Below are 576,716 nucleotides of genomic sequence, written 5' to 3' on the forward strand. Positions count from 1 at the left end.
TTTAAATCTGCCTTGCCTACTAAAGTATGAGCCCCTTGAAAGTACAAACCATATTCTGTTTCTCTTTCTATTCTCTATTACTGAGTATAGTATTCTTTTAAAAATTTTTTATCCATTTATTTTTGGCTGTGCTGGGTCTTCTTTGCTGCGTGGGCTTTTCTCTAGTTGCGGTGACTAGGGGCTGCTCTCTAGTTGTGGTGAGCAGGCTTCTCACTTCAGCGACTTCTCTTGTTGCGGAGCACAGGCTCTAGGCCACGTGGGCTTCAGTAGTTGCAGCTCCCAGGTTCTAGAGCACAGGCTCAATGCTCTGGTGCACAGGCTTAGTTACTGAGTGGCACATGGGATCTTCCTGGATCAGAGATCAAACCCATGCCTCCTATGTTGGCAGGCAGATTCTTTAACCCTGAGCCACCAGGGAAGCCCCCTGAGTATGGTATTCTCACTCAATAGTTGAATTTTGAATAAATGAAAATTAACTCACTGTCCATCCAGAGTAACAATTCAAACTTGAGTCATACCTTCTTCATGCATTAAGAAAAGCACAGTCTAGGGACTTCCCTGGCGGTTTAGTGGTTAGGACTCCATGATCATCAGGGGACATGGGTTCAATCCCTGGTCAGGGAACTAAGATCCCACATGCTATGCTGTGCCCCCAAAAGATAAAAAAAAAAAAAAAAGAGTACAGTCTTGTGGGACTCATGAGGTTCACCTGGAAGTCTTCTCAGCCTCTCCTCCCTCTTCATTCATACAACTGGTAGTGATGGAAGAGATGTAGTTCAGAAAGACTTACCAGATGATTATAATACACACATTTCCTATCTTCCAGAGTGAAAAAGAAGCGTGCATTCAAAAGTTGCACATTTCCTAGCCATTCCTGCAGTGGGCTCTAGCCTGTGGAGTTTGCAGCCTGCTGAAGAACACTCAAGACATGTGAGGCAGCACAATTGGTTGGGGTGGAGTGGAGACAGATTTTTTTCCTACTGCACAAGCCTGCATGGGAGCAGAGGAAGAAAAAAATAAAACGCCCTTCTTTGAATGCCTGCTCTCCTTCCTTGAAGGCAAGGAAACCATACACACCTAAACTGAAGTCTCATGCACCAGGAATAAGCACATTTTTAAGGACTCCTTGTTGATGCAACTGACAGACACACAGAGAAGAAAAAGGGGAGTAGACAACTATTTGATATTTATATATCAAAATAAATCAGCCACCTACCTTTCAAGCATCAAGTTAATATGAAACTGTTCACAAAGCAGTCTTGCCAAAAGGAGAAAATATCAAATATTTGGAAATATTCAACCCAAAATGAAACTGCACGAAGTAGAAACATTTGGACAGAGTGATGGTTGGAAACAAAGGGACATCCATGAGCTTCGTGGAGGTTTGAGATCTTCAGCTCAAAGACCTTCTCCTCGGAGGGCTTTCCCTGATCACCTGAACTAAAGCAGCCTGCTGGTTCTCAATCAGTGTATCTCATCGTGTGGCTCTGTTTTACTTTTTCCACAGCATACATCATCTGAAATTATCTTGTTTTTGTATTTGTTTTCTGTAGCGTGTCCTTAAGTGCAGGCATCCTGTCTTATTTTCCACTGTGTCCCAGCTCCTTGGCAGCAGTAAGTGCTCAGTAAATACTTATTGACTAAGTGACAGGGCAAATATTATGCATGGCTCACTGGAGATAGTTTGTCAAAACATTTTTCAAGATGGAAAAGTGTCAGAAAAAAATATTCACTCTGTTCAGGATTTGCCTCAAAAGAATGATTGGAGAATTGCCATAGTGTAGTTGTGAACAGCACAGAACCATCAGAATACCTGAATGTATCTCCTGTAGAACCTGGAGAAGCACCTACTAAGGATCTATCAAGTGAAAATTTTAGGATTTAGTTCAAGTTTGTGCTCATAGCATTAAGAACACATTATTTATTTTGAAACACTCAGGCAGTGGGGCCCAGAATGTAGCAGAAGAATGAGAGATGAGATTCCTTTTAAAATAAACGCCATGCTTAAAGAATGCCTATACTTACTAAGCTCAAAAAATATTTTCTTCTGTCTTCCATGAAAACATAAATCTATTCAAAGTCTTTAAAATGAAGGATGGCACATAATTTGTTCTCTTTGGTTGCTTTATACAACAGCACAGAGGGTGGAATCAAAGATGGTAGCTCTGATTCAAACTCTGCCACTCACTTGCTTGAGCAGATCACTTAATATCTGTTCACAATTAAAAAGACAGTAACGCCCATCAATATTCTTGCCCTTCCCAGAGTGGCTGTTACACTCCAGGCATGTAACCTGTCAGAAAGTGCTGAGTTTTAGTGCTAAATATTAAGGGTTATAAGGATAGTAGTTATTTTTTTACATTGATGATAAAAGGATGTGAAAACCTAAATAAAGAGATAAACTGAGGCAAGCTCAAATTACTAGAAATTGTATTGTGTTCACTGGTCAGGAGATGAGTCTCAGCCTTCTGTAAATCAGGCTTTTGGGTCTTAAGTTCAGTTTTTCTGAGGGCGAATGCATGAGAGTCTTCATTTCATATCCTCCAGTTCCATTTTAGATCAAGATCCTTTTACAGATGTGATATTATGACTTTGGTGGAGAATGTAATTCTATTTCAGTGGTTATAGCAAAACACTCAACTGCCAGAACTTGCAGTACTGCTTGTCTTCAAGAGCAAAGGAAGTGGTAAATGCAAGAAATGGTGACAGAATAGAAGCTGAAGTTATGGAGTCACTGCTGTGCTCAGGGGGTCAGATCTCAGCAGTGTGTTTATCAGAAATTTAGCAACTGGGAATAGATACCTAGAAATCTAATTATAAGATCTCTTATCTACAGTAAGAGAGCTAAATTGGAAAATCATCTCTTGATCCCTCCTACTTATTTCCATTAACATTCAAATAGTTAATCTTTTCCTACTCCACTCATTCTCTTCCAGCCTATCAAGGCTCCCTTCTCACACTAAAAAAAGCCTATTTTCCCTCATGAAAACTTACTTCATGAGCCATCAGCCTTCATGGTTTATAAGAAAATAGGCTAAAATGTTATTATCTTTGGATCGTAAGATTATGAGTAACATTTTCTTATTTTATTTTTCTGTACTACCAAATTTTCCGTAATGAGCATTTATTCTTTTCATGCTAAGAAGAAAAACAAGGAAGCAGATTAATTTAGGCAACATTACTCAAAGAGTATTTTATTTTAGATAATGCTAATCCTAGGAGATATCCTACTTTGGAGAAGGCAATGGCAACCCACTCCAGTACTGTTGCCTGGAAAATCCCATGGACGGAGGAGCCTGGTGGGCTGCAGTTCATGGGGTCGCAAAGAATCGGACACGACTGAGCGACTTCACTTCTACTTTTCACCTTCATGCATTGGAGAAGGAAATGGCAACCCACTCCAGTGTTCTTGCCTGGAGAATCCCAGGAACGGGGGAGCCTGGTGGGCTGCCGTCTGTGGGGTCGCACAGAGTTGGACACGACTGAAGCGACTTAGCAGCAGCAGCAGGAGATATCCTACAGACCAAATTATTTATTTATTTACTTGGTTGATCTGGGCCTTTGTTGCTGCTTTCTCTAGTTGTGGTGAGCAGGGGCTACTCTGTAGTTGAGGTGCTCGGGCTCCTCACTGCGGTGGCTTCTCCTGTGGAGCACTGGCTATAGGCATATAAGCTTCAGTAGTTGCAGCACGGGGGCTCAGTAGTTGTGGCTCCCAGGCTCTAGAGCACAGGCTCAATAGTTGTAGTGCATGGGCTTAGTTATTTCTGTGTGGGATATTCCTGGACCAGGGATCAAACCTGTGTCCCCTGCTTTGGCAGGCAGACACTTTACCACTAGACCACCAGGGAAGTCCCCCAGATCAAATACTTTTGGGAAATACTAGATACTGTCTCCTTTTGGGAGAGTCCCAAACACAGTATATCAAATATTTGTCAGATTCTGTAATAGAGAAACCTACTTTGCTTAATCCAGCATTTCCCCATGTTTTCCAATAAGTCATGTTTTTCATGCAAAATCAATAAACATTTTGTGAAGTTAGTGACCCGCAAAATATCTTTCTGGGAAACATAGGTGACTGGGAAAGACTTTCTTTTTCTGAGCAAGAGAAAAACATGGCTTTCTCACCCAGTATCCATGGATCATTTGAGGATTTCACAGGGGAGCTTCAGGCAGGAACCACCAGCCCTGGAAACTATATGCACCACATTGAGCATGTGGACATATTTTTGCTTTCTTCTGGGAGAAAGGGTGAATAATACTCATTATATTCTCAGGCATTCAATCCTGAAAAGATAAAGGCCCATAGACATAAAGTAAAATCAGTTTCTCAACATCTGTCACTTTTTTAAAAAATTTATTTATCTATTTTTTACTTTACAATATTACATTAGTTTTGCCATACATTGACATGAATCCGCCATGGGTGTACATGTGTTCCCCTTCCAGAACCCTTGTCCCACCTCCCTCCCCATCCCATCCCTCTGGGTCATCCCGGTGCACCAGCCCCGAGCGCCCTAACATCTGTCACTTTTGCTGGTCACATTTTGCCATCACAACAAAGCAGAAAGATCAAGAAATTTGTTGCCATATTTAGCAAAACAAAACAAATAGGGTGTCCAGATAAATTTTAGTAATTTCAGATAAAAAGTGGACAGTTTTTTTTAAATATAAGAATGCAAAAAAAAAAAAAATGCAGTATCTGGGACATCCTAATGCTAAAATTATTTGTTGTTTATCTGAAATTAAAATTAAGCTGAGCATCCTGTATTTTAGCTCACGGCCTCAGTTGAATAAAAATTTACTAACTCTGGGGTAAGGAACAGACTATGAGAAATGCCTTTCTACTCAGTGTAGTCTATGGACCATTAACATCACCTGGAAGTTTACTAGGAATGCAGACTCTCAGGTTCCACCAGCAGATTTGCTGAGTCAGAATCAGGGTCAGACTTGTATCAAGAGTGTTCACTTGTTAAAGTTTGAGAAGTCATAATGTAAAGAATTCCTGACTTGATGGTTTTCAACTTTGGTTGCACATTGGAATCACCTGGAAGCTTTGAAAAATATGCCTGCCAGGACTCATTCCAAAAGCATCAATTTACTTGATCTGAGGTTCAATCCATGTATTAATATTTTTTATTAAAGTACAGTTGATTTACAACATTACATTAGTTTCTGTGTGCATGCATGCTAAGTTGCTTCACTCGTGTCTAACTCTATGTGACCCTATGGACTATAGCCTGCCAGGCTTCTCTGTCCATGGGATTCTCCAGGCAAGAATACTGGAGTGGGTTACCACTCCCTTCTCCAGGAGATCTTCCCAACCCAGGGAATGAACACACATCTCTTATGTCTCCTGCATTGGCAGGCGGGTTCTTTACCACTAGCGCCACCTGGGAAGCAGCCAAGTGATTAAGTTACATATATGTGTGTGTGTATGCTCAGTCACTTTAGTTGTGTCCGATTCTTTGTGACCATGTGGACTGTAGCCTACCAGGCTTTCTGTCCGTGGGGTTCTCCAGGCAAGAATACTGGAGTAGGTTGCCATGCCCGCCTCTAGGGGATATATATATATATAGTCTTTTTTTTAATATTCTTTTCCATTATGGTTTATGATAGGATATTGAATATACTCCCCTGTGCTATACAGTAGGACCTTGTTGTTTATTTTATTTGTAGTAGTTTGTATCTGCTAATCCCAAACTCCTAATTTATCCTTCCTCCACCCCCTTTTTTCTTTGGTTACCATAAATTTGTTTACTACAGACATTCATATTTTTTAACATCCCCTTACCTCCACCCCAAATGATTCTAATGTGTAGCTGCAGTTTAAATGACCAAAATATATTTCTCATATGTACATTTGATCTTCATCCATGGTTCCTAGCTCATAGCTCCCCAAACTCCTGGAATTTCCTGACCAAAAGGAGCAGTAGGAGCATCTTCTGTTATATTGATCAGCCTCTTGGCCTCAGTTCCTGAAACTGCTTCAGAGCCATGAAGGTGGTTTGAGTTTATTTGTAATAAACCCCTTTCCAACACAATTGGGTTTATGTTAGTGAGGTGACATTTAGAAGTTATCTCAGGATGGGGGCTGGTTGCCAGGAGAACCAACCTCGTGATTAGAGTATTGGAAATCCCTCCTCTGATCTTATTGACCTTCAGGGAAGGGAGAGGGACTGGAGGTTGAATCCATCTTCAATGGCCAAAGATTTAATTAATCAATCATGCCTATGTAATAAAGGTTCTATAAAAATCCAAAAAGAGAGGGTTCAGCAAACTCCTGGATAGGTGAACATGCAGAGATGTGAGGAGAGTGGGCATTACTCACACAGCATGAGCTTTGAGCCCCTCTCACATCCTTGGCCCTGTGCATCCCTTCTGTCTGACTAAGTTACATCCTTTTAAAATAAACTGGTAATATGGTAAGTAAAGGTCTTCCCTGGTGGCTCAGTGATAAAGAATCCACCTGCCAATGCAGGTCCAATCCCTGGGTTGGGAAGATCCCCTGGAGAAGAGAATGGGTACCCATTCCAGTATTCTTGTCCTGGGAAATCCCATGGACAGAGGAGCCTGGTGGACTACAGTCCATGGGGTTGCAAAAGAGTGGGACACAACTTAGTGACTAAGTGACAACAGCATGGTAAGTAAAATGTCTCTGAGTTTTGTGAGCTGCTATAGAAAATTAATTGAACGTGAGAAGGAGGTTGTGGGACTTTATATACAGTCAGTCAGAAATTCGGGTAATAGCCCCACCGTCTGGCGTTGGGAGTAGGGGTACATACAGTCTTGTAGGATGGAGTCCTTAATCCGTGGGATCTGGCGTTATCTCCAGGTAGTTAGAGTAAGCATTGCGTTGAACTGTAGGACACACCTTTCTGGTGTCAAAGAATTGCTCATGGGCATGGGGAGCCTCTCCACCACCTCACCGAACATTGAGTGTGGAAACTTAGTAGTCAAGTTGGCACCTTTACATAAAGCTAGGGGCCCTAACCAAGGTGAGGACTTTATCAGAACCACTTGTGGAGAGTTTCCCACCATTTCTGTGCCCAACCCAGGTCAACTGAACCAAAATCTCCAGGTGTGACTGTGATGTTAGAAAGCAACACTGCCATACTCTCTCTCACAGTTGAGAAACATTAATGTTGAGGGCACCCTAAAATGGAGTTATAAGGCTGCTCTCTGGCCTCCAGGATCCTGAGGGAAGATGGTCCATTCACAGGAGCTCAGCATTCAACTTGGGTTAGGTTTGGTTTTCCTTCTGTTTTCCTGGCACCCATAGAACCACAGGTGGGAGGACGCAAAAGACAAGGCAGGATGGCCTTGCCCACTAGAAGGAACGTTATGAGAGTTCTAATTTCTACGAAGAATTGCTGTGTTCGACTTTTCATGACTCCATGGACTGTAGCCCAGCAGGCTCCTCTGTCCATGGAATTCTCCAGGCAAGAATACTGAAGTGGATAACTGTTCCCTTCTCCTGGGGATCTTAGTACCTGAGGATGAAGGTGTTCACTGTCTGCTGCCAGATGAAGTCATTCGTTTTGACTCTGGGGATGTAAAATGGCATCCTACAAGCCTATTCAAAATACTAAGTGAATTATGAAAATAGTTATAGCAGAAGTGGGGAATGATTTAAATAATTCTGAGTTACATTATCCAGGGCAGGCAGTGATTTGTTCGCCTGCAGATAATGTAAAACACAGCTGCAGAGAATGACATAAAGTGATTGCCGGGCTTGGGATCTCTGGGCTCACAAATAGGCTAGGCAGGAACTATTAAATCTTAGCCTTCTCTCTCTCTCCAGCAGCATGTGGTAATTGAGTGCAAAGCTTGATAAGAGGGAGGCAGAATTTTAGTCAAAAAAAAGAAATCTCTAAATCTTATTAAATCTTATGCATTTCACCCAAGGTTGAGCCTGCAAGATATCTTTTTTTTTTTGGCTTTGTTGCAAGGCTTGTGGGATCTTAATTGCTGGGCAGGAACTGAACCCTGGCCCTTGGCACTGAGAACTTGTATCCTAACCCCTGGGCCACCAGGGAAATCCTGTCTTTGTCCTTTAGATGATTATTTTACAACTTCTTTTGGAAGAAATTTAATATGAATTAACATTTATCTCAGCCTTGGATTTGTTTTCCTACTGGTTAAAAAAAATAAATGCTTGATTTTTCTCGAAGAGGATGAGAACTGGGTGTAAATTCAGTACGAGCTGAGAAGTTATCTTTGATAAAATCCAACAGGTCTATTTCATGGGCAAATGATCACTTCAGTGGCTCAGCTGGTAAAGAATCTTCTTGTCTGGAGAATTCTATGGCCAGAGAAGCCTGGTGGGCTACAGTCCATGGGGTCACAAAGAGTTGGACATGACTAGGTGACTACCACTTTCACATGGCCTGGGAAGCTTAATGGTAGCCTGGAGCTAAATGGCAAGTTCATCTGGTTGCTAACATTGACACAAGGCAGCCTTTGGGCATCCAGTTCAAAAGAGGCAAGCTGGTCTTTTATTCTTTTTTAGAAGGTCCAGAGAGGATTTCCCTCAAGGCTGAAATGTTGGAGAATTTTATTCAGGTAAAATTCACTGCAGTTCATTCTCTCTGCATTCTGCTAAACCCTCCAGTTTTAACATGCGTAGGAATCATCTGGGGATCTTCTTAAAATGCAATTTTAAAAAATTTTTTATTTATTTTATTGGAGTGTAATTGCTTTACAATGTTGTGTTAGTTTCTTCTGTATAAAAAAGTGAATCGGCTATATGTTTACAAATATCCCCTCCCTCTTGAGCCTCACTCCTGAAATGCAGTTTCTGATTGAGTAAATCTGATGTGTGGCCTGAGAAGGTAGAGGTCTAACAAGCTCCCAGCTGAGGCCTGCAGGCCACACTGTGAGTAGCATGACCATAGAAATTTTGTTTTAAGCCATGTGTATTAGGGTTTTCCAGAGACAAAAGCAACAAGGTTGAGATGTATATACATAGGCAGTCATACCAGGTTTTATTACACTTTGCTTTATTGTGCTTCACAGATGATGGTGTGTTTTTTTTTTTCCCATACAAATTGAAGGTTTGTGGCAACCCTGCATTGAGCAAGTCTATTGGCACCATTTTTCCTACAGGATTAGCTTACTTCATATCTCTGTCACATTCTGATATTTCTCACAAGATGTTAAGCTCTCCACTGGCAAAAAGATGAAAACTCATTGAAGGCTCAGTGATGGTTAGCATTTTTTAGCAATAAGATTTTTAAATTTGGTATGTATGTTTTCTTAGACACAATGCTATTGCACACTTACTAGACTACAGTATAGTGTAAACACAGCTTTTATATGCACTGGGAAACCGGAAAATCTGTGTGACTCACTTTCCTGTGATATTCACTTCATTGCAGTGGTCTGGAACTGAAACCACAGTATCCCTGAGGTATGCATGTGTATTGAGAGAGAGGTATTTATTTTAAGGAATTGGCTCATGCGACTGTGGGGGTTGGCAAGTCCAAAGTCTGTAGGACAGACACACTGGAAATTCGGGCAGGAATTCATGCTGCAGTCTTGAGGCAAAATTTCTTCTCCAGAAAACCTCAGTTTTTGCTTTTAAGACCTTTCATCTGGTTGCCTGAGGCCCACCCACATTATTGAAAGTAATCTACTTAAGGTCACCTGAGTATAGATGTTAATCACATCTACAAAATACCTTCATAGCCACACCTAGATTAGTATTTGATTTAAAAATAGCTATAGCCTAGCCAAGTTGTCCCATAAAACTGATCATCATACTTTGGCACCCTTTAAAGGACAGTTTCAACTGCCCTTTAAATTTTATCTATAAAATTAAATTTTATAGATATAGATTTAGATTTTGTAGATATAGATATAGGTTTATTTGCTTTTATCTATAAGCAAAACAGATAGAAGCAGAACTGCTCTGGTTCATTTAGTAATGGGCACCCTAGAGGCTGGCCTCTCGTTCCTCAGACTCCTATCCCTTTCCAGATCCTGCCTCCTCCTTCTCCAATGGCGCTTTAAGAAACATAGTTTCTGAACCATTGCCATATATTTCTTCATCTGTAAAATGAAGATAGTGCTTGGTTTGGGATTAAATTAGGACACCTGAGTAAACCCATTTAGTGCAATGTCTGGCATGTTTGTAGGAATTTTATACATGTTAGCAACTTCTAAGTATTATTATCAATCAGAACAATTGAAAAATAACCTTTCTTGCCAAGAAAGAACTTGAAATATTTTGATATAAGGCTTGGTGTTTGACAGTGAAGTATTTCTGTCTCTCTCCTTTTGCTGCTTACCTGATGGCCAAGTGTACCAGCTCCTTTATCCTCAGCCCCAGCTGAGCTTCCAAATGGAAGATGTCTCTGTGGGCCCAGCACTGGGACAAGCTATCAGAACTGCAGTGAGAAGGTCAAAAGTTACTGCTTAGATCCCTTTACTACTTCTTGACCAAGAAAATGGCTTCCCCAGCTGGCTCAGCAGTAAAGAATCTGCCTGCAATGCAGAAGACGCAGGAGAGGTAAGTTCAATCCCTGGCTTGGGAGATTCCTTGGAAGAGGGCATGGCAACCCACTCCAGTACTCTTGCCTGAAGAATCCCATGGACAGAGGAGCTTGGCAAGCTACAGTCCGTGGAGTCGCAGAGTCAGACAGGACTGAAGCAACTGAACACATATGCATGATCAAGAACCTAACTGGTTTGTCTTAGCTGGTGGCTGGAGAAAGTAAACCCTACATCTTAACTTCAGGGGCAAAGAAATAGAGTGGCTGCAACTTTGCAATTTCCTGTTATGTGAAAAACACAGTTCTCTTCAGTAGTTTCCTTAGAAATTAAAATTTGAAAAGCAAAAGAAGTTAATTTCTGGAAGGGTCATTTTGTCTAGAAATAATGGAGAAGAGAATACAAATGTGCTTAAGAAACAAAAAAAAGGCTGAAGCTTATAAGAGGCCTGGAGCACCATGAATTTAAAAAGCGATGTGGAACAACAGAGAATTTTCCTTCTCAAAACTGGGCTAATAAAGTTACGAGATTGTATTTTAACTGTATATTTTATAAAATCATCCAAGAACTTGGAAACAAAGTTATATATTTTCTGTTTGTTTCAGTAACAAGTGAAGACAATGTATTTTCTTTGATTTCTTTGGTATTAATGATGCATGGGGTACAAGAGCCTCCAGCTCACTGCACCACAGCTCCATTAACTCTTACTGTAAGAAAAGCAGTGAAAAAAAAACCAAAACAGAACTCCTCAACTCTGCTAGTAAGGTAGCAAATATAACTTGTAGACATGCTAGGAATAGTTCCTTTGGGTATGATATTACTAGCTTCCTGATGAGAGCTATAGCTTACATGAAGTGCCTTAAAGTTTCTATCAATGTAACAGACATTTCTTATCTGTATTTAATATTAACTGTTGCTCTAGTTAAAGCCAAAACATTTTTTTAAAAAGCTGTATGGAGGCAGGGTGGAGTGAGTAGTTATACCAATGCTTTAGTTTTAGACAGATTTGGGTTCAAGCTCAAGTTCTAATTAGTTACTGTGTGGCTTTGGGCAAGTTTATGAACCCCCCTAAGCTTTATTTTCCTTGTACATAAAATGTAGTAATACTTTATATGATTGTTTTGAGGATTAAAGAAAGTGAAGTGTGTAAGCACTCAATAAATGTACAACATAACCCTCTGGGTTAAGGAGAAAAGAGACAAGGCCAGGCCAGGTCCTCTCTGGGATCATCAGGCCATGGTCCCCTTGCTGCTGCTGCTGCTAAGTCGCTTCAGTCGTGTCCGACTCTGTGCGACCCCATAGACGGCAGCCCACCAGGCTCCGCCATCCCTGGGATTCTCCAGGCAAGAATACTGGAGTGGGTTGCCATTTCCTTCTCCAGTGCATGAAAGGGAAAAGTGAAAGTGAAGTCGCTCAGTCGTGTCCGACTCTTAGCGACCCCATGGACTGTATCTTACCAGCCTCCTCCATCCATGGGATTTTCCAGGCAAGAGTACTGGAGTAGGGTGCCATTGCCTTCTCCGCATGGTCCCCTTAGGACACCACAAAAAAGTTCTACGAGATTAAGTGAATCACATGGGATCCTGTTTAAATCATTCTAGGGGCCTATTGGGATGAATCCTCCTATACCTGTAATAGCATGGGCAAGGTCTTTTTTGTAAGTCACAGTACTCTGTAAAATAGAGTTACATCATCTACCTCATAGGGATTTTTCCTTAAATTTTTAAAAAAATTTAGATTTAGAGAAAAGTTTCAAAGTCAGTATGTAGTTTTCCCTTAGACCTCTAGTTAATTTTGCTCCATCATTTATATCTTACATTATCACAGAACGTCTTTCAAAATAAGCAAGTGGATGTTGCCATGTTGTGCTAAGTCGATTCAGTCGTGTCCTACTTTGGATTGTAGCCCACTGAATACTGGAGTGGGTTACCATGCCCTCCTCCAGGGGATCTTCCCAACCTAGGGACTGGACCCTTATCTCTTAGGTCTCCTGCATTAGCAGGCGGGTTCTTTACAACTAGTGCCACCTGGGAAGAAGTAGATGTTGATACTTTACTATTAAGCTCCGGGTTTTGTTTTGATTTCCCCTATTTTTCCACTGATGTCCTCTTCACATTCCAGGATCCAATCCAGGAAGCCACATTGCATTTTGTTGTCTTGTCCCCAGCCTCCTCTGATCTGTGATAGTTTCTCAATCTTCCCTTAGTTTCCATGACCTTGATGGTCTTGAGGAGTATGGTATCCTGAAGAATGTCCCTCAGTCCAGGTTTTTCTGATGTTTCTCTCAGGACTGGACTGGGATTACCTCATAGTGTCTTTGTGGGGATTTACTGAGAAAATCTGTAAAGCACTTAGGATCCTGTTTGGCAGGTATTTGTCATTAACACTGTGCATTTTTAAATGCACAGAGTTGAGGTCAAGAAAGGAGACTCTACAGCCTAGAGCCTGGGTCTAGGTCCTGCTGCTTCTGTTGCTGTCTGGATAAGTGACCCTGGGCACATATTTAACCTCTCAGTTTTCCTCATCTACACGTAAGGATGATAGCACTGTCCTCATAGGCTTGTTGTGAGGACTGAATTGATATACATGTGAGTTTATAAAGTGCTTATTACATTCTGGTCACTTTGTTGTTATTCAGTAACTAAACTGGGTCTGACTCTTTGCAACCCCATGGACTGCAGCATGCCAGGCTTCCCTGTCCTTCATTATCTCCCTGAGTTTGCTCAAACTCATGTCCATTGAGTTGGTGATGCCATACAGCCATTTCATCCTCTGTTAACCACTTCTCCTCCTGCCCTCAGTCTTTCCCAGCATTAGGGTCTTTTCCAGTGAGTTGGCCCTTTACATCACGTGGCCAAAGTATTAGGGCTTCAGGATCGGTCCTTCCAATGAATATTCAGGATTGATTTCCTTTAGGATGGACTGGTTTGATCTCCTTGCTGTCCAAGGGACTCTCAAGGGTCTTCTCCAACACCACAGTTCAAAAGCATCATTTCTTTGGCACTCAGCCTTCCTTATGGTCCAACTCTCACATCTGGACATGACTATTGTAAAGACCATAGCTTTGACTATATGGCCCTTTGTTGGCAAAGTGATGTCTCTGCTTTTTAATACACTGTCTAGATTTGTCATAGCTTTTCTTCAAAGCAGCAAGTGTCTTTTAATTTCATGGCCTCAGCAATTGTCCACAGTGATTTTGGAGCCCAAGAAAATAAAATCTGCCACTGTTTCCACTTTTTCCCCATTTATTCGCCATGAAGTGATGGGATCCTATACCATGATCTTAGTTTTTTGAATGTTGAGTTTTAAGCCAACGTTTTCACTCTCCTCTTTCACCTTCATCAAAAGGCTGTTTAGTTTCTCTTTGCTTTCTGCCATTAGGATGGTATCATCTGCATATCTGAGGTTGTTGATATTGCTCCCTTTACTTTTTACTCTTAGTCACAGTAATAATGTGAGGCCCTCTCTCTCTAATTCTTCTTCAGGGTAATTCTGAATCTTCATCTCATCATTATATACAGTGGCTAAGCTTTGTGAATATTCAGTCCTGAATATTCATTGGAAGGACTGATGTTGAAGCTGAGACTCCAATACTTTGGCCACCTGATGCGAAGAGCTGACTCATTGGAAAAGACCCTGATGCTGGGAAAGATTGAAGGTGGGAGGAGAAGGGGACCACAGAGGATGAGATGGTTGGATGGCATCACTGACTCAATGGACATGAGTTTGGGTAAACTCCGGGAGTTGGTGATGGACAGGGAGGCCTGGCATGCTGCAGTCCATGGGATCGCAAAGAGTTAGACATGACTGAGAGACTGAACTAAATTGAAGCTTTGTGAAACATCATGTGCCCTGAGGGTGTGATGCTAAAATCTCAGCTTCTTTGTACACCAGTGGGAATTGAATCTCAGAGACAGAAGTTTGAGTGGAGTGGAAAAGGATAGTTTATTACTTTGCCAGGCAAAGGCAGACGTAGCATGCCCTGCCTCAAAAAAAAATGTGTCCCCACTTGGAGAAGATAGCAAGAAGTTTTATAGTGATGGTTCAAGGAGGGTGTGACCAGCTCATGGACTTTCTTCTGATCTGTTGATGGTAAGGTAAGTAGGAGTCAGCATCATCAATCTTCAGGTTCCAACACTTCTGGAGTCTGCATGCTTGTGCACAGCATACAGTCATGAACTTCTACCACCCAGTGGGTATTTCAGTATCTGCAAGGCACCTCAAAGATATTGTTGTATGTATCAATTGATGGGGAATCAGGACCTTGCCCCAAGGCTGCACTATTATTTCTCTTGTTTGTTTTTCCCCCGGTCTTGCATCCCCTCCCTTCTCTAATTACCAATGGCTTAAATCTGCCCATTGGCACTCAGAGAAGGTCATGGAGGCTGAATGAAGACTACTTCCTATAATGAAAAGAATTGAGGACACAGAAAGTCTTTGTGCCCAGGAGCCCCACAGGGTCCTGCTCGGTACCAGGTATATGACCCCAAGTGTCAGTGTGAGGGAACACAGGTCCTTGGGCACTTGCAGAATCACAAGAAACATCTTTCAATAGCAGTCTTTGTTACCAAGCCCAAGCTTGCTCTGCTCACCATATGATAAGCCAATAAATCCGAGATCCAAGAGAAGAGGTCTTGAGGCAAGGAACATGACTTTATTGAGAGAGCTGGCAGATGGAGAAGATGGCAGACTAATGTCTCAAAGTAATTATCATTTTTTTTAAAATGCAGACTATTTTAAAAGTCTTTATTGAATTTGTTACAGTATTGCTTCCATTTTATGTTTGTTTGTTTTTTCCTTTGTCGAGAGGCATGTGGGATCTTAACACCTAGCCCAGGCATCGAGCCCACACCCCCTGCATTGAAAGAGGGTCTTACTCACTGGACCACCTGGGAAGTCCCTCAAAATAACCATCTTGTCTTGATGCCCGGTTCTTTTATGGATCAGAGATGGGAGAAGTGAGGAGACAAAGTAAAAAGACCATTTAATTCTTGCAAATATCTCCTAGAATGGGAAGACTCAGTCAGGGAGATGTGTTAGTTTCACTTCCTTACACTCATTTCATGGGTGGTGTGAAGTGGAGTATCTACCTGTCATATCAATAAACAAAGATGCCACAGCTATCTTCGATTCCAACCCCCCGAATGTGAATTTCTGAACCACACCAGGGGTAAGCAGCAGATAAAGGGTACCATCTCCTTCACAAAGAACTCAGTGTCACAGCCCTTCACAGGAGGGCAGGACCAAGCTATCTCCCTGTGAGCCAAACAAAGGCACCCAGTCAGGCAGAGGGAGGCGGGCAGAGCTCCCTGAGTTAAGCCAGTATGTATACCTATAATAACAAGAGCAGACAAAATAAGAATTAAAGTCACAGAAGCAGATCCACTATGAAGTCAAAATTAACCTTCCCAGTTACATCACACTCCCCGCTGAATTGTTTCCCTGTCAGTCCTATTCATGGGTAAGACCAGATGAATAGGTTGGAGACTTTGTCTTTCAGGGAGGGTCCTGAATCAGGCAAACAACAGGAGCCTGGAGGGGACAGCGGTGAGGAGCAGGGCCTTCTGTTGCAGGACAGGGAGACTGGGCTCCACGAGGTTACCACACGTCCTCTGATATCATTAAGGTCAGACTTCACAGAGGGTTCCCTTATTCCACACACACAGAGGATGACTCAGTTACTCCACAGGGTGCTTTAGCTAATCCTAGAACAACCTTCTAAAATTAAGCAATTAAAGATTTCACCAGAATGAAGTGTCTGAGTGCATGATTTAACAAAGTGGATCAAATGGGATGTTAAAAGAAAAAGAAAGTAGGGGGAAAGAGTGACACAATAAGCCTGGGAAGAAAAAGAAAATTGAAACCAATCACCCTCTTCCCACTTCCTGCTGTCTCATTCTTGTGGTGCCTTTTTGTCTAGTCTTATTTGTCTTACTTACATGATAATCCCCTTGGGCAAGATGGGTGTCACCTCAGTTTCAGTGCAGCTCTAACACTGAGTGATTCCTTGGATGTTAAAAATAGCGATAACAATTGCATCACACTGGGTTACATCAGAAGGCATCTTCTTTACTTCTTAATACTTTATCTAAGATTTTGATCTCAGATATCTCAGTAGGTGAGTGAGTGATAGGTATTTTTTTATTTAACAAATACCGAGAGCATACCAGGGGCCAATCACTGTTCTAGACACTTGGGATGTCTCTAGTACAAAACAGACCAAGATACATGCTCTGACATGCTTACTTCTTAGAGGGGAGAGACAGAGCATTCATAAGCAAAAAAAGTATAGTTTATGGTTGCCTGCATTCGTATTAGGTTGCTTCAGTTGCATCTAACTCTTTGCGACCCCATGGACTGCAGCCCGCCAAACTCCTCTGTCCATGGGATTCTCCAAGCAAGAATACTGGAATGGGTTGCCATGCCCTCCTCCAGGATATCTTCCGAGCTAGGGATTCAACCTCCTGTTCTTATGTCTTCTGCATTGGAAGGTGGGTTCTTTACCACTAGTGCCACCTATGCTTAGAATGTGATAAGTGTGATGGAAAAAAGAACAAGAGGGGAATTGGGACTTGTGGCTTGGAGGGGTGCGTTCTCAATTCTCCTTATTTGCCAATGAATTTGAATTGGGCTGAATTTGGGGAAAAACACTCCGCCCTTTTCTCAAGCTCTGCTGTAAGTTTTGTCTAGCTGTCTCTAACCCTTTTCTGTGTACTCCCTTTCCTTTTTTTTTTTAATGGAAAGAATCTTAAATGCAGTTAAGCACTCTTCTCTGGAGCCCAAGTTCTGCTCAGTGGCATCCTTCTCTCTTTGGAACCTTCGGCAAATTAACTTCTCTCTGTTTTGACTTCCCTATCTTTAAAATGTATCTGCCTCACAGAGTTGTGGAGGGGGTTTAATGTGTTACTAAAAGCTGTTTAGAATAGTGGCTGGCATGGAATAAGCACTCAGATGTTGGCTTAAAAAAGTGTCTGTGTGTTGTGTGGTGGGGGAGGGTCATGAGTAGCAAAGTCTTGGCTGTTTGGAAAATGATGGGCAGCATGAAGTCTATGAAGATCTATTTCTATCCCTAAACACCTGTAAACCCAGCTACATGGAACTCCCTTCATCAGGAACCCAAGATATGAACTTGATCTCTTCTGCCTTGTGCATTCAGCAACTTTATTAAGACTCTTAATATCACATTCAAGGTCAGAGGCTGCTTCAAAAATGAGTAAGAATGGCTCCTCTCATATCTCTTGGTTAATTTCCAAGAAACACTCTTCTTTCCAGATAGTTTTTTTGTATTTTGTTTTTACAAATTTTCAAATTATTCTTTCATTTTATATTAATTTTAATCACACCAAAAATTGGACTTTTGCTTTGTTGTGTAGCTGCCTGAAACACTCATCACTTTGGTCTTTTTTTAGGCCATCCTATTCTGATGTTGTTTGGCCTGTACTTTGTTACTATTAACAACCACATCCCATACCTTCCTTTCATAAAACAAGTAGCAAAAACAAAATATTGAAGAGGGATGCAACAGGCCAAACCGTTTAAGGTCAGAGAAAACACACTTTCACCTATTGTTGAGGGTCTCTACAAATCTAGTTTCCTCTAAAGCAGAGAATGCAAAAGCTTTGAAAGCAAAACTCGAAGGGATGGCTGGAGGATTCGTGCAAATACTATCAAACAAACTCAATATTTCTAGGCAATTTCCCGGGGTAACTTATTTCCTGAGTGCTGATTCTCAAGGACTCTCCCATAGTAAATTATTAAGCTTAGTGAAAGGTCTAAGATCAAGATAAAAGAAAAAGAATGTTATTTAAAGTGGAAGGTCAAACACATATAATGCATTTCCCATGATATGGATATCTATCTTTTATCATGATGACAAGAACAAGGAGTTGGACACACAAAATGTAGCCCCTAGTACTCACACAGGTGCTACCTTAACCTTGTCTCAAGAGCAAGAAGTGCTCTTTGTCAGCTCCAAGTTTTCAGAGCAGGTTGTATAGCATTTGGTCAGTCTTGCTTAAAGATTTCACTGAGCTTGTACCCCATTTTCCAATAATTGATTCCTACCTGGGTTTCTAACATGGGATGCTGGGTCCTCCCACGCCCTCCCAGAGGCTGGTGTCCTGACAGTCTTGGTGGAGGCACTGGGACTGAGGCTGCCTAGATCTTCCCACAATGCAGACTCTATCACTCTTCTGTCCACCTGTCAGGACTTCTTCCTATCCTGGACCTCTCCAAGCAACACTCTGCCATCTTAAACCACCTCCTGCCACCTAAATCTCCAGATAACATGCTCCGCACTCTGTACCTCCTTTATTGCACATGTGTCTCAACTCCTCCTTCTCTGACTGATTCCACCACCACCAAGTGTCCATCCTGAGCCGAGAACTTTTTATATGTATAAAAAGTTCAATTCTGATCCTGAACATTAGGACATCTTTCTCATGAGGCTGTCATGAGGATTAAATGAATATATGCCTTGGGATGAGACCTTGGATGAAATCTGAACCATGAGGACTTACCTGTGGAGGAGGGATGGTGACATTCCAGATAAAGGGGACAGCTAGATAAAGACCAGACACTAGTGTCCACACTGCCTGGAGGCCCCTGGGTGCCCCACTGGGCCAAGGAAAATGTCTATCACTTGGACAGGAGGGTCTCTTCAGAAGGATCCCAGCTCAAGATGATGCTTACCCATGTTTCATCTCACCTCTTTCCGAGCCAAACCTAGACATTTTGATTAGACTGTAAGGTGCTAATTAAAATCACTAAGTGAACCATTTTCCATTTACTCTTAATTTTCAAGCACCACTATAATGATGCATATTATTAAGTGTGTCAGATTAGCTTGGCTCTGAATTTTAATTTATTTGACACTGAACTCCATTTACGTAAGTTCTTCTTTCCAGTGGGTTATTCACATAACAAGGTGATATTTTGCAAAGTTGTGAGCATTGGTTAAACATCATGAGTCCTATATTCAATTACCCATATCTTATCTATTTACAAGCTTAAGTAATTCTTTATGTAATAAAAAATCCCATAAAATGCAGTGACACTTTTAAAATTCATATTTAATCTATATGCTTGATATCTGCCTTTTTCCTCAGGAGGATCCTAAATGATTTACTTTCATCTTGTTTCTTTCTTTTGCGTATGTTTTTATTTATTTGTTTTAGCCATACCATGCAGTATGTGGGATCTTAGTTCCCTGACCAGAGATTGAACCTGTACTCCCTGCTTTGGAAGCTCGGACTCTTAACCACTGGACTGCCAGGGAAATTCTGCATATGTTGTAGAGTTCTAATAAAGGGAGGAGGAATGTTTGGCAGGAGAAAGTTGATGGTATTTAACTCACACATCTAGTAGCATTTTCACCCATTATAACTAACAGGATTAGTAATCAAAAGATGGATTTGCCTTTTTTCAGTGTGCCTCTTTACCTTTTCTCTCTGCCTTAACCCCTAGTGTATATTTATGTTGCTGCAGGATAAAAACACAACTTCTGACTAATTCACAGAAGGGGTCCAGATGCTCTTGTCAACAATAAACAGCATGGAACCCCTTGATAAAGATGATATTATCATTTCTTAGGATGAATGAATTATATCAACTTTGGAATATGTGGAGTTGTTATGCTTTTGAGAATGTGATTGGGTTTGTGTAAACCATGTTCTTGTGGGACATCAGAAGTTCAAAGAGGAACAATAAATCGGGGAAAATAAGTATACGTCATACTGACAGATTAGTACCCTTAGTATATAAAGAACTGTTTTTGAGATTTATTTATCCAGTTGGTCAGTCTTCATGCATTCATTAATTCAACAAAAATCTTTAAGTACTTTATGTGTTGAATTATGACCTTCCCCAAATTTATATGTTGAAATGCTAAGTCTCAGTACCTCAGAATGAAAAATTTGTTTTAAGATAAGTCTTAGAGAAGTAATCAAGTTAAGTGAAGTCATTAAGGTGCCCCTAACCCAATATGACTGGTGTCCTTATAAATGGGGGAAATTTGTGCACGGAGATACATGTAGAGGGAAGACAATGTGAAGAGACACAGTGGGGAAACGGCCATGAGAAGCCAAGAGAGAACCTGGAACAGATTCCTCCCACACGGCCCTTAGAAGGAATCAATTCTAAGACACCTTGTTCTTGGAATTCTGGCCTACAGAACTGTGAGAAAATCATTTCCTGTTGTTTAAACCATTCAGTCTGTGGTCTTTTGTTAAGACAGCCCTTGTAAACTAATATAAGCACTCACTGTGTGCCAGATACTGTCTTAGTGCCGGGAATAAGGTAGTGAAAAAAACCAACAGGGTCTGTCTTTCAAGCATGAGAAGCAGTCACCAAGAACACAAAGAGATACTATAACATGTCAAATCAAGATCTGTGTTGTGAGGATTATAAAGCAAGCTAAAGAGAGAGTGTGTGGAATGTGTTATTTAGATTGGAGGGAGGCAGCTCAAAGAAAATTTCTCTAGGGAAGTGATATCTGAGCAGATCTTGTAATAGGTGGCTCAGTGGCAAAGAATCAGCCTGCAATGCAGGAGACGCAGGTTCGATCCCTGGGTTAAGAAGATCCCCTGGAGAAGGGAATGACAACCCACTCCAGTATTCTTGCCTGGAGAATCCCATGAAGAGAGAACCTGGCAGGCTACAGTCCATAGGGTCGCAAAGAGTCAGACACAGTCAGACACGGCTGAGCAAGTAACACTTTCACACTTTCATTGGGTTGTGCAGTGCCATTACCCCCCCACCCTATTACCAGGCAATGGTTGCCACAAGACCACTGATGATTGCTCAGCCATTGGCCAGCGCCACAGTGGCCACCACCCCCTCCTCCACCAAATGAGCAACTGTCAGTGAACAACCGTTAGAGGTCCTGCTCAGCCATTGGCCAGTGCTTCAGTGGGCCCCTCCCCCAAGCAAGCAACTGTCAAGGAGAGACTGTTACTGGGCACATTCAACCAGCAGTGGGGGAGTGGTGGTCCTCAGGTGGAGAGTGAGGTAAGAGGTGGATCCTGGCCTTCTCCCCAGGGCCCTAAAGCTCACCTGGCCTTGGGCCAGCAGCTGAACTGTGGGGGCAGGGACAGGTACAAGCTGGGGGCTGTATGCAGTAGGGCTCCAGAGCTCTTGCCAAGGCTGCCCACTGGCCTGACCCAGGCTATGAGGTTGTGGTGAACCTCTCCCCCCTCCCTGTCTCAGCAACCTAATGGCAGTGGCTGTCTGTATAGGACACAGCGGGACCTAGTCCCTGCCATGTGGGCAGCCTGAGGAGCCTGAGGGCCAGCTGGGTTGGGCACCTGGATTCCTCAGTGAGATGGCCGTGCAGGGTCTGGGGCCCTGGCCATGAGGAAGCTGCCAGTTGAGATTTGCCTCCTCTTAGCCAAGACCTGGACCTCAGAGTGGGAAGCCCATGCCTGGGGACCTTGCCCTTTCTTGTCAGAGCAGAGAAGAACAAGGGATTGGTGGAAATTCACAGGAACATTGTTTACCTGACCATGACCTGACTCCAGAATAAAGGATCTGATACCAAGAAGTGTGCAACAACTAACCATACCCCTCCCTCACCTTTCCTAGAAAAGGGCTTTGCTGAAGGTTTTTGGAGGGGTGTTTTTGTTTTTAACAACTGATTATCAGTTTATTAGGTTGATTTAAGCATCTGCAATAAAGACTTCAAGCTTGACTCCTGGCTCAGTGCTGATGGAAGTGATTTGCTTAACGATCTCAGAGGGATTGTGCAGGTCAATGAGTTGCTTGAGGACCCTCATCTCGAAATGATTCCAAGTCTTAGATCCCTCATCACAAGGAGTTTTCCTTGCAGTTATTCTCAGAGTTTTGGTAGACATCCAAACCGGTCCTTTCACTTTGAGACTCTTTTCCTTGGCACCTCTGATCAGGTCAGCACATGCCTTCTCCAAAAACATAGGTTGTGGCTGGGGAGGGTGATTCTAATCTGGTGAATTGCCATCTCTGGCTTCATGAGATTCTTGCCTATCAAGCCATGACTGTGGGGCGTCTTCCAATCAACTGGTTCCTCAGTGAGAATGAACAGCGGTGAGTCAGGAGCAGGAGTGGTCTCCACTGCAGTGGTGACCATGTTTTCCTCAAAGGGGTGGGGGAGGTTGGGTTTTTTTAGGGACTGAGGCACCTATCTCCACACATAGTCTTTCTCTATTCCAGACTCTGATGATTTGGTATTGTTTGGCCTCACTGTACATTGGGCACACAGACTTGCGTTTCTGCAACAATCTGATAAAGTGAGGGTGAAAACTATGTGGTTATCTGAGGAAGGAGGGTTCCTGGCAGAGGGAACAGCAAGTGAAAGGCCCTGAAGCAGACATGTGTTTGACCTTTTTGCTCTTCCTTTAGCTGTGTTGGGAGCATAGCAAGAGAGGAGGGGTGACAGACAATAGGATCAGAGAAGAAGGTCAGACCACAGAAGGAGGTCAACAGTGTCAGATGCTAAAGAACCAAGCCTTGAAGGGCTTTAGGTTTTATTCCATGTAATACAGCCATCAGAACTTGTTAAGCAGAAGAATAATACAATCTGATTACTTTTTAAAGGCTTATTCTGGCTGCTGTGTGAAGAAAAGATTGTTAGAGACTCAAGAATGGAAGCATGAGATAATAGTAAGAGGCTGTTGCAATAATTCAACAGAGAAGTCCTCATGGCAAGGACCAAGTTGGCAGCAGGAAAGAGGATAAGGATGGGTAAATCTTCAATCTATTTCATGGTTAGACTCTACATGATTTGCTGGTAGGTTGAATATGATTTGTTAAAGAGTCAAGAATGATTTCAAAGTCTGGAGCCTGAAAAACTATGTGAATCATGATGTAGTTTATTGAGATGGAGAGCACTAAGAAAGAACAACTTTGGTAAAGAAAACTAGGAGTTCTGTTCTGGATATGTTGACTTGGAGGGGTCTATAGAACATGCAATGGGCTTAACTGGTGGCTCAGTGGTAAAGAATCTGCCTGCAATTCAGGAGACGCGGTTTGATGCATAAGTTAGGAAGATCCCCTGGAGGAGGAAATGACAAACCCCACTCCAGTATTTGTGCCTGAAAATCCCATGGACAGAGGAGCCTGGCAGGCTACAGTTCCTGGGGTCGCAAAGAGTTGGACACGACTGAGCAACTGAGCATGCATATATGCATAGAATATGACCAGAGGAGTTTATGGGAGAGGTCTGAGCTAGAGATATAAACTGGTGAGTCTTTAGAATAAAAAATGATAGTTAAAGCCAAGATCCTGGCACCGAGAGAGCAACTGTAGAGAAGAAAAAGGTCTGAGGCCAGAGGCCTGAGGCTTTACACTATAGAGGAATGAAAGGAGGGTATCCAGCAACTGAACCCAAGAATGAGGGCCACCAAGAGCAGAGGAGCAAGTTGTCTTGGAAGCCAAGGGAGACAAGAAGGAGGGAGTGGTAAACCCTGTCAATGGCTGCTCATGGGTTGAGTTAGATAAGAACTGAGACCTGCTCCTTGGTTTGGTCACCGGAGACTGTTGGTGACCTCAAGGAAAATATTTCTGATAAACTGGGAAGATGACTGCCTCATTGGTGTGGGTTCCAGAGAGAATGGGTGGTGAAGAAGGGGAGAGAGAGTTATTTCATCATTCTTTCAAGGAATTTTTCTACAGAGCAAAATGAAGCAGCAGCCAGAAGAGGTGGGCTCTAGGAAGTTTTTTGTTGTCTGTTGCTTTAAGCTGGGAGATATTATGTCTATGTCATAGGCTTCAGATTTTATGGTGAAGGAAATTATCTAATAAAAAGGTGGAAATTGATGTTGTAGGAAACAGGATTCCTTTTTTTTCTTTTCGTTTATTCATTGTGCTGGGTCTTCATTGCTGCACATGGGCTTTTCTCTAGTTGGGGCGAGCAGAGGCTATTCTTCATTGAGGTGCATGGCCTTCTCATTTCAGTGGCTTCTCTTGCTGCCAAGCACAGGCTCCAGGGTGCACAGGCTTCAGCAGTTGCAGCATGTGGGCTCAGTAGATTCAGCTGTGGGCCCTAGAGCACAGAACCAGTAGTTCTGGTGAAGGGACTTTAGTCGCTCTGCCACATGTGGGATCTTCCTAGATCAGGGATTGAACTGGTGTCCCCTGCATTGGCAGGTGGATTTCCATCCACTGTACCACTATGGAGGTCCCCAGGAAATAGGATTCTTGCAGAACTGCTGAGGGGGGTGGAATCCATGCTTGATTGAGAGGTTGATCTCAGCCTGGCATCCTGGTCCTTCACATTCAGGATGATTCACCTAGTATTGTAGAAGGAAAGGCAGACCTACAGGAAGAGATGCAGAAAGGTGGGGAGATGAATGCTTGAATTCCTCAGTGAAGTAGAAAGTAAGGTCATGAACTGAGGATGAAGAGAGAGGTGGGCATTGGAGACAGAGGAGAAGGTGTGAAATAATCCTCTTAGAAAGGGGGTGAGGGGGTGAGTGGAGGGAATAGGAGTGTCCATAGACTTGCCAGATGGGCTCACTTGAAGTCTAATATCCTAAATTTAAAGTGAGACTAGTTGACATGGTATATGGTTTCACCTGTGTCTGGCTGCTTGAGTGCAGGCATGAGTAGGGAGCGAGTTAGATTTAACCAGTGTTATGGTCTGAATTGTGTCCCCCACAAGTTTATATGTTTAAAGCCGTTACCCCCAGTGTAACTGTACTTGGAGAAAGGACCTGTGAGGAGGTAATACGTGTTAAACAAGGTCATAAATGTGGGCTTTAATCCCATAGAACTGGTGTCCTCATTAGAGGAGAAAGAGACAGAAAAGGCTCTTAAATTCCAGGTGTGCACAGAAGAAAGGCCATGTGAGGACACAGAGAGAAGGCAGCTGTCTGCAACCCAGGAAGAGAGCTCTCACAGAAAACTAACCCTGACAGCACTTTGTTCATTGCCTCTGGTCACCAGAACTGTGAGGAAAATGTAATTTCTGTTGCTCAAGCCCCCCAGTCTGTGGAATATGGTTGTGGCAGCCTGAGCAAACTACTGCAACCAGAGATGGAGCTTTCTCAGGCAAATGTGACAGAAGATGGAACAAGAAATGATTACAGAAGTGGACTGAATGAAGAAATAGCTGTAGGATGCTAGGCCTAGTGTATGGAACTTGGCAATTCCTCCATGAGGGTAGCTGCTGCCAGCTACCTTCTCAGTACCTGCCTTCTTTCTCTTCCCACTGTGACAGGTATTGCTCTAGGGAAATGCCATGCAAGTGGTAAGTTGCTCACCCTCAGTGGGCTCACAGTCAAGTGAAGGGGAGAGACACAGGTAGTGTCAGTACAACATGACCAAGATTGTCATAAGACATTGACAGCGTCTTGGTCCAGAGGAGGTGTCACAGAAGCGCTGTTTGAGCTGGGCGCTGAAGCTGAGCAAGAGTTTACCAGGAGAGTTTCTAGGCTGAGAGGACAGGAGGCTCTGAGGAGGGCAGGACACTTGAGAGAGAGCAAAGCATTTATCATGGCCTCAGTGCAGGAGGTAGGATGTTCCTCCCTGTGGAGGTGGGGAGGGTGTGAGGAGGTGAGCTGTAGCCAGGATGTGAAAGGCCTGGAGTTGGTTACATGATAACCAGAGGATTGATGTCATAGATTATTCTTAAAAGAAAAGATAAAACTCTGTTAGCATTGTGGAAAATAAATTAGAATGGAAAAGAACTTAGCAGGCAGTTAAAATACCGATTTGGTGCTTAGGAGAAAGTGCAAGGCTGGAAAAATCCATTTTATTATCTCATATAGTAACGGAAGCCGTGGATGTGACTGAGAATGAGATGGCTATCACTTCCCGAGTGTTCATCACATGCCACGCACTACACTTTACATGGATTGTCTCATTTAAAGTTGACATCAGGGAGTTCCCTGATGGTTCAGTGGTTAAGACTCAGCACTTTCACTGTTGTGGGCCTGGATTTAATTCCTGGTCGGGGAACTAAGATCCTGCAAACCATCTGGTATGAACAACAACTTCAACAAAAACAAGCTGAAAGCAAATTTATTTAGAAGATATTATTGTTATTGTTTTTTCAAATGAATAATCTGAGTTTACAGAGATTAAATGATTTCCCCAAATTCACATCATTGGTAAGTAGATTTTAACTCAAGTGGTCTGACCCCAGCGTCCCCTGCTCTCTGTCTTTTGCCTTGGAGATATCTATGTTTAAGGGGTAAGCAAAAGTTGAGTCTGGGCAGAAAATACTTTTTATTTATTTATTTTATTAAAAAAATTTATTGGAGTATAGTTGATTTACAATATTGTGTTAGTTTCAGGTGTTCAACATTGTGAATCAGTTATACATATATGTATACCCACTCTTTTTAGATTCTTTTTCCATATAGGTCATTACAGAGTATTTGAGTTCCTTGTGCTATAGGGTAAGTCCTTATTCTCTATTTTATACATAGTAGTGTGTATATGTCAATCCCAATCTTCCAATTTATCCCTCTCCTCCCTCTTCCCCGCCTAGTGACCTTAAGTTTGTTTTCTACATCTGTGACTCTAAGGAAATAGTTTTTTTAAAGATTTGGCAGAGAATCAAGAAAGTAGATTATTGGCATCAAAGGCTCAAAAGCATTCAAAGGGAGGTCAGGAAGATGTGCTCTAAATAGAAGTCCAGATCACACAAGACCATGGTTGCACTTCCTGAGGGCAGACTAGGTAAAAGCAAGGCCAGAGGCTGGCTGAAAATGCTGAGGAACAAGTGAGGCAGTGGTTTGATGTAAAAGTCATGCAGCAGGTCAGCTGGCACCTGATGAAAGAGAGGGGTGCTGGCCACCTAGACAAGTACAGAGATGACGCCACCTTGACCAGCTTATCTCCATTTCACAGTCTGGCAGGCTCAGAAACAGAGTTTTCCAGCACAAGGCTCCAAGTCCATGAGAGCTTATGTTTGAAAACTGGAATGATGATTGATTAATTGGTGCTGAGTAATAAACTACTGAGAAATCCAGATGTTCATAGTTTGCTGATGAGAGCACTATAGATTACTGGCAAAGCCTAACATTATAATCAAAATGTTACCAGGAAGCATGAACTCAGAGCAAGATAAGGTGACTGGTGTCCTCAGTCTATATCTTGTGCACCCATATTCACCAGGGATATACCAGGTGCTCATGCTTACCAGTTATAGTTCTGTCTCCTTTGAGTGGAGTCACACTGACAGATTTTATTTCTCTGGATTTTTTTCTTAGAGAAACCATCCCATTCCTATTACTTCAGTGTTTCCCAATCATTCTCATACAATTTTTATAATATTTGACATACCCATGTGCCACCAATGTGTACCATCATTAATTTCTAAAAATTAATTTACTTAAAATTAAGAATAAAAGTTTATTTTAAAAGAAAATGTTATGAGCATAAATACAAACCCAGTATCCTTTGCTGCAAAGAGGAGGCAACTGTAAATCTAAAGGCATAGCTTTGAAAAAAAATCAATGATCTGTTATTCCCCCAATTCTTGAATACTAGCAGTGATAAGCTTACTACTCCCTGGAAAGCACTTTTCTCAAGCAACATAATGCAATTACTACATGTATGCTTTCTCAGCAACATTCTCAATTATTTGAATGGCTCCACACTGTCCCATGGGCAGGGGCAGATCTACTGTGAAACTATTTATAATAAGGTTTGAACTTCAAGATTCATTATTTTTACCTGTTCCTCCCAAGGCCTTATACGTTTGTACCTGATTTTGTGTTCTTTTTACAAGGAGAACCCCACCACTACATCTTGTGAAGGTTTATGCTCCAATCCTGTATTCTCTCCTACTAATGGATCATTCTAAAGGTGGCCAAATTCACCTTATTTCATACTGAAGGTGTAAGCTTTTTTCAGGTTCAGTGATGTCCTGCAGTTTATCCCTATACCAACTTTGTAGGGAAGAGATATTTGATGAGTCACTTGAAGGTAGGCAAGAGTGAAGGGAAGGGTGATGTTTAGACTAGAAAAACGTGAAAGTGTTTATGAAGAGAATGGGTGGAGGGAGACTAAGGTAGTCTAAAAAAGGAGGAAATTGATGGAAAGGGGATTTAGCACATAAGAGAGGGCTTGGCCTTTGAAAGAAGGACCCCTTTCCCTGTAACAGAAAGAGACAAGAAGAGATGCATCTTAGGTAGATCAACAAAGAGGCTCTGACTTTGTTTCTCTTTGGATTCTGAGAGCATATCCCATGTCAAGAGTGAGGGATGTAGAAATTATGTGGGAGGTTTGAGAAGCCTGTGTTTGAAATTTTCACCATGGAGCCTGCAAGAGGGAATTCACCAGAGGCAAGAGAAAGCCTTGTAGAGTGGCTTGGATAGGCCAGTTCATAGGGACGCTGGGCAGTGCAGTAGTAGGATACTTACCCACATGATTCTGAGGCTCTCACGGTCTGATTCTGTCATGAGTCATCAAGGAAGGAGAGAAAGGATGCCAAAGAGGCAAAGGAAATGGAGTCGCTAATAAACATGTCACAGAAGGGATTAACCAGAGAGTGGGTTGCTTACAGATCAGAATGTGGAACCCAGGTCTTGATGAAATCAAAGAGCGTGTTTAGAGGGAAGCAGTGGAGACCGCGGTCTAAGCAGAATTTCTGAATAGCTTGAGGAGGTGCAAATATGAGTGATGACAAGGCCCAGGGTGCCAAAAAAGAGAGACCTAGAGGGATAAGGTGAAGGGAACAAAGAGATTGAGGAAGCAAGAGATCAAGGCTAGACATCATTGAGGATGATGGAGAGAATGAAGACAGAACTCTCTCCATCAGGGGGCCTGACATAGGAGGAATAGAGGAATGCCTAGGCTTTCTGGAGATGGGAAGAACAGGATGGAGAGAAGGGGAATAACACGTCCATGTTCTCATCTCCAAAACCTGTAAACCTATTACCTTGAATAGCAAAAAGGATTTTGCAGATGTGGTTAAGTCAAGGATTCTGTGGGAGATCATCCTGGATTATCCAGATAGGATCAACATAATCACAAGGATTCCTTAGAAGAGAGAAGGGAGGCTGGAAGTGAGGGGGAGGGATGGGAAGCAGAAGAGTTGTGATGACAGTGCAAGCATAGGTCTGAGTGATGCAATCACCAGCTTTGAAGATGGAGGAACGCAAGAAATGCAAGCAGCTGATAGAAGATGGAAAAGGCAAGGGAATAGGTGCTGCCCTGGAGCCTCCAGAGGGAATGCAGACCAGCGGGCAACTTGACTCCAGTCCCATGAAACCCATTTTGGACTCTGTCCTCCAGAATGCTAAGACAATAAATGTGTGATGTTTTATGCTACTTACAGCATAAAACATACAGCATAAAAACATACAGTTTGTTACAGCACTTATAGGAAACAAATAGAGATGGGAAGCTGGTTGATATGAATATTTTCAAAGGGAAGGCTTTTGAAAAAATATGGAAGAACCACATTCTGTGGGCAGAAGCCTAAAGCCAGGAGAGACACTACCTCTGGCCATCAGATAGAGCCTGTGTGCACAGATGAGCTGTCTCTACTTGCAAGGGCTGCAAAGGACCTAAGAGTCCTCCAGGGAAATCCAAATTTTCAGTTGAAGCCAGGAAGGAGAGGAGGTAGTAAGCAAAAAGGTTAAGAGTGTAGAGGATTATTTTAATTTTGAGCAATAGATCAAGACTTTCAAAGTGTACAATGTAAACAGAGATCAGGTCTTGGGAGAAGACTGAACTGAATAGGAATAAAAATACTTAACATGATCTGTGGCCTCCATGGGTAGTGTGCTGTGTACATACCATGAGCCATTGCTGAGAATCATAGGGAAGAGGGAGGCAGAGGCCAGAGATGGAACTCTGTTCAGCAGTTTTAATGAAAAGCTTTTTGGCTCCCGCTTCTACTTAGCTGGCTAGCTTTGATGCCTCTGCTGGTCTTAGTCAAATTCCAAAATTAAACATTTGCTTTTTAAAGGACTAAGACCAACTTTGTGTGGATCATGTTATGTGTCATGTCAACTCATTAATACCTGTCATAAACAAGTCAAAATAAGCTCATTTTTTTTCACAAGCTGTAATAAAATTTTGTTTCTGATTTTGAGAGACTCTTGCCCATATTAGGCTTTAAGTGCTCATTGGATTTAATTGAATTAAAATAAGTCATAAAGTGAGAGCTGAATCAGAGAATCATGAAGAAGTTATATGGAAGGGATCTTTTATGCAAATGTCAGATTTATGACCTCCAACCCTTTAGCTTTATTATTAGTTGGCCTCTAACACATGTGTGTCAAGGCCATCATTTTGTACCTCTAGTCAAAGAACTAGAACTAAAGCAGGTTTAGTTTCTTTCTGCTAGGCCTACCTTCTGAATCCTGGCCTTTAGATATTACCATGTCCATCAGGAGGGGAGGCAGGAAGGGCGACCAAAGGAAAGGACAGAGGAAAGTGAGCATTTCTCTAGAGGAACTGCAGAAGAGCTGGCTTTGGCCACCCACCCTCTGGTCCTCACCAGGATGGGGCATCCCTCCCAAGCAAATTGTGACTCCATTTATGGTAAAATTCTCTTCTACCACACAAGCTGCGAAGATAAGAAAGAGAATCCAAGAGAGGCAACAATAAAAAGAAATAGAAATCCAGGAGACCAGCTATTGGTAAGGCAGAGTTGTTTTGTTTTTCCACATTCTTTTCCATTATGGTTTTTCGTAAGATACTGAATACAGTTCCCTGTGCTATACAATTTTTATATATATACTGTATATACAAAAACCTTGTTTATGTATATATAGTAATTTGTGTCTACTAATTCTGAACTCCTAATTTATCCGTAAGTTTGCTTTCCATCTGTGAGTCTGTTTCTGTTTGGTAAATAAGTTCATTTATATCATATTTTAGATTTCACATATAAGTGATTTCATTTAATATCTGTCTTTGTCTGACTTACTTCACTTAGTATGATAATCTCTAGGTCCATCCATATTGCTGGCGAACATTGAGTTTATCCCTACAAACCAGCAAATACCATTCCCTTTCAAACTGCATGCTCTTAAACTAGAAGTTATTGATATCTCTGTGTGTTGTGTGTATGTTCATCTGTTTGTTTCTTCTTGTGTACAAAGCTAGTTACTTCTTTAATTAAGCGCTCTTCACTTTTATTAGAGCTGTTAGCATATTCAAGAACATTTGCTGTTTTTGGTTTCCCAGTGGACCAAGGCATGCATTTTCAGGAATCAGCTGGTTTTGTTAATATGACAGTTTGTATCAGGTGCAGAAGGATAATTTACTGCCTTTCAAATATCTATTTCTTCTCCTCCAAATGGGTGCACCTGCATTGGAACCCAGAGTGTCTGCACTCAAATGATCACTGAAGACTGATCTCAGCTAGCTAATAGTCTCCAAAGCCAGACACAGAATCAGCTGTCTTGGAATTGCTTGTCTGTGCATCATGAGGAACTGTGCAGGGAGACATGGATGAGAATCTGCCACATCTATAGATGTGCTACAGAAATGTGCTATAGAAATAGACGGGCTAGAGAAACAGAACTGGGACACACAGAATCACTGCAGTGTGTCTGCTGGGTCACCACAATGCTCAGTCACATAGTAACAGTTATCCTCAGTGCAGGGAAACACAGGACTTATTCTGAATTATCTACTTCTCCTTTCATAACTACTAAGCTGAGTGTTGTCAGGGCTGGTCCTTATCTTTCTGGAGACCAGAATATACAACAAGGCCAATCTGATGAGCACGGAATCTGCATAGTTACACGGAATCCTGCACTTAGAAGGACCCCATGCTTGGTTTAATGCTGTGTTGCTGCTGCTTTGAAATTTTTAACAACTTTTAAATAAGGAGCTCAGCATTTTTATTTTGCACTGGGCTTTGCAAATTAGGTAGCCTATCATGATCTCCTATACAGTTTCTTTGGTTGAAAAACTTCTAATTTCAGGATTACTTCTCTAATAATCCACCCTCTATTGTGTACTTTTATTTATGAGTCTCTATACAGATTTCAGGCTGCAAGTTTCCTAAGGGCCTGGACTTTCTTATATCTTCTTCTCTAGGGCTTAAAAGAGTGCCTGACATAAGTAGTCAGACAGTGTTTGTTGAATGACTGAGTGTTTGAGAAAGGCTTCAAGGATATTCCCATAGCCCAAGGTAACAAAGCAGATTATTGGGATAGTGTCACATTTGGTAACAAGTTCACCATAAAAGGGGTCATTAAATCTGCACACTCCTTCTCTACCTCCTCCTCAACTACTATTCACTGAGTGATAAGCAGCTTTAATGCTTGATCACCCACACTGATTCTTTTTTCATCAGATTTCCTAATTCCGTAAGCTGAGCAGAGAACCTTGTATTGACCCAAGCAACTATGCTAATGGGCCAACCTGAGTTGCTGTTGTCAAGGTTCAGGGAGACAGTTTTGACGCAGAGTGTGGGCACACCTTCACCCTGGCCAACTGAGCTGGAGGGTCTTAGAGAAATAAATGTAAGAGCAAACATTGTGACTTCATGGTTATATAAAGAGAGGTCATCCTGCCCATGCTTGGCAGTTGGACCATGGATGCGAGCACCAGTAGCCCCTTAAGAGCTACATCTTATGTTGTGGGTCTTTGTGGAAGTACTTCCCTTGGAACGTTTATGGTGACTAGTCCAATAATTTGTATTGCATTTTAAATAAATTAAAGGAGAACAGTTTAAAGCTAACACCTCTGTCTTTTGACCACAAATAGGATTCATTTCCAATGATTACCTGGAACACTATGTTGAATAGTATTCTAAGAAAAGAGTCTGGGGTCAATTAATAATGCCTGTATGGGCACTTATGCTTGCATCTATTGAGAGTCTACACAGTATTGAATACATGGTAAATGCTCCATGCGTATTTGCTGACTGAGTGGATAGATCGATGAAGATTTGCCATTGAAAGAGTGGTTCAGAACATGCCACCCCAAATATGTCCCTTTGGCATATTGATTACTATTTTGAACTGAAGGCACTTGGGAAATAGTAGATGCAAGAAGGGCTCCTTGACCTCCCCCTTTCTATCTAAAAGCAAGCCATAAAATTTCCCATGAGAAAGATGTCCTCTGTGTACCAGGAAGAGAAGAACATTCTTATCACCAGAGATTGGGAGTCAGTGCCTAAGAGGCCCTGTACAAACAAAGCTACTAAAATAACCCCTATCTTCCATTGGTTTTCCCATATATTTCCTAGTTACTGTCTCACAATTTACTGCCTCCCAGCTCAAGCCCCTTTGTCTTGTCAAATTCCCAACATTTATAGTTCTTCATGTAAAATTGGTATATAAGCTTTCTGGCCTAACAGATTTTTGGCCTTCTTCGGGTCTTTATTTTTATTCTGAAAATGCCCATGTATATGTAAAAATATTAAATATAATTTGCACTAATCTGTCTCATGTTGGTTTAATTCTTAGACCCCACTACAAAACCTAAGAGGATAGAAGGATTTTTTTTCCCCTTTACACCATCAGAGCTTCAAGTCTGTCCCTGGAACTAACTAGGTAATTTGAACAAGTTCTTCAGCCTGAGCTTCAATTTCTGTAGCTGTGAAAAGACTTGAAATATCTTCTAGTCCTGTTTTTCTGCAATATTCTGTAACCATGTCAGTCTCTCTAAAATGAAGACAGCTTGTGTGAAACAATATCCAATTCCATATGCTTAAGTCTTCATTTCTTGAAAACCTTGCTGTGGTGGCCTGTTTTAATTTCTTTTTCTTTCTTTTTAGTGTTTTTTGGAAATGTTTGTTGTAGACAATTTCAGATAAATGTGTGTATATATATGTTTGTGTGTGTGTGTATGTATATATACACATACACACAAGTAAAAAGAAAATAATAATTAACTTTCATGTACCCGTCTTTCAACTTCAACAATTATCTGCTCATGGACAAGTTTCATTTTTAAAAAATATCAACTTGTTTATTTTAATCGGAGGCTAATTACTTTACAATATTGTGGTGGATATTGCCATACTTTGACATGAATCAGCCATGAGTGTACGTGTGTCCCCACTTCCCGAACCCCCCTCCCACCTCCCTCCCCATCCCATCCCTCTGGGTTGCCCCAGTGCACCGGCTTTGAGGGCCCTGTTTCAGGCATCAAACTTGGACTAGTCATCTCTTTCGCATATGGTAATATACATGTTTCAAAGCTATTCTCTCAAATCATCCCACCCTTGCCTTCTCTCACAGAGTCCCAAAGTCTGTTCTTTATATCTGTGTCTCTTTTGCTGTCTTGCATATAGGGTCATCATTACCATCTTTATAAATTCCACATATATGCGTTAATATACTGTATGGGTGTTTTTCTTTCTGACTTACTTCACTCCGTATAATAGGCTCCAGTTTCATCCACCTCATTAGAACTGACTCAAATGCGTTCTTTTTAATGGCTGAGTAATATTGTACAGTGTATATGTACCACAACTTTCTTATCCGTTCATCTGCCGACGGACATCTAGGTTGCTTCCATGTCCTAACTATTGTAAACAGTGTTTCAGTGAACATTGGGGTATGCGTGTCTCTTTCAATTCTGGCTTCCTTGGTGTGTATGCCCAGCAGTGGGATTGCTGGGTTGTATGGCAGTTCTATTTCTAGTTTTTTGAGGAATCTCCACACTCTTCTCCATAGTGGCTGTACTAGTTTGCATGCCCACCAACAGTGTAAGAGGGTTCCCTTTTCTCCATACCCTTTCCAGCATTTATTGTTTGTAGATTTTTTGATAGCAGCCATTCTGACCAGCATGAGATGGTGCCTCATTGTGGTTTTGATTTGCATTTCTCTGATAATGAGTGATGCTGAGCATTTTTTCATGTGTTTGTTAGCCATCTGACGTTTCATTTTTACTTCCACCGCATCTCTCCCCCACAAACTGGATTGTTTAAAAGCAAACTCCAGATAGCAGATCATTTACTACATTCACATTTCAGTATAATTCTTCAAAAGATAGAGATTCCTTTTAAAAACATAATCACAATTTTTTTCTCTCTTAATTTCCATTGCAGCAAAATATATAGTATATTTGTCATAGAATTGCCAGTATACATTTCTTACATCTTGAAGTGACTTCGGTGACTTTGGACTGAAACTCACAACCTTGTTTCTTTAATGTTTTATAAATCTAAGAGACATACGTCCTCTCCAGAGATTTGTGACTCTTTGTGGTAAAAATTGGAAACAGAGACATTTGCTTTTGACCAAGTCTTCTATGGAGGGGGCTAAACCAAGAATATAATTATTCACTTGCTATGTTTTTCTCTTCCCTCTTCCCAGCACCTCCACTCAACTTACACCCTAACAATATGCTCCCTCCTAACTTCAAAAGACTTCCCAGGGAACTTTGGATGGTGACCCACAGAGTCAGACAACCAGAGAGAGTGAATGGGGGGGTTGAGATATAATAGATGTGCTATTATTTTGTTTGTTAATTTGAATCATTTAGGACTCAGGGAGTTGCAGGGATTATCTTATGGAGCTGGTACTTGTGCATTGGAGGAATTGTCTAGCTTAATTTATGGGAAGCAAGAGACATCAGGAAATCTTATTGACCACATAGGCATTCACATGCAGAACTGACAACTTCCCACAAGAGTCGGTTTCCCGAACTTTGAGAATCTCCTTTAACCTACTTTGATTTCTGAACAGCTTCATTACAGATTCATTCTTTGGAGTTAGGGTCTTATCCCCTAATAAAAATAAAATGCTCATGGGAGAGATAACATGTTGAATGACTGTCAGCCATCATTTTTTAAAGTTTGTTTTTATTTCAAGAGCAATATGCTTTTGTTGTTAAAAACAAAATCTAAACAGTACAGATAATGCTTAGCATCCGTTGACCGGGACCACGGCGTTGCACAAATTCACACCGACTTTTTCACACAAGTTATGCGGTGTTGACCCAAGACCCTTTCGCATAACAGGAAGTTAGCGCACAATGTTTCAAATTGCTAAATCAAGATATATATTTTATAGATATAAAAGTACCTTTTAGGAGAACTTAAAGCAGAAGTTTTTCAAAGTGGTTTCCAAGGTGTGGAACCAAGAGAAAAGAGTATTAAGAAGGAAGAAAGCTATTTTTATGTCTTCTGTAATCAGTTCTCCATGATTGATATATGGGTTAGTTTTATATTGAAAAACAACAAACAGCATGTGTGTTACAAAACCCAGGCAAGTAGTACTGCCCATTCAACTCAATATTGTTGCCGTTGTACTTTTCTTCTTGAGATCTGTGGTCAAGGCACCCATAACCCTCAGGAGATGATCTCAGAGCTTCAGGTAGAAATGAATTCTCCTCCTCATCTCCTCCTTTGTACTTACCTTTTATACTCACACTTTCCTCTTCCACTGTCTGTCTTTTATTCCCATCTCCTGCTTTAGGCTCCTCTCCTCTCTCTTACTCTTTCTTTCCCTTGCTTCACCCAGCTGGGAGCCTCTTCTGGATTCAGGAAGGCTCTATTAGTTTTGGCTTTAATCTGCTCTGTATCAACACTCCTCTCTCCACTCTTTGTTTTATAGAACTATTTTGAAGACTCTCTTGTTCTCTCTATTGTGGATTTGTACACTTTTTTTTTTATCCCTTTGCTGCATTTTAATGGTACTTTAGGTGAGAAAGAAGATAAATACTTGTGCTCAGTCCACTATCTTGAACCCTGATGTTCATATATTGCAGTAAACTGGATGATTTGGTTTTCCAAAAGGCACAATCTGAGGGAGGATTTTGAATGTGGTAGAGAGAAAGGAATAACTAAATGCAAATAGCATTTTCTGAATTGTCTTCATTTTTCTATGCATAGGACACTATGGACCACTCCCTTTTTTGAAACTCTCTCCTCCCTTAACATTTGAGATCCCATCCTTTTTGCTTTCTTCTCAACCTAAAAACTTTCACCAGCTGCTTTTTCTTTACTTGCTTCTTTAAAAATTCATCCTCTTTCTTCTCTTCTCCCTTTCTTGTTATGATACCCACCAGCCAAATACTCTCTAAATCTTGACCTCTAATGTCAGCATCTTCCCTGATCTCCAGGCCTTCACTTCAGGCTGTCAACAGAACATCTTCATCTGAATGCTCCATAGGCATTCAAGACTCTATGTGCTAAAAACTGGGTTAATTATTTTTCCATCACATCTTCTCTTCTGTGTGCTTGTCTTAGTTAACAAAACTACCATCCATTGAGTCCCTGAAGCTAGAAATTTTGAATCTGTGGCAGACACCGGCCACAAACTTATATCCCATTTTTCCATATCCTGCTAAACTATGATTCCCAGGTTCAATGTTATGAGTTATGGCTGATGGAATGTGGAAGGAAGTGATGTGCAAGCTCCAGGCTTGGCGCATACAGAGTTTTCCTTGAGCTATTCTACTGTCTCCTCTGCTTCTTTACTGGCTAGAGGTTGTCAGGGCTGGCTAGAGGTTTCCTTGTCACGGAAATGGCAATATCTCATTCTCCTAGACTTGAGAAGGAAAGTCACAGCTTCTGGATGGACTGTTACTGAGAATGCAGTATGATGGACAATTTTGTGTGTTGATTTCACTAGGCTATGGTGCCTAGTTGCTTAGTCAAATATTAGTCTATACATTACTATGAAGGTATTTTTTTTTTAGATATAATTAACATTTAATAATCAGTAGACTTTAAGTAAAGCAGATTACCCTCTATAATGTGGATGGGCCTCATTTGATCAGCCAAAAGCCTGAAAGCAAAGACCGGTGTATTATAGAAGAAATTCTGCCTCAAGACTGTAGCATGGAAACCCTGTCTTTGTTTCCAGCTTGTTAGTCTACCCTACAGATTTTGGACTTGTCAGCCCCCACAACTTCAAGAACCAATTCTTTAAAATAAATCTCTCTCAAACTCCATATTTTCCTGTGTATCTATCTAGCTATTGCTCCCATTGGTTTCATTTCTCTAGTGAACACTGACTAGTATGCTAAAGATGGAACCATTCTCTTCCCATATGATCCTTTTAACATCCCTATCACTTTGTTAGTCTGTAACTGGATTTAAGCTGTGTCTGTAAACATGCCAGATACTTCCCAAGGGAGAGATAAGCCACAAAGCTTTTTAAAGAAGTGAATCATAATGGCCCCTTCTCTGTTCCATATCCTGAGGAAAGGACTCCAAAAATATGTGCATCTAGTAATTTGGAATATCTTCTCAAAACCATTCCATTTCTCAACCTCTCTGTCATCCCATATGTGTGCAAGAACCCCAAATGAGGACTGATCTGGAGAATGGCAGGGATGCTAACATAACTTGCAGCAATTCACTTTTATCTTGACAAGGGCCTAAGGTAAGGTACATGGCCTTTCCTGAGAAGAAGTTGAAGGAAGGAAAGAAAGAATAGGAAGGAAAGAAAAACAATGAAAGTGTTGCCTCAGGCATTGGTTAGGCTTCAGGGGGAGTGGATGTGGGAATTCACCTGAATCAATATCTAATCCTGAGATTAAGATACCATGCAGGACCCGGGCATAGCTAGAAACTGAGAGATTCCCTAAGCTCTTGACCAAGGGGAATTTCTTCCCTTTCCCTGTCCAACTTGTTGCCACAGCATGTGTGGAATCAGCTATAGTCTAGAAAGCATCTCCTTGGGGCTTCAAGATTAGTCCTAGGTCTGCATATCTTCTTCTGTTATTCCCCATTCAAAAACTTACTTGTTCTTATAGCTTTAGTGATCACCTCTCTGCTACTAACTTCCAGCTCCACTCTCCAACTCTAGTCCCCTGCTCCAGCTCCCTCTAGGACATCCAGTGTTGGTCAATTCCAAACTGGATCCTTTCTATGGTCCTAGCTTGGCTCACTCCAAATGGATGCAACCTGCCAGCTGTTGGACCTACTTTCAAAGATTTATGCAAATCACCTCTGTGTCCTGCCTTCAGACCACTGCTGTCTACTCTACTTTCACTGACCCCTTTTCTGCTCCACTCTTTCATATCCTCCTTTGCTCCTGCCTCTTCTTACTTTTTAATTGCAACTCAAATTTTAGATATACATCCCATGGGTTAAATTATAGTACCTGCCCTCCTGGCCCCATCACCACAGCCTCCATAAAAGACATTCTCATCTTTCTCCCTGGACCAACTCTCTAGTTGGGGTTGTTTCTTACCCAGCCTCCCCGCAAAAGTAAGAAGTTCAGATATACTTATAGGTCTTACCCTTTCATTTCCAATGTCAGAATCAAGGTCATCAGCTCTCTGCAATACTCCTTGCCTTCCCAGTTCTCGCTTCTAACTGCCAAGGCTTGAAGCTTTAAAGAATTTTAAAATCAGCCTTTTCTTTTATGCTCTAATTTCATTTAGCCTCAAACCCCAATGCTTCTGCATTTCTACTTCATTTCTCTAAATCAGGGCCTTATCCTACTCACACAGCAGTTTCTACTCAGTCTCCCAACCTCAGTTCTTCTTCCATCCATCTATCCATCCTGCATATCACAACCATATTAATCTTCCTTAAATAGCTCTGACATCCTGTTATCCACTTACTCTAAAGACTTGCAGGGCTCATTGTTTCCTATAGCATTATGTCTCTACCTGATACCCTGTTACAGAGGAGGGATGATGCTGAGCTGGGATATAGTTAGAACTCCACCATTTATTAATATTAGCCCTAGAAGTTAGGTAAGTTAGTTAGCTTCCTTGAACCCTAGTTTTCTTATCTGTACCACAGTGATAATGTAAGAGGACTTTAAAAAAAACTATAAGCTCCCACATAACACTGAGGTATAATTGGGGTATTAACATACTCTTTTTGTCTAGGGCTATAACATTCCCCATAGAGTGGTCCCCAGGCAGCTAGAAGATTTCCCCTAAATTCTGGTCTTGAAATTCCCAAGGGAGAGGCTCCCAGGACATATCTGGAGTGCATTGGAGTGCTTCCAGATACTGAGTTTACTCTGTGTTAATAATGGGGCTATAATCTGAGGAAAGGTATCTTTGGGATCAGAGATAGGATTTTTGTGATCCTCACGTTCAAAGATGGTCATTAAAGCCATTGCAAAGTGCCCAGAGTGAGTGAGGAGTTGAGAAGGGGACAGAGGGCAGAGCCTAGGGCAACATCAGCCCAGTCTAATCATTTATTAGATTTCCTAGAGGCTAGATCAGTGCCTACTGTGTAGTAGGTACTTGATAAACATTTTAAAAATTCTTGTTATTTATTTCACATTATTTTATAACAAGCATAATATTCTTATCAGTAAGTAAACAGTATTTTACTAATATTATCACATATTCATTTAATGTTGAAATTCAGAAAAGTAGTTTTGATAATTCATGGGAATCAAAAGTTTTGCTTTAGATATATTAAACTTTAGATGTTCATTGGAATCCTAAAAATATATGTTGTCAACTCAGGAGGTGATCTTATGAATTTAGACTTGGAGAAATTTGAGTAAGAGATGTGAACTTTGGAGTCAACACCTATAATTCAGAAAATAGTATTCAAAATTATGATTTATGGATGAGATTCCAAAGGCAGAGTATTCAGGGCCTGGGCCTGGAGGCATGCCAACAGGAAAACATTTTTAAATTGCAGACTGTTAAATAGTATGCATGTATTTCATTCATTCATTGAACCATTCACTCAATAGGTATTTATTAAATACCTAGAAAGGATTAGGTTGTGTGCTGAATATTGAGAGTGCACTGATGATTAAAATAAACACTGCCCTGAGAACTTAGAATTGCCGGGGTGGGAGGTTAGAAATAGACCTTAATCAAATAATCCCAACCTTACAATCACCAACATGAGAATGTATAAACTAATTGAGAGTGTCAGGGAATGTGTTTCTAAAAAAGTGATATTTACGCTAAGATCTAAAGATTGGTCGAGTCATGGGATGCTCTATAAATTCTTATCAGTGGTGATAGCTAGCTGCTATCACTGACCCTGAGATGAGACTCTGACATGTAATTTCTGGGAAAGAGGAAGCAAAGCCTTTACTAGATGCCGGATGCTAGGCAAACTTGCCCTTTTCTGTGAGTGAAGCCTAGGGGGTATTTCAAATCACTCTGTGGAGCTTGTTCTTCACTGGGTACATAAAATCACCTTACTTAAGAAGGGTAGTAAAATTAAAAACACGAGTTTGAAAATTACTTGGAAAAATATTGCAAGGCACAGACAAAGTTTAAGCCCTGTTTGCACAATTGAAAAGTTGTCCTCCTCAGTCACATATTTCGGCAGGTCTTTGCGATAATTGCAGTGCAGACTCCTGTGCTTAGAACCTGCCTAACCCAGCAGGTGGCTCCATCCTGTCTGGGGAGAATAGACACACGTTTGGCATCAGGCAAGAGACTTCAGCCTGGAGCTCATACCTCCCCTTTATATAAAACCCAGCACTGGGTTTTTATAGCCTACAATGTTATTAATTCTCTTTTCCACTTGAAGTACACAAAGCTAAGTAGGTTAAGGATTAAAGAGAGTACGTGAGAAAAGCAATTTTTCTTGTTTCACTTTTGTAATTTTAAAAGAAAATAAGGCTTAGGAAGATGGGATGGAATTTCCCAGTAGAAACCACAGGATCAGGTTGCAATGTAATTGTCAGTGGTAAACAATGAGCCTTGGTAGGAGCTCACCGAGTTCAGTCATTAAAAGGCTGCATCTGGCAGTTGCTAGAACTTTCCAAGACTTTCTATGGTCATGAGGTTATGCCCTCTAAGTATCTTTTCCCTCTCCTCCTTTTACACCTTGCATAAGAATGTTCTAATCATAAAGTAGTACATGTAAGGATTAAAAAGTGAATTATGGAAGCAAATATGATGCATGTGTGGAAAGCAGATCATGTAGCTTATATTTATCAGCTATATTTTCATTTGGCTTTTTCTTTTTTAATTTGTATTTTCCTCTCATCTGTCTTTGAGCACATCACAGACCTTTTGGGAAGCTGTCTGTTCATTAATCTTTCATGCTGTTTCTTAGGGCAATTTTGTATTTGGTATTTTTACATTTTATAAATGTTGAGCGGGACTGTTGTGTAAAATATTAATGATTTCATATAATACAGAGCTGAGCTGTGATGTCTTCTAAATAAATGCCTGGGTCACACAGCTAGATTGCTAAAGTCTTTAAATAGTTTGAAAGAGCACTTTTCTTAATATTTGAGGTTATTATTCTATTTTTTTAACTTTCATTTCCTATTCTTTTAATCAATAGATTATTCATTTTATTTAGCAAAGAAATTTCATCCTCCAGTCCTTTTGTGTTTCAAGTCTGTGGAATCTCTATCAAGTTGTAATCTGCACAGTTCTGAAAACTGGGCTGGACTCACAGAGGGCCTGCCTCGTTCTTGAACTCCACGATTTATAAACCTCATCCCAGGCACTGTTTTTCTTTAGTCAGTAGGCTTTTTTTTTTCTGTGTGTTCCCCCAAATCTCATAGGGACAGTTAAGGATGCAAAAGTACAGCACCTCAGGGTTTAGAATACATCATCCCCAAACCAAAACGCTTTTGCTTTATGACTGTCCGTGTTCTGAAAACAGCATGTTTTCAAAAGGCATGAGGCTGAAGCAAGGGAATAACAGAAGACACGAGGTAAAGTAGGAAAGAAGATAACATTGGCCATGATCAGAGAAGAAAGGAACAGGAAAACGGCCATTGAGACTAAAATTAGACAGGAGATTCCATAGTCTCTTATTTTTAGAGCTTTCCTAGTTTGATTCTTTTCCTAATATTTGCTGAATTTAGTATAAAGATGTTTAGCATTCACAGGGTCAGCCTGGATGCTGACTGTTTGGATGGAGCAGGTACATTCCACATAGAGTTAGCCTCCTTTTAGGAGCTGGACATGTCCATGACTTCTGTGGACAAGTAACAAAAATATAGTCAAACCAGCTTCACCAAAAATGGGAAATTCACTTGAACAGATACTAAGGTATCTCCCATTACCAAAGGCATGAAGTCTGCTGAGGGTCCAAAGAGATGGAACTAGAAATCTTGGACCAGGGCAGCTATTCTCTATTGGGATCCATGTGGATTTTTTCTGGTTTCTCAGCTTTATTCCTCTCACTCTTTCCATAGATTAGCTTCTCTGCTTCTTTGTGCACTGGGCCCTTCTCTTTGTCTGTTCTCTCAATTCCAGGGTCCCTGGTAAACTGATCATACTGTAATACTCAAACTAAAAATGCTAGGGATAGAAAAACTTTTAGGCTCACGCCAACCAATAAATGGGCTTCCCTGGTGGCTCAGTGGTAAAGAATCTGCCTGCCAAGTAGGAGATGCAGGTTTAATTCCTGGATGGGGAAGATCCCCTGGAGACAGAAATGGCAACCCACTCCAGTACTCTTGCCTGGAGAATCCCATGGACAGAGAAGCCTCATGGGCTACAATCCATGAGGTTGCAGAGAGTTGGACATGACTTAGCAACTAAACAACAACAACCAATGAATGGCCTCCCTCTGGATTAGGTGTACCCTCTTACCCAGTCAGTTGAAGTCAGCGGAAGAAGCAGGGTCACATTACATAAATTCAACTTTACCCATGTGGAATCCTTCTCAGAGAAGGAGGATTTGGTGAGAATATCCAAAAGCTTTCTGTTACATTCTCATGCCTTAATTTTCACTTACTATTCCATCTAGTTAAAGCTATGGTTTTTCCAGTAGTCATGTATGGATGGGAGAGTTGGACTAAAAAGAAAGCTGAGCACTGGAGAATTGATGCTTTTGAACTGTGGTGTTGGAGAAGACTCTTGAGAGTCCCTTGGACTGCAAGGAGATCCAACTAGTCCATCCTAAAGGAAATCAGTCCTGAACATTTATTGGAAGGACTGATGCTGAAGCTGAAACAACACAATTTGGCCACCTGATGCAAAGAACTGACTCATTAGAAAAGGCCCTGATGCTGGGAAAGATTGAAGGTGGGAGGAGAAGGGGATGACAGAGGATGAGATGATTGGATGGCATCACTGACTCAATGGACATGAGTTTGAGTAAGCTCCGGGAGTTGGTGATGAACAGGGAGGCCTGGCATGCTGCAGTCCATGCGATCGCAAAGAGTCGGACACCACTGAGTGACTGAACTGAACTAAACTGATTTCAGCTCTGAGGAAAACCCTAGAGGGGAGAGAGGAAGTGAGAAAGTCCTGGCTTGTCCACTGACATTCTGACACAAAGTATCCAGACACTGACAAATATTTATTGAACAAAATAGAAAGGTGGCAATGTAGCACAGGAAAGGAAAAATAGAAAGATGGTAAGCATGCATCATAGTATTTAATTTCATAGTCACTTTCTTGCAATGAAATTTTAAAATTATTCTCATCTGGAAATGACTCCAATATGATGGTATACCCATACACAAATCTATACATAACATCAGGAGACTTCAGGGAAATGTATGTTAAAGCCACCTTGACTATGAGTTCGCACCTTTTCATGGAGAAAATGAAAAGGATTGACAATTCTCAGTGAGGGTGAGAGTGTGGAGAAAATAGGAACTCTCATATGTTACTGGTGGGAGTGTAGAATGGTACAACTTTGAGAAACTGTTTGGTTACATATAAACCTATGGTATGATTCAGGAATTTCATCCTTAGGTTTATACTCAAGAGGAATGTCTGAAGGACATGTGCAAGAATGTTTATAAAACCTTTCTTTTTCTTTTTTTAAAAATTTTTTTAGGGATCTCTAACTTCATGCGAAGAACAGTTTGGAGAGATTCTGACAGAACATGTCAGCATAATATCTGCAAATTCCACTCGTCTGTCCTATAATATAAATTTTTTTTTCTTAATTAAAAAAATTTAAGGGTGCTACACTGCTTGCAGGATCTTGGTTTCCCAATCAGAGGTCAAACCTGGGCCACCACATTGAAAGCACTGAGTCCTAACTACTGGACCACCAGGGAATTCCCTAGAAGCTTTCTTCACCTCCTCTTCTTCTCCCTCCCTGCTTCCTCTCCCTCCTCCTCCCCTGCCCCCTCAACTCCACCTGGGCTGCAATGTTGATGGCTGTCACCCTTGAGACATCATAGATGACATCAACAGTGGCATAGTGCAATGCCCTGTTAGTTAAGAACTAAGAGAAATAATTTACCAAAGGGTTATTTGACCACCAAAGGGAAATAATTGAATAAAGGGTTATTTGACAACTAATGAAAAAAAATTTCATTTCCCCCCTCCCCATCCTCCTCCTCCCTCTCCCCTCTTCCTCCTACTTCCCTCCGCCTTTCTTCCTCTCCTCCTCTTCCTTCCCACCCCTGCTCCTGCTCCTCTTCTTTCTCATTCCTCTTCCTCCTCCTCTTCTTCTTCCCCTCCTTTTCCCCTCCTCCTTCTTCTACCATTGTTCTGTATATGAAAACTGTCATTACAAAATCATTGTCACGTGAGGAATATAGTACATTTTTTATTGCTGCCGTAACAGTACCATAAACTTGGTGGCTTGAACAATACAAAATTTATTATTTTACAGCTTTGGATGTCCAAAATCCAAAATCAGTTGTCACACTTAAAACCAGAGTGTTTGCAGTAGGCTGTAGGGATGAGTCAGCTTCCTTGCTTCTTGCAGTTTCTAGCTGCCATTTGCCTTCTTTGGCTCATGGGAACAACTTCTTCCATCTTCAAAGCCAGCAGTGTAGCATCTGACTTTTTTCCATCACCACATCTCTTTCTCTGATTAAACCCAGGAAAGTGTCTCTGATTTTTAGGGATTCCTGTGATTCGATCGAGTCCACGTGGATAATTCTGTGTAATCTTTCCCATCTCAAGGTGTGTACACTTAATCACACCTGCAAAGACTCTTCTGCCATTTAAGGAAACATATTTATACATTCCAGGGATTGGATGTGAATATCTTTGGGGACTATTTTCTGTCTCCCACAAATAGACAATCAAAAATATTAGAGTGTGTCAGGCAATTGGTTATTCAGGCAATTATTAATTATTCTAGATTTTGTAATGTTTGTTACTTATCCTTATAATATTTGTAGTTTATTGTGATTTACCTTCTCATTATTTCTCACAAATACATACTCTCTTTGGTAACTAATTATATATTTGAAATTTTATATTTTTTTCTATTAAATATCCCCTTAATGTATAAGCCTCAGACCCCACATGAGCTGACTAATGGCACCTCTATTGGCCCATTGACTCAGTTGAGAACTTGATGAAATTTCTCCCACTGTAAGCTGGAGAGAGTCTACTGTTGGCTAGGGCAGATAACCTGTGGGGTCATGGGCCAGCAAGGGAGCCTGGGAAGTGGAGAAATGTCTCACACAGTGACTCTCCTTCTGTCTGTGACCCTGGAGAGTCATCCATAAAAGTTTTATTCTAATAACCCCAAACCATAAACAACTGAGCTGCTCAACCATAGTACAATGGCTAAATAAACTGCAAATTTTATACAATGGAATACCATACAGTGATAAAAAAAAGAAATGAATTACTGCTACACGCATGCATCATGGATAAAGCCCATGGTTATGGTACAGATGAACCTATTTCCAGGGCAGGAATAGAGATGTAGACATAGAGAATGGACATGTGGACACAGAGTGGGAAGGAGAGGGTGGGCTGAATTGGGAGATTAGGGTTGAGATATATACACTACCATGTGTAAAACGGATAGCTAGTAGGAATCTGCTGTATAGCACAGGGAGCTCAGCTCGGTGCTCTGTGATGACCTAGATGGGTGGAATGTGATGGTGGAAGGGAAGTCCAAGAGCAAGGGCATATATGTGTACATAGAGCTGATTCACTTCATTGTACAGCAGAAACTAACACGACATTGTAAAGCAATTATACACCAATTTAAAAAAAGAAGCGTAAGACAAGAGTACATTCTGTAAGTACATACTGCATGATTCTATTTACATGAAGTTTGAGAATTGATATAGATGTCAGATTAATAGTAACTTTTGAGAGATTGTTGACTTATAAGGTCTCAATCGAATCTACCTGCAGTGCAGAAGACCCTGGTTTGATTCCTGGGTTGGGAAGATCCACTGGAAAAGGGATAGGCTACCCACTCCGGTATACTTGGGCTTCCCTTGTGGCTCAGCTGATAAAGAATTCGCCTGCAATGTGGGAGACCTGGGTTCGATCCCTGGGTTGGGAAGATCCCCTGGAGAAGGGAAAGGTTACCCACTCCAGTATTCTGGCCTAGAGAATTCCATGGACTGTATAGTCCATGGGGTCACAAAGAGTCAGACAAGACTGAGAAACTTTACTTTCTTTCACTGACTTATAAGGAGCATGAGGGAATATCATGGGGTGACAGAGATATCCTATATCTTGATCTGAGTGTATATGTCTGTAAAAATTAATCAGACTGAACACTTAAAAAATTTTTTTACCCATAGGTAACTTACACTATGGTGGAGGTTATTATCTTCATTACCTCCACCAGAGTTTGGCTTCAAGTCAAACAACAGGGAGGAAACACAGCCACGCCCATCAACAGAAAGTTGGATTAAAGATTTACTGAACACCCCACCCATCAGAACAAGACCCAATTTCCCCCTCAGTCAGTCTTTCCCATCAGGAAGCTTCCATAAGCCTCCTATCCTTCTCCATCAGAGGGCAGACAGAATGAAAACCACAATCACAGAAAACTAACCAATCTGATCACATGGACCACAGCCTTGTCTAACTCAGTGAAATTATGAGCCATGCCATGTAGGGCCACCCAGAACAGACAGGTCATGGTGGAGAGTTCTGACAAAATGTGGTCCACTGGAGAAGGCAATGGCCAACCACTTCAGGATTCTTGCCTTGAGATTCCCATGAACAGTATGAAAAGGCAAAAAGATAGGACACTGAAACATGAACTCCCCGGCTCGGTAGGTGCCCAGTATACTACTGGAGATCAGTGGAGTACTAACTCCAGAAAGAATGAAGAGATGGAGCCAAAGCAAAAACAACACCCAGTTGTGGATGTGACTGGTGATGGAAGTAAAGTCCAACGCTGTAAAGAGCAATATTGCATAGGAACATGGAATGTTAGGTCCATGAATCAAGGCAAATTGGAAGTGGTCAAACAGGAGATGGCAAGAATGAACATCAGCATTTTAGGAATCAGTGAACGAAAATGGACTGAAATGGGTGAATTTAACTCAGATGACCATTATATCTACTACTATGGGCAAGAATCCCTTAGAAGAAATGGAGTAGCCATCATAGTTAACAAAAGAGTCCGAAATCCAGTACTTGGATACAATCTCAAAAATAACAGAATGATCTCTGTTCATTTCCAAGGCAAACCATGCAATATCACAGTAATCCAAGTCTATGCCCCAGCCAGTAATGCTGAAGAAGCTGAAGTTGAAAGGTTCTATGAAGACCTACCAGACCTTCTAGAACTAACACTCAAAAAAGATGTCCTTTTCATCATAGGGGACTGGAATGCAAAAGTAGGAAGTCAAGAAATAACTGGAGTAACAGGCAAATGTGTCCTTGAAGTACAGAATGAAGCAAGGCAAAGGCTGATAGAGTTTTGCCAAGAGAATGCACTGGTCATAGCAAACACCCACTTCCAACAACACAAGAGAAGACTCTACACATGGACATCACCAGATGGTCAACACTGACATCAGATTGATTATATCCTTTGCAGTCAAAGATGAAGAAGGTCTATACAGTCAGCAAAAACAAGACCAGGAGCTGACTGTGACTCAGATCATGAACTCCTTATTGCCACATTCAGACTTAAATTGAAGAAAGTAGGGAAAACCACTAGACCATTCAGGAGGACCTAAATCAAATCCCTTACGATTATACAGTGGAAGTGACAAACAGATTCAAAGAATTAGATCTGATAGACAGAGTGCCTGATGAACTATGCACGGAGGTTTGTGACATTGTACAGGCAGCAGTGATCAAGACCATCCCCAAGGAAAAGGAATGCAAAAAAGGCAAAATAGTTGTCTGAGGAGGCCTTACAAATAGCTATGAAAAGAAGAGAAGTGAAAGGCAAAGGAGAAAAGGAAAGATATACTCATTTGAATTCAGAGTTCCAAAGAATAGCAAGGAGGGATAAGAAAGCCTTCCTCGGTGATCAATGCAAAGAAATAGATGAAAACAATAAAATGGGAAAGACTAGAGATCTCTTCAAGAATATTAGAGATACTAAGAGAACTTTTCATGCAAAGATGGGCACAATAAAGGACAGAAATGATATGGACCTAACAGAAGCAGAAGATATTAAGAAGAGGTGACAAGAATACACAGAACTATACAAAAAAGATCTTCATGACTCAGATAATCACAGAGGTGTGATCACTCACCTAGAGCCAGACATCCTGGGATGTGAAGTCAAGTGAGCCTTAGGAAGCATCACTATGAACAAAGCTAGTGAAGATGATGGAATTCCAGTTGAGCCATTTCCTAAAAGATGATGCTGTGAAAGTGCTGCACTCAATATGCCAGCCAATTTGGAAAACTCAGCAGTGGCCACAGGACTGGAAAAGGTCAGTTTTCATTCCAATCCCAAAGAAAGGCAATGCTCAAACTACCTCACAATTGCACTCATCTCACACGGTAGCAAAATAATGCTCAAAATCCTCCAAGCCATGCTTCAGCAATACGTGAATCATGAACTTCCAGGTGTTCAAGCTGGTTTTAGAAAAGGCAGAGGAACCAGAGATCAAATTGCCAACATCCATTGGATCATTGAAAAAGCAAGAGAGTTCCAGAAAGACATCTACTTTATTAACTATGCCAAAGCCTTTGACTATGTGGATCATAACAAACTGTGGAAAATTCTTCAAGAGATGAGAATACCAGACCACTTTACCTGCCTTCTGTGAAATCTGTTTGCAGGTCAAGAAGCAACAGTTAGAACTGGACATAGAACAACAGACTGGTTCCAAATAGGAAAAGGAGTACGTCAAGGCTGTATATTGTCACCATGCTTATTTAACTTATATGCAGAGTGAAAGTGAAGTTGCTCAGTCATGTCCGACTCTTTGCTACCCTGTGGACTGTAGCCCACCAGGCTCCTCTGTCCACGGGATTTTCCAGGCAAGAATACTAGAGTGGGTTGCCATTTCCTTCTCCAGGGGATCTTTCCAACCCAGGGGGGTTGAACCCAGGTCTCCCGCATTGCAGGCAGATGCTTTAATCTCTGAGCCACCAGGGAAGCATGCTGGACTGGATGAAGCACAAGATGGAATCAAGATTGCTGGGTGAAATATTAGTAACCTCAGATATGCAGATGATACCACCCTTATGGCAGAAAGTGAAGAACTAAAGAGCCTGTTGATGAAAGTGAAAGAGGAGAATGAAAAAGTTGGCTTAAAACTCAACATTCAGAAACTAAGATCATGGCATCTGGTCCCACCACTTCATGGAGAACAGATGGGGATGCAGTGGAAACAGTGGCTGACTTTATTTTGGGGGGCTCCAAAATCACTGTAGATGGTGACTGCAGTCATGAAATTAAAAGATGCTTGCTCCTTGGAAGAAAAGCCATGACCAACCTAGAGAGCATACTAAAAAGCAGAGACATTACTTTGCCAACGAATGTCTGTCTAGTCAAAGCTATGCTTTTTCCAGTAGTCATGTATGAATGGGAGAGAGTTGGACTATAAAGAAAGCTGAGCACCGGAGAATTGATGCTTTTGAACTGTGGTGTTGGAGAAGACTCTTGAGAGTCCCTTGGACTGCAAGGAGATCCAACCAGTCCATCCTGAAGGAAATCAGTCCTGAACATTCATTGAAAGGATTGATGTTGAAGCTGAAACTCCAATACTTTGGCCACCTGATGTGAAGAACTGACTCATTGGAAAAGACTCTGATGCTGGGAAAGATTGAAGGCAGGAGGAGAAGGGGATGACAGAGGATGAGATGGTTGGATGGCATCACCAACTCAATGGACATGAGTTTGAGTAAACTCTGGGAGTTGGTGATGGACAGAGAGGCCTGGCATGCTGCGGTTCATGGGGTCGCAAAGAGGTGTACACGACTTTGTGATTGAGCTGTACTGAACTTACACTTAAAATTCTTTAAATTTCCATTTTGTTCTGTTCATACAGAAAGACCTTACTTGGTAGCATTTCTCCAGGGACATAGAGAATGTTTATGAGAGCTCTTTTGGTCCCTTGTGGTGCTCAAACTTACTAATCTGATGCCACAACTCTCTTCTAAACATTTTGGCTTGATGAAATAAATGAACAAATAATAGTAGGACTATCCTTTGAGTGTCGTCTGAAGGGGTGGTCTGGACAGGGAGTAGTATTTTGGTGTTTGGCAACATGGCACATAGAAGGTGGGGACACAGAGGTACAGCACTTTGGCCCACATTCCACTCCATGCCTCGCAGACAACTCATGGACAGAAAAACAGATTTCCATTGGCACGTTAGTTAGCTCAGAACCTGTCTCGACTAGAAACACTGGCAGCTCTACATTTCTCCTCCTTTGGTTTTTGGCAGGAGAATGCTTTGTGCAAGGAGATATCAAGGAGTCCTGGAAGCAGCAGGGCTCTTCTTCATCTTCAGTGTTTTTCCCTAAGGAGCTAAGTTTTTAGCATCCTTTGTGGTGCAATAGCTAAGTGCACCCAGAGGTACATAATCTCCACTCACATTCCATCTCTGCCTCCTCTGCACCATGTCATGTCCTGGACAGGCACTTGTTTTGAGTTTCCAGGCCCTAGCAAGATTTAGCCTTTCTTCGTGAATCTTGGAGTGGGCCCTTTTAATTAATCTCCAGAGCATCTGGATCCTGTTTCTCAACACAGGTTAAGTAACTAAGCTTCTTGAGCCCCTCTATCTAAGCTCCATGAGAATGAGAGAGTGAACTACTTTCTGAGGGATTTGTCTCAACTCAGTAATATCTTCCTTATGTGAGTTGACAAAGTACTGGGTTCCATTCCCAGGAGTGGATGTCACCACAGAGTGGGGGGTTATTTTAATTTCTGAAGTGGAATTGAGCAGAAGCTAGTGTGAAATCTCTTTGGGAGGAGCTGGAAGGTTTTCTCCTCTCTGTTTCCGATGGCCCTATGTTTTCAACTCCCTGCATCCCTCCCTGGCTTCTTGCTCATTTTCTCTGTGTTCTTTCTCTGGGACACCCTTCCTACTTTTGAGCTGAACTTTGCTGATTCTCTCCCATCAATTATATCTCCTAACACCCTTCCCTGTGGCCTCACTTTTCTCATGGGACAGCTAGACCGGACCACCCCACACTCTACACACTTCTTTTATTTCTCCTTCTCTCCCCTGCCTCATTTTCAGTTTGACTAAACAAAGTACAGAGAATTTTGAGGGCCATTTACATTGACATCTTCATTTATTGACACCTCAATTTTGTTAGAATAGAAGCACAGCAATCTGTTTTTCATTTTAACCAAAATGTACCAGCAAGATGGGTTATACCTTCCTTTTTTGCATGTCTTCCAGTTAGCTTAAGGAGTCTCAGGTGTACAACAAAGCGATTCAGATATATACACATATTTCAGATTATTTTCCATTATGGGTTGTTACAAGATACTGAATACAGTTCTTTGGGCTATATAGTAGTAAATTCTTGTTGCTTATCTATTTTATACACAATTTTTTGCATCTGTTAATCCCATACCACTAATATATCCCTTCCCCCTCTCTTTCCCCTTTGGTAACCATAAATTTATTTTCAATGTCTGTGAGTCTGTTTCTGTTTCATATATAGATTCATTTGTATCACTTTTTTGACATAGCATACAAGTGATGTCATATATTTGTCTTTCTCTATCTGACTTACTTCACTAAATACAATATTGTCTAGATCCATCCATGTGGCTGAACATGGCAATATTTTGTTCTTTTTCTATGGCTGAGTTATTCTGTTCTTTCTCTATATATGTGCCACAACTTCTTAAGCTAGTTGTCTGTTGATGGACACTTTGCTTGGCTTGTGTAAATAGTGCTGCTATGAATACTGAAGTGCATGTATCTTTTTTGAATTAAAGTTTTTTTGTCTTTTCCAGATATATGTCCTGGAGTAGGATTACTGGATCACATGGTATTTCCATTTTTAGTTTTTTAAGGAACCTGCATACTGTTGTCCATAGTGGCATTCTCACCAACAGTTTAGAAGGGTTCCCTTTTCTCCACACTCTAAGGAGTGTTTTTATGTTAGTTCTTTATCACTGGAAAATTTCCATGTCTTTCACTTTTCTTTTAATTTAGAAATTTTAAGTAAATACAAAAGTATTGTGAACTCCCATGGATCTATCACCCAACTTTAACAATTATCTACAACTTGTCATTCTTGCTTTATCCACCACACACATTTTCCTTTTCTGCAGTGTTTTAAAGCAAATCCCAAATACCATTTGATTTCCTTGTCCATGGACTTCCCTGGTGGCTCAGATGGTAAAAGCGTCTGCCTACAGCACGGGAGATCCGGGTTCGATCCCTGGGTTGGGAAGATCCCCTGGAGAAGGAAATAGCAGCCCACTCCAGTATTCTTGCCTGGAAAATCCCATGGACAGAGGAGCCTGGCACCATGGGGTCACAAAGAATCCGACACAACTGAGCGACTTCACTTTCACTTTCCTTGTCCGTATTTCAATATATTCACTGAACTATAACATTCACAAAGAAATCCAAAGGTAAACGGTATAAGACCACCATTAAAAATGTTCATAAAATTGTCCATTTTTATTGGTAAATTTGTTTGGAAGGGTAAAGAGCCAATTTATTTATATGCTAACAAACTTCCATTGTGTTTCATATTCTTGTAGCGCCTCAGAGATAGGAATTCATGATAAAAGGCATCTATTTTTCTACTAGCATTTATTCTTAGTGTTTCCCAGGTATATCCACTTACCACATGTTCTTACCCTTCTTAAGACCTATGGACAGGAACAAAAAAATGACACTTCAAATAATAAGTGAGATGGAAGATGGCCATCACACATTGTACTCTGTGGTTTACAACCAGTAGGACAACTTATTTAGAAGTCTAAAATATCTTCGTTTTTGAAACGTCAAGCTCACCCAGTGCCAAATGGTTATTTGATGTTACAGCATTCAAACAAACCAGAGACAATGGAAGGCACCATGCCTCGGTAGGTCAGAACCAAAGAATAAGGATGGTAGCTTTTCTGCAGGGTATATTTTCATTTTTCAACTCTTTGTGCTTCCTTTTCCACTTGAGGTGAGCTGTTTATTAATCAATCCTGGGGTCCCCGAATGAAACCCTTGTTAGCTTAGATTCTTCTGAGTTTTATGAAGGGAGCCAGAGAGGTCTCAATGGTTTCTACTGGAAAACAATGTTTTTCTCTGTGTGAATTCTTTCCTCTTGGAATGCATTTGTTAGCTGGAATCTGGGAGCTGGGCCCTGGCTTGCCTCCTTACAGCTCTTCCTCTGAGGGCAGGGCTAATAGAGAATGACTGATCTTCATAAGAGGTCTGGGGCCAATGGCTGAGGGTTGTGGGTTCAACTTACAGTATGTGACAGTGGCAGGTCCCAATATGCCTGTATGGGAAGGGTTTCAAAGACAATCATCTGAGGGTTTGTTTCAAAATTGTGTTTGTCTAGTACTTTATGTAAAATGTGGGAAACATCAACTGTTCATATCAGAAACTGGGGGCACCGATAGATTTCTGGGGGGAGCGGGGAGCTTGAAGGCTCTGCCACTGCATCTTGCCTGTCTGTGAATGGAACCCCATCATCTCTTCTCTCCACCTGGTTTCTATAGCAAACTTTCTTACAGTTGTTTCTCTCCCAGAAGTCTTAGATGAGCTTTCCTTATGAATAAAGCCATAGAGAGGCATGACCATTATTACCATTATTATTAATTTACATATACACTGCTTATTTTCAATAATTTGAGGCAGCCCAGAATCTCCCCATCTCCTCAGCTAATGCTCTTAGCATTGACTTGTAATCTGTGTGCATAGATGTCATCGATAGAACTAATTCAGGGTCACTCATCACCCACAAGATGTATTTTCTTTGATTTAGCGATATTTGAAGCAATCAGAAGGGTCTACCTTATTTTCCATTTTTCTTTCTATATTTTCCACCAGGAAGATCATCACCTAAAAACAGAGTTTTTAACTTGAGAATGGGCATCAGGAGGGTCTGTGGATGTCCTGAAATTGTAGGTAGAGTTTATTGAGTAAGGAGTTTTTTGGGAGACGCACACTTTTATCGTTAAATTCTCAAACAATTCCATGCCACCAAAAGGTTAGGTTTCACTCTTTATTAAAGGTTCCTAGGTGGAATTTAGGAAAAACTCAGAAATTCTGCCTTCACTACCTTCAATACAGGTCTCCACTATTTAGTCAGCATTGTCCTATTACCCTGGACAAACTGAAAAGTGAGTCATCTGTGTTTGGACCCAGCTTTTCTGTTTGGTTGTTAGAGCGACAGGAATCCTAAAAGACCCCCCTTGTTAATGTTGTCAGAAAAGCCACGTATCAGCTGTGAAAAGCTGAATTTGATTCACTCCCAAGGGCTTGTCAAAATTTCTTGGTGAGCCCAATTTCAGAAGCACTACACATGAATTCAATGACAGAATGTCTAACCGATGTAGGTGAACTGCAAAAGGTTGGTTTATTTCGTCCCTTTTATAATCCATGGATATCAAACATGTTGTATTTTTAGCAACATGTTCATGTGAACTCATTCCAGATGTCATTATGCATAAATGTTGAATTTTCTTTTACCAAATACAGACATAGTGAGTATGCCAGCAATGTCCCTGACCTACTTGGGCAGAAGAATAGCGTTTTAAAAATTATCCATGATAATATTCACCTTCATAGATATAAGTAGTAGAGAAGTAAGTATCATTAGAGATGACAGCCTTTTAATGATAGAAAAGGCTTTTCATCTGAAAAGCTGAAATACAGAAATATGCTACCAGTGCTATTATCAAATTATATAATTTATCTTTAGAGTAGGTATTGTAAAACCTAGGCTTTCAGATTTCCAATTCTGCCTTGATGTGGTTTTATTTTTTTAATTTTCTGCTTTGTATTTCTTGAGTTTTTGTTGTTATTGAACTCTAAATATAAAAAGGGCACTTGATCACCATCTTTCTGAACATCTTTTCAAAAAGTAACTTTAGCACTCACAATCAAAAACCTCCAAAACCTTGGGAAACTGCTGTTTACAAACTTCAGTGGGTTGTAAATTTATAGTGTTGCAACATGGATTTATTTTTTTAATTAAATAGAATACAAAAAATCAGAGAGCATCATACATAGTAAGTATTATTTTATGAGAATTTTAAGTTATGTATGTGTTTGTGCTTTGGTGGAGGTATGTTGGTAAATGTTTAACTGCTAGCTCTCTAGTTCATAAATCTGTTATAAACTACTGATATGCATCACTTCCAATTTACAACTAATAATAAATATACGTACTCTTTATTGTGAATTTCATATAGCCAATTGATTTTAACAGAATGCTTTCACTGAATTTTGCCTAACTTCTCTATCTGCAGTCAACCTATGGTTGTGATTCAACTCTAATTAGACAAAATCAACTATGAATAAATGCTTGATTTCTATCTGATTCAGCAAGGAAGTCATTAACATTACTGATGAATGAGTGTCTTCTGCAATGAATGTTAATTGATATTTTCATTTACACTAATAAGATGAAAGTGAACTAGGAAAGTATATCAGAACTTCACTAGTTCATTAGTCATGTGAGTAAATCTTTATTAAATCAGATCATAATTTTCACATACTTGTAAAATATTTCCTCAATTGTTTGGTGCTATTCACAGTGTAACAGCTGCAGACACTTTAAAATTTAATCTGCCTAATATTTTCTCCATCACTTTCATAAGTAGACTATTAACAATACAATAAATCAATCCCTGATTTATAATGTTGCCAGTTCCATGGTGTAAATATTCCCACCATGGTTGTCTCAAGCCACCACAGTGACAGCACAAGATGCAGAATTGGAAAAAAATTACTTAGCACAACATTATATGGTATTTCTATCACACATGTGCTGGAGACATAACCTCATGGATGGAGAGAATAGTTAAGTAGTACAATAGTTAGGAAGTGGTGAGTTTTTAGTATTTATTACCTTTGCTTTTAATAGAATCTATTTAACTACATATTTATTTCACTTAATTTTTAATAATGATTGTTTAATAACCAGCTTACAATATTTATGACAATTAGCTCTCATAAACCTACATAAACTGGTTCCAGCATACCACTGGCAAATGTAGTTAAAAACAAGTCCGACAAACACCACTCTAAAAATCTATTGCTGGTGCTACCACATATACTCTCTGTGGCCAGGTGGTTTGGCAATGAACTTCATAGAGTTATCTATGTATTAGAACAGAACTGTAAATCTGACCATTTCCCTCATCTTCCTGCATATTCTGTGGTGTTTGATTCCTTTACACCTAAATTCAGATGTTTCTCTTTGATTTGCTTTTAGTTTAGGAGAATTTTATCCAGACATTCCAGCTCAGACTCTTTATTTAAGGCTTGTTTCCACAATGATTTTTTTTTTTTTTTAAGCAAACCCAAGCAGTTGGAAAGCCCAGTGATCCTGGTTATTTATTTATTTATTTATGGCCACATACCTTGTGGGATTTTAGTTTCCTGACCAAGGATTGAATCCAGGCCTTCAGGCAGTGAAATCTCAGAGTCCTAACCACTTGACTATCTGGGAATTCCCCACAAAGCCAGTGGTGCACTGGGACAACCCAGAGGGATGGGATGGGGAGGGAGGTGGGAATGGGGTTCAGGATGGGGTGGGGGGCACATGTACACCTGTGGCTGATTCATGTCAATGTATGGCAAAAACCACCACAGTATTGTAAAGTAATTAGTCTCCAATTAAAATAAATTAATTATAAAAACGATTTTAAATCTAGAGATGAACAACTAGAATTCCTGAAGTCTGACCTGAAAGGGGCCCTTGGGTGTACATGGCAATCCTATTTCCCCTCCTTTTCTCTGAGATGACTATTTACCACTTTCTCCTCTTGTCTCAACCATCTTCCCCTCTCCTCACAAGCCAGAGGTACCAGAGGTTACCATAGTTAATATTTTGATATAGCCTTCCAGCTTTTTCTGTATGGATATATAGACTTTTAAATGAGCTCATAATGTACAAGGATTGTGCCTGTTAAAAAATAATGTATAATCTGTAATTTCTTTACTAAATAATAATAGCTAATATTTATTGAATATTTGCTCTACATCTACTACTACCCTGTGTGAGTGTGTAAGTTATGGAATATCAATTTGAAATGAATGGATTTTGGCTCACCTAACCTACAGTCCGGGCTTCCCTGTGGCTCAGCTGGCAAAGAACCTGCCTACAATGCAGGAGACCCCAGTTTGATTTTTGGGTCGGGAAGATAACCTGGAGAACGGATAGGCTACCCATTCCAGTATTCTTGGGCTTCCCTTGTGGCTCAGCTGCTACAGAATCTGCCTGGAATGCGGGAGACCTGGGTTCAATCCTTGGGTTGGGAAGATCCCCTACAGAAGGGAAAGGCTACCCACTCCAGTATTCTGGCATGGATAATTCCATGGACTACAGTTCATGGGGTCACAAAGAGTCGGACCCGATTGAATGAGTTTCACAACCTACAGTTCAGATAGTTTATGATGTCATGGAGGCACCAGGTCCTCTGCTTTTAGATACTTGACACAAAGCTGGCTTCATTATTTGAGTGGTTTTCCCCTTGCTCATGGTTGCAGCAGCAGACTACTATGCTTCTTTGTTCACATCCAACGATGGTCAGAGAGATTGACTATGTATGGCTTCTTTCTAGAAGATTAAAAGAAAGTTATTCTCATGTCTTATAAGCACAAATTGGCTGAGGTCTGTCTGTTCTTGGATAACCATTGATGTGCGGGATGGGAATGCCAAGATCAGCTCAAACCTGCAGCAAGAGGAGAGTGGGTGTGGAGGAGTTGCCATAGGCCCTTTCCATGGCATGTGTACGTGCCAAGTCGTTTCAGTCATGTCTGACTCTTTGCAACCCAATGGACTGTAGCCCACCAGGCTTCTCTGCCCATGGGATTCTCCAGGCTAGAATACTGGAGTGGGTTGTCATGCCCTTCTCCAGGGGATCTTCCTGACCCAGGGATCGAACCCAGGTCTCTTATTTCTCCTGCACTGGCAGTCAGGTTCTTTACTATTAGCCCCATCTGGGAAGCCCCTTTTGCTGGCACTTGGGATAATTTCTAATTGTACCCTGTCACCCACTTTTCTTACTTAACAGTGTATCTTATGAACTTTTTAAAATTTTTCTTCTAAATTGTGGTTTGTAATAATTGCATTATTTGCTTATTCAATATAATTGGCATCTGACCTCTCACTGTCTCATGGAATCTTACAGCGGCATGACATAGTGTGTACTAAAAAATAAATAATTTTTAAAGAGTAATAGTAGCTAATATCTTACAAGCATTTATTACTTGTCAAGAATTATGCCAACAACACTGAGCGCATTATTGTCAGTAACCTCCTTACTTCCCAATCCTGGCTTCAATCCTCAATTCCCATGAACACTTCAACTCACCCCAGGCTAGCTCCAGCCCCACCATTCCACAGTTCAGTGTTTGATAAAGTCAGGCTCCATATTGCTAAATCCAGTGGTCACTGCCTTGTCCCCACTCTCCTCCCTCTTTCAGTAGAGTTCAGCAATCTACTCTTTCCTGAAAAGCTGAACTCTTTTATCTTTCAAGATTCCACACACTTGTGATTTTTCTCCTGTTCACTGTCCACAATGGCTCAGCTTTATCTCTAAATGTTGTTGTAACCCAGAGCTTGGTCCTAGGCCCTTTTCTCTGTCTATCTATGGTCTCTCCCTAGGTGACTCTCCCATCTTTTTGCTGATGCTTCCCAAATTTATATCTCCAGGTAGGACATTTTTCCTCACCTTCAGATTGTCTAACAGACCACCATGTCCACATGTCTGCTGGGACACCTAGCAGGCATCTCAAAGTATTATGACCAAGGTAGAATTTTGGATTTCTCCCCCTCACTCTCCCAGTTCTTTCTTCCCCATTCTTCCTAATCTCAGTAAATGACAGCCCAAATGATCACTCAAAGTCCTCTTAGGAGTGAAAATCTCATCAGCTGTTTGAACAGAGAATTATTAAATAGGTAAAAAATTGTTAACTAGAAAGTAGGCATAAAGTTGCTAACTGAAAGGATAAAAAGAGGACCCTAAGATAGGGTGGAGACATCAATGCAGAAACATCTGTGGCTCTAAGGACTGAAAACAGAGAAGAGACTAGAATCATTAACATCTAGAAATGTAGAGGAGGGATTCCCTGTAGAACCAAAACTCTGACCTCTGAGTAGGGGCTTCTGCTTGGCTGGTGCTGCTATCTCTCCAAGGAAGATACAGAGAAGTTAGCTCTGCAAAGGTTGGAAAATCTGTGACCTGGATTCAACTGCTGCTGCTGTAAGGAAGAGCAAGTGCCAGTGGAAGAAGCTTTGTTAGGATGATGCGCTCAAAAACAGGAAGCAGAGGGGAGGAGCAAGTCCCTCCTTCCTCAGCCTTGCTTCAGTAGTTGCAGCACACAGGCTGAAGTAGTTGTGGCATACAGGCTTTTAGTTGCCTGCAGCATGTGGAATCTTCCCAGACCAAAGATCAAACCCATGCTTTGGCAGGTGAATTCTTATCCACTGTGCCACCAGGGAAGTCCTCGATGATCTTCTTAAAACACAAGTTTTCTAGTAGCTTCCTGTGGCATGTAGAATAAACCCAAATGCCTCCCCACAGTCTAGATTGCCTCTCTCACTTGGTCTTCTATCACTCTAGTCACACTGGCCTTCTTTCTTCTTTGAACCTGCCAAGCTGCATCCAGCCTCAGGCATTAATCTCACTCTTCCCTCTGCCTGAACCCTTCCCCCTGCCCTCATCCTCTTCACAGAACTGGCTCCTTATCATTCACACCTCAGTTCCAGTATCCCTTTCTCAGAGAGGTGCATGCGACCCCGTGGACTGTAGCCTGCTAGGTTCCTCTGTCCATGGGATTTCCTAGGCAAGAATATTGGGGTGGGTTGCCACTCCTACTCCAAGGGGTCTTCCCAACCCAGGAATCAAACTTTGATCTTCTGTGTCTCCTGCATTAGCAGACAGATTCTTTATCACTGTACCACCTGAGGACTCTTCCTCTAAAGTAATGCCCTTTTGGGGCAATTACAGTGATTTTGTTCATTTATTTTTTACTGTGGACCATTTTCCTCCCTGGAATGAAAGCCTGAGAGGACAGGGACATTGCTCGATTTATCCCTCGGTCCCTTAGCAGCTAGGACAAACGCCTGGCAAGTAGAAGAAACTTAATTAATGTTTGTTCAGTTATGAATTTCATTTAGTTCTCAGAACAATGTTTCGCCATTATACAGATGACAAAATAAGGATAAAAAGAGGGTAACTAAAACTGTCCAATGGCAGGACCAAAACAAATTTTTTAAAACCTATGTAAGTCTAACTACAACCTAAACTCTTAACTTTTAGATTACATTTTAATATTTAATTCGTACATATAAAACCTAGATTATATGCTTCTTCAAAAGAACTATAGTTTAGATAAAATTTTCTCTTTATCTCCTAAGAAAAATACCCATTAACTTTTCATGGTCATCTGCTGTACTGTGAAACAAGATTTTTCATTGTAACTTCTGAAAGCCTTGAAGGGAACTGACAGCTAGCTTTTTTTAATGAGCGAGGTGGATTATCTTCAGAAGATAAAATTTTTCTTAATGCTGTTGTCCATGAGTAGGTTTTAGGAAAAAATACCATAGGTGATATGTCTTTCTTTTTGAAAAGGAAAACCAAGTGTTGGATTCCAATTAGTAAATGGAACAAAGTTGATTTATCCAAGCTTTCATTTCAAATTTTTCTGCTGATCTGAGTTAGGTGCTCAGAGTCTAACTGATTCCCTTTCTCTGTCATTACTCTTTAGGTCACACAATGAAGTAAGAAAAAACCTCAGATCTTGTATCACTTAAAAAATTCAAGTTATTATTCTGGGAGTGTTTTCACAGAGGTAGAATCAGCATTATCTCAAATTTCCCATGAATGTGCCAACCATAATGAAAAGCTGCTGAGAAATATTTCATTTCCATCAGAGAACCACTTTGGGGAAATGGAGCCATGGGTGTTTCCCACTGCCCCTGGCTCTAAAGCCCTTCTAAACAGGTTCATTTTACTTCCTTAGGTATTAGCTAGAATCAGACTGGAAAATCTCTACAAGATGAAATAGCAATGTGTTCCTAAATTATGGGATAATTTTCCTGTGCTTTAAGCATTTAAAGGATTTATATGAATTAGCCATGAGCAAATATTTCCAGCTATGGTCTACCCTCATTACCTTACCTCTTGTTAAGCTGACAGTCCTTGAGATTGCCAAGATTTCCCACCAATAGATATATAATTTGCACAGTTCCTCACTTTCCAGTAATTTCTTCTACCAGAAATTAGCTTAAGAGAGGTGGCAAGCAAGGAAGACTGAGATGCATTTAACGAGACACATGACAAAATAAATTCTGTTTCTGTCAGGAAGAAACTATACTGCATGTTGCACACGTTCTGGTTTCCAAATCCTGTTTAAAAATTTCCTGGCCTTATGCCTAGCAGTGGCAAAAGGTATAAGATGGTAAAACTGTCTTATAATCTTCCTGCAGAACTGTGCTTATCCTGAAGTTCAGTCATGGCTTTGGTCTTTTTTTCATTACAATTTTTTCATTACATGGCCAATTTTTTCATTATAACACGAAAAGCCAATAACTCTGGTATTCTCATACCCTAATGCCAGGATTATAACAGGGTAGGCATTTTTACCTTGTTCTTATGTCTTCCTAGGAAACACTACACTACAGCATTTCACCTTATCAGATTGGCAAAGAATAAAAGTCTGACAGTACTGAGTGATGACAAGGATGTAGAATAATGAGAACATTCATACCTGCTGATGGAAATATAAATTGGTCAATACCTTTGGAAATAAACTTGTCAATATTTAGAATAGTTGAAGATATGTAAGACCTCAGACCTAGCAATACTCCTTCTAGGAATAAACCCTGAACATTAATGTAAGAAATCACTTATAAGAATGTTCATTACAGCCTTATTGATAATTGTAAAAATTGGAAACAGGACAGATTCCCATTGAAAGTAAAATAAATTGTGGTATATTTAACACAATAGAATATAGCAATTAATGAACTTGTTAGTGCTGCATGTTTTAACATGGATGCATCTTTAAAATATAATGTTATAAAAAGCAAGTTGCAAAGTGATGTGTACAGTATGATACTATTTATATTACATATAAAAGCATGCAAAACAATCATCTGTGCTGTTTACAATTATATACACATTGTATAATCATAAGGGATTTGATCTAGGTCCTACCTGAATGGCCTAGTGGTTTCCCTACTTTCTTTAATTTAAGCCTGAACTTTGCAATGAGGAGCTCAGGATCAGAGCCATAGTCAGCTCCAGGTCTTGTTTTTGCTGACTGTATAGAGCTTCTCCATCTTCAGCTGCAAAGAATATAATCAATCTGATTTCAGTATTGACCATCTGGTGATAGTCCATGTGTAGAGTCATCTCTTGGATTATTGAAAAACGGTGTTTGCTATGTCAAGAGCATGTTCTCTTGACAAAACTCTGTTAGCTTTCTCCCTGCTTCATTTTGTACTCCAAGCCCAAACTTGCCTGTTACGCCACGTATCTCTTGACTTGCTACTTTTGCATTGCAATCCTCTATGATGAAAAGGGCATCTTTTTTTGGTGTTAGTTCTAGAAAGTCTTGTAGGTCTTCATGGAACCAGTCAACTTCAGCTTCTTCATCATTAGTGGTTGGGGCATAGACTTGGATTACTGTGATGTTGGAAACAAACTAAGAACATTCTGTCGTCTTTGAGATTGCACCCCAGTACTACATGTAGGACTTTTATTGACTACGAGGGCTACTCCATTTCTTAAACCATCCCAAAGGAAAAGAAATGCAAGAAGGCAAAGTGGGTCTTAGGAGCTTACAAATAGCTGAGGAAAGAAGAGAAGCGAAAGGAGAAAGGGAAAGATATACTCATCTAAATGCAGAGTTCCAGAGAATAGCAAGGAGAGATAAGAAGGCTTTCTTAAATGAACAATTCAAAGAAATAGTGAAAACAATAGAATGGGAAAGACTAGAGATCACTTCAAGAAAACTGGAGATACCAAGGGAACATCTCATGCAAGAATGAGAATGATAAAGGATAGAAATGGTAAGGACCTAACATTAGGTTAGGACCTAACAAGAAATTAAGAAGAGGTGGCAAGAATACACAGAAAAACTATACAAACAAGGTCTGAATGACCCGGATAACCACAATGGTGTCACTCATCTAGAACACGACATCCTGGAGTGTGAAGTTAAGTGGGCTTCAGGAAGCATTACTATGAACAAAGCAAGTGAAGGTGATGGAATTCCAGCTGAGCTATTTCAGATCCTAAAAGATGATGCTGTCAAAGTGCTGCACTCAATATGCCAGCAAATTTGGAAAGTTCAACAGTGGCCACAGGACTGGAAAATGTCAGTTTTCATTCCAATCCCAAAGAAGGGCAATGCCAAAGAATGTTCACACTACTGTGAAATTCATTCATTTCACATGCTAGCAGGAAGGATTATGCCCCAAATCCTTCAAGCTAGGCTTCAGCAGGACACGAACCAAGAACTTCCAGATGTGCAAGCTGGATTGAGAAAAGGCAGAGGAAGTAGAGATTAAATTGCCAACATTCCTTGGATCAAGGAGGAGGCAAGGGAATTCCAAAAAACATCTACTTCTGCTTCACTGACTATGCTAAAGCATTTGACTGTGTGGATCACAACAAACTGTGGAAAATTCTTAAAGAAATCGGAATACCAGACCACCTTACCTGCCTCTTGAAAAACTGGTAGGAGGGTCAAGAATCAACATTTAGAAACTTACATGGAAAAACTGACTGGTTCAAAATTGGGAAAGGAGTACATCAAGGCTCTCTATTGTCACTCTGCTTATTTAACTTATATGCAGTGTATATCATGTGAAATGCCAGGCTGGGTGAATCACAAGCTGGAATCAAAATTGCTGGGAGAAATGTCGACAGTTTCAGATATACAGATGATACCATGCTAATGGCAGAAAGTGAAGGGGAACTAAAAAGCCTCTTGATGAGGGTGAAAGAGGAGAGTGAAAAAATTGGCTTAAAACTCAATAGTCAAAAAACTAAGATCATAGCGTCTGGTCCCATCACTTTATAGCAAATAGAAGGGGAAAAAGTGGAAGCAGTGACAGATTTTATTTTCTTGGGCTCCAAAATCACTGCAGATGGTGACTACAGCCATGAAATTAAAAGACGCTTGCTCCTTGGAAGAAAAGCTATGACAAACCTAGATAGCAGATTAAAAAGCAGAGATAACCCTTTGTCGACAAATGTCCATCTAGTCAAATCTATCGTTTTTCCAGTAGTCATGTATGGATATGAATGTTGGATCATAAAGAAGGCTGAGCACCAAAGAACTGGTGCCTTTGAATTGCGGTGCTGGAGAAGACTCTTGAGAGACCCTTGGACAGCAAGGAGATCAAACCAGTCAGTCCTAAGGGAAATCAACCCTGGATATTCATTGGAAGGACTGATGCTGAAGCTGAAGCTCCAATACTTTGGCCACCTGATGTGAAGAACTGACTCATTGGAAAAGACCTTGATGCTGAGAAAAATTGAAGGCAAAAGGAGAAGGGGGTGGCAGAGGATGAGATGATTAGAGAGTACCACCAACTCAATGGACATGAATTTGATCAAACTCCCGGGAGATGGTGGAGGACAGAGGAGCCTGATGTGCTTCAGTCCATGGGGTCTCGAAGAGTCTGACACGACTTAGAGACTGAAAAACAACAACATATAATATAAAGATGTGAATGGATTGGTAAACACCAAATTCAGAGTGTTCAGAGAAATTGGACAGAGAATACAGGAGCTTGAAATAAATCTGTACTTCATTTCCTAAAACCAATATAAGATCTAAAACAAATAAAGCAAATTGTTAAATTTTTACATAGTTGGGCTGTGGCTATATTGACATTCTGTATACTTTCCTATTTTTGCAATGTTAGGGGGGAAAACTACTACTTTTGTAAGTAGTTTATCTTCATTCAGTAAACATAAGTTGAGCATCTTCTATGAGTAAGGCACTATGATAGGTTCTAGGAGTCAAAGAATCTCTCTCCTCCAAGGACTTAGAATCTGGTGGGGAGGCTGATCTGAATCCACCTGCTCTGGTCCCATGGCAATTAATTTGTACTTCTATTACCCTTTTGAGACTTCCCTGGTGGCTCAGCCGGTAAAAGCATCTGTCTGCAATGCGGGAGACCTAGGTTCGATCCCTGGATCAGGAAGATCCCCTGGAGAAGGAAATAGCAACCCATTCCAGTACTCTTGCCTGGAAAATTCCATGGACTGAGGAGCCTGGTAGGCTACAGTCCATGGGGTCGCAAAGAGTCAGACATGACTGAGCGACTTCACTTTCTTTCACTTCACTATCCTTTTATGCTTTATGTGATGGTCTCAGTTTTAACTGCATCTTTCTTTTTATAGTAGAGCTATCCAATAGAACTTTCTGCATTGATCAAAATATTCATATCTCTGCAACCCAATATGGTAGCCACTAGCCACTATGCAGCTTTTAAACACTTGAAACATAGCTAGTGTGACAGAGGAACTGAATTTTCAATTTTAATTAATTTAACTTTAAATAACTACATGTGACTAGCAGCAACCATATTGGACAGCACCATTATAGAGTTTTTGCCCTTTGAGGGCAAGGACTATGTCTTTTTCATCTTTATAGCCTCACCTCAAGTCTTACCTTCATCCCCAGGGCACTGAACTAGATTACAGTGTCTTATATAAGACATTTGATACACATTTGTTGAATCAAATCCTGGAATTGAGTCTTTCTGGTGCCGTTAACTAACTAGCTTGTGCCCCAAAGCTTCCCAGGTGGGGACCCACCTGCCAATGCAGGAGACATAAGAAGTGATGGTTTTATCCCTGGGTTGAGAAGATCCCCTGGAGGAGAGCATGGCAATCCACTCCAGTGTTCTTGCCTGGAGAATCCCATGGACAGAGGAGCCTGGCAGGTTACGTTCTGTAGGGTTGCAAAGAGTAGAACACAATTGAAGCAACTGAGCATGTCCCAAGGAAATTCCCTTAATCTCTGTATATTCATTTATCTGTTTATCAGACATGAACTATACACAGTTCTATTCCAAACTGAGGGGATATAAAAATAAAACATAGCCCCTTTCCTTGAGAAATTCACAATTTTGCCTGGGCATCAGTTCATTCAGAAATAAAATGAGAGAATGAACCCTCAGGTTATTTAAGATCCCTTCCAGATCTAACATTCTATAAAGACATTCACTGAATTGTCCATTAGTGCCTCTGATCACTTTGAGAATATATGCAAATAAGCAATAAATCAGTAAAATGAAGATATCTAAACTTGTTGAGAGCCCTTTGGTCTCATTTGTTTATTAATTTAACAAATATTTACTGAAAAAACACCCTTTATGGGTATTTTGATTGCCTCCTCTTTCCCTTATTGGTGAGAGAGGAATTCTTGCCTTTGGATTATGAGAATGGCCAAACACACAATAACCACAATACCCATACAATACTCACAGATGAGCTCAAGAACAGTTTATTAGTCATATATAGTCACAGCCTGGGCTAAAGGACACCACTAACCAGGTAGGGCCACACAGACGTTTCACTCAGCAACAGAGTGGACAACCAGGTGCTGTGAAGGCAGGTTTCCGTAGTCTTAAGAGGATGAGATGCCCTTCGGTTCCTATGGGAGGATGTGATTGACTCATCTGAATGGGTACCCCCCTACTCAAGGATAAGCAGGAGCTGTGCCTGATGCATTTGATAAGAAGGGTTGACTGGCTGGGGTACTTGAGCCGTGAGAGCAGAATAGGGTGGGGAACTTGTCTTTAGGCCATTTGAGGCCCTCCTGATTTTACCACCCATGTCAATGCAGCCTATGATGTTAAGCTTTAATTTTAGGGCCTACCCCACAATGGGTCAGGCTCTATACTAGGCACCCTCATGTGCAAGATAAGAATAAGTGGGTTCTGCCCTTTTGGGTCCTAAATTTCAGGGGGCATATTGATGGGATTAGTGGACTATAATGGTCTTCCCACCTCTTCACCATAGTCCCAGGACCCAGCAGAATGGAGAATGGCTTCTGTGGCCACTAGAGGGCGTTTCCTGCTTTCTGCAGAGGCCCCTGTTTCCGTGGGGTTTAAATATAACTGTGGGTTTAGCACAGGTTCTTAAGATTGGTACACCTCAGACTCACTTGGGGAAAAAATTTTAAACAGAGATCTACGCCCAAAGATTCTTATTCTGTAGGAACAGGATTGAGCTTAGGCCTCTATCATTTGAACATGTTTCCCGAGGAATTTTTATAGATAAGCAGAGATGAACCACCAAACAATTTTGTGAGATAGCCTACATTCCAATTTTCAGGGGTTCCAGTTTTATTTTTTTTCTATCTTTACTGAGATATAATTGGCTTATAACATTATGTAAGGCATACAATATGTGATTTGATACACTTACAAAATGACTACCACCATTACACCTCTATCATCTCACATAATTATCCTTTCTTTTTTGTGGCGAGAACATTAAAGATGGGGCTTTCCTGGTAGCTCAGCTGGTAAAGAATCCACCTGCAATGCAGAAGACCCTGGGTTCGATTCCTAGTTTGGGAAGATCTGCTGGAAAAGGGATAGTCTACCCACTCCAGTATTCTTGGGCTTCCCTGGTAATTCAGAAAGTAAAGAATCTGCCTGCAATGCAGGAGACCTGTGTTCGATTCCTGGGTTGAGAAGATCCCCTGGAGAAGGAAATGGCAACCCACCCCAGTATGTTGATTTGATACACTTATAAAATGATTACCACTGTTAAACCTCTATCATCTCACATAACTACCATTTCTTTTTTGTGGTGAGAACATTGAAGGTCTACCCCCTTAGTAACTTTCAAGTATATAATACAGAGTTATTCATTAAAATCACCGTGTTACACATTAGATCCCTAGAACTTACTCATCTTATAACTGGAAGTTTGTAACCTTTGACCATCTCCCCATTTCCCTCAACTTACCCCCAGCCTTTGATAGCCAACACTCTATTGTTTTTATGAGTTCAGCTTTTCTACTTTTATTTTTTTATTTAAAAAATATTTTTTGGCCATGCCACATGGGATCTTAGTGTCTCAACCAGGGATCGAGCCCGTGTCCCCTGCATTGGACGTGCAGAATTGTAACCACTGGGCCACCAGGAAAGTCCCAAGCTGGGCTTTTTTAGATTCCGTATATTCCATAATAACATACAGTATTTATCTTATTTCCCAACCCAGGGATTGAACCTGGGTCTCCTGCACTGCAGGCAGATTCTTTACCATCTGAGCCACCAGCTTCGGCTAATAGTATACAATATTTGTCTTATGTCACTTGGCATAATGCCTGCTTAGTGCACATGCTTAAGCATAATGCACTTAGCATAAGGCTGCCTCGAGTCTGGATGCAAAAGCTATGTTGAGATTTGAAGCAAAGTGAAGGTAGAAGACTGACTCTAATGCCATGCTGTCCTTGTCATCTGGGCTCTTAGAGCCTCATGCCTGGAAATTACATCCTTTGGATTCTGGCTCTAGACCAGCCCCTCTGGCCAGTGGAAGCTGTGTGAGTATTGGGTGAGGGGTGGGGGGAACCACAAGAGACAGACGATATTATGCCTTTCTTCTTTATTTTCCTCTACAACCCTCCCCCACTTCTTTCCCTAGCCAGACACAAAATTCTTCTCTTCTCCCTCTCAAAGAAAGAAATGCTCTCGAGCATTTACTTCCACAAGTAGAAGTCAGAAGCCTGCAGACAGTTAAGTTTGAGTAGATTCTAGACGCTAGTGGGGTATCCTGCTACAAATACATGTCATCCTCATTCTGACTCATGCCCATCTCATTTGATTCTGAGAAACAGGATATAAGGAGCCATAACTGGAAAAAAACCCTGATTTTCCATTGCTTTACTGCTGAGTTATTGAATTTTTAATTGTCCTCTTTCTATGAAGGTTTTGTTATGGTTGCTTTGTTTTGTGAGTGAAATGGGCTTCCCATTTCAAAACCTTATGTGAGTCCTTGAGTTATATTTTTACCGTTGCTTGTTTTAAAATCAATGTAATTACTTGATTTTAAATATTCCTTGAAAAAAATAGAAAGGAAGACTCCAGGCATAGGAACCACTGAGTTATATAAGGATTACAGACTTCTTTTCAAAGCAGTTATGCTAAATTATGAAAGATGTACTCCCTGCAAGATAATTCAAGTTCATCTAGAAGAGGCAAGAGTTCCACTTAGGTAAGCAGAGAATTCATCCCTTTTCTCCAGTAACACACACACACACAAACACACACACACACACACACACACACACACACACACACACACACTATTCTACTCATTAGTTGTAAGGAAAAATTTTTTTAAAGCTCCAGGGCTAAATTACAAATGTCCTCTTCCAAGCAATCTGATTAAATAAAGGAAGGTGGTATGTACACCTGGTTCTAGGGGTGGACATCAGAGCTGCTGATCAAGCATACTGGGACCTTACCTGGCCTAAGAACTACTCAACAGCTCTTTTTTTCTTTTTTTAACCCAGCCTAGGAAGCTCATTTCCATAGCTATGCAAATGAGATATTCCTCTGTGCCAGCCTCTGAATTACTCACTTGTATCACTCACACTGCCACACGGGCATAGAACAAGAATTCACTGAATAACAACTTGAATGAGGTTGCCTGTCCCAATGCCCAGGACAGCCAACAGAATGAGAAGTATTCTCCAGAGGTATAGGTGTGTCAGGGTGTGGACTTATAAATTACCCTCTCTTAGAAACTAAACATGTAATTAGAAAATCTGTATCAGATCTGCCTCCTTTGGGTGGTGCAACCAGAAAGAATAATAGCAATAACGTTTATATTAAAATGATAATCTATTATGAATCTCACCTTCTCTTTTCATAATCATCCTCCGCTTACAAAATACATTTCTAGGCTAATTAAACTTCTCAAGAGAGTATGAAAAATGGTAGGCTTTTCTTGTTTTGTAAAAGCAAGTCACAACTGAAACAGCTGATAATAACAGCTACGATTTCATTAAATGCCTTTGGACTACAAGATAGACTTCATGCCAGGTGGTTTACAAACTGTATCTCATTTAATCTCCTAGCAACTTTTGAGGTACCATCCCTGATAGCTCAGTTGGTAAAGAATCCACCCGCAATGCAGGAGATCCCGGTTCAATTCCAGCGTCAGGAATATCCCCTGGAGAAGGGATAGGCTACCCACTCCAGTATTCTTGGGCTTCCTTTGTGGCTCAGCTGGTAAAGAATCCGCTTGCAGTGCGGGAGGCCTCGGTTTGATCCCTGAGTTGGAAAGATCCCTTGGAGAAGGGAAAGGCTACCCACTCCAGTATTCTGGCCTGGAGAATTCCATGGACTATATTGTCCATGAGGTCACATACAGTCCATGGAGTCGCAAAGAGTCGCACACGACTGAGCAACTTTCACTTTCAGTACTGTTTTGGCTTTTATAGGTGGGGAAACCAAGGCTCTGAAAGGCTAAGTAATTTGCTCAAGTCACCCAATAGTAAAGGAGTTTGTGGCACCCACGTAGAGTTGAGTAAGTCATTCACTGCACCCAGCCTGTGATCCACTTGCCAAGTACCCAGCCCAGGCAGTAGAAGACAAAATCCAGCCTGTGATTGACTTGCCAAGCCACACACCCACAGGGCAATACCTACATTCTCTGGGCTAGCTACTGCCCTGAAAATAGACTTAGAATCAAACCCATTAAGCTGATTCCAGATCCCACACACTTCATGCTATACTAGCTTGCCCAGCACATTTTCCTACCTCCAAGGGTCCCATAAAGGTCACAAACATTCTATTCTTGCCCACTGGCTGTGCTTGGGGATGGGCAGAAAGGAAGGACAAGTGAACAGATGCCCCATCACCTTTGGAGTAGCCTGGTTTTCAGATGTGATGGGATGAGAATAGCTGTGAATGCCCTGACGAGAGACATCATTTCAGTGCAATGAACAGATAGATGGGAATTCTCGGGTCGACTCCACCACAGGCTGGCATTTTGATCTTTGGCCAGTCACTTAACCTCAGTGACTCCCGGTTCTCATCTGAAAATGCAGACAGTGATCACAGGTTTTCAGAAGTAAAACCTTTTAAAACAGGCAGAATTTCTCTTTGGTGCTTACAGGCATTTGTAAAGTTTTTTTTCTCCCCCATTTCTTTCTCTGGAGCATTTCCTTCTTTCCTAGTAATGACTTTTCCCAAACTATCTTTATCCAAAAGCAAAGGGAAGGAAGGCTTTGCACAAAGGATTGAATCACTGTTGGGTGAATTTTAGCAGCAGATGAAGGTTTGGGGTTTTCCCAGAGCCTGTAAATCACAAAGGTCAGTGACTCAGGATCAGGCTGTCCTGGGAAAGTGTTGTAAAGTACATTTTAAAAAATCATAAGAGTACATCTACTTAATGGAATATTATGCAGTCATTATGAATGTTCTTTCAGAAAGACTTTGAGGCAACATCTGGGAAAACTCCCAGATATAATGTGATATGTAAAAAGCAGGAGCCCAAAATATATAGATGAGATACAGCTATTTAAAAATTATATACATGTACAGAGGTAGTCTGGAAAGTAATACAGAAAAATAAATAATTGGTTGAAGTGGTGGAGTAATGAACAGTTTTTAAAATTTTAGTGACCATTATTACAACAATGTGAAGTATATTTAGAAATACTAAAAAAGGGAAATTTCATCCTTTTACAAAGATCTGTAGAAAATCAGTCACATAGGTAATTGAATTCTCTGCTGTCAAATTTTCAGGCTGATGATTTGTTTCATTTGGTACAAAATGTTTTTAAGACATGATATTTCTATAAAGCTCTTAAATATTGCTTTGGCTAATATAAACACACTACCAGAAATCCAGTGCTTGGGAATCTTTATGTTGAGATGTTACGCTTGTGCAAGAATTTGCTGAATTCTGCTTAAAGAGCACCTGGTTAAATACTATATAATAATATGATGCCTCTGAGGATGAAGAACAATATAAGCATCTTTACACCTCAGAAGTTTGATGTAGAACAAATCACTGGTATCTGTTTCTCTGAACAGACAGGTGACTTCTTCTGCAGCAACATTCAAATGAATCTAAAATCTCTAATAGTATACTCACCTCCATGCATTGGAGAAGGAAATGGCAACCCACTCCAGTGTTCTTGCCTGGAGAATCCCAGGGACAGGGGAGCCTGGTGGGCTGCCGTCTGTGGGGTCGCACAGAGTTGGACACGACTGAAGTGACTTAGCAGCAGCAGCAGCACCTCCTTTACAGGAATTTCTGGATGAGCACTCACAGGTACCTATTAGAGAACTCTTGTCATTCTCATTTCCCAAATAATGAACATGATTTTTCCTGTAAGTGTAACTTGTGCTCTAACCTAAAGGAAAAACAACTATAGAAGTTTTAGATACTGCAACTAGCTTTTGTATGATTGGTTTCAAAGATTTTTTTCCCCCACGTACGCATCTTGGAGCTTCTGATCTTCTTTGGATCACTTATAACCACCCTCTTGTTTCTCCCCGTTAAAGAGGAAACTTTTGCAGCATAGTCTGCCAAAGTTAGAAGGTACTCATAAGTCACTTGGTTCAACTGGCTCATTTTACAGATGAGGAAACTGTGGCTCAGAACTTAAAATGCATGACTTGCCCAAGGTCATATAAAAAGTGAGAAGCAAAATCAGGATCCTTTCTTTTCTTGGAGCAGTAATCTTACTCCAAGATCTTCCACTTACATTCATGGGGTTTCCCCTTGATTACAAGAACAATATACACTTGCTATATAAAATAGGAAAAACAGAAAAAAACAGGCCTTTAAAGAAGAATATAAATGCTACCCATAATTCCACTACCCAGATATAGTGACGCATTGTATATGTATTTCTGGTTCTTCGAGTCCTACTTCAGATGGACAGGGGTGAGGTAACAAGTGTTCAGGGGTGGGGGACACCAGGCATGGTTGAGCTATGGTCAAGAGTAGGATTGTTATGCTGTATGTTTTGGCTTCCCCCATGCGGCGACGTTGGCATATGGAGCAGCATAGACTATGAGGGGGAATTGCATTGTAGGCATCTGCAGCCGTATCTGTGCTGGGAGAGAATGCCTGAAATGTGACAGCATCCAGTCTGGGATCTGAGCTGTCCCTTTTCTCTTCAACCCATTACACCTAGTAAATAGGCTCCTTTGTTTTTCAGCATTAAAAGCACTCCTTTCTATAGGCTAAAACACATGGGTTGGAAAAGGATTAGTCAGCCTTGGATTCCACTAGCTATTACTGAGACTCTACAAAATTTACTTGCCAATAAATTGTGAACATTTTCCCACATTAGTAAACATCCTTCTACAGATTAAGTTTTAGTACCTCCATAAGAGCTCACAAATACATGAGTCACAATTTATTTAATTATCCTTTATTTGGGCACATAAGTTGTTTTCAAGTTTTTACCATTAAAAACAATATTGGAATGAACATCCTTTACATATTTGGGACATCTGTTTCTTTAGGATAAATTCTTAGAAATAGAATTGCTGGATGAAAGAGATTTGTTACATATTGTCTAATATGTCCATTGTCTAAAGTAATTGTCTAATGTAATATGTAATAATAATATAATAACATAATATGTAGTTGTCTAACGCTCTAGAAAGGTGTTATTTTCTTTTTAACTTTTTATTTTGTATTGGGGTATAGTTGATTAACCATCTTCCCTGTGGCGATTTTGGAGCCCAAGTAAATAAACTTTGTCGCCATTTCTTCCCCTTCTATTTGTAATGAAGTGATGGGATCAGATGCCATGATCTTAGTTTTCTGAATGTTGAGTTTTAAGCCAGCTTTTTCACTCTCCTCAAGAGGCTCTTTAGCTCATCTTCACTTTCTGCCATTTGAGTGGTATCATCTGCATCATTTCAGTTCAGTTCAGTCATTCAGTCATGTCTGACTCTTCGCTATCCCATGGACTGCAGCATGCCAGGCTTCCCTGTCCTTCGCTATCTCCCTGAGTGTGCTCAAACTCATATCCATTGAATCAGTGATGCCATCCAACCATCTCATCCTCTGTCGTTCCCTTCTCCTCCTGCCTTCAATCTTTCCCAGCATCAGGGTCTTTTCCAGTGAGTCAGTTCTTCTCCTCAGGTGGCCAAAGTATTTGAGTTTCAGCCTCAGCCTCAGTCCTTCCAATGAATATTCAGGGTTGATTTCCCATAGGATTGACTGGTTTGATCTCCTTGCAGTCAAGGGACTCTCAAGAGTCTTCTCCAACACCATAGTTCAAAAGCATCAATTCTTCGGCACTCAGCTTTCTTTATGGTTCAACTCTCATATGCATACATGACTACTGGAAAAACAATAGCTTGGACAGATGGACCTTCATTGGCTAATGTCTCTGCTTTTCAATATGCTGTCTATGTTGGTCATAGCTTTTCTTCCAAGTAGCAAGCTTCTTTTAATTTCATGGCTGCAGTCACCATCTGCAGTGATTTTGGAGTCTAAGAAAATAAAGTCTGTCACTGGTTCCATTGTTTCCCTATATATTTGCCATTATTTGCCATGAAGTGATGGGACCAGATGCCATGATCTTAGGTTTGTTTTTTTTTTTTTTTTTGCTTTGGAAAACCTTTATTGCACATCATTGAATTAATTTCTATTTGAATAAACAGCACACAAAACAAAGATTAATGTTGTGAAAATCCCTGAAGCTTCTAATCAGCAGTCTGCAAGGAGTGGAGAGTTTGGTTTTGTGTCTTTTTAAGGCATACATTTCCCATTTATTTTAAAATTTTGAACATAATTATTTTCTAAAATATTTTTGATGTCAGTTATAGAACTTCTCCCCATGAAACTGCTGTTCCTGACCCTGAAATGCTACTCTTTTCTATGAGACTGAATGTGCCCCCGAAGGACCTGGCACATCATGCACTTTTCACAAGGCTGTGCAAGTACTAATAAATCAATCCTTGTGGGATCGAATATGCATCTGGCATGCACTTCAGTTTTCATAGATATATACAATACTCTTTCAACTCTGTCCTTTAAAGGAAAGGAGAAAACCTATACACAAGTACTAAAAAATCTGATCTCCAGAAATCAAAACAGTATCAAATAATAATTGTCCTTCAGAACCGAATACGTGACTGTTAGCTGGTGATTATTTTTTTCCTTTCTCATTCTGTCTTTTGAAAAGTCACTCAATTCAGTTCAGTCACTTAGTCGTGTCTGACTCTTTGCAACTCCATGGACTGCAGCATGCCAGGCCTTCTTGTCCATCACCAACTCCCAGAGTTTACTCAAACTCATGTCCATTAAGTTGGTGATGCCATCTAACCATCTCATCCTCTGTTGTCCCCTTTTCCTCCCACTTTCAATCTTTCTCAGCATCAGGGTCTTTTCCAATGAGCCAGTTCTTCGAATCAGGTGGCCAAAGTATTGGAGTTTCAGCTTCAGGATCAGTGCTTCCAATGAATATTCAGGACTGATTTCCTTTAGGATGGACTGGTTGGATCTCCTTGCAGTCCAAGGGACTCTCAAGAGTCTTCTCCAACACCACAATTCAAAAGCATCAATTCTTTGGCCCTCAGCTTTCTTTATAGTTGTGTCCAACTCTTGCAACCTTATGGACCATAGCCTGCCAGGCTTCTCTGTCCATGGAATTTTCCAGGCAAGAATACTGGAGTAGGTTGCCATTTCCTACTCCAGATCTTAGCTTTTTGAGTGTTGAGTTTTAAGTCATCATTTAAGATGATGAGGATTTTAAACTCATCATCTGCATACCTGACATTATTAATATTTCTCCTGACAATCCTGATTCCAGCTTGTGCTTCATCCAGCCTGGCATTTAGCATAATGTACTCTGCATAAACGTTAAATAAGCAGGGTGACAACACACAGCCTTGTCATACTCCTTTCCCAATTTTGAACCATTTTGTTGTTCCATGTCTGATTCTTACTGTTACTTCTTGTCCTGCATACAGGTTTCTCAGGAGGCAGGTAAGGTGGTCTGGTATTCCCATCTCTTTAAGAATTCTCCACAGTTTGTTGTGATTAACACAGTCAAAAGCTTTAGCATAGTCAATGAAGCAGAAGTAGATGTTTTTCTGGAATTCCCTTGTTCTCTATGATCCAATGGATGTTGGCAATTTGATATCTCTGCCTTTTCTAAATCAAGTTTGTATATCTGCAAGTTCTCTGTTCATGTCCTGCTACAGCCTAACTTGAAGGATTTTGAGCATTACCTTTCTATAATGTAAAGTGAGCACAATTTTACAGTAGTTTGAACATTCTTTGGCATTGCCTTCTTTTGGTATTGGAATGAAAACTGACCTCTTCCAGTCCTGTGGCCACTGCTGAGTTTTCCAAATTTGCTGACATGTTGAGGACAGCACTTTAACAGCATCATCTTTTAGGATCTGAAATAGCTCAGCTGGAATTCCATCTCCTCCACTAGCTTTGTTTGTAGTAATACTTCTTAAGGCCCACTTGACTTCACACTGCAGGATGTAGGTGAGTGACCAAGGTTGCTTTAGGTGATTGACTATACCAATGTATATGAGAAAGCCTTACAAATAGCTGAGAAAACAAGAGAAGTGGAAGGCAAAGGACAAAGGGAAAGATACACCCAACTGAATGCTGAGTTCCAGAAAATAATAAGGAGAGATAAAGAAACCTTCTTAAGTAAACAATAAACAATGCAAAGGCTGCTATATAACATTAAGCACAGTTCCCTGTGCCATACTGTAGGTCCTTGTTTGTTATCCATTTTAAAATTAGCAGTGTGTACATATCCATCCCAAACTCTCTAACTATCCCTTCCCCCCATCCTTCCCCCTGGTAACCATAAGTTCATTCCCTAAGTCTGTGAGTCTCTTCCAAGAATGGTGATTTTAATGTTCAATTCTACCTATCGGAATAGTTGTTCTATTATAGCCCTGTTTCAGGTTCACCATTTAAAATTCACCTCCTTCTTTGTGCCTCAGCTTGGTTACTTTAATCAGGAGGAAACACAGGGCTCAAATAGCAGGAGATGGAAGTTTCAGATGGGAAGAAGCTAGTCAAAGCATTTTTCTGTCCCTTTATTTCCTCAGGACAGAGCTAAATGCATTGCCATTCTCTCGACTTGCTGCCAAGGTGATATTACTTAGACTGTCTGAGGAGCTTAGGACTTCTGATCTCACACAGTTCACTTGGACAAAGAGTGATCTTCTGTGCCCTTTTGTGACCTTGCCTGGGTCATAAATGGTGGACTGAGAAGACATCCAAGCATAGTCCCTTTCTTTTTTTTTTTCCAGGCAGGCTCAGTACTAATTTTATTCAAGACACTCATTATTCTCTAATAAAAGCATTAAATGGCAAGCAAGCAAACTTTCTGAACAAGGTGGGACTTTTCAGGGGAATTTTGAAAGTGACATGTTTTTTCCTTCTCCTATTGTTTCAAATATTTAAATATTTTATCTGCCTCCAGGGGAAAGGATTCACAGATCCCCGTGTAAACTGCTTACTTTCTCTTCTTCTGAAAGACAGGGACTAATGATGGCTAACACTTACATAGCACCTGCTATGTGCTAGCTGTGTAGTAAATGCTTTATGCCTGTTTATTCACTGTATCTTCCTAATAGCTGCTATTGTAGATTATATTCTCATCTTCATCATCTCCCCACTATACAGATGAAGAAACTGAGGTTCAGAGAAGTTAAGTAATTTTTGACTAGTACATGGCAAAGCTGAAGGCATAGCCTGGCTCTGGGGACCATGTCCTAACATGCAACACTCTCACTTTGGCCCTCCTCCTGTGGTCCTGACTGAGATCTCCCATCACAGGCCCTTTATTTTTCAATAACAGCAAATCAGACTTAGTGGCAAGGGTCAACCCCAGTTATTAAGTGGCTTCTGGATTATCTCTGTACATTTGTCCAATTCTTTCCTTCCTAGTCCCTCTTCTCTTTTCTTGTTTATCCAATTTAATCTATTTAAAACACTTGTCTTCTGCCGGACAACTGGATGTGGTTTTAGCTTCTCTTGCCTGTGAAATTAAGGTGGCTCAGAGTGGCCCAATTGCCTTTCCTGACTCTCAGCCCAGTTTTCAGACTGACAATGCTTAGTCTACATTTTAATTGCAATTACCTTCAGTTATGATTGTGACAATGACAAATGAGGCATCCAGAAGAAAATATAGAACTGATATACTAATAAACATATTTCAATACCCATGGAAGGTATTTTCAATACAAGTAGACAAAAAGAGACTTTATCTTGGAAGCTTAAGGGAAGCTGAGGACAGAAAATACATTGTGTAGTTGGCATGCTCATATTGAGGGTCTTTATGAGAATTTCTCGTCCATTTGCTTGCACAGCCTCCAGCGCATAGAATATGTGCTCTCTTTCACAAGTGGGATTATTGCAACACTAAGAGGTGAAGTGATCTGATTCTAATGGGTTTGCAGTGAGGCAGGGCCAGGTGCGTAGCAGTGCTGCAGACTGCCCGTTCAGCTGCTGGTCCACAGACCTGTGCAGTCTAGTTTCTTTGCTTTTGATGTCATCAGATAAAATGAACCAGACCACCTAGACCTGAAGATTAATATCTCCCTGTGGAAACATAAGAAAGGTTAACATCTTCTTTACTGCTGATAACCATGTTGAGATGTGGGTTATAAGTTTAAGAAACATCAGTCAGCTTGAAAATAAAAACCATCCATTTCACCTACATTTATCTGATAGGAGTATCAGGGATATCTGATAGGAGTATCAGGTACCAAAGAAGTAAAAGATGGGTCTCAGTTCAGCCTTTGCTGCAACTTTTTGTAATCCCCCAGGTGCTGGCAGTTTTACACAAGTGCCTGATCTGCCTGGAATTCCCCACAGTTTGTACTCTCTCCTTCTCTCCCCATATAGACATCATAAGATAGATTTATAAGTTGTCATAAGATATATTGATTTATAAATAATATAAACACCATACATATATTATACATATATGTGCACAAACACACACGTATACACATATGCATAAATGCAATCGTATCTTTCTTAAAAATTAATTCACTTTTTATTGAAGGATAATTGCTTTACAGAATTTTGCCATTTTCTGTCAAAGCTCATCAACAATCATGTCTTTTTTAATATACTTCTTCCCTCTTTTTTCTTGGATCACCCCATCTCCCTTCCTCTTTGTCTCACATGAGCCACCCTCTAAATGAAACCATGTTGCTTCATGAATGTATCCTCCTATAGTTTTACCAATGCTCATATAAGCCTATTCAAATAAATGTATAAACACACCTGAGTCTATGCACATACATTTTTATACAGGTGCATGTCTTTTTTTTTTTTTTAACATAAATGGGATGTGCTTTTCTACATCATGCTTTCCTCATCCAGCATTTTTCTGGTGGGACTCCCTTTAAGTCAAGTTGTACAGTTGTAATTGTCTTTTTAATGGCTTCATACTATTCCATGGTATGAGCAGTCCTGTAATTTGCTTGATCATTCCTCTTTTGATGGACATTCACATTGTTTCTAGCTTTGCTACCAAGAAACATAGTATAATAAATATCTTTGAATTATATAATCTTATGCATTTAAAATGTTTTGTTTCCATAGGCTAGATTCCCAAGAATAAGATTATGCATCAAAGTATATAGACATTTTTAGTGGCTGTTACTTGATTACTCTCTAAAAGATCTTTTTTTAGTAACTTTAAAATAAATATTTGTCTAAAATATTGCTAACAATAATGCATTACTTGCATCAAAACATTTTTCTAGATATAAAAGTTTCTTATTAGTTCTGCTCATTATTTCCTACCACTAGCACCACCTGAGAAGCCCCCTTTATAAGGTAATTTTATATAAACACATCTTTATTTTCTATAATGACTTCTTGACTTTCTTGTTTATCTCCCTTTCACCTTATCTGTCTTACTAAGACTTACTCACCTTCCCAGAAGCAGAAGTTCCCTCCTTTGTGTTGACCACCCTTCCTTCCCTCTAGCCCAGGCCCAGGAGATTCTCTCTCTCCTGTGCAGACTTGCTTAGTACCTTGTATTGTACTTGTCTGAGTCTGTCGGCCCCACTGGACAGCAAGTTCCTAGAATGCTGAATCAATGTCCTATTTACCTTTATTAAATGAAGCACCAAACACTGCTTTAATATTGAGCTGCTCAACAGTTGGTGGGCAAATTTAAGTATTTTTGTATAAATTCTTACTTTACACCTAATTTAAATGACTTTACCTGACTTTCTTAAAAACGAGGTAAAAATGAAAGATTGGGTTAACTCAGCATTCCTGAATAAGATGACAACAATGCATATTTGTGATGTTTAATAGTTTATTTTAAAAATATATTTACTTATTTGGCTGTACTGGGTCTTAGTTGTGGCATGTGGGATCTATTTCCCTGATCAAGGATCGAACCTGGGCCCCGTGCATTGGGAGCATGGAGTCTTAGTCCTTGGACCACCAGGGAAGTCTGCTTAATAGATATTTTAGAGGAAAAAAAAAAAGCTTGTATTCATTGCACCATAGACTCTGAATTACAACACAGAAGGAATAAGAGGGAATAAGAACCCATGTATATTTTTATGGACATTAAGTCCTTATCCAAAAATGAAATGCCTGCTTGAGTGTCTCATGCATACTTTTGAGAATATAAAATACTCACAGTTCCTAAATGGCCACCACCCTTAAGGCTACCTGAATACTGTATAGCATTTTTGCTATATTCCTGTCAGAAAGTATCCTTTTCAGGAAAGTTTCCTGTAGAATGTGTGTATAATGCAGAGAGCGGTATGTTATCAGACCTTCTTACTTTCTTGTTTTCATCTTTTGTCTGTCAATTTTGTCAATTAATGATTATTAAGGAAGAAAATTTAAGAATATAAATATTAAAAATTAAAGCCTTGACTTTTCATAATCTCTTTTTTCTTTTTTGATTTTTCATAATTCTTAATCAAGCATATTTTTTTTTCTAACAGAACTAGGCAACTTGAGAAATATTAGAGTAAAAATACAAAGAGGTGACTATCTTGAAGTGTAGTGTTTGTTTAACTTTCTGCAATATTTACTGTTTAGAATGTAACAGTAAACTCAAATTTATTTTAAATTTGTCTTAAATCAGCATGTAGTTCCTGGCAGAATATAGGTGCTCAATAAATATTTATTGGATCAAGGACTGATGAACTGTGGTAACAGATAAGCTCACTGATAATTTTGTTATATTTAGAGTTGTTTTAAAACACACCCAACATTCTTAGCTAATGGCTATTTTTAAAAAGTTAATCCCAAAAATGTACGTTTGGCAGAAACTGTTAATAATATTGCTCAAGGACCTCAACAGGAAATCTATGCTTGGCTTCCTTCCTCTTGGCAATCTAGGGCCAAAAGCAGCTTCTAGTGACATGCTTATTGGCAGTGTTTTTTGAGCATTGGCTCATGTAAATTTTTTGTGGTTTCGGTGCCAAATGTAAACAAACTAAAAAACTAAAACTAAATCTAAAAGCAGACTTGTCCCCAAAATTTGACTTAGGAATACAGGCTTTCCTGTATATGTTATTGGGCAAATGATAAGCATATTGAGGAAGTCTGGTGGGCAGCAGTTCTAAGAAACACAAAATGATTTAAATTTTGTGGCTCTGTTCAAGGCATTTGGAAGTGAAATCAAAGAATAGGATTCACTTATAGAACCTGCTAAATAATGTATCAATTCTTCTGCAATAAATTAAAATGTAAAATATTGCTCAATCTTCATTTTAGCCAACATTCCACTCTCCCAACATTCCACTCTCCAACATCTGGGAAACTGGGCAAGGGAGGAAACAGACTGCTTTTAATTACTCTGCATCAGCCAGAGATTGCTTAAACTTTCAAGGTGTGAGATGGAGCAAGGCAGAATATTAAAAATAGTAAATAGTTTTCACAAACCTTTCACAGATCATTAGCTTGAAAAGTAAATGAAAACAGACATCTCTAATTTCCTTCTTTTGCTCTTGGCATCATTTTCCAAATACTTGACCCTGATGGAAAATTGTTATATTTTGACAACCCCTACCAGGCTTCTGTGAACCCTTTTTGGGTACCAGAGAAAGAAACAGGTCCTACTGGACTATCCCACTACAATGTGGTTGAACCACAAACGTGGTCATGAGCATAGAGAGAAGGAAATCTTACCCTCAGAGGCATCTAACTCAAGTGACTTTTTTTTTCTTTGTTGCGCTCCATGGCATATGGAACTTCCCTGACCAGGGATCGAACCCTCACCCCTGCAATGGAAGTTCAGAGTCTTAACCACTAGACCACCTGAGAAGTCCTCAAGTGACATTTGATACAATTAATTTACAGGCAGTTGGAGAGTAAAGATAAATCAATGGAAGAGACAATTTACTAGAACTCTCTCTTGTCCTTCCAAAGTCTCCTTTCTCCTGACCAGAGGCTAATCTCTATTAAAACAAGACTGCTAAACTAGCCTACCATTCAAAATCTTGTAGTTTTCAGACTATCCTTTTTTTTTTTTTTTTTTTTTTAAGCTAAGACATTCTAAGACTGACTAATGAGTTTTCCCCCAGATTTCCCAGGTCTGAAGAAATTGTATCTCCCTCAGGTTCTCCCTGAGGCTTCTTACCCACATTTGTCTGGAAGAACAGGTGAAAACAGCACAAGAAAGAGTGAACTGGAGCAGTCTGTTTCTCTTGTAGGTGACTATTGTTCCAAATGCCAGAACAGCCTAAACTCCAGAATCCTTTAATCTGTATTTAGCTCCAAGGAGTATGAACTGCCATAATCACCCTCCAGAGACCTAACTTCATATTCACAGGGTCCCCATGTACGTGTTGGAGAAGGAAATGGCAACCCACTCCAGTACTCTTGCCTGGAAAATCCCATGGACGGAGGAGCCTGGTAGGCTACAGTCCATGGGGTCACGAAGAGTTGGACTCGACTGAGCGACTTCACTTTCACTTTTCACTCTCATGCATTGAAGAAGGAAATGGCAACCCACTCCAGTACTCTTGCCTGGAGAATCCCAAGGACAGAGGAGCCTGGTGGGCTGCTACCTATGGGGTCGCATAGGGTCGGACATGACTGAAGCGACTTAGCAGCAGCAGCAGCAGCAGCAGCAGCAGCATGTATGTGTGTGTTAGTCATTTAGTCGTGTCCAGCTCTTTGTGACCCGATTGACTGTAGCCCGCCAGGCTCCTCTGTGCATGAAATTCTCCAGCCAAGAATACTGGAATGGGTTGCCATTCCCTTCTCCAGGGGATATTCCCTACTCAGGGATTGAACCTGGGTCTCCCACATCACAGGCAGATTCTTTACCATCTGAGCCATCAGGAAAGCCACTATACTCCCATGTATAGTCAGAATATATTTATTGAGCATCTGCTTAGTGCCAAGTTCTGGGAATATACCCATGAATAAACATACACATTTTGCCCTCAGAAGTCTCACAGTCTAAGGGAGGAAAGTGGGTACTTACAAAAGCAATTTTGTAAGTGTTAGGTCCCAAAGCATCACATAAGAGGGACCACTCACAAAGAGCACTGTACGTTTGAGCGTAGCCCTCCCTGCCCCCTTTCCCTGTTTATGAGTGGGCAATATGAGTCTCTCTGTCTCTGAACATGGAAGCTGGCAAATAGGAAATGAAGGCCAATTCTCGTTAATGTTTTCCATATATATTTTGCTCCTCAAACACTTCCTTTGCTCCAGTGGTAAACTTTTTTACTTTGGGAAAGTAAACAGAATCCAACGCTACTCAATAAACAAGTGATAGGTACTCTCCATGGTAGAAGGCATTCTCAAACACCTTTCTTACCTGAAGATTTAGACGATCAATAAGCCAGCAGGTTAGTGTCCATTATTTGTTTCCATACCTCATTTAAGACTCCACATTGTATTTAGTTGTATTGAGTAGCTTCAGTTGCATGCAATGTATTCTGGTAAATCCTCTTTTTATTCTGTTACAAATATTTTCTAATTTTCCTTGTTATGGCTTCTTAGATGCACACATCATTTAAAAGTGGACATTTAATTTCCAAATACATAGCATTTTAAAATTATCATTGATATTAATTTCTCATTTTGATATTAATTTCTCATTTAAATGCTTTTTCTCTGTAATCACCCTCTGTGTTTCCTCAATCTTCTAACTTTATTGAGGCTTTCAATGGCTAAGTCAAAATCTCTCTTTGTAAATGTCACATGGCACTTGAAAATATGTGGGTTATTTTCAAATATCTTTTGATATTTATTTCTGACATAATTTCATAGTGATAAGAGAACAGACTGTAGGATTTCAATACCTTTAGACCATGAAATTTTTGTACCTTGTTTTATGTCCCTGGATTTGTTCCAGTGTCTCCTAGTTTATAGTCAAGGGGAAAGTGAATTTGTATGCTACTGTTGTGTGAAAATTGTATAAATCTTAATTATAATGAATCGGTTCTTAGTGCTTTTCAGTCTACTATATCCTTCTACTTTTCAATATACTTGTTCTATTAATTTTTAAGTGTTTGATATTGAAACTCCAACTAAAATCTTAATTCATCTACTTAAAAATAATTGTAATATAGAGTAGAACTATATGTAATTTTGTTCTGTATTTTCTAAGTCTCTTGTAAATATGTTATCATACTTTTATAATTTAAAACATTTAAAAAAAAGAGAAAAACATAAGCCAGCAGGTGAGAACAAGTGTAACATTCTGTTAAGGTCAGACTCAAAAAAACCTTAGTCCTCACGTGTACAGTTATATAGACCAGGCATTTTGAAATTTGGATGCTTCTGACTGTGACCCAAAAAGAAGATCCTAGGAAACCAAATTCCCCAGAGATGAGACTATCCATGTGATTTTTATCTTTGTGACCAATGATTAAATCTTGTTTAGTCTTCTATTGTCTTTCGCATAGCACAGTTTTTAGTTCAGCTTCCCCAGAAGTAGACTCTGAGATGAGGATTCACGTGCAAGTGATGTACTGAGAAAGCATCCGTATAAAGAGGCCATGAGGTGTGTAAGAGAAGCAGGACTGGGAGGGGAGGAATCTAAGCAAAGGTACAATTTCAGGTAAAGTCCTGCCTGACCCTGCAGGAGAGCAGCTCGAGAGTGTAATTTGTGCTTCAGGTTTTGTCCCATCTGGAGGCCAGTAGGTGGTCCTTCATAAGCCGATATCAGTCATCTGTGGGTCACCCAGGCGGACATAAACTCCTAGGCAGATGGCCAGTTTACTGTGTGTGGGGCAAGGCAGTTCTCAAAGTGACGCACAGGCCTTTTAGAAGTAAAGATATGCAGAAACCCAGCTAGAGGTATACAGAACCCATAAAAGGGATCCAAAAGGATCTGAGTAGAGCATTGACAAAGCTGCTACAAGTTGTTACAGTAGATAACAGAATTTATGCAAATAGTTTAAATAGTTCTCCCTCTCCCCCTTCCCTCCCCCCGTCTCTGTTGCTGAGTGTATATATCTGGATCTAATGCCTAGGTAAGTGTGAGCCAGGACCCCACTGTGCACCATGTCATAACTTAGAAGAAGGATCCTTGATCAATATCCTCATGGTGAACTCTCCACATTGACTTCCTGTTTTCTCCACATGTGCTGACCATGTGTTGGGTTGGCCACTCTCTTGTCCCAGCCATGTCTGCTCTGCTGGAGGTGGGATGCTGGTTGACTGGGAATCAGCATGTCTATGGCCAAACCTGCTCATGCTGTTTGTACTTGTTATTGAATTTTGCTGCTTTAATAAATCATCATGAGTCAATGAGATAAGAGGGCGAAATAGGGTTGTTCTTGTTATGAAACTTGAAAGTGTGAGGTTCATGTATTAGAGATGCTAAAAAAAAATGCTTTTCAAACAAGTGTCATTGAAACAACTGTAAAGAGATGGGTAAAAACCCTGAAGGATTTTGTACTGAAACTGACTGTAGGTTTAGCTGGGTTTTTTTTTTTTTGAAAAACAAACAAAAACCAACCATCCAAAGCCACTAAAACTATAACTCCTAAGAACTATACTACGGTTGTGGTAGATGTAATGGAAAGTAAGTGAACCTCAGTTGTTAAGCCTATGGTCAAAGTATTAGCAAACAATTGTATAATTAAATGCTTTATGTTGAAATAATATTTTCAAAAGCTATGTGTCTTATTTTTGTCATGATTCCCACTTTACCTAACTTTATTCAGTTGATCAACCAATCAATATGAAACTCACAGGCAGAAGAAAAAAACCAAACCTTACTTTTGGGAGCTGAGATTTTCCTTTTGTGCTTTGATGCTCACCCCTCTCAAGTTCACCCGTGGCTCACTTAAATATCCCCAGTGATGGAGCGAGCAGCGGAGTGGATAAACGCAGGGAGCACTGGGGAGACCCTTGGCTGTGGGCACCGCCCCAGGTGTTCACCGCTCCCCAGGTCCCACTCTCCATGCTCTTCACGTCCAGCCTGCTCCTCTCACACAGAGGGAGGAGGGCTTCCATGCCCACAGCACATGTTCTGCCAGAAACACAGTTCCCTTACTAGGGACAGACTAGTTCCCTTACTAGGGACTAGCTAGAGCATGGCCAGTTTACCCAGGAGACTTTAGAGTGTGGCTCTACTGTTCCCGAGAGAGGCTGTGGTGCTGGCCCCCCATGTGCCCAGCCCATAATCACCACAGACACTCAGACAGCACGCTGCAGCTGAGAGGCCCACCTGTTCAGCTGGGCTCATTCCAATCTTCCTTCCCTGAAGAGCTAGGCTCAATTTTTGAGCGTGGGGAAATGACTCACTGCAAAAATGTGAAATAGCACTTTCTTCACTCTCCTCAGAGTTCATCCAGAAGATGTCTAACTGGAGCAAGAGACAGACATCTCAGTCCTTGGGTGTCCTCCCCACTCCTGGCATCTGCATCGCCTCCAGCATCCAAGCTGGTCTAGGGTCAGGTCCTTTAAGAATGCCATCCATGTGGAAGTTCAGTGCTATACTGTCAACACCTGATGTTTTTTAAATGCTGGGGTCCAAGAGGACTCTAACTGAGGAGCGAGAGAAAGACTGTTCGAAGGTGCTACACACACTGCCTGCACAGTGACTCATATGTCACAGATATATGCAACAAAGTGGATCATTTGTACCCCAGAACATTCCTTTGGGGAGGAGTCCTAGGTCTGTTTGGAAGATGCCTTTGAGCACTCATGGCTGGGATCAACTGGAGTCACAGTGTCTGAGTAAGTAAATAGTTGCTTTGCTGAACCTGGAAAGATGTTTATAATCTTGTATTTAGATGGGGTAAAGGCCGTGGTGAATCATCTTTGCAGTGTTTTCAGTGCTTAGAGTCTTGGGTTTGGCAGTGCTAGAAAGACTGAGGTTGGGAAGTGCCACCTCAGGGGGTGGCATTGAGGTTGAGGCCTGGCTGGAAAAGTGGAAGGAGAATGTTGCAGACCCTGAGGTGGGGATGGGTCTGGTGTGTGAGAGTACAGACAGCACCAGTGTGGTTGGGCCGAGGAGGGGACTATGTGTGATGAGGGTCGGAGGGAGGACCCTGTGGGGCTGGTTGGCCAGTGCTCAGGCTCTGGGAGAAGCTGCCCTGGACATTTTGCATTCTGTGTCTTTGTGTACCCCCTAACTACATGGACATTTCCTTCATTGTGAGTTTCACGGTCCCAAGATAGAAACCACACGTTGGTTTTCCCAGCATATCTAGCAGTCAGGCCTGTCATGTGACCCTGGGGGCAGTCCCAGTTTCCACCAGTCAGATTTTGGTGATCTAATGAGTATTATGGTAACTATAGTTAACAATATATTATATACATTATAATAATACTATATAAAGGTTGCTAAGAGAGGAGAACTCAAATGCTCTCACCAAAAAAAAAAGAGAAAGAAATGGTAATTATGTGAGGTGATGAAGGTGTTAACTAAGCTTATCGTGGTATCATTTCACAATACAGAAGTGTGTCATATTATATCTTAAGCCTACACAATATTATATGTCAATTATATCTCAATAATGCTTGGGAAAAAATCTGGAAAAGAAGTATGGAGCCTGATATTTGGGCCTTGAATATCCAGATTTCCGGAGAAATATCAATAACCTCAGATACGCAGATGACACCACCCTTATGGCAGAAAGCAAAGAAGAACTAAAGAGCATCTTGATGAAAGTGAAACAGGAAAATGAGAAAGTTGGTTTAAAACTCAACTTTAGATAACTAAGATAACATTCAGATAACTAAGATCATGGCATCTGGTCCCATCACTTCATGGCAAATAGATGGGGAAACAGTGGAAACAGTGACAGATTTTACTTTTTGGGGCTCCAAAATCAATGCAGATGGTGACTGCAGCCATGAAATTAAAAGATGCTTGCTCCTTGGAAGAAAAGCTATGACAAACTTAGACAGCATGTTAAAAAGCAGAGACATTACTTTGCCAACAAAGGTCCATCTAGTCAAGGCTATGATTTTTCCAGTAGTCACGTATGGATGTGAGAGTTGGACTATAAAGAAAGCTGAGTGCCAAAGAATGGATGCTTTTGAACTGTGGCATTGGAGAAGACTCTTGAGAGTCCCTTGGACTGCAAGGAGATCCAACCAGTCCATCCTAAGGAAATCAGTCCTGAATATTCATTAGAAGGACTGATGCTGAAGGTGAAAGTCCCATACTTTGGCCACCTGATGTGAAGAACTGACTCATTAGAAAAGACCCTGATGCTGGGAGAGATTGAAGGTGGGAGGAGAAGGGGACAACAGTGGATAAGGTGGTTGGATGGCATCACTGACTCAATGGACATGAGTTTGAGTAAACTCCGGGAGTTGGTGATGGACAGGGAGGCCTGGCATGCTCCCATGACCCCATGCAGTCCATGGGGTCGCAAAGAGTCGGATATGACTGAGCAACTGAACTCAACTGAGATATCCAGTTGGAATGTTTTAATTTTTTAGATATTGGCTCATCACTGAAAGTTTTTGAGAAAGGAAATGACATGGTTATAATCACATAATCCTAGGACAGGATAGAAATTTGACACATGCAAGGCTTTCTGCAAATATTTGTTGAAAAGAATTGGATATCTTTGTCAATTGCTTACATGTAATTTCCCTACATGTAAAAAATTGAAGGTAGTTCACTAGGTATGCTTTTAAATTAGAATTTGGAAATTATTATCCTGAAGTATTTGAAGGATCTTTTCAGTAAGAAAAACTAACAATTGTTCTGAATCTTAAGATGTCAGATTCTGTCTGAATCTATAGACACCAGAGTAAATGAAAACAGCTAAAATGAAGGAAGATAATTTTGAACCTCGAAAGAATTCAACCATCAAGCAATAAAATAAAAAATTTTAAAAATCAGGTTCTAAGGGTGACTAATGAGAATTAGAACAAAAGTATAGCCTTCCTATAAAAAACTTTACATGACAAATCAAAGATAAAGTCTCATAAAGAGTTCTGCAGCAGAAAAGATCCAGGAAATATTGTGGAAAAGAGGTTCATTTTAGAGCCATATTCCAGCCCTGAATGGACCAGAGCAAAAGATTTTTGGAATTATGTGGCCAGGCAAATTGGAGGCATCTGCAGATCCAGTTTTATCTGCAGGACCTTTTAAAAAGGGAAGGCGAAGGGGAAAGAACAAACAAATATCAAAGATAAAAATTCTGGAGTAATAATGACTTGGGTATAGTTGATGCTCAATAAATGTTAATTGATGAAAATTGGTGCACAGAAATGGTGGCAAACAGAACATTTAAAAGAAACAATAGAAGTGTCCAAAAGAATAATTGATCACTATCCGACTATTGTTTGTGGGAATTTGGTTAAGGAGAGTTTTTTGGTGAAAAATTCTATCAACTAGTCCATGAAACCCACTGTGCCCCCAGACCTCATCACATGTAGCGACTTATAAGCAATTCCATCTTCATGTATTTGTCATGCCTGCACCACAGAATTCTCAAGTCCCAAATGTTTGGACCAACAGTTAGTTCTTGAGCAAGGGAGGTTAGGTCAGGTGCCTATGAAACATGGCCCAGTGAGGTGCTGCATATTGAATGGTGACGCACGTAGCCGATCAGATGCAAGATGCCCACAGAGAAGCTAGGCAGGCCAGACAGTCAGTCCCAGAGTGAGACATGCTGCCTGGGATATCTGGAACTACCACTGTGTCCCAAACAATTAGAAGCCAGTGTTTCCTATTCCTTAAGCCTGTTCTACATTCTAATGTTGACATTCTGAAGGACTAATTGCCTGCTCAGATAGTTCCACAGGCTTCCTTAATTCTATGTGTATTGTTACAATAAGTCCACGTGACCCAAGGCTATCTCAGCAGGCCTCTTCCTTGCAACCTGAAAGGAGCAAATTATCATAGGCTTTAGTTGTAAGTGGGAGAAGGCAATGGCAACCTACTCCAGTACTCTCGCCTGGAGAATCCCACGGACGGAGGAGCCTGGTGGGCTGCAGTCCGTGGGGTCACTAAGAGTCGGACACAGCTGAATGACTTCACTTTCAATTTTCACTTCCATGCATTGGAGAAGGAAATGGCAACCCACTCCAGTGTTCTTGCCTGGAGAATCCCAGGGACGGGGGAGCCTGGTGGGCTGCCGTCTCTGGGGTCGCACAGAGTCGGACACGACTGAAGCGACTTAGCAGCAGCAGCAGCAGCAGTTAGTTGTAAATATGTATTTGTGTGTAACTATTAAATGAAAAAGGAGACACACTCTAATAAACCAACTTTAAAGATTATTATTACTGCTCCTGCAAACCTGCTCTTTGGGTTACCTCTTCCTTACCCTTTGGATAAAATCTAGGACAGGATGTATAACTTTTCTGGTTATTCTGAAGTAATAGAAGTCTTCATTTCCATCAAAAACAGCCTCTGTTTGGTCATTTAATATTACCATACTAGGTCATTGTGCTTAAAGCCAATCAACAAACAAAACCTTCCAAACATCAATCAAAGTTAAAGGCTCTCCACTCCCCCATCTAGGCCTGCAGTAGGTGGGAAGTGTCTGTGGAAAGGTGGCTGATCAGTATCCTTTCTCCTTACCCTCTGACTCCATCCTGTCCATTAGTCAACTCTGTCAGAAGGGAAACAGTGGGTGGGGGCAGGAAAGATTTTACCTGAATGGCACTTGTATGATGTTTTCTTCAGCCTTGAACAGTATTTAAAGCAGATCTCTTGTGAGTTCCTTCATGGGCTCTTCGGAGACCCACCTGACCCCTCATCACAAGAGATCTCTCACCTGTGGCTTCTCACTATGGGTACTTGCAGCTGCCTAGATAGCACTCCTCACTCAGCCTGTGGCCATGGACTGTATATTTTGAGCATCTCTCTGCTAAGCAGTGTCTCCTCGTGGCAGAATCTAAGATAGCAGCTCTCCGGCTCTTCCTCCTGGCCCATTAGGACCCTCTATCCAGGAATACAGTCACTGCTTACACCATAGCCCCTATTCTACTTCCAGGTTTTGCTTGGGTGAGACTATTGCCCTCAATTTTCCTGAGGTGGGGAACAGACCTGGTCTGTTATGCACCGCAAAAATCAGTCTCTCCTTGAAGCCCTCCTCTCTCAACACCTTCCAGTGAGGGGAGTGTGGGGGCTGTGGAATTCACACTTAAATCCTCTTTCTGAAAGAATCTTCTAATCTCCAGATTTCTGGCCACATCAACACTTTTATATCCAATTCCAGTGCAATTTGCAAGTCCTGCATAGCTAGGCTACAGTCTCACTTCAAAATGGAGGAGTGTTTGGTATCCATAATCTTGGGACCTCAGCCAAAAATGAGTCTGGAATAGTTCCATTTTAATATCTTATTGCATTTGTAAAGACCTTTCTGTAATTCAGGAGATTTATGTACTTTTTTTGTCATTGTTTCACTTAAAAAAATATCAATGACAATTGATCTATTAGGAGACTTTTTTTTCTAGCTTTTAATTAACTTATTTTTTACTGAAGGATAATTTCTTTACAGAATTTTGCTGTTTTCTGTCAAATCTCAACATGAATCAGCTATAGGTATACATATATCCCTTCCCTTTTGAACCTCCCTCCCATCTCCCTCCCAAACCCATCCCTCTAGGTTGATACAGAGCCCCTGTTTGAGTTTCCTAAGCCATACAACAAATTCCTGTTGGCTATCTATTTTACATATGGCAATGTAAGTTTCCATGTTACTCTTTCCATACATCTCACCCTCCCCTTCCCTCTCCCCATGTCCATAAGTATATTCTCTATATCTGTTTCTCCACTGTTGCTCTGTAAATAAATTCTTCAGTACCATTTTTCTAGATTCCATATGTATATGTTAGAATACAGTATTTATCTTTCTCTTTCTGACTCACTTCACTCTGTATAATAGGTTCTGGGTTCATTCACCTCATTAGAACTGACTCAAATGCATTCCTTTTTATTCTTTTTTCTTTTAATTAATTTATTTTAATTGGAGGCTAATTACTTTACAATATTGTAGTGGTTTTTGCCTTACCCTGACATGAATCAGCCATGGCTGTTCATGTGTCCCCCATCCTGACGCCCCTCCTGCCTCCCTCCCCATCCCATCCCTCAGGGTCGTCCCAGTGCACCAGCCCTGAGCACCCTGGGAGAATAACTTTTTATGTCTAGAAAGTAAAGTCTAATGTAGAACTAAGTGAGATGGCCCACAAAAAGTCCTTAGCATAGTGATTGACATATAGTAAGTGCCAAATAAACACTAGTGTTTATTATTATTATTAGCTATCCTTTCACTTACATGAAGAGAAAGAAGTGAATTTGAGCATTTCAGTTGGATTTAACACATGAATAAATATTTGAAATCCATTTAGCCCCTTTGATCTCCATGAGGTTGATAAGTATATATGAGGTAAATCACGCTATTAAAAGCTGTCTTTCTCCTCTTTGCCCACCAATGGGGAAAATTCACTGATTAGTCTAAGAGGTATAGGATCATATATAAAAAATACGCATTCTTTAGAGAACACACCACCCATACAACACCTGAATTTGAACTGTTCAACATCTTAGGAAGAATTCATGCTTAAGACCTCTGTACTTAAGAACATGGAGTTTCAAAATCTTTGTTCCAATAATTTCATTTCCTTTCATTTGACTCCTACAATGTTTCTTATGGTTTAAGTAGTTTTTTTTAATTAGTTTGTTTATCTATTTTTTAACTTTACAATACTGTATTTGTTTTGTATTATAACCGATGCATCCTGCCATCACCATAAGAGTGCAAAATAAGAGTATACACTTTTTCTTTTTACTTTAAAAAACTTTTTAGTTGAAGCATAGTTGCTGTACAATATTATGTAAGTTACACATGTACAGTATAGTGGTTCACAATTTTTAAAGCTTATATTCCATTTATAGTTATTATAAAATATTGGCTATATTCCCTGTGTTGTACAATATATCCTCTTTTACTATTCAAATTAATAACTCAAAGCCTCATCTAATACAAGAATGATTTCTTCCCTAGTAGAGTTTTTCTTTATAAGCCAAAAGCTCCAAGGGGTTATTCAATCTAATACCTGTCCTGTTGCCTCACAGAGAATGTGCTTGGTTGTGCACTGGAGTTGCGCCTTTTCTGTGGCTATTACTGAGGTTCCTACAAAAAGAAGTGGTTTAGTATGATGGACATTCTATAATGCATGTAGAAAAGTGTTTAAGAACACATATGATAAAGATCTTTTTAAGAGTACTGAAAAATAAGTAAATACATAGGTAGTTAGGTAAGTAGGTAGATAAAGAAATTATAAAGCCCCACCCCCAAGAAAAAGAGTCAGTCCAGCACTCTGTTCAGAGCCTCTGCTTTGGTGATAGAGGCATAGGTAATACTTTCTTTGAAGGGAGCAGGAAGATGAGTGCAAGATGAAGAAGTGGGCCTAACTTCCATATTATAGCTCTTTAGTTACACAGCTCTTTCAGCTTACACTCACTCTCTGTTATTTTCCCAAGGCCACCAACAGTGACAGAGTGGCTGGGAAAGGAGGGTCTCTAACCTCAGCCACAGGTGGAACTCTCCCATGACAATCAAGCCCTGGGGAAAAACTCAACCACCTGACTAGACTGCCCTCTCCACTGGTTTCTCTTCAGGACTGAGTGCCCGCCTGCTTGATGGCCTTGAAGTGTGACCAGTTTAAACCCTTGGAGCTATAATATTAACATTAAGGAAAGAGAGTTGGTACCCCCTCCCTCTTTGAATCTCTTTGGCCCTTATACCAGTTTGCCTATTTGTTCCCTGTAATATCTGTGTTCCTTACTAATAAGGGCCAAGCAGGTAGAGCTTCCCCAGACAAAGAAGACCTGTGCAAGGCAACTGGATATAGCCCCCGCTAGAAAGACACAATAGTCATTAAAATAGTGCCCATCTGTGTAGCAGTTTCACTTAAAGGGGGTGGGGGGGGGAATTAGTGTTTGCCCACATTGGGTATGTGTGTTAGTTGCTCAGTTGTGTCTTATTCTTTGCGACCCCATGGACTGTAGCCCCCATGGACTGTAGCTACATGGGATCCTCCAGGCAAGAATATTGGAGTGGGTAGCCATTTCCTTTTCCAGGGGATCTTCTTGACCCAGAGACTGACCCTGGGTCTCCTGCATTGCAGGTGGATCCACCAGTGTCCCTGGTGGATTCTGAGCCACCAGGGACAGTAAAGAATCTGCCTGTAATGCGGGAGACTCATGTTCGATCTCTGGGTCAGAAAGATCCCCTAGAGAAGGGCATGGCAACCCACTCTAGTATTCTTGCCTAGAGGATCCCATGGACAGAGGAGCCTGGTGGGCTACAGTCCACGGGGTCTGAAAGAATTGGACACGACTGAGCAACTAACATGCATTGGGTGTCTTGCTACACATGTGATTGAGCTACTTAAAAATTTTAAATGTCCAGTGGTTTATGTCAATACCTGGGAGATCTAAACTCCTAGGTAGACTTGCTACAAGTAACTGGGGTCCAATACCTAAGGCGCTAGCAGGAGAACAAGTCTGGAAAGCCATCCCTGCTGAATGAACTGGAAAAAACTTAAAAACCTACATCATCTTACAGGTTGACACACCTGAAAACAGATCTCAAACAGCACACACAATGATTTGGTGGCAGTTCATAAGCAGCACCTATTATGGCAGCAGTACCTCTGCCATCAGCTGAGAGAAATTTCTGACCAAGATGCCAGACATACTGAGTCACCTACAATCCCCTGCCACCCACACCTCTCACTTCTGGCTGCACAAATATGTACCGGTGGTTTCAAGATGTGATTTAACTAATTTGCCTCTGAGAGATGGCTTGTACCATGTGTAGGAAAAAAAAAATCCATCAACACAAAGTTGGCCATTTAATTCTTCTGCCAGGAACAAAAAGGATTTTGTATGTTTGTTGATCTAGCCTTTACTTTGTAATGAGGGACATGACAGAGAAACTGGCTAAGCCATGCTCTTTGCCTTTCAGATTATTTTTAGTAGGTAATCTTGTCTTAAGTGGATGGAACACGGCAGCAATATAGAGTTTTAAACTTTAAAAGAAATAGAAACACAAGAGAAAGTCTAAAATTTCCATTTGGAGCCTGGCTTCAATGGAGATTTTCCAAAATATCAAAGATGACAAATCTCCAAGGAGTGGGACAAGTTTTGGCTCATCTAATTAAAAATAGCTAGTATTGCTTTTGTGTCTCTCCACATTTTCTACTCTTTTGCATCCTTCACTATTTTCTATGGGTAAAACTTCCAACTCCTCAGCCTGAAATACAAAGACTTTGACAATACAGCTAGAATTTTCCTTCCAGCTTCATGTCTCACTCCCTCCTCCATTCCTAGAATCTATACTCCAATCTCATAGGACCACCCCTCAATCCCTGTACATTGTTGCTGTTGTTGTTCAGTCCCTAAGTTATGTCCGACTCTTTGTGACCTCATGGACTGCGGCATGCCAGGCTCCCTGTCCCTCACCATCTCCTGGAGTTTGCTCAAACTCACGTCCACTGAGTTGGTGATGCCATACACCCATCTCATTCTCTGTTGCCCTCTTCTCCTCCTGCCCTCCATCCTTCCCAGCATCAGGGTCTTTTCCAGTGAGTTGGCTCTTCGCATCAGGTGGCCAAAGTATTGGAGCTTTAGCTTTTAGCATCAGTCCTCTCAATGTATATTCAGGGTTGATTTCCTTTAAGAATGATTGGCTTGATCTCCTTGCTGTCCAAGAAATTCTCACGAGTCTTCTCCAGCACCACAGTTCAAAAGCATCAATTCTTCAGTGTTCCCTGTAAATAACGTGTGCTATAACACAGTCTACACTGTTCACAAGGTGTTTCTTCTATCCAAGAGGCCCTTTCTACCTTCTCTACCTAAAAAAACTTACCTGAAATGTTAGCTTTTATGTCAGGCTTTAAAACTGATTACTCTTTTCTCTATACTCCTCATCCATTTAGCCCTGAATTAAATTATACAATTTTTTTCACATGTATTGTGGTTATTTGTTTGCTCATCTGTCTCCTCCATTAGACTTGAGCCCCTGCAGGGCAAAGACAATATCTGATTCTCTACATTTACCCTGGAACCAGCAGTGCCTGTCACAAAGTATCGACTCAACAAATGTATGTTCATCAGTGTTAGCTATTGAGAATCAACAGCTTGCTGAACAACCCTGTGTCCTGACCCAGAAGCAAAGTACACAACACCATGCTGAGCCTTGTTAGGTTCTAAGACCATGTAGTTACCCAGGAGGATATGAAAATAATCTTACTCAGGTGACACAGACTGAAACAGATACTGATACTCAATCTGCTTTGGTGTTATGACCCAGTTATAGAACCTGGGCTTTGGTCTTGATCTTGGGAACATACTTTTAACTCATCACTATATCTACATTTTACTCTTGTGTGCCCAAGTTTCTGCTTTGATACATGCCATCCTAAGGACTGTGAAAAGTGAGCTTCTTTCCTCACTTAATGCAATGAAAATGGGAAGACATAAACAAGCTAGCTAAAAAACTTCACTATTAATTCCCTATTAAACACAATGTTAGGAGTACCCATACCTTTTTTACCTCTAGTCCTTGATTTAAAGATGAGATTCTTCAGGTGGTTAAACCACTCTAGTCATGGCTCTCTTAGCAATGGGGGATTTTCCTAGAGACACAGGTAAAGCAGAGTGATGTAGGGGGATTGGGATATTTCCAAAGCCTTGCTGCAAATATTTCAACACTCCTCCCATCTAAAAGTAGCATCTAAGTCCCCACTCTTTGAATATGGATGGATATGTGACTACTTTGACAAATAAAGCAACAGAAGTGTTGCTGTGTAACTTCTGAGGCTAGACTGTTAAGGTCATGCAGCTTTCCCTTGTTCACTGGATGACTGCTCTTGGAGCCCTACATCAGTAGGTAAGAATTTTGACTACTCTGAGGCCAAGTGTAGGTGCTCAAATAGACAGCCCAACCTCCCAGTCATCCCTACCAGGTGCCATTTTGTACCCTTTAAACCAATCTTTCTACTACCTAAATATTACCAAGTCACCTCCATCAATGTCATTTAGAACAGAAAAATCACCTATCTGATCCCAGTTCAAATTTATGACCAATATAATCATGATATGCAATAAAATGATTATTATTTCAAGTACTAAGTTTGGGGGTATTTTGCCATGCAACAACAATAGGTAACAATAGCAGAAGTCGACAGTGAAATGCCCTGATTCCTTTTATTGTTTCCCTCAGAGAAGAAACTTAATTTCAATAGCATCATTGAAGTTTCTGATAAACATTTTTTAAAAAGTTTTAACAGATACTTAAAAAGCAAGCAAGTCTGATTTCTAAAATTGAAAGGGGCTATTGCCAGGGGATTTGCACATGTAGTATTTCTCTTTCCTCATAGAGACTTGGAGCCCTTCTCTGGGACTAGATACACAGACTTGTGTGCTTTCTTAAATATAATAGACAATAGTCACAGTGTCTGTTAATTTCATCTGCTTCTCTGGAAAAGGAAAACTCATTCCATGAGTTTGTCAAGAGGTCTCAGATTCCATGAAGGAAAATTTTCTCTGTATCTCCATAACATAAGCCTAATGTATAGTTCTTTCAAGATTTACATAGTACTATAGCAGTGCTTACCCCTTTCTACTTTGCATTTTCATTTATTTCTATAGCAATCAAGGTTTAATTGCAAAGACAGAATGTAGTTTAAGCAGGAAGAAATCTTTTGTAGGATATTAAATGACTTGCCAAATTGTTAGGAGGATGAAAGAAAAAAAATTTAGATTGAACCACATAACAGAGCCAAGCCACTAAATTTGCTGCTGCCTCATCTGTGATCAAAAAACCACTGACTCTTGAATTATATCACCACTGCCATGACTGAGAAGCCACCGTGATCAGGAAGTCACTAGGATGGGGGCTGTCCCAGCCCTAGAACCACACCATTTTGGCTGCAGACTGCACCAGCAGAATAGATGCCATGGACTCCATCTCTGAACACCCAAGACCAACAACTCAATGACCATGGTCACGGAAAAGATGCTACAGATTCTAGTTTACTTGTGCTTTCTTAATTTCCCTCAAGGGCGTATGGGTGCTTGAATCTAGGTCACATCCAGAACCTAGTTGCAACAGAATCTGGGAAATGCCGTTTTTCTTTTGCTTTTATTTAACTTTTCAGGCTTTGTAGTATAAAAGGGCATGCTTGAAAGAAAGTGGGATGAATGTTGAAGGCCAGTCTACATTATCATCATAACATGGATTTCTTCTACTGGACTACCAGCAATTTGCATTTACCTTTATGTTCAATCCCCCAAAGCATCTAGCAATTTCCAGATAGTCAACTGTTTGAGATAAGGAAATGGGAGTTAGTGAGGAAAAAAAGAAGGAAGAATCCTGAAGTCTCACTTGCCTCTTCCAAGTCCCTACCAGGAAATGGAGTCTTCAAGGGCAGGATAACATGACATTAGTCTTAAAACTGCCTCTGTCTTAGATATTCTGCATTTTTCCTGCCTGCACTTCATCCACTTTCCATTTATCTCAGCCTGCTTTGTGCCCTGGAAAGCAGAGCTATAGAGATGGATTTACCCAGGTTCTTGTGACCTCTGACTTCTCATTGGGCTTTGGCAAGAAGACATTGTCAGATTATTTGTCTCCTAGGTTTCCTCTGTACCAGACTGCCGTTCAGCTATAGCTGCTTCCTCTACCTAATGTAACTCAGCAAGTGGACTCATTGCCTGCTGGGAAACAGAAAGACGAAACACCAAGGCAACGGTGTTTTCCGGAGAGAGAAAAAGGCTTTATTGCAGGGCAGCCAAATGAGGAGACAGGAGGCAATAGTCAGATCCGTCTCCCCATCACCTGTTGAGTGAGATATTTATCGTGGAAGAGGGGGATGGGCTGGGAAGTGATTGGTGGAAAGTAATTTGTAAGTTTCAAGAGTTCTCTGCAGAGGTACAGTTGTTCTTCTTGCCTCCTCATAAGTCCCATGTGCAAACTTGGGGAGGGTCCATAGGTTACATGGGTGGATTTTCGACCTGCAGTGGTTGTTCTAGTCCCTCAATGTGCCTGTGTCTGTGCAATGCTCAGTCCATGGGGCTGTCAGCAGTTGTTTCCACATCTGTGGTTTCCCTGGAACTCTGCAAAACAGAGCTGATTGTTCTCAGTGTATCATTTTGCTTCTACTTTATGGGCCTTGAGTGTGTAAGGTCCAGTGTATGGTTTCACTAATGCCAGTACCCAAATCAGAGCACTGGTCAGGGTGGCCCCAATCTGCCAGCCTCAGCTCCCACTGGGGTCTGATAAAGGTCCCATAGTACTAGTGGCTTCCTGCTATACTCATCACAGAGTGCGTCACCATCCTTAATCCTTGTAAGGGTACTGGTTAGTGAATGTGCTGTGTGTCTGATGCCAGGACATAGACTTCAGTGATGGTTAGCATTTTCAGAGTCCATCAGCCTGCACGTTCTCCCACCTCTTCATAGCACCATACTTTCTACATTCCATGCTCTGTCTGATCAGATGTTCTCCTTTGGCTAAAGCTAGGTTGGCTTCCTCAGGACTGGTGCCCATGGTCCATGAGGCAGCTGCGGTTCCGCATAAAGTGTGTCATGATCAAGGGAGTTGGGTCTGAGGGGACAATGACTGCCACTGGCTGGATTTAACTGCTCCATTTTACCTTACCTGTAAAGATGAGACTAGCAACCACCTGTCAGGACTGGTGCAAAGATTAAATAAGGTGGTTTTGCATGTCAAGCAGCTGAGTAAACTGTGGATGGCTTTACAAATATTAGCTATTACCTAAGCATTTCCAAAGCTTGGAGGCTTTCCTTTCATCTTTACTACTACATTTTCCCCTTCTGCTAATTAAGTTTCTTATCAGTGATATTGTAACTAGTACTGCAATCCTGGTGGTCTAAATCTTTGTTCTAGGAAGAGAGGAATGGGGGTGGGGGAAGCAAGGCAGAAGTGGCAGATAAAAAGCCATTTTCACTCCTAAATAGAGAATACTACCCCAGGGGCCCTAAAATTTCTCACTTATTAACTTAGGATGGAGTATTGGCAGAAAAAGTCATTACTAGGGTTTGCGTCTGTGGAAAGTCAGCTGAGACTTCAGCCTTCGGCTGACAAGAATGGTTTACAATATTTGTGACAGGATGAAACCAGAGTCAAGTGTGGCCAATCTGTGATTCCACGGCACTTTGAGCCCCAGTTGTTTCAGATCTCCTCCAGATCTCAGACAGCTTTTAGGATTCTAGAAGAGTGGCCGGGACAGCTGGACAGCCTGGCAAAGTTTTCATAGGTTTGGAATCTGGACTTCCCATTTTACCAGACAAAGAAGCTTTTAAAATATTTAGGGACTCTAATTATAAGCAATAAAGAGAGGTTTCTTAAGGCAAACTTCATATGATTGTAAAAGATTAAAGTTTTTTTAAAAGCATTTACAGGTTTAGGGATAATGATTTAGTTATGTCAAAAAGATTAAAACTGGGTTATACATCCAGGTAAAATTTACCAAAATTTTCCTGAAGACTGTTTGTAAAAAGATGGTCTATACAGTGAACTACTCTTTTTTCTTTCTTTTCATTGTCACTTATTTTTTAAAATTTGTATTTTATATTGAATTATAGTTAATTAGCAATGTTGTGTTAGTTTCAGAAGTACAGCAAAGTGATCATTATACATATACATGTATCTATTCATTTTCAAATTCTTTTCCCATTTAGGTTGTTACTGAGTATTCAGCAGAGTTCCCTGTGCTGTCTAGTAGGTCCTTGTTGGTTATCTGTTTTAAATAGAGCAGTGTGTGATGTCAGTTCCTGAACTATTCTAATGCAATCAAGTATTTGCAAATCTAAGCCCCCAAATTAAGTCATACTGGGCTAAAAATGATCCCATCATTCCATTGTAAGAATTTATGTTCAGTGACTAAACATAAACAGTTTTAAGAGAACAATGAAAGAAGTATCTGCCCCCTGACATAGCTATTCAGGGTACACATAAATCTTCCATGCAGGGAAGATAGTCAAAATGCTTAGTAACTGGTACAGCACAAGCCCCAACCAAGTAGAGCAGATCCCACTATGATCTCCCTTTGACCTAACCAGTACATCCCACCTGAGTACCAGCTCCACCTGCTTCCTATGCACTACTGCTTATCACCTGTCATCGGTCAGCCTGCACCAAAACAGCCCATCTCCAGAGCATTCCACATTTTTCAAAATGAAACCCAAATTTCTTTAGGATAGTTTTATTCTTTGCTGTCTACCTTATGCATTCCACTACCAAAGACAACTTGCAACTTCTTGGCAACTTGCAAGAAGGTGGTCCCCTTAGAAGGGGAGCGCAGTTCCACTTAGGAGATACTGTCTTGCACACCATGTGCACTCACCATGCTGGACTGCAATCATCTCTTTGCATGTCCATCTTCACTGCTACTTCTCTTTAAGAGCAGGCAGCTTGTCTTTTTCTTCTCTGTATCCCCAACACCTGACTTAGTGCCAGGCACACTGCCATGTGCTCAGAAATAGTTTATTGACCTGAACAGAATTAGTAAGAAGAAAAAAAATTGAAACAGTGATCTCTCTAGATCCACTCCGTAGTTAATGCAGTATAAGGAAATGATTATTAATTAAATTATATTTAATGTCTTACAATTATCTATTGTAAATCTACAATATAAAATTATAAAATGAAAAAATCTACAGTCTAAGAATTTTAGTAGTGGTGAGGATGAATTTGGAATCCGTGGACTGAAGCTCCTGAAGTATACCTTTGTGTGTTAGATATAAGCACTAACTTGGAGAAGGGAATGGTAACCCACTCCAGTATTCTTTCCTGGAGAATTCCATGGACAGAGGAGCCTGGTGGACTACAATCCATAGGGTCACAAAGAGTTGACACAACTGAGTGACTAACACTACTATTATAAGCACTGAACAGATTAAACCAGTATAGAGGAAATATCATTTAAACTACTTAGCATGCTCTTTTTAAAAATAATCTGTAAAATAATAATCTTAAAAAAGGAAAATGATCAGTTTAGTGAGTCTCTTTTTTTTTTTAATAATCTGAGATGAAAATTTTCCATAAATGAAGGTTGTAACTATTATTGAAGTTTTAAGCAGAGATGTGAATCATAGGAAACAATTTTCTCTTTATTAGAAAGAGAAATATATAAAGAAAAATAACTCATTGATTTTTTTGTTTGTTTTAATTTACTTTAATCAGAGGATAATTTCTTTACAATGTTGTAGTGGTTTTTGCCATACATTGACATGAATCACCCACAAGTACTCATGTGTCTCCCCATCCTGAACTCCCTCCCAGCTTCCTCCCCACCCCATCCCTCTGCATTGTCCCAGAGCACCAGCTTTGGGTGCCCTGCTTCATGCATCGAGCTTGCACTGGTCATCTATTTTACATATGGTAATATACATGTTTCAATGCTGTTCTCTCAAATCATCCCACCCTTGCCTTCTCCCACACAGTCCAAAAGTCTTTTCTTTACATCTGCGTCTCTTTTGCTGTGTTGCATATAGATTAAAAATATATGTATATTCACTGATGAAACCTAGAAAAATACAAAAGGGGTTAAGAAAAAAATCATCATCATCTACAGACACAAATAGTGGAAACAGTTTGGTTATTTCTTTTTAGTCTTGTTTCAATGTATATTGGCTTCCCTGATAGCTCAGCTGGTAAAGAATCCGCCTGCAGTGAGGGAGACTTGGGTTTGATCCCTGGGTTGGGAAGATCCCCTGGAGAAGGGAAAGGCTACCCACTCCAGTATTCTGGCCTAGAGAATTCCATGGACTGTATAGGTCGCAAAGAGTCGGACACGACTGAGCGACTTTCACTTTCACTTTCAATGCATATACATCTATTTTACGCTAACATTATATATGGTTTCATATCTGACTCTTCTACTTAATATCATGGCTTAAACTTCTTTTAAAATATTAAATGGGAAAACTCCTGTGCTCTTGGTCAGGACCCCTCTGGCCTGGCCAATTTCGTGTTGATGAATGACAAGCTGAGTGTTTCACCCTTGTCTCCAGTGCCTGACCGTGGGTAGAGATTGGCTGGGTTGTCTTACGGTCTCTGGTTTTACATACAACTGGGTTTTATTTGTTATTTCATCTAGTTTTCTTTCAAAACCCCCAAGCAAATCTTAGACTTTGCCTCTGGTAAGAAGAGAACTCAAAGGAGAACAACAAATATGATTAAAAGAACAGGTGACGAAGGAAAGAACTCAAGTTGCTTGTTCTCAATACAGAGAATGATGATGATGACGAGGCTCCCAGTGGAACCTGGGAATTAGGATTAATTTGCCCTTCAGCCTTATCCAAAGTATGTTCTGTGACCCCTCCTGGTCCTCTCCACCAGCCGTCTCCACCTGCTCTGTTCCCTGGGAGACTGACCCAATTTACTGCTCCCCAGGCTCTCTTGCCCTCAAATTATCCAACTGAAGGGGACCTTTATTTCCTGCCAAGACTCTGCTTGATAGAAATATTTAACCCACGTGACCCTCTCCCAAAGCTGGAGTACTTCATTCAGTCTTCAGAAGTAAACTATCATCCTGGTTTCCTTAGCCGGTTCATTTGGGGATAATAAACGTATAAATAACCGATTTCTAGTTCCAGCAAGTGGCTATTTATAATGACTGTGCTGCTGCTGGTGATGGTGATGATGATGGATACAGTAATAATAGCTGTTGTCATGCTCCTAGTCAATGGCCAGGCCAGATCCTCAGAACAAATCAACAAAGTAGCTTTGTTCTCATTTCAGAACTGAGGAAATCAAGTATGTGGACATTTAGGTAACTTTCACTAATATCTAATATTGGGCTTCCCTGGTAGCTCAGCTGGTAAAGAATCTGCCTGCAATGGAGGAGACCCTGGTTCGATTCCTGGGTCGGGAAGATCCACTGGAGAAGGGATAGGCTACCCACTCCAGTATTCTTGGGCTTCCCTCATGGCTCAGCTGGTGAAGAATCCGCCTGCAGTGAGGGAGACCTGGGTTTGATCCCTGGGTTGGGAAGATCCCCTGGAGAAGGGAATGGCTACCCACTCGAGTATTCTGGCCTGGAGAATTTCACAGAGTCAGACACAACTGAGCAACTTTCACTTTCACTTTACTAGTATCACACGAACGAATGCAACACATCCAATGTCTCACCTCCTTCAAATCTGTCTCAAATGATATTTTCTCAGTTAAATATTTCCTGACTAGACAGTGTTTTTTTATGGTTACTTTTTTATAAATTAGAAGATAATTGCTTTACCACATTGTGCTGGTTTCTGCCACACAGCGGCATGAATCAGCCACAGGTACACACACGTCCCCTCCCTCCCGACCCACCCTCCCACCTCCCACCCCATCCCACCCCTCTAGGTTGTCATAGAGCACTGGGTTGAGCTTCCCATGTCACACAGAAAATTCCCACTGGCTGTCTATTTTACGTATGGTAGTGTATATGTTTTCAGGCTACACTCTCAATTCGACCCACTCCCTCCCTCCCACACTGTGTCCACAAGTCTGTTCTCTATGTCTGCATCTCCACTGCTGCCCTGCAAACAGGTTCATCAGTACCATCTTTCTAGAATCCATACTCATGCATTAGCATACAATATTTGTGACTACACAGTTTTTTAAAAATACTACTTTATCGACACAGAATTGATTTACAATGTTGTGTTAGTTTATGGTGTGCAGAAAAGTGATTCAGTTATACATATATACAATAGTTTGCATTTGCTAATCCCAAACTCCCAATCCTTCCCTCCCCTACCTGCCCCCTACTAGTTAGTTTTAACATTTTCTACCCACTCCCCTGCTTTGTCTCCTTAGCACTTTTCACCAGCTAACATACTGTATTTTTTCTCATTTATCTTGTTTAATGTCTATCTCATTCCCCTCAAATACTCTTTGAGGGGAGTAGTCCTTGTTTTATTCATTGCTTTATCCCAACATTTACATACATATTTTTGAATGAGTGAATGATAAAGCTAGAATTTAGAGCCACCTCTCCATGACTTGAAGGTCATTGTTTTTCAACAATACCCTCCTTAGCAAGCCACCATCAAAGCAATACATAACAGCCTCAAAGAGAAAAAAAGGCAACAGCATTATTTTTGAACTAGATGCCACCATTATGCCACCTGCTATGACTGTAACATAAGACAGCTAAGGAAAGAAAACGATGCTCACATATTTGTTTTTAAAAATATGTTTACAATCAAGACACCCATACATATGGTCAGGCCATATGGGCTTTGCCAAAAGTGAAGTCCCATTTGGAATGAATGTTGAGCAATGGATTTGTGTCCTGACAGCAACCACCCACCCACTCAAGGCTCTGCGCAGGTGCCCAATGAGTGAATAGAGGCTTTCTTCAGGGTCTGGGAGCTAGAAGAGGCAGGCATGTAAACAGAACAAGCAAGGCTGACTGTGGGGGACATGGATCTGGAAGGAGCAGACATTTTTTTTTTAATTTACTTTTTTATTGAAGGATAATTGCTTTACAGAATTTTGCTTTTTTTTTTGTCAAACCTCAGCATGAATCAGCCATAGGGACACATATATCTCCTCCCTTTTGAACCTCCCTCCCATCTCTCTCCCCATCCCACCCCTCTAGGTTGATACAGAGCCCCTGTTTGAGTTTCCTGAGCCATACAGCAAATTCCCGTTGGCTATCTATTTTACATATGGTAATGTAAGTTTCCATATTACTCTTTCCATACATCTCACCCTCTCCTCCCCTCTCCCCATGTCCATAAGTCTATTCTTTATGCCTGTTTCTCCATTGCTGACCTGTAAATAAATTCTTCAGTACCATTTTTCTAGATTCCGAATATGTGCATTAGAATCTGATATTTATCTTTCTCTTTCTGACTCACTTCACTCTGTATAATAGATTCTAGGTTCATCCACCTCATCAGAACTGACTCAAATACATTCCTTTTTATGGCTAAGTAATATTCCATTGTGTATATGTACCACAACTACTTTATCCATTCATCTGCCGATGGACATCTAGGTTGCTTCCATGTCCTAGCTATTGCAAATAGTGCTGCAATGAACAATGAGATACATGTGTCTTTTTCAGTTTCGGTCTCCTCATGGTATATGCCTAGGAGTGGGATTGCTGGATCATATAGTGGTGGTTTTATTTCTAGTTTTTAAAGGAATCTCCATACTGTCTTCCATAGTGACTGTATCAATTTACATTCCCACCAACAGTGCAAGAGTGTTCCCTTTTCTCCACACCCTCTCCAGCATTTATTGTTTGTAGACTTTTTGATGATGGTGGAAGGGGCAGACATTCTGGAATTGAACCCTGAATATTGCCTTTCCTCGGCTCTTCATATGACTTATGATTCATTTCTCATGACACTTAGCTTAGGAAAAGGGAAGGAGATAAGAGTTCATAAACAGGCTGATGGTAAAAAATAAGTATAGCAGAAAGCTCATGCTTTCCTACTATATATATATACCAAGCAGATGATCATACCAGGTGATTTGAGCATAGGCAGTGACCTCAGATGTACACAGCTTTACCTGCCCGCTCTATCACTCACTTTGACCTTGTATAAGTTAGTCAGCCTTTCTAAGCCTCAGTTTCCTTGGTTATATCAGTTCCGTTCATTTTAGTTGCTCTGTCGTGTCCAACTCTTTGTGATCCTATAGACTGCAGCATGTCAGACTTCCCTGTCCATCACCAACTCTCGGAGCTTGCTCAAACTCATGTCCATCGAGTCGGTGATGCCATCCAACCATCCCATCTTCTGTCATCCCCTTCTCTTCCCGCCTTCAATCTTTCCCAGCATCAGGGTCTTTCAAATGAGTCAGTTCTTCGTATCAGGTGGCCAAAGTATGGGAGTTTCAGCTTCAGCATCAGTCCTTCTAATGAATATTCAGGACTGATTTCCTTAGGATGAACTGGTTAGATCTTGCAGTCCCAGGGACTCTCAAGAGTCTCCTCCAACACCACAGTTCAAAAGCATCCATTCTTTGGCGCTCAGCTTTCTTGATAGTCCAACTCTCACATCCATACATGACTACTGGAAAAACCATAGCTTTGACTAGATGGACATTACTTTGACTAGACATTACTTTGTTGGCAAAGTTATGTCTCTGCTTTTTAATATGCTGTCTAGGTTTGTCATAGTTTTTCTTCCAAGGAGCAAGCATCTTTTAATTTCATGGCTGCAGTCACTATCTGCAGTGATTTTGGAGCCCAAGAAAATCAAGTCTGTCACTTTTTCCATTGTTTCCCTGTCTATTTGCCATGAAGTGATGGGACCGGATGCCATGAATATTACTTAGCCTTGAATTTCAAAAGGAAAATAAGAGACCATATAATCCTTTCAGCTGGACTCTTAGTGTCCCTAAATTTCCATGTCATTGTGATTTTTTTTAATGAAATAAGAGCCCAAAGAGGGAAATCATGCCTGAATTTCTGCCAAATCTTAAGATTATGGTTCAAAATTTCCCCAAAATACCACTTGAGTGTTAAGCAGTAGTTATATTCATTTGGAATCCTGAAGAATGTTCACTCAGTTCTTTGCTGAAAGGATCCTTCCTTGTTCCAGTTAAGGAGGAGGAGGTTTTGGAAATCCTTAGCCACAAGGTCACGATCTTAGAGGCCTGGGCATGTCACGTGACTCAGATCACCACTTATTACCCTGTGACCCTCCCCCTTATGTCTTCTTCCCCCTTAAACACCTGCCCTTGGTCATCTTTAATCTTTCTATTTCATACCCTGCCTTGCCTCCTTATATATCCAACCTCTGGCTTGAGTTGTGGGTCATTCTCAGCCATTAGAGGATTCACCGGTGGATAAAATGGAGCAGAGGGCAAGGGGAAAGGTCCTTCGTGCCTTTGAGGGTAGAGCAGGGTAGCATCAGAGACCCCATGATAGTCTGACTGCAGGGCCACAAAATAAAGCATCTAAAATCCAGCAAGAACTTTAGCACTATAAACACACACACACACACACACACACACGAGCAAAACCAAAACCTGCTAGTAGTTTGTTGGTGTTTTATTCCGAGTTTCTGTCTCCCTCCCAGTTTGAATTAAATTTTTAAAAGCTCTCTTTTGTTACTTTAGCCTCAGAAGTAGTTGAGTTCTAGGAAAGAAGGCATAAAAGGGTTTGTTTGCTCTGCCACATTAGTAACCTCAGCTAACCTGCAGGTTCACGGTGGTATAGTGCATCCTTGGTGCCAAATAAAATGAGAGGATTTCTGAATAAAAGCATGGGAGAGTCTTTAATTAAATGAGCAAAAAGAAATGATCCCATTTCCAAATGAAATAAGTAAATAAGGGGGTTCTCCCACAGTTTGGCTAAAGGTCTAGTAACCTCCCCAAATCAGTGCTTGTGAAGTTCTTTACTTTTTAGCAAAACAGATCAATGGTCCCACAGCCATCTCCTTGTGTAATTACTATTTTTTCTGCTGAGACTTGCCATCTTTAGGATAATGTGTGTTCACTTACACAGTGCTGCCACTGTTTCTAGAAAAAGCACACTGTGGCCCAGTGATTTTCAAAACCTGCAAAGCTGCGGAAGCCACTCTCCAAATGAAATCTGACCAAACTTCCAGTCTATAAAAGAAATAGAAGTGAATCCACTCTGGCTGAAGAAGGGAGCCCCAGCCTGTCCCCTCAGAGCATCTACAGAAGATTGAGGGTTTGCAGAGCCCTGTTAGAGCCTCTCTGCTCCAGATGGACTCAGAAACCCCACACTGGACATCTCAGTGTCAAGGATGTTGGGATTAGGAAAGATTGTCTTCTGTCACTTGCAACATTTGTATAAAAGAGATTGAAGACCATTATCTCCAGGACAAAACAACTTTAAGAATCCAAGGATTAAAAAGAATCATTCAGCCACACGTTTATTGTTCTTTTGCCTTACTCATGCAGAAGAGTGAATTCTATACCTTTTCCGTGTTATTTTCATGGGTAATTGCTACTGCTGTTGCTTTTATGGCATGAGAGGGAGGTTTCTGCATGTGTTATAGGCAAACGTCCATAAAACTAGTAAATGACCACATGAGAGATTTTTGAAAGAAGCAAATTTTCATTTTCAGTCTACAAAATATTTTACAAAGTATTATTTAGTATCACCTTTTCCTTTAGTTTAAAAAGGCATAGTATTTTTATACAAGAAGAAAAAGAAAGTATTGGTGCCAAGGGCAACTGCAGGATGATAGAAAAAAACAGAAGAAAAATGTTCATAGGAGTTTTATGATATTCCTTTCATGCCCTGAAAAGATTGGTCAAAGCCTGTTATGTTTTCCTATATGTTTTAAATTATAATCAAAAAAGCTTTGTTTTTTCTTAAGATTTCAAAACTTATAAATCTTATTACTGCGTTTACAAATCCAGAAGAGGTCAGTAATCACTTTTCATAGTGTTTATACAACTTAAACCATCTTTTAAGCATTTAAAATTGTATCAGTAATTTAATACATTTAATTTTTGTGCTTTACCTGATTATCAAACAAACATTATCCTATATACATAATTCTTATATGTCTACTAAGTTAAATTTACAAAAATGGGTAAAATTAAGTTCTTATCCAATTATTGCTTATAATCCAAGTAAAATTATACTATCCCTCTGAGGTCTCAATCAATTAAGCCAATTAACTATTTATATATTGGAATCACAATTTTCCAGATACCTAAATATATCAAATTCTTAAATTCTCCAGGTAGTACTTAAATATACTCAGATTGTTCTAAGCTTAAAAGTGTAAATAATTGGAGTTTATTTACTTCATCATTTTTAATATTTAATTATAAGTCTTTCCAGTGAAGAAATATTATGTCCACCCAAACCACAGTGGTGTTGTACCCTAATGTACTGAGGTTTCCTATTGCACCAAGAAAGCTTCTTTCCAGATCACTGTGCTGATCCTTTTTCTTAACCCTAAGGGTCACCTGAAGCCTGAATCCTATTAATATTGCTCATAACATGATTCCATAACTTTCAAAAAGAGCAGGTGTTGTAGAGCCTGTTCCTGAGTTTAAATCATAGCTTTATGTAATTCTTCCCTCAATGACCAGAAATCTGTAACTCCACTAAAATGATAACTATGCATTTCTTTGTTTCTCCTAAGATATAAATGTCATTTACTTTAATTCTGCTTGTCTTAAGGACTATTCTATTGGTCACAAATAAAATTATGCTAATAATAAAACACAAAGTCAAAAAGAAAAGTTTTAGAGGACTGAAAATAGTGAAACAAAAAGCCGTATCAGTGAAACTGTGAAATTAAATACAATTTATGGAGATGCTCCAAACCCAAATAATTTGGGGGACATAATGCAACCACAGATAAAAGAAATGACTGAAGTGCTAGTGAAATGGTCACTAATTAAGGCCACTTAAACTAGGGCATATTATCTAGTGGAACTGTACACATGAAACTAAAGAGTAAGGAAGAAACAATGTTTAATTCTGATGCACCATCTATTACCAGAAGCACAGTTTTGTCAACACTGCTAAATATTTAGTCACATAAATTTATAGCCCTATTACCTGAGCTTGACTAAATCCAAACAGGAAAGTCTTCTAGGCTGTTATTAGAAAATCCAAATCACTATTTAGAGTACAGAACATTCTGTTTTTTCACCACAGACTGAGTTCATTAGAGAGTGCACATTTTAGGTGTTTAATGTACCCTTTCATTTTATTCATCTACTTATTTATGCACATTAGTTACTGTGTGCTGTGCTGTGCTTAGTTGCTCAGTCATGTCCAACTCTTTGCAATCCCTTGGACTGTAGCCTGCCCGGCTCCTCTGTCCATGGAATTCTCCAGGCAAGAATACTGGAGTGGGTTGCCAGGCCCTCCTCCAGGGGATCATCCCAACCCATGGATCAAACCCAGGTCTCCCGCATTGCAGTCGTATTCTTTTACCTTCTGAGCCATCAGGGAAGCCCGCACATTAGTTACTACTTTTACCCAAAACGATCAGGAGCTTACTACAGTTAAGTTTAATTTGCAAACATGTCACAGCATATTCCAGTGTAGGTTGAGGAGGGGTTGGGTTTTCTCCTCCACACTGTCATTAGAAGACCCAAGTTTCTTACATCCAGTGTCCTCTGTTGACTCCTCTGGGTTCTGTCCAGCAGAAAGGGGAAGGAAGAGAACCTGGAGAACTCAGGGGGAAGGTATTATGGGCTACACCCAAAAGTGGGCTTCCTGACTTCTGTCTGCTTCCTATTGGAGAGACCTTAGCCACGTGGTCTCCACTCCCTGAAAGAGCATCTGCTGGACCCCGGAGGGAAATACAAATAGCATAGTGAACAATTAGCCAGTCTCTGCTACATTATATCATCACTAGAGCTTAATATTTAAAGCTGCATTCAGTAGTAGTTAAATCAGACAAAATTATAATCAGAATAAAAATTGATGTGGATGAACCAATACAATATTGTAAAGTTAAAAAATAGAAAATAAACTAATTTAAAAAAAATTGATGTGGATGAAACAAAACTGGTATAATTTTATCATGTATGGTCATACCACAGCAGGAAAAGTACTGATGGTGTTCTCCTATATCACTTTATTTCTTATGTACCACATTTGCACAACTTTCTACAAGTAGAGATTATGCATAATTCTGAGAGAGACATTTGTAGAATAAATACTTTGTTGTTGTTGTTGTTTTAAAGAAGACGTTTATGGTCAACTTTCCAAATATAAAATGCTACCAGATCACAGTGACTACTTGGTGAGAGCTCATCTTGATATTATGATCCACTTTATGAGTATAAGTTAACTAAGAAGGGAGATAGTTTACTACGACTCATGTTTTAGGAATAAACACCCAACTGGGTAAAGTCTAGGTAAGAGACCAAACTTACTCCTGGGTAAGAGAGTAAAGACATAGAGGCTACTGCAAGCGACACTGCAGGTCTGAATCACCATGGGTTCAGTCAGTAACACCTGGTTTTGCTCCCTGATGCACTTCTTACTAGTTCTGAGTCCTCAGACATATTAACTAACCTCTATAAGCTTCAATTTCCTTATCTGTAAAATGAAGGTAAGACAACCTTTCAAAGGGATGTGAGAATTATATATCCATTTCTCTCACTAGAATTTAAGGTCGGAAAAGCTAGAAGCCTCTTACTGTTGTATTCCTGGCACATGCTAAGTTCCCAATACTAGGTAGTTTTAATGATAGTTTAATAATACTTTACTATCGTCATTATCCATACAAATATATTCAGGAGGCAGCTAAAAATTCAAGCTTATAATTCAGGAGTAGTGCACCCCTTAAACCCAGGCAAGAGGGGGTCTGTTGTGGGCCTAGGTTTCAGAGCAGTGCTATTCAAGGGATGGTCCATGGACTAGTTAGTCCACAAACTGTCAGAGTCATATGGGATAAGTACAGAACTTAAGAGGAAGCATTTAGAAACTTCTAAACCCATCTGATATTTCTGCATCATCTCATTAAACAGGCTATAGACCAGTTAGGATGTGTTTGAAATTGAAGAGTGAGTCACATGCAGTATAGACTGCAGACTATCAAGGACAGTAGTACCACTTCTCAGCATATGATATTTCAAAAATTTTTTATTGAAGTATAGTTGTACAATATTGTATAAATTACAGGTGTACAATATAGTGATTCACAATTTTTAAAGACTATATTTATGGTTATTATAAAATATTGGTTATATTCCCCATGTTGTATGGTATATCTTTATAGCTTATTTTATACCTAATAGCTTGTACTTCTTACTCCCCTCCCCCTCCACTCTTCCCTTTCCTTATTGGTAACCAGTAGTTCACTCTTCGTATCAGTGAGTCTACTTCTTTTTTATTATATTTACCAGTTTCAACATATGGTATTTTAAGATTAGTTACCTATAAGCCAAAAGTGAATAAAATATAATTATTTATTTATTTTTACATTAATTGTATTATTATGTTCATTTAAATTAAATCAGCTGTTTTATTTACATGTATATAAATGCATATAATATATATTTATATATAATAAATATATTAAAATATTTTTAAATTAAAAAGCATATTTTGTCCCAATAGCTAAAAGAAAGTAAACTTTAATTATAGTTGCTTCACAGTGTTGTGTTAATTTCTGCTGTAAAGCATTGTGATTCAGTTATACATAAATATACTTTTTTTTTAAGATTCTTTTCCATTATCGTTTATCATAGGCTACTAAATAGTTCCCTATGCTATAAAGTAAGACCTTGTCGTTTTTCTATTCCATATATAACAGCTTATATCTGCTAACCTTAACCTCCCACTCCATCCCTTCTCCAAGCCCCTCCCCCTTGGCAACACAAGTCTGTTCTATATGACCATGACTCTGTTTCTATTTCATATATAGGTTCATTTGTGTCATATTTTAGATTCCACACATAAGTGATATCATATGGTATTTGTCTTTCTCTTTCAGACTTACTTCATTTAGTACCATTGTCTCTAGGTCCATCCATATTATTTTGTTCTTTATTATTGCTGAGTAGTATTCCATTGTATATATGTACCACATCTTCATTATCCATTTGTCTGTTGATGGACATTTAGATTGTTTCCATGTCTTGGCTATTGTGAACAGTGCTGCTGTGAATGTAGGGTTGCATATATCTTTTTGGATTCGAGTTTTGTCTGGATATTTGGCCCAGGAGTAGAATTGCTGGATCATACGGTAATTCTGTTTTTAGTTTTCTGAGGAACCTCCCTATTGTTCTCAGCAGTGGCTGTACCAACTTACGTTCTACCAACAGTATAGGAGGGTTTTCTTTTCTCCACATCCTCTCCAGCATTTGTTATTTGTAGACTTTTTAATGATGGCCATTCTGACTTGTATAGGGTGGTACCTCATTGTAGTTTTAATTTGCATTTCTGTAATAATTAGTGATGCTGAGCATATTTTCATGTGCCTATTGGCCATTTGTATCTCTTTTTTGGAGAAATGTCTTTTTAGGTCTTATGTCCGTTTTTCCATTGGGCTGTATTTCATATGAGCTGTTTGTATATTTTGGAAATTATACCTTGCATTGTTTACAGATATTTTCTCCCATCCTATAAGTAATATTTTTGTTTTTGTTTTTGTCTTTTATGGTTTCCTTTGCTGTGCAAAAGCTTATAAGTTTGATTAGGTCCCATTAGTTTATTTTTGTTTTTATTTCTATTGCCTTGGGAGACAGGCCTAAGAAAACATTGGTACAATTCATGTCAGAGAATGTTTTGCCTATTATCTCCTCTAGGAGTTTTATGGTGTCATGTCTTATGTTTAAGTTTTTAAGCCATTTTGAGTTTACTTTTGTTTATGGTAAGAGGGTGTGTTCTAACTTCATTGACTGACATGCAGCTGTCCAACTTTCCCAGCACCACTTGTTGAAGAACTGGCTTTTCCCCATTGTATATTCTTGCCTCCTTTGTAGAAGATTAACTGATCATAGGTGTGTGGGTTTATTTCTGGTCTCTCTATTCTGTTCCATTGATCCATATGTCTGTCTTTGTGCCAATACCAAGTGTTTTGACTACTGTAGCTTTGTACTATTGTCTGAAGTCTGGGAGGGCTATGCCTCCTGCTTTGTTCTTTTTCCTTAGGATTGCTTTGGCAATTCTGAGTCTTTTATGGTTCCATATAAATTTTAGGATTATTTGTTCTAGTTCTGTGGAAAATGTCATGGGTAATTTGATAAAGATTACATTAAATCTGAGATTGCCTTGGGTAGTATGGCTATTTTAACAATAGTAATTCTATGGAAGTAAACTTTATATCATTTATTTTTTAATGTTAATTTACTGATTAGGAAACAAGTTTTACACGACTTCTTTTTCAGGAAAAGACATATTTCAAAATGTTAGTAGTAGTAAACAAAATGATAACAATAGAAGTGATTCTGAATGAATGAATACCAAAATGATTCATACTGGTTTTACTTAGAAGTATGAGCCCTTATATACTGAGTTCAATTTGCATCCATAACTGATGATGAATTGCTAAAACTCCATTATATTATCCATAGAAATGTATCAACTAATGAAGCAATGAAATCATCAAAACTTGAGTGTCTTTTGCATGTCATATGTAAGCAATAAGTGTAAAGAGAATTATTTGAAAGAGTATTGAATTAAAAAACTGACAAAGGCAGATGTTAACTAGTTCACATATAAGCAGCTTAGCGGGCTTCTTTCATGTTGTATTTCGGGTTGCTAAGACCAGGCATATATACAGCTGCCAAGACATGAATGCAAATCTATCAAAGATGTTGCTTTAGAAATGTTGGGTGATATGGTAGCAAAGGAGGTAGCTCAAATGCCATTTTCCAGTGAAATTATAGTTTAACATATTCAGGAACTGACTAATGATATGGAAGGCTAATTCACAGGAAAAATATGAAACTAGCAAAGTATCTTTCATTGAAAGTAGATGAATGCACAAGTGCTATTAATCTGGCCATCCTTTTAGTATGTGTATGGTTTAAACATGACCATGATAGGAAGAAAAAGTCCTTTTATTTTCTCACTTCATGGCTAATAAACATAACTGTGAACTGTATAAAACTATAAAGGATTACATTGTCCATAAATGTGTCTGGAGTTAGGATTTTGTATAGGATTATTTTCTGATGCCACAGCTGCAATGACTGGAAAGCATTCTGGGTTAGTTACCCTGCTTAAGGAACTGGTGCCAGAATGTAAATCAGCATACTGCTTCCTTCAAAAGTTTTGCTACAAAAGTCAGCCGAACTAAATGGAAAATTTGTGGATCTGAAATCTTTCATAGGAGGATATTTAAATTTCATTATGATTCCAGAGGATAAGTCATTCCAACTGGCTTTAATGAAGGACTGAGGAGGAACTTTGCTCTGTTTTGTATAAAATTTAAAAATGAGAAACCTAAGCCTGCTCAAATTACTCTGAAACATCTTCTTCTGTTCTGTCAAAATAACCCTGTGAGACTAGTTTCCCTACTCTGAGTATTAATAAAACAAAGCACAGAAACAGTTTAATACATACCTTGCTCCCTACAAGTGGTGTGTGATCATCAACCTGACCAAGATTGAAGAGTGAGTAAGCAAGCTCATTTGTCTTATTAAAACCCTTAAATATTGATATTAGTGGCCCTATTTAAAGTGAGCATATGGCACCTAATGGGGGACTCCTATTTCATTCAAAATTTTTATTTATGATGTTGGAATAACCAAGAGTTATAAGGTCAATCATTTGTACACACACTTTAAAGAACAATATGCTCAATTTTTGTAGTTTTTTTCCCTCTTTTATGTTTGTTCTGATATATTTATTGAAAATAATTTTATGTGTAACAATCTAGAAATAAATGAATCTAATAATAAAAAATATATACTTGAATTTTGTATGTATTTTATCTCACTTTTCTAGTAATTCACTTTTAATTGAATGAGAGATTCTTTAAATTCTATAGTACTTTATAATTTTCAAAAGTTTCTCATACATGATTTCGTATAATTCCATAATAACCCTTTTTCTCCTCCTTCCCCACTATGGCCCCTCCCCTCTGCCCTTTCCCCGCTGGTGACTAGCTTGTTCTCTGTACCCCTGAGTCTGCTTCCTTTCTATTTTATTCTCTAGCAACTCATTTTTATTATATTAAAAGAAGTATTGATCTGTAACAGATTGAAAGAGGGAAAAGTGGGGGGAACATCCTTCTCAACAGATTGAGGAAGGCTGCTTTAGAGAGCCAATCTGGATAAGGGATCCATGGCTTAGAATCCTAGCCCCACAGGCCCTGAGCCTGTGTCCAGGACTCACGCAAGCTTCTTTCCTGGAAACACACAGCTGCGGGTGAACAGAGCTACCAGTAGGTTAAGCCCTAGATCCCGAGTGTTTGGGGGGTTCTGGACTGAGCTAGGATGTCAAGCCATTGTATGCACAGTATGACAGGGAAAAGCAGTGGGCAGGCCAGGGGCTAGAGCCGGTTCACTCCGTGCCACCATATTCCAGCGTGAACTCCATAGTGTCCAAATATTCAAAACTTGACAGATTGTGAAGGTATATTTGCCAGAGCAGAATGATAGAATGCACTTATTCAACAGTCGATAGCTTCATCCATAACTTAAAGTTTCAGGCGTTTGGAACACGGGCCTCAATTTTGTTCTCTTGTCAGGGCCCCACAAATGTTAGGGGATGACCAAGCCAGGAGATATGCTAAAGCTGGAGCTCTGAGTTTGGCAGTCAGCATGGAGGGAATATTTGAAGCTGAGGGAGAAGCAGTCACAGGTAAAGAGAGTAAGTCCTACATTCAGACCGCCTGCTTTGAATCCCTTAGCAGCAGCCTACTAGCGATAGAACTATCTATTTGTACATTGATTTTCTCATCTGTAAAATGGAGATATTTAGGTGTTAATACCATCTATTTCACGGGATGATTTCAAGGATCAAGTGAATTTATCCATGTAAAGCACTTAGAACTGGCTTGGTATAGAGTAAGTTCTCAATACCAAAGAAAAGTGAAGTCACTCAGTAGTGTTCAACTCTTTGTGACTCTGTGGACTGTGGCCTATCAGGCTCATCTGTCCATGGGACTTTCCAGGCAAGGGTACTGGATTGGGTTGCATTTCCTTCTCCAGGGGATCTTCCCAACCCAAGGATTGAACCTGGGCCTCCCGCACTGCAGGCAGATGCTTTACCATCTGAGCCACCAGGGACTTCTCAATACCAAGGGTGTCACTAAATTACCTGGGAAAGGAATAGAGAGCAAGAACAGAAGGGCCTCAAGGGAACCTTAGAAATAGAGATAAGAGAGGGTGGAGAGTGTGTCCTAGCACCCACCACAGGGCCTGGCAGGTGGTACTTGCCCAGTAAATGTGGATGGATTTGAAAGGGAGCATGGAACGTGCTGCTGGATGCAGCAGAAAGTTCGAATGGGGGAGTACTGAGCAGAGCCTGTTGGATTCCTAGTCAGGAAATACCTTTAAAAGGATGTTTTAGTTCACAGGAAATCAGACCACAGTAAATCAAAAAATGAAGGAAAGATATTTCTCTTTTTAGTTTAGCTTAGCAACGCTGGTGGAAGCTATGCTTTTAGAAATTAGTGTTAGAGAGTAAAAGAGATAAATAGTAGCTTGAAGGACAGGCAAGGTTGAATGAAAGTTCTTTTCTGTTAAAGGAAATAGGGCAGAATTGTTGCTAAGAAAAAGAAGGCAGTGGAGAGGAAGAGATGATTAAAGGGGCAGGAATCTAGAAGAAAAAGAGAAGAGATGGAATCAAGAGAAAAAGACATAGGGATGAGTCTTAAAAGAATATTCTGCCTGGGGTGAAAGGAAACAAAATCATCAATAAGAATATAGAGAAGTGTTGAGGACAGAAGTTGAAGAAATTCTTGAAGTTTAAAGTGCAGAAAAACTTTAATTTCAAGAAGAGCAAATAAATATAACTCACTAGTAGGAGGATATTCTGTTACCCACTGTGGCAGATATGGTGAGTTTGTGCACTCACTTGAGTGCTTGGTGAGCTGGTCTTCCTACTGCAGAACAGTAGTTGGCAAGCTACATACAGCCCACAGGCCAAATTTAGCCTACTATCCCCCAAATGAACTCAGGTTCGTTCATCCACTGCACAGTAAAGCCAATCTACTGACACCGGATAGTAGCCACTGGCAATTGATTTAACCTCCAGCACTTCTTTTCCCAGAGGTCAAGGAGGTAGGACTAATAGGCCTAACTCTCTAATTACATGATCGGTTCTCCTGGCAACCATCATCCCCTCCTTAGATGTGTTTAAAAAGTAACCTCACTAACATAACAAAAGATACTTTGATAATTCTCATCACTTAGGAAATTCCAAGGGTTTTAGGACCTCTGTGCCAGAAATGAGGATGAAGACCAAATATATATTTTTATTGTAGTTCACAATAGTACAATATCACATATAAGTGGAATTATAGTTTTTTTTTATTCTTTGTGACTTAGAATAAAGTCCTTGAGGTTCATCCACATTGTAGGATTTCTCAGGTGGCTCAGATGGTAGAGAATCTCCCTGCAGTTCAGGAGACTCCAGTATTCTTGCCTGGGAAATCCCATAGCAAATCCTCTGATCTTAAGAACGTGCATCTGATTCAACCTTTATTAATAATAAAGTATTAGAAGTCACAAAAAACAAACCTTTGCACATGAGTAAATACTACCATAGATATGGATATGCAAATATCTGTTCAAGTCCCTGCTTTTAATTCATTTGAGTATATGTCCAAAAGTAGGATTTCTGGATCATATGTTAATGCTATTTTTAACCTTTTGAGAAACTGACATACCATTTTCTGTAGCAGCTACACCATTTTCCTTTCAGTTTATAAAGATTCTAACTTCTCCACATCCTCACCAACACTTACCATTTTCTGTTTTTGTTTTTTGAAATAGCCATCCTAATAGCTATGAGGTGATCTCTCGATTGTGGTTCTGATTTGCATTTCCCCAATGGCTAAGTGATATTGAGCATCTTTTCATATGCTTATGGGCTACTTACACATTTTCTTTGGAGAAATGTCTTTTCACATTCTCTGTCCATTTGTGAATTGGGTTGTTTGTGTTGTGCCTTAGGAATTCTTTATATATTCTGGATATTAATCCCTTGTGAGATATGTGATTTATAAAGTTTTCTAGCATTCTGTGGGTTGCCCTTTTACTCTATTCACAATGTCCTTTTGCATAAAAATTCTCAGTTTTGATGAAGTTCAATCCATCTATTTTTACTTCTGTTGTTGGTGCTTTTGATGTCATATCCAAGAAAATCATTGGCAAATGCAATATATGAAGACTTTCCTTTATGTTTTCTTCTAAGAGCTTTATAGTTTTGGTTCTTATATTTAAAGTTTTTATCCATTTTAAATTAACTTTTGTATATGATGTAAGGTAAGGGGTCCAGCTTCATTTTCTGCATGTTGATATCTTTTTTCCAGTACCATTTGTTGAAAAGTTTATCCTTTCTCCATCAAATGGTCTTGGTACCCTTGTTTAAAATCAGTGAAGGCTTATTTCTGGGCTCTTTATATATTTAAATGACTGAGGAAGAAAATCAAAAAAATAGTATTTTGTGACGTGTAGGTTTTATGAGATTCAAATTGCAGTGTCCATAGAAAAATGTTCTGTTGCAATATATCCTGGCTGACTTGTTTCTGTATCATCTATGGCTGCTTTTGCATTATTGCTGCAGAGTTGAATAGTTGTGACAGAGTCTGCTAAGTCGCTTCAGTCGTGTCTGACTCTGTGCGACCCCATAGACGGCAGCCCACCAGGCTCCGCCATCCCTGGGATTCTCCAGGCAAGAATACTGGAGTGGGTTGCCATTTCCTTCTCCAGTGCATGAAAGGGAAAGTGAAAGTGAAGTCGCTCAGTCGTGTCCGACTCTTAGCGACCCCATGGACTGTAGCCTACCAGGCTCCTCCGTCCATGGGATTTTCCAGGCAAGAGTACTGGAGTGGGGTGCCATTGCCTTCTCCGGTGACAGAGTCTATAGTCCTGCAAATCCTAGGATATTTACCATCTCATCTTTCATTCTTTTTTTCTTTTTTAAGATTTTTTTTGTCGTGGACCATTTTTAAAGTCTTTGTTGAGTTTGTTACAATATTGCTTCTGTGGGGTTTTTTTAAGACTTTTTTGAAGAGGACCATTTTTAAAGTCTTTGGTGAATTTGTTACAATATTGCTTCTGTTTTATGTCTTTGTTTTTTGGCCATGGGGCATGTAGGATCTTAGCTCCCTGAGCAGGGATCAAACCCACAACCCCTGCACTGGGAGGTGAAGTCTTAACCACTGGACTGCCAGGGAAGTCCCCTACTATCAGTCTTAAAAAAAAAAAAAAAAAAAAAGTTGCCAACCTCTTCTATAGATAGAGGAGATGTATTTCTTGGACTTTCACAGCTAGGAGGTAGGCAAGTGACCCAGTTTCCACAAATCAGATTTCTCCACACAGATTTGCATGTGGAAATGACTCACAAGAGGCAGCCACATGTGGGGAGATCAAATTTTCTGGTAAGTAAAGTGGGGCATCCAGTTCTTCCCTTGAGGTTGTTGGAGGGTTCTGACATCTGATTCTTTACATCATGAATGCTGAATACTGGAAGGTAGCTGCAATGGTGTCCCTCTAGAAAGGTTCTATGATATGCTGCAGTATTTTCCTGACTGTGCTTTCCCTAGCTTCTTTTTTCCTGACTGTATAGCATCAAATCCTAGTTCTCTGTCTCCCTTGGTGAATCTGTGAGCTGCCTGTTTGCTCTGCTTAGTCACTCAGTTGTATCTGCCTCTTTGTGACCCCATGGAGTGTAGCCTGCCTGGCTCCTCTCTTCATGGGGATTCTCCAGGCAAGAATGTGGAGAGGGTTGCCATGCCTAATGTTCCTTTAATAAACCTCTTCCTGCTTCAACAGCTAGAGTAACTTCTGTTGTCTGCAACCTAGACGCTGACTAATATATTCAGTAAAGACAATTATATTATACTCAGTAATATTTCGGCAAAAGGTAAGACCAGTGTTTTGTGAGAAACTCTTAACTTTAATCATGTCTTTTCTACCAACTTTTATTGCCCATCACCTTCCAATATCTCTAAAAGTGACTTAATGGAATTTAGATATCATAAAGGTGATACCCTATGGCTCAGGTGGTAAAGAATCTGCCTGCAATGCAGGAGACCAGGTTCGATCCTTGGGTTGGGAAGATCCCCTGGAGAAGGGCATGGCAACCCATTCCAGTTTTCTTGACTAGGGAAATCCCATGGACAGAGGAGCCTGGTAGGCTCCAGTCCATGGGGACACAAAGAGTTGAACGTGACTGAGCAACTCACACACACACACAAGGGTGATACAATAGAGATTATCAAAAGAATAGACACAGAATTTAGACTCAAAAAAGTAAGACTGTGAGTGAGAAACCATAATTGAAAGAGCACATTTAATTGTAGGAACTTCATTCCCCAGACACTTGGATTTCATTGCACCTGAATGAAAAAGATATTTCTGAGAAGAAAGAAAATTAAGTTTCAGTACTTTGTAGAGCAGAAATCCCAATAGTAATTCAAAAGAAAGAAGATAGTTTATCATGGAAGTGATTGTTTAATCGTGGAAGTGAATACATCTTAGAGGTGATAGAGGTGAGCAGATAAGGGAAGAGGGAGTACTCTAGACCTAAAGGTAATATTCAGAATTTTCATCTCAGTTATTCCACTTAGATGCTGAGTAAATCACTGCATTCAAAGCTGCTCTCATTTCTTCCAGCTGATGACTGCACTCTTGAAAAAACAAAGTGCTCAAATTAGGATGCTTGTTTTATTGTTATTTATGCCTACTCTCCTTTTTTTCCCACACAGTCCTGTGGATAAGTAATAGTGACATCACCACAAAAAACAGAACTTCTTACATGAATCCTGCTTCAGGAATGCCCATGATTATCATTGTGTTAGTCATTTAGTCATGTCCGACTCTTTGCGACCCCGTGGACTGTAGCCCTCCAGGCTCCTCTGTTCATGGAATTCTCTAGGCAAGAATACTGGAGTGGGTTACCATTCCGGGATCTTCCCGACCCAGGGATCGAACCTGGGTCTTCTACATTGCAGGCAGATTCTTTACCATCTGAGCCACCAGGGAAGACTTTCAGATCCCTGCTTTTTTCCCTATAAGATATATCTGTTATTAGAGATTTCCACTTTTTTTAAAAAGGTTTATTTATTCATTTACTTTTGGCTGCATTGGGTCTTCGTTGCTGCAAGCAAGCTTTCTCTAGTTGTGACGAGTGAGGACTACTCTCTAGTTGGGGAGTGCAGGGTTCTCATCGCAGTGGCTTCTCTTGTTGGGTAGCACAGGTTCTAGGTACTCAGGCTTCAGTAGTTGCAGCTCCAGGGCTCTAGAGCGTGGGCTCAGTAGTTGTAGTGCATGGGCTTAGTTGCCCCAAGTCTCATGAGATCCTCTTGGAGCAGAGATTTAACCTGTGTCCCCTGCCTTGGCAGGAGGACTCTTAACCACTGGACCACCAGGGAAGCCTGAGATTTCCACTTTTTTTCCCTAATTTGAACGCATTGATCCTACTGAGGCAGTAATACTTCTCTCCCATGTTCACCTCTCCCATAAAAGGAAAAAATTCCACTCTTACTATACATGAGAAAAAATTGAGAAAGAGAGAAATGAACAATGTAATTTGAAATGGAATTAAAGACCATATACACATCCTGAAAGTTAAGATGATTCTTAAAGAAATCTGAACAAAGAAGCAAGGCATAGAAAGCAGGTAAGCTAGTACCATGTGCGAAGTCGATAGGGAAAATAAAAAGTCTCTTCAGATAAAAGCACATTCTGGTAGAGGTAATAAGGGGGGTTGCTCTAGAAGTTCACATCCAGTAGACAATGTCACTTTCATAGGCAAAGAGCAACCTATGCAATCACTTGTGCCACAAACATCTAGTGACAAGCAGCATCAGACACCTGAGAACTAATTATAGCTTGCCCTTCATTTTCAGCCTGCAATTAGACAATTGTGAGTGTAATTATTTGTGTACCATTTTGTAACAACAGATAATTGTGACTAAAGAGCTACCTGCATTGTGAAAGGGAGAAATAATTGGGGCCCTCTTTTAATAAGTTTGTATTTTAAATCTGAGCAAATGTATAATCTGATTAGTGGGAAGACACCCATGATGTTTTTAAAATTACATTTTTATATTTTAACAAGTGCATTTCCTAGCCTATTTGTGGGCCTCACTGCAGCATCATTGGCATAGTACAATCATCATAAAACTATAAAGAAATGCCACATCACAGATGGACCAATCATGAGTGCTATCCAGAACACATGGGCATTCTGTAGCCAACACAGAAAAGTTACAAGTAAAAGATCCAAAAGCTGAATCCAATCATTTGCATCACACTTGAAATATAAAGAAATCGACCGAAGGGCATCCCGCTCAGCACCTGCCACATGGAAGGCACACAGCAAGGATTTCCTAAATTGGAGCTGTTAAAATCCCCTCTCTTTGTGTCTTCATGGCATTCAAAACATGCCTTTACTTTAACACCCAGTGTTTTGTGTGTGTGTGTGTGTGTGTGTTTGTCTATCTTTCCCTACATCTCTGGGTTATTGCAAGAAAATGCTCATGTCTTTTATTTTCCTCAGCCTCAGAAGATGAACTCAAATTAGCTTCAGTCAAACAAAACAGAACAAAATGATCGGCCAACAGAGGTAGGCTCTCAGCAGGGTTTTTTCTTTCCTGCACCTCAGGAGGCAGCCTCCTCCAGTAGAGCAGACTCATTCCCTTTATCGTGGGTGGGTGTCCTTCATGTTGGGGGCAGGATAGGCTGATGGCTCTTCAATACGACTGTCCGAGCCTTGAATCTGCTCCACCACTTAACCTAAAGTAAGTTATTTAACTGCTTTTGAGCCTCAGTTTTCATATTTGTAAAATCAGGGAAATAATACTACTTAGGTTGTTGTAAAGATTAAATAAGATAATATATTGTATTATAATTGATAATATATTGTATGTATAAGGAACTCATCACAGTGTCTGATGCATAAAATGTGCTCAATAAATATAAGCTACATTTAGTGCATTTATTTTAGTGTTTTTTGTTTTTAATGGAAAAGGCAGGGAACAAGGTATTACAATAGACAATTCTAGGCTTATCACATCCTAACTTAGTGGTCCCAAATGAAAAAGGGAACACCAGCATCTATAACAATTTATAACATCTCTATATAATTTATAACATCTATAACAGTACCCCAGCATCTATAACAATTTCTCAGAATACACAATTTGGGGGCAAGGATTCTGAGTGGCTAAGACTTACTGAGCAACTGAGCACACATACACATACATCGAGGGTTTACTATATGCAGGGCACTGTGGTGTTTCCATGCATTATCTCAATTTTCACCACAACTCTATTATGGAAGTGGCATATTTACCCTCATTTTACAGACAAGCAAACCAAAGCTTAGAAAATTTTAGCACAGAAGGACACAGAGGTCGGCAGCCTTTATTTTTTGTTGGTGAAAATTAGATAGTAAATATTTTAGGCTCTGCAGACCAGATGATCTTTGTCACAACCACTCAACTCTTTATTGTAGTGTGTGTTAAAAACCAGAATTCAACTGAGGACATTTTGAAGATCTAATTGGTTTTACTGAACAGTTCACAAGCTGGACAGTGTCACATCTAGCAAGCATTGCAAAGGGCTAGTGAAAGACAGGACAAGGAAGTCATAACCAGAAAAAAGGATTATTTCAGATTAGGTCATTTCCCTTTTAAGAAAAAAGGGCCTTATTAAGTGGCTTACCTCATCTTCCTTTGAAGGATGGAGAGGGCTATATGAAAGATTACCTCATTGGTGCTGACCAGAATATTCCTGGATAAGCAGTTAAGACTACATTTCTAGGACTTCCCTGGTGGTCCAATGGTTAAGAATCCACCTGCCAGGGCAGAGGACTTGGGTTCAACCCCCAGTCCAGGAAGATCCCACATGCTGAGGAGCAAGAAGCCTGTGCACCACAACTACTAAAGCCCGTGTGCCCTAGAGGCCATGCTCCGCAATAAGAGAAGCCACTGCAATGAGAAGCCCACACACCGCAGCAAAGAGTAGCCTCTGCTGGCCACAACCAGAGAAATCCCATGCATAGCAATGAAGACGCAACACAGCCAAAAATAAATAAATCAATAATTTTTTAAAAGCCTACATTTCTAGGGGAGATTGAAGTTTCATGGGTTAAGTATTAAGCCCTGATTTGGTGGCATGGTCTAGCATAAGTGACTCCATATTAGGCCTATGATATTTTTTAAACAATGCCTCTTCAGCTTATCTGAGAGGTGTGATGAAAATTTAAGGCATTAGCACCACTCTCAGCTGCTGCTCTGAAATTCTCACAGTTTGTATTGTTCTTTTGTATAGAGAAGAGAAGAGAAAGTTAGTCACTTAGTCATGTTCGACTCTTTGTGACCCCATGGACTGTAGACCACCGGGGTCCTCTGTCCATGGGATCCTCCAGACAAGAATACTGGAGTGGGTTTCCATTTCTATAAATTATGACATTTTTGCACAGGTCATGGCTTCAGGCTCACAATCTTTAAGTTCGTCGTTCTTTTTCTTTTCTGATGGTTCACTCTTACAGAGATCATTTGCTTGGTGGTTAGTGGCTGTGGACTTGCATTTAAGGCTTTTGAGAAAATACAATATATAGGGGAAATTATAATGATTCTAATAAGCAGTATAATTCACAGTGTCCAGAGACCCAAATTAATCAAAATCAAGTAAATCAAAGAAGAGGCTCATTGAAGGAATCACCTTTTTAAGCCAAGTGGCTTGCTCAGTGATCTTGTATAATTGAGTTTCAACTTTTCCAAAAGTGCAACAGTTGGTGTTGACCACAGCATAGACTCCTTGCTCAGTTAAAAGATAATCAAGGATCATCCTATTGTCGAGAGCAACTTTGGCCACAGAGTCTAAGGGTCTTTGTTGGACAGCCATTGTCTTAGCAATGGAATCTGCAGTAACTTCATGAGTTAAGGAGAAACTTCCGGACATCCCTGGCAGTCTAGTGGCTAAGACTCCATGCTTCCAATGCAGGGGGCATGGATTCCATGCCTGGTCAGGGAATTAAGATTCCACATGCTGTGCAGTGCAACCACAAAAGAAAAGAAAAAAAGGCTATATTAAAAAAAGAAAGGAGAGTCTTCTGATCATGTCCTCATTTGCATTTACTCCTAACCAGAGAAGGTGGCTCTGCCAAAAGAGGAAGACCCTGAGTCATAAGTGCTTCCTGGTGGGTCCTTTCTAACTTGACAATGGAAATTCAGGGGAATCAATCAATGAGGTGTCTTAGTTTGCTTGTGAAAGGCAAAGAGGCACCGTTGGGTAACCTGAGGTGTTGCCTGCCTGTGCGTTAACCACCTAGGCATTCTTGGCCCAAGAAAAATGATAACCAGCACAGACAGAGACGATCCCTGTTGGGGCACAACCATTTCCATTAAGGAGATACTTTTAATGGGTTCATACACAGGGATTGAGGTCTTTTAGTGGGTGGAGCCAAATCTGATTCAGATAATCATGGGAATGTGGGAGTGCAAATATACTAAGATTTACATAAGTAATTGTGTCTAATTGGGTACACACAGGTATGATCAGAGGAAGGAAAAACAAGGCACAATTTCTGGCCGCAAAAGTTGAGCTCAGTAAGAGACTTTTGTTTTCCCTGGTAGCTCAGATGGTAAAGAATCTGCCTGCAGTGCAGGAGACCCAGGTTCAATCCCTGGGTCGGGAAGACCCCCTGGAGAAGGGAATGGCAACCCACTCCACTATTCTTGCCTGGAGAATTCCATGACCAGAGGAGCCTGGTGGGCTACAGTCCATGGAGTCCCAAAGAGTTGAACACGACTGAGCGACTAACACACAAGAGACTTTGTGTGAAAGTGTTGATTGTAGTTTGCATTGACATCAAGAATAGAAGAGAAATTGGTCACAGGGAGGATCAGAGAATCTCAGGCATCATAAATAGATTGAAAACTTTGATAACAAATCCAGTAATCAGAAAGATTACTGCCCCCCACTCTTAACAATGAAACCTGGGAGATAGGATGAGGGTGTTAACTTCCGGGCCAAAACAGAGTGAAGAGAAGAATAAAAAGGAGGAAGGGTTTCATGTTTAAAGTATGAAGCCTCAGTCCAGCATCTTAGGTAGAAGCAGTCTGCTTCAAAATCAGCTACTTCTCTTCCACCTCGATTCGTTCTGAGCTCTCCAGCCTGTGTACAGGACCCGGTGTCAGGTGGAGCCTTTTTTAATCATAAGAGAAACGTGTACCCAAGGCTCAATGCTTGCTAGTTTTGAGGCACTGTCAGTGGTCAGAGCATTTGGTAAGGTTCCTTCTAAAGGGACTAGAGGGTTGTCTCCTTGTGATGTTTCCAGAATACCTAGTCACTGGACTCCAGACTGTGACCAATAGGATCCTTTGAATTGGGATCTGGGAAAGCTCCTTCAGCCTGTTGATGATGAGCTTTAGCATAAGACATACAATAGCTGGTCATACTAGCATGAGACAATAAGGAGTCAGTAGGAAGTTGCATACTAATGGTCTACTGGTGACTATCACAGGTGGAGATATGAGTTTCTGTTTTCCAGAGGGGTACTGCATACAGTCGGAGAAGGCAATGGCACCCCACTCCAGCACTCTTGCCTGGAAAGTCCCATGGACGGAGGAGCCTGGTAGGCTGTAGTCCATTGGGTCGCTAAGAGTCGGACACGACTAAGCAACTTCACTTTCTCACTTTTCCCTTTCATGCACTGGAGAAGGAAATGGCAGCCCACTCCAGTATTCTTGCCTGGAGAATCCTAGGGACGGCAGAGCCTGGTGAGCTGCCGTCCATGGGGTCGCACAGAGTCGGACACGACTGAAGCGACTTAGCAGCAGCAGCAGCACTGCATACAGTTGGCAAGGCCAGAGGTATTACCTTAGGCCAAAGAAGTCCAGTAGCTTTCTTTTGACCTTGCCTGATGATTAATTGTGCTGCTGCTGCTGCTGCTAAGTCGCTTCAATCGTGTCTGACTCTGTGCGACCCCATAGACGGCAGCCCACCAGGCTCCCCCGTCCCTGGGATTCTCCAGGCAAGAGCACTGGAGTGGGTTGCCGTTTCCTTCTCCAATGCATGAAAGGGAAAATTGAAAGTGAAGTCGCTCAGTCGTGTCTGACTCTTAGCGACCCCATGGACTGTAGCCTACCAGGCTCCTCCGTCCATGGGATTTTCCAGGCAAGAGTACTGGAGTGGGGTGCCATTGCCTTCTCCGATTGTGCTAGAGACAGTATAATTCCAAAAAGTTTGCAAGGTTTTCATTAAGGCTCATATGATTTGTCCTGTGAATTGGGTACCTCAGTCACTGGAGGTAGTGGAAGTCTATCCCAGGTGGAAAATACATTTTCTAATAGTTTCTTTGCCACCATGAGGCATCAGCTTTTGCCAGAGGAAGGGTTCAACCCATTTGAAAAACACCCATATAATAACAATATATTGATCAACCATGCTAAGTGGCAACTGAATAAAGTCCAGCCACAGATACTCAAAGGGTCCAGAGTAAGGAGGTCTGAGACCTAAATAGTTTTTTTCAGGATTATGGACCTGACATGCCAGATGTTACTACTTTTGCAATTTTATCAAAGTCTCCCCACCAATGGCTGTTCACAGATCGAGTTATCTCAAATACGCCGTGATGGGCAGTAGAAAGCAAAAGCTGAAAAATGGGATCTACAAGGGGTCAGAAAAAAACAAGTGGCTATCTTGGGTTTGCCATAGTCCTGACAGTCTATTTTATTTACAACCACTGTTCGCCCATCTTAATTTCTCTGATTCAGGAGCAGACTGTTGCCACATTACCAGAACTTCAGGATGGCAAAAGTCCGGCAACAAGGGGTCATTCTGTAGAGGTACAATGGACTTCATCCACAAGAGCCATAATCTTTATAGACTGTTGCTGCTGCCCTCACATGAAAGTCACTAGGACTTTTCCCTTGATAGTCATTTAGGTTCAGGCCTATTAGTATGAGTCAGTTTTGAAGGCAGCAATTTCAGAAGAGAAGAAAATAGCAGTAAGAAGGCCATCTACTTGTGGCCCACTGTGGATTGGGGTCCCAGAGGAGGTAAGAAAACTCTTTTGTTTCCATAACATCCCCAAATCATGGATGACCCCAAAGACATACCAGCTGTCAGTATAAATACTAACAGTGTGTCCTCGGATAGCTGCTGAGGTGCTCTGGTAAGGGCATCTGCTTATTGAGCTGATTCAGTATGTGGGAGGCTTTCTCTTTCAAGTGGTTCATGTTGGATAGTAATAGCATAACCAGCTTGGAAATTTCCATAGTCATTTCTACAGTATGTCCCATCAACAAACAGGATTAACTCAGGATTGGTTAAAGGGGTGTCTTGTAAATCAGAAGGCAGTGTCACAAAAAGGGACATTGTTATTTTCTCACAGTCATGGGGCTCACCTTTGTAGGGTAGAAGAAGTGAAGTAGCAGGATTGAGAATATTGCAACATTTAACACAGTACACATTGCTATATTTACAATGGATAACCAGCAAGGAACTCTGCTCAATGTTCTGTAGCAGCCTGGATGGGAGGGGAGTTTGAGTAAGAATGGATACATATATTCCTATGGGCTAAGTCCCTTTGCTGTTCACCTGAAACTGTCACAGCATTGCTAATCAGCTATATCCAATACAAAATAAAATGTGTGTTTTTTTTTTTTTTTAAGAATGTTGCGACATTTAAGATGGAGATTAGGAAGTGAAAGCAGAAGAATCTCATAGGAGGATAACCTGCTTGCAGAGAAATGTGTCAATTTAGAGTTAAGAGGACTCTGGATTGCAGTGAGGAGGTTGTTAAGTAAACACAATTTCCTAGGGTTAGGTCTGCTGAGGCTTCTACTAACTTCCACTAACAGGAAGGAATGACTGACTCAAGTGCATTCTACAATATGCATGCCTGTGTTTATTACCATGTCTTTGCATGAGCATTTCCAGAGCCTGGTTCTCTCTCATGCACAAATAAGGTGAAATGTTTTGAATCATTAGGTAGCCCTAAGGCAGTGGTTCTTGCAGAGCTTGTTTTAGTCTTATAAAAGCCTGCCTGTGTTTGTCTTCCCAAATAAGGGGTTCAAAGGCTGAAAGTTTAGTTAAGTTCCTAGAGTGGGGAAATTAATAGAGAAAAATTAGGAACCCATGGCCGCAATAACCAACCAAGTTTGTTAATCCATGAAACTCTTGCTTCTTTGTGTGTCTAGGAAATTCTTAAATTAGCTTAATCCTTTTTTGACATAGCTGGATTTCTTCAGTGCTTAGGTTATGACCTACTTAATGAGCAGTATCTAGAGAGAATTACAATTTTTCCTTAGTAACTTTATATACCTTTTCAGCTAGTCTTTTATGGATGCTTCTTTGGTAATTTAGCACAATAAAAGGTCATCTAATATTGTAAAAGGATTGATTTTCAAGGAACTGGAGGGATCTTACATCTTGGGGGAGTAGGGAGAAATAAGAAGGCGCTTTAGTGAATCCCTGAGGCACAAGGTATATTTCTGTCCAGGTATACTACTGATTGTGAACCCCAGTTCCCCTGATGTCGAGTTCCCTTGCTAAGTTACTTTGTTATCATTTTTTAAAATTGAAGTGTAGTTAATTTACAATGTTGTATAAGTTTCAAGTGTACAACAAAATGATTCAGTTACATAGATGTGTATATATATGTGTATATATATATATATCCATATCTATTCTTTTTCAGAATTTTTCCCTCTAGGTTATTACCAAATATTGAGTATAGTTCCCTGTGATATACAGTAGGTCCTTGTTGGTTATTTATTTTGTGTACAGTATGTATATATATTAATCTCAAACTCCTAATTTATCCCTCCCCCTCCCCTTTCCCCTTTGGTAACCATAAGTTTGTTTTCTGTTTCTGTGAGTCTATTTCTGATTTGTATGTAAGTTCACTTGTTTCACTTTTTTTTTAGATTCCACATATAAGTGATATCATATGATATTTGTCTTTGTCTGACTTACTTCACTTAGTGTGATCATCTCTAGGTCCATCCATGTTGCTGCAAATGGCACCATTTCATTCCTTTTTGTGGTACTTTATTCCCTTTCTTGTCTTGCCTTTTTTTCCCTCAGAATTGGGGGACATCAAAGAAAAGGGGGGATTTACACTGAGTAGGATACTTTCTAGGTACAAAAGCCCCTTTCTGTCCCCTACTTCTTGTTTGTAGAAACTGGCTTTAGTCTACTAGGCCTTCCCTGAAATCTAACAAGCAGACTCAAGCAGTTGCTAATTAAGGATATGAGACAAGGCAGAAACAAAAGAAAAGCCATTAAATAAGTAATGATAGCCTAGGCAAGAGTTCAGTGGTTAAACAGAGTCCTACCTAGTTCGCTTAAGGTTCATATATACTAATCAGATACATACCTTTGAGTTGTTCTGTAGAAACTAAGACCATCACCCAGGTGAAGGATAGTGACTCATTGTGACTATAGCACATAGACCCCAGACTGATTGGAACCATAAGGTTGATGATTAAGACTGTTAGCACAGAACAGTCCATGAAAAGTCAGAAGAAAGTCCATGAGCTGTAACCCCTCACCGCAAAAGTTGCCTTAAAAAGCCCTCCCCTGAAAGCCATTGGGGAATTGAGTCTTTTGAGAACGAGCTACCTGTTCTCCTTGCAATAAATGTAATTTCCTTCACTATAATCTGTTGTTAGTAGCTTGGCTTTGTGTCTCATGAGCAAGAGGACCCAAGTTCAGCTTGGTAACAGTTTTTCCAAGTAAAAGAAAATAGATTTTGGTTGTTGAGATCTAGGAATGCTGCAAAAGACTGAACAAAGGTCTACAACAGTGAACCATTTTGAGTCTGGTAGGACTTAGGACAAAAGGGTGTTTTGGTATGAAACAACTGAGAAACTGGGAAAAACTATCTTGTTAATAGTGCTTAAATCCTAGACAAATATCCATCCCCATCCATTAGGTTTCCTAACCGGTGAGATCTGTGTGTTGCAGGGGCTGGTACAAGGAATGATTTGCTTTTTTTTCCCACTCTGAGAGGTTTGTTGGCATATAAGAGTGGGGTTTAAAGTAGAAAGCATAACTTCAATATCAACTAGAATTAGGCAAGGTTTCCCATTACTTTTACTGAGAGCCTGCTGGTAACAGTTTGCAGTTTGCTGGAGAATCTCTTGGAGTCCCATCAACTCTGGGAACAAGTCATATGGGGGCCCTCCCTTGGGAGCAGATATGGAGGCACTAAAGTTGAAGAATTTGCATAGGACCTGGGAGCATAATCCTTTGTCTAGTGTCTCAGTTGATTTCAAATGAGACAAAGGTCCTGAGGCCAGCATTTTGATGGTGGACCCCTACAAGGGTGTAATATAAGAGGCTGAGGTATTATCTTAGCTCTCTAGCCTTGCAGCTGTAATAACCATAAGGCCAACAGCTTGGCAGATTTTTGTTTATGGTCTTGCTCTAAGATCCTTTCAAAATACTTAGCCTTGGGACATACCTGGCGGTCTAGTGGCTAAGACTCTATGCTCCCAGTGCAGGGGGCCTGGGTTCTATCGCTGGTCTGGGATCTAGATCCCACATGCCCCAACTGAAGATCTCATGTACTGCAACTAAGACCTGGCGCAGTCAAATAAATAATTGAATAAAAATAAATAAATATTTTTTAAAGTGCTCAGCTATGATCATGAATTCAGTCAGACTGGTCCCCCCTCCATCCTATTTTCTGCCTTTTTAAAAAATCAATCCACTTATCTCAGGTGATAACCATTTACAAATAGGCAGCTAGAGCCTGTTGGATGACCCTACTTATTAGGGAACCTGGAATGCCTCAGAAAGAGGGCTTCTAAATGAAGATTTTAGGGCTTCTAAAAATCTGCCACAGATCCATCTTTCTTTTGTTTGCATGACTGAATAACAGACCAATCAGTTCAGGCAAGGGAGACTCTAGGAATGGCTTATACAAGGTCAGCTGCTGTTTTGCGAAGTTTTTATGGTCAAGGGTCTTGAATATCATTCTTGGGGTTTGCCATTTGGTTTCCTGTGTTTATGATTTTGGGCTTCAACAGGTCCTGTGAACACACGCACAAGCCGATAAAGTTCTGGCATCCTAGGATTGTAGGCCCCAATAATGAGTCTAAATTCATAAAAAAAACAAAAACAAAAACCTTTTGGGGATCCTCCATAGGCTTAGGAAATTTCTTAACTATGATCCTTAGTTCAGTCTTTGACCAAGGGGAGAAAGATACCTGAGGTGGTTTGTCTGCAACCTCAGGTATATTTTAAACAGTAACTGTTTATAAAAGGATTTTTAGTTTAAAAAGTAACTGTTTAATAAAAGTATTTTTAGTTTAAAAAGTAACTGTTTATTTTAAAGTAATCCGTTTAATTCTGTTTAACAGTCCCATCAGAATGGAAAGGCAGTTCAGACAGAGAGTCATAAAATGTGAGGCAAAGAAGGATAGAGGGGAGCAGTGTCATGTTAGTCCTGTTGTCTTTTATTTTAGGTACCTCTTTTATTTTTAATTTTTTATTAACCTATTTTAACAAGTCTTTATATGAAGCTACTTTGAATCTTGAAGACTTTTGGAAGTTTCTGTATCCTAGTTCAAATAGGTATCCCATTCTGTTTAATTCAGGAAACTGTACTTTCAAATGCACTTCCTAAATGAATGATTTTATCTAATTGGAGCATTCTCCATAATGGCCATTGCAATTCTAGGTTGTTTTAATAATATTTTTCCTATTTTTGTGGATATTTACAGCTTCCAGGATTATAATTCTTGGACATAAAATAAACAGGTGTGCTGGAAGGTAGCATGCTTGGTTCTTTAGAAATTAAAGATCCAATCTCTTTTTAACTGGCCTTTACCTACACAAGACAAACAAATATGTGTACTTTACTGCAGTTTGGCCAAGAAAACTGTTCATGTACCACAAACAGTTCCCAACATGGAACCTAGGACTGGGAGAAAGGATTGAATAAGCAGGCCTCAAATGAAAGTTGCAAACTAATTCCAAATAAATGAGGAATCGCAGCTGCTACCAGCAGTTCTCAGGAATCTGGGAACAGAATCAAGGGCTGGGAATTTCCAATCAAATGGGCAACTGTGGCTTGAACTACCAGGAGCTCTGATTGTGAAAATAGTGATTCTAGAAAAATAGGGAATGGGCTGGAAAGCCAGTTAGATCAGGAGCTTGACACAAAGACAGAAACTTACCCACAACTTTCGAAAATGATGAGAAAGATAATGAATTCAGGTTCACAGGTACCATGCCTGTATTTCTTGTTGTCCCAAATGCCATCAGACTTTCACTTCATAGCCCACTGCTGTCACCAAATCTGTTCTAAAAACAAAACCTTTAAAGTAAGTTTTAAAGATCTGATTGGCTTTGTTAAATATTCATGAATCAGGTAGCATCCCACCTACCAAGTAAAGGAGAGCTCCAAAGGGCTGTGGGAAGGGAAGGAGTTTTAAAGGCAGGACAAGGAAGTCACAAACAGAAAGAAGAATTATTTCAGATTAGGTCCTCTTCCTTTTGGGAAAACAAAGCCTTAGTAGTTGAATTAGCTCATCTTCCTTTAGGGAATAGAGAGGGCTTTCCTGGTGGCTAAGATGGTAAAGAATCTGCCTGCAGTGAGAAAGACCCATGTTCCATTCCTGGATTAGGAAGAACCCCTGGAGAAGGGAATGGCTACCTACTCTAGTATTTTTATTTTATTTATTTGTTTGTTTGTTTTGACTATTGTGGGTCTTTGCTGCTGCTTGGGTTTTTCTCTAGTTGGAGTGAGCAGGGGCTACTCTTCATTGTACTACACAGGCTTCTCTTTGCAGTGGCTTCTCCTGTTGCAGAGCATGGGCTCTCGGGCTCAAGGACTTAGTGTTGCAGTGCATGGGCTCAGTAGCTGCGGTTCCTGGGCTGTACAACACAGGCTCAGTAGTTGTGGCACACAGGCTTAGTTGCTCCCTGGCAAGTTGGATCTTCCCCAATGAGGAATCAAACTTGAGTCTCCTGCATTGGCAGGTAGATTCTTTACCACTGAGCCACCAGGGAAGCCCCCCTACTCCAGTATTCTTGCCTGAGAATTCCATGGACAGAGGAGCCTGGCAGGCTATATACAGTCCATGGGGTCGCAAAGAATCAGATAGGACCAAGTAACTAACACTTTCACTTTCATGAGAAAGATTACCTTATTGGTGCTGACCAGAAGATTCCTGATGGACTGGTTAAGACTACATTTCTGGGGGAAGTTGAAGCTTCACTTAGATTAGTTATTAAGCTCTGGGTTAATGTGTGGCCTAGCATATGTGACTCTATTTTGAGCCTGTGCTTTTTTTTTTAAAACATGAAAGCAGCCATAGACAATATGTAAACAAATGAATAAAGTTGTATTTTAATACAACTTTTTTATGGGCCCCAAAATTTAAATTTTGTATAATTTTCATGTGTCATAAAATACTCTTCTTGTTTGGATTTTCATGTGTCATAAAATATCATTCTTCTTTGAATTCATTAATCATTTAGAAAGGGCTGTATGGAAACGGGCAATTGGTTGGATTTGACCATTAGGCTATTGTTTGCTGATACCTGACTTAGTCACTTTCCTAAGGCCATACAGCTAAAACTGGTGGACCCCAGGCATTAGATCTGTGTGGTGTGACTGTAATCTGCACATTTAATGACATCTGCCTCTCGTTTTGTAAAAATGTACTACTGTTGATGAATTGAGTTAGGAAGATTGAAAGGAAACATTTAGTTGAAATAAGCAAAAAGGACTACTGGATAGCCTTTCAGTGGAGTGCTGGATGGAGTCTCCAAGAATGTGACTGGGCTATTTTATAACTCTGTATGTTGTAGCAAAACAATAGCTATGCAAATAATTCTTGACTAAAGGCAGGCAGCTAAATTCTATCTGGTGGAGGGGCAGTACTACCCTACTGTGAAAAAGTCAGTTCTGTATCCAGTTATAAATTCATTTCAATATTCCTGGTCTATACATATGTCTATCCTTTATCCAAAGGATAAAGTGAGAGTCAGAATTTTACCATTTTGAAATTATCCTCTTAACAGTTTTGAAGGTCTTCATGAGATGCCCAATGGATTCACCCAACAAAGCTGGCTGAAATTTGCCTACTCTCTGTTATTTTTCATCTTAATTGTATTTCTATGAATTTTGTGTTTTGATTTGTTTATGCCCAATAAGTCTTTCCCCATTGGTAAGAGAAATGATTGGGAATTTGATTTATGGTCTATTTGGTAATTTTTGTAAAGGGATTATTGGATTATAGGGATCTACACATATTTGTTCATTCTTTTTATGTTTGTATGTCTAATTGACTATTTTGAGCTAAATCAAAAGTGAGAGCGATTGGAGATGCTACACTGCTGGCTTTGGAGACAGGGTAAATGGCTGCAAGCCAAGGAACACAGGTAGCCTCTAGAGCTTCCAGAATGAATGCAGCCCCTTTATTTCACCTCTTTTCAGCCTTCAGGCCTCCAGAAAATAGTAAATTTGTGTTATTTTAAGCCACTAAGTTTGTGGTAGTTTGTTACAACAGCAATAGGAAACTAATACAGATTCTTTAATAATATGTCCTCCTTTAACCAGGATATAATTGGCAGGAGAAAGAAGAGTTGGGAGGAGCTGTTACAACAAAGAATCCGTTGGAGGACCCTGAGAGTTCGAAATGCAGCGGCTTTTCATTGGCTGAGCTGTGATAATCTCTCATTGACTGAGCTTTTGCCAGGCAAGGAGAAATTATTTTTCCTCCTGCTGTGTTGTGAAACAGTAACTTTCTATTGAAGTTGCAAAGAATATATTTTCCTGTTGGGTCTGCAGTTACGGTCAATTGATAAGACATAAGAGCTCCCCTTTCTGGACTTTCAACTCCATTTTGTTTTGTTTTATTGAAGTTCCAACTCCATTTTAAATGAAGTTTCTGTTCATTAATTTTCACTCTGCCATCTGAAGCTTATCAGTCTCTCCTCTCCTCCTGGCTGACTTTTCCACTTTTTTCTGTTTACACATAGTTTCCTGATTGGACTGCCCACCAAGTTCCTCTTTCTAGTCTAAGGATGACCTCAACACTGGTAGAGAACAGAGATGATGCACACACCTTGAGTGGAAGGAAGTCCTTCCTGAACAAATACTCCAGCTGTGCACATCCCAAAAGACGTCCTCCCCTAACTGGGCTCTTGTGACATAATAAGAAATATATATTCGGTCTTCCTCCCCTGTTTCTGGCACAGAGCTCCTAAAACTCTTGTAATTTCCTAAGTGATAAGAAGTGAAGGACCATCTTTTGTTATAGTATTTAGTTTTTGTCCCCAGTTCCTGAGAAAGCTCTTAGAGCAATAAAGGTGGAAGCATATTTTGTTATTCATAACAAGCCTCTTCCTACCAGAAATAAGTTTATGTTAATGGAGTGATTTTTGAAAATCCGCTACGGATGGGAGATTTTTGCCAGGGAAACTGACTGTGTGATTAGAGGACTGGAACTTTCAGCTCCATCTCCCCACCTCAAGGGAGGGGAGAGGGACTGGAGATTGAGTTAATCACTAATGGCCAATAGTTTAGTCAGTCATGACTACCAAATGAAACCTCCAGAACAATCCCAATCAAACAGGTTTGAAGTGTCCAGGTGGTGAACACATTCACATGCTGGGAAGATGGTATGCCTGAAGAAGGCTTGGAAGCTCTCTGCTCCTTCCTACATGCCTTGCCCTGTGCATCCCTTCTGCTTCGCTGTTCCTGAGTTGTATGTTGTTTTTAGTTTCAGGTGTACAGCAAAGTGATTCAGTTACTTATATATATAAGAATCTTCAGATTCTTTTCCACTATAGTTTATTACAAAATATTGAATATAGCCCCCTGTGCTATACAGTAAGACCTTGTTGTTTATCTGAGTTGTATCTTTTATAATAAAGTGGTAAATGTGTTTCTCTGAGTTCTATAAGCTGTTTTAGCAAATCATTGAATCTGAGGGAAGAGACAGGGAAAACTTCAGTTTGTTGTCAAGTAGGACAGGAGTCGTGGATAACCTGGGAACCTACTGCTTGGGATTGGCAAATAAAGTGGGGACAGTCTTCTGAGACTGAGCCCTTTACCCTATGAATTCTAATGCTAACTTCAGGCAGATAGCTTCAGAATTGAATTGAATTGTAACACATCCAGTTGGTGTCTGCAAAGAAGTCGAGAAGAGTTTGGTGTGGAAAATCCACTGGTTTTGGTCTCATTAGTGTTATGAGTGAGTAGAAAGAGAAATGAAGTTTTTCTTTCAGCTCTTCTTCCCTCCCTCAATTCTACAAAATAGGGCAGTCCTTCAGAACTATCGTTTTCAGTCAGTTCAGTTCAGTTCAGTCGCTCAGTCATGTCAGACTGTTTGTGACCCCATGGAACGCAGTACGCCAGGCCTCCCTGTCCATCACCAACTCCCGGAGTTTACTCAAACTCATGTCCATTGAGTTGGTGATGCCATCCAACCATCTCATCCTCTGTCATCCCCTTCTCCTCCTGCCTTCAATCTTTCCCAGCATCAGGGTCTTTTCAAATGAGTCAGTTCTTCACATCTGGTTGCTGAAGTATTGGAGTTTCAGCTTCAGTATCAGTCCTTCCAATGAATACCCAGGACTGATCTCCTTTAGGATGGACTGGTTGGATCTCCAAGGGACTCTCAAGAGTCTTCTCCAACACCACAGTTTAAAAGCATCAATCCTTCAGCGCTCAGTTTTCTTTATAGTCCAACTCTCACATCCATACATGACTACTGGAAAAACTGTGGCTTTGACTAGACGGACCTTTGTTGGCAAAGTAATGTCTCTGCTTTTTAATATGCTGTCTAGGTTGGTCATAACTTTCCTTCCAAGGAGTAAGCATCTTTTAATTTCATGGCTGCGGTCACCATCTGCAGTGATTTTGGAGCCCCCAAAAATAAAGTCTGTCACTGTTTCCATTGTTTCCCCATCTATTTGCCATGAAGTGATAGGACCAGGTGCCATGATCTTAGTTTTCTGAATGTTGAGCTTTAAGCCAAATTTTTCACTCTCCTCTTTCACTTTCATCAAGAGGCTCTTTAGTTCTTCTTCACTTTCTGCTGTAAGGGTGGTGTCATCTGCATATCTGAGGTTATTGATATTTTTCCCGGCAATCTTGATTCCAGCTTATGTTTCTTCCAGCCCAGCATTTCTCCTGATGTACTCTGCATATAAGTTAAGTAAGCAGGGTGACAATATACAGCCTTGACGTACTCCTTTTCCTATTTGGAACCAGTCTGTTGTTCCATATGAAGTTCTAACTGTTGCTTCCTGACCTGCATACAGGTTTCTCAAGAGACAAGTCAAATGGTCTGGTATTCCCATCTCTTGAAGAATTTTCCACAGTTTATTGTGGTCCACACAGTCAAAGGCTTTGGCATAGTCAATAAAGCAGAAATAGATGTTTTTCTGGAACTCTCTTGCTTTTTTGATGATCCAGCGTATGTTGGCAATTTGATCTCTGGTTCCTCTGCCTTTTCTAAAACCAGCTTGAACATCTGGAAGTTCACGGTTCACAAATTGCTGAAGCCTGGCTTGGAGAATTTTGAGTATTACTTTGCTAGTGTGTAAGATGGGTGCAATTGTGCAGTAGTCTGAGCATTCTTTGGCATTGTCTTTCTTAGGGATTGGAATGAAGACTGACTTTTTCCATTCCTGTGGCCACTGCTGAGTTTTCCAAATTTGCTGGCGTATTGAGTGCAGCACTTTCACAGCATCATCTTTCAGGATTTGAAATAGCTCAACTGGAATTCCATCACCTCCACTAGCTTTGTTTGCAGTGATGCTTCCTAAGGCCCACTTGACTTCACATTCCAGGATGTCTGCCTCTAGGTAAGTGATCACACCATCGTGATTATCTGGGTTGTGAAGATCTTTTTTGTATAGTTCTTCTGTGTACTCTTGCCACCTAAAATGTCATTTTAGATTCACATATAAAACAGAAATACTTCCTTATTATATATTGCTATGTTTTCTGGTCTCCATACAATATAGTTGGGGGGAAGAGCTATTTTTATTTAAAAACAAAAAAGAAAAATTTATGAGACAGCAATCTCAGTTTTGTAAAAAAAAAAAAAGAGGAAAAAAATGTGTGCCTGTGTATGTATGAGAAGACACTGACATTTACGGTGGTCACTACCAGTGATAGGATTACAACTGATTTTAATGGTTCCCTTGCCTTTTCATCATTTTCTAGTTTGTTACAAAAATAATAAAAAGGATACATCATACATAACATCCTCATATTTTTAATTTTTTCACGGTGCCTCAATAATTCACCAAATTGTAAGAAATTATGAATGAGAAGCATGCAAATCAGACTGACTTGTCCAGGGACCAGAAATGCCTCAAATAATCCTGAAAACACTTATCAGAGCTGCACAAACAAAGCTAAAGAACTAAGGATCTAGACCCAAAGCCAGACCATGCAGCTGTATTCCCAGTAGATTCCCATGACACGGAGATGGTACCGAGTAAATGTGCAAGTATTCTGAGTTGGCTCTATCATGCAGAAGTTATCCTTTATCACACTGTGCATGGATTTTGCTCTCGTTTTGCTTTCTAAACCATTTCCCTGCACCTATCTCCCTCTCTCTTGGGGTGAGGTCCAGACAATAGCATGAGAATCCTTAGTTGCCACACGAATGCCTCACTGGAGTGAAGAAAATGAGACTTCATTTGTGAGGAGGAACCCAAGAAGAGCGATCATTCTCTTCTAACAGCTTATAAAGATGTGAATATAATTTTGTTTGTTTTCACTTCTCCTTTCCTCAGGACTCTCTCAACAGTCCTGATAGGAGACTGTGGTAAGCAACACAGTCCCCACTGTATGGGAACAGAATTTACCGCCCTATAATATGTCTCTTTGGTATATTAGTTGTTTTTTGTTCTGTTTTGTTTTGTTTTGTTTTGTTTTACCACAGCAAACACTTTTAATAAGAACACAAAATTTGCACAAGAGGCACATTCTGGGGAATGTAAACGAACTATCACAAGTAGTAATTCTGTTGGCAGAATAAAATAAGGCTCTCTCAGAGTACAAACATACAGGAGGGAATGAGTTAAAATAGGTTTATGATTTATAGTCACATTATACTGTGTTGAACACTGAAAACAAGCATATTATTAAAAAGCCAGCTAAATGGCAATTGAATATATATAACAAATCTTAGTCTACATAGTTCATGTAAAGTTTTAAGTACTTCATTTCAACACAAAAGAAATGAACAAGTGAAGAGATGTATCTCAAAGTATTAATTTATGTCTATGACAAAAATCAAGAGAACTTATATTGAAAAAGCATTACATTACTGATAAAACCACGCAGAAGACAGACCACATAACACAAAACCAATAGTGCTGAGCTGTTTTAAGCTGGTTATTTTCTAAGAAACAGCAGATGGGAAGAGGTCTGAAAACCAAGAAGCAAAAGGAGTTGCTGTTTTGTAGGAAATATTTTCTGTAAGAAAAATCTTCATTTGTAAGTGTGTTTCCCTCTCTGTGCCTTGAAGAGGATGACCAAGTCTCTAGAAACATTTATCAGTGGAGAAGATAAAGACAAATCTGTATCAGAATCACCTTTGTTTATTGTGCTTTTCCTGGTAGCTGCTCATGACTGACTCTCCCTACCTTTAGCCTCTCTTTTGTCTTTAGCTGAGGATGGTATTTAAGGTGAGAGCTTTGGCCAGTTGGGTAAGTTACTCAGTTTTTCTGTGTTTCTGTCGTGTATACACTTCCCATGTGGCTCAGCTGGTAAAGAATCCACCTGCAATGCAGGAGACCTGGGTTCAATCCCTGAATTGGGAAAATTCCCTGGAGAAGGGAAAGGCTACCTACTCCAGTGTTCTGGCCTGGAGAATTCCATGGACTATACAGTTGCAAAGAGCTGGACACAGCTGAGGGACTTTCACTTTGGCTTCCCTGATAACTCAGTTGAAGTCTCAAGTTATTGGGGCTTCCCAGGTGGCACTTGTGGTAAAGAACCCACTTGCCAACACAAGAGACACAAGAGGTTTGATCCCTGGGTCAGGAAGATCCCCTGGATGAGGGCATAGCAATCCACTCCACTATTTTTGCCTAGAGAATCCCATAGACAGAGGAACCCGGCAGGCTACAGTCCATAGGGTCACAAAGAGTTGGACACGATTGAAGCAACTTAGCACACACGCACACATATATGTTATTAAATTTTGTTTCATTTTCTCCTGTTAATTTGTTTTATGTCAGTTTTAGTTCTTAGACCAGAAAAATCTAGAAGAGTAGAGGAATATTTCTTCCTCCCAAGCAGTGCTTCCTCTAGGCTGATAACATGGCTCTCTCTGCCTGACTTCATTTCCCCCAGAGGCCTCCTTGACTCTTCCTTTGATCCTGTCCTGGAGAGAATTTCCTACCAAACCTCTAGACATGCCCCAGTCCTGAGTCCTTAGATATCAGGTGGAACTCCTGCTACATGGTAACTGAAATACAGGCAGAGCAAAAACTATGCTATTTTAAAAATCATATGTCTGTAATTAAGACCTAGGCTCTTTAACCGTACCTGCAAGGAATGTGATTGTAAGACCCATCACTTCTTGAGTCATCCTCTCAGACACTTTATAATGTGTCAATTGTTTTTTAAAAAAAATATTTTGACACTTGTTAAAATGTTAAGGAAGACTTTATGCAAGACTTTTGCAATCGAGGTGTTGTAACAGGGGAGAACTATTCAGCTCACCTCCAAATACAGCCAAGACAGCTGGGAATTTATAGCCCATGAGCTGAGTAAGAAATCAGTGGATGCAGCAATCAGAGCTGAAAAAGAAATAAAAGGAATACAGATAGGAAAAGAAGAAGTAAAACTCTCACTGTTTGCAGATGACATGATCCTCTACATAGAAAACTCTAAAGATTCTACCAGAAAATTACTAGAGCTAATCAATGAATATAGTAAAGTTGCAAGATATAAAATTAACACACAGAAATCCCTTGCATTCCTATACTCCAATAATGAGAAAACAGAAAGAGAAATTAAGGAAACAATACCATTCACCATTGCAACAAAAAGAATAAAATACTTAGGAATATATCTACCTACAGAAACAAAAGACTTATGTATAGAAAACTATAAAATACTGATGAAAGAAATCAAAGAGGACACAAACAGATGGAGAAATATACCTCGTTCATGTATTGGAAGAATTAATATAGTGAAAATGAGTATACTACCCAAAGCAATCTATAGATTCAATGCAATATCTATCAAGCTACCAACGGTATTTTTCATGAACTAGAACAAATAATTTCACAATTGTATGGAAATATAAAAAACCTCGAATAGCCAAAGCAATCTTGAGAAAGAAGAATGGAACTGGAGGAATCAACCTGCCTGACTTCAGGCTCTACTACAAAGCCACAGTCATAAAGACAGTATGGTACTGGCACAAAGATAGAAATATAGGTCAATGGAACAAAATAGAAAGCCTAGAGATAAATCCACGCACCTATGGACACCTTATCTTCGACAAAGGAGGCAAGAATATACAATGGACAAAAGACAATCTCTTTAACAAGTGGTGCTGGGAAAACTGGTCAACCACTTGTAAAAGAATGAAACTAGAACACTTTCTAACACCATACACAAAAATAAACTCAAAATGGATTAAAGATCTAAACATAAGACCAGAAACTATAAAACTCCTAGAGGAAAACATAGGCAAAACACTCTCTGACATAAATCACAGCAGGATCCTCCATGACCCACCTCCCAGAATATTGGAAATAAAAGCAAAAATAAACAAATGGGACCTAATTAAAATTAAAAGCTTTTGCACAACAAAGGGATCTATAAGCAAGGTGAAAAGACAGCCTTCAGAATGGGAGAAAATAATAGCAAACGAAGCAACAGACAAACAATTAATCTCAAAAATATACAAGCAACTCCTGCAGCTGAATTCCAGAAAAATAAATGACCCAATCAAAAAATGGGCCAAAGAACTAAACAGACATTTCTCCAAAGAAAACATACAGATGGCTGATAAACACATGAAAAGATGCTCAACATCACTCATTATTAGAGAAATGCAAATCAAAACCACAATGAGGTACCATTTCATGCCAGTCAGAATGGCTGCTATCCAAAAGTCTACAAGCAATAAATGCTGGAGAGGGTGTGGAGAAAAGGGAACCCTTTTACACTGTTGGTGGGAATGCAAACTAGTACAGCCACTATGGAGAACAGTGTGGAGATTCCTTAAAAACTGGGAATAGAACTGCCATACGACCCAGCAATCCCACTACTGGGCATACACACCAAGGAAACCAGAATTGAAAGAGACACGTGTACCCCAATGTTCATCGCAGCACTGTTTACAATAGCCAGGACATGGAAGCAACCCAGATGTCCATCAGCAGACGAATGGATAAGGAAGCTGTGGTACATATACACAATAGAATATTACTCAGCCATTAAAAAGAATACATTTGAATCAGTTCTATTGAGATGGATGAAACTGGAGCCCATTATACAGAGGGAAGTAAGCCAGAAAGAAAAACACCAATACAGTATACTAATGCATATATATGGAATTTGAAAGATAGTAATGATAACCCTATATGCGAGACAGAATAAGAGACACAGATGCATAGAACAGTCTTATGGACTCTGAGGGAGAAGGTGAGGGTGGGACGGACGTTCTGAGAGAATAGCATTGAAACATGTGTATTGTCATATGTGAAATGGAACACCATTCCAGGTTCCATGCGTGAGACAGATGCCCAGGGCTGGGGCAGTGGGGTGGCCCAAGGGGATGGGATGGGGGGGTGGGAGTGGGGTTCAGGATGGGGGGCACATGTGGACCCATGGCTGGTTCATGTCGGTGTGTGGCAAAAACCACTACAATACTGTAAAGTAATTAGCCCCCAACTAAAATAAATAAATTAATTTTAAAAAAAAAGAAATGAATGGGTAACAGAAGATTATGGTTTAATGTGACAAGGTGAAAGCTAAGTCATGTTTAAAGTTCTATTATTTCAGTTCATAAACTATAAGAAAGTTACTGTTGACTATTCAGATTGCTATTTACAATACCTTTAATTTGTTCATTTCAGAAACATATTAAAATGTCAGCTATTAAAGAATGGTGATTAAAAAAAAAAGAAATCAGTGGATGGAAACTTACTAGGAGGCAACATCAAGGTTAGGAAGATTCTAAATAAACTGACTTAGCAGGATTCTTACTACAACTGAAGTAGGTACGCTAAAGATAGGACATGGGCCAAGGCCAACCCCTCGTTGAAAACAAGGCTCAGAGGAACCTAAGTTTGGTCAAGGAGAGAATCTTTGTCACAATATTTCCTGTTTTAAGATGTGGGTCCTAGAACTGAACGATGTAACACAGACGTGATCTGATCAATGCAGAGTCTAGAGGGTTCTGTCCTTTCTTGGTGTGAATGCTAAATTTCTCCAATTTATAAGGTTGATGTGAGATTGCTGGGTAGTCACAGAGCCCCCTTATATGGTTGGTTCATAATTAACATTGCAGGCAGCTAAAATATCAGGTGTTTACTCACAAGAACTCTCTTTCATCTTTCCATCATCTTACTACTGATGCCAAAAACTAGACCTCTGTGCACTGGTGCTGAATCAAATCTCATAGACAGAGTTTTGGGTGAAGTAGAAAAAAATAGCTTTATTGTTTTGCCAGGCAAAGAGGGACACAGTGGGCTTGTGTCCTTCAAAACTGTGTGTCCCAACCTGGGAGGATTTGGTGAGGAATTTCATAGCAATGGTTCAAGGGTGGAGTTGCTGATAAGATTAGGGTGTGTGCACTCCTTTAATCTGACCTCACATGATCTCCTGATGAACTTTTCTAGTTCCTTAATCTGATCTCTGATAGTCTTCTCTGGAATGAAGAATGCTAGCATCTTCCATTTGTTGAAGGTTTTAGTTCTATAAAGAGTTCAAAGATATTGTTATGGGAATGCCTTGAGTAGAAACCAGGACCCTGCCCCAAGACTACACTATTGTTTCTCGACTGCTGTTCCCTTGTCTCTGCAACTCCTCCCTTCCTTGATCAGCAACTGTTGGTGTCTTCCCTTTGGGACTCAGGGAAGGTCTTGGAAGCAGGAGTCTATCTCCTACAGACAAGAAATGGGAGATAGAAAGGCTTCCCATGCCCAGGAGCCCCAAGGGGTCCTCCTGTTTTTCAGAAGTGGCTCCACTCTGGGCCTAGGAATTTATTTCAATGATTGGATGTTACCATCCTCATTTGCTGTTCTACATTGCTTTGTGCGATATTTCACAAGTGTATGCCATGATAAGGGATGCTGCACAATTTAATGCTGATCTTGTGAACTATCTTGAGCTTACAGTTGGTGCAATATCTGAATAGATGCTGTGCTTCAAGTTTTCAAATGTCCTGTAGCATCCCTGTGAGTTTGCTGCAGCACTTCAGGGCACCTTGAAGCACAGCTTCAGAACCATGGCCTTGGTAGGCACTTCATCCCTTTTATAAATTGGAAAAGGAGTACATCAAGGCTGTATATTGTCACCGTGCTTATTTAACTTATATGCAGAGTACATCATAAGAAACGCTGGGCTGGAGGAAGCACAAGATGGAATCAAGATTGCCGGGAGAAATATCAATAACCTCAGATATGCAGATGATACCACCCTTATGGCAGAAAGTGGAGAAGAACTAAAGAGCCTCTTGATGAAAGTAAGAGAGGAGAGTGAAAAAGTTAGCTTAAAGCTCAGTGTTCAGAAAACTAAGATCATGGCATCTGGTCCCATCACTTCATGGCAAATAGATGAGTAAACAGTGGAAACAGTGTCAGACTTTATTTTTTTGGGCTCCAAAATCACTGCAGATGGTGATTGCAGCAATGAAATTAAAAGACGCTTACTCCTTGGAAGGAAAGTTATGACTAACCTAGACAGCATATTAAAAAGCAGAGACATTACTTTGTCAACAAATGTCTCTAGTCAAGGCTATGCTTTTTCCAGTAGTCATGTATGGATGTGAGAGTTGGACTATAAAGAAAGCTGAGTGCCGAAGAATTGATGCTTTTTAACTGTGGTGTTGGAGAAGACTCTTGAGAGTTTTGGACTTGCAAGGAGATCCAACCAATTCATTCTAAAGGAGATCAATCCTGAGTGTTCATTGGAAGGACTGATGTTGAAGCCGAAACTTCAATGCTTTGGCCACCTGATGGGAAGAGCTGACTCATTTGAAAAGACCCTGATGCTGGGAAAGATTGAGGGCAGGAGGAGAAGGGGACGACAGAGGATGAGATGGTTGGATGGCATCATTGACTCGATGGATATGGGTTTGGGTGGACTCTGGGAGTTGGTGATGGACAGGGAGGCCTGGCATGCTGCGGTTCATGGGGTCGCAAAGAGTCGGACACGACTGAGCGACTGAACTGAACTAAACTGATACTAGTATCTCTCTGGACAAGGAACTGCCATTCCAGTAAACAAAGGATGTTCCCTGCCATTCCAGTTCTACAAGGATCAAGCCATCAGTCACTGCAGCCACCCACCAATGGTGCACCCTCAGGGGCATTCAGGATGGAGAGAAAAAGGAAGCATCTGTGCCTTGGGGATTGGCCCTAAATAGTTAAGATGCATATCTAAGGAATAATTTCAATAAATCCAGAGTTTTTTCATTTTCCCATACAAAGAAAAGTACTTAAAGCATAAGCTTGAGATGACGATTTTTTGTGATTAGCAGTAGTCTTATGTCATTTGCAGTAATATTTTGATGTTCAACTACATGCTTTTTTCCAGCCCAAAGCCCCACTATGTAGCCTGACTCCTCTCTTCTCTCTTCAAAACAGTCCCTCAGATCTACCTGAAAGGCTATACCCCTGGCTAGAGTCCTCAGTAAGTTATAAACTTAACTCCAAACTTTTAAGTTGTGAGGTTTTCTTCAGTCAATATCTCTTCAGTCAAAATTAAAAAAATTTTTTTTGGTTTTGTTATTTGAAGATTTATTGGCCAGAGTCACTCAACTAGTAACTCTGCTGTATGAAGAGCAGAAAAAGATAATATTTGGGACATTAGAAGTCAATGTCAGTGAAACTAATGAAATATGTGAGAAAGATGAACTAAGAAAGTCTTAGAAAATGAGATGAGAAACCATGATCTTACTAAATCATTCAACACATGTAAAAGTATATCACAGAAGACATTCTTTTCTTTTGAATTAGGGCCAGCTTTGGTTATTTGGCTTTGATTGACAGCTGGGATAGTCTGGGATGAAAGGGAGCTGATGAAACTATACTCCCACAGCAAAACATAGGGTTGTTTCATTTTTAATCTTTAAAAACCAAGTGTTAAAAAGAAATAAGAAGTCCAAAATGGGATAATTTGCCCCTTACTACAGCAAATCAGGACTTAATTGCTATCTCAACCCTTCCCAGAAATATGGCCTTTAAAATAGTCCATCTGAAGTTTCCTGATTAACATCAATGAAATGACGTGTGTGATAAAGACCCCTGCCTTTCCCCACACCATAAAAGATGATATCCTGGCCCCAAATGATCTTTCTATTTTTTTTCCGGCTAATGGCTTCCTTGCCCTTACCCCTGCTTCTAGAAAAGTTTTCCATTTTGCACTACTCCTCTGAGGCCCCTTTTGGTGCATAAATGGGCTGCTTTCCTTTCACAAATCACCTCATATAGCCAATTAGATCTTCCAACTTACTTGGGGTTGACTTTGTTTTTTAGTACAAGGAAGAGAGAGAAGGACAAAGAGGGGAAGGGAAGAGGAAATTATTGCTCCCCTCACATAATATTTTTTTAATCACTCATTTTGTAATTCTCTATGTTCCTTTGCTTAGAGGTAATCATGTTTGTACCAAGTGCATTAATATAGGATGTTAAAGAGGCTAAGCCTGGATCAGAGTTTAGGATAAATAGGATAAAAACAGTCTTTGGGCTTACACAGTGCTTCCCTCTGCCCCATTCTGCCCCAGTCTTGGTGAAGTGGTCTTGTCCAGGCCTGTTCAAATCTTTCTTTAGTTCCATTTTAGGCATCTTTGTATCTTACTCTCTGGGTCCATGTGGACCAGAACATGGTGAAGCAAAGCCTCATAGCAGGAAGGCTTTGATTGTGCTTATAGTTGCTCACTGGGCTCACCAGTCTCTCCAGAAATAGGGACTGTTGTTCTTACCCAGGAGGAACTTTAATTATCCGAGTGACTGGGGCCCTCATGAGTGGTTTCTTAACAACTCCATGAGTCATACATTCAAAAAATGGAAAAAGCAGATCCTGAAATCCATGAGTAATAGCACTGCTTCAGAATCAGGGGCACATTTTTGCTTCCAGATTCCTGAACTTAGGTTTCACTATTTTAGAAATCTGAGCTGGTGGTAAATGGAGCAAAAATGAATGTGTTATGCACCCCTTGCTTCATGATCAGCATTTTCACATAGCTCAGCCTTAGAGCAAGGAGCAGTGGTAAGGTTTTGTTCTCATCTCACAAAGCAGCTGCGCTGATACTTAAAGCAGCTGGCTCTAATGTCAGCAATCGACTTGACAACTTGACATTGGTAATTTCACAAGCTAACTTAAACACTCCAGACTGGTTCACAAGCACTGGAAACAAGGGAAGTACTCGGCAGACAGTCCGTGAGAAGAACCAGCCCCTCAGACTCCAGAGGAGAAAGTTTCCCTTGTTATAAACTAAAAGGGAAAAAAGGCAAGGCGTCATATTTTAAATTACTAATTAGCTATTTCATGCTGCAGCCAAAGCACTTATCTGTTGAACCAAATATATCACTGTAATGGTTTTGTTTAATGATGTTTGGAAAGTTGAAAGTCGACAGTATGAAATATTCAACTCATTTGCACCATCATTAAGAAATGAATTAGGGCCATGGCATGTAAGAGTTGGATGTTGTACTGTGACACTAAAAAGAAGCATCTTTGAGCCTTTCCCCAGAGCCCAGGCAGGCATCCAGATTTCAGGAACCCAGGATGGCTAAATAAGTGGGATTATGAAAGGTATGGAAATCCAAACATCTGCCCCAAACTGTCTCCTTTTACTTTAGGAGCTGTCAATTTCCAAAGCCAAACTGAAGAATAAACATTTTTTAAGAGGCACATCGGAGAAGGCAATGGCACCCCACTCCAGTACTCTTGCCTGGAAAATCCCATGGACGGAGGAGCCTGGTAGGCTGCAGTCCATGGGGTCGTAAAGAGTCAGACACAACTGAGCGACTTCACTTTCACTTTTCACTTTCGTGCTTTGGAGAAGGAAATGGCAACCCACTCAAGTGTTCTTGCCTGGAGAATCCCGGGGATGGCGGAGCCCAGTGGGCTGCCATCTATGGGGTCACACAGAGTCGGACACGACTGAAGCGACTTAGCAGCAGCAGCAAGAGGCACATACAAGGAATAGTTTGCCCCTAACCAAGGATGACATTAAATAAGCCCACAAATGAGGTGCTTGGCAGGATCATAACTGCACCATTAGAAAAAGTGGGCAGGCAGTCCTGAGGCCTCAGATGGAGTCTAGTTTAAACAGTTAAGAAAGTTAACTTAAGATCAGGGAAAATGGAAAAACATAGGTTCCCAGGCTTTGAATTCCACCAAAGAAGAGAAACAAGAAAAGAATGTATAATGTAATTATCTAAACCATACAGACCTTAACATTCAGAAAACTCACCATTCAGAAAACTGAGATCATGCACCCAGTCCCATCACTTCATGGCAAATAGATGATGAAACAATGGAAACAGTGAGAGACTTTGTTTTGGGGGGCTTCAAAATCACTGCAGATGGTGATTGCAGCCATGAAATTAAAAGACTCTTGCTGCTTGGAAGAAAAGCTATGACAAACCTAGACAGCATATTGAAAAGCAGAGACATTACTTTGCCAACAAAGGTCTGTCTAGTCAAAGCTATGGTTTTTCCAGTAGTCGTGTATGGATGTGAGAGTTAGACTATAAAGAAAGCTGAGTGCTGAAGAATTGATGCTTTTGAACTGTGGTGTTGGAGAAGACTCTTAAGAGTCCCTTGGACTGCAAGGAGATCCAACCAGTCCATCCTAAAGGAGATCAATCCTGAGTATTCATTGGAAGGACTGATGCTGAAGCTGAAACTCCAATACTTTGGCCACCTGATGCGAAGCACTGACTCATTTGAAAAGACCCTGACGCTGGGAAGGATTGAAGGCGGGGGGAGAAGGGGACGACAGAGGATGAGATGGTTGTATGGCATCACTGACTCAATGGACATGAGTTTGAGTAAGCTCCAAGAGTTGCTGATGGACAGGGAGGCCTGGCATGCTGTAGTCCATGGGGTCACAAAGGGTCGGACACGAATGAGCAACTGAACTGAACTAAACTGAACTGATACAGACCTCTGAGGGTCCGTGGAGGAAGCCAATAATCACAGGCGTTTCCAGGGGCCAAAGGAACAGTGACCCTGAGTGGCTCCCAGGCATAGAATGGGGAAGAAAGGAATAAGTGGAGACCTCAGATTTGGAATCTTGGGTACAGACTCTGTTAACAACACAATGATAGCAACACACAAATTCTTTCCTCCCTTGTGGCCTTTGAACTTGTCCTTCCAGAAGGGCATGCCTCCTGTTTTCACATAGCTGGCTGCTTTTAGTCATACACCCCTCCATAAGCTTTCCCCAACTACTGGTCACTCCACCACATCACTCTGCTTTAATGCCTTCATGGCTTTTACCACCATCTGGATTCATCATATTTGTTATCTGAATATCAGTGGTCTGCTATGGGGGAGGAGGAATGAAAGTCAATACATGTAGCACATAACTTCCAAATAATAAAAAATAAAATCTGTAATATTCTTTATTGTATGTGCCATATAGTCAATTGATTTTCTCAGAATGTCATTGAAGATTGTTGCCAAACTCAACCAAATGAAAGTGGTTGCGTTTCAACTGTGATTTAACAGAGTTGCCTCCTGTTCCCAATAAGAGTATTGTCATTAAACGTGATATCATCTGCTATTAGACTATTTCTCAGCCTCATACAGATTATGTTAATTAAATTAGCACTTCTTTCAGCTTGGGCACTGTTGCTTGTAAGAGTGCTAGTCATGGTTTTAGCTTCTTGTGCAGTTGCAAGGTTTGAAATGTTGTTTATCAATAGGTTTCAAAATTCCTGACAATGTAATGCTCCACTCTCATGGGCCAACACAAGCTCTATGCCTCTCCAGCCAGATGGTAGAAAGTTTTATGAGAGGATGAAGGACACCTGGAACGTGTCACCTGTACCCAGAGCCTTTCCTAATACAAAACATACTAATATCTTCATTTTGGTGCTCTTAAAATCTTTCTCTACCTGATTCTTAATCTTTCTGGGATGGAAAGACTGGGAAAAGTGCTGTCATCCCAACTACAGTTGCCCAGCTACTAAAGATGACAATTACCACACTAATTATTAGAGGATTCTAATGTCCAGAGATTTTGGTCACAGGTGGAACCTGGAGCTACAGATATCTGAAGCAATTCTTTTCACTGACAGACCATCTTTTTATAGGCGTTGTGTCATAGATTTCAAAACGCTGAAAACATTTTGGTCTCCTGACTCACACTGTTTAATTTTGCCTACTCACAGAGGTCTGCAACTTCCACTCAGGCTGGTCATATGATACAATGTGGCATTTCTTTAGCTTTTAGGATATGGCAATGTAATTTGTTTGCTAAGTCACCATAACAGAATACCACAAACTGGATTGTTTAAATAACAGAAATTGATTATCCCAGAGGTCTGAAGGGTAGAAATCTGAAATCAAGGTGTTGTTGGGTTGGTTCCTTCAGAGAGCTGTGAGGGAGAATCTATTCCAGGGCTCTCTCCTAACTTCTAATGGTTGGCTGGCAGTCTTTCACATTCCTTGGCTTGTGGACCCATCACCCTGATCTCTGCATTCAGCTTCACATGGTATTCTCCCCATGCGCCTGTGTCCAAATTTCTCAGTTTTATAAGGACACCAGGCATGTTAAAGAAGGGGCCAAGTACTCCAGCTTGAGCTCATCTTAAATTATATCTGCAATGACCTTATTTCCATGGTCGCAGTCTTAGGTACCAGAGTTAGGACTTCAACATGTGAATTTGTAGAGACGCAGTTCAGCCCAAAATAGTAGATGCTTTTCTTTTTTTGTTGTTTAACTCTAAAGACCTTTAAGCTAGATGGAATTCTAAGACAAGTAAATATATTCTCTATCTATTTAAGAATTTTTAAACTTTATGGGATCTTTCATAGCTTTGGGCTCTTACAACTCTTAGAGATATTTAAAGATAGGTCATCATGCAGCTCTGTTTTGGAGTCAAGAACTCAGGAGATCGTTCTTCTGACAACTCCATTCAAGTCAACAGTGTACAGTGCTGGATAACACGCTGTAAATGTATATTACATCTTTGAAATCCACTCTGAAGTCTCTGCTGTATTACTCCCATAGTCCCTCTAGAAATTCAATAAACAGCTTAGTGATTACTTGCTATAAATCAATTCTAAGTTGAGCATTTCCCCCTACAGTTGAACATTTCTGAAATCAGAATCTGTTTATGATTTTTGGCACACTGTAGTTTAATTAGCAGCATTTTTTTGGCGGGGGGCGTAAAATAATGATATGATCTTAAAGGTAGTGTCTTACTTTCGATGATATACAGTATTGAACATCTACTATTTTCAGGTGCTGCTAAGTACTTAGAATCTAATCAATAGTCATAGAAAGAATAGCCTTCACAATCTCTGAGAAGAGACAAGTAATAATCTTCACTGTAGTAATGTGGGGAGATAGTTTTCTCTGGGGAGATAGTTCTTTTCAGACTCCTGATTCTCACTTACCTACTGCCCTTTTCATCCACGTTGCATTGTGATTATTGGTTTTCTTGACTGTCTTCTCCTCTAGCAACTGGAGGGCAACTGTCCTTATTTACTCATCCTTATATCCTCATTGTCCTGGACTGAGCATGGCCCATAATCAATGCTAAATGATTAAATGGATGGATGTAGCTCTAAGCCTACATTGTGTTAGAAAATCTCACTAAAGAAAACTTAGAATTTATGATTAACTATGAAAACAAATTCAAGTTTATCTGCTTACAGGAATTTCAAGTAGGACTGCCTAGAATGCATATCATTAAATGGCTTTTTTGCTGTGGTGGCCCTTGGTAAAAGCTGGAAAATCGTAGCAAAGTGTAAAGGTTGTTCTTTGGTTTGCAGTTTTCACAGCCAGCCGTCAGCTGGACTGTAATATCATTCAGGAATGTAGGAGTATGGAGTGAGGTCTTCCCTGTATTCCAGGGTCCTATATTTCTCTTCCTTTTTCTCAGGTTCAGACAAAATTGAGCCTAAGTGAGCTTTGACTAGCATTTTGAAGAAGTGAATAGATGGGCAGTAGCTGAACAGAACAAGATTGAGATTTAAGAATGCAAGTACAACATAAGGCATATGTGTTAGTTTTCTACTGCTGCATAACAAATGATTATAAACTTAGCAGTTTAACACAACACATATTTATTATCCCACAGGTTCTGTGGGCCAAGAGCTGGGCATGGCTTAGCTGGGTCCCCTGCTTAGGGTCTTATAAGGCTACAAACAAGGTGTTAGCCCGGCTCAACTGGACAACGATCTGCTTCCAAACTCCTTCAGGTCGTTGATAGACCTAATCTGCTTATGGTTGTATATAACTGAAGTGTCTGTTTACTTGGTGGTTACAGCTAGGGCTGCTCTCAGCTCTAGAGGTACCTGCAGCTCCCTATCACATGCCCTCTTCTTAGGCTTTCTCACAACCTGACACTATACTTCAGAGCCAGCAATGGAGAGAGAATCTGAAATGGAGAGAACCTGAAATCAGCAATGGAGAGAGACTCTCCCTTCATACGAAGGGAGAGCCCAGTTCTCTGTTAAGGACATTTACCTGATTGAGTCAAGTCCATCCATGACAATCTCCCTTTTGATTTACTCAGAATCAACTGATTTGGGACTTTAATTACATCCATAAAATCCCTTCCTCTTTGTCATGTTCTGTTGGCTAAAAGCAAGTCACTAGTCCCACCCAAACTCAAGGGGAGGGGGATTACATAGAGTGTGAACATTAGGGAGAGAATCAGGGGATCCATTTTAGAATTCTATCTATCTCAGCATAGATATCCCCTCACTATAAATAACTTGGAAGTTAACTTCATGGAATTCCAGGGTTGGAAAGGACTTCCACAGACTTTAAGTAGATCAGAAAAAATGAATGCTTATCCCTTTATATATCTTCAAGGAAAGTGAGTTTCTTTATAATCAATCTTTGTGAATAATAAAAGCTAACACTTGTAGGAGGGAAATATGTTTCTTACTAGGTCCAATTCCTTGGTAGAGGCTTTCTAGCTTTCTGAGGTATGGAGTTGGGAAGGTTGTGAAGCTAAGAGTTCAATGGAAAAGAATTCCAGGATCAATTATTGATGTCTGCCCAGCAAAGGCTAGTGGAAACAAACATATGACATAGTTGCCAATGTTGTAATGAGAAAAGAACCAGAAGGGATGAATGGTCTGCTCCACATCCATTTCCACTCTAGCAGGTGACTTGGAGAAATCACGTTACCTCTCAGCTCTTGTTTCTTAATCTGTTTAAAAAAGAAAAGGAGGGGAAAAAAAGTTGCCTCCTAGGGTTTTCTTGATGATTAAATGACATACCTCAGATAAAGTTGTTCTGTAAATATAAACATTAAACAATTGTAATATGTTATTGCCGTCTAACTTCTTGAAAGAAATTATTCCAGTGCATCTTCTGACATAGCCTTTGTTCCCAACACCTTGTTTCTGCTTTCTTTAAATCTCAGGTAGAAAATATATTTCTCAAATTTGCACTTGGTGGACTGACAACTCCCTGGAATAGATGTCTGTCTTATCAAACTGATGAACAGGATGACAACACCATTGTGACTATAGAGTCAACCCTAATGTGTTCTGACTCCTTTGAGTTTGGTATGTTAAGATCAAGGTTCACCTAAACAAACAAACAACTTTATCTTAAAATCATGTGTGAACCCTAGGATTGCTAAAAGCATGGCTGTACAGGTACAATAGAGCAATCTAGGGATTAGAAAAACAAGTTATTTGTAAAGTAAATGCAGTACAACTGCCTTGAACTCTTTTTAAATGTAGGAAGTGTCAATTCAGGAGCTTATAGCTACAGGCTCAGCTTGTGTCCCTGTCTTCAGTAATTGTTTTTTTCTGATGTTAAGCTGAAGATGTGAGTGAGGAAACAGTTATCATCCATCAAATCATTACTACTCAAAAGTGGTCTGTGGACCAGCAGTATTGGCATCACCTGAAAGTTTGTTAGAAATACAGACTCTCAATCTGCAACTCAGACTTGTTGAATCTGAATCTGCATTTGAATGCAATCTCAAGGTCATTCACTTACAGGTTAAAGTTTAAGAGACCTGTACTAAACTTTCCAGAGCAATGTATCTGGGACCATCCCAAACAGCTTAGGGCATCCAGCCTCTTATCAACTGGCCTCTATTCTGCAGAAATTACTGTCATTTTATTATTATTTGTTATTGTTGTGATACTATTTTTAAAAATTATTTATTTTCCAGCTTTATTGACATATTGACTTAACACTGTATAAGTTTAAGAATATAAGTATATGATAGGATATACATATGTATCGCAAAATGATTACCACGATAAGATTAGTTTACACATTCATCACGTCACATACTTACATATTGTGTGCTTGTATGTGGTGAGAACTTTTAAAATCTATTCTCTTAGTTCAAACATACAATATAGTATTGTGAACTATAGTCACCATGCTGTACATGGATCCCCAGAGCTTATTCATCTTATAATGAATGCATTCCTAAGTCAAGATTTATTAATGGGTAACTAGTCTTGTGGGAGCCAGGAACACACCAGCAAAAGTTTTCATCATTGTTTGGGAGTTACCTGGCCCTAACGATCATTAAACAGTTACTATTGTTATTATTGATTATTAACTACAAAGCCCTGGATGATAGAGAAGTGATTTGCTGCAAAGTATATTCCTGGGTAGAGTCAGCAAGAGGACTGGGGAAACTGTAAGAGCCCAAGATTGTGTCATGCTTCCCAAATGGCACTAGCTGTAAAGAATCTGCCTGCCAATGCAGGAGACACAAGAGTCACAGGTTCAATCCATGGGTCGGGAAGATCCCCTGCTGTAGGAAATGGCACCCCACTCCAGAATTCACCTGGAAAATTCCATGGGCAGAAGAACCTGGCAGGCTACAGTTCGTGAGGCCCCAAAGAGTTGGACACGACTAAGCAACTGAGCACACACACACAAGATTGTGTCAGTTATGCTCACAGCCATGCAAAAGGTTATGACTTGCCCAAAAGGCACAGATTTGTGCCAGATATGTGAGGCTCAGGAGCCCTTTCTCTTCTATCAACTACATCCTCAAAAGTAGAATATGTGACCAAATCTCAAATTCTAAAGGAAAAGGGAAGAATATACCACAAGATGATAGGAGAGAAGAAAGAAGAAGAAGGGAAGACAGGAAAGAGAATTCAACGTTGAAGGAAGTATATGAAAGCAGCAGTAGGAAGCTGGGAAGGTGGCTCCTCTGGTCCCAAATACAGCAGTGGCTAGTGAAGACTAAGCACCTTCTGCTGTGTGCTGCCCTTGGTCACTCAGTCATGTCCGACTCTTTGCGACCCCATGGAGTGTACCCTGCCAGGCTCCTCTATCCATGGGGATTCTCCAGGCAAGAATACTGGAGTGGATTGCAATTCCCTCCTCCAGGGGATCTTCCCCACCCAGGGATCGAACCCAGTTCTCCCGCATTGCAGGCAGATTCTTTACTGTCTGAGCCACCAGGGAAGCCTTTGCTCTAGTTAGAGCTTTCTGCACATGTGTGCTAAGTCACTTCAGTCGTATCCAACTCTGCAACCCTGTGGACTGTAGCCTGCCACACTCTTCTGTCCATGAGATTCTCTGGGCAAGAATACTAGAGTGGGTTGCCATTCCCCCCTCCAGGGAATCTTCCTGGACCCAGAGATCCATCCCACATCTCTTATGTCTCCTGCATTGGCAGGCAGGTTCTTTACCACTAGTGTCACCTAAGAAGCCCTACTAAGCACCCTAAGCTCACCCTTATCACCTTTGTGATGTGCAAACTAGCATCACTTTGGTGGCTTACCACAACAAATGATCTTGCCCTCTCCTTTGAGAAGCTCAGATAGAAGTATTTTTGCCTTTTGTGCACAACTTATTTCTTGATGTTGCTTTTAAATTTGTACTACCCAATAATTGTCTCATGTGGGTTCATCTCATCCCCAATAGCAGACTATAAAACAGTGCATGTATTTTGGCTTACCTTTCTGTAAGAAGGTAGTCACTGATGAGAACACATCAAATTTCATGAAAGTTTTCTAAGAAGAAACTTAAAAACATTAGGGTCGGATAGAGAGAGTTAGTTTAAGAGTCAATTCATAGAGTAGAGAGTCCAGACATAAACCTACGTATATATGCTACACTAATTTTTGACAATGGTGTCAAGGATACATAAGGGGGAAAGATAGTTTCTTCAATAAATGGTGCTTGGAAAACTGGACATCCACATGCAAAAGAATAAAACCTGGATGCCTGTCTTATACCACTCACAAAAATTAACTAAAAATGGATCAAAGACTTCAATTTATGACCTGAAACCATAAAACTCTTAGAAGAAAATATAGGGGGAAATATCCTTGACATTGATCTTGGCAATGATTTATTGGATAAGACAACAAAAGCATAGGCAACGAAAAATAAACAAGTGGGACTACATTAAACTAAAGAACTTCTGCACAGCTAAGGAAACAGTCAATAAAGGGAAAAGGCAGCCTACAGAATGGGAGAAAATATTCACAAACCATGTATCTGATCAGGGGTTAATATCAAAATATATGAAGAATTCATACAACTCAATAGCAAAAACCAAATAACAAATTAAAAATAAGCAAAGGACTCGAATAGATATTTTTTCAAAGAAGGCATTCAAATGGCCAAAAGGTATATGAAAAGATGCTCAACATCACTAATCATCAGGAAAATGCATATCAAAATCATAGTGAGATATTACTTCATGCCTGTTATGACAGCTATTATCAAGAAAAGACAAGAAGTAACAAATGTTGGCAAAGATGTGGAGGAAAGGGAATATGTATACAGTGTTGGTAGGAATGTAAAATGGTACAAGCAAGCCATTATGGAAAGTAACATGGCGACTCCTCAAAATATTAAAAGCTGAACTACCATATGATTCAGCAATCTCAATCCTAGGTATTGCTGGATATCCAGCAATTGAACTGGAATCAGTATCTCAAGTTGAAATGAGGTACAAAGGAATTGAAATTAGTATCTTAAACAGATATCTGCATACCCATGTTCATTGTAGTTTTTATTCACAATGGTCAAGATATGGAAAAAACCTAAGTGTCCATCAATGGATGAATGGATAAAGAAGATATAGTGTTACATATACAACGCAATAGTATTCAATCATGAGAAAGAAGGAATTCCCGCCATTTGTGAAAACATGGATGGACATTGAAGGCATTATGGTAAGTGAAATAAGTTAGATACAGAAAGACAAATACAGTATGATTTCATATGAGGAGCCTAAGAAAGCCAAACTCACCAAAACAGAGAGTACAGTGGGGTTAGCAGGGGTTGGTGGGGGCGGTAATTGAGGAGATGTTATTTAAGGGTACAAATTTGCAACTAGGAGATCAGGTTCTGGAGATATAATGCAAAGTGATCTTAGTCAATAATACTGTATTATAAAGTTCAAAGTTGCTAAGAGATTAGATCTTAATTGCTCTCACCACAAAAAAAGGATGGTAATTATGTGATGTAACTGAGGTGTGAGCTAAGGCTACCACAGTAATCATATTGCAATATATATGCATATCAAACCAAGGTTTTGTATGCCTTAAACTTACAGTGTTATATGTCAATTATATCTCAACTTAAAAATTCAAGAATAAAAAAAAAATTCAAGAATAATGAAGAAGTAAGTAAAGTAGATTTTGGAAATATACTGCCAGATATTATAAACTTCTCTTATTGCTCCCAGAGAGGTGAAGGTGTCCTAAAGGGAAGGACCAGTCCTCAGCTACCTTGGGAAGAGGTCGGTCTGAGAGTGGGGACCAGACCTTGGAGGAGGTGCATGCATGGTAGGGGTAGGAGAGCAACACGTGGCCCCCCTCTCAGGTTGTGGAACTACCTGGAGCCCTCCTATTGATAGGGGGTGACTGTTCACTAGTTGGTAACCTGGGAGGGAGGCGGAAGCCGGCAGAGAAAAAGGTCCAGGTTAGATCTTGACTCTGCAGTATCTCTGAATCATTCTCTGTGCCACATGTCCTTTTGACATCCACACAGCCTGTTCTGCACTGGATCAGGGAGGGTCCACACCCACAGTTGGGTCAGAGTGATACAGGGAAATGCTGGGTTCCCTCCCTGAGGTCAGAGAATGGTGCCAGCAAGGAACAAATGTGCTCAGCTGGGCACTCCCTAGGGGTGTTCCTTGGAAGAAGGCACTTAACCAAAGCACTGTCTTAGTTCCCCATTTGTAATAGGAAAAGAAACAGTATCTTCCTCTTGGGGTTGTCATGAGGATTAGAAAACAATATGTGCAGAGTGACTGGAATTTATATATTCATTCAGCGTTTACTCATCTCAGGTAACAGGATCATGCAGTAGGCAAGACAGATCAAGTTCCCACTCTCTTGACTTTACATTCTGGAGAGAAGAGGAGACAGACCATCAGCAGATAAAACACTGTCAGCCAGAGACTGTCAGATGTTGTATTTGCGCCCATCATGTACAGCCAGCACTTCCAGCACCCAGATTTAGCTGATAATAGCTTGCCAAGGCAACTTTCAGTCGCTTCCCTTGCTGTCCACCCTGGTCACCTATATTCCTAACAGATACAGCCATTCGTCATTATGCTTGATTCTCTGAAGCCCCAATTCTGTAACTAGCCCCACTTCTATAACACAGAATTGGGCCTGATGAATTCAGAAGAACTACTGCCATTTGGGTGCACATGATTTATTCAGAAGAAACCCGTCAAGGGTGAGGGAACCTGTATGGAGATGAGAAGAAGCTAAGCAAGAGGGAGCTCAGATCAAAGCTCACCTCGGCCTAATCACTGGGGACTCTGGCATGCAAACTGTATCTTCCACTTGTACTTTGAAGGAAGGGGATGAAACTTTTGTAGCCCTGTCTTTATCCGTCCTTGGCCGCCCCGGCTGAAGTGGCCCCTTAGTCAAGGACGAGTCTGCCGAGAAGGTCACAGGTATAGGCTGCAGCTGTGCCATTCACAGGAGGGAGTCTATGGGCTCACCCCTAGTGAAGGGGCTCTAGGCAAAGCATCCATGCCCTCTATGAATATTCACAAGGGAAAATGTAAGAGAGGATAAGTGCCAGGAGAGAATGAACATTCAGCAACATGAGAGAGACCATGCAGTTACTTTAGCTTGGCTGGCCAGGAAACAAGGGGTATAGACTCAGATTTTGTAGAACCTGAGGCTTACTGTTTGGGAGGTGGGGGTCTTTTAAAGAATATAAAATCATAAATACAAAACTAACACAAATGTAAAGATTTATTCAAAATGAGAAATCAACAAATTACAAATACTGAAAGCTAATAAATACCTCAAACATCACAAAATCCAGAAAAAAACGCAGATGTTTATATTAATGAACTCCCTGACATATTTCTGTAATACCTTTTCCTGCATGTTTTGATGGTACATTTTTAAACTACCTCTCCATTAGATATTTGATAATAAATTATCCGTTAAGAGAATTAAAGACATTTTTATCTTTCATCCCTAACATGGTAGATGAAAAAACATTTTTTTTAAATTAGTGACATTTTGTTAAAGCTTCTTTCGGTTTCAGAACTTGTTATTTGGTAAAATCATGTGACTTTTGAGGATTATTGTCAAGTTTGAGAAAGCCTCTGTTAAGTTTCTTTCATAAATGAGCTATGAACTTTGGGAAGATGTACTGCAGACTGGCTTCTGACTCCACACATTTCAAACTCACTCTCCTCCCGTGCTCCTCATTCTTTGGTTGCTGGGCATCATGGAGCATATTCATAGTGAGATGCCTGTATATGACGAGGATAAGCCGTCACAAGTGAACCCAGGAAATCCTTATTATGCAGAGTACATCTAGCAATAATGTACTTCCACAGGGAAATGACTGCAAATTACTTAAATATCTCCCCTAAACTTAAATGAAATCAATCCCTAAATCAACTTCTGTTTAGCCAGGTCCTGAAAATGCCCATAGCCACTCTGATGCCACCTGACCGGAGGAAGCAAAAAGGGGGGATATTTGGAGTAAAAAGAGAGAGTAACTTTTCGTTTTTACTGATTGTGCTTAAAATATTTTACAGCATTTATAAAAACACATAAGCAAGTGAATAGACTATCAGAGTCCTTCCCAAGACTTAGAAAGGGCCCATGGAAATGAGCCTAGAGTAGGAAATGGCAACCTACTCCAGTATTCTTGCCTGGAGAATCCCATGGAAAGAGGAGCCTGGCAGGCTATAGTCCATGGAGATGCAGAATCAGACACGACTGAGTATGCACTCACGCATGGAAATGAGGGGCTCTGAAATGTAAGCTTCATGTACATCACCTTAAATCTGCCAGTCAGTGAGGGCCTCTGGGAAGAGGTGCCATAGAAGATGAAAACACTTAGTTGACACTCAAAAAGTTATTATTAACTGGAGACTTGGGGTGAATCCACTGTGATATTGCAGGGACCTTTGATGCTATCCTGAGACTCAGATCAAATGACAAAAGGACAGGAACATAACACCTCCCCTGGAAGGCCTCTTTTAAAATAGAAGTGGCCCACATCACAGATCCTCCCTAAAGTACCCCATTTATGGTTTTCAGCCACCCAGCATACAGGCAATGAATGGTAGCTATCTAGGTATCTGTTTACTGTTGGTTGCAATCAGTAAAGATTTAAAATCAGTGCACATTACTATAGATGTTCCTTGGAAGGAAAGCTACGACAAACCTAGATAGCCTATTAAAAAGCAGAGACATCACTTTGCCAACAAAAGTCTGTATAGTCAAAGCTATGGTTTTTCCAGTAGTCATGTATGGTTGTGAGAGTTGGGCCATAAAGAAAGTTAAGTGCCAAAAAACTGATGCTTTCAAATTGTGGTGCTGGAGAAGACTCTTGAGAGTCCCTTCAACTGCAAAGAGATCAAACCAGTCAAACTTAAAGAAAATCAATCCTGAATATTCATTGGAAGTGCTGATGCTGAAGCTGAAGCTCCAATAGTTTGGCCACCTGATGTGAAGAGCTGACTCATTGGAAAAGACCTTAATGCTGGGAAAGATTGAAGGTAAAAGGACAGAGGATGAGATGGTGAGACAGCATCACTGATTCAATGGACATGAATCTGAGCAAACTCCGGGAGATAGTGAAGGACAGGGGAGCCTGTAGTGTGCTGTAGTCCATGGGGTCACAAAGAGTTGGACACAACTGAGCAACGAAACAGTTAACAATAAAATAGATAACTACTGAGAACTGACTGTATAGCACAGGGAACTCTACCCAATTCTCTGTGGTGACCTAATTGAGAAGCAAATCCAAAAAAGCGTGGTTATGTGTATATGTAAAGCTAATTCACTTTTCTGTACAGCAGAAACTAACACAACATTGTAAAGCAACTATACTCAGTAAAATAAAGTCAGTATATTATTTCACTGTGATTTGCATCTTCTCTTCCTTTGCTGGCTCGGGGTCTCTGGAAAGGGTGGTGGGAGCAGAGAGAGTCTCTTGTGCCTTCCAGGTGTTCCTGATTAGGGCATGAGTCTCCCAGCTTTGTGATTATTTGTTTACCTGCCTTCCGAAAATGAGCTGTGTCAGCAGGGGCCCTGTCTTACTTTATGCACCCAGCACACAGCCCAAGACACTTGATTCATGTTATGAGATGAATACATTATTGCCCATCCATGAATGTATAAAGAAGGAAGATCATTTCACCAGTGTCTTTCTTTTATCTCAAATTCCCCAAGAGCAGGTAAGTTAATACTTTGTTCAATCTGTTCAGTCCTGTAACTCTTGACCCTGAGTGACTTCTCATTTACATAAATAATGTTCACTATTGGCTAGAAAGCAATTGCAGAATAAAGGAGAAATAACACACAATATGCAGTTTTCATTCTAGTGACTCTGCACCAAAATATGAAACAGATTCTCTTTCTTATTTTTGAGAAAGACAAGAGAGCTGCTTGTCTAGAATCACTGCTCTCTTTGTCAGTGAATGAAAGGTTCTTGTGTTTGCAAGGGTTTCACATGATGTACTAAAAAAAAAAAGAAAGGAAAAAGGCGTGTAAAGTTTTCCATAGCAAGTGTGCTTACCAAATTTGTGTGAACTACTTAATTGCAGAGAATTCGGAGGGATAAACTGCACTTCTGGGCAGAGTTAACAGAAAGGGTGCAGGATGTTGTGGTGTTTTTCCTCTGGTTTCCTCTTTCCCCTCTAGCTTTCACAGATCCAAAAACAACAAAAGCAGCAGCAGCAGCAGCAATAACAACAACAAAAACCCACAAATTATTTTTTAATTAAATCTGAAAATTTGAAGCTTATTTCCAAGGGACTAACAATATTTTCCATCAAGCTAAATTAATAGCAAGAAAATAAAATTTTTTTCTTGTCCTTAAAGTACCAACAGTGTTTAACAGAAGCAGCTTAAATCCTTCAAAAACTTTCTAGGTTCTCAAATAAACCCTGGATTAGATAAAAGCCTTCTTAACTCCAAAGATTTCAAAGGAATTACACAAATAACTATTTTTATAAAATATTAAAATTGAGATGAATCCTGAAACTAGTAAATGAAGATTAACTCTGGATATTTAGAAAAGATCTATATGCATCAAATATCTATGTGTGTAAAGCAAGACGAGCATTGTTGCTGTTGTTTAGTGGCTCAGTCACGTCTGACTCTTTAGCAACTTCGGACTATAGCTCACCAGGCTTCCCTGTCAATGGGATTTCCCAGGCATGAATACTGGAGTGGGCTGTCATTTCCCTCTCCAAGAAGAGCATTAGTTTCATTAATAAATGAACCGCCAGGGGTGTTAAATGGAATTTTAATAAGTAAAAGTTAATTTATGTTAAAAAATAAATAAGTTAATCCAAGTAGCTTCAGATGACAACCCTCTAAACCAACTACCTTATTTCTAAGGGTAATTATGAATGATACTGAAAGGTTTTGCTTAACTCCACTCAATGATTTTTCTGTGCACTGGTCTACTATGTATGTGAAAATCTGGCACCATCCTCATGATTGGGCTTTTAAAAATAAGTTAGCTTTTATCAATCATTAATACTTTGTTTGAGTTGGCATCTGAGCTAACATCTGATGTGAAGGCAAGAACTCTTGGTAGGAAGGTAGGCTGCAGGGGTCAGGAAAGGTGAACACAAAAAATGGTTTAAGAAAAAAAAGCAATTGTCTCTGTCAGCAGAGACCTCCTTGGGTGGAACATTTAGAATGAAATCTTACCCTGGACTGTGGCCAGCTCACTCAAGTCAATGCCAGCTTCTAAGGCTTTTCAGGAGATGGCAGATAATCTTTTCTTGGCCCATGTTCTCTCCTCTCTCCATGTGGCCCTGGCATAGGGCAGAGGTCAGGCCCAAGGTCTGTGTAGCCAGGCTTACTATTCAGCTGTATGACCTTGGACAAAGTTTTTTTGTCCAAGGTCAAAATTTATTTTTCATTTATGCAGGTCTGCTCCATTAAAATGCAACTTTCATGAGGGTGAGAACTTTCTCTAGTTCGTGACCATAGAAGAGGACCTAGTACATAGTAGGTGCTCAGTTCTTATTTTTTTCACAGCTTAATTGCTCTATGCCTTTATTTTGTGTGTGTGTTAGTTCCTCAGTCGTATCCAATCCTTTGCAGCCCCATGGACTGTAACCCGCCAGGTTCCTCTGTTCGTGGGATTTCCCAGACAAGAATACTGGAGTGGGTAGCCTTTCCCTTCTACAGGGGAGCTTCCTGACTCAGGGATTGAATCCAGGTCTCCTGCATTTCAGGCAGATTCTGTACCATCTGAGCCACCACGGAAGCCCATGCCTTTATTAGCTAATATTAATAAAGCAAAAAGGGGACAAAATTTCAAAAACACTTTATATAGTTTTACAAGACATATGGCAGGGAAAGACATGACTAAGAAGGACCAATAGTATCCTAGGGTCTCAGTGGATACATTCCTGGGGGAGGTGGGCCTCTAATTTCTGGTGGAGGAGGTCTCATTCCTGGATGGAAAATGCCTAATGGTGTCACTCAAGTAGGGGAAAGCCCAGTGGATGGGCCCATGGGTGGTCTTATACCATTAGAGAAGCCATAATGCCATGCAATCCATCCCCAGTTCAAAAGAGTCCATAGTCTTTCATTAAAAACCAGTATCCAAAAATGGGAAATATATCCCATAAGTACTTAGGCTGAGTCTTAATTCAGTACCTTCAGAGTAATTTTAGCCATCACTTCCTCACAATGATACAATCTCTTTACAACCCATACTTATTCATGGGCCTAGGCCCTCTGTGGGCCTAGTTTTCTCACTTTTAAAATGAGGGTAATGGTAGTAAAATATGACACATACACAGGTAATGACCCTTGTCAAAATGTAGGAACAGGGTTTACCCATCCGAGGGACCCTTCCTGTTCAGAGAGAGCGTGGTTTCAGGATGTGCAGCTGCTGACAAAAGGGGGCAAATAAAGTCATTGCAGGTGGGTCCTGTTATGCATTGTTTAATCATGTTTACTTGGAATTCACTCGGCTGTTTCAAGAAAGAGACTTGGTCATACAGATGTCCTTATGCTCTTATTTTTGTTTTCTTGACACTAATATTTAGTGAAATGAAAGTGACTCAAATGAAATGTGATTGAGGAAGGAAGAAGGATGGAAGTGAAACTTGTCAGTTACATTCTGAAGCCCTCATTTTGATTTGACTTCCACATGGGAATCAGAATTCAGTATGTTCAGTTACAAAATAAGTGTATAAACATTGGAATCTTTCCTACAGATGGTTGTGTTCAGCTGGGGAAAAAAATAGTGGAAATATTTTTGCAATAGCAAAACTAAATATTAAACACCAATGAGTAAATTTAAGGAATACAAAGGCCTGCATGAAGAATAAATACTCTGCAACTTTACTCAGAAGCGTAAAGCATACATTTATATGAAGAGACACACTTTATTTATGGATGAGAAGATTCATTATTATAAAGGCATCAATTCCCTAATTCATTTATAAATTTAATGTGAAACTTTCCACAGTATTTTTCCTGGACCTATTCAAAATAATTTTAAACATCAATTTTTTAGACTAAAGTTATAAGAATAACCAATATAATTTTAGCAAGACAGGAGAATATGGTAAAGGAAGGATTTGTCTAATCAGTTGTTTAACAAAACACATTAAAAGGTACAATACTTAAAGTATAGTAAGTAAGACTGCTAGTCATAACCCCCAACATTTATTTTATGGCCTGCTAAGGCTCATGAACTGCAGTGTGAAAAACACTGGTTTACGGATATTTAAAATGGGCAATTTGGTTAAATATAGTATACCCATAATGCATACAGCTATTAAAAATAATGTGATAGAACTATATTTATTGGCATGGAAAGGTGTTGACAACATATTGGTAACTTAAACCTACTAGAATTAATCCACTTTGAAAGAACAACAAAAATACATGCAGAGAAAAAAAAATATGAACAGATAAGTGACTATATGTTAACAAAGGTTATAGCCCATTTGTCTTTAGCTTAAACCTTTTTTCCAATTTTTTGCTATTGTAAATAACAGTATAAATACTAACTTTATAAAAAAAACATGTTTTGAAATTTCAAATGATGCTTTTGGGATAGGTTCCTAGAAATAGAATTACCATAATATACATTTTTAAGGTTATATTGTAAAATTATTTTCACAAAGGGTTGCAGCAATTTTCATTCCTATCAGCAATATGTGAACCAACATGTCCTTTTAATCATATTCATGTTAAGCACCTCATTTTAAAGACTAATAAATACAAAATTCTAAATATATGTATTTGCTATTTAGATACGCTAAATTATTTTCACTGTAGTTTTAATTTGTATTTCTTTTATTTCCAGTGAGGTTAATCACTTTTCCACACATCAGTTATTTGTATTTCCTCTTTTGTGTATTATTGCAAATGCTTTCTGCCATTTCGAGTAAGAATGAACATTCACACCATGATGACTGCTATGACTCAATTCTTTTTTTAATTTTAATTTTATTCAAGTATAGTTGATTATATGTTTGTTAGTGTCAGGTATACAGCAAAGTGATTCAATTATACACATACACATATTCATTGTTTTTTTAATTCTTTCATAAGCTATACAGAATAGTGAGTAGAGTTCCCAGTGCTATTTACTTGTCATTTACTATGACTTGACTCTTTTTGTTTATAGAGAATATATTATTCTATAACCCCATATCAAAACTCAGGGTCTAAAATCTTCTCCCATCTAAAGTCCTACCTCATCATATGAAAAGTTTTATATTATCTAGGGACCTATATGTTCTACAAATTTATTAAAATCATTCATTGCCATAGATATTTTTCATCCACTCTTGACTTGTTGTTGTTGTTCATTCACTAAGTCATGTCCGACTCTTTGTGACCTCGTGGACTGCAGCATGCCAGGCTTCCCTGTCCTTCACTATCTCCCAGAATTTGCTCAAATTCACCTCCATTGAGTTGGTGATGCTATCTGACCATCTCATCTGCCACCCTCTTCTCCTTTTGCCTTCAATCTTTCCCAGCATCAGGGTCTTTTACAATGAGTCAGCTCTTTGCATCAGGTGGCCAAAGTATTGGAGCTTCAGCATCAATCCTTCCAATGAATATTCAGAATTGATTTCCTTTAGGATTGACTGGTTTGATCTCCTTGCAGTTTGATCTTGATACTTCTAACATAATGGCTTTTATTTAGTTAGTTAGTTTTGAACTTTTTTTTGTATTGGGGTATAGCCAATTAACAGCACTGTGATAGTTTCAGGTGGACAGCAAAGGGACTCAGCCACACATATACATGTATCTGTCCTCCCCCAAATCCCTCTCCTATCCAGGCTGCCACATAACATTGAGCAGAGTTCCATGTGCTATACAATAGTTCCCTGTTGGTTATCCATTTTATATATAGCAATGTGTACATGATCATCCCAAACTCCCTAACTGTCCCTTCCCCAGCAACCGTAAGTTTGCTTTCTGAGTCTCTTTCTGTTTTGTAAGTAAGTTCATTTGTATCATTTCCTTTTAGATTACACTTACAAGGGATGTCATATGATATTTCTCCTTCTCTGTCTAACTTACTTCACTCAGTGTGATACTCTCTAGGTCCATCCATGTTGCTGCAAATGTCATTCTTTCACTCTTTTTAAAATTTACATTTCTTTTTTCCCCTCTAAAAGTGCCTCCCAAAGTAATTTTAACTAATATGTTGGGCCATTACTTTACAAATTTTATTTACACAGCATAAAATCCCCCTGTGAACAACATTAAACAAAGTTGTTTAGAAAAAAATTGTGTCCAGTAGACCTAAAAAAGTTAAATAAGCTTATTGAGCTGGAACTAATTCTTGGTCTATTTTTAGCAATCAGTAGAGCTATGGTCAGAGAAGGCGATGGCACCCCACTCCAGTACTCTTGCCTGGAAAATCCCATGGACGGAGGAGCCTGGTAGACTGCAGTCCATGGGGTCGCAAAAAGTCGGACACGACAGAGCGACTTCACTTTCACTTTTCACTTTCATGCATTGGAGAAGGAAATGGCAACCCACTCCAGTGTTCTTGCCTGGAGAATCCCAGGGACAGGGGAGCCTGGTGGGCTACCATCTATGGGGTCGCACAGAGTCAGACACGACTGAAGTGACTTAGCAGCAGCAGCAGAGCTATGGTGGAACTTTCAGGACATACTTGTAGAGCCATAGTAAAGACAGTCATTATTGTATTTTCATGAGTTGGGTATTTCATCACGTAAAAGCATTTTAGATCAGAGTTTTTCAATCTGTGAGTAGGTAATGAAATCAGTTAAGTGGGTTAGACTGACTTTTCTTTTTTCATGAAATGAAATTGAAGGGAAAACAAAGGGAAAAACAAGAAAAGAGTATTGCATGTAATAAAGGTTAGTGTTAACTTCATGTGATGGGCCAGGTTGCTGTGTCAAATGTATCCTATTATGGGCTGTGTCACATAGGTATAAAAGCTCAAGACTATAGATAATAGCCAGTGTTCTTCTCACTAAGAAAAATCCTTAATTACCTATATCCTTACTTCAACAATTACTCTCCATTAACATAGTCCTTCTAAATTGTTTTATTGCTAAAATTTTTATTGGAGTATAGTTGATTTACAATGATATGTTAGTTTCAGGCATACAGCTAAGTGAATCCGTTATACATACACGTAGATATCCCCCCTTTTAAGATTCTTTTCCCATACAGGCCATTACAGAGTGTTAAGAGGAGTTCCCTGTGCTATACAGTTCAGTTCAATCTCTCAGTCGTGTCCGACTCTTTGCAACCCCATGAATCACAGCACACCAGGCCTCCCTGTCCCACCAACTCCCAGAGTTTACCCAAACCCATGTCCATCGAGTCGGTAATGCCATCCAACCATCTCATCCTCTATCGTCCCCTTCTCCTCCTGCCCCCAATCCTTCCCAGCATTAGGGTCTTTTCCAATGAGTCCACTCTTCACACGAGGTGGCCAAAGTATTAGAGTTTCAGCTTCAACATCAGTCCTTCCAATGAACACCCAGGACTGATCTCCTTTGGGATGGACTGGCTGGATCTCCTTGCAGTCCAAGGGACTCTCAAGAGTCTTCTCCAAAACCACAGTTCAAAAGCATCAATTCTTCGGTGCTCAGCTTTCTTCACCGTCCAACTCTCACGTCCATACATGACCCCTGGAAAAACCATAGCCTTGACTAGACAGACCTTTGTTGACAAAGTAATGTCTCTGCTTTTAAATATGCTATCTAGGTTGGTCATAACCTTCCTTCCAAGGAGTAAGCGTCTTTTAATATCATGGCTGCAATCACCATCAGCAGTGATTTTGGAGCCCAAAAAAATAAAGTCTGACACTGTTTCCACTGTTTCCCTATCTGTTTCCCATGAAGTGATGGGACCAGATGCCATGATCTTAGTTTTCTGAACATTGAGCTTTAAGCCAACTTTTTCACTCTCCTCTTTCACTTTCATCAAGAGGCTCTTTAGTTCTTCTTCACTTTCTGCCATAAGGGTGGTGTCATCTGCATATCTGAGGTTATTGATAATTCTCCTGGCAATCTTGATTCCATCTTGTGTTTCTTCCAGCCCAGTGTTTCTCATGATGTGCTCTGTATATAAGTTAAATAAGCAGGGTGACAATATACAGCCTTGATGCACTCCTTTTCCTATTTGGAACCAGTCTGTTGTCCCATGTCCTGTGCTATACAGTAGGTCCGTATTAGTTATCTGTGTTATACACAGTGGTGTGTATAAATGTCTATCCCAATCTTCCAATTTATGCCTCCTTCCCTTACCCCCTGGTAACCATAAGTTTATTTTCTGCAATCTGTAACTCTATTTCTGCTTAGTAACTTAAATTTGTTTTAAAGGGGGTTATTCATTTGCTGTTATCACATGTTAGGCGTTGTTCTAGGCACTGAGGATGTAGTGGTAATACTGAGATCCATACTCTCACAGAGGTCCTATAAAACAGAAGAAAGGTGATGTACAGCATCAGTGGTTCTATAAGTAGCATAACAAGAAGGAGCTTAAAGGGAATGCGAATGACTCAGGTTCAACTTTAGAAAGGATGGTAGCGGAAGGCATTGCTGAGAAGGCAACATCTGAACAGAGTTCAATATTTAATTTTTTAATCTGGCATTTTAAATGTTATTTTAAATCTAAATGGGCATCTTCATAAATAATAGTGGACAATTACTGAGATTAAAATATATATAATCTATTTAATACCCTATTATGATATTTAAATTTTTGTTCATTTATATATTTAGCAATATTTACAAACCGAGAAAAATAAAAACTTCATTCCTGCTCTCAAAAAATGTCCAGTCTACTAGGGTATTTACGCAAAGGAAATAGGCGAAGACATTTGTGACAAGTGACAAGTGCTTTGTGACAAGTCGTGACAAGTGCTTTTGATTTCCCCCAGTACTGGATTAGACATCACCTGCACTGAAAAAAATTACAGAAGGTTAGAGAATGTTTACACATGTGTTTCCATTAAATTTAAGTTAAATCTACCTATAATTCTTTATCTTAGGTTTCCCTCTCTCTGTTTACTAAGAAGGGCAGAGGCATGTTTTTTACTTGGAGGGACTGTTGCTTCATAACCTGGAGACTGTGGAAGTTTATGCTGCAGAACTACATTCTACCTGTTAGGATGTCGTTGCAGAGAATTGTGTTTCTTCACTTGAGGTTGTAAAGTGTTTGTCACAGGAGGTTAAACTAGCTCACCAACCTTGTGATAATTAACCTGTAAGACCTCAAGGATGCCGTTAAAATTAACTCAACCAGGATAAAAGACTGGTTTTTCTGGTAGGAAAACATCTAAGGCTTTTTCCTCCTTGCTCTGATTATGCAAATAAAACTAAATGGGTAAACCTAAAGCAATTAATTTTAAGCACAACTCCAAATCTCATTCTTCCTCCAAAGTCAGCACACAAGGTGTAGTGGAGAAGTCCCTCATTCCAGATCAAAGGAGCTGAATACTGCGACACCTGGGCACTAGAACAGGCAAGTTTCAGGAACTGAAAGTCATTCAGAAGCAAAGCTTCTGGGTGAAGATGGCAGACTGAATAGAGGCCTGTGATTTTCCTCCCCAACCCATACTGAATCTACCGTTGCAAAATGCTCCAGAAATGCCATTTCATAACCACCACCAACAAACTTTTACTTAAAGCATTTAGACAAAAAAAATATGACACTGAAAGATGAAATTCCCAGGTCAGTAGGTACCCAATATGCTACTGGAGAAGAGTGGAGAAATAGCTCCAGAAGAAATGAACAGGCTGAGTCAAAAAGTGGAAACAAAGCCCAGTTGTGGGTGTGTCTGGTGGTGAAAGTAAAGTCCAATGTTGTAAAGAACAATATTGCATAGGAACCTAGAATGTTAGATCCATGAATCAAGGTAAATTGTACGCGGTCAAACAGGAGATGGCAAGAATGAACATCAACATTTGAGGAATCAGTGAACTAATATGGACTGGAATGAGTGAATTTAATTCCCATGACCACTATATCTACTACTGCAGGCAAGAATTCCTTAGAAGAAATGGAGTAGCCCTCATAGTCAACAAAGGAGTCTGAAAAGGAGTACTTGGGTGCAATAACAGAAACAACAGAATGATCTCAGAAACAAACAACAGAATGTTTCCAAGGCAAGCCATTCAATATCCCATTAATCCAAGTCTATGCCCCAACCACTAACGCCAAAGAAGCTGAAGTTGAACAATTCTATGAAGACCTACATGAACTTCTAGAACTAACACCCCAAAAAAGATATCCTTTTCATCATAGGGGACCAGAATGCAAAAGTAGGAGGTCAAGAGATACCTAGAGTAACAGGCAAGTTTGGCCTTGGAGTACAAAATGAAGCAGGGCAAAGGCTAACAGAGTTTTGCCAAGAGAACACACCAGTCAAACACTCTCTTCCAGCAACACAAGAGATGATTCTACACATGGACGTCACCAGATGGTCAATACTGAAATCAGATTGACTATATTCTTTGCAGCCAAAGATGGAGAAGCTCTATACAGTCAGCAAAAACAAGACCAGAAGCTGACTGTGGCTCAGGTCATGAATTCCTTATTGCCAAATTCAGACTTAAATTGAAGAAAGTAGGGAAAAACTGCTAGGCCACTTAGGTATACATGCGTGCGTGCATGCTCAGTCACTTCAGTTGTGTCTGACTCTTTGTAACCCTTTGGAGGTATGACCTAAATCAAATCCCTTACAATTATACAGTGGAAGTGACAAATAGATTCAAGGGATTAAGTCTGACAGACAGAGTGCCTGAAGAACTATGGACAGAGGTTCATAACATTGTACAGGAGGTGGTGATCAAAACAATCCCCAAGAAAAAGAAATGCAAAAAGGCAAGATGGTTGTCTGAGGAAGCCTTACAAATAGCTGAGAAAAGAAGAGAAGAAAAAGGCAAAGGAGAAACAGAAAGATATATGCCTCTGAATGGAGTTTCAAAGAATAACAAAGAGAGATAAGAAAGCCTTCCTGAGTGATCAGTGCAAAGAAATAGAGGAAAACAATAGAACGGGAAAGACTCGAGATCTCTTCAAGAAAATTAGAGATACCAAGGGAACATTTCATGGAAAGATGGGCACAATAAAGGACAGAAACAGTATGGATTAACATAAGCAGAATATATTACGAAGAGGTGGCAAGAATACATAGAAGAACTATAAAAGAAAGATCTTATTGACCCAGATAACCACGATGGTGTGATCACTCATCTAGAGCCAGACATCGTAGAGTGTGAAGTCAAGTGGATCTTAGAAAGCATCACAACGAACAAAGCTAGTGGAGGTGATGGAATTCCAGTTGAGCTATTTCAAATCCTAAAAGATGATGCTGTGAAAGTGCTGCACTCAATATGTCAGCAAATTTGGAAAACTCAGCAGTGGCCACAGGAATGGAAAAGATCAGTCTTCATTCCAATCCCAAAGAATGGCAATGCCAAAAATGTTCAAACTACCACACAATTGCACTCATCTCACACACTAGCAAAGTAATGCTCAAAATCCTCCAAGCCAGGTTTCAACACTATGTGAACCACGAACTTCCAGATGTTCAAGCTGGTTTTAGAAAAGGCAGAGGAACCAGAGATCAAATTGCCAACATCTGTTGGATCATCAAAAGAGCAAGAGAGTTCCAGAAAAACATCTATTTCTGCTTTATTGACTATGCCAAAGCCTTTGACTGTGTGGATCACAATAAACTGTGGAAAATTCTTTAAAGAGATGGGAATACCAGAACACCTGACCTGCCTCCTGAGAAATCTGTATGCAGGTCAGGAAGCAACAGTTAGAACTGGACATGGAACAACAGACTGGTTCCAAATCAGGAAAGGAGTGCATCATGGCTGTATATTGTCACCCTGCTTATTTAACTTATATGCAGAGTATATCATGAGAAACACTGGGCTGGATGAAGCACTAGCTGAACTCAATATTGCCAGGAGAAATATCAATCACCTCAGATATGCAGATGACACCACCCTTATGGCAGAAAGCGAAGAAGTATTAAAGAGCCTCATGATGAAAATGAAAGAGGAGAGTGAAAAAGTTGGCTTAAAACTCAACATTTAGAAAACTAAGATCATGGCATCTGGTCCCATGACTTCATAGCAAATAGATGGGGAAGCAATGGAAACAGTGACAGACTTTATTTTCTTGGGCTCCAAAATCACTGCAGATGGTGACTGCAACCATGAAATTAAAACATGCTTGCTCCTTGGAAGAAAAGCTATGACCAAACTAGACAGCATATTAAAAAGCAGAGACATTACTTTGCCAACAAAAGTCCATCTAGTCAAAGCTATAGTTTTTCCAGTAGTCATGTATGGATGTGAGATTTGGACTATAAAGAAAGTTGAGCACCAAAGATGATGCTTTTGAAATGTGGTGTTGGAGAAGACTCTTGAGAGTCCCTTGGACTGCAAGGAGATCCAACCAGTCCATCCTAAAGGAAATCAGCTCTGAATATTCATTGGAAGGACTGATGCTGAAGCTGAAACTCCACTATTTTGGCCACCTGATGCAAAGAACTGACTCATTTGAAAAGACCTGATGCTGGGAAATATTGAAGGCAGGAGGAGTAGGGGACAACAGAGGATGAGATGGCTGGATGGCATCACTGACTCAATGGACATGAGTTTGAGCAAGCTCCAGGAATTGGTGAAGGACAGGGAAGCCTGGCCTGCTGCAGTCCATGGATCACAAAGAGTGGACACGACTGAGCAACTGAACAGTAACAACAAAATGCTATATATTTTATACACTTGTTTTCTGCTCAATTCTGGGAGCAGAGTTGACATTAGAATGTCAACTCATAGGAAAAAGTACTTTGTCTGTTGTGCTTATTAGCACCCTCAGTTGTGAATAGTAGACTGATTGGAAGTTCAAAAATAAGGCTTTGATCTTCATTCTAGATCTAGGGTGAAATGGCTAGATATTTTGCTCAATCTCCTCTCCCTACCCTCTAACCTCCATATTAGTATTTTCAAATATTTCACTGTGGACTGGTCAGAAATTTCATGAGAAAAGTATTCCTATCTCCTATCATGAGGGTAAAGTTGGGCAAATTATCAGATTCTGGGAGCTGAGTGGAGAGAGAGATCTGGGAGTTTCTCTATTCAGTGTATTTTAAATCAACTTTTTCTCATTGGTTAGTAGATTCATGGGAGAAAATCCATGTCCCAGTTATCTTGGCTCAAGAAATAGAAGTAAAAAACTGATTACGTGTCCTATGCCTTCCCATTCTCTGCCTTCAATGTCTGCCGGTTCCTTTAGCAATCTCTCCTAGGTCCAGTTTATCAAGTTAAGCATGAAGATATGTCTTTCACTTACCTTAAGTCTTTAACAATGCTCTGTGTGAATCTTTGATCTGAGCCTTCCTCACTCATTCTTCCTTGTGTTTCTACTCTCAATGAGCCGCATCTGTTCTTCTTAGTTAGGGCAGGACCTGTTCTATACAGAAGTCTTATTCCTTTACACAAGGCAAGCAGAAGCCTCATACAAGACGGAAGCTGCATATATCTCTAACCAAAGAGAATGAAATGGACAGAAAAGTAAACAGGGAACTAACTAGAAGGCTGGGAGTGCCGTAACAGCATATTTGTATGTTTATGGAAAGTTCACGGAGTTTCTTAATTCTACCACATGTATAGAAAGGTTCCAGCTGAGTTGACATGAGCTTGATGAACTTCACTTCTCTGGGAGGTGATCCTGGCAAGAAAAATGGTCTCAAAATCAAGTCCTTCTTTGCTGAACTCTTCATTAATTCCTCTGGTTCCAAGCTACTGTGCACAGATGAGCTGCAAAGATGAGTCAAGGTCACTATACCAGCATTTACCAGTGGGGACCCTGGAACTCTTAGACTGATGATGCTACCTTCCTTAAACAGTAGCAATATTTTACCTAGTGATGGCTTGACTTGCTTTTTTTAACCTAGCAGCTGAAACACAAATTTGCTGTTGATAATAATGGAGCAATTTTATTCAGTGGGATTCTTTCTGAGGAGAACACTGCACCTATTTTGAGGGAATATGTTGACTAAGGTCTTTCAGGAGTACAAAATAAAAGACTAGCAGCCCATGTGTCCATCAACAGATGAATGAATTGATCAATGAAATGTGGTATGTACATATGATGGAGCCTGTGTACATATGATTCATCCTTAAAAAGGAAGGAAATTCTGACACATGCTACAACATGGATGAAACTTGAGGACATTGTACTAAGCTAACTAAGCTAGTTACACTCCAAAAAAACAAATACTGTGTGATTCCACTTGTATAAGGTATCTAGAGTTGTCAAATTCAGAGAAGAAAGTAGAATAGGGGTTATCGTGGACTGAGGAAGGAGAAAATGGGTTGTTCAATGGGTATAGACTTTCATTTTCACAAAATGAAAAAATCCTGGATATTGGTTATACAACAATGTGAATATATACACTTAACAAGTGAACTGTAAACTTAAAAATGGTTATGGTGGCAAATTTTATGTGAATTTTACCACAACTGAAAATTTTAAAAACCTAATTTAAAAGACCATGAGGGCTTCCCTGGTGGAATCATGGTTAAGAATCTGCCTTGCAATGCGGGGGACACCAGTTAGATCCCTGCTCCTGGAAAATTCCACATATTGTGGAGCAACTAAGCCCATGTGCCACAACTACTGAGCCCACACTTTAGAGTTATGGCAAGCCACAACTACTGAAGTCCACGAGTCCTAGAGCCTGTGCTCCACAAGAGAAGCCATGCAGTGAGAAGCCCACACACAGCAAAGAGTAGCCCCTGCTTGGCACAACTAGAGAAAGCCTGTGCTCAGCATCAAAGACCCAGCGCAGCCAAAATAAAAATAAATAATTTTTTTAGAAAAACAGATGGTGAAACACACTATTTAAAATAACCTAACTTTTTTTTTTTTTTTGCCTCACTGTGTAGCTGTGGGATCTTAGTTCCAGTGACCCCTGCAGTGAAAGGGCAAAGTCTTAACCACTGGACCCCAGGGTGAGTTCCAGAATCTGTGCTTTTTAAATGGTCTCCAAGTATTTATGATGATCAGCCAAGTCTGGTAACCACTAGATGGTAGGAGAAGTATTAAAATATTTGCCTGGGCTAATAAATACTTGAGACTAATATTCTGAAGTGATTTTGAAGTACTTACTAAAAGATTTGCAAGTTTCAATTAGATGACCCTTGTCAGGAGAAACCCTTATACTAGAAAATTGTTTTACAGTTTTATTTTCTTTTACTTAAACATCGCAATTACAAAAACAACTTGATTTCCTTCCTCAGATGTTACAGGTAATCAGTACGCTTAATTGTAAGAACATAATTCTTCTTGCCTATTCTACAATTAGGGAAAGGTAGGTTCAAAATGTCAAGTTCACTTGAACAAATCATACTTAGAAGATCTGAAATAAAAACCTAGGCAAGGCCAGTTTCCTGTGCAGCTGGGCCCCAGGCTTAGAAGAGCACTATGCTGGGGTTAATTCTCTGTTCTTGCCATCTTGAAATTTTTAATAATTTTTTGACAAGGGGTCTCGTATTTTTATTGTGCATTGGGTCCCACAGATTAGTATCTAGTTAATCCAGGACTTGGGTCACTGATTCCAAAATGTGATGCTTAGCTGGGGGAAAGGTCATATGAGTATAGAAGAATTGTCCCTTTTTTTCAAGTTTCAGTATAGCCATTTTATACAAAATTTTCATACTAATTTTGCCATGTAGCATTGCAATGCTAAATACTGAAACTACAATTAATTTAAAGAGAGGCTAGAGCACATTAAAGTTACATCCAAGATTCAAACGGAAATCCTCACAAAGACGGATATAATTTTCTCATAAATATTTACAAGTTTCAAACTGATAGACATTAGTCACTCCATTTATCTTACTGTTTCCTTATGAAAGAGGTCCATCCAGTGTCTCTATCTTATTGAAAATCTGTGAAGCTAATGAAGAAAGAATCCAAGAATGCCAAAACTAAATGTTTCCAAGAATGAATCATTTGTTCATTCATATGTTAAAGAAAATGTGACCTTTTTTTTCTAGTTTTACAAGGCCAACACCTATTGGAAACACAAATTCTTACATTTACTGATTCAGACAAGTCTCAAAAGCCGTAAAAAGGCCATTCGTGTAAATGAACAAAGAATGTATTGATATGTTTATCTGAGACTTATTTCCAGAATCCTTTCCAAATCAGTAGAGTAACGTTTACATTTATATTGGTATGTTTTAGTGAAATTTATAAACCCTGAGGCTAACTGACTTTTGCTTATAGAGATATTAACTGATATCAGGAGAGAAAACCAGGGATATGGCAGAATGAAATGTTAGTGCATTTATATATTAAACCTGATCATCTTTTCTCACCAGAAATCACTATAGAGTCAGCTTTCCCAGAAGGCACTGAGATCTGAAGTCTGTGTTTCATTTCTTTGCTATCCCTTAGGCACTTGCATGGTGTTCACGTATAGAAAATACTCAGTGAAACTTTTCTTCACCCTCTTTCCAATTCTGGCCTCTGGAGGGATGAACTTCCTCCCTTCTTCTACTTTTTCATCTGTTTCTGTCCTGATAGGGTCATGCCTCCATGTAGCCAGCTCTTAATCTCTCTCACACTTCCAGTATAATTTACTTGTTTTTGGTCCCATTCCTTCTGATTCCCAAAATGAAAATAATCTGATTACTAACTCAGGCTTATATTTCAATGAATTCATGTTTTAACAAGGTAGCATGACACTTCTCTTCTCCTTTTATAGTAACAATGATATTTCAAGACAGTGGTTCATGAGTGACTTTGAAAGTTGGAATTTCTGGCTAGGCAATTGAGATTTTGAAATACCCTTGAGTCTCATAATTTATTACATGGCATTCTGTTGACAGGACTGGATTGGCTTTTTCTGAAATATGTTTTATTTGTTTCTTTATTTGATCATCAAACATTGACCAAGGACTTACATAGACTGTGTCGGGACACACTACATGGAACAAAGTGACCAAGTCCCTATTCTCATGGAGCTTATGTTCTAGGCATGTGGGGAGGAAATCTGTAGACAAATAATAAAATATTTGGTAATAATAAGTGCTGTGATAAAAATAAGACATAGAAATGACTATTTAGGGTGTGGGCTGGAAGCTACAGCTGAGTGGTCAAAGAAGGATTCTCTGGAGAGATGATATTGATGTCGAGACCCTAATGAAGGAACCAGACATGGGATGGTCTGGAAAAAGAACATATCTGTACATGGAAATGCTAGTGCAAAGGCCCTAAGATGAGAGACAACTCTGTGTGTTCAAGGTGGTTATGGCTGGAATGTAGGATGATGCAGGGAGATGGAGTGGGAAGAGCTATGCAGGGGCCAGTTCATGTTGGGTCTTAGAGGACAGGAAAAGGCTTCAGGTTTGAATCTGACTGTGACTGGAAGCCACTGGAGCATTTTAAGCAGAGGGATGATATATTCTGCTTATGTTTTAAAACAACGCCTCCGGCATTTGCATTGTGACTATAGTGTCAGAGAGGAGGCACGGAGGACAGTTAGGACAGAGCTGATGGTGGCTTGGGCCAGGATGGCACCAGTGAGGGGTGTCAGTAGCAGAGTCAGCGTGTATCTTGGAGATAGAGTCAGCATAACTTAAGGATGTATTCCACATGGTGAGGAAGAAAGGGAAGAGACAAGTCAAGAATGACTCCCGGGATTTTGGTTTGAATAATTGATTGTACTGTGGTGTCATTATCTGAGGTGGAAAACCTGGGTGGAGGAGGGAGTTTGGTGAAACAGGTTCAGGAGGGAGAAATGAAGAGCTGTTTTTAGAAAGTGTTGAGCTTGCGATGTCTGTTAAACATCCAAGTAGAACTGTCAGGTGAACATTTGGATAGTAAGTCCGGGGCACATAGGAGAAGTCAGGGATAAAATTTTAAATTTGAGAGTCATGACCTATAGATGGAAGGTAAAACCATGGGTCAGGATGAGATTATCTGAGGGAGGGCAAATGAAGAAGATGAGGAATCAAGAATGCCACCACTTAAAAAAAATACAACAAACTAGTGAATATAACAAAAAAGAAGCTGACTCACAGATATAGAGAACAAACTAGTGATTACCAGTAGGGAGAGGGAAGGGGGAGGGGCATTATAGGGTAGGGGTATAAGAAGTACAAACTATTAGGTATAAAATAAACTACAAGGATATACTGTACAACATGGGAAATATAACCAATGTTTTCTGATAACTATAAATGGAGTACAACCTTTTGAAACGTGAATCACTACATTATACACATGTAACATATAATACTGTCCAGCAACTACACACACAGACACACAGAATGCCATCACTTAGAGGATAAGCAGAGAAGTTAGCAAAGGAGCCATTGAGAAGGATAAAGATCTGGACTATGTGTGGCCCAGAAGCCAAGAGAGAGTCATGTTTCATGGAGAGGGAGCGTGGACTCTGCTGGTGCAGATGAGAGGCTGCATAAGATGCAGACAGATGTGTGGTCATTGGAAGGCTTTGGCAACCTTGACAAGGCAGGTTCAGAGCAATGGGAACATAGTGAGGGGAATTGAAGAAATATATGCCATATTTTTCCAGGTTGGGCAATACTGCTAAAGCTGTGCTGGAGCACACGATTGTCTCCCAAAGGTTTTTTATTTTTCTAAACTATGTGACACATAGAAAATACACGGAAAAAAATGTTGTGAAGTTTTTATTGCCACCTACATAGCTCATAAATCTTGAAATGCCATGAAGGAACTCCTAAATAACTAGCATTAATAAATTTATGGGGTAGCTCTCCAAGACATCATGAAGGAATAACTAATAAAAGCAATTGTAAAAAGTCTAACAAAAATAGAAAACCTGACTAGGAATCACTCATGCCTGGTGAATTTCTATGTTGTAATGCTAACAAAGCTACTATAAACATAGAGTATTGACTTCTGTGGTTAAGGCATTTGTAGTATAACAATTCCCACAACTAGCAAAGCATTGGACAGAATTGTGACAGGCTTTTATTACACTTGTCACAGAGTGCTGCTGAAATCATAGAGAAGGGACTGTATTGCTGGGGAAGGAGACACAGAGATGAGTCATAAGTGATCTCTGCTTCAAAAAAGCTAACAAGGACTCTCTCTACCATCTGGCCACCAGCACCACAAAGGCAGAGACTCAGTCTCTCTGGATTACCACTGTAAGCCAACACCCAGATGCAGAAGGCACTTGTCTCAGTCTGTTTGGGCTGCTATAACAAAATGCCGTGGACTGGTTGGCTTGTAAACAACAGAAATTTCTCACAGTTCTGGAGGCTGGGAAGTTCAGGATCATGGCACTGGCAGATTTGGTATTTGGCAAGGGCTTCCTGGTGAATGGGCTTCCCTGGTGGCTCAGATGGTAGAGAATCCACCCGCAATGTAGGAGACCTGGGTTAAATTCCTGGGTTGGGAAGGTCACATGGAGGAGGGCATGGCAACCCACTCCAGTATTCTTGCCTGAAGAATCCCATGAACAGAGGAGACAAGCAGGTAACAGTCCATGGAGTGGCAAAGTCAGACACGACTGAGTGACTTTCACTTTCCTGGTAAATAGACAGCCGTCTTCTTGCCGTGTCCTCCCATGGCTGAAGGGGCTGGGGAGCTCTGTGGGGTCTCTTTCATAAAAGCATCAATACCATCCATAAGGGCTCCATCCTCATGACCTAAGTACCTCCTAAAGACTCCACTGCTTGATTCCACTACCTTGGACATTAGGTTTTGAAGGTATGAATTTTGAAGGGACTGAGACATTTGAACCAGAGCAGTGCCCAAGCTAATACAAGACAGTATTTGTGAATAAATAAACTCAAAGTAGAGAAAGAAAGGTATATCTGGTCCATAGTAGGTGTGCAATGAATATTTATTGAACAGGTACCTTGGGATACACTACAAAATAAATAAGAAAAACAAAGGAATATAGGACTAGAACTGTCTGAAAAAATTCTTGAAAAGACTGTGACTTCTGAAATAGGACTTGAAGGCTAGATTAACAAATAGAATTAGAAGGAAGGATATTCCAGGCATAGAAACAAGAAAGAACTGCTTCTGTAAGATTTTTAACTGCAAAAGGAGATCCTATAAAGAGAAAAGAAAAGAGAAAATATAGACATGTTGGAAAAGGCTCTTTATTACCTGATCGTGTGATGTGTACTGTTTTGAGTTTATTATCTAATGTTGAGTCAGATATTCTGAAGGACAATTTGCATCAATGTCCTGGGCTGGGTCCCACAATAATAACTTGTAGAAAAAGCTGTTTTCTAGGAACAGATACCTACCTTCTTGGCGTGACCATATCTTCTTGAGAAATAGTAGTTTGGGTTAGATCACCTGTAAATTTTGGATGAAGAGATAATCAGCCATTCAACCTCGGGTAACACAGGGAGCAGAGGTCTTTCTTTTGACCCTCCTGTAAGCACAGCACAGGTGTATAAGGTCAGCCACTAGTGGGTTTCTGCCCTACTTGCTCTCATGGGGAAGAAGACAGACCTCAAGACCCCTGCAGGACTCACTGACAAGATGCAGCCTCTGTGGAATCTCGCCTGGTCCATCCTCCTCCCAACAATTTGGAGAAGGTGTGAAAAGATTATAAATAGGACAAACTGCAGAAACATCTCTCTTCCCTCTCTCCAGCCAGTGCTCTACCTCAGAAATGTCCCAGGTGTGTGTTTGGAAGAGAGGAGAGTAGGGGGCAGAGACAGCTTCATGACTGTGAGACCTGCACCAGTGAGACCAAGTGAGACCAGCACTGGGTTTAACACTGTGGTTTCAGTGTCTCAAAATTCTTAATGATTTTTGAACGTGGAACCTCACATCTCCATGTTGCCCTGGGCCCCACAAATTGTGTAGCCCTACCTGGAGATGGGAACTGGCAAGAAGTAGCTTTCAGGGAAAAGCAAGTTCAGGCCTGACTCTCACCTGGACCTTAATCTGGTACACTTTCTGGTCAAGTTCTTTCTTCTCCAAAGTCCTCCCAACATCAGAACAAAGGAGCCTTGGAAGACCCACTGACCTGGGTCTGAGGGATCTGAGGGAAGAACAAGAAAAAGCTCTCTTCAATGGTGACATTTCTTTGAAGGCTAATTTTCCCCTAAAACCAAAACAGTGATATTTGCATTCTGTCCCATAATATATCTGTGGGATACATTTTTTAAAATGGCAAAACCACTACAATGTTGTAAAGTAATTAGCCTCCAATTAAAATAAATAAATTTATATTTAAAAAATAAATTTTAAAAAATCTTTTTTTTTTTCTTAATGTTCTTTTCTTTTTTCTTTTTGGGTGTGCCACATGACATACAGAATCTTAGTTCTCCAACCAGGGATGGAACCCATGCCCCCTGCATTGGAAACACAGAGTTCTGACCACTGGACCACCAAGGAAGTCTGGATACGTTTTTAAAATAATATAGGATTTGCCCCCAGAAATAATCTTTAAGTGAGTGGTGTTGGAGAAGACTCTTGAAAGTCCCTTGAACTGCAAGGAGATCAAACCAGTCCATCCTAAAGGAAATCAGTCCTGAATATTCATTGGAAGGACTGATGCTGAAGCTGAAGCTCCAATACTTTGGCCACCTGATGCGAAGAACTGACTCATTGGAAAAGGTCCTGATGCTGAGAAAGACTTAGGGCAGGAGGAGAAGGGGACAACAGAGGATGAGATGGTTGGATGCCATGACTGACTTGATGGACATGAGTTTGAACAAGCTCTGGGAGTTGGTGATGGACAGGGAAGCCTGGTGTGCTGTAGTCCATGGGTCGCAAAGAGTCTGACATGACTGAGCGACATGTCAAGAAGGTACACTTTCTTGATGATCTGGATGTGAAGTTCTCTGCCCCCGCCCAATCACCTCCAATGCAATGACAATAATCAGGCACACAGGTCTAGGAGAGACAAGATAAAGGTCCAATTAAGTCAGCACCCACTCACAGACTCCAACTTCTTTTCTCTCCTCACATAGTTCTCCCGTGGCCTTCATATGATGTAACTCACTATGTCTTGTTCCTTTTTTCTCCCCTTCTTTCTTTCCCTCTTGTTATAAAAAAAAGTCACATTTGCAACAACACGGATGAATCTAAAGGGTATTATGCCAAGTGAAATAAGTCAAACAGAGAAAGACAAATTTTGCATAATTTCACTTATAGGTTGAACTTTAAAAACCAAAGAAACAAGCAAACAAAACAAAATGAACACAGACTTATAGATACAGAGAACAAATGGTGATTGCTTGGAAGGGAGTGGGGTGGGAAGTGGGCAAAATAGGTGAAAGAGGTTAAGAGATACAAACTTCCAGTTATATAATATTTAAGTCATGCGTTCATGCTAAGTCACTTCAGTTGTGTCCGACTCTGCAACACTATGGACTGCAGCCTTCCAGGCTCCTTTGTCTATAGGATTCTTCAGGCAAGAATACTGGAGTGGGTTGCCATGCCCTCCTCCAGGGATAATATATAAGTCATAGGGAGTTAATATACAGCATAAGGAACATGGTCAATAGTATTGTTATAACTTTGTGTGGGGGCAATTTGTTACTAGACTTATCATGGTGATCATTTCATAATGTATACAAATTTCAGATCATTATTTACTACACCTGAAACTAATATAATATTGTATATCAACTATATTTCAATTTCAAAACACCTCAACATTTGCTAGAACACAGTCCTAACATTACTTTTGACTATACAATATTTCACTCCCGATCTAGGGGCACTCTCACTGCCAGACCAGTTGGCTTCTGAATGGGCCTCCTGGTTTCTGGTGGTACTCCACTCTCCTCGGCACTGCCTGCCTCCCACTCTCCATCCCTCTGCTCTGGACACAAAGTCCACTGGTGGTAAAGGGCAGGAGGGCCAACATTTGGCATACGCGATATGAACTCTGATGGTGATAACAGTTATCAGACTCTGGTTGGATGGCATCACCGACTCAATGGACATGAGTTTGAGCAAACTCCAGGAGAAAGTGAAGGACAGGGGAGCCTGATGTGCTACAATTATCAGACTCTGGTTGGATGGCATCACCGACTCAAAGGACATGAGTTTGAGCAAACTCCAGGAGAAAGTGAAGGACAGGGGAGACTGGTGTGTTGCAAAGAGCTCGACACAACTTAGCGACTGAACAACAACAACTCTGATATTTACCTCTTAGGTTTGCTTACACAATGCCCTCTTCTTAGATGGCTCAAGGGCTTCTAACTGCCTTCATATCTCAGTTTAGATGCCATCTCCTCTGGGTATCCTTCCTGGATATACCCCACCCCTGCCCACTACCAGTTATAAGCCGGTCCTCCCATCCTCCTCTTTCCTCTCCTTGTAGCAATACACATCCCACTATACTTAATAATTATTCCAAACTTGTCTGTATCCCCTGCTGAACTCCAAGCAAGATCAAAGCAGGGACTAGCTTGTCTATTCTCCATTGTATTCCCCAAACTTGGCAGCCTTCTCCTCCTGCCACACACACACAAAACTGTTGAATGTTGTTGAAGGCTAGACACTGTTAAGTGATTTTCATTTATTATCTTGTGACAGTCTTAGAAGGCGAGAACTAGTGTTCCCATTTAACGAGTTGGGAAAGTGAGGCTCAGAGAGATTAAGTTGCCCAAGATCACACAGTTAGAAGTGGTGCCATCGTATTGTCAGTCTTTACAGTCTGTATGTTGAAAGTCCTGTGTCAGCTGGAGTTCAATCAGAGAAGTAGCACCACTAAGAATGATACATAGTGAGGGATTTGTTTTAAGGATTAGACTTGAATGGGCAATTGTTGGACCTTGTTAAATGGTCTCTCTAAGGCTACTGCTTCTGTGTCCGGTGCTGGGGCCTGCAGTCTGCAAGGCAGATAGTCAGGAAGGAAAGATGGACATGAAGTGGGAGAGAGCAAGGACAAACAGGAGCCTGTGGGGACTAGCTGGGACCCGCCCGAACAGACTGGGACCCACACTGGTACCCACCAACTTCACGCCTCCAACCTCCATGTGAGAAAGACTTCCATGAGCTTAAGCAGCTTTGTTAGGGGTAAACACACACCTGGCCCAGGGATCATGGAAGCTGAAGGGGGAGATCTGGGAGGATCTGAAGGAGCTATGGGCCCAGCTTCTCTACATCAACCAGGTGAACCAACAAAGAAGGCTGAGCAGCAACAGCTCTGAGACTCTGCCCTGATCTTCTGAGAATAGAAAAAATAGATGCTTCACTCCCATCTGCCAAATCTTGGCAAAACATCTCTTGCAGCGTAGCAACCGAGAACTATGCAGGGAAAGGAGATCTGAGAAATAGGGTTCCAGCTTAGCTTAATTGTCACAATATAAATTTACTTCACTTCAACTCCATGTTGCTTTACTGTTAGAAGTTAAGAAAGAAGATTTCCATTTCCTGAAAGCCAATATTTATAACATTAATATATTGTACAATATTATGCAGTATGGGCTTCCCAGGTGGCGCCAGTGGTAAAGAACCTGCCTGCCGATGCAGGAGACCTAAGATACACAGGTTCGATCCCTGGGTTGGGAAGATTCCCTGGAGGAGGTCATGGAAACCCACTCCAGTATTCTTGCCTGAAGAATCACATGGACAGAGGAGCCTGGCGGTCCATAGGGTTGCAAAGAGCCAGACACAACTGAAGTAACTTAGCACACACATGAAGTATATTAATGCCCTTAGTAATTATTTTCATGCCGGTTGCTTCCCATGATTCTGAAGCAAGAGTGGGCTTGCCTAGGTCAGCTATCTAATTTCATGCATAGTTTTTCTGGGACCATCCAAACTGTACTTGCAGTAGCTTTTCTGGCTGAGTGGCTCTCCCAAAGCAGTTCTGCATGTTCTGCAGAATGGAATGTGTTCATGCTTGATTTAATCAAAGAGGAACCTGTTCTCATAGCACAGCAATCAGAAATTTGGAATTGTGAAAACCTAGAGGGTTGGAACGGGCACTTATCTATTCTGTGCACTAATTATTCACTTTAGTATATGTGCCTCTATTGCCCTCTGGGGAGCCAGACCGTTCTCTACTCTTTTAGTCCATCTGGTTTAGGAGCAGCTGTCTCCACCTTCACTCCAGAAGTGAGCAGATGAACAAGGCCACTCATCACCCCTCTTCCTTCTTCCCCAGAGAATAATCATTTAAGATCATGAAACAGGTAGTTTCACACTTCCAGGAAAAACTCCAGAAAATAAATGGTTAGCAGTATTTGTCTGATACCCATATTCTAGCTATTACAGATAGATAATGAAACCTCAGTTTTTTAGGGGCACAAATCAAAGGGACGGTCATAAAACTTAAGTTTCCATATTTCTGTTGATTATGGAAAAGTGAAACAGAAATGACGCATCCATAGTCTGAAGATACTCCCCAACAGGAGTTAAATAAAGGCCTAGCCCTGCAAAAGTGCAGAACCCTTAAAGATTTGGGTCCTATTTGTTTGTTTGTTAGATTCTATTTTGGGTCTTGAGAGCTTGCTTTCAGATACTGTGATATTGTGATTTATAATAAGAAGTATGTATTTGGTCTTCATCAAGTTTCTGGCATAGAGCTCCTAAAACGCTTAGAATGTCCTAAGTGTTGAGAACATAAAGATGTCCCTTGTTATGTAAAATTGAGATGACTTTTGCACCTAACTAGGACTTCCCTGGTGGCTCAGACGGTAAAGCATCTGCCTACAATGCGGGAAACCTGGGTTCAATCCCTGGGTTGGGAAGATCTCCTGGAGAAGGAAATGGCAACCCACTCCAGTATTCTTGCCTGGAAAATCCCATGGACGGAGGAGCCTGGTAGGCTCCAGTCCATGGGGTCGCAAAGAGTCAGACGTGACTGAGCGACTTCACTTTCACTTTTGCACCTAAGGATCAGGACTGGTTCCCAGGAGAACCAACCACTTAATTAGAGAGTTGGAACGTTCCATTCTACCCCATGGGTCAGGGAGGGAAAGAGAATCAATTACCAGTGGCCAATGATTTAATCAATTGTGCCGATGTAATGAAGCCTCCATAAAACTGAAGAGGAGGGGGCTCAAAGAGCTTCTGGGTTGGTGGAGATTTGGGATGAGTGCTCATCTGGAGAGCATGAAAACTCAGGGTCCTTCCCACATACTCTGCTCTAGCCATCTCTTCCATTTGGCTGTTCCTGAGCTGTATTCCTTTATAGTAAACTGGTGATCCAGTAAGTAGAATGTTTCTATGAGTTTTGTGAGCCATTCCAGCAAATTAATTGAATCCAAGGAGGGTGTTGTGGAAACCTCCAATCTATAGCCAGTTGGTGAGAAGCTCAAGTGATAACCTAGATCTGTGATTATCTGATGAAGGGTGTTGTGGGCATAGAAGGATGATGGACCAGTCTTGCAGAACTGAACGCTTTCTTCCTGTCGGAGATGCAGGTAAATCTCGTGTTAGTAATGTAACTGAAGTTGAGTGGTAGGGCCTGAGAGCTCCTTCTTCTCGCCTTCCCATTCCATTTTAATGTTTTTCTTTTTATTAAGTTTCAATAATGTCAGAAATGAATTGAATTGTAAGAGACCCAGTTTGTATCCAGAGAATTGCTTGTTGGGAGGGAGGAAACTCACACAGTTCAGTTCAGTTGCTCAGTTGTGTCCGACTCTTTGCGACCCCATGGACTGCAGCTTGCTAGGCCTCCCTTTCCATCGTCAACTCCTGGAGCTTGCTCAAACGCATGTCTATTAAGTCGGTGATGCCATCCAACCATCTCATCCTCTGTCATCCCCTCCTCCTCCTGCCCTCAATCTTTCCCAGCATCAGGGTCTCTTAAAATTAGTTGGCTCTTCTCACCAAGTGGCCAAAGTATTGGAGCTTCAGCTTCAGCATAAGTCCTTCCAATGAACACCCAGGACTGATCTCCTTTAGGATGGACTAGTTTGATCTCCTTGCAGTGCAAGGGACTCTCAAGAGTCTTCTCCAACACCACAGTTCAAAAGCATCAGTTCTTTGGCGCTCAACTTTCTTTATGATCCAACTCTCACATCCATACATGACTACTGGAAAAACCATAGCTTTCACTAGACAGACCTTTGTCGGCAAAGTAATGTCTCTGCTTTTTAATATGCTGTCTAAGTTTGTCTTAGCTCACACTTTTATGTTGAAATTAGGTGTTCAGAACCCTTTTAGATGGGCAACAGCTATCAGAATTATTTGGAGAGTGGGGGTGCTGATAATAGAAAATATGACAATATAAATGTATAAAACATGAAATGATTCATCATCTCAATATTATTTCTAATGGATGTGAACAAATATAATAAAAACTACATGAGTATATAAAATAAAACACATCATTCTCTTTGTTTGAACCTTCCATTTCTCCATCCTTTAGGTTTTGGGTTAAAAAGACACATTTTGAAAAAGACTTCTCTGACCTTTACTCATGCCCACCAGACCTGATTAGAACCTTCCATTAGTCTGTCTCATAATATCCTGTAATTTTCCTTTTGTGATACACATCAAAATGATCACTGAGTATTTGTGGGTCTCTGTGACTTACACAACACGATAGGAACTCTGTTAGTATGAAGGATATGTTTCTCTTTTCCACTATGGTATTCACAGTGCTTAATGTATTATTAGATGTCAATCATTATTTATTGACAGACTGAATGAATCAATAATTAAGCAATCATGAGGAGACAAGAGAATTTGTTTTGGGTGTTGTCTAAATATATTTAAAATTTGATTTCATGGGGATCATTGTTGAATGGACATGATTTGGGATATTTTCAAAGGATCATTGAAAAGTATATAATTACCCCTGGGCTGCGAAGAAATCAAACCAGTCAATCCTAAAAGAAATCAACTCTGAATACATTGGGAGGACTGTTGCTGAAGCTGAGGCTCCATTTCTTTGGCCACCTGATGCAAAGAGCCGACTCATTGGAAAGATTGAAGGCAAAAAAGAGAAGGGGGCAGCAGAGGATGAGATGGTTAGATAACATCACTGACTCAATGGACATGAATTTGAGCAAACTCCAAGAGATCGTGGAGGACAGAGGAGCCTGGCAGGCTGCTGTCCATGGTTCCGCTGAGATGGACATGATTTAGCAACTGAACAACAATAAGACCTACAACACACACAACATTGTGTAACAATATTATTCCAATAACAAATAAAATTAATTTAATAAAAAAAGAAGGAATGAGAATTTAAAAAGTAGATAATTAGATAGACTTACAAGTATCAACTATAATCAAATAGTCTCACCTTTGTCATTCTGATACATATACATTTTTTTCTTTCTTTTTCCACAACCCCTTTTCTTTTCTTAGCAGATATGGAATATTAACAAAATTGGAGAACCCTTTCTCAAATACACAGTTTATTTTTTCTTAATGAGCCAAAAGATAGTTATTGCTCCACATTTAAAACAAAGCAAGAGAAGAAAATGGAATTCAGTGGTTATACTGTTTCCTAAATAGATATGAGTACATTTATCATCTGCTCTTATGGCAAACAGTTTGATAGTGACCAAACATAATCCAGTAACCCAATGAAATGCTGCTAAATGTTACTGCCTTAGCTTTGGAAATTTGCCTTATTTGGCCCAGGAAGCTTTCTCTTAAATCTATCCTATAAATTAAGTACGGCAGGTAAAGTGAGAATTAGTTTTGCACTCAAAGACCATGCCTTGAAGAGAAAAAGTCACTTCTAACAGTTGCTCCGAACAGTTAATTATCATGAGTGATTAAGATTTATTCCACTATTGGGAATATGTTGAACGAAGCTGGACTGTAGAAATAAAGAAGAAGCAGAAGCAATCTCATATCTTTTGCCTCTTTCTGTCTTGCTTATTTTCACTAGGTGGTAACAGCAATGACAACAATAGCTCCAATTTGGGGCTTATAAAGAATTTATAATATGCCATTGCTTGTGCTAAAAAAAAATGCAAAGCTAAGTGATTACCCTGGAGAAGGAGGAAAGGCTCAGTAACTGGGAAGTGGTACAAGAGGGAATTCTGAAGTAACTGAACCATTTTATATCTTGACCTGGATGGTGGTTGCATGAGCATTTAGCTGTGTACTTCCTTGTGTGCTTGTGTACGTGTCTGTAATACTCAATAAAAGTAACATAAAATACATAAATACATACAATTCAACATTTAGAAGACAATCTAGAAAATTTGAATATTGACTGCATATTAATATATTGAAGAACTCTTATTTTAAAAAATTTACAATGTGCCAGATGCTGTTTTTTATAAGTCCTTTACATATCACAACTCATTTAAAATATGCAACCCTATAAAATCTCTACAAACCTATAAGATTGGTACCATGAGTATTGCAAACACGTACACATTTTACATATAAAGAAGTGAAAACACAGGTTAAATAACATGCTCAAGGTCAAACAGTAAGTGAAAGAGTTAGGGTTTAAACTTGGGTGATCTGGCTCATCTCCTTCATTGCAGGCAGATTCTTTACCACTGAGCCACCAGGGAAGCCCTGGCTCCACAGACAGTTTTTAGCAATTTGCTGTATGGCTTATTATGAATTATATAATGAGGCTCTATCCTCCCTAGAGTAACATTTATAAATCAGCAGGCATATACTGAGCACTGCTCTAGATGCTGTGGAGGGCACAACTCACTCTAATTGGGGTATCTCCCTGAACTAAATTAGATACCTACCACATTTGTTTAGATTTTTCCTGACAGTGGTTCTCAATCAGTGTATTAGGATACCCTGGAGTGTCAGGTCTAAGCTTTGATCTGATTAAAATTTCATTTTACTGTCAGTAGGTAGATAAAATGTTGAGCCAAAAAGGTCATGCTATACAGTGTAGAATGTGGTCCAAACCCCTGAAGATAAGATGTAAGAGGCAGAAAGTAATGTCAAGCCAACTTCCAAGAAAGATCACAGGTTTCTTTGAACATGTGAGATTCTTCAGCGGAGAATTTTGATTGTAGAATGTAAGCTACATAAGGGCAGGGATTTGACCTGTCTTATTCACAGTTGTACTCCCTAGGAGATAGCACAGTGCCTGGCACAGGGTAAGCAATAAATAATTGATAAAAGAATGAATGAATGAAAGAGAGGAAGGGAGGGAGAAAGGAAGGAAAGAAGGAAGGAAGAGTGGGACAGAGCAGCAAACAGGTTTACTCTCACAGTGATGCATGCAGCACTGAAGGGGGACCATGGGAGCGTGATAATGGTGGATACCTTTGTAGTCACTGCTCAGTTCAGTTCAGTTCAGTCGCTCAGTCATGTCCGACTCTTTGCAACCTCATGAACAGCAGCACGCCAGGCCTCCCTGTCCATCACCAACTCCCTGAGTCCACCCAAACCCATGTCCATTGAGTCGATGATGTCATCCAGCCATCTCATCCTCCGTCGTCCCCTTCTCCTCCTGCCCTCAATCTTTCCCAGCATCAGGGTCTTTTCCAATGAGTCAGTTCTTCGCATCAGGTGGCCAAAGTATTGGGGTTTCAGCTTCAACGTCAGTCCTTCCAATGAACACCCAGGACTGATCTCCTTTGGGATGGACTGGCTGGATCTCCTTGCAGTCCAAGGGACTCTCAAGACTCTTCTCCAACACCACAGTTCAAAAGCATCAATTCTGCAGCGCTCAGCTTTCTTTATAATCCAACTCTCACAACCATACATGACCACTGGAAAAACTATAGCCTTGACTAGATGGACCTTTGTTGACAAAGTAATGTCTCTGCTTTTTAATCTGCTGTCTAGGTTGGTCATAACTTTCCTTTCAAGGAGTAAGCGTCTTTTAATTTCATGGCTCCAATCGCCATCTGCAGTGATTTTGGAGCCCAGAAAAATCTATCGTTAAACTCTTTCAGGAGCTATGTTGAATTTTTTATGACTTTGCATTTTTCAGCTCTTTCTCTCTGTGTGCTATCAAAACTTCCAGAATTCAGAAGCTTATCATGAACACAGATGTGTACACAAATCCTTTATAAATGTCCCAAAGGAATGCCAACATGTTTACAATTGTACCTCCAAGATAAAAGCACTATTTTGCTTGGATTTCAATAGAAGCTTGCATAGCAAATAGAAAACACAATCACCATCCCTAATGAAAAGCTTATTAAAAGATGTAATGCTCTCAAAAAATAAAGGAGCAAAACCAAAAACAACAACAAAAAATGTACAGCACAGACCACAGAGTTCTTGTTTCAAACAGAGTGCTTGAGTTGAGCTGCGTTCTTTAAACTTCTGGGTCCCACTGTTTAGACATCACTCTGAGGTTGTCTAGGAGAAGGACAGAATCTTGGACCTTACTGGAAACCATCTAGCTTTCCACTGACAACTTTCATGTCAATGACTAAAAATAGCCATGTTTCCATCCTACAACACTGTAAAGTCACTTATTTTTACCAAGAGTTAACAGATCCAATTTTAGCAGACATAGAGATTTGATTTGGGGGAGCTAGTTTGCAGGAGGTAGGTGCAGGGCTGAGGGAGGGAAGTCAGGCTAACAGTAAATACCCAGCCTCTCTCAGCTATATGGAAAGCAGCAGGCAGTGGAGTCATTGAGTGACATTAATATGAGGTATTATATTCTACAGGTGAAATGCCAAGAAGAATAGTCTTTTTTAAAGAACAGTTTGTGGGGGGTTGTTGCGCTGGGTCTTCTTTGCTGTGAGCAGGCTTTCTCTAGTTGCTGGCGAGCAGGGGCAACTCTTCGTTGCAGTACTCAGGCTTCTTGTTGCAGTGGCTTCCCTGTTGCAGAGCACAAGCTCTAGAACTTGAGGGCTTCAGTAGTTGTGGTGCATGTGGAAATCTTCCCAGGCCAGGGATTGAATGCGTGTCCTCTGCATTGGCAGAAAGGATTCTTAACCACTGGACCACCAGAGAAGTCCAAAGACAATTTTTTAAAGAGCAGTTTTAGGTTTACAACAATATCGAGAAGAAGGAGGTACAGAGATTTCCCATACAGTCTCTGCCCCTAAATGTGCATAACCTCTCCAGTATCAGCATCATTCACTAGAATAGTAAATTTTCTATCAAGAATGAACCTACATTGGCACATCATAGACACCCAACATCCATAGTTTACCTAAGGCTTCACTCTTGGTGTTGTATATTCTAGGGGTTTGAACAAATGTATAATGATGTATATCCATCAGTATAATATCATATAGAGTATTTTTACTGCCCTAAAATCCTAGGTTCTCTGTTTATTCATCCTCCACCCCTCCAAACCCTACCCTGGCAACCACTGATTTTTTCACTGTCTCCATAGTTTGGCCTTTTCCAGAATGTCCTATAGTTTGAATCACATACTGTGTGCCCTTTGCAGATTGGCTTCTTTCTCTTAGTGATATGCATTTAAAGTTCATCTATGTCTTCTATGGCTAGATAGCTCATTTCTTTTTAGCACTGAATAATATTCCACTGTCTAAATGCACAATGGTCTATCCATTCACTTACTGAAGGATAGCTTTGTTGCTTCCAAGTTTTGACAGTTATAAATAAAGCTGCTATAAACATCTTTGTGCAGTTTTTTGTGAGGCCATAAGTTTTCAACTCATTTGGGTAAATACCAAGGAGCAAGACTGCTGAGTTGTATGGTAAGAATATATTAAGTTTTGTAAGAAAACACCAAACTGTCTTCTAAAGTGACTGTACCATTTTGCACTCCCACCAGCTATGTATGAGAGTTCACACCCTCATCAGAATTTAGTGTTATCGGTGATCCTGATTTTGCCCACTCTGACAAGTGTGTAATGATATCTCATTATTGTTTTAATTTACATTTCCATGATGACTTATGATGTGGGGCATCTCTTAATATGCTTATTTGTTGTCTACATCCCTTCTCCTGCAAAGCATCTGTTAAGATCTTTGGCACATTTTAAAATCAGGTTTAAAAAATAAAAACTTGACCTATGTTTACTCTGTATTTTTACTCTGTGTGAGAATTTTTTGAACATTTTGAAATTATACTTTTCACATTTTGTCAGAATACAGTTTGGCCAAATACTTAAAATGCATGTCTAAGAATTGATCCTAAAGAAATAAGGATGTGCTCAAAAATTTAGTTCTAAGACCATTTACTGTGTATAAGGGTAAAGTATCAGAACCAAATGTGCAGCATTAAGGGACTAGTTAATGGCTAAATTTATTTTCAGAATTGTTGTTACTGGGTAAGTGGAATTTGCAGATTTTAAATATTTCTTTACCTTGTTCATATTTTCTTGTGACATTTTTGAAAGAAGGAAAAGCAAGATTGAAGGTCACAAAGTCTAGTTTCACTGGTCTTCCCATTCTTGTTGACAGTTATTGTGGTATTTAACACCTGACTATTGTCACTAGTCACCAGGCTTCCCTGGTGGCTTAGTGATAAAGAATACGCCGGGTTTCCATCCCTGGATGGGGAAGATCTCCTGGAGAAGGAAATGACAACCCAGTCCAGTATTCTTCCCCAGGAAATCCCATGGACATAGGAGCCTGATGGGCTACAGTCTATGGGGTTGCAAAAGAGTTGGACACGACCTAGTGACTAAACAACAATAACAAAAAAATAGTCACTATAATCTTCCCTTCTGCTCTAATCCCTGCCACTATCTCAGGGAATTTCAGAGTCCCTCGACAGAATCGTCCACCTGCTCCCCAAGCTTTTCAAATTCCTTAATATCCCATTTCCAATGTCCTTCTTTGCTTCTGTAATTCACTCCAAAAAAATTTTAGATCTTGTCTTCATTGAGAGTTGTTTATCTCGGACATTTCTGTGCTGTTTGCTCTTTCAGGTGAAAATGGCTTCCTTGTTTTTCTGATGAAAAGAAGCAACACATGTGTAACTGCAAATTGTTTCCAGAAAATACAGAAAGATTTTAAAAGAAAAATCAGAACCTTGCAACTCAAAGCTTACCACTCAGCAGTTTGTAATCTTTTAAACTTTTTCCTAGGACTAGTTTTGTTTGTTTGCTTTCCAAAGTGGGAATTGACTATTCATTTACTTTTACAATCTGCTTTTTGCCACTCAATGACTTATCTTTCCAAGCCAATAAATACAGACCCACATCATCATTAATACGACTGAAAATAATTTATTGTAAAGCTTCAAGGAGATCAAACCAGTCCATCCTAAAGGAAATCAGTCCCAACATTGGAAGGACTGATGCTGAAGCTGAAACTCCAATACTTTGGCCACCTCACACGAAGAACTGACTCATTGGAAAAGACCCTGATGCTGGGAAGGACTGAAGGCAGGAGGAGAAGGGGACAACAGAAGATGAGATGGTTGGATGGCATCACTGACTCAATGGACATGAATTTGAGCAAGCTCTGGGAGTTGGTGATGGACAGGGAAGCCTGGCATGCTGCAGTCCATGGGGTCACAAAGAGCTGGATATGACTGAGCGACTGAACTGAACTGAAGGCTATAATATTCTTCATCTAACCTAAGGTGTCTCAATCTCAACACCAGAATTTGGGGCTGGTAAATTCTTTGTTGTGGGAGGCTGTGTTGTCACTGAAGAATGTTTAGCAGCATTCCTGCCCTCTATCCACTAGATGCCAATAGCACTGTCCTTCTCCCCCACACCGAATCAATCAAAAATATTTCACACCTATTCCCAAATGTCACCTGTTGCCAGTATTAACCCCCAATTGAGAACCACTGATAAAATCAACCTGCTATTGTTTGTTTATCTACTTTGTCACAATTGAAAACAGGTGCTTTCACGGAGCTCAATGTTATGCAGCAGCCTGGATGGGAGGGGATTTTGGGGAGAATGGATACATGCATATGTATGGTGAGTCCCTTTGTTGTGGAATTATCACATTGTCAATCGGCTAGAACCCAATACAAAGTAAAAAGTTAAAAAACAGTGGTGCTTATAAATACCCTAACATATAAACTTAGCACTTCTCCAAACTACTTCTATAGCTTAAGTTTTTATCAGGGAAGTGCCTATTTTAAATTTCGATGTCCATTCCCCAGATTTCCTCCCAGAAATATTGTAGCAATTTATAATACCATTAAAATAGCAGAAATGTCATTTTCCCAGATCCTGTCCATTTCTGGGTACTATCAATTTTTTAATCTTTCTTGGTGATAAGCAAAACAAAGTATTACTTTGCCTTTCTAATGTGTAATTCTTTGATTGCTAAGCAGGTTAGTAGCTTTTACTATGTTTATTGACCATTTGTATTACTGCTTTGGTGAACTGCCTATTAATGTCCTTGCCCATTCTTGATTTTGTAAGGGCTATTAATTCTTCCAGTTTGCAATTTTTTTGGTAACCTTTGAGATTTCCTGAATAAAATGTATACATTTTTATGATGTTAAATTGTCTGCCTTATTATGGTTTTACCTATAGTGGTGTCGTGCTTAGAAAGATCACCTCTGAAGTCTTAACTGTAGTGTTTTAGTCTTTTCTGACAACCTTATATACCTCCATATCTTTCACACTCTAACACTAAGCCTTTTTGACCAGTAGACCACTGCAAATAAAATTTGAATGTACATAGGGATCATCTGGAAATCTTATTAAAATGTGTGTTCTGATTCAGTAGGTTTGGAGTGAAACAAAGGATTCTGCATTTCCAGCAAACTCCCAGGTGATGTCAATGTTCCCTGGACCACACTTTGAGTGGCTAGGTTCTGGACCTTCAGCCCTCGAACCCCTATTCTCCCTACCTCCTTTCTCTGATTGGCTTTCTCCTGAATTTGCTTCTCTTCCTACCTACTATGAACCTCAAGCAGAGCAATTTCAACTATACCTCACTCCTTTGTTTATCTGGAATAAGAACCCTGGCAATCTCCATCCCATTATAGACCAAGCCATATCACCTCCAGTCTCCAGCCACATCACCACTAAAAGAAATCACACAACTGCTACTTGCTTCTGTAACAAATGTATGATTTTTAACATCAGATCAGAAATCCTTCACTTTGTTCCTTGACAGTTCCCTTTCCCATTCTTTACAGTAATTTTGCCTAAATTCAATCTCCTCAACCCTACTCCACCTCCTTTCAGGCCTCTGACGAATGAATGACAAAGAACTTCTTAAAGTCATACAGTAGAAATAACAGAAGAGTAACTGCTGCATACTTTTTTTTGAGTCCGCTCAGCAACTCAACAACATCATCATAAGATTTTCCAACTCGTAGAAATTTTGCTTAATTTATGAATTAAACTAGGTTATTTACTTAATAGACATCTCCCAGTTATTTAGGTAAGTACAATTATCATTTCCATCTTACAGACTAGGAAACTAAGGTACAGTGAGTTGACACAACCAATGAGTGTCAGAGAAAGGACGGAAACCCAGATCATGATGCTCTTAAACCGCTTTACTCTGCCTCCTGGGAAGGTTCCTAAATGCTTAGTGTATCTATCACAAAGAGTGACTAGCAATTTTCAACTCTGGAAGGCACATTCCATTCACATTCCTAGGTCTCGGAAATTCTGTTTAATCCGTCTGGGGTAGTGCCCTGGCACTACTGTTTTTAGCCTGTTAAAGGAGAATGTTATCCTAAATCAGTGCTTTTCAAACTTTTTACATTTACTGGACCCTTGGCACAAGGGTTACCCTGTTACCCTGATAGGTAATGTATAACAGGTGTGTGAGGTATTTGCCCTCCCCACACACCCTCTCAGGTTTTGGTCAAGTCCTTGCCGTCCCTAGTGCAAACACAGACCATTCCATCCTTCCAGAAAGAAGCATTTTAGGCCCTGAAACTGGCATGGGCAGTGTTGGTGCAGGGAGCATCGACATTACAGTGATGACTCTAATGCCTTCTTACACGTGATTTCCAGGTTGTCAGTGTTCAATTTATCTTTGATTTAGTCAAACTTCCTTGGTGGCTCAGCTGGTAAAGAATCCGCCCGCAAGGAGGGAGACCTAGGTTCGATCCTTGGGCTGGGAAAAGCCCTTGTAGACTGCAACTGCTACACACGCCAGTTCTCTGGCTTGGAGAATTCCATGGACTATATAGTCCATGCGGTCGCAAAGAGTCGGACAGGACTGAGCGACTTTCTCTTTCTTTCATACACTATAAATATTTGTCGGAAATTTTCCTGGACTCCACAAGATGCATTTAAAACTTTTGAACACACGTTCTGAAACGCCACGCGACTGCAGGGCTGGGGGCGCCTTGGAGCGTCTGAGAGTGCGGCCCTGGCGAGTCGAAGGGCGTTAAGAGCCCGCCCGCAGCTGCGGCCGCCCGGGACTCACCGCGCATCGTGGGGCTCCAGGTGAGCCCCGGGCTTGCCGGGCCGCACCGCCCAACTCGAGAAGCCGTCCCAGTCCTTGCTGCAGCTGTTTGGCGGAGCGCCGGGGACCCCTTCATCGGACGGAGCCGTGGCCGAGGTGAGGATACTTCCAACCTAGGGCGCCGGCAAAAACTAAGACCGCGCAAGGTAACTCGGTAAGCTCTCAGCTACGCCTCGGCACAAGCAGCCGCGCCCTGCAATCCTCGCGCTGCGTGGGCGCCAGCGGACTCAGGTGAGAAGCAGGCAGAGGTGCCCGAGCCGCCCGCCTAGACCCCGCCCCGGAGTGCCTCGCGCGGTGTCTGAGTGGGCCAAAGCGACGTCAGTCAGATGTTGAGGGCGGGACCTGAGCTCGCCCGCCCCCTGGCCCAGCTATAATGTCTCGTCTCGGCAAGCGGCTGCAGCCAGGCGGCGGTGTGCTCCTGGGCAGGGGTGAGGCTTGGGACGCGCGGGGTCAGGCGCGGCTGCTGCGACTGTCGGGCGATGGAGGGCGGTGGGGACGTGGGGAGGGGCTGGGTGGGCTACGGGATGGTGGGCACCTGGGGCTGCCGGTGCTCTGGGTGCGCTAACTCCCGAAGGTGTGGCTTCCAACTTTTACCTCTTTCGGAAGCAGTGAGCTTTAGCGTCAGGAGATCTGATACTAGAGAGCAGAGCGGGAGCTAGTAACATTCACATTTTCCCTCCACCCCACCGCCTTCCTTATCTGCTCAGCTTTATTATTTTTATTCATCTCTAGAACATGGACTGCGCCCGCCTCTGGCTAGGGCTGCTGATGCCTGCGGTAGCTGCCCTGGACTTCAGCTACCACCACCAGCCAGAGATGGAAGCGTTTCTGAAGAATGTTGCCCGAAACTACAGTTCTATCACTCACTTACACAGCATCGGGAAATCTGTACAAGGTAGGGTGCGTCTCCTGTACTTTCCAAAACCCCTAGTCCTCACTTTCATTCATCAAACATACCTTAGCTTCCAGTCCCCTTTCTATGAAGCTACTCAGAGGGACTCCAAGCGAGTCCATCACTGTCTTGCGTGTACGTTGTTTCTTCCTTTGTGTGTTGCGTTGCTTTTTGTCGGGGGAGCACTAAGATCTGAATTTTACTGAATGTCTCCACTGTCATTCGGTGTCATTGAATGCTTTGTGTGAATGGCGTTCTGATTTTGGATTTTGCAGACCGATTTCTTGGAATGAGTATTTTAGCCTTTAGTTTTCTAGATAAACTTTTGCAGAGGAAGTCTGTTTACCCATCTCAAGTTTCCCTTTTTGATGGCTTCTTTAAATATGATTCAGACTGTTAGGATCCTGTCTTCAAGTCTCCTTTAAGTCGAAATAACGCAGTTCTGTTGGTGAGATTTCTATATCATGTATAATTAGCCGTATGGCTTAAAGTTATGTAAAAAAAAAATGACTCTGGTACTGATTAAAAGGCTGTTTAAATTTTTACAATAAAAATTATTCATTGGAATAAGACAATCGCTGAATAATAAGTGTACCGTAGCAGTGACTGGTATTGCTCCTAGTATTTTCATGCTCATCATTTAAATACTTTATTTTAATTTGGGAGCCATATATTGAGTATAAACATATAAATATATATTATATTGATTCTTTTATAGTAGATAGGAAAACTGAATCATAGTGAAATTAGTATTTTGCCCAAGAACACCTAGATCACGAGTGAATTTTATAACCAGGATTGGCACTCAGATCATTCTGCTTCAAGACTTAAATATTTGGGGGACAAGGCAAATAATTTTACCATGTATTATTAATCTTATATTGGTACTTCCCCCAAAACATACCAGTTGACTTAATACTTGAGTTTTGTCAAGTGTCAACTCTTTTTTTTTTTTCCACACCAGAATAATACTTTAACAATCTGCAAATCTTTTGGTTTTAAGTCCTGCAAAATGAGTGGTAAATCAAAGATCTGTGAATGAGTCTCTTGGATCTTAACTCTTTATAAGGTGTGTTTCAACCCCAAGTGAATTTTGGCTCGGTGTTTTTCAGCCAAATTGGGAGTCCCTTAATCACCATATTCTGAAGTAATCATTTCCCAAAAAATTAAGGCCATGGTTTTATTGTAAGCAGTGTTCCATAAGTTTGCTTATATGCAATGCAACAGAAAAATCCTAGGCTTATGTGTAATGGCATCTTTGTTTTTAAACAGCATTGCTAAAGAGTTGGTGCCAGAATTATTCTATATTGCTCTATAATCCAAAATTATAGAGATTGAATGTATGAGAAAGCATATCTTGAATCAGCATACGTATATAGCCTTTTGAAATTGTTTTCCCCTAGGGGTAAAGAAGAGCAACTTTAAAAGATCTAAGAATGCTAATTATATCAATAAAGGAAATACAGAGCACAGCTGACTTGAGTTATTGTTCAGTCATCATTTAAACCACAAGGCAATGTGAATGTTGTTAATTTTTAAGTACTAAATGAGTTAGCTTTTATTTTTTCAAGCACAAAGTGCTTGTACAAGAAAATCAGGGACTCTCTCTCAATGTCAACCAGCTATTTTGATCTACCCTGCATGCTATCAGACTACAGCAATAATGAAAGCCAACAGGCTTAATTCTTTTTACTTACTTGTGTGCACTCTTGTAGTTAAAGGACTGGGGAGTTATCATGTAAAAAATACAATGATGCTAGTTTAGGTCAAAGGTTTGTATTGAGTATGCTCTGAATAATTACTCTGATTAGGAAAAGCCCCAAATCTGCTACTGGGTTCTGAGCAGGAGGTTAAACTGTACATTGGTAACTGGGAGCTGGTTGCCAGGGCATCCTTGTATGGTTGTTGGTACTCTTTTTGCTAGATGGACAGTTTTCCATGGCTGTCTTTCCCTCTGATGTAAGATGCTTGCTTAGCAAACATGATTTACCATATGTGTTATTTATTTTTCTTTTTTTATTATGTACGTGGAGAACCTACCTAGAAGGGAAAGTAATATTCCTACCTTGCCAATTTATTTTTAGCTTTTGTAAATACCTGTCACATGTGTTTTCACTGCTGTGATCATGGATTATAGTCTGCTTTTTTTCTCCCAGTTCCTATTATTTCATTATGTATTTCTATGAATTGAATGGCTTGCTAGTGTGAATTGGTTGCTATATAATATTTTACCCTTGATTATGTTAATTTCTTAGTCATTCATCTCTTTGAGCCATCTATATAGTTTCTAGTGGCCTCTGTTATAAACAGTGATGCTAAAAACAATGCATGTCATAATTAATGGTCTTCTATTATAATTGATTATTTTTCTGGTTTTAAATTTTGAAATGTTTGAAACCTACACAAAAGCTGAGCACACAACATCATTCATGATTAGAGAAATGTAAATCAAAACCACAATGAGGTACCATCTCACACCAATCAGAATGCCGTCATCAAAAAGTCTACAAACAATAAACACTGGAGAGGGTGTGCAGAAAAGGGAAACCTCTTACACTGTTGGTGGGAATGCAAACTGATACAGCCACTATGGAGAACAGTGTGGAGATTCCTTAAACTGAGAATAGAACTGCTATATAACCCAGCAGTCCCACTGCTGGGCATACACTCTGAGGAAACCAGAATTGAAAGAGACACATGTACACCAATGTTCATTGCAGCACTATTTACAATAGCTGGGACATGGAAGCAACCTAGATGTCCATCAGCAGATGAATGGATAAGCAAGCTATGGTACGTATACACAATGGAATATTGCTGCGACTGCTAAGTCACTTCAGTCGTGTCCGACTCTGTGCAACCCCATAGACGGCAGCCCACCAGGCTCCCCCGTCCCTGGGATTCTCCAGGCAAGAACACTGGAGTGGGTTGCCATTTCCTTCTCCAATGCATGAAAGGAAAAGTGAAAGTGAAGTCGCTCAGTCGTGTTCGACTCTTAGCGACCCCATGGACCAGGCTGCTCCGTCCATGGGATTTTCCAGGCAAGAGTACTGGAGTGGGTCGCCATTGCCTTCTCCACAATGGAATATTACTCAACTATAAAAAGGAATACATTTGAGTCAGCTTTAATGTGGTGGATGAAACTGAAGTCTATTATACAGAGTGAAACAGGTCAGAAAGAGAAACACAAATGCTATATATTAATTCATATATTTGGAATTTAGAAAGACGGTAATGACACTCCTACATACAGGGCAGCAAGAGACACAGATGTAAAGAACAGACTTTTGGGCTCTATAGGACAAGGAGAGGGTGGGATGATTTGAGAGAATAGCATTGAAACATGTATATTATCGTATGTAAAACAGATGACCAGTGCAAATTTGATTCGTGAAGCGGGGCACCCAAAGCCAGTGCTCTGGGACAACCCAGAGGGATAGGGGTGGAGAGGGGGTAGAAGTGGGGTTCAGAATGGGGGGACACATGTATACCCATGACTGATTCATGTTGATATATGGCAAAAATCATCATCACAATACTGTAATTATCTTCTGCTAGCTTTTTAATTATTCCTAAGTCCCTTTTTCTAGTGTGTTTGGCACATATTCAGTGATTTTTATATTTGTTTAGTGGCTTGAATATTTGCCAAAGGAAAGTCTTGTGAAGCAAGCAGAAAAGTGTGCCATTTGTGTCCTGCCATCAGATAGCTCCCTTTAAAATACAAATATATTTGTTGTATCAATAGACTCCCCAGCTTTTCTCTTCACATCCCCTCAAATTAGTTCTAGGGCCATTTGAAATAAGATTTCCTACATCTATTCTAAGAATCTTCTCTTTCCTCTTGCTAAGTCTAACCTTTATCTGAATAAGGAAGGTTGCAAAGGTCAAGGGTTAGATAATATGTTATAAAGTGCTTTCCATGTATTGGGTGTTTTAATACATTATTTAAATCTCAACATCTCAAAGTAGGCATTAACGTCGTTTACAGAATGGGTCCAATGAGGTACAGATAAGTCAATTAACTTGCTGAAGATCACACAGCTGACAAGTGTTAGGTCTCAAGCACATCTTTCTCATCAAGGAAGCAGTTCCACACAGATGTGGTTGTATGGAGATTGTGGTAGTTAGTGGAGTCATGTTTTGGGCACACTTGATCTGAAAATAAAGCTTCTGCCAAGATCCAACACAGTAGTTAGTTGCCACTTGTCTATTGAGCAGTTGAAATGTGACGAGACCAAATTAAGATGTGCTAAAAGTGACTCTGAAGATTTAATACCAAAAAGTAAAATAGTCCATTAATATTTTGTATTGATTCCTTGTTAAAATGTAATATTTTAAATATATAGGCAAAATAATACATTTAAAAATTAACTTCACCTGGTTTTAATTCTGTTAACATGGTTGTGGTTTCTAAAACATTTTAAATTACATATGACTTGCACTGTATTTTGGGCTGTACTGATCTGGACAGAAATTTGTTATGAGCAGTTTTTTTTCTGAGTACAAAAGGAACTCAGTTCAGTTCAGTTGCTCAGCTGTGTCCGACTCTTTGTGACCCCGTGAATTGCAGCACGCCAGGCCTCTCTGTCCATCACCAACTCCCGCAGTCTACCCAAACCCATGTCCATCGAGTCGGTGATGCCATCCAACCATCTCATCCTCTGTCGTCCCCTTCTCCTCCTGCCCCCAATCCTTCCCAGCATTAGGGTCTTTTCCAATGAGTCAACTCTTCACATGAGGTGGCCAAAGTATTGGAGTTTCAGCTTCAACATCAGTCCTTCCAATAAACAACCAGGACTCATCTCCTTTAGGATGGACTGGTTGGATCTTCTTGCAGTCCAAGGGACTCTCAAGAGTCTTCTCCAACACCACAGTTCAAAAGCATCAATTCTGCGGTGCTCAGCTTTCTTCACCGTCCAACTCTCACATCCATACATGACCACTGGAAAAACCATAGCTTTGACTAGACGGACCTTTGTTGGCAAAGTAATGTCTCTGCTTTTAAATATGCTATCTAGGTTAGTCATAACCTTCCTTCCAAGGAGTAAGCGTCTTTTAATTTCATGGCTGCAGTCACCATCAGCAGTGATTTTGGAGCCCAAAAAAATAAAGTCTGACACCGTTTCCACTGTTTCCCCATCCATTTCCCATGAAGTGATGGCACCAGATGCTATGATCTTAGTTTTCTGAACATTGAGCTTTAAGCCAACTTCCATTCTCCTCTTTCACTTTCGTCAAGAGGCTCTTTAGTTCTTCTTCACTTTCTGCCATAAGGGTGGTGTCATCTGCATATCTGAGGTTATTGATAATTCTCCCAGCAATCTTGATTCCAGCTTGTGCTTCCTCCAGCCCAGCGTTTCTCATGATGTGCTCTGCATATAAGTTAAATAAGCAGGGTGACAATATACAGCCTTGACGTACTCCTTTTCCTATTTGGAACCAGTCTGTTGTTCCATGTCCAGTTCTAACTGTTGCTTCCTGACCTGCAGACAGGTTTCTCAAGAGACAGGTGAGATGGTCTAGTATTCCCATCTCTTTCAGAATTTTCCACAGTTTATTGTGATTCACACAGTCAAAGGCTTTGGCATAGTCAATAAAGCAGAAATAGATGTTTTTCTGGAACTCTCTTGCTTTTTCAATGATCCAGCAGCTCAAGTTCATTTAGAAAATTGGAAAGATCTAACAGAGCACCAAGAAGAAAATTAAAATCTCACCATCCAAAGGAAACATGTAGTAAACTTGAAAAACTATATGCCCTTTGCGCCTTTCTCCCCTCCCACTGAGCCAAATGTCTTGCTTGCCTGTGCAAACACATTTCTAAAACCTAACTTTTAATGCCTGATTCATGTCCTATCAATGGATGTATTATTGTCTGTTTAACTTAGACCCCACTGATGAACATTTAGTTTGTTTCTAAACTTTTCCTGTAATTAAAAAAAAATGGAGGTTCAAAAGGGAGGGGACATATGTATACCAATGGCTGATTCATGTTGATATATGGCAGAAACCAACACAATATTGTAAAGCAATTATCCTTCAATTAAAAAAATAAATTAAAAAAAAAATTTAATGCCATTCAGAACATCTCTGTAGCTAAGACAACTAAAGTTATCAGAGTGCACACAGGCTTGGTAACCACAAGACCCAAGTTCAAATTCTAGACCCTCTATTTTGTAGCAGTGTGACCCTGGGTGGTTAGAATAATTCCTGGAACGTGGTAAAGTATTACGTAAGCACTGCTGTTCAGGATAAGATCTGCTATTGGGGATACATTTCCACAAAGGAAATTACCAGCACTTGAAGCAGTTTTATGTATTTGATGCATGTAACCAAATTTATTTCCTAAAAAAGTGTATTGATTTGATAATCGCACGAGAAATGTATGCTTAACTCTTCTAAATCTTGTATCAGTGATAAATCAGGGATTAGTGGCTTCAAAGATTTCTGTAATATTTGCCAAAGGGTACAGAGTTTTGGTTTTCAGGATGAGTATGGCCTAGAGATCTACTATACAGTAGAGTGCCTTAGTTAACAATACTGTTTACTTTAACATTTGCTAAGAAGATAGATATGCTAAGTGTTTTGATGATGATGAAAGGTAACTGTAGCATAATTTTTTCATGATTGTTTAAAGTATAAAGGAGAATTTATTTCTCATGCATTTCCCCTACAAACTCGCACTGTCCTATATTCATTCAACAGATATTTTATTGAATTTCTCTGCCAGGAATCTTCATAACATTGCATATGCTCAAAAATTTCCCTAGAATTGGCTTAGATTCCTGCCCCAAAGAGGCATGCACTGTGTTTACGTATACAGATCTCTCATTGTCTACTACCCTTGACTGGGTAGATTTTGGCTAGCAATTTACCCTCAGAAAAGAACATTGTATTTAAGACTTTTGCCACAATATTCAGTTTTCTGTCACTCTGTTCATTTCTCAAGTGTGATCGGACAGCCAATTTGCTTGAGATCCTGCATAAAATGCTTTTTGTGATGTAAATATTGACATATTTACATGGGGTCGCAAAGAGTTGGACACGACTGAGCGACTGAACTGAACTGAACTATTGACATATTGAGGACTAAATACCAAGAAGACCACTAAAATCTAGGAATTTCAGCTGTAATATACTTGTTTGTGATTTACATTGTGGTTACATTGAGTTAGCCTTTCCCCTTCTTTAACTTGAAATGTAAAGTCCTTTTCTGAAGCATCTTAGAAATATCAGCCTTGTTTTATAACCACTCAGTTTCTTAAAGACACTGTTTTTTTTTCTTACAAAGAAATGATTTAGATTTCCACCGTATTTGTAGGATATTTGAAGAGGATGAGATAGACTATCCAAAAAATAACACAGAATTTTACTCTACTTCTTACGTCAAGGAACCATTTTTGTTCCAAATCTCAAATAGATCTAAACACCAATACTCTAGGGCCATTTGAAACTTAAAGGATAGTGACAGCCAACATTAAGTGAATTTTACTCTTTACCTAGCACTTTACATATACACCTCACCTAATCACTCTAGCAAGAGTGTGAAATACCATTCAGTTCAGTTCAGTTCAGTCGCTCAGTCGTGTCCGATTCTTTGTGACCCTATGAATTGCAGCACGCCAGGCCTCCCTGTTCATCACCAACTCCCGGAGTCTACCCAAACCCATGTCCATTGAGTCGGTGATGCCATCCAGACGTCTCATCCTCTGTCGTCCCCTTCTCCTCCTGCCCCCAATCCTCCCCAGCATTAGGGTCTTTTCCAGTGAGTCAACTCTTCGCATGAGGTGGCCAAAGTATTGGAGTTTCAGCTTCAACATCAGTCCTTCCAATGAACACCCAGGACTGATCTCCTTTAGGATGGACTGGTTGGATCTCCTTGCAGTCCAAGGGACTCTCAAGACTCTTCTCCAACACCACAGTTCAAAAGCATCAATTCTTCGGCGTTCAGCTTTTTTCACCATCCAACTCTCACATCCATACGTGACCACTGGAAAAACCATAGCTTTGACTAGACGGACTTTTGTTGGCAAAGTAATGTTACCCTTAAATTCACATGGGAAGAATTGAGATTGAATGAATGAATCATCCATAGTCAGTAAATGACAGAGGAGTGATTGGAACCAAAGTCTGTCTTGTCCAATAGTGAACCCTTAAAAGCACTTTGCTGAAGAGAAAAGTTTCTCCAGTTACCTTTCTCTCTTTTTGTCCCTTTCCCCTCCCCCACACATCCTTGCCTCTCCCCTTGCCCCGATCCCTATGATTCTGAAAAAGTTGACAAGCATACTCTATCATCCAAGAAAAGGCCTGTTTTAAATGGTTTTTTATGTGCTGAGTGATATTCTGTAGAATTCTTTGACCCCTTTTCAGTATTTGCAGTTTCATCCAAAGCAGTGTGAATTCCATATTTTGGTGTAGACTTAATTTTTTTCTTTATACCAAAACTGTTTGATTATGAGGCAAAAGGAGAAGACTGAAGTTTTGGTTTGCACGCTTTTGGGACACCCACCCACCTAAATGCCATCTCCAGAGTTGATAATAGTGTTTCTCATTAAGAGCAGTACCGCCCCCTAGGGGGAATTTTGAAAATTGAGGGGCGGTTTAGGCCGTAACTTTGAAGTCTTTGAATGGGGGACCTTGCATCCTCCTGGTGTTGTTAACAATACACAGAATTGTCATGCATAGTGAAAAATCGTTCCCCATACTTTATAATGTCTTCCATAAGTGAAAGATAAGCTTCCCATCATCTGAGCCTAAAACCAATTCTTTTACGTACAAACACAAAATACTTTCCCTCACAATTTTAATATGTAACAAAATTTCCAGGAATGTAACTATAGGTAAATTGAGGAAAATTTGATTATGTTTTTCTCTGAACTTGATTTTGAGATATTTCACATAAAATCCTGACACCAGTGGGCACACAGCTGTATCAACATTTGTAATAAATGCCTTCACTGTGAGTCTCAAGAATTGATACAAGCATCTTTTTCATTGTGTCTTTTCGTGGATGGTGCCCAAGTTGTTACATGTTGATAACATGTTTTGTTATAAATTGCTTTCTTTTTATTTTTCCTTGATATATAAATCTTTTTGAAATTACATAGGCAAATATTTTCTGTGAATTTTATGCCATCATAGTAAATAAAAGATGAGTTGCAAAATATTGGATGTGAAAAGAGGCATCAACTGATAGAATTTGGAACTGTTGGTCTAAAACCACAGATGCGGAGAGCTGTTAAGGACCCTCTTCAGATTTGTGTAGGCAGCATCCAAAAGGTATTTGGTTTCTGTTCTTAACCAAAAAACTGTGTGTCTGGAGGTAACACCATGGTGACGAATAGAATCTAGAGTTGAGAACGAACTGCTGTTCACCATTTCCTCCCTTTATTTTGTGCATTTAGAGTGTCCCTTTCTCAAGAATACAAAATCAGAAAGTAAGATAAGAATATTAAAGTAAAAAAAAATTTGAAGTATACTTGATTTACAATGTTGTATTTCAGGTGTACAGAGAAGTGATTTAGTTTATATATACATAAAATGTGTGTGTGTGTGTATTTCAGATTCTTTTCCCTTATAGGTTACTTCAAAAAAGTTAAATTTTTAAAGATTATATCAAATACCAACACGCATTTGGGTTAACGGAAAGAGATTAAATCGGAACTTCCTATCTAGTGATTTAAAGCAACTGGTATTCTTTCTAGCTCTGTAGTCATTCAATGCAATATAAGATAGTAGTTTGCTGAGAGGGTAGGAAATCCTTCTTTAAGTTTGTGTGCAAATAAACAGACATTAAATACAACAGACATAAGTTCCACGTTAAAAATGTTTTCTCATGCCTGTTTTGTAAGGACTGCTGCATGTCAGATGGTTAAAAAGTGCATATTTTCTGGTCTGTGACCTTTCACATACGTAATTTTATCAAAAGCTCAACTGGAGGTTTAGTCTCCATGGCATCACAAAAATGCCACCAACTTCAAACAAGTTGGCTTCAAACTGGCTCCTCAGACTTATCCTGAACCTCCCCAGAGCTTCTGAAGATAACAGCCTTCATGGTGGGGTATAAAGGCATTAACAACAGGGTAAACCCTTCAAATATGCAAGCACTGTCACAAAGTCTGGGAGAAGAAAGCAAACCTTCACTCCGTATAAACAAAGAGCTTTCAGTTGGTTGTTTACTCAGTTTTTAAAAATTGCTAGAAATCTCTCTGAAGAAACTAGAACCACACTAAGGAGCACAACCGAAGTCACCGGAACTGACAGTCCTCCCGACACATAACTGAGCACTCCTTCCCAGCAGAGCGCACAGGAATACTGTGACTATAGTCAGGTGAAAACTGAGCTCATTGTCACATTTTCAGAGCAGGAATGGATGTTGGAGACCACTTGATCGTTTATTCAGTTGATTGAGCTTAATTCAAAATGTCATCTCCTCCCGGAAGCATTTTTCTAGACACTTGGGCAGAGTTAGACTCTTCCTGAGCACCTTCCAGCCCCTCTGTCTATACTGCAGCTGGAGGGCAGGGACCAGGCTTTTTTTCACCTGTGTATCATAGTTCCAAATATGTGCTGATTATATGTGACAGGCGCTCTGAGAGTCACAGCTGAAGAGTTTTTCCATGCATTGTAAAGGAAACTTTAATGTAAATACACTTTTATACAGTATAGTATACAATATGCTATGTGTATGTATATAAGATGTTTGTTTTTACATATGCTTTTATATACATTTATGTAGTTACACATACTATGTGTAACTTTATGCAACTTTATGTAGTTACATATGAAGTATGTACCCATAAGTGTCAAGAAAATGAAATTGTTTTCTGGCCATATAAAGCATTTTGCTCAAACTACAGTAAAGTAGTATGATAACTTGGAGTAGTGGTATTGGAGGACTCACAGTGAGTCACTGGCGTATAAGAGGAGGCAATAGGGACGTTACTGTCCTTCAGGCAGTAAAGGGGATAACTGAATTGTTCACTGTCTACCTAAAGGGGTTTTGTTTCCCTCTTCCCGCAGCCCCCTAGACACTAACCAAACGTGTTAAAAAAGTAAATACAAGAGATAGACACCCACAGACCCCTTTCCATTAAGAAGAGTTTAAGTAAATATCCCTGGTTTTATTTGAACAGTGCAAAAATAATTCAAGTGTATTTACAGAATGTAAAAAAAGAGAAAAGGGACCATGTGATGAAGCCCTCTCCACCCCCCCGCCACCACACACACAAATGTTAAGCAGGTACTTGGAATCCCTTAATTTTAAGAGTCTTTTTTTCCCCTTCCAAACTCAGCAATGCTTTCCAGATTTAAGATGTACAGGTTTTGGAAATAAACAGCAGTAGACAGATTGAAGGTTGAAAGCATCTTTATTTTTACTCCTTATTAAGTATTCACTCCCTTGTTCATTGTTGGTAACTCGGTCAAGCCCATCCATTAAAATTCTTTTAAGGGGGCTGTTTACTCCTGTGAAAATGTAGACACCTGGGGATGTGTGGAGAGTATAGATCATTTTAACATGAAGCACTTCCACAGAAGTTTCACAATGGAAATAATGATTTTAATAATTAAATATATTTGTACCTTAGTAATAATACCAAATGGCAACCCACTCCAGTATTCTTGCCTGGAGAATCCCATGGACAGAGGAACCTCGAGGGCTATAGTCTGTGGGGTTGCAAGAGTCGGACACAACTTAGCGACTAAACCACCAAACCACCACCAATAATACCAAATGCATGTGGAGTTAAAGCTGAGATGCAGGCTGCTCAGTTGAGGAACACACTTGCTCTTATTAGAGACTGAATAATCTTGCTGTCCTAGAGATAAGCCTGGCAGGGTTATCATTTGTTACCAGTAAATTCCTTTCTGTTTATGAAAAAAACAGACAAATTTGGAAATACCACATTCTAGCCTTAACAAACATTTAGTTGGGCCTGGTCATCTTCTGAGTTTTAGGAACATGTACTTCTAAATGTACAGAATGGGTCTTCAGATTCTGCAGCACACTCTAGCTCACAGTGTAGGGATGGGCAGAGAGTGAGGAGGTTTTGAGGGTAGAGGATTCTACCGTATTCCAAGAACAGCAACAAGGCCAGTGGCGCTGGAGCACAGTGGGCAGGGGAGAATGGTAGTGGGTGTGGCTGGAGAGGGGTGCAGGGGACAGTTCATAGAGTGCCTGGTACACCAATTCAAAGAAGGAGAGTCAGAATTCTCTTCTGATAATAACAGGAAACTACTGAATGGTTTTAATCAAAATGATGTCATCTGATGTGGGGTTAGAAAAATTGTGATTTTGGCTGCTGTTGATGTTGTTCAGTCGCTAAGTCGCGTCTGACTCTTTGCGACCCCATGAACTAGAGCACGCCTGTCTTTCACTATCTGTGGAGTTTGCTCAGATTCATATCCATTGAGTCAGTGGTGCTGTCTAACCATCTCATCCTCTGCTGCTCTCTGCTCCTTGGCTGATGAGTATAATTAGAAAGGGGAAAGTATAGAAGGAGGGAAAATAATTCAGTTATAATAATCCAGACACCTGTTAATAGTGGTGTTTTGGATGAAGATGCTGTATTAGAAATGGAGAGAAGTGGAGGGATTAGAGATTTGCTTTGGAAATTAACAGTACTTGCTAATGGATTGGAAGAGAGTGGGCAGGGATCAAGGAAAAATAAAAGATCCAGGATGACTTTCAGGTTTCCAGCTTGGGCAGCTGAGTGTCTGAGGTATTATTTACCAAGACAGAAAACACTAGAAAAGGACAAGTTTTGGTTGAAACAAAGAGCTGTGATTTAGACAGTTTTTAGAAATTTGAAATCCTTGAAAGATGTCCAGTGGGAATGTTCAGTAGACGGGTGTACAGGTGGAGTTTGGAGGAAAGTTTTGACTATAGAAATAAACTTGAGAGTCATCAACATGTAGATGGCATTGAAACCTATGTGATTAAAAAACTAATAAAAATCTAACAAGAGTAGAGATAAAAGAGGGCCAGAATAGAGCTATAGGATACTGTAATCTTTTGAGTCTGATAGAGATAGAAGCCAGCAAAGGAGATAGGAAAAAAATCAGCAACAAAGTAGGAAAAAGATGAAAAGCAGTATCATAGACATCTCGAAAGGTCAGCAGTTCAAGAAGTAGGCCGTCTTGGGGTCCCATGACCACCCGCTAGTAAATTGTGAAAGGACCCGTGACTTTACAAAGTCATACTCACAGCCAAGATTAATGAAGCAAAAGACACAGTGCAGGCACAGCAGAATAACGATACATTAGCAAAGACTAGAGAAGTCAGCATGGGCTTACCTCTTCTCAGTGACGGTTGCACAGATGCACGCTTCTCTCCAACCTGAAGTGTGTCTCCACACACAGAAGCCCACTTGAGTCTTGGAGGCCCAGAGTTCTTCACAGGAGCTGGTCACATGACTATCGTGACCAGCCAGGACACATACCCACGCTAGGTACCAGGTACCCATTATGAATATTACTGTTTACTTTAAACAATGCTTTAGGCCTCGTATATACTGACCCTCTGTCTTGCAGGTACAGAATAGCATCATTAATTAGTGAACATTGAAGGAGTTTAGTGCTCAGAGTTTGGTTAAGGGCATTATGATGAGTGTAAGTGTTCTAGAGATAAGGAGGGAGTAAAACAGACCAGCTATGTTAATTCTTTCCTTGCAGAAGTCCTGGCCAACCTTGTCGGACGCGGTTATAAGTGAAGTCTGAGAGCCGTAAAGTTAAGTGATAGATCCCAAAGTTGCGTTAGTTAATCTCTATCTTTGGACAGATTCATTCAATTTATTCAGCAAACATGTACCAAATGCTTAATATAGTTTGTGACATGTGCTGGCATAAAAATATAAAGAAGTCAAATGTGGCCCCTGCCCTGATGGAGCTGATCATCTGAGGCGTGAATGGGAAGGAAGAGACATCCTAATGAATGCAGATGAGATTCACCTTGGGGGAATAGATGGCAGGGGACCTGAAGGATAGAAATGAGTTAAGTGAAAGGGGGAAGTTAAGGCCATAAATAGTGTGTTAAAACGTCTGGTGGTGAAGGGGCATATGGACCTTGTGGAGCAAAAGTTGAATGTGGCTGGAGAGGAGAGCATGAAGGAGCGAGAGGAGGCAAGATGGGCAGATTGTGGAAGACCTAGCCTACCTTGTGAAAGACTTTGTGCTTCACCCAAAGGGAGTTGTCATCATCCTAGGGACTCCTGCCTGATAGGTTTGCTTTCTTAAGCAGAAAATTTCTGATTATTTTACAGTTCATTTTGCATTACAATAAAGATTCTCTTTAAGAAGTAAAGTGGAATGGCCATGTCTGGAATAAGAAAAATAGTGAGAAAATATAAACACACAAGGGCCAGTAAACCAGAGCACCAACAAAGCATAATATTAAATCTACAAAAATAAGAATAGTTCATCAGAACTAATCAGCATAAAGAGTTCTGATTTAAATACCATATTTGGGTCCGATTATTCATTTAAATCTTAAAGATCATTTATTTTTAATCATACAGCTTAACTAGAAGCATTTTAATGATGCATTGTACATAGTGTCTTTTTTGCCCTCACAGAGCACAGATCACACGAAGAGATTTTTTTTTTAATCTGTCATTTTGGAGACAAATTATAGTTAGCCCAGACTTATATACCGAAAGTATTTAATAATAATTAAATCTAGAATTCAGAGAGAAATGTTAGAGTACCTAGGAATAGATACTTAAAATTTTTTTCCCGACTGTATTGAGATATAATTGGTATATAACTTTATGTAAGTTTGAACTGAGTGACATGATGATTTGATACACATGTACTATAAAACAATACCAGAAAAAGATGAGTTAACATCTCCTCCTCACGTTTATACTATTTTGTGGTGGTGGTGGTGAGAATATTTAAGTCGATCACTCATTCAGCAGCTTTCTATAATACAGTATTGTTCACTATAGTCACTGTGTGTGTTAGTCACTGAGCTGTGTCTGACTCTTTTTGCAACCCCATGTGACCGTAACCCACCAGGTTCCTCTGTCCTTGGAATTTTCCAAGCAAGAATACTGGAGTGAGTTGCCATTTCCTACTCCAGGGGATCTTCCTGACCCAGGGATCGAACCCAGATCTCCTGTACTGCAGACGGATTCTTTATTGCTGAGCCATCGGAAAAGCCTGTAGTCATTGTACTGTATGTTAAATTCCCAGAATTTATAACTGGAGGTTTGTTTCCCTTGATCAACACCTCCCCATTTCCCCTGCTTCCCAGCCCCTGTCATGTGCCAGGCATTGTGCTAGACCCTTTACAGATTTTCCTCACTTAAGCTATACAAAAGCTCTAAGTTATTTACATTCCTATCTTAGAGCTGAGAACAAACAGATTTCATAGATGAAGGAACTGATCCAAAATTGTGTCTTGGTAACTGATAGATTTGGGTTAATTATCCAAATGTGTCTTCCGGTAATTCATTTATATACTCTGTCAACAATTGATTTATTGCCCTCCTGTTGTCTATCAGAACCTTGGCAGGAGGCTGCAAAGAACCTGGACCTTTCTCTTTAGGAACTAGGGCCAAGGCCTTACACCTAGTCACCTTAATAGGAAAAGCACCATAACAGGGCTGTAAATGTTGGAAAGGCCTGGTATCCAGGGTGCTTGGGAAAGTCAAGAAAGGTTTATCAGGGAAGCTGATAATTGGACAAAGCTTTGACTATTCCCAGGCAGACAGGTGACAGGGTAGGAATTCTTGGTAAAATGAATGGAGAAAACAGGCTGGAGTAAGGGGCAGGGTGAGATTGTACTGCAAGCAGTATCTGGGGCACTGAATGCTGCCCTTATATACAGTGAAGGATAAAGAACTGACGGTGGTTTCTTGGGTTTTTTTTTTGTTGCTTTTTAAATTAATTTTTATTGGAGTATAGTTGCTTTACAATGTTGTGTTAGTTTCTGCTCTACAGCAAAGTGGATCAGCTCTATGTATACATATATTCCCTCTTTTTTGGATTTGCTTCCCATTTAGGTCACCACAGAGCACTGAGTAGAGTTCCCAGTGCTAATAGGTTGGTACAAAAGTAATTGCAGTTCAGACCATGAATTTTAAATTAGTATAACTAGGTTCAAACACATCTTTATTAATCAAAATAGGAACCATTACAATCAATACATTTTTGCCAATGAGAAATAAGTTTGTTTATTCCTATAGCATAAAAATCCATGCTTTGGGATTCCATAAACTCTTAGAAAGCATTTTCTGCCTCCTGCTGGTTATGATAATGTTTCCCTGCAAAAAGTGGTTGAGATGCTTGAAGAAGTGGTAGTTAGTTGGTGAGGGGTCAGATGAATACGGAAGATGAGGCAAAACTTCATAACCCATTTCATTCAACTTTTGAAGTACTGGTTGTGAGACATGAAGTTGGGCATTGTTGTGGAGAAGAATTGGGCCCTTTCTGTTGCTACAGGCATTGCAGTTTTTGGTGCATCTCATCAATTTGCTAAGCCTACTTCTCAGGTGTAATGGTTTCACCAGAATTCAAAAAGCTATAGGGGATCAGACCAGCAGCAGACCACTAAACAGTGACCATGACATTTTTTGGTGCAAGTTTGGCTTTGGGAAGTGCTTTGGAGCTTCTTCTTGGTCCAACCATTGAGCTGATAATCATTAGTTGTCATATACATTCCACTGTTCTTTACATATCACAATCCATTTGAGAAATGGTTCATTGTTGTGAGGAATAAGAGAAGATGACACTTCAAAATGATGATTTTTTTAATTTGTGGTCAGCTCATGAGGCACCCACTTATCGAGCTTTTTCACCTTTCCAATTTACTTCAAATGCCACACGACCGTAGAATGGTCGATGTTGAGTTCTTCAGTATCTTCTCATATAGTTGGGAGAGGATCGGCTTCGATGATCCTCTCAATTGGTTGTTGTCAACTTCCGGTGACCAGCCACTATGCACCTCATCGTCAAGGCTCTCGTCTCCTTTGCAGACTTCTTGAGCCACCACTGCGCTGTACATTCATTAGCAGTTCCTGGATCAAATGCATTGTTAATGTTGTGAGTTGTCTCCACTGCTCTATGACCCATTTTAACTCAAGTAAAAATAAAAATTGCTCGAATTTGCTTTTTGTCTAACATCATTTCAATAGTCTAAAATAAATATAACATAGAAAGTAATAAGTCCTTAGCAAAAAAAAAAACAGAAAATGAGAAATGTGCATGAAAGTGCTATATAACATAACCACATTACGCTTAAGAATGTATTCCAATATCAAACAGCAAATTGCAACAATGCAAAACTGCAATTACTTTTGCACCAACCTAATATATAGTAGGTGCTCATTGGTTATCTATTTTATGCATAGTAGTGTGTTTATGTCGAATTGATGATTTCTAATATGTGTTAACACCTAAGGTATCTTAGTTTGTGCTCACTGGAAAGTACAAAGTTTTAGGAAGATTGTGTCTTTGTGAGTTTGGTTATGGTTTTTTGGAAACAGATTGTTCAAAGGACAGTGACAAATAGGGAAAATATTTTGACTCACGTAACTCTTCACTAAAATTGCATAGTTTGTAGCCCCCAGGGAACTGTGATTCCACAGAACATTCTGTTCTTTGTCCTTGGGAAAATATGTTTAAAAAGGAATAGAGACTCCCCTGGTGCTTAAGACTTCACCTTCCAATGCATGGGGCTTGCCCTCAGTCTCTAATTGGGGAGCTAAGATCCCACATGCCTTGTGGCCAAAAAACCAAAACATAAAACAGGAGCAATGTTGTAACAAATTCAACAATGACTTCAAAAATGGTCCACATTAAAAAAAAAAAAATCTAAAAAGGAATAAAAAGGGATTTTTGAGTATTAAAGTTGTATACTTTATTGAATGCTTGCTACATACTAGCTACTTTCACATATTATTTTAAATCCTGATGTCAATCTGGGAACTAAGTAGTGTTATCCTTGTTTTTAGGGGCTTCCCAGGTGGTGCTAGTGGTAAAAAACGTGCCTGCTGATGCAGGAGACATAAGAGACATGGGTTTGATCCTTGGGTTGGGAAGATCCTCCGGAGGAGGGCATGGCAACCCACTCCCGTATTCTTGCCTGGAGAATTCCATGGACAGAGGAGCCTGGTGGGCTATACTCCCTGGGGTTGCACCAAGTCCAACATGACTGACACAGCTTAGCATGCACACATCCCTGTTTTACAGATGGGAAATTGGGGCTTGGGGAAAAGTTGCACAAGGCAGTTTAGCTGGTAGGCAGGAGAGCTAGGAACTCAAACCTAGGATCAAAGTTCCAGTTCCTGCAGTTATCAAATGGTCTCTAGAACCAGGAAACTTCTGTCAAGGTGACTTGGCATACTTCGGTGGGTAGAAAGACAGGCAACAGGTTGGTTCCTTAAACCAGAGCAGCTCAACTTAACTTCTTACACTAGATTTTTACATAAGAATCTATTGGAATAAAAGTTCTGTAACCCAAGGACAGGTAACATGAAAGCTACTTCATCGACTATGGAACCTTTGCAAGGATAGACTGAGAAAGTGCCATTAGCAAGGCAAACATGCCAGACTCTGGAGGGTGCCAAGGATTATTAATTCCTGCCGTTTGGAACATTCTCTTCTAGTAGGACATATATATGATGCTTTACAAAGGGGCTTTTCAGGACCTTCTGAAACTGACAAAAACAAGATTGTTAGAAAATACAGTATTTTGTATTACATATATTAAATATATTCTATCAATATCTTGGCTGATCACCTATATGTTGAAGTAGGCAAAAGATCTCCCTCTTGAGCCTCCCCACGCCCACATCATTACTGTATTCTGGGCAGGTGTAGCCTCTCTTGTTGTTGTTGTTCAGCCGCTAAGTCGTGTCCAACTCTGAGACCCCATGAAAAAACTGTTCAATTTTGAGGTGGAAACTCTAGGGAAATAAAGTAAGCTAATGAAACAGAATACTTCCCCAATATGAGAAAGTAATGACCAAGCATTTGATTTTCAAAACATCCTATACTCGTAGGAATCAGTGTGAACTTAGAGGCCATGAGTGACCAATGAGAAGTTTAATAATGTCCTCTCTTACATGCACTCTTTTTATAGCTGCCTTTAAAAATGTTCTCATTTGGCAGTCATTTAAAAAGTAGATGTTTTAATGCTTGCTTCAGCAGCACATATACTTTAAAAAAAAAGATTTTAAAATTAGGTGGTAGAGTGAAATTTGAGTGTTCTGTCAAAGTAATCTTAGTAAGATCTTGGTAAGAAGGGTTGTTGCTATCAGATATTGAACCTGGAGAGCTATCAGAATAGGGTGAAATACTGTATTTATATCCATACCAATAAATACAGATATTTGTAAATAACAATAACAGTTCAGGTAGTGGTTAAGAATATAGACCCTGTAGAGTAGAGATTGCCTGAATTCAAATCCTGGTTATGCTATTCACTAATTGTGATCTAGAATGAGTTTCTTACCTTCTGTGCCTATTTCTTTTTTTTGTAAAATGTAAGTAATAATATCTGCCTCATAGGGTGTTGAGAGGATTAAATAAGTTAATAGACGTTAAGTGCTCAGAATGTGATTTGGTTGTTATTCAGTTACTAGGTCATATCCGACTCTTTGCAACTCCATGGACTGCAGCACACCAGGCTCCTCTCCCCTCTACGGTCTCCTGGAGTTTGCTCAAATTTATGTCCATTGAGTTGGTGGTGCTATCTAATCATCTCATCCTCTGTCTCCCCGTTCTCCTTTTTCCTTTAGTCTTTGCCAGCACTGGGGTCTTTTCCAGTGAGTCAGCTCTTCGCATCAGGTGGTCAAAGTATTAGAGCTTCAGCATCAGTTCTTCCATTGAATATTCAGAATTGATTTCCTTTAGGATTGACTGAATGTGATTGCCACATTATAAATGCTACAGAAGCATATTCTGTTATATAAGTTGGAGTATTCAGCAACTTGGAACCATGGCACTGACACATGTTTTGGTGTTTAAAACACTCAAAGCTACCCTTTATTGAGGGCATCTTTGATGTCAGGCACAAGAAGGCAGTATTTGTGCTTTATCTCATTAAATCGTCACAACACCCTGTAAGGTAAATACCAGTTGACAGCTTTCAAGACTGACTTGTCAGCAGTTTAGTAACTTGCTCAGGGCCCCAAAACAAGTCACTGGCACATTCAGACCCGAGCTTTCAGTCTCTGGAGGTTGGCTCTGGCACACCTATGGGTTTAGGCTGACTTCATTCCTGCCAGCACAACCTTGTGACCTGGGCCATACAAGTGCTGGCGTCTAGGCAAGACCCTCCATTTTACAGAAGAGAGACACAAAACCATAGGATTAAGTGAATTTCCAGAGGTCACCCTCTGATCAGACTGTGAAGTTCAGATTAGGAAACCAGATAAGGCTGTGTCTCTCTATGCAGGGTCCAGTGCTTGTGGTACGTTTGACCAAAAATTTTAGGATAAGCTGTCAGATAGCAGATAACTGATTCCATTGTCTAGCATATGCATGTTCACATAATGGGAGACAGATCATCCTTTGCTTTAACTGGCTTGTATTTATATACTTAACAACTTGAATGAATTTAGAAAGATGCGGAGTTTTTTGTTTTTTTCCCTTCTGCATTTGCTTTGGAAAATCCCTTATCTCTCTCAGTTCGGTTCAGTTGCTCAGTCATGTCCAACTCTTTGCGACCCCATGGGCTGCAGCACGCCAGGCCTCCCTGTCCATCACCAACCCCGGAGCTTGCTCAAACTCATGTCCATCAAGTTGGTGATGCCATCCCACCATTTCATCCTCTGTCGTCCCCTCCTCCTGCCTTCAATCTTTCCCAGAATTAGGGTCTTCTCCAGTGAGTCGGTTCTTCACATCAGATGGCCAAAGTATTGGAGTTTTAGCTTCAGCATCAGTCCTTCCAATGAATATTCAGGACTGATTTCCTTTAGGATTAACTGGTTTGATACCCTTGCAGTCCAAGGGACTCTCAAGAGTCTTCTCCAACACCACAGTTCAAAAGCATCAATTCTTCAACACTCAGTTTTCTTTATGGTCCAACTCTCACATCCATACATGACTACTGGAAAAACCATAGCTTTGACTTGATAGACCTTTGTTGGCAAAGATCCTTATCTTTAAAGAGATAAAGAGTCCTTACCTTTTTAGAGGTTTAAAATCATATTTAACAATGATGTAGTAATATTCAGAAAAGACTCACCCATATTTCTCTTTATCACTGGTACTCACCAGATGAGAGCTTTCTATCCTGTTGTTTGGTCGCTCAGTCATGTCCAACTCTTTGAAACCCCATGGACTGTAGCACACCAGGCTTCCCTGTCCTTCACCATCTCCCAGAACTTGCTCAAACTCATGTCCATCAAGTCAGTGATGCCATCCAACTGTCTTGTCCTCTGTCATCCCTTCTCCTCCTGCCTTCAATCTTTCCCAGCATCAGAGTCTTTTCTAATGAGTCAGCTCTTCGCATCAGGTGGCCAAAGTATCGGAGCTTCAGCTTTAGCATCAGTCATTCCAGTGAATATTCAGGATTGATCTCCTTTAGGATTGACTGGTCTGATCTCTTTATAGTCCAAGGGACTCTCAAGGGTCTTCTCCAGCACCATAGTTCAAAAGCATCACTTCTTTGGCACTCAGCCTTCTTTATGATCCAACTCTCATATCCATACATGGCTACTGGAAAAACCATAGTTTTGACTATACGGACCTTTGTTGGCAAAGTGATGTGTCTACTTTGTAATATACCGCCTATCCTGTAGAGGAACACATGTGCACAAAGAATGTATGAGGTTGTATATTTACAGCATGTATTTATAATAATAAAAAAGATACAGTCATTTAATTAATGCTATTGAACTGTATACTTTAAATGGTTAAAATGACAAATTTTATGTTTTATCACAGTTTTTAAAAATTAATAATGTAATATTCCAAAACCATTGAATTATATACTTTAAGTAGGTGAATTGTGTCGTATGTGAATTATACTTGATAAAGCTGTTCAAGAACAACTATACATTCATCAACAGGGAATTGATTAGGTCATGCTATACCCAGTCAATGGAACATTCCACAAACTTTATAAAAGAATGAGTTAGATTTTTTCTTTTGATGGGAAGATTCCAGAATATATATGAAGAAAAAGATGTCATATCCAAACTTTTTTCTATGCATTTATGTAGAGAGCATCATATGCACATGTCTACAGTTTTGTTTTATGGGTATTGCTTTGTTAATGTTGTTATGCAGCTTGCGTTTTTCACTTATGTGTATGGGGACAGAGGGCGGGCATGGATTGGTACATACCTCATTGTTTTAAACTACTCCATACTATTCGTGGTTTGATTTTACCACAGCTTATTCAGTTACTTCCATGTTGATAAGTATTTAGGTCACTTAACAACTTTCAGTTATCTCAAACAGTTCTGTGATTGATACCCTTTGAATGAGCACATGAGCTCAATAACTTCCTGAGGGTCAGCATTGCTAGGTCAAAAGATATGTGCATTCTTGTACTTGGTAGATGCAGATGCCTTTCAGTAGGATGTCTATTGAGCTTCCCTGGTGGCTCAGTGGTAAAGAATCTGCCTGCCAATGCAGGAGTTGCAGGTAAGATCCCCTGGAGAAGAAAATGGCAACCTAGTCCAGTAGTCTTGCCTGGAAAATCCCATGGACAGTGGAACCTGGTAGACTACAGTCATGGGGTTGCAAAAAGAGTTGGATATGACTTAATGACTAAACAGCAACAAAAATATATATTTACACTTCCAGCACCACACAAATGTGTACATTTCCCCACCTCCTAACCAACACTGAAATTTTTTTCCAATCCAATGGGTAAAATATGTCTCCATTTAAAATTGTGTTCTCATGATTGAAACTTAAAAGGAGCATGTTTTCACATTTTACTTCACATTAAATAAACATCAGCGTATTGCTCTAGATGATGGAGACAGCAGTGAACAAATTCCTGCTCCTATGGAATTTACACTCAAAGTTTATTGACCATTTTTATTTTCTCATGCCTATTGCCTATTTTTCTACTTATGTGTAGGCCTTCTTAGATATTTAGGATAGTCTTTGTTATATGTGTGGCAAATATTTTCACCCATTCTGTGGCTTGTCTTTAAATGTTATTTTCAACATCTTTTACCTTATGGAAGTTTTACATTTTTATGAAGTCATAGTCATCAATCTTTTTCTTTATGCTTTTATGTTTTATGTCTCATTTTAAAAGACCTTCTTTACCCCCAAGGTCATAAATGTATTCTGTACTTTTTCTAGTACTTTGTAGTTTTAGTTTTTACATTTAGCACCTGAATCCATCTGGAATCTATTTTGGTGAATGGAGTGGTGTGTGGATGGATTTCACATCCTACAGTATATATTTTTAAATGTTAAATTTTTAAAAAAATATGCATGATTTTTGTAAGCAGAAAGAGTAATGATGATTTTGAAAACATACTTATAAGTGGACTCTGGAGGAGGAAAGGTAAAGTGATGGGAAAAGAGGGCTGTGGCCTGTGGAGAGGATTTGGGTCATAACGAATCTAGATATGGACAGAAAGAAGAGCGCTTGCTGACCTTGTGTCCTGGGAGCTACAGCAACTCAGGAAATACATGAGTCATCTCAAATAAACACTATGTCAACTTCAGAATACAAGAAGGAGAAAATAAGCCAGAGTGAATCAGAGATTGGATTCTTTGGTGTTTCTAGTAGTAATGTAATAGAATTTATTAATTCATCATCTGGGACAAAAATGGGTTTGGGATAATATCCTATTTAAAAATAATCCAACACTACATGAATGATTCACTTCATTCCCATTAGTTCTGACTACCAGTGGTTAGCAAAAGTGGTATATTAATTAACCCTCTTTTAGATATAAGAAAGCAAAAGTGGCAGAAACAGGGTAACAAATGAACAAAATTCAGGTAGATAGTTATTTAAAGGGGAGGAGGGGTGGAGTGTGATCTAGTCTGGGCTAAGCCACGCAAAGCCACTTTGGTACCCTTCTTCCTTTGGCATTAGATCCATATGATCCTTTAGTGTCTGTGTTACACTGATGAGTTTAAAAATACCAATCCATTTATCAAGCATGTATGTTTATTGCTATGTTCCAGGCTCTGTTTAAGTGCTTTTCAAATATTAGCTCACTTACCCCTCATAACAACCCCATGAGATACAGATATAAGCCTTATTTTACACACGAGAAAACAGGCTCCAGAGCTAAGGAGGGGCCCAGCATCACATAGGAAGTCACAGAATCACAGTCTGGCTCCAGGTACACATAACTGCTCTGTGGCACATCCATACAGGGCTGGTGTGCTGCATTCTGAAGGAAATGATTCTCAATATGGTTTGCATCATAGGATGGGATACTACATAGCCCTGAGAAGGAGTTACATTTACATACAACAATATGAGTAAATCCACAGTTGGATAGTTTCTGGGAGTAGGCACACGCATGCTTCTACATGCTAGCTGAACATCTGTGTGTTCAGTTTATAAAATCCACAGTGAGCTGTACAATGTATAGTTTCCTGTATGTATACTGTATTTTACTGAAGCGTTTTTTTCTTTTTTAATGGTGTATATTATAGTCAGCAGAGGAATTAGGAAAAATGCAAACTCCTGAACTCATATCTAGAGGTTCCCATTCTGGATGGGGCCCACAAGTTTGCAGTTTTAACAAATACCCCCAGATAACACTGCTGCAGGAAGCCCAGAGACCTGCTCATAAGAAACACAGTGATGCTACCAACCTACTCTGCTCTTGACCTACTTAACCCTGGCCAGCAACAAGACTATGCAAGATGAGCAAAAGAATTATTCATGGGACCTCCCTGGTGATCCAGTAATTAACACTCTGTACTTCCACTGCAGGGGCACAGGTTTGATTCCTGGTTGGGGAACTAAAATCTTGCATGCCACAAGGCATTGGCCAAAAAAAAAAAAAATTTTTTTTTTTGAGAATGATTGAACTCACACTATAGGATATAGAGTAGATAGAGATGTATCTTAATGACTTTAGAGTCACAAAAATGCAGAAACACTGTATAAAATGCCTGCAACAAAGTTTCTCTGAATCCTTTTCATGCTGGTATGCTGCTGCTGCTGCTGCTAAGTCGCTTCAGTTGTGTCTGACTCTGTGCGACCCCATAGACGGCAGCCCACCAGGCTCCCCCGTCCCTGGGATTCTCCAGGCAAGAACACCGGAGTGGGTTGCCATTTCCTTCTCCAGTGCATGAACGGGAAAAGTGAAAGTGAAGTTGCTCAGTCGTGTCCAACTCTCGGTGACCCCATGGACTGTAGCCTACCAGGCTCCTCCGTCCATGGGATTTTCCAGGCAAGAGTACTGGAGTGGGGTGCCATTGCCTTCTCCGTTCATGCCCACTTACATGTAGGTTAAGTGGGGAGGGCAGTTTGAAGAGCAATAATCCCTGGCCTTCAAGAGCGCACCTGATTCTGAGGGGTGGTTGGGCACATCTCAAGGTGTTGCCCTGTTAGTAATTCTGTGGCCCAGCTTGCTGGCTTGTTGAGCAATGAGAAACCCTGGCAAATCTTGTTGCCCATCCTTTCTTAAGAATCTGCCTCATCTGTACAGCCCAATTATTTGACTGAGAGTACCGAAGTGAATTAGGTGACAGCTTGAAAAAGGGCCCTGTCTCCAAATGTGTTAAACTCAACTGAAGTAAACAGAGGCACCCTGTCAGAGGGGATGAAGGCCAGCCACCATGTGCAGCAGATGATAAGTGCAGAGCTGTCCCTGTCCTAGGAGATGTGAGATGCACCAGGGCTACACTGACCCGTTGTAGTCAAAAAAGGATTTCTGGAATGGCTCCTTACAACTATTGGGACTTTTCACTAAGATTCTTGTGTCACAGCCCCTGAAAAAGAGGGTGCCTTTCAAGAGACCGGACGTGCATCATACACTTATGTGATTGATCATAGCTTTTGGACATGGCATCTGGCCCACTCTCTCTTGAGAATAGTTTGCCAGTGAGCCACGTGCTATGTGAGCAAGCCGCCTCATATCATTGTGAAATTGGAAGGGCATAATTGTTCATTAAATACAAATAAACTAACAAAGATCGAGATAAGATGTCCTTTAGTGGGTGAGTAAACTTTGGTGGCTGATTAACAGCTGCATTTCCTCATGCTTCTTTAGAAATGGGCATTGCTCAACTCACATTTTAAGGTAGAAGCTGAGCTGAGATGCAAGATAATTATATAGTCTGAAGCAGGAAAGTTGGCTCTGGGAGATTTTCTGACCTTGAGGTGTTCAGTGGCAGCGATCCATGTAATCTTGGGTCTGCTCTGACAGACAGCTCAGGGCCTGAACATACGGTGTTGTTCCCTTGGACATATTGAGCCAAAGCTGCAGCTATAGGTACAAGATGGCATTGTTAAAGCTATGATCTTCAGCTTAAGAAGATGTATGATCAGTCAGTTTTACATGCACAGCCAGAGAAACGGTTGGGAAGCTTAGCGACTTCCAAGATAAAGGATCATTTCTTTGTCTATGTGGACATAGGTCTACTTTGCAGATAACATGGACTTTGCATGGTAAGAAGGGTCTCAAAACCTCTTCTAGACACAAAAGAAAAGTACATTACATTCCCAAAGCTTCATAATTAATGAGTCTAATGCCATTATTGGAGAAGTGACTTATTGAGAATTGCTTTTGTTGGGAGGGGAGGGTGATGTGTGAGATGAAGCTGTAGGTTTATTTTGGGAGTCAGATGCCTCATGGATTCAGGAGTTATATGCCTCAAGTTCTTTATCCCAAGAAAGAGAAACAACTATTGCATCTAAAATGGTAACAGAGGAAGTTCTACTTTATGTTGAAGGAGCAGTGTGAAACAAACATTAATCTTAGAGTAAAAGAAAAAGCCAGTTTGACCCCAAGCCGTCAGCCTTATTCTCTCAACTTTAAAATGAGTGTAGTACTTGCCTTACCTATCTCATGGGGGTTTTGTTGAGGATTAAGTGATAAGATGACATGTGAAAGTATGTGAAACACTTTGGAAATTATGTAAAATATCAGGATTTCAAGCAGATATGGTTTCCTGAAATCTTTGAATTCTTCCTCAGATTCCTTGATTATGATATCATTTAAATATGCTACCCCCTCTGTAATCCTAATAATCAAATTCTCAGTGCAACACTAGAAAAGCCCCAAATCAATAGAAATTCCTACTAAAGCAGCTCACCTTATAATGCCCCTCAGTGAGTGACAGTTGTTGATGGGTCTGCTGAAAGCATCATTGCTGACTCTTGTAAGCTTGAGAAATCCATTGATAATTTCTGAAGGTTGGGTGTTACCAAGATGTGAATGCCAAAGTGATGATTCTTGTGGTTTTGTTTTGAAGTAAATATTTATATTTGTATTGACTTTGCAATGAATTTCACATGCTGCTTTGTTACAGAAGTTAATTAGCAGCAGTTCATGGCTTAAATGATGTAGAACTATAATATTAAATATACTCATATTATTCTTGGCTATATCAAAAATAAACAGAAACAGGGACTTGCCTGGTTGTCTAGTGGTTAAGACTCCATGCTGCCAGTGCAGGGGGCATAGGTTCAATCCTTGGTTGGGGAACTAAGCTCCCACATACCATGCAGCATAGCCAAAAGATAGGAAAAAAATAAAAAAATAAATCTCATACTCACCACTCTTTTGAAAGAGGTTGAGTGATTATCATGTAGCTTCTCTAGTTTGTTGACAACAAATTTATGCTGTGATTTTGTCAAAGGATAAATGAAAGGACCCTTGAAAGCCAGAAACTTTCCAAATTCACATTCACAGGCTCTTTCTCATCCTTGCCTTCTCAGCAGCCAGGGCCTGTCCCTGCCTCCCCTTTGCTTCCTCACTTGTAGTGGTCTTACTGCTCTGTTCTACCCAAAGCCTGAACAGGAGTGGTGACCAAATTCAGGCAGAGAGAAAAGTTCCAGCCATCTACATCTTTTTTTCCCTGATCCAAAGCCCAATCCTGAGGAAGACATGAAACTCACGATTAATGCTGCCCACCATCCAAGCTTCTTATTCTATGTTAATCACTTAACCTTTGCTAAGTTAATGACTTGCTGACCAGAAAACTCAATGATCACATAAATCATGTGATTTAAAAATACTCCTTTAATTTTTTTCTAGTTGTAATAGAAATTTAAAAACGTCCTTTAGTAAACATTCACGTTTGTATCAAGATGATTTTTCTTTCTCAATATATATGGAGATTTAATAAGCTATTGTGGGCTCTTCCCTCGTAGTCCAGTGGCTAAGACTCTGAGCGCACAATGCAGGGGGTCCAAGTTTGACCCCTGGTCAGGGAACTAGATTCCACAAGTCACAACTAAGAGTTTGCATGCTGCAACTAAGACCCAGTGCAGCCAAATTAATTAAAAAAGAAAATAAGCTATTGTGCTTTGGTTTTGGATAGTTTACATAGTAACTTCTTAACCCCCTTTCTAGTATAGTTTTGTGTTTTCATCAGGAAGAGGCAACCTGTGAATTTCTCACCTTGGAGCCTCCATCCCCCACCTATCCCCAACCATGACTTCACCTTTCAGGTGAACAACTCTGACCTCTTCTGACCCTGCATCTCACTTTGCAAACTACAGAAATCAGTGAATCACGCTATGATTTTTTTTTTAACCATTATCTTTTACAAATCCTGTCCCCTCCAGCTTTTATTTTGAAATGTTTCAAGCCTATAGAAAGATTGCAAAAATATTAAATATTCGGTTTTCATTTATATATCCACCAGCTGTTAATATTTTGCTACATTTGCTTTCTCTCTCTCATGAGCTCTATCTATGGGTTTCAGTGAACTATTAGAAATGGTAAATAGCATGCTTACTTACAAACATCTAAGCATACACCATCTAAATATGACTTCTTCCTAACCACAGCACACCATTATTGAATTAAGAAAATAATTACTCAATGAACAATATAGTCCATTTTCACAGTCCTCCAATGGCTCCAAGAATGCCTCTTATAACATTTTTTTCCCTTAGAATCCAATCAAAAATTGCAAACACACTGCCTATAGTGTTCTCTTTAGTCTTGTAATCTGGGGCAGTCCTCCTGCCTTTTGTTGACATCGACCATCTCCCGTTGGACCAGTTTTTTGTCATTGACTGATTCCTAATGAACCAGTTCTTTATCGACAAGCACTGGGGTTGCCCGCCTACAGGGACGAGTTGGCGTCTCTCCACGGCAGGACCAGACTGGGAATCTTAACATGATTTCCAGCCTCCGTCTCCTGGAGACTGTTAAAATGTGAGTGATGGCTTCAATCACTTTGGCAACAGACCACGTAAGGGCACATTGTGAAAGGTGCATTTATGGTTCAGCACGGTTGGCCAAGGCAACCTGCTTCCTCACTCTCCTTGTGGCAGAGCTGCTCCCAGGCTCAGCACCAGCCTCAGGCATTTTGCTCTGGGAGTTCTGAATGAGGTTCAGTTCTGAGCTTAAGTAAGTTCACCTGATGTCTGGTGGTATGAACATTCGTGACAGTTTTCATGCTGTCACCATCGATTTTGAAGGACATGTTTTCTCAAGACAGCCTGTTCATTCTGTGAATCCACACTTCAGTTTTTTAAAAAACCATAGCTGATTTTGGTGTACCTGAACTGACTGATCTGCACATTTTCTGAAAGAGGCATTTTTGGGGCATGATGGTTCTGTCCATATGTTAGGGATGCTGTTTACAGTTGAAATTTTTCTTTAATTGCTCTAATGTTGCGTCATCTCCTAGGGCCTATAGTGGTGGTGGTGGTGTAGTCACTAAGCTGTGTCTGATTCTTTGCAACCCCATGGACTGTAGCCCACCAGGCTCCTCTGCCCATGGGGTCCTCCAGGCAAGAATACTGGAGTAGGTTGCCATTTCCTTCTCCAGGAGATGTTCCCGACTCAGGGATCGAACCCAGGTCTCCTGCATTGCAGGTGGATTCTTTACCAACTGAGCCACCAGGGAAGTCCATAGGGCCTGTAGTATCACCCGTCAATTCAACTCAAGGCCCTCAAACAAACATGTGCTCATCATGTTTCCGGCACTGTTTATAAAGTTTGTGAGGATTAAATGAAATAGAAATCCCATGAGGTTATAGGTACCATCAATCCTGTGACATAAAAACTAAATCCACTCAGCAAGATTAAGCAATTTGCCCAATACCATATGGGTAGTAAGTGGCAAAGCTGGGGGTTTAAACCCTGGCAATTTGATTCTAAAATGTGCACAAGGCATCATTACATAAAGTGCCACTAGAGGGACATTGCATATCTTTCAAGAACTCTCAGATGCTATTTGGAGACATATGTTGTATTGAAATTCTGGTTTAGATGTACTTACTAAATTATTGACCGACCCAACTGTGAAACTTAAATCTCAGAATGATAAAACCAGTGATAAATCTACTTTTGTTAATCCCACAAATGCACCATTGGTCCTATTTTTAGGTCAAGTTTAGACCTTAAAGGAACCTCATTTTGGCAACTTCAGGGCTTCTCCCACTGTCTGAAGTTCAGCATATTTCTGTCTGAACCCTAGCTTCTTTTACTTTCAAATGAAAGCCTTTTAGGTACAAGCTCAACAAATAGGATGACTGAGAGAAAAGGTCTTTGTTCTTCTAAGCAGCTTATGAGAAAACTAGCAAAGGAATTGCCATTATTCCCTGCCACTGAAGGATGAGTTCTTATGGTAGCAATAAATAGGCAGTTAGGATAAGCAGGCCTCCAACAAACTGGGGTTTGAGGGAGGGGGCATGGAGGAAGGGCTCAGATGGATCTGAATTGACCTCATTGTAAAACACAGCTGTGTGACACCTACAGGAATGTATGAGAAGTAAAACCACCAACTGGGAAGAAAGAACCAAAACACTAACACTGAACCAGAATGCCCCTGGAAAACCTTAAAAGAGAACCCACCAATGGACAATAAACATAGTGCTAGCTATGACCGACCTTTTAAAATAGCATTTTTTAAAGATCTCAAGCACTTGTTTGTACTTTAAGATGATATTTAATTTGGCTGTTAAAACTGAACCATTCTTCAAAACGAAGATCTGATTTTGTTTGACCTCTCCCCTAAGGGACCAAAAGCGGAAGTTCGCAGCTTTTTATAGTATGAGGCCTCTAGAGATTTTCACTTTGGGGATTTAAAACAAGTTTCCTGTCTCTCTATGAAAAAAAGACTAGAAGGGAACATAAAAAAATTAGGGCAGCTGTGACATGAGAATTATGGCTAGCTTTTAAAACTTAATTAAAAAAAATTCTCTTAATTTTATAGCTTAAAAATTAAAAATTTTTAGAAGAAGTGCAACAGATTTACCAGCTTCTGATCTGGGAATAGAGTGGGAGGAATAGAGAAGGTAGAGTTGGAAGAGGAATTTCCTGCCATCTTCTTGTTTGGGTTGATGGTTGGTGATTAATGAGACAAGCACTTTGCTTTTCTGGGAATCGTGACTAGTCTTGAAATCAAAAAGAAGAGGAAGAAAGGAAAATGTCTTCCAATTCAGTACATCCTTCAGGTTTTTCCTTTTCTCTTTTCAATTGAAAAAGATAATGTCCCCAAGCAATCAGAAGAATTTCTGATTTAGAAATTGAAACCCCCAAACCTCCCTACTGACCTGTTCAGGAAGCAATAACATGAAACTAACATCTCCATTTCTCAGGTGTTGTTTCACAGCATTAGTGCCACGGGGACAAATAAGTAAGCAAATGAAATCCCATCTCCCCATGATGACGGAAGAGTCTAACCAGAAGCCAGATATTTTGTTTGGATCTCAGCAGTCTCTTGTATGGAAATATCCCCAAGAAGGTCTGAAAACCCTGGGATTGATCTAGAAACTTGGAGCTTTTTCAGAGCCCACCCCAGATAGTTCTTTGTAGACTAGCTGTAAGCCTTTTCTTCAGTCCTGGACCCTGGCTCCAACTGAACTTCTTTATCTGATCATTTTTCCAGCCATCTATTCATTTAGGAAGCATTTAATGGGCCACCTACTACACCTGTGCCAGGCATGACACTAACTACTGCAAGCACAGAGATGTACAATCCCTTGCCTTCAGGAAAACCTGTGGTTTTAATGTTAGGAGAGGGGTTGCAGAAGCATGTGGGAGATGTTCAAAAGGGAGAGCAACTCAGGCTGGTAAAATATAGGATCAAGGAAGAAGGGTAAGAAAGGTGATGGATGGGAGGGGGCTTTTGGTTGAGCCTTGGAAAGGCAAGAGGAAGCTGGCCACTTTGATCAGGTAGATAGAGGACTATCCATGTGGGAGCAAGAGCGTACATTTATAGGCATCAAGGCTGATGGTAGCTCCCATTAGAATCACACATGATTAAATGAAGAGTGCCTGAAACCTAGTGTAAGGAATTGTGATAGGAGGCTAGAGGCAACAAGGCCACAATCCATGAGAAGCCATTTGCCATGCTGAGGGGCTTGGATTGTACTTTGATGTCATGGGAGGAAAAGGGACCAAAACTTGGGGTCCTAGCTAGAATTTAGAACGGCCGGAGGCAAGAGGCGGCCCAGTCCCATGGCTGCTTCCAGGCAGAGCAGGGCACTTGCTCTTTTCACAGTAGCAGAAGGACCTCTAGGTCGCCTGAATTCTTTCTGCACCGCTGAACCCCTTCTTGACAAGTTCCTCCATTCAGGAGCAATGTCAGGAGTTCCGAGCCCACTACACAGTAAATGGCATTAAAGCTCCATGAGGTCATGTGGCTGACTGGGGATTGGAATCATTGCATTTTACCAAGAATGGGTTCACAGCTTTGCATGTACAGAGTCAGACAGACTGGGCATTCATATGGGCTGGCCAGACTTCTCAACTCAATGCAGAAGCCCCAGTGACTGCTGGGCCATTTGCCCTGTTGGGAGAGTGTGTGTGTGAATTTTTTTTGGTCCCAGAAAAGGTCTGAGTAGAGCAGATGAGTTTTGTCCATGTCCTTCCTCCTATTGCTATTCCACCTACCCTCCTTTTTCAGCATAGTCAGCTTAGCAGACAAATCTCTGAAGTAGAGCTGTCTCCAGATTCCACAGCTTTGGGGCAGAGCCACTGAGGCTTACCCATAATCCTTGAATAGAGAGCAGTCTGGGGACAAGCTAGTTTGCAGACCAGTCTGAAATTTGCATACCAAAGGAAGGAGATGATAGCTTTAACTTCTCAAACCATCCTCAAAGGGTCCTTGAAACCTCCTCCTCCCATTTCCAGTTCTCCAGAGGGGAGAAAGAAAAATCTCAACACCAGAAATGGCACATGGCAATTTACAGGCGCAGGTTCACATTTCTTTGATCTTTTCTGCCCCTTAGGTGACTGGAATAGTGCAGCATAGTGGTTAAGAACAGAGCAGGCTCTGAATAGGCTAGCCAGCTCCATCCTTTGTTACTATGGTTCTCAAACTTTATGTATATTTTTAATTGAAGGATAATTGTTTTACAGTGTTGTTGTAGGGCAGAAACCAACACAATACCAATCAGCCATAATTATATGTATATCTCCTCCCTCTCCTCTCCCATCCCACCCCTCTAGGTTGTTATGAACTGCCAGGCTGGGCTCCCTATGTTATATGGCAGCTTCCCATTAGCTGTTTTACACATGATAGTGTATATATGTCAATGCTACTTTCTCAGTTACGTCCTACCCTCTCTGTCCCCCACCGTGTCCACAAGTCCGTTCTCTGCATCTGTGGTTCTCAGACTTCAGCGTGCATGAGGATGCCCTGGGGAGCTCATTAAGACTCACCTGCAGGTGCTCACCCCCAGGGTCTCTGACACAGTACTTAGAAGTGGAGTGTGAGAACGTGCATTTCTAACAAGTTCCCAGAGGATGTGATGGTACTGGTCTTGGGACCACACGTGAGAACCATGGCCTTATGATCTCTCCTAGAATAGTGCCTCCACCTGTGTGAAAGGATAACCTTTGTACCTACTGCTTATGGTTGTCAGGGCTAAATGAATATATATAAAATGCTCTGAACTGTGAGTCATACTCCCGTGCAAACATAGCCATTCTGGAGACTTTGTCCCTGTTTTGTTTGCAGTTGTTTTTGTTGTTTGTCATAAGCCACTTGGCAGGAACTTCCTCTTCCACTTCCAGGCCTGAGGTCACGGAGATTGCGTGTTTAACCCGACCGAAGTTAAGTGCTATTTTTCAGCTCCTCTGGGACATTATTTGATGCCAGGCTTTGTGTATGTGGTACTGGGAATGAGCATAAGTGAGATTGAAGGTTTGGTGTTGGAGCATTGGCTTCTTTTTTAGGGAAGACAGGAGGAACTCGCCAGCTTTACATCAGTCTTGCCAATAGAGCTGTTGGTCCCACTTACGTATGAAGACGCAAATTCATGCATCAAGCAAGGTCCCCCAAGCTTTGACTTAGGTCAAAGGGTAATTGTAAGGACACCAAGAGAAATATGCTAGTCTGGGAAACAACTGATCCATCACCCTGGAGGCTGGTGCCTCATGGGTTGGACTTTGCGTATCACCAGCCTTGTCATCACTGCAGGTCTGCTTCTGGGACCAGGCCACCCACACAGGGGTTCCACTTCTCTCTGGGTATGTGTCCAGAGAGTAGAGACTCACTTGGAGTAGAGAAAGTCTAATGGGGTCGTCATGTCAACACCTAGTATGGACCATCCCTGTAGGATAGCCCTCAGCTCAGGTGTCTTGCTATGGCTCAATGGTCATAGACAGGTAGCAGCCTGGAACTTGTTCCAGGGACAAATTATGGCAGTGTGATGCTGAAAGAACTGCTGGGGAACTGTGCCCCCAGAGTGGGATTGGCCCCAACCTACCTAGTACTTTCAGGAAGAGCCTGGAGTCATCAGAAGAACACAGATACTGGAATCAGACAGATCTGGGTTTGAATCCTGGTTCTGCCACTCATATCAATGAATTGTGGGTATCACCCACCACACAGAGGTGTTGTAAAGATCAAGTATTATAAAGTGTAAAGATCAGGTATTATAAAGCTCAGCACACAGTATCTGAACTTAATAAACAATAAGATTAGTGTTTTATTTTTAAAAACTAGAAAGATGAAAAAGTGAAAACAAAGTCTTGGTTTTATAACTCTATCACTTAGCCCATTTTTACTGACAGTGTGCTGTTTTCAGTTCTTATAGGGACTCATCAATTATTTCATTTAAGGCTTTGTGTGCTTTGGAGCTGTTTCATTCCATGGTATTTTGTTAGTGAATAGTCTGTTTTACATAGTTGTAATTATATAATTTTGTATTCTGCTTTCTTTGCCATGGTAAAATATTTTTCATTAAAAATTCTGTACATAATTTAAGTGGACATGCTGTAATTTACATAAATTACTTATAGTTGGACAACCATGGAGCATTGTTGAATGAATGATACTGCATTTGAGTAATAAAATATCAAACATCCATTTAAAAAGGTGTAGTCAAAGTATATTTGTTAATATAAAAACATGTTCATAATTGTATGTAAAATGAGATGATTTTACCTCCCCAATCTAGCTGGACATTCACTGCCTCAATCTGAGCAGCTTTCAAACTTTAATGGGCCTCAGAATCACCAAAGGAGCCTGTTAAGTGCAGGTTGGGGACCCTCCCCTTAGAATGTGATTTAGGAGATGGGGCTCAAGGATTGGTGCTTTTCCAAGGATCCAGGTGATTCTGATAAGGGAATAACACCCCTTCAATTTCTCCCTGTTGATACTGTACTTCATTTTTCAAGCTTCTCCTCCTACTTTCTCCTTACACTCCTAATGCCTCGAGTGTTCTGTTTCCTTCCCTTGTGGATCTTTGTGAAACCTTTTGAATGTTAACACTTTTCTGGTCCTACAAGCAAATCCAGTTGGGTGCCCAGTTGGGTACCATGTCACATCCCTGGGCTTGGAGTCAAGCCCCGAGAGGGTTCCTGGACGTTCAGTTCAGTTCAGTCACTCAGTCATGTCTGACTCTTTGCGACCCCATGAATTGCAGCATGCCAGGCCTCCCTGTCCATCACCAACTCCCAGAATTTACCCAAACCCATGTCCATCAAGTCGGTGATGCCATCCAACCATCTCATCCTCTGTTGTCCCCTTCTCCTCCTGCCCCCAATCCTTCCCAGCATTAGGGTCTTTTCCAATGAGTCAACTCTTCGCATGAGGTGGCCAAAGTATTGGAGTTTCAGTATGGAATAGATACTGACAATTTTGGAATCCAGGTTTTCTTTACTTTGTAGTGAAGAGAAAATGGCTGAGCATTTCAGAATTCTTGAGCACATCTGGTGCTCAAGAGTTCAAAGTAGGTGCTCAAAGTTCAAAGCAGGAACTTGGAGGGATAAAGGCAGCCTGTCCAACCTTGATAGAAAAAAACAATCTTGTTTAAATTAGCCTCACCTTGGCAATCAAGCTGTGAAAAATCAATAGTTTGTCCTTTGTGCATTTACTCGAGTCTAAACCAGGGACAACCAGTGTTCGTTGGAGAGGCTGGTTAAAAACTTTCAGGAGGCTTAGCTTTCCAAAAGCATTGGGTGAATATCTTCAGGTTTATGGGTTGGTTTTCATCCTCAGGCTTGGTTCACAGAGGGTTTCTCATTTTGCTGTTCACTTAGGAGCCATTCATGCTAAAACTGAGATTGAGTTACTACCAATATTTCTTCATTTAGGTTTTATTGGTTTGATTTCCCTACTTCCTTGAACCAAATTACACACACACACACACACACACACACACACACACACACACACACATTTTGGCTGTGCTGGGTCTTCGTTACTGCATGTGGTTTTCTCTAGTTGCAGTATGTAGGCTTCTCATTGCAGTGGCTTCTCTTGCTGCAGAGCACCAGCTCTAGGGTGGAGTGGCTTTCAGTAATTTTGGCACATGGGTTCTAGGGGGCAGCCTTAGTAGTTGTGGCACCACGTGCTTAGTTGCTCTGCAGCATGTGGAATCTTCCCAGACCAGGGATCAAACCGGTGTTCTCTGCATTGCAAGGCAGATTCTTAACCTCTGGACCACCAGGGAAGCCCTCAAATAATACTGAATACCTATATCAAGTCAGATTTTTCTTGTCTTACCCTATCCTTTATATTACAGGTCAGCTTTGCAAATGCAGAGTTAGAAAACAATTGAGAAACGTTATGTCAAGGTGATGGGCTTCCCTGGTGGTTCGATGGTAAAGAACCCGCCTGCCAATGCAGGAGACATGGGTTTGACCCCTGGGTCAGAAAGATTCCTTAGAGAAGGAAATGGCAACCCACTCCAGTATTCTTGCCTGGGAAATCCCATGGACAGAGAAGCCTGGTGGGCTATAGTCCATGGGGTAGCAAAAGAGTAGGACACGACTTAGCAACTAAACAACAACAATGTCAAGGTGATACTGAATTATTTCCCTGCTTGTGAGGGGACCAGACCATATTCTGTACAAATCTGTGGTTATTCTAGCCTTGAAAGCATTAATAGCTACAGAAAAGAATCCCCCCAAAGGAAACCTGAAGAGCCAAGTTTAATAGAAAAAAGCTCAGAAAAAAGCTCTTATTTGCTTCACGTGAAAAATGGTAACATGCTACATTTGAAGCCCTAGGTGATCTGAGAATTGGTAATATGGGAGAATCAAAGATTCTGGTTAATAAAGTGGTTCTGATGGGAAGCCACCAAATGGATTGTACTGATACTTGTCCACATGGCTAACTTGGAGTCACTCTTCAGAACACTGGTCAGAAGTCAGCTCTAAAACCCTACGTCTGTAAAGTTTTATGTGATCCCACTCCTTGGAAAAGTTTCTTCCTTTGTTCTACAGTCACACCAGTACCTTATACACACTCTGTGATCATATATGTCATAGTCCAGTGTAATGATGCTTGCATGCTGTTCTTCTCTAGATCAGAGACTCACCGGATGTAGAGAGCATGACTATCTGTAGGGTTAAATGCCTGAATATAATAGTACTAAATAAATGGATGTGAATGAATGACCTGAGTAGTCTGCCCTGAACAGGTGGCATCAGTCAGATAAGCTGCCCTTTGGGGATTTTTTTTGACAGTTTCTGCAATTACTAAATTTAAAGCGTTACCCTGTCAAGATGAATTGTCCTACAATTGTTATAATAAATTAAGAATTAATGGTGGAAAAGACAAGTCCAGTATCTGCTTCTCCCTGAGTTCTTTATGGCAAGCGACTATTCCCTCACCTATGGGATCCCCAGATTAAAGGAACTACACTAGAAATTCTGCAGAAACGGGCTCCACATTAGCCCACAGACTGCTGTTAAATTCCTTTCCTGGGCTCTTGAATTCCACAGAAGGTTTAGCTATTACAGATATGTGAACTTTGTATCTAGGTGCTAGATATCAAATATACATTTCTGCAATCTCTAGTTTTAAAGTGGATTAAAAAAAAAAAAGAATGTGATTTTAGAATAGAAAGAAACCTCTTCATTTTGCTGATTAGGACACTAAGCTTCTTGAGCAACAGGCTGTTTTCATTAGTGTTAAGAGCTCTAGAATTGAGTCATCTAGGCCAGAATTCAGGTCTTGGTTCTGGGGCTCAAATCACAGCCTCTTTACTGGCTGTGTGATCATAAGCAGTTTATTTAATATTTTTTGAAGATCAGTGTTTTAATTTTGTAAAGTCTGGTTAAAAATCTATCTCGGACAAGGGATTGCCTGAGTTTATATGAACCAAAGATGCAATGGTAACATCTGCCCAGAGTGAATCTTCAATGATGTTTAGTCTCTGCCCAAATCTCACCATCTCTGGCAGAGTTAGGACTTACAGGTTTTCCTTGAGGCATTGTCAGCATAGTTTGTGGTTCCCAGCTTACACGACAGGACTCAGTGCTCACCAAGGACACTCACTGCTGAGAGGCTTTGTTACATGATCATTTGAATACAACAAGACTCAGGATTTACTGTAAAAACAGTCTCCCTTCTGAGTTACATGTTTTCTTGCTGTCGGTTTTTTCACATTCCTTGCACTGAGAGTTATGGCTCCCTCCCAGTCAACTATCAATTATTATTTCTGTGTTATTTTGTGAATTAGCAAGATCGCTTCTATAAAGCAGCAGGAACTCAGAGCACACTTTTTGGAAAAATAATTTGGGAAAAATAAGATCTATGTAACCTACTAAGTCTTCAATTTTTAAAAGTCACATTCTAGAATAAGAAGTTAAATATTTCTGCCGATTGAGAGGATTTTGGCTGGCAGTAAACTGAAAGCATTCCAGGCACGGAGGTGTTATTTGCATGAACTGAGATGGTCATGAAACATTCATCAGGTGGGAGAAGTAGCATCATTGTTCACTATTCTCATTCTACCAGAGTTCATTCATCATTTCAAAAGGCTACTCATTTTTCTGTACTTTTCTCCCCCGTAAAGGCAGAAACCTGTGGGTTCTCGTCGTGGGACGCTATCCAAAGAAACACAGAATTGGGATTCCGGAATTCAAGTACGTGGCAAATATGCATGGAGATGAGGTATGTATATGGTTTGAACGTATACCTGACATGTCACCAAAGGACCTTCCCTCGGGTCTCTTGCACTCTGTGTAAATGCAGAGGAAGCAGCAGACATTGTAGCAAAGACTCTGGCAGGGTCTTCCTGTAAGGCCTCCTGAGAGGATTGAAGGAGCCATGATCCCAAAACCATCACAGCCGTTTGGTGGTTTACCCAGTGCCCTGTGAAGGTAACCAGAGCTTGTTTTTTGTTTGGGGGCTGGGAGAATGACAGCCATCCAAGTCCCTGAACGCCTCCTGGGTTGGTTTTCCCCACCTCCTGCTCAGCATCGGGGTGACCCAGCAGAAGAGTGATATATTTGAACTAAGAAGGTCCCAACTGGCTATCCAGCCTCCTACTAGCTGGCTTTTTTAATGCTTTTGTCACTTTCTCTTAATCCAAAACTTAGCATTTTTGATGCTTAAGTTTAGACCATCAAGCTTAGGGCTCTGTCATCCCCACCATTCCACAAACCCTTAAATTCCATCATAACGTCTTGCTGTTTTCCAGCTTATCAGAGATCAAGTCTATTTTGTTTCATTTATGTTATTTATCTTATAATTTGCAAAATACCCTTTTACCACTCCTGGCTGCCCAACCATTCTAGCCAGGCATTTGAAGATGTTCCTCAAAATTTCTCACCTTACTTCCTCAGAGTATATTTTTGTGTGTATACTTTTATATATATTTTAGTATATACTTTTGTATATGTATTTTATGTACAATAAAATATATTTTAATATATATTTATACATACTTTTCGATATATATTTTAGTATATACTTCCTCAGCTCTCATATTTTTGAGAATATGACATCTGCAGGATTTTCTGTTTCCCAGGACCTGACACAACTGGGCAAACCAGTGGAAGGGAAAGATAGTCTCCAGTCTTGACAGTAAAGAATATTGACATATGATCTGTGTCACACCTTATCAAACACACTTAACTTTAGGGAATGTCAGAGAAAACGCATAATCCTGTAAGTACGACCTGCTGAGTTGTTACAACACTTCCAGATCTGCAATAGTGTGGCAGCATGCACTGCTCAAATGCTGCGCTTCCTGTTCCGACTCAACCCTCCCCAAACCCAGGCTTTATAGGAACAGGCTCCACCCTGCGTGACACACACACAATTCTGCCTTTCCTGTCCAGACATGCTGCTCAACCCACCCTGACCAGCGAGGGGACTTCTCGTCACTGGAACTCAAATGCAAACGTTTGCCTCTGAGAAAGTGGCTTGTCTTTGAATCTGATTTGTGGGTGGGTGGAAGTTACTTTTTTGAGCATAATAGGCTGTGCTCAAAAAGGCTTGATATTGCTGGGAGTCTGAACAAAGTTGTTTTTAATAAAACGACTATTCATGATAGACAGCAGCCCAGACTTCCTTTCCCTTTTGCTATCTGGTCAATTGATCGGGTCCCATGGAATCCATTTTTAATAGGAGACATGTGGCCCTCAATTGACTCCAGTAGCTTATTTATTAAATTCCTAGCATTTCGAAAGGTTGCAGTCTGCTGCTCAGAAGTTAATCCTCTCAACTGAAACTTCCAAAGAAAAGCAAGAGTCCTTCCTCTCGTTGACCCCTGAATTTGCTTGTACTTTCCCAAATTTCTGACATCTTGCCCTCTAGGTAGTTAATGTATCCCATCAAAGCAGGTCTCACTCATTTACCTTGATTCTTTGACGACTGCCAAGGACTGAGATTATGCAGGGGGAAATGTCAGTGTGTTTTGGGTGTGGAGACCTGAAGTCCTGCCACTCTCTGTATGTCCCAGCTGTTAACAGTGTCTGACAGCTTTGGGGGCCACTGAGAAACTTATTATCCTGAATTTAGATCTTGTGTGTTCCACCCTCCTGGTGCCACCAGGAGCTGGGGAAAGGGATGGCTTAACCCAGGAGCAGAAGGGTCACTTGGATTAGCTGGGTCTAACCAGTTCCAGTATTCTTGCCTGGAGAATCCCAGGGACGGCAGAGCCTGGTGGGCTGCTGTCTGTGGGGTCGCACAGAGTTGGACACAACCGAAGTGACTTAGCAGCAGCAGCGGCAACCAGTTTCCTCATCCTTCTTCTTCTCTTAGACCTTTTGGGATTAAAGAGCATTTTCAAGGTCCACTATTAAAAAGCAGCATATATAACCTTTGTGGGCAGTGGTTCTTAACCTTCTTTGGGTGGATTCCTTGCTGTTCTGGCACTAGCTTTGAATGCTGTCCTCAGGGTGCATGGATCTTCTAGGAGTTTGTGGACCTCAACGCTCAGTCTTACACAATACACTACCCAGTTGTGGATTGTTGCTTCAAAATTGTTTTGCAATTGTTCTTGTAAGTGCTGGAACACTCATTTTCATCTATCTAGCATGTTCCAACTTGACTGAATTGAAGTAAAACTGATAGAGATTTATTTTCTGTTTCCTGAGTTCTTGCCATCTTTTTTTAAAAACTTTTAATTTTATGTTGGAGTATAGGTGATTAATAATGTGTTACTTTCAGGTGTATAGCAAAGTGATTCAGTTATACATGTATCTATTTTTTTCAAACCCTTTTCCCATTTAGGTTGTTACATAGTATTGAGCAGAGTTCCCTGTGCTGTACAATGGGTCCTGTTAGTTATCTCTTTTACATATAGCACTGTGTTTATGTTAATCCCAAACTCCCTAATTATCCTTCCCCACTCTCTACCACATTCCTCCCTGGTAGCCATAAATTCATTCTCTGTGAGTCTGTTTCTGTTTTGTAAATAATTTTATTTGTATCATGTTTTTTAAGATTCCTTTTATAAGCAATATTACACAATATTCCTCTTTCTCAGTCTGACTTACTTCACTCACTGTGACAATCTGTAGGTCCATCCTGGGGTATTGCCATCTTAATGACCAGATGAATTATCAGAGAAACACTCTAGAAGCCCGTGTGCTTACCCAGCCTTTCAGGCTCTTCATTAGGGATTCTCCACACTCTCACAAAAGGAAGCGAAAGCTAAATGAAAGGCTGGATAAGTCAATGGAAACACTTTTGACCACATTTTTTAAAAAAAATTTTAGTCTCTCTAAGGTCTCACGTTCAAAGACTTAATTTTAAATGAAGGGAGGCCTATACATAAAACATGAACGAGTATTTGAGACATTTATATTAAGTTTGAGAAGAATTAATTTTAATAATATGTGGCATAAATTTGCTTTTACAGAGACAAGAAAATATGGTCCAAGAAAACAAAAGGACCTTGTTTAATTCTCTCTGAAATTTTATCAGTTTATCTCACCAGTTTTAAGATTATCTGACTCTTAATCAGTTCTTTATCATACTTCCAAGATTTTTATCTCACCCTATGCAGTTAAGAATTTGTGGTTTGTTTTGGAATATGGAGGCAAACAGAAAATACCTTGGTCACACATTTGTGTCCTTGAAAGAATCATGATTTTGTTTTTGTAAAAAGAACATAGGTTTTCTTTCATTTAAAAGAACTAGAAAAATAAGAGTAAATAAGAACTATTCAGGATACTGTCACTCAGAAATAGCCATCATTATTATTTGCCAGATGCTATTCTACATATCTCTTTATTTCTGTAGTAATAGAATGAGAGGAATCAAAAGGAAATAAATCGTGTCATATGTGTTATCTTTAAGAAGTATGAGAATAACTTTACTTGAACTTAACAGAACTGAAGTGACATGAAAATGATTGGTGAACTTGTTATTTTCTCAATAAGAAATTAATTATCAGAAGATTCTTCTGAAGTCAAAAAATTAGGAAAATCAAAAAATTAGGAAAAAAATGAAATTATAATGATTTTATATTATATATATTTTAAACTTTGGATAACATCCTATGACCCATTGCTATGAAAAGCGAAGAAATTAGCACTTTGAAAACTCATCTCTCCCCTCTTCTCCCCTAGCACCCACCCTTGCTGTTAACTATAAACCTTAACTTTTGCCTTCTAGCCTATACTCACACCACCACAGTTGCTTAATTTAGTTGTATAGTTTAATCACAGCTTCTTACTCTTTGTTTTCATTTGCTTGTGGGTGGATGAATTTCATTGCCAACTCCTGTCTTGAGTTCAAGCATGCTTGAGAATGTATGATTCAGAGAGTTAAGAGGAAATTTACTTTTAGAATCACGTGGGGATTCCAATATGGCTCACTTCATACTTGACCTGGGACTCAGATTGGCCTAAGGTTTTTCCTGGTACATCCCTCTAAGGGCAGCATCCTGCAGTCTCGAACCAGCATTTAGAAATCTCACTTCCTTCTCCCTTTCCTTGACCCTTTTCTCTTCCCCTCCCCTTGCCAGGAAAGCCCCTCTTTAACCAACCTCACAGTCCGGTCCACTTGTTGAGCCTTTCACAACTTAAAATTACCAGCCCCTCTTCCTCTGGTTTTAGGGAAGGCAGTAAGGAGCTTGCAAATGTGCTTGAGCTTCCAAAACACTGAACTGGAAACCCAGTGTGTGACTCACTTGACTTTTTTAGTTATTAGTTTGTAAGGACCTTTTTCAACCTACAATTTGGACTATAAAAACAAAAATCACAGTAGTGGAAGAAGACACATATGAGTGGGGAAACAAAAAATTGAATGAAGTCAGATTGGAATTTATTTCCACTCTAAATTTTATGGCTATGTATAAATATATAATTCACATTTTTAAGTTTTTCTTAGTTCCATTTTCAATTATTCTGTGTCCATTAGGATAACAAATTCATAAGATGTGATCTCTTTGCTTGCCAGCAAGGGGTATAGAGTGCAGCATTGTTTCTTCTTTGTCACAGCCATGAATTGCTACAATGGAGTCATAATCGAAGATTCTTTTGTTGCCTGTGGCCTTCATTAATGCACTGGCAGCACCATCCTTATTTAACCACCTGCTGCACTGATTTCCCATATCCTAACCCCTCAACAACATCTGATCACATGTAAGAGGTAAATATTCCTTACTTAGAAGCAGAATCCTTGAGCTCAGGGTTACAGGGGAAAACTAATGTAGGCTAATCAGATCTTTACAGAATAAGGCCGAAAATGTGAATTCCTTTTTTTTTTTCTAAAAAAAGAAAAGAAAAATAGGAAATCTCTCCCTTATACAGCAGGATTTTTCACAGGCCTTCAGTTTCCCAATCATCGTTGGTACATAAGGTAATTTTAGGTGAATGTGACCATGTTTATTTTCATAGTCATGCTTTTATTTTACTGTATTATTAAAAACATGAAATCTAGCAAAATGATAATTATACAAAGTTTATAATTTTTAATGTAAGTAAAAAGTGAGCCAACTTACAGAAAATGCAAACTAAATAATACTATAGATAATATGCAGATATGGCAAAAAGTTGTGAGGATGATGTGCCAACGAAACATGAGACTGTGGAAATCAGAAGTGCAGAGGTGTGGCAAAAATTGCGCAAGTGTGCAAGAGGGGAATTGGAAAATAGGAGAACTTGGAAATGGGGGAATCTGGAAATCAGAAACCTATTTAAATTATGAGTATTACAAATGTGGATTTTTCTCTGTTAAAATCGACACGTCTGCTGCAGTGGTTCTCCACGCATCACCCACCGAGATGTGCACCACAGCTCTCCCGTGAAGCATGTGTGCTCGTGAAGATGCTTCACTCCTCTGCCTGATTTCTAGCTCCCCCCCTCTCCATCACTCCAGGAAGTATTTAGAAGAAAAGCAAATTGAAAATAGGGAAGTAAGAAATAACCCTTACTCCACTCTAATTCATTTTTTAAAAGTAAATTATTAGATACTTTTTTAAAAAGTTAACTTAAAAAAACAAACTCTTAAAAAGATTTTGCAGCATGCCAGTGATGGATTGCCATGTGCCTGAAGAAACAGTGGTTTGACAATTGGTTTTGGTTTTAAATATCATCTGTAGTGTTTCTTGTTGGGGAATTGGTACCTTGGGGACTGTTTTCCTTGTTTTCCTCAAGTAGCCTCCCCTCTCTTTAACACCTACAGGCTGTAGGGCGGGAACTGCTGCTCCATTTAATTGAATATCTTGTAACCAGAGATGGAAGAGACCCTGAAATCACAAATCTAATCAACAGTACCCGGATACACATCATGCCCTCAATGAACCCAGATGGATTCGAAGCTGTTGTAAAGCCTGACTGTTTTTACAATAAGGGCAGGTAAGAATGGGCTCATCTATTTAAAACATAACAAAACCACAAAAGGCCCCCATCAGATCGGACACCTTGGCCCTGTCAAGAGGAATTAATGAAACACCTCGTAGCCTGTGTCATGTCACTACCATGCTGGAAACTCTTCAGGGCCACCCATGGCTTTGACTGTGAGAAGTGAAATCCTGAATAAGGCTGGTTTACTCCTGCGCCTGCCCACCCTCCACTGCTCCAGCTTTATTGCTTTTTCCACTGCCACCCTGCTGCAGCTGCTTAGATCCCTCTTCACCCCTGAAACTACAGCTACAGGCTTCCTTCTCACCTCTGGCATTCCCACCCCACCTCGGCCCCACCCTCGCGTTTTTCAACAGCATTTCCTCAAAGCCTACTTCCCTAACCTATCGGATATTAGGTCCCCAGTTATACTCACATCACCTGGCCCTTTACCCTCACAGCACAATTTTAATGTCTCATTTCTCCTGTCTACCTGAGGGCAGGAGCCCTGCCCGGAGTGTTCATCACTAGGAAATCCCAGGGCCTAGTATAGAACCTGGCCCCTCGATAAGCAGGTTGATTTATTAAGCCAGCCCAAGAACTAACATAAAGAAGAGTGAGTCTTGTAGTATTTCTGATTTAAAGGTTATTGTATTTTAAATGGCCTCAGGGAGTTTGGAATTTCTCAAATGTCTGATAAACACTGATATTTGTGCAATTAAAATTTTGTTTTTACCAAAGATAAATCACCACTGGATTCCCTTCCACTTTTAAAGTTTTTTTTAGCATATTTAAACATGGCCAAATCTTCCCAGGTGGCTCACTGGTAAAGAATCCATCTGCCAAGCCAGAGACACAAGTTTGATCCCTGTGTCAGGAAGATTCCCTGAACAAGGCAATGGCAAGCCACTCCAATATTCTTGCCTGGGAAATCCCATGGATAGATAAGCCTGGCAGGCTACAATCCATAGGGTCACAGAGTCCGACAGGACTTAGTGACTAAACAACTATGACAAGCATAGCCAATCCACTTTTCAGAAATATATTTGTATAAAATAGCATGTTCCTATTATTTCTGATAACAATTGCTATGGAACAAACTGCCCCCAAATTGAGGAAACAGCCACCTTTTTATTTACTCTCCACTCTGTAAGTTGGGAATTTGGGCAGGGCAGAGCAGGGTCCATCTCTATGCCATGATGACTGGGACCTCAGCGGGGGTCTGTCTGGGACCCTGTGTCTTGAGTTTCAGTTCTGGCTCTCACCTGGGTCCCTCATTCCTTCATGTGGCCCCTTGATGTAGCTAGCATTGGGGTCTCAGGGTTCCAAACGGGAGTGTTCCAAGAGCAAACGCCCCGAAACACAACACTTATCCAACCTCTGCTTACACCTGAATTACTCCTGTCCCACTGGCAAGAACAAGTCACATGGGAAGGAACAACATAGCGCATGAGTACCAACTGCAATTCGTTGGGAGGCTGACAAGGCAACTATCCACCAGCTCTGTATTCATATCTGGAAAAACAGCTGGAGCCCAGAACAACGGTCTACACTCTACAGGAATTTGCTCCCTCATACACCAACAGTAAACCCTTAAAACTTCTTTCTTTTAAAGGGTTAATAGTAACCTCTATGACCTGAATAGAAATTTCCCTGATGCTTTTGAGTTTAATGATGCACCAAGGCAGCCTGAGACCGTGGCAGTCATGAAGTGGCTGAACACAGAGACCTTTGTCCTCTCTGCAAACCTCCATGGTGGTGCCCTGGTGGCCAGTTACCCGTTTGATAATGGTGCTCCAGGTAAGCACACATGGGCCCTGCTCTTGCTTTCTAAATCCAGAGTGAGACTACAAACTTTCCACCTCTGAATGGGGATACATTCTTTCTCTTCCTGCTTAATTTTTCTGGCGGGGGTGGAAAAAGCCTCGTTCTCTTGACTCTGAGCTATCCTTCCTACAATTTATAAACAGTAGATGGGCAAGGTGTCTGAACTGACAACCAAAAATGGGATTACTTGACATTCATCAGTGAAACAGTAAAATTGTAATTTAGATTAGCACACAGGAGACAACCTGACTGAAAAAAAAAAAACTAATCACATGAATAATAATTCCTGACTCTTAACGCTGTGAGATAAGGTATGTACCGAGGAGTTAAAATATTCTAGTGGCTTCATTTAATCCCTACAGTACCTAAGGTAAGTTTACTGATCTCCTAGAATCAACAAGAATGACTAAGAAGGTATTTAACTTTTAAGCTGACTGAGGAGGAGTTTGGACATGTACGTGGTTATTTTGTGTGATATCCCTTCTGATATGTCCATCAAAAACTGGGAAGAAGAGTAGAGAGAAGCATTCAGGGAAGTGGGTAGAGGATCTCTTTAGGAAATTAGAGCCTTTGTGTGGAATTTGATGGTGCAGGGGCTAATATACCGTATACTTCCTCTACATCAACTAAAAGGTCTTGGTCTGTCTTCCATGTACAGCCACTGGAACATTATACTCTCGGAGCTTAACCCCTGATGATGATGTTTTTCAATATCTTGCAAATACCTATGCTTCGAGGAATCCTGACATGAAAAGGAATCCATGTGGAATTAAAACAGGGTTTTCTAATGGAATTATAAATGGATACTCCTGGTATCCATTGAAAGGTGAGTTTCTCTTTGTTCTGCTATTCTAGTTATCTTTGCCTAGAAGTGCCAGCTGGCCTTTGTTGACCCCAGCAGTTGCCAGAAGTTAGTCAGGCACAGTGCAGTCCCTTCAGTCATGTCTCTGTCTGCTAATAGCACAGAGCCGGGGGGGACGACCATTTGAGAGATGCTCAGACATGTTCCCTACTGCCAAAGTTGCCTGAATTCAGACGCTTGTTTAGCATTCACTTTGGAGCCAGGAACTGTGCCAAGAAAGATGAGCAGGACACAGATCTTAAGCCCAAGTTTAACAGAGAAGAGCAACATTTAAGTTAATTGTGATGGCAGTGTCATATGAATAAGAACAGAGGTTTAGAAAAGGTACAGTGTACCACAGGGGTGTAAAGCCAAAACACAGCAGGAAGTAGTGAAGGCCTTGGAGAAATGTAATTCTTATGTCTCATCCAATGGGGGCGGTTGCTACTTGTGTGTTAGTGACTCAGTCATGTCCAACTCTTTGCAACCCCATGGACTGTAGCCCACCAGTCTCCTCTATCCATGGAATTATCCTGGCAAGAATACTGGAGTGGGTTGCCATTTCCTTCTTCAGGGTATCTTCCCGACCCAGGCATCAAACCCGCTTCTCTTATGTCTCCTGTAATGGCAGGCAGGTTCTTTACCATCTGAGCCACCAGGGAAGTAAGGGGTGTTGCTACTTACATCCAGGTAGCTATTGCCATGCAGCAGTAGTGGGCAGTATTGCCAGATCTTCCAGTTTGTGAAGCAAGATGGATGTTTCCATGAAGTCTCCTGATTTTTCAAGCCACTTTGCAGACTAAACGGACAAGCCCTCTAGTCTTACTCCCTTGGAATAGGATGGCCAGGCGAGGGAGGGAGTGAGGAGTTTGCCATGTAGGGAACATGGCAGAGGGGATGTTCTTGTCAGAAGGAAGACTATCAGCAGAATCCAAAGGGTGTCATAGTCCTAGTCTGGAAACTCGAGAGAATAGGAGGGACCGAAGACGGAAGGGTGAGAGGGGAGACAGTGGGCAGCGACCAGGTTTCTACTACCTCAGTGAAAAGTGCCCCCTTTCAGACTGGCCAGCAGATCCGGCCAGCAGCAGGCCGCAGCCTGCATTTCCACACACGGGCCACTTCCTCACTTGTCACCGTAGATGCACAGGCCATCAGGTAATCTTGCACAAGCTGGGACTTTTATATCTGGGCAGGTTTCTGCCAGCTTTCCAGGTAACATAAATAAGCGTAGACCATGACTAGAAGGCAGCAGGGTCAGCCAGATACCACAGTACCCCAAACCTCTCTCCCATGTCCGAGAGATCGCGCCCCTCCTCACCCACCCCTCAGGGGCAGCCTAGTCTCGGGTCACTACTCTGCATCGGGAGGAAGGGAGCTCTCCTGCCCAGAGGCAGCTCTCCCTCCAGTGTGCTCTCTGTGTGACTTCCCAAGACACGTCCAGATGTGTGGGAGATTGACTAGGAACCTAGTTTTGCTGTTGTGCCTTTGTTGGCCAGGCCTGACTGGCCTCATCCAGAGCGGCACGCACTCTCCACAGTTGGCATTCTCTATCCAGCGTGTTTTCCACACCTGTTTTGCCATTTAAGTTCTTTCTACCTGAGACAGTCATCCAGTCAAAGGCTTTTGTTTTGTTTCATTTCTCTCTTCCTTTTTTCCTCTTCTATTTCTTGGTAAAATGAGCTTAGAAATACAAAACTTGTAAGTAAAGGAAAAGGAAGAACAGAGTAATTCTTCCTGGCTAAAACTGGGACCTACATGCATGCGTGCGTGCGTGCCTGCGTGCTAAGTCGCTTCAGTCGTGTCCGACTCTTTGCATCCCTATGGACTGCAGGCGCCTCTGTCCATGGGGTTCTCCAGGCGAGAATACTGGACTGAGTTGCCATTTCCTTCTCCAGGGACCTACATAGGTATTACTTAATAGTTATGTAATATTTTGACCATTTTTTGAACATAAATATTTACTTCATTACTTCCCAAATACTCTGATGGACTTGAGAAAACATATCTCACTAGTCAAATACCAAGTATAACTAATTAAAATCTGGCAGAGACTAATTCATTCAAAGATACCATATTTCATCAAATCTAAGATGCCAGTGATTGTAAAATATGTCCCACCAAGAAAGAAAAAAGTTTCCAGCTGAACTAATAACACAATGATGCTTTTCAGCCGTCAAATTTAAGATGCTTCCCAATTGAGAGATTTTAAAATAGAAGTTTTGCATCTTAGAAAATATAAAATATGAGTATAACCATTTGAAAATAGGGTATTGAGAGGTAAGAACTAGAAAGTGAGCATGGGCAGTGGTAATCTCAGGAGCAGCAGGGGTCTGGGTCTTTCCCTGCTCCCCAAGAGTCCACGTGGCACCCTGTCTTTCATCCACAGACATAGTGCAGTGTGACGGGTGAGAGCACGGAGGGTCTAGGAAGGTGGCATGTGCTCTGGTTTCAGCCATTCACTGGCAAGAATCCCTGGGTACATGACCTACCATTTGTAATTAAGTTTCTCATCTGTAAAATACGTGTGATAATTACTGTGGGGGTTAGAGCTGATAGTGAAGTTCTTCAAATAGTACCTAGCAACAGCGAACACTCAGGAAATATTGGCTGTTACTCCTCCAAATTCATGTACTTCAGTCGCTGAGTCATGTCCGACTCTTTGTGACCCCATGAACTGCAGCACACCAGGCTTCCTTGTCCATCACCAACTCCTGGAGCTTGCTCAAACTCATGTCTATCAAGTCAGTGATGCCATCCAACCACTTCATCTTCTGTCGTCCCCTTCTCCTCCTACCTTCAATCTTGCCCAGCATCAAGGTCTTTTCAAATGAGTCGGTTCTTCGCATCAGGTGGCCAAAGTATTCGAGTTTCAGCTTCAGCATCAGTCCTTCCAATGAATATTCAGGACTGATTTCCTTTAGGATTAACTGGTTTGATCTTGTAGTTCAAGGGACTCTCAAGAGTCTTCTCCAACACCAATTCTTTGGTCCTCAGCTTTCTTTATGGCCCAACTCTCACATCCATACATCACTACTGGAAAAACCATAGCTTTGACTAGACAGACTTTTGTTGGCAAAGTACTGTCTCTGCTTTTTAATATGCAGTCTAGGTTGAGTCATAGCTTTTCTTCCTAGGACCAAGCGTCTTTTAATTTCATGGCTGCAGTCACCATCTGTAGTGATTTTGGAGCCCCCCCAAAATGAAGCCTCTCACTGTTTCCATTGTTTCCCCTTCTATTTGCCATTAAGTGATGCGACCAGATGCCATGATCTTAGTTTTCTGAATGTTGAGTTGAGTTTTAAGCCAACTTCTTCACTCTCCTCTTTCACTTTCATCAAGAGGCTCTTTAGTTCTTCTTCGCTTTCTGCCACAAGGGTGGTGTCATCTGCGTATCCGAGGTTATTGATATTTCTTCCAGCAATCTTGATTCAGCTTGTGCTTCATCCAGCCTGGCATTTCGCATGATGTACTCTGCATGTAAGTTAAATAAGCAGGGTGACAATATACAGCCTTGACGTACTCCTTTCCCAGTTTGGAACCAGTTTGTTGTTCCATGTCCAATTTAACTGTTGCTTCTTGACCTGCATACAGATTTCTCAGGAGGCAGGTCAGGTGGTCTGGTATTCCTATCTCTTTAAGAATTTTCCACAATTTGTTGTGATCCACACAGTCAAAAGCTTTGGCTTAGTCAATGAAGCAAAAGTAGATGTTTTTCTGGAACTCTCTTGCTTTTTCAATGATCCACTGGATGTTGGCAATTTGATCTCTGGTTCCTCTGCCTTTTCTAAATCCAGCTTGAATATCTGAAAGTTCATGATTCATGTACTTGGAGAATTTTGAGCATTACTTTGCTAGCATGTGAGATGAGTGCAATTGTGCAGTCATGAACTCCTTATTGCCAAATTCAGAGTTAAATTGAAGAAAGTAGGGAAAACCACTAGATATTCAGGTATGACCTAAATCAAATCCCTTACGATTATACAGTAAAAGTGACAAATAGATTCAAGGGATTTGATCTGATAGACAGAGTGCCTGAAGAACTATGGACAGAGGTTCATGACATTGTACAGGAGGCAGGGATCAAGACCATCCTCAAGAAAAAGAAATGCAAAAAGGCAAAATGGTTGTCTGACAAGGCCTTACAAATAGCTGAGAAAAGAAGAGAAGCGAAAGGCAAAGGAGAAAAGGAAGGATATACCTATTTGAATGCAGAGTTCCAAAGAATAGCAAGGAGAGATAAGAAAGGCTTCCTCAGCAATCAGTGCAAAGAAATAGAGGAAAACAACAGAATGGGAAAGACTAGAGATCTCTTCAAGAAAATTAGAGATACCAAGGGAACATTTCATGCAAAGATGAGCACATAAAGGACAGAAATGGTTTGGACCTAACAAAAGAGGTGGCAAGAATACACAGAAGAACTATACGAAAAAGATCTTCATGACCCAGATAATCAGATGGTGTGATCACTCACCTAGAGCCAGACATCCTGGAATGCGAAGTCAAGTGGGCCTTAGGAAGCATCACTATGAACAAAGCTAGTGGAGGTGATGGAATTCCAGCTGAGCTCTTTCAAATCCTAAAAGATGATGCTGTGAAAGTGCTGCACTCAATATGCCAGCAAATTTGGAAAACTCAGCAGTGGCCACAGGACTGGAAAAGGTCAGTTTTCATTCCAATCCCAAAGAAAGGCAATGCCAAAGAATGTTCAAACTACCACACAATTGCACTCATCTCACACACTGCTGCTGCTAAGTCGCTTCAGTCGTGTCCAACTCTGTGCGACCCCATAGACAACAGCCCACCAGGCTCCCCTGTCCCTGGGATTCTCCAGGCAAGAACACTGGAGTGGGTTGCCATTTCCTTCTCCAATGCATGAAAATGAAAAGTGAAAGGGAAGTCGCTCAGTCGTGTCCGACTCTTCGCGACCCCATGGACTGCAGCCTACCCGGCTCCTCCATCCATGGGATTTTCCAGGCAAGAGTACTGGAGTGGGGTGCCATTGCCTGCTCCATGCTAGTGTATGCTTATTTTTATAGAATAAATGTGTTTATGAAAGGCTTGTAGAAATATTTTAAAAGAAATCTCACTCTAGTTTCACTCTGTTTAAAATGTAATTTAGGAAAGAAATGTAATATGAAGAATCCTTTTTGTAGTTGTGATTTTTAAAAAGGACCCTTCCCTTACCCCTCACTTAATCTGGATGCATAGCTGAACATCAGTCAGCTCTGATTCAGTTACCCATATGGGAATATTTAGGATTGCTTGGTCATGCCTGGATAATAAAATGTCAAGCTGTAATTGTACATGCCAATATGTCAAATTCATCTTTTCCTGTTTACATGTACTGTCATTGCAACTGTCTGATTCACCTGTCTCCAAGGTATGTGATACTTGACTTCACTCCAACTTCATACTTTTTAAAAAACTTAAACATGTTTGTGTTTAGGTGGAATGCAAGATTACAACTACATCTGGTCCCAGTGTTTTGAAATTACGTTGGAACTGTCATGCTGTAAATATCCTCGCAAGGAGAAGCTTCCAAGCTTCTGGAAGGATAACAAAGATTCGCTGATTGAATATATAAAACAGGTGCACATAGGTTTGTAAGATTTTCTTATTAATTCCTACTAACATAAAATATAGCATCTGGCAAAACCTTTGGGTTGAGAAAATGCAAGCCCCTATTTCTGTTTTCTGGATCCAGCCTCATTTTTAGTACCAGAACTAATGGTTCAGAATTCTCTCTGCATGAGCATCTGCAGCATGTGAAAAATGTAGCACCCATCAGCTCATATAAGAGAAAGCATGATATGTGTTACTTTAATATGGGGTTGTAAAATGCAGAGTACTTCTAATTTTACATGTTGAATGACCTGGAAATCTGGCAAAAGATCAATAAAACAGGCTGTAACTATGTTACATCATCACCCATTTAGAAAGAAACCAAGTTTGCTGGTCCTTTGCCATATAATACCACAGACCCAGAGAACGTTGGACATGCCATTTTACATTTTTTTCTAGAACTGGGGTGATGACCTAGCACCATTAGCTTCAACCCCTCCCACCTCTCAACTGTGCCAAATGACCAGGGACTGGGAGTCTTTGCAGCCTGTTTTTTTGATGCCTGTCTGAACTTTATGACAGATGAGTGGACAGTGTGAGAAGAGCAGTCATTCTCCGACATGTGCAACAGACTCACCAGAAGGGTTTGTTAAACCATGGATTGCCAGGCTCATCCTCAGAGTTTCTGATTTAGTGGGTCTGGAATGATTGACATTTTCCCTGGTGATGCAGACACTGCAGGTCCAGGGACTACTCTTTGAAAACCATTGCATGAGAATAGCACATCGCTTGTGGTGATGGTGGAACCTTGAGCAGGGTGTGGAAGGCTCTTCTGCATTGCCCGTGTTATTTTTCTCCATTCAGAACAGTTGGGGAAAGCAAGGTGTCAAGAATTGGAGTAACAGTTATGCTACCATATGAAGCCAAAGTGGAGAGTGTGTGTGTTGGAGAAGTTTTCATCATAGACCTATTGCATAATTGCAGAATTCCTGGATTTTCTGCGTGCTTCACACCAAAGCTTCCCACTTGCTGCAAAGAGATGGGGTAGTTGAGGGGTACAAGGCTGAGTGCAGGGAGAATTAGAAGCTTCCCTTGGCCACACATCCCGAACATGGATATTCCTTCCCCCTTTCATACTTGACCCCCAGCCTCTTACCACCCCAAAACACAAGTACAGAAAGAATGTATTTTTTAAATATTTATTTTTATTTATTTGGCCGTACCAGGTCTTAGTTGTGGCACACAGGATCTTTAGTTGTGGCATGAGAACTCTTATGTGCAGCGTGTGGAATCTAGTTTCTGACCAGGGACTGAACCCAGGCCCCCTGCACTGGAGCACAGAGTCCTAGCCACTGGACCACCCAGGAAGTTCCCAGAAATATTATTTTTGAATCGGCAGGACTGCATCTAACTGGCTGAGACATTAATGGAGTAGGTTGATGGAGGATATTACAAAATGTAGTATTAACCAGCATCTCAGTGTAACTTTTACCAGCATCTTAATAATTTTTATTGAGGTTAGTATTGGGTCTTTTTCATTATGTTACCAGATTCTGTTCTGGTGTTTCTCCTTTTGACTTTCTTCACGAGGCACATTTCTACTTTTGCTGTAGCTTATACCTATACCAATCTTTTAGTATAAACTCTAAAAATTCCTCCTTCCAAAGAATAAAACTGGGAGTGCAATGGAACACAAAACACACTCTATGAATTTCAGACTAGCTGGGAAGGTTAGGGTACTACTCGGCACTGAGTTAAGGTGGGCTCTGAAATATCATGTCGAAATAATATTGTCAGTGAAGGAGCTTTGTAAACTGTTAAATAACATACAAATTATGGCCTAAGCATTGTTGTTATTAATTTAAAGCATTTACAAGTCCATTTAACTAGATTTTATAAAGAATATTCATCTATCTGCATGTCCCTATAATCAGATGTGCACAGTTCACTTAAACCATATGTATTGATGTATATTAACACATCAATACTGCCCCCTTGTGGTTTAAGACAGGGTTGTTGTTTTTTTCCTCCCTAATTTAATAATGAAACCCTATTCCAAAATACTGATACAAAAATAAATAAATAATAAAATAACAAAAAGTAACCAAAAAAAGTAAAAACAAATAAAAACAAACAAAAACAAAATACTGATAAAGCATGGTTACTGTTACCCGATAGAGAGGTTCTCTCCATATTGGTGCCCAGTGGGCAGCCAAAGAGTATGTTTGTGGATAATGGAAGCAAACATTTCTTTACCATTATTGCTCTGGTTTAAGAAAATTATTGAGGTTTGTCAAGGTGCATCCAGAGAAGGGAATGGCAACCCACTCCAGTACTCTTGCCTTGAAAATCCCATGGATGGAGGAGCCGGGTAGGCTGCAGTCCATGGGGTCGCTAGAAGTCAGACACAACTGAGCGACTTCCCTTTCACTTTTCACTTTCATGCATTGGAGAAGGAAATGGCAACCCACTCCAGTGTTCTTGCCTGGAGAATCCCAGGGACGGGGGAGCCTGGTGGGCTGTTGTCTATGGGGTCGCACCAAGTCGGACACCACTGAAGCGACTTGGCGGCAGCAGCAAGGTGCATCACATTCATTGGTTCAGTTTCACCACTTGCTATGATGCTAAGATCTGAGATTTCCAGGTGGGTCAAAGACTCTGGTAAGTCGTCCTTGTCTGGGAAGGAAAAGCCTCTTGCTCTAATGGAAGGACCTAGTCTAGAGTAGGGGTCCCCAACCTCTCTAGTGCCTGATGATCTGAGGTGGAGCTGATGTAGTAATAATGGAAATAAAGTGCACAGTAAATGTAATGTGCTTGACTCATACCAAAACCATCCCTCCCCCCTTGTCTGTAGAAAAATTGTCTTCTATGAAACCAGCTGTGGTGACAAAAGGGTTGAGGACCACTGGTCTAGAGGGCAGGAGCCTGGGTAAAGCCTAAGCTGTTCTGTTATCTGCCTGTGTGAAACCTTGCAAGTCACTTGCCCTGACTATTTTTAGTCAACTGATAGCTGGGACTAACAGTATATGCCTTGCCTCACCCCAGCTTATTCTAAGGTTCTGATTAGTCATTCTTTCCATTAAATCTCACCTCCAACCTCAGTCTAAACTCAGGCTCTTTGTTGCTGTGTCGTCAAGCTTAAGAGAGTTGATCAGGCTCAGGTTGAGATGAGGGTAAGGCAGACATTAAGGCGAGTTTGAATTCTAGGGACCTGGAATGTCCCAAAGGTTCCCTCTCTGCGGAGAAGTAAAGATGAGCAAGACATGACATTATCTGCTGCTGTCCTCTCCCCTGAACTCCTTAGAGCAGAGCTGAACCCAGAAGTTAAGGGATGGCCCACAGCACCCAGAAACCTAAGCAACCTGGGCCCGAGAGAATCTGTTATCTGCTGAGTGCCAGAAGCCTGAGAGACACAGATAACGCATCTGTCATGGGATCCAAAGTCAGTGACATCTGTGCTCATCAGGTGGGAACATGGGAATGAACAGCCCCCCAAAGACCACCAGCTCAGACTGCGCTCTGGCCAGTTCTTGCCCAGAATGTGCTTTTCATCCACGGAGCTTGATACATCCCCAAGGGATGTACATTTATTTCTCCCCCTCATTTCCAGATGTGGCCACAAAATTTAAGTCTCAAATTTCATTCTCCTTTGCCTATTACATGAATTTTTTTCAAAATTTTGCAGTTTGTTCTCCTGATGTCATAGTGCTGACTGTTATCTGCAAATCTTTGGATCTACTGGTCTTTTTTTTTCCCGTTTTCGATTTTAACATATAGAAATAAATCATCTCTTTTGGTAAAACAATCACTTATAAGTGAGAAGTTTCATGATGCCTGGACAGAGTATTGAAAAGACATATAAGATCCAAAGATAGCTTACATTTGGCTGGTGGTATGCGGTTATCCTCTAATAGGAATTCTGTAGTTAAGCATGGTCTGTGTTTGTTCAGTAACAGAGTGATATTCAGATAGTCCCAACTTGAACTATTGTCTCTAGGTTTGGGTAAGGGGTATACAGAAATGAATCTTTTAATCTTTAGAGGACGCTGAATGAAAGTCAAACTCGAATATAAAGACTTTAGTAACTGACCTGAATCCAAATTACTCTTCGTTTCCCTGTACTTGAGGATAGGCAGACGACAGGTCCCTGGAAATCTTTCTTCAGTTTCACAGATGATAAAGGGGGGCTGTGTGGGTATCTAAGGTCATCCAAAAACACTGTTCATAGGCTGTCAAAAAATTCAGATCTGTTCTGTGAAAGCATAACAACCATTTCCAGCCAAGAAGGAAATGCTAACTTTTTAAAATTTGAAGTATAATTGATTTACAATGTCTTAATTTCTGCTGTACAGCAAAGTGACTCAGTTTTATATATGTATATATAGCATATAGTTTCATGTATTTTTCATATTCCTTTCTGATTAATCACAGGATTTTGAATATAGTTCCCTTTAGGACCTTGTTGTTTATCCATTCTATACAGCTTGCATCTGCTAATCCCAAACCCCCAATACATCCCTCTCTCACCTCCTCCCCCTTGGCAACCACAAGACTGTTCTCTATGTCTGTGGTCTGTATGTATGCACATCTTCTTTATCTATTCATGTGCCAAAGGACATTCATGTCTTGACCTTTGTGAACAGTGCTGTTAACATAGGGCTACATGAATCTTTCTGAATTATAGTTTTGTCTGGATATATGCCTGGGAGTGGGATTGCTGGCTCATATAGCAATACTCTTTTCAGTTTTTTGAAGCATCTGCATACTGTTTCCCATAGAGACTGTACCAACTTACATTCCTACCAACACTGTAGTCAGGTTTCCTTTTCTCCATACCCTCTCCAGCATTTGTTATTTGCAGACTTTTTAATGATGGCCATTCTAACCAGGGTGAAGTGGTATCTAATTGTAGTTTTGATTTGCATTTCTCTAGTAATTAGCGATGTTGAGCATCTTTTTATGCCTGTTGGCCATCTGTATGTCTTCTTTGGAGAATTGTCTAGTTCTACCCATTTTTTAAATCTTTTTGAGTTGTATGAGCTGTTTGTATAGGAGGTTTAGTCACTAAATTGTGTCCAACTCTTGTGACCCCATGGACTGTAGCCTGCCAGGCTCCTCTGTCTATGGGATTCTCCAGGCAAAAATACTGGAGTGGGTTGCCATTTCCTTCTCCAGGGGATCTTCCCAACCCAGGAATTGAACCCAGGTCTCCTGCATTGCAGGCAGAGTTTTTACCAACTGAGCTACAAGGGAAGCCCTGCTGTTTATATATTCTGGAGACTAGTCTCTTGTCAGTTGCATCATTTGTAAATATCTTCTCCCAGTTCATAGATTGTCTTTTCATTTTCTTTATGATTTCCCTTGCTGTGCAAAAGCTTGTAAGTTTGATTAGGTCCCATTTGTTTTTGTTTTTATTTCTATTTCCTTGGGAAACGTAAGAAAACTGCTTTGATTTACATCAGAGAATGTTTTGCCTATGTTCTCTTCTAGGAGTTTTATAGTGTCATGTTTTATATTTAAGTCTTTAAGTCATTTTGAGTTTATTTTTGTGTATGGTGTGTGTTCTAACTTCATTAATTTACATGCAGCTGTCCAGGTTTCCCGACACCACTTGCTAAAGAGACTGTCTTTTCTCCATTGTATATTTCTTTTGTCTCCTTTGTCGAAGATTGACCATAGGTTGGTGCTTTTATTTCTGGGCTCTCAATTCTGTTCCATTGATCTATATGTCTGTTTTTGTGCCAGTACCATGCTGTTTTGATGACTGTTTGCTGATTTTTTTTTAAGTACCATGGAATTTTTTTCTTGGTATCTTCTGCCTTGCATCCTGAATCTTTTTAAACTTTTTTATATTGGAGTATAGCCAATCAACAATGTTGTGATAGTTTCAAACACCCTGAGTCTTATTCTAGCATTATCTTAGATGTTAAAGGAGGGTGTAAAGTCAACTTCAAAGATAGCTTACTTTTGTATGAGTTTTGGGTTGTTTTTTTTTTTTTTTGGATTGGTTTTGAAGAAGATGAAAAATACAAAAGATGCCAACACACATACTGCCAGTACAAGCTATCTTGCGAAAATGCATAGGTTTTCTAAGTGGTAGAAAGACTATAAGCTAGTTCAGAGACCTAAGGAAGGAAGATCTAAGCATAGCTTCTTTCCTCACATATTCTTGCTCTTGAGGAACAAAGCTGAATTAAGATCCCAGCAACTTATGTAGTATATCTATTCAACTTCAAACTTACATAGCTGCGGTCTTTCTATTCCTTTGTATCATTTTTCTTATCCAAATAAGAAAGAGAAGGATTAAGAAATGGATTAATATTTGTTAAGCCTCCTCTTGTATTTGATCTTCATGACAATCCTGGAAGGCATATGCATATTATGCCCATTTTATAGGTGATGGAATTGAGGCTTGGGAATGTTTAGTGACTTGGGACATAATGGAAATCTCTCTTCAAAAAAAGAATGCCACTGAAATTCAATGAATAAATACAGAATCAGGTTACTTAATTATGACTGATGTTTAACAGTTGAGTACTACCTGAAGATCAAAAGGATACATATGACCCTGGAACAACACAGGTATGAACTGCATGAATACATTTATATGTATGGGGTAGGGGACTGGTTTGGTTTTTTCACTAAATATGTACCCTAGTACTACCCAATTTGTGGTTGGTGGACTCTGCCAGTGCTGAGAGAGCCAACCATAAAGCTATATGTGAATTTTCAACTGTGTGGAGGGTCGATGTCCCTAACACTTGCATTGTTCAAAGGTCAGCTCTAGTAGGAATAAGTATAAATGGAACCTATTTTTTTTTTTTAATGCAAAAGAGGAAAAAATCAAAGTGGAGGTTTACATTTGATTACATTGAAAAAAATGAGAAGGAAATATGGAATTCAATAACTTTTATCATTGTGGCCTCTTCTTTCTCATTTATGTCATTAAGATAACATGACTTGTCAACAAAGTAGACAAACTGAGATGGGAAATAGGATTTAAAATGAGAAGAGTCTTAAAATACATATGGCCTTTTATTAACTGTATTCTTGAAATTTTAAGGTGTCAAGAATATAACTTGGTCTAATGTATCATTTAAGGCCTATGTTTCCTTATTGATTCTCTAACTGATCTGTTTGGTGATGAAAGTAGGGTATTAAAGTCCCCTACTATTACTGTCAATTTCTCCTATGGCTGTTGGTATTCTCCTTATATTTTGAGGTGGTCCTATGCTGGGTGCCTATATATTTACAATTGTCATATCTTCTTAGATTGATTCCTTAATCATTGTGTAGTGTCCTTCTTTGTCTTTTACGACAGTCTATTTCCACCATTCTGTCTTCTGGCTTACTCATCCATTCTTCTGCCTGTTACTCCATTGATTCCTTCTAGGGTACTTTTTCATCTGAGTGATTGTGCTTTTTATCTCTTTGTTCTTTAGTTTTTGTTGAACATTTCTTGAGTCTTCTCAATCTATGCCTCCATTCTTTTTCTGAGATCTTGGATTATCTTTTCTATCATTACTCTGAATTCTTTTTCAGGTAGATTGCCTATCTCCCCTTCAATTAGCTTTTGCCCTGGCATTTTATCTTGTTCATTCATCTGGGACATAGTTCTCTGCCATTTTGTCTGACTTTCTGTGATTGCAGCCTCCATTCAACAGGCTGCAGGGTTGTAGTTCTTGCTTCTGCTGTTGGCCTCCTGGTAGATGAGGCTGTTTAAGAGGCTTGTACAGGCTTCCAAGTGTGAGGGACTGATTTTTGCCCATTGGTGGGTGGAGATGGGTTTTGTCCCTCTGATGGGCAGGGCTGTGTCAGGGGGTGTGGTTAGTGGGCAGCTGTGTGCTCAAGAAGACATTAAACAGTCTGTCTGCTGATGGATGATGCTGTATTCCTACCCTTTTGATTATTTGGCCTGAGGCTTCCCAGCATTGGCGCCTACAGGCTTTTGGGTGGGGACAAGTCTTGGTGAGAAAATGGCAGCCTTTCAGAGGGCTCGTGCCAATGAAAACTCCCCAGAACAACCACTGCCAGTGTCCCTGTCCCCGCAGTGAGCCTCAGCCATCACCCCTACCTCCACAGTAGACCCTCCAATACTAGCAGGTAAGTCTGGCCCAGTCGATTATGAGGTCTTTGCTTTTTTCCTGGGTCCTGGTGCATATTAGACCCTGTGCATACCCTCCAATAATGGAATTTTTGTTTCTCCCAGTTTTGTGGAATTCCTGCTATCAAACCCCACTGGCCTTGAAAGCTAGATTCTTTAGGGACTCCTCCTCCGCGTTGCCCGACTCCCAGGCTGGGGAGCCTGATATGGAGCTCAGAACTTTCAATCCTATAGAACTTCTGTGGTATAATTATTTTCCAGCCTATGGGTCACCCACCCAACATGTATGGGATTTGGTTTTATCGCGATAGTACCTCCCACCTACTGTCTCGTTGTGGCTTCTTTTTCTTTGAAGGTAGAGTATCTCTTTTGGTAGATTCCAGGCTTTTTTTGTCAGTGGTATTTCCATAAGAGGTGAGCTCTTGTCCTTCTACTCCACCATCTTGTCTCCTCTCTAATAACAGTGAATTTAAGTGTGCAGTTCTAAAGGTTAGAAGTTCAACACCAGTCTCACTGGGCTGAAGTCCAGGTGTCAGCAGGACTGGTTCCTTCCAGAGACTCTCGAAACATATAGTTTTGAAAATGAGAGGGTGTGCATCCATGAGACCCACAAAGCTATAGCAAACTGAGAAATGGTTCTTAAAGGAATCACACAGACTTACCTGGCTATCCCCCAGGACCTAGTGCTAAGGCAGCTGATGGAAAAGTGCCCAGTCTTTCTGTGAAAGAAGCCTATTTGCCTGTCTGAAAGCTTCAGCCTGAGGGGCAGTCATTTCATTTAACACATATCTAGGCGTCAGCTGAAATACTCTCCAAAGACGGAGGCTGCCATCTTTGCCCTGTCCTTCCACCTCCCTCCAGGATCCCAGTGTCTCCTGGAAAGGAGTTTGTACACTTTGTCTGGTGCACTGTTTTCTACAGTTGCTACCCAGGGGCCACCCCTTCATTTCCTGGTCCTGTTTGACCAGCAGGGCTTGTGTTCATGGATCCCACAGGAATGTAACAAACAGAAAAGGAGTTCTTAACCAACTATACCCAGGACACAGTGGAGAGGCAGCAGTAAAAAAAAAAAAAAAAAAAAATGAGTCTTTTAGTGAAAGAGGACTATTAGTTTATCTTCATAGTTGTGGCCTAAGGAACAGGCTTCTAATTAAATATACATCTAGTGGCTGACTACAATCATCTCCAGATGTCACTGGGCACCACCTTCACTCTCAACTTGTGCCCTACCCCTGGTCACCAACGTCGTCAAGAAAGGAGCTTGTATACCCATCTAGCCCCTTGGCTTTTGTGGCTACTACCCAGAGAACACTTTCTTTGATAGCCTGATTCTCACGAGTTCAAAGAGATGATATCAAACAAAGAAATGGTTCTTAACTGGCTGTCACCCTAGGGCTCAGTGCAAAGGCAATAGACAGAAACACTTATCTCCCAGTCTTCCCCTGAAAGAGATATATTTGTATACTTTCAAAGCTGCTGTCTGAGGGTTTGGCTTCCAGTATACCTGAACCTTTGTGCAAAATATTCCCCTTTGAGACAGTAACAGGTCTTGGCACACTCTCAACTACTGGAGTTATTAAGACTAAAGTAAGCAGCTTGGGTAATCACAAAGATTTGAGACAAAACCCAGAGCTGGGGCAGGGCTGAATAGTAAGCTCATCTCTTACATGAACCCGCTCCTTCAAGACTGGGAGCGATGGTTGTTTTACCTAATGCATATAAACCAACACAGCGTCAGCACAGAGGACTACGTTCCAAATCAAAGAACAAGATAAAACCCCAGAAAAGAACTTAATGAAACAGAGGTAAGTGATGTACATGATAAAGAGTTCAAAATAGTGGTCATAAAGATGCTCACTGAGTTCAGCAGAACTATGCATGAACAAAATAATTTCAACAGAAAGAAAATATAGAAGTCATGGAGCTGAAAAATACAGTAGAGGGGTTCAACAACACACTAGATGAGACAGCAAAAAGGTAAGTAAATCCAAAGACAGGACAATGGAATTCATCCAATCAGAGCAGCGAAAAGAGAAAGAATGAAAAAGAGTGAAGACGGCTTCAAGAACTTATGGGACAACATCAAGCAGACCAACATTTACATTATAGGGGTCCCAGAATGTGGCGAAAGAGAAAACTTACTTGAAGGAAAAAAAGGCTGAAAAGTTCCCTAGTCTGGAACTTCCTAGAAGGAAGCAGACATCCAGATCAAAGAAGCCTGGAGAATTCCAAATAAGATAAACCAAAAGAGACCCACATCAAGACACATTGTAATTAATGTGTCAAAAGTTAAAGACAAATAAGAGGTATCACCTTACCAGTTAGAATGGCTGTTGTCAAAAGACAAGAAGTAACAAGTGTTGGCAAGGATGTGGAGAAAAGAGAACCCTTCTGCACTATTGACAGGAATGTAAATTAGTGCAGCACTATGGAAACAGTATGCAGCTTCTAAGAAAAACTAGAAATAGAACTACTATATGATCCAGTAATTCTACTTAAGGGTATTTATCCAAAAGAAATGGAAGCAACTTTATCAGATGGATAAATAGATACAGAAAATGTGGTATGTTTAAATAAGTCCTGGGGATGTAGTGTACAGCGTGGTAAGTATAGTTAATACTGTATTGTATACTTGAAATTTGCTAAGAAAGTAAAATAAAAGTTATCATTACAAGAAAAAAGTGTAACTATGTTAACTGAGCATATTTTGGTGAATATTTCACAGTACATACATATATTTAGCCATGTTATATACCTAAAGCTAATATATTCTTATTATATCTCAATTTTTTAAAAAAGTTTACCATCCCTTCTCAAATACTCTATTAACTCAAAATAGCTAATAAATATTGGGCTTATTTTTCTTAAACAATTATAAGAATTTTTTTCTTATGCTATAAAATGTGGTATTAACACTTAATTCTTTTTTTGTCTTTCAGGTGTAAAGGGCCAAGTTTTTGATCAAAATGAGACTCCATTATCCAATGTAACTGTAGAAGTCCAAGACAGAAAGCATATCTGCCCCTATAGAACCAACAAATTTGGAGAGTATTACCTCCTCCTCTTGCCTGGATCCTATGTAATAGAGGTAAGTATACAATGCTGCTGCTGCTAAGTCACTTCAGTCGTGTCCGACTCTGTGCGACCCCACAGATGGCAGCCCATCAGGCTCCTCTGTCCCTGGGATTCTCCAGGCAAGAATACTGGAGTGGGTTGCCATTTCCTTCTCTGTATACAATGCTAGTTACTGTTATTAAAATACTGTAGAAAATACTTACTCACCTAGAAAGAATCTAAAATAAGTCTGGAATGTGCAAAAGGAGATACATCAGGACAAAATAAAAAGTCAGTGTCAGATCTGCATCTGTCAGAAGAAGTGGGTAAAGTGGCAATAGTAAAAACAAACTCAAAATCATGTTTTTTCCCCAACTGGAAATTTTTTAAATAGAAGCCAAATCACATTTCTTGTGATAAAAAATGGAACAAACCCTATAACAACAACCAACATACTCAAAGGTCTTCCAAGGTTCATGAAATACCAGTTTAACACCTATTCCATGAACCATAATTTCTACTATTAAAAAACTGATTGGGACACAAGTTCCTTAGAATTCATTACAAATAAAATTTGATCCACAAAGTTTACCAGTATATTAAGTAACACATATTTTTGCAGCCTTCTCATAAGCAGACGATGATGAGTTGTTCAATCAATGCAAGTAAAATTCCAGATTTTAATTCTATTTAGATGAATGTTTCTGAGGCTTTTCTTCTGTAAGGATACATGGCCTAGTTTGAGGCTGAGTGGGAAATGAACTAAATGAATAAGTAGCTGATTTAGTAGGCCAGATTGTGCCTCTTCCTTTTTGATGTGGCTTTATCTAGAAGGGCTTTATCTAGAAGGTCAAGTTATATCTAGTTTGTTTAGTGGGTCTAATGCCAGCCATAGCAGACATTCCATACACAGCTATTCCTGAGAAGGTAGTCATTTATTCTGTAGTAAAAACTGGCTTTGTAGTTACTTTGTCTTTAGGACATAAAAAAAGGCATGATTTTTAGTTCGTAAAATTCTGTAGGATTAAAAACTCCTGCTCCATAGGTTATCCCCAAAGTGCCCAGCACACTTGGAATGAGGTGCTCATCCTTTCCTTGAGTGTCTCTCCTCCTACTGAGGAGCTAAATAGAGCTGGAAAGACCCAACTCACTATGAATCTTTGCCTAAAAAAGGCCCTTTTTTCCCTGTTATTAACTGTGACATTTTCATTATATGAAAAAAAGGGTTTTCCTTGTGGTGAATCTAAATTGTTTTTACGCAGTCCCATAAATAAGCCACATCTTGGATATATGTACACGTATAACAGATTCACTTTGCTGTACACCTGAAACCAAAAACTTGTAAATCAACTATACTCTAATTAAATTTAAAGTTATGAATTGTTGATTTCCAATTAGTTAGACTAACGCAGCACAAATCAGCTTTAGTTACTAACTCTAGGACAAAAGGGAAAGGTAAGACTGTGGAAGCTGAAATGAATAACTAAGTACATGCTAGTTAGTGGTCATGTAAATGTTATTCCCCATTCTTTTCTCCCTCTACTATAGATAATGAAAGCATTTCTCAGTAAATAACAGTCCATAGTTAAGCATTTGTCATTATTTTCCTGATCATTTCCTCCACCAAAAAGAGAAATCTAGCTGAAGATTCAGATTCATGGACAAAACAGGTAAAATCAAAGCTTTTTAAGGAAGCAATAATGTTTTATATATATATATATATATATATATATGCACATAAATATATAAAATCAGTTGCAGGAAAATGGAATAAATTGAGAAAAAATTTCCACTTATAAATAATCTTGATTCTGAATCAGGATAGTAAGTACAGATTGGGACAAAGAGAAACAGTCACCTCTTTTACCTTTGCAATCCATGATAAATGATGGGGACAGAAATCAGTCTGTTGCTTTTGAATTCTGACATCTCCAGATAAAGGAACTGTTTTTATTTCACTTTGTAATTCTCGGCAATGGCCTTAACAACAATACTGCATATCAATAGGATAACTCATTCAACGAGCAGGACTGAAGCTGTTTCTAGCCCGGGGAGGCCTGGCAGGTTGTCACATGTGTTCATAAAGGCTGCATTTTAGTGGTGGATATCAGTGTTTTCAGTGCCGGCACCACAAAACATCTGAAATCACTCAGATAACTGTTTCTTGTTTCCTCTCAGGTTACAGTCCCTGGACATGATCCACATCTCACAGAGGTGACTATTCCTCCCAAATCCCAGAACTTCAGTGCTCTTAAAAAGGATATTTTACTTCCATTCAGAGGGCAACTGGATCATATCTTAGAATCAAATCCTTTATGTCCCAGGATTCCTCTTTACAGTGAACTGCAAGGCCACTCAGCTGCAACAAAACCCAGTCTGTTCTTATTTTTAGTGACTCTTTTTCACATATTGTTCAAATAAAGCAAAATGTGAAACTCAACCCCCATCATCACCTGGATTCAGGGATTAATCATGCCAGGTTACCGAAACTCTTAACTCCCTCTGTGGGACCTTGATTGGATAAACTCCATGATCCTTGTTTTCAAAGCCTGCAATGAGTAATGTATGGTGATAATGAAAGGAATGACTTAGTCTTAATGTGGAAGATACCTGCCCATCAAGTACTGATCACTTACACTTAATCTTGAAGTAGTCTTAGAAATTTATAAGAAGTTAAACTTGAGAAGCTAAAAAAAGTTCCTGCAAGGGAAAAAAAAAAAGAACTAATTTTGTGTACAGCCAGCCATTTGAATATAAGCAATGAAGATGAATATTTATTGATTACCTATTACATACATGGGTTGGGAAGATCCCCTGGAGGAAGAATGGCAATCCACTCCAGTATTCTTGCCTGAAAAATCCCACGGACAGAGGAGCTTGGCGGGGCTACAGTCCAAAGGGTCGCAGAGTCGGACACAGCTGAGTGAGCATACAGCATACTATGAATACATGCAAGACCTTGCCATTGTGCTCTGTGTGAAAAGATAGTGCCATATGCAATTTTCAGTACAGGGAAAAATGATGTAAGACTGGGAATATTAAGTTCTGCCAATGTTCTAAGGAAATGTAAGAGAAAATAGGCAACCATGTCCCAGAAGCCCAAGAAAATACAGACCTGATGGGATGACAAATTTGTCTACAGAGCCCCCAAAATAATAGGTTAAGTACAGGTCCCTGCCTTTCTGAAACCAGATGCCACAGTCCTCGGTTATGCTGATGACCCCCAACTGCCGGACTTCAGACTCAGGTCTGACTGCCCACTGGACACATCTACCTGGATGTGACCCATAGATACCTCAAACTCATCATGTTGAAAAACTGTACATACTTTTCTCCCCAGAGCTGCTTTTCCTCCTGCATTCTCTGTCTCAGTTACTGATAGCACCAAACTAAAAACCTGGAAGTCACCCTTAATATCTCCTCCTGCTCCTTCATCCCCTCGATTCAGTCAGTCACTAAAGATTGTTGTCTGTGTTGATTGATTCTACATTCTCTTCATGGCTACTAACACCACCAGGTTTAGGCCATCATAACTCACCTGCACCGCAGCGACAGCTTTACTGGTCTCTTGCTCCCAGCCTTCTCCTCTTCAAATGCAACCTCCATGTAGCACTAGGGAAAGGGGTATATTTAAAACAATCAGCAATCAACTGCATGTAGTTCCTACACACACAACACGCCGTGTGTGTTCCCTGTGTCCGGCAGTGCCATTCTGACCCACTCCACCTTTAAAACTCAGTTAAGGCTGTCTATTGGGTGCAGAGTTTCTGTTTAAGGTAAGGAAGTTCTGCAAATAGTGATGATGGTTGTACAGCATTGTAAAGTATTTAATACCATTGAATTGTGTACTTAAACTGGTTAAAATGGTAGATTTTATGTATAAGGATAGTAACTATTACATATTAAAATAACGCTTCATAAGGTGCTTTGTGATATACTCTACAAAGTGAAGGTTTCAAGGCATACATGCTATGTAAATTACATCTTTCTTACTTGCTGATGTGAAACTGCAACAGAAATAAAGACTAGTCTGCTAAGAGTAAACAAGTAAAACTTAAAAGATCGATGATTCCCTTTAAAAAAAAAAGAGGAAACCTCAGTTCAGGTTTCAATTCCCTTGGGAAACTTTGCTGACCATTGTCCCATTTCACTCAGTTTCACTGTGCGCCCCCCCCCCCCGATCCGTTGATCTGAGGGCCCTGCCTCTTTGCTCCCCAAATTACACAGGTTACTTCTGTTATGGGACTTACCACACTGCATTATGATCTTCTACTTCCATGGCTGATTTTCTCTGGTAGAGTGTGAGGTCTTTAAGACCAAAGTCTACTTAATTTGGTTGGAAAATTTATTTATTCTCAAATCCTAGCACACGGTGAGAACTGAATAAATGAAGTAAGTGCTCCAGCAAACTGCTATTCTTAAAACATTATATGTACGAGTTAGATTAAGGGGGTCAGGTGGTTATCAAACAGAAAAATATAGCAACTGTGGCAAGCAGATTTCTGAGTGCTGTGTATTCCTTATGGAAAGTGAGTTGCTTTAGTTCTTATTTTAAATTGAAAGTTCTATATGATCTGGAAACAAAAACTATACCGGACTTGGCACATGCTTGAGACCCACAAATGAAAGGGAGATACATGGGCATTTAGGAGCTGTTCCTGTGCCAGGCTGATTCCACATGCACAAAATCATACATGTTAAAGTAAAATTTGTAGACTTCTTTTAAATCTGGTAATAACCTGAATATTTTTATTATTTTTATTTAAATAAGCAGTAATTTGTTATATGCTTGAAAGTATAAATATTGCAGAAAATTATTTTGGTTTATTACATATATTGATTCTATCAAGTTATAAACAATTTTCAATCAGGCATTTAGGCATTCTAACTTTTCTAAGAGGGCAATTTTTGAAGGGACATGAACCAAGATCTGATTTGGTTCATAAGCCTTAATGTAAATTTCTGAAGGAAATAATGTTTTCAAAATCAGAAATTTTATCAAACTTAAAACCATTTAGAAAATTTCCAAATATAAACCAAACCTGAATTTAGTTCAAAGCAGGTTTGAGGTACTTATTTTGTAGCAACAGCTCTGTCTGTGCTTGAAAGTGAAATTTGCCACAAGGATTTAGGACAGCAGAATCCCAGCTACATGCTCCTTTCATCAAGCGACCTGTTCAGAAGGACAGACAACCATGGAATTCTGTCTATAGTCAAACCAGATCCCCCCATTCCCCTGCATAACACCTTTCCTACTGTTCTCCACCCTCTTAGGCTGGTAGGTATGCTCCTCAGGATCTCTAAGTTCAGGTATAACTCCTTTTAAAGAGAAACCAATATGGCAAAGACTTTCAAGATAGAAGAAAAGCTAGCACATGTTAAAAAAAAAAAAAAGTAATTAGAAGGCAGGAGCCCCAAGATCCAGCCCACCCAATGTTCAGCTTCCTTACCTGTAAAATGTTCCGTTTCTTTGCTTGACTGTGCTTCTATGATGATCAGCCACAGTGGTGTCAGATGTCACACTCTGGTGCCAGTTTTGGGTATTGCCCAGGTGGAAGAAGGATAGTTAACACTCGAGAGGCATAAATATTTTAAAGGCTGTATAACTTATCAAAGACCAATAAACAGAATTGGCCTGAAAGCTGAAACACTGTCTAGCTAGAAAGACCATTTATAATATTTAAGAAAACCTTCATGAAGTCACACAGCTTTTTCTCATGTACCTCCTTATTATAATAAATATTAACATGATGAATTTAAATGGTGGGGAGTGTTTTAGAGAAAAGTCTCTACAGATAAGTGTCAGTGTTGATTTTAGTGCTTAATTTGTCACAGACTTGAGCTATTGGTCGCTCAGTCCTGTCTGACTCTTTGCAACCCCATGGACTAGTTCTCGAGGCCGGATTACTGGAGTGGATAGCTTTTTTCCCTTCTCCAGTGATCTTCCCAACCCAGGGATCGAACCACAGTCTCCTGCATTGCAGGCGGATTCTTTAACAACTGAGCTATCAGGGAAGCCCCACTCACAACCTCGGCATTACAAGTACCAGCATTATAAGACCACAAGGAGATCCAACCAGTTAATCCTAAAGGATTTCAGTCCTGAATGTTCACTGGAAGGACTGATGCTGAAGCTGAAACTCCAATACTTTGGCCACCTGATGCGAAGAACTGACTTGTTGGAAAAGACCCTGATGCTGGGAAAGATTGAAGGCGGGAGGAGAAGGGGGTGACAGAGCAGAGCATGAGTTGGTTGGATGGCATCACTGACTGAACTGATGCTGAAGCTTCAATACTTTGGCCACCTGAGGCAAACAGCTGACCAACTGAAAAGACCTGATGCTGGGAAAGACTGAAGGAGGAGAAGGGGACAACAGAGGATGAGATAGTTGGTTGGTATCACTGACTCAATGGACATGAGTTTGAGCAAGCTCCAGTAGTTGGTGATGGACAAGAAAGCCTGGCGTGCTATAGTCCATGGGGTCCCAAGGAATCAGACACGACTGAGTGAACTGAGCTATTGGAGGTATTAGATACATTAGTTTCTTCTCAATATTTCTGAAAATCTAAGGAATCAATGTTTTTGTTTCAGAAGCAACTTTGCATTTGCAGTGTTTCTTAAAATGGTGTGAGAGGTTAGCTCTATCTTTAGAAAATAAAAATATCTGGCACTAGATTAGAAATATCTTTTCCTAGGGAATATAGAAAAATGAACATAGCATATTGTCTCACTGTAACAGGGAAAGTTGCTTATTGAGAAATTTGGTTCTTATTCTACACAGTGATAATACAGTTGATGCCTATTTTATGACTGATTTAGACTGGGTGGAAGGGGAGAAAATTATGGTTCAAGAGAAAAAAGTTCACAGCACCTAAAGTAGAAATTTGGGGAGACAGTCTAACTTCATTACAGACTTTTACATTATATCACTGATAAGCAGACATTGTACTGTATTGATCATAAATTCTTTATCATACTTTAGCATATGAACTACTCCATAGCCTTTTATAGATGTTGCATAAGATGATTTTACGTTTCCTCAGTGACTTTCTTTTGTACTATAATTAAGAAATTAAAACATACAAATTGTCTAAGACTATAAAGTCTTGTTGGGTAGGGGCCATGACTACCTCTGAATTCAGTAAAAATCAGAATATTTCTGATTCTCAATAAAGAATTAATATTCCTATAAACAATGAGTGCTGCTTCTTTCCATTACGTTACTTTGAAAACACATACTTACACCAGTGTACAAAGTCCACATACCAGAAAGAACTGATTGTCATCAAATAAAGCTTGGGAAAGACCAAATCTAATGGCCTTTTATGAGGCAATAATATTGCAATAACTCTTCAAAGCCTAGAGAGCCCTTCCGGAAGAGCTTATATGACATATATTCATCCAAATTAGTTTGTGCATGGGGTGGATAATGGATGAAAAGTATGCCTACTGACACAAAAAATCAAACACACACACAAAAAATCAGACAAAAAACATACCACATACACAAAAATTCTTTAGAAAATTCCCAGTGCACACTAATGTAGTAAAGGGTCTGAGAAATCATGCAGGAAAAAAAAAAGTGGATTCCTCCAACAGACTCAGCCATGGAACCATTTTCTTGAATAACTTAGGCTAGTACCATCTCTTAGAACTGACTTATCTAGATTTCCAAACACATTTTGGGAAATGGTGATATAGGGAAGGGCCTTTTGTCCTAAATAATGTCTTACTGATTTCAAAGTGCTTTTGAAACACAGAAAAAGAAGAATTTGCCTCTTCTAGGAATTGGAAAACTAATAGCCCTAGCCCTCATTCCTTCACTGATGCAACCTCTTAACACTGAATTTCTAGCCATAGGGCAGAGAAGTTGGACGTAAGTGTCTATATGCCCCCTGAAACATGCAAAACAAATAATAGTTTAAATGAGACAAGACTGAGGAGGAACTAATTTATAGGTACCAATTTTTAAAAAGTGACAAGTGTCTCAATTTAAAAATAAATTGGGGACAGTTTTTCTATTTTCAAAAGAGAATTCATTATATAGAAATGCCTTTAGCAGGAGTTTCCTCGTATATCTTACCTAGACTTTGATACTAAAAAAAAAAAAATTCTGGCTGCATCACAACCAGGCTGAGATCATAGTCACCCAACCAGGGACTGAACCCACACTCCCTGCAGTGGAAGTGTAGAGTCTTAAACACCAGACCCCCAGAAGTCCCTAGATTTTGACACTTAAATTTGCAGCTCCTTATAGCATTCATTACTCCTATTACACCTGCCAAAGCAAAATACAATTTTTAAATAAACTAAGTTTTAAAATAATAGACATAGTGGAAAAAAGTAAAAGCAGGTAAACTCTAAAAAGGATTAGTCCAGGGGGCTTCTCTGGAGGCTCAGTGGTGGAGTCTGCCTGCCAATGCATGGCTCGATCCCTGATTCAGGAAGATCCCATATGCTGTGGAGTAACCAAGCCTGTGTGCCACAACTATTGAGCCTGGGCTCTAGAGCCCAGGAGCCGAAACCACTGAAGCCTGCAGGCCCTAGAGCCTGTGCTCCACAACAAGAGAAGCCACCGCAATGAGAAGAAGCCTGAGCACTGTAACTAGAGAGCAGCACCCACTCACTGCAACTGCAGGAAGTCTGAGCACAGCAACGAAGATCCAGCACAGCCAAAAATAAATAAATTAAATTGTTAGTCCATATTTTGGGATGGTAGTATGTTTTCGTTTTTCCTACTTCATTTTTGAAATTTTCCACTTACTACTTTTGTAATGAAAGAAGTGTTACTCACTCAGTCGTGTTCGACTCTTTGCAATCCCGTGGACTGTTGCCCACCAGGCTCCTCTGTCCATGGAATTCTCCAGGCAAGAATACTGGAGTGGATAGCCATTCCTTTCTCCAGGGGATCTTCCCCATCCAGGGACTGAATCCAGGTCTCCCACATTGCAGGCAGATTCTTTACTGTCTGAGCTACCAGGGAAAGAAATACGACTGATTTAAAGAATGGAACCTCAAATTTCAGAACACCAGCTTATACAATTGCTACACATTCTTACATATTCATGGAGATTTCCAGAGCTTATACGAAAATAATAGTTGATTTAACTTGATAACTTTTTTCCTAATTGATCAAGGCAAGGACATGTTCTTCAACATGAAAGCATAGTATTATCATGCACAGTGTTTATCTCATGAAACCCTTAAGGGTGACTAGTGAAGGATTTCAGGACCAAAATGTGTAATAGAATTCGTATTATTTCTTTGCCATCTAGTCCAGCAATGTGTCTTGTGGGAGTATTCTGTACATACTGTTAGGAGTCTACCTGCCATTAGCCATGCCTTCTGAGAATGCCCAATGCGGTGCTTGCACCTGGTGGTTAAAGGAATTAACTACAGAGATTTGGTCTTCTCACATGTCTCTTAGAAAAGAAAAATAAACGATTGTGAGAAAAGGTGAAAAAAGTATTAATACAGAGGGATGCTCTGTTTTTAACTGGGAAAGTTATTCTATTACACGTCTGACACCATATCAACTTTTAAAGATCACTGTTTCATTAGAATGTTTCTCTTGTCATTTAAGTAATAATTTATTGCATGGACAATAACAACTGTATTTTCCTCTTGTAAATTTGAGAAAACTGCACAGCTGATTTCCCTGCCAAGCAATATCCTTTACTGAATGCCTACTGTGCACAGGATGCAGTACATGAGGTCCCTGAGGTTAGAAGACAACTCAAAATGATCCTATAATCTGCCGTGGAGAGAAGATACAAAGCAGCAAGGCAATGAATGTAAATGTGAGTAGAGTACTCAGACAACACAGGTGAAAAAATGGGGGTGAGATGAATTCAAATCTAGCTCAGTGGACTTGTGGTCATAATGGATGCAAGGAGGATATGATTAAAAGAAGTCCTTCCCACTGACCAGACTCCATTCCAGGATTTGTGTATTTATTGTCTCTAATTCTAAGGCCACTAAGCAAGTAAGTACCAGATCTGCTATCTGAATTTAGCCTGTCCCGCCCCCCAGGATGAAAATGAAGTCATGAGAAACTCAGGAGGCAAATGACCTTTGTTGCAGCAAGAAACCTGAGAGAATAGAGTGGTGAAAAGAAAGCTTTCATAGAGAGCTCTACAAGTCTAAAATGTTTGGGCAAACATCTGAGATAATGTCCAACAAGCAGTAAAATTATTGAAGGTTTTTTTTCAATATTTAAATCAGGCAAGCGACATGAAGATATCGGTAAATTATCTATAATTGAATTTTTAAAAAAATGTGGTGAGGTCAAACTAGGCAGATGTTACTGTGATCTTAGAGGAAGGCCTAGTACAGGATGTGGCCTGGGAAGGTGTGAACCAAAACTAAACATAAAAAAATACTGAAACTCAACTGAGAAATAAATGAAATCCACCTAACATGATAGTAAAAAAATCTTCTGAAAAGGTTGAAATTTTGAAATTTGGAATATGAGAGATATTTTGATAAGCTGACCTTAAGTAGTTGGGTAAAAATCTAAATAGCTGTATTCTGAAGGCAGATCTGTAGGACTGAAACCAGGATGAGAGGGCAGCATTGGGAATTCCCTGGTGGTCCAGTGGTTAAGACTCCCTGTTTTCACTGCCATGGACCCCGGTTCCATCCCCGGTGGAGGAACTAAGAACTTGTAGGCCATGCTGAGAGAGAGAGAGAAAGTAATATCTTATCAATTTTTTAAAGCAGGAATTTTTAAAGGAGAGTTTTAGAAGAGAATGCTAAGAATCCAAGGATGTTTTACGATCGCCATGCTCCTAAAAACAATTAATTATGGTGCTCTTATCCAAAATAATAATATTGTAACAATATTTTAATATATAATTTCACATGCATTTCATACTAGTAAACTAACCACACGGGGACTCTCACAATTGCTTGTCACTTCACACTGCCCTTGTTCTATTTTCTGTTTCTCCTTGCTAGTTCCTGTTAATAGTTCATTATACAATTTGCTATATTAAACACTTCTGAGCAACTTCTAAATGTGCTGGTGCTTTCAGATATTTATTTTTTTAAAGCAGTATTTGTAAATGCCAAAAATTCCCTATATTATTGAAAACTGGCTATGTGATAGACTATATGGCCACAAACTTTTAAACCAGTAGTTTTTAAAGAAATTACAAAAATATAATTTTTATAAATACAAATAAGTATTACTAAAAAATAACTTTTTTAGTAAATCAAATAAAAAAATTTAGTAAACTAAATCAAAAAATACAATTCAGAATCCAAATAACCAGAAAATGCAACTATCACCTTTTCACAATACAATGAATATTTGCAGTTACTGTCATGAATCTACAGATCTAACCAGTAGCTTTAAAACATTTATTGAAGTACTCACCTAGAGCCAGACATCCTGGAATGTGAAGTCAAGTGGGCCTTAGGAGGCATCACTATGAACAAAGATAGTGGAGGTGATGGAATTCCAGTTGAGCTATTTCAAAGCCTGAAAGATGATGCTGTGAAAGTGCTGCACTCAATATGCCAGCAAATTTGGAAAACTCAGCAGTGGCCACAGGACTGGAAAAGGTCAGTTTTCATTCCAATCCCAAAGAAAGGCAATGCCAAAGAATGATCAAACTACCATACAATTAATTCATTTCACATGCTAGCAAAGTAATGCTCAAAATCCTTGAAGCTAGGTTTCTACACTACGTGAACCAAGAACTTGCAGATGTACAAGCTGGACTTAGAAAAGGCAGGGCAACCAGATATCAAATTGCCAACATCTGCTGGATCATAGAAAAAGCAAGGGAATTCCCCCCAAAATCTACTTCTGCTTCATTGACTATATGAAAGCCTTTAACTGTGTTCAGTTCAGTTCAGTCGCTCAGTCGTGTCTGACTCTTTGCGACCCCATGAACCACAGCACGCCAGGCCTCCCTGTCCATCACCAACTCCCGGAGTCCACCCAAACCCATGTCCATCGAGCCGGTGATGCCATCCTCTGTCATCCCCTTCTCCTCCTGCCCTCAGTCTTTCCCAGCATCAGGGTCTTTTCAAATGAGTCAGCTCTTCACATCAGGTGGCCAAAGGATTGGAGTTTCAGCTTCAGCATCTGTCCTTCTAATGAATATTCAGGACCGATTTTCTTTAGGATGGACTGGTTGGATCTCCTTGCAGTCCAAGGGACTCTCGAGAGTCTTCTCCAACACCACAGTTCAAAAGCATCAATTCTTCTGTGCTCAGCTTTCTTTATAGTCCAACTCTCACATCCATATATGACCACTGGAAAAACCATAGCCTTGACTAGACGGAACATTGTTGACAAAGTAATGTCTCTGCTTTTCAATATGCTGTTGAGGTTGGCCATAACTTTCCCTCCAAGGAGTAAGCGTCTTTTAATTTCATGGCTGCAGTCACCATCTGCAGTGATTCTGGAGCCCAGAAAAATAGTCTGCCACTGTTTCCATGTCTATTTGCCATGAAGTGATGGGACCGGATGCCATGTTCTTAGTTTTCTGAATGTTGAGCTTTAAGCCAACTTTTTCACTCTCTTCTTTCACTTTCATCAAGAGGCTCTTTAGTTCTTCTTCACTTTCTGCCATAAGGGTGGTGTCACCTGCATATCTGAGGTTATTTATCAATAATTTATCAATAATTTCTCCCGGAAATCTTGACTCCAGCTTGTGCTTCATCCATACCAGGGTTTCTCATGATGTACTCTGCACATAAGTTAAATAAGCCGGGTGACAATATACAGCCTCGACGTACTCCTTTTCCTATTTGGAACCATCCTGTTGTTCCATGTCCAGTTCTAACTGTTGCTTCCTGACCGGCATACAGTTTTCTCAAGAGGCAGGTCAGGTGGTCTGGTATTCCTATCTCTTTCAGAATTTTCCACAGTTTATTGTGATCCATACAAAGGCTTTGGCATAGTCTATAAAGCAGAAATAGATGTTTTTCTGGAACTCTCTTGCTTTTTTGATGATCCAGCGGATGTTGGCAATTTGATCTCTGGTTCCTCTGCCTTTTCTAAAACCAGCTTGAACATCTGGAAGTTCACAGTTCATGTATTGCTGAAGCCTGGCTTGGAGAATTTTAAGTATTACTTTACTAGCTTGTGAGATGAGTGCAATTGTGCCTTAGGAAGCATCACTACGAATAAAGCTAGTGGAGGTGATGGAATTCCAGTTGAGCTATTTCAAATCCTGAAAAATGATGCTGTGAAAGTGCTGCACTCAATATGCCAGCAAATTTGGAAAACTCAGCAGTGGCCACAGGACTGGAAAAGGTCAGTTTTCATTCCTATCCCAAAGAAAGGCAACGCCAAAGAACGCTCAAACTACAACACAACTGCACTCATCTCACACATGGCAAACCAGTCCAGTATTCTTGCTGGAAGAAGCACAAGCTGGAATTAAGATTGCCAGTAGAGATATCAATAACCTGAGATATGCAGATGACACCACCCTTATGGCAGAAAGTGAAGAAGAACTAAAGAGCCTCTTGATGAAAGTGAAAGAGCAGAGTGAAGAAGTTGGCTTAGAGCTCAACATTCAGAAAACTAAGATCATGGCATCCGGTCCCATCATTTCATGGCAAACACATGGGGAAACAGTGGCAGACTTTATTTTGGGGGGCTCCAAAATCACTGCAGATGGTGACTGCAGCCATGAAATTAAGAGACTCTTACTCCTTGGAAGGAAAGTTAAGACCAACCTCAACAGCATATTAAAAAGCAGAGACATTATGCTTTGCCAACAAAGGTCTGTCTAGTCAAGGCTATGGTTTTTCCAGTAGTCATGTATGGATATGAGAGTTGGATGGTGAAGAAAGCTGAGCGCCGAAGAATTGATGCTTTTGAACTGTGGTGTTGGAGAAGACTCTTGAGTCCCTTGGACTGCAAGGAGATCCAACCAGTCCATCCTAAAGATCAGTCCTGAGTGTTCATTGAAAGGACTGATGTTGAAGCTGAAATTCCAATATTTTGGCCACCTGATGTGAAGACTTGACTCATTGGAAAAGACCCTGATGCTGGGAAAGATTGAAGGCAGGAGGAGAAGGGGATGACAGAGGATGAGATGGTTGGATGGCATCACTGACTCAATGGACATGAATTTGGGTAAACTCCTGGAGTTGATGATGGACAGGGAGACCTGGCGTGCTGCAGTCCATGGGGTCGCAAAGACTCGGACATGACTGAGCAACTGAACTGAACTGAACTGATGCTGAAGCTTCAATACATTGGCCACCTGATGCAAAGAGCTGACTAACTGAAAAGACCCTGATCCTGGGAAAAATCGAGGGCAAGAGAAGGGAGTGACAGAGAATAAAATAGTTAGATGGCATCACTGACTCAATGGACACGAGTTTGAGGAAACTCAGGGAGATAGTGATGGACAGAAAAGCCTGGAGTGCTGCATTTCATGGGGTCACAAAGAGTTGGACACAACTTAGTGACTGAAGAACATGGTTTTTCCAGCAGTCATGTATGGATGTGAGAGTTGGACCATAAAGAAGGCTGAGCACCGAAGAACTAATGATTTTAAATCATGGTGCTGGAGAAGACTTTTGAGAGTCCCATGGACAGCAAGGAGATCAAACCAGTCAATCCTAAAGGAAATCAACCCTGAATTAGCAACTTAGCGACTGAACAACAAATTTAAAAATAAAAAATCAGACTTAACAACTGAACAACAAAGCTAAAAACCTAAACTAAGTTATGCCAACAGCTAACCTTGGTTTGCCTTTGGGACCCACAATCTCCTGCTTTAAAGCCAGCTTCAAGACTCACGTCCCAGTGCTTAGACTCACTCAATATCAATAAACTCTTATTAAGCACCTGTATGTGTATCACAGGCAAGAAGACATTCTTGACCTCATGGAATTTAGGTTCACAGACAACACAGAGAAGTCACATGAAATTACAACAGCGCCTTTCATGCTGACAAGTGACAGGGTAGCTAATCCTAGTCCCATCCATGCCCTAGCTATATCCCTTTCAGATTGTTCAGAAGTACCACTTGTTGAGAAACTACTTAAGCCAGCCTGCCATATGGTAACACAAGTAAACAAGATAGGGAGACAACAGCATTTTGTGGCCCTACTAAATTGTGTCATTATTCTCAAGTTGGTCTTATTCCATGCCTTACAAGCTCCCAACTGAGTCATGCTGCCCATATATGTGTACTTCCATAGTGGGCAGGCATGGCCATTCCAAAAGCAGCAGCATATTCACACTAGTGCCTTTGATTACCCAAATAGATGATATTCAAATATAATTTTTAACAAAACTCATTATAATGGAGATGTGGCCAAAATAGACGAGGAAGACCCTGAGCTCACCTCCTCCCACAGGCATGCCAAAATTACAACAGGGAAACTATTGATGAGAAAAATTGGAAGACTAGCAGCAAATATCTTCAACCAAAGATATAGAGAAGGAACTGCAACAAGACACGTAAGAGGGCAGGTGATGCGATATAGCTAAAACTCATACCCCCAGGTGAATGACCCACAAATGGGAGGATAATTAAAGTTGCAGAGGTTCTCCCACAGAGTGAGTGGTCCAAGCCCCACAATGGGCTCCCCAGCCCAGAGAATCCTGCACCAGGATGGGCCCTTAGAACATCTGGCTTTAAAGACCAGCAGGGCTTACTTCTGGGAGAGCCAGAGGACTGTGGGAAATAGAGACCCCACTCTTCAAGATGCACACAAATTCCCATATACTCCAGGACTCAGGCCAGAAGCAGTAATTTGAAAGGAGTCAGATCTACCATCTGATCTTGGAGTCTCCTGGTGAGGCAGGAGGCAATTGCAGCTTGTCCTGGGGACACAGACACTGGCACAACTATCTTTGGGAGCTTGTTCTATCACATGAACACTGGTGCTGGCAAGTGCCATTTTGGAGTCCTCTCTCTAGCTTATTAGCCTCAGGATCCAGCCCCTTCTACCAGTCTGTTGGCCTCAGTATTGGGATGCCTCAGGCCAAGCAACTAACCAGGCAGAGAAACAGTCCCACCAACAACAGGCCTGCTGCCTTATGATCCCCTGAGCCCATAGTCAACCCAGGACCTGGCTATCTCTACCAGAGGGCTCAGACCCTGGTTGGGTCCACCAATGGGCACTACTCACAGAACCAAGCTCAACCATCAGTGAGTAGACCCAGGATCCTATGGGCACCACTCCACCTACCAGCAGGACAGAACACCAACTCTGGGACCCCCAGGACCCTGGGCTAAAGACCTCAGGTCCTGGATCTGCCTCCCAGTGAATCAGCATTAGACCCAAGACACTCTGGGCCTTGGCCTTGCCCACCAGCAAGCAGACACCAGATCTAGGACTACTTCAACCCTGCACCCTACCATATCAAGACCCAGCCCACCTACCAGTAGGCTTGCATCTGCCACAGGACCCCTTGGGCCCAAGCCTGCCCAGCAGCAGTCTAAAACCAGCTCTGGGACTCTCAGTCAGCTGGTCCACAATATGGCCCCACCTACCAGCAGAACACTACCAGCTCTAGGACTTTCAGGGCCTTGCAGCCAGAGACCTGGGAACCCAGTTCTGCCCACCAGTGAGTTGGCATTAACTCCAGCACTGTCTCCCTGCAAGACACCACCAGCCCCAGGAAGCCCCAATCCCACCCACCAACAGGCAGACACCAGCTCCAAGACACCTTGTAACCCTTAGCCAGCTGCCCCAGGATCCAGGCCCATTCATGCACCAGTGAGCCAACACCACAACTCAGACCTGGCAGCCAGCTATGCCAGCAACTGGCCCCACCCACAAGCAAGCCAACATTAGATCTGGGACACACTCACCCCCTTCATTCCCCACAACCCCCCACGCCACTTTGCTCACCCCATTGGTGGACTAGCTGGAGTCCAGGATCCCCCAAAGCTCCACAGCCAGCAGCCTTGTAATCCAGCCCCGCCCACCAGCAAATGAGAGCCTCTGCACAAGGCAAGGCCTGAAAACCAACTGGGCTTGGACCAGCCACGTCCATCAGATGGCCCACAGTAATCAGCCCACCACAACAGAAGAGTTCAGGCACAAATAGGGGGCACCCCTACAGCATACAGCCCTAGTCACCGGGTAACAATCACAATGATGTTCCATACCCGAGACAAAGTGCTATGGGTGAACAGAGCAAAACGTTAGACAGTTTTAACAAAGAATTATAAAATATAAAGAAGAGCCAGAGACGAAGAATATAATAACTGAAATAAAAAATACACTAGAAGGAATCAATAGTAGATTAGATGATAACAGAGGAATGGATCCACAAGCCAGAAGACAGCAGTGGGACTCACTGAAGCTGAAGAGAAAGAGCAAGCAAACAAAAAGAAATGAGGACACCAGTGTTCACAGCAGCACTATTTACAATAGCCAAGGTATGGAAGCAACCCAAGTGTCCATCAACAAATGGACAAATAAGATATGGTGTGTACACACACACACATATACACACAATGGAATACTACTTAGCCATAAAAGAGAATGAAACTCTGCTGTTTGCAACAACATGAATGAACATGAACCGTGTTATGTTTAGTAAAGCCAGTCAGAGAATACCAAATAATGTATGCTATCACTTATATGGGGAGTTTAAAAAATAAAACTTGTGAATATAACAAAAAGAAACATATATAGAAAACAAGCTAGTGTTTACCAGAGGGGTGAGGGGAAAAGGAAGAGGGGAGGGGCAAGAGAGGGGTAGAAGATTAACAGGTACAAACCACAATGTATAAAATAAGTTAGAAGGCTATATACAGAGAATGTAGCCAATATTTTGTAACTATAAATGGGACATAATCTTTGAAAATTGTGAGTCACCCTTCTATACCTGAAACTTACATTGTGCATCAACTATATTTCAATTTTAAAAAAAAGAAAGAAAATGAGTTTAAGAGACCTGAGGGAGAGCATCTATTGGAGCAGCATTCACATTACAAGAGTCTCAGAAGAGAGGAAGGGATAGAGAATCCATCTGAAGACATAATAGCTAAAAGCTTTTCTAAGCTAGGAAACAGACATCCAGGTCCAGGAAGCCAAGAGAGTCTCAAACTCAAAGAGGATCACACCAACACAAAAAATAAAGAATATTAAAGCAGCAAAGCAAAGGCAACTAGTTAAGTACAAGGGAACTCCCATAAGGCTATCAGCTGACTTTTCAGCAGAAATTCTGCAGGCAAAAAGGGAATGGTACAATATACTTAAAGTGATGAAAGGGAAACACACACACACACACACACACACAAACTTGGCAAGGCTTTCACTCAAATTTGATGGGAGAGATCAAACGTTTTACAGACAAGCAAAAGCTAAGAGTCCAGCTCCACCAAACCAGCTTACAAGAAATGTTAAACTTCCTAAGGGGGCAGGTTGGGGGGTCGGGGCACAACTAGAAAAATAAAAATTACAGAAGGAAAAAAAAATCTCACTGGTAAAGGCAAATTTATAAAGCAAGTGAGAAGAGTAAAAGACAAAATTATCAATAGTAAAACTGCCTATATCCACAATAAGTAGTTAGGGGATACAGAAAAAAAGATGTAAAATATGACATCAAAAACAGTAAACATGGGGGGAAACAGTTAGTAAAAATGCCAGAATTGTTAAAATGTATTTGAACCGAAGAGATCAGCAACTTAAAATAATCATAGATAGGTAGGTAGGTAGATAGATAACTTTATGGTAATCAGAAAACCAAAAACCTGTAACAGGTACACAGAAAAAAGAAAGGAATTAAAACATAACATTAAAGAGTCTTCAAATCACAAGGGAAGAGAATTAGGACTAAAAACTATAAAACCCTCAAACAATTAACAAAATGGCATTAAGTACATACCTATTAAAAATCACATTAAATGTAAATGAACTAAATGCTCCAATCAAAAGACACAGAATGGCTGAACAGATACAAAAACAATAGCAATACATATGCTGCCTGAGACTTGTTTCAAATCTGAAGTAACAGAAAGTAAGTAGATGGGAAAATAAGCATTCCATGAAAATGGGGGTAGGGGGGAAATGAGGTAGCAATACTTATATCAGAAAGAATAAGCTTGAAAATAAAGACTCTCACAAGAGACTAAGGACAACACATAATGATAAAGGGATAAACCTAAGAAGGCATTAATAATAATAAATGCATCGAACATAGGGGTACCTAAACACATAAAGCAACTATTAACAGACACAAAGGGAGAAACTGACAGTAATACAATACTAAGGGACTTATACTACACCACAAAACACGTTTCCATAAATTTAACAAAACTGAAATCATATCATCTTTTCTGACTACAATGTTATGAGACCAGAAAATAAATACAAGGGAAAAAAACTGCAAAAAAAAAACCAAAACACAAACATTCCAAAACAATGAACAAAATGGCTATAAGTACATACCAATCAGTAATCACATTAAATGTAAATGTGATGCTAAACAATATGCTACTAAACAATCAATGGATCACTGAAGATATCAACAAAAAAAGGAACTTAAAAATACTTGGAAATGGAAACAGAACAATCCAAAATCTATGGGATGCAGCAAAAGCAGTTCTAAGAGAAAAGTTTATAGTGCTACAAGCCTATCTCAGGAAAGAAAAAAAACCCTCAAATAAACAACCTATTCTTACACCTAAAAGAACTAGAAAAGGAGGAACAAATAAAACCCAAAGTGAGGGACTTCTCTCATGGTCCAGTGGCTAAGACTCTGAGCTCCCAATGCAGGGGACCCAAGTTCAATCCCTGGTCAGGGAACAAGATCTCACATGCTGCAACTAAGACCTGGTGCAGACAAAAAAAAAAAAAAACCAAAGTGAGCAGAAGGAAAGGAATTAAAAGATTAGAGCAGAAATAAAAGAGACAGAGATTTAAAAAACAATAGAGATTAATGAAACTAAGAGCTGGTTCTCTGAAAAGATAAAATTGATTAACCAGACTCAACAACAACAAAAGAGAGCCCAAATCAATAAAATCAGAAATGAAAAGGGGAAAGTTACAATTGACACCACAGAATTACAAAGGATCATAAGAGATTACAACAAATAATTATACACTGATAAATGGACAACCTCAAAGAAATGATCAATTCCTAGAAATGCACAATCTCCTCAGACTGAACTAAGAACAAATAAAAATGTGAACAAACCAGTTACCAGGAATAACACTGAATAAGTAATAAAACAACTTTCAGAAAACAGAGTTCAGGACCAGACTGCTTCACAGGTGAATTCTATCATCCAGAGAAGAGTTAACACCTATCCTTCTCAAACTATTTCAAAAAACTGTAGAGGAAGTAACATTTCCAAACTCATTCTACAAGACCAGTATCATCCTGCTACCAAAACCAAACAATGATAACACTAAAAAAGAAATTTACAGGTCAATATCACTGATGAACACACATGCAAAAATTCTTAACAAAATATTAGCAAACAGAATTCAACAACTCATTAAAAGGATCATACACCAAGATCAAATGTCATTTATCCCAGGGATGGACTAATATCTGCAAATTAATCAAAGGGATACACATTAACAAATTGAAGAACACAAATCATATGATCAACAAATGTAGAAAACTATGACAAAACTCAACATCTATTTATGATAGAAACTCAACAAAGTAGTATAGAGGGAACATACCTCAAAACAATAAAGGCCATCAATGACAAGCCCACAGCTAACATCATTCTCAATGGTGAAAAGGAGCAAGTATCTTCTCTAACATTAGGAAGAAGACAGTGATGCCCACTCCTGCCACTTTCATTCAAGATATTATTGGAAGTCCTAGTCATAGCAATCAGGTAGGAAAAAGAAATAGAATCCAAATTGCAAAAAAGTAAACTGTCACTGCTTACAGATGACATGATACTATACATAGAAAATGCTGGGAATTCCCTAGCGGTCTAGTGGTTAGGACTTGGAGGCCCTGGGTTGGATTCCTGGGCAGGGAACAAAGATCCTGCAAGTTGCATAGCACACCAAAGAAAATTCTCAAGACGCCAACAAAAACTACTATAGCTCAATGAGTTTGGTAAAGCTGCCAGAGACAAAAATCAATATACAAACATTTCTATACACCAACAATAAACCATCAGAAAGAGAAATTAAGAAACAATCCCATTTAAACAGCCATTTAAAACTGCATCAAAAGGAATAAAATATTTAAGACTAATGTAACTAAGGAGATTAAACGCCTGTACTGAGAAACTATAGGATGTTGATAAAAGAAACTGAAGATGATATAGACAAATGGAAAGATATACCACGTTCATGGACTGGAAGGATTTGTTAAAAAGACTATATGCTACTCAAGGAAATCTACAGATCAATTCAATCCTTATTAAAATATTAATGGTATTTTTCACAGAACTACAACTAATTATAAAACTTATATGAGAAAATACACACACATCACACACACACAAAATGGTATTTTTCATCGAAAACACACATACACAGACACCCTCAACAGCCAAAATGGTATTTTTCACTGAGAACACACACGCCCTGAACAGCCAAAACAGTCTTGAGAAAAAAGAAGAAAGCAGGGGACCTCACACTCCCTGGTTCAAACCAGGCTGTAATGCTACAGCCATCAGAACAGGATAGTACTGGCACAAAAACAGACACATAGGTCAATGGAACAGAATATAGAGCCCAGAAATATACCCACACTTATGGTCAATTAATCTATGACAAAGTGGCAAGGATATACAATGAGAAAAACACAAACACTTCAATAAGGGGTGTTGGGGGATTCCCTGGTGGTCTAGTGCTTAAGAATCTGCCTTGAAATGCAAGGGACACCAGTTTAATCCCTGCTCCAGGAAGATCCCACATGCTGCAAGGCAACTAAGTTTATACGCCACCAACTACTGAGGCTTCGAGCCATAGAGCCAGTGCTCAGCAACAAGAGAAGCCCTCGCACTATAACTAGAGAGCAGTCTGCTCTCGCCACAACTAGAGAAAGCCCATGTGCAGCAACCAAGACCCAGCAGAGCCAAAAATAAAATATTCTGAAAAAGCGGTGTTAGGAAATCTGGACAGCAACATGCACAAGAAACTGGCCTACTCTCTCACACCATTCACAAAAATAAATTCAAAACAGATTAAGGAGTGCAATAAAAAACAATCCTATTGAAAAATGGGCAGAGGATCTGAACAGATATTTCTCCAAAGATGACATACAGATGGCCAACAGGCACATGAAAAGATGCTCAACATCACTAATCAGGGAAATGAAAATCAAAATCACAATGAGATCCCACCTCTCACTTATCAGAATGGCTATTATCAAGACAGCAAATAACTGTTGGTGAGGTTGTGGAAAAAAGGGAATCCTTCCTTGTACTCTTGGTGGGCACATAAACTGGTGCGGCCACTACAGAAAACAGTATGGAGCTTCCTCAAAAAAACTAAAGATACAGCTACCATATCATCCAACAACTCCACTCCAGGTATGTACCTCGAAAAACCAAAAGCACTAATTCAAAAATTCACATGCACTTCAATGTTCGCAGCACTATTTACAACAGCAAAGATATGAAAGCAACCCAAGTATTCATCAATGCACAATGAATAAAGATGTCGAGATGTAGCACACACACAGTACAAGACTAGCCATAAAAAAGTAAAAACTCTTGCTATCTGCAACAATATGGATGAACCTAGAGGGTATTATGCAAAGTGAAGTTAAGTCAGAGAAGACAAACACTACATGCTTTCATTATATGTGGAATCTAAAAAATGAACACAACAAATCAGAAAGGGGTGGTTGCCACAGAGAGATCAAAGGAGGAAAGAAATAAGTGAGGGACATTAAGTACAAATGTTTAGTTGCAAAGTAAATGACTCATGGTGTGAAATGTACAGTGTATGATTAACAGGCAGTAACTATGTAACATCTTTATATAGTAACATATCATAATAAGACATTGTGTTCATTTGAAAATGTATAGAATACCACATCACTCTGTTGTATAACAGGAACTAACACAGTATTGTAGGTCTTTATATTTCAAAAAAAAACAAACAGAAAAAGATTTGTGGTTATCAGGTGGGGAGTTGGGGGAGGGGAAATGGATGAAGGCAATAAAAACGTACAAACTTCCAGTTGTAAGTACTAAAGACATAATGTACAATATGATAAATGCAATTAACACTGTTGTATGTTCTACATGAAAGTTAAAGAGAATAAACCCTGAGTTCTCATCACAAGAAAAAAAATTTTGTCATTATAATTTATCTATTTAAAATAATGGCTGTTCACTAAACTTGCTGTAATAATCATTTAATGCTATTAATGTCAAACCATTATGCTGTAACATCTTACGGCAGAGTACTGTCCATTATATCTCAATAAAACTGGAATAAAAAACTCATTATGGGAAAACTGCTTATAAGATCCAATAACCTCATTTTTTAAACAATTCTTAAAGCACCAAGAACACCTTTTATTTGTAAATCAATAAATACATATGATACATCAAAATATTTAGACAATCAAGAGTGCATTAGTAATCCATGTGTATGTTGAATGAAACTATTTGTGGCTAGTTTGAATGTTTTGTAAATAGTATAATTATTGAGTAATACATCCCAAATGTACAGCTGTCCCTCAGTATCCATAGGGGATTGGTTCTAAGATTCCCTCCGATCCCTGGGATACCAAAATCTGAAGATGCTCAAGTCCCTTATATAAAATGCTATGGTTTTGCACATAACCTTTGCAAAAGTTCTCCTTCTCCCACGTACTTTTAAATCTCAAGATTACTTATATTACCTAATATAACACAAATGCTATTTAGCTGAGAGTGTACAACAAATTCAAGTTTTCTTTTTGAAACTTGACGGAATCTTCTTCCTATTTCCAAACCAAGTTAAATTCATGGATGTGGAACTCACAGCTACGGAGAAGACTATACGGTGTTTATAATCTATTTTTTTTCTCCTCAGAGATCAATTCTACTTAGTTCTAGCTTAAGTATTATAAACCCCAAATTAAGCTTTACTCTATTTGAGGAACACTCTTCCACTAAAGTACTGATCCATTCAGCCATTACCTACCTATCTATACATGAGTAAGTTGTATACGGGTGCGTGGGGAGGTTATTTTTTAAAGTTATTAGCATGGTCTGTAACTGGCACACAAACTTGCTATACAAAATTATCCCTCAGTTCTATCCTAAACTCATAGTTCAGTTGATTTTATGATCCTCACTTGAGTATGTACAACTGTCATATATAGGAGAAAAACACTTGGACCTTGTAAATCAAAGTTACTTTCACTATTTTGTTGGAGATTTAATATAAATCAAGATGTTAATCTATACAGTTTGAGAGTTATTTTAGAATTTTATGTTGTCAGTCTTAAAATAATGTATAATTTTTGGACAATTTAGAGAAGTTATGACATTTTCAGCTAGTATAACAAACAAGTCTTCTGTTTATTCTACCCCTTGACCCTATCAAAGAGACTGGAGAATGAGAAATATTTAAGTGCTACTTATGTAGCACCAATATTTATCTAGAAAGAGTACAGTAAGTCCTCTACATACAAACAAGTTCTGTTCTAAGAGCACATTTGTTAAGTCCAATATGTTCCTTAGTTCAACCTAGTTAGCGTAGGTATGCGACTAACAGAATCGGTTCCATGGTTCAGTTGAGTTCAGTTGCTCAGTCGTGTCCGACTCTTTGCATGGTACTACTATATTGTAATAGGTTTATAACATTTTTCACACAAATAATACATAAAAAACACAACAAATAAAATACTTTCTATCTTACAGAAGAGTACCTTAAAAAAATACAGTAGTACATTATAGTGGTACAATTCAGCTGGTACACAGGGACTGGCATCAAGTGAATAGGCAAGAAGAGTTACTGACTGGAGGGAGAAGGGGTGGGAGACGGTCGAGCTGAAGGATGGTCAGCAACAGGAGACAGAAGCAAGCTGCAATTTCATTCATGCCTGACGTTGATGGCACAGGTTCTGGTTCCTTACTAGATTCAATCTGTCTACCCTCTTGGAAAAACGATCCGGGGATGTCTGGGTGGTAGCTGTTTTCTCTCATAAAATGACAAGGTAACGCTGGACTGCGTTCTGAACGGCTGCTGTGACCTTCTTGTTTCATGTACTGTTCTGCATTTAGCTCCTGTGTCTCAAAAACGAACGGTGCCTCCTCAAAGAAAATCCCCGTGCCATTTCCTGTGTTGTGAACCTCTGGTTCTTCAACTACTTTTTCCTCATCAGTCCACTCGCTCAACTGTTTTCACTTTTGTGTCCACTGTTACCACTTGGTGCTTCTTTTTTTTTGTTCTTGGCTATATGAAACTTTGAGTATTTTATTTATTTTCATAGTTTTACAGTATTGGTAAAAATAATGACCATTATAAATAAGTATAAAATGGAAGCTGATGAAAAAATAACCCCAAGTCTTCCTTGACTCCCACCCTCACAACAAAAAACTAGCCAGTATATCGCAGATATTCTTTTCCCACATTCTCTTTAGGCATATATTCACTTTGTAGTGCTGGATGGTTTAGTCGCTAAGTCATGTCTGACTCTTGCGACTTCACGGACTGTAGCCTGTCAGGCTCCTCTGTCCATGGGGTTTTCCAGACAAGATTACTGGAGTGGGTTGCCATTTCCTTCTTCTCACTTGACAGCTACATCACCCCGGCTTTTACACTTGCTTCTGGACATCCTGAGCTTGAAATAGAAAATACTGTACTATTGTAGCCTCCATAGTAGTGTACAGTATAAAAAAGCACCAGCTGCAGAGGATGCACACATGTGATGATGTACAAAGGGCACGTGGACTTAGTGGCTGAGTATGAAATGCTTGTTTGCATCTTTGAAAGTTCGCAACTTAAAGGCTGCAAATCATCATACGTAGGAAAGTTAATGTATTTTAAGCATCTCTGAAAGACTATAGAAACGAAGGATTGGAAGGTTTAAGAGTATCTAAAATTTAAATATTAAATCTTTCACAGAAACTTTTTTTTTACATGAAAGGTACTAAATCCAATCTAAATTACACTGAAAGCCAAATATAAAATAGCAACAGAATAGGCATTTTCCTAAAAGGCATAATCACTACTGGGAGAAATCTACATATAAGGTATTTTCTTGCTTTGATACAGCTAAAAAAATAAAAATAAATTTCATGTCTAAATTTCTAGGCTTATAACATATAATTCTGTTTTTACAGGTAGTTCAACTAGGGGAAATAAGTTAGCACAATCATTTGAATTGGTTGCCTACATACTGGACAGGGCTTATTCCTTTTTTTTAACTTCTTTGCACATGTAAAGCATGCCATAAGATGTCCTGTTTTGCCATGGACGATGCAACCATTTTTAGGTCGACCCTGGCAAATTACACAAGGTTCAATGGCATTAAGGGGAAAACTAGACTCCATACTTTCTTCTTTGTCTTGTGTTTCTTCTCTCTCAAACTCTTTGACATCTTCTTGGCTACTATAAATGATGCTATTAGAAGTCGATGGCTGAGAATAGTCCTCACTTTCTTGGGATAGAGAGGCTTGTGTGATTTTATCATCATTTTCTTCAACACAGGATTCTCTGGAATCATTCACCGTAGATTTCTTACAGTCAGGGACATCAAAGCCCTCTTCTTCTTGCATCAAGTCTCCTAGTTTGGCTTTCTCAGACATATTCCCTTTATCTTTTCCTTTATCTTCAGGAAGCCAATTTTCACGAAGGGCCCAACATCTGTTGCAATGAGGTGGAAGAGGAGGATTCATTTCATTGCATGACGTACACTTCCAATAGTCCTTCAAGGAAACAAGAGAGTTAGCTTCTATAACCCTTCAATAACCAATCCAGCAATGCTAGCAACTTGTTCAATATGGCTAAGGCAAAATGTTTACCATACAACTCAAATTTCAGTATTTCATGTTTTATATAAAACAATAAGTCTTTCCTCAAACATGATCTTGTAAATACCTATTTTTTCCAGCCAAACTATGCTGAAAAATTCTAAAATGAAAAATGTATTCACCATGACCTGTAACATGTACCTATAAAGTTACAGATACGGTTGGTTCATTTAAGTTTGTGTGTATGTGTGCTCAGTCGTGTCTGACTCTGCAAGCCCATGGACTACTGCTCATCAGGCTCCTCTGTCCATGGGATTTACAAGGCAAGAATACTGGAGTGGGTTGCCATTTTCTCTTCCAGGGGGTCTTCCTGACCCAGGGATCAATCTCCCATCTCCTGTACTGGCAGGAGCCACCTGGGAATCCCTAAGAAATGGATATACAGTGTGTGTGCGCTCACTCGTGTCCAACTCACTGTGACCCCATGGACTGTATGTAGGCCACCAGACTCCTCTGTCCAGTTTTCCAGGTAAGAATACTGGAGCAAGTTGCCATTTTCTACTTCAGGGGATCTTACCAACCCAGGGATCAAACCCACATTTCTTGCATCTCCTGCACTGGCAGGCATATTCTTTACCACTGCACCACCTCATTTAGTTTAAGCCAAGTGCTATGCTATGGGATCTTCTCTGTAGAGGCCTGTACCCAACTCTACTCCCTTAAAAGCTCAAATCTGATACCTTGCCCAGAGTTCACCAAATCAATCTAGACAAAACTATTATCCAGTTTGCCATTGACTAAATCTCTTTTAGAAGTTCTATAAAACCAGGGCTCAAATGAGTGTTCCCTAATTTCACCCACAAAGGAAATGCTAAATGTTCTCGGCAATCACCACCAGCTAAACTCTGCCATCCTTGCCACTAGCCAAAATGCATGCCCTTACTTGTCTATACTTTTCTGGATTCTCATCTCTGTTAACTGCTCACTGCTTCATCCTTATTTCAACTTTATTTCCCAAATCTTTCCACCTATGATGCAACTGGGGTAACGAACTCCTCCACATCACAAGCCTCTTCACTGAACTATCCTTATCTCCCTGCCTTAACAGGAGCATTGTTCTTGCTTGAAACACTATCCATGTAAAACTTGCCATAGAAGTCCCGTTTATCTTGCCACGAATAATTATAACTTTTTAAGTTGCCTGACAAATGACATAAGATATTAGCAATAAAGGTTGAGACCAATCATCCTCCCAACATTGGTCTTTCAAGTTGTAAAAGCACAGCTCTACTAAATGATAAAACCAAAGACAAAGATCTTGTAATACGGGAGGAAGGAAATGGCAACCCACTCCAGTATTCTTGCCTAGAAAATCCCATGGATAGAGAAGACTGGGGGGCTACAGTCCATGCGGTCGCAAAGAGTCGGACACGACTGAGCACACACTCAGTGGACGAAAGTGCTTTAAGAGTTCAATAAATTGTAAGACCTATGTCTAAAATATGTAATTCAACCTCACATCAAATGAGTCAATTAGTTACTTGAATTATTTTCTAATACAGTGTAGTATTTTCCTAAAATTTTACAATTTCTCTTTCGCTTTAACTGAATAATTAATAATTGTTTCTATCTCAGAAAAAATGAGACTTCCTACCTAAATATAATACAAGGCAATATTAAAAACAAAAATTAAACAATATTTAATTTAAAAAATACACATTCAATACCTCAGGAACTCTGACGCATAATATAAACGTTTTAAGTCCAAATTTCTTTAATAGAAAATCCTGTATTTTCTAATACAAATTAATATGAAAATATTTATATTTGGTAAGACTGGCAAAATGTGGGTAAATGTTAGAACTGAACGATAAGTACAAAGGAGATTCACTGTACTATTCTCTATGCTATACTCAGAATCTTCCATAATACAGTTCTTTAAAAGTTCAAATTCCAGCACAAAAAAAAACTAAAAAAAATAGCAACAGATTCCAACCCAATAAAAGAACAAAAATACTTCAAAAGTCATTAAAACTTCACAATTTTAACTTTATAAAAATTATCTCATGTCAAGAAGTAGGAGACTAGATATTTTTTTTCTAATCTTGATCTCAATGCTATTTTTTTGATTCCTTGAAAAAAATAAATGTATACTTACAGCTAAGGAAATTTCAGGATCTTCTTCAAATGAATCTGTATCACTCTCGCCTGCCTGATACACAGTAACTCGATATACCTAAAACAAACAAAACAACATTAGCATCGATTCATCACCTTTCTTCTTCAACCAGAAGACCTATCAGTGGTAAGCCCTAAACAAACAATATGTACTACAGTCATCCCTCCGTATCTGTGGGGAGACTGGTTCCAGGACCCTCTGAGGATACTTAAATCTGCAGATACCTAAGTCCCTTGTGTAAGACTCTGCACAGTATTTGCATACAACCTATGCACATCCTCCTCTATAATTCAATCATTTCTAGATTGTTTATAATACTTAATACAATGTAAATATTATGTAAAAAGTTGTAAATGCAACATGAATGCTATGTAAACAGTTGATGGCTCACAGCAAATTCAAGTTTTGCATTTTGAAACTTTCTGGAAATCTTTTTTTTAACTTGAATATTTCCAAGCTGCACTTGGTTGAATCTGCAGATGTGCAACCTGTGGTCCAACTGTGTTATATGTGAGAAATCTGAGACAAAGGTCACATGGAATGAGTGAATATAAAGGGAGAGAAATAGAGGACAATAAAATCCTCACCCACTATGGTAAAAAGTCAACACAGAGGATGTTTAAAATGAATAAAGTAAAAAATTCAATACAAGCAGTTTTGTTTTATAAACATGCAGGTATTAAATAACAGTGAAATAGCTAGAAATGTTCAAGCTGGTCATTTCTAGGAAACAGTTCTGGTGGTAGTATGCAACTTTAATTGTATGCTTTATTTTTATAAAAAGTAAATTAACAGTGAAAAAAAGAGAACTGAATTAATTTTAAAACGAGCAAACTATTATAATGCTCATTAAGGCCTACTGACTTCTCGACACTGTATTTTTAAAAATATAAATAAGACAACAAGGAATTATAAAGCCTCAAGTCCACAAACCAATGTTCTAGTTTGAATAAACCAAGAGTCAAAAATTGTGATGTGAAATCTGATAACATTATTTCAATCTCAGTTAATGAATATGGAACGTATATAAGAATTTTAGAATATAATCAGAGAAAAGAAAAAAACTACCTCATCATCTTCATCTGAGAGTTCTTGTCCTTCTTCACTAAGGCTATAATCTTCTGAATCAAGAGACTCAACTTCAAATTCTACACTGAATTGATCTGAAACTGAATCCTGATCCAACCAATCACCTGAATGTTCACTTACACCAGCATCCAGATCCTAAAATCAGGGGCAAAACAAGATGACTTAATGGACATTACCTGTAACAGCTTCTTAACTCACCCTCTGTGCACCTAATTTCCCCTCAGTCCCATTCTACACACGGACACTAGGTTAAGCTTCTGAGTTACGACTAGATAAATATTTTCTCTGTTCAAAACTCCATTTAAGAAAAAGGCCAAATTCCCTTGGCATTCAAGGTACATACAGTAACATCTATATTAACATTTTCATATTTTCTCCAACTAAACATCCTGCCTCCCCTTCACTAAATATGAAAAATTAGCCAGATTCAGATTGTTTTCTAAACCAAACTTCAACTTCCACACAATTCCTCCTTAACTGGAGTAACTTGAGTTTTCAAATCCTGGTCATTCTTTTTTGCCAAAGGCTTTGTCAATACTGTAACCAAAAAATACACTCCCACCTTTAATATCTGTGCTACTCATATATTAGTATATTTTCACACAAATTATACAAAACATAATTTTAATGCATGTTTCTTATCTGAATTACACATACTTTAAGAGTTAAGACAATTTCTAATCATCTTTATATCTTCATGCTAGTAGTTATAACACATACAATAATTATGATTTATATTTAATGAACTTTGAGAATTTCTTTGGAAGAGTTTTCATATATAATTTTTAAAATTTATTTAAAAAATTTTGTATCTGCTCATGTGATTCCTATTTTAAAACTCTGATTAACAGTATAAGAAACTAAGACCTTCAGTCCTGTAATATTTGCCATCAGTGGCTAAAGGTAAGAACATACATAAAGCAGAAGGCTAGAAACAGAAAAGTACTTTGGTCTAGTAGTCAGGATACATACATTCTTATTTTAGATTTGTCACTAAGTACCTTTAAGCTTAGACACATTCAGTTTGTAAAGGCCACAATGATTTCATCCATGAAACATGAGTTTGGATTAAATGATCACTAATATTTCATCATTTATAAAAACAAGGTATATTATTTTATAACCACTAAGGTCAAAAGACTAAAATATTTTAAATCATGATGTTAGGAAAACAGTGGTAAAAGTAACATTCGAATTGCAGTTCCAATTTCTACAAAAAAGGGGGGGGTGCTCTATTAACAATCACACTAAAATCGTAAGTAAAATCAGAATACAGTAACTATCCATCCTTTCACAGAAAAAGGTGGCCCAAGCCTACCTAGGAGGTCTATGAAGAAAGCAAAATTTAAGGTAGTTTTCAAAAGTTTCACCTGACGATCAAAAAAGAAAAACCTAGAAACTTTTAAACACTGTATTTAAAAAGCATCAGACAGCCTTGATCTGGAAAAATATTAACATCTGTTTTTCTGAATTTCGATTGTGACAATTATTAGTTATGCGATCTAAAGTTATTTGAAACCCCCAAGTCTTAGTATTCCCATCTATAAATGGAGTTTGAGGCTGCTGAGGTGACAAAATATGGTAATTGCCTAGTACACAGCCTAGAATATAGCCTTAGTTCCAATATATTGAACCCAAAGGAAAGAAAAGATGAGAGGCAAAGGCACTTTTCTTTAGCTCCCTTCACAAACTGATGAATGACAACACCAGACAACCACCTCATGTGAGATAAACTAAAATGAAGAGGGAAAGAAAAAAAAAAATCAACCCAACCAAAAGCTTTCACAACTCGGGACTTTACCTGAAAAACAACACAACTTTATTTTAATAAAGAGGATTTTTAGAAGAGAGCATAGAATAGGTCTAACAAAAAAAAAATACCCTCTACACTGCTTTGGTTACAAGGCAGTATTCCAGGTAGAATGAACAAGAACTTTTAATATCACTTAGCTAGAATTCTGAAACAACTTTAACAAAGACTGTAAGTTTAAATGGGACATAGTTATTGTATTAAAACCATCTGTAAAGAATAAAATTATCCAAACACGAAGTTCTTGACACATCAAGTATGATTTAAATGAGTCAAGTGAAGTCGCTCAGTCATGTCCGACTCTTTGCGACCCCATGGACTATAGCCTACCAGGCTCCTTGGTCCATGGGACTTTCCAGGCATGAATACTGGAGCAGGTTGCCATTTCCTTCTCCAGGGGATCTTTCTGACCCAGGGATCGAACACGGTCTCCTGCATTGTAGGCAGACGCTTTACCGTCTGAGCTATCAGGGTGGATTCAATTTTTAAAATCACACATATTTGCTCTCAAGAACCTATTTTTTCCCTCACAGCATTTATTGACTGTTTAAATTATTTGTTTGATTGCTGATGACCTATCTCCAACCTTGACTACCACTGTATTATTACTGCCAAAAGGAACCTGGCACAGAAAAGGCACAAATATCTACTGAATGAAGAACTTGCTCTTGGAGGAGAGCTCATCATGCCATCTAGTGGCCTATACAAGTAACAGCTCTATTCAATATTAAATCGAGAGGGTGCTCTCTATCAACAAAATCCCTGCTTTAGAAGAAAAAAATGCAAAGATAATAAAGTAACAAGAATACATAAAAAGAACATGGTTACTATCATAATTGGTTCAGTCCTTTACATATTCTAGAAAACTATAAAATGATCACTAAAATACAGAATGGCCATGAGACATTGCCAAATCACAAATAAAAATTCCAATTTTAATTTCATTTTAAAGACAAATGTTTAATGACAAGAAAATATTCCATTTGTTAAGTGTTCTTGTTGGCAAAAACTTCCTTAAAAACCTTCCTTCAGTGGTATCTTAAAAACATTAATGCTGGCTAATACTTTGGAATTATTCTATCAGTAATCAAAAAGTACTGATATTTTCCCATCATCCATGCAATAATATACAAATATTTCATGGCCTTAGTAAATACTTTCCCTGATGTCTAGACCTACATATGGCAAATGTGAAGATCAGATTACAGCTGAGAGCTGTAATAAGGTATTTTTACTATAAATATTCAAGACAAAATTGTTTAGAATTCTAAGATTATCTTTGGTGCGGTGGCCCACAAAGATTCTCCAATATGTAGGGCGACGTTAGTAACTATTAACATTGGTACGAATTTTACCAACACACTCCAGTGCAACTCCATTATCTTCCACCCTTTTCGCCAAACCTGGGTTAGGAGTTGGGAAGATCTATAGTTTCATTTGAAAGAAAAAAAATTTATCAAGTGTATAGCAGCAATCATATGTCATACATGTACGTTCTGTCTGAATGCCTATTAGGAATGCCAGAACTAGACTTTAGAGGATTACCGGATTTGATGGAGTTCCTGTCGATTCACTGCTACTGCTTCTTTCACAACATATCTCCCTTATTACACACAGAGCAAGGCTTTCATCAAAGGAAAGGGAAATATTATCAGATTTGTGGCGCTTTCTCTGTCGTTCACCAGGTAATTCATCTGAATTTTCTTCTGAATATGTAAAGAAAAACAATTAAATTGCTATACTGTAATTTATTTAAAAATTGAGCTGTCTTAAGTTACCTATCTGTACTAAAACTGTTTCAATGAAATTAAACAGAAAAATAATGAATGCTTCAAAAGTCAACACTTTTACTGGATATGTCCAATTGATGGCAGAACACTACACTTGTAAAGCTTGTTTCAGAACTTTATCCAGTCACAATTAATTTACTCCATCTAGAGTTTTTACTAACCAGTCTTAGGATTTTTCTGTCAAACTTTAAAAGATTTCAAAATTATTTAATTTACTTAGAAGGTATTCTTAATGTTTCAGTTTCCTTAGTACCCCGTATTTTTAACAAGAATCAAAATTAGCAAAATTGGTCCATTTATTATTTATCTGGCCACATGGCTTATTTATTTATTCATTGGGCCAGGTGGCATGCACGACCTTAGTTCCTTGACCAGGAATCGAACCTGTACTCCCCACAGTGGAAGCACATAGTCTTAATCATTGGACCACCAAGAAAGTCCCTGATCCATTTTATTTTAAATAAGAAATTATCTCTGACTTAAAATCAGAATGTTACCAAATCTGTCAGGAATATGAGAGTCCTACCTCATACCAGACATAAAAATAAATTCCAAGTGGGTTAAAAACCAAACACAAAGAACAAAACCATCCAACTATTTTTATATAAGAATGGGAAGGGTGGGAAAGTATAACACTACAAAGCCCTCAAGAAAAAGATTATCAAGATTAGGTTATGTTAATTAAAACTTAATGACAATATAAAATACAATAAATAAAAGTGAAAAGGTACTGTCAGACTAAAAAAGAACTGCAATATATATTAGGAAATGGTTAATATCCATTTACACAAAGTCCTCCTGCCAATCAAGTAAAAGAAAAAGTTTTAAAAAAGTCAAAGGACAGTTCAATTCATAAAATACAAATGACTAATAAACATGAAAAAATGGCTTAACTTCTAGTGATCAAAGAAATGCAAATTGAAATGAGATACCATTTTCCACCCATGGGAATGACAAAAACCAAAATGAGAAACAGTCTCAAGAGATTTGGGGAAAGGACTTTTTATACACTACTAGTAAAAATCCAAAACAGTGTAACATTTTATTGGCAGTTTCTCTATCGTAGATAAATACCTGCACAATCATTTAAAAATACATGTGCAAGGGTGCTCACTACAGCCTTACATGTTAAGTATCTAAAAGGGTTATGAGATTTAATAAAATATAATTGTAATCTGTATGGCTGAAACAGGTACAACTCACACCTCTGCTCATTCCATTTTCCTCTCTTGACCTTCCTGGTCAGAAGTAATCTCTTTTTCCTCTGAATTCCCAAAACACATTTATATCCTCTAAGATCACAAGTTTCTGATATAAGTTCTTAATCATGTTTATACTCTACATTAGAAAAGGTGACCTTGACTGAAAGATGTGGGCTAGAAGGCTAAAATCATGCTGTTGATCCATATTTTTTCAAAGTCCAGAATATTTTTTTTAACTCTATTAAAAAATAACCTTTGGTGCTTTTTCTGATTATCAAAGTATTATATTACTTATTGTAGAAATCTCTTAAGAAACAGAAATTTAAAAGTAAATCATCTATAATATTACTATTGAGATAACTATTAACACTTTAGTAATTTTCCAGCTGTCATTTAAAAAATTTACTTCTTCTTAAACATACCTATATCACACTGTATGTATAATTCAGGATTGTTTTCTAATTTTTTTTGGCTGCACTGCATGGCTTGCAGAATCTCAGTTTCCCAACCAGTGATCCAACTCAGGCCCTAGCAATGAAAGCATCAACTCCTCACCACTAAAAAAGAACTGCAGAACCACTAAAAAAGGACCGCCAGGAGTTGTTTTCTCTTAAATATTCTTTTACATTATTTTTAATGCCTGAGAATATGGTGTCCATAATGTACGTTCATCGTAACTGAACTATTTAGTCCACAAATCTGAGCACTGGCTTCTGTCTGGCACAATGCTAGGCAGTGGGTGTAAAAATGAAGTCACCCATCACCCCTACCACCAGAGGAGGTTTACATTCAAACATCAAGGCAACCAAAATACAACCATTTACAAGCTATAATGAGTGTTATGAAGGAAACAAGCAGGGTACGAAGGAAAAGAGTAACAAAAAGGGATCTACTTTTCTGGGTGGTTAGAGGCAGCCTCTCTGAAAAAGTAATAATTAAGCAAAAATTGAAAAATGAAGAGTTGGTCTTGCAAGTCTGAGATAGAAGAATTCCTGCAGGAAAAAAATTAGGTGCAAGCAGGAAAGAATTCTGATTTGTTTGAGAACCAAACAATCAATGTAGCTGAAACACAGTGAAGGTGGGGGAAAGGCCAAAAACCTATAAAATAGATCAGGCCTTGCAAGCCAATGTAAAACTATGGGTTTTATTTGAAGGTTAATAGCTTCAAAATAGCTAAAGGGGATCTGGCATAACACAATCCAGTTTACCTTTTATGATCCCTTTTTGGTACTATGGTAAAGGACAGAAGAAGCAGTAAATAGAAACAGAAAATCAGAAGCTGCTGCAGTGGTCCAGGTTAAGAGATGACAATGGCCTGGACTAGAGTGATGATATTCTCTGGCATCATGTATGTTTTCAACCATGCATAATGCTTTAATTAATATCTCTACATATAATCTTTGAATTTCTGACTATGTCCTTAGGAGAGATTCCTAGAAGTGGAGTTAACCATGATAATGTTAAGGATGCCAAGCCTTTCTATAATTCATAAAGGCTAACCAACTTATACTGACTGATGCACCACCGGTGTATTAGTGTCAACACGTAAGTTGGCAAGAATTAAAAAAAAAATTACCTTTGCTAATTTGAAAGACCAGAAAAGATATCTTTTTTGCATTTTTTTGTTGTCTATTGCAAAGAAGATGTCTTTTCTGGTCTTTCAAATTAGCAAAGACCAGAAAAGACATCTTGTTTTGCATTTTTTTGTTGTCTATTGCAAAAAAGATGTCTTTCCTGGTCTTTCAAATTAGCAAAGACCAGAAAAGACATCTTGTTTTGCATTTTTTTTGTTGTCTATTGCAAAAAAGATGTCTTTTCTGGTCTTTCAAATTAGCAAAGATTATTTTTTTTTAATTCTTGCCAACTTACGTGTTGACACTAATACACCGGTGGTGCATCAGTCAGTATAAGTTGGTTAGCCTTTATGAATTATAAAAAGGCTTGGCATCCTTAACATTATCATGGTTAACTCCACTTCTAGGAATCTCTCCTAAGGATACAGTCAGAAATTCAAAGATTATATGTAGAAATAAATCACTAAAATCTACCCCTCCTCATATTTATTAGTCATTTTATTTACTATGAAATTTGCAATTTGGATTTTTAATACTTATTGATTTTTGGAAAATTTTAATACAATAAAAATATTAACACTTGAATTTTAAAAGTGAATCTATTTCAGTATGTTTTAATTTTTAATTTATCTTTTAAATTTATTTAGTATTCATTTTGGCATAATGTACAGATGTAACTTGATTCCCATTGAACCCCACCCCCAAATAACTAACCATTTGTTCTAGTCCTATGTATTTAGTAAGACATCCTCTGCACTTTCTGCCCTTCGCCCTCATGTACAAAATTCTACCCTGAGTTTATCTGTATTACTTCACTGATCTGCTAAATTCTTTTTTTTCACTTGAAATATACAGTTTTAGTTATTATGACTTTCACTGGGTAACAGCCTCCTCCCTCTACTCTTTTCTCTGTTAAAAATGTTCTCAGCTATTTTCTTTGCCTCGTCTTCATTTCTAAGATGCTACTTTCTATTTTTAAACTCATTACTATGTTTTATTTATTAGAAAAACAAATACTTTAACTGTTAAGGTGACTAAGAATGATGACTAAAACAAAGTTTAAATCCTCGTCCTCTATTATGTTGACTAGCAGAGAGCCAACTATAAAATACAGGACACAGTAAACTGTGTCTGCTGTAGTCAACCAGAAACATGTTGCTAAGAAAACACTTTTTAAGCCAACTAAATCATATAAAAATAACCTCAGAAATTCATTCACATAAACCCAAAAAAACACAATTTAAGTCTAAATGTACTAGTATCAGTGACGAATGAAAAATAAAAAGCAGTTTGACAGTGTCAATTAAATATTCATATATACCTGTCTCACTAACTGCTCTCCTTCTAGATGAGGTAGATGGTCTAGAAACCATATCTGAAGATGAAGGTTTCTCTTCCTGTAGCTCTTGCACAAGGTCCTAAGCATTCAAGGGAGAAACAAAAAAAAAACCCACAAACTTATAACACCAGGAAGCTAAAAATACATTGTTTTAAACAACCTTCCCCAATTTTCAAGAAACATCATAGTAGAATGAGTTTGTATCAATATTACCTTTTGATTACTCCCACCTTCAAGATGACACCTGTTTTCACTCACAGATGTGCCTGAATCTGATGGTTCTGATAGAAAATAAAAACAAAGAATCACAAACTACGAAAGGAAGGGCTACTCAATAGATGCTATCTAGGACAAACTCCTTATACAGTTTAACTTTCAACCAACATTGAACCTGTAGTCTCCCAAGTGCCATCCTGTGCTGGATACTAGAGATGTAAACAGATAATTCATTTTAAATAGAAGATACATAAGAATCATCAAAAAGTACAATAAACACACTAAAAGAAGTAAATTAATGGAGAAGATGGGAGTATAGAGTAATGATTATTTGGCAGAGATAAGGCAAGGTCTGAGTAACCTAGAATCAGGAAAGGTTTCATACATAGTTGAATATGTGGAAATACAACTGGGAAAGGCTATTTCAGACTGAGGGAGCCCTGTGTGAAAAAAGTATCCAGAAGTGAACTACCTGTGTTTGCTGTAGAACTACAGGTACTGCATTACTATGGGAATGTAAGCAGGATCATCACGGATCCCGCATGTCTTGCTAAACAGCACAAAGATATCAACAAGCAGTATGCATGCCACCAATTGCAAATCACTGCATCCTTCTCAGCTAATACTTCACATTCCTCCCTAAGGTACTGCTGCAGCCACTCACCATTAAAAAGGTTTAATCTAAGAAATAAAATTGATCTGCTACTTCACAGCAAGTATTTTGGCCAGTGAGTAATAAGGAAGCCTTAAATGGTCACTTTAAGCAAAGGAGTGACAACTCACCTGCCAAAATAGAAGAGAACGGGGCAGTGATATCAATGTTAGCAACTGCAATTACACACATGAAAAGCATTAAAGCCTAAACTAAGACACGGAAAAAAAGACCAATTCCAAAGAAATTAAAAAAGGTAAAAACCAACAGAAACCTGGTATCTAATACACAAGGCAAGAGAGAAAGGAGTTAAGAAGGATTCCAAGATTCTACCTTGGGTGGATAAATGGGTGGTGTATCATTCACCAAGAGAAACTTCAGATGATGAACAGATTTGAATGGGAAAATAATGAACTGAAGTGGGTAACTTTCAGGTAGGTAGGTTTAGTTTGTATGTGGATGTATAGACCCACAGCACAAGTCAAAATTTCAGATATGGAATATATACAATCACCAAAGATCATAATCAAATACCCTTTACTACTCCCTTGGAAACATTTCACCTTAACAGTGAAGCCAGGTCTGAGTATTAACATTTTGAAATGATATGCATTATCATTAAAAAGTTTCACACCAGTCAGAATGGCTGCTATCCAAAAGTCTACAAGCAATAAATGCTGGAGAGGGTGTGGAGAAAAGGGAACCCTCTTACACTGTTGGTGGGAATGCAAACTAGTACAGCCACTATCGAGAACAGTGTGGAGATTCCTTAAAAAACTGGGAATAGAACTGCCATATGATCCAGCAATCCCACTGCTGGGCATACACACTGAAGAAACCAGAATTGAAAGAGACGCGTGTACCCCAATGTTCATCGCAGCACTGTTTACAATAGCCAGGACATGGAAGCAACCTCGATGTCCATCAGCAGACGAATGGATAAGGAAGCTGTGGTACATATACACAATGGAGTATTACTCAGCCATTAAAAAAATACATTTGAATCGGTTCTACTGAGATGGATGAAACCGGAGCCCATTATACAGAGTGAAGTAAGCCAGAAAGAAAAACACCAATACAGTATACTAATGCATATATATGGAATTTGAAAGATGGTAACGATAACCCTATATGCGAGACAGAATAAGAGACACAGATGCTAGAACAATTTTATGGACTCTGAGGGAGAAGGTGAGGGTGGGACGTTCTGGGAGAATAGCATTGAAACATGTATATTATCATATGTGAAACAGAACACCATTCCATGTTCGATGCATGAGACAAGGGCTCAGGGCCGGGGCAATGGGATGGCCCAGAGGGATGGGATGGGGAGGGAGGTGGGTGGGGGGTCCAGGAAGGGGAACACATGTAGACCCATGGCTGATTCATGTCAATGTATGGCAAAAAAAAAAAAAGTTTCTCTTTTGTATTATGGGTAAAGGTATTGTATTGATTTTAAGTTGTCCATATGAATAGGTTATATTTTGTTTTAGTGTAAGAGATATTATAAAACAGACATTAATAAAAGGGAAGTGCTAAGTATAATAAGGTTGAGAACAATGATAAAGGAGTTCTGAAGTTAATTAAATAAACTAAAACCTGAGACAAACTCAGAATCGAAATAACGTAAGTAATCTACAGGTTAACATCTCATTAATACAATTTTCCTAGCAATCAACAAAGGTTTATTTAAATGAATGAATACATCAAGGATAATACTTCAGACAACTGAAAATACTACAACAGATACTACAGTTGTTTATTTGCCTTCATTTGATTTCAAAAAGTGCTCTGTAAAACAAAATCTCAAGTTACCAGCCTAATAATTACTTCTATTCTAGGATAAGATGGTGATGCCCTTTTCTGGGTCTTAAATCCTAACTTTGGAAGAATAGGTATTCAATTCAACACATTTACTAAAACACCTCATTACTAAACACTGTACTAATGTTACGCAGATTGCAAACCTGAATAGGACACAATGTATAAGGCAAGTAAATGTAACAAAGTAATATAACAATAAAATCTAATACAAAATAATAGGAGCTCAAAGGGGTGGTCAGTTCATTCTGTAAAGTAAACAAGCTTCTGAGAACAGTTCTTAATCACAGACCAAAAATGGACTTTGAGAAGTCTGTGGTATATTGGAGCCAGCTCCTACCAGCACTCCCAAGCCAAATGTACATTTCTTCCTAATCCCATGTTTGTAGTTGAAAACGGTCAAGGTGAGAGTATTTATATCATGAAAACCAGTAACCACAAATCAAGGCTCTTTCCCTGGAGACTGGATTGTTAAACATTTACCAGAATATCACTGTATATGTTTAGGTATATCTTTAAGGAATAAGAACCTAGCACTTTCATCAGATTATCAATGGGTTATGTAACCCAAAAATAACCAGTTAAGAACTACGTCTAAAGGAAGGGAAGTAAAATGGCACTCACCTGAAAAAACTGGTAAACAAAGTTTTGTCTATTACAAAAAACACACAAGAAAAGGGCTCTTCCTTTCAAATGGTCCTACGTAGATAGCAGGATTACTTCCCAAAGTCTTTGAATACATGTTTCAAGGTTAGATCATATGTCTACCATGCAGAATCTTTTGAAATTATCTACCTTTCAAAACAAATTCTAACCTGACATCCCCAGGTTTAAATTTATGTAATAGGATATAGTACAAACGTGCATGAGAAACTTAGCATTATGTTATTTGTGTTCATATGTATTTCTTCTTGTTAAATTTATCATACCTTTACTATAATTAAATATACAATTAGAGCAACATTTAAAGAGAATCACAATTATAAAATGTCTGCACATCCCCAAAATGTCTTTAAGATATTTTTACAGTATATGGTTTATGGCATTCAAAATTAACTTACCTTGCTGACTGACTACTACCAAATTTCTGTAGATCATTGTATATATTTTCCTTGTAGAGAAAAAAAAAAACATGTACATTTTAAAATAAAAATATATTAAACTGGGCTGAACAGGACTTTTAAATGTATATTAGTATAAACTATCACACTACAACCCAAATTTTAAATTATTACATTCAAGTACTGACAAACTCCTAGACACTAAAAAGAACCAAAATAATTAGTTGCACAATGATTTACATACAGCCATTTTTAATAATCACTAAGGTCTCCCTAGCTCAAAGATTTCCCATCTCCATTTACTGAAATATACATTGTTTGGACTTTAGCAAAAGTCCACAAAAACTGGTATGAACACATGGCAGGTTAACATTCTTATTTTCAAACAGAAATTATCTAGCTCTAGGCATAGAAGTAGACTGCCTTAAAAAGGTAGTAGGCTATGTAAAACCTAATACATAGGAACTTGATTTATGGTTTTGACTTTCATCAACCTTGGATCAATCATCTAATGGATTTTCTTTCTTGATCTGAAAATTAAAAGATGAAACAGTATGCAGTCACTTAATATAGGCTGGCTACTAGTCACTGTTTTAGAAATTGGGGAAAACAAAGAAGGAAATAAAAACAAATCTCTGCCCTCCTGGAACATAAGGAAACAATTCACTTATGCCAGTACTCAATGAAGTCATGGTACTTCTTTTTTTTAATCAATTAATGATTTTAGAGAACATTTAGTGGTCACAAGACATTTCTAATTCTCAAGGTTAAGGGGAAAGTGCCAATCCCAGCTAATTGCTTTCATCCTTGGGACTAATAATATAGCTCCTTAAACTCACAAAAACCAATATTCCTATTCATATCTCATTCCCCCAAGTCAGTGGTTTCGCCAGTGTTTAACCTTAACACATTAGACTTCAAGTCAAAAATAATTTTAAATCTGTACTTTCAGTATCAGAAATTACAGCTCCAAACATTATCAAAATTTAATACATAGTACAAAATTATCAAGTTATTTATTTTATAAAATTAAAGCTTATATTCCAAGGCCAAGTATAAAATAAAATATTAAACGTAAATGGTTTGTCAATGGAAAGATACTTATGTTAGTTTAACAGCAAGATCAAATAAAGTATGTTGACAACACATACTGTTAACTGTTTTAACACAGTTAAAACACATCTGTGCATAGTATCAAAATAATGAATAAAAATACCTTTTGGTGACAAACTATAGTCACTTCTTCCCTGTCCTTAACTTTCTCTCTTAATGTACAATAATGAATATATATTTTTAAGTGTGAAGTTGTTTTAAAGTTATAAATATCCCAACTTAATTATCTTTTTAGCTATAATATTATTGAGCCTTAAATACTAGAAGCTAGTTAAATGTTTCAGGTGAAAAGTATTCATCCCATTAATTAAGACGCTGCAAAGAGACTAACTGTCCCAAACCAAATGAAAGGAATTCCAAATGTAAAGTAAGAATGACTAAAAAAAGGGTCTTCAATTCCCAGTAGAATAATTCTATAAATGTTACCTGGGTTAAATGCAGCTGATTGTCACAACAGTATATGACAAAGAAAAAGATCTCCAAAGTAACTAGAGCTCAAATTTAAGCCTTTAACCACAAGATAATATAAAGACTGTCTTTGGAAATGACTACAAGAATATTTTTTTTTAATATGCAGTAACTTGTAGCTAATACTTAAATGCTTTCCATGTGCCAAACACTATTTTTTTTTTTTTTACACACTGCTTCCTTATAACCTCTAGGATATTTATATTATTCCTACTTCATATTCAGGGGAAACTTAAGGCTTAACCCAATTTATCTAGTTTAACTGCTAGTAAATGACTGAGCTATGTCTTAAACCCAAGCCTATAGGATTCCAGAATTCAGGTTCTCAAATAACATGCTATAATACTAAGAAATTAAACTTCAGTTATCTTTTATTCATAATATAACAATTTTCTCTGACAAAATGGTGTGATGATGGAGGTGAACTGAAACGTTTGCCCAGCTGGCATTTTATAGACTAAAGACTTACCTGTGCTCCTTCACAGAGAAGCTTGGCACTCCAAACAAATCCCCTAGAAGATCATTTGAACAATACACAATATGTTGTTGTTTTTCATCATATAATCGTTTAGTCATGATATACTGGCCAAGATAAAATATAACCTGAAATAGAAATACAATTTCTGAGCATTAAAGAAAATTAAACGTTAGTTTCAAATACACTCAATAATATCTCATTTATCTGAAGAGGGTTAAACAACCAACAACCACATCAATAACCACATCTAAATAAAAACCATTCTATACTCTTAAAAAAGAAAAGAGCTGATTTTATGTTTTCCTTTTAATTTGATGGAAGTAGAAACACTGCTTCTGATTTACTTAAACTTTAAAATGTGTGGGGGGTAGGGGAGGGCAGACTTCGCCTTTGCCCAGATATCTAGGTATTACTTATTAGGAAGAAAGTAAAAGGCAGCAAAATGCAAAACCAATGATAACAATAAAAAGCTGCAGAATCAAAAATATCAATTAAAATATAGCAGTGACCTGGCATCATTTACTAAATAGTTCTGATACCATATACCTCAATAACCTGAGGTCATCACAGATGAGGAAGACAAGATAATGACCAATTAATTATATCTACGTAACAGCTGGAGAGAACTCAATGCATGAAATAAGCCCTCAAAGATACCAATATAATGTATACAGTAAGTAACCAAAATAATGACCCTGAATCATACATACATGGTTAAATATTTTACAGTTTACAACATACTTTTAAGAGTACTTTCTCTTTCTTCTGATATTTCATAAATCATATGAGAAGTAAAGAAATTGACCAGGTCTTCTGACTCTTGGTCCAGTGTTTCTTTCTTTTTACTACTCCATACCAGCTTTCATTACTCTCCCACATACCACAGAACCAAGATTCTACAACTGGAAACTGTGTCAGACAACATATACATCACTCTACAGGGTCTAACATAAGCATTTTAAGTCTTTATCATGGTCTTGATCAATTTTCTCCTTATTTCTATCTGCTACAAGTCATATTTTTTTGTTTCCTTAACTGATTATATAATGATAACATAAGGTCAGACCCAAGTTAACATCCCTAAAAACATCATTTACCTTGATACTTCCCTGCAAACACCATCTATAGACTTAATTGGCTAAGCAGGTTTCAAACTTAAAGGAATATTTCTATGTGACTATGGATCAGAAATGGTTTAGACAGTGAGAAAGGAAGAAGGAAGACAACCTAGACTCATTCTACCAAACATCTTGTAAGAAAATTTCCAGTGTGGCTAAAAATGAAAAGGATCTGAAATCTCTTCTTGCTCACTATCCTGATGTAGATAAGGTACTTCAGTATTTTAAAGTAATCTGAGCCCCATAAACTGTGAGAGATGGGGAAGAGGCACATTTCATTCACATCAAATTCCGCCCAAGACAGCCCAATCTCTCAGTGAAAAGCATGCTTCTGTGCACAAATTCAAAGCTAGAGAACAACACATTGAAATGTATCCATTAAATAGAATGTATGTTCACGAATCAGCTCACCTCTATCCCAGAAAGATCAGTATACTGTACTCATGTATCTCTAGTGCAGAAGTTCTTAACCTGGGATCCATGGATGCCCAAAAAGTCCTTGGATAGAATTCAGGGGGTCCATTAATTTGGGCGGAAAAAAAACTGTCTATCTTTATTCTCACTACCTTTTAACTGAAATTTAGCTTTTCCTTCAATTATGAATACAGGCAACAAATCACAAAGTATTAACAATAACTGTGATTTTGTCACCAGTAAAAAAAATCACAAGCATTTCTCATATCATACTATGCTTGATGTAAACATCTCAAAATACCAATTATACTTACAACTTCCAAATTAATTTATTAGATCTGTTGCTGAATTAAAGTGTTCATAAAAAAGCATGTATCACAAACTATTTTGTTAACTATATTTTAATGTAATTTTCCACTGTAATCCTATATATTTTATTTCATCCATTTAAAAACATGATTCTGAGAAAGAATTACCAGTCTGAAAAGACTTTATGCCAGTGCATCAAGTGGGTTAACAGCACAAAAAGGCAAGAAACTCCTATAGAGCTTCCCCTTGTCTGAGGTTCCCAGCTGAGAAATGAAATTCAAGTATAAACTGAATTTTCAGCTCCAAATTATAGTCCAAATGAGCCAATACTTAATACTACTGCTTACTGAAAATCCCTCTATATGGCCAATTTCTCACCATGGCTATATGTAACTAGGAAGACTTTTTTTTTTAAACTTAGTTCAGCATACCTCTTTCATAGTATAAGTGTCCTTCTGTGCACCAACAGACTTCAACAACTTCAAAAGCAATGGCTTTGGTCTAACCTATAAAGAACAAAGAGTTGCTATTATACTTTTAAATCATTCCAGAACCATAAGCCCTGCAGGAAACTCATCCATAAAGAATTTCAATAAGGGTAGCAAATACAATGTCTAGCAACCTCACAAGGTTAGACCCCAAGAAGTCAGTCATAATGTCTTCACTAAATGTAAGAGACAATGTAAACTGAATACCACCGACTATGTTTGGGGAAAAAAATACGGGGACAGAATTATTATGCAAGTAATTAGAGGACCCTCAAGTATTATCAGCTGTGATCAACATTCATACCAAGGCAGTGAAACTTACCCTTTTTCCTCCAGCTATTTCTATCATCTGCTTACTACCTTATAAGCTCAACTGTAAAATGAATACTCAAATGAGCTTACTGTAAGCTAAATCACAAAATCTGAGGGAAAAAAATAAATCTAATTTACATTGAGTCCCTTTACCATTCTTTTCTTTCTGCAGATTAGGTTCGTGAAGGTTAGGGAACTTTAACCAAGCTGACAAGGATAATTAAGAGCAGATCTGAATATGGCAACTCACAACCCTCAATGGCAAGCCAGCATTTTCCTCCTACTATAGTATCACACTGACTTTTAGCTGGCTACGTTCCACATATCTATTTGACAAGCATTTTCTGAGCTTCTGCCATGCACCAGACAGGGCTGGATATTGCACAAACACAAAAATGACAAATACAACGAACAACCTGTATTGAAAGAGCCAGCCAACTAGATCAAGGAGTCACCTTTTTTCTTTAAAGAGGCAGATAGTAAATATTCGAAAGCTTTTCTCACCAGATGGTATGACTCAGAAGCATAAATAATATGCAATCAATGAATGTGGATGCATTTCAATAAAACTGTTCACAAAATTAGGCAGCAGACCAAATTTGGCTCATAGCCTGTAGTTTGCTGCCTCTGTTCTAGAGGCTTTGCAAGTTGTATTGAGAAAATAACTGGCAAGGGGGCAGGGATGTAACATGCTTATATTCTTTCTCCCTATCTGTTGCTATATTAAAATCTTCAAAATCTTTACAGCTACACAACACCACCCTACAGACTGGTGCTTCTGCACCTCCCTGCAGTATACTCCAGTCCTATCTAACTTTGAAATCTGACAGCAACCCAGTTTGGGATCTAATTCTCAAAACTAGATTAAGAAAATTGCCTGTTTCCTGCTAATCAACAGAACATTATTTAATAACTGAAAAATTTTAAACACACAATAAATGTAGTATTGAATCATTAATTGTTCTCATCATGTTTTTCCCATGTGCTTACATTATGAGCTTTATTTTCAAGTTATTTAAAGAATCAATTCTCCCAGAGAACATAGTTATTTTTCTAAAATTTTGTTATATTAATCAAACTATATAAAACAATGTAAAATGAAAAATATGCAATGAAAAGCCATAAGCTTTTTATTAAGACTTAAAAGACAGGCATTAATAGGAAAATTATTATAAAAAATACCATTCTTTAATCTTACATAAATAAAATTCTAGATGAGGAAAGAAAACGCACTAGAATAAAATACAGCAATATATTTGCATCATCTTGGGAGGGGAGAGTTCGTCCAAGGCATGATATGAAATTCAAATGCCAGTAGAAATCAAATTTTACTTTATAAAAATGTTCTCAATGAGAAAAAGACCACATAAGCAAAGTTAATTGTAACACTTATAAATGATAAAAACCGAATACACTTGAAACAGAGAACAGATACAAATTATTAAGAAAAACCAATAAGCCTAAAAGAAAAGTATACAGATAAGACCAAGCAAATCCCAAAAGATACAAATTCAACAAATGACAAGATGCCCAACCTCACCAAAGATTAGGGAAATACAAATTTAAACAATACAATTCCTTTGTCAAAACAATGGCAAAATCATAAAGTGATAATACTCAGTTTTGGCAGAGAGAGGTAACATTTGTTAAGATATATAAACAAAGCACTATTTGTAATACTCAAAAACTAAAACCAATGTAAAAAAATCTATCACTGAAGGCATAAATTTTTAAAATGGTATATAAACGCTGTGGATTACCATGCAGCTGTTAAAGAAGAATTCTATAGATTTTATTTATTGACATAGATGTTATTTGCCAAATATATATACACAAAATCCTATTTTAGCAAAATAAACTGAACAAACATAATTAAAACTCACATGTACATATCTATATGTGGATATGTACATACAAAAAGATCTAAAAAGTAAACGTGATCAAAAGACCAGAATTTTCAGTTTTTACTTTATACTTTTCTGTAATGTCTAAAATCTTTACAACAAGCATGAATTATTTTTGTGACTTTCAGAAACCATTTAAAAGTTAAATACTGACAGGTCAAAATAGAAAAATCAGTCACATAAACCGTAACTTCACCATCCATACTTAAGAAGATAATTTAACTGACTTTTAAATTCAGTTTGGTAAAAAGCTAAGACAATAAATAATGATGCTTACAATTAACTTCTGCTCCACAGTTATAGCTGAGTGGCAGAATTTAAGCTATGGATTACAATTTCACTTAAAAGAGCCAGGCTATAATTAGGGTCTATGGAATTTAGTAGATCACCTCATGAAATAACTTTTTGTTAAAGTTACAGTGGGGACAAAAATACCAACCAGGGTCTCTTGCTCCGAAGCTGGAATCTGTGAGGTGCTTACAGCACCATCAGTAGACACAGACATGTTGGTATTGCACATTTGCCTAAGAGTAGGAAAAAAACACACGATAAAAACTTGAAATAATTAAACACCTGTTTAAAAAAAAAAAAAGACAAAATCATATAGAAATGAGACAAATAATGCCTTTACTAAAAGTAAAGCCGTTAGCAAGTGAGTCCTTACCTGGAACAGCATAAAGTAAGTGATACGTAGGCGACTACAGGTTCTCTCTCCCAAACAGCCGAAGAACACAGCTCGGAAAACGCATGGTTTAAATAGCCCCAGCTGGAGACAAGTCAGGGCTTAGCTCCTACTACTGCAGACTCGGAACGTGTCCGAACTTGACCAGCCCATCAGGAAAAGCTGAGTCAACCTGCCCACAGAACCAGCCCAATCTTGCCCAGACTCAGCGCCTGGGTAATAGAAGCTACCGAACAGACACCTGTCATTACTACGACTCCGGGTCACGAAGCTGCCCGCAGCCCGGCAGCCGCCCCCGCGCACACGACCTTTACCCCGGACGCCCGCGGAGCCCCCTCCCAAACCCCCCGCCCGCTCAGAGCGCGGCCCTAAGACCCCGCCCTCCTCTCGGGCGGTGACAGTCTCACCTCCCTCCAACAAAACCTCTACAAACCCACGTGCCCCGCGCCCCCCACCACGAAAACCTAAAGGCTGCGCGCGGGGCTGAAAGCGAGCCGGGAGACCCAAGTCACAGAGCAAACCCCGAACTGCCCACGCGCTTCCACGCCGATACCCGATGCTCACTAACTGGGGTTTTCCGCGACTGGAGTCGGAGTTGGGGGGGGTCCCCCGAGGCTCCCCAGTTTCCGTCACCAGGCGCGCGGAAGCCCGACGCCCCGGGCCTCGGCGACCATTCCACTAGCAGGGCCCTGGCCGGCGGGGCGCTCGAACGCAGTAGATCTGGAGAAAAAAAGAGGCTCCTGGCGGTGAAAACGGCAGGACCTCGGTCAGAGGGGTGAGGGCTACCCCTCAGACTAGGCTTCTTGCTCCATTTTCCTTTCAGTCACACCGGGCCGCATAGGCCCCTAAACCTGCCGAGCTGGCCGAGGTGCGCCGGATGCGCGCCCCCTGCCGTCCGAGGGCACCGCGCCGGAAGCCGCGGCCCATCCGGGCTTTTGAGCGCGCGCGCTGAGTATGGGCGGGGCTGGACCCGGCGGCCTCCGCGAAGGGGGCGGTCTCGGAGCACGCGTGAGGCTTCCAGAGTGAGGAAAGGGCACTGGGCGCGCGCGCCAAAGAACTAGATCGCGGGTTCCCAGCGAGTGGAGGGGATCTCTGGTCCTTCCCGCCGCCGCCTAGTTTGGGCGCCAAACTTGGGACTTCTTTATCCCTTGGTTATTTTTGTGTTTCGTGTGTTTACACTGCCGAACCGCGATGGAAACTCAGGCAGATGCGTATCTAAGTGCCTCTACCAAAAGAGAAACCAAAATTAACAGCTGTGCGATATATTAAGCCCGCACCACCGGCTGCTGGAGCTGTATACAAATGAGTTATTTCAAGGCTTGTTTTTTAAAAGTATGATTAAAAATAGCACAGTTTGGGCTTGTTGAGGGATGCATACAGCATTTTTAGTTGGAGGAATAAGACTGGTGGTTAGCGTTCAGATGAATGGGGGTAGAGAACGGTTACGCCGTAGACTTTTAGAGTGTTTGGGTTTATTTTGTCTATATATGAATGTATTCATTCCCATTAAGAATATCTTTATTTATTAGGCATTCAGGACTGAAAGACTCACCTACTTTGCCCCTTTTGGCACATAGGCATGGCCGTCTCAGAAATGAGCCAGGACGTGAGAACTGAGTTGGCTCAACCCAAAAAGTAAAGAACAGCTCATTATTTGAGCTGTTCATTACAAAGAACAGCTTCTTCTTCGCTCAGGAAGCGATTAGTTCATTGTTAACAAAGAACTTTTTGATAAAGTTATATCTTTCCCTTCTCCCACCCTCTAACCTACTAGAAAGTAATCTTTTTTAAACATAGTGGTCACTAAATTGATTTAATCTAATTGCTAACATGATCTTCAGGGATTTATTCGGGCTTTATAAAGAACTCATCTTTATCAAATAAAATTTAGTGAAGTTTCTGGTTGTAAAAGTGTGTGCTTGACACAGGATAAAAGAAAATCTCAAGCGATGAAGAAAACAGCATAAAAAGATAAATTATGCAATTTGTTAAGGCCAAGTGAAGGAACAGATGTGTGCTCTGAGTTGAAAAACAGGATTGCTCAGTGAATACTCAGGCGGTGCACAAAGGCTTCAGAGACCTTCAGATGTATCTTGTGCCTTGAAGGATGATAAGATTTAAGACAGGAGAATATTCCAGGCACAAGAAAAATATTCAAAAAGCCCAAAAGTGAAACTATAAAGGGCTGTTTCAGAAAGAACAAGTTGGTCTTGCATAAAAAGCAAGAAAAAGAATTTTAAGAATTTGGATGTTTCCTTAAATTTCCAACAAAGGAAATTTGGGCTTTGGACAGGGTAGGCAGTGGACAAAGGGGAAGAATGTAAACTGGTGAATTGCTTTAAACTGTTTTTAACAGCATCACCATGAGCAAATTCATGAAGAGTCTGGCAAGCCTCCTCTGGACCAAATTTCCCCCTTCTCTTTGGCCTCGTATTTGAAAAAATCTTGGTAGAATTAGTAGAGCAGAAACAAAGAGCAGAACTGATCAGATTAGTTTTTTTTTTTTTCTAATGGAACCAAAAAAAGAAGGGCAAAAAGGAAGTGATAGTATTTGGAGTGTTGGGGGAAAAAGGAGATAAGGCAAGGATTCTATCTTTTAGGGAAAAGAGGCTGAAAATTAACCTAGTGTAACAAGCACTCTCCAAGGCCCCTACTGGTAAAGAAGATGGTCATACTCCTTGCCATCATAGCACCTAGCAGGAAGACTCTGAATTTATGCTCAAAGAAATAATGATACTGCTGACCAGAAGTCTGGAAGAAATGAAGTTGAATGAGTTGTTGCATTTTGGATGATGCACCACAGAATGAAGAGTTCATGGTAGAAAATACAGAACTGAAACTCAGGCTGAAGACAGAGCTATCAAGTTTAGGTGTCATTTCAGGGGCTTCCAAAGAGCTCCAGTGCCACAGTCCCTTCTGTCTCAGCACAGGAAGAATTCAGTGAGAGGCAAAGTGATAGATAAGAAGTGATATACTGGGATAGGCTCTTGTGAGGCTTAAAAGCGGGAGGACAAGGGGATGCCACACCCCCAAGAACTCAGTACGGTTTTATAATCAAAGGAAAAGTGGGGAGGGAGAGAAGAACTTCTTTGTCTTTCTCAAGTAGACGTCATGCTTCCATTATCAGTTCCTCCTCCAGTTTGAGCAAGGGAGTTTTCTTGTCCCTACATGGGCAAGCTAGGCTTCCTTGGTGGTTCAGCAGCAAAGAATCCACCTGTCAATCCAGGAGACGTGGATTTGATCTCTGGGTCAGGAAGGTCCCCTGAAGAACAAAATGGCAATTCATTCCAGTATTCTTGGCTGGGAAATCCCACGGACAAAGCAGCCTGGTGGGCTACAATCCACGTGGTTGCAAGAGTCGGACATGACTTAGCAACTAAATAACAACAACAACATAGCCAAGCTAGGTCCACAAGTTGTTTTTTACATCTGCAATCTAGGGATTATTAAGTGAGCTCACTCGGCAGGATGTGTGTGTCATGCCACCATTGTTTCATTGTTTTGGGGCATGGTTTGTTGTATGGTTTTATTGCTAAGCAAGCCTGCTTGATTTTGTGGTTAAGCAAACCTGCTTTCTTGAATAATCATTAACTTACAGGGGTCCTCCATATTTTTTTCCTTCTTACAATCCCCTAGTGGGATTAACAGTTTAATCACTTACTTTGTCCCTTTACTCTGTCCCTATCAGTTGGCCCTACATTTAAGACCTGATGAGTTCCTCAAAGGAAAGAGACTAAACTGGGATAAGGTAGCAAGGGAACAAACAGCAGAAAGTGAGAGAAATGACCAGAAGGCCAACCGACACCAGGCCATATGGTAATATCTCGAAAACCAGAGGAGCCAAGTAATGGTATTGAATACTGCAGAAGTCAAAGAAAATGAAGAAAGGAAACACACTGGATCTGATCACTCTAAAAGCAGTTCCTGTAGGGGAAAGGGGTAGCTAGGGAGTTTGGGATGGACATGTACACACAGCTGTATTTAAAATGGATAACCAATGAGGTCCAACTGTATAGCACAGATAACTCGGCTCAATGTTATGTGGCAGCCTGAAAGGGAGGAGAGTTTGGAGGAGAATGGACACGTTTATATATGACTGAGTCCCTTTGCTGTTCATCTGAAATGATCACAACATTGTTAATCTGCTATATCCCTATACAAAATAAAAAGTTTTTTTAAAAAACAAGCCAGTTACTGCTGTTTGTGACTTTACTATTAAGAAAAAAATGCAGACCAGCTGCTGCTGTTTCCCTGCATGCATCCATCCCATCCATGGATGTCCTGTATTACTCTGCCCTTGCTGTGCTGCCTGGAGGCTTCTCTGGGGGCACCTTCTGCTTAATATTTAGCAGCATTGTTCTTGATACCCTCCTTTGTTCTAAGAGATGGAGACACCTTGAGTATTTTTGTGTTCTTTGGCACCTAAACTCTGCAACCACATGCACAATAGACTTTTATCCTGGTCTAAGAGCCACTTCTTACTTGCATTTATTAATGACAACTGACTAATCTTTAAAGAATAGTAAAAAAAAAATAATATTTATCTCAATGTTTAGAATGCTGAAAGTTTTGCAATATTTATGAGACCATCTAAAATTACAGAAGTAGATCAAATTTCTCATATCTTTGCAAACATCTGAAGATAGTGTTATTTAAAAAGCAAATCCTGGCAAACAGTGTCTATAAATACAGTGTTTTTAGTTCTATTTGGAGAAACAATCAACTTTTTGCTCATTTTCACAAGATTCAAGTGCACAGAAATGTTCAAAAAATAATCACTTCATGGGAAATAAATGGGGAAACAGTGGAAACAGTGTCAGACTTTATTTTTTTGGGCTCCAAAACCACTGCAGATGGTGATTGCAGCCATGAAATTAAAAGATGCTTACTTCTTGGAAGGAAAGTTATGACCAACCTAGATAGCATATCAAAAAGCAGAGACATTACTTTGCCAACAAAGGTCCGTCTAGTCAAGGCTATGGTTTTTCCAGTGGTCATGTATGGATGTGAGAGTTGGACGGTGAAGAAAGCTGAGCGCCGAAGAATTGATGCTTTTGAACTGTGGTGTTGGAGAAGACTCTTGAGAGCCCCTTGGACTGCAAGGAGATCCAACCAGTCCATCCTAAAGATCAGTCCTGGGTGTTCACTGGAAGGACTGATGTTGAAGCTGAAACGCCAATACTTTGGCCACCTCATGCAAAGAGCTGACTCATTGGAAAAGACCCTAATGCTGGGAAGGATTGGGGGCAGGAGGAGAAGGAGACGACAGAGGATGAGATGTCTGGATGGCATCACCGACTCGATGGATGTGAGTTTGGGTAAACTCCAGGAGTTGGTGATGGACAGGGAGGCCTGGCGTGCTGCAATTCATGGGGTCGCAAAGAGTCGGACACGACTGAGTGACTGAACTGAACTGAATTATCATCCAATGTCACCACTGCCTATAATACACATTTGTCATTTCTACTTCAGATATATTTTAAAAACAGAACATTAAAAAATGAAATCCCCCATTTTCATTCCTAATCCTATTCCTCTCCCTCTCTTGAGGCAGTCATGATTATCAACTTGATATTTATCTGTTAATTCCATGTTTTTAGACACTGACTCTATAAACAGTAAGTACAATAGACCATATGCACATACCTGTAAGAGGAATTGCTGAGCCACTGGGTAATAATCTATATGGTAAGTTTCACATCTAATAGGAAAAGCTAGCGTTATCTTTTTCACTATTGTTTTGACTCTTCTTTAACGTCATTTTTAGAATCAGGTTGTCTAATTCATAAAAAAGAATCTCATTGGAATTTTGATTCAAATTGTATTGGATTAATAGATTAAACTGACATCTTTTCAGTTTGGATTTTTCCCAGATGAGAACACAACAGATTGTTCCTTTTTTTTCAGGTCTCCCTTTAACATTCTTTAATAATGCTTTATCTTCTCCCCAGGGCTCTAGTATCTTTGACTATTTTTTTCTGAGGTAATTTATAATTTTTATTGCTATGGTATAATTGCTAAATTATATCTTTTTCTGTTTTATTTCTAGTTCATTATTCTTGACATATAAGACAATTACTGATTTTTGTATTTTGATTTTAGAGCTAGTAACACTGCTGCATTTTGTTTTATAAATATAACTAATTTTCCAATAGATGCTTTTGAATATTCTATGTAATAATCTCATCTGTAAAAATCATCAATTTGTCTCTTTCTTTCTTGTGCATATATATATTTGTTGTTGTTTAGTTGCTAAATCATGTCTGACTCTTTTGTGACCCCATGGACTGTAACCCGCCAGGCTCCTCTGTCCATGGGATTCCCAGGCAAGAATATTGGAATGGGGTGCCATTCACTTCTCTGGAGAATTCCACGGACAGAGAAGCCTGGCGGGCTATAGTCCATGGGGTCACGAAGAGTCAGACACGACTGAGCGACTAACACTTTCACTTTTTCTTTCTCCAGGGATCTACCTGAACCAGGAATCAAACCTGAGTTTCCTGCATTGCAGGCAGATTCTTTACCACTGAGCCACCAGGGAAGCATATATATATATATATATATATATATATTTTTTTTTTTTTTGGCTGAAGCACGTGGCTTGTGGGATTTTAGTAACTCGACCAGGAATGAAACCCAGGCCCTCAGTAGTGAAAGCACAGAGCACAGCACCCTAACTGCTGGTCTGCCAGGGAATTTCTTTAATTCCTTGTCTAAAAATGATTACAACAATTATTAGTTTAGGAAACAGTAGTAATGATAGTGGGTATCCTTGTCATATGCTGAACTTTATTAAAAATGCTTTTGAAGTTTGATTTTTCCTGTCAGTTTTAGGTAGATGCCCTTTATTACACTATAAAAGTTTCTTTCTACACACACGTTTTTACTTTTTAAAATATATAAGTGTTCACTGCTATATTTAAAATGAATAACCAACAAAAACCTACTGTATAGCACATGGAACTCTGCTTAATGGTATGTGGTAGCCTGGATGGGAAGGGGTTTGGGGGAGAATGGATACACGTATATGTATGGCTGAATCCCTTCACTGTCCCCCTGAAACTATCACAACATTGTTAATCGGCTATACTCTAATACAAAATGTTTTTGGTGTTAAAAATAAAATAAAAAATATCAGAAAACATAGATAATAAATTGTTAATAAAAATGACCAGAAATCCATAAATATATATGAAAGAATATATATTACTTTTTTATAATTATTTATACTTTTCAACATGTCATAAACATCTTAACATGTATCATATGTATTCTTCTGTAACAATTTTTAAAATGTTTTATTTTTAATTGGAGGATAATTGCTTTGCAATGTTGTGTTGGTTTCTGCCATACAAGAACATGAATCAGCCATGAGTTCATGTGTCCCCTCCTTCTTGAACCTCCCTTCCACCCCTCAACCTCATCCCACCCCTCTAGGGTATGTGTCAGTATTAAAAACTGATCAACTAAAAAAAAACTGGTCAATGAATAAATATATATATATGTGTGTGTGTGTGTGTGTGGTGTGTTCAGTTTTATCAAATGCCTCTTTATGCATCTGGAGATGATGAAGTGTTTTTCTCTTTAATATGTTACTATGGTAACAGCATAGTGATAGATTTCCTAGAACTATCCTTGTATTTATTTGGATAAACTCTACTTAGTTATTATTTACTTATGGCTTTTTTCTTATAAAGACACTGATGAATTAAATTTGTAACAACAATCATGGAACAGGATAATAATCATGGAACAATCATGGAACAGCGTGCGTGTATGCCTGCTAAGTTGTTTCAGTTCAGTTCAGTTCAGTTCAGTTCAGTTCAGTCACTCAGTCGTGTCCGACTCCTTGCGACCCCATGAATTGCAGCACGCCAGGCCTCTCTGTCCATCACCAACTCCCGGAGTCTACCCAAACCCATGTCCATCGAGTCAGCGATGCCATCCAACCATCTCATCCTCTGTCGTCCCCTTCTCCTCTTGCCCCCAGTCCTACCCAGCATTAGCGTCTTTTCCAATGAGTCAACTATTCTCATGAGGTGGCCAAAGTATTGGAGTTTCAGCTTCAACATCAGTCCTTCCAATGAACACCCAGGATTGATCTCCTTTAAGATGGATTGATTGGATCTCCTTGCTGTCCAAGGGACTCTCGAGTCTTCTCCAACACCACAGTTCAAAAGCATCAATTCTGCGGCGCGCAGCTCTCTTCACTGTCCAACTCTCACATCCATGCATGACCACTGGAAAAACCATAGCCTTAACTAGATGGACTTTTGTTGGCAAAGTAATGTCTCTGCTTTTAAATATGCTATCTAGGTTGGCCATAACCCTCCTTCCAAAGAGTAAGCGTCTTTTAATTTCATGGCTGCAATCACCATCAGCAGTGACTTTGGAGCCCAAAAAAATAAAGTCTGACACTGTTCCCACTGTTTCCCCATCTATTTCCCATGAAGTGATCAGACCAGATGCCATGATCTTAGTTTTCTGAACGTTGAGCTTCAAGCCAACTTTTTCACTCTCCTCTTTCACTTTCATCAAGAGGCTCTTTAGTTCTTCACTTTCTGCCATAAGGGTGGTGTCATCTGCATATCTGAGGTTATTGATATTTCTCCCGGCAATCTTGATTCCAGCTTGTGTTTCCTCCAGCCCAGCGTTTCTCATGATGTACTCTGCATATAAGTTAAATAAGCAGGGTGACAATATACAGCCTTGACGTACTCCTTTTCCTATTTGGAACCAGTCTGTTGTTCCATGTCCCGTTCTAACTGTTGCTTCCTGACCTGCATACAGGTTTCTCAAGAGACAGGTCAGATGGTCTGGTATTCCCATCTCTTTAAGAATTTTCCACAGTTTATTGTGATCCACACAGTCAAAGGCTTTGGCATAGTCAATAAAGCAGAAATAGATGTTTTTCTGGAACTCTCTCGCTTTTTTGATGATCCAGCAGATATTGGCAATTTGATCTCTGGTTCCTTTGCCTTTTCTAAAACCAGATTGAACATCTGGAAGTTCATGGTTCACGTATTGCTGAAGCATGGCTTGGAGAATTTTGAGCATTACTTTACTAGCATGTGAGATGAGTGCAATTGTGTGGTAGTTTGAGCATTCTTTGGCATTGCCTTTCTTTGGGATTGGAATGAAAACTGACCTTTTCCAGTCCTGTGGCCACTGCTGAGTTTTCCAAATTTGCTGGCATATCGAGTGCAGCACTTTCACAGCATCATCTTTCAGGATTTGAAATAGCTCAACTGGAATTCCATCACCTCCACTAGCTTTGTTCATAGTGATGCTTTCTAAGGCCCACTTGACTTCACATTCCAGGATGTCTGGCTCTAGGGGAGTGATCACACCATCGTGATTATCTGGGTCATGAAGATCTTTTTTGTACAGTTCTTCTGTGTATTCTTGCCACCTCTTCTTAATATCTTCTGCTTCTGTTAGATCCATACCATTTCTGTCCTTTATCGAGCCTATCTTTGCATGAAATGTTCCGTTGGTATCTCTAATTTTCTTGAAGAGATCTCTAGTCTTTCCCAATCTGTTGTTTTTCTCTATTTCTTTGCATTGATCGCTGAAGAAGGCTTTCTTATCTCTCCTATTCTTTGTGACCCTATGGACTGTAGCCCGCCAGGCTCTTCTACCCTTGGGATTCTCCGGGCAAGAATATTGGAGTGGGTTGCCATGCCCTTCTCCAGGGGTTCGTTCCGGCCCAGGGATTGAACCTGTGTCTCCTGCAACTCCTGCACTGCAGGCAGATTCTTTACCACTGAGCCACCGAGGAAGCCCCAATGTGGAGCATAACTGGTATCCTATCCTGTGCTCAGAGGTTACCAGTGGCTACAATCCTCAGAATTTTATTGTGGATGCTGTTCTATGAAAAACAGCTACTCAGTTCTTCAAGACTAAGTTCAAATTAGGCCCAGTTCTTGACTTGAAACTCTGGTTCCCACAGGGGCAGTACAGGTTCAACCAGTTTGATAACTTTTACCACTGAGAGTTTAAAGGGAGGACCAGGAACAAAATAGGTCACCTTCTGGAGGAACAGAGAGTTTATAACATCCCATACCCCCAACTAAATCTGAAACTGATCATATCTTGTCTGGAAGTTGATGAATCACTCAACTGGCAGAAGAGACATAGTGAGTTTGAGTGGTATCTCCTGCCTTGGTGTGGAAAGCTTGATGGAGTTTCTCACAGGCCCTTAAGAAGATGGCAGGGGTATAAGGAGGTTTACTGGTAGCCCCTAAGATGAACACTGCCTTTTAATAGAATCCCAGCAGCAAGAGACTGTAGAATGTGTATGGTGGAATATGCTGAGTTGTTACAAAAGAAATTGAATTTCATTCGGTTCCCCCTGTTCAACTTCCCACCAGAACCAAGTCAGAGGATCCCTTTGGAGAGCTAGCTTTTGGACACCAGCCACATGGAGGGAACTGATGTCCAAAAGCAGAGAATCCAAGACAACCAACAGAAAGGGGGCAGAAATGTCTTTATCATGTAGCTGGGATTGTTCATATAAAGGAACTGTGAATTATGCACAACTCATAAAAGGGAAACAAATTCGGAGGGCAATCATGTAAAGAAGGTCATTTTCCTGTCCCTCTACCTTCACAACCCAATATCAAAAGAATAATATAGTGGTTCTCTATTGCTGTGTAACAAATTATCACAGAGTGGCTTAAAGTAAAACAAATGTATTAGCTCACAGTTCTATGTATCAGAAGTCCAAGTGAGGGCTTCCCTGGTGGCTCAGTGGTAAAGAATCCACCTACCAACGCAGAAGACAGGAGTTTGATCCCTGGTCTGAGAAGATCCCACATGCTGCAGAGCAACTAAGTCCATGTGCCACAGCTACTGAACCTATGCTCTAGAGACCAGGAATGGCAGACTGTAGAGCCTACCTACTGCGACTAGTGAGCCCGAGTGCCCTGGAGCCCATGCTCTGCAACAAGCGAAGCCACCACAATGAGAAGCCCGCGCACCACAACTTAGAGAGCAGCCCCCACCTTCCACAACTAGAGAAAAGCCCACGCAGCAATGAAGACCCAGCACAACCAAAAATAGACAAATAAATAAATAAATATTTTTTTTTTAAGAAAAAGAGCAGTATAAGTGAACTCAACTGGGTTTCTCTGCTCCAGATCTCGTGAAGTCAAACCCAAGATTGGCAAGCTTAAGCTCCTACCTGGGGGTTCTAGAAAAGAACCCACTTTCTAGCTCCTTCAGATTTGGGGCCACATTCAGTTTGTGTTGGTTACAGAACTGTGACCCCCTTCCCTGCTGACGGTCAGTAGGCGCTGCTCTCAGCTCCTGAAGGCTGCCTGCATTCGACACATGGCTCCTTTCACCTTAAAGGCAGCAATAGTGTGGTGAGTCACCTTATGGGGCATACCTCATTTTATTAGGCTTTGCTTTATTGTACTGTGGATGCTGCTTTTTTTTTTTTTTAACAAATCAAAAGTGTATGGCAATCCTGTATCGACCCAGTCTATCAGCACCATTTTTTCAATAGCATTTGCTCACTTCACGTCTTTGGTGTCATGTTTTGGTAATTTTGGCACAATTTCAAACTGGTTTTTTATTACATATATTATGGTGATCTGTGATCAGTGATCTTTGATGCTAATATTATCATTGTTTTGGGGTGCCGCAAGCTGCACTCGTATAAGAAGGCAAACTTAATCCGTAAATGTTGTGTGTGTTCTGACTGCTCCACCAACCAGCCAATCTCCTTTCTCTCTCCCTCTTCTTGAGCCTCCTTATTTCCTAGGACACAGCAGTATTGTAATGAGACCAATTAATAACCCTACAATGGCCTCTAAGTTTTCAAATGACAGGAAGAGTTGTACATCGCTCACTTCATTGTCTCTCACGATTTTGGTTTATTATGTCTCTCACATCATCAAAAGCTAAACATGATTAAGCTTAGTGAGGAAGGCATGTTGAAAGCCAAGACAGGACAAAAGCTAGACCTCTTGCGCCAGTTAGCCAAGCTGTGAATGCAAAGTAAAAGTTCTTGAAGGAAATTAAAAGTGCTACTCCAGTGAACACACAAATGATAAGAAAGCAAAATAGCCTTATTGCTGAGATGGAGAAAGTTGTAGTGGTCTAGACAGATGATCAAACCAGGCCATGACACCTCTGTTTACAACATGGTTTACTGAATATTTTCAGCCCACTTTTGAGATCTGCTGCTCAGAAAAAAAGATTCCTCTCCAAATATTATTGCTCACTGACAATGCACCTGCTCACCCCAGGGCTCTGATAGAGATGTACAACTACTTAATTGATTTTGTTTTCATGGCTGCAAACACAACATCCATTCTGCAGTCCATGGATCAAGAAGTAATTCCGACATTCAAGTCTTAAAGTATTAAGAACTAGATTTCCTAGGGCTTCAACTGCTATTGACAGTGATTCCGCATGATGAGTCTGGACAAAAGCCAACTGAAAATCTTTTGGAAAGAATTCACCATTCTAGATGCCATTAAGAACATTCACAATTCATGAGACAAGGTCAAAACATCAACACTAACAGGAGTTTGAAAGAAGTTGATTCCAACTCTCAAGGATGACCTTGAGGAGGAGTTAAAGACTTCAGTGAAAGAAGTAACTGTAGACTTGAGGGAAATAGCAAGAGAACTAGAACTAGAATTGGAGCCCAAAGATGTGACTGAATTACAACAATCTCATAATAAAACTTGAACAGATGAGGAGTTGCTTCTTATGTATCAACAGAGTGAGAGCTTTCTTGAAATATAATCTACTCCTGGTGAAGATGCTGTGAAGATGGTTAAAATGAAAACAAAGGATTTAGAGTATTATTTAAATTTAGTTGACAAAGCAGTGGCAGGGTTTGAGAGGACTGATTCCAATTTTGAAAGAGTTCTGTTGTAGGTAAAATGCCATCAAACAGCACTGCATGCTACAGAGAAATTTGTCATGAAGAGAGTCACTGATGTGGTAAACTTCCCTGTGGTATTATTTAAGAAACTGCCACAGCCACCCCAACCTTCAGCAACCACCACCCTGATCCGTCAGCAGCCATCAACACTGAGGCAAGACTCCACCAGCAGAAAGACTACAACTTGTCGGAGACTCAGATGACAGTTAGTGTTTTTAGGAACAAAGTATTTTTAAATTAAAGTTCGTACATTGTTTTTTAGGCATAATGCTATTGTACACTTAATACGCTACAGTATAAAGGAAACAATTTTTATATGCAGTGGGAAACTAAAACATTTGTGCAACTCTCGGAGAAGGAGATGGCAACCCACTCCAGTAGTCTTGTCTGGAAAAGTCCATGGACAGAGGAGCCTGGCGGGCTGCAGTCCATGGGGTTACATGACTGAGCATGCATGCATGAGGGTGGAGGGAGATGGGTTGGTAGCAATAAACTGGTAGAACTAAAAAAAAATTAAAAAATTGTGCAACTCTCTTTATTGCAATATTCATTTTTCTGCAAAGCTATGGAACTGAACCCACACTGTCTCCAAGGTATGCCTGTATTTTAAATCTCAGATTCCCCCCTGTGCTACTAGCCAGAGAAAACTCTGAGTTTAAAGGCTCCTGTGATTAGAATTAGCCAACCCACACAATCTCCCTTTTGCCATGTGATGCAACATAATCATGGCTCTACTGACACCTTGATTTCAGACTTCTGACCTCCAGAATCATGAGACAATAAATTTCTATTGTGCTGAGACAATTTCATTTGTGGTACTTAGCCAAGACAGCCATAGAAAACTAATACAGATAGTTTCTGATATTTGCCACTGAGAATCATGACTAATGTAATTTTGTATTGAGTGAAAAATTATGGTACAACCCATAACTGGAAAATTTGGCTTGGGAAGGGATAGGTGCCTCTGAATGGCAGGTCCACATGGACTTCAAATTAAAGTCTCACAAAAGTAGTACTACCTTGCAGGACTGTGGAGCAATCTTTGGTGGCATTAAAATCTTCCTCCCAAGACAAGTTGGGGTGGTTGTTGCCATGCTTGGTGGATGCCTTGAGGGAATCAGAGCATTCCTGCCCTAAAGATCAGCAGTCTCTGCCTGACCACTCAGTTTAAACTGCTGCTGGTCGCTGAGGTGTTTGGAATTGTCTAGTATCTACCACAGGTTCCAGACGTTTCCACTGTTGATCTTCAAATTGTTTACAAAGACACTGTGTCTTCCCCATGAGGAGGAGCTGCCTCATATGCACACAGATCTCCAAGCTTTTTCTCATGTTGCCAAATCTAGAAGGGGAAGCCAACTTCTAATTATCTCCTATTTCAGGTCACCCTAACATGTGTGGGTTTCCTTTTTTTAGATGCCATGGTATTTTTTGTTTCTTTATTGTGAGCCAACACTACCACTTACATAGATTATGTCAGACATTTTGGGTCAAACTGTTCCCTAAAACCCAAAAAAACAGCAGAAAATTTAAAACCAAAACAGCACAAATGAGGCACTTGCATTACACTAAACAGAGGATACTCTCAGGATACTCTCATTGACTACGAGTCTTGGCAGCATGGTACACTTAATCTCATTGGCTGGAGCAAACAAAACAACTGCCTTACCAGCTCTAATTAGTTTTGACCATAGACAGTGCTGAAAAGATGAGGGAAATAGATCTGTAAACAAAATTGTAATGGATTATTATACAAATAATGAGGTTGCACATTTAACACACCACAGCTCAGACCAGCAAATAAAAAATAACACTTTAATTTTGCTATAATTACTCCTAAGGATGTACCTGGAGTTTAATAGGAAAATTAATTAAATGTCCAATATTATTTATATCTGGTTATTTAAGTCATTTAAACAGTGTCCAATGTCTTTTGTTTTATTATTGGTAAAGATAAGTCATATATATATATATTTTTTTAATTACTAACATATAGTTGACTTACAATGTTGGGTTAGTTTCCGGTGTACAAAAAAGTGATTCAGTTATACAAACATACATATCTCTTTTTTCAGATTCTTTTCCAATACAGGTTTTTACAAAATATTGAATGTGGTTCTCTGTGCTATACAATGGGTTCTTGTTTGCTATCTATTTTATATATAGTAGTGTGTACATGTTAATCCCAAACTCATTTATCCTCTCTCCTTTCCACTTTGGTAACTGTAAGTTTGTCTTCTATGTCTCTAGGTCTATTTGTTTTGTACATAAGTTCATCTGTGTGTGTGTGTGCATGTTATATATATATATACATTCCACATATGAGTGATTTCATGATATTTGTCTAACTTACTTCACTTAGTACAATAATCTCTAGGTCCACTCATGTTGCTGCAGTGTCCAGTCTCTTTTAAACGGAAATGTTCATAGGTGCTAGTGGTATTTAACATTTATCCTAAGAATTTCAAGCATCAGTTTTGTTTTAAAAAATAAACAGGTAGATAGATAAATAGAAATGCTCATCTTTCATTTAGATTTCCTTCACCCCCTGCTTTTCTAAGTTGATATTCTAGTATTGGGGTGGGAGTGGAGGTGGTCCTGGCCTATGTTGCTCTGTGTCAATTCTGCTCACATCTTTTGCTTTCCAGTTCAGTGATGTCCTTTGACCACCTGGTTACTCTACAATCTGTTAGCTTCTGATGCTAAAATCTAGAGGTTATAGCCTCAACCCTATAATAAAGTCTAACTGATTCTCTTGCTCTGTGAGCCCCTTGGTTTTAGCACTTACTGCTAGGATTTGGGGGCTCCCTTTTTATTTCTGGGGCTTCCCTGGTGGCTCAAGGGGTAAAGCATCTGCCTGCAATGTGGGAGACTTGGGTTTGATCTCTGGGTCGGGAAGATCCCCTGGAGAAGGAAATGGCAAGCCACTCCAGTATTCTTGCCTGGAGAATCCTATGGATGGAGGAGCCTGGTACGCTACAGTCCACGGGGTCTCAAAGAGTCGGACACGACTGAGCAACTTCACTTTTTATTTCTGGTACAAAAGAAAACATCTCTTTCTTGATTTCAAGTTATACTATATATGTATATATGTGTATTTAAATTTATATGTATTTAAATTTTATTTGATGTATTACACATTTCTAAGTGTTTAAAGGGAGTACACATATTTCATCTGCATCAGTTAATAATCAGAAAATGAACTTTTTAAAAATAAAATTAGTAATAAACACATTATCTTTGTTTAAAAAAGGGGCAACATTTGAGATCAAATCCCTTTTAAGTCCTACCTGCACTCCTGTCCCTCATAGAAATATATCCGTAACTTGCTTTAAGACTTTGTTTATATTTTTAAAGTCTTTATTGAATTTTTTTCAACATTGTTTCTGTTTTATGTTTTGGTGGTTTTGGCCACAAGGCACGTGGGATCCTAGTTCCCTGACCAGAGCCTGAGACAGTACTGCCTGCATTGACAGGCAAAGTCTTAACCACTGGACCACTAGGGAAGCCCCTGTAACTTTTTACCCAACCGTATGCTGTGGAGAGCTATCTAGGTTGGCAGAGACCTACCATGCCCTTTTAACTGCCTCAAACGACCACATACACAGCTTGAATATATACTTTATTAGCCATTCTTTTATTCATGCTTCTGTGTTTCCTGTTCTTCCCTATGAGGAACTCTGCAACAGACATGCCTGTACATGTTTTCTCGTGTACAAGTACCAGTGTTTTTGAAAAGGAGATGCTATATCCGTAGTGGCCGGCTCATAGCATATGTGTATTTTTATTTTATTCAATATTGCCAAATTGCCCTGTTCAAAGTGGCTGTATCAATTTTATATTCCCATTATCAGTGTGTATGTATATTCTACCACATTTTACATTTTATTAGTGAGTTTAATTTTTATAATGGTTGAAAATTACCTCAGTATTCTATCAAATTTTCTTGATAATTGGTGACATTCAGCTTCTATTTATATGTTCACTGGCCAATTACATTTATTTTTCTAAAGTAACTTATCCTGATATTTTTCCATGTTCTCATTGGTTTATTTGAGCTTTCCATTTTTGTAGGAATATCTTATGGATCCAAATACTAATCTTTTCTGTGTTATATGTTTGGCAAATATTATTTCCTACCTTGTCACTTGTCTTTGAACTTTGCTTATATATGCTAGACATGTTACTGAAGGCTTATGATGACTTCTGTAATAGAGAACTTATACATGCTGTTCAAATTTATCAATCTTCATGCAGTTAAACATATCAATTCATTCCCTATGTCTTTTGCATTTAGGGTCTGACTTAAAAGTGACTTCTAATTTTCCAGTCATAACATTTTCCTACATTTTCCCCTGATATATTTAGGATTTTGCCTCTTAACATTTGAGTCTTTAATCCCTCTAGAATTTATTTTCATGAATGGTGTTAGGTAGAGAATCTAATTTTATCAAAACAAATGATCCACTTTCCCAAAGCCATTTATGGAATTGTTAGTGCCTCCTCACTGAAACGGATTCCATCTCTATTGTACACAACACTCTAACTTTGATGAACTAGCCATTTGCAGGTATAACCCACAATAAGAAAAGGCTTACACATCATCTGCTGGAACTACGCAGCTATCCCCCGACTTATCTAAGTGAGCAGGATGTGTCCTTAAAATGAGATTGCAACATATTATAGAGCCTGTCTGGAATAATACGCTTGTCCCACCGTATCCACGGGGGATTGGTTCCAGGGCTCCCAAACCAAAATCCATGAGTGCTCAAGTCCCTTACATAAAATGATGTATTTGCATAATAATCTATATGTATCCTCTCATATCTCTTGACTTTCTACTTTTGCATTCTAGTCCCCTATAATGAAAAGGACAGATTATAGGGGATTGGAATGCAAAAGTAGGAAGTCAAGATATACCTGGATTTGATCCCCAGGTCACAAAGATCCTTGGAAAAGGAAATGGCAACCCACTCCAGCACTCTTGCCTGGAAAATGCTATGGACTGAGGAGCCTGGTAGGCCACAGTTCATGGGATCGCAGAGTCGTACACGACTGAGCAACTTCACTTAAGAGACATCCGGAGTAAAAGGCAAATTTGGCCTTGGAGTACAAAATGAAGCAGGGTAAAGGCTTGCCAAGAGAACGCACTGGTCATAGCAAACACCCTCTTCCAACAACACAAGAGAAGACTACACACGGACATCACCAGATGGTCAACATCAAAATCAGATTGATTATATTTTTTGCAGCCAAAGATGGAGAAGCTCTATACAGTCAGCTAAAACAAGACCGGAAGCTGACTGGGGCTCAGATCATGAACTCCTTATTGCAAAATTGAGACTTAAATTGAAGAAAGTAGGGAAAACCACGGGACTATTCATGTATGACCTAAGTTAAATCCCTTACGATTATACAGTGGAAGTGACAAACTGATTCAAGGGATTAGATCTGATAGACAGAGTATCTGAAGAACTTTGGACAGAGGTGCTTGACATTGTACAGGAGGCAGTGTTCAAGACTATCCCCAAGAAAAAGAAATGCAAAAAGGCAAAATGGTTGTCTGAGGAGGCCTTACAAATAGTTGAGAAAAGAAGAGAAGCAAAAGGCAAAGGAGAAAAGGAAAGATATACCCATTTGAACACAGAGTTCCAAAGAATAGTAAGGAGAGATAAGAAAGCCTTCCTCAGTGAGCAAAGCACAGAAATAGAGGAAAACAATAGGATGGGAAAGACTAGAGATCTCTTCAAGAAAATTAGAGATACCAAGGGAGCATTTCATGGAAAGATGGGCACAATAAAGGACAGAAACGTTATGGACCTAACAGAAGCAGAAGATCTTAAGAAGAGGTGGCAAGAATACACAGAAGAACTGTACAAAAAAGATCTTCATGACCCAGATAACCACGATGGTGTGATCACTCACCTAGAGCCAGACATCCTGGAATGAAAAGTCAAGTGGGCCTTAGGAAACATCACTATGAACAAAGCTAGTGGAGGTGATGGAATTCCAGTTGAGCTATTTCAAAGCCTGAAAGATGATGCTGTGAAAGTGCTGCACTCAATATGCCAGCAAATTTGGAAAACTCAGCAGTGGCCACAGGACTGGAAAAGGTCAGTTTTCATTCCAATCCCAAAGAAAGGCAATGCCAAAGAATGTTCAAACTACTGCATAATTGCACTCATCTCACACGCTAGCAAAGTAATGCTCAAAATCCTCCCAGCCAGGCTTCAACAGTATGTGAACCATGAACTTTCAGATGTTCAAGGTGGTTTTATAAAAGGCAGAGGGACCAGAGATCAAATTGCCAACATCCACTGGATCATCAAAAAAGCAAGAGAGTTCCAGAAAAACATCTATTTCTGCTTTACTGACTATGCCAAAGCCTTTGACTGTGTGGATCACAGCAAACTGTGAAAAATTCTGAAAGAGATGGGAATACCAGACCATCTTATCTGCCTTCTGAAAAATCTGTATGGAGGTCAAGGAGTAACAATTAGAAATGGACACGGGAACAACAGACTGGTTCCAAATTGGGAAAGGAGTATGTCAAGGCTGTATATTGTCACCCTGCTTATTTAACTGACATGCAGAGTATATCATGTGAAATGTCGGGCTGGATGAAGCACAAGCTGGAGTCAAGATTGCCAGGAGAAATATCAATAACCTCAGATATGCAAATAACACCACCCTTATGGCAGAAAGTGAAGAAGAACTGAAGAGCCTCTTGATGAAAGTGAAAGAGGAGAGTGAAAAATTTGGTTTAAAAGTCAACATTCAGAAAACTAAGATCATGGCATCTGGTCCCATCACTTCATAGTAAATAGATGAGGAAACAATGGAAACAGTGACAGACTTTATTTTCTTGGGCTCTAAAATCACTGCAGATGGTGACTGCAGCCAAGAAACTAAAAGACACTTGCTCCTTGGAAGAAAAGGTATGACAAACCTAGACAGCATATTAAAAAAGCAGAGACATTATTTTGCCAACAAAGGTCCGTCTAGTCAAAACTATGGTTTTTCCAGTAGTCATGTATGGATGTGAGAGTTGGACTATAAAGAAAACTAAGAGCTGAAGAACAGATGCTTTTGAACTGTGGTGTTGGAGAAGACTCTTGAGAGTCCCTTGGACTGCAAGGAGATCAAACCACTCAATCCTCAAGGAAATCAGTCCTGAATATTCATTGGAAGGACTGACGCTGAAGCTGAAACTCCAATACTTTGGCCATCTGATGTGAAGAACTGACTCACTGGAAAAGATCTTGATGCTGGGAAAGATTGAAGGCGGGAGGAGAAGGGGATGACAGAGGATGAGATGGTTGGATGGTATCATCAACTCGATGGACATGAGTTTGAGCAAGCTCTGGGACCTGGTGATGGACAGGAAAGCCTGGCGTGCTGCGGTTCATGGGGTTGCAAACAGTCAGCCCCAACTGAGCGACTAAACTGTACTGTACTGTATCCTACCATATAACTTTAAGTCATCTCTATTTTACTTATAATTCTTAATGTAAGATAAACTATGTGTAAATAGTTGCAAATACAATCTGAATGCTATGTGAAAAGTTGCCAGTGCGTGGCAAATTCAAGTTTTGCCTTTTGGAACTTTCTGAAATTTTTTTCCTGAATTTCTTCCTCTGATGTTGGTTGAATCCCCAGATGCAGAACCTGTGAATACAGAGGGACAACTGTATATAGTAAGGAATGTTACGTTTATATACGGGAAGCATGTAAAAAGGAGAAGTAAATAGTAAGAATTTGATCTTAGAGAAATAGAAAAATACATAAAAATTTCCAGACCTTTCCATGTTTTGAAAGAAATAGCTTTCTACTTACTCTACTCCCTTCTCTCTGATTATATGCCCGTTACAAAACTTTTGACTAGCTTTATTCAGTTTCATAGGTACTATGATGCAAACGGAGCAGACGTCCATAAGGAAGAAATGAGTAAATCAATCTTTCTGAATTGAAAAACATCCTCTGTCATAGAAATAAGTCCTTTAAGAGACTTTAATTCTGTAGTTTAAACAGTTCAAGCCGTACAGTTTTCTGGAATTCAATTCTACGTTCTTATCTCTAGTGCTTGCCTAGTGCCTGGTATATAGAAAGTACTCAGTACATTTCTTGAATGAATGGATGGCTAAAACCAACACTGTGGTTTGGTTAGGTGAACATTTGAAATGCTATGAATCACACTAATTTTCCCCCTGTAGTTCAGTTCAGTTGCTCAGTCGTGTCCGACTCTTTGTGACCCCATGAATCGCAGTACGCCAGGCCTCCCTGTCCATCACCAACTCCCGGAGTCCACCCAAACCCATGTCTATCGAGTCAGTGATGCCATCCAACCATCTCATCCTCTGTCATCCCCTTCTCCTCCTGCCCCCAATCCTTCCCAGCATTAGGGTCTTTTCCAACGAGTCAGCTCTTCGCATGAGATGGCCAAAGTATTGGAGTTTCAGCTTCAACATCAGTCCTTCAGTGAACAACCAGGACTGATCTCCTTTAGGATGGACTGGTTAGATCTTCTTGCAGTCCAAGGGACTCTCAAGAGTCTTCTCCAACACCACAGTTCAAAAGCATCAATTCTTTGGCGCTCAGCTTTCTTCACTGTCCAACTCTCACATCCATACATGACCACTGCAAAAACCATAGCCTTGACTAGACAGAACTTTGTTGGCAAAGTAATGTCTCTGCTTTTAAATATGCTATCTAGGTTGGTCATAACCTTCCTTCCAAGGAGTAAGTGTCTTTTAATTTCATGGCTGCAGTCACCATCAGCAGTGATTTTGGAGCCCAAAAAAATAAAGTCTGACACTGTTTCCACTGTTTCCCCATCTATTTGCCATGAAGTGATGGGACCAGATGCCATGATCTTAGTTTTCTGAACGTTGAGCTTTAAGCCAACTTTTTCACTCTCCTCTTTCACTTTCATCAAGAGGCTCTTTAGTTCTTCTTCACTTTCTGCCATAAGGGTGGTGTCATCTGCATATCTGAGGTTATTGATATTTCTCCCGGCAATCTTGATTCCAGCTTGTGTTTCTTCCAGCCCAGCATTTCTCATGATGTACTCTGCATATAAGTTAAGTAAGCAGGGTGACAATATACAGCCTTGACGTACTCCTTTTCCTATTTGGAACCAGTCTGTTGTTCCATGTCCCGTTCTAACTGTTGCTTCCTGACCTGCATACAGGTTTCTCAAGAGACAGGTCCGATGGTCTGGTATTCCCATCTCTTTAAGAATTTTCCACAGTTTATTGTGATCCACATAGTCAAAGGCTTTGGCATAGTGTAAATGATATATTTCTGCAAAACAGTACAGGCCTACATCTTGAAATAGAGCTCTTCACATTCAAGGCAGATCACAAATACCATATTCATTTACTCACTCATTCAATAAAAATTAACTAAGTACCTAAGCTACGCTCTGGGGAATACAAGTATTAAAAAAAGAAAAAAATGACCAGGGTTCTTCTATTTAACTAGAGGGGAAGGCAGAGGGAATTGCAGTTGCAAATACTTGGAAATTTTAAGCAGTAGACTGGAAACACTGGGGAAACCAAGGTATCTGTACTCAGAAATGGGAGAAGACTAGCAGTCATTAACCAGAGAGGCCCCTGGACCTTTAGGGTCCCATTCATCCAGCTGAGGTTCATGTATCAAATACAAACTTAAAAACTCCAGGTCTTTCCAGAAGACTGGGGATTCACATAGATTAGCGAACCAAGAACTGTGGACATTTAGGTGCTTTCCAGTTTTTTGCTATTATCAATAGTGCTGTGATAAACTTCCCTGGACAAAATCCTTTTGCACATCTGAACTTCCCACAAGTAGATTCTTTGGGTCAAAGGTTATGTCAATTTACAGTTTTATGAGCAATATAAGAGGGTACTTGTTTTCCCATACCCTTGACTATACTAGATTTGGAAAGATATGGAGTTCTAGGTCTCTATGAAAATGAAAACAAAATGTTTTCCAATTTTATATGTTAAAAATTTCGGTTTAACTATTCATTTCAGAACTATTTTCATCAGTTAGGAAAACTTCTGTTATATTTATAGAAAAAGGATTTCACTTTATATTGCAATGATTGCTAGAGTCTTGTTTATTTGTATTAATATTCCTGAGTTGATGGGACTTCCCTGGCGGTCAAGTGGTTAGGACTCCCCGCTTCCATTGGAGGGGATGTGGGTTCGATCCCTGATTGGGGAACTAAAATCCCACATGCCTCATAGCCCAGCTAAGGGAAAACAAAAATTTCTTGCGTCAAAGCAGACTGAGTCAAAACAGTTAAAGAGCACTGGTGGGTTTAAGGCAGAGGTGTCTTGGAAAAAAGGTGGAAAAGGTTAAGAAGAAAATGGAGGATAGGAAACTGAGACAAAAAGAGCAAAAGCAAGAAAGAAAATGATGTAGACATGAGAGGGTCTGACTCCTGCCACCACGCGCCCTGCCTGTGCCTGCCTACTTTCTTGTGTAGTTGCCGTCTGATGTTTTCAGTTGAAACGTTGAGCAACTGCAGCTTCCTTTATTGTCAGAGGAGGAAATGAAAGAGCAAGCATAATAACAGTCTGAGAAGTAATTACTGGGGCCAAAATGAGAAATCAGGACATAATGTTTTGTCCAAGGGAAAATCGCATGTTGTGCCTTGCTAAGTCACAAGGGTTTTAGGGTTCTGACCCTCCAACATTAGTCATTCCTTCCTTTTCAGCAGTTCCCTCTCTAGTCTTCTAACTGGTCACTGTGCTGTTAATGAACACAGCAGGGCCCTTCAAATCTCTCTGAAAAGTCTGAGAATGAATTCAAATTTTAATAAGCAGCATTTCTGAATGCTGAAATACCAGTCAGTTGACTACTTCTTTCTTTCTACTTCTTAGCATTTTTCCCATTTAAGGGAATTCACTGAACTAAAATTTAAAACTTTTAGGAGGGTTTCCTTTTAAGATAACAGAAGAGGAAGTTTACAAATAAAAGCTAAGGGTAGCAATGGCTCCCTCTAATGCCCAGAAAAATGTTACAATCTAACCGTGGTTTTATTTTCAAGCCTAGAGGCAGGCTGTCACTTCTTTTAAAAATCTTGGTCAGGCTGTTTTCTATCTCTCATCACCTTATTTAAAGTGTCCTCATCACTTTAAGTTGTTTGGAGACATAAATCTAAATATATCACATAAAAAAAGGAACAAAAATTAATAAAGTAATTTTAAAGTAAATTACTATTTTTAAAAGTAGACCTGGGGTAGTGGGGCTGAGGGAGATGTTGGTCAAAGGGTAAAAACTTGCAGTTGGAAGGTGGAAATATTCTGCACCTACCAAATAGGGTCTTGATTGCAGGAGAAGGGCTCAGGGCTTTTATGGGAAGAAGAGAGGAAGATGAGGTAAGCTGTTTTTTTAAGAGGAGTTTGTTGGTGCAAGATGAGGTGATCAATCAGGAGAAGTGTTCATTGGTAAAAGACGAGGAAAAGCTAGAGGCCACTAGGTTAAAGTTCATTGATTGGTCCCAGTCCTTTCAACAGAATATTCTCATTTCTTTTCTGACTTCTCAGACGACTGGCAGTTTGGTCCAGACCAGAAGTCAAAAAACAGGATATGCATGGCAGTTCCTCCAGAATGCCTGTTCCAGCTCTTTTAAAAATGGCTCCACCTATGTCATCTTCCACAGTATCAATTTACTCGATTTGTCATATGTTTCTGCACCAGTGGATGTTTAAAAACATTTCTTTCTAAAATGTCAGTAAAGTTGATATCACTTATATTTTGAAAGTATATCCCTTAAAATTTAAATACGAATTTAAAAAAAAAGTAGAGTCCTTATCACAATTAAAAATAAATAAAGTCTTTAAAAAAGGAAACCAGATCAGAACTTTGCCCAGCACAGCCATTTAGCAATAACATGGAAAGATGAAGCCCATGTGACCAGCTGTGTCAGAAGTTTCTGGTATTACAACTCTCTCAGCCAGGTTTCAAAACATTTTAAGGAGGAATTTGGCTGTGATCCTTATTTTTTTAAAACAAATATTTATTGGCACAGTGCACAACATTTGAAAGACAGCCTGATCAAAACATACAAAGTCCCTGCCTTTCTGGAGCTTGCAGTGCAGTGAAGGAGAAAGGCTAGAAACAAAGAAAAGTATAATTGCAAATTGGGATGAAGCATTGAGAGGAAAAGAACTGGGTTCTTAAAAGAGAGACTAACAGGGGCATCTGGACATAGATGTAGACATAGCTTCCCTGAGATTTATATTAGGGGGAGTCAACCAAGCAGAGGGTGGGGACAGCTTTGAGGGACGGAAACACTGACAAAGACACCGTGAGTAATGATCACTCAGTTACTCAGAGAGCCGCAGTGTTTTGGGACATGTTAATATTTTCTTGTTCATGTAGGTGTCACTGCACAACAGTTTAGTATTTTGCATAGGGCTGGGTTCTCTGGCCTTTAGATTGAGAGCTCTGTGATGAAAGGAAATGTTTTCATTTTCTACTTTCCTTGATTTAGCAGTGTGGTGCATGCAAAGGTCTCTTGATTCATGCTACTCACTGAATAAAGGACCATTTCTTGGAGTCCACCTAATTGGGAAAGTCCCCTTGGTTAGACTGCTTCGCCCATGGATTTTGTATTCCTAGCATCGAACAGAGTGTCTCCCATAATCAGTGCTCAATAAATATTTTTGGAATAGTGAATAAAAGACCGAGTGAATGAATAAATCTTCTACTCTATTCATATATCTATTTCCATGTGTCCAGGGAAACAACTCAGCTAGTCATTAAATGAATGAACAGGGTGTGTCAGGCATTGTGCCAGGGATGGGGGTATAAAAGTGGGCAGAAACAGACAAGACCCTGCCCTCGTGGAACTTCTAGTCTACATATTACAAAAATCAGAGGTAGAAAATTAAACAAGCACATATTATATTTTCTTTGTTGTCAAGAGAGACTAGGTACAGAATCACACCTTGACTTAACCATATAAGTTTCAAAAGTCCAGAGCAGGGCTCCCCAGTGAGCAGAAGCCAGAGTCTACTATTTGGGCTAAGGTACAGATGGTGAAGCCATGGAAAGGGGTTGGCCTCATAAGAAACACAGTTCTGTTGCAAACCAGAGGACAGAGGGCTCACACCAGAGAGTAACTCTGATTTCAAGTGACAGGGACTCTTGGAGCTAGGTTCCATCCCTCACCCACTGCTGCAGATCTGCACAAACATCTCAAGAACGTGACATGGGTGGTCTCGATATCCTTATTTTCAAAAGGTTGCCCTTTCCTGGTCAAAGCTGACAGTTAGGTCCCCTCATTGAGAGTTGGAGTGGGGATGAGGGAGTGGATGGGTGTCTCAGGCCAGGTTTGCTCCTCGAGAGGGAATTACAACCTTTCTGCATCTCTGCATAGATTTGGCAACAGGACACTACACTTTTGTAATATTCCTATCAGATCACCATGGAAGTTAGACTAGTCACTCAACCAGCAACCTGCACAGAGGAGGAGGTTGAGGAGACTTCTCAGCTTCACAGCTCACTGCTCTCTGTCTACACAGGATTCAGAATAAAACAAAAGCTTCATAAAGAATCAATGCCTCTCGGACTGCTCACGTTGAGAGAAACTTTTCAGGAGAATTATTCAGAGAAACTTCATTCACCAAGCTGATGGCTACTGTTCCTTTCTCAAGATATAGATTCCTGTCTGTGACTTTAATAGCTTCTAGTTCTCTAGAAGAGATTAAGAAGAGGTGACAAGAACATTCAGAAGAACTATACAAAAAAGATCTTAACAACCCGGATAATCATGACGGTGTGGTCACTCAATTAGAGCCAGACATCCTAAAGTGTGAAGTCAAGGTGGGCCTTAGGAAGCATTACTAAGAACAAAGCTAGTGGAGGTGATGGAATTCCAGTTGAGCTATTTCAAATCCTAAAAGATGATGCTGTGAAAGTGCTACACTCAATATGCCAGCAAGTCTGGAAAACTCAGCAGTGGCCACAGGACTGGAAAAGGTCAGTTTTCATTCCAATCCCAAAGAAAAGCAATGCCAAAGAATGTTCAAACAGCTATACATTTCACATGCCAGCAAGGTAATGCTTAAAATCCTTCGAGCTAGGCTTCAGCAATGTATGAACTGAAAAATTCTAGATGTACACACTGGGTTTAGAAAAGGCAGAGCAACCAGAGATCAAATTGCCAACATTCGTTGGATCATAGAAAAAGCAAGGGAATTCCAAAAAAAAAAAACATCTACATCTGCTTCACTGACTATGCTAGAGCCTTTGACTGTATGGATCACAACAAACAGAAATTCTTAAAGAGATGGGAATAGCAGACCACTTTACCTGTCTCTTGAGAAACCTGTATGTGGGACGAGAAGCAACAGTTAGAATTGGACATAAACAATGAGCTGGTTCAAAATCAGGGAAGGAATACAACCGGACTGTATATTGATGTAGAGTACATCATGCACAATGCCAGGCTGGATGAATCACAAGCTGGAATCAAGATTGCTAGGAGAAACATCAATAACCTCAGATATGCAGATGATATCACTCTAATGGCAGAAAGTGAAGAGGAAGTAAAGAGCCTCTTGATGAGGGTGATAGAGGAGAGTGAAAAAAGCTGGCTTGAAACTCAACATCCAAAAAACTAAAATCATGGCCTCTGGTCCCATCACTTCATGGCAAACAGAAGTGGAAAAACTGGAAGCAGTGAGAGATTTTATTTTCTTGGGCTCCAAAATCACTGGGGACAGTAACTGCAGCCATGAAATTAAACGACGCTTGCTCCTTCTGGAAGGAAAGCTATGACAAACCTAGACAGTGTGTTAAAAAGCAGGGACAGCACTTTGCTGACAAAAGTCCATATAGTCAAAGCTATGTTTTTTCCAGTAGTTGTGTACAGATGTGAAAATTTAAGCATAAAGACTGAGCGCCAAAGAATTAATGCTTTTGAATTGTGGTGCCGGAGAAGATTCTTGAGAGTCCCTTGGACAGCAAGGACATCAAACCAGTCAATCCTAAAGGAAATCAACCCTGAGTATTCACTGACAGGGCTGAAGCTGAAGCTCCAATACTTTGGTCATCTGATGTGAAGAGATGACTCACTGGAAAAAATCCTGATGCTGGGAAAGACTGAGGGCAAAAGGAGAAGGGGGTGGCAGAGGATGAGATGGCTAGACAGCATTACAGACTCAATGGACATGAATTTGTGCAAACTCCAGGAGACAGTGGAGGACAGAGGAGCTTGGTATGCTGTGATCCATGGGGTTGCAGAGTCGGACATAACTTTGTGACTGAACAACACCAAAAGTTCTCCAGACTCCAAGAAAAGAGGGATACATCTGCCAATTTAAAAATATGCACAATGTGAGAGTTGGGAGTTAAGTTCTATTTGGGGCAAAATGAGGACTGTGGCCTGGAAGACAGCAACTCAGATAGCTCTGAGAAACTGTCCCAAAGAGGCAGGAGGAGAGGGGGAAGGTGAGTATATATGTGGTTTTGGTGAAGGGGGAATACATGCAGTCAAGCACATATTTTTTCAAAAGGTTTCTACCAGGCTCGTGAAGAGGAACAGTCATCACCATTAAGGATTTTAGTGCTTTTCTAGATATGAGGAGATACAAAAATTGGGCTCATGAAATAGGCTCCTGAAAATACCTAACTATCTGAAGACCTGTCCTGCCTGTTGTTCCCTGAGCACAGAGTGCCTCATTTTCTGCCCTTCACCCCGAACTCTTTTTAGGGGGTATTGAAGGTCAGTAGTTGTAGCAGCAAAAGCACTTAATCCTTGCAGAGGTAGATAGGTAGATGGCAAGTGCCCATGGGAAGTGCCAATTTGTAGTTTACACATTAGATATATTATACACACACACACTCCCAAGGGTTTATGTGCACTAACAAAAAAGTTTTACCTATTGAGTAATTGTTCAAAAACAGGCTCTAAATATTACGAGTATAGGTTCCATGGCCATACAGCTTGGTGTACTAGCTCTGACACCAACCTTCCCATTCTCTGCAGGCCTCAGTTTCTTCATCTGTAGAATGGGGATAACAGGATTATTGCAAAGATTCAATAAATCAATACATATACTATTATTGTTAATGATAATAACATGGAAATTTCCCCTACAGGAATTTTAAGGGCCATAAATAATACTGCTGTTATCCCATCCTGACTACCTTCTTTCTTGTCTCTTTCAAATGCCAAGCTCTCTACTGTCTCAGGATGTTGGCCTTTGCTATCTATAATCTTCCTAGGATCCTCTTCCCCAGTTTTGCGCATGGCAGATCTCCTTTCATCCTTGAGCTCTAGGCTCAGATGTCACCTCCTCAGAGGGGCCTTCTCAAAAACAGCCCCTCCTCCATCCCTCATGACTGCCTATCACATTCTCCTTTTTTTTTTTTCTTTTTCTTTTTTGGCTGCACTGCTCAACATGTGGGATTTTAGTTCTCCGACCAGGGATCAAACCTGTGCCCTCTGCAATGGAAGTGCAGAGTCCTAACCACTAGACCACCAGGAAAGTCCTCTACATTCTTGTTTATGCTCTCCACAGAGTTGATCACCCTATGAAGTCACCCTGTTTACCTCACTACTCATCAACTGTCTCCCATCATTAGAATGTAAGCTTCACAGGGGCAGCGACATTGTTGTCTTGTTTACCATGACATCCTGAAGGCACTGGGCAGTGGTTCTCAAAGTATGGTCCATGGAACCCCTGGAAAGGTCTTATAAGGTCAAAACTCTTTGCATAATAACACTAAGACTTTTTTTGCTTTTTTTACCATGTTGACTTTTGCCCTGATGGTGCAAAGGCAACAGTAGGTAAAACTGTCAGCACCTTGGCATGAAGTCATGGAACCAGCTACACTAGCAGTTATTATATTATTCTTTGGCTCCATGCACTCACAGAAAAAAAAAAAGCCAGTTTCACTTAAAAGTCAGTTAAGAATATCCTTGAAGAAGCAACGAAAATTATTTTTATTTAGTTTTTACCCCTGAGTACATGACTTTTCAGAATTCTGTATGATAAAATGGGAAGTACACAAAACACTCCAGCTGTACACTGTATATATGCTGGTTATTTTTAGGAAGAGCTCTCTCTCCTGAGTAAATTGCTGTGTTTTTTTTTTTTATGAACATAATTTTCAGTGGAAAGAACAACAGTGAACCGTGGATAGGAGCACGGAACTAAAGATGTGGTTTTGAGAGTTACCAACTTAGAGCTGACAGTGAAAGATAATGTCTAGTTAAGTACCTGACACTGTTTTTACCCAATTGCTGACATACAAGTTTTCTGCTCTCAAGGATCTTCTAAGAAAGTAAAGAAAGAGTAGAGGTCAGGATGGAGGTTTGCTGTATATTAGAAGCTAGAGAAGAGGAAGGAAAAAGAGGCCAACAGGAAACCACTTAGGAAATGCATCAGTTAAAGAAACATCTCTGCAAAGCAGTATTGTTTATTATTAGCAAAGCAGAGTGGTTATGGGCTAAATGCCAAGATGTTGAGACAATCCTCTTGTAACGGTAACTGTTATGGTTTTCTTCAGCAAAATGAGATTCTACTTATATGAATAACACTTTAAAGGATGTTGCTTTTTTTTTCCCTTTAACAGAGGATCCTTGCTCATCCAGAGAACTTTCAACATGAATTAATGGGCAAGCAGCAACATCACAGGCATCAAGTCCAGAAGTTTTTTAAAAAATAAGTCCTTATCCTTTACCTGTCACCTCTGGGTTCTGGCCCATCCAGAATGGAAGAATTAAAGATAGGAGGAATGAAAGACAGGGAGATGGGAAGGGTGAGGCAGAGCACAAGAATTCCTGCAGTTTTTAGTGGATAATTTAACCTGTGCATCTTCACAGCAGGACAGAGGAGACCAAGACTGGGTTAGAATGGAGATAAACAGAACAGCATTTGTACCCATGGGTACTCATCAAGTATCCATGATGAGAGGCCATGCTTCTCTGGAGCCACATGGTGCTCTGTCAGGGGAGGAGTAGATGGAAGTTTCAGCTTGTTTCCTTGGCAAAATCCTTGAGTTTCAGAAAAGCATCGACTTTTTTTGAGGGATAAGAGATTCACAGGCTTGACATCCCTATGAGGAATGTGGTTTGAGTACAACCACTGGATGTTCTCAAGATGTTCTTTGACTTCAGAAGAATAGTTCTCTGGCTGAATTCTCCATGGCAATCATTTCATTATAATAAGGAGACGTTTCCTCTCAGCACACAGGTTCTGGCCAATGTCCATACTCCTGTGTGAGTGGGCACTGGGAGGCCCTCTAGTGATGCTCCATCTTCCTATGGTTTTACAGAGGTCCTGGACCATTATGAGAGTGAGTTTTTCCTATGTCCTTTACTGAGTATCTGTAGAACCTTCATACAGATGCCTAGCTCCAAGACCCACGCATGACCTTGCAGTCATTGGTGATACTGCTTCCTTCATCTACCACCTCAAATTGAAGAACTGCAAAAAGTAGTGGAGATGAGGTAGTGACTGAATAGGTGGAAGGCTGCTGGGGCAAGGGAAGCTTGGGGTAATTAGGGATGACCAAAGTTAGGGAGCACAAAGAGGATGGTGGAGGGCCGAGTAGGCCACCTCCCACTTGGTTGGAAAGTTTGCTCTTGGATGGAACTGGCTTATTCACCCCCAGGCCAGCAGCGCCATGTGTAGACTCCATCTGTGAGCCCCATGTCCATCAGACCACTCCCTTTCTTTCACCCACCTCAGGTTTGGTGCTCTATGGAATGCAAGGATGCCCAAGGGCAGGCTAGCTAACTAGTCTATTTTTACTTTTAACCAGTTACATTTACTTATTGCTTTCTGGATTACAAAGTCTATCAGATCAAGTCCTCCTTTCTTGCCCCTTTTTACCCTCAAATGTTCACTGGTATACCTTTAGCTGCACGTAGCAATTAAAACTGGATTAAACAAATTGGGGTTTACTTTCCCACTAGAACAAGAAGACCACAGACAGGCAGCTGATGGCACCGCTTAAGCAGCTCAGCATTTCTGGACGAGGTTCTCTCACCTCTTCCTTATCAATTAGCACAATTCTAGACACCCACATTTTGGGGGGGTGTGGCATCATGGTAATAAGAGAATTTAGCATTTCTAGCCTCTAGAGTGAAGGTGAACAAAAGCAGGAATGGGTTTCGGTTAGGAAACCAATTATGTCTTCCATAGCATTTTGGCCTCTTCCCCCATGTATAGTGTTTTGTTGAATTGTACGAAGCTTTCTGTTTCTAACAAACATGGCCAGGGTATCATTCCATAATTCTCTAAGAACTCCAGTCCCATGGTTAGTCTTGCTTTCAAACTCCAGGCAGAGAAAGACCTGGAGAGTCTGCTCATTCCCATGGTAAAGAGCAATTCTGGAGATCCCAGGAGATCTCCTCAATAGACTGGTTGATTTTGAGCCTCCCACCTCCTGGGTTAAGGCCCACTCATCACCCTTTCACAACAAACTGCTGACTCTAATTTTAAATTGAGAATACAGAAATTGAGAAAACAGGAAACTGATTTTTTGGGGGGAGTGTAAGGACAAAATGAAAACGGAAAAAAAATGAAGACATATGGTTGATTTGGACCATTTCAAAAGAAAAAATAATCTCATATGAGTAACAAAAAAAATCAAAATTTAGAAGTGAATATGAATCTAAAATGGCTCTAAAAACTAAAGCTCGCTTTAAAAAATACATAGTACTGGCTGGTTTAATAAACATGCAGGCTTGTTCATGTGGCATGCCTAGTGTTTATGAGATTTTAGTTAAATAGAAAAATGTGGATTACTATGGTTTAGGTGATGTGCCATTTTCCAAATTAAAAACAGTATAGCAAAAATAACCTCCAGATATCTATAAATAATTAAATTGATAATAATTCACCTCCCAATGATTTCATGTTAAATGTAAAGCACCTTTGATAAATCAAATTAAATCATGTCTTCTAATATAAGAAATATAAAAGTAAATCCATTTAATGTTTTGCATACTTCCTAAAAACAGAATATATGAGTAACGAAGTACATATGAAGAAGAAACCACCTCTCACAAGGACCAAACAAAATCTTTCTCATTAATTTCATCTAATATACTCCCAATATAAGCAAATGAGAAATTATAATTTTAACCTGAAAAAGCACACTCAGGGGATTTCAGAGATGGAGGGTCCCTTGGAAATCATTTGGATCCAAGCCCTCATTTTACAAATGAGGAAACTGAGAACTAAGAGGCAAGGGGCTTCCCCACGGCCAAAGGTCACCCTGGTCAAAGGCAGAGTTTGGACTGGCAGCCATGATTCTGAGGTCCAAGCCAGCCCTGCTCCACAGTGACTCACCTGCCCACAGACTGGTCCTTTTCGTGGTAGGTTTATTTCCCCTTTTTAAACTTTAGCGGTAACAGAGATAGTTCAGTTCAGTCACTCAGTCGTGTCCAACTCTTTGCGACCCCATGAATTGCAGCACGCCAGGCCTCTCTGTCCATCACCAACTCCCGGAGTCTACCCAAACCCATGTCCATCGAGTCGGTGATGCCATCCAACCATCTCATTCTCTGTCGTCCCCTTCTCCTCCCGCCCCCAATCCTACCCAGCATTAGGGTCTTTTCCAATGAGTCAACCCTTCGCATGAGGTGGCCAAAGTATTGGAGTTTCAGCTTCAACATCAGACCTTCCAAAGAACACCCAGGATTGATCTCTTTTAGGATGGATTGATTGGATCTCCTTGCAGTCCAAGGGACTCTCAAGAGTCTCCTCCAAATGCATAACTGATTACCCCTTAGTGGGCTTGCAAGATTGTTTGCAAGTAAGCCAGCAGTTGGCAAAAGTAACTGTTGATTTTATCAATAGTAGCCCACATCTCAATAATATATTCAATAACCAAAAATAAAGCTCCTTTTCAGGGTAAAAGATCATCTCTGTTACAGAAGTATGTGCACTTCTTCCAGGGGTACACAGGAATATTTGGTGCTTTGCAATTTTAATCCTGTAATAAAAAAAGCCCCATTCAAGTCAAGCAGGATTCAATATTGCCTGCAATAGCAATAGAATTGTCTATACTCTTGGATCCATATCCTTCTCTCATACACTGACCACTCAGCCTACTCCAACCTGCTTTTTGCCTCCATCACACCACAGAAACAGCCTCATTAAGGTCCAGAATAAACTGTCAATAAACACAATGGTTGTTTTTCTGTGCATGTCTACCTTGACCTCCCAGAAATACTGTCACCTTTGGCCACCCTGTCTCCCATTATACCATCCCTGTTTTCCTCCTACCTCTTTGAATCTTCCTTTTCAGCTTCTTTTGGAAGGACTGATGTTGTAGCTGAAACTCCAATACTTTGGCCACCTGATGCGAAGAGATGATTCATTTGAAAAGACCCTGATGCTGGGAAAGATTGAGGGCAGGAGGAGAAGGGGACGACAGAGGATGAGATGGTTAGATGGCATCACCGACTCGATGGACATGGGTTTGGGTGGACTCTGGGAGTTGGTGATGGACAGGGAGGCCTGGTGTGCTGCGGTTCATGGGGTCGCAAAGAGTCAGACATGACTGAGCGACTGAACTGAACTGAACTGTAGAAATATCTACCACTACCAGTATATGCTGGGGTTCCTCAAGGTTCAGCTGTAGAGCTCTTGCATTATACTGTCTTCCAAGGTAAACTCATTCTGGTCTGTGTTTTCATCCTCATCAGGTGTACCCCAGAAACTCCCTATCTCCACTACACCCCAAAATCTCCTGTCCCGAAGACATACAGATAGCTAACAGGCACATGGAAAGACGCTCAATATTGCTGATTATTAGAGAAATGCAAATCAAAATGACAATATACCATCTCACACCTGTCAGAATGACTATCATCAGAAAGTCTACAAACAACAAGTATTGACGAGGATGTGAAGAAAAGGGAACTCTCCTGCAATGCTGGTGGAAATGTAAACTGGTGTAGCCACTATGGAAAACAGGATGGAGGCTCCTCAAAAAACTAAAAAGAGAACTCCCATACGATCCAGCAATTCCACTCCTGGGTATATATCTGGAAAAATATGAAAACTCTAATTTGAAAAGATCCATGAACCCCAATGTTCATAGAAGCACTATTTACAATAGCCAAGGTATGGAAGCAACCTGACTGTCCATCGACAGATGAATGGTAAAGATACAGTATACAAGAATACACACACACACACACACACACATACATATGTAAAAACACATAATGGAACTACTCAGCCTTAAAAAATAGTTAAATTCTGCCATTTGCAGCAATGTGGATGGACCTAGAGAATATTACATTTAGTGAAGTCAGTAAGAAACACTCTTGGAGGGCACAAACAGAACCTTATATGCACCAGGACCCAGAAGAAAGAAGCAGTGACCCCACAAGAGACTGACCCAGACTTCCCCGTGAGTGTCCCAGGAGTCTCCGGCAGAAGCGTGGGTCGGCGGTGGCCTGCTGCAAGGTTGGGACACTGAGCAGAGCAGTGCACCCAAGGGACCTTTTGAAGGAAGTCGCCATTATCTTCCTTACCTCCACCATAGTTTGGCCTCAAGTCAAACAACAGGGAGGGAACACAGCCCCGCCCATCAACAGAAAATTGGATTAAAGATTTACTGAGCATGGCCCCACCCATCAGAACAAGACCCACTTTCCCCCTCAGTCTCTACCATCAGGAAGCTTCCATAAGCCTCTTATCCTTCTCCATCAGAAGGCACACAGACTGAAATCCACAGTCACAGAAAACTAACCAATCTGATCACATGGACTGCAGCCGTGTCTAACTCAATGACACTATGAGCCATGCCGTGTAGGGCCACCCAAGATGGACGGGTCACGGTGGAGAGGTCTGACAAAATGTGGTCCACTGGAGAAGGGGACAGCAAACCACTTCAGTATTCTTGCCTTGAGAACTCCATGAACAGTATGAAAAGGCAAAAAGATAGGACACTGAAAGATGAACTCCCCAGGTCAGTAAGTGCCCAATATGCTACTAGAGATCAGTGGAGAAATAACTCCAGAAAGACTGAAGAGACAGAGCCAAAGCAAAAACAACACTCAGTCATGGATGTGACTGGTGATGGAAGTACAGTCCGATGCTGTAAAGAGCAATATTGCATAGGAACCTGGAATGTTAGGTCTATGAATGAAGGGAAATTGGAAGTGGTCAAAGAGGAGATGGCAAGAGTGAACATAGACATTTTAGTAATCAGCGAACTAAAATGGACTGGAATGGGTGAATTTAACTCAGATGACCATTATATCTACTACTGTGGGCAAGAATCCCTTAGAAGAAATGGAGCAGCCATCAGAGTCAACAAAAGAGTCTGAAATGCAGTACTTGGATGCAATCTCAAAAACAACCGAGTGATCTCTGTTCGTTTCCAAGGCAAAGCATTCAATATCACGGTAATCCAAGCCTATGCCCCGACCAATAATGCTGAAGAAGCTGAAGTTGAATGGTTCTATGAAGACCTACAAGACCTTCTAGAACTAACACCTAAAAATGATGTCCTTTTCGTTATCTGGGACTGGCATGCACAAGTAGGAAGTCAAGAAATACCTGGAGTAACAGGCAAAGTTGGCCTTGGAGTATAGAATGAAGAAGGGCAAAGGCTAATAGAATTTTGCCAAGAGAACACACTAGTCATAGCAAACACCCTCCTCCAACAACACAAGAGAAGACTCTACCAGATGATCAATACCAAGATCAGATTGATTATATTTTTTTGTAGCCAAAGATGGAGAAGCTCTATATGGTCAGCAAAAACAAGAACAGGAGCTGACTGACTGTAGCTCAGATCATGAACTCCTTACGGCAAAATTCAGACTTAAATTGTAGAAAGTAGGGAAAACCACTAGACCATTCAGGTATGACTTAAATCAAGTTCCTTATGATTATGCAGTGGAAGTGACAAACAGATTCAAGGGATTAGATCTGATAGACAGAGTGCCTGAAGAACTATGGACAGAGGTTTGTGACATCCTACAGGAGGCAATGATCAAGACCATGTCCAAGAAAAAAAGAAATGCAAAAAGGCAAAACGGTTATCTGAGGAGGCCTTACAAACAGCTGTGAAAAGAAGTGAAAGGCAAAGGAGAAAAAGAAAGATATATCCATTTGAACGCAGAGTTCCAAAGAATAGCAAGGAGAGATAAGAAAGCCTTCCTCAGTGATCAGTGCAGAATGGGAAACACTAGAGATCTCTTCAAGAATATTAGAGATACCAAGGGAACATTTCTTGAAAAAATGGGCACAATAAAGGACAGCAATGGTATGGACTTAACAGAAGCAGAAGATATTAAGAAGAGGTAGCAAGAATACACAGAACTGTACAAAAAAGATCTTCATGACCCAGATAATCATGATGGTGTGATCACTCACCTAGAGCCAGACATCTTGGAATGCGAAGTCAAGTGGGCCTTAGGAAGCATCACTACAAACAAAGCTAGTGGAGGTGATGGAATTCCAGTTGAGCTATTTCAAATCCTGAAAGATGATGCTATGAAAGTACTGAACTCAATATGCCATCAAATCTGGAAAACTCAGCAGTGGCCACAGGACTGGAAAAGGTCAGTTTTCATTCCAATCCCAAAGAAAGGCAATGCCAAAGAATGTTCAAACTACTGCACAATTGCACTCATCTCACATGCTAGCAAAGTAATCCTCAAAATTCTCCATGCCAGGCTTCAACAGTACGTGAACCGTGAACTTTCAGATGTTCAAGTTTGATTTAGAAAAGGCAGAGGAACCAGAGATCAAATTGCCAATATCTGCTGGATCATCGAAAAAGCAAGAGAGTTCCAGAAAAACATCTATTTCTGCTTTATTGACTATGCCAAAGCTTTTGACTGTGTGGATCACAACATACTGTGGAAAATTCTTAAAGACATGGGAATACCAGACCACCTGACCTGCTTCCTGAGAAATCTGTATGCAGGTCAAGAAGCAACAGTGAGAACTGGACATGGAACAACAGACTGGTTCCAAATCGGGAAAGGAGTACATCAAGGCTGTATATTGTCACCGTGCTTACTTAACTTATATGCAGAGTACATCATGAGAAACACTGGACTGGATGAAGCCCAAGCTGGAATCAAGAGTGCTGGGAGAAATATCAATAACCTCAGATATGCAGATGACACCACCCTTATGGCAGAAAGTAAAGAAGACCTAAAGAGCCTCTTGATGAAATTGAAAGAGGAGAGTGAAAAAGTTGGCTTAAAAGCTCAACATTCAGAAAACTAAGATCATGGCATCTGGTCCCATCAGTTCATGGCAAATAGATGAGGAAACAGTGGAAACAGTGGCTGACTTTACTTTCTGGGGCTCCAAAATCAGTGCAGATGGTCACTGCAGCCATGAAATTAAAAGACGCTTACTCCTTGGAAGAAAAGTTATGCCCAACCTAGACAGCATATTAAAAAGCAGAGACGTTACTTTGCCAACAAAGGACCATCTAGTCAGTTATGGTTTTGCCAGTAGTCATGTATGGATGTGAAAGATGGACCATAAAGAAAGCTGAGCACTGAAGAATTGATGTTTTTGAACTGTGGTGTTGGAGAAGACTCTTGAGAGTCCCTTGGACTGCAAGGAGATCCAACCAGTCCATCCTCAAGGAAATCAGTCCTGAATATTCATTGGAAGGACTGATACTGAAGCTGAAATTCCAGTACTTTGGCTACCTGATGTGAAGAGCTGACTCACTTGAAAAGACCCTGATGCTGGGAAAGATTGAAGGTGGGAGGAGAAGGGGACGACAGAGGATGAGATGGTTGGATGGCATCACCGACTCAATGGACATGAGTTTGGGTAAACTATGAGAGTTGGTGATGGACAGGGAGGCCTGGCATGCTGCAGTCCATGGGGTTGCAAAGAGCTGGACAGAACTGATAAACTGAACACCTGAAATTAATATTGTAAATCAATTACATATCAATTAAAAAAAAAAAGACTCCTGACTTCTAGACCTATCTATCTGGTTACTTAATAACTTTAACTGGATTTCTCAAAGACACTTTAAAGTCGAGATAGCTACATGTGAATTCAGTCTCCACACTCCCCAGCCTAACCTTTTGTCGTGTTTCCTATCTCAAGAGAGTGGTACCTTCCTCTTTTAAGCTGCCCAAATCATACACGTGGTTCCTGACTTCATCCCTCCCCATGCTCTCCATTTCCAATCCATCTCAAGCCCACTTGATCCCATCTACAAAATCCTCTTGCTCTACCCACTTGTCGTCTCACCACCACCTCTCCAAGCGATCACATCTCACTAAAGTTGTCTCTGCTCTCCTAGCGTCTCTCTGGTTCTCTTTCATATGTTTCAAAACAAAGGCACTGACTGTGACAATGTGATGATGCTCAGAACACTCCGTCTTGCTCTTACTAGATTCCTAACAGTCTATAAGCTATTCTGTCGTCCAAGGGCTGGCCTTCCTTTCCAATCTCTGGCCTTCCTTTCCAATTTCGTGTCATACCACATCTCCCCTAAATGTAGTTCCTACACTCCATCCTTTTGGCACTTTAAAACTCATCACAAATTCCTCCAACCAAAGGCCCTTTGCATGCACTATTCCCTTTCACCAGAGTGCAATCCCCCTTCTCTTTACTCAGCCTCCTCTCTTTGCTCAGCTAACTTCTACACAGCCATCAAATTTCAGCTCAGTTGTCCTCTCCTTATGGACACCTTTGCTGACAGCCAATCCTGGGCCAGATTCTTTTGTTACATGCTCCAGAGAACCATGTGTCTTCTACTATTTGAATCTGAAATAATAAATTTTTAATTAATGTCTATCTTTTCTGCTGGAGTAATGTTTAAGATCACAGAGAACACAGGACTGTCTTTGCACAGTGTGTGGCACAGTACCTGGCACATAATGTATGTTTAATAAATCTTTGTTGAATGAATGAAATGATCATCCTAGTCCTGATGTTAGCAACTATAATCTAGTTCAAGTTTGCAAACAGAAATGCAAAACAGAATATATCTAATAAATACAGTCTTCATTCTTCTCTTCAGGCCTTCTCCTTTGACCATTCTGCATATTCATTCACCCAACAACTAATCACCAATGGGGTCAGTGTGGAGTGCTCCATTAGTTGCTTATAAATAGATTTTTTGATTTGAAACTAGCAAGGTTTAAAAAGTATTTTTAAACATGAACCGGAGAAAATTTGCTTCATTTCACAGAGAAGAGGATTTCTTCTTTATGTGATTTTACTTATAAAAATATTTATTTTTTGACTTATTTAGTTACATCAGATCTACCTTGTGGCACACAGACTCTAGTTGTGGTGTGCGGGATTAGTAGTGTGGCACAGGCTTAGATGCCCCAAGTCATGTGGGAGCTTAGGTCCTTGACCAGGGATCGAACCCACACAACCTGCACTGAAAGGCAGGTTCATAACCACTGGACCACCAGGGATGTCCCTCCTTTATGTTATTTTAAAAAAGAGATAAGGACTTTCTTTGTTGTTGCTGTTCAGTCCCTAAATCATGTCCGACTCTTTGCAACCCCATGAACTGCAGCAAGCCAGACCTCCCTGTCCTTCACCATCACCAAACTCATGTCCATTGAGTCAGTGATGCCATCCAAACATCTCATCCTCTGTCGTCCCCTTCTCTGTTTCCTTAGGTGATGCAAATTTGGGAGCTGGACAGGCCAGTGTCACTCCTGCATATACACAGATGCCATCCTTCCTCTACTGGTTCTAACATGCAACTTCAAACTAAAAACATCAGGTTCTCTTTATTTATAACAGGTAAAAACTGCAGTACGGTCATCTAATATACAATAAAAAAACAAGTGCAATTACATCCTTAACAAAAGGACAGCCAGCATGTTTTCATCCATAGCACAGAATTTCTGGTTTGTCTCCGTGGTTGGTCCTCATCACCTGGTACATTTTGCCCCCAGGAATTTCCTTTTCAAAGGGAAGACGGTCTTCAGGGCAAAAAATGTTTATCAGACTCTAATTCCAGCAGTATATATTTTATTCACTTATATATCCATAACCACCCCACCCCACGTGATCTTGCTCCAGCCTTCCTTGAATTCCTATTGACATCAGCCATTTATTACAACTCTCCCCCAACATTTATTATAACCCCCCAAGTTGTATTTACAGTTAAGAAGAATCTGTAAATGGCACAAATCGACTCAGCTGTTAGTGCAGAGAAGTCACATGATCCTCTGAAATACTGAAGTACTTTTCTCCAGCTTTTGGGAAACAATTATATGTTCATTTAAAACACAGAGAACATTCCTTAGACAAACATAACTCCTGAAGCTCATCTAGCAAGACAAATTGCTTTGTATTTCTTAGCACAATAAAATGTATCTTTGGAAACTGAGAAGAACCAAAAGTATTGAAAACAATAACAGAACACCACACATAAAAATCACACAACAGATTGACTGATACATTGAAATTCTGTCAAAATGGATTTTCAGGGAGGCTTTTCATTTCAAATAGGCCAGGAAAAAAAAATGGTCCTAAAAGGTGTATTTTATACATGAGACGTTTCATCCTCCAAAGAGCTGTTTTTCTCACTTGAAGTTTCTAAATAACATTTAGAACAAGAATTATTATAAGAGGGATTATCCAGCTCAGTCAACTTATTGTGAGAGGTTATCAACAGCTGCTTTGAATTCTCAAATGTCAAGAGTGGGAAGCCAGTAATAGATTTGGCAGTTCAATATGTGACACTATTATATTCTTAAGTAAAATCATGTATTTCCCCTAGAACTTATTTAATTATCCCTTTAAAAAATTTATGAACTTGTTACATATTGACTATTTCTCTACTTCTCTTTCAAATCTTTCCTCATAGCTTCACCAAGTTTCTGCTTAATCTCTGACAACACCTGCCTTGACTTGCTGCTCAAGAATTTTCCTCAGTCCACTTAGAAAGGCTGACACAATTCACTCCGAACGCTTCAGTGTCAAAGAAAGCTCCACAGATAACTCACATGTGGGTGTTGGGGAGTGATGGCCGGGAGGTAGTCTTAAGCAATTATCAACATGAATTGCTCCCAGAAGCCAGGAGAACGGTCACCAGGATAAGAAGAAACCTGCTCGATTTCTCCTGTAGTCTTTTCTTTGAGTCATTCAAACACGGAGCCCTTTTATTTTTGAACTTCATGTATAGTTTCTAGAGCTCACTGAGAGCTCAACAAGAGAACACCCATAGAAACTGTAGTTTTTTTTGATAACATTAACTTCTTACATCCACTTTCTACTAGAGGAATAATACTTTTAGAACTGGTTTTTGCCTTATGGTCTCCTTTACTGCACTTGGCTTTCTAGCAATCATATGTCATTTCTGTAAATGAAAAAAGCAAGAAGTTATACTAAAACAACTAAAATAGAAATGCTAGCTTTAAAAAAAAAAAAAAGAAATGCTAGCTTTAAATTCTGACTTGAATACTTTGGCCTCAATTATAATAGAACTCATATTGGGGACCACCTATGAGCAAATAGAGGAATCCTATGTGTCCTGCCTTAAAAGCCATTACACATTTGTGGTACAGGGATCTGCATTCCTTTGTCACCATTATAAAACTTTAATTTCATGTACTGCATTTGATATAACCAAACCATCCTATACACTTCACAGAATAACCTTTGAAAAGAAGCATGAGCCATACTTAAGAGGATAAAGTTTTTCTTAAAAGGTACTCTAAAAGAGAAAGTTATATTTATTTTACTTTTTAATTAATTTTATTATTATTATTTTTTGGTCTTGCCACACAGCTTGCGGGATCTTAGCTCCCTGACCAGGAATTGAGCCTGCACCCTCGGCGTTGAAAGTATGGAGTCTCCACCACTGGACCACCAGAAAATTTCCAAGTCAGTCATATTTAGGAATCAAATTCCCTTTGCATGACTTGTTGTGAACGATCATTTAATGAATTTTGCAATATAATTTTCGTTTCTTCTTTGAAAGTAACTTGCCCACCTAATACTTCTTTGGTTGTCTTCAGGCGGCTTTTCCTCTACAAAAACCTAATTAAGGACGTTGCACCAATTTACTCTTTCCTCCTTCTTGTTCATTGAGTTTAAAATGGGTATAGGCAAGAATGCCAAATAATGTACATAACATGCCAAGACCTTGATTAATTGACAATGGATCCTTAAATAAAACATATCCTCCAAATAAAGTAATGCAGAACTTGAAGTGTCCAAACATGTTATAGCTGAGGTTTATAGATAAGGATAAAAAAGAATAACAAGCTAGATGTATTATATTCTCTCTCCTCACACACATACACATACACACACACACACACACACACACGCTCGAAGCAAAGGCTTCCTATGGCTGGAGAGAAGTACATGAAACAGACTGAAGAGCAGCTCTCAAGTCTAAAGAACAGGAACTTCAGTGAAGTCCCGGGTGAATCCTAGTTTCTTCGGGTAGCTTTTAGTAATTAATCAGTGACAGGAGACTCCCTCAACTCTCCCTGCTGACCTTCCCAAAGAAGAGAAAAGGGGCTACGATACAAAGTTGGGAAAGAGATTCAGAACAAGGTACAGAGAAGCTCTTTTGTAGAGCAATTTGTGATGCTGTTTTATGGAGCCACTTCTAAACCTCCCTTGGCAAATGAGGTGAGACATGTAAGGCACCAGAGGGCTGACTCAACGTCAACACAGCCAGTGTGCTTAAGTTTAGGAGGGAATTGGGGACAGGGGAGGGACGAGCACTGAGCCCCAGTGACATGCCAGGCACTATGCCAGGTGCATATCTAACACCGTTTTATAATATTTAAGTATCATATTTCCCTTCACTGCAATATCACTTCTCATTTATAACAGTGGAGGCTCGAGGGTTTTAAGTAACTTAGATCACAGAATGAGTAAGTGGCAGAGCCAGAGGTCAAACATAGATGGGTCTATTTAACTCTAAAGTCCATGTCTGAGTTGAATTTATTGCCCGTAACATGCTGCTGGATTAAGGCATTTCCAAATCACTGTTCATTTAAAAGGCTAACTAAAGATACAACTGGTACCTTTACAAATTATTCTTACTGAATTTTAAACAGTTTTTTCTGTATGAATTAGTACTTTATTATATTTCAGATGTCTGATACGTACCCATGTACTCTTCCCAATAACAATACTAGAAAGAGCTACCACTCCGCCTTGGTGTCACTGTGAGGATTAACTAAGCTAATATACGCAAGGCTTCTAGCACCCGGTAAGGTCCCTATGTGTGAGCTATTTACAGCAGTGCTGTGCTGTGCTTAGTCACTCAGTTGTGTCTGATTCTTTGTGACCCTGTGGGCTATAGCCTGCCAGGCTCCTCTGTCCATGGGGATTCTCCAGGCAAAAATGGGTTGCCATGCCCTCCTCCAAGGGATCTTCCAAACCCAGGGAATGAACCCTGGTCTCCCACATTGCGGGCAGATTCTTTACTGTCTGAGCCATCAGGGACACCCAAGAATACTGGAGTGGGTAGCCTATCCCTTCTCCAGGGGAACTTCCCAATCCAGGAATTGAACCAGGGTCTCCTGCATTGCAGGTGGATTCTATACCAGCTGAGCTACCAGAGAAGCCCATTAACAGTGGTACTTACTGGCCAGGTGCTGGACACATATTCTCTCAGACACTTAGAGCAACCTAATCATGTAGGTACCATGACCCCCATTTCATAAATGATGAGAGTGGGACCAGAGATCTCCCACAGCTAGCTGAGGCCGCAGCAGAGCTGCACCCGCATGCCTGGACCTGTCCAACCTCAAAGTCCAGGTTCCCTCCTCTGTTTGGAGCCCAACTAAGCAACCAGGAAGTTCCTTCTGGGCAGGAGAGCACAGGCCAGGTCACCAGGGTACCTGTGCTTGCCTGCCTCAACAGGGGTAATTTTCCTGTGGGACAGAGGACCATCTCAAGGATGTTAATTATAACCATAATAAAACAGGCTTCATGTTCAATTATGAGCTATCTTCAAGTGCACTGGCTCCCACATGTCAGCACTTCCTTACTCCTCAGCCTTTCTTAAGTGGTCAAGGTCTGTTAAAGGTATTTATATGAGAGGAAAGGCAAATTTAAAGAAATTCTTCAGTGAATCCTTTTGTAAATTAGGGGGAAAAAAAAAAAAAACGAACAGGAGCAATCTATAGTCAACATCTCCAAGTCCTCTAATTCGCCACTTTCTTCAAGTCGGCTTCCACATGGGCACTCTGAAGTTCTCGTCAAAATCGTCAGTGCCTCCACCTCACCAAGCCCCCTCCTCAATTACCTGAACTTGACCTGGCAGCAGCCTCGGACACAGCTGACTCCCCTCCTCCTCACTTGGTTTCTACACCCTCTCCTTCCTTCCACCTCGACTGCTCCTTCACTGCCCCTTCCGCCTGGCTCCTGTCATCTCTGCAAACTCTGAGACACTGAAGTGACCCAGGACCCAGTCTTTAGACACCTTTTTTTCCTCTACCTGTCTGCTTAGTAATGTCAGCCAGACTCACTGCTTCAAACCACGTCTATACACCACCAACTCTCTCCAGAATACCTCCAGCCAAGACCTCGATCTTGAACTCTCAGACTTGTTTCACCCAAAACTGAGCACCTGGTCTTCCTCCCCAGCTCCACACCTCCTCCGGGTTGTCCTATTTCAGTCCACGGCAACTGCACTCCACCAGGGGCTCAGGCTCAAAACTGGGCGAGTCAACCTTCTTGCCTCTCTCATTCTCCACATACAGTCTGCCTGCAAAACCTGCTGGCTCTACTTGGAAATATATCCAGAGTCCAATCACTTCTCACTGCGTCCACTGTGACTCTCCTGGTACTAAACCAGTGTAGTTTCTAAATTAGCATACTGCAGCGGCAGCAGATGGTTTCCCTTCGTCTCTTGCCCCTTTCAATGCAGTAGCTCTCAACTGAGAGTGATTCTGTCATCTGGGCCAGGACACATTTTTGGTTTTCAGAATTGGGGAAAAGGATGCTACCAGCGTCTGGTGAGTGGAGGCCAGAAATGCTGCTAAACGTCCTCTAATGGACAGGACAGGCCTCTGCAACAAAGAACTGTCTGGATCAAAAGGTCAGTAGCACTGAGGTTGAAAATCCTTGCCTTGCCTGTTCTCAACACAACAGCCCAGAGGGACCCTACTAAAACAGACATAAAATCACGTCATGTCCCTGCTCAGTGGCTTTACATCTCATGTAAAAGCTCTGCTCAGTTTGACGCCCTATTACTCTGAGTCCTCCTACAGCCACCCCGTGTTCCCCTGCTCCAGCCACACAGGTTTCTTGTTTCTTTCAGTCTCTCTCCTGCTGTTCCCTCTGCCTGGCAATGCTATCCATCCCACTCTGCAGGCAGCAACCTCACTTCCTTCAGGTCTTTACTCAAAAGTATCCATTTTGCTGAAGCCTTCCTGACTACCTTCCATAAAACTTCACCCTGTCCCCAATATTTCACAACCCCTTCCCTGCTTCATCTTTTTCTCCTTATCACCTAACACTATCCAACACTGCATATGCACATTTCTTTTCTTATTTATAGCCTTTCTCCCCAGAACTTAAGCCTGTGAGAGCAAAGATTTTTGTCTCTTTGGTTCACCACTGTATCTTCAATGCCTAACATACAGTAGATACTCAGTATGTGAATATTTACTAAGTCAAGGAATGGTTTACAGTGGGCATTTAGTTAATATTTGTTGAACGAATGAATGGATGTTCTTAGTTAGGGCACATACTTGGATGCCTTGATCTGGCAGCACAAGTCCTGGCTAGACCACCCAGGTTCAAACCTGGATACCACACTTCTCACCGGGTAACTCCAAGTGAGTTATTCAACCCCTCTGCACCGTCACTTCCTCTTCTGCAGAATAGAGACAGAATTTACTTCATTGAGCTGCTGTAAAAACTAAATGTTAATACACAGAAGGTGTTTCAAACAGTGCCTGGCATAGAAGAAACACTTAGTGGTTTTTTTTTTCCAATTATTACTGTTAGACCTGTTGTTATTTATTGATAGCTGTCAAATATGCTGCTTTTATACTTTGTGGACAGCTCAGTGTGCACTCATTACAAGTGAAATGCTAAAAATGGGCAGCTGAGTTTGATAAAGATCTTCAAATCATGACTTCACCTCTTGATGTGAAGTAATATTGAGAAAAGCAGGCACACCCAGCCAGACAAGTACAAAAATTAACTCACAAGTCAGAGTGACTGGTCTGAAATTATTTTGTTACTTGGATTAACCACTCCTTTGTATTATTATCAAACTATCAATAACTGAAAAGTGATGGGAAACCTAAGTATCTACTTCATTACTCACTCAACAAATGTTTATGTGCAAGGAGTGGTGCTCTGCATTAATTCTGATAAGGGAAAAGCTCACCTATTCCTTAAGAAAATTCAAAAGCATTTATGATACAGAAAGCTAATCCATCTCCCCAGTTCACAGTTTGTTAAATTTCCATAAAGACTAAAAATAACCCACTGTACTCAATGTAGGTCATGCAATAGTAAGTGTGAGACTCAAATAAATCAATGTGACAGACTTTTGGAGAATATAAAAGACTATGCATTTGTGAATTGTTAGGAAAAGGATACGTGACTGGTGAAGTGTTCCCAATGATCCAATAAATCGACAAGTTCACCATGAAAGCTATTACTCCAGAGAGCAGGACCATCAGCTACAAATAAACCAAAAGAATCATTAATGCAAAGCAGCTACAATCATTACAATCATCAAGTGAATATATACTTCATCAGGCACTTCTATCAACCATTAAAAACAAGACCTTTTTTTTCAGCTGCAACGCAGTGCCTTGTGGGATCCTAGTTCCCCGATCAGGGTACCAAAACTGGGACTCCCTGCAGTGGAAGCGTGGAGTCCAAACCACTGGACTGCCAGGGAGTTTCCCAAAATAAGATTTAAAAAAAAAGATAATCAAGTTCGGAGAAAGCAAGAACTGAGGGTAAAAGCAGAATGAGTAGTATTTAAAAGTGCAATTTTGTCTACAAAACGCAATGGAAAATTCTTCAACAATATGCTGACTCTGAATGTAAATTTCCAGGTTAGTTTTTCTTATCTATTCAGTGAAAAATTATTTTGTAATAATTTCTTATTATAAAAGTAATATATATTCATTATGGAAAAATCAGAAAATAAAGATGAGCAAAAAGAACATAAAGAATTTTTTTCCTTCTACTTTTACCGAGATGTAATTGACACACAGCACTGTGTAAGTTTCAGGAGTACAGCATCATGATTTGATCCACACACATTACAAAATAGGATTCCCTTGTAGCTCAGTTGGTAAAGAATCTGTCTGCCACGCAGGAGACCCACGTTCGATCCCTGGGTGGGAAAGATACCCTGGAGAAGAAAATGGCAACCCATTCCAGTATTCTTGCCTGGAGAATCTATGGGCAGATAAGCCTGGCAGGCTACAGTCCATGGGGTTGCAACTGTCAGACATGACTGAGCGACTAAACCATAAACCAACCATTATGGAATGGTTACCACAGCAAGAATAAAGAACGTCTACCATCCACACATATACAAAATTAAATATATAGAAAAAAAGTATTTTTCCCTGTGGAGAGAACTCCTAAGGAATTCTTATAATCCCAACCACTCACCACAGTTAATACATTGGCATATATCCTTTCACACCTTTTTTCCTTTGAATGGCTCATTTTATTCTTATTTAAATTGAATCAGTAGGCATTCATTCGATATCCACAAAACTAGGCCAGGCCTTATAAGGAACACAAGGGGTTCTTGCCCTCAAAGATCTTAGAAACCACTCAAAGACATCATAAAAATCTTTATAATATAATCACATCTTATACTTACATAGTGCTGACTAAGCAACAAGAATTGTTCTAAATATATTACATGTATTAATTCATTTAATTGTTGCAAACAGCCATAAGAGAATAAAATATTTTCCCTTTTTACAGACAAGAAAACAGAGCACAAAGAGGTCAAGTAACTTGCCTAAGACACACAGTTAGTAAGTGGAAGGGCCAAGATCTAAACTTGGGGCAGTCTGCTTCTGGAGTCTCTGCTCCTAACTGGCTCTGCTATGCTACCTGTCAACCAAATGAAGCTTCCCCAGTGGTTCAGCAGTAAAGAATATGCCTGCAATTTAGGAGGCTTGCATGAGATGCAGGTTCGATCCCTGGATCAGGAACATTACCTGGAGAAGGAAATGACAACACGCTCCGGTATTCTTGCCTGAAAATCCCCATGGACAGTCCATGGTGTCAGAAAGAGTCAGACACAACTGAGTGACTAAACAACAGTGCAATATAAGATGCAAGAAAAGAAAATTAGTCTTGAGCTCTAACCTCATTAATAGGCAAACAGACAGTAGGTTCTATAGGCTTCTCTAGACAGATGTCCTTTTGAGCTGGAATAGCAAGAAAAGTCTTTAGATTTCAAGTGCATCTTTAGATTAGAAAAAGGAATAACAGGGGCAGGAAACAGTATGGGTCAAAGCAGAGGAATAAAAGCCGAGGTGCGTGCGTGGGACATGAGTAAATCTATTTGGCTGAGGATGGCAGACAGTGTGGCTGTCCCACTGTAGACACGCATGACGTTCTGTCCACACATATCCCACAATTTCATTTTAAAAGTTAGAAAACAAGTCAGACAGAGAAACAGAAATATCATATGATATCGCTTATATGCGGAATCTTAAAAAAAAAAAAAAGATACAAATGAACTTTTGTATAAAACAGAAACAGACTCACAGACTTAGAGAACAACCTTATGGTTACCAGGGGTGGAGGGTGTGGAGGAGGGACAGTTAGGGAGTTTGGGATGGACATGTACCCACTGCTATACTGAAGATGGATAACCAACAGGATTTACTGTAGAGAGCAGAGAATTCTGCTCAATATTCCATAACAACTAATTGGGAAAAGAATTTGAAAAACAACAGATACATGTACATGTATAACTGAATCACTCTGTTATATACCTGAAAATAACATAACATTGTTAATCAACTATACTCCAATATAAAATAAAAAGTTAAAAAAAAAGATTATAAAACCATTATCTACTGCTGAATTTAGAGAAAATATTAGTTACAATATGAATTATTAAGGAGTTTAAATTCCAAAAACAAACATGTCACATTTGAAGACTCTTTCTGTCCCATATGGGTTTTCTCAGTTTTTAAATCAGTGCATTTGTAACTGGACCAGGGGAGTTGGATTTCCAGTCTTTTAATTAGAAACAGTAATACCTTACTTTTTTTTTTTTTTAAACAGTGAGGCCCATTAAATTTTTAACTAAGAGAAATTTGCCCCTTAAAGATTTTAAAAATTGTTTCTAGGAATGTATCATTGTTAATTTTACTGAGTTTACAGTATGTCACAAGCCTATTTCTTGATGACCTTCACATCATTAAAAACACAATTACACTCTCCTTCAAGACAATGATGCCCTCTAGAGTCAAGAAGAAATGAAGGCGAGTCTCCCTTATTCAGCCTGTGCTCTTGTTTCTTTGACCTTTATTTATGGTCTTTCTGCTGGGGTCCTCATTTTTAAATGTCAGAGGAGCAGTCACATAAAGCCTCTCCCCTCCTAGTCTAAGGTGCCCAAACTACAGTGGTTTGATAAATTACCACCACCAACAAAACAGACAGGCCCATGCCCTGCGTTAAACATACGAGAAGCAGAAGTTCCTTTCCTAAGTAGGGGGACTATACTTTCTAACTTTATTAAAACAATGCGCCCAAAGTACAGACCCCTTTGATCTGGCAATTCCATTTTAAGACTATTTCACAGAATAAAAAGTACCAGTTCGTTAAGGCCACATGTACAAGGCTGTTTACTGTAATACTGTTCATGGTAGTTAAGAACTGGAACTGTTATACGGGCATCAAAAGAATGATGTGAAGATATTTTTATGAGACATTGTTAAGTGAGAAAAGCAAGACAGAGAAAATCATAAGTCCTTGCTAACGCAGCAGGGGCCCCAATAAAGACTTGCTTGAATTTCTAAAAAACTAGAAAATCTTTGTAATATGATCTCACTTCTGTAAAAGAAGCAAGTGTATAATTTAAGTATACATGCATGTATGTATGCCTGTGCATGTTGTATGTGTTTATACGAGGGTATGTACAGCACAGAGCAAAATATGCAAGAACAAACACTAGAAAGTTAACATGACTTACTTCAAGGAGAAGGGGTGGGGTAATGGGATGATGAAGTGTGTATGGGTAGCGGGGCTGGGGAAAAGGAACCAGGATAAAAACAGCATAAGTAATATGGCTACATATAAATGAAACTAAACATACACACACATGCATGTATCTGTGGATACAAAAAGATCCATGAAATGATCATTACCAAAGTGGTAAAGGTGATTATCCTAGTGTGACAGGATTCAAGGGGACTTTCACTTTATAATTTTATGTATGCTCAAAAATATATACAGTATGAACTATCTTATATTATTAGAATAAAATAAACAAAGCTATATATTCATTGTAAAAAAATAAATGACCAAAATATTTATGGGCTTTAGCCTGGCATCACTGTGGAAGGTGACTGCAGCCATAGTGGAAAAGTCACGATGGTGTTTCCAGCAGTCATGAACGGATGGGAGGGCTGGACCATAAAGAAGGCTGAGCACTGAAGAGCTGATGCTTTCAAACTATGGTGCTGGAGAAGACTCGTGAGAGTCCCTTGGCCAACAAGGAGATCAAACCAGTTAATCCTAAAGGACATCGACCCTGAATATTCATTGGAAGGACTGATGCTGAAGCTGAAACTCCAATACTTTGGCCCCCTGATGATGTGAAGCGCTGACTCATTGGAAAAGGCCTTGATGCTGGGAAAGACTGAAGGCAGGAGGAGAAGGGGGCAACAGAGGATGAGATGGTTGTATGGCATCACTGACTAAATGCACATGAGTTTGAGCAAGCTCCAGGAGATAGTGAAGGACAGAGAAGCCTGGCGTGCTGCAGTCCATGGGGTTGCAAAGAGTCAGACACGACTGAGCGACTGAACAACAAATAGGCATGCTTAGCACAGTAATCAGGCATCAGAAGACCTGAATTCTAGTCCTGGTTTTGCCACTGACTAGCTGTTGCACCCTAAGCAACTCCCTTAATCTTTCTCTACCTCAGTTTCTTCATCTAAAGAATAATCTTTGGGCTTCCCTGGTGGCTCAGTGGTAAAGAATCCACCTGCCAATGCACAAGATACAGGTTCCATCCTTGGTCCAGGAAGATCCCACTTACCTCGGAGCAACTAAGCCCATGCACCACAACTACTAAGCCTGTGTTCTAGAGACCGGGAGCCCCAACTACTGAGCCCACATGCCCCAACTACTGAAGCCGCACGCCCCAGAGCCCACCTCCACAACAAGAGAAGCCGCCGCAGTGAGAAGCCAGTGCACCGCAACTAGAAATTAGCCCCTGCCTGTTGCAACTAGAGAAAAGCCTGTGCAGCAACAAAGACCCTGAACAGCCCCAAAATAACTAACTAAATAAGTAATAAAATTAAATTAAAAAAAAAGAATAATCTTACCTTGCCTCCCTTAAAATGTGATTATAAAGATTAAATGTGAAAACGGATCTGAGGTAGCACTCTGAAAACTAAAAATTGCATTAATAATTATTACTACCTTGTTTCTTAGACACCAACCAAACAATTAGAACTTACCAAAGCAGAGACTGACCAGGGACCAAATATTCCTCCTTCTGCGAACACTGGCTCAAAGAAGGGCACAGCGACCAGCAACATGGCAGATGACATCGGGGCCTGGTAGTACAGCAGCTGCATGGAGTTTACCTGCAATTCATGCTGTTTGGCTCCTACCCACTGAAATTCAGAAGAGAGAACAAGTCAGGCAGAAAAAAATAGTGGCACTCAACAAAGAAAAGATGCAACTTTGGCCACAAACGTGGGAATGAGGAGCAGGGCTGAGGGAAGGGGAAATGCCTAAGATTTCAAAGATCAATAACAGATATGTATATCCTTTAGGCTCCTTGGATAAAAGGAGTTTTCCATAATCCATGTCTGATAATCGATTTTCTTCTCACTATTAAAGGAGGGAAAAAATCCTCTCTTCCCTCCAGATCCTAGTAAATATGGAAAATCAATGCATAGCTATCAGAGATCTTGGGAAAATTTGGCAGGAATGGATATTTATAAGCAGGAATAAGCAGGCTAATCTTCACAAGCAGGATAGGTAGGAATACAGATGCACTGTCAGACTTCATTTCTTTCTAAAAATGGCCCCCAAAATGAAGACTGGGAGGCAGGGCGGACTCTTAACTGGAGACTAACAGAAACCTCATTTATCCCAGGTGGCCACCAACGTGTGTGGTCAGACAGGTATGTGAGGGCTTTTCGTTAACTTCAGAAAACTCAATTAGTGGCGGAGTAGAAGGAACTTCCCTCTCTATGGCTGACTTTTCTGTGAATAATCCCCCCCAATAAACTATAGATAATCACAACCCCTAAAAAGGCTATCCTTAGAACAGACACTCCACAGCCTCAAACCTTTTCAGTTCTCAAGATGCTTCAGAAATATAACTGAAAAAGAGGTTTTAAAGACAGTTTGATAGGACTGTCTGAATATAAGACCTGGCAAGAACAGCCACGCTTTTTTGAATAACTGCTCCTACATAATTCTTTTTCCTGTAGGTCTGGGTATCCTGTTACATAAACGCTAAGTCTATAGAAATTCACCAAGACAAAAACAGAAGAGCAGGAAATGTGAAGCATACTCCTGCCAGCCTTAATAAGAGTCTGCTGTGAACATAGAGGACAAAGAGTTGATTCTTTTGCTCGGGACACCACAGTGAGCGAAAATGAATGCAGAGGGTGTACACACAGCCCTGCGTGGCCTTCGCAGCCGCTATGGGCAGCTGCGTGTCTGACATGAGATAGCAGGCCTGGAATGGTGGTGACTTTCAGGCCTCCACTTGTCCTCACTGCAGCGCAGCCTGGCTTCTGCTTGTCACCCTTCTCATGAAACTGCTGATAGGGCACCTTCACCTCCAGTGGCCACAATGATGGACTGCCCTCGGCCCGCTTCCGGCTGGAGCCCTCTGCAGAACCTGCAACTGCTCTTGGAAGAACTTGACCTCTGGTTTGTGCTGCTTTCTCACTCACCTCTTCCTTCCCTACCATCTGTAAGGGAGATGTCTGGCTTTCCTCTTTTACCTCCCCAACTTATCTTTTCCTATCCGCTGACACCTAGAGCTCTGACCTTCTTCCTTGAGCATCCTTTAAGTCACTCCTTTAACAGCTTACTGACCGTTTCATCTGCAGGAGCTTATTTAAGATTAAGCTGCTTACTTTTTTCCCCAAATGAGCTCCTCCTGTGTTGCTCCAAAAATTAATGATATCATCTCCAAGGATCAGACTCATTTTCAGTAGGGTTCACACTCTCACATTCAGTTGGGTCTTACTAATTCTTTCTCCAAAAGGTGTTTGGAGTTTGTTTTTTCCTTTCCATGTCCAGTACCACTGTCCTTGTTCACGTCCTTCCTGTCTTCCCCTTAAACCATGGAGCACTTTCTGACTGCTCTGCCTGTCAACCTGTCTTCCCTCTTATTCATCCTTCACTCCCCCTAGAAGTTTCTAGAACACAGGGAATGATCAAGTTACTGCCCTCTCTGAACTCCTGTCCTGGTGCCTGCAAGATAAAGGGCACATTTCCTCTGCATGATACTCAAGACTCTGCCATCTGGTCTCACCCACTCCTCAGCCTTGTCTTTCCACCATGCAACTGCAGTCCAGTCTCACCAAAAGAACAAACTTCTCCAAAAATGTTCTGTATTTTCCCACATCATTGCAAAGAAAGACCTCTGCTATGTTTCTCTGCTAAGCAAATTCCTATGCGTTCTTCAATTTGAACTTTCCCATAAAGCCTTATCTCACCACCGCCTTCTTGCAGAACTGTCTCTCTTTCCGCAGTGTTCCTCAGAACTTTCCTCATACCCTGAGCTATACTATCTGTGATCAGCTTTCTCCACGCATTTCTTCGATACTGGATTATAGCTGCTTTTCATCTCTGTATCAAGGTTGAGTAGAAAGCAGAAGAAATGTCTGCTGAATGGAGGAAAGACTTAATCGTCTCTCTACAACTAAATCTAACAGCTCTTAATTCATCTTAACTCATTCAGCTCTTAACTCATCTCTTAATTCCTTTCAATGCCCTAGTAGTATGAGAAGAAATAACTTGGAAATTATACAAGGATACAATAGGAAAACACAACTTTCCTTAAAATGAATTTTTTGGGGAATATATCTATTCTGTAACCATACTTTCACCATTTACCAATAATCAAAAACTTTGCCCATAAACTTAGTCTAGTCTACAATCATTCCTTGGTCAATCTCACTTCAAATATCTGCCTGAGAGATACAGAATTCTTTGATTCCAATCTATAGCAATTTTGAAACTTGTCTGAACAAAAATGGTCATATTGGCATGGCCAGTGAGTACTCTGAATTGAAGTTATACGTAAAGGATACAAGAAGTTCTAACATTCAACAAATAAAATTTCTTGCTCTAACAAATAATTCATACTGAATCAGAAAAGCCCATTTAACAAAAAAGATAAATAGTATCTAATTAAAAATTTAAACTCATTGAAGTATGCCCAAATGCAGTTTTCTTAAAGCACAAACTTGAGCTTCCTCTGATTTCTCTCTGTAGTAAAAGAATATCTTGGGGCCAAGTGACAAGACTGAGTGGGTGCTCCATCCTTTCATGTCACTGCTCCCTTTTATTTAAATTGCTTCTCTGCCACTAAGAAATTTATTCAACCCCAGAATTTTCACATAACAATGTTTCTGAACTAACCAGTACTAGAAAATGCTAAGGCTGCATTATTAAATTCCTAACATTCATAATAAAAATGCCTTAGTTTACAACTAGTGGATGCGTGTGAACAAAGTAAAATCGATCACACATTTGGCTCTGATTCCCCATGCAGGCACACCCAGAATTTTCAGTCCAAGGTTTTCAGTATAGAGAAAATACTGTTTCACTGTACCCTTCACCATTCATTATTCTTTTCCCCACTATACAAGAAACAAACAAAAAATACCTGTTGAGATTTTACGGCAATAAAGTAAATAAATCCATGAACAAGTTTTCAATAAATGCCTCCCAACGGCAAGGCATCAGGCTAGTGCAAGAAGTGAAATACCCATTGCTATAAAATACTGACAGAGACAAATGATTAGAATATACAAGCTGTAACAGCAGCATATCTTTTGAGGCAAAGATTTATAAATCTGAAATTTTCCTTTCCTGTTCAAATTTTTCTGTACTTACTCCTTCACAGTAACATCATAATTAAAGAGCGAATGATAAATGCCATGAAACCCATGAACTCAATCCTCAAGTAAAAAAGTCTTATTACTCAATTTGTAAGGATTTCCCAAAAAACATTATACCATCACCCGAAACTCAGACTGTAAAGTGTGGGTATTATACACTTACAAACAGGTAGGGAGATACTTGGTGAACACCATACACCATACTTTCTTCTCTTCAACTTGAGTCAGACAATTTATGCAATTATGCTTTCTTCCCAACAGTCTATTGTCTCTATACTGTATTGCCTAAACCTTGGGGCACAGCTTAAAAATTTATGAAATCTGCTAAAAGGCACATAAAGAAAAAAAAAATATTACCAACCACTTGATAAAGGGATGTAACTAAAACACCAAGAGCAGCAAACACCGTTCCAAGGAAATTAAACTTCACATCGTAATAAGAATTTAGGATTACACCTGAAGTTATAGGAATCTGTAAAGAAAAAGAGGTAAACGATGTTCAGATTAAATTTATAAGACATAAAATTAGTATTCCTTTCACAGTGTCTTGCAAGGTTAACCATCAAAATGTCACTAGGAAACAATGAACCTCTGCAAATAGTCTTCCATGTGAAAAGATAAGAACTGTTAATCCTACTTCCTCAAAGTTGAATAAAATAATTCTATATTTTTGTTCACATTTAATTTTATTTAAAATTGTGGGTAAAATAACGAGTCGATGCATTGCACTTTGCATGAAAATACTACAAGAGAGCACATCGCAGTAAATGGACTACAAAACTAGTGTCTAAACAACATATAAACACAAGGGTATAACAAAAGCATTAAGATTTTAAGTTCTGTAAGTTATGAAGTACTAAAATTATTTTAGCTCATCTTTTTTTATGTAAAGACTATGAAACCTCTGCAGTATGTCAACTCAAACATATCCTGAGAGACATTTAACGTGTATCATAAAGTCAGTTTGAGATTTTCCACTTAATCCGACACAGATTTGCATCACTCCATACAGCTTTCTCTCTTACTCAGAAAGAAATCACAGTATAAGGATTTCCATCAAACAGTAGTTACTAAAACTCACACAAGTACACTCTACTGTGCTGAAAGCCCAACAGAGCGCCAAGATGGCTTTTTTTCACCTTTTCCAAATAAGCGTGAAGTTCACAAATGACTCAACTGTGGATTTTACGATCTTAGGAAAGAGGATGGAGCAAGGTTACGCATTCAAACTTCCCGGGGGAGAAAGATGGTCCAGGTGAGTAGAGATGCACCTCACCCGGCTGAAGCTACTCACCAGCGTGAGCCGTATTTTGGTGGAGAAGGTTTTCTTGTAGCAGAGGGTCTGGATGACTATGATTACCGGCGTGGTCATGGCCTTGGCCAGCTGATAGGTGCCTATGGTGTTATTCTGCAAAGATAAGTTGGTGAAGACCACGAAGCCACAGAAGCTGAGGGCCAGGAGGAGGAGCTTGGAAGGCGGCAGACTTTTGGGGGCAAAGATGTCCAGCTTCTGGCAGACGTACAAGCCCAGCCAAGTGACCACGAAGTGCACCAGGGTCAGGCTCATGTTGGGGAAGCCGTAGTGGACATAGATCCATTTGTTAAGGAACACAATGCAGATGGACACCAGTAGGTTGAGTAGGAGCCCGGCGGCGATGCGCCCGTTGCCCCGTACTCGATCCGCCAGCGATGCCATGACTCTCGCGTAGCTGGGGGCCGTCAGCCTCGGAAAGGGGCGCCCGGCCTGTCTCCGGCTGCCCTTTGCCTCCTTCTCCGCCGCCGCGTTCTCGCAGCCGCCGGCTTCACGGTCCGGCTGCGGAGAGACATTCAACCTTCGGGTCCCAGCAGAGTAGCAACCTCAGTGAAGCACACATGCTCTGCCGCCGCCCATTCAGTCTGCGACTACGCGGCAGCACGTCCCGCGCGCCCCGCCCCCTTTCATCCGTGGTCACGTGACTCAGGGCACCCGCGCTTCCGCCCTCGAACGGTTAGCCGAGCAGCCTCACCTGCGCAAGCGCGTGGAGCTCTGGATGAGGCGAGCCGAATCCTTCTTGCCCTACCACCTGAGTTAGCTAAACCTGGCTATACCAATCTGGGACCGCTTTCTGATTGGACATTTCCTGTGTGTTGGTTGGATCGACTAGTTAGGTACTGTTAGTGTTGAGCAAATTTAGTCCTTATCAGACAGATTCTTGAAAGCATATTTTTAAACATTTTATTACTCCTTGGAAGGAAAGTTATGACCAACCTAGACAGCATTAAAAAGCAGACATTACTTTGCCAACAAAGGTCCGTCTAGTCAACGCTATGGTTTTTCCAGTGGTCGTGTATGGATGTGAGAGCTGGACTATAAAGAAAGCTGAGCGCCGAAGAATTGATGCTTTTGAACTGTGGTGTTGGAGAAGACTCGTGAGAGTCCCTTGGACTGCAAGGAGATCCAACCAGTCCATCCTAAAGGAGATCAGTCCTGGGTGTTCACTGGAAGGACTGATGTTGAAGCTGAAACTCCAATACTTTGGCCACCTGATGCAAAGAGCTGACTCATTGGAAAAGACCCTGACGCTGGAAAAGATTGAGGGCAGGAAGAGAAGGGGATGACAGAGGATGAGGTGGGTGGATGGCATCACCGACTCGATGGACATGGGTTTGGGTGAACTCAGGGAGTTGGTGATGGACAGGGAGGCCTGGCGTGCTGTAATTCATGGGGTCGCAAAGAGTCGGACACGACTGAGCAACTGAACTGAACTGAAACATACAAAAGAGTAGACTGTACGATGAACCTACGTATATACTCATCATAGTTACTATGCAGATATTTTTTTTAAAAAAAGTTTGGCTTTTCATTGTCCTAGAAAAGTGTCCATTTTACTTAGATGTTCTAATGTATTTCGTCAGAACTGTGCATAGTGTTTTACCATATTTTCAATTTATTTCATCTGTTGTTACATCACTTTATTTTTTCTAAACATGCATTTGTCCTTTGATTAGCCTTGTGGGTAACTATTTTACTGGCCTTTTCGAAAATTCTGATTTTGTTTCATTATTTTTTTCATTCTTTCTCTCCTGATTTATTCAATAGAAAGTTTAATTCATTTATTTTTATTTAAAAATAAAAAGATGTAAAGCTGTGAGTTTCCTCTTTTAGAATAGCTTTGCAGTCTTCAGGACAATGTAATATTCTCATTTTCCTTAATTCTTTAGATTGACAGTTTTCATTTCCTCTTTGAATTCAGAATTATTCAAATATTGAGCACCTGTTTTGTGCCAGGCACTGTATTTGGTACTTGGGAGATACTAGCAAGTAAAGCCAGACAAAACCCTTTCTCATTGATGTTAGTGAGAGAAGACATACAATTATAAACCACGACAAATGAAAGTTCTGAAGAAGTAACAAAATATGATTCTATGAATGTGTACCAAGAGAACCTGATCTAACTTGGGGAGGAAGTCAAGGAATTCCTTGGGTCAAGAAGTTAATTAGGGAGAAGGTCACCATCTGCAGTGGTTTTGGAGCCCAAGAAAATGAAATCTGTCAGTTTCCACTTTTTCCTCATCTGTTTGCCATGATGGGACCAGATGCCATGATCTTCGTTTTCTGAATGGTGAGTTTTAAGCCAGTTTTTCACTTTCCTCTTTCACGTTCATCAAGAGGCTCTTTAGTTCCTCTTCACTTTCTGCCATCAAAGTGGTGTCATCTGCATATCTGAGCATAAATTTTATATTTTGATGAAGTCTAAGTAATCCATCTTTTTCCTCAATGTAACTGCTTTCTGTCTCTTGTATAGTAAATCTTTACCTACCCTCTAGGTTACAAAGATATTCTCTATTTTTCTTCAAAGTTTTACAGTTTTAGTGTTTTTATTCAGGTTTATAATCTACCTCGAACTAATTTTTGTGTACAGTATCAACTAGGGGTCAAGGTTGACTATTTTTCATACAGATATTCAGTTGTTTTCCTCATAATTACTAAACTCCACTCCAATTTTTTACTTGAAAAAATTTAAATCCTGTGCCCTTCCCATAGATTCACTGATCCATAGATTCACTGGTTAACATTTTTTCATATTTGCTTTATCTAGGTAGACTTTTATTTTAAAGCTAAACCATTTCAAAGTAAAGTGCAGACTTCATGACCTTTCATTTCTAAATATTTCAGTATGTTTTCTACCCAGAACACTCTCCTATCCAGCCACAATACCAGTATCACACCTAAGAAAATTAGCATTAATTCCACCATACCAATTTACATACAATCTGTAAATTTCATAGGAATTGTGTTAAACCTGTATACCAACATAGGGAGAATTAAAATTTTTACTATGTTGAGTCTCCAATTAATAAACATGGTATCTTTCCCCACTTATTTTGCTCCTTTGGTTTCATTAGCATTTTGTAGTTTTCTGAATAAAATCCTGTACACATTTTGTTAGATTTACACTTTCACATCAGTTCATACTGCTCTACCTCATTTTTTAAATGGATGTATATTAGGTATAAGAATTAAAGAAGTTTTGTTAGGTAAAGAATTCATCTTTGGAACACCTGAACTAGCATAGATCAAAACTTGAGGCAGAGTCTGAAACCTCTACACCTCTTCCCAAGTGATGCCAGGCCAGTTTCATGATCAACTACTGCCGTTTGCCTTGGATACAGAAGGATCAATACCCATCTCTGATTTAAGCCAGAATGTCCTGAACTTAGATCACTCGTGGCATATTAAGATCACTTATAGCGTATTATATTTATGCCAAATACAAATTCTATGACTCCCATCCCAGGCTCTTGGGGCAGCATCTGTAAATACACATAAGAAACTCACCAGATGAGTCAGATGATCAACCAGCTGTGGGAGCTGCTGATCTACGTCTCGCTTCCTCTTAGCGCCACATTCTCCCTTTTGGTTATCTCCTATTTATGAGTCCTCCACACGCTAGTCAATTTGGCACAAATGCTGATTCACAAACATGCACTCATCATTTGCAGGCCTTGCTCATACTGATTTCTTAAACTTGTAGTGCCTTACCTTTCTTGATCGCTGTCTTTGCAAATTCAATGTATTACACAGACTCCAGCTCAAATACTACTTCCTCAGAAATCTCTTAGCTGGAAATAGTTCCTTCCTATTCAGATTACTTGTATTTTTTAATGTCATTTAAAAGACATATTTATTGTATTTCCCCTACTAGAAGGGCTAGATAAGATCTTACTCACTTTATAGTCCCCAATGTATTCAGTGTTTGTTGTGTGCCAGATACGATGCTAAGTCTTTACATGCTGCAACTTATGAGAGCAGGTTTACTGAATGAGAATAAACTAGAAGTGGCTTCAAAGTAAAATAACAGCATAATATTATTTTAGAAAACATTCTTGCTTTGTTCATCTAATTAATTGTTATATTTAAAAAACACTAAATTTTATGATGAGGAATTACGTATCTGGCTTAAAAATGTATCAGGACTTTGTTTTTATAATTTTAAGATTTCAGAGTACTTATGATCACAGGGAAAAAGTAGAATAGAAAATTTAACTTCTTATTACATCATAGAGGGAGGGGCATTCCTGGAATTCATATGAACAAATATTTTAATTTTTATATAGTTTTATTAATAAACACAGGGAAATGATATAATACATTAAATTTTCAAAGTCTCACCATAATATTCTTAAAAGTACAAAATTCAATGCCTAAATTTTACATTTTCCTCATGATAATGGAAAAGAAGAAAACCCAGTAATTATATATACATATATTTTACAAAAAAACTCCATTTATCATGGAATTTATCTAGATTACAAAGAATGAATGAATTATGACTGAATTTCATATCCTAATGGATCAAGGCCCTGGTCGAGGAGCATTAGAGAGGATTCTCTTAACTTCTGTAGCAATTTCCTTAGTTCTTCCTTAGAAAACACCTGTTTTTAAAATAGAGAAAATGTTAAGAATGAGAACAAAGAAGAGTGTAAATTTATAGTCACCTAACCTGATTAGCTATATGCAAGAAGAAATTCCTCTTTAAGATTTATGTAGCCAGAGGTCAGCATATTAGGATAGCTCAAAGCTACTTCTCTGGGCCAGTCTATATACTTCTAACTGCTTAGATATGTAAACATATTCTGTAAAAAAAAAAAAAAAAAAAAAAAAAAAAGCACAAACACTAAAACTGGATCATTAAGAAAATCTAAGAACATTTAAAGAATATATACATCTCACAAAATTAAATATTACTACGTGTGTGCATGCTAAATCACTTCAGTCTTCTCCAACTCTTTGCGACCCTATACACTGTAGCCCACCATGCCCCTCTGTCCACGGGGATTCTCAGGCAAGAATACTGGAGTGGGTTGCCGTGTCCTCCTCCAGGGGATCTTCCTGACTCAGGGATCAAACCTGAGTCCTTTATGTCTCCTGCATTGGCAGGTGGGTTCTTTACCACTTATGCTACCTGGGACGTCCCAAATATTACTAAAAAGGACATCAAACCATTAAAATTTAGAAGTGCAAATGCTCTAGAACTTACCAGATACAGTTTGTGGCGCTCAGAGGACACCATATCTGCTAACTGCAGGCATTCCTGATACTGACCGGTACTATGCAATATGGTATGAAGCAGAAAACACAACATTGGCAGACAAAGCTTTCTCAGTAAAACCATTTGATGTATCCTTTCATGGTCTTCCTCAGCATCCTACACACAAACCAAAATGCAACAAGTAGAAGCTCAAGAGTTTCTGTAAAGCTTATTAGGCCCATTAAAAATAAAACAAGGCGAGGTTTCTTTTTTTTTTTTTGGTTGTGCCACTTGACTTGTGGGATATTAGTTTCCTGACCAGGGATCAAACCTGTGCTCCCTGCAGTGGAAGCTCGGGGTCCTAACCACCAGACCACGAAGATATTCCCAAGGTAAGGTTTCAATCACAGTATCGAGTAGACACGATTTTTTGGCAAAAAATATGAAGATGAACAAAATACACTTCAGAGGAGTCACAAGTCTGATAATGAAAACAAAATTCTTCTGAAACTGTATTTACTGTCTTAAATAAACATCTGTATAAAAGGAAAAACGTTAAGACTAGAGCAAAAATCAGTATAAAATAATAACTACTCCCCTGGATATACACAGAAGGAAACAGAGGCAGGTATCGGGCAGTCTGAAAGGGCACTTCATACCCTGTGATTCCTCCTGGGAAGAAGGGTCAGGATGAGGCGAGAGGTGCACAAGGAAGACAACTTCACTGCAAATAGTTTTTTTAATACTTAGAATGAATTTATGATGCTTTAGTGTAATTTTTTTAAAATAGAAAAATTAAAAGAATGCAAATATTTGAATAATACAGTGAGAGGGACAGAACTAACATATATGAGAAAACTTACTGCAGAGAAAACAATGAGCATTTCTTTATAAGTATACAGGGATCTTTCTAAAAAGTTTTGTAGACACTCAAGAGTACAGAAAAAAAGAATAGACCTCTTATGTTTACTACATTTTCTTATAACAAAGTTGAAAAGTAAAACAAATAATAAAAAGGTACCCAAAATTTCTGAAATAATCTTAAAATTTGAAAGGAAATCCATAGGCCTAAGTGTAAAACAAAACAAGGAGTTTCCTGTTGGCCTAGTCAGGGATTAGGATTCTGGGCTTTCACTGCCATGGCCTGGGTTCAGTCCCTGCTTGGGGAACTGAGATCCTGCAAGCTAGGCAAGACAAAAAAGTAACATGTATCATATGTTGTGTGCTCAGTAATGTCCAATTCTTTGTGACCCCATGGACTGTAGCCCACCAAGCTTCTCTGTCCGTGGGGATTCTCCAGGCAAGAATACTGGAGTGGGTTGCCATGTCCTCCTCCAGGGGATCTTTCCAACTCATGGATTGAACCAGGTCTCCCACATTGCAAGCGGATTCTTTACCGTCTGAGCCACCAGGAAAGCCCAAGAATACTGGAGTGGGTAGCCTATCCCTTCTCCAGGGGGGCTTCCTGACCCAGGAATCGAACTGGGGTTAGCATGCATTGCAGGCGGATTCTTTACCAGCTGAGCTACCACGGAAATCCTGTATAATAGTGTAAAAGAAAACGGGACAAGCTAAAATAACAACTGCTCCTTTGAAAAGCCTAATAAGATACCTAATTAATTAAGATTTTTTCCTTATGACAATTATATTCGTCATTAAAAATGTGTTCACATGAGATTAAATTGTTAAAACATTTTTCGAAGGTAGATATAAGTAGAAGTGTGAAGCAATAGAATGTAATCTGGAAATTACACCAAAGAATAATTGTACTAACTTTGACATACGTCAGGTTGCTATGCATAGGAAAAATTACTATCAATCTTCTTGTTCTGAGATATAGAACAAATGGAAGCAAATATTAAAATGCATGCTTTGTATTTTCTTAGCTTTAAAAGGGAAAGCACCTTCATTTATTTTCTCAAATGAGCACTCACTTCCTTCAGAGGTAGATTTAAAACACCTCGAGACCTCACTCATAACTCATATTGGTGATTCCTATTTGGAGCCTAGTAAGAATGAGAGGACCGCTTCTTTCTGGGTCATTCCATCTGTGCTCCAATATACTCTTTTCCTCTATGCTAAAGAGGCAAAGTACCTGTGGTTCCTAGATCTCTTACCAACTGAAAGTAGCAGCTGGCTTTTTGATAACCTGATCTCAGAGGATGGATTCTGGAAACTGCCTCTCCTAAATCCTGTTGCTGCCAAGTATTAGGGTGTGATCTCTTCTGCTGACTGCAGGGGACTCCCACACCAGCAGACTGGTTGCCATCAAGCATCCAGAATCATGCCTGATGGCCCCAGCAGTCTGCCGCAAGGAAAACAGAACAAATTGCTCTGCTACCACCTATGATATTTTTCTCATCTGAATGAACAAAAGCTTTGAAAAACCCTGTAAATATATAAAACAAAAAGATTCTTTGCATCAGGGATGTACAGTGCCTTATATGTGAGAAAAGATAATTAACTGGGATGTGTTGATATGTATATATAAGTATGTACCCTATTGAGGATAGGGGGATGGGGCTGCAGCAGGGTCTCTAAAGAGATAACACTGGAGTATGCTGCTAAGGAAGTCGTCCATGCAGGTATCTCAGGGAAAGAGCACTGTAGGCAGAAGAACAGCAAAGAGGCCAGAAAGTTAGAACAAATGAGGGGAGAAGAGTAGGACACAAAGACTGGGGAGGCAGTCAGGACCAGTGTATGTGTGACTTTGTTGGTCAAGAAAAGAACTTTGATTGAAAGAGACGCGTGTACCCCAATGTTCATCGCAGCACTGTTTACAATAGCCAGGACATGGAAGCAACCTAGATGTCCATCAGCAGATGAATGGATAAGGAAGCTGTGGTACATATACACAATGGAATATTACTCAGCCATTAAAAAAAAAAAAAATACATTTGAACCGGTTCTACTGAGATGGATGAAACTGGAGCCCATTATACAGAGTGAAGTAAGCCAGAAAGAAAAACAACAATACAGTATACTAATGCATATATATGGAATCTGAAAGATGGTAACGATAACCCTATATGCGGGACAGAATGAGAGACACAGATGCATGGAACAATTTTATGGACTCTGAGGGAGAAGGTGAGGGTGGGACGTTCTGGGAGAATGGCATTGAGACATGTGTATTGTCATATGTGAAACAGAGCACCATTCCATGTTCGATGCATGTGACAAGGGCTCGGGGCCGGGGCAGTGGGATGATCCAGAGGGATGGGAGGGGGAGGGAGGTGGGTGGGGGGTTCGGGAAGGGGAACACATGTAAACCCATGGCTGATTCTTGTCAATGTATGGCAAAAACTATTACAATATTGTAAAGTAATTAGCCCCCAAGTAAAATAAATAAATTTATAAAAAAAAAAAAAAAAAAAAAAAAGAAAAAAGAAAAGAACTTTGGTTTTTATTCAAAGTGTAATGAGAAGCCATCAGAAGGGTCAGAGTAGGAGAGTGATATCTCTTTGATTTTAGAAGAATTACTAGCTGATCTATATGAAGGGACTGCATACGGAAGAGTGGAAGCAAGGCAAAGACAGCTGACGCTTCAACCAGAATGTGGTTGAGGCAGATGTGGTGAAGAGTAGATTGAGATAGCCCGCCTGCTCCATTTGCTCTGCCACCTCTGTGTGCCACCAGCCTCCAACATGAATGGGACCACTCTGCAGGTATGTAAAAAGTGAGGTGCAGATATAAAAGCCAGCATATCAGATCAGGGTTTTGTTGAACAGCTGTGCCTTGCACAATGGTGCTGGACAGTAAATGAGTGGCCACTGAAATCTAATCCGTGCTCCATTCTACAGGTCATGTGCACTTGACATGGAATCTATTTGTGTAAGAGAATGGGTACCATTTCCTAATTCTTATACAAGTTATGTAAGTGCTAGCAGGAGCCCTGAATAATTTTCTGCTTCGCTGAAAATGTAAGAGTATTAAGCTAAACTCAACTCAAAATATCATCCTTTATAATTAGTTCAAGAAATTGCTTCTTGTTTGGATTAGATTTGAAGAACTGATTGACACAGAATGTTGATTTAAAAATGTTTGTAAACAAAATGGTATCATTCATAATTTTCCATTCCAACTCCAATTTAAAAATATTCCAAAGTGTCTGTTCTGTGACTTTCACTATCTAAGATTAATTAATACTTAGAATAACAAATACATAAGTATAAATATTTATGCATAAATAAGGCACTGACTCTTTTCAAACCTTAAATACTAATAGAATTTTGCAATACTAACATTTTTATGTTCATGAGCACCAACATAAATCGGGAGAGAAAAGTTTAACATTAAGGAACCTGCTAAAGATTCAAAACTATTGTAGTTCCCTGATAGCTCAATGGTGAGGAGTTTGCCTGCCAGTGCAGGAGACAAGGGTTTTGGTCCCTGGTCCAGGAAGGTCCCACATGCCATGGAGCAGCTGAGTCTGTGTGCCACAACTACTGAGCCCATACACCTAGAACCTGTGCTCCCCAGCAAAGAAGCCACTGCAATGAGAAGCTGATGCACAACTAGGGAGGGGCCCTTGCTCGCCAAAAACCAGAGAAAAGCCTGTTAAACTACGAAGACCCAGCACAGTAAAAATAAATTAATGAATTAATTATAAATAGTAATAATAAAAAGAACACCCCCACACACACAAAGGTTCAAAACTATGAAGTTAGCAAGGTTCTATTATGAATTTATATATAAGATGTGGAGACTTTTAAGATAATTACTATATCAGGAGTAGTAGCAAACAGTAGTAGTAAACTAGAAAAGAAATACTCCATAGATTCTGGTTTAATTGGTCTGAAGTAGGGGTGGGCTTTTTTTTTAATTAAATTACCTAAGAAGCTTTAGTATTTAAATAACCTGGGAAGCTTTAGTATTTTTTAGTATTTAAACAGCAAACTGTCCTTAATGTTTCGCTTCTGGTCAGAAAATGGAAGCCAGTAAAGGGAGGAAAAAATGTAGTAGCAAAAAACAAAACAAACAATAAAAAAGAAGTGACTATACTAGGATTCAGGGAATGCAGAAGGAAAGATACCAAAAACATTCTTAGGATTTTTCTGTTCAAAATAACGTTATCCGAGAATCCAGCACTTATAATCCTTGGAACTGAGTTAATGCACTGTTTCTGTCACACCCCAAGAGCGAGCCTCAATACCTTTCCCTCGCAACATCATTACTTGCAGCATTCTTCCTTTCCCCACTTCTACTCAACCAAATTTACCCCTCGTTCAAGGCTCAGTCAAATTATACCTTTTAAGCATTCCGTCCAGATCTCTTCTGGGTAGAAGCAGCCTTTTCTTTTCCTGAAGTCACAAAATACTTCATCTGTGCTTTTTTTTTTCGGCATTTAGTACCTCTGTAACTGATTCTCAACCCAGGCTACACATCAATGCTTCCCAGGCAATTTAAATTTTTTTTTTTTTAAAGCCGAGCCCTACTTCAGACCAGTTAAACCAGAATCTGTGGAGGTGAAACCCAGTATTTCTTTTTAGTACCTAAAAATATTTTTAAATTGAAAATCATTTCTAACAAGCTAAATTACAACAATAGTACAAAGAATATCTCAATACCCTTGACCCTGCTTTGCTCAATCTTTACCCTGTCTACTTTATGGTTTGTTTCTGTGTGTGCATCTATAAACACATTTTTTTTTAAACCCTTTGAGGGCAAGTTGCATAATCATGTTCCATTACCTCTAAATGCTTCAGAGTTTATTTCCTAATAAAGAAAATTTTTTTCTAATATAGTCACAGTGCAGTTAATGACTTCAGAAAATTTAAGAGTGATATAATACCTTAACATTACTGACAACACTGTCCTTTATAGCATCTTTTTTTCTCTAACACAGGATTCAGTTTAGAATCACATATTGTATTTAATTGTCATGTCTTTTGGGGACTCTTTAAAAGGTTTTTTTGTTTTAATACAATTTTTAAAGGTTACAATCCATTTAGCTATTACAAAATACTGGCCTTACTCCCCATGTTGTACAATATGTCTTCGTAGCCTACTTTACACCCAATGGTTTGCACCTCCCACCCCACAACCCCTATGTTGCTCCTCCTTCCCTCTCCCCACTGGTAGCCACTAGTGGAATCAACCCAATATTTTTTAAAAGTTCTCCAGGTCATTTAAATGAACAGTTCAGAGGTGAGAGCCACTGCTTTATGTATGTCTTACTCACTCTACTAGACTTATCTTCACCTCTACAGACTGAGTTGAATACATGAATAACTGATTTTTGGTCCAGAATTTTAAAAAATTAGATTTTACTATACTGAGTGAACATATTGAATATGGAGAAACAGTTTACCCAGGAGTCAGACATTCACATATTCCCTAACTAGTATTTCAGGTTAGACTGAAATTATGGGGTGTTCAGTTATAATATAGTACAAAGGTTATACAAGATCTGCAACTGCTCCTATTAAGAGAAAGAACTTTAAAAAAAAGATGTAGCTTGTTTGTTTTTGCTTTTAGCTATAAACAATGCACAGAGCTTACCTCTCTAACATCCACCATCCACCCTCCATCAACAAACAACAAGACATTGTACATTTTTTCCTTCACATCAGCAGTTAGGGCATCCAAATGCCCTTTCCAAATACCATAATCCATCTGGAAAACAGATATAAGGCAGATATATAATGGACTATAATATATTTGCAAAGTACAACGATATACATATATGGAACATCATTCTAAAGAGCTGACATTCAGTAAGCCAAATATAAAACAAACATCAACAGATTGCAGTTCAATAAAACACTATAATGTTTACCATGTAAATGAACACTATTGTCACCTGAAGGTATGTTTCATGTTTGGTTAATTATCTACAAAAAGGTAACCAAACAGATTTCTTTCTTCAAAGTAGAACAGTAATAAGGAAGATCAACTCATAACAGGAATATAACTGTTGAAGAAATGATCTCCTTAAATATATGACTTGTATTTTTGAGATGCAATGAGACATGTCTCATCCACATTTAACTTACTTCATATTTCTTTTCTTTGTGTTCATGAGCCACTTTCTCAGTAAAAGTTGCTTGAGTTGTCAAAGTAGGTTTTTGTGGAGCTGAATTCATATGCTTAAACCACTCATTAAAGGTTTCATGGGCTTCCTAAAATGTAAAGTAAAACAGAAAAATACAAAAAATGAAAACTTCACATATGTTCAACAAAATTTTTTTAATTTGGTTCTTAGAAGTAATTTTGCAGTAGTAAGAAATAAAATTGTTCGATATTTCTTTTTTATACAAAAAAATTACGGTGAATAAGTATTTTGTGATATTCACGTGCTTGTCTGTGTCCTTGATGAGCCTATTAGCTTCCAGGGGGAAGGAAAGAAATTCAGACTTAGTCCTAAAACCTAGCTAATCACTTCATTATTTGTTGAATGAATTTTGAATGAGTATGTTGTTATTTTAGTCATAATACAGATTATCTTGTTTTTTTTTCAGTTGTTGCCAGAGGCGGAAATGCTAAAGTTGCGTTAAGAATTCAAAGAATCTTAAGAAAACAACACATTGGGTATTGGTTAACAATGATTAGAGGCTCATGCACATGAAGACAAGGTCAGGACTTCCAAGTTCTTAGGGATCAGTGAATCCCACAGTTACAAGGGAGGTAAGACAGTAAGTTAATCACCACTTTTCAAAAAAGTAGTTTAAGGTTTGAGAGTGAATCAGGAAAGGCCTCATAAAGAAGGGCACTTCGTAGTTTTCTCTACAATCTCACCAAGTAAGCTCTGATGCACAAATGTTCTCGGATAGCATTATCATCTTCAGCAGGAAGTGGGCTGTCCATTCCTTGTTCTTCCCACTGGTTATAGATTTCTGCTATTGAATCCTGAGGAATTTTCACAAATACTTCTTTTGCAGCTTCATGCTTTTTTGAGGCTGTGAAAAAGATATATAGTTTTTCAATATATATGGGTTTCTGTGTAATGGTTTCTAAAGGAGTCAAATTATTAGTCTGCAGCTTTCACAGTGACCTGTAACCATTTCAGGTCCCAAGGTACTTCTGTTAAAGGTTTGGGTGATCTTTCTACCTAATGGCTAGGCTTTTTCTTATTTCAGTGTGACAGTCACATAAAGGATTAATTAAATATAGTTACTTTTGTTTTCATTATTTATTTATTTCAATTTTTGGCTGCACTGCATAGTATGCCAAATCTTACTTCCCCAACCAGGGACTGAACCCAAATCCATTGCAATGGAACACGGAGTCTTAAACACTGGACAAGTCCCGCAGTTACTTTTACATACTATGTCTTAAAAAAAAAATTCCATTTTTCAAAACCTTGAGACTATATATAAAATTGAGTGGGACATAAAAAGTCACTATTAAATATGTTTTGTTTCACAGTATCAGCCATAAGAGTGGGTATTTTGTACCTTACCCTACTAGAAGGGTTAGAAAAACAACAAACTTTAAGAACAGGAAAAAAAACTTTGAAAAAAGAATATAAGATAGAGCATACCCAAGAATTTCCTCATTATCGCATTGCCTTGTTTTAGTGCTTCTGCTCTCTGTGCTGGGTCGAATACCAACCAGTCAATTACATCAATTTTTAATCGGTCTTCCTATTCATTTAATCGGAGAAAAAGAAATGTCAATTTTGCCTTTTTCCTAAGATATTCTGCACATAAATAGAATTGGCTTACATCTGTACTACTAGTGAATATTTTCCTTCAGCTCATACAAAATTATGAAAGAAAATAGCTTTTCTTGGTTTATTTTCACATTTAATAGCTCTCTATTAAATTATAGAAAAAACTTACTGGACTGTCAGTCTGGAATTATATGTCTGATGTGCCACCAATTTAATTACCTGATTCCTTTAAGTGCTATTCTACAACTTTTTCTTTCCTAGATAACTTTCTATTCTTTTCTGAAAATAAGGAATAAGTAAACTACATAAAAATTAGTTAACTGATCAAGTATCTAGAATAATCTGATGAGTAAAAATTCAGTGCTCAGGTTTTTACTATTAAAATAGCTTCCTTTAATGTAACACTACTACTAAGCAATTCCTTGCACAAGACCTTAAGTTTGCTGCCAATTTTCATAACTTGGCTGACAAAGAAAAATTCTTAAAAGAGAAAGAAGCCAGAGTATTTTAAAGTAGACATTCACAAAAGCATAACATGAGGGATTATTCAGAGTTACGTAAAACACCTCTTTTGCCCTCATATTACCTCAGTAGTACCCGTATCCAGCGCTGGGGACAGATCATGATGACTGAATTCACCATCATCTTTCTTACGAATATTCTCAACTACAGTTTTTGTTATAGCTGCAATATCCAAATCTAAAGAATTTTTTGAAGGGAAAAAACAAGAATTAATCATTCACACTAATATTCTTTAAATAATCACAATGATTTGGTAAATACGGGATAACAATTCTTTAAAATATGCAAGAAATTATAAAAGAAAATGCCAAAATTAAAAGATATTTTACACAACTTACAGTATAAGTTATTTCATTCCAAAACAGAATTTCATTGAAAACTTCATTCCTTCTTTTCCTCTCAAGAGAAACAGGATTTAAAACTAGAAGGATATATGTTACTAAGACAAAATGATAATCGGCCTACAGAGCCCAATAGATGAAGCCTTCCATTTTTACCTGCCTCTTTAGCCAGCTCCAGGCAATGGTGGCGCTGTTCAAACTCTGTAACACCTTCCAAAAATAATGCATACTGGGCAACAGCAAGGTCTTGAGGCAAATGACAGGTATAAAATGCTATGAGATTTGTATGTTTCTCATTTATTAAAAGCTGAAAAATAGAAAAGCATCAAAATGTTAATATGTCAATAATAAAGCAAGTTCTAGGAACAACAGTGCTATGCAATTCAAAATTTTAAACATATTTAGGAGAGATGCATAGACATAGAGTTGTACTGCTAAATAGGATTAATTTTAAATTCCAAAAGAAAGTATTTATGATAATTAAAAGATATTTATTTTGATGACCTTCCTGCCACTAGATATTAAAATACTATCATTCTGATGTATGTTTTCATTAAAATGGTCAAAGGAAAAAAAAGAATCAAATTGTGGATTTGATTTTACCTGTTTTACCAGAGTTTACCTGTATGTATGTCTTTAAAATGTCAATGGAAATTTCTTCCTTCATAGGAAAAAAAAAGATATAATTAAATTATAAATATAGCTGTTTATGTGTACCACCAATATATCTAATAAAAATCCTGCCATAATGATTTTTAGTATTTACCACTGAGCAATAACCACATGCCAGACTAACTGCTTAACAAATTTCTTGTATTAACTTACCCTAACTCTTTGTGGATAATTACTATTATTGTTCACATCTCAGAGGAAGAAAGTTAAGACTTAAAGAGGTTTTATTTACCCAGATTTACACCACTAGAAGCTTCTGAGTAAGAATGTGAATCCAAAATTCTTAATCCAAAACCCCAGCTTTCAACTACTGCATCGTTCTGCCTTCTATGCATACTCTGCCCAAAATGTTACCAATCATTTAGGACAGAAGAAAAAGAAAACAAAGGTTTAAAATCCCACAGAAAACTTAGTCTGGTTCAGTTAGCTCAGCTGGTTGATTTAGAGTTGGGTACTGATGAGGACTGAAGTTATAAACTGTCCCCAAACCAGGTAACCATCAGCATTCTGCAGTCAGATTAGAACATTAATGAGTCATCTGCAGTGAGTTATCACTGAGTGACAACGTGAGACTATGGTCACCATTTCCAGAAAACAAAAACCAAAAAGTAGCATGTTTTCCTGACAATAGATGTATAAAGAGTCAGCCTTGCAGAGAAGAGTATACAGCTCATTTGTATTTACTTTGGTCTGTAGTCCCAGAGTGCGGAAAAACAAAATGAGGTGAGTCATGAAGCGGAGGAGGTGTCCAGGTAGACTGTTCCTGCTTTTGGAAAGCCATTTGCTAAATTCATCCATCAAACCTACAAGCCATTAAAGCAAAGATTTAGATGGATACAAATTAAAAAAGACATATAAACACTATCCAAGGACATTTATTATATTCACATAGCACTCTATCAATTCACTGTCTTATTGTTATGAACTACCATGTAAAACAGCCTCTGGATCAAATTCAAACTTTATTTTCTAAAAATTATATAGTTGCAGTCAGATAGGTTGATATTTATAGAGATGACAAGATGTAAGTCATATGCACTGTTTTGATAACTTTTTACAAAATTACTTTAAAAAACCAAAGAACTCATGCAAAATAAAATAAAATATATCTTACCATCAATGTCTCCCAGGATAAGGAATTTTTGAACTATATGATAATGTTCTTGATTCTCTTCTAGAACTCTCTGAAAAAATGTTTACATTTTCTGTACATTTATTATGGTCATTCTATAGTATATACTCATTGGTAAGCTAAGAACATCAAGTGTTGAAGGAACATATACAAAAAAAGGGCTTCCCCAATGGCTCAGCAGTAAAACAATCACCCTGCAATGCAGGAGCCACAGGAGACATGGGTTCGATCCCTGGGTCGGAGGATCCCCTGGAGCAGGGCATGACAACCCACTCCAGTACTCTTGCCTGGAGAATCCCAGGGACAGAGGAGCCTGGCAGGCTACAGTCCATGGGGACGCAAAGAGTCAGACACGACTGAAGCCACTAGCACACATGCATGCATACAAAGAAAAAGCTGGAAATGAAGGGTATTAGGAAACCTAAATCAAGTATGAGAAAGATACTGCCGCTGGGACTCAAGGCTGAACATTATTTTTGAAACAGAGAACTGTGATAAAACAATTTAATCTCTGTGAATGTTATGAACCTTTTATTTTTATTAATATATTTTACTGTTTTCCTTGACAGTCCATGGTGAACCAGAAGAGAAGGGCACAGGTGACCAAAGCAAAATAAACTATAAGATTTCCTTCAACATAAACAGTGGTTTTTGAAAGCATTCTTTGGGTTTGTGAAAGCATTCATCTGCAAACAGCACCAAGAGTAATAAAATCCATCAAAATAGTGATTAGGCACAGAGTAGAAAAAATTTACAAGTAACCTGTTGTTAGATTTTTTTCTAAAGAAAATAATTCCTATATTTTTGGTCAATTTTTTTTTTCTATGTGGGATGGTTGATCTTGAGCCTGCAGCAAGGAAGCTGGCACCAGACTTCTCCAAATCCACATTTCCTTGCCTCCAATTCTTAAGTGTCCAAAAGATAGGAAACAGACCCACCTTTGTAGGAAGGTTTTAATTTTTATTTGTCTAAATTTTCTTCCAGCAGTCTTTCTTTCTTTTTTACAAATATTTGCTCCACCTGGAACTGGAACTGATTGTAATGCATGTCATAAGGCAAAGATCTAGCTTTGTTTTATTTCAGATGGAAAATCAATTATGTCCATACCATGTATGTAAATAAACCACCCCTCTTCTTCTGAAAAGAAAGGTCATCTGTCTTTTATTAAGTTTTCATATATACTTGAATCTAATACGGACTTTTGTGTTCTGATGATCTATTTATTTCTGTGCCAGTTCCATTCTCTTTTACTAAATCTTTATATTATGTTATTATTGAGGAACAACATAACTACTGTTCTTTTCTAAATCTTATTTCTAATCTCACTTACACTTTTACTTAGAAATTTTCTGTTCAGAAATGATACCCCAAAGCAATAGGTTTCAACGTTAACTTTGGAATGACTGATATTAACAACAAATCATCTCACCCAGGAATGTGCTAAATCTATTTATTTGTGTCTTTCAATAAGATTCTATAGATTTTTTTATGGAGGTACTCAAACCCTTGGTTATTTATTCCTAGGCATCTTACAGTTTTGGTCAGTAATTTAAATGAGACTTTTGGGGGACATTTAACTAATACGCAGAGTACATCATGAGAAACGCTGGGCTGGATGAAGCACAAGCTGGAATCAAGATTGCCGGGAGGAATATCAATAACCTCAGATATGCAGATGACACCCCCCTTATGGCAGAAAGTGAAGAACTAAAGAGCCTCTTGATGAAAGTGAAAGAGGAGGGTGAAAAAGTTGGCTTAAAAGCTCAACATTCAGAAAACTAAGATCATGGCATCCGGTCCCATCACTTCATGGGAAATAGATGGGGAAACAGTGGAAACAGTGGCTGACTTTATTTTTCTGGGCTCCAAAATCACTGCAGATGGTGATTGCAGCCATGAAATTAAAAGACGCTTACTTCTTGGAAGGAAAGTTATGACCAACCTAGACAGCATATTAAAAAGCAGAGACATTCCTTTGCCAGCAAAGGTCTGTCTAGTCAAAGCTATGGTTTTTCCAGTAGTCATGTATGGATGTGAGAGCTGGACTATAAAGAAAGCTGAGCGCCGAAGAATTGATGCTTTTGAACTGTGGTGTTGGAGAAGACTCTTGAGAGTCCCTTGGACTACAAGGAGATCCAACCAGTCCATCCTAAAGGAGATCAGTCCTGGGTGTTCTTTGGAAGGACTGATGTTGAAGCTGAAACTCCAATACTTTGGCCACCTCATGTGAAGAGTTGACTCACTGGAAAAGACCCTAATGCTGGGAAAGATTGAGGGCAGGAGGAGAAGGGGACGACAGAAGATGAGATGGTTGGATGGCATCACCGACTCAATGGACATGAGTTTGGGTAGGCTCCAGGAGTTGGTGATGGACAGGGAGGCCTGGTGTGCTGCGATTCATGGGGTCACAAAGAGTTGGACACGACTGAGTGACTGAACTGAACTGAAATCCTTTTCTTACTAGGTGTAACAAGTACAAAAAGGCTATAATTTTTTCGTAACTTTATCTTGAATTTAGATACTTTAAAAATTCTCTTAATTATAGTAACTTACTGAGTCACAATTTTCTAGATTTATACTTTTATCATATGTAAATGTTTCCCTCTTTCTAGATTTATATCTATTCCTTGACTTTCATTTGCTGGAAAATAAAATGACTTTCATACGTTTTATTTTCATTTGCTAGAATCTCCAAAACAGACTGATTTAAAAAAAAAAGAAAAATTTGATAGAGAAAGTATTAACTGTTTTTCAATATACAAAGAGATCTTCTACAATAAAAAGGAAAAGATAAAATTCAACAGAAAAATAAGTGAAAGCTCGAAATAGAAAATTCAAAAATGGTCAATAAACACAGGAAAACTTGCTCAGCCTTATGAATAGACAGGGAAATATGAGAAGAACAGTGAGTTTCTACTTCCCACCTCATCTGATGGGTTGGCAAAAACAAACAAACTATGATACGTGGGACTACTGAGAAGGCAAGGAAATGGCCATATTAATAAATTATTTGTAGGAATGTGAATTAATTGCTACAACCAGGGAATTAATTTAAAATACATATACCCTTTAACTCAGCAGCCCTCCTTTCAGGAAACTTATTGTAAAGAAACAGGACTAGTAGATAAGCATAAATAAGACTAACAAGAACATTCACTACAATGTTAGAAGTAACCCAAATGATTACCAAAAAGGGAATGATTAAAAAAGGATATATCATTCTATAGTTATTATATACCTATTAAAAATAATAAGCTAGGTTGTTAAATTTATATGCATTAACTCAAAGACAGTCTCATTAAACAAGGGTGGTGGTGGCGCCAAGGAGGGAGCCATAAACTAATGTAGGTAGAATGACACGAAAAACAACCTCAAAAAACCAAGATCCTATATTGGAATACCTACATATATTTGTAAGAGTATGGAGAAGGATATGAAGGATATATATCTATGTTTAATCATCTCAGTGAATGAGAATAATCATAAAGAGGCTGGGAGGAAATTTTATAAAGGTCTTACTTACATAATACATTTTTAGATTATTTTGTTACAAGTATATACTAGGGTCATCTTTAAAAAGTTTTAAGAATATTACTTTAAAAAATACTAGATTATTTTGAGATCTAGGAAAATCAAGTTGTTAATCCATATTTTAATTTTTCAAGAAGAAAGAAATCAACTAGCCTACCTGCATGCCATATATTTCATGAAATAAATTCTAAACCAAATCAACAGAAATGATGTATCATTTAAATATGCAATTAAGTTCCTTCCTTTTAAAGCATATCTCTTACTTGAGTAAGAGGTGAGGAAAGGAAGAGAGAATATAACAAGATTTCACATACTTTTGTGCCTTTCAGCTATAGTATGCAACAATGTAACATTTAGTTTCCAATTCCAATTATCCTAAAATATTAATATTTACCTTTTTATCAGTAGCTTGAAGTTCTTCAAAAACCTTTTCTAAGGTCCAACTTTTCAAACAAAAATCAAGAAAACGGATAAAGTAACATTAATAAATAATATGAACAAAGACTACAGAATAAAACTTCAGAGCATACTACAAATCCTCATGATGAAAAACACACCAATAGACTCACTTTGCTTCCAAATATTCTCTAGGGAGTTCTTCAGTTTCATCCAGAGTCATTACTGATGTCCTGATCTCCTGTTCAACCAGACTGTCCACCATCACCCTGAAGTAGGCCCACACTGTGTCCTCCCAGGTATCACAGACAGGAAGCAGCTTTACCCCGTTCCAAAACAGAAACATGCAGACACAGTCAACAAGAAAGAGGAAAAGCAGTTGAACCTCTTGATATGGACTATAAAGTCACTACAATAACATAAAACATGTGGAGTATAAACTATCATACCAAATAACCCTGTGTCTCCAACTTCTCCCCAAACCACAACTTTTTTTGGTGGAGGGGCACAGTGGGCAGCATGTGGGATCTTAGCTCCCACATGGAAAGAGTGGGATGGAACCAGTAGCTCCTGTAGTGGAAGCACAGAGTCTTAACCACCAGACCATCAGGGAAATCCCTCAAGCCACATCTTCTAAGAAGTTTGGACTCTCATAGCATCAATTTTCCATGCTGATATAACATGGTGTTTCAACTAATTAAGATAACATCCCTCAAAATAGCTATAAAATGTAGGGGATAGAGGGAGTTGTGAGAAGCACATATATGTGAGACAATTCAAACAGTCATACTGTGCCTTAGTGGTACATTTCTGGATAAAGTTATGGTAACAAAAGTTATAAATAAATGTGTATTGTAATTATATTTACAATTCCGAGAAACTGAAGTCTGACTGCACAGATTAAAACATCATTTGGTATATGGGATACATCAAATTAAGTAGCTCAAGTTACCATTCTATTTCATAATTATCTTATCATTGCTATTCTTAGAAACTAGCTTAAGCTTATATGATTACTATATTAGAATATTTCATGCAGCTGATTCCATTCCATAAGAAAAAAGAATTATTAAAATACATTGCATACCTGCTTGAGATTCCCACTTAGAGCTGCATAAATTGCTCTCTCATATTTATTAAAAAGCTCCTGAAATACAATAAATATAAATAAAATTAAACTACTGTTTATCCCAGTTTGTCCATTTTTTTCATAATGTGGAATTCTGCAGTATCTTCTAAACTGAACTTATTTGTTCCCAAACAGTTTCTAAACTTTAGTAAAAGATCTACTGGGGGACTAAGAAGGAAGGATCCCTTAGTTTGATGAGTCAATGCTGAAATCTTCCAGAAAAGTCAAACAGCTAAATTTCAAATACAGAGTGAATGGAGATTCAACTCTAATGGATGCTTTGATTATTTTATAGTCAAATTTTATTCCAGATAGAATCCACAAAGTTGTTTTCTCCTATAAAATTTCTAAATACCTAACACTACCTGATACTGATCTAAGAACAACATCAAAACAAGGCCCTTGGAGCCTGTCATGTACCAGTTTGCATCAAATTCCTAAGCAGAATTAATTGTTTTCACCAAATTATCCCATTTTACTTTTGGATTCTGTTAATGACATTTCCTGTTTTCTCATCATCCAAACAAGAGACTTCAGAGACTCTCATTACATAATTGAGTCTTCCTCTGCCTTCTATTTCCAGTTTCTGGTCCTGACCAGTTTTTGTTCCTTTCGTTTCTACTCTCCCCACATTAACCTGGGACAGGCCCTTATTACTTAGTGTCTGAAAAATTCTGATAGGCTTCTAACTAGTTTCTCAGTCTTTAGTTCATTCAATTTTAAGCCTATTTTCCACTGCCATGCTAGTCTTCTTAAAGCACTGCTGTCACATGCCCTCAAGGTTTTGATGGTTCACCACTATCTACGGTACAAAGTTCCCATTCCTTGGAGCAGCATTTGAGGACCACCACTGCCTGCTCTTAATGTTTTTCAGTCGTCTTCCCATTACAGTCAGTTCTGCTACAGTGCTTGTTTTGAAAATGTGCATTTGTTCCAATGCAACTGATTTATCAAGGAACAATTTGAACATAATACAAACTTCCCATTTCTTTATGCACAATTTCATCCACAAGAAACACTGGTTGAATACAGGAAACAACACCTAACTGAACCAAGCCACTCAGAAATACACAAAACTGACACTCCTCAAACATCTACCAGCCCCCTAGGCTCTCCAGGTGTGTGTTAAACTAAATCCTTTTGCATTAACTGTTACAATTTTGTTTGACTTCAGATAGCCTCTTTCTATCACTTCTCAATAACTCACAAGCTACAACCCGCTGATATCCAGTACCACAAGCAAACTCCAGTTCTTTTTTAAGGTAAACTGCCATATTTATTGCAGTTACTTATGTATTTCCTGTTTATTTAACAGAGTGAAACTGTGTGGTTTTTATTAAGTTTTTACCTTGTTAAGCATTACTGATGGTTTCTGAGTACTGTGCTCTTAACTCCATTTTCCCTCAAAGCTCTGGATTTTCTGCACCATTTGACCTGCTGCAATGACTGTCAGGAATGCATAGGTCATGTCACAACAGAACTGACAATATTTCCTTTCGTGAGCCTTCTGCTCCAACCTGATAAACCTACCTTCCCTTGAGTTTTCCCAACCTAGGCATCCTATCTAGAATTCCCTCCTCTGTTTTTCATGACCAACAACTCAAATTTTTAAAAGATCGATTCAGTTCTCTCTTGGGAACCCAGCCCAGTGCTTATTCTGTGACTTCATTTGCTACTCTTTTTTTTTTTTTTTTTTTGTATTTTTGCCTTATTTCAGTGCTTAATTCTTAGTACTCAGTGTCTGAATAACTCTGATTAGTAAAGCCTACCCTATTCTTCAGTCTGATTGAAAGTTCTAAAAAAACAGGAACTTTAGTTCTTAACCACTCTCAAAATTCCACAGCATTTTCAGCAGGCCTTCAGTGTATTAAAAGTAAAAATCAGTATCAGTAAATATTTTATTATATCTTACATCTTCTGCCATTCTCCAACAACTTATTTTCCAAATGCATCTATATGGATTCCCTTCAACAGGTTCTAATTCTGTTCCTATAAAACAGTAAAAGAAATAAAGTTTAAAATGAGATCTTCAACAATTTCCAAAAGCAAAAGCCATACTTCACAAAATTGCTATTTAGAGTTAAATATATCCCAACTCTCAGAATAAAGTCTATTAAAATACCTCCATTAACGTTGGGGTCATGATAGAGTTTCCAGCCTTCAAGCGTTGCAGCTCTCCATGCCTGGCCACAGCGTTTGCAGAGTCGCTGTGCCTTTAGAAACAAGAAAAAGAGCAGTTGGCCATATAACCAATGCAGTACCAAAGAAATACGCGTGCCTTGTAGAAAAATATAAGTGATTTAAGAAAGCATTAGATAACTTATGGCACAGATGTCAAAAGACGGTGTAGACAAATTAGTAATGACCTTTTACTTTACCCATATGCATGTCTTTCTGTGGTCCCTCCCTATCTTTCTTGCCCTAATAATCCCTTTGCTCTTTGAATTTGGGCTCACCACTAGATGCTCATGGTGGCCACAAGCATTTAATTCTGCTAAAGACAAATGGGTTAAAAAGGCTGATGACCCCTGATTTATGTAAAAACAGTTAGTCTCTATAATGACAGGGGTGCTACTGCTCATTCAGGCCATAAACATGGTATGTCTTTATGTTAAATGTGACCAATCAGATGCACCTATGTACCACTGAGATAAGTCCAGAATCTCTTCAGGAACCATGTCTCTCCCATTTAGTTCACATGGTTTGAGTAGATCATATGATTCCACCTCTGAACTCACCCATTAGGCATGTGATCTAACAAGAATCACTCCTAGGACTCTTGCCAGAGATACTGGGAAAGAGACATTCCTTTTGCTGGGGTTGCTCGCTTGCAGGAAGATATAAGGATAGAGCTGCTAGTGGCTGTTACTGACACAAATGGCTTCTTGAGAATGAAGTCACTGAGAGGACGGCAGAGTCAAGAGCCTGGACAGTATCTAATGACATCTTCTGTATCCCTGGATCCTGCCAGATATAATCCCCTATACGTCTCTGTTTCAGGAACCAATCAATTCCCTGCATGTAAGTAATTTGAGTTAAGTTTCTGTCATTTGAAACTACAGAATCTGATTACTACAATCAGTTAAAAAGCATCATACTCGAAACATATTTTGAATTTATGGCTCATAAAAGTTATAAAAGCTATAATTAAAGCTATAATGTAGCAACATGGAAAAATATTTTTAAAATATTTGATATGTTATCTAAAAAAAGGCAGGACAAAATCTGATCGCAGAATCTTAAAAACATTTTTCTAAGTAAAATTAGCCAGACACAAATGAGCAAATATTATATGATTCCACTTACATCATAGCTAGAATAGGCAAATTCACAGAGACAGCAAGTAGACTGGGTTACCAAATACTGAGGGAAAGGGAAAAGGGGAAATTATTGCATAACAATTACAGAGTTTCTGTTTGGAGTGATGAAAAAGTTTTAGAAACAGACAGTGGTAATGACTGCACAACACTATGAAAGTACTTGATGCCACTGAAATTAACATTTAGAAATGGTCAAAATGACAAATTTTGTTATATATCTTTTATCATAATGAAAAAATCAATAATGCAATATACCAAAAAACTATTGAGTTATTCACTTGAAGTAGGTGAATAGTACAATATTTAAATTATATCTCCGTAAAGATTTAAAAAAAAAAAAACTGGAGGTATACTATGTTTACAATTATAAAAACAGGTAAGAAAGAAAAAGGGTTGTAAGTAAATTTTTATTTAAAATCTCACTATCTGTGATTTTGCAAAGGTAGTAGGACCTTAAAAGTTTTTGTTTTTCAAGCCTTTCAGTAATGTGATTATATTTTTGTTTTCTGTTGTCAAAAATACATCTCATTTGCCATTGTGACTCCTAATATCCTGCACATAACTTGGCACAGTGGCTGGGCCTTAAATATTTTCTGAATAAATGAATATATGTTACTTCTTTTCTTAATTAAAAAATAAGAATGATGTTTAATAATCCAAGGGTTACTACTATAAGAAATTATTTAATATATGCTGGTGGTTTGTAACAGAGAAGAACAAATAACACTTTGAACTAACATATTTCTATCTAAAGAACATCATCTAGAGTACAGCAAAACAGGTACAACATAATATCTGATGCTTGAAGCACATATGCATCAGACTGTCTCATTTAAAGGAGCCCACAAAACCATTCAGTAAGCTGTGTAATTAGATACTTCACATCCTACATGCAAGATCTTAATTATCACAAAGGAGGTTACATTTTAAAGAGGTGAGTTAAAAGGAAGAAGTTTGAGGGCATCATAGTCTTCAAATGCTGCTGCTGCTGTGTCACCTCAGTCGTGTCCGACTCTGTGCGACCCCATAGATGGCAGCCCACCAGGCTCTGCCGTCCCTGGGTACACAGTGTCAACTAGAAGGGCAATCAGGGTCACATTTATTAACTTTTAAAAATCCAAACTAGAAATAATGAGGCTATGCCTAGAGTACACGGTACAAATATGGGAAGCCAAAGCTTTACTTCTTATAAAGAATTTTCTACCAGAGATATGCAAACTAAAGTGCACTGCTTTCTGAAACAATGTGTTCTTTATCACTGAAAATGTTAGGAGTTAGACCCAGAAATACTGTGAAAATCATTAATGCACTGAGGTATAAGTATACTAAGTGGTCACAAAGATCCCTTCTAACTTACAGTCCGTGACTTTTTGACATGGGAAAAGTAGGGTATGTATCATTTACCTCTTCTGTCATTCCAGCACGAATTAGAGTGAAAAGATATTTGAGTAATCTGACTTCATCTTCTCTATCCAGATCATCAAGTGGCATCTTCTGTCTTATGGGAGCATCAGGGTCCTACAAAAATTAATTAATCAACTATAAATTCTTTATATGCATATATAATTTAAACATCATTGAGACATGATAGACGTCTCCTGAGTTTATATACTGAAATAAACTAATTTAATTTAGTTAGGTAACAAAGGGAATGAAAAAGTCGTAAGTGTTCCAAATAGACATAATTGTCTGCTGCCCATTCAAAACAGACTCCACCGGTCCACAAAGCTGCATGCCTTAGTCAGGCAAGGCAGAGATATCACTAGCCCAGCCCAGAAACTCTAGATATTCTACTTATAATTTAAGTAGACTTGAACTCTACCCTGCTGTAGCAACTATATGGCCAAGTTAATCCTAAGTAGAACTAGGCCTAGATGGAGAATGAGCAGAGAAATTCCAGGAATCACAATGCAGGCTGTGACTATAAGGTGCATAGCTGGTTCTTTCTGAGAATGTATGAGAAAAGAGCTCAGTATGGGATTAAAACTACATAAAAATAAATCCATGTCTAACAAAAGAAATTTTAAAATAGATTTGTGATAAATATCTCTACCCTCCAACAGTTATTCCTAACTATCTTTCACGAATAGAAAGAAATGTGCATTTAAACACTAGGGATAACACTGCCTCACTTTTGTGGCAAAGAGCACACATGATCTACATGATGAATTTCAGATGAAAAGCTATATTAATGTGACTTAAAGGGAGGAAGTAATTCTTATTCCAAATGTTACTGAGTAATATGAGTATCAGTTCAAAAAATGGAATGCATAATAGGTCAATTGGCTAGTTCCACAAATATTTTTGCAGATATAATCATTCAATTTTGGAAGATGATTTCTTTCTGACAAAAGGAAATCACTTTTCAGAAGTTAAGGATAAATGCTTTTTAGTTGTTTGTTGTGGGATAATTTTGCTACAATTTATTACAAGCACTGTCAGTAGTTTCCAAATAATTTTCATCAAAACGCGCTTTTGTCACAAAATAGAGCTTTAACCATTTTTTCAGTTCTTACTTACTTCTCTCACTCTTCACTATAAACTTTTAGTTCACATTTCTCCACCTATCACAAAACTCTGTTTCGTCATTTCAACAATTATTAGACTCTCATTTTTTTCAAATCCACTGTTACTCCCATTACTCATATCCTAGAATAACTTTTTTCTAACCTCAAGCTAATTCACAAAGCTATATTTTCTCTCCCTGCTTTCTACATAGAAGAACCTTCAAAGGTCACCATCTTATAGTTAAAAGAGTTAAACCTTGCTATAAGGTCAAAATTAATTTATTTTAATGCTGGCAAATCAGGAATACTTTCTACACTCTCTTTTACAATTTACAATCCACAGGCCACAGATGGGCTCAATACATGCCATTAAATTCAAATGCAACTTAGTACTTTTTTTAAGAGTTAAACAGTATATGCAGTCCTTCAGAAATCTAAAACAAGGATCCAAGAGAAGAAAATTCTCAGTCTTTAAGAAAATCACTTAACTTTGAGGGCAACTTTCATTTCAAAGAACACTTACCAATTCAGTGACAAGAGGACGGACACTTCCTATATAAGAAGACAGCTGCCGCTGTTTCAAGGTATGCAGAGTATTTTCCCTGAAAATATATGTACAACTTTTTAGAAGAACAATTTGTATCCGTCTACTTAAAAGAATCAAGTCACAGTAAGAGTACCAACTCAGAAAAAACATGCAAAACACTAAATACAAAAGGGCATTTTAGCTCAGATGACTAACAATGTTGAACATTTTTTCATGACTTATTGACCATTTATTTATCTGCTTTTGTAAGGTGTCTGTTCAGATCTTTGTCTTTTTTATTGGGTTATCTGTTTGTTACAAGTTGGAGTTGTTTATGAACTACAGGTTCTTTATGTTTCTTCTAGTGTGTGGCTTGCCACCAACTCATTTTCTCAATTATGTCTTTTAATAAGAAGTTTTAAATTTTGGTCAAGTCAAATCACTCTTTTCCCATTACTGCTTTCTGTGACAATCACTTATTCTCCAAGTCACCAAAATGTCCTCTTATATTTTCCTCTAAAAAGCTTTAGGTTTTAACTTTTACAACTGGGATTATGATCCATCTTGAATTAACTATTAGGTACAGTGCAAAGGGGGCTTCCCAGGTGGTGCTAATGGTAAAGAACCCACCTGGCAACACAGGTTAGACCTAACAGATGCAGGTTCGATCTTGGGTCAGGAAGATCCCCTGGAGGAGGGCACAACAAGCCACTCCCGTATTCTTGACTGGAGAATGCCATGGACAGAGAAGCCTGGCAGGCTACAGTCCACAGGGTCATAGTCAGACACGACTGAAGCGACTTAGCACGCACACATGGTACAAGGGAGGTATCCAGCTTAATCTCTGTTCACACAGATATGCAGTTTTCTCTGTATAGTTTGTGCAAAGAACATTTCTTTCCCTCTTGGGCTGCTTCGATGCCTTATTAAAAATCAAATGACCATGTATGTGTGGCTTTGTTTCAAGATTCTCTATTCGCTTTTATTGATTGGAAAAAAAAGAGGAGACCAACAGGTAAAAACTTGCAAAAATCTTAACAGATATTTTAACTTAAATTTTTTTTTTCTGGGGCTTCTCTGGTGGCCCAGTGGCTAAGACTTCACACTCTCAAAGCAGGGGGCTGCCTGGGTTCGATCCATGGTCATGGAACTAGATTCCACATGCCACACAGTTAAACAAGCATTTTTTAAATTTTTTCTGAAAATGGAAATTTCTTTCAGAAAAATCAACACTAATCAAGATTTAAGATTTAAAAACAAATGTATTTGGTAGCATTAATTTTCTAGTTAAGCAGAAAAAAATTGATTTGCAGACTTTACACACATTACTGAATTCAAAGGCAAACTAAACTTTTCTCTTTTTTATATAAAAAATTTTATTGGAGCATAGTTGCTTTACAATACTGTATGAGTTTCTGCTGTAAAGCAAAGTAAATCAGCTATATGTGTACATATATTCCCTCTTTTTTGAGTTCCTTCCCATTTAGTGAACTTTTTAACTCTTGAAATAAATTGTCCCTTTAACCTGGGGGTTGCTTTCTGGTTTCAAGGTTTTAACAATAAACTAGAAGCACTGCAGAATGTAGGGAAAAGGGGAAAAAAATACACACATAGGTACCTAGAAACACGGTAGAATTTTCTTGATGATCGAACTATGATTATTAAGAAAATATAACTAGTGAATGCTTGATAACATGATCATGTCATTCTTTTATTCTCGAGGCTTCCTATCACATTTAGGATAAAGTTCCAAACCCTTAGCTCGACTACCTGTCAAAGTCCTATATTAGCTGGCTCTCTTCAATCTCATTAACTACTATTCTTTTTCTTTGCTGTGTTCACACTGGCCTTCATGTGCAAATACTTTACCTTCTTAAAGTCTCTGCAGTTCCTGCTGTTGCCCAGAGCACTTGTCATTCAAGTTTTGCATGCCTGACCTCCTTTATTTCTTAAAGCCTCTTACTCTTACTAAACTTATTTCCCTAGAGAGGCTTTCCTTGGTCACCTCTTCTATTTAAAGTAACTCCCATTATTATCCTCTATCCATCAACTCTTGATTCCTTTTTCTTTCAAAGCTATTAACACCTAACAGGATATATTTATTTGCTGTCTAACTCTTACACAATTATAAATCCCATAAAGGCAGGGCTTTTATCTGTTTTGCTCACAGACCGAATTCAGCAAGAACTGAATAAATGTTTGTTGAAAGATGAATAAACAAAATCAACATTAAGTGACTTCAGGAATAAAAGTTTAGTGACTTACCAATATACTGATTTTGCATAAAATTCAATATTATCGGAAAAATCTCCAATCTCATCTTTGGCAATGCTTTCTAACCAATCTACCACCAGCTAGGGAAGGGAGTAAAAAAAACAGCATTAACTATAAATTTTGTTAAGGATTTTATTTGACGTAGTACCACTCCTACAATTAAAAAAAAAAAAAAGGTTTCTTATTCAAAAAATACCAAGTAACAATTTTTCCTACCACTATTTTTACTTTTTAAAGATGTATAAATATTATAGAGGAATGATACAGTTTTTAACAGGCTATTCCTATAAATGCTAGGGCTATTATTTGAAAACCAAAAACCAAGGTGCTTACTTCCTTTTAATTATAAATTAAAAGATGAAAAAGAAAAAAATTTAAGGAAAAAGTTTCAAATCTAAAAAGCTTCATTTTTAAAATGTCATTTACTTTTTCTCCATATTTCACCCCCAAAATGTAAAACTCTGGTCATACCTGACTTTGTCGGACAAGTGAATCTCTCTGAAACAATGCTTCCACAACTGCTTTTTCACTGGCATTAAGAGCCTATTTAAAAAATTTGATGGAAAAAAAGGAAAGAAGATGCTCAAGGAACATTATCTCAACAAAACGGTAAAAGAGAATCTGAAATAAGTATATTTCATCACCCATAACTATTTTAAGATAGCAAATCTGTATATTCACCTTTGAAAATTTTTTATAAATAAATTTCAAACTGCTACATCAACGAGCAGCTACTCTTACTGGACATTTTAATTCTTGGTTATACTTAAAATTTTTAAGTTCTATTTCTCCAGAGATGTTATTCTTCACTAAAACAAAATCATTCTTATCAAAAGTCAAGCACAAGAAAGGAATACCTGCTATCATTGATATAACTGTACAGGAGTTCTCAGTCCATGATATAAGGCAAGTAAGAGGAATAACAGACTATGGACTTCCTTGGGGGTACAGTGGGTAGGAATCTTCCTGAGAATGCAGGAAACATGGGTTTGATCCCTGGTCCAGGAAGATTCCACATGCTGTGGAGCAACTAAGCCCATGTGCCACAACTATTAAGCCTGAGCACTAGAGCTCCCATGCTGCAACCACTGAGCCCGTGTACCCCAAATACTGAAGCCCACTCGCCTACAGCCCGTGCTCCACAAAAGAAGCTACAGCAATGAGAAGCCCATGAACTGCAACCAAGAGTAGCCCTTGCTCGCTGCAACTAGAGAAAGCCCACGCACAGAAAGGAAGACCCAGTACAGTCAAAAAAAAAATTAAAAAATAAAAATAAAGAGTAAAACTTTCCTTAAAAATATAACAGAATAGGATTAAAAGAAATTTATTATTGTAGATGATTTTTGCCAACAGGGAAAACTCAATAAAATCAAATTTAAAACTTACTGGAGCTAATGAGAGGTCCAAAAGATGATCAAATATGAACTTTACATGGAAATCATTATTTGGTGGCAATAATTAATTAGAAAATGTAATAGGAAGGAAAGTCATTCTCAACAGGATTAATGTAAATCCTTTATAAATGACTTTTATGAAGAGCACAAATCTATATAATCTATAAAAGATCTAAATAATTAGAGATGCCATATTCATGAATAGGAAAATTCAACATAGTAAAGATGTCAGGTCTTCCCAAATTAATATACAGATTCAATATTATTTCAATAAATTTCCCAAAAGGACTTTTAAAACAGGAAATGATTAAGTTTATCTGGGAAAATGTGTGCAAAAATAAGCCAAAATGTTTTTTAAAATGAAGAGAAGACTTACCTCACAAAATATCAAAACTGCTGAGCTAGAGTGACTCAGTTGTGTAGTACTGGTTTTCAAATAAAGCAATCAAAACAAAAAAGATCTATGTATAAATATGATACGGCTTCCCTGGTAGCTCAGCTGGTAAAGAATTCGCCTGCAATACAGGAGACCCCAGTTCGATTCCTGGGTCGGGAAGATCCACTGGAGAAGGGATAGGCTACCCACTCCAGTATTCTTGGGCTTCCCTGGTGGCTCAGCTGGTAAAGAATCCACCTGCAACGCAGGAGATCTGGGTTTGATCCGGGATTGGGAAGATCCTCTGGAGAAAGGAACAGCTACCCACTCCAGTATTCTAGCCTGGAGAATTCCATGGACTGTATAGACCATGGGGTCACAAAGAGTCAGACACGACTGAGCAATTTTCACTTTCGTAAATATGATAAAGGGTGTCAGGATAAATGGATATCCATTGGGAAAAAGTTAAATCTCTTGCTCCCTTCACAAACAATCCGGATGAATTAACTTATTGTATAGGAAAAAAAACCTACATATAGAAGAAAACATTGAGAATAATTTTCATATGGGTAAGAAAGGCCTTCCTTAATAAGATACAGTGAATGATAAAGGAAAGCATGACGGATGTTGATCAGTTAAAGATGGAAATGCCTGCTTGACAAAGACCCCTGAAACAAAGCTGAAAGACAAGTGACAGAAAGACTACCGTTACCATGTTGAGGAAAGAAAAAGAAAATAATGAACAGACAAGTGAGCAAAGAATAGAATTCATACAATATAAATACTTAAGAATGAAAACACTCCATCTTATTAATGATTAACGATATGCATATTAAAATGAGGTACTTCCCCTCCAACTGGCAAAATCAAATGATTGAGAGCCAACATTTTCACATACTGTGACAGTTCGAACTAGTACATTTCATTAGGAAGGCAACACGACAATCTCTCAAACTTTGTCCCAACAATTTCACTTCCAGAAATACAGGAAATCCTCGAATATGTAGGTAAGTGTGAATGTTCATTGCACTGATTATTATAATAAAAATACTGGGAACAATTTAAGTATATCCAGTAGAATGTCTGAAAAAAATTATGGTACATTTATACTTTAGCATACTATGGAAAAATAAGGTAAACTTACATGAATTGACATGAAAAAAACTAAAAAATATTGATGAATAATAAAAATTCTCAGTGGACTTTCCTGGGGGATGAGAATCCGCCTGCCAATGCAGGGGACACAGGTTAAATCCAGGAAGATTCCACATGCCACAGGGAAACTAAGCCCCTGAGCCGCCACTACTGAGCCTGTGGACTACAACTACTGAAGCCCACGCGCTCAGAACATGTGCTTCTCAACAAGAAAAGTGACCACAGTGAGAAGCCTGCTCACCGAAACTAGAGAGAGCCCACACAAAGCAATGAAGACCCCGTGCTGCCAAAAATACAACAATTTTTTTTAAAAAAATTTAAATTAAAAAAAAAAAAAAACTATATGGTAAAAAAGAAAAAAAAAATGAGAACCCTCCCCCCAACCAGCCCGCCCAAACCATCCCTGCCAAACAAAAGCCAGGGAGACTAGACAAAAGTTACTGCCATAATTCCTAAGAAAAATGATGAAAGTTTTGGCTTAAGTGGTGGCAACAGAAACAAGTTGTGAGATCAGGTGCAACAGAAAAGACAGAGTCAGCAAAGCCTGATACACAATATGCAGTTGTTTCTGAGATGAGGCAGAGACCAGTCTAGACCCTGGCTACTCAAAGTGCAGTTTACAGACCAGCTACACCAGCACCATCTGGGAGCTTGTTAAAAATGCAGACTCGTAGGCTCATCCCAGGCCTACCTAATCAGAATCTGCATGTGAACAAGATCCCCAGGTGACTGACGTGCACAGCAAAGTTTGAGAAGTGCTGGCTTAGGGAATGTTCATAGGTCATGCTGCTATCCACTGAAAAACAAGAGTGAGTTTGATTTTTGACAGGTTGGAGTTATGGTACTTGAAAATCATTTTGCTTTAAAAGAAAAAAAGAAATACATTTGACTCTGGAACAATGTAAGGGTTAGTCAGGGTTATCGATTCTCCTTGTACTTGAAAATCCAAATATAATTTTACAGTTGGTTCTCCATACTGCTGGTTCCTCTGTATTGGATGTTCTGCACCTGAGAATTCAACCAACTGCAGACTGTGTAATACTGTAGTATGCATTTAGTGGGGAAAAAAAAACAATCTGCATATTAAGTGGACCCATGTTGTTCAAGAGTTAACTGTAGAAGGTGCTGACTTCTGAAGAGGGGCAAAGTGGCTAGGTTCCCACAGGTCTGCTGGGAGGTGAAGAAAACTATGAGAAGACGATTTACAGAATGAGACAGAGCCAGGTGACTCATTCCCTTCAGGCTCTATCTTCTCTCTGCTTGGAGTCTCGGCTGCTGCTGCTGCTAAGTCGCTTCAGTCGTGTCCGACTCTGTGCGACCCCACAGATGGCAGCCCACCAGGCTCCCCCGTCCCTGGGATTCTCCAGGCAAGAATACTGGAGTGGGTTGCCATTTCCTTCTCCAGCTTGGAGTCTCTAGGAGAGGACAAAATATATTCAGCACTGCAGGCAAGTCTGCACAATTTAACAACTTGACTAACACCTGGTGTCCATGGGGTTGCAAAGAGTCAGTCACGACTTGGCGACTTAACAACTAATACCTTTACTAGGGACCAGGTCACTGAATCCTGCAACAGCCCACCCAAATTGCACTGAAAAAAAAGCTTCTACTGAATGGCCTAAGAGACAACTCCCTCAAATGTCCTAGAAATTCAATGTTTCAAGTTCAGTGAGACACATCCTTCACTGTCTTAGAGGGTCCTTTGTCTGAAGAAAGGCATTTTCAGAACCCTGTGATTGCTCTTCCCAAGGTTTAACTAAGTATTTCAAAATGACATTCTCAACTCGATCTTAAAAAAACACCCATAAAACTTCTGTGTATATATGTGTATAAAGATGCAAAGAAAATGTCTGGTAGGATACATACTAAATTGTTAGACTGAACAGTACAAAGGATAAAACAGAACTTACATCTTTCATTCTACAGTGTACATCAGTTTTGCTTCTTGTATCCTTTATTTACTTGTAAAATTTTAAAAATGGAAAAACTCTAGATGGAGGGTCAAAGATCAAATTCTACTATTAAAACAATTTAAAATTTTAAGCATTTATAAAGGAAAAAACAATATAAAACTTACAGTAATTGCAAACATACTTTCATCTTCTAATGCAGACTGTATTCGGTCTCTGGGGAAAAACAACACAAAATGAAAAAGCCTTATCTCCAAAGAGTAAATGAAATCACCATTAAGCTAATACATGCACAGACCTGCATTCCATCTGGTGTAACTCAGCCAACAAGCTTTAAAAACAAGAATCAAGTAGTAAATCCCTTCTGACTCTAATATTGACAAAAATAGTATTTACTAAAAATAAACACAATAAAGTCTTTGATGGCCACCTGCTAATGCATAAACTTAACTTTTCAATGTAACATTTTCACATGGCCAAAATGAAAAAATACGATTTTTGAGGTATTCTCAATGGGATGAGAAAGCAACAGATGAGAGCCAAAACCAAGGAACATCTAAGAAAAATTTGGTTAACTCCTCTCAGACTTCTACATTACATAAAGTGTATCTGTTAGTTTCTTCCTTAATCTATCTTCTTCTAAATAGTGCTGAGTTTTTAACACTTTCCTTAAATCTTTACAAATATCCAATTTTTGGTAGTTACCAACTTTATGATTTAATATTCCCCTCTTTCCTCCTAACTCACCTCTGACAACTAAAGGCATTAGACATGATAAGCATCATAAAATGGCAGAACCTATTTCCAAACACACCTCCCTCTAACTTCCAAGTTAATCGCCAGTTTATTTCTGAGTCCTTCACAACTTTACCTATACAAAGAAGCCAGCAGCCTCCATGTGACCATCTCCTGTTGAAGAAGCCAGAGCATACTGGCTGTTTTTGAAAACTTCTGAAGTCCAGGTGTTGCTCGGCTCACTATTTTATTCAGTATATTTACCTGAATTAAAAATACAAATGTAAAGAGGTTTTCTATAATTTTGAGTCACAACTTTGTATTCTTCAAGTACACAGTGCCAAAAGTACATATTTACATTACAGATTTTTCCTATTGTCTTTTTTAATTAAATGTAATATAACATTCCCACTAGAAAGGGCCTTAATTTGAAGTAAGGTGTGTCTAGGTGAGTGTGTATGTAAAAGTTTAATATACTCTAGAGTTCAGATTCAACAGTAACAGCCATGAGTACATTTTTCTCCCTGTAGATCAACCCAGAAGATAGCTATATCTAACCTATGCCTGGTAAAATTATGTATCATGAACTGACAGAGCAGAATGAACATTAAAAATAAGATACTTTCAAATCGTCTGAAAAATTTATACCATATACAAAAAATTAAGAAAAATTTTTCTAAGACTCGTACAAAAACACTCTTTTTTTTTTTTTTGTCAAAACTTAACCAAAATCCCTCCTTGTTGTAAAACACCAGTTCTTTACCACTTAAGGACTTTCTATGAAAGTCTAATGAAACATACAGATATTCTCCACAAACACACACCAAATTACTTAAAAGATTTAAGAACCCAGGGTAAAGGAAATTCTTCTCAAAGGTTGTGAAAATTACCTTTTATCAAGGGCAATTAAGAAACAGGATTGGTCTCATTAGAAAATGAAGAAAAACCACCGAAACAACACCCACCCTTTAAAATGGATACACAAAGTAATGTTTCTGTATTAAGGTCAGTGTTTATTAAAAGTATTATCTGTACTTCTCATTCCTTTAATAAATCCGATATTGGAATCCTAACTCCAGTGATTCACTAGGTGGTTATTATTGCTTTCGTTATACAACGAAGCTATTGATTTTATAATGGAACAATTCAGAATCTGATTATTGAAATAACATTCAGTTCAGTCACTCATTCATGTCCGACTCTTTGCGACCCCATGGACTGCAGCATGCCAGGCCTCCTTGTCCATCACCAACTCGGAGTTTACTCAAACTCAGGTCCATTGAGTCGGTGATGCCATCCAACCATCTCATCCTGTCATCCCGTTCTCCTCCCGCCTTAAGTCTTTCCCAGCATCAGGCTCTTTTACAATGAGCCAGCTCTTTGCATCAGGTAGCCAAAGTATTGGAGTTTCAACTTCAACATCAGTCCTTCCAAAGAATACCCAGGACTGATCTTTAGGATGAACTGGTTGGACGTCCTTGCAGTCCAAGGGACTCTCAAGAGTCTTCCCCAACACCACAGTTCAAAAGCATCAATTCTTCGGCGCTCAGCTTTCTTCACCATCCAACTCTCACATCCATACATGACTACTGGAAAAACCATAGCCTTGACTAGACGGACCTTTGTTGGCAAAGTGTCTCTACTTTTTACTATGCTGTCTAGGTTGGTCATAGTTTTTCTTCCAAGGAGTAAGCGTCTTTTAATTTCATGGCTGCAGTCACCATCTGCAGTGATTCTGGAGCCCAAGAAAATAAAGTCTCCAACTGTTTCCCCATCTATTTGCCATGAAGTGATGGGACCAGAGGCCATGATCTGACTTTTCTGAACGTTGAGCTTTAAGCCAACTTTTTCACCCTCCTCTTTCACTTTCATCAAGAGGCTCTTTAGTTCTTCTTCACTTTCTGCCATAAGGGTGGTGTCATCTGCATATCTGAGGTTATTGATATTTCTCCCGGCAATCCTGATTCCAGCTTGTGCTTCATCCAGCCCAGCGTTTCTCATCACGTACTCTGCATATAAGCTGAATAAGCAGGGTGACAATATACAGCCTTGATGTACTCCTTTTCCTATTTGGAACCAGTCTGTTGTTCCATGTCCAGTTCTAATTGTTGCTTCCTGACCTGCATACAGGATTCACAAGAGGCAGGTCAGGTGGTCTGGTATGCCCATCTCTTTCAGAATTTTCCACAGTTTATTGTGATCCACACAAAGGCTTTGGCTTAGTCAATAAATCAGAAACAGATGTTTTCCTGGAACTCTCTTGCTTTTTCAATGATCCAGTGGATGTTGGCAATTTGATCTCTGGTTCCTCTGCCTTTTCTAACACCAGCTTGAACATCTCAAAGTTCATGGTTCATGTACTGTTGAAGCCTGGCTTGTAGAATTTTGAGCATTACTTTACTAGCATGTGAGATGAGTGCAATTGTGCAGTAGTTTGAGCATTCTTTGGCATTGCCTTTCTTTGGGATTGGAATGAAAACTGACCTTTTCCAGTCCTGTGGCCACTGCTGAGTTTTCCAAATTGGCTGGCATATTGAGTGCAGCACTTTCACAGCATCCTCTTTTAGGATCTTAAATAGCTCAACTGGAATTCCATCACCTCCACTAGCTTTGTTCGTAGTGATGCTTCCTAAGGCCCACTTGACTTCACATTCCATGATGTCTGGCTCTAGGTTAGTGATCACATCATCATGATTATCTGGGTCGCAAAGATCTTTTTTATACAGTTCTTCTGTGTATTCTTGCCACCTCTTAATATCTTCTGCTTCAGTTAGGTCCATACCATTTCTGCCCTTTATTGTGCTCATCTCTGCATGAAATGTTCCTTTGGTATCTCTAATTTTCTTGAAGAGATCTCTAGTCTTTCCCATTCTATTGTTTTCCTCTATTTCTTTGCACTGATCACTGAGGAAGGCTTTCTTATCTCTCCTTGCTATCCGTTGGAACTCGGCTTTGGAACCCATTCAAATGGGTATATCTTTCCTTTTCTCCTTTGCTTTTGGCTTCTCTTCTTTTCATAGCTGTTTGTAAGGCCTCCTCAGACAGCCATTTTGCTGTTTTGCATTTCTTTTTCTTTGGGATGGTCTTGATCCCTGCCTCCTGTACAATGTCATGAACCTCCATCCATAGTTCATCAGACACTCTATCTAGCATATCTAGCCCCTTAAATCTTTGTCACTTCCACTGTATAATCATAAGGGATTTGATTCAGGTCATACCTGAATGGTCTAGTGGTTTTCCCTTTTTCCCTACTTTCTTCAATTTAAGTCTGAATTTGGCAATAAGGAGTTCATGATCTAAGCCACAGTCAGTTCCCGGTCTTGTTTTTGCTGACTGTATAGAGCTTCTCCATCTTTGGCTGCAAAGAATATAATCAATCTTACTTCAATGTTGACCATCTGGTGATATCCATGTGTAGAGTCTTCTCTTGTGTTGTTGGAAAGAGGGTGTTTGCTATGGCCAGTGTGTTCTCTTGGCAAAACTCTTATTAGCCTTTGCCCTGCTTCATTCTGTACTCCAAGACCAATTTTTACTCCACGTGTTTCTTGACTTAAATGCTCAAAAAAGGTTGGCTATTACTATTATTTCAATTATTCTTGAAGCCGCTTTCCTTTTCTTAAAGATAGACAACTTTTTGAGCAGTTTTAGATTCATAGCAAAACTGAATAAAGTACAGCGAGCGCTCATTACTTTTTGCCCCCATATAAACAGACTCTTACCCCCCACTATCAATATCCAGTTACCCCCCACTATCAATATCCAGTACGAAGTGGTACATCTGTTACAATCAATACAACTACATTGACATGTCATTATTACCCAATGTCCTTAATTTACAGAAGGGTTCACTCTTGGTGCTGTACATTCTATGGGTTTTGACAAATGTATAATGATGTACCCATCATGTAATATCATTATAATGTGCTCAGTCTCGTACAACTCTTTGCATTCCAATGGACTGTAGCCCACCAGGCTCCTCTATCCCTGGAATTTTCCAGGCAAGAATACTGGAATGGGTTACCATCTCCTACAAATCCTACTTCTACTCATTAAATATCACTCCCCTAAAAATCTACTGCGCATCACTTTCTATCCTTATCTCTCCTTGAACTCTGGCAACTGCTGATCTTTTTAATCTCTTTAAGTTTTCCCTTTTCCAGAATATCATACAGTTGGAATCATGCCATATGTACCTTTGCATATCAGCTTCTTTCACTTAGTGATATACATTCAGGGTCCATCCTCAACTCTTTATGGCTTGATAGCTCATTACTTTTTTTTTTTTTTTTTTTTTTTTTATTTTTTTTTTTTATGGAGGAACTCACCTCAAATACATTTTATTTCTTAATTCTTACTAAGTAATATCATATTTCCAAAATAGTTAGATTCCAAGTCCATGTAATCTTGTTCAGGGTCACAAAGTAAAATGAAAGTGTTTGCAATCACTTTTACAAAACAGCAAAACTCTTGTTCTTGAACTGGGTAAGCACAAACACACTGTGATCAACGTTATCGACATGGTTAGACACTGAAGCTCATTAAGCCTTCTAGTAAAAGGAATAACATTTGAAAAATTCCTAAAGGAAACAGAAGTGAATCTCCATGTCATTGTAGAGAACAGGAAGCCAAAGATGCTATACACCAGTTCCCCCAAGTGGCCCAGGCTGTCACCACTGAGAAGGCTGAATGCTCCCTCTTATTACTCAGCCATTAAAAAAAATACATTTGAATCGGTTCTACTGAGATGGATGAAACTGGAGCCCATTATACAGAGTGAAGTAAGCCAGAAAGAAAAACAACAATACAGTATACTAATGCATATATATGGAATTTGAAAGATGGTAACGATAACCCTATATGCGAGACAGAATAAGAGACACAGATGCATGGAACAATTTTATGGACTCTGAGGGAGAAGGTGAGGGTGGGACGTTCTGGGAGAATAGCATTGAAACATGTATATTATCATATGTGAAACAGAACACCATTCCATGTTCGATGCATGTGACAAGGGCTCAGGGCCGGGGCAATGGGATGACCCAGAAGGATGGGATGGGGAGGGAGGTGGGTGGGGGGTCCAGGAAGGGGAACACATGTAAACCCATGGCTGATTCATGTAAATGTATGGCAAAAACTATTACAATATTGCAAAGTAATTAGCCCCCAACTAAAACAAATAAATTTATAAAAAAAAAAAAAACAAAAAACACAGAGGGAAGGATCAGCCTCCCTTCCTGTCCCCAGGACAAGCTGCTGGACGTGGGCCTGAAAGGAGCCTGGCTGCTGCTCTGGCTCAGGGCCCCTCTTCCTCCTCCCTCACAACTCTGCAGAACGGGGTGGGAAGAGCCAGGGACCCCTCCTATTGACCCTGCGCAGATAGTCCTTGACTTGCTGCTTGCTGGTCTCTGCATAGGCCCGGGGACCCCACAGGAACTCGTAGCGAGCAGGGTGGCTGTAAGGCACCTGACGGTACTGCAGGTACCCCTCCCGCACCCACACTTGGGTCAGCAGCTCCTTGGGCTCCCCATAGATGTCGTGATCTATTCCAGCAAATACCGCCATCCTGCTGAGTGCTTCCCAGACCTTCTCCTCGGAGACCCGGTCCCCCGCTAGGACAATCAGGCTCAGGGTCTTCACCAGGAGGCCAGCCTTTGGTTTGCTCTGCCCATCCCTCTGCATCTCATTGAGGGTGAGGCCCAGGGTGGGGACCATGACATAGATGTGCTCTCTGGGGTCTACCTCTTTCACATCCAGACCAAAGACCAGCTGCAGGCACTGCGTGGCTTTACGGAAGACCACTGGGAAGTGGGCCTGGTTATCCCTGAGGACCGTATTCAGCATTTCAGCCTGGAAAATCGGCTCCTTGGTGCCATACTTGAGGAGCAGGAACTGCAGTAGTTCGCCCGCCATCACAATCAGAGCCTGCTTGAACAAGATCTCTGCATCCACGGCGGCAGAGGAAGATGAGACTGGAGGGAGGGAGGCCAGAGAGGTTGAGGCATCCTCCGCCTCAGCCCCCAGGAGCTGCGCCTCCACTGGGCCCTGGGCCCGGATTTGGCCCTGAAGGTCTTCCTCAGGAGTGCAGAGCTCATTCGTCGGGACCACGGGCATGATGTCAGGGGTCTTGTGCCCAGTGGGGGTGTGGCAGGGGGAAAATGGAGACCACCGACTGGTCTTCCTTGAGGGCTGCTCTTGGACGTTACAGGTGCACTCCTCCTTGGTGGTCAGTCCCCTTGACTTGTGTCACTCCTGTGACCTCAGGACACAGGCCTCAGACCTCCACCTTCGCCTCCTGGTTCCTGGATCCTCTGAGACAAATGGAGGGGGCACCTCGGGGGTAGACTGTGGCACAGACCTAGGCCTTCTGTGCTTGCCTCCGGTCAGGACCTGGGATTCTCGCCTGATAGCTCATTACTTTTAACAGCTGTGTAATAGTCCACAGACTGGATGAATCAGTTGATTTACCCATTCTCTTACTAAAGGACATCTTGATTCCTTCCAAATTCAGGTTATCATAAATAAAGCTGCTATAAACATCTATGTGCAAGCTTTTATGTGGACATAAATTTTTTAATCTTTGGGGTAAATGTCAAAGAGTATGAATGTTGGATTATATGGCAAGAGTATATTTACTTTTCTAAGAAACTGAGAGATTATGGTCCAAAGCAGTATCATTTTGCATTCCCAAAAATAACAAATGAGAATTCACGTTCCACATCTTTGTCAGCATTTGGTTTTGTTAGTATTTTAGATTTTGGTCATTCTAACAGGTGTATAGTGGCATCTTGTTTTAATTTGCAACTCCCTAATGACACATGTGTTTTAAAAATTTTTTTTTAATCTTCACTTTATATTGGAGTAGAGTTGATTTACAATGTTGTGTTGATACTAAACATCTTTTCATATATTATTTGCCATCTGCAGATCTTCTCTGATGAGGTGTCTGTTTATATGTTTTGTCTATTTTTTAACTAGATTGTTCATTTTCTTATGGTTGAGTTTTAAGTTCTTTGTATACCTTGGTTTTTCCTTTCTCAAAGTTGCAGAATCCTGTCTATAAAAGAAATACTATAAAGACTCTCAATGTGTAAAAAGTAGATCTGCTCTGGCTGACTTTCTAACTATGCCATGCCTGCTGCTACATCTCTAAGACATCCTCCTTAAATACAGCAAGGAAATTCACAAGCTAATGTTCAGAAAAAACTTGATTACTGAAGTCTGACCAACAGTGAAGAGAAATAACTTACCTGACTACTACAAATATTCTCATACTCTTCTACAAGGTCAAAAACAGTAGTTGAAGAGTGCTTCAAAAAAGATTGCAGGAAATCAGAAAACATACTCATGGATGCTAGAACACAAAAAACAGAAGAGGAACAGACAAATTAAGTGACATACTTCCAAGTCATTCTGTTTGTTTGAAAACTTAAAACATAGCTCGAAATCCTTTTTTGAAACTACTGTGCTTTTAAAAATACATAATTGTGGTAAAATACACGTAACCAAATTTATCATTTTAACCATTTTTAAGTGTTCAGTGGCAGAAAGTACATTCACAGAGCTGTGCCACCATAACCACCATCCGACCACAGAACTCTGCTTTTTGCAAACCTAAAACCCCGGAGAGCCAAGGCAATCCTGAGAAGAACAAAGCTGGAGGCATCTCAATTCCTGATTTCACACTATACAACAAAGGCTAGTATTCAAAACAGTACTGGCATAAAAACAGACATACAAATCAATGGAACAGAACAGAGAATCCAGAAATAAACTCCTACATATATAGTCAAGAAATGTTTGACAAGGGAGCCATGAATACTGAATGGAGAAAGGATAGTTTCTTTAATAAACTGTACCAAGGAAACGGGAAAATCACGTGCAAAAAAGCAAAACTGAATCCCTATCTTACACAACTCATAAAAGTGAACTTGAAATGGATTAAAGACTTAAATAATGACTTTCCTGGTGGTCAAGTGGTTAAGAATCTGCCTGCCACCCCAATGTTCATCGCAGCACTGTTTATAATAGCCAGGACATGGAAGCAACCTAGATGTCCATCAGCAGACGAATGGATAAGGAAGCTGTGGTACATATACACAATGGAATATTACTCAGCCATTAAAAAGAATACATTTGACTCAGTTCTATTGAGATGGATGAAACTGGAGCCCATTATACAGAGTGAAGTAAGCCAGAAAGAAAAACACCAATATAGTATACTAATGCATATATATGGAATTTGAAAGATGGTAACGATAACCCTATACGCGAGACAGAATAAGAGACACAGATGCATAGAACAGTCTTATGGACTCTCTGAGGGAGAAGGTGAGGGTGGGACGTTCTGAGAGAATAGCGTTGAAATATGTATATTATCATATGTGAAACAGAACACCATTCCAGGTTCGATGCATGAGACAAATGCTCAGGGCTGGGGCAATGGGATGACCCAGAGGGATGGGATGGGGAGGGAGGTGGGAGGGGGGTTCAGGATGGGGAACACATGTAAACCCATGGCTGATTCATGTCAATGTATGGCAAAAACCGCTACGATATTGTAAAGTAATTAGCCCCCTAAAATAAATAAATTTATTAAAAAAAAAAAAAAGAAGAATCTGCCTGCCAAAGAAGGGGATAGGGATTCAATCTCTGGTCCGGGAAGAATCCACATGCCTTGGGGCAACTAAGCTTGTGCATCACAGCTACTGAGTCTGTGCTCAGGAGCCCTTATGCTGCAACGATTGAGCCCTTGAGCCCTAGAGCCCATGCTCTGCAACAAGCAAAGCCATCAAAATGAGAAGCCCACGCATCCCAACTAGAGTGGAGCCCCAGTTTCCCACAAATAGAGAAAGCCCATGAGCAGCAATGAAGACCAAGCACAGCCAAAACTTGGGAGAAAAAAAAAAAAAGACTTAAACGAAAACTGAAACAGTATAACACTTAGAAAAAAATATAGGGCAAAAGCTTCTTGACACCTGTCTTGAGAATAATTTTTGGATATGGCACCAAAAGCACAAGCAACAAAAGCAAAAAATCAACAAGTAGGACTATATCAACTATAAAGCTCTGCACAGCAAAAGATACAATCAACAAAGTGAAATGGCGGCCTATGGAATGAGAGCAAATATTTGCAAACCATATATCTGATAAAAAGTTCATCTTCAAAATATATGAAGAATTCCTAAAACTCAAAAACAATACGATTTAAAAATGTGCAGAGGAACTGAACAGACATTTCTCCAAAGATAACATACAAATAGCTAACATGTACATGAAAAGATACTCAACATCACTAATCAGCAGGGAAATACAAATCAAAACCACAGTGACATATCACCACACATCCACAAGAACTATCATCAATCAATAAGACAAGAAATGGCAAGTGTTGGTGAAGAGGCAGAGAAAAGGGAACATTTGTGCACTACTGGTGAGAAAGTAAATTGGTTTAGCCACTATGGCAAACAGTATGAAGGTTTCTTAAAAAATTAAAAATAGAACTACCAAATGATCTAGCAATACCACTTCTGCGTATATATTCAAAGGAAATGAAAACAGGCTAACAAAAACGTCTCTATAGGAACTTCCCTATAGATACAGTGGTACAGTGGATGGGAATCTGCCTGCCAGTGAAGGAGACACAGGTTGATCCCTTGTCTGGGAAGATTCCACATGCTGTGGAGCAACTAAACCCGTGGGCCACAACTACTGAAGCCCATGTACCTACAGCCTGTGCTCCCCAACAAGAGAAGCCGTCACAATGAGCAGCCGTCGCAATGAGAGACCCGTGCATTGCAACGAACAGTAGTCCCAACTCCCTTGCCCCAGCAAGAGAAAGCCTGCACACAGCAATGAAGGCCCAGTGCAACCAAAAATAATAAATAAATAAAAAGAAAAGGCAGCTGTACTCTCATTTTCACTGTGGCATTGTTCACCACAGCCAAGATAGAGAAAAAACCCAGTGTCCATCACCAGATAAACAGAAAAGTGGAGTGTGTGTATACACACACACATATATACAAACATATATATATATAAGCCTGTCCCGGTGACTCAGGGGTAAAGAATCTGCCTGCTGATGCAGGAGATGTGGGTTCGATCAGGAAGATCCCCTGGAGAAAGAAATACTCCACTACTCTTGCCTGGGAAACTGCACAAACAGAGGAACCAGGTAGTCTCTGAGGTCACAGAAAGAGTTGGGCATGACTTAGTGACTAAACAACACATATTAATACATACATAAACACACACACACCACCAGAATATTTTTCAGCCATGAAAAAGTGATCTGTTACTTGCAACATAATAGACCCTGGATAAACCCTGAAGGCATTAAGTAAAATAAATCTAACAGCTAACAGAGACAAATACTGTACTGTATCACTCATGTGGAATCTAAAAAAGCCAAACTCAAAGAACCAGAGCCTGGAACAGTGGTTTCCAGGGTCTCGAGGATAAGGGAATTGTGAGATGTTGGCTAAAGTGTACAAACTTGCAGTGGGAAGATGAGTAAATTCTGAAAATCCAACGCACAGCATTGTTGTAGTCAATAAATCTGCACTATATAATTCAAAGTTGCTAAGAGATGAGATCTTATCACAGAAATGATAATTATATAATGTGAAAGTATCATGGAGGTGTTAGCTAACACTAACAATCATATTACAATATGCAAGTGTATCAAAGCAATATGTCATACACCTTAAACTTACAGAGTTTTATGTCAATTTCAAAAAAAACAAAAAAGAAAGAAAACGAAAAACCCTAACACTGTAACTCTCCATTCTCCCCTGTCCCTAGACCTTTGCAATCATTATTCCACTTTTATGTCTATGAGTTTGACTACTCTAAATGTCTCATATAAGGAAATCATCCAGTATTTGGTCCCTATGCTACTGGCTTATTTCTTCAGGTATAAAGTCCTCAAAGTTCATTCATGGTGTAGCATATGTATGAATTATATCCCACTAAAAAGTATTGATCATACTTTATCCATCAATGGGATTTGGATTCCTTCTATCTTTTGTTCACAGGGCTATGAATGAGGAAATACATATCTCTTTAAAATGTGGTTTTCACTTCTTTTGGAATATACCCAGAGGTAGAACTGCTAAATCATAATGTAATTCTATTTTTAATTTTTTGAGGAACAACCATATTGTTTGCCACAGTGCTACACCATTTCGCATTCCCAGCAACATAGAGGAGTTCCAATTTTCCCATATCCTTGCCAACATTTACCATTTCCTGTTTATTTGGGGATTGTTTTGTTTTTGATAGTAGCCATCTTAATGGGTGTGAGGTGCTGTCTCAATGTGGTTGATTTGCATTTCCTTAACGATTACTACATCCATCCAGTGCTCAGTCGTGTCCGACTCTTTCTGATTCCCTGGCCTACGGCCCACCAGGCTCCTCTGTTCATGGGATTTCCAGGGCAAGAATTCTAGAGTGGTTTGCCATTTCCTTCTCCAGGGCATCTTCCCAACCCAGGGGTTGAATCTCCATCTCCTGTACTGCAGGTGGATTCTTTACCACTTGAGCTATACTAAGCAAATTTTCATGTGCATAATAGCTACTTTTGTATCTTCTTTGGAGAAATATCTATACAAGTTCTCTGTCCACTTTTTAGTTGGATTGTACTGTTGAGTTATAGGAGTTCTTTTTATATTCTGAATATTAATTTTTTGAGATATATGACTTGCAAATATATTCTCACATTCTGTGGCCTTTTCACTCTATTGACTGAAATTTCTGACCCATATTTTGATGTAGTCCAATTTATCTATTTAGTCTTCTGTCACCTACAAGTCTTTTAAGATTCCAAAGATATATTAGTTATTAGTCTGTCAACAATTACTACAAAAACATGAGCCAATTTTAAAACACCTGAGTTATATTTTAAGTACACCATAACAAAGTAGCTAGGAAAGTTATAGCAGATCCTAAAATGACATGCTTTATTCAGGGAAAATATATACATCCTACTATAATACTGTATAATATCTAAGGCCTCAGCTATGGTTTCATACTAAACATGAAATTCTTATATTTTATATATTAAGTACAAAGCATTTTTGAGTTACTCAATATTTGAGTGCTTAGCACTGGCATATACTACAAAGAAGTAGTGGTCACCACAGTATTAAGAGAAGGGTGCTGAAATCAAACTGCTCAGTTTCAAATCCTGGTGCCATCACTTTCTAGCCAGGTGAGCTCAAACAGGTTACTTAATTTTTTTGAGCAGCTGTTCCCTTCCCACAAAAATGAAATAGTTATTGTGTCTATTTAATGGACCATGAAATGAGGTAACGTGCATACAACGGTAAGCATACTGACTAGTACTCATATATGTTAGTCTGTGATGATAAACTGATGAAGAATCTATGTCATAATGTGCAGGCACAAACACACTAAAAGCAAATGTTTTTTCCGAAAAGGTAATGGTAATAACCAGCCTAAAGTCAGAATGGTCACAATAATATTTGAAGAAACAGCATTAGCATTCAGGTCAAAATAAAACATGCCAACAATGTCAGATAAAAATTAAACAAAAAGAGAAGCTCTCTCAACAGCACAAGTTTGGAAAGAACAAAAGCATTAGTGACTAGTCTAATAACCTAACAAGGAGCTATTTACACTGAAAAGATTAAATGGCAAAAGATGCTGCTCCAACTGAGAACTAAGGTGAGGTTCTCAACTTTCTAGAGTTACTACTGGGTTGGGCAAAAATTTCACTGAAAAAACCTAAACAAACTTTTGGCTAACCCATCATCATCAAGTGGCACAGCCATTACCATAACTAATAAGCATAACAAAAAATATTTAATATTCAGGAATAGGAGATAATTTCCCTGATCTTAGTAAAATGAGAAACTACTGTGTTATAAACAAAGCCCAAAGCTATTTTACCAGCTTCTCCAGGATCATCCTCACGTAGCATAACAGCACTGAGGGTAATGTCCTCTGTTACACTGTGGGACTCCGTGTTTGTGAACAGCCCTGCCCGCTGTGATGAGAAAGCAGTGGCCCAGTTACTGTCATCCAGGTTAGTCACCTACAAGATAAAGGAGATATAGAAAAGTAATGTAGTTATTGCCACTGAGTGGATAAAGACTTTAATGCTAGTAACATTTTTTTTAAAACATTTTTTGCTTTTCACTTTTAAAAGATATCCCACATGACTGTTTTGTTAGATATTATGGCTTTGTTTCCTTCTTTGCACTACTCCATACTTTTATGCTCTAGTGAAACTATTAGTCACTCAGTTGTGTCCGATTCTTCATGACCCCATAGACTGTAGCCCACCAGGCTCCTCTGTCCATGAATTTTACTGCTCTTAGGACTACTTCAAATCAATTTTTTAATTTTGGGAAATATTATGGGATGAATGACTCAGTTTCTTAAACAAATAAATCGTAATGAAAAAAAAAGGATGATTTAGAAACTTATAGATTAAAATACTTGAGACATACCAAGCAAATGCAATGTGTTAAAAATCCAAGCATGAGCAACAATAAAAACGTACCTTTAATTTAGTCTCCCCAAGGGAAAATGCTAAAGATGGGTGCTGGGACCCTATATATTAATGAGATAGTAACTATGGGCTGAGGAGAGTTTAGCTTCAGCTACCAAAGACTGATTTCCTTCTGGGTACTCATCATCATTAGCACCCAGATCAAATTGAAAATCTTACACAGTAGTAACATTCTGCATTCAGAAAAATGTTTTGTAGGCAGACACATGATAAAATCAACCAACGTAACAAATAATTGTACTTCCTTCAACCACCTCTCACAACTGATACTAAAATTGGCAAAACAAAATCAAGAAAACATTTTTGACTACAAAGCAATTTCCAAACATTCTGTAATACTCAATACATATTTACTCTATCCCGGCCTTTACAAGAGTAATAATTTTACTATTAAACTTGCAGTTCTGAAGCACTAAATAATAAAAGTCATCATCTTTTGCTGAACCTAGAAGCAGTCATGTTTTTAAGTAGAATAAGAATAAATGTAGCCAAAATAAATCAACTTCATAACCAGAGTAAAATTATTCAATAACTAAATCACTGTTAGATACTAACACTCTAAAATATTTCAAGGATTGATTTAACCTTCTAAGACAAGGAGAAGTTTAATATGAAAAATCATTCCTCAGAAAACACATAATTTAGACAATTTCTGGTGTGTGTAAAACTGTTTTTTCAATAACCACAGAACCAAATAAAGAGCCCTTTTCATCTTGTTCTTGGAACTAAATGAGCCATAACACTCTACTAGTCCAACAAAACTCTTACATTTTCATCTTCTCAGGCACAATTCTTTCTCTATAGTGTATTTTAAGCACCTAGGTCAGGTCATTCTGCATCAGTCTATATGACATTTCTTTTGCTATTTTAAATACTGTATCATAATGATTCCTAAAGAATGTCTCTCTCACTTTTCCTCAAATTTTCTCTTTTCTCACCTTGTTCTTCTTCCTTATGACAGTCTTCATTGATTACTCTTGGCCTCCTCTTCTATGCTTCAAAACAGGGCTCAGTTTTTACAACCACTAGCAACCAATCAGAATTTATTTATTCTGATCAGTAAACTGTCAGATTAATACATTTTATCTGCATCTAACTGCTGCTGGTGGCACAGTTTCCACCTATGACGTGAGATGTTTACGGGTCTCAGTTTTCTGGAAGTCTAACCAAAAAATGATTTCAACCTACATAACTGAGTTACTTTTATTATGAATAAGACTTCAATTCTCCTTAAAAATTTTTAAGCTAAACATCATACCATAATTAAAAAAGGGAGAAAATTTCAGCCCCGTTTTTCTACATACCATAGACAGATTCCCCAAGAACCCTGAAGACTGTGTAAGCCGGGGAGACCTCCCTCCAGTTCCAAGAATGCAGGATATATCTGGTTGCCTCAGTAAGCTCCGGCTTGGTGGAGTAACTACAGCAAGAAGTTAGTAAAAAGGATTTGAAGTACATGAGCACTGATAATGAATATGAAACAAGCAAATGAAAACAAATAATTTTCACTTTTCATTTAGATTCTAACCAAATAAATACTTTCAATATTAACATTTCTATAATATGAAGATTTAACTTATTTTTCTAAATATGAACTTTTGGTACTACTGAGCCCACCAAAAAAACTTTACTGCAAACAGAGATGCTTTCATTATAACATAACTGAACATAGAAAAAAAAAAAAGACACTCATGAGTTCATGAATTTATCAAATTCTAATTTTATAAAGCATACTATAGTATAGAGGACATGGGCTCTGAAGTAAGCATATTATGATTTGAATTTTGGTTCCATTACTTACATACTTACCTAGCTATTTTATCTGCATTAATCAACTCCTCTAGGTCTCATGTTCAGTTTTGGCAAAATAGAGACAATATCTACTTCACAGCTATTATGCAATTATGTAAAGCCTTACACATGGTAAGAGTTCAACAAATAGTAAGTGTAATCCCTATTACTTACTCTTAATTAAAAATAACTTACAAAATATAATATATATTATAGTATTAGCTGCTTTTACTATTATCATTATTAAATGCTTTAAAAGCAAAAAAATCTTACAAGGTTGTCGAAATGAGCTGGGAGTTCGAGGGATAACCTGGTTTCTTGGAGTGGTATTAGAAAAAATTTCATCTTGGGATGCCCGAACTACAGGAAATGTTAAGGAAAGTTTTTCATATAGAAAAAAACATCATTAAAGTTAGAATGAACCATATTTACACTATACAAAATATGTGAGTACGTTTTTCAAGGACAAGGTATTTTACAGCTACCATATTTTCTATGCAAAGAGTAAATAATTCCCTTTCCCCTTTAAATTCTAGTTATCAGTTACTACAGTCTTGAACTAAGAGCTCAAGTCTTAGGTTACCACACACTGAACTAAGAGTTCTTAGATCTCAAATAATAAAGAAAATCTCATCTCAGCAAAAGCTAATCACAATATAATAGTTAGCAGTAAAATGGAACATCCTTATTTTCAGGGAAATATGAATCTCACTGAATTTCAGCATTATATTTACCAAATAACACATCTGGAGAGTTAAAAAAAAAATTAATTTCCACAGTATTTTATTATTACAGCTAGTATTTAATATCGCTCATGAAAAGTCTATAATGCTAATTCCAAACATGTTACAATTTTTATAATGATGCTTAAAATGCAAAGGATACTTAAAGCTCTTTTTTGGGCACTCTGTTTGCGTGCAGTCCGAGTCACCTCTGCCTCCCGGATCACAGGAGATGACATCTCTCCAAAGCCACTCCTAAAATGGCAATAATCAAGTTCACGTGAATGAAATGAAAATGGAGCATTTGCAAAAAACTTTATCACTATGACTGGAGCAAAAGATCCTAAGTCAGTCAAGGCACAGATCACCCCAATTGCCAAGTCTTTGATATTTTTGTTGCTAATACTTCTCTGGCTCCAAATCCAGCTTACTCTCAAAGTCCTGCTCAAATTTTACCTGCATAAAGTCTTCTCTGACTTACTTGTTAATTTTTTCCTCCTCTGGAATTATTTTAACACTTGGAATCTAAATCTATATTCTAACACTGCTTTAAATAATTGCTTTGTGAAGATAAACCTTTCTTCGTTGGATTGAGGAGGTTCCTAAAGTTGCAGGAACTCTTAAAAGGATGTTCTGTAGTCTCCAAAGTACTTCAAACCATGGATACTATTGTTTAAGCTAGTGACTTGGGAGGCTAAGTAAAAAATAAATCTAATAAATTGGAAAGAAATGATCCTTCAAGCTTTTCTTCCCAGAGTACACTAAGGGTGTCTCCTGTCTCAGCACTATTATAGTCACAGACATTCTCAGCCCAAAGTCTAGAAAATAAATTGTGTGCATTATGAGACCTGTATCTTAAGAATCTAATGTGTATTTCCTCCACTTAAAATCTTCAGATAGTTATCTCTGGCCTACAGAATCAAGTCCAAATTTCCTACCATGGTTTTTATAATCTGACCCCAGCTTACCAGTTCAGCCACAAACATCACTTCCATACAAACATACACTGCATGTGACCATTCAGCTACACTTTCATATCCCTACACCTTTGTACCCATGCTTCTTTTCAGAAGCCTACACTCACCTCTTTGGTCTATCTGGTGAATACTTACTCATCAAACAGCCTTCTGGAGTCTAGAAACACATAGCCAGGTTGGCAACTTGGTTCTTAGCTTCCTCTGTTAGCTTCCTAACTGATCAAGTTCCTTAACCTCTTTTAGCCTCAATGTTATGTGTGAAAAGAGGATCACAGTAGCTACCTGCATAGGATTGTTAGAAGGATTAAAACAGCTAATATAGCATCACAAATGCTTCCCCGGTGGCTCAGCGGTTAAAAAATCCGCCGGCAAAGCAGGAAACGCGAGTTCGATCTCTAGGTCGGGAAGATGCCCTGGAGGAGGGCACGGCAACCCACTCCAGTATTCTTGCGTGGAGAATCCCATGGACAGAGCAGCCTATCCGGCTGCAGTTCATGGGGTCGCAAAAATCGGACACCACTTAGCGACTGAACAACAACAATAATACATTTAAAGCGGTTAAGTCACTCGATGTAGGCTACTGCCACTATTCAAAGACCACCTAGAATGTATCTTCCTTTGAGAGGTCTTCCTGATACTTTCTATGACAAGAAGACTTCATTGCTCCCTCATTTGTTCTCCCACAAAGTAGTACAAAACACTTATCATTCCGCACTGCTCCGTCGTCTCCACCACTATACATTCCCCGAGGCCAAGAACCTTGAATAACTCATCTTTACGCAGGGGCCTACCATAGTGCCGAGGTCACAGAAAGAATAACTATCCGGTGCTGAAACCTGTAATCAGGAAGTCTGGAGTGAGAGCCCGTTCCGTCACTGTCTGGCTTTGTGATCTCGGGCAGTAACTCAGCATCTCGAATACCGGGCCACCTCCGACCTCGCCCACCCTGGAGCCTAAGGTGTTGCGCGAAAATGAGTACATGGCAGAGTTGCCGTGGGAACCAGAAGATTATCATTAACCATATCCGTCCCCGGCCCAAGCGGCCTTTCTCCCGTAGCTGCAGTTTTCCAGCCAGACAAGGAGGCCTAGGGTCAGCACCCAGGCCCTCGTCTGCTTCCTCTGAGTCGGGTTTCACCTGTTTCATTCCTCCAACACGCTGGAGAGGAAAGTGTCCGAGCTCAGCCGTCACCATCAGAACTTACCCGTCCATGGCTACAGCCTTCTCCTCCGAGAACTTTGCAAGCTCAGCTCCAGCTTAGCGACCGCGTTTCAGCCTTCCCGCTCTCCGGAAGTAAACCCTTCGACCCGGAAGCACGTTCTCAGGTTCTCGCGAGAGGTGGGAGGGGAAAAGAACCAACTTTCCCTCTAGGCTCTTGAACAAATTCTATCGTTGGCAGCCGCACGTGCGGTCTGCGCAGGCGCAAAGTTGTGTCTGCGATTAATGGCTCCGGGCTGGGCAGGGCCGGACCAGGGGAGGGTCAGGAGTGGGGTTGGAGGCGGGGCCTGATCATTTGGCCGTGATGCGCGGCCGCCACTTTGCTTGACTGACATTTGTGGGCGTGGTCCAGACCCCGGGGTTCTACTGGAGGTCCTGGTGTGTATTGATGGTATAGAAAAACGCGAAGCCATTTCCTCATACTCTATGAGAAACAATCTGGACGTTGAATTCAGATGTGCCGGCTCTGCCCTACATCTCGGGGGTTCTTGTATCTCTCTGACTATACTCACCTTGTTTGAGCTGTAGTGTAAACCCCTTACAGTTTTTGAAACTGTTTTCCATAGTGGCTAATTATTCTTTACTTGGTATATTTCCCTATTAAGGAGAAAATGATCACCTATCTTAAAAAGTATAAAAGGTGTTGGTATCGCCCTCTATTTCAAAGTGCAGTAGTCAAAAAGCTGTATATTCTAGCCCTAAAGGAATAAGTTTACGTTTTCCTTAGGCATTTGTTGATATATTCCACCCTAATCCTGGGAAACGTCGTTCCAGGAGGACTTCTTCATACCTAATTCCCGCTGAGACAGCATGGGGTTTTGAAAAAACGTGGCTTTGAGCTCCATCTAGGTTAGACACCCCGGCGCTGCAGATTCCTCGCCTGTAAAATGGAGATAACGCGTTCCTCACAGAGTTCTTGGGAGGATTAAAACGAGATGTCAAATGTGCATTGCACATAGTAGTCATCGACATGTTAATTTTTTCCTCCTTCAGTAACTATTTGAGTCTCACCCTAGTACCCTCTTTTTCCCCCATATTCTAATTATTCTTGTACAAAAGAGTACTTGTCTCTTACTGGAAAATGAAATGTGGTCTTAATGTTTTTTTGTCAGTACTGGAATCAGGTTTATTCAAAGTAGCAGCCAGTGTTTCAGGTTCTTGTCATGTGTCCCCTGGCAAATGAATTGTAAAGTGTTTTATTCATAAAATGTATTTGCAGAGATTGACCACAAGGCACACAGTAAAAGGGAAGAGCAGTTTGGAGCAAAGGATTACCTCCGAGGTTCAGTTCATATATAAACAGGGAACAGTTATTTAAAAAGTATACCAGGAAACTACCCTGGAGTTCCAATCGTTAAGACTTTGCCTTCCACTGAAATGGGTGTAGTTTTCATCCCTGGTCAGGGAGCTAACTAAGATTCCACAAGCCTCCGAGCCAAAAAAAAAAAAAAAATGGCCACATGCAGTTGCCCAAGCCAAAAGCTGGGGTTTGATTTCAATAGGAGGGAAGTTTCACAGGGCAGAGGTATTCATCTCTTCACTGTAGGTCCTCCAACTGAACTTTTTTCTTTCTCTTGCTGGGAGAGTGATCTTCTAAAGATACGAGTCTGATCATGTTACTCAAATTTCAGTTTCTATGTGATCTCAATTTTTAACTTCAAACTACTTAACTCAGCCTTCTGGCATCATCTTACCACTCTCTTTATCTCAAATTCTATGTTGTAGGCATATTCAACTACAATTCCAAACATTCTGTGGCCACTTGCCATATGTTCTCCGCTTCTACCAAGCAGAGGCAAAAAAGGAGTAATCAATGCCCACATCACAGATGCTATGCAGTTTTATAAAAGGATGTTTAGAGATAGTTCATAATAACTTGGAAATGTTTCTGTTTGATTTTAAATCAGGGAAGCAGGTGGACATGTATTATACATCAGTATGCTCAGAAACAATGTAAAAATACTAAATAGAGGCTGGGATGATAGTGATGAAGGATGAATTGGTGGATCACAGAGGTTTTTTTTTAGGGCACTGAAAATATTCTGTATGATAATATAATGGTGGATACATATCATATATACTCGTCCAAACCCACAAAATGTACAACACCAAGAGTGAATGAACCTTTATGTAAATATCATGAGTAAACCCTTTTGGAAACTCTATGGACTTTGAGTGATTATGATGCTAATGCAGATTCATCAATTGTGAAAAAAAGATACCACCCTGGTGATACAGGCTGATAATGGGGGAGGCACTACATGTGTGAGTGGGGGTCGGGGGGAGATATGGGAAATTTGTGTATTTTCCTCTAACTTTTGCTATAAACCTAAAACTGCTCTAAAAAAAAAGGAAGTCATTAAAAAAATATATGAAAGATCACACGAAATGTTGATAGTGGTTGTCTTTGGTGAGATTTGATGACTTTGTCTTGACTGTTGTTATTGTCTAATTTACTGTGCCTTTTTAAAAAAAGTTTATTTTCATAACATATAACATAGTTGAATTGAAATTCAAAGGAATATTTTAATAAATTCATTAAAAAGTCAATAAAAAAACAAAAAGGAACAACAAAAAAAATTCCAATAAGTCAGATATGAATCAGGTGAATTAAACTATGGTAGGTGCTTAAATTTTTTTGCCATATCCAAAACATTGAAGAATTTTGAATATAGCTGTAAGATACACTGTCAGTCAGTCAGTTCAGTCATTCAGTCGTGTCCGACTCTTTGCGACCCCATGGACTACAGCACGCCAGGCTTCCCTGTCCATCACCAACTCCCAGAGCTTGCTCAAACTCATGTCCATTGAGTCAGTGATGCCATCTAACCATACTGTCCTCTGTCATCCCCTTCTCCTCCTGCCTTCAATCTTTCCCAGCATCAGGGTCTTTTCCAATGATTCAGTTCTTCCAATCAGGTGGCCATAGTGTTGGAATTTCAACTTCAGCATCAGTCCTTCCAATGAGTATTCAGGAGTAATTTCCTTTATGATTGACTAGTTGGATCTCCTTGCAGTCCAAGGGACTCTCAAGAGTCTTCTCCAACACCACAGTTCAAAAGCATCAATTCTTTGGCACTCAGCTTTCTTTACAGTCCAGCTCTCACATCCATACATGACTACTGGAAAAACCATAGCTTTGACTAGACGGACCTTTGTCAGCAAAGTAATGTCTCAGCTTTCTAATATTCTGTCTAGTTTGGTCATAGCTTTTCTTCCAAGGAGCAAGCATCTTTTAATTTCATGGCTGCAGTCACCATCTGTAGTGATTTTGGAGCCCAAGAAAATAAAGTCTGTTACTGTTTCCATTGTTTCCCCATCTACTTGCCATGAATTGATGGCACCAGATGCCATGATCTTCGGTTTCTGAATATTCAATTTTAAGCCAACTTTTTCACTCTCCTCTTTCACTTTCATCAAGAGGCTCTTTAGTTCTTTTTCACTTCTGTCATAAGAGTAGTGACATCTGCATATCTGAGGTTATTGATATTTCTCCCCGCAATCTTGATTCCAGCTTGTGCTTCATCCAGCCCAGCATTTCTCATGATGTACTCTGCATATAAGTTAAATAAGCAGGGTGACAGTATACAGTGTTGACATATGCCTTTCCCGATTTGGAACCAGTCTGTTGTTAATTGTCCAGTTCTAACTGTTGTTTCTTGACCTGCATACCTTACCTGCCTCATGAGAAATCTGTATGCAGGTCAAGAAGATACACTGTATCTTATAGCTTATATAAAACAGTAAGTTATTAATAGGATGTTCAGATATTAGATAATGGTGGCTTTTGTTTTAATTTTAACATTTGGGAAGCAGTTTTCTTCTCTGAGCTCAAAACATTGCCATAGAATTACAGAAAGATCAAGTGATTTATTTCAGGTCATGGACTTGAACTAAATTGAATCACAAACCAAAAGTATAGTAAATAACAATGAATCATTAATTGAATACAAATATCAGTTTTTGGCTGAACCAAAACCACATGTATAAAGAACCCACCTGCCAATGTAGGAGATGTAAGAGATGTGGGTTCAATACTTAGGTTGGGGAGATCTCCTGGAGGAAGGCATGGCAACCCTTCTTGCCTTCCCACGGACAGAGGAGACTGGCTGGCTACATACAGTTCATGGGGTCACAAAGAGATGGACATGACTTAAGTGGTTTATCATGCAGCACATTTGCTGTCAGAATGCATATCAAAACTGTGTGCAGGTTTTAAGATCAAGCTTGACTCAGGAGACAATGTTGCCTAGAGGTTAAAAGGGGTCTTGGAATTCAGGTTTCCCAGGTTTGATCTCAGTTCTGCAGTTTATCAGCTATTTATACTAACTCTCACCTCTGAAAATGAAAATGTTCCCTTAAGGTAGTTGAGGACTAAACGCAAAAACAGCAATAGAGCAAAGGGGTCAAAAGCTCCGATTCGAGAGTTGGATTGCCTGGGGTTACATCCTAGACCCTCTAAGCACCAGCTACATGGCCTTGGGTGCAAGTCTCTGCCTCCTTTTATTTTTGGGGGGCGTAACAGTATACAAGATCATAAAGTTGTCATGAAAATTTAGTGAGTTGGTGACTGCAGCCATGAAATTAAAAGACACTTGCTCCTTGGAAGAAAAGCTATGACTAACCTAGACAGCATATTAAAAAGCAGAGACATTACTTTACCAACAAAGGTCCGTCTAGTTAAAGCTATGGTTTTTCCAGCAGTCATGTATGGATGTGAGAGTTGGACTGTAAAGAAAGCTGAGTGCCAAAGAATTGATGCTTTTGAACTGTGGTGTTGGAGAATACTCTTGAGGGTCGCTTGGACTGCAAGGAGATCCAACTAGTCAATCATAAAGGAAATCAGTCCTGAATATTCTTTGGAAGGACTGATGCTGAAGCTGAAACTCCAATACTTTGGCCACCTGATTGGAAGAACTGAATCATTGGAAAAGACCCTGATGCTGGGAAAGATTGAAGGCAGGAGGAGAAGGGGACAACAGAGGATGAGATGGTTGAATAGCATCACTGACTTGATGGACATGTGTTTGAGCAAGCTCTGGGAGTTGGTGATGGACAAGGAAGCCTGGCGTGTCGTAATCCACGGGGTCGCAAAAAGTCAGACACGACTGAGTAACTGAACTGAACTGAATATGTGTAAAGCCTTAGAATAGTAGCAGTCATTATATGTGTGGCATGTTATACATGTCAAAAATTTTCTTATTCTTACTCTGATAATAATTATCCATTTGTTTTACAACATCAAACTTGAGATGTAGTGATAGAGCCATTAGTAACACAGACTGAACTGAACCAATTCCAATCCTTTTTTATTTCTTGTGATGCATTTTTTTGTGATGCAAAAGCATTTCCCCCTGTTTATATAAAGAGCTCAAAATACTTTATATTGATACTTTATATTTAATACTTTATATTGATAAATATGGGCTTCCCTCAGAGCTTAATTGGTAAAGAATCTGCCTGCATTGCAGGGAACCCAGGTTCAACCTCTGGGTAGGGAAGATCCCCTGGAGAAGGAAATGGCAACCCACTCCAGTATTCTTGCCTGGAGAATCTCATGGACAGGGGAGCCTGGCAGGCTGCAGTCCATGGGGTCACAAGAGTCAGACACGATTTAGTGACTAAACCACCACCACCACTTATAAATCTAACTGCCAAGCTTCCTTTTATTCTCTGTATAAAGGAGTGCAATAGACATAATCTTGAAGAATCCTTATTCATCCATTCGCAAATAATTATTAAGTATCTATTACGTACTAGCACCGCGCTTGCACCTGAGAGATATTGACTGGGAGATAAAGGACCTTTGCTGATTTTTTTTTAAATCATGCAAACTTACCTATTCAAACATCCTTAATTGATAATAAACTTGGAATACATAAATATTTTAGATCACCATCGTAGTCATAAAATTTGGCCATTATTTTCTTAAAGTAGTCTCAAAACCTACTATGAGGTAAAGCTGTTAGATCTTGTAAATTGATATTAAGGCTTGGTTGGCAATGTTTTATTCTTTTTTTTCCTTCTTGACATTGACTAGATCTTTTAGCTTTTATTTATTTTAAAAATTGTAGTGACATACATATCACATAAGTTTAACATTTTATCCATTTTCATGTGTTCAATTCAGCGGCATTGAATACATTTTACATTGTTGTGCAAATAAATATTTTAGCCTTAAACATATAAACCAAACTATAAACCAAAATGAACCTGAAATTATTTTTTGTTTAATTTGGCTTCCTGCTCAAGATGCATTTTGGTAGTCAGAATGAAATTTTGACACACATTTTATGCATAAGTAGAAGTGATATTGTAAAGCAGTTAAACACCAGTGATGGTAAGCAAAACAGAATTTGAATAGATTTTAGGGGGGAAGCTGCAAGATATGAATTTGGTCTGGAGAGATCATGGAGCAAAAAGGATAGAAAAAAATGTTAAATTTTAAGAAGTTCATGAGTCAGGGAAGGAAAAATATTTTTAAGTGTGGAGTATAAACTGCCTGTGCTCTCAAAGATGCAGATGTATTATTGGAATTTCATGTATAAGAGAAATGCTAATGGAAGGACTCCCTGAGACACTGACAGGAGGCCAGGAAAGGATGTGGTCATTGTGGTGATCACAAGAAGCTATGGTTTGAGTGCATTACGTCTTTTCAGATATGAATTTTTTTTTTTTTTCTAGGAGGGAGGGGTGATGGTGGTATCTGGTTCGAAGGCAAATGCTTTACCCTGAGGTCAAATGGGGTCAAAGTTTAAATATGGAGCCTAGCTGACCCTTGTTTGTCCATCTTAGGAACGCAGTGTGTGGTGGGTAGGATCTTGTCAGTTAACATTTGATGAGTTATTTCACTTTTTCAGACTTCAGTTTCCTCTTCTGTAAAATTAAGAGTATTGTCCCCAAAAATTTGCCCTGGTGATTAAATATTATTTATGTAGCAATTTGAGAGGTGGCAGAGAAAACAAAGACTCCTTGGGTTGAATCCTGGCTCCCTCACTTACTCTGTGGAGCTTTGGACAAATTACCTCCCTGCTTCTGTATAACAGTACCTACTGAAGAGATTCATCATGAGGATTATGAGTTTACAGACAAATCACTTAGAAAACAGTGTTTGGTATATAAAACCACTCAATGCTGTTGCTGCTTAGTCGCTCAGTTGTGTCTGACTCTTTGCCATCTCATGGACTGTAGCCCACCAGGCTCCTCTGCCCATGGGATTTTCCAGGCAAGAATACTGGAGTGGGTTGTTCTTTCATAGGCTAATACAATAATGCATCACATACAGTATTGAATGGATACCATATATATAGTTATACAAAGGTTTAGTGTGTTCAGCTCCAAGAAGCCAGGAACTGTATCTGTTTTATTCATCTCTACCTTTTGTCACTTTGTAGGTGCTCAAACTTTTCTTGAGTGAGTGGGTCATTTCCAACTGATAAAACTACAAAGTGAAAGTGAAAGTTGTTCAGGCGTGTCCAACTTTTTGCGACCCCATGGACTATACAGTCCATGGAATTCTCCAGGCCAGAACTCTGGAATGGGTAGCCTTTCCCTTCTCCAGGGGATCTTCCCAACCCAGGGATCAAACCCAGGTCTCCCGCATTGCAGGTGGATTCTTTACCAGCTGAGCCACAAGAGAAGCCCAACTACATGCACTACATTCAATTCCTCAACGAATAAGAGTATCTACATTTATATAATCAGACTGAATTTACTTGCATTTATATTATTTTCAATCATATACAGATACCTCACAGTACTCTACCACTTCAAAAGATTTCTTTATCATCTCAATCTTGTGGAGCTTAAAAACAGGAAGAACTCTTGAATAATTTATGTGTCACAGCTTCTTCTCTTAATCCTTTCAAATTGTGTGCAATGTGAAGAGGAAAATGGAATGGTGAAATGTAAAATTTTGTAATTTCAAGCTACTGGTATTGCTGAATTGTGATTTAAACAGTGATGTCTGAGAGATTTTTAACATGAAATCATAAATATATTATTGCTTCTTAGAATTCTGATGGTAAGAGTGAGCTCAATACAGGTTTCATTGTGGCTTGTACTTGAAAGCATTGAACAGTCAGTGACATTTTGAAGGTAGTGTGAATTTGCTGAAAGTTTGCTGGACAAATAAATCAATTTCAGTGACTCCTTACAGACATCTCAGGCATCGTCAATAGAGAACATGATCTTGGGTGTGATTGAAAAACTAAAATCTTTCTTCCCTGTTGATATGGGACATTGTCCAGCTAAATCACAAACTCGTATTGCAGTTTATGCATTTTGCTTTGCTGTTTTTGCATACTTCTCTGCTTGGCATAGAAATCCTGTAAATCAAATACACACTCTCATTTCTGATGAATGATTTCTTAGGGCCCTTGAGACAGCATTGCTTTGTTCCGTTTTCTCTAAATAGCATGATTTACACTCTATTTAGCTTTTATTATAAAAAGAAGGGAGCTAGCATGAAACTTACCCCATAAATTTGACTAAGAAAAGTCCCGTTAAAATTTTTTTCTTATATGATCTTATTTCTGACTGAGCCCTCATCCTGCCTAGTTTGAAGGTTTGAAGGCAGGAAATTCAACCTCACACATTATGGGGGTTCTTTCTTCTTCTCTAAGGTTTGCATAAGAATCCATACAGTGGCTTCTATGGTGCTAGGCACACAGATAAAGATATCCAGCCTTCACTCCACTTTACCAAATGCAGGTCATTGTCCAGATCTCTGTGTCTGACAGATGTCAGAAAGATGGGAGGAGGCACATTCAGCATACCCAGTGGAAGAGGGCAGGGAGGGGTTAAAAGAAAACAGGGAAAACAAGCACATTATTATTATGTGACTAAATGGTAACTTTTTCAGAAACAACATAGCAAATAATTTTAAAATTTGAATGGACACCATATGTGTACAGTTATCTTTTTCTGTAAGTAAATATCTTATTAGATATTCTGTGAAAATGTATGCTAGAGAGGATGCCTCATGCACCCATGTTGCTATGAATCTGTTTTTTAACAACACAATTTTCAAGGGGTTATTTTAATGACTGAAAATGTAGCATATGTAGTTCATAAATCAAGAGCGGGAATTGACTTTTAAAATACTTTAAGGATATTTTGAGCCACAAACATATTGTCATATAGGAGCCAACTATGCAGGTTCTATAAATAGAAGAACATTTAAAAGCCTAAAATGATATAATGTAAGTATTGGCAGTGGGATATAATGCCAAGAAAAAGCTGTGTCAGTCTGCCCTTGAAATTTGTTAGGAAGCTGGAGTCTGTGCCACGAAAGGGCATTAGGTACGTCTGTGCTTCCAAATCCATTCTGATTTCCTATTTGCAATTTTTAAATGATTGAGCTTAATTCTTTAGGAAACTGCCTGCCATCCTAGGGGAGTCCTTCTGCTTCTTTGTCCTTCACAAGATCAACTGAAGTTCTTCAGCTGTGTAAGAAGGTTGAATTTCAAGTAATAGAAGAAAGCTAAACTCCTTTGGCTTTTTGAACAATGACTTTTTTTTTCTTCTGATTTACCTTCATAAAGGTATGACTTTACTTAAATTTTTTAAAATTTATCTTTACTTAAAGGTAGCATAAGAATGTCAGGGGAAAAAGGAATAATTTGAGTCATCCATATTACAGCTGCTAGGCTAGTCGTTTTCATTATTGCATGTTACCTCCCACATGCTGACATGGATGTTTTACATACAGTAATGATATTCAGATAGCTTTTATATTCCAGAAACTTATTTACGTATTACTGACAATGAGGAATTCTCTATGTCTTTGTGATCCTGATTTGTTTTCCCATAGGTATATGTTTTCTTCCCTTATGTACTCAAATCTCCCTAGCTCTAACTTCCTTAACCTTCCTCTCCTCTATAACCATGTTAACAACCTGGAAGGTATTTTTCAGTAACTTTTCCAGGCTCATGCAATACATACACACACACACACACACACACAATCCTTCTCTGCATTTTACTTTGTTCACTTTCAACACCTCAGAGAAATCCCTCTAAATCAACCATCAAACATCATATTCACATGCATCATAATGGGTGCATAATATTCTATATTATGAATGCATCATAATTTATTCACTTTTGATGATCATTCACCCTAGTTCTGTTTTTTTCTACTACATTGTATCAGCCTTGTATGTGTGTGTGTGTGTGTGTGTGTGTGTGTCTTTGGTGTAGTTACCAGGAGTAGGATAGCTGAGTCAAATATGCCTAGTTTGATTTTTAATAGATAATAGCAGACAGCAAATTAAGATTTTTGCTTACCAAAATCTCTACAAGGCACATTTCCATCAGCCATATATGACTCCTATCTTGCCCTCTCACCTTCCTTCTGGGATTGTTGTTATCTCCTTTTCAAATTTTGCCTGTGTTTGGGGTTCTTTGGTACATGATTTTGCAATTCTCTGGCTACTAGTCACTTTGAGCAACTTTTTATGTTTATGGGCCATTTGAATTTGCTCTCCTCTGAACTGCCTACTAACATCTTTCACCTATTTTTCTTTTATATTGTTTCTTCTCCATTCTTAAGAACCTTTTGTATTTTATAGATATTAACAACTATATATTTTGTTGTATCTTCCCAAATCAATTGACTTTGTAATATATTTTGCCAAATTTTAAATTTATAAATTCTTTAATTTCATTAATTTAAATGTATAAAATATTTTAATTTAAAATAGCTTTTGAGTTTCTTAAATTTGCTAAGAAGTTCTCCCTTATCTCCAGACTATACTTCCAGTCTCTTAGCTTTGTTTTACTTTATACTTAATTTAAAAAATTTAATATATCTGGAAGTTGCTTTTTGTGTGATAAAGGGGTTGCACTTTCATTTTCTTCCAACGGATAGCTAGTTGTGTCAGCATTTTCCAAGTAACATTCTTATTGAAATAAAATTTTGTCATAGAGTAACTTGTTGTATACTAGAAACTACTTCTGGATTCAATTTAACTCTACCAATTAAGGTTATTTCTCCTTTCACTTGAACTTTAAGATCATTTGGTTCAATTTCAATACTTCACCAGTTGAAATTCAAATTAGAATCGTATTACATTAAAATGTTAATATGGAGAAATTTTATGATACTGTCTCCCCATTCAAGAATAAAGAATTTGTTTAGATTTATGATTTATGTTAATAAGACATTTTTTTAAAATAGTTTTTCAATTTCCTTTTGGCCATGCTGGATCTTCATTGCTGCATGGGCTTTTCTCTAGTTGTGGGAAGTGGGGGCCACTCTCCAGCTGCCACGTGCAAGTCTCTTATTGTGGTGGTTTCTCTTGCTGTGGAGCACGAGCTCTAGGTGCATGGGCTTCAGTAGTTGTGGCACATGGACTCAGTAGTTGCAGCTCCTGGGCTCCAGAGGACAGGTTCTGTAGTTGTGGTGCACCAGCTTAGTTGCTCTGTAGCATGTGGAATCTTCCCAGATCAGGGATTTGAACCTGTGTCTCCTGCATTGGCTGGCAGTTTCTCTACCACTCAGCCACCAGGGAAGCCCCAATAAGACTTTTATATAACTCTTTCCTGTTTGCTTTATTCCTTGAGACATTTATAATATTTTTTATAATATTTACCCTCATATCCACTCCTAAGTACTTATTGTGAATACAGAAAAAAAGCTATTGATTTTTGGTATATTGATTTTGTATTCAGTTACCTTCCTAAGTGAAAGTCACTCAGTCGTGTCTGACTCTTTGTTACCCATGGACTATACGGTCCATGGAATTCTCCAGGCCAGAATACTGGAGTGGATAGCCTTTCCCTTCTCCAGGTGATCTTCCCAATCCAGGGGTCAAACCCAGGTATCCTGCATTGCAGGCAGATTCTCTACCAGCTGAGCCACAAGGGAAGCCCTACTTTCCTAAGTTTCTGAATAATTCTAATAAACTTTTTGAGCCTTTAGGGTATTCATTTATAATAATTTCATTTTCTAGTGTTTATGTTTCAGTCTATTGACAAGGCATCCATAAGCACTACTAGGGAACACTAATATTTTATACATTTTATAGCATTGTTCTAAAAGCTAAATAAGATAAACACCTGAAATTGCTTAGAGCAGTAGGTGGCACATAGTAAGGGGTCCAAGAAATAACTAATATTGTTATTACTTCTCAACTATCAAGAGTTTATGAGTTCTTCAATCTCAAGTTTCTTATGGGAACATCATGCCAAAGAGTAAAAATTCAGCTATCGCTGATTTTTCTTATTCTTTAATTTTCCATTTTAACTGGTTTTGGGAAGCCTTGGTAACAACTTTCTTAAGCTTTTATCTGTGATTCTCTCATCATGATACGATGACAGCAAGAGGGCAGAGAAATAGTCTATGTTTGGAAATTATTCAGATTGTTATGTAGTAAATAAAAATAAAAATTAGTACATAATTTTTATAACAACTATCTCAGGAAACATTACCACTTCACAGTTATCTTCCTTTCGAAAAAAGTAGTCGTCAAACTAGGTTTAATGCTAGATATTGAATATATTTTGATTCAACTCATGGGGTGTTTCTGAGTTTATTGTGTGCAGGTCAAGGAGACCGGTCACAAAATCTATGGCTTCCTAGAATTTGTTCTCTCTGCTTCAAAGTGAGACAGAGCAGTTGAGCCAATTTTGACTAATTCTACTGCTCCTCTCAAAAATCCTCCCTTATGATGCAATAGCCTTGGGGAGATGAGTTGTTGGTATCTTCCAGCAGACAACCAGGGAGGAGGTGGCACTGTAAATTGTCTTCACTGTCCAGGGCTGACATGGTTTGACATTTTACTTCTATCCTATTTGGACGACATCCTGAGATCTGTCCTCTTTACCCTCCCTGAACAAAAACCTTGGCAGGGGGCCCAGGGAAACAGAATCATTAATTCTGTAGCCAGCATTAGCCACATCCTGACAAGGGGAGGAAGATCTGACCATCAGAATATCCTGTGCTGGTTCAGAATGGAAGGATGAAGGGAGACATGGTGGCTGCCTCTTTCTTCTGTGCTGCCACCCTCTGTGACAGCACTGGGTGGCATGATGGTGGCTAACATGATCTTGCATGATCCAAGTCATGCTTTAGTGAAGCCTGAAGATCCAAAGGAATAAATTAATGAAATGAGAACATTTTCCAGAATAGCTCTGGTAGAGAATGATTGAATCAACTTCTGGGAACTCTAAGTTTGTATCTTAAGCATGTAAATCCTATAGATGGTTACTCTCTCCTTTTACCATTACCTCATATAGTTACCAGAAATAATAAACAGATAAAGCCTATCTGGAGAAGGTCCAAATTCATTTTTGAGAAACCGTACAGAAACCTAATGCAGTATGTCCTAACAAATATAAAACCCCAAACCCCACTGGACTGAATTAATCCCTACTTTGCTTGAGTTCAATGTAGTTTATTCCAACCAAATGAATTTTTACCATTTAATTCTTGTGCCCATCCATTATTCTCATTTCTAAAAACAGAGGCAGTAAACAAACCATTCAATTCAGTGTGGGAGTTGAATAAAATCTTCTAAATCATGACACTGGTTTCAGAAGCACTCATTTTCTTCTAATATGAATCATTCAAGTCTGATTAAAGGTGAGAGAGTGAGGTGGAGGGAAAACCCTTTTTGTTGTGTCTGGAAATGAAAAGCAGAGAAAATAAAGCTTGCTATTTATATCACTCCTAAATCTAAGTCAGTAGAAGGGGGAAGTTTCTGTCATCATTGATCAATGAATAATACAAAATACGCTGTGTAGACAGGATGTGTGCTAACCCAAGTGGAAGGTAATTCAGTAATAAGTAATAAAGTAATTCAGGGATAATGGTTAACAGAATTTCACTCTATTGGTTCTAGAATTGTGGCAATAGCCCAGACTGGACCTCTTATTGATTCCTGAAGGTCTCTACTGACTCTCCAGGTTTCCCATAGAAGGATCTCTGCAGAGTAGCTTTATTCTGAAGCTTTCGTAGGTAGGATCTCTCTAGAGACCCTTGGGTCTGTTGATTCAATTTGGCACGTTTTGAATTATCCTAGAATTTTGTCATTGCAAAATTAATAAAACACTGTGTGGTAGGCGGTTAATGGCTTCCAAAGGTATGTTCATGTCCTAATCCCCAAACATGTGAATTTTATCTTTACTTGAAAAAAAAGGGTCTTTGCAGGTGTGATTTAGGATCTTGCGATTATGCTGGATTATTGAGGTGGGCCCTGAATGCCAACACAAGTATCTTTAAAAAGAGAGGTGAAACACATACAGATATATGCAGACAAAGGCAGTTTGAAGAGATCAAGGCCTCATGACGCGGAATATGGGCAGGAAGGAACGATTTCTCTCTTGGAGCTGCTAGAGGGAGCGAAGCTTGCCAACACTTTGATTTTGGACTTGCGGCCTTTAGAACCCTCATAAAGTTTCTGTTTTGAGTCACCAAATCTGTGGTAATTTGTTACAGTAGGCCTAGGAACTAATATATACTGCCTAGCTAGGACACTAGTATTTTTTTAGAAAATATTAAGAAACATGTAAAAATAATGAGAATCCAGTTAACAGTAATTTACCTTCCAAAGCACCAAGCTGTCACATTTAAAAATAATGTTGCAAGAAGTCAATTCTGACTCCATGTTGAAACTATTTCTTTAACTTGCTCTGTTGTTTTTGTTATTATAATCATACATAAAGGTCTGCCTCAGAGAATCCTGCCCCTTACCAGTTCAACTAAAGTGCTTTTGTTCAGAACCCTGTCCACCTGTAGATGGCAAGAAAGAAGTAAACAGATTCCCTGCAGGTGGCTTGCCATTCTAGAAGATATCTGCAAGATTAATGGCCTTTTTACTTTGCTTCCTCATGTCTGATCCATAAAAGAAACCTGGCATCCAGACCCAGGTAAGATGCTTGAGACATTAGTCTGCCACCTTCTCAGTCAGTTGACTTACTGCATAAAGTCGTATCCCTTGTCTCAACACTTCAGCTCTCGCTCTCATTGGTCTGCTATGCAGTGAGCAGAGCAAGCTTGGACTTGGTAACATTAAGAGGAACAAAAATGTTTGTATCATTGGAAAGGAGAAATATTTCAATGACACATATTTGAAAGATGCCTTGTGGACTTGGTACAGCTGAATTTAATTTGTCAACACTGGTTCTGAAACAGACTTTATACATGCCTCACTTTATTGCAATTTTGCAGATATAGTGTTTCTTACAAATTTAGTTTTAGGCAACCTTTTATCGAGTAACTCTAATGGCACCATTTTTTTCCAGCAGCATTTGCTCACATTTTGCTTGCTGTCACATTCTGATAATACTTTTAGTATTCAAACTTTTCCATTATTATTGTATTTGTTATAGTGATCTCTGATGTTAGTATTGTAATTCTTTGGGATGCCTGTATATGGCCTCAATTCTTTGGGATGCCTGTATATGGCCTCAATTCTTTGGGATGCCTGTATATGGCCTCAAACTTTGTGCATGGTTTTCTGTTCCACTGATTGGCTATTCCAGTCTCCTGCCCTCTCCTCAGGCTTCCTTATTTTGATACATATCAGTATTGAAATTAGGCCAATTAATAACCCTACAATGGCCTCTAAATGTTCAACTGAAAGAATGAGTTGAATGTCTCTCATCATAAATCAGAGCCAGAAATGATTAAACTTAGTGAGAGAAGCTTGTCCAAAGCCTCTTGTACCAGTCAGCCCTATTGTGAGTGCTAAGGAAAAGTTCTTGAAGGAAATTAAAAGTGCTACTCCTTATTGCTGCTATGCAGAAAGTTGTAGTGGAACTACTAAACCAATCACAACATTCCCTTGAACCAAAATCTAATCCACAGCAAAGCCCTCTCTTCAATTCTATGCAGGTTGAGAGAGGTGAGGAAACTGCAGAACGAAAGCTGGCACAAGTTGGTTCCTGAGATTTAAGAAGCCACCTGCATAACATAAAGTGCAAGGTGAAGCAGCAGGTGCTGATGTAGAACCTGTAGCAAATTATCTAGAAGATCTAGTTAAGATAATTAATGAAGGTGGCTACACTAAACAATAGATTATTGATGTAGGCAAAACAGTCTTCTGTTAGAAGAAGATGCTATCTAGGACTTTCATAGCTAGAGAGGTGTCAATGTTTGACTCCAAAGCTTTAAAGGACAGGCTGACTTTCTTGTTAAGGTCTAACATGACTAGTGACTTTAAGTTGAAGCCAATGCTCATTTGCCATTCTGAAAATCCTAGGGCCCTTAAGAATTATGCTACATCTCCTATGATTTAGCATAATTTAGTGGACTTCCCTGGTGGCTCAAACAGTAAAGCGTCTGCCTACAATGAGGGAGACCCAGGTTCGATCCCTGGGTCGGGAAGCTCTCTTGGAGAAGGAAATGGCAACCCACTCCAGTATTCTTGCCTGGAAAATCCCATGGATGGAGGAACCTGGTAGGCTACAGTCCATGGGGTCACAAAGAATCGGACACGACTGACAACTTCACTCACTCACTACTATGATTATGCACTATAAATAGAAAATTAAAGCCTGGTTGACAGCATACCTGCTTACAACACAGTTTACTGAGATTTTCAGCCCACTGTTGAGATCTACTGTTCATAATAAAAGATTCCTTTCAAATTCAGTACTGCTCATTGACAATGCACCTGGTCATCCAGGAGCTCTGATGGAGATATACCAGGTGATTTATGTTGTTTTCATGCCTACTAACACAACACCTGTTTTACAGCCCATGGATCAAGAAGTAATTTTGACTTTTAAGTTTTATTAAAGAACTACATTTCATAAGGCTATAACTGCCACACACAGTGATTTCTTTGATGGATGTGGGCAGAGTAATTTGAAAATCTCCTGGAAACAATTCACCATTCTAGACGATTTTAAGAATATTCCTAATTCGAATGGCCATCATTAAAAAGTCTACAAATAACAAATGCTGGAGAGGGTGTGAAGAAAAGGGAACATTCTGGCACTTTGGTGGGAATGTAAATTGGTGCCGCCACTATGGAAAACTAGATGGAGGTTCCTTAAAAAACATACAGTTGCCATATGATCCAGTAATCTCACGCCTGGGCACATATATAGACAAAACAATAACTGGAAAAGATACATGTACCCCTATGTTCAGAGCAGCACTGTTTACAGCAGCTAAGACATGGAAGCAACCTAGATGTCCACTAACAGAAGAATGGATAAAGATGTCGCGTGTACACACACATACATATACAGACACAGGAATAGAACTCAGCCATAAAAAAGAATGAAACAATGCCATTTGCAGCAACATGAACGGACCTAGAGATTATCATACTAGGTGAAATCAGAAAGACAAATGCCATATGATATCACTCACACTGGAAATCTAAAATATGACACAAATGAACTTATTTCTGAAACAGAAAATTCACACAGAAAACAGATTTGTGGTTGCCAAGGGGTAGGAAGGTTGGGGAGGGTTGGATTGGGAATCTGGGACTAGAAGATGCAAACTATTATATATAGAATGGATAAACAACAAGGTCTTACTCTACAGCACAGGCAATTATATTCAATATCCTATAATAAATCATAATGGAAAAGAAAAAAAAAACCCAAACCTAGAATATTCCTGATTCAGAAAGAGGTCAAAATATCAACATTAACAGGAACTTGGAAGAAGCTGAACTCCAACGCTCATGGATGACTTTGAGGGGTTCAAGATTTCAGTAGACGAAGTAACTGTAGATGTGGTGGAAGTAGCAAAAGAACTAGCACTAGATGTGGAGCCTGAAGATGTGATGGAATTGTTGCAATCTCACGATAAAACTTCCAATGGATGAGGAGTCATTTCTTATGGACCAACAGAGTGGTTTCTTGAGATGGAATCTATTCCTGGTTAAGATGCTATGAAAATGCTGAAATGACAACAAAGGATTTGGAATATTACGTAAACTTAGTAGATAATGCAACAGCAGGGTTTGAGAGGACTGACTCGAATTTTGAAAGAAATTCTACTGTGGGTTAAATACTACCAAACAGCATTGCATGCTACAGAAAAGTTGTTCATGAAGGGAAGAGCTGACCCATGTGGCAAACCTCACTGTTGCCTTATTTTAAGAAACTGCCACAGCCATTCTAGCTTTCAGCAAGTACCACCCTGATCCATCAGCAGCCATCAACATTGAGGCAAGACTCCCCACCACCAAAAAAACTAGGATACGATGAAGGCTCGAATGATAATTAGCATATTTTAGTAATAAAGTACTTTTAAATGAGGTCTGTAGTTTTTTTTTCTTTAAGACATGTTATTGCACACTTAATACACTACAGTATAATACAATTTTTACATGCATTGGGAAACTAAAAAACTCATTGACTTCCATTACTGCAGTATTCACTTTACTGCAGTGGTCTGAATTAAACCTGCCAATAACTCTGAAGTGTGCCTGTAGCTGCTGCAGACATACATGGACCTGATACTAATAAGAAGATGGTATTTCCAAAACTATCCTATCATTTCCTTCGATCAGTAGCCAATTCCCCACCAAGAAGTATATGAAGAGACAAATATAAATTATGGTACATCTAGAGAATAAATTACTGCTGGCCTACAGTGCAAGACAAATAGTGGGGTCACAGTCTTACTCTTTTGCCATCGAAGACGCTGTATTCTCTGACTATAGAAGGCTATTTGCTGCCTTCTCTGCCCTTATCATTGTAAGAGCAATCTTTTGCACTCTTTCTCTTCCCCACCCCATTTAGACCAGGTTTTCCTATATTTCTCTATGCTTAATCCTTATAATTTCATTCACTATGGTTTCAGTTGCCTCTTGTACACCAATGACTTCAAAGTCTGTTAAAATCCACCTCTCCTCAGAAGATACTCTTTAAAACATCTGACTTAAACTTTGTCATACCAAATTCTCCACTCATGCACTAAAAACTGAAATTTCTTGCTGGCTTCTGTATTTTATTACCATTGGTGTTCATCTCCTCCAGTTTGGCTAATATAATCCACTATGTCTGTCTTTCCCTCAGCCACACACCTAAGCCACTAACCAATTCTCCAATTATTCCTTTTAAAAACTTTTTGGGCTCCCTTTCTCACCACAGCTCCAAGGAATCACTTCATGTTTACAGACCCAAGCAGCATACACACTGGGTAGGTTGGCTCTAGCATCACATTTCCTGAGCTATCTTTCACACAGCCGTCAAAATTCGTTGCTTTAACCTAGATGTCATTATACAGACAAATAAAGGAACTGCAGTACATATACACAGTGGAATATTACTCAGCCATTAAAAAGGAATCTGTGCAACAGTTCTAATGACATGGATGAACCCAGAGCCCACTGTAAAGTCAGTCAGAAAGAGCAATACTGCATAGGAACCTGGAATGTTAGGTCCATGAATCAAGGCAAATTGGAAGTAGTCAAACAGGAGATGGCAAGTTTTAGGAATCAGTGAACTAAAACAGACCAGTATGGGTGAATTTAACTTAGATAACCATTATATCTACTACCGTGGGCAAGAATCCCTTAGAAGAAATGGAGTAGCCATCATAGTCAACAAGAGAGTCCGAAATGCAGTACTTGCATGCAATCTCAAAAACGAGAGAATGATCTCTGTTTGTTTACAAGGCAAACCATTCAATATCACAAAAATCCAAGTCTATCCAAGTCTATGCCCTGTGCAGTAATGCTGAAGAAGATGAACAGTTCTCTGAAGACCTACAAGACCTTCTAGAACTAACACCCAAAAAGATGTCCTTTTCAATATAGGTGACTGGAATGCAAAAGTAGGGAGTCAAGAAATACCTGGAGTAACAGGCAAATTTGGCCTTGGAGTACAGAATGAAGCAGGGCAAAGGCTAATAAGAGTTTTGGCAAAAGAATGCACTGGTCATAGCAAACACCCTCTTCCAACAACACGAGAAGACTCTACACATGGACATCACCAGATGGTCAATACCGAAATCAGAATGATTATATCCTTTGCACCCAAAGATGGAGAAGCTCTGTACAGTCAGCAAAAACAAAACCAGGAGCAGACTGTGGCTCAGATTATGAACTCCTTATTGCCAAATTCAGACTTAAATTGAGGAAAGTATGGAAAAACCGCTAGACCATTCTGGTATGACGTAAATCAAATCCTTTATGATTATACAGTGGAAGTGACAAATAGATTCAAGGGATTAGATCTGACAGAGTGCCTGAAGAACTACGGATGGAGGTTCGTGACACTGTACAGGAGGCAGGAATCAAGACCATCCCCAAGAAAAAGAAATGCAAAAAGGCAAAATGGTTGTCTGAGGAGGCCTTACAAATAGCTATGAAAAGAAGAGAAGCGAAAGGCAAAGAAGAGGAAAGATATACCCATCTGAATGCAGAGTTCCGAAGAATAGCAAGGGAAGATAAGAAAGCCTTCCTCAGTGATCAGTGCAAAGAAACAGATGAAAACAATAGAATGGGAAAGCCTAGAGATCTCTTCAAGAAAATTAGAGATACCACAGGAACTCTTCATGCAAAGATGGGCACAATAAAGGACAGAAATGGTATAGATCTAACAGAAGCAGAAGATATTAAGAGGTGGCAAGAATACACAGAAGAGCTATACAAAAAAGATCCTCATGACCCAGATAATCACGATGGTGTGATCATCAACCTAGAGCCAGACATCCTGGAATGTGAAGTCAAGTGGGCGTTAGGAAGCATCATTAGAAACAAAGCTAGTGGAGGTGATGGAATTCCAGTTGAGCTATTTCAATTCCTAAAAGATGATGCTGTGAAAGCGCTGCACTCAATATGCCAGCAAATTTGGAAACTCAGCAGTGGCCACAGGACTGGAAAAGGTCAGTTTTCATTCCAATCCCAAAGAAAGGCAATGCCAAAGAATGCTCAAACTACCGCACAATTGCACTCATCTCACACGCTAGTAAAGTAATGCTTAAAATTATCCGAGCCAGGCTTCAACAGTACATGAACCGTGAACTTCCAGGTATTCAAGCTGGATTTAGAAAAGGCAAAGGAACCAGAGATCAAATTGCCAACATCTGCTGGATCATCAAAAAAGCAAGAGTTCCAGAAAAATATCTACTTCTGCTTTATTGACTATGCCAAAGCCTTTGATTGTGTGGACCACAACAAACTGTGGAAAATTCTTCAAGATGGGAATACCAGACCACTTGACTGCCTCCTGAGAAATCTGTATGCAGGTCAGGAAGCAACAGTTAGAACTGGACATGGAACAACAGACTGGTTCCAAATCGGGAAAGGAGTACGTCAAGGCTGTATATTGTCACCCTGCTTATTTAACTTATATGCAGAGTACATCATGAGAAATGCTGGGCTGGATGAAGCACAAGCTGGCATCAAGATTGCTGGGAGAAATATCAATAACCTCAGAAATGCAGATGACACCACCCTTATAACAGAAAAGCAAAGAACTAAAGAGCCTCTTGGTGAAAGTGAGAGGAGAGTGAAAAAGTTGACTTAAAACTCAACATTCAGGAAACTAAGATCATGGCATCTGGTCCCATCACTTCATGGCTAATAGATGGGGAAGCAGTGGCAACAGTGACCGACTTTATTTTCTTCGGCTCCAAAATCACTGCACATGGTGACTGCAGCCATGAAATTAAAAGACGCTTGCTCCTTGGAAGAAAAATTATGACCAACCTAGACAGCAAATTAAAAAGCAGAGACATTACTTTGCCAACAAAGGTCCATCTAGTCAAAGTTACGGTTTTTCCAGTAGTCATGTATGGGTGTGCGAGTTGGACTATAAAGCAAGCTGAGCACCGAAGAATTGATGCTTTTGAACTGTGGTGTTGGAGGAGACTCTTGAGAGTCCCTTGGACTGCAAGGAGATCCAACTAGTCAATCATAAAGGAAGTCTGTCCTGAATATTCATTGGAAGGACTGATGCTGAAGCTCAAACTGCAATACTTTGGCCACCTGATGCGAAGAACTGACTCATTGGAAAAGACCCTGATGCTGGGCAACATTGAAGGCGAGAAGAGAAGGGGACGACAGAGGATGAGATAGCTGGATGGTATCATCTACTCGATGAACATGAGCTTGAGTAAACTCTGGGAGTTGGCGACGGACAGAGAGGCCTGGCGTGCTGTAGTCCATGGGGTCGCAAAGAGTCGGACACGACTGAGTGACTGAACTGTACTGAGTCAGAATGAGAAAAACAAATATTGTATATTAATGCATATATATGGAATCTGGAAAGATGGTACTGATGAACCTATTTACAGGGCAAAAGTGGCGATGCAGACATAGAGAATAGACTTACGGACATGGGCTAGAGGAAGGGTGGGCTGAATGAAGAGAGTAATGGAAGCATATATACTGCTGCTGCTGCTAAGTCGCTTCAGTCGTGTCCAACTCTGTGCGACCCCAGAGACGGCAGCCCACCAGGTTCCCCCGTCCCTGGGATTCCCCAGGCAAGAACACTGGAGTGGGTTGCCATTTCCCTCTCTAATGCATGAAAGTGAAAAGTGAAAGCGATGTCACTCAGTCGTGTCCGACTCTTAGCGACCCCATGGACTGCAGCCTAGGCTCCTCCATCCATGGGATTTTCCAGGCAAGAGTACTAGAGTGGGGAGCCATTGCCTTCTCTGGCATATATACTACCATTTGTAAAACGGATAACCAATGGTAATCTGCTGTGCGACTCAGGGACTCAAACCGGGACTCTAAAAACCTAGAGGGGTAAGACGGGAAAGGGACATTAAAAAGGGAGAGGACATATATATATATATATATATATACCTATGGCTGACTCATGTTGATGTATGGCAGAGGCCAACACAATATTAACACTGTGAGGCAATTTTCCTTCAATTAAGTTTGAAAAAAAAATACAGTGCTTTAGTCCTATTACTCCCATTTAGAACAGCAGAGCGGCTTTCTAGTAACTACCCACTCTGTACTGTACCAACTTTATCTTCTCCATTTCCAGTATGGAAAGACCCTCATTTCTTTCTGTCTAGTTTTCCATCAGTGGTTGATTTGCTCTGAGAATCTAATTAACACTGACCTGAATAAAACTAAGAGAAACATAAATCAACAGTCCATACATTTTAAAGCAAAATATAATTTTTACTTTTAGTCACTTGGATTAGTATGGATAATGGAGCATTAACTCTGTGGTTAGAAATGAGGTATTGGATTTTTGCTTATTCTGACTGGCCTTTCCCACCACTGAAACATTAAGAAACTTGGCAATAGGGACTGGGTTTATTCTCTCATTTACTTTTTGCTACTCCCCTCTCCTCCAAGCACAGCATCTTTCTTATTTAGAAGTTTGACAGTAACAGAACTTCCCATTATGAACTTAGTTCTCCCAGAGAACATAAATTAACACACTATAAACAGAAATTTGAATGAGTAATAATGACAGATGACAAAAACATTGAAGGCTTTTGAAAACTGCTGTAACCTTTTGATGTAAGTGAATACATTACTCATATTAAAATTTTGTAGAATCTGCATTATTTAGTTTTCAGGAAAAAAACTTGTGTTCTGACTCAAACACTAAATATAGATAATTCTGCATTTAAGACATTGTATAAGGAAAATCAGGTTACACTAAGTTTAACCTGCTTTTATAAGGTTAAAAATCAGGTTTACTGTTTTGTAACACAGCAAAAGACAGTAAAAATTATCTCCATACCCTTTGAGACAATCAATTAACTGCTGCTAAATGATAAAATCTTTATACATATTAAATGATACTATGCTTTCCTAAATCATTAAATTGTCCCAAATGAAGTTCTGAGATAGTTTAATAGATTACCAATTGACCTTTGCTCATTTGATGACTCCCCCTCCCCCAGTAGAATCTAAGCTCTGTGAGGGCAGAACATCCCTGCTCTACCCACACCAGCATAGTCAACAGTGCTTGGAACATAGTAAATATGATACCAAATGAGTTTGTTGATGCTTTTGATACAAAATTTGCGTGGATACCCCTAATTTTGGAAAAAATCAACCATTTGTAAGGTCAGTAATCTATAAGTGACCCAAAGTAATCTGTAAGGGACCAAGTTCAGAGTATGTGAAACATATGGAATGCTTCTGCAGCATTTAGAAAACTGACCTATTTAGCAGTATTTTATTTCTACCTTTCAAAGATAAACTAATGTTAAGCCTACAAACTTAGTTGCTCCATTGATACTTTGACAAGTATCATCAATATCATAACAAGGACTCATACATTCTTCTTTTAATGGTCAGTTAAAGGAACAGAAGTTTAGTTCTATTTTCAATCTATTTCACTTCTCTCATGCAGTCAATAAAATACCAGATGTATGGATGCACTGTAACAAATTACAGAATAGATTAAAATTTTTTGAGTCTTATAAGTCACAATTTGTTAAGGCCCATTGTTTGTTTGAGAGATAAAACGGCAAACACCGATTTCTAAGACAAGGTCGTAGGAGTATTAATTATAAAATACTAATAAACTCTACAGTTCGTGATTTAAAGAGGCAGAATAATAGATAAGGATTAAATACAATGAAAACAGAGAAACTAGAATAAAAAATGCTGCAGTAGAAAGCACTGATTCTAAGTTTGCTGCCCCACATCTAAAGATGAGATGACTTTTAAAAAAGCAAACATTTCCATAAATAGAGATTTTAAAACTTCCTACTCATAATATCCACATGTGGTAAAGACTATACATTTAAGAAAAAGAGCTGAATCAACATGAAAGTTAAAACAGGGTTTTTACACTTTTTAGAAAAAAGTGAAATACCACTGTTTTCTCCAAAAACCAACCTTTCTCCAAGTATCCTTGGGGACATGAAGAAAGAACTTGAGTTTTCTGACTTAATTATTTTAGGTTTTTTTTTTTTTTTCCATTTAAGCACCAGAAAAGTCCATGATTTGCATTCCTCAGCTGCAGTTATTTTGTATGGAAGACAATGGTGTCATTTTTCAAACCCCAGCCCTATTTCTGTTAGCAAGATACAAAAAGAAACAACACAAACACTGACCTGGAGGATGACACTGGCCAAGGTGTCACTCTCTTTGTGCATGCATGCTAAGTTGCCTCAGTTGTGTCTGACTGTGAACCCATGGACTGTGTAGCCTACCAGGCTCCTCTGTCCATGGGTTTCTCCAGGTAGAATATTGGAATGGGTTGCCATGTCCTTCTCCGGGGGATCTTCCCAACCCAGGGATCAAACCCGCATCTTTTATGTTGCAGGGTTTTTACCACTAGCACCACCTGGGAAGCCCCTTTAAAGCCTATGAAATAGACGTTACTAACATTCCCGTTTTACAGATAAAGCACCTGAGGAACCTGCCCAGGCTTACATGTTACGAGGTGGCAGAGCAGGGATTAGAAATCCAGGAAATATGGTTCCAGAGCCTATGTTCTTATTCACTACAGTTAACTGTCCACTCTGTATCCCTAACCCTTACCTGTAATTAATGTACTGGTTTCCATCAGATCAACAGTTCTCAACTGGGGCAATCTTGCCTTTTAATACCCTTCTCCCTCTTCCCTGAATCTAACTTAAGGACACCTGGCAATATCTGGAGATAATTCTGGTTGTTTCAACTTAGGGGTGGTATTATATCCAGTGGGTAGAGTCTAGATATGGTGCTAAACATCCCATAATGTGAGGGAAAAACTCATTATCTAGCACACAGCATTTACAGTGCTGAGGCTGAAAAACCCTAAAATGAAGTATAAATTCTAGGAGGGCAGGGTCCTAAGTTGATCTTGGTTGCTGCTCTATCCTCAGATATAGAAATTACTTAAGTTTATCTGTTGAATATTTATCTGTTTTTAAGAGCCTAGAATTCAGCCTGGCACATAGCTGGTAGGTAACAAACATTTATTAAGGTAACTGAATTAATGGTGGTGCCCTCAAAAAGGACCAAAGAGATATAACAGGACATAACAAATTGAAGTGATTTCAATGCTCCACAATGCCACTTTTTTCAGATTTAATTTTCTCCCAATGATTGTAAATAAAAACAATTCTGCCAAAACAAGTGTGTTAAGTGGGGTTTCTGAGAGAACATTTTTTTGTTTAGATACATTGAACCTTTAAATACATGGAACTCTGTGAGTTAAATATGTAAGGAATAAGATTTCTTTCTTTTTAAAATAAAAGCTTCAAAATGTTTCATTCAAATACCATGTATCTAAGGGAATAACAGACATCCCTAAATTAGATGGTATTACTAATTAACTGCTGATATTCTCCAGTGGCTGGAAAATATTTTGAGAAAGTTTAACATCCGTTGACAGATTTCAAAAAAGAATGGAATTACAGTACATCTGAGACAAAGACCCATTATATAAAAAGTAGTACTTGAGTCCACTTCATTGAAAGATTTTTATGACCGTAAGTGTAACTGCATCCTATAGTTTAAAAAAATCTGTAAGTGTAACACCTGCTGAAGTATTTTCAAATTCTTCCTCCTATACCTCAAAGAGCTACCGAACACTACCCAGAAGGCATACGTTTGTAAGTAATATTGCTTGATTTACAGAACTCTTTCCAAAGGAAAAATTCAAAAGATGGTTATGTGGATATTCAAACAATACTAAGAAATATACCTGACATTTTTCTCATCACTTCTGGAATTAATAAATGAGTCTGGCTTTCCCAAACATTAAATTATGAAACCACACTATGCAAAATGCACCTATCACATTTAAAAAGAAGTTAAACCCATATTTATTTAACTAGCACTGTTAAACATTACACAAAACACATTCAAGTGGCAAGTAATTATAATGCAAGCCCTTGCATGGCAATCCAAATTTATTGAACTACTGATGCTAAGTTATACAAAATTGCACCACTTTAATTAAGGCTTTTAGTTTACATTTGGCCACCTCAAAAGTAGTTGTAACATTAGGTTGGTCAATTTAAATACTGTGGCTCCCTGTTGGATAGACACACAATCTTTACACCCAAACGTTAATGCATACAAAGCAACAAGGCATTGTTAAATAAAACAGCAATAGTTACTGCAACTTAGGCCTTGTGACCAATTACACATGATTAAAATTACTTCCCACATTCACATCCACAGTACTCTTCCACCATTTAACATCTCAACCAAAACGTTACACATGGGAAACAATCACTAACAGGCAAAAATACTAAACCTGTATATTTGGTATTGCAAATACACTTATGCATGAGCAAGCAGGGGATTCACAGTGAGAATCTACAGCTGCAGAAGCCTGAAAATGATTTACAAAAATTGTTAAATCATTAAAAAATTGTTTGAAAATATACACTTCTTGTTGTAGACCCCCACTGTACACACAACTATAAACATTGTTCCCTATGTAAACAAAAAAGGAAACATATAATAAAAGATTTGAAAAGTCTGGACATTTCCTTCCCAACAGATATTAAAGGCAACGTCTTTAATCTAAGACATTATACCGAAAGGACTATCATATTTTAAAGACAAGATCACTGTCTCCACAGGTTTTTTAAAAATTAAAAAAACTATATAGCTGTGTTAATCAAAGCGCTTATTTGTACAATACAATGATAATGACCTTGAATTTCTTAAAAAAAATTACAATAAGCTACAAGTATCAAAGAAGCAAAGTTATCTGGAGTAGTCTATATAGGAGCTCTTTGGACTTTCTTTCATTATGCTAAAATAGTGGTGCTTTTAGGATTTACATTATTGTACTCTCCAATACAAAGTATGGGGTGTGTTAAAGTATACAGTACACCATTTTCATACATGTACAACATTGGTGGATGAAAAATGTCTCTTAGCAGTAATACTGGATTGTAGCCTCTGGTTTTACCAGCTGCATACTCTAGGACTATCATATAAGTAAAAATCTCTCTGTGATACTGGAAAGTGATTAGAATGTGCAAACTGATGTAGTAGTTTTCATCCGCCTCTTAAAAGGGTACCACCACAGAAAGTCCATTTAAGATGTTGGTAGGTTTAACAAAGTTGGAATGCTGGCACTGTTGAATTGGGCAACAGTTCTTCAGACCTATCAAAAGGAGAAAATTAATTGAAAACACAGGTTGTAAATAGCACACTAAAGATCAAAAGGACATATTAAGACAACAGTGCTAAAGTGTCAGAAATAAATATAATACAGCTTCCTATCCTCATCATTACATTATGACTATGTACTATGATTCACAGCAAAGCACGAGTAGACTTATTCTGCTGCCTTCCTGAAAGCCATTCAAATGAAAGCTGAATGTACTTTAATGCAAATTTCTTTGTATTACCTCCCAAAGATTAAAAGCAGGAAAACTAAAAACAAAAATAAAACTTTGTATTAAAATTTTACATCAAGTCAACTTGACTAGAATCAAACAGGCAGCAATACTAACAAAATGGCTGGTCTATAAGAGTGTTTATAATCCTAGAATTACATCATGAGTACAGAATGCACATCTAGCCAAGCCTTCCAAGACTTTTCTTCCCTACTCTTCCAGTAAGTAGCTAAAAAGCTGGGGCAGAGAAGTCAATAAAATAAATTTATCTCATGAAGGCTCCCTACAGTTGACAGTTATATATTTCTTAATTCTATAAAACAGATCCTACTTACTTTAAGAGAAATGTCAGAAAGGCTGTTATTACACTAAAATCTTATCTATAATTAAACTTAAAAGGGTAAAATCAGAATTTATCAGTCTGTCATTTATTTATTTACTTTGGATGATTTTCTGTACATATGCTTGGGCTAAAAAAATACTTCCTTTTTATATTGGTTTTCTGGGAATCAGACTTGCTCCAGAACGTTTGTTAATATAGATATAGCTGATGAAATAATTTCCACAAATGCTTTGAACTTTAAGCTCTTGTTTAGAGCCTTGAATGAATTTCCTAAGTTTTCTAAATCTTAGCAGACTGAATGGAGCAAATTGGAAAGGACAGATGGCAGTGTGAGCTCAGGCACAAGTGTGCTGTTAAGAATGGGCAAGTGGTTTGGAAATGAGAGGATATAAAAAATGAAAAGTTGTATCTCTAAGCAGAAAGTCCTAAGTGGAAAGTAGGGACAAAACTCTGGAAAACTACAGAATCAGAGTATTATGGTTGTACAGGGTCATTTAACATGGGAAGAAGCAGAGCTAGTAACATCCAAAGTTCCCAACATAAGAATACAGTAAAAAAAAATATGGCTTAATGATACTTGGCAAACAGCAGCTAACAGATGAGGGTTTACCACATGCCAGGTAGTGAACTAACTGCTTTGAAAGTATTAACTCATTTGATATAACTGTTTTCAAAAACTATGTTATAGTGGTATTTGCTCAATTTTCCTTTGCTGTCTCATCTCAAGGTTATATATCCGTGGTTCTCTCTGCCCGGGAACTCTTCACCCTCTAATTTCTACTTATCCATCAGATTTCAACTTAGATGCTCTCACACTGAGACTTTCCCTGAATCCATAGTTCACATCTGACTGGTTTGGTGCCCCAATTAAATACTCTGATAGTATCCATAATAGCATAGTGACTAATTATGGACTTTGGTAATCAGTTCAGAGTTCAAATTCTGAGCCATGTACTCAGATCATTAGATTCAATTCTGACTCTGCTATTCACTAACTATAGGGCTTGCAATCTTTCTGTGCCTCAGTTCACTCTTCTGTAATATGGGAATTACAATAATTCTGCCACACAGAATTGTTGTGAGAATTCAACTAACATATAGGCAGTATTTGTCTGGTACATGATGTCAGGGGTTTTAATTATCAGTACCATGCTGCATTTATTCCGCCAACAGCATTTAATATTTTGCAATGGTTTGTCTGACTTTTACATTAGACCTTAATTAGCTTAAGGCAACAAAGAGGAAAGCAGAGAAGATTGGTTTTGATCATCACTATGTTGTCAACAAACTAGTGACCCACTGAGACGTGAGTCTATATTGGATAAACTCATCTAGAATACTTATGAGGAATACCTTACTTCTGATGATCATATATAAATGAAATAATTATTTCAATTACTAGGGTATCATATTAACCCGTAAGATGAACCCATTTGTTTTCTACAACAGAAAATTCTATACTTGCTTTTTTGACCTTTAATAAAGTTGAGGTTAAAAATTAGAGGAAACAAACAAAACAGAAGAAAAGATAAATTAACATACCTGGCTCAGAGCTACAATGCATTTAGTATATTAAAGCAGCTGACATGACGACTTTTTGCGGGCCTTCCCAGGCACTGGAGTTTTTCTGTTAATTTGTCGCACTAGGTCATAAAAGATCTGCAAACATTTATTAATTTTTTTTTTAATTTGCAGGGAAACCCCTCCCCTCAAACTACAAGTGAAAGAGTATAATGAAAAATTTGAACTTTCCATAACTCTTCTCCAGAAAGCAAATATTCTGTTCACTTAAGAAATGAGAGTAAAGCCAGGTATTCTTGTAATTGTCAAGCGCTTTTCTGTTTATTTTTTGGGAGGGCTAACATCATTCTCCTTAAAGTAAATACTGAGTAGCTGCAGAAACCTTAGTTTAGTCAGAACATTTACCATCAAAGAGAACAATCCTTTACTCTTCTTTGATTCTATGTACTCTTATTCTACAACATAATTTTAAGTTCCTTTAGGCAAGAGCCATTCATGCCTTCTTGAATTTGACTTCATCTTTTACATAACACTCTTCATATATCTGAAGATTAAATCTGTCTTCCCCACCCAGTAAATTCTACTGTACCACCAAGTGTTTAATAAAGAGGCTCAAATAGGATTATTGCTTGTTAGCATGCTAACTAACATACTTAATTAACTTGGGGTTGTGTTAATACACTCATTACTTTCCATTAATTCTGAATGCTAACTTCCAAATCAAGAGTTCTATTACACCATACCTCATTAACATTTATTTTGGATTTTGCAGAGGATTCTAAGAATGCACAGTTGTTCCACTGTCTTGCTAGATTTTGACCTTGTTCCTTTCCTACAACTCTTTCATCTTCCAAGTCACACTTATTACCAACCAGAATCATTGGAACCTAAACGGGTAAAAACAAATAAGTAAACAAATATGCTACATAAATCCAAATCAAAATTCTAAGAGTCAATCATAAGGATTAGTTTTGATATTATGCCAGAGAAAAACATGCAGTATGGTATACTAAAACCAACAGTTAAATATAAAAGCATTAATAATTAACTTAAGAACTTCTCACATAAATTGTTCAGAAAACAAGCTATGATCTGCTTATAAGAGAGGGAGGAAAAACCATGAAAATTGTATCAAAACGGACTTTTATTTTAGGCACCCTGTGCAGCATGCAGGATCTTAGCTCCCTGACCAGAGACTGAAGCCGTGCTCTTGCAGTGGAAGCACAAACTTAATCACTAGACTGCCAGGGAAGTCCCTCACCACGAACTAATTATAGTAAGAAAACACAAAGCCTTTTTAAAAAGAAAATGCAAAAGGAAATATCATAAAAAGTCAATATATTCCAAAATTTTAAAATGTTTCTCCAAGGGACATAAATCAATTTCAGATTTTCTGGTTTCTTAACAAGTATTTATCAAATAACTCATTCTCAATTTCATAACACAAAAAAGAAATTTAGAAGGTAGATAAAATTCAAGGTAGAATTTTTAGCTTTTCATATAGTCCACATTAAAAGCTAAAACTTAAAATCACCTTTATTTACTAAAAATCTAGACCATATTAATCATGTTTTTGGACACTACAAGGAAAAATAATCCTTATTCTGTAAAACTCCTATTAATCTTTTAGAGATTGGCTCTCTAAGTAAGTTATGGAAAAAATCCAAACTAGAAAATCAAGATTTGTGGCTTTTTAAGGAACAGATATATAGTATTATACTAATAAATACCTGTTTAATGTAACTGATAGAAAACTATAGTAGTTACCAGAAACACTGGTAAACAGCTTTACCAACTAAAGTTGCTTTAAGTATGTTAAGGTCCCCCAAAGTCCTCCTGCTTCAGAAGTCCAGGAAATGAGGGTATTTCTAATAGGTGCTCCCAAGCTCTCAAAATATTTGCTATAATTAAACTATACATAGTACAGTGGTTCTTAAAAGTGTGATGCCCAGACCAGCAGCACCAATACCATCTGGAAATATGTTAGAAATGCAAATTCCTGAGCCCTATTCCAGACCTACTGAATCAGAAACTCTGGGAGTAGGACCTGGCAATCTGTTTTAACTAGCTCTATAGGTGATTCTGATGCAAGATGAATTTATATATGTAGTGTGATGAGGAATTTAGAAAATCCTTTTGAAGTGTCCTACAGGGTTAAACTCCATTATGGTGTATTGGGAAGGGGCACGTTACTTAACATTAGAATTGAATATATTTGTTGGCTGTTTTGCTTCTTCTGTCATAGTTGCTTGAGATATGTTCACATGTTGTTCTGATTCTTATTAAAAAGGCTCTTAAATCTACCAGAACGTCATCTGCTCTATTAGTGATATTTGCCACCGACACCTCTCCTCCTTCTCCACCAAATGCAAGATTTAAAAATATGAAGGGAAAAAAATAGGAAGGGTATAAATTTTATTTTACACAGGAGAAAGGTATTTCTCACTTATTACATTACATACAGTGTTAAAGGAACGTTTTTCCCTTTCAAAGAAAAAGCTTTTGAAAAACCAACTCCTCAAAATAGGTGAAGTTTAAATTGGATTTAAATACAAACTTTTAAATCGGATATCACTACAATAAGGGTTTGAAAGAAAATATATTATAAAGTCAGCTTACATCATCCGTGTCTTTAACTCGAAGAATCTGTTCTCTCAGATCTTGTAAATCATTAAATGTGGACTGTGCTGTGATGGAATAAACTAACGCAAAGCCTTGTCCATTTTTCATGTACAAATCCCTCATTGCTGTGAATTGTTCCTACAGTCGAAAGAAAAGAATCGTTTTAAAAAAATAATGTTTTGACAGTTAATTTGACAATTTTCAAAGTCTGTAATTAGAGTTCAAAGAAGAATGCAGTAGTGTTATGTAACATCTCTTAAAACTGTAGTCTGTGGCTATTTGAAAAATTGGTATTTCAAGCAGTAAGTGTTTTATTTAAAAATAATACACCAGAGCAGATTTATGTGCAGTAAATGCACTCAAGTGGAAATGTCCCATCTTCAAATGCTACTTGAAGGCAGCTTTTCAAGACACCATATAGAAGGGACCCAAATCGAATCACCAAGTTACTCACAGCTAGCTCACAATGCTCCAGTTCTCCAAGGTCCACCAGCAAGTTACCTACATGGTGCCATTTTCCCACACTTTTCCTCCTTCGCTAGACTGTAAGCTTTTGAGTGTAAGAATACAAGCCACGACACGTATCAGGTACTCAAACATTAGATGAATGAATACCACACATCCAGAGTAAATCTTCCCTTCACCTTCAGATACCATCAGATCTAGCTGTTCTGTAAATATATTGAAGGATGAAAGATACTATTCAAAATATTTCACACAGTCACTGAGGAATCTCAGGTATTTTCCACGTTATTTAATGTATGGAAATATAGTCTAACTTGCTTTAAAAGTACTAGTGAAGCTATGAAAACTTTCATACAAACTTTCTACTTATTTCTTCAGTAAATGACCCATGCACACAAGAAAAGAATTCAAGAGGATAAGGAAGACAGCTTTAAGATTTAATGCAAGCCTTACTTTTAAATAATGTTTGTCTATAAGAATACTAGCATTTATAAGGTCAATACTGCACAAGTTGTGCATATATTTTGGTACTGTTTTACATACCGTTCCTGCAGTATCCAAGATTTCAAGCATACATTGCTGTGCATCTACTTCAACTTGCTAGGGGGGAAATTAAGGTAGATCTTCATTTTTTTTCCTGTATGTAAGACTACTTTAATATGTATAGTATTAATACAATATTTAAAACAGACATAGATTATAGCAACTTTGATACTAATCTCAAGTAATACACACTTTAACAAAACAGGAGAAAAAAAACAGCTGGATAAACTAAAGTCTACTGACCCTCGAACTGCATCAAGTGTAAAAACCATGAGTTCTCAATTTAATATAAGGCTATCTATAAGATATACAAGATCCAACCTCAATGTGAATCACTCAGCACTTAATTCTGAGGAGGAAGTAATTTCAAATCAGCTCAAAAAATTTTTATTTAATGCAGTAATAGTTCCAATAATGTCAGAAGTAACTATCTATATCAATTCTGCCATACTTTAGATATACCTTCCTTTTGCTTATAACCACATCCCCTTCACTATATTGGAACAAAATTTTTGGTAGCAAGGAAGAAGAGCTATCAAATAAATTATATATCCCTGTTACCCTTTAAACATAACATTTCCTAGGAAAAAAAGATACAGATGCGGAAAAAAGAGCAATGTTGCCTCAGAGCTGGGGTCCAGAAAGGGTTTCTAGTTTTGGCAGACAGTGGACACAGAAGAGGAATGGAAACACAGTGTCTGCACCGCAGCAGGGGCCAGGCTGGCTGCTTTAAGGTGGTGGGTAAATTCTCTCCCTTCTAAATTAAAAATGTGTGCATATTAAGTTTTACTGTCACATGTTATATAAATGAACATAGAAATAAACTTTTCTACTATTATAAGCAGTGGAACTTTCTCAAAGAGTTGTAAATAGGAAGGTTAGGGAGACTTTTGTACTTACATCTTTATATAAAAAGCAGGGAGCCCGAGAGTATTCAGTCTTTCGAGGGCAGAAAGGGGGAGAAACATGGGACTACCACCTGAAATGGATGTCTCAACTCTAAAGTCAAATTGCAACAAATTACAACTTGGGGGTCAGTGTGAACTTAAAGCAAGAGTGATTAAGATTCTTCTAAGATGGTAAACATGCAATGCCAGGAAATAATCAGGTGTGTTCTCCCCACTAATTTATAAATTAACTCTGCTCCTCATCCTATACTCTATAGACAACATTTAATAGTTATTAAGCTAAAAACAAGAATTTATGTTTACAGTAAAGTTGAAAGCAAAGGCCTTCTAAAGTAACATACCTTTCTATAAGAATCTTCTATCGTAGGATCATATTTTTCAACAAAAATTCCTTGAACAAACTGTACAGTCTGAAAAAAATTAACATACCATTATACTCCCTCAAAAAGAACAAATCCAAGTCTGCACATTCAAAAGTATTAATTTCACAAGAATAGTTATATCACCGATTAAAAAAAATAATAATAACCATGACTACCTTCGAACATAAGTATTTGGTGGGAAAATTACCTCAGAAAGCTTTTTTAAAAAATTAATAATCATAGCGTTCCTTATTGGGTAGGTCTAAATTTGGAGCTCATATATTTAAAAATTGTTAAATGGTTCCTACTTCAGTCTTAGGGCTTAAACGTGAATTTTAGTTAGAAAGTGGCTAATTATTTGGTGAACACACATGTGCACACTCACAATGCCTCCCCATCACTTTGGATATATTTACAAATGAAAACGCAGTTCATGCTCCATTGTACACACTTCTCAGTTTGATCCAAGCAAGTCAAATTCTGTGCTGGGTGTTTATGTGACAAATAAGTGGCAAAGTAAGATAGATGGTCAGTCTATTTTAAGGTGGGGCTTTGCTAAACTCGGAACTATTCACCAAGTTATTTCCCCTAAGTTTCTCCCCTTCCTACCTACCACTGTCAAGTTGTGTCTTCTTTCTTACTTAATATTTCTTGATATAAAAAACATGGTGGGACAGTCAAAGGTAAACTTTGAAAAAAGTTTTAAAAATACAGTTATTTAATTTTTGTAACATAAAATTTGTATTTTAAGCCAACTCACAATGAAATGGACCAAAATTTATTTCTATCTTGCTCTGAAATGCAGACAGACATAGAATTGTATGTGCTCAAGTCCAAATTGTGCTTAAGTCCAAACTGTATTCTGGTCTGGAACCCATGTTCCAGAGAGAATATGATCTGCCCAGATACAACTAAAAGTTGACTAAATTACAAGAAAAATACTATATTACTTCTAAAATCAATGAGATTTCACCTTAACAAAAAATAAGCAAAACCTAACACTCAACAGAAAAAGAACATGTCTTAAGAGTGAATAGCTTGGGTACAGTGAGACTGTCTTACCAGAGCAGATTTTCCAACGCCTCCTGAGCCAAGAACGACTAGCTTATACTCACGCATGGTGCAAACTTGTAAAAGCTAGTACCTTATTAAGAAGAAAAAAGAATTCTTAAGTAATATTGCATTCATGTGCTTCTTATATAAACAAAACAGTCAAGCATTTACTTAAAATACTATACCATACTAAGATGGAGCATTTCATAAATAAACTTACTAAAGGATGCCACTGGTAGGGCTCTTTATAAAACATCAGAAGAAAGAAATTGCAGAATTCTAGACATGATTCTTAGCCCTATCCTATATTCAATTACTATAAAATACTTACTCTATCAAGAAAAAAGGGTGGGGGTGACTGAAAAACTGCATTAAGGGGCATTCTATTGGCTAAAAGATGGCAGTGATAGAGACACGTTATCTCCTTTACTGAACCACCTGCAATCCTGAATCACAAGTAGTTGAGGGTCTACTAAGTACAAGGGTATCCCCAATGAATAGCAAATAAAATTCCTGCCCTCAACTGAGCTAACTTTCTGGTAAAGATGAACAGGACAGAGGAAGGATTTGCAAACAAATCCAACGCCCTGTTTTTGTACATAAAGCTTCATTGAAATACAGCCACATCCATTCATTTGTGTATTGTCTGTGGCTGCTGTCTTGTAATGGCAGAGTTAAGTTCTTATAACAGAAGCTATCTGGTCCACAAAGTCTAAAATATTTACTATTAATATGAAGCATTCACAGAAAAAACTTGCTGGCCTCTGAGATACATAAATGGTAAATTAGTTAGCAGAGAAAGCTGACCAAATATCTATTACTGAAGTTTGTGTGCATGCGTGTGTGTGTGTGTGAGAGAGAGAGAGAGAGAAGGTTGAGGGTGGTGTGTGGATGGGATGGCAGAGATTTGAAAACAGTCAGGAATCAGAAATATATCTCAAGAACATGAGTCTCCAGGCTGATAGAAGTCCACTGAGTGTTCAGTATGATGAAACAGGGGAAATCAAATAAACATAAAACCCAAAAGAAACAATCCATACCAAGGCTCATCGTTTTAAAACTTCAGCTTACTACTGAGAGAGAAAGAAGACCCTTAAAGTTTCCAGGAGGGGGAATAACTTGAGAATACAAAGCTCCCACATTTCTAGAAAAAAAATAATTTGCCAGTGGCTATGGTACAAAAGTAGCCATCAGACCAGGCTTTAAATCCTCTTCAATCAAGAGATGACAGTTCTTTACTTATAGTAACACAATACCAGGACTGGTCTGCACACATTTAACCCACCAATAACCATTTACTTTAGTGAATATGCTTCTGTGACCAGCCTATTATTGACAGCCTCTTACTTCTGAAAGTCAGTCAATTAAGAATGGACTCACTTTGACATATTTCTTTGTATTAAACCTCTTTATATGGTCTTTCCTTCTGGTCCATACTCTTGGAAGAAATCCTGTGTTTTATCTATCTGGTAGCTCAGATGGTAAAAAAATCTCCCAGCAATGCACGAGACCCAGGAGAGCTGGGTTCAACCCCTAGGTTGGGAAGATCCCCTGGAGAAGGAAGTGGCAATCCACTCCAGTATTCTTGCCTGGAGAATTCTATGGACAGAGGGAGCCTGGAACGGGGCTACAGTCCACGGGGATGCCAAAGGGTCAGACACGACTGAGCAACTAACACTGCTACTACACGGCATCTTTTTATTTCTCCTTAGGATGCCGTGTTTAATACCAAGGGCGACTTTTCAAAAATTTCTCCTTCACTTGTGCCTTTAAATGCACAGATCATTTACTGTATTTTCTCCATTCCTTAATTGGGGGGTGGGGGGGGCCTGGAAGAGACCAAATTAAAAAAACACCAAAAAAGGCAGTTGCTAACTTTCCCACTTACTAGTTCCTATATTTTATTTCTAAACTTAGTGAACCTCATTTCCATAGACTTTTCTCCAGTCCTGGAACACTGTCTCTTCAACTTTTGTGAACTGCACAGTCCTTACCAGATAGTTCATGAAAAAAGATATTAAATAAAAGTTGAACCACCTTTCAGTTTTAAGAATATTCCACATGGTAGTGTGCGTTTAATTTACGAAAAATAAGTTGTTTTCTGTAAATGTGTAACTGAAGTCAGGTTTATTTCTTTTAATATAAAGTCATTTAAAAATAGGATTACTTAGGTGGTAATTCTATTCAGTTCCATGTAGTAATGATCCAACCACACAGACCTACATTAATATTTGAGAAATATTTTAAAATAAACTTAGGACTCTAATGAAAGACACCTTCAAATTTGTGTTTCTGAACCCAGCTAGAGGGAACATGGTAACTTTGGGGTCAATAATTTACTAAACAGCATCCCAAAGAGCAAATCAACTAACTTTAACACAAACAGACTTATTTCCCTGCATCTTTTATCCTTTAAGCAGCTGAGCTGGGCCACTTTTTGATTCACTTCCTTGCAATTGTTTATAAGTTAAAAAAAGAGAGAGAGAGAGACTTCAGTGAACACCCAGCAAAATGCCAATAATCAGCAACTGTCTCACTTGACTGACACTGCTTTTACAGTTGATAATTCCTGCCTTTGAAAGTTTGTGGATCTTTGGACTTTGAAATTCCCTAAAGATTCTGTAAGACTAGTAGTCTGCTCTGTTCAGGGCAGGCAAATCAGACCAGGGTAGCTTTTCCTTAAGTAATCAATAAGTTCAGCTACTGAATGGTGTCGCTCATTCGCTGACAGTCCACTGAAGATCCTCATCTGGCATCATTCCAAATGATGCCCTCAGACAAACAAGCATACTGAATGGGCTGCCTGTGTCCAACTTGTTTGTTCTTAGATTTTCCTATCACATGAGTCAATAAAAACGATGATGGGTGCTCCAATCAGTTCCTTGAGCTCACACTGTTAAATCTGTTATTCTAAGATTTATATCAAGCAGGTTTTGTATAAGGCAATTTAGGCTTTTGATTTTGGCTTGGAGTGTACTATCTGATACGTATTTTTGCCATTAGTTCATAATTCTTCAGCTACTTGCTTTGCTTTTTGTTAGTCTACTTGTGCAAAGTTTTGTCTCATGTTCTGTTTTGTCCTGGACTGTTTTGTTTACATTCACTGTATAAGGGAGAGCTGTTTGGAATGGATGGACGCATAGGTCTGAAAAGCTTTCAGTGAAATTCAAACTGGTCCCAAGCACTAAAGGTTGAAGATGAGTACAATCAGTGACCAATTCAGGCAAAGGTGAGTGATGGGCCAAACTTCACCGTGGGTCACTCACCTTCATGACAGCATTACAGGGTCATGAACTGTGGGGGCTGATTATGGGGCACCTTCCTACCTTCTGCTTGGTCAAGAGAGTGCCAGGTTCTTACTAGGCTTGCTCCAAAGTCAGTTTCTGTGATAATATGATAATGAAGCATGATTACACTAGCGAATTTGAAATCAATGATTGCAGAGTTGAGAAAACTGTTGTGAACCTCACAGGCAGGTCAAACAAGTGTGGAGTAATCAGCCCCTAGATTTGATGTGCCACTAAAGATCTAGAAAAATGGCAGAATAATATGCTCCTAACCTGTCAGTATGGTTTCACTGAACTGACAACTTCAGCTGGCATCACGGACCATGAAGAAGCAAGATAAAAACACAGGAGAGAAATTCCTGGGATTCTTTTTCTAGGGATATAATACAAATATGAAAATAAAATGCCTCAATGGAAAAAAAAATTAAAGCACACTTATATCATATCATATTCCGTCATAGCTCAGTTGGTAAAGATCCGCCTGCAATGCAGGAATCTCTGGTTTGATTCCTGGGTTGGGCAGATCCCCTGGAAAAGGGATAGGCTACCCACTCCAATATTCTTGGGCTTCCCTTGTGGCTCACCTGGTAAAGAATCCACCTGCAATGCAGGAGACCTGGGTTCGATCCCTGGGTTGGGAAGATCCCTTGGAGAAGGGAAAGGCTACCCACTCCAGTATTCTGGCCTGGAGAATTCCAAGGACTGTACAGTCCATGGGGTCGCAAAGAGTCAGACACGACTGAGTGACCTTTACTTTCACTTACTTTCATTTTCACTTTATATCATATTGAGGAATAATTTACATCCAGTAAACAAGCAGATCTTAAGCATACAGTTAAATGAATTTTGGCATATGCCAATACCCTTCAACCTCAAACACAACTCTAACATTTAAAACACTTCCATTATCCAAATAGTTCCCAATGTGTCTCTTCCCAGTTAATTACCCCAACACCATTTTTTTTGACTCTAGTGATTTCTTTCTTATTTGTCAAGGCCATACCTTTTCTAGGAAAACCTTCTGTGTCTTTTATAAACTTCCAGTATAATCATGACCCTTGTACTTACATCGGTAAATTACAAAAAATGGGAACTCTGACAACTACAGCGTAACAACAGGACTTATGGCCAACTTTTAAAATATAAAAATTTACACTTTCAGAGGAATTATAAACACAGAAAAATTATGAGAAAAAAATAACATTCAATAATCAACTCCTCTAATTGGTATTCCAAAGATTCAAAATAAGATGACTAAGACAGCCTTCCTTTACTCCCCTGCTCAAACCTTTGGAAACCTACTCTCCCTGAACCATTGTCTCTTTATACTTCCCACAATGCCTTTCTATTCCACTTACTCCTCGACCATACCACTGAAATGCACTACCTTTCCTGACGGTTTCCTAGCAAAGGAAAAATTATACTAAACAACAGTCTCTTAAATTGCTAGAGTAGAAGTCAGAGCTGTAGAAACTGAATTTAAAAACTGGTCTAGAATTTAGTTGGAGTTAATGTTTAAAGATTTTTCTAAATCTCAGGTAGATGAACAGAAATTTGTTGTAGAATCCCAACTGAATTACTAAGTACTTAATTTTATCACAGAAGAAAGAGATTAAGAGCAGGAGGACAGTAAAGACCAGATTCAAACAGTCCAGCATATTAAAAAAAAAAACTGGCCTTGAGAGAAGAAGAACCTATTTAGGAAATACACTATTTCAGGGGTAGCTTGGTCAACAATTTAAAACTGTAAACAAAATGAACACAGGAAACAAAAAAATTAACTTCAGGAAATTTTAAAGAGAGACATGTTCCTTCTTTCTGTAAATGGTCTAAAGACCTGAACTGCTGCTGCTGCTACTGCTAAGTCGCTTCAGTCGTGTCCGACTCTGTGCGACCCCATAGACGGCAGCCCACCAGGCTCCACCGTCCCTGGGATTCTCCAGGCAAGAATACTGGAGTGGGTTGCCATTTCCTTCTCCAGTGCATGAAAGGGAAAAGTGAAAGTGAAGTCGCTCAGTCGTGTCCGACTCTTAGCGACCCCATGGACTGTAGCCTACCAGGCTCCTCCGTCCATGGGATTTTCCAGGCAAGAGTACTGGAGTGGGATGCCATTGCCTTCTCCGAAAGACCTGAACAGGAAACTGAAAATGAAAAATTAGAAAATCTACAATAGGTGAGCATTTTCAGAGATCCTTACAAAGTAAACAAGCCAGAAAGAAAAACTAAACCAAAAGGTTTTTGTTTTCTAAGAAATGGGAAGCTGTGAACGAGGACACTTGCACATTCTATAAAAAGTAAACATTTCTGGGAATTACATTTCTTAATGAGATGACTAGGGTCCTTCTTTCTTCCCAGCTGCTTTATTTATCCATAGTATTACTTATCGCTCGAATGAGACAGGTTCACCCATATTACTGCTTTATTAGTAATTTGTTCCTTCTACTTATTATTGATAAAAAGCATAGAATGGATATAGATGATATTTTCTTTATCCATTCACCAGCTCATGGATATTTTGATTTGTTTCCAGCTTGCAGAAATTATAAATAACACTTATCAATTTAATTTTAGTAACACAAACAAGAATTTTAACTGCAGAGCCCTAAGTTCACTGGAAACATTTCAAATTTTCAAGTAGGAAATATGAAAACCATCAACAGACTTTCAAAAACAAAACACAGTGACAAAACACATTTAACTTACCAATAAGCAGCTTTCTAACAAGGAACACTGATAAGAAGGAACCACAAATGAAGTAAGTCATCCTCTTTCATTAATTTTTTTGCCAAAATTTCCTTATATGGACAAAAAACGCAAAATATTTTTATTTAAATCCCACTAAATACCAACTCTTGGGATAGTATTTTCCTTAAAAAAAAAAAAGCCAAGATTGGAACTAATACCTATTTTTCAAATCTGTGCCTACTACTACACCAGCTTTGAAAAACTGTTTACAGAGTCTAAGCCAAGGATAAAAAAAGGATTTCGTTATGAATGCCAACTCCGAATGGTTGGCAATGGCCATTAGTTCAGTTTGTAAAATTTCATGCATAATTTTAAGATGGGTAGAGTTATATCAGAATTTCAAAAGGGTTATGATAACTGTAGTTTGAGTCACTGAAAACAATTATTCTCATTCACTGAACCCCAAAAAGGGACAATTTTGACAGCACAGCACAGTGGTTCATAGCATCTACATTTTAAATCCTGATTTTGTATAATCTTTGGCAAGTCATGAAACCTTTTAGAGCTTCACTTTCCTTACTGGGAAAATGGAGACAGTAATGCCTATACGGTAAGGTTGTGAGATGGATACACAAGAACGTGAACTGTGAACTTCCAGATGTTCAAGCTGGTTTTAGAAAAGGCAGAGGAACCAGAGATCAAATTGCCAATATCCGCTGGATCATCGAAAAAGCAAGAGAGCTCCAGAAAAACATCTATTTCTGCTTTATTGACTATGCCAAAGCCTTTGAGTGTGTGGATCACAATAAACTGTGGAAAATTCTGAAAGAGATGGGAATACCAGACCTCCTGATCTGTCTCTTGAGAAACCTGTATGTAGGTCAGGAAGCAACAGTTAGAACTGGACATGAACAACAGACTGGTTCCAAATAGGAAAAGGAATACATCAAGGCTGTATATTGTCACCATGCTTACTTAACTTATATGCAGAGTACATCATGAGAAATGCTGGGCTGGAGGAAGCACAAGCTGGAATCAAGATTGCTGGGAGAAATATCAATAACCTCAGATATGCAGATGACACCATCCTTATGGCAGAAAGTGAAGAAGAACTAAAAAGCCTCTTGATGAAAGTGAAAGAGGAGAGTGAAAAAGTTGGCTTAAAGCTCAACGTTCAGAAAACTAAGATCATGGCATCTGGTCCCATCACTTCATGGCAAATAGATGGGAAAACAGTGGAAACTGTCAGATTTTAATTTTGGGGACTCCAAAATCACTGCGGATGGTCATTAAAATTAAAAGACGCTTAATCCTTGGAAGGAAAGTTATGACCAACTTAGACGGCATGTTAAAAATCAGAGACACTACTTTGTCAACAAAGGTCCATGTAGTCAAGGCTATGGTTTTTCCAGTGGTCATGTATGGATGTGAGAGTTGGTGAAGAAAGCTGAGCGCCGAAGAATTGATGCTTTTGAGCTGTGGTGTTGGAGAAGACTCTTGAGAGTCCCTTGGACTGCAAAAAGATCCAACCAGTCCATCCTAAAGGAGATGAGTCCTGGGTGTTCACTGGAAGGACTGATGTTGAAGCTGAAACTCCAATACTTTGGCCACCTCATGCGAAGAGTTGACTCACTGGAAAAGACCCTAATGCTGGGAAGGATTGGGGGGAGGAGGAGAAGGGGACGACAGAGAATGAGATGGCTGGATGGCATCACCGACTCGATAGACATGTGTTTGGGTAGACTCCGGAGTTGGTGATGGACAAGGAGGCCTGGCGTGCTGCAATTCATGGGGTCGCTAAGAGTCGGACACGACTGAGCAACTGAACTGAACTGAAACTCCACAAAAATGACAATGTTTGTCTTTTACTATATCCCCAGAACCTCAAACAGTGACTGGCATATGAAATGTGGTAATTTCCCTCAGAAGTCCTTGCACATAGTAATAATCAGTAAAAGATAGCTTTAAAAATAATTGTAATAGCAATGGTCTGGGCTACTGCTCAATACAGTGCAGCAGAACTGATGTTCCCTCATCTGAGAATCACTGCTCTACCCTTTTACCTACGAGTTTAAAAAAACACTAAGGAAGTAGGAGGAGCACTGCTATTCAGTTTTTGTCTAGTTTATTAATACAAAGTTTCTTCTAGGTAGGTAAAAAAATACAATGCATAGCCTAAACCTATTTTCCAATCATATGTGGGTTTCCATCCTTAATTTAGTCCTCCTATTACCATAACCAGTTTGGAATATGTTATATTAAAAACCCAACTGAACAATATTATAAATTAAGCTATACTTACTATATTCCACTAAAATCTAAGAGGCATTTTAAAAATATATTTTAACATCTCTGAAACTGGAATGTATCTTATAGGAAACTCCCGCTGTCAATACAACAAGTAATATATATATTAATATATACTAATCTATCAGTATTTTGAATCATTTTAAAATGTAGTTTAGGGAGAAAGACAGTTTGCTCATTTTTTTCCTGACAGTTTTATTACTAAAAAACAGTAAATTTATAATACACAAATGAAAATTAAAGTCAGAAGGTGAAAGAGGAGTCATGGAGTTGTCTTGTAATTGTAGCATGTTATTGTAACTTAAAAATAGTGAAATCTGTTGGAATTAAAAAAAAAGGGGGGTACACGAAGGCAGTCAGAAGGTATAAACTTGCAGTTATAAATACGTACTAGGGATATAATGTACAACATGATAAATAAAACTAACACTGCTTATGTTATATAAAAGTTCTTAACAGTAAATCTTAAGAGTTCTCATTACAAGGAAAAATACTTTTCTCTACTTTAATTTTCTATCTATATGAGACATGGATGTTCACTAACTTATTGTGGTAATCACTTCACAATGTATCTAAGTCAATTCATTATGCTGAACACCTGAAACTTTTACAGTGTTATACATCAATTTTATCTCAATAAAATCAGAAAAGAAAGATGGCCAATATAAACTCAAAAATGCCGTTTAGCCAGTCACTCAACTCACAATGAATAATTACAAAATATTGATAAAAATATTTACTATTCTGTATTGCATATAATGGGCTTCCCACATGGTGCAGTGGTAAAGAACCCACCTACCTATCAATACAAGAGACACAAGAGATGTGGGTTTGATCCCTGGGTCAGGAAGATACCCTGGAGTAGGAAATGTCAACCCACTCAATTATTCTTGCCTGGAAAATTCTATGGACAGAAGAGCCTGGTGAGTTACAGTCCATGGGGTCGCAGAGTCAGACATGACAACGTGTGCGCTTACACATGCACACGCACACACACTGCATATAATATTCTTCATTAACAAGACCCAGGGCACACCCAAGGTCAGACATTACTGTCCCTAATTAAGAACTACAAGATTATAAATCTAAAAATCATTGAGGAGGGACTTCCCCGGTGGTCCAATGGTTAGAGTCTGCCTTGCAGTGCAGGGGACATGGGTTTGATTCCTGGTGGGGGAACTAAGATCCCAGATGCCATGGAGCAACTAAGCCTACATGCCACAACTAGAGAGCCCACTCACAGAAACTACTGAGCCCATGCACCACAACTAGAGAGTCTGCGTACCCCAACAAAAGATCCCGCATGACACAACCAAGATCCCATGTGCCACAACTAAGACCTGATGCAGTCAAATTAATAAACAAACAAACAAAAAACACTAGGGAAACTTTAAACACCATTACAAAATGAAAAACAGATGTAGTAAAAAACCTCTTGGCTCTTTAGTTCATGTTGACATTTACTGAAGACCTACTCTGAACCAAGAATTGTGCTAAAACCTGAGAATTAGAAAAGAAAATCTAAGAACTGACACCTTCTATCAAGATTACTGTATTATAGCACTCAACAGTCAACATGCATATATGGGTACTTTCTATATGTAAGGCTTTGTTCCAGGCAAACAGACTAAAGCAGTGAATAAAATACCCTACCCCCAAAATTTACAGCTGGGAGGGGTGGAGACAAATAAAATCAATATAAAACATGGTAATTTGACAAGTACTATGGAGAAAAAAGTATAAAACTAGTTAAGGGAGATAGCAAGGAATGGAGAGATTATTTTAATCAGGGTAGTAATGAAGGACTTAAAGTCAAAGTACTATATAGCTCAGTACTCAGTCATTTCAACAAATTGAAATTAAATCCTATTTTCAACAAAAGACTCTATCATCAGGCTTTGTTCTGCTCAGTATTTTTAAATCAACATCTTTGGTGGGGTGATGTTCCAATTAATTTGTAGCTGAACTTAAAGTTGGATTTGATCTGGTCATAGACATTTGTTCAGGATCCACAAGAGAGCTCAAGACTTCAATGCCCCTCCTTCCTTTGCTAATTGGGGTAAAAATGGGATTTCTGGAGGATTCTAAACATAGTTGGTCTTATGAAGTAGCATTATTCAGTATGTACAAAGTGCCCCTTGGTGATTTCCTTTGCTAACTCTATATAGCAGGATATTCATTATTACCCCTCGCTGTAGAAAAAAATAACACATGGATCAGGACAGAATGTTCCTGACGCACAAATACTTGGGATGCAGTCCTTAGGAGGGTAACGTCAGAAACATCTGAAGTATTTTCATACTATCTCAGCCCATAGTGACTGTCCCTCTTTCTGACAGGCTGCATCAAATACTTTAGGACTTGATTATACACTCTCTTGTTTTACTTTCCAAGAGGAGACAAAGGGTTGTAGAAGGCAATATTATCTTGTGATTTAAGAGGCTTGGCTCTATTTTAGAAGTTTTAAGCATGTAAATGCCTCCAGCAGCAAGGTGTTACTATTAGGGAATAGTGTGGATTATGGCCAAAAGAGTAAACACTTGTACAGCTCAAGTCATTCCAAATCTAAAAACTGTGAATGTTGTGAAAACCAACACATTTATTTGAGTTATGGAGATCTGGGCTCTGGGCCACCAGTTTTTTTTACTTCTGGACTAGATGAATTCTGAGGTCCCTTTCGATTCCAAAATGTATTGTTACATCAAGTTTTGAAGAATTATAAAGAGAAACAATTTTCTTTAAAGTATCATAATGTTATACTCCTCCTCCTTAATCAGTATAAAATGATATATCACTGTCCATTGAACAACATGGGTTTGAACCATGTGGGGTCCACTTATTTAAAAAAATTAATTTGTATTACACAACTGGAGGTGGGCTGACTCCTTGGATGCTGAGGGCTGACTGTAAAGTTATACCTGAATTTTTGTCGGCTGAACCTTCACGCTATTCAAGGGCCAACTGTGAAATTCTGTTTTGGTAATAAAATTTAATGATAATGTAAATATTCTTTTCCTAACTACATAATGGAGGTTTAATATTACAGACATTTTAGAATTATCTTTCAAATATAACACAGATAAAGCTAAATAAAAAGGCTTGAAACAATAAGTACAATCTTCCTATTCATTTGCTGTCCTATCTATCAACACTCCTGGGCACATAACGAAGGCAAGATGGAAAAGTCTTCTACATTTTCTTCTTCCTTCTGGCATGCTAGTCCAAAATGCTTTGTGAGATCAATCAAGGGTTCTTTCATACTAATTTAAGATTAGGGCATAGGCATCAGGTTCTCCCTCAGGAAATACACTTCAACTATCAACCCAAATGAAGATATTGGTTGTACAGGATTATACATATTGATTACAAGGATTAAGACTGGGAAGTAAAATATAAAAACAAGCAAAAAAAAGGTCGTTCCAAGAGAAAAGTTTACATATAAAATATGCAAAAATGTGGACTGGAGACCAAATGTCACCAGGCTGACCGATAAAACACTGAATAATGGATTCTAATTAAAGATTGCTTTAATTCTATCCCGGACAAAATACAATACACCATCAAACCAAAGGAACTTGGTAAACTTTGTTTATTATAATCCAGTAACAAAATTTGTATCCATAAAGTTACCATAAAAATGCTTGAAACCAAGATTATTTTAAAAAGCAAACACATATTTTTTAAAAAAAATGATGGACCTATGTTTTAATAAACAAAACAATCCTATATTTTAAGAAGGTGAATCAAATACTCTGACATTTTTAGAAACTTTCCTTACCAAGTATGGCCAATTCAGTTATCAATAATAAAGTCATTTAGATAAGTTTGAGGACCAAAGTTAATTTCTCCTTATACCATAAAAGCAAAAACTATACTACCTTTACAGTCCAGGGTTGTAAAACATGGATTCCAGAAATAAGATCTAGAAAACTGGCTATTTATTCAATTTACCAGTGAGTTTTCACTTATTTCTAGGCTTGTGTTTTATCTATAAAACAGTGATACCAATTTTCACAGAGTTAGAGGGCAGGTTAAATAAGAACACATATAGTCTATAAAAGCCTTAAATGTTAGTCATTACCATATTTATTCTGGTGTTCCCTATTTGGTTCAGAAATGTTTGTCAAATAAAAGAATGACTTAAAGACTAATAATTCATTTCAGCAAAGGAAAGAAGTATTTAAAATTTTTAAAAGGCCAGTAACAAGTTAACTATTTTTAGATAAAATGCCATTTAAGTTCATTAGTTGTTGACAGATTATCATGAATCCCAACGGAAAATGAATTACACAAATCCTGACATTAAACACAAATTAAGGGTCTTCCTGGAGAAGGCGAGCGATGGCACCCCACTCCAGTACTCTTGCCTGGAGAATCCCAGGGATGGGGGGAGCCTGGTGGGCTGCCGTCTATGGGGTTGCACAGTCGGACACGACTGAAGCGACTTAGCAGCAGCAGCAGCAGTGGTCTTCCCTGGTGGTCCAGTGGTTAACACTCTGCACTTCCACTGCAGGGGACACAGGCTCAACCCCTGGCTGGGGAACCAAGATCCCGGATGCCATGCAGCCAAAAAAGTAAATACATACATACATGAGATGCTCTGGGCATGTATCTCAAAAAATTAAACTAAAAAAAAAATTAGTTTCTTATACTTGCCCTGTAGGAACTGTAACTTCAATCGAAAAGAAAATGCTCTACAGCAGGAATAGTATGAAAACAACTTTTGGGTTCCAGAGACACTTACCTGCTCTTAACTCTATAATCTTATTCTTTAAATCAATCTCATTAATAAATGTAGAAAGTAGGTTATAAGAAAGTGAAAGAAAGAAAGTGAAGTTGCTCAGTCGTGTCTGACTTTTTGCGACCCCATGGACTGTAGCCTACCAGGTTCCTCTGTCCTTGGGACTTTCCAGGCAAGAGTACTGGAGTGGGGTGCCATTTCCTTCTCCAGGGGACCTTCCCAACCCAGGGATCAAACCTGGGTCTCCCACATTATAAGCAGACACTTTACCGTCTGAGCCACCAGAGGAGTCAGGTTCTAAGAATCAATACTTAAAAAGTGATAGCAACATTTTATAATTTGTTTCCATTAAAATATTAAGTCAAAAGGATCTCCAAATAGCTACAGTCAAATTAAAATTCTCCCAAGATTTGCTGTGTGACATAGGGAGCTCAACCCAATGTTCTGTGACAACCCAGAGGGGTGGTAGAAGATGGGAGAGAGGTTCAAGAGGGAGGGGACATATATATATCTGTAGCTGATTCATGCGGATGTAAGGCAGAAACAAACCCAACACTGTAAACCAATTATCCTCCAATTAAAAATAAATAAAATTCTACCAAAACATTGGTAATTCAAGCAATTTTCCTATCCTCAAGTTGTTTAGCTAAAACCCTCCCTACATATCCCTAACTCCACTCCCACTTGAAATTCTGTGATCTTAAACTATAAAGGGCTAAGTAAAAACACTTAACTACTGGTTCCTAAAGTCAAGTGACACTACCTCTCCCAATGAACACTTTCTGGAAGAGATGATATTTGATTTCTCCTTTCTGCCTCCTACTCCCAAAGTAGTATTTTAGTAGCTAAAAAGGATTACTGTGCCCTCTTCTCACTCTTTAATAAAATGAACTAATTCAAATGTTGCAAGTATCGGGACTAATCTTTTAGACACAATGTTAAGAGTTCAAAACTTCTGAGTGTATTAAAAAATTATTTTATTGGAGGAAAAATTAAGACATCCAAACACTAGCTTATACCCTCTTTAACAAAGAAAATGTCTGGAGCTTCTGGAACTAAAAGGTCCAGCGGTTAAGACTCTGTACCCCCGATGCAGGGGCACAGGTTCGATTCCTGGTAGGGGAACTAAGATTCTACATGTCTCACAACACAGCCAAAAAAACAAAACACCCTCCAAAACAAACAAAACCAAACAACTACTAACAGGGAACTGCAAAATAAACAGTAACTTAAAAACTAATACTACTGATATGAGAGGACAAATGGAAAATGTTTGCAATCTTACTAATTTTATACTCCACGAAGAAAAAGGTCTTTTTTGTAAAATAGATTTCTAAATCTACTCGAGCACAGAATTTGCAGACCATCAAACTGTTCACAGCATCTTCTCTAGTCTGACCGTATTTATAACACTTCACAGAGGAAAAAAATTCTTCCTTTCACGCTTGTCATGGATTAATATTGTCAGTAAATGAAGCTTATTCCAACATACACTATGATGTGCAATTTAAGCTGTTTCCAGTTTTATTATTGAACTTTTCACTGCAGCTACCTTTCAGTTCAGTACTCGATCACATCTCTGAGAGAATATACTAACTAGAGTATAACTATCAGTAATCTGACAACTGCAGAAGAACCACATAAAGAAATCTTAATAGATTTCTTAGTCAATACATGAGCAAGGTAGTTAAGTGAGCCAAAAAAAAAAAAAAATCACAAAAAATGGAGACACCAACAATGTTTCAAAAGCAGGCAAGAATAAATTAATGGGGGCTCAAGATCACCTTATTAGTTTCTATCAGCTGGATTTGTGTCCCCCCTGGTCCCCAGGTCCTCGGACATATCCTAAAATTAACCTGTCAGCTTTTTCCCTCTTGTAAGATCTAGCTGTAAACTGTAAATTCTATAGGCATACATAATGACTCAATGATCTGCTGTGCTTGCCAAATTGAATTTAGGTAAGGCAGTGTGGACACTAGCTTTATTATTTGTTACATATCTTAGAATTCCATACATACACATAACTAAGAGGCCTTAGTTAACTGTATTTTAAATTGGAAAAAAACCAAAGGTAAAATAGGAAAATATAACAACAGTTAAAGAGCACAGATTTTAGATCATATTACCCGGGTTAGAATGCTGGTTCTAACACACATTATTAGCTAAATGATCGTGGTCATGTTATTTAACCTTTCTGTGCCTCATTCCCTCATCTGAAAATGGGAAAAAATAGTACTTCTTCAAGCTAAAAAAAATTCAAATAAAGTAACTTGTTCCACGCAAAATGCTTAACACAATGGTACTTAAATTTTTTTTATCCTATCTAGCTGTCTACAGCGCTTAAAACATGAAGCACCTGAAAGGCTTCACAAGCACACTGTAGTATACTATAGAAAACCGTATACCCCAGGGAGTTGTCATTTGTCTCTCTTTTCACCCCATTACCAAGTCTGATCCATTCTACCTTGATGTCTCTGAAATCAATTCCATTCTCTCCACTCCATTACCTCATAAGGGCTCTCATTATTTCTCATGTGGAAAAAGGGGGATATAGGATGCAAATATGAAGGGAAAACAATAATTTATTACACACTTGAAAGTTCATGACCAGATGAGAGATATTAGCTTTAACTGCAAAGATAAAGAGGTAGGGTAGGGCATTCCAGAAACTTGAGAAAAAACAAATATGACAGCTATATTTCAGTAGCTTTTATATCCTAGAAGATGCTTTGTAAGTTTAGAACTTTAAAATGTTTATAGCATTTGTACTGTGTTAGCTCACAATCAAGTAGAGTTTACAGAACAAAACACTATTGCACAGAAGAGAATTGACTGGCTAGAAGGATATGCTTAGTTGTGTCCGATACTTTGTGACCCCATGGACTGCAGCCCACAAACCTCCTTGTCCAAAGAATTCTCCAGGCAATAATACTGGAGTGGGTAGCTATTCCCTTTTCCAGGGTCTATCTTTCGGACCCAGGGACCAAACCCACGTCTTCCACACTGCAAGAGACCACTTGCAATGCAGGAGACCTGAGTTTGATTCCTGGGTTGGGAAGATCCCCTGGAAAAGGGGATGGCAACCCACTCCAGTCTTCTTGCCTGGGAAATCCCACAGACAGGGAAGCCTGGTGGAATACAGTCCATGGGGTTATAAGAGTTGGTCACGACTTGCGAGACTAAACCACCACCAAGGATATGCTAGGCAAGGTTTCCCTAAATGGATATTTAATCCAGACTAGTGGATATTTTAAGAAATAGGCAGACTCACTGGGAGATGAGAGCATTCTGGGAAAAAAAGATTAGCATGAGAATTCATTACATCATGAATACATGGGAAAGGGGAGTAGGTATAAGAGGAAGGGGACACCTGACCTATATTCTGTAAGAAACTGAGAAACAAAGAGTTTGCAAGTTGGGAAATGAACATATGTGTTTTAAAAGAAAACAGAAAAAGAGTATTAGTTTTCTGAACTCTAGGAAGGAGTTTAGTGCAAGTAAAAGATCATGACTTAAGTCAGGACAGTGATAGAAGGAATAAAGAGAACAGATACTTGAGAAATGTCTAAGTCAGAATCAAGAGAACATGGGGACAGACTAGAATGGGTGAGGAAAGGAAAGTGAGATGTAGCATGATCAAACAAATGGACATAAAGGTCATTAAATCAGATAGGGAAGCTAAGAGGAACAGATTTGGTAGTATGGACCTTTTACCTTTTGGTATAGGTCTCAAAAACAGTGGAGGAAAAACTGACAATGTACGGACATGACAGTAACATCTTTTATTCCTAAAGAGATTAGAAAGATGCTCAATGTCTGTGTTCAAAAGGCTTTAGGTATAGAACAGAACACTGATTTGTTTAGCAAGATTATAAATGTACCATGTATAGTATGTTTCACTCAATATTTCTGGCTTATTTGAAATGTATAATTTATTTATATTGTGGGAAGAAATAGCAATAACCGCAAATATGCAGATGACACCATCCTAAGGGCAGAAAGCAAAGAGGAACCAAAGAGCTCTTGATGAAGGTGCAAGACGAGAGTGAAAAAGCTGGCTTAGAACTCAACATTCAAAAACAAGATCATGGCATCTGGTCCCATCACTTCATGACAAATAGATGGTGAAAAAATGGAAACAGCGAGAGACATTGACTGCAGCCATGAAATTAAAAGATGTTTGCTCCTTAGGAGGACAAACCTAGACAGCATACTAAAAAGCAGAGACATCACATTGCCAACAAAGGTCCATACAGTCAAAGCTATGGTTTTTCCAGTAGTCATGTATAGATATCAGAGTTGGACCATAAAGAAGGCTCAGTGCCGAAGAAATGATGCTGGAGAAGACTCTTGAGAGTCCCTTGGACAGAAAGGAGATCAAACTAGTCAATCCTAAAGGAAATCAACCCTGAACATTCACTGGAAGGACTGATGCTGAAGCTCCAATAATTTGGCCATTTGATGCAAAGAACTGACTCATTGGAAAAGACCCTGATGCTGGGAAAGACTAAGGGCAGGACGAGAAGGGGACGACAGAATGAGATGGTTGGAAGGCATCACTGACTCAAAGGACATGAGTTTGGGAGATAGGGAAGGACTCTGTCAAACAGTGAAGGACAGCGAAGCCTGGTGTGCTGCAATCCATGGGGTCACAAAGAGTCAGATGCGACTTAACAACAACAAATGTCAATTTTAAGGTTTTATAGTTTTAGTTGTAAACCTTTATCAAATGAATTCTGATGGAGTCTTTTGCCCGTTTACGAGAAAAAGAAATATGAACAGAAAAAATGCTGTACAAAACCAAAAACCCTTCTAGGCTTAATGACTTTCTCAGTGTAAAACACTCAAGTGACTAGATAGTACTGTGCAACAAACCATAACATACAAAAATTATTTGCCTACACTGTGTCTTTGGACTTTGTCTTTTTCCTCTTTATCTGAAGCCTTTTGTACACAAGAGAGTAAGCACCTTACATCCTATTTCTGATTTCTCTAGGAACAGATACTACTGCTATAGTGACACTATTGCCAGTATTTACTCCATATTCTTTTAAAGAAAGTCAAGCCTAAAAATAAAATGTATCTATTAAAAATCAACAGAAACTACTATAAGCAAAAAATGGCAGATTTCTCTCTCACGTGAAAAGGACATAGCTCTTCTCAACTTTAATGTAAAATGTTCCTGTTTTCTTGTCTCCTCAAGTTTTTTCAACATCCAGATCTCTCTTAACATTTCTACAGAAGACTATAATGTTGGATATATTTGCTTTAAGGGAACAAGTAATTCTTCTACAACGATGTGGTCCAGGATATAAGCCTGCAAGTCTCACAAGGTAGCAAAAGGAACCATAAAAACCTAAAATACAAAATGGTGTCTATTCACATTCTTAAAACAAGAAAAATAATGAAAGAACAACAACCAAAAAAACCATCCCAGAAGAGCCTCTTTTAGCCATCAAATTAAGGACACTATTTAGTGCGTGTCCCAGAATAGTTTCTGTCCCACAATGGCTTAACTGCTGACAAAATTTCTAAGGATTTTTTGTAGCCACTTTAAGTTATACACCTGCTATTAAAGATATCGCAGCCAAACTCTCATTTACGTAACATGAACAGACACAAAAGCTAATTTCTGCACAGGAATGACTATGCACACATTACCCTAGATGTTTCTTTACAAACACAGTCTCTGTTAATCTATGTTCAAAGCTTAAACCACTTGAAGAGGTAAATTTCAAGCTGCCTTGGACTTTGCTGTATCTAATAAAAAAGTACATTTAAATAAAGCAATAATCATGCGACAGATGTTAAAAAATTTAGCACTACATTCTGACAAGGATACCATATCATACACATATTCCTAAATAGATAATTAGTCAAATGCATTTTTATTTGAACATCAAAGAATGTCTCTCCAAAATAAGTAATATTCAGAAACTTAATAAAAGCCCAAGTGTCCCAACACTCCTCTCCTCCGAAGCCAATCGCCTAGTTAACCAGGCATTTATTAAACTGTCCTAATAGTTATAGGGCTTCCAAGGAGGCTCAGTGGTAAACAATCTGCCTGCCAATGCAGGAGACATGGGTTGGATCCCTGGGTCAGGAAGACCCCCTGGAGAAGGAAATAGCAACCCACTCTAGTATTCTTGCCTGGGAAATCCCATGAAAAGAGGAGCCTGGCGGGCTACAGTCCATGGGGTTGCAAAGAGTCGGACACAACTTAGCAACTAAACAACAACAAACAGTTATAAGCAAAAAAGACAGCTACATCATAAAGTGGACTAAGGGTGACCAACAGTCTTGGTTTTAGCATTCAAAGTCTTGCGTCCCGGGAACTTCTCAGTCCGAGCAAAACAAGGTGGCTGGTCATCTTTGGTGGAACACATACTGATAGAATTTTCTTCCTCTCATGTTTCATAGTTTTAAAGATGTGGAACTGTGAAAGCTTAGAAAATATCTTGCAAATGTACCACAAAGCTTATCTTTTTCATTATCATTTTCTTCTCTGAAACAAAACATGTAAATTAAAAAGCAAACTGTGCACAGCAGCGCTTGTTATGAGCCAAGTTTGAGTGTTTATGGTAACAAACAGTATTTGTGCAGCCTTTACAATTTACAATGTATTTTGACATGACTTTTCTCATTTGGATAAAAATCCAAGGAATCTGTCATGAAGGAACAGTGTCCCTGCTTAAGTAGGAAATTATAGCTTTCATCGAATTAGTATCTGAATATGCGTTCAGTACACCTGATCGTGAGGGTCACAAAGATGAGCAAAACATACTTGTTCGCAAGAAGCTTACAATTTTGTAAGAAAGATGAGACAAAAATCATGGAAAACGTGAGAAACACAAAAATACTATGGCAATTGAGGAAAAGGTCAGGAACAGATTTATGAAGAAGACAGCAAATGACTAAAAGTTTTGGCATTAAGGAAAACATACCAGAGAAAAGTGAAAGCAAAGGCAAAGAAGGCAGCAAAATGTAGGAATATGATTAGAATACAAGAGAAAGCACGGTCTGAGTGGATTTCAAGGTAAAAAAGAACAAGACAGTAAAAATAGCGAGAGAGTCTACAGTTAAGATAAAACAAAGATTTTTGAGTACTGGTCAAGAGATTTGACTCATTTGGTAATCAACAGTAGTAGATATTTTGAAGAAAACTACACCAATATGGAGAAAATTAAAGGCACTTCCCCTTTTTAGTATGTATTAATTTTTAATTGAAGGATAATTGCTTTATGCTTTACAGTATTGTGTTGATCTCTGCCACACCTCAGCATGATTCAGCCATGTATGTGTGCGCCCAGTCACTTCAGTCGTGTCCAACTCTTAGCGACCCCATGGACTGTAGCCCGCCAGGCTCCTCTGTCCCTGGGATTCTCCAGGCAAGACTGGATTGGGTTGTCATGCCCTCCTCCAGGGAATCATCCCAACCCAGGGATAGAATCCAAGTCTCCTGCATCTTCTGCATCGCAGGCAGTTTCTTTAGCACTAAGCCACCAGGGAAGCCCCATACATATATCCCCTCCCTCTTACCTTCCACCCCATCCCACCCTTTTATGTTGTCACAAAGCCCTGGTTTGATTTCCCTGAATCATACAGCAAATTCCCACTGGCCATCTATTTTACATATAGTATTGTATATGTTTCTATGCTACTGTCTTCATTTGTCCCACCCTCTCCTTCCGCCCCCTACTGTCCACAAGTCTGTTCTCTATGTCTGTGTCTCTACTGCTGCCCTGCAAATTGGCTCATCAGTATCATTTCTCTAGATTCCATATATATATATATATATATGCATTGTTAATACATGAGGTACTTTTTAAATGAATAAAAGGAGTTCTAACAGAAACCAGGATAATACATATAGAAAAGTTCGGCATTTTACTAAATGATTAATATATGACCTACTTTTAAAATGCATGAATTGATCTCTAAGATAAAATCTATAATAAAGATATTAAAAATCAAAATTAAGAGGTTAGAAGCAATATGCTGCATAGAGGAAAGAAACTGCAAGAGACTTACAGAAGACAGTTAAGACAACTGGTCATTTCAGTTTTATCCCACAACACCGTATGAATACAAAGCAGCTATTATGCTCAGACAGTGCAGATATTAGACCCATGCATCCTAGCCGCATCCAACCCCCTTTCTTTTTTTATAACAAGATGCTAACTTTCATACCTCACCACCTGGTATCTAAAACATCCTGATATTACTGTTAACACCACTACCATAGAACATGGCACTTAGGGTATTTGCCTAAGATCTCATCTGTACTGACAAATGAGGCAAATATATGGGGCAGGCCATATTTTTTGAACTTCCCTGAAGCTCAAACAGTAAAGAATCTGCCTGCAGTGCAGGGGACCTGGGTTCAACCCCTGGGTCCGGAAAATTCCTCTGGAGAAGGGAATGGCAATCCACTCCAGTATTCTTGCTTAGAGAATCCCATAGACAGAGAAGCCTGGAGGGCTACAGTTCGTGGGGTCACAAACAGTCAGATACAACTGAGTGACTAACACTTATTTCACTTATTTCTTACATTTTTCCTCAAGCTGCTTTGAGTATACCTAAAGCATTAAAGGGCTTCCCTGGTGGCTCAGACAGTAAAGAATCTGCCTGCAATGCAAGAGACCTAGGTTTGATCCCTGGGTTGGGAAGATCTGCTGAAAGAGGGCATGGCCACCCACTCCAGTATTCTTGCCTGGAGAATCCCCACGACCAGCGCAGCCTGGCCGGCTACAAGCTGCGGGGTCAAGAAGAGTTGGATATGACTGAGTGACTAAGCACATAGAAAGCATTAAAAAAAATAATCAGTTAAGGCTTAAATACCTCATGGCCAGAGATCTATATACAATGTTAATTGCCATATAACCAACACTTAACACAGTGCCTGGAATACAAAGGCAATTATTTGTTGAATGAATCAAAACCAGTTTCCAGCCCTAGAGCACAGGTTGGCTAACTCCAGCCCACAGGCCAAATTTTACCATGTCTGTCTTAGGTAAATAATGTTTTGTTGGAACACAGCCACGCAATTGCGTACTGTCTACAGTTACTCATACTAAAACAGCAGAGTTGAGTGGTTGTGACAGAGACTATATGGTTCACAAACCCCAAGATATTTATTAACTGGCCCTTTACAGAAAGTTTGCTGATACTGTCCTGGAAGAGCTAAGGATAGATCTTGTCTATTACTGCACTAGTGGCAAAAGGGCTTTAGTTCAAACAGCAACTCAAAATATTAATGGCTACCTAGAATGCAGATGTTAATGATAATTCTGGACACAAAGGGAAAAAGAGTACAGTTCTCAATGATCAATGTCTGTTATGGTTTAGGGAAAGGAGAAACAGGATTGTAAATAAAAAAACTTGAAAACTTCTGCTGTACAATATTTTATAAAGCCAGCATTGATGTCTGATAGTTTCACAAAGATGAATTAGCTGCAAAATGATATGCAAAAACCTCAAAAGAAAACCCTGAAAGGAATCGAGAATGGTCCACTTGAATGCTTAGGACTGTCTCAAAAACAACAATTTTGGTTCTGGCATGGTTGATGTTGCTCTATTTTACAACATTCAGTTCAGTTCAGTCCAGTCACTCAGTCGTGTCCGACTCTTTGCGACCCCATGAATTGCAGCACGCCAGGCCTCTCTGTCCATCACCAACTCCCGGAGTCTACCCAAACCCATGTCCATCGAGTCGGTGATGCCATCCAACCATCTCATCCTCTGTCGTCCCCTTCTCCTCCTGCCCCCAATGATACCCAGCATTAGGGTCTTTTCCAATGAGTCAACCCTTCGCATGAGGTGGCCAAAGTATTGGAGTTTCAGCTTCAACATCAGACCTTCCAATGAACACCCAGCACTGATCTCCTTTAGGATGGATTGATTGGATCTCCTTGCAGTCCAAGGGACTCTCAAGAGTCTTCTCCAACACCACAGCTCAAAAGCATCAATTCTGCGGCGCTCAGCTTTCTTCACCATCCAACTCTCACATCCATACATGACCACTGGAAAAACCATAGCCTTGACTAGACGGACTTTTGTTGGCAAAGTAATGTCTCTGCTTTTTAATATGCTATCTAGGTTGGCCATAACCTTCCTTCCAAGGAGTAGGCGTCTTTTAATTTCATGCCTGCAATCACCATCAGCAGTGATTCTGGAGCCCAAAAAAATAAAGTCTGACACTGTCTCCACTGTTTCCCCATCTATTTCCCATGGAGTGATGGGACCAGATGCCATGATCTTAGTTTTCTGAACGTTGAGCTTTAAGCCAACTTTTTCACTCTCCTCTTTCACTTCCATCAAGAGGCTCTTTAGTTCCTCCTCACTTTCTGCCATAAGGGTGGTGTTGTCTGCATATCTAAGGTTATTGATATTTCTTCTGGCAATCTTGATTCCAGCTTGTGTTTCTTCCAGCCCAGCGTTTCTCATGATGTACTCTGCATACAAGTTAAATAAGCAAGGTGACAATATACAGCCTTGACGTACTCCTTTTCCTATTTGGACCCAGTCTGTTGTTCCATGTACAGCTCTAACTGTTGCTTCCTGACCTGCATCCAGATTTCTAAGGAAGCAGGTAAGGTGGTCTGGTTTTCCCTTCTCTTTAAGAATTTGCCACAGTTTGTTGTGATCCACACAGTCAAAAGCTTTGGTGTAGTCAATGAAGCAGAAGTACATGTTTTTCTAGAACTCTCTTGTGTTTTCGATGATCCAACGAATTTTGGCAACTTGATCTCTGGTTCCTCTTCCTTTTCTAAATCCAACTTGAAGTTCTGGATGTTCACGGTTCATGTACTGTTGAAGCCTGGCTTGGAGAATTTTGAGCATTACCTTGCTAGTGTGTGAGATGAGTGAAACTGTGTGGTAGTTTGAATACTCTTTGGCATTGCCTTTCTTTGGGATTGGAACGAAAACTGACCTCTTCCAGTCCTGTGGCCACTGCTGAGTTTTCCAAATTGGCTGGCATATTGAGTGCAGCACTTTCACAACATCATCTTTCAGTATTTGAAATAGCTCAACTGGAATTCCATCACCTCCACTAGCTTTGTTTGTAGTGATGATTTCTAAGGCCCACTTGACTTCACATTCCAGGATGTATGGCTCTAGGTGAGTGATCACACCACTGTGATTATCTGGGTCGTGAAGATCTTTTTTGTACAGTTCTTCTGTGTATTCTTGCTATCTCTTAATATCTTCCGCTTCTGTTAGGTCCATACCATTTCTGTCCTTTATCGAGCCCATCTTTGCATGAAATGTTCCCTTGGTATCTCTAATTTTCTTGAAGAGATCTCTAGTCTTTCCTATTCTGTTGTTTTCCTGTATTTCTTTGCAGTGATCTCTAAGGAAGGCTTTCTTATCTCTCCTTGCTATTCTTTGGAACTCGGCATTCGATATTTAAGAAGTGGCAAATTGAAGGCACTGATGGGAACGGTGGGGTGGGATGTCTCAAGGTCAGATCAAATTTAAATCTTAAAGCCCCAAAAGTCTAGGAGAATTAAGCGATATTAGACCAGTGGTTATCAGTAACGTTTCTCAATATCATAGAAATTGGATATGTGTGTGTTTTTAAAAGTACTCTGAAAGACAGATAATATTTCCTTTCCTCAAGACCCTAAGACCTATATCCCTAGCAAGGAAAGGTCCGAGTCTACCAGAGTCTGTACTATTCTTCTTTTTTTTTTTTTTTGCTTCCAATTAAGTGTTCCCAATTTAGTACAGAAAGGTCTTTGTGTTCCTGAGGCCTCCAGAAATATTTTAAACAATCCTTAGTCATTCAAATATCCACTGTTAACAGCTTAGCTTCCACACATCACACAAAAGAAGAGACACCACCACTCCAAAGGGATGACTATTTGGGGGAGTAAGAAGATTAACCAGATATTTTACTATGTTCCTAGTGAAGACACATTTTCTCCAAGCCTCCTGGAATTTGTGAGTCCAGAATTCAACACTTACACCAAAGGTGCTCAATACTGTTTGCTGAACAGGTTGCAGAATGAAATGATTACATCAACCAGAAAGATATCCTCATTAGTTAGGGAAAATATTTGTTTTCATGCATTTCGAGAAATCAGAAGTGAAGCTCTTTACTACCAGCAGATAGATTAGAATTCAAGTTAAGGGTAAGGATTCCAGAACAAATCACACTCATTTCTATGAATGGAGAAATGTCACAAACATTTATTTTAACATAGATATCCAGATTTTATAATACAGATTTTATTTTAATATAGATATCCACAAGGATGGGGGAACACTTTTTAAACAGAACTTTAGTCTGTTTCAACATAAGGCTGAATTCAGAAATAAACAGAATTAGTCTTCTATGAGAGAAGGAACAAATGACTACACAAATTTTTATTTCATTTTAGTGTTACCTTCCTGAGATTTTAATGACAAAGCTTAATATGATTGCCCCAAATGCATTTGAAACCATAATAAGAGTGCCATAATTTCAGACTGTGGGTTTATAATTTGCATTACATTCGAAGTGAAATTTCAAGACCAGGGCACTCCTAATGGAAAATTTCCTAATAAATGTGCCACAAGTTCAGAGGAGAAAAATTAACCAACTAACAAAAGACAGTGGAAGCACAGACACTTAACATAGTTTTCTCTAATAATTTTATTATCTTAATCTAAGCAGCAGTTTATGTTAGCTAATGCCCACACTGGTGTACGTAGCTAGTTGTCTAATTTAATAGTTCTTCCTGTTACACTCTAGCCGCCTCAGTTTATTTACAGATGCACTTAGTACCCAATAAAATAAAAACCACTTGGAAAAATAAAAGGCACACCACACTTTGGAAGCCATAAACAATGCTTACATTTGGCTTTTTCACACATTATTCCACTTACTAGTATAATTATTAGGTCGATAAGCACTTTTTAAAATAAAGTAGCTTTGAAACATGCTTGCCTTGGCGGTTATGGATACACGTCAGTATCTAAAAACAGCCCACACGTTTGCATTCTTGGACATTAATACACACCAAATGAATGGATAAAGGCAATGAGGACTGAAGTTAGCAGTAATTAGGCTGCTAGAATAAGGTGAGCATATGTGGAAAACACAAAAAGTGGGCAGGTAATTCTTACGATCAATCCTGAGTTTCAAAGTAGGATCTTCATATTTTTAAAATTCTTTCCTTGTCAATACCAAGTAATTCCACCAAGGATGTTACAATAGAGATTATGTTAGTCCTACAATATGCCTATTCTAATTTTCTCTTGTGCTCTTAGCTCACAATTAAATATATTATATAATTCTTAGAAGTCTATCAATTGGGAGACAAACTGCAGGGTATAAGACTTTCAAAATCAAAGAAGAAACCTTAGCTAAAATATGAGCTCTCAAGCATTACATTAAAAACAACAACAACAACTACTACTACTACTTTCCAGGCACTAACATACACTCATGAATCTCCACTACTTTCAAACATTTAACTGGACTCGAATTAGGTGGTTCTCCCATACCTTTAAAGACTTAATCACCCTCAGCAGTGCCTTCCACCCTAAGTTTGTGTCAAAAAGAACTTGGCAGAGACTGTTTCTATATTAACTGCTTCAAAGTAACATTTTCAGACCCTGATGTCCTCACCAAAGACACAAAGTAATAAAGAATAAACTATTTAAGACCCATTTCTCAGAAAATTTGAAATCAGAAAATCTCTGAAACCTAAAGTTTAATTTAGCGGCAAAACCTGACCTAACATAAAATTTTCATACCGCAAGATTTCACCTAAGCACTGATGTGAAGCTATTTACAGTTTTTATTTATCCCATTTACTGTAATTATTCATGCTTCACTTTAGAACTATTAAGTGCTTGATTACTCTTGATAAAATTCGAAACAAATCTTTCTCCAAAGTTCTGAATTCCTAATTACCTGGCACCAAGGGTTATAAGTAAAGTATTATGGACCTATAATCCATTTCACAAGCATATACTACAGTAAAATACTCTTGAACATACTTTGCACTTTTCTAATTTCTGTGTTGTCTACCTGGGGTTCACTGTTAGCCTAAAACTTACATATCCCTTCAGTATCATGTACACTTTCACCTCATTTTCAAGGTCATCTTCGACTACTAAAGTCTAAGAGTTTTCACTTCTTCCTTTGATTCTATGAACACTCATTTATATCACTCATTTGGGTATTATCTGGAACTTCCATTTACATTTTGTGATGATTAAATTTTCATGTCTTTGCTAAGAACCTTTTGTGCATAATAACTCAATTTAATCATAACATACAGTAACTGAGAACAACTAGCTCCCAATTACAAGCAGTCAGATGAATGAGTCCTCAAGAGACAGATGCCCTAAATAATGAGGGATTATAGCTGGAAATAAATGTAACACCTAAAAAAAATCAGCGTAAGAAATAGCCTATGATCAGAATTGATAAGGACAAACCATTGAACACTGTATTCTCTCAACTAAAATTACACAATTTGTCAGACTAGCCATCATCAAAAATCTACAAACAATAAATGTTGGAGAGGGTGTGGAGAAAAGGGAATGCTACTGAACCGTTAGTGGAAATGTAAACTGATACAGCCACTGTGGAAAACAGTACGGAGATTCCTTAAAAAACTAGGAACAGAACTACCAAATGACCCAACAATCCCACTACTGGGCATATACCCTGAGAAAACCATAACTGAAAAAGACACATGTACCCCAATGTTCACTGCAGCACTATTTACAATAGCTAGAACATGGAAGCAACCTAGATGTCCATCGACAGATGAATGGATAAGGAAGTTGTGGTACATATATACAATGGAATATTACTCAGCCATAAAAGGGAATGCATTTGAGTCAGCTCTAGTGAGGTAGATGAACCTAGAGTCTGTTATACAGACTGAAGTCGGTCAGAAAGAGAAAAACTAATGTCGTATATTAACGCATATATATAGAATCTAGAAATATAGTACTGATGAACCTATTTGCAGGGCAGGAATAGAGACGCAGACATAGGAAACAGACTTTGGACACAGCAAGGGAAGGAGGGGAGACAAACTGAGAGTAAAAACAGCAAAAGTACTCTCAACTCACACACACAGTGATGAAACTTTTACTCTAATTTTATAACTTCTAACTGATAGATAATACTGATTTATCCTCTACATAGGACCCTCTGGTGGACAAGATATATCAATCACTGAAGCACCATAGTGCTTTTCAAAGTGGAGTTTACATTTTGCTCAATAGCAGCCCTGCTCCTTAGAAAGATAACTTCTTAATCACCATTCTCATTCTTTTTCTATTCTACTTCCTGCCCTTTCACCTCTTCATTGTCTATTATTACCATCATTACTTTCATGTAAACAATAGAAAAGTGTTATATATGTTCTTCTGTATTTAAAAACTTGCAAATCTAATCTTTTCGTTGTTGAATGATGACCAAATATGGGACAGAGCTCTCAAAAAAAAAAAGATGTTAAGTATAAAAAAGCCTAAAATAGAGGGAATTTCAAACATTTTTTAGCCAGCAAATAAAACTATATAAGCAATAGCAAGCGGCAACTTTGTGACTAGTTTGCATGTCCAGGACATAAAATATGATCTCAGTATGTTCTCTAATTCAGAGCAGCCAGAATGGCTGACCAGTTAATTATTTAATATAGGGAGCACGAAAGCTTCCTATTAAACTCTCCTACCTTATTGCAGGATTAGCTCATGGAAGCAGGAATTGTATAATACTTAATCCCTGAAACTATCCTGAAGTTATTACCTTTTTACACTTCTCTAAACCACGTCATATCCTCTCTCTGATACAAACCTGTTCTTTCAGGTAGTGATGTTCAGACTCAATACTCTGTTTCTTCACAGAACATACCCATTATTTCCAGGGAAATAACTGGCACTAAATTTCCAAGAAACTAGGTACACTACAAACTATAACTTACGTATCTTACTTCTTCATGACCTGAAATTTATTACTTGAAGTGCATGCAGGTTAACTTTTAAAAATCCTTTAAAATTTGGAATAACCCTAAGACACGACTTTTATAAAAATGGTTGTTTAATGAGGTTTGTTCTTAAATAAACATAAAAAAGAAACAACTTTCTTCTAGAAGGTGAAAACATCATTTGTTTTGGAAAAGTATCTAAAGAACACATCAAATTCTCAGGTCAAGGAGACATTATTAAGCTCGAAAGGGGAAAAAATACATAGCTTCACTGTACGAAAGCTACTGTGCTGGGCTTAGTCGCTCAGTCATGTCCGACTCTGTGACCCCATGGACTGTGGCCTGCCAGGCTCCTCTGTCCTGGGGATTCTCCAGGCAAGAACACTGGAGTGGGTGGCCATGCCTTCTCCAGGGGATCATCCCAATCCAGGGGTCAAATCCAGGTCTCCCACATTGAAGGCGGATTCTTTACTGTCTGAGTCACCAGATGAAAGCTACTACATATCCTAAAATTGTGAAAGACAACTACTAAAAATCTATTCAAGGTTATGTCAAAACTTGAATACGGCATATGCAACCTATCTATGGTTAAGTCTTCAGATGTACAAAACAAGTATTAAAACCAGAAAGTGGCTTAAAAAATTACCTAATCTATTACTGTGATCAAAAATTTGAATGGGAGGAATTCCCTGTTGGTCCAGTAGTTAGGACTTGGTGCTTTCACTGCCAGGGAACCTGGCAGTTCAATACGTGGTTGGGGAACTAAGATTCTACAAGCAGTGAGATGCGGCAAAAAAAAAAAAAAAAGTTGCATAGACTGCTCAACAGAAAAAAAAAACAAAAAAAAAACCTGCCAAGAAACTAAACTTAAAATGATTACACATTAATAAGAGATTCCAGATAATGCACGTGAAAGCAGTGCCTCACAGGGTTCATCTATGGTTCCTATTCTTCTCTTCCCCAACAAAAATATGTTCAATATATTGTAAAACACGGAAAAATGAGTAATACACACAAATAAGTAATAACCAGACACACAGATGGGTATATCTTAATAGTCTTTCAAATAAATGTTGATATTCTCTTTTGATGCTATACCAACCTCTATTAGCTGCAATATACTGGAATGTGTAACCTTATCAATAAACGTTGTGTTCTCTATCAGATTAAGACTCAGTGGTCTAGCTAGAACTTGCATGATTTTCATGCACTGGTAACTTAGAAAATAATGGCTTACAGAGTCATGTCGCTCTTCAAATATTGACATATTTTATTACACAGTATTTTAAAAACCATGTTCATTAACATCACCATATCATCAGAAAACTTTAAGATATTGAGAAGCTGTGAAGGGCACAGTGGTTAACTAACACAAATTTTACAAAATTCTAATTTTCACTTGAAAATTAGAACTTTAACCATTGCTCATAAATACTGTCAATCTTTTCCTTTTAAAGCAACAGGTTCACTTTTAGAGAAAATGTAATACCCAGGTCTGAAAAACTTCTTCAGTCTGTCGAGCATTCTTTTAAGTAAAAACAGAGTTCATTAAAAAAGTGGCTGATTCAGCTTGCAACTCAAATAATCACACAAGTGCTTTCCGTAGAGACAACCATTATACTTCAGTATGGAGTAAAAGAAAAGTATTTTAAGCATACTTTCTATTTAGTTATAGTATACTAAAATGTTGTGTACAAAGTTGACATCTGATTTTTTTTTAAACTTCTTCACCAAGTGTGTTTAGGTTTTCTTTTTTCTTTTTAAAGTGTGGGTATATGACAATGAAGAATACATACAATGACTGCTCTTACAGTGTGGTACTCTGACCTGATTTAAGATGTCAAGCTTTATCAACTTTTGCTTTTGTACATTGGTACAGCTATCAACACAGTGAAAACGCAAAGGACATCTCAGTATTACTGTAAAGAGTTTTTTACTTGTAGACTCCCTGCAAATGTCGAGGCCATCCCAGGATTCCTTCGACCATTCTTTGAAAACCACTGAGCTAGACAATTTATTTGCTCACAATCACAATTTTCTTCCTTAGTTCTCATTCACACCTTAGTAGGAATCTTAAAAATTAAGTAACCTAATCAACTTTATTTGGCACTAGCAATGCTAAAGGTGAAGAGAAGCTTTACCATAAAGAACGAGAATACTACCCATTAGTGTATTTTATAAACATTTATGAATATTACTGCACTGAATCCTCAACACCTCTAAGTACTATATGCCATCTTTCCCACCGAGGAAGCAAAGAGGTTAGGAAAACTTCAGAAAAGAGGTACAAATTTTGCCTTAAAATTCACTGCACTGGTAAAGATTACAAGTGACACTAATTTTCTTCATTATACTTTTCTGTATTCAAAGCACTTTTGTGTAATATCTCAAGTTCAACAATTTCAAAAGCAGTATAATAATAGATGCACATGTTTATATACCTCATTACCATCCTTTGTTATTATCTGTACAGTAGAGAAGTCAAGATTCCTGAGGGATTCCTGAGTTTTGCTATAGATACTGAGGAGCAGCTCAACGATAACTTACAAATCTTAGAAGCAGCAGATGTAACTATGCTAGCATAACATAGTCTCACTACAACCTTAAAACACAAGGTAACAGTTGGATGCAATATGCACACCACTTTGACACCAACAAACTATTAATTAAACAAAAAGAGCTTTTATTTATAGTTCTTATTCCCAGTATCTAAGAACTTTTAGAAACTCCATTTTTTTTAGAACACAGTGACTTGAAAAATATATTCTAATAAGGAAAAATTATAGAAAACACAGATAATTAGAATTTTGCATAACATTTTCCATTTCCTCTTTAGAAGCTTTTGCCAAAAACTGCTATTAAATGGACAAAACAGATTTTCTTTCATCTTTGTTTCTTTCCCACAAGGCAAAGAAGAGGAAAGCAACAGGTAGAAGTGATCCACCAATAGGGCAATTAGTCCACTGTAGACTTTCAAAATAAAGTTACTTAGCAAAATGCTAAGTTTTAAATACAGGAGAGAAAACTATTTTATTAAAAGTACATACTTACTGAAATAAATACTCATAGCAACTACTGAAAAACTCAAGAAAAAGCTCTATCATGTAGTAAAAGTGATGATTTCAAGAAATCAGTAGTGATCAAAATTATGTATCAGTGATCAAAATCATGTGTAACTGCTTTAAATGGATGCTCTCTTCCTTTAAAATCTTTTAGTCTACCTGTACAAGTTAAAGCCTTTCATCACCCACCGCTGGACACCACCACCTAGTGCACACACAACTACAAAATTACAAAATAGTAGAAGTACAAGTGTTAAGCATTAGGAACCAGTCCAATATAAAATTCAAAATCAGAACATTAGATAATTATTCTGTAAGTTTTTAATAGACTAAGACTCTTAATTTAAACGTGAACATATTTCTAGTACTTGAGCACCTCATATACAATTTTAGGCTTAGTAATATCCCAGAATATTGTTCTATACAGTAAATTTCAGATGGAAATTCTGCAGTTCATGTGGCAAATATACGTCCTTTTTCTTTTTTTGGCCTCAGGGTATCTTGTGGGATCTTAGTTCTCTGACCAGGGATTGAACCCAGGCCCTGTGCAGTTAAAGAGTGGAGTCCTAACTGCTGGACCGCCAGGGAATCCCCCCAGTATTTTTTCTTTTGATAACTAATTTAAGTATTATTTAAGACCCTGGTACATTTCCTCAAATTGTCGTTTCTTTCTTTTATGTTTTAAGGCTCCTTTAAAAAAGTTCAAATATCTTGATCCACTATTGATACAATGAAAAATTCTTTAAGTGATTACTGAAATAATAATCAGTTGCTATGTAGCCTTCATCTGACTAATATCGGTAATAAACACACCAGTATTAGGAAGTATGGAGCACTGATATTTCTTTTTGTTAGCGGTATACTTTGAAAAGTGATTTTAATTTATTTAAGGCAGCAAAAAGTTCCTGGTAACTTTTCTTCTATAAAATACAAATTATAAGATTAAACGGATTGGTCTTAGAATCCAGTGACCAAATAGGTTCAAACAAGCTACGAGATTAAACAGCAAGCCAGTCGTTACTGCAAATAGATAAATTCATTCTATTTCTTGTACCTACTGCTTCCATTGTATTCATAAAATTTCCAAAGGACTAATAAGTGAAAAGACTTTTAAGTTCTCAAAAGGTATCTTTTAGTACTATTGCAAAATATTTTAAGAACACTGAAAAACATTAGGTTTTCAGCACAAGGGCAAGTCATTTGCAGATGTCTAATGTTACAATGAATCACGGCATCAGCCAAAATATGTTTCTTACTTTTTCTAAAAGAAATCCAATTTGAAAAGGGTAACTCTTTTTAAGAGTCTTCAAAAATGATAGGAGAGAGAAAAAAAAAAATCAAGGCATAAATTTAGTTACAACCTTATATGGTCTTATAAAGTTTACAACCAATCTTTATCAAGATTTTCTATAGACTGAACACATGATATCACTGCCATAATAGAAGACAGCTTTTGACTATTCAGTTCATAAATACTAAGCTACTCACCGTATCAGTCAAATCTAAACACTACAGATCAATAACCACTCCCTCTTTACCAACACATAACCCAGAAACACATTATTTTAAGTCTTCAGGAAAATGACACACGCATACCAACAAGATCCTGATATTTAATAATAAGACTGTCTACTTACACTTTGGGAAGAAAGATAAATGACACCTTTGAAAAATTAACCAAATTCTATTTGTATGAGATCCATTCCCTATTTAATTTCACTGCCTTAATCAACACTGATCAAATACCTACAACAAAAGTCAAAGAAAACTGAACATGGATAATTTCTCATCCAAAGCTTAGACTTTATATTTAAAACAACATGTATAATTAGTTACTATGTTATCAATCTCCACATCCGCCTTCTACCAATCTTGAATTATATTAGAGGATGCACTTGATAACACCCTCCTTACATGGTGGCTCCTTACCATGGGTACTCTCTTTCCCTTTATACAGCTAAGAGAAAATACTGAACTGCCCCAGTACAGGATTGCTTTGAGGATAAAACTCAATCTGTAAAGTTAAAATGGCTCCAAAGCCAATGTGAAAATGGTTCTTTTTGAGGGAATACAAAGATCTCTTCAAATATCATCTCTTTTAAATATTCATTGGTTAATACCTAAATATAAATGCTAAACACTGCATGATAGGCAAGGTTCTAGGAACGAAGAGACAGTAGAGAATAAAATGGATCAAGTCCCTACCCTCATGGTACTTACATTTAATAAACCGGTATTGTCTCTATGTTAAGATACTATGCCTGTGTTTCAGGGCATACAAACAACATATGGAGTTTATAATATAGTGGGATAACAAAAAACACATAAGATAACAGACGGCAGGAAGCAATACTTGTCACAGAAAGAAGAGATGACTTTCATAGGGTGGGGGAGGGTGTTGGGGGCAGAAAGAGCAACACTGTCATGAACCCATACCACATTTTAAAATTAAGTCAGTTTATTATTGGGTTCTTCAGTTGTATTCCCATACCTGGCACATTAAAACCAAACTGGATACAGGTGTTTCAGCATGGATGGGCTCCAATAAGGCTATCATTCACGGCTCTGTGTCCTTAAGTTATCTAATCATTCTGAATATCAACTTCCTCTCTTAAAACCTGGTAAGGAAACTACCCAAAGGGTTCTTCTATACTGACTATGGTACTTATATTTTTGGAGTATGATGGGACGTCTATTCTCTACAAAATGTAATAATTCACCATAAAAACGTCGTATTTTTTCCTCAAGCTTCTCTACTATGGATAGACTACTGTCCTTCAAGTCAGCAGGACCACTGACTAGTTATCTTATCTTTTCTAGGCCTCAGTTTCCTACACTGTAAATTCAGAGGGTGGGACTGGATGATCTAAACAGCCCTTTCCGGCCCTTAAAAAGTCCCATGACTACATTATGACTCAAATACTATTCAAGGTTCAGCTTTCACCAGTGATACCAGCTTTAAGTTAAATGAAGGTCTCTCTTTTTTTATGTTACCTCTTGCTAAGATTTTGTTGAGCAAGTCCAAACAGCATTCTAATTACAAAATAAGAGGATAAAAAAAATGAATTTTCGAGTTGAAAGCTTTAAGTTTTATAAGAATTATAAATTATATTTTAGATGTTTATATTTTAGATGCTATGCTACTAGCAAAACAAAAATCCAATCAGCTTGAATTTTAAAATATTAAAATCACAATCTTCATTCAGTGTCAACTTTCTACCCCGTTAAAACGTAGATTTCCCATTACAGTAACACACAACTGCTCATTTTCACTCCGAACAAGAGCTGCAGGGCAAAAATGTTCTAAACTAGTAAGAGGGAGCAAGCGAAGAGGAAGCAAATCGTCAGCTTAAACTCAGCAAGGATAGTCTTTTCTCCAAAAGCTATCGGTGTTTTCAGAAGAAAAACTAGGATTGCTAGATTCAATGGGGGTAGTTCTAAACAATATTCATGGCGCTGACAGTCAGTGTTAGGATCAGACACACCGAAATGTCCGAAAAAGAGAAGAGAACAAACTTCCTGGATTTTCTTTCCCTCTGTAAGAGAAAGAGATTTCCTCTTGCTGACGATGGGAAAGGCCCCTTTAACAGTTTTTCTCTTCGCGGTGGCTGCTGCCAGACTAGGTGGGGCTCCCTCCGCTGCCTTCCTCCTGCCACTTCCCACAACAAATGGAGCAAACCAGCCCGGTTTCAGGCAAACTTTTCCCCTGTCAGGCTCGAGCCCGCAAGGCGCCGGGGAGTGGTTTCCCCCGAAAGCTCTCCACCCCTGCTCGGGACTGGTGGAAGCTGAGTCTCCGCAAAGGACAACTTTCTGGTTTCCCTTCTAACTTCCACTCACACCCGGGAAGGAACCGAGGCGGCCGGCAAGGGGGCTCCGGGGCGGGGAGATGAGCCTTCCGGGGAGCCGGCGAGGGACGGCGGGCAGCTGAGAGGCAGCGGCGGCCGCGGGCAGAAGAGAGCAGGCGGGTGGGGGGGTCCTCGGGCTCTCACTTCCTCCGCCATATTTCAGACATTTGACCCCTTCCGCAAAGCGCGCTGTTCCCCCGCGGCGGCGGCTCGTCCCCGCCGGGCTGGGAGGCAGCGCGCTCGCCGCCCCGGCGCCGGGCCCCAGCACCACCTGCCGCGCTCCGAGGCCGCCGTCGACGCCGCAGCCCTGGCCCCCTGACCGTCGCGCGCGCCCCGCCCGGCCCGCGCCGCACCCCACCAGCTCCCCTCAGCAGGCGCCCGGTCCCCGCCCCGCGCGGCCGCCGCCGCCGCTCTTCTCAGTGGCCACGCACGCACTCTGCGAACCTCTCGCGCTGTCACCGGGTCCCCGCGGCCAGCGTCGCCTCACGCTCCCTCCGGGTCGCTGCTCCCGGCGCCACGGCGGTCGTGCCGCTACCGCTGCTGCTGCCGCTGCCGCCGCCGCCGCCGCTCCGGCTGGTTTACACGCCTGACTCTGGGCGAGGTTTGGCGGTGTCGCCTTGACGTCAGGCGTTCAGCCTCGCTCTCGCTTCCGTCGGCGGGCGGGGCGCGCGGATGCGCGGCCCGGGAAGGGGCGGTACCGAGGGGCGGGGCGAGAGAGCCGAGGGGCGGGGCCACTCGTGCGGCCGCCGGGCCCCTTTCGCGGCGTTTCCTTCGCGGTGTTTCGCTTCCTCCTCCACCTCGCCCCGTCGGCCTCTCCTTGACTTCTGAGACTTAGTGGGTTTACACTGGTGCCAACGGCTTAGAAACCGACCGAAACTCAAAAGATGCCTTTAGTGTAAACTGTAGTTTAATCACCGACGCCACCAAACAGTTCGTACTCGCGTATTCCTTTGTGTTGGGGAAAGTGGCCCGAGAAGTAACAGCGCTGTTTCCACACCTAGAGCTCCCGTGAAGGTGCCTAGGCCAGGGCACAGTCTTTTTCATTCTTGAAATGGTTTCTCCTGAAAGGTCAGATATCTTAATCTGGGACAATTCTTTCCAAATTACCCCGTCAAACTCAGTTAATCAATCCATGATCCCGAACAACTTTGTACCTAAGTCAACTATATGAGTAAAATAAAGCGCATATTTAAATGCATGACTCGAGCGCTCTAAAAGAATTACCCATAGGGGTCTTTATGATGTGACTACTGGGCAACAGAAAGCACTTTCTGTTCCAAAGTGCCTCGTTTCAAAAAGGGTGGGGACTTAACAGTGGAATTTACCACTGTTAGAGAAAAGACTAAAATACAACTACCCTTTATACAAGATGTTAGCTTTTACGAAATTGAGTTTTGGTGAACAAAAGTATTCAAACAGCAAAGTGCAGGGAGAAGTTAGGATTGGGAGGTCATTAAAGATTTATTTTTGCTTAGTCCATAGTTTAACTGGACCCTGTTATAAAGCATTCTGGAAATAAATTTTTATGAATTTTTATAAATTTGGAAGGTTAGCGAAAATATGATTACTTTTACTCTTTTTAAGAATACTAGTAATTGAAAACTAAGTTAAAGGAATAGATAAGAATGAACTATAATTATTCTTAGTTTTTTTGTATGTAAGTGCTTTCTAGATTTTTCATGATTTAGGTTGATTGAATATGTTACGTATTTTGGTAATTTGTTTCCTTAGAAAACCCTTTTAAAATGGAGATTTCAAGGGGGGTGGGGTGCTGCAAAAAAAATAAAATAAAATAAAATAAAATGGAGATTTCAAAGGCAAGTGTCAGAGCTGATGCTGCTAAGTCACTTCAGTCGTGTCCGACTCTGTGCGACCCCACAGACGGCAGCCCACCAGGCTCCCCGTCCCTGGGATTCTCCAGGCAAGAACACTGGAGTGGGTTGCCGTTTCCTTCTCCAATGCATGAAAGTGAAAAGTGAAAGTGAAGTCGCTCAGTCGTGTCCGACTCTTCGCGCAGTCTGTAGGAATTATTGTAAATTCTGAACGAATGAATCTCCAATAAACTTAAATTTATTGACCTTTCAGTTATTGCATAAAACTTTGAAAAGTCTGAAAGCCTTAAACTGAGTTCATGGGAGCAATGTTACCTGGCTATACTGTTTTTTCCTTTCTCTCTCTCTTTTTAAACTCTTTGACCTTTGGGCAATTGATTTTCTTTATTCCCCAGCAAGAGTTGGTTTTAGAAGATTGGAGCTAGAATTATTCCCAGTTTGAGAGAATCTGTAAAATAGTTTAATTAAAATACATTTGTAAGAAAAGAAAAACATTTGTTTTCTTCTGTTAGACTGGAAATCGTTCCACTCGTATTAGGCTATTATCTGTGTGCGGAGAATGACAGACTGTACATCTTTTAAGCGTGCGTATGTGCTCAGTCACTTTAGTCGTGTCCAACTCTTTGCGACCCCATGGACTGTAGTCCACTAGGCTCCTGTGTCCATGGGATTTTCCAGGCAAAGGTCCTTTAAGCACTGAATTCATTTTTGGGCTTGTGTTCTTAAAAGCTCCTGTCACCTTGAAAACTTCACCACGATATTACACTGGCAACTTTAACAGGTCATGTGTGCAAACTGAACTCATCACCTCTGTCACCAAACTAGTTTCTTCTCCTTTGTTAATTATACCATCTTTTAAATTACCCTAAATTAGCTAATTTAAATTAGACTAAATTATCAGTCTTAAATCCTGATACTCCTTTTTCTGTCTTTCCTGAAGTCATCAGTCAATTGGCACGTCTATCAGATAGTAATTCATTTCTCCTGAGACTGCGCTGTTTGGGTTGGCATTTTTTCTTAACTCTTGGACTTCGAGGGCACCTTCCTACCTTGCCTATGGCCTCCTGTCTGTTCCTACTGTCATCCATTCTACACATTGTTGCCAGACATTACCTTAAAGCTTACTAAGCAAGCCACTCTCTTCTTTTTTTTTTTAAATAAATTTATTTATTTTAGTTGGGGGCTAATTACTTTACAATATCGTAGCAGTTTTTGCCATACGTTGACATGAATCAGCCATGGGTTTACATGTGTTCCCCTTCCTGGACCCCCCACCCACCTCCCTCCCCATCCCATCCCTCTGGGTCACCCCATTGCCCCGGCCCTGAGCCCTTGTCTCATGCATCGAACATGGAATGGTGTTCTGTTTCACATATGATAATATACGTGTTTCAATGCTATTCTCCCAGAACGTCCCACCCTCACCTTCTCCCTCAGAGCCCATAAAATTGTTCTATGCATCTGTGTCTCTTATTCTGTCTCGCATATAGGGTTATCGTTACCATCTTTCAAATTCCATATATATGCATTAGTATACTGTATTGTTGTTTTTCTTTCTGGCTTACTTCACTCTGTATAATGGGCTCCAGTTTCATCCATCTCAGTAGAACCGATTCAAATGTATTTTTTTTAATGTCTGAGTAATATTCCATTGTGTATATGTACCACAGCTTCCTTATCCATTCGTCTGCTGATGGACATCTAGGTTGCTTCCATGTCCTGGCTATTGTAAACAGTGCTGCGATGAACATTGGGGTACACGCGTCTCTTTCAATTCTGGTTTCCTCTGTGTATATGCCCAGCAGTGGGATTGCTCGGTCATATGGCAGTTCTATTCCCAGTTTTTTAATGAATCTCCACACTGTTCTCGATAGTGGCTGTACTAGTTTGCATTCCCACCAACAGTGTAAGAGGGTTCCCTTTTCTCCACACCCTCTCCAGCATTTATTGCTTGTAGACTTTTGGATAGCAGCCATTCTGACTGGTGTGAAATGGTACCTCATTGTGGTTTTGATTTGCATTTCTCTAATAATGAGTGATGTTGAGCATCTTTTCATGTGTTTGTTAGCCATCTGTATTTCTTCTTTGGAGAAATGTCTGTTTAGTTCTTTGGCCCATTTTTTGATTGGGTCATTTATTTTTCTGGAATTCAGCTGCAGAAGTTGCTTGTATATTTTTGAGATTAATTGTTTGTCTGTTGCTTCGTTTGCTATTATTTTCTCCCATTCTGAAGGCTGTCTTTTCACCTTGCTTATAGTTTCCTTTGTTGTGCAAAAGCTTTTAATTTTAATTAGGTCCCATTTGTTTATTTTTGCTTTTATTTCCAATATTCTGGGAGGTGGGTCATGGAGGATCCTGCTGTGATTTATGTCAGAGAGTGTTTTGCCTATGTTTTCCTCTAGGAGTTTTATAGTTTCTGGTCTTACGTTTAGATCTTTAATCCATTTTGAGTTTATCTTTGTGTATGGTGTTAGAAAGTGTTCTAGTTTCATTCTTTTACAAGTGGTTGACCAGTTTTCCCAGCACCACTTGTCAAAGAGATTGTCTTCTCTCCATTGTATATTCTTGCCTCCTTTGTCGAAGATAAGGTGTCCATAGGTGCGTGGATTTATCTCTGGGCTTTCTATTTTGTTCCATTGATCTATATTTCTATCTTTGTGCCAGTACCATACTGTCTTGATGACTGTGGCTTTGTAGTAGAGCCTGAAGTCAGGCAGGTTGATTCCTCCAGTTCCATTCTTCTTTCTCAAGATTGCTTTGGCTATTCGAGGTTTCTTATATTTCCATACAAATTGTGAAATGATTTGTTCTAGTTCTGTGAAAAATACCATTGGTAGCTTGATCGGGATTGCATTGAATCTATAGATTGCTTTGGGTAGTATACTCATTTTCACTATATTAATTCTTCCAATCCATGAACACAGTATATTTCTCCATCTGTTTGTGTCCTCTTTGATTTCTTTCATCAGTGTTTTATAGTTTTCTATATATAAGTCTTTTGTTTCTTTAGGCAGATATATTCCTAAGTATTTTATTCTTTTTGTTGCAATGGTGAATGGTATTGTTTCCTTAATTTCTCTTTCTGTTTTCTCATTATTGGTGTATAGGAATGCAAGGGATTTCTGTGTGTTAATTTTATATCCCGCAACTTTACTATATTCATTGATTAGCTCTAGTAATTTTCTGGTAGAATCTTTAGGGTTTTCTATGTAGAGGATCATGTCGTCTGCAAACTGTGAGAGTTTTACTTCTTTTCCTATCTGTATTCCTTTTATTTCTTTTTCAGCTCTGATTGCTGTAGCCAAAACTTCCAAAACTATGTTGAATAGTAGTGGTGAAAGTGGGCATCCTTGCCTTGTTCCTGACTTTAGGGGAAATGCTTTCAATTTTTCACCATTGAGGATAATGTTTGCTGTGGGTTTATCATATATAGCTTTTATTATGTTGAGGTATGTTCCTTCTATTCCTGCTTTCTGGAGGGTTTTATCATAAATGGATGTTGAATTTTGTCAAAGGCTTTTTCTGCATCTATTGAGATAATCATATGGTTTTTATCTTTCAATTTGTTAATGTGGTGTATTACACTGATTGATTTGCGGATGTTAAAGAAACCTTGCATTCCTGGGATAAAGCCTACTTGGTCATGATGTATGATCTTTTTAATATGATGTTGGATTCTGTTTGCTAGAATTTTATTAAGGATTTTTGCATCTATGTTCATCAGCGATATTGGCCTGTAGTTTTCTTTTTTTGAAGCCACTCTCTTCTTAAGAGAGTATTCAGTTACTCCCCTGCCCTACTAAAATTAAAATCCTTGTATCTTATTTTTCCCTTCCACTTAAAAATGGCTTACAGTTGAGTAGATGTCTCATCTTGCCCAGACATAGTGCTTCCCCACCTCTCTGGTGTGCAGAGGTGATTTCCTCTGCCTGGAATGCGCCTTCCTACCTCTGCCCTTCATTCAAGGTCCATTTACTTTCTCCAAGAAAGAGCATCTTTTCTGATAGTTCCAATTTAATGTGGTCTCTTCTCTCCTGAATTCCCGTAACACTACTGCTCCCTTTTTTTGTCACTCATTTTCTACCTTCCTACTAGTGCAGTGGCTTACAAACTTTTTCTATAAAGCCAGATAGAAAATACTTAAGGTTTTGTGGGCCAGATTTACAGCTACTCAACTCTGCCTTTGTTGAGGCAGAGTTGAGTAGCTGTAAATACTACAGCCACAGGATACATAAAGAATGAGTGTGACTATATTCTAATAAAACTTTATTTATGGATGCTAATTTGAATTTCATATAATTCAAATATTTTTCTTTTTAAAAAAATCATTAGACATGTGAAAATTATTCTTAGCTCGTGGCTGTAAGAAAAACAGACAGTGGGCTGCCATTGTTGGCCCTGCTGTACTCAGGGCCAGCTTTGTGGGCATGTGATAGGGCTCTGTGCTTAGAAGCTCCCCATAATTGTTTCAGTGAGCTCTGATGTCACTATCTTGAAATTTTTAATGATATTTGAACAGAGAGGTCTGCATTTTCATTTTGCACTAGGTCCCTCAAATCATCTAGTGGGTCCTACTGGTACTAGGAGATAAAATCTATAAGATAAGGACATATATTTCTCATGTTTGGCATGGTGGTTTTCCTCTAATAGGCAGTGTTGGATTTTCTGTTCCTTAAGTTCTGTGGAATAGTGGAGAACACCAGATTCAGAGTTCAGCTCCACCCCTATTAGCTGCATGTGATGGTGGTGCTCAATCATACAGTCATGTCTGAATCTTTGTGACCCAATGGACTGTAGCCTGCCAGACTTCTCTGTCCATGGAATATTCCAGGCGAGAATACTGGAGTGGGTTGCTGTTTCCTACTCCAAAGGATCTTCCTAACCCAGGGATTGAAGTACATCTCTTTCATCTCTTGCTATGGCAGACAGATTCTTTACCACTGTGCCACTTGGGAAGCCAATTAGCTGCATAGTCTTGGGCAAATTCCTTAATTCTATCAAGACATAGTTTTCTCATCTGCAACATTGGGATATATAACCTCTGCCTTACAAAACTGTTGTAAGATAGAGAAAATAACCATATCTTAGCTCCTGGGACTAGAAGAAGAAGTTCAAAATTAGTTTTCCCCTTTTTGGGGGAAGTGAATTAATAGTGTGCTCCCCCATAATTCTTGCTGTATTTAACCTGATATTGTATTTCTGATTTTCTATGTATTTCCTCTCTTAAATGTTGTACTTCAAATACCATTTATACCTCATTAGTTTCATTTCAGCGGTCCACACAAGTAAAGATCTTATTGTAAATGCAAAATTAGATTTTAAAGAAGCTTCACATTTACAACTTTCCTAATTAACAATTAATGATTATTCACATTAACAAGAGTCATGCTGTTTAACTTCCAGTTAAGCATGGTTATCAGTAGCATTGAGAATCATTAACCTTAAATATTATTATATTATTTCATTCACAAATGGATAATATTAAAAGTTGATCCTTTCAAGGCACTTTGTTACAAGTTTTTCTATTGTGTAAGTGTGCACATATGTGTGTAATATATGATTATATAAATGTAGTTCTGTTTCTTTGCAACACCTTGCATAGCTGGGGTTGGAGGTTGAGAAGGATAAGAAGGCTGTTTGTTGATACAATAGAGGAAAAACAATGGCTTAAATCCCAGGTTAGTTTTGTTCTGTTTTCTTGGTTCATGATTGTGTTTCAAACTCTATGCAGTTATTTTAGAAATTCTAGCATTTAATCATGTGAGAGAACAGGCAAGCATATTAGACCATTGCTATTATAGGAAAACAACTTAGGACTCATACTCTCCTAGGGTAGTTTGTGTTTCTCTAAGATTTGTGATTTGGGGAAACCTCATACTTATATATAAGAAAAATGAGGCTGTTTGGCATGGTTTCTACTCTGTGTAATAGCTATAATAACTGCTTATTTGTCTCAAGATACGTTTCAAATTCTGTCTGTACTCTATTTCAGTAGTTGTAGGCTCGACCACCAGGTCTGCCTACATCACGTCAAATAACTCTTAACAGTTCTATAATTTTGTCATTGATAATGTCTATAGTGTAAGGAACAGATTATACTTAAATTTTTTCCCCTTTCTTAAGCTATAGCTGAGAAAAACCATACAAATGAAAATGACATTCCCAGAGCCATCATGAAATGAATGTTGAAACAGAAAACCACTGGAAGAACCAGCTTCACAAAATCCCCCCTGTTGTGAAACTTTCAAAAGAAACTTAAATTAAGAAAATCTTCAAAAACCACATAAAACTACTTTCAGAATCTGGGCTGTCTCCAAATCACAGCTAATAAAAGTATGCCAAAGATGCTCAAAAGTTAGGTGTTCTCTCAGACTATCATGACAGTCCTGGCTTCTATTCTCAATCACTCCCAAGTCCGGTGTATGAATCACATACTTCAGTAATGATGGCCAATTCCAGGAGGTTGGTTTGAATAATCCATTATACAGATGAGAAGGCTAAAGCTTAGAAAGGCTAAGTGACCAAGGCTATATATAAAAATGTGGGTAGAGTTGAAATGTATATCTTAGTTTGCCTACCTTTATTTGGCACCATACTATCCTGTTATTCCTTTATTAAGGCTGTTCTTTCAGCCATAAAATCTCTTCTGTCTCTTTTGTAATTTCCTAAGTCTTAGTCATCATTCAAGACCTTATGGTTTCTTGCTTCTTTGAATTTCTTTTATAATTATTGTTTGTACCACTCATTTGGTACTTATCAAACATTGCCTCACTTAAATTGCTTTTGTCTTCCCTCCGTCCTGAGATCTTTGAGAACCCAAACATATCTTACACTTTTTTGTACTTACCAAACTGCTTGGCATCACATATTAGAAATAAAATGTAGTTTGGGGGGACATCTTGCCAATCTTGGTTGGATTCTCCAAGCTGATCGAAGTGGATTTGTGACCTCTGGCAGTTATTTAACCTTTCAGAGTTTCTTATTGGTAATCTTTAAAATGTACATAAAAGTATTCACAATATAGTTTTAATATTTTAAAATAAGGGATCCTGTATAAAAATGGAAGTAATACAGAGTAACAATTAAGTGGATTGGTGCTGGAATCAGATTACAAGTTCAAATGGAGTCTCCATTCATCTTAGGGAATTTATTTCTGGTTCCTGTTTTCTCATTTGTAAAAGGAGTACACCAACGGAACCTATGTTATGGTTTTATTGTGAGGATTAAAAGAGTTAACAATATGAATAGAAGAGTACCCACCACAAACTAAGCACTCTATAAATGTTGGCTACGTCATCATGAAAAGAGTCTCAATAAGTGTTGGTTCATACTGCATCCTCTGGCGCAATAAAGCTTTGTACAGAGTAAGAGTTCAACAAATGCTTGTTAAGCTTTCCTTTTGCTTTGCTTATGACAGTCGGACATGACTTAGTGACTGAACAACATGACAGTCCTCAGTGAAGGATTGGTTGTGTTCTAAACTTTCTTCACGTCAACAGTTTGTAACTTGAAAATAGTTATGCAATGGAAACAATGCCATAAGGTTTATAGTGTGGATACCTTAAAATATGACTTGATTATTAGGAAAGGTGAAAAAAAAAAAACCTGTTTTAATCCATTGACACTGAAAAACACAGTTCCAAAAGTACTATTTCAACTGCTACTAATCAGCATTTATAACACTTTTCCCTTAATTTTCATGGCACCTTATTCTCATGGTTTTTTCTCTCTAACTTTCTCATCTTCCCCTTTCTATGCTATCTCTTTTTCCTCCTGACCTTTAAGGGTTGGAGTCCCCAGGGCTTGATCCTGGGCCCTTTTCTTCTTGGATACTTTCTTCTGGGCACTTCTAGTCTTCCCTATGGCTTTATATGCCACTTAAGTGCCAGTGGCTCATAGGTCTCTATCTGCAGTTCAGACTTCTTTGCTGAGCTCCAGATGCATAGAACCAGTTGCCTCCATGAAACCTTTCCTTGGCTGATCTCCCCAAACATTCTCTTCCTCCAGGAATCCTCCTATCAACAAATGGTATCAGCTCCCTACAACTGAGAACTATCACTTGCCTTTGCCTTACTCCACATATGAAATTCTTCACCAAGTCCTGTTGATTTTACAGATGACCCTTGAATAATATGGGGATTAGAGCCACTGACCCTCTACTCAGTCCAAAATCTGAGTATAATTTGTAGTTGGACCTCCTTATGATTTGGGAGGGTCCTCTAGATCCTCAGTTCCTCATGGGCAGATTCAACCAACCTTAGGTACTATAGAGTTGTAGTTTTTACTCTTGGAAAAATATCTATATATAAGTGGCTCAGCACAGTTCAAACCCATGTTGTTCAAGGATCAGCTGTACTTCCTAAACCACTAAAATATGACCACTTTTCTCCATTTTCATTGTTTGGTTCATTTATGTACTTTTGCCCTTCCTTCCATCCATTCACTAAAAGTGGTCTTAATTTTTAAAAAAAAACTTTTTATAATGGAAAATTTCAGTTACACATAGAAGAATTAATGAGCCTCCATGTACACATCCTTCAATTCCAACATTTATCCTAATTTTTGCCACTCTTGTTTCATCTGTCCCCTCTTTTTTTTTTTTCCAGTTGGAGTTGTTTAAGGAAAATCCTATAAATAATTTAGTATGCATTTTCCGCATATAGGAACATTTAAAAAATATAACCACAATGTCATTATCATACCTAATAAACTTTTAAAAGATTCCTTAACAAAATATGATCCCCAGGCCAAATTTAAAATTTTCTGATTGTATTGAGGATGGCTCCTTACTGTTGATTTGTTCCATTTGTCATCCAAGCAAGTACAAACACAATATTTAATTATTATGCCTCTTAAATCTCTTTCAATCTCTAATAGCTCTTTTCCTTTTGTTGAGTGGATAACCATTTGCGTTTTTCTTTTGTTTTTTGGTTTTTTTTGTGTGTTTTTCTTTTGTGATGTGCCTTTTTTTTTTTTCATCTTTCAACTTCTGTATAAATAATATGACTTTTGGTGGATAACTGGCAAAAATCCTATAGCTTTAGAAAAAATCCTATAGCTTTGATATTACACATATTTATCTACAAATGCTAGACTGAGAAAATAAGTATCTTCCTTTCACATATTTACATTATGTAGGAAAATATGGAAGATGGATTGAAAACTATTTATCTCAAAATCCAGATAAGTGAATATACTGCATACTAGAACTTATCTCATTTGCTCCTTTAAAAGATCCTTTGAATTGGATATTTTTATCCCTGTCTTCAGGTTTAGAAACAGATTGAGAGAGGCTAAGTAAAAAATATGGGACTATGGTGTCAGTCTTAAACAGGGCCAGAATCGAAGCCCCAGACCCTTTCCCAGTGGCTCATGGTCTCTCCATCCAGCCATGCTTCTATAGTAATAAAGTAATGAAGGGTGGTTTCAATAGGGGAAAAACTATCAGAATACAATTCTGGTAGATCCTTCACCCAGCTTAAAAAAAAAAAAAGAGTCTGAGTCCTACTTGAGTGTATATCAGGGGGAGTAGATTATTTTGATGTAAGGTGAATGTATACGAGAAAGTAACTACTCAGTGTGAATACAATAAAAATTGGTAAAAGTCTGATAAAAGTTGAACAGTGACAGAAACAGCCTTCTAAGGACATTTATCTCTCAGTGCCCTCCTGCTCTAGCTGATTCTGTCCATTTCTTTTTTCTTTTTAAATTATATCCTTTTGCCTTTTTAAGACGGACTTTAACATCATTAATATGCTTATACATTTCCTTCCTGCTTTTCTATAGACCTCAGAACCACAGTTTCTTTTCACTAGGATCCCTTGCCCCTCCTAACTATCTCTATCTAAATTCTTCAGTGGCTTGTCATGTCCTTAATGCCTAAGAAAGCATGTCAAAAGGCTATGTTAGCCAAGGGAGAGAAATTATGTTTAAAATGTATTTGGCTTGAAAAATTCTGTCTGTTTCACCAGTGTGCCTGCACGTTCCTGCATTTACTCCTGCTGTGAGCTAGCCTGGCCTCCTCCTGCTGTTCTCCATGCTACTAGCTTAAGATAACACAAGAGTTGCCCTAAAAAATCACACATTTATAGTTGCTTCATGAATAGAGACATCCACAAACAACAAACAAAAAGCAAAGAATAACTGACCAATAGCCAAGAGAAGGAAAATATTTACAATGTCTTGGTTAATGGGTATATTTCCCAAAGAACTGAAGTGTCTGGGAGAATAGATTCTTTTGTTTTTAGAAGCATTGCTCACAGTAGCCAAAAGATGGAAGCAACCCAAGTGTCCACTGACAGATAGATGGAGAAACAAAATGTGGTGTATACATACAATGGAATATTATTTAGCCTTAAAACAAAGGAAGTTCTAAAACATGTTATATCATAGGTGAAACTTGAAGACAGTATTATGCAAAGGGAAATAAACCAGCCACCAAAAGACAAATTTGTGTGAGTCCACCTCTATGAGGTACCTAGAGTAGTCAAATTCACTGGGACAGAAAGCAAAATGGTGATTGTCAGAGGCTGGGGGTAATGGGGAGTTAGTGTTTAATGGGTACAGAGTTTTAATTTGGGAAGATGAAATTGTTCTGGAGGTGGATGGTGGTGAAGGGGGCAGAACAGTGTAAATGTATTTAATGCCATGAAACTGCACACAGAAAGGTAGTTAAATTGGTAGATTTTAGGTTACCTGTATTTTACTACAATTTAAAAAAAAAACTGTTAAGAAACTGGAAACTGGGTCAGAAAACCTGTGTCCAAATTCTGACTCCTCCACTTCACTTAGCTTTGAGAATCCACACTATTTCCACATCCTGAGTTTGAGTTGCTTCACCTAAAATCTGGATTAAGAAGAGTACATACTTAAATATATGATGGGGAGAGCAACAATTCCTAACTAAACCTGTTTCCTCCCTAAACAAACAAGCAAAAGGCTTGTGAGAATTAAATACAAGTCTCTCTGATATCGTTTATATTAATATGTTGCTTTGTACATAGCACTCAATCAATGTTAGACACTGTAATTTTATGATCATTTATTTACATTTAGCTCACTTTTAAAAGTTATACTACTTCATTGCTCAGTCGTGTCCAGCTCTTTGTGACCCCATGGAATTCTCCATGGAATTCTCCAGGCCAGAATACTGGAGTGGGTGGCCTTTCCCTTCTCCAGGGGATCTTCCCAAACCCAGGGATCAAACCGAGATCTCTCACAATACAGGTGGTTTCCTTACCAGCTGAGCCATAAGGAAAGCCCAAGTTAGATGGGTAGATTTTCCTATGGGTTTTGGAAATTTACTCCAGATTTAGATCTCTTAATTATGTGGATCCAGGAAGGTGATTTCAGGATCTAGATCAGCTGCAAAGGTAGATCCAGAGATAATGACGAACAGCATGACATTTTGATGAGTTTGAAACATTTGGTGGAAAAAACAAAGGTGTTGGAATAGTGTTAAAAGTATCCCTTTATGTTTGGGAAATTAAACTTTCAGCCACCTTCTCTCAGCTCTCTGAAAATAAGTAGCGAGGAAAATAATGCTGATTTTTGAATAATCTGAAACTTGAGGTAGTTTTGCAATAGTTTGGTGGCATTTGCTGCATAATCCAAAAGATACTCTCCAAGTTGCAACCACGGGGAAGTTTCCTCCAGCCTGGATCATGGCTCTCTGAAAAGCTGGCACTGAGGATGTATCTGCTAACTTGAATAATTAGAGAACTATAATTGTGAAATGTCTCAGTTTTACACTCAGAATTATGATCTCTTTGTGAATCATTTTTCATCTGTGTGTGTGTTTGTGTGTAGAAGAAACAGTAGAAACAGCTGTGAAGTTTCTGCTTTTGGAAAAGGGTAAACCTGAATAATACAAAGGAGACAGCGTGCCATGCTTTTTGCAGACAAATCCTCAACCCTTCAATGTGACCACTGTCATCATTGCATTTTTAAAATTTTTTAAAAATTTTTATTTATTTATTAAAAAACTTTTTTTTTTTTGGTCATCACTGCATTTTAAAGATGAGGAAATAGGCTTGGAACTTGCCTGGGTGAGCAGTGAACTGGAATTTAAATGTAGATTGGCTCCAATGCTGTGTTCTTTCTCTCAAACCACACTTTGCAAGCCAGAACTTCTTGCTGCTTGTTACTTTCATTGGAATTAGTGTCACTAATGGAGCTGCTCAGGTTCTGAAATCATCTTCTGGAGACAACCACTGTCCCTGGATGATTGTGATGGTGGCTCTGCTTGCCAATATACCCTCTGCTAAGGCAGGAAGCTGCCACCCAGAGGAGGTGAACCAGAGGGCACAATAAAGCCCCTCTAACCCTGAAATATTTCTTCACCTCCTTCTTGACTTGAAATAGCCACTATTAAAGCCACTCAGTTTGGAAAACAAAAAGGCACTTGTCTTCAGAAAGCCCTAGTTAGAGTATATACCTGGGAGTCAGAAGCAGGCACTTCCAGTGCTTGCTCTCTCTCATTAGCACAGTTTATCACATAAGCTTGTTGTCTCCTGGAAAGCCTAGAAAGACTACTTCTGGGAAAACACAATTGACAAGTAAGTGTCACCAGTGCTCCAGGAGCCCAGCAGGTCTGGGTAGGGATCCTGAAACCCGCATAGTGATGGGGCTGACTGTGGACCCTGGGACAGTGTGGGCCTCAGTCGTGGCTGCCTGGGATAATGATGGTCTGTTGGTTGTAAGTAGCAGATGCCAGCCTGAGGTACCTTAAGCAGCAAGTAGGAGATTAGAAGAATAGGGAGGTATCTCAAGGAATCCTGGAATTATGGGGCAGCCAGGTCTCAGGAAATTCCCTTGTGGCTCAGAGGGTAAAGAATCTTGCCTCCAATGCAGGAGACTCAGGTTCAGTCCCTGGGTGGGGAAGATCCCCTGGAGGAGGGCATGGCAACCCACTCCAGTATCCTTGCCTGGAAAATCTCATGGACAGAGGAGTCTGGTCCATGGGGTTGCAAAGAGTTGGACACAACTTAGCAGCTAAACCATTACAGATCTCAGGAAGAGAGGAACAAACAAGGTTCTGAGATGACAGTGGTAGTTGGTAGAGATCCCAGCCTATAGCAATCAGTGACTTTACTTGGCTCCTGATTCCAGTATATCTTAAGCCTCAAGTAAGAGTGAGAATACTGTGTTCAGCTTAGGTGATTGTTCACAGTGACTCGATCAGCAATGGCTGTGGGGGCAGGAAGGGGCAGGGATCCGTACAGTGACAAGTTCACACAACAGAAACAGGAACCCTCCCTGTGGGCAGTTTCCAGAGAAGAGGGGCTGGACTAACACTGTATTAGAGAACTACCACATATTCCTACAGACACAGATTTTATTTGGGGAGTCATTTGGTACAGGGAGTTGCTTAGACAGAATAGTGTGAGGTGGTCAAGAGCGCTGGCTCTGGAGCTGGATTGCCTGAACTTGAATACCAGCACCATCACTTCCTGGGCAACTCGCTTAAGTATTTTGTGTGTCTGTTTGCTTTTCTCTAGAGTGATGATAATAATAGTACTTACTACCTGAGAACATTAGGATTAAATGAGCTAATACCAGCAAAGAGCTTAAAACGTGCCTGGCACACAGTAAGCCCTGGATAAATCACTATTATTATCCAGCTTTTGAGGCATCATAATATTCACTGAAATTATCAAATGGGCTCTCCTCACTTGAAAAATACCCTTTTAATGCTCTTTTAATATACTCTTTTAATATGTAACTTTATGAAAGAAAAAGGAACACAAATCAGATAAACTCTTCATTATGAAATACCTATTTGGCTGAACTCAGGAATAAATACAGATGCAACAATATCAGATATCAAGAAAAGAAGTAAAACAAAGAAAATAAAAACAATAAAAGAAAAAATATGGATGCAACATCAAAAGCACAATCCACAAAGGAAAGAATTAATAAATTGGGCTTCATCAAAATTAAAAACTTAGGCTCTTTAAAAGGTGCCATTAACTGATTCATGATGTTTGGCAGAAACAAACACAATTCTGTAAAGCAATTATCCTTCAATTAAGAAGTAAATAAGTTAAAAAAAGAAAAAATAGAAATTAGGCTAAAATGGTAAAAAAAAAAAAGTTGCCATTAAAAGAATGGACAAGCCAAATACTTCTAGAAAATATTTGTAAATCATATATCTAATGAAGAACTTGAGTCTAGAAGAAAAGAGCACTTAAAATTCCATAATAATAATAAGATAAACTGACTAATTGAAAAATGGGCAGAAGATTTGAAAGGTATTTCACCAGAAGCTATCTGAATGGTTAATAAACACCTGAAAAGATGCTTGACATACTTATTTTGGGAAATGCAGATTAAAAATCACAGTGAGATACCAGTATAAATTCTTTGGAATGACTGTGATGAAAGAGTGACTTTATCAAGTATAAGAAGTGTGGGGCTCATTATTAGAGAAATGCAAATCAAAACCACAATGAGGTACCATTTCACACCAGTCAGAATGGCTGCTATCCAAAAATCTACAAGCAATAAATGCTGGAGAGGGTGTGGAGAAAAGGGAACCCTCTTACACTGTTGGTGGGAATGCAAACTAGTACAGCCACTATCGAGAACAGTGTGGAGATTCCTTAAAAAATTGGGAATAGAACTGCCATATGACCGAGCAATCCCACTGCTGGGCATACACACCGAGGAAACCAGAATTGAAAGAGATGCGTGTACCCCAATGTTCATCGCAGCACTGTTTACAATAGCCAGGACATGGAAGCAACCTAGATGTCCGTCAGCAGACAAATGGATAAGGAAGCTGTGGTACATATACACAATGGAATGTTACTCAGCCGTTAAAAAAATACATTTGAATCAGTTCTATTGAGATGGATGAAACTGGAGCCCATTATACAGAGTGAAGTAAGCCAGAAAGAAAAACACCAATACAGTATACCAATGCATATATATGGAATTTGAAAGATGGTAACGATAACCCTATACGCGAGACAGAATAAGAGACACAGATGCATAGAACAGTCTTATGGACTCTGAGGGAGAAGGTGAGGGTGGGACGTTCTGGGAGAATAGCACTGAAACATGTATATTATCATATGTGAAACAGAACACCATTCCAGGTTCGATGCACAAGACAAATGCTCAGGGCTGGGGCAATGGGATGACCCAGAGGGATGGGATGGGGAGGGAGGTGGGAGGGGGGTTCAGGATGGGGAACACATGTAAACCCATGGCTGATTCATGTCAATGTATGGCAAAAACTACTACGATATTGTAAAGTAATTAGCCCCCAACTGAAATAAATAAATTTATTAAAAAAAAAAAAAAAGAAGTGTGGGGAAACTGGAATGCATTCACAGTACTGGTGAGAATATAAAACAATACATCTTTGGCAAAGATGTTGGCAAATAGTTTGGCAATGTCTTAAACAGTAAAACATAAATTTAGCATATGACCCAGCCATTCCTTTCTTAGATACATACCTAAGAGAAATAACATATGTTCACACAAAGACTTGTCTAAAAATGCTCACACAATCATTGTTCATAATAGCTAAAAAATGGATCAGGGTGGCACTAGTGGTAAAGAACCCGCCTGACAATGCAGGAGACATAAGTGATGCAGGTTCAATCCCTGGATCAGGAAGATGCCCTGGAGGAGGAAATGGCAACCCACTCCAGAATTCTTGCCTGGAGAAGCCTATGGACAGAGGAGCCTGGTGGGCTACAGTCCATAGGATTGCAAAGAGTCGAACAAGACTAAAGTGACTTAGCATGCTCACAGGCATTGGCTCTTGGCAAAATATGGATACAATCTGAATGTCCATTGACTGGTTAAATTGAAAGTGTTAAATTATTATATAATTATTATATTATTATTATATAATGCTGCTGCTGCTGCTAAGTTGCTTCAGTCGTGTCTGACTCCGTGCAACCCCATAGACGGCAGCCCATCAGGCTCTGCTGTCCTTGGGATTCTCCAGGCAAGAACACTGGAGTGGGTTGCGTTTTCTTCTCCAATGTATGAAAATGAAAAGTGCAAGTGAAGTCACTCAGTCGTGTTCGACTCTTCACGATCCCATGGACTGCAGCCTACCAGGCTCCTCCATCCATGGGATTTTCCAGGCAAGAGTACTGGAGTGGGTTGTCATTGCCTTCTCCAATTATTATATAATACTATATAATACTATTTAGCAATAAGAAGAAACATATTATTGATATATGCACAACAAAGGTGAATCTCAAAACCACCATGCAAAGTGAAAGAAGAAAGACACAAAAGATTATATATTGCATGATCCTATTTGTATGAAATTTCTGGAAACAGTAAATCTGCAGAGACATATAAACAGAACAGTAATTGCCTGGGCTGGGCATGGGAGTGGGGATTAACTACAAATGCGAAGTCGCTTCAGTCGTGTCCGACTCTGTGCGACCCCATAGACAGCAGCTCACCAGGCTCCACTGTCCCTAGGATTCTCCAGGCAAGAATACCGGAGTGGGTTGCCATTTCCTTCTCCAGTGCATGAAAGGGAAAAGTGAAAGTGAAGTCGCTCAGTCGTGTCCGACTCTTAGCAACCTCATAGACTGAAGCCTACCAGGCTCCTCCGTCCATGGGATTTTCCAGGCAAGAGTACTGGAGTGGGGTGCCATTGCCTTCTCCAACTACAAATGGGAATGACAGAAATTTTGAAGGTGACAGAAAATGTTCTAAAGCTAGATTGCTGTGATGGTTGTACAAATGCATGGATTTACCAAAATCATTGAAACATATACTTGTTAAAGGATGAATTTTATGGTATGTAAGTTATATCTCAATAAAGTTTCTTCTCTCTTCTATTCAGTCATTTTGACTGAGTTACCAGTAAAACCTATAGGTAAAAATAATTAAGAAAGAAGACATCTCTATTTTAGTTCAACATTATTTGCTGAACCTCGTTTGGGCTACATAATGTTTTATGCCCAGTCCCATTCTGTCCCCTCACTGATCCACCCTAGTGTAGTGAATTTCTCTTCTCAGGACTGGTAAATCATGTATAGACAATGGAGTCTAAGCATTGAACACTGTGCATTAAAATTTTAGAGAGAGAGTCTTTTAAGAACTATATTCATATAGCTCTAGCTATTCCCATTCTTATTTGCTATTGTATAGATTCAGGTATTCCTAGGGTATAAAAAATCATTCTCCAAGGAAAATGCTGATTTCTACAGTTGCCTGTGAATATTCTGAAATTTCTTTTCTGTCTCTTCAATGTGTCATACTGCAATAACTGTGACAGGAAGAAAACAACTTTTAGATTGAGTACGACATCAAAAAGGCTCCTCTTGATACTAAAGAAAAAAAATTATCTGCTTGATAGCTATTTCCTGTGTCAAACTAAAACTATCAAATGTTTCTGCAGCCATCTGGGGGTTTGTTGTTTATTTCATACCAATGCCAACATGTTAACACAAAGGACAAGAAGTGAACAACTTTCATTCATCCTCCCATCCATCCATCCATCCTCCTCCCATTCATGCATCCTTCCATCCACCATCTACACATTTGATAACGATTTCTTGAGTTCCAGCTGTGTATCATACACTCTGCTACTAAAGTTTCAAAAATGAGTAAGAAAGTCATGGTCTCCACCCTTGCAGAGCTTAAAGTCTTTTTTGGATGACAGCTAAAGGCCAGAATGAAGACATTTTTCCACTTTCCAGGTTTTCTTGGACTGGTCTTGATTCCTTCATTGGCTGCACAAGTGGCATTTGTGGTGACTTGGTGACTACGCAGTACCTCTGATAGTGAATGCAAGGAGACCCCTGTTGCTGGTAATGGTTTTTTATGCATTGGCAGTGGTCACTTTGATGGGCTTTGAAAGGACAGGCTTTGAAGCAGTCTGCTTGTTAATGGCAAGTGCAAAAGTCTTAGGGGTGGCCACAAGAGGTCTTTAGGTGGTAGCTGTGGCCTCCAGCACCTCTGCAAATTACATGGAAGTCAAATGCAAGTAAGGATATTTTTAAGTGAAAATATGCCTCCTGTACTTGCTTGGAAGTGTATGAAGGTAGTGATGAGAATTATTTATTTTTCAAATATTTCATATTTCCATGAATATGTAGTAAATCAAGATCACTCTACAACTCTCACAGCATTTTCAGTTCAGTGGTGTGAGGTGGCTACTCAATGTCATTATATAACATTGTTTTTAGAAAGGGAAATTAAAAATAATGTATTCAGTTGGGGCTCTCCAGAGAAAAAGTAAGTAATCACCCAGTTTATAACTAGGACCAAGAGGTAGAGTTCCAATCTTTACTCTGGAAGGAAACAATAAGAAAAAAAATATAAAAATGGGACAGTGCTTCAGATAATATGTTAGTTAAAACCTTATAAGAACATTGTATTTTCTGGATAGCATTTCTGGTCTAAACTGATTCTGCTTATGGTAAAATCTGAGGCTCCTTGAATGAAATAATTTGCAGAAAGCCATGGAGTCTGATCTAGTTAAATACGTCAGTCACAAGGAACTGCTATAGTAGTTCCTTTTCTCCTGCATCTCTGGAGATTCCCTCTATAGAAAATACTTCCTTGTAGTCAGGGATGACCAACACATGGCAGATATGCCCATGCCCAGAGCACCGACTCACTATCACAGTCCTCTCCTCCACGGAGCCCAGGTATGTCCTTAGCACCCCGACAAGCCCAGCATCCCAGGCCCCACTAACCAACCAGCTGGAATTAACATGTGATATGAAACCTACTTGTCATCCTTGGACTAGAAAAGAGAACAGTGGCCTTAACTTTAAAAGGTTGTGGTAGAATGAAAATATGTTTCCTGGCAAGGAAGAGATTGCCTTGACCAGGAGTTAGAGCTTCTTTTGGAGAAGGAATTGGCAACCCACTCCAGTATTCTTGCCTGGAGAATCCTATGGACAGAGGAGCCTGGCAGGCTACCGTCCACAGTGTTGCAAAGAATCGGACACAACCGGGGCAACTTAGCACAAAAGAGCTTCTTTCCTATGAAACTAACTGCTGGTTCTGAAGAATCAGGAAAGAGAGTTTGAGTGAGGAAGACAACAATGTTAGTGACAAGGTGTGGCAGTGGAGGGGCAGTCGTGGCCAGGAAGGCAGCACACAGAAGAAGGGTGGGAAATCAGAGAAAAAAGTGGCTTGTTTCACAGCTCCCTGGGGTCATGATGCCCTGGCTCTGTCTCTCCTTAATACTATCCTGAGAAGTTTGGTGGAGAATGACTCAGGATGAGGGCTCTGAACAGTGAGTCACCTGCAACTTCCTGTCTTACCTGGACTTTTTGGGAAACCTTTTACTAAATACTAGTTAGAGAGCCCAGCCTCTTCCACCTTGTGACAACTGATAGCGCTGTGCTTTGAGGCAAATCCGAGTAAACAGTCTAACCTACATGTGGCCATTCCAGTAAATAAAGCTTTTAGTGACCTCAGAGGTGGTGAGGTTTGTGGTTTTACCATGAATGGCCTGAAGTCATGTGAGCACAGCCAGGCAAATCTGAGAACGTCCCTTTAAAGTCCTCTGATAAAGTAACTCAATGATGGGGATAATTTTATTGGTCCGTTTAATAATAGAATGATAAACACCTCAAAGCTTTCTTGCAAATTGGCACTTTCTTTTTTAATCAATTTGTAGCCCTGGGCAAGTCTTTTCATTTCTTAATTTTCTTTTCTATAAAGATGATACTTTTCATAAAAAGAAAAGTAATAGCAAAATGCATTGAATATATACTGTCTGCAAGACATGGAGGTTGGTGCTGGGGAGTCATCGAAGATGGAATAAGCAGGGCTTCCCAGTGGTTCAATGGTAAAGATTTAGGTTGGAAGGGTGTTCAATAAGAGTTGCCACCGGAGTTTCTTCTTTTTTATTTTTGATGGTGGAGAAATAAAAGGCTGATTCCACTTGTTCTCTTATGCATTATTCATGGAAGAAAAAAAACAGTGAGCTGGTAAATAGTTTGAAATGAATACATATGACGCTGTGGTGTATGTTTTAAGGTGATAAAGCGCTCAACCACAATACATTAATGCTGGGAATGGTGAAACTTCCGCCAACATAAGCCAGAGGTTGGGAACTAGTAACAAACAACGAACAGAACACAGGTCTGATGTCTTTAAATCAGACCGTCTGGTCATTAGAACCAGGCTGCCAATGTGAAAGAAACTTTAACCTTTTATCACTTTCAGACATTTATTCTTCCTTTGACACAAAGCTGAAAGAAGCACTAAGGAATTTTAGAGCAACACGCTCTAAAATAAAAAGTAATAAATAAATAAATAAATAAAAGTAATCTTCTCTAGTCCTCTTTCTTTTAACATTAAGATTCTAACCCAATTAACAAACTGACTTAAAGAAAAATAAATTGTGGTCAGTTTGGTTACTTTTTCCTTCTCCTTACTATTGAATTTCACTATAATGAGCATTTTTTAAAAAATCTAACTTTAGTCAGGAAAACAAAATTGAGGATGTAGGCTGTGTAATTTGCTAGAACTTTTATCCTTGATTAATACACCTCTCATCTAATGGACTTCATATTTCTACAATTTTACACACTTTTTTTACCCCCTGGAACATGAAGAGTAATCCCAAGAGAAGAGATCCATTAGTAAGAATTCACTATCTACACCTCTTCTTATTTGCTTTAAACGTGGAGCAAATTACCATATTTGAAATCTATATTTTTAGTCTTATCTCACCTGAAATACATTGAAAGCAAACAGAAATGAAAGAAATCATGTCACTGATATTTCATTCAAACTACTTTTCTAAATTAAGAGTTTCAAACGCACTACATAGCCTAATTGTGGTTGTATCATCATTTCTAATGCATTCAAAGAGTTTAAATAATTTACTGTAAACCACATAGTAACTTAAATAGCAAGGCTGAAACAGAGTCCAGAACTGGTGATTTCTAACGAGAAAGGGCACCTCTGCCCTACTGTATAAGATGTCATGTCACAGTGTTTGTCCAACTGTCCATAGCCAGAAGCCTGCAGACTCCTTTCCCAGCTCCTACTAAGTAGCTGCATTTTATTGCCAATGAAACCTTTACTTTCTCTTCTCATTTACAGCACTAGACTGGTTCCTTTGTCATCAAAGCTACAGAATGTAAATCTGAATTTTAATGTGTATGATAAATACACAAAGAGTATGTTTTTCTATCTCACTAACAGTGGTTCATTTATTTATTTATTTATTTGTGTGTGTGTGTTTCATTTGATTTTGCTTTTGAAGTATTTGATGGATGTCATCTTTCAAATTTATTTTTGAAATACTCTCCTATTGATTTGGAGGTCTGTGGCTATATTCTTTTGCCTTAACTTGAAGCTCCCTCCCTTCCTCCTTCCCTCTGTCCCTTTCTCTTCCTTCCTTCCTTCCTTTTTTATTTCGTTTCCTTCCTTCCTTTGTGGGATTTCTATTATTTAATAAAAATCCAGTGACAAAAACTTAGATATCTAATAAGGTTCTCAGATGCTTAAATACTTTCCCTTAAAATGTGACTAACCTTGCTTCACATTGCATTCAAGCTCAAGGGTCAAGTTCAGGCTAAATTATTTGGTGTCAAAAACAAAACGATATCACAAGTCTATTTACCAAATGTCTGGAGGATAAAGCAGTGAGTGAGGTGCCCTCTCTCTCCCCCCATCCCTCTCTCTCTCTCTCTCTCTCACACACACACACACACTGGTAGCTCACTTGATAAATGGTTGGCAATTTTTGAGGTGAATACTCTAGGGCGTGCTATTTAAAATAGACCTTATTTAAGGCTTCTTTACTTGAAGTAGGTCATTCTATATTTTCTAACATTCTGATACAATATTCTCTACAAAATCCAAGGCTTTTAAGGTTAGAAATTAAATTCACTTCATCAAATAATGTGTTGATCAGTTTCTTACTCTAAATCTTTAAAAATTTTTATAGGCATGAAAGAAATATGTCTTTATCAAATTTCTCTTCTATGTCAGGCACCTTACTCTGAGTCTGGCCCCTAAAGATAGACTTTGTAGATTGAAATCCAAGTGCTGCCACCCTCACCTGCATGACTTGGGCAAATTACTTAATCTTACATATCTTGATTTTGCTATCTGTGAAATGGAGATAATGACAGGACACAGTTCAGTTGTAGTTGTGAGCGTTAATTAGATAGTACAGTACAATATTTAGCATAGTACCTGTCCTTAATCGACATTCATTCTTACTGTTGTAGCTAGCTATCTCCACTTACATTAATATCCTCGGTTTTTATTATTGCCCTGTGGGACAGGCATTATTGCATCTATTTAATGGATGAGTAAATGCATAACCAGTGAAGTCTAGTAACTGACCCCAAGTCTCAAAACTTTGCACTGAGTTGGTATTTGTGCTTCAACTGTCTAGTTCCAAAGCCTATGTATCTCATTGCACTTTCTCCCTCTGCATATGGACTGTGAATCATTACAGGATATTTTCTATATGATTTTTGACTTTTAGGATAAATTAATAAATTTGAATTTATCAGGTATTCCAACAACTAATTAATTCCAGTTACAGGAATATTTGTGGCTGTTCTAAACTTTAATTTTGTAAGAAAGAAACAGATGATAGAAAAAGTCAGTTTACAGAGAAATTTACCTGAAGAAGAAGGAGAAAAGAGAGGAGAAGGAGGAGGAGGAAACACACATAAACACACACACCAGACATGAAACCCAAGGTATATTTCCAACTTGGGACAGATTCAAACCAATCTCTTGCCTCATTTACATTTCGCAAAATTATTTTGAAGGCATCACAATATGGCTTGAATAACACAGACTTTGGAACCATATAGAATCCATATAGTTAACTGGATTCCAGCTCAGTTGACTTTAGGAGCGTCAGCCTCTGTTTTCTTATCTCTAAAATCAGGGCAATAGTACATACTTCGTAGGTTTGTTGAGAAGATTAAATGAGACCGTTTTGTGAAATATCAGGGATAGTGACTACAATAGACATAACGTCCAGTGGATGTCAGGCTATCATAGCATGCTTGTTGTTCAGTCATGTCCGACTCTTTGGGACCGCATGGACTGCAGCCCACCAGGCTCCTCTGTCCATGGAATTCTCCAGGCAAGAATACTGGAGTGGACAGCCATTCCCTTCTCCAGGGAGTCTTCCTGACCCAAGGATCAAACCTGAGTCTTTTGCATTGCAGTTGGATTCTTTACCATCTGAGCTACCAGGAAAGCTCATGATAGTACATGTAGCTTTTATAATAATTTTTCAAGATTGTGTAAGATGCTCAAAAGCCTTAATATTGTTAAAGGATACTCAATATTAGTGAAATCACAACGTTGTGGAATTCTAGAGATGGGTGGTAAATTAGAGAGCTTTATAGTTCAATGACGTTGTTGTATGTTTGAGGAAATCAGGACCCAAAGAGACTAAGGGAACTGCCCCAAATCACACAGCTAATTATAATCAGAGTTGGGACTAGAACCTGGCCTCTTAATTAATGGTTCCCCTAATATTTTTAAAGTTCTGAGTGAATGATCATACCACTTGAGCAATATATTACCAAATATGAATATCTGTGAACAGTTTAGGATTTCAATCAAAGGACATTTATAATAAAGTTAGGCATATATTTAATGATAGCTATAATTATTATTGTGCTACAGGATAACACAGCATAAATGGTAAGTAGTTCATTTTAGAGTGTCGTATTTATTTTGTACACCAAGCCAAGAGAGTGAAAAATAAAATGAAGAAGAGCAGGAAACTGCTCTGAGGACCTCTTTGAAGGCTTGTGAATCTGAGGCTTAGGTAGTTGTGGTTTTCTGACAAAAGGTAGAGGGCTGAGAGATGGTTTTGGAAGGAGAAGGGACAGGAAGTTCTCTTGAATTCTTCTTCTCTTGGGAGGAGATTCTTTCTAGGACCTTCCTTTCCCTCCCTTCTGTCTCTTCCTACTCTTCCTAAGGAAAAATAATAAAATCTGATATTTAAATCTGGTTGAGTCCCTGACACACATCATTCCTGGAGGGGTATACAAGTTGCTCACTCAGGGATGATTCGTGCAAAGATCTTTGCAGAGACAAGCCCAGGACGGCTCTTGGGCAGTGGGTGAATCTATGTCTTACAAAAGCAAATGAGGATGTTCTCTGTCTGTGCCTGGGTGCAGTGCAGCTGACTCTGTCACTAACAACACTTCCCCAACACCTTGCTATTTGGGTGGAATTGGCGCTTATGCTCATTGATAGGCATCGACCTATCTTCCTGATTCAGGTCACCCAGACAGTGTTTGGGTGACTAAGTGGGCCGTGGGAAGAGCTGAGGTGAGCATTCACTTTAGCTCTGCATTCTGGGTCCCCTCTGAGCTTCACGACTTGGGCCTGGTGGCAACTCTAGCTTTCCCACAGCTATTGTTACTGTCCTGGCCACCTTGCTGTGACTCCTGTTGCTCAGGCTGTCATTTTTAGTGTTCTTGCTTTATTCTCCTTTTTCCTGCCACCACTAGCAACGCTGTCAGTGTGAAGGCACTGGCTCAGCTTGGCTGACCCTGGAATCAGAAGAGAGATTTGCCCAAGAAGGTGATGGCTCATCTTGTTGACCTGGGCTAGTCTTTTAAATGAGAGATGTAAATGTAGGTTTTGGAACTGGGAAGACCTAGGTCTGAATATTAGCTTTGGGTAATCCTGTGACCTCGGGCAAGTCGTTCAAAATTTGGAACTTTCTTTACTCATAAGTTGGAGACATTAATGCCTCTACACAGGATTGTTGAGAAGCAGGAACACTTTATGAAAGATCCCTGGATGTAGTAGACACTTAGTCAATTGTGACTGAGATCGTTGTTCAAATGGGCACAGTTCTTTTGGCCAATATGACAGAGAGAGCTCAGGGTTCCTGAAGTGGGCATGAAAACTAGGACACTCCTCAATACCTTGTTATAGTTGATTGATGATTTATGGATGGAGTCTAGGGCCATCTCTGTCTCCACGAAATGTAGCTAACTTTAAGATCTTATTTCTAAGGCATTCCAGATAATGGGATTTTATGGAAAAAAATTTTCACCACTAACAAATTAATAAATCATTGGACTGTTGAACCCTTTCTTAATGAGTCCAGCTGGAGCACAAAAACAGCTAGTCTTTTCAAGCTGGTCTTGTGGCTATAGGGACCAAAGGCAGTGATTGACTCAGGTATGTTTCAGTTCCTTGCCAGCAGGATTTATTGAGAGAGATGTATTATTAGTATTACATGGCCTTATTGTCTGAACCCAAAGACAGTGGCATTGAGTCTGTGGCCATGGTTGTATGTGGCCATGGAATTGTTGGTTTGGAATCCATGTCTAAAATATGCACAAAGAAAAATGATGGGTCCAAGCCCTCATCTTTTTTGATGCAAGACAGGAAAGGAGTTTCTCAGAGAAACAGCATCTTAAGGAGGGGCTCCACAAACTGGTAGGTGTTTGTTACAGGATAACATCATATACTGATACCAATATTGATATCCAAACCAATACAAATGCCCTTACTAATACTAATATTTTATTAATGCTGATGTCAATACCAATTCCAATATTACAAAATGCCAACATTAATGCTTCTACTATTTCTGACACAAACTATCTAATACAAACTATCATTTACTGAGCACTAAGTATATGTCAGACACTATGTCAAGAACTTTGGAGTTATTATCACAGTTAATCCTCACAAGACTTTTTTGATGATAAAATATATAGCACTTAGAATATACTGGCATGGTTCTAGGCCTTAAAGTTATTTACTTACTTAATTCTCCTCAAACTCTAAGAGACAGGTACAATGGTTACTCCTGAGGATCAGGAAATTGAGGATCAGATTGGCTAAGAAAGTTGCCCAAGCTCACACAGTTAAATGTGTGGCACAGGAAAGATTTACAATAGGTTTTTCTGACTCTAATGACCTGGTCTAATGACCTGGTCATAGCAAACATTCTCTTCCAACAACAAAAGAGAAGACTCTACACATGGACATCACCAGATGGTCAATACCGAAATCAGCTTGATTATATTCTCTGCAGCCAAAGATGGAGTAGCTCTATACAGTCAGCAAAAACAAGACCAGGAGCTGACTGTGGCACAATCCATGAGCTCCTTATTGCCAAATTAAGACTTAAATTGAAAAAGTAGGGAAAACCACTAGACTGTTCAGGTATGACCTAAATCAAATCCCTTACAATTATACAGTGAAAGTGACAAATAGATTCAAGGGATTAGATCTGATAGAGTGCCTGAAGAACTACGGACGGAGGTTCGTGACATTGTACAGGAGGCAGGGATCAAGACCATCCCCAAGAAAAAGAAATGCAAAAAGGCAAAATGGTTGTCTGAGGAGGCCTTACAAATACCTGTGAATAGAAAAGAAGTGAAAGGCAAAGGTGAAAAGGAAAGATATATCCATTTGAATGAAGAGTTTCAAAGAATAGCAAGGAGAGATAAGAAAGCCTTCCTTAGTGATCAATGCAAAGAAATAGAGGAAAACAATAGAATGGGAAAGTCTAAAGATCTCTTCAAGAAAATTAGAGATACCAAGGGAACATTTTATGCAAAGATGGGCACGATAAAGGACAGAAATGGTATGGACCTAACAGGAGCAGAAGATATTAAGAAGAGGTGGCAAGAATACACAGAAGAACTATACAAAAAAGATCTTCATGACCCAGATCATCACGATGGTGTGATCACCAACCTAGAGCCAGACATCCTGGAATGTGAAGTCAAGTGGGCCTTAGGAAGCATCACTATGAACAAAGCTAGTAGAGGTGATGGGATTCCAGTTGAGCTATTTCAAATCCTAAAACATGATGCTGTGAAAGTGAAGCACTCAATATACCAGCAAATTTGGAAAACTCAGCAGTAGCCACGGGACTGGAAAAGGTCAATTTTCATTCCAATCCCAAAGAAAGGCAATGCCAAAGAATGCTCAAACTATTGCACAATTGCACTCATCTCACACGCTAGTAAAGTAATGCTCAAAATTCACCAAGCCAGGCATCAACAGTACGTGAACTGTGAACTTCCAGATGTTTAAGTTGGATTTAGAAAAGGCAGAGGAACCAGAGATCAAATTGTCAACATCCATTGGATCATCAAAAAAGCAAGAGAGTTCCAGAAAAACATCTATTTCTGCTTTATTGACTATGCCAAATCCTTTTACTGTGTGGACCATAACAAACTGTGGAAAATTCTTAAAGAGATGGGAATATCAGACCACCTGACCTGCCTCTTGAGAAATCTGTATGTAGGTCAGAAGGCAATAGTTAGAACTGGAAATGGAACAACAGACTGGTTCCAAATAGGTAAAGGAGTGCATCAAGGGTATATATTGTCACCCTACTTATTTAACTTATATGCAGAGTACATCATGAGAAATGCTGGGCTGGATGAAGCACAAGCTGGAATCAAGATTGCCAGGAGAAATATCAATAACCTCAGATATGCAGATGACACCACCCTTATGGCAGAAAGTGAAGAAGAACAAAATAGCCTCTTGATGAAAGTGAAAGAGGAGAGTGAAAAAGTTGGCTTAAAGCTCAACATTCAGAAAACTAAGATCATGGCCTCTGGTCCCATCACTTCATGGCAGATAGATGGAGAAATAGTGGAAACAGTGACAGGTTTTATTTTTTAGGGCTCCACAATCACTGCAGATGGTGACTGCAGCCATGAAATTAAAAGATGCTTGGTCCTTGAAAGAAAAGTTATGACCAACCTATATAGCATATTAAAAAGCAGAGACATTACTTTGCCAGCAAAGGTCTGTCTAGTCAAAGCTATGGTTTTTCCAGTAGTCATGTATGGATGTGAGAGTTGGACTATAAAGAAATCTGAGCGCAGAAGAATTGATGCTTTTGAACTGTGGTGTTGAAGAAGACTCTTGAGAGTCCCTTGGACTGCAAGGAGATCCAACTAGTCAATCATAAAAGAAATCAGTTCTGAATATTCATTGGAAGGCCTGATGCTGAAGCTGAAACTGTAATACTTTGGTCACCTGATGTGAAGAACTGACTCATTGGAAAAGACCCTGATGCTGGGAAAGATTGAAGGCAGGAGGAGAAGGGGATGACAGAGGATGAGATGGTTAGATGGCATCACTGATGCAATGGACATGAGTTTGAGTAAACTCTGGGAGTTGTGATAGACAGGGAGGCCTGGCATGCTGCAGTCCATGGGGTCACAAAGAGTTGGACATGACTGAGCGACTGAAGTGAACTGAACTGAACTGACTCTAAATCTGGCTTTGTGTGGTGCATTTCTGTGTTTAGAATTTTCAGGACACATTTATATATTTTCTGTACGTTTCTGCCTTTATTAATGAAATTTATGACAAATTTTCTCAACAGAATACATCTTTTATTAAAAGATAATTTTATCCTCAAGTTTTGTTCCACTTAAAAGTATCTTTTAAGTGAGAAATATTTTCTCTTGGTTTTTCTTAATTTCACTGAGTTTACTGAAATTTAGGCTTCCAAAATTTTGCTAAGGCTGTGCTATTGTCCATTTTTATAAACACCGAGGCTATCTTTTTAGATTTCCTATATTTTTGAAAAAATTTCAAGTATTTTTTTTGTTATGAGCACCTCATCATCTTTTACTTGGGTGTATCTCTTTAACAGTAGAGAAAGATACTGCAACTACTTCTTTCAACTGTTCTAATCAAGTACCACTTCATGGCAGAATTTTCTTTCACTAAATTGGATTTTGGGGAGAGCTTAATGTTAATGGGAAATTTTTGAAAGAATGTGATTTTTATTATTTTTCTTAGTTTCATATTTGATTTTAATGTTCAGAAGGATACCTCAAAGAAAATCTTTTATCTGCAGATCAGCCAAAACAGAATCTTTCCAAAGTGAATGCACAGTCACTTTCCTGGGTCTCAATGCACCCTCAAAAAGATCCTCGAGGGGCTAGCTGGTAGTTCATTTTTCCTTTAATCCATACACTGGGTCGGGAAGATCCCCTGGAGAGGGAAATGGCAACCCACTCCAGTATTCTTGCCTGGAGAATTCCATGGATGAGGAGCCTGGCAGGCTACAGCTCCTGGGGCCGCAAGAGTCAGACACGACTTCGCGACTACACCCCCACCACCATGCACTGTCCTACCACTGCAATCTGATGTCATTTTTCATTTGCAATGGAATTAACATGGTACAATGCAGACCTTCCGGGATGACAGTGACTGGAATCAGATATCCATACATGACAGCTTTCACAAGGTTCTTGAACTGTGAAAGGAGCTAAAATCCAGGACCAATCCTGTCAAGCGTTCAAAATCGTCTTATAAACCAGAACTCCTATGCAGCCTTTAATGAAATGCAGAAGTCATGAGGATTCTTTCATGATTTAAAGTAGGGTTCCTAACCTGGGAATCATAGATCCCCAAGGTATCTGTTTAGAATTAAGTAGACTTGATTGGAAAAAAAAAAAATCAAACATATATTTATTTTCACTAATCTCTAGCTGAAATTTAGACTTGATTGGAAAAAAAAAAATCAAACATATATTTATTTTCACTAATCTCTAGCTGAAATTTAGAATTTTCTTCCCTTATGAAGGTAGGCCACAAACCACAATAGTATTAATATTACTCATTGATAATACCTGTGATTCTGTCTTGGAAATCACAGGTATTTTCCCTTTATATTACTGTTGTTACCAATGTCACAAAATATCATTTACCCCTCTCTCTAAAGTCACAGTAATTGCCAGACATTATCATACATCTTAAAATTGAATGCTGTAATAAAGAAGCACATATCTTAATATAATATTAAATTAAAAAAAATTGTTGATAACTACTTTGATGTTATTGGCTTATAATCTTGTTACTTTAATTTCATAGATTTGAAAATATTTTTCTAAAAGGGCTCCACCAGAGAAAAGGGAACCCTCATAAATGTAGGAATGTAAATTGGTGCAACCATTAGGGAAAATATTATGGAAGTTACTTAAAAAACTGAAAATAGAACTAGCATATGATCCAGAAATTCCACTTATGGGTATACATCCAGGAAAATTGAAAACTTTAATTAGAAAAGATACATGTACCCCAGTGTTCATAGCATCACTATTTACAATAGCCAAAACACGGAGGCAACCCAAATGCCTAGCAAACGATGACTGACTTAAGAAGATGTAGTATATATATATAATGGAATATTAAATCAGCCATAAAAATGAATGAAATATTGCCATTTGCAGTAATATGTACGGACCTAGAGCAAATAATACTTAGTAAAAGAAGTCAGACAAAGACAAATACTATATGATATCACTTATACGTGGACTCGAAAAAATAATACAAATGCATCTATATACAAAACAGAAATAGACTCACAGACATAGAAACAAACTTACGGTTACCAAAGGGGAGCAGGAAGGTGGGGAGGGACAAATTAGAAGTATGAAATTAAGAGATACAAACTATTTTATCCCCAATAGAAAAGCAACAAAGATTTACTGTATAGCACAGGGAGTCATACCTGAGGGTGCTTTGGTCAAATATTGCCTGTAAGCCAAACTCTCTGTGTGCTGTCCAGAGAGCCTCATTTACCTTTCTAGCATTCAACAAGGATGACTAACCCTCAGTCTAACAGGTCTGAGTCAGAACTCTTGAACATAAAGAAGACCAGCCAGCCCATGGCCAGGGATGTGAGCAGGTCCCAGTAGTCAATAGCCAAACAAGATATACTATGTTTCTATCTACAGTATATCAGGCATGAATTCAAGTAGATTGTGGATTTCTGCATAAGTCCTCCTGTACCAAGATTAAGGGGAATACATAGTATGTATAATATGCTACTCAATATAAGTCCTTGTTCTTCGAGATGCATACAGGAGAATCTAGCTTTTACTTTTCCAAATTTAATATGGATCTGACAATATATCCAGAGGTTGTCTCTGAACTTGGGCATGGCTATTGTCTTGAGAAAATCACCGCATTCTCTGATTACTCATTGGAAAAAGCATCTACTTAAAAGACTATAACCTTAAAATAGAAACAATTTGGGAAAATTATAGGTATCAGTTAGGATTAAGATCTGCTGCATATAATTGGAAATGCCAAATCACAGTAGCTTAAACAAAATAGATATTTACCATATTTTCTCTTGTGTATAAAAATGTCCTGAGGTAAGAAGTCTAGGAGCAGTACATCTCTGTAAAGTTACTGTCCCAGTCTCCCTCTCTTTTTGCTACTCCATTCTTATCAAGCAATGTCTAGTCTTATGATTCAGTGCAGATGTTCTTGCCATCACATTTGCATTCAAGCAGCAGAAAGGGTTTGAGGAGAAAGATGTCCAATTTGGGACATCTTGGATTGAGGTGTCTGAAAATATCCAAGGAAATGGTTAGAAATGCAGGCTCAAAGCTCAGAGGAATTGCCTGGTGAGAGGTACAGGACCAGGAGTTGACTGTATATCAAATGATGCGCACCAAAACCAGGGGCATGTGAGATGGCCCTGGTTGAGTGAATACCACTAAGAGAGGGCCAAGGAGAGAAACCCGGAAAAACTAATAAAATTGAAAAAATTTTTTCGAACAGAAAAGTAAAAAGTTCTTCTCTCAGCCAACTTAGCTTCTTTTTAGCAGCTTTCTCAGTAAGTAAGCCATTCAACATTTCTGCTTATATTCATTGACCAGAGCTTAGTCACATGGTCTCACTCAGGTTTAAGGCAGTATGGGAAATGTAATCTTATAATAAGATGTCTTGTTGGCTCCAATTAAACTGGAGTTTCATTTCTAAGGGAGAAAAAAGAGTGGATATTAGATGGCAGCTACGGTGACATAATATACATGGGGACTTAGGTATACCCATATTCAGAGAAAGAACATCAAACTAGCAGACAAATGCCCTGGGTTCTATCCCTGCATCCACTTTGTATCTGCAACACCTTCAACAAATGACTGAACTTCCCTGAAGGTTTACTTCTTTTATTTTAAAATGTGGATGTGACTATTCTTTTCCTGTTGCTTCCTGTTTGTTGTGAACTTTAACTGAGGTAATGTTTGTGAAAGCGTTTTTACAACTAACTATAAAAGTATTGCATACATGCAAGGTATGTTGTACCTGAAGGATGCCTGAAGCTATAATCAGAGAAGAGTTAAGTGCAGCAGATCCCCCAGCAAACCAGCCATACCTGAAACCCTGAGCAAAGAAACAATCCCATCTCTATATTGACCTGTCAACTTCGGATAATGCCTTTTCTAAGTCCAGGTAGAAATTAAACGGTTGTGTCATAGAACTGTTAAATGATGCCAGCTACATGTCCTATAATTGTGACATGGGTAAAGAAAGTGATTTTCAATGATAGTATCATGTATGATAAACAAGGCCTTAAATGTAAGTCTTGGTCACTGTTGAGAGGACAGAATCAACTCTAACCAGCTGAAGGATTTTAAAAGGCCTACAGAAGCACTAGGGACAGGAAGGTGAAGAAATAGCATAGGCCTAGTTTCCACAGACAACCATCCAAGCTCCCAGAGAATTTCACTGCTGTTCTGCCATGATCAAGAAACCATCTGTAAAATCAGCAGTCTTGCTTGAGGGCCTAACTCCAGCATCACGTAGCTGCCACCTATATCAGATCCAGCATGATCCACACCTAAATGGTGCCCCGTGCTCTTTCTGGCCTCACTTAACTCCATTCCAAAACCAATTCGCACACAGTTGGATCTGACTGGTGGAGGCTCAGTCAACCCAGAAACCTAGCTTCAAGTAGCTTCCTAGGTGGTGCAGTGGTGAAGAATCTGCCTGCAATGCAGGAGGGGCCGGTTTGATCCCTGGTGGAAAAGACTCCCTGGAGTGGGAAATGACAACCTACTCATGCATTCTTGCCTGGAAAATTCTCTGGAGAGGCCTGGCAAGCTACAGTCCGTGGGGTTGCAAAGAGTTGGATGTGACTGAACACACACACACATCTATCTTCAAGAATCTAAGAAATAGAGCTTTCGCCTTTACAACATATGAAGAGAAGCAATGTTGGTATATATTGCTATATGGGCCAATTGTCAATCCAGTGTCTGTCAGAATGTGCACCTGTGACATGAAAATTGCTATGTGAGGTCCCAAAGCACTGGCTGCAAGTCTTAGAAATGACACAATCTCAATGCAACATAATAGAATTAGAACAGAGGAAATTCACTTTTTTTAAATATGAAAAATTCACTTTTTTCAAATATGAATTGAATAAATAGGAAGAAAGCACAGGAAACATTCATGTATCAATACGTATATCTGTAGCAAGTAACTCTTAAAACATTTGCACCAGCATTAAATGCAAGTTAAGCATGTGGATGTTTCATTAAGGATATAATTTGCTCATAAGTATAGATTTCTCTTTACTCATTAATTAGGACTAGAACAACTTACTCATTTGAACGTATTTATGCATATGACAGAATCACAATAATTAAAGTTCAACAGGTGCATGGTGATGATCTAAAGAAATTTTATTGACTAGGAGATGTCCCCATAAATATCTTTCTGCTTGAACAGCTTAGCTAATGCAACAAAGATACACAAAAGTAAGAATGGGCTAGAATCATAGAAAAATGGCCACAGTTCTTAATAATTCCAAAAATATTGAGGGGAAAAATGTTTTCATTAGAGAGAGAAAATACTTTTGTTGTAGCAGATCAGAGCAGCTTCTGAGAAGGGCAGGTTCTCTGTTTGATAATGCAGAGCTTCCTCTGTAATAGAGCCATGATCTCCCACTGAATAGTATATAGGAGAAGCAGACAAAGAAGGCCAGTGGATCGAAGGACTAGGTTGATGTTTCTAAAGATTGCTTAGGCAGGGCTTTGTGTGAAGGCAGGAGAGAGGGAATACTGGAGGGCAATGGGGCAGTGAGGAGATCCTTCTTTCTAAAACCTGCTTTGTTTTTCCCTAAGAGAAGGTTCTCAACCTCTTTACTCTCAAGTTCCTTTTAAATTCTTAAAAATTATAGAGGCCTCCACAGTTTTTGTTTTTGTAATATTTATCATGTCAATCTAGATCAGCATAATTAACAAATTATGGGAAAATAATGCTACATTTTTATACATTACAATTGCACAATTCTTTTCTAGATTTGATTGGGTTTCAAATGGTTTCATCTACCTACCTCCCTTGCGGAAGTAGCATCACACAGTGGCTAATAAGGGTCCTTGAGCTGGGTTGAGGCCAGTAAGACAATGTCTTCAAACAAAATTTCCTTTTCAACAAGGATGGCCGAAATACTCCTATGTCATAGTTTCCAACTGCTTGAGGTAGGCTGGGTAGTGTAGTGTTTGGGTTAGGGAAATCTTACTATTAAGCTTAATCCTAGAGAGAAGAGAATCTAAAAGGTGGGGTCCTTTTCCCTTGCATGTCTAGGAAGGCTTGTTGATAGTGCTCTCCTGGAGATCAAGGCATTGGTGATTACTGTGAATGAGTTTCAGGTTGATTTTCATTCTATCTGTTCTCAATTATGGCTGAATCGTAGAGGTGAGAGGCAGAATTAGGAATTCCACCAGGGATGGAATGTGACAGCCACGTTTGGGAAAGCTCCTTGGAGACTCAGAAAAAAGTGCATGTATGTTCTAAACAGGGACTTCCCAGGTGCTGTTAGTGGTAAAGAAGCCGCCTGCCAATGCAAGTAGACGCAGGACATGTGGGTTCAGTCCCTGGGTTGGGAAGATTCCCTGGAGGAGGGTATGGCAGCCCACTCCAGTGTTCTTGCCTGGAGAATCCCATAGACAGGAGCCTGGCGGGCTACAGTCCGTAGGGTCGCAAAGAGTCAAACACGACCGAATCTACTTAGCATGCACGTATGCATGGATATCCTGAAGGAGTGTCATTAGGAAAATCTTATAGTCTTAAGTTTTCTCCTGTGAATTCTTAGAAACACACAGAAATTATTTCTAGAGTGTGAAGAGTTTTCAACATTTCATAGCCTGATGTTTAGAATTTACTTTAGCTGGTTTGATTTAGCCACAGCAGATTCCTACTCAAAATTAAAAAGTCTCTCTTGTGAAGCAGAGAATTTGGTGTCGATAAACAATGTTTCTGACTTATCACAGGGAGGGTCCTGGTTGGGTTGACTATGGAAATCTTCTGATATTTCAGAAAGCTTATCATGATCTTTTCTTTGGCCTATTTTTTCTTCCCTCCTCACCCTTAAAAAAAAGTCTTCTTCAGGACAGTCCCTCCTTCTTTATACTTTTGGTCACAGGATGATGAAAATATGTTTTTCCCGCACCTTTATTTACTCGAATACACTATCTTACACAAAGCTAGATCTTTCCCACAGTAAATACTTAATTTTAATTCAGGATTTTTGAAAATAAGGTTCCTCTCACTTTCAAAAATAATCAAATTTACTTTTTAACCTTACAGATTTCTATGTAATAATATATGTTCATTTTTGTTGCAATCTAGATGTGGTTACATGTACAATTTTTTTTTTTTTGACTGTGCTGGGTTCTTTGTTGTGACATGCGGGATCTTCTTTGCCATGTGTTAGATCTTTAGCTGTGGGCATGTGGGATCATAGTTTTCTGACCAGGGATGGAACCCAGGCCCCTGCATTGGGAGTGTGGAGTCTTAGCCACTGGATCTGTATATTTCTTTACTCTTTTTTTTGGGACTCTTGAATCAGTTTTCCATCTATCAAATGTGTTTTCAGTGGTATTTTTAGTTTTGGTATAATCACTTAATGTGGAATAATGCCTCACCTGACAGTAACTCTGTTAAATCATGTCTCAATACTATTTTTGTAATTTTACTGAAATTTTTCTTTAACCGCTAAATGTAGACTTTGATTCCCTAATACATTTTGTTTTCTGTTTTTTTTAATTAATTTATTTTTTATTGAAGGATAATTGCTTTACAGAATTTTGCCGTTTTCTGTCAAACCTCAACATGAATCAGCCATAGGTATACAAATATCCCCTCCCTTTTGAAACTCCCTCCCATCTCCCTCCCCATCCCATCCCTCTAGGTTGATACAGAGCCCCTGTTTGAGTTCCCTGAGCCATACAGCAAGTTCCCATTGACTATTTTACATACGGTAATGTAAGTTTCCACGTTACTCTTTCCATACATCTCATGTTTTCTATGTTTTTGTATCTCAATTTGTATAGTTCCTATATATGATATGGTTTATACAACTACTTGAAATAATGTGCTCATAGAATATCAAATAAGGGGGCCCATCCCAATGCAGGGGGCCTGGGTTCCATCCCTGGTCAGAAAACTATGATCCCACATGCCCACAGCTAAAGATCCAACACATGGCAATGAAGATCCCACACATCACAACAAAGAACCCAGCACAGTTAAAAAAAAAAAAAAAAATTGTACATGTAACCACATCTAGATTGCAATAAAAATGAACATATATTATTACATAGAAATCTGTAAGGGTAAAAAGTAAATTTGATTATTTTTGAAAGTGAGAGGAACCTTATTTTCAACATCAGTTATGAGAAGGAAATGCAAAGAACAAAAGTCCCCCTGCATTTCATTGTGTTATTGTCTTAATGGTAATCTCAATAACCATGCTACTTTCCAAAGTGACCACAAACATCACTTCATATTGCTAAGAAGAGAAACTGTCCTATGGAAATGAGTACAAATAATTTCCAGAAAAGACACAGTCATTGTAAAGCATGTTTTAATTAGAAGCTAAAGCAAATAAAATCTGCAAATGAACCAATAAAAAAGAAAGAGAAAAGGATTTGCAAAATAAATCCTGTGATACACTCAGGGAAGAGCTGTGTGACATTTCCTTTTCCTGTAATAATGGTACTCTATTTGGTTGACCAGCTGGCCAGTCAGTCCCTAAAGCCTTCATATCCTGTTTTCCAATTATATGACTACAAATTAATGCATCTCCAGTGTTGAGCAATGATATTTTGGATCATTTAACTAACTCTTTTGTACAGGTTACCTTCGTTTATCAGCACCATAAAAATGAAACTGACAGCAGCATCTATAGTCACTGCGAAGAGTAGCCTAATAAGCTGGTTGAGTCATAAACTCATTCTTTTCTGTTGCCCAGCAGTTCTAGTGGAGCTGAAAGGTTGGAGAAAAATGAACCATACATTTTATAAACAGACAGATAAATGTGGTGATAGGTTGACTTTGACAATATTAAAGCTAGGATGAAAAATCATTTGTTCACCATATTTTAAAATTAAGGAAACCATTGCTTAATAGTGAGGCTCAAATTTATATAATCAGGTAGAATCATGATATGTTTCACCTGGCAAATATACTGAAAATTATCTGGAGCCATAAATATTTGTACAATTTCTTTCCTCTTAGAAAAATGCCTCATGGGCAGTTTATTTTAAACCATATTCTCTAATATTTTAATAATTTAAGAAAGATAAAGTTAGGTTATTAAATTTTTGTGTTGCTATTATTGTAACATTTGATAAATGAATAATATGAATACACTTGTGCTCTGCCATTGACATGACTGGCATGGTAAAGTCTTCTTTTGTTTTCAGTGTTTAAATTGTTGGGCTGGACCGTGTGGGAGAAATAACTGCATGCTGCATGATAAATTCTTCTTGATAGGATGATGCTTTCAAAGGAACTCAGATTTAAGCTCCCCTTTTCTGAGATTTGAATGATCAAATTGGAAATCCAAAATACAAATATGCCTTTTTCTTCCTTGTTCTAGAAGAAAGCACATTGTCAAATTTTTTTTTTTTTTCCCTCATAGGGAATAAGGTCTTATTATGGCTGGGGACAGTCATATTCACAAATAATATTAAATTTGGATTTTTGGTATACCATTGCCAAAGGTGGTCATATGTAGTCTCATTGCCAGATGCATTCTACAATGTTAAATGTGTATCTTATCACTGGATTACATTCCCATGAATTATTGTTTTAGAATAAATCTTGCAATTATCTTGTGACTATCACATCGTTCTGTGGGTGGGTGAGGTGCAAAGAGTGTTAAAAGTATGACATTGCCAAATGTTAACATTTATGTAATGTTTGTAACCTTGTTCAGGTATTTTTTCTATTTTAATGAGACAAGGAACTCTAAAAGAAAAAAGAAAGTGGCTCTTTTTTTTTTACCTCTGAGAAATTCCAAGAATAAATACAAAGAAAAGATTGATGACCAAATAATATCCCTAGAAATAGTTATATGTTTTTAGTCCTCATATAACTAAAATATAGTTCTATGTTTTTAGAGGCGTAAAGTGATACTTGAGGAAAGGGAATTAGGGAGGAGAAGTTGGGACCAATACATATATACACATACATACCTATATTAAAATAAAAAAAGAGAAAGGACTAAAACTGTCAAAGTATAACCATTAGCTAGCCATGATTTCAAGAAGCATTCTTCACCTTTTGATTATCCCAGTGTGTCAAGGACACACCTACACAGTTTACTCTCCCCTGTTTAACCTGGGAGTGCCCTCTTTCAGCAAAACACAAATGCAATTAATGTGTGGACCCTAAACAGTGACAGTATTCTCAAGTTTAATACCAGGAGCGCTAGTTTACTTCTTACAAACTGCTTCATCAAGCATCCAAATTGTAAATTGTAAGTGGTGATATTCTTCTCACAAGTACTTTCTCTCATTGTGCCTGCACTGTTTCTTATTCTTTTTATGCTGCTGCTTCCTAGTTTCTTTTACATCTACCCTGTCCATGACATTTTGTTTCCTAGAGCTGGGCATATAGCCTATGTATGCTTGTGGTCCCAGACTTATATCTTATTTCCCCCTCATGGCAAGAACTGCGGTATCACCCCAGATGTTCAGAACTGATATATACTAAGTTCTCAAAGTGTGGTCCCTAGACAAAGAGCATCAGCATCACCCAAGGACTTGTGAGAAATGCAAAACTGGGGGCTCTACCCTAAAGAGTAGGAAACTCTAGACATGGGGCTCAGAAATCCGTCTTGGAATAAATTATTCAAAGTGATTTAAGGTGATTCCAATGCATGATGAAAAGTGAATATTCATGTTTTAATAGGAGGCAATATCTTTGCCCAAAGAAACAAATTTTTTCATAGAAGAATTTCACAGTTCAGGTTATTAAGGCCAAAGGGAAGTTATTCTACCGTCTTCAGATTATAGCACTAACTCCACCTGTCCATAAAATGAATGTTCCTTTGGGTGTAAATGCTAAAATAAATCATTTAAAGCTGCAGTCATTCAGGTGATAGGCAGATAAGAGTGGATATAGTTGCTTAGAAGTAGGCTGGGAATGGAGAACGAAATGGCAGCCCACTCCAGTATTCTTGCCTGGTGAATCCCATGGACAGAGGGGCCTGGCAGGCTACAGTCTATGGGGTCATAAGAGTCGGATATGGCTTAGTGACTAAACCACCACCAGGCTGGGAAAGACCTGGTCTCTGATAATTGAAGTAGGGAAAAGATTGAAAGGAAATTTGTTACTTTTTTTGCAAACAGGGGCAAGCTTTGTTCTTTTTCTGCTCTTTTTGCTTTTGACCTTGAATGATTACAAGAATGGCTACAAAGCCTCTTAAAATTAAAGCTCATTTTACTACAAAGAATTTTTATGCAGTAACTTTAATGTTGAACTTAAATTGAACTAGATTCCAGACTTCATATTGTTATTAACTTTCTTGGTAGTTTTATGTAAATGAATTAAATTTTCCCTCAATTTCTCTTTCAACTGTAGATCTTTTCAATCTATGGGCATAGCATGGGAATAGAGACTGTTCATAAAAACTATGAAAAAGTGTTTTTTATAACATGATACTCTTTCTAAGACATGATCATGAATATCAGTGTGCAGATTATATTCACATAAAGCATATTTTCTCTTCTCTTTTTTTACACAGATACCACTTGTTAACTGAAATTGGACAACCTTGGTAACCCTGGGGTTACCTATTACGTACTAGTCAAATGATAACTGTGGTTGATAGTTTAGGCACTATTTCCGGCTCTTGTTGTGTACTGCAATAATATGTAGATAAAAAAATGTATAAATGCACAGCCTTCTTAATAAGAACACAATGTAAAGACAACTTCAATGGCTAATTGTTTGATGGGAACCAATCCCTTCTCCTTGTTTTTCTCTGGGAACATGTAGCTGGCACACAGTAGTAGGCTTATGAATTGAATAATCGAATACTTTATTAAAATAATGGCCAGTTAAACAAAAAGGATTTGGTTAAAAACATGAGTAAGCTCTGGAAGCATATGGTACAGGGACAGAAAAAAGTGATTACCTAAGTGATCAAGTGTATGAGGATCCATGAGATTTTCACATGATCTCCATAAAATCCATGAGATTTCCATAGATCCTGCAGAGTACAATTTGGTAAGTTATGTGATTGCATTTTTTTACCTGCTTCTGAAAGGGTGTTCAGAATTAAAGAACAGCTTGAGGAGTAGGGGAGAATGAGAAGAACACCAAGTTTCCCAGAAGCTGGCAAGGTAGTGACCATGGCAGAACTGCTTTTAATATCTTGCAGGGAAATCTAAGCCAGCAGCTTCACATGAGGACCTAAAGCTACCAGCATGTGAGTGACAGAGCAGTCAAAGCAGTCCAATTTATGTCTGATTTATCTGGTAGTACAATAATTGTTTACTCTAGCATTTTTCTTCTAATTCTTTGAAAGCACCATGCAAATAATTATTAATTTCCTCAATATCTGACAAAGAGGATAGCAAAACAATGATTTTATAAATTGCTGATTGATGGATGGTTGTGCTAGGAAACAATTTAGTCATCTCTTGGACTTCACATCATCAGTTCTAACTACCTTACAGTGCTACTGATGTGATAATACAAACAGTAGGTGATACAAGGAAGAGAGACTTCCCAGTTCAAGAGAGTGGGGTCTGCACCCTAGACTAACCACTAATTAAACTTGTGGCATTGGACGTGTTACTTAACCTTTCTGAACCTCAGTTTCTTCATCTGTAAAACATGCTTAGTAATGCTAGCTTATTGTAAACATTAACAATGCTATATGTGACTGGTCAGAATGGCCATCATCAAAAAGACCATAAATAAAAAGTGGTGGAGAGAGTGTGGAGAAAAGGGAACCTTCCTACACTGTTAGGAATGTAAGCTGGTTCAGCCACCATGGAAAATAGTATGAAGGTTCCTCAAAAAACTAAAGATAGAGTTACCAAATGATCCAGCAATCCCATTCCTGGGCATATACAGAGTCAGAACTATAATTCAAGAAGATACATGCACCCTGTGTTCATAGCAGCACTGTTTACAGTGGCCAAGACTTGGAAGCAACCTAAGTGTCCATTGACAGATGAATGGATAAAGAACATGAGGCATATATATGTGTGTGTGTGTCTGTATATATATATATAGTGAAATATTACTCAGCTGTAAAAAAGAATGAAATAATATCATTTGCAGAAACATGGATGGACCTAGAGATGATCATACTAAGTGAAGTAAATCAGATAAAGACAAATATGTTTTTTTTAAATCATATCATTACTTAAATGTGAAATCTAAAAATGATACAATGAACTTATTCACAAAACAGAAACAGACTCACAGACATAGAAAACAATCTTATGGTTACCAAGGAAAAGGTGGGGAGGTATAAATTAAGAGTTTGGGATTAACAGATACACACTACCATAGAGAAATAGATAAATGAGGATTTACTGTATAGCACAGGGAACTATATAACATCTTGTAATAATTTATAATGGAAAAGAATCTGAAAAAGAATATATATATATATACATATATGGACATATATATATATACACATACCTGAATCACTTTCCTATACACCTGAAAGTAGCAGCATTGTAAATTGACTATCCTTCAACAACAAAAAAATTTTTTTAAACGCTGTGTGTGAAGTGTCTGCTGCCTCACAAGCTCTCAACACAATAAAAGTGACAACAGATTTTATTTTTAACATTATCTGTTATATCATATAAAGAGAAAATGCTCACTAATTCTGACCTGGGCATCTGGCATTTGCAGTTTTCAGTAGGATTTCTCAGTTGTGCATGGATCATAGTCCTGAGTCGACTTCTTAACTCCTGTAACAAGGCATCATAATGAAAAGAATTCTAATTTTATGTGGAATGTATTTGTTAATCTGTGGTCAGATCTTTTGCAAGATTCCTTTGAAAGTCCTCAAAGAAAGAATTCATTTGGTATTTACACTTAAGCACTTACACTTTATGCCTTTTAAGAGTAAGCAACATCTGGAATCAAGGTCTAGTTATACAGTTGTTTTTTTTTTTAAACCAACAGATGACTCCTGCTGGCACTCATCTGATGTGACTTGATTCAAGCCTGCAGGGTGATATCCTGGGGACCAGCCTCTGCCCCTTCATTTCCTCCTCTGGTGCAGCAGGGCCAGCTGACCTCTGCTGGGCACCCTGGGTCTGGCCCCTGCTTGGCCCTCTTTCCCTCTCTCCAGGCTGTCCTGGCCCACTCCTGTTGCTTCCCATTCATTTCCTGGCTTCACAGCTTGCAGAGGGCTTGGGAATACTTCCCAAGTGAGGCAGCGATCAGTGTTCTTCACAGTGGGCAGTTTTCCTGCCATACGAAGCCTTCCTCCTGCAGCACTGCCCACCTGCATTGCTGCTGGATATGTCCCAGGCAGTCAGAGCTCAGAGCCTGTGATGGAGCTGAGAGGAATTCCTGCCATGGGCTGTCGGGAGGCCACCCCCCTGTACACTTGGTGCAGGACACTGGAAATCCCCCCTGCCCTGCCTCCCACCTCCGACCCGAGGGGAAGCATCATCTCAGCAGATTTCTACACTGTTCCTCTTCTGCCCTGTTCCTATTTCCCCAAATGAGAGCCCTGAGGAAAGCCAGCAGGGCTGGGAATCAGCTAACCAGGGTTAAAGCATGAGAAACACCAGAGGTTCAGACAAGAAATAAGAGCCAGAGTGTTTTCAGATAGTTGACAGAACCCAGGATCGACTAAACATTCACCCCTGTGGACAAGAGGAGCTGGCCTCTGCCCGCTGTGATCTTGGTGCCTCTGTGGGTGGACTCTAAAGGCTTCACGCTATGCCTGAAGCTCTAGTTCCGAGCCCAGCTTCCTCTTTCCAGCAAAAGCAGGGTGTGGTGTAGCATTTTCCAGAGTGTTCTGTGGAGGAAGAATCCCCTGAGATACTCCTTGAGGAAAGGTTTCCATGGTTGAACAACATTGTGCAATGCCGCACACTGCCTCTGGCTCAGGGAAGATTTGCACGGTGCCTGCATAGGCCGGAGGCTCTTAGAAGTTCTGCTTTACCCAGAGGTTCCGAAAGTTACTAGACCACAGAAAGCTTCTGTCAACTAACACCTAATAACCACCAGTAAAATTAGTGTTCCATGAACATGCTGTTCTCTCACCCCACCAAGCACACACCCACCTCAGGGCCTTTGTCCTCACTGTTCCCTCTGCCTGGAATGCTGTTTCTGTGGATATTCACATCATTAACTCCCTCACCAGACTGAGGTCTCTGCTCAAGAGATGTCTTCCAGGATGATGCTATCTTAAAAAGCCTCCTCTTTCACCCCTATTCAGTCACTTCCATTAATCCCTTTCTCTGCTTCATTATTCTTTTCATAGCACTTATAAGTCTCAGCACAGCAAGTCACTCATTTGTTTTTATGTAAGAATTAATTTAATTTGGATAAATCTAATGTAGTTTAAATTAGGCTCCATGAGGGCAGAGGCATTGCTTTGCCTGAGGTAGCTTCAGCTCTGGAATGGTGCTTAGTGCAAAGGTGATGTCACAACAAATACTTGTTGAATGAATCCCTGAAGAGTGGAAAAGGGCAAGTTATCTCAGGCAGAAGGCCTGTCATTAAACCCTGACTATACTTCTTTCTTTCTTGATGTGACCTTGAGCAAATCTCTTCATTGCCTGGACCCTTGATTTCTTTATATAAAATCAGAAAAAAATAACCCCCATCCCATGTATCTTTCATCAAAAGAATCAAATGAGGGCTTGGCCATCATGGTACTCTGTAAAATGTTGGGACTGTCTTTGTTCGGGCTGCTAACAAAAGTACCGCTAGCTGGAGTAGTTTATATGGTGGCGGTGGTGGTGGCGGTGGTTTAGTCGCTAAGTCATGTCCGATTCTTGCGACCCCATGGACTGTAGCCCACCAAGCTCCTCTGTCCATGGGATTTTCCATGCAAGAATACTGGAGTGGATTTCCATTTCCTTCTCCAGGGGATCTTCCCAACTCAGGAATTGAACCTGGGTCTCCTGCATTGCACGGAGAAGGCAATGGCAACCCACTCCAGTACTCTTGCCTGGGTAATCCCATGGACGGAGGAGCCTGGTAGGCTGCTGTCTATGGGGTTGCACGGAGTCAGACACGTCTGAAGTGACTTAGCAGCAGCAGCAGCTCCTGCATTGCAGGCAGATTCTTTACCAACTGAGTTATGAGGGAAGCCCCCAAAAAGACATATTTGGCCGCACTGGGGCTTAGTTGTGGCACATGGGATCTAGTTCCCCAACCAGGGATGGAACCTGGACCCCCTGCATTGGGAGCTCGAGTCTTAGCCACTGGACCACCAGGGAAGGGCTCACACTTTTAGAGGCTCAGAAGTCTAAGATCAGAGTGCTGGCAGATCTGGTGTCTGGTGAGACCCTGCTTCCTTGTTCACAGATGGCTTTTTTTTTCTGTGTCCTCACAGGGCAGACAGTGGGAGGGAACTTTCCTGGAGTTTCTTTCATAAGTACACTAATTCCATTCATAAGGGCCCCACCCTCATGACCTATTCACCTTCCCAAGACCCCACTTCCAAATATAATTTCATTGGGGATTGGGTTTCAACATATGAATTTTAAGGGGGACAAAAACATTCAGACTATCCTGGCTAAGCAGATATAGATTGTTATTATCAAAGATAAAATGCAGAAAATAAAAAGCAGGCAACCCCTATGGTGGAGATCAGATTTTCTGGGAGCATGAGGATAAGTCATTTTAACAGAATGGAAGGAAAGAGAGCAGGAAAAACCCAGAAAAGGTAATGGGACCTAGAGAGGAAAGACTCCTTGATATCATTATCAATCATAGGAAGCTGTGGGTATTTATGGGGTGGGGGTGGGCAGAAAGATGCACAAATAGAGGCTGGTGAATGCTGTTCTGCTTCTGATACTTTGCTTTTCAAACAGAGTTTATTTAATTCAGATGAAAGCCCTGGTAGGGTAAGTGTGTTTTATTTATAAGGTAACTGAAGTCAAAGGGATTTCACTACTGTACTCAGGGTTATATAGGATGTGTGAGTCCAGATCTAAATGCTTATCTGAGGCTGTGTGACTGTGCAGTCTTGGCTTCCACAGAGTCTAACAGGGTCTGCTCCTCACCCTGTTTGGAGGTGTCCCTGTAAGAGCCAGGGTAAGGGCCACCAGAGAACATCTGTTAGTTTCTTCCTCAGCTCTTAGAAAAAAAAATCTGAACTACAAATCTACAAATGTGCTGAGACCTAGACCACCCAGTGGAGTTGCTCATTGCTGACGGGAGCAGGGGAGTGAAAGAGGAAGGTAGGAAGTTGTTTAGATGTAGCACTGGTTTGGACTTTGTTTTTAGCGGAAATGTGCATATGTTCAGAAAGCGGAAATCAGTGAGGCTGGGGTGTGTGGAGATTGTAGCTTGCTTAGTTTACTTGTATTAGTTTCTGTTGTTAGGGCTAATTTCTTCTCATATCTTGTTTCTCTTTATTTTTTAATCACGTGGGGTTATTAATGTTTGCATTAACTAGTTATCTGTGTGTCTCCATCTGAGTCAACCTAAAAATCATAAATGACTACAGTAACAATCTGGGAATGGAAGCGACTGAATGAGATCTAATGTTCTTCTCTGCATTACCAATGTTTACCTAACCAGGATTTAAATCTTTGAAAAACCTTGATGCATTTGGGTATTGAATTCAATGAAGTTTTCCTACAAGTCCAGCCGTTAGACTTGATGTATGAAACTTGCCCCCAATGACGATGCTGGGAACCTTGCCCATAAAATTGCGGACCGTGGTTGGAAATCAACTCTCAACATTTTAGAACATGGAATAAAATGAGTATGATTAATGTTGTCACTACTCCATGGAGCTCATTTTCCTTATGAAAGTTGTCAGACTGAGTCTGGAGGGATGATTTGATTACATGAGTAAAGGGGCAAATCTAAGCAATGATCAGAATAATTCAGCCCCCAAACTTCTCACTTGAAATAAACAGGGAGCTGATATTTAGAGGTGAGAACTGGCAAAGGGAAATGTTTTTCTCTCATCTTTTGATTTTTTGGTGTCTTTTTTTTCTGAATAACGCTTTTAGTGTTCTCAGTTCAAGTGAATGGACATTCTGTGTGTGGAGGGGGTGGAGAAGGGGGAGTTGGGGAGAGAAAGAGGAAGCATTCCAAGCTTTGCAAAGCTTTTCTCCCTTTAGGTCACGGACTCCCCCCTCCCTGGAAGGCCCCAGGCATATTCTGTCTCCCTGTCAGGAGCCTGATCAGGAGCAGAAGGACTAGGGGTGGGAACCCTGGCAGCAGACTCAGAGTTTGGATCTCGGCTTCAGCACTTTCTTCTGGCCTTGATGCAGTTATTTATTTTTGGCAGCGTGAGCTTTCCACTAGTTGCGGTGTGTGGAGGTTACCCTCTAGTTTCGGTATGCAGGCTTCTCATTGCACTGACTTCTCTCCTTGCAGAGAACAGGCTCTAGGGCACTCCGGCTTCAGTAGTTGGGGTGTGTGGGCTCAGTAGTTGCTGTGGGCCTTGGTGCAGTTTTTAACCCGTCTCAGTTTTCTCATCTGCAAATGGGGATAATGATATTCCTTGTATTTCCAGGTTATGATGAAACAAATTTCTAGGCTCAAGATGAAGCTGCTTCTACCTGGATGTCACCTTAGCAAACAGAAATGGAGATAACATCCTTGTGAATGTTCCTCTTGACCAGAAATGCAGGATATCCAGTCAATCAATCCCCAAACGCCAACCCAAGTCTGGGCCTTTCAGTCCAAACAAGGCAGACTATGAGGCTCCAGCCAATCAGATATTTTCTATTTGTCTTTCCTTGTTCTTTATTCTTTACCCTATCAGAGCTTTCTGCCTTCTGCCCCTTTTTGCACTTCTTGGGATAGAAACTGTCCACTTCATGAAGTGTTAAATAAAGTTTGTATCACCTAAATTGTTTTCCTTAATCATCTTTTAAATAGTTGTCATGAAGATTATATAAGGTAAGCATGTGGGGCATCTGACACATGGCAAACATTCAGTAAATACTAGTCAGGGTTATTTTTACTACAAATACCCTCTCCATTCTCTGGGAGGATATTCCTTTCTTGAGGGAAAGAACTGTTTTACTCCTCTTGTCATCCTCACGATATCCATACACTGTCACATCCACAATGAGAATGGAATCCACATTTGACAAGACTGTGTGTTGCAATTAGCCCTCCAGCTTCCTGAAAATATGCCTGTTATAATCTGCATGTTCTCCTTGCAGGTATTGTCCGGTGTTAGAAAGAGGGTTTGAATGCTCTTAAATTCATGGTGTATTTCTCAAAAGCATATCCTTCACATCTAAACGTCACCTTATTTTTTTGAACATGCACTTAGATAGATTGGATCCTACTGTTCTGTGGTCTTCCCTGGGAGCCTGATTTTTACAGAGCTGGTAGGGGTCCTGGGCATATGAAGAGATTCGCAGTTGTGGAAACCAGACAATTGATGTTCTAAACAGCTTTGCTGAGAAAACAGTCATTTCTGTTTCTTCTGGGTTACATTCTTGTCACCTGCTTTTCCATGAGATGGTCAGAGACAGAGGAAAATTGATTAGGAGGCTCATCGCTATTATTATTACTACCTTTGAAAAGCTTTGTAAATTGGGTATTTGCAAAGGAGAACTGCTTAAGAAACAGGGCAATCATTCACTGTCTGTCTGAGACAAATAATTCTGTGGTACTGACTGCAAAAATCATCTAGGTTGTACAGATCAAGCTCCATGAACAGCATTTCATTACAGAAAGATGGCAAGAACTGTCTTATTAAGAAGCAATGTGATGGCAAAGCAAGATTAAAGTGAGTCAAAAAAGAAGCTACCAAGCAGGGGTCAAGAAAGAATAGAGGAAGGCTTGAACATGGATATATAGGTCCAGGTAAATTAATTCTATGGGCATTTGTTTATAATAATTATGCATAAATATTTGAATAATAATCACACCCCCAAATTAACTGAAAATTATACTCCATTCAAGTGCATGAAGCAGTTTACATGTCCATTATCAACAGAGCCTAGGAATATGTAATGATGTGAAAAGGAAGAGCCCTATAAAATGTTTCCATAAAAACTGAGTTTTTCCTTCACTTACATTTACTTGTCAATTTCAAAGGAATCAAATTTCATTAACCATATAAATAAAGTATCCTGAAGGCACAAGCTACTGCTGTTTCTGAAAGCTACCCTACATTTAGAAACTTTCTGTGGCTTTCAGATAAATGTATTTCCTTTAGAAAAGCAATTCTCACAACCTAACCTAAGTGGACAGGGCAGGGGCTGTTTCTAATGAAACTAAGGAATTTGTGATGTCATCTGGTGTGTGGCAATCCCTCAATTAAGAGGGGAGGATCAGAAAATGCAAAACCCTATGATTACACCAAGCAACTTGAAATGCATCAAAAGCTCATTATGCGTGGTCACAGTTTGCACCAAAATACAACCCTATAGAAAGTGAAAAGGTCTGCTCTTTTTATGTAACTTAGCTTTGGAAGCCAGCGGTGACAAACTTCACAGATCAGCAGCCTCCCCTTTGAGCAAATGTAGAAAACCACTTGCTAGTTCCTCCCCTCTAAGCAGCCCTCCCGGTGGCTCCACTTTGTTTTTAAACTTCTTTATTTTTGGTAAAAGTCAGGCTTACCAAGCTCTAAAGTACACGGAACCTCCTGCTGTCCATCCCAAGCGGCCCCAAGATGAAAAGTGGTGCATCACGTGTAACAAAGCAGAGGAAGGTTATTTTATTAATAGTTGGCACCAGAATTCCTCCTAGAAAGGGAAATTGATTTACTTTGAAAAATACCCTGATAAGAGCTGGGAGAGTAGGAGAGAGCCCCGGAGGGGCTAGGGTGTGGGTGGAATGTTTCTGAGACAAAGGGAGCAACTTGGCATAACTTCCAGCGCAGCGTCAGAAGAGACAGGGGAGGGGCCGCAGCGCAGCCACCACGAGGGCGGAGAGTCGCTCGCCTCTGCTCACGTGACTCTTCCTTGCCTCCCTCCCGGACACAGCTTCGCTGAAATGACTGAACTGATGAAATGCTTGGTGCAAGTCTTTTTTAAAAATAGAAACATGTATAAGGTAAGGGCTGGGCTTGTGTCTAGATCAACTGAGTAGAACAAGAGTTAACTTGTGTGGACCCAAGAGTGGAGGCAAAGAACAACCTCTCAGAATAAGTGTTAGGAATTTTTTAGATGCTCACAGATTTAGATGGTTTTCTGAAATCTCTGAAGGGATTAGAGAGCCCTTATGGCACCTTGGTTAAACCAGCTACTTTATGGGCAGAATCACTACTTTGTGATACCGTCGTCACTGACGGGAAGCAACTGTGTGTCTTATGCTACTTGGAGAGGTATGTGGAAATGTGATGCAGTAAACACTAAAAATCATAGTTGATTTTGCAGTCTTTGAACTGGCTAGACTTCAAAATAATGCTTATTTGCTTATTTAAGAGGCTGGCAGAAGGAAAATAATGCTTTTAGTAGAATATCAAAGAAATTTAAGATTCCAGCCTTACATTTCATAAATGTCCAACACTACCAGTTTTTCAAAATCAATTCAAAATCCTGGAGAATGAGAGATAAATTCAAAACTGGATAAATTGGGTATCTAATAGTCCCAGGGAATTTTTTATTACACACTTTGCTAAGATGCAGGTGAAGATGTACCAACAAATTGGTACCTTTGTACAAGATCATAATATCTGTTCTAGGATCAGATTTAGAGGACCACAGTATAAACCAATGGACAAAAATATATTTGATCCTGGCTCAGTGTGTCTTAGGGCTTCCCTGATAACTCAGTTGGTAAAGAATCTGCCTGCAATGCAGGAGACCCCAGTTCAATTCCTCTGTAGGGAAGATCTGCTGGAGAAGGGATAGGCTACTACTCCATTATTCTTGGGCTTTCCTTGTAGCTCAGGTGGCAAAGAATCCGCCTGCGATGTGGGAGACCTGGGCTCGATCCCTGGGTTGGGAAGATCCCCTGGAGAAGGGAAAGGCTACCCATAATAGTATTCTGCTTTGGAGAATTCCATGGATTGTATGGCCCATGGGGTTGCAAAGAGTCAGACATGACTGTGTGACTTTGACTCACTCACTCAGTGTGTCTTAGCACTTTTGGGATATAAAAATAATAGTAGTATATCACCTAAAGAAATGATCCAGTGTCATTATTTCTTCCAAATGGAATGACTGGACTCAAACTTTAAGATTGCATCATCTCTTGAGAAATGCCTTCTCTGACCATCATTTACAAAGTTTTACCCTGCACATCACTCTTTGGATTTTCTTCAGGATACTTATCATCACATAGAGCGATCCTGTTCGTTTAATTTTTAATCTGTTTTTGGTCTGTCTGCCAACCATTGTATTGTGAAGACCATGAAAGCAGAGAACTGACACTCTTTATTCATTTCTGTTTCTCAAGCTCCAGGATAATGCCTGGCATGTAATCAGAGCTTGATCAAGTATTTGTTGAATCATTTAATGAATTTCACTCAGCATTTAATCTGTAGAGATTATTAGAATCCTCATATGCCACTGCAAATACAGTGTTATTATTATTGTAAAGACATACTGAAGAATTCAGTGACTGATATTTTGATCTAATTCTTTTTCATTATCATCCTAATCTTAGATCATGTAAAAGACCTTCACATTATACCCATAAGGATACTTTGCAAGAAAAAAAAAATCAGAATTATGGTTGCTCTGCACTCAAAGTATCTAGAGGTACAATTAAGTGATATAACTGTAGAGTTCAGTTTTCAAATAGAGGGATGTTTTGATGTTCAGTTTTTGCTTTTAAGTTAGTAGCAGTGTTAGATTATATTCTTGGGTCATTAGAAGGTTGGGTTCACCTTTTTTAAATTAAAAACAGTTCAGTAGTGGAAGCTGGATAGTAATGACTATTTATGAGATTTAGTAAGATTTAATATTACTTTTGATGTAAAATTTATTTGAAAATATAATTGTAAAAAGAGAAAATAAAATTGTGAACAGGGAATGTATAAATTTCTTTGAAATGAGAGCAAATACCAAAAACCTTCTTTGGTTACTTATTACGGATAATTAAAAGAATATACAGTGGCCCCTTGGCCCTTGATTGTGGGGGATTGTTTCCAGGATCCCCTACTCTTGTGATTACCAAAATTTGCAGATGTTCAAGTTCTGAAAGTCCATAGATACAGAAGGCTGATTGTATTTCAGAACGCAGATGCATTGTTTTGAAAGAGTTGAACATTTTTTGGATGATCTTACTTGTGATACATTGTCATAGGGGATTTTTTTTTAATGTAACTAGGCTTATTAGACAAAGAAATTAAAATTTTCTTCTATGTATACTATTTTTTCCATTTTCATATGAAAAGAATATCAAAGTACTCCTGAATTAAGCTAAGTGCATAAAAGAAAGTTCCAGGAACTTTTTAAAATTTCCTTTCTGGAATTAGTGAGTATCTATTTATTACTGGTGGAGTAAAGAAAGAACTGTTTTCAAGTGTTTATCTACACACAAATTATTTTGGTTTTGTGTCTGAAAGAATACTGTAATCATTTTAGTTATCTATTTCTGCATAACAAATTACCACAAAATTTAGTGGTTTAAAATGATAATAGGCATTTATCTCTCACAGTTTCTGTGAGGAATTAGGAGCAGCTTAGTTGAATGTTTTGCTAGAGGGGTGTTTTTATTAGGTTTCAGTCAAGATGTTGACCAGGGCTGCAATCATCTGAAGGCATAACAGGGACAGGAGGCTCTGCTTCCAAGATGGTGCACTCACATAGTTGGCAAATATGTGCTGGCTGTTGACAGGAAACCTCAGTTCCTCAAGCTGTGTACTGCTCCATAGGACTGCTTGAGTGTCTGTACAACATGTAGTTGACTTCTCGCAGAGCAAGTGATCCAAGTAAGCAATGTGGAAGTTGCTATGTTTTTTTAAATCACCTAGCCCTAGAAGTCACACACCATCATTTCCACCATGTTCAACAAGTCACACAAACCAACCCTTATACAACAGGTCAAGGGACTACAAAAGAGCATAAATATCAGGAGGGGGAATCGTTGGGGAAAAATCTTGAAGGCTAACTAACATAGTGAAAATTATTAGCATTATCTTAAAATCCTCCACCAATTTTGAATTGGTTACCAATGTGCGCTAAAAAGTGTTTTACAAATTATGGAGTAGTGCAAAATTGGAAATAATATTTAACACAAAGTCCTGATAAGTGTGTAAATATCATTTCTCCCCATGTATTTGAACAAAATATATCATCATGTTGCATAAAGCAAATAAGTAAATATTGTCAAATCTGTTTCATAAGATTATAGACATCCTCTATTTTTGATGGGGAATAAGATCAGATAATTGAAAAAAAAAAAAGATGGAAGAAGGGAAATATTGGAGAATAGAACAATAGGGCCCAAAGAAAGAAAAAAGTAGTAGAAAAAGACAAGGGAAAGGAATGGAGATAAAAGGGATGAGAGAAGACAAATGGGAGAGATAATAGCAGAAAACACAGAATACAAAGATATGGAAATAAAAAGCAAAAGAAGTGTAGGAAAAAAAGATGCTCTGTAAAAAAGAGAGAAGAAAGAGGGAAAAGATCAGGAGGAAGGGAGAGAGAGTTTTAAATAAAAAAGCAAAATAGAGATTAGCTTTCTTATTCTTTTCCTCTTTCAGAAGCTTTTCCACCTCAGAACAGAGCCAGGGACTTGTAGCTTCTTTCTTGGTTTTTCTCACTGTGTTTTTCCTGGCTTCTCTGGAGTTCCTTTTAAGGCTTGGTTTGCATTAATGCTTGATTTTCAGCTTGTCACTCAGACTGGGTTGGCTAAGGGTGTCTGAAGAGAAGAGAGGAATGACCAACGTATTAAATATCCAACTGGTAATTCTTTTTTTTTTTTTTTTTTTTTTAGTTCTACCAGTTTATTGCTACCAACCCATTTCCCTCCACCCTCATGCACGCGTGCTCAGTCGTGTAACCCCATGGACTGCAGCCCGCTAGGCTCCTCTGTCCATGGACTTTTCCAGGCAAGAATACTGGAGTGGGTTGCCATTTCCTTCTCCACCAACTGGTAATTCTTAAGGACACATTATCTTGTTAGGTAATATTTTATCTAAAAGTATTAAAAATATATAAGAAAGAAAAAACAGGTACAAGAAGATGATTTTCTGAGAGAATTTTGGTTCTGTAAAAAATTATTACCATATTTGGCTTTGGTTCCCTTTGTGTATTTTCTGCAGATTAGTGTAGTTCATTTTGACTTTTTGATTCAGGGTTCATTTTAGTTCAGGTTTCTGATTCAATTTATGTTTCTGTGATTGAACCAAAATTCCAGTTAAAAAAGTACTCAGTAGGCTAGATTCCTTAGCCAATACTTTTATTTTTTTAAAAAAACATGAGAACATTCCAGAATATGTACTTCAATAATGTTTAACTTCTACATTTAAGGGAAATTTGGATAAGCATTTTATATATATTAAAATGCTAAAAAAGCAGATGGATTTTTTTTTCATTATTTTCAGTATACTTTCTGATGTACAAGTTAACTCGCAAAGGGAAATTTAATCAAAGTAGTTCATAACAACATGCAATTTACTTTGTAGACTCTTTGTAGTCTCTTGCCCCTCTCTTCCCAAAGTTGTTTATTTTTCAAAAAGGTATTTAAATTACAATTTTTTCAAATATGTAATACATTCACAAAGTTCAAAATTCATCCCTCTTTGTAATTCACTTCTTGAATTTGTGGTTAGGATCCTTCCCTTGGGAAAATTCTCATCTTGTTATGTCTTCAGATATTGTCTCATTCTCACTCTTTTCTCCTTCTGGAACTCTGATTTAGAGGCATGTTGCTTTCTCATCTTCAATGTCTTTTAACCTTTCTTTCATATGTTACATCTCTGCCTCTTTGTGCTTCTTTCTAGACAAGTTATTCTGATCTATCCTCCACTTCAAAAATGCTTTTTTAACTTTTATTGAAGCCTAGTTGATTCACAAGACTGTGTTAATTTCAAGTGAATCAGTTATACATATACAAATACCAACTCTTTTTTTTTAGATTATTTTTCCATAAAGGCCGTTATAGAGTATTGAGTAGACTTCCCTGTGCTATACAGCAGGTTCTTATTAATTATCTATTTCATATATAATAGTGTATATATGTCAGTCCCAATCACCCAGTTTATCCCTCCCCTCCCCCTGCCCTTATTCCCTGGTAGCCATAAGTTTGTTTTCTATATCCATGACTCTACTTCAGTTTTTACCAGTTCTTTCTTTAGCTGTGCCTAACATGCTGTTAAAACCATCCATTTAGTTTTTAATTACAGTGATTATAGTTATCAGCTTTTGAGGTTCTATTTGGTTCTTTAAAAAATTTTTGCTTGGTTATTTTGTATAGTTTCTTAAATATTATCTGGATTTATTTTCACACTTGACTTTAATAGCGTAACCATAGTTATTTTGTAATCTGTGTCTGATAATTCTTGTATCAGATGTTTTGCCGCTCTGTTTCTCTTTTCTGTTATTTCTGCTGGTTTTTGCTTTAGTTCTTTGTCTCCTACATGACTGTGAGCTGCTCCTTTTCTTTAGAAAATTATTTGTGAGCATTCTTTGAGGCCCTGGATGATGGTGAGCTTTTCCAGCGAGGATTTATGTTTGCTTTGGTTGTGTGCCTGGGACCTCTATCAGTTCTTTACTTTTTATTGGATCATCCAGATTGTGTGAATTTGTAAATCCTCATGAGGGCTGGCTTGTCATTACAACTCATCAGGGGACTTCCTTTCCTTTATTCTTGCTTTCTCTAGGGCAGGAATTGTGGGACTTATTTTTGATTTATTCTTACACCAGAGGTTCATCCTTTTCCCAGTCCTCTGGGAAATGAGTATTCTGTTTGATTCCCCGTGCAGGCTCAGGGCTTTGTCTTCCGTTCTTCCACATTTCCTGAGGCCATGGAAACCAAGGCTGAAATAGACGAGGTTTGGCAAGTGCCCTCAGTGTTCTATTCACTTCTGGGTTCCCATCTTAATAATTTCTTCTTAACATTCCTTTGATGCTTTTAAGATTTTACTAATTTTTTGTGGGGGAGATTTTACTAATATTTTATCTAGTATTTTCAGTTGGAGGGTTGTTCCAGTTATTTAGCCCTCCCTAATACTGGAAATGGAAGTCCTGGTAAAAATTCCACAAGTACAAAAGGGTATACAGGTTATAAGTTTCTTGTTATTCCTGTCTTTCTGATCACCATCTCAGTAGGTGCATAATGAGCATTTGATAAAATTCAGAGCTCATTTATACACTCACCCACTCACATATCCAGACTGTTAGAAAACTACAAATAGAAGGAAAAGTTTAAAATCCTGACAATAGTTTACATTATATTTTAGTGGTGAAAATTTGAAGGTATTCATTCTTGTTCAAGTTAAGAGCAAGACTAAGAGGACTCTGGCACTTCTATTTAGTGTTATATTGGTAGTCCTAGCAAATGCATTAAGAAAAGGAAAATAATTAAGATATTGAAAAGGAAGATAAAAATTTATTTGCAAAGGATGTGATTGTCTATAGAGAATTTAAAGACCATTGAAAAATTCAGCAGGTTTGTAAAACAGAATCGCATTCCTATACTGGTAATTATTATTTAGAAAATTAGTAGAAAATATATAATAAATAACAGCAACAAAACAATAAGGTATCTTTGAATAAATCTAACAAAATAATCTTGATGCTTTATAGAGAAAATAGAACATCACTGAATCATATTAAAGAAGATCTGAATAAATAGAACTACATACCATTTTTGTGAGAAGGAAGATTGAATATTATAATTATGTCATTTTCTCCAAATCAGTCTACAAATTCAGTGCTGTCTGTGGAACTTGTCAAACCGATACTAAAATTCATTAGAAAGAACAAAAGCTAAGCCAAATTTTGAAAAATAATTTGGGAAACTTATACCACCACATACCAAAGCTTGCTATAAACCTGGAAAAATGAAAATGCTAGTTGCTCACTCGAGTCCGACTCTGTGATCCCATGGATTGTAGCTCACCAGGCTGTTTTGTCCATGGGATTCAACAGGCAAGAATACTGGAGTGGGTAGCCATTCCTTTCTCCAGGGAATCTTCCCAACCCAGGGATTGAACCCAGGTCTCCTGCATTGCAGGCTGATTCTTTATTGTCTGAGCTGCTATAAATCTAAGGCAACTAAAATAATATCATATTTATGCAAAGATATACAACTAGAGTCATTCCTCAGCATCCATGGGAGATTGGTTCCAGAATGTCTCCAATACCAAAATTCACAGATGTGCAAGTGATTTATATAAAATGGCATAGCATTTGTGCATAATGTATGCACATCCTCCTGTGTACTTTAAATCACCTGTAGATTATTTATAATACTGAATACAATGTAAATACCATGTAAATAGCTGCTGGTGCATGAAAAATTCAAGTTTTGTTTTTTGGAACAGTCTGGAATTTTTTCCCAAATATTTTTAATTTGTGGTTGGTTTAATCCCTGTCTATGAACCTTATGAATATAGAGGAGCCACTATACATTTATGTAACAGAATAGAAAGAGTAGAAAAGAGCCATATGCATATAGAGGTACAGCATGTGACATTACAGATAATTGGGAACAGAACTACTCAAAACATTGTCATGGAACAGATGGCTATCCACATAGAAGGGAAAATTATCATACCATATACTAAAGTGTTAATTCTAGGGGGGGATTTAAGACCTAAATATGAAAGCCTTTAATATTTCAGGACATTTTAGGAGAAAATGTATGAAATATGTTTTTGACCTTGGGGTAGGGAAGGACTTGTTGAATAACACAATCAAAAGCCTATAGCATAAAGGCAAAGATTGATAAAATTAAAAGAACTTTGCTTAAAAGAGACACCATAATCGAAGTTGATAGAAAAGTTCAGAATGGGAGAAAATGTTTATATCATATACAACTCATGTAAGATTTATATTCTAACTATACAAAGTACTCCTACAAGCATAAAATAAAAATACCAGCAAATCTACTAGAAAAATGGGCAAAGATATGAACAAGCTGTTTAGAGAAGTGGCTAATGTAGTGGATAGTACAGCTCTAAGGAAAATCTATGAATGTGCACAGAGTTTTCATCATAGCCCCATGTATAATAGGAAAACATTGGAAATACCCTAAATGTCTTATCAGCATAAGAATGAACAAATGAAAGTGTAATATATTCATAAACTGGAATACTATACTCCTATCAAAATAAGTAAACTAGAACTATGGACATCAGTAATTATAAATTTTTTTGAGTCAAGAAACAAAGCAAAACCAAGCTGCATAATGATAATATAGTATCATACATTTTATATGCAGGTTGAAAAATACTGCATAGTGCTTCGTATTGCTTGTGAGTTCTTCATAATTAATATTATAAACATGTCCATGCTAATGATAAACCTTTAACTCAGGATAATGGCTATATCCGAGTAGGGAGCAAGGGAAGGGCCTAAGGCCCTGTACTGATGAATTTCTATCCTCTCTCCAGTTACTTAAGTGTAGCAAAATGTTAGATTTGATAAAGATAAAACTTCCCTGGTGGCTCAGAGGTTAAAGCATCTGCCTCCAATGCAGGAGACCTGGGTTCGATCCCTGGGTCGGGAAGTTCCCCTGGAGAAGGAAATGGCAACCCACTCCAGTATTCTTGCCTGGAGAATCCCATGGACGGAGGAGCCTGGTAGGCTACAGTCCACGGGGTCGCAAAGAGTCGGACACGACTGAGCAACTTCCCAGTAATGGTGAATAATACAGAGGTGTTTAATTTATATTATAGTAACAATTAATTAAATATAGAGGTAAATATAACATGGGCTTCCCTGGTAGCTCAGCTGGTCAAGAATCCATCTGCGATGCAGGAGACCCTGGTTTGATTCCTGGATCTGGAAGATTCCCCTGGAGAAGGGATAGGCTACTCACTTCAGTATTCATGGGCTTCCCTGGTGGCTCAGATGGTAAAGAATCTGCCTGCAATGTGGGAGACCTGGGTTTAATCCCTGGGTTGGGAAGATCCACTGGAGGAGGGCATGGCAACCCATTCTAGTATTCTTGCCTGGAGAATCCCCATGGACAGAAGAGACTGGTGGGCTACAGTCCATGGGTCGCAAAGAATCAGATAAGACTGAGCTACTAAGCACAGCATAGCATAATACAAATTAAATATATGTAATACTATTTTGTATGTTTGGCATATTTCATAAGAAATCATCAAATGGCACCCTGTAGTCAATTAGGATAATTCAACACTAGAAAATATATTAATGTAATTCATTACATTAGTAAACTCAACTGGTAAATTAAAGAAATGTTTAAGCATATATGATCAAGAAATGGGTAAGATTTATAAAGGAAATCCACAAAACTTTAACCAAGGACACAAAGCAAGATTGGAATAAACAGACAAACTACTATGTCCTAAGATAGGACAACTCATATTATAAAATTACCAATCCTCTCCCAGGTGATATGGAAATAATGCAGTTCCAGTTGGAACTTCGATGTACTGAGTATTTCAAATTAATAAGTAGAAGGGAAGCAGGACAATTGGCTATCCATGAAGAAAAGAGTAGTTTGTCTTATCTCACCCAGCTTATAAAAATAAGTTTCAAATTGATTAAAGAGCCCAATGTAAAAAAGAAAATTATAAAATCATTGGAAGGACATGTGGAAGAAGACTTTATAAAATCCTGGAGTGAGAATTACTTTTCTGAGGGTAATCCTAGAATCTTTTTCTAACAGACTCACAGAGATAGAGAACAGACTTAGGTTTCCAAGGGGGGTTGGCAAGATGGATTGGGAGGTTGCGGTTAACAAATGTAAAATATTATATAGAGACTGCATAAACAACAAGGTCCTACTGTATAGTATAGTAAGATTATATAATATTGTACAGTATAGTACAGTAGAGCCATATTCAATATCCTGCGATAAATCATAATGGAAAAGAATATGAAAAAGTAGGTACATGTATGTATAAATGAATCACTTTGCTGTACAGCAGAAATTAACACAATATTGTAAATCAAATATACTTCAATTAAAAAAAGAATCTTTTTCTATAAGGAAAAGATTGACAGATTTAACTCTATAAAAATGAAACAACTTTAATACACTTTAAGACAGATTAAAACAAAACAAAATGAAAAAGAGTAGAAGTAGAGTGGAAGAAAATAATCACTGCAGATAAATGATTCCTGTCAGTCCTGGTCATTAAACTCCTATAAATTGCTAACATTTATCAGGCATTTCTCTCTGTGTCTGGCATTGTTCTAAGTGCTTTTTAATTTTAAGGCATTCAAAATCCCACAGTAGCCTTATGGGATAGGTTCTAACATCATCATTTTATAGGTGAGGAAATAAGTACAGAGAGCTTAATTAACTTCTCCAGTGTCATGTATCTGCTAAGGGTCAGAGATGGGATTTGAATCCAGTTGGGTTGGCTCCAGCTTCTGTTCTCTTAACTACTCTCCTGCTTATAAACCAAAAAAAAAAAAAAAAAACCCAAGAGAACAATAAGCGAAAGGAAAAGAGTAGAAATTTCACAGAGGAAGAAATACGGTGGTTTACAAATGTGTGAAAATATGCTCAACCTCATGAGACATTCAAGAAAAGAAAAATAAACATGAAATGTCACCTTTTACCCTCTGCTGCTGCTGCTGCTAAGTCGCTTCAGTCGTGTCCGACTCTGTGCGACCTCATAGACCCTCTAGAGTGGCTAAAAAGAAATTTTTTTTTAAGATTGTAATACGGATATAACATGAAAACTAAAAAATTAAAATATGGTAATTGGTAGGATTTGTAGATATTGACACATACTTTGGTGGTGCAAAATAGGTGCCTTTGACGTTTTAAGGAAGGCGGGTTGGCAGTATTAATCAAAATGAAATTCACACACCTTTAGATTAACAATTTACTTTTTGGAATTTAGTTAACTGTTCTTTCAGCAGAATACACAGATGGTGATACAGCTATAGAGCAGTGTGACTGAAAAATTAGAAATAGTGCTGTAGTCTATATATTATGGGAAAATATCCAAAGCAGAGTATATATTTGGGTTAAAAAAATGCACACGTCTGTGTCAAGAGCAAGCCCATCTGTTTACTCTCTCGGACCAGTACTTTCCTAGGAGTCTCTGTGGTGGCTTTCTTGAATACCCCTGACTTTTCTAGTCTTGTCTTCAGTCTTAGTCCCTCCTTGTGAGAAATTAGTATTAAGTGCCTGCTGGGATCAGCTGTTCTTAAGCCCCTCTGGACACAAGGGTTCCTTCTTCAGTGCATATCAGTCTGCCCCATGCCTAGCAGATTGTCTTCAATGTTGCTAGTTAATGTTTGTACCTTTGCCCCAGTTCCGTTCCCACTGCTGATGTACGTTTGCTCACATAGATGTATTTTTATTTCCTGGATTGTTTTGATAAGATAATAGGAGAGAGACAGCTGAAAACGTGTTCAAGGCACCATATTGCTGCTGCTGCTGCTAAGTTGCTTCAGTCGTGTCCGACTCTGTGCGACCTCATAGACGGCAGCCCACCAGGCTCCGCCGTCCCTGGGATTCTCCAGGAAAGAACACTGGAGTGGGTTGCCATTTCCTTCTCCAATGCATGAAAGTGAAAAATGAAAGTGAGGTTGCTCAGTCGTGTCCGACTCTTAGCGACCCCATGGACTGCAGCCTACCAGCCTCCTCCTCCGTCCATGGGATTTTCCAGGCAAGAGTACTGGAGTGGGGTGCCATTGCCTTCTCCGAGGCACCATATTACCTGTAATGTTTTTCACACCTTTTCCCCTCTTCCATTTCCTCTAACTACTTAGGGATATTTTGGAAATTGTAATGTCAAATAATTAAGCATTTGGAAGAGTGTATATTTGGAATTTTGCCAGAACCAATTAAAAAAGAAAAGTTTTTTTTTAAAGCAAAGTTTTGATAGAGAAAGTGATAGTGTGTGATAAAAATGAATGAAAACTTGTTTAAGGAACACAGTTTATTTTGCATAGTTAAAATGGACTTATTTATCTGTCCACTTAAAACTGTGCAAGGATTTTAATTGAATACAGCTCTTTTACTGTACCTGAGGGGACAGTCTGCACTAGAAAAATAAATGGATCAGACTGTGATAACCAGTGGCTAAAACAGGTCTGTTTTTAAAGAGCATGTGGTTTGTGGTGATTATCATTCAATAAAGCCAGCAGGAAGCAAGGAGATGGAAATGGTCCTAATGAAGACAAGAAAGTATTGTCACTCATTAATGGGGAGCATATCCATCAACCTCACAAATAATTAGAAATATTAAAATCATAACTGAAAGAGCATATGGGGAACTCTGCATTTAAAAAGTAAGTTCGGAGGAGGTGGAGGAGGAGGAGGAGGAGTAAAAAATAAATAAATAAATAAATGAAAAGTAAGTTCATGTTTGTATATTTCAGCTGAGTTTATAATGTGCTTTCACATACATTATCTCATAGGATCCTTACAACCATCCAGGAAACGTGTGGAGTGTATTATTATCCCTATTGTGTAGAAGAAGAAATTGCTACTTAAGTAGTTAAATGATTTGAATAAGGTCATACATTTAGTTATTAGAAGTTCTTATATATAAAAGCTTTACCTCAGATAAGTTTTTTTTTTTTAATATGAATCCTTCAGCAGCTTTAGGGCTAGATTAATACATGGTGATATTTTTGCACATTACTAATTTTTTTCACAGAAAAGACCAAACTAATGTAATTAGTTGAACTTTCATAATATTTCCACTGATAACTCAGTCACAATGCCACACCCTGACATTGGTCATCAATTCTGAAATTCCTAAAAAAGCTAGGAGACACACCAAACTTCTTTTCCCCAGCCTAAGAGAACCTAGTAAAGTGAAAGAGAGCATAGGCTTATATGCTAATTAAAAGTGTGGTATCTTATTCTTCACCTATTTATTTTCCATTTTGTTGATTTTCTTGGGAATATGTGTTTGTAGGTGAACAGGAGTAAGCTGGGAACATTTGATTAACAAGCATTTATTGGACACCCATTATGTACATAACAAATAAAGAAATATACATAACACTTAATAAAGTGTGTGGGGTAATTTAAGAGAAAAAAGAAGTGGTCATGATTCCTGAGAAATGTATAATGTAAATAGGTAGAAATAAAATGAAGGAGAACAATCACGAAAAGATATATGGAGAAGTGTGAAATAATTTAGAACATATACATCACTAATAAGAGAAATGGTAAATGATTAAAGCAGAACTGGGCCAGTCTTAGAAAACTATCTTGGTGAATGTTGAACAAAAATTTCAAGATGGTTTTAGTCTGGGATTAATTGAGATGAGAGAGATTGATTTCTTTGGTGTGTCAGGAAGCATGGGGGACTGGGGAGGGATGGTAAGTACAAAGGGATTGCCAGAAAGATAAACACATATCTCTAGTTACTTGGAAAGTGATTTAAAGAAGTGAATCTGGAAAGACAAATTTAAATACACAATCTGTAACTCAGTTTTTTTTTTAAACAAATCCTTAAAAAATGTTAGGGAAGGCTTGTTGTTTGAGAAGAACCATGTATCTGTTCTTCATGAAAAAGTTTGGAACTTGTTTTTTGGTATTGATGATAGTGGGGACCAGAGCTTAAATAAAACACAGGTAGCCAATATTTATATATAATATATAAATAATCACATACTTAACAGATTAGTGAAAAATACAAATGTCTCATTTCTCTAAGCTGACAAGTAATTGAGACAGCATGGACTTTTTGGACTATATGTATAAATACTTCAGATATGCAGGTGCAGGTGAAAGAGGCAGTTGTGATAAGCTCTTGACTTGGAGTCAGTGGCCTAGATTTCATCAGTTCAGTTCAGTTCAGTTGCTCAGTCGTGTCCGACTCTTTGTGACCCCATGAATCGCAGCACGCCAGGCCTCTCTGTCCATCACCAACTCCCGGAGTCTACCCAAACCCATGTCCATCGAGTCGGTGATGCCATCCAACCATCCCATCCTCTGTCATCTTCTTCTCCTGCCCCCAATCCTACCCAGCATTAGGGTCTTTTCCAGTGAGTCAACTCTTCACATGAGGTGGCCAAAGTATTGGAGTTTCAGCTTCAACATCAGTCCTTCCAATGAACACCCAGGACTGATCTCCTTTAGGATGGATTGACTGGATCTCCTTGCAGTCCGAGGGACTCTCAAGAGTCTTCCCCAACACCACAGTTCAAAGCATCAATTCTGCGGTGCTCAGCTTTCTTCACCGTCCAACTCTCACATCCATACATGACCACTGGAAAAACCATAGCCTTGACTAGACAGACTTTTGTTGGCAAAGTAATGTCTCTGCTTTTAAATATGCTATCTAGGTTGGCCATAACCTTCCTTCCAAGGAGTAAGTGTCTTTTAATTTCATGCCTGCAATCACCATCAGCAGTGATTTTGGAGCCCCAAAAAATAGTCTGACACTGTTTCCTCATCTATTTGCCATGAAGTGATGGGACCAGATGCCATGATCTTAGTTTTCTGAACGTTGAGCTTTAAGCCAACTTTTTCACTCTCCTCTTTCACTTTCATCAAGAGGCTCTTTATATCTTGGCTCTAATACTTAATATATCTATAACTTTGGATAAGTTGCTTAAACATATTCAAAGTCAATGTTATAGATTTCTGTGAGGATCAAATAAGATAATGCATGTAAAATTACCTGGCATATTGTGGACACTCAATGCATTTTTCTATTTTTGTTGTTTTCCGTAAGAAGTGATGGGTCTTTATAGATAATGTTGTAACACCTGGGTGGGAACAGAGATGAATATGGAACATCTCTCAGGTAAAGTGTGAAGCATGTCTTTTTTTATCCTTTCCATAGAAGCATTCAGTATGCTCCAGACCTCTAAACATTTCCCCTTTTCTGGATATGATGTGGGTGGAAATAGGCCTTCTCAGAGCCAATCACAAGGATTGACCTTTTACTGCACAGGGCAAACATTTTTAGAAAATAGCTCCTTCCCCCTATAGAACTTAGTTTATTGTAGAAAATTTTGAATGTCCAGAATGTGAAGACCATCTGTAATCACACTAGCCAGAGAAAACTATTTTGGTGTATTTTCTTCCAGTCTCTTTTATATCTAAATTGGAATCAACCATACATAGTTTTTGTAACCTGATTTTTTTCATCTTGCACTATCCAAAGAATATTCTTATGTCATTGTACATAAGAATTTTTAAAACATAAAAAATTTTGTTTCTTCAATGGAAGAAAACCCAAAGGAAACCATGTTTTTGAATGGTTATGTAGTTTTCTATAGTACAGCTCTATTAATAATTCATCTAATCTTTTCCTTTATTTCTGAGGCTGTTTAGAATATTTGCTATAATACATATCACTATAATGACATATAAATCTCTGATTTCTTTAAAATAGTTTTAAAGAAATGGAATTATTATTTCAAAAATTAAAACCCCTTTAAGCCTCTTAACTCATATTGAAAAAAATTATCCTATGGCAAGGTTGTACTCCTGTTATCAATGTATGAGACTCAATATTTCCTAGAACCCTAAGCATTTCTATGAAGGCTTCCTTCACAAGTGATTGCCACACCTATCTGTTCTGATTAACATCTGGAAACCTTTACTAGTGGTCATTTACTGAAAATCATCGCCATTGTAGACTTTTCATTTCTTGTTTATTTTCATTATAATTTGCATGTTTTCTTTTAAAAACAGCAAACCAGTAAAAGTGCTAATAAAACTAAAATGGAGGTTTAATTTCTTAGGCAAAATTGAAACAGGCCGACAAATTCAGACTTGTGGGAAGAAACTGGATGGACGGTTGCCTGGGAAATATGTTATGAATCATTGCTTTTAAAACCTTCCGTGCCAGGAAGAAGGCACTGATTAGTTGGAATGGGCGATCATATTCCCATTTCATATATTTCTAGAAATAGCACAATTTTGTGCATGTGTTACATGGTCCAAAATTAATTGATGATAAAATCACAAGATGAACTGCTTTAGGCAAATTTGGCCCCCTGACCTAGTCGTGAACCTCTGTTAAGTAGGGTGAACACTCCTTTGCCGATCTTTTACATGTTTGTATTTACCTGTGTATATGTCTGTCTCCTTCATTGGCTAGTGGAGTTCCTTGAGATAGAGAATGAATGTTTTCATTTTGTTTTACACCTAGGACTGGAGAACAATATCTGTAATAAAATCATGCAGATGAATGATTACTTGATGGCTGGCTAGCAAAGAACTTTTTGAGCATAATAGAAATGGAAGAAAACCCAAAGGAAATCATTAAAAGATTTGAATATAATAAATTATAATGTGTCTGTACTACTCTCTCCTCCATAAACGTTCAAGCTCATAACAAACTTACATGAAGAAAAACTAATAGGGAAAAATAGTTTCAATAAATTTGACAGCAAGAGATTTAATGCCTTTACTGTGTAAAGGACTCATAAAAATCAATAAGAAAACTATTGAGTCCAATAGTTAAGTGGACAAAGGACAAGAATACATATTTCACCAAAGGGAAAGTAGAAATTAATAAATATTAAAAATGCCTAACCTTACTTTTTTTCAATTTTTTAAATTGTGGCAGAATACACATAATATTTATCATCTTAATCATTTTTAAGTGAACAGTTCAGTGATCAACAGTTTTAATTGAAGAAGTGCAGAACAAAATCAGATCTCATTTTTGATCATTAAGTGAAAAAAATTCTTTTTAAAAGAAAATGATAATAAATCTAACAAAAGCAGAGTGAATAGGAATGTATTTTAGTACAAGCTTTCTGGAAAGCAATTTGGAGCTATGTATCAAAATCTTGAAAGATGTTTATACTCTTTGACACAAGAGTCCCACTTTTACAGATTTATTCTAAGGAAACAATCTGAAATGTGAGTAAAGATGTTTATAATACTTGGTGCTATTTATTTTAACAAATTACTAGGAAAATTAAAAAAATTCAAGTGAGAGGTAATTAAATACATTTAGGCCAGATAATAGATGCTTTATATATCATTTAACATAATGTTTATGGAAAAAAATTTTAATAACATGGCAAAACATGTAGAATTTGAAGTGAACGTATTTATAAAGTAGACATTTATGCATACTTGGATATATGCACGGAAAAATTACTAGAAATAAAGAAATATACCAGTCCATTAGCAAGAACTATTTCTGGATAGTGGAATTACAAATGATTTCTCCTTCATATTCTGTGTATTTTTGAGCTTTTAACAATGATAATGTATTGCAAATGTAACTTGAAGTAGCAGTGGAGATTTATCTTAGAGAAAAGAGGTTAAAGAAAAACTTTCCTGGTGGTCCAGTGGCTAAGACTCTGTGCTCCCAGTGCGGGGGGTCTGGGGTTCGATCACTGGCCAGGAAACTAGATCCTACATGCCACAATTAAGAGTTCACACGCATCAGTGAAGACTGACGATCCTGAGTGCTGCAACTAAGATCTGGCCCAGCAAAGAAATAAATACTTTTAAAAAGACGAAGAAGAAGAAGGAAAGAAAAGCAAGGAATAAACAAAAGGTGGCAGAGGATCTGAGAACATTTGAAAGCTATGTGCTGCGGGAAAGAGTTAAAGAGGAAGAGGGAAAGGTTCTGAGGAGAGACTCTCACTGGGGCTGAGGTCCAAGGGCACAGGGTTGGGTGAGACGTGAGGGGGCATCCTCTTCCACTGGGGCGTGAAGGAAGATACAGAAGAGCTAGTCAGTGGGAACCAGGAAATGGAGAGATTCTTGCTTGATGACTTCTTTTTCCCTGAAGGGTAAACAAGTGAGATTCTCTGCTGGGCTCTCCTGTGAGACTTGAGAAAAGTGTGAAGCTTTGAATTTGTTACTGAGCAGAAAGGAAGGAGTGCACGCATTATTTCCCTCCAAAACCCACTCCTTACTCTTATTGTTCTGATCAACGATTGGCCCCAGGGAACCAAGACAAAAATCTGGAAATTATCTTCCCCACTCCTATTGCCCAACAAAGTTCTCACACTTCAACTTCTTCCATGTCTCTGGAATCAGTCTTCTCTCCAACTCTTCTCCATCTTTTTGCTGGGGTTGCTACAGTAGATTCCAAACTAGTCTCTCTAGGCTCATTTGTCTCTTCTCATTCCCAGTGCATCCATCATACTGTTGCCAGACCCATCTTTCAAAAACCCAATAACATATTTTGTCGTGACTCTATTCAAAATACTTTAAGGTCTTCAGTGGCTGAGGAGCACTCACCTACAGGACTTGGTGACTGAATCAACATGGAGTGGGTGGAAGGAAGGAGTGTAAGATGATTCTTAGGTCATACAACTGGAGTGGTAGCTGTAGAAAGTTACAGGAACAACCATTTTTTAAAAAGATGGTAAATTCCCACTTTGCTCTAGTTTTGGGTAACAGTTGTATTTTTAAAAACACATTTGAGGAAACGTCATAATTTTTTATGCCTCTAGGTTTTTGCATGCACCATTTTCTCTACCAGAAACATTCCTTACTCCCTTCTTCACTTGGCTAATACTAAATATAAAGACAAATGTTGTAAAAGCATTTCTGTATCATCAACTTTACACTAAATGCCTTACATTTATGATTACATTTAATCCTCACAAAAACCCTGTGAAGGAGGAGTCTGGTTTTGTAGATTAAAAAACTGAGATTTGGAGAGGTTAAGCAACTTCTTCAGGGTTCTCCAGCTAGTAATCTAGTGGAGCTGGATTTGAACCCAAGAAATTCAACTCAGGAAGCCATGTGCTTAATCACGAAAGCATATTGCCTCGTGAAGATGCAGCTTGACTGTCACATCTTCCAGGAAGCTTTCCTCGTTGCCCTTACTCATGGGTGCATATCCTGTGTTCCCACAAAGCACATGCTCATGCCTGTCTCCATCATGGCACTTGCCATGCCCTATTACAAGTGTATGTTTGTTGCTTCCCTTTCTTTCCTAAACTGTGAGCTCCTTGAGGGCAGGAAGGATTCCTTACATTCCTGAACCCTCAATCCAGAGCACAGTCCCCAGTATTCAGTAGGAGCTCGGTAACTGTTGAATAAATGGAGGCATGAGAAAACCTAATGTGTTATATGATGGTTGCGGCCAGAAAATAGAGGATCTGGGCTAAACCTGTGCAGAAAGATTGGGGTCAGATCATGAAGACTGCTATATGTTAGGTTTAGAAATTTGCAAGCAGCAGTCACAAAATCCTTATTCTTTTCACATCCATGAATATTACACTCTTCAAGGCTCAAATTCTGTAATGGGGACACTAACCAGAAGTGTGCTAGTATATGTTTAACAGCTTCTTCCTTCCCTTTCCCTGCCCGAAGCTCTGATTTGTTTTATGTTTTGATTCTTATGGTATATATGCTTCTGTCACAGCCAGTCTTTAAAAACTTATATATATATATATATATATAATTGAAATAGTTATGTACAATGTTATATTAGTTTTACGTGTGCCACATAGTGATTTGACATTGGCATACATTACAAAATAATCACAACAATAAGTCTAGTAAACTTCTGTCTCCATACAAAATTATTGCAATATTATTGACCATATTTCTTACCTGTCACAGCCAGTTTCAAGCTACCAATGTAATGTTACTACTGAATATGGATGTAGAAAGAGATGCACAGTATTATGCCATTAAAAAATATTCTCCCCACACATGACAATAGACACAAATGACTTGACGAGCACAGGTTATAGTAAAATGTAGTAAAATAATTAGGAAATGATGACTTTTGAGTGTTTATTACCTTTGTTTTTAATCTGTCTTTAAGTTTATATACACAGAAAGACTAAACAAAAAAGACCTTCATGACCCAGATAACCATGATGGTGTGATCACTCACATAGAGCCAGACATCCTGGAATGCAAAGTCAAGTGGGCCTTAGGAAGCATCACTACGAACAAAGCTAGTAGAGGTGATGGAATTCCAGTTGAGCTATTTCAAATCCTAAAACATGATGCTGTGAAAGTACTGCACTCAATATACCAGCAAATTTGGAAAACTCAGCAGTAGCCACAGGACTGGAAAAGGTCAGTTTTCATTCCAATCCCAAAGAGAGGCAATGCCAAAGAATGTTCAAACTACTGCACAATTGCACTCATCTCACACGCTAGCAGAGTAATGCTCAAAATTCTCCAAGCCAGGCTTCAACAGTACGTGAACCGTGAACTTGCAGATGTTCAAGCTGGTTTTAGAAAAGGCAGAGGAACCAGAGAGCAAATTGCCAACATCTGCTGGATCATCAAAAAGGCAAGAGTTTCAGAAAAACATTCACTTCTGCTTTATTGACTACGCCAAAGCCTCTGACTGTGTGGTTCACAACAAACTGTGGGCAATTCTTAAAGAGATGTGAATACCAGACCACCTGACCTGCCTCCTGAGAAATCTGTATGCAGGTCAGGAAGCAACAGTTAGAACTGAACATGGAACAACAGACTAGCTCCAAATTGGAAAAGGAGTATGTCAAGGCTGTATATTGTCACCCTGCTTATTTAACTTATATGCAGTGTACATCATGTGAAATACCAGGCTGGATGAAGCACAAGCTGGAATCAAGATTGCCAGGAGAAATATCAATAACCTCAGATATGCAGATGACACCACCCTTATGGCAGAAAGCAAAGAAGAACTTAAGAGCCTCTTGATGAAAATGAAAGAGGAGAATGACAAAGTTGGCTTAAAACTCAGCATTCAGAACACTAAGATCATGGCCTCTGGTCCCATCATTTCATGGCAAATAGATGGAGAAACAGTGAGAGACTTTCTTTTTTAGGGCCCCCAGATCACTGTAGATGGTGACTGCAGCCAGGAAATTCAAAGATGCTCGTTCCTTGGAAGAAAAGCTATGACCAACCTAGACAGTATATTAAAAAGCAGAGACATTTCTTTGCCAACAAAGGTCCATCTAGTCAAAGTTATGGTTTTGCCAGTAGTCATGTATGAATGTGAAAGTTGGACCATAAAGAAAGCTGAGCACTGAAGAATTGATGCTTTTGAACTGTGGTGTTGGAGAAGACTCTTGAGAGTCCCTTGGATAGCAAGGAGATCCAATCAGTCCATTCTAAAGGAAATCAGTCCTGAATAGTCATCGGAAGGACTGATGCTGAAGCTGAAACTCCGATACTTTGGCCACCTTATGCGAAGAACTAACTCATTTGTAAAGACTCTGATGCTGGGAAAGATTGGAGGCGGGAGGAGAAGGGCATGACAGAGGATGAGATGGTTGGATGGCGTCGCTGACGCGATGGATATGAGTTTGAGCAAGCTCTGGGAGTTGGTGATGGACAGGGAGGGCTGGTGTGCTGCAGTCCATGGGGTTGCAAAGAGTTGGACACAACTGAGCGACTGAACTGAGCTGAAGTTTATATAATTTAATTTTTACTAATGACTGTGTTTAACAGCTGCCTTACAAAATTCCTTAAATTTTAACAATTGGCTGTCTTGAGCAAATAGGAGCCAACTCTTCCACATCATTGTCATTACTTCCTTTCCCTACAGGTCCTTCCAGCTGAATCTCCTGGGACCAGTCTTTCTTTTTCCTAAGCAGGGCACTTATTAGAAGCTCTGGGTCAGTAGCTTTTTGAGGTAGCATTAGCTCTCTCATTATGTTAATATGTTCTAATCTTTGTGATCCAGGTCCTCAGTACTCAAGTTTGTACTTTGTTTGCAACAACCAAGGAGTCCTATGGATACAGCCATCCCTCCCGACAATGCTTTTTGTCCTGAATACTGGTTTCTCTCTGATACCTTCTTTACTCAGGGTTGTTTGAGTTATGTAAGTTCTGCTCTTTAAAATGGGGCACCATTCATATATGGACTGCTTGCCTACCAATCACATGCTATATTGCTTTCTGTTGCTCACCTGCCCTGCTACTGCTTGAATATGTGCCCTGGCATGTGGACTTGCTTTGGTTCTACTTCTTGGTTCTTCTATCTTGCATATCTCTTACTTTGGGATCTACCTTTGGACTCAAGGTTCCTATTGCTTCAATAACTGAAACCTGGCCTTATTCCATGATCTGATTATAGGGCTGTCTGGCTTCCTGGCTTTGGCCTTGCCAACCGCAACTCAAATTCAAATGCTGATAAACAGCAGCATGAGAAAATGAGCTGATTTAAGCAGGTATTACTATTTTAGTGTGATTGATATCTGTCAGTAGTGGCAAAAACCACCCCTCTCTCGCTTCTAAACAACTCCTGAAGATTCAAGAATGCTGAGAGTTCTGAAGAGGGCTTAGGTTAAAATAATGGAGCAACTGAATTCAACAAATGGTGGCTCTTCCCCAGCTGTCAGTTCAAAGAAGTTTCCAAAAAGGCTGAGTAAACGTTGGGTCCTTTATCAATTGAGCTTCTCCTTGCTGCTGCCCAGAGGGAGGATGTGAGGGATAAATCTAGGCTAAGCACTGGAGGGTTTTGAAATGCACAATCTTATACTTTTCTGCTCTTTGAACCTAATAAAATCAAGGTTTTTCATTAAGAAAAGGGGCTTGGCATTTTTCTTTTGTTCAACTGATGTTATCACTAATAGTGATACAGAACGAATGTGAATAGATTTCAGCCTTGACTATTCTTGAATGATTTAGGAAACCTGCAATTTGCAAAAAACTGCAAGGGAAAAAGCATGCTAAAAAATTCAGTTGGTTCTCTGAAAGGGAATAAAAACTTGTAGTTGTTAGTACAGGACTCATGCTATTGGTTGGAGGTGAGGACTTACTCCTGTGCCTCAGGTTTCACTGATGCTCCGCCCCTGCTTTGAGGTGAATGGGGGCAGCTCCCAGTCCAGGAAAGGTTTCTGAGCTTATCACTGAACAGAGAGAAAGAAAGAGAGAAAGAAAGAAAGAAAGTGAAGTCTTTCAGTTGTGTCCTACCCTTGCCTGCCAGGCTCCTCTGTCCATGGGATTTTCCAGGCAAGAGTACTGGAGTGGATACTTCTCAAGGGGATATATCTCCAGGTGATATTCCCAACCCAGGGATCGAACCCGGGTCTCAGACACTTTACTGACTGAGCCACCTGAACAGAGAGAATCCTTATTAACTCAAAGATTGATTTTCCCACATTCCAGGAGAGCAGTTACATTTAATGAGATACTGAATATCTGTCCTGGGGTAGGAAGTTGATTTTCTGAAGAATATTTTGATTCTTAGACTATTTCCATAGAAGAATTATTAATACCTTAAACTTTTTCCTGGACAAGGTAGGGTTAGTAACAAATATTCCAAGAAATAAACAACTGAGTGAAGTTAGAGTGCTTTCTGAATCTTACCTTCTTACTGAAGAAAAGATGGCCAGCAGGGTCAGCTTTGTGGGCATGTGATGTGTACCCACAAAGTCCTGCACTTAGAGGGGCTCTGCACTTTCATGCTGTTGCCATCTTGTAATTCTTAATTTTGAGCAGGAAGTCCCGCATTTTCATTTTTCACTGGGCCCAGCAAATGGTCGAGCCAGGCCTGATGGCAAGAGAGATGAAGAAAGTCTTCCTAAAGAGTTTTTTTTTTCTTTTTCCTGGAGCACTGCAAGAATGTACCAGAAGAACACTGAAAACATGCCTTTAAAAAAGTTATAATTTTTATTTATCTATCCAGGCAAGAGTAAACTGAGAATATGGTAATCACAAGTAGTGTTATAAACATCTAAGTGTGTGTAATAACTAACATTTATATGGTGCTCATTACTATGTGCCAGGCTTTGTATGCATTAACTCACTTAATTATCATAGTGTCCCCATTTTGCAGTTGAGAATATGAGACACGGAGAGGGTGAAAAATAACACCAAAGATCACATAGGTAAGTAAGTAGAAAAGCCTAGATATAAACCAAAGCAGTATGGCTTCAGAATGTTTTTAGTGTAATGTGTCTTCTTTCTACTAAATGGAATAATGACATTGGTTTGCTAAGAGATGCTTTGCAATATTTCTTTTTATTCTGGTTATTATTTTTGAATTCAGGGAAAAATGATGAGCTAGGGCCCATTAAAAGCCTAAGCCACTATGCACTTGGACACTAATAGTGAAATGCACCATAGGGCAAACACATCTTTTCCTTTGGAACATCAACTACTGACTGTTTTGTAAAGGGGAAAGTACTAAACATATCACACTTCAGTGTCTCATGACTGACATTTGATTTTGACTTAAAAGATTTTTAACTACACTACTAAGCTTACATGCTGGAGGCCACATGCTCATTCTTGGATGTTTGTACTATACTTTATTCCTGTCGAGGAGTTGGAGATTTGGCTCATACTTGTTGGATATGTTAAATGATCCTGTGAAACCATATTTAAATTAAAGAATCTTTCCTAGATTTTATTTTTTAAAATCTATGTAGAGCATATGGATTGAAAGGATGGGCTCTAGTATCCCGTGGCTACTTTTCTGGCCCTGAGATTTGCTTCCATAGTAAGGATAATAAAAACACAACTACATGGCTGCTGTGAGACTAGGAGGTACCTAGCACTTCTCAGAACATGGTTAACACTCAGTATAGATGAATCCATTCAGTTCAGTTGCTCAGTTGTGTCTGACTCTTTGTGACCCCATGGACTGCAGCATGCCAGGCTTCCCTGTCCATCACCAACTCCCAGATCTTGCCTAAAC

General features: G+C 39.2%; 6 protein-coding genes, 5 long non-coding RNA genes, 2 other non-coding genes and 1 pseudogene across 53 annotated transcripts; 7 read left to right on the top strand and 7 right to left on the bottom strand.

Annotated features, from left to right (window-relative positions):
- The first annotated feature begins 21,450 nt into the window (after nt 1-21,450).
- LOC145545382 (uncharacterized) lies at nt 21,451-201,131 on the top strand. Of its 2 annotated transcripts, XR_014082038.1 has the most exons (6): nt 21,451-21,498; nt 25,286-25,711; nt 88,303-88,698; nt 142,139-142,346; nt 180,780-180,845; nt 199,587-201,131. It is a non-coding gene; the product is annotated as an uncharacterized LOC145545382 (long non-coding RNA). The 2 variants fall into 2 exon arrangements; XR_014082037.1 differs by lacking the exons at nt 142,139-142,346; nt 180,780-180,845; nt 199,587-201,131 and adding an exon at nt 125,022-125,175 and having other exon boundaries at nt 25,286-26,573.
- Nucleotides 22,146-22,591, bottom strand: LOC145544567 (small ribosomal subunit protein uS10 pseudogene; annotated as a pseudogene).
- LOC145545383 (uncharacterized) lies at nt 44,469-49,431 on the top strand. The gene is made up of 2 exons (XR_014082039.1): nt 44,469-45,757; nt 47,423-49,431. It is a non-coding gene; the product is annotated as an uncharacterized LOC145545383 (long non-coding RNA).
- Nucleotides 45,030-45,137, top strand: LOC145504103 (small nucleolar RNA SNORA44). The gene has a single exon (XR_014052082.1). It is a non-coding gene; the product is annotated as a small nucleolar RNA SNORA44 (small nucleolar RNA).
- A 2,326-nt stretch (nt 201,132-203,457) lies between the features above and the next one.
- CPM (carboxypeptidase M) lies at nt 203,458-273,398 on the top strand. Of its 8 annotated transcripts, none has more exons than XM_081589805.1 (10): nt 203,458-203,489; nt 203,794-203,961; nt 243,292-243,385; nt 248,170-248,320; nt 249,356-249,528; nt 251,129-251,313; nt 251,999-252,166; nt 257,628-257,780; nt 268,787-268,935; nt 271,080-273,398. In XM_081589805.1, exons 5-10 carry the CDS (start codon nt 249,461-249,463, stop codon nt 271,320-271,322), a joined length of 966 nt encoding a protein of 321 aa, XP_081445931.1. In that variant the 5' UTR covers nt 203,458-203,489; nt 203,794-203,961; nt 243,292-243,385; nt 248,170-248,320; nt 249,356-249,460; the 3' UTR covers nt 271,323-273,398. The 8 variants fall into 8 exon arrangements, with proteins under 8 accessions (XP_081445931.1, XP_081445926.1, XP_081445930.1 ...); XM_081589800.1 differs by lacking the exon at nt 248,170-248,320 and adding an exon at nt 243,058-243,186 and having other exon boundaries at nt 203,794-203,956; nt 243,288-243,385; XM_081589804.1 differs by having other exon boundaries at nt 203,794-203,956; nt 243,288-243,385.
- An 18,933-nt stretch (nt 273,399-292,331) lies between these two features.
- Nucleotides 292,332-356,954, bottom strand: MDM2 (MDM2 proto-oncogene). 16 transcript variants are annotated; one of them, XM_081589823.1, is made up of 12 exons: nt 356,867-356,954; nt 351,908-352,019; nt 317,519-317,603; nt 314,807-314,881; nt 312,526-312,659; nt 310,476-310,525; nt 306,939-307,006; nt 306,708-306,804; nt 302,366-302,526; nt 298,990-299,145; nt 297,901-297,978; nt 292,332-295,635 (listed from the first exon to the last, which is right to left on the bottom strand). In XM_081589823.1, exons 2-12 carry the CDS (start codon nt 352,000-352,002, stop codon nt 295,618-295,620), a joined length of 1,017 nt encoding a protein of 338 aa, XP_081445949.1. In that variant the 5' UTR covers nt 352,003-352,019; nt 356,867-356,954; the 3' UTR covers nt 292,332-295,617. The 16 variants fall into 16 exon arrangements, with proteins under 16 accessions (XP_081445949.1, XP_081445932.1, XP_081445935.1 ...); XM_081589806.1 differs by having other exon boundaries at nt 292,332-295,697; XM_081589809.1 differs by lacking the exons at nt 351,908-352,019; nt 356,867-356,954 and adding exons at nt 317,744-317,845; nt 318,330-318,672 and having other exon boundaries at nt 292,332-295,697.
- On the top strand, nt 295,180-297,756 carry LOC145545386 (uncharacterized). The gene is made up of 2 exons (XR_014082040.1): nt 295,180-295,990; nt 297,193-297,756. It is a non-coding gene; the product is annotated as an uncharacterized LOC145545386 (long non-coding RNA).
- Nucleotides 356,955-358,610: 1,656 nt separating the features above from the next.
- On the bottom strand, nt 358,611-375,822 carry SLC35E3 (solute carrier family 35 member E3). Of its 5 annotated transcripts, none has more exons than XM_081589827.1 (5): nt 375,206-375,822; nt 374,273-374,383; nt 370,273-370,431; nt 365,189-365,271; nt 358,611-360,834 (listed from the first exon to the last, which is right to left on the bottom strand). In XM_081589827.1, the coding sequence occupies exons 1-5, from the start codon at nt 375,605-375,607 to the stop codon at nt 360,648-360,650; spliced, it is 942 nt and encodes a 313-aa protein (XP_081445953.1). In that variant the 5' UTR covers nt 375,608-375,822; the 3' UTR covers nt 358,611-360,647. The 5 variants fall into 5 exon arrangements, with proteins under 5 accessions (XP_081445953.1, XP_081445954.1, XP_081445955.1 ...); XM_081589828.1 differs by having other exon boundaries at nt 370,273-370,424; nt 374,269-374,383; XM_081589830.1 differs by having other exon boundaries at nt 360,336-360,633.
- A 3,670-nt stretch (nt 375,823-379,492) lies between these two features.
- On the bottom strand, nt 379,493-429,277 carry NUP107 (nucleoporin 107). Of its 3 annotated transcripts, XR_014082041.1 has the most exons (29): nt 429,187-429,277; nt 427,171-427,262; nt 426,559-426,645; nt 425,799-425,914; nt 423,870-424,014; nt 418,208-418,311; nt 411,097-411,224; nt 410,393-410,441; nt 405,862-405,933; nt 405,382-405,470; nt 403,114-403,192; nt 401,488-401,601; nt 398,886-398,976; nt 398,676-398,752; nt 396,722-396,781; nt 395,808-395,953; nt 395,633-395,681; nt 391,690-391,759; nt 391,260-391,378; nt 390,526-390,564; nt 390,060-390,210; nt 389,627-389,739; nt 388,909-389,011; nt 388,164-388,324; nt 387,422-387,547; nt 386,928-387,041; nt 385,674-385,883; nt 380,433-380,600; nt 379,493-379,827 (listed from the first exon to the last, which is right to left on the bottom strand). XR_014082041.1 is itself a non-coding variant. In XM_081589825.1 (28 exons), exons 1-28 carry the CDS (start codon nt 429,192-429,194, stop codon nt 379,720-379,722), a joined length of 2,778 nt encoding a protein of 925 aa, XP_081445951.1. In that variant the 5' UTR covers nt 429,195-429,277; the 3' UTR covers nt 379,493-379,719. The 3 variants fall into 3 exon arrangements, 2 of the variants coding, with proteins under 2 accessions (XP_081445951.1, XP_081445950.1); XM_081589825.1 differs by lacking the exon at nt 385,674-385,883; XM_081589824.1 differs by lacking the exons at nt 385,674-385,883; nt 429,187-429,277 and adding an exon at nt 428,686-428,886.
- On the bottom strand, nt 392,530-392,658 carry LOC145504111 (small nucleolar RNA SNORA38). The gene has a single exon (XR_014052092.1). It is a non-coding gene; the product is annotated as a small nucleolar RNA SNORA38 (small nucleolar RNA).
- LOC145545389 (melanoma-associated antigen 10-like) lies at nt 415,296-418,271 on the bottom strand. Its single transcript, XM_081589832.1, has one exon. The coding sequence runs from the start codon at nt 417,069-417,071 to the stop codon at nt 416,277-416,279; it is 795 nt and encodes a 264-aa protein (XP_081445958.1). The 5' UTR covers nt 417,072-418,271; the 3' UTR covers nt 415,296-416,276.
- A 26,660-nt stretch (nt 429,278-455,937) lies between the features above and the next one.
- RAP1B (RAP1B, member of RAS oncogene family) lies at nt 455,938-501,680 on the bottom strand. 12 transcript variants are annotated; one of them, XM_081589861.1, is made up of 9 exons: nt 501,531-501,680; nt 468,782-468,881; nt 465,231-465,312; nt 464,148-464,216; nt 462,899-462,955; nt 461,888-462,028; nt 460,012-460,155; nt 459,290-459,406; nt 455,938-457,169 (listed from the first exon to the last, which is right to left on the bottom strand). In XM_081589861.1, exons 3-8 carry the CDS (start codon nt 465,285-465,287, stop codon nt 459,320-459,322), a joined length of 555 nt encoding a protein of 184 aa, XP_081445987.1. In that variant the 5' UTR covers nt 465,288-465,312; nt 468,782-468,881; nt 501,531-501,680; the 3' UTR covers nt 455,938-457,169; nt 459,290-459,319. The 12 variants fall into 12 exon arrangements, with proteins under 12 accessions (XP_081445987.1, XP_081445990.1, XP_081445991.1 ...); XM_081589864.1 differs by having other exon boundaries at nt 501,522-501,680; XM_081589865.1 differs by lacking the exon at nt 468,782-468,881 and having other exon boundaries at nt 465,231-465,305.
- On the top strand, nt 468,661-472,280 carry LOC145545408 (uncharacterized). The gene is made up of 2 exons (XR_014082055.1): nt 468,661-469,212; nt 470,569-472,280. It is a non-coding gene; the product is annotated as an uncharacterized LOC145545408 (long non-coding RNA).
- Nucleotides 501,681-565,294: 63,614 nt separating the features above from the next.
- On the top strand, nt 565,295-574,601 carry LOC145545414 (uncharacterized). The gene is made up of 2 exons (XR_014082063.1): nt 565,295-565,712; nt 573,394-574,601. It is a non-coding gene; the product is annotated as an uncharacterized LOC145545414 (long non-coding RNA).
- Nucleotides 574,602-576,716: the final 2,115 nt, after the last annotated feature.

The sequence above is a fragment of the Giraffa tippelskirchi genome, chromosome 4 (assembly GCF_054371585.1).
Source record: "Giraffa tippelskirchi isolate mGirTip1 chromosome 4, T2T-mGirTip1v1.2.pri, whole genome shotgun sequence".
Classification (NCBI taxonomy): Eukaryota; Metazoa; Chordata; class Mammalia; order Artiodactyla; family Giraffidae; genus Giraffa; species Giraffa tippelskirchi.

What these genes read in the sequence shown, in the direction of transcription:
- NUP107 (XM_081589824.1), bottom strand. Translation starts at nt 428,726, where the DNA reads ATGTATAGTGGTGGAGACGACGGAGCAGTGCGGAATGATAA. An exon ending in TGCCCAAAAAAGAGCTTTAA is followed by an intron (nt 426,646 to 427,170) that starts GTATCCTTTGCA and finishes CATTTCCTGTAG; the next exon opens with TTCGGGCATCCCAAGATGAA. An exon ending in GGATGATCCTGGAGAAGCTG is followed by an intron (nt 418,312 to 423,869) that starts GTAAAATAGCTT and finishes TTTGTGTTCTAG; the next exon opens with CATCCATGAGTATGTTTTCT.
- LOC145545389 (XM_081589832.1), bottom strand. Translation starts at nt 417,071, where the DNA reads ATGCCCGTGGTCCCGACGAATGAGCTCTGCACTCCTGAGGAAGACCTT.
- RAP1B (XM_081589865.1), bottom strand. Translation starts at nt 465,287, where the DNA reads ATGCGTGAGTATAAGCTAGTCGTTCTTGGCTCAGGAGGCGTTGGAAAA. An exon ending in GCGTTGGAAAATCTGCTCTG is followed by an intron (nt 464,217 to 465,230) that starts GTAAGACAGTCT and finishes AATTTTTTTCAG; the next exon opens with ACTGTACAGTTTGTTCAAGG. An exon ending in GAGTTAAAGACACGGATGAT is followed by an intron (nt 460,156 to 461,887) that starts GTAAGCTGACTT and finishes TTACCCGTTTAG; the next exon opens with GTTCCAATGATTCTGGTTGG.
- SLC35E3 (XM_081589827.1), bottom strand. Translation starts at nt 375,607, where the DNA reads ATGGCATCGCTGGCGGATCGAGTACGGGGCAACGGGCGCATCGCCGCC. An exon ending in TTACATCCCTTTATCAAGTG is followed by an intron (nt 370,432 to 374,272) that starts GTTGGTAATATT and finishes TCTGAATTTCAG; the next exon opens with TGGGTAGGAGCCAAACAGCA. An exon ending in CCTGGTCAGTCTCTGCTTTG is followed by an intron (nt 365,272 to 370,272) that starts GTAAGTTCTAAT and finishes GTTTATTTGTAG; the next exon opens with CTGATGGTCCTGCTCTCTGG.
- CPM (XM_081589798.1), top strand. Translation starts at nt 203,797, where the DNA reads ATGGACTGCGCCCGCCTCTGGCTAGGGCTGCTGATGCCTGCGGTAGCT. An exon ending in CATCGGGAAATCTGTACAAG is followed by an intron (nt 203,957 to 243,287) that starts GTAGGGTGCGTC and finishes TCCCCCGTAAAG; the next exon opens with GCAGAAACCTGTGGGTTCTC. An exon ending in TGTTTTTACAATAAGGGCAG is followed by an intron (nt 249,529 to 251,128) that starts GTAAGAATGGGC and finishes TTTCTTTTAAAG; the next exon opens with GGTTAATAGTAACCTCTATG.
- MDM2 (XM_081589806.1), bottom strand. Translation starts at nt 352,002, where the DNA reads ATGAATCATCTCTTCGCATCAGGTGGCCAAAGTATTGGAGTTTCAGCT. An exon ending in GAGAGCAGTTAGTGAGACAG is followed by an intron (nt 302,527 to 306,707) that starts GTATATATGAAT and finishes TTACATATTCAG; the next exon opens with AAGAAAATTCAGATGAATTA. An exon ending in ATCCTGAAATTTCCTTAGCT is followed by an intron (nt 295,698 to 297,900) that starts GTAAGTATACAT and finishes GTTTCCTTGAAG; the next exon opens with GACTATTGGAAGTGTACGTC.